Source organism: Lynx rufus, unplaced genomic scaffold (genome assembly GCF_022079265.1).
Source record: "Lynx rufus isolate CCGP_SWC_20201006 ecotype Redwood Valley unplaced genomic scaffold, mLynRuf1.p SCAF_1, whole genome shotgun sequence".
Taxonomy (NCBI): domain Eukaryota; kingdom Metazoa; phylum Chordata; class Mammalia; order Carnivora; family Felidae; genus Lynx; species Lynx rufus.
The window spans coordinates 198,917,751-199,494,466 of record NW_025814823.1 but is presented as its reverse complement, the minus strand read 5'-3'; the positions used below and the strand labels follow the sequence as shown (position 1 = coordinate 199,494,466).

General features: G+C 40.4%; 1 protein-coding gene and 1 pseudogene across 4 annotated transcripts; one reads left to right on the top strand and one right to left on the bottom strand.

Annotated features, from left to right (window-relative positions):
* Positions 1–107,407: 107,407 nt before the first annotated feature.
* ARL15 (ADP ribosylation factor like GTPase 15) lies at positions 107,408–515,928 on the bottom strand. Of its 4 annotated transcripts, none has more exons than XM_047092640.1 (6): positions 515,810–515,928; positions 371,245–371,389; positions 355,635–355,694; positions 314,852–315,060; positions 117,133–117,330; positions 107,408–108,295 (listed from the first exon to the last, which is right to left on the bottom strand). In XM_047092640.1, the coding sequence occupies exons 1-5, from the start codon at positions 515,855–515,857 to the stop codon at positions 117,178–117,180; spliced, it is 615 nt and encodes a 204-aa protein (XP_046948596.1). In that variant the 5' UTR covers positions 515,858–515,928; the 3' UTR covers positions 107,408–108,295; positions 117,133–117,177. The 4 variants fall into 4 exon arrangements, with proteins under 4 accessions (XP_046948596.1, XP_046948589.1, XP_046948584.1 ...); XM_047092633.1 differs by lacking the exon at positions 107,408–108,295 and adding an exon at positions 110,013–114,189; XM_047092628.1 differs by lacking the exon at positions 107,408–108,295 and adding an exon at positions 116,450–116,705.
* Positions 515,929–545,670: 29,742 nt separating this feature from the next.
* LOC124510190 (60S ribosomal protein L12-like) lies at positions 545,671–546,738 on the top strand (annotated as a pseudogene).
* Positions 546,739–576,716: the final 29,978 nt, after the last annotated feature.

Here is a 576,716-nt window from a genome sequence, read left to right as displayed (position 1 = left end):
TCTCTTACGCTTTGGCTCTCTCCCACTCTAACCTCTTTTTTTTTTTTCCTTCCCCTCCCCCATGGGTTTCTGTTAAGTTTCTCAGGATCCACATAAGAGTGAAACCATATGGTATCTGTCTTTCTCTGTATGGCTTATTTCACTTAGCATCACACTCTCCAGTTCCATCCATGTTGCTACAAAGGGCCATATTTCGTTCTTTCTCATTGCCATGTAGTACTCCATTGTGTATATAAACCACAGTTTCTTTATCCATTCATCAGTTGATGGACATTTAGGCTCTTTCCACAATTTGGCTATTTGTCAACCTATTTTTGGACTGTAGTTGACTTCAGGGCTAATACAATACAAGATGGCGGAGTAGCATGGAAGCTTTTTGCAACTCTTGTCCCTGAAATGAAGCAACATTAACACCAAACCATCTTGCACACCTACAAAATTGATCTGAGAATTAACACAACAATCTGCATAACTTGAACTATAGAACTTGGCAAGTATATGGTGCAGAGAGAAGCCACAGAGGGTAGGGAGATGCTTTTGCTTGTGGTGAGAGGACAAAGTCAAGGGGGAGAGTACAGGAAAAGCATGTCCCCTGCAAGCAGCTTGAGAGAAAGGGGGGAAACACGCATAAGAGACTGAACAAGAAAGGAGAAAGGAGAGGGTTTGTATATCATTAAGACTCTATGAACAGGGAATGGCTAACATTAACAACTCAGGCAACAACAGATGTTGGCGAGGATGCAGAGAAAGAGGATCTCTTTTGCATTGTTGGTGGGAACGCAAGCTAGTGCAGCCACTCTGGAAAATAGTATGGAGGTTCCTCAAAAAACTAAAAATAGAACTACCCTATGACCCAGCACTGTTAGGCATTTATCCACGGGATACAGGTGTGCTGTTTCGAAGGGACACATGCACCCCCATGTTTATAACAGCACTATCAACAATAGCCAAAGTATGGAAAGGGCCCAAATGTCCATCGATGGATGAATGGATAAAGAAGATGTGGTGTGTGTGTATATATATATACACACACACACACATATATATACATATATACACACACACACACACACATATATATATATATATATATATACACACACAATGGACTATTACTTGGCAATCAAAAAGAATGAAATCTTGCCATTTGCAACTATGTGGATGGAACTGGAGGGTATTATGCTAAGTGAAATTAGTTAGAGAAAGACAAATAACATATGACTTCACTCATATGAGGACTTTAAGAGACAAAACAGATGAACATAAGGGAAGGGAAACAAAAATAATATAAAAACAGGGAGGTGGACAAAACAGAAGAGACTCTTAAAGATGCAGAACAAACAGAGGGTTACTGCAGGGGGTGTGGGAGGGGGGATGGGCTAAATGGGTAAGGGGCACTAAGGAATCTACTCCTGAAATCATTGTTGCACTATATGCTAACTAATTTGGATGTAAATTAAAAAAAATAAAATTAAAAAAATAAAAATAAAAAACAAACAAACAAAAAGACTCTATGAATAGGGGAGTACAGAGTCTGAAACTCCGAAGCTGGATACCGAGTGGTGCTCTGGTGGGAAGGGCGAATCCCCAGGAGCAGACAGCAAGGTCTAATGGGTCCTTGGGCAGAGGATAGGCAGCTCCCTTGCTAACAGGACATATGGTAGAGGCTGTGTAGCCTCCCCACAGGCAACGGTCCCAGCAGACTCCAGAGAATAGCCATGTTTGCTGGTGTTTGAACAAAAACGTTAAAGGGCAGTGAAGTCTGGTGCTAGATGTGTGTTATGATTTACCATAATCTCTGAAATGCTGCTGCTACACAATCCTGCCAACTTTTTCAGGGGCTGCCTGGCACCAGCTGCAGTCTCTGGGCATCTGCAACAGCATGGTCATGCAAACATTCCTGGGGGTAGGCCGGCACTCAGCCATTGCTTGGTGAGGCCCTTCCCCAGGGGATCACAGTGGGTCAAAGTGCAGGTCCCTCAGAAGTGAGGGGTTTGCAAACACAGCCCCATCTGAGATAAAACTCTGGAGGGAGGTGCCACCTAGCAGGCTGATGGAATGGTCACAGACAGTGTGGAAGTGGGGAGTGGATGGAAGCTGGAGACAAAGGAGGGATGGTTGGTTGCAGCTGGGAGAGAGCATAGACTTCTGATACTAGAGACTGGGTAGCTGGGTGACACCATTTTCACCCCTCCTGCACATGTGCATACACGTGTACACATGACACAACGATCCACTCCCGTAAGTTAATCAGCACCATCTAGTGCAGAATGAATCCATTACAGCAAGCTTCATCCAAGTGTGCCAAGCGTGCTCTAGGGGGAACATGACATGTCTCTCTGCCTGCTCAGTTTACTGACTATAATGTGGTTCATAGTTTGATGTCTAGGGGAAACTGGAAGCAATTTCAGTTGTATTTCACTCTGTTCACTGTTCCATCGATTCCGTTTTGTTTTCTTGTTCTTGAATATAGAAAAAATATTCATTTTTATTTTCTATTATTATAAAAAAGATTTTTCTTTAAGTTTTTCCTACTATATTTTTTCTATTTTTGGGTAAATTTTCTCATTCCACTTTACTTTCATTTCATTTTATTTTATTGTATTCATTTTTTAAATTTTCAAACATTTTCCTTTTTATTTCCTTTTCTTTTCTTTTCATTCCCTTTTTTTCCTCTATTCTATCAAGCTTTTTTCAACAACCAGAACAAAACACACCTAGGATCTAGCATCCTTTATTCGATTTTTTTGTGTGTTTTCAGTTTTTGTTTATTTATTCTATTTTATTAATTCTTTTTTAAATTTTTAAATTTTTTTTCAACGTTTATTTATTTTTTGGGGGGGACAGAGAGAGACAGAGCATGAACGGGGGAGGGGCAGAGAGAGAGGGAGACACAGAATCGGAAACAGGCTCCAGGCTCCGAGCCATCAGCCCAGAGCCTGACGTGGGGCTCGAACTCACAGACCGTGAGACTGTGACCTGGCTGAAGTCGGACGCTTAACCGACTGCGCCACCCAGGCACCCCTAATTCTTTTATTCCTCCAAAAGGATGAAATGAAGGAATTCAACGGAAAAGAAACAACAGGAAGAAATGAAGCCAGGGTCTTAATCAAAACAGATACAATCAAGATATCTGGAACAGAATTTATAATCACAATAATAAAAATACTAGCTGGGGTTGAAAAAAAGCATAGAATCCCATTTTGCAGAGATAAAAGAATTAAATCCAGTTAGGATGAAATTTAAAATGTTGTAACTATGATGCAATCTTGAATGATTCCCATGGCAGCAAGGATAGATGAAGCAGAGCAGCAAATCAGAGATATAGAGGACAAATTTATGAAGAATAATGAAGCAGAAAAAAAGAGGGAAAATAAAGCAAAAGAGCATGATGAGAATTAGAGAACTCAGTGACTTATTAAAAGGAATAACATCTGAATCACAGGGGTACTAGAAGATGAAGAGGGTGAAAAAGGGGTAGAAAATTTATGGAAGCAAATAATAGTGGAAAACTTTCCTAACCTGGGGAAAGATGCAGACATCAAAATCCAGGAAACACAATGAACTCCCATTAGATTCAACAAAAACTGACCACCAACAAGGCATTTAATAGTCAAATTCACAAAATACAAAGACAAGGAAAGAATCATGAAAGCAGCAAGGGAAAAAAGTCTTTAACCTACACGGGAAGACTGATCAGGTTCACAGCAGACCTATCCACAGAAACATGGCAGGCCAGAAAGGAGTGGCAGGATATATTCAATGTGCTGAATTAGAAACATATTCAGCCAAGAAATCTTTATCCAGCAAGGCTGTCATTCAAAATAAAAGAAGAGATAAAAAGTTTTCTAGATAAACAAAAACTAACAGAGTTTGTGACCACCAAACCAGCCCTGCAAGAAATTTTAAAGGGGACTCTCTGAGGGGAGAAAAGATGAAACAAAACAAAAAAGACCAAAAGCAACAAAGACTAGAAAGTACCAGAGAACAGCACCAGAAACTCCAAGTCTACAGGCAACACATTGGCAATATATTCATATCTTTCAGTACTTACTCTAAATGTCAATGGACTAAACTCTCCAATCAAAAGACAAATGATAACAGAATGGATAAGAAAACAAGATCCATCTATATGTTGTTTATAAGAGACCTATTTGCAACCTAAAGACACCTTCAGATTGAAAGTAAGGGAATGGAGAAACATCTATCATGCTAATGGTTGACAAAATAAAGCTAGAGTAGCCATACTTATATCAGACAATCTAGATTTTAAAATATAGAGTGTAACAGAGATGAAAAAGGGCATTATATCATAAATAAGGGATCTATCCACAAAGAAGACCTAAAAATTGTAAACATTTATGCGACCAACATGGTGTCATCCAAATATATAAAATTAATCACAAACATAAAGAAACTCATTGATAATAATACCATAATAGTAGGGGACTTCAACACCCCACTTACAACAATGGACAGATCATCTAAACAGAAAATCAACAAGGTAACAATGGCTTTGAATGACACACTGGACCAGGGACTTAACAGATATATTAGAACATTTCATCCTAAAGCAGAATACACATTCTTCTCAAGTGCACATGGAACATTCTCCAGAATAGATCACATACTGGGACATGAATCAGCCCTCAAGTACAGAAAGATCGAGATCATACCATGCATATTTTCAGACCACAATGCTATGAAACTCAAAATCAACCACAAGAAAAAATTTGGAAAGACAACAAATACTTGGAAACTAAAGAACATCCTACTAAATAATGAATGGGCTACCCAAGGAGTTAAAGAGGAAATTAAAAAGTACATGGAAGCCAATGGAAATAACACTGCAGCCCAAACCTCTGGGATGCAGCAAAGGCAGTCATAAGAGGGAAGTATATAGCAATCCAGGCCTTCCTAAACAAGAAAGAAAGGTCTCAGATATACAACCTAACCTTGCACCTTAAAGCACTAGAAAAAGACCAGCAAATAAAACCCAAAACTAGAAGAATACCAGGAAATAAGAAAGATCAGAGCACAAATTAATGCTATCAAAATAAAAAAAAAAAAAAGAACAGATCAATGAAACCAGGAGCTGGTTCTTTGAAAGAATTAACAAAATTGATAAACCCCTAGCCAGTTTGATCAAAAAGAAAAAGGACCCAAATAAATAAAATCAAGAATGAAAGAGGAGAGATCACAACCAACACTGCAGAAATACAAACAATAATAAGAGAATATTATCAGCAGTTATATGCCAATAAATTGGGCAACCTGGAAGAAATGGACAAATTCCTAGAAACATATAAACTACCAAAACTGAAGCAAGAAGAAATAGAAAATTTGAAGAGATCCATAACCAGTAAGGGAATCTAATTAGTAATCAAACATCTCCCAAAAAGAGTCCAGGGCCGGATGACTTTCCAGGGGAATTCTACCAAACATTTAAAGAAGATATTCTTTTCAGACTATTCCAAAAAAATGGAAATAGAAGGAAAACTTCCAAAATCATTCTATGAGGCTAGCATTACCTTGATTCCAAAACAGACTAAGATCCCACTAAAAAGGAGCCAATTTCCCTGATGAACATGGATGCAAAAATCCTCAACAAGATACTAGCCAACCAGATCTAACAATACATTAAAAGAATTATTCATCATGACCAAGTGAGATTTATATCTGGGATACAGGGCTGATTCAATATCCACAAAACAATCAGTGTGATACATCACATCAATAAAAGAAAGGACAAGAACCACAAGATCCTCTCAATAGATGTAAAGAAAGCATTTGACAAAGTACAGCATCCTTTCTTGATAAAAACCTTCAAGAAAGCAGAGATAGAAGGATCATACCCAAGATCATAAAAGCCATATATGAAAGACCCACTGCTAATTTCATTCTCAATGGGGAAAAACTGAGAGGTTTCCCCCTAAGGTCAGGAAAATGACAGGGATGTCCACTGTCACCACTGTTATTCAACATAGTATTGGAAATCCTAGCATCAGCAATCAGACAACACAAAGGAACAAAAGGCATCCAAATTGGCTAAGAGGAGGTCAAACTTTCACTCTTCACAGATGACATGATACTCTATATGCAAAACCCAAAAGATTCCACTAAAAAACTGCTAATCCATGAATTCAGCAAAGTGGCAGGGTTTAAAATCAATACACAGAAATCGGTTGCCTTCCTATACACCAGTAATGAAGCAACAGAATGAGAATCAAGGAATCAATACCATTTACAATTGCACCAAAACCCACAAAATACCCAGGAATAAACCTAACCAAAGAGCTGAAAAATCTGTACACTGAAAACTACAGAAAGCTTATGAAAGAAAGTGAAGAAGACACACACAAAAAATGGAAAAATATTCCATGTTCATGGATTGGAAGAACAAATATTGTGATAATGTTGATACTACTCAAATCAATCCACATATTCAATACAATCCCTATCAAAATAACACCAGCATTCCTCACAGAGCTAGAACAAACAATCATAAAATTTGTATGGAACCACAAAAGACCCTGAACAGCCAAAGTAATATTTAAAAAGAAAACCAAAGCATCAGAATCCTGGACTTCAAGATGCATTACAAGCTGTAATCATGAAGACAGTATGGTACTGGGACAAAAAAACAGACACTTACATCAATGGGACAGAATAGAGAACCCAGAAATGGAGCCACAAACATATGGCCAACTAATCTTTGACAAAACCGGAAAGAATATACAATGGAATAAAGACAGTCTCTTCAGCAAATGGTGTTGGGGAAACTCGACAGCAACATGCAGAAGAATGCAACTAGACCACTTTCTTACGCCATATACAAAAATAAACTCAAAATGGATAAAAGATCTAAATGTAAGACAGGAAGCCATCAAAATCCTCTAGAAGAAAGCAGGCAAAAACCTCTTGGACCGCAGCTGCAGCAACTTCTTACTCAACATGTCTCAGGAGGCAAGGGAAACAAAAGCAAAAATGAACTATTGGGACCTCATCAAGATAAAAAGCAGTGAAGGGAACAATTAGCAAAACTAAAAGGCAACTGATGGAATGGGAGAGGATATTTGCAAATGATATAAAGGATAAAGGGTGAGTATCCAAAATCTATAAAGAATGTATCAACCTCAACACCCAAAAAACAAATAACCCAATGAAGAAATGGGCAAAAGACATCAATAGACACTTTTCTAAAGATGACATCCAGATGGCTAACAGACACATGAAAAAATGCTCAACATCACTCATCATCAGGGAAATACAAATCAAAACCACAATGAGATACCACTTCCCACCAGTCAGAATGGCTAAAATTAACAACTCAGGAAACAACAGATGTTGGTGAGGATACAGAGAAAGAGGATCTCTTTTGCTCTGCTGGTGGGAATGCAAACTGGTGCAGCCACTCTGGAAAATAGTATGGAGGTTCCTCAAAGAGTTAAAAATAGAACTACGCTATGACCCAGCAATTGCACTACTAGGTATTTATCCAAGGGATACAGGTATGCTGTTTTGAAGGGGCACATGCATCCCAATGTTTATAGCAGCGCTATTGACAATAGCCAAAGTATGGAAAGAGCCCAAATGTCCATCGATGGATGAATGGATAAAGAAGATGTGGTATATGTATACAATAGAGTATTGCTTGGCAAGCAAAAAGAATGAAATCTTGCCATTTGCAACTATGTGGATGGAAGTAGAGGGTATTATGCTAAGCGCATAATTCAGTCAGAGAAAGACAAATATCACATGACTTCACTCATATGTGGAATTTAAGATACAAAACAGATGAACACAAGAGAAGGGAAGCAAAAATAATATAAAAACAAGGAGGGGGACAAAATATAAGAGACTCTTAAACACAGAGAACAAACTGAGGGTTTCTGGAGGGCCTGTGGGTGGGGGGATGGGCTACATGGGTAAGGAGAATTAACAAAGACACTTATTGGGATGAGCACTGGGTGTTATGTATAGGAGATGAATCACCAAAATCTACTCCTGAAATCATTATTGTACTATATATAAGTACCTCGGATATAAATTAAAAAATTAATAAATAAAATTAATTTAAAAAAAAGACAGGCAAATAAACTGAAAAAATTTTTACAACATATATCACACTTAGATGACTAATCCTGTATATACTTGTAAAGAATTAAGGGGATGGGGCACCTGAGTGGCAATCTGTTAAGTGTCAGACTCTTGATTTCAGCTCAGGTCATGATCTCATGGTTTGTAAGTTTGAGGCCCACGTTGGTCTCTGCACTGACAGTGTGGAGCCTGCTTGGGATTCTTTCTTTCCCCCTCTCTCTGACCACCACCACCCCCCACCCCTCCCCGCTCATGCACACATGCACTCTGTCTCTTAAAATAAATAAATAAATATTTAAAAAAAATTAAGGCAGGGGAAAAGACAAAAAGCCCCATAGAGAAATGGGCAAAAGTCACAAACAGTGAATTCAGACACATAAAAATGGCCCTGAAACATGTAAAAATTTAACTTTAATCCAAACAAGGCAAAATGTTAATGAAAATTATCTTGTGATACCATTTTTCATCCCCTGGATGGGCATCAACTTTGTTGATTAGGCTCTGTTATACTAGATAGTCTTGCATTGCTGTGAATGCTAAATTGCTAAATGGTATAACAGGAGAAATGAGGAGGAATTCAGCAACAAGTAACAAACTAAGTTTGTGTTCTTTGACTCAGTAATCACACTTATGGGAATTTACCTTGAAGATACACTCCAACAAATATAAAAATACATATGCCCAACTTTATTAATCAGGTTTTTTGAGAGAGGGCACATGCACACGTGAAAGTGGGGGAGGGGCCATGGGAGAGGCAGAGAGAATCTTAAGCTGGTTCCGCACCCAGAGTGGAGCCTAACAAGGGGCTTATTCTCACAATCATGAGATCATGACCCGAGTCGAATGTAAGAGTTGTGTGCTCAACCAACCTGGCTACCCAGGTACCCCAATCACAGCTTCAATTGTAATAAAAATCATTAGAAACTACATAAATATCTAGATATAAGAAACTGAATGAATGAAGTATGGAACATTCACATAATTTCGTATTATGCAGCTGTTAAAAAGAGTGAGGAAAATTTGTATGAATGGATATGGAGTGATTTCTAGCAGATATTGTTTACTGAAGCAACAAGTATAAAGGAAATATATATATATATATATATATATATATATATATATATATATTGTTTAGTGTAAAAAGAACCGAAACTGGAAAACAACACCCTCTTTATCTACAGTGGATAAATGAATACCATAATCACACTGAGGGGAGAAAAAAAAAAGAACTTACCCAAGTTACTCTGAACACAGCATTTGATTATATACCTGTAGTCTTGGATGGGGTGGAATGGTTGGGGTGAATTGCAAGTATATCCTTAAATCTCTCTCTTTCTTTTCTTTTCTTTCTTTTTTTTTTTTTATAAGTTTTTTTTAATGTAGTAGTATGGGCAACGAAGTTCTGAAGCAAATTTGGATGTATCATAAGATTGAGCATATGAATAAATATATTGTTTTCACTGAGGAAGAAGGGACATACAAATTTAGAATGAGGAAACACAAGAACTAACTTTGTGGGGATGAATTAGAATCAGCGATATTAATGTAAACTCATGATTTCTAAAATATGTATGTGTATTTATATATTTGTATATTTATTTGTACAGAAATTTCCTAGTTTTGCCCATTGAAGGACAAGAATCAAGATACTCCATATCTGAGAGTACACTTAGCATCAAGTACTTGGTCTGTAATAACATTTCTAAATTTTTTTAATGTTTATTTATTTTTGAAAGAGTTAGAGAGAGACAGAGTATGAGCCGGGGAGGGGCAGAGAGAGGAGGAGACACAGAATCCAAAGCAGGCTCCAGGCTCTGAGCTGTCAGCACAGAGCCTGATGCGAGGCTTGAACCCACGAAATGCAAGATCATGAGCTGAGCCGAAGTCGGATGCTCAACCGACTGAGACACCCGGGGGCCCCGGTCTGTAATAACATTTCTAAATGAAATCTACTAGGGGAAAAAAAAAAAAAGTCTTGCAATCTGGCAGGGTAAGTAACAAGATGAGTCTAAAGCATCTTAGTATAGCAGAAAGTAAGAAAACATTCCAACAAAAATGATACACAACAATGAAGAATTCAGCTTGCGGGGACTCTGGTCAAATCTTGACAAATTGAGCTGAAAAATTACTAAGTAATTATAATGAAGTATAAATCATTAGGGAAAAGCATAGCAACTCATGAATCCATAGTGATAATAAATACAGATAAATAAGAGAGAACAAAGGGCTCTTGTTTATAGTAGAATGCCAAGTGCTAAGTGATAAATTTGGTGAGAATGCTAAAGTTGGAAAACCAGTACTTTGCAATCATCATAGTCAAAATTTGATTAGGCAGTGAGATTTCTGAAATATCTACGTGAGAAGCTTAACAGGGCCTCTCCTCAGAGAAACACTGGTGAAATGAGATAACTACATAAATTAGTATTTTTTAAGTCTCTGGAAATTGACCAAAGGGCATACAACAAACTGAGAAGCAATTGCTCAAGAAAATCTATGCATCTCAGTAAGAAAAGTACGAGTTTGTGTCATTGAAACCAGGGGCTGCTCCCATCATCCCTACCTCTATTTTGCAGAAATCTTAACTATGGGTAGGGCAGTTTATGAGAAATGACAGCTCCTTTCCTCCCTCACAGATTCCACTCCAGGACGGCTGGGACAGTTTGGGAGGACCGGTGGCTCCCATCTCCTCACCCATGGCTCTGGTCCTGTGTTGTGGAGGTTCTGTTTAAGGTAGGCATGGAGCATCCTGAGGACTGGAAACTGCCTGGCCTTGCTTAGAGGGGCTAATTTTATTTGAAATAGAACATGCAAAAAGCCATGCACACTAACATTGTCAAGAATAGTAGAGATCAGTGACAAATAACAAGAAAGGTTAACATCTCTTGCTACATTTGACAAGCTGTGCACATGAGCAAGACTATACACAAGTAACCCTAGAAGTTACTGGTCTCTGGCTGAACGTGGGGCAGGCTTGTAATTTTGACTTCTAAACTTAGAAAGCAGTCCACATACTACAAACAGATCCAACAGCAGAGTGGAAGCATTACTGGCTCCGTGGGCTTAAGCATAACCTCCGACAAATCAGTGACCACTCAGCTAAGCTGACCCAGGGGTGATGTCTAGGAAGCTTAAAAAGGAAAAAGGAAAACAAATGAGGAGAGGAAACAGACTTCACAAATTTTGTTTAATCAAGCCATTAAAGAAAGAAACAAAAAACAGCAACAACAAACCTGGAGTAGAAACACAGAATAAGAAATGAGAATTGCTACAATACATTTTCTAATGTCCAGATGTCAGCAAAAAATTATGAGATGAGCAAGGAAACAGAAAAGTGCACCCCATACACAGGGGAAAAAAATCAATCAATAGAAACTGTGTTGGGGGGCACCAAGATAGTGGAATTAACAGACTTCAAAGCAACTACTATAAATATGTTTCAAGAACAAAAGCAATCCATATTTAATGCATTTAACAAAAGTAGGATAATAATGACTCTCCAAATAGAGAATATTAATAAAGAGATGGAATTTTTTTATTTATTTATTTTGAGAGAGAGAGAGAGAGAGAGAGAGAGAAAGAGAAAGAAAGAAAGAACGAACCAGTAGGGGAGGGGCAGAGAGAGAGAGAGAGGGACAGAGGATCTGAAGTGGTCTCTGTGCTGACAGCACAGAACCTGATTTGGGACTCCAACTCATGAACTGTGAGATCATGACCTGAGCCAAAATTGTATGTTTAACAGACTGAGCCACCCAGGAGCCCTGAGATGGAATTTTTAAAGGAAAAGAAAAAGAATCAAGCGGAAATACTTGAGTTGAAAAGCATAATGACTTGAATAAAAACCAGAGAGGCTCAACAATAGATTTTAGCTGACAGAAGAAAAGATTAGTGAAGCCGAAGATAGATCAATAGAGACCATCCAATCTGAAAAACAGAAAGAAAAAAGAATAAAAAAACATGAACAGAGCCTCAGGTATCTGTGAGACATCATCAAGCATATGATATGTGTAACAATAGAAGTGTTAGAAGGAGAGGAAAAAGGAATGGTATTGGTTTAGTGCTGGTGTCATAACAAATTACCAAAAACATAGTAGTTCAAAACAACATTTATTATCCATCCACCCACTATTTGCAACAGTACTGGAGATTAGAAATCAACACAAGTCTCACTGAGTTAAAATCAAGGTGTTGACAGGGTTGCATTCCTTTCTCAAGGCTTTAGGGAAAATAATTTTTTGTTTTTCATTTTCTAGCTCCTACAGGATTCTGACTTTTCCTCACTCATAACCCCCTTCCTTCATCTTTAAAACCAGCAATACTGCATCTCTCTGATCATTCTTTTATAGTCACATTTCATTCCAATATTGACCTCAGTCAGGAAAGGTTCTTTTAAGGACTTGTGATTTGGTTGGCTTCATCCAGATAATTGAAAATAATCACCCCAATTCAAGGTCTTTGATCTTAATTATATCTGCAAAGTTCTCTTTTCCATGTAAGGTAACACATTCCAAGTTTCTATAATTAGGACATGGACATCTGCAGAGTGGGAATGGAGGTAGGGGTGCATTATTCTGCCTATCACAAGAGCAGAGAAAAGCATTCAAAATAATAATGGCTAATCACTTCTCAAATTTTATTTAAAAAAAAAGCTATGAGAATTTCAATGAAATCCAAGTAGGATAAGAAGAAGAAAAATCCAAATATTAATACATCATAGGCCGACAGTTGAAAGACAAAAACAAAAAGAAAGCATGAAAGCAAAAAGACAACACATCAGATACTAAGTACCGCAATAAGAGTCGATTTCTTTATTTTTAAATTTTTTTTCAATGTTTATTATTTGAGAGAGAGAGACAGAGAGCAAGCAGGGGCGGGGCAGAGAGAGAAGGAGGCACAGAATCAGAAGCAGGTTCCAGGCTATGAGCTGCCAGCACAGAGCCCGCATAAGAGTTGATTTCTTATTAAATATCATGGAGGCCAGAACACAGTGGAATGACATATTTAAAGTGATGAAAGGAAAAAAATTCTGTGTACAGCAAAACTTTTCAAATATGAAAACAAATGTATTTCTAGATAAACAAACTGATGGAATTCAAGGCTTTAAGAGAAATGTTAGTGGGAGTAACCTCACAAAGATAGGGACATAGGTCATTTCCGACTTTCCTCCCTCTCATAAGAAAAACTACTAACAACTATTTATGGACAAAACATTGCTGAGAAATCCTAGAACACAGAGGTGAGACTGAGCATTCCCTGCCTACAGGGACCAAGACAGACAACATTAGAAGGGTAATAGGAGTGGTTACATATGAGGACTGCATTGCCCCTGCCCCAGGCTGGCACAGAACAGTGTTGAGAGGTCTCTCCTGATCCTATGGTTCCTCCAGTGGGAAAAGAGAGCTTAATAGCTCAGATCTTGGCCGACTGAGTTCCTACCTGCAGAGCCCAGGTAGTGGTTACAACCAATAGTTTTGCCGATTTATAGAATCAATTCGGTAGAAAAGTTTGGCTGGACAACTTGGTAGGGTGCTGGTCTGCCTGATTCAGGTACTCAAATCAAGAGATTTGCCTGCCTCAGAGCCTTGTCTCCTTACACCCAGACACAAGATCTGAGTAATTGTCAGGTCTGCTGTTGAATGTAGCTCCTGACCCCATCTGACCAGAAATGCTGGCAATAACACCTGGAAGTTGTGTAGCCCAGCAACATTCAAGCAGAGAGTCCGATAAGCAGAATTGATAGTCTGCAGAGCAAAGCCAGTAGCCCTGTTCTACTAGGAGACTTGGGGGCACAGACCAGTTTGAGAAGAGCAGAAACAAAGAGCCTTTTTGACTTGGAGTTGGTTCTTCCACTGCACCCTAGCAGGGGAAACTAATTCATAGCTCCACCCATTGCTGAATGTAGTTTTTAGTCTGCCTAATCATGGAATCTTGCCAGAGCACATGGAGGCCATGAATCTCATCCAACAGCCCTCCTTACAGGGACACTTGAACAGAGAGCACAGCCCATTTATTTTCCTGTCTGCAGAGTTGGTGGCCCTGTCTGGCTAGGAAATTCACTGCACAGTTTTTTTCTGATTTGGGTCCCCAAACAATGAGCTAGTCAGGCCTTGAGACCCACCTTCCTGCCCTGCTAGGACAGAAAAGCTAATTCATAGCTCCACCTACTGCTGATTACAGTATCTAGTCTTGACCATCTAAGTAAGACTGATCAGAGAATCCAGGCAACCACACTAGAGCCCATCCTACAGCCTCACTTTGGCAGGAAACCAAGCCAGCTGTTCTACCCAATTATATAAACTATACAAGTGAAAAATGCTATAAAAAGAGAGCGAGAGAGAGAAAGAGAGACAAAGAAAGTCATTATATAATGTTAAAAAGATTAATCTATCAGAAATATATAATAACTGTAAATATTTATGTGCCCAACATCAGAGCCCCTGAATATATGAAACAAAAACTAAGAAGAACTAAAAGAAGAAATAGACAGCAATACAATAATAGTTGGAGACCTAATGCCCCATTCTCAACAATGGATAGATCATCTAGGCAGAGAATTACAAAGAAATAGATTTCAACACTGTAAACTAGATGGACTTAATGGACATACACAGAATATTCTATTCAATAGCAGCAGTATACACATTCTTCTCAAGAGCACATAGAACATTTTCTAGAATGGACCATATATTAGGCCACAAAACAAGTCTTAGCAAGTTCAAGAAATTGAAATCATATTGAATATCTTCTTAAGTCCCATTGATATTAAACTAAAAGTCACTAAGAGGAGAAAAATAGGAAAATTCAAGAATACATGGAAACTAAACAACACTCTCCTGAACAACCAACGGGTCAGAGAAGAAATCAAAGAGAAATGAAAAAATATCTTGACACAAATGAAAATGGAAACACAATACACCAAAACTTTTGGGATGCAGCAAAAGCAGTTCCATGAGGAAAGTTCATAGTAGTAAATGCCTACATTGAGAAACAAGAAAGATCTCAAATACACAACTTAACTGTATGCCTTAAGAGACTAGAAGGGGTGCCCAGCTGGTTCAGTCAGTAATCACATGTCACTCGTGATTTCAGGGTCATGAGTTTGAGCCCAATGTTGTGAGTAGAGTATACTTGATTTAAAAAAGTAAGTTTTTTAAATAAAAAAGAAAAGAAACTGGAAAAAGGAGAAAAAACTGAGCCCATAGTTAGCAGAAGGCAAAAAATAATAAATTTAAGAGCAGCAACAATGGAAATAGAAAACATACACAAAACAGATTAAGAATTGGTTCCTTGAAACAAAGAAAATGGACAAAACTTTAACTTCACTAAGCAAGGAGAAAAGAGAGATGACACAAATAAATAAATATATAAATGAAAAAGGAGATATTACAACCGATACCACAGATCTATAAAGAATCATAGAGACTACTATAAACAACTATATGCCAACAAACTGGATAACCTAGAAGAAATGGAAACATTTTTAGAAATATACAACTACCAAGACTGAATCATAAAGAAATAGAAAATCTAAATGGTCCAATTACTAGTACAGGTTTGACTCTGTAATCAAAAATCTCTCTTGAAGAAAGCCCAGGACTTAATGGCTTCACTGGAAAATTTTACCAAACATTTAAAGAATTAATGCCAATCCTTCTCAAATTCTTCCAAAAAACCAGAGAGAACACTCCCAAACTCATTTTATGAGGCTGGCCATTACCCTAATACCAAAGCCAGAAAAGGACACTACCAGAAAAGAAAACATATAGGCCAATATCCCTGATGAACATAAATGCAAAAAACCTCAATAAAATTCTAGCAAACCAAATTCAGAAGCACATTAAAAGGATCAGTCACCATAGATGAGTGGGATTTATTCTTGGGATGCAAGGATGGTTCAACATGCTTAAACCAATGTTATATCACATTAGTAGAATGAAAGAAAAAATCCATATGATCAACTCAATAGACACAGAAGAAGCATTTGACAAAATTTAACATCTATTAATGATAAAAACTCTTAACAAATTAGGTACAGAAGGAATATATCTGCAAATAATAAAAGCCATATATGAGAAGTTCAGCTAATATACTCAGTGGTGAAAGTTTGAAAAATTTTCCTCTAAGATCAGGAACAAGACAAAGGTGCCTGCTCTCACCACTCCTATTCAACATGGTACTGAAAGTCTTAGCCAGAGCCATCAGGCAAGAAAATGATACAAAAGGCATCAGAATTAGGAAACAAATAGTAAAATGGTCTCTTTTTGCAGATGACATTATATATATATATGTGTGTGTATACATATATATATATATGTGTGTGTGTATACATATATATATATATATGTGTGTGTGTGTATATATATATATATATATATATATATATATGTATAACCTTAAAGACTCCATCAAAAAGCTTTTAGATTTAATCAGCAAATTCAGTAAAGTTGCAGGATAAAAAATTAACATACAAAAATCAGTTGCATTTCTTTACATTGAGTTATTGGAACAAAAATATAAAGGGGCGCCTGGGAGGCTCAGTCGGTTAAACATCTGACTCTTGATTTTGGCTCAGGTCATGATTTCACCGTTGTGAGATCGACCCCCACATCCAGCTCTGACCTGGGTGTGGAATCTGCTTCAGATTCTCTGTCTCCCTTTCTCTCTGCCCCTCCCCTGCTTGTGCTCTCTCTCAAATATAAACAAACGTTAAATTTTTTTTAATAATGAACTATCACATGTTAACATAAAGAAACTATTTTTATGAAACTATATTTCCAAAAACAAATTATTAGTGAGAAAAGTGGTACCCCTCTACATTTTTGCTAATATCTTTCTGTAATTTAACAAAGACACTAGAATTCACGTATGTTTCTGCATTCAATTTGTCATAATATGCTGTTTTTGATTGAAGCTTATGAAGAAAATCCAGCTTTATAAAGATATGTAATTGGAAAAAGAAAAGATATTTTTAATAGCATTTTTAGATAATTGTGGGTATTTGTCATGTGGCATTTTCTTAAAGGTTAATTGCAATATGGAGTTAAAAACCATATCAACAAACTTTTCTGTTGCATTAAAATCCATTGGCTTATCTTGCACTTTGAATGAATCTTTTACCCATGCATGATTTTGTAACATTTTACACTGATCATTTGTAAAATATTAGTTCATTGAATTATGCAAATTTTCCAATTTTGACATACTACACTATATAATATTTTAAAAATCACATTCATTAATAGCAGTACCAATCTCATTAGAGAGCCTTTTAAGTACTGGGAAACAGTTAAACTTAGAGTATTGGGAAAATTTTTCCAAAATTCAAATTTTTACTTGAAAGTTCAAAGTTTGTCCCTGGCTTAAATATCAGTTGTTTTCTCGAAGTGACAAACTTACTTCATTTTTGTGAAAATATTTGCCAAATATCTAAGTCTAAATAGCCAGTTTATCTGTTGGTTATTCTTTCAAGTAAACATTGTGTCCTTGAAAAAAGCAGCCAGTTCAGCAAATCACTCAGCATAAGCACACACGTGCTTTTCCTTGAAATAGCCATCATACTCCAGTTTGTGACAAATGTGCTTCCCATTTCATCACACACAACATTAAAAGACATGTATTAAAGGGTAGAAATATTAATAAAAGTTTTATTGCTTTGTCAAGGACAGCTTTGAGTAAAATTATTAGATTTTCTTTGATTGCCCATGAAGACTACAATAACTAATGGTATATTTGGTGCTGCTGTCTCCTTTCATGTTAAGACACCAGTAATTTTTCTCTCCATTAAAAAATATAATTTATTACAAATGGCCAACAGGAACACGAAAAGAATCTCCTCATTAATCATTAGTGAAATGCAGATAAAAACCATAATGAGATATCCTCACACCTGTGAGAATGGCTATTATCAAAAAGTCCAGAAATAACAAGTGCTGGTGAGGATGTGGAGGAAAGGGAGCCCTTGTACACTGTTGGTGGAGAGGTACATTGGTGCAGCCACCATGAAAAATAGTATGGGGTTCCTCACCATATTAAAAATAGGACTACCATATTATTCAACAATTCTTTCTGGGTATTTATCCAAAGAGAAACAAAATCAGTAACTCAAAGAGAAATGTACACTCCCATTTTTGTTGCAGTATTATTTACAACAGCCAAAATATGGCAACAACTTACTTAAGTGTCTATCAATGGATGCTTGGATAGAGGAAACATAGTCTATAACAATAAAATATTATTCAGCCACTAAAAAGAATGAAATTTTGCTATTTGTGACAAAATGGATTAAACTTGAGGGCATTTTGCTAAGTGAAATAAGCTAGAGAAAGACAAACACTGTATGATCTCTCTTATATGTGGAATCTAAAAAAAAAAGAAAAGAAAAAGAAGATAATACCAAGCTTATCAATACAGAGAATAGATTGGCTGGGGTAGAAGAAATAGATTTACTGTTTTACTGTTTCTATTTATTTACTTTATTTTACTTATTTATATTTTTTGAGAGACAGAGACAGAGTGCTAGTTGGGGAGGGGCAGAGAGAGAGGGAGACACAGAATCTGAAGCAGGCTCCAGGCTCTGAGCTGTCAGCACAGAGCTTGACATGGGGCTCAAACCCACGAACCATGAGATCATGACCTGAGCTGAAGTCAGATGCTTAACTGATTGAGCTACCCAGGCGCCCCTATTTTTTTACTTTAAATAAATTGAATACAATTTTTTAAAAGAAAAACCATAGTTCAACTGATGTTCTCTGAAGTATAATTAGGCTAATTCCCTTGCAAATCATTCATTCTAACTTCTTAGAAAAAAAAAAAAACAGTTGCAGGATGAACTGATTACACAATCTTCCTTTATTTACCATGGTCTGTGAGCTAGTTTTTGTCAATTTATTCTGATTCTGATTTCTTTTCTTTTCTCTTCTTTGTAATTTTTAAAATAATAAATTTTAGAATAAAGAAAGGAGAGAAAGGGCACCTGGGTGGCTCAGTTTGTTGAGCTTCCAACTCTTGATTTCAGCTCAGTTCATGATCCCAGGGTTGTGAGATCCAGCCCCTTGTCGGGCTCTGCATTGGGCGGGGAGTCTGCTTAAGATTCTCTCTCTCCCTCTGACCTCACCTGCTCACATGCTCTCACTCTCTCAATAGATAGATAGATAGATAATAAAAGAGAGAAAAGAAAAATACAGTAAAACCTTGGATTGCAAGTAACTTGTTCTGCAAGTGTTCCACAAGATGAGCAAACATTTCTAATAAATTTTAACTTGATAAATGAGCAGTGTCTTGTGATATGAATAGTATATGATGCCAAATGTCACATGATGATAACTAAGCCAATAGTTCTCTCTCTCTCTCTCTCTCTCTCTCTCTCTCTCTCTCTCTCGCTGCAGGGTTGTAGGTGATCATCTCCCTGCTCAGATGCTTGGTCTCAGGCCATGGCATTTGGCAGAAATCAGTGATTTTTCAGAATGTTGGAGGGTGCCCACAACCGGCACTAGGGTATTTTTTTGTCATTTCAAAGCACCTATGGACAGTCCTCTGCTTTTCCATACAAGAGTGAGCTTAGGAATGCTTAGCTTCATTCTAGGTCAGGCTGCCTGCAGACATAGACCTTTTCCTCTGCTGCCTTATTGCCAGTTACATTGAAAACAGTATATGGGGCGCCTGACTGGCTCAGTCATTTAAGCATCCGACTTTGGCTAAGGTCATGATCTCACGGCTTGTGAGTTCAAGCCCCATGTCAGGCTCTGTGCTGACAGCTCAGAGCCTGGAGCCTGCTTTGGATTCTGAGTCTCCCTCTCTCTCTGCCTCTGCCCTGCTCACATTCTGTCTCTGTCTCTCAAAAAGTGAATACATGTTAAAAATAAATTAAAAAAAAACACAGTATATGACAAGAGTCTATTAATACCATACTGTAGTCAATATACATGCAAAGGTATACAATGGCTCCCATGCAGAAAAAGGTTCCACTGAGCCAACAGATAGCAGTGATTCCATTAGTAACACTGAAAGTTGTCCTATACAATAACCCTTCTCTCTTGTCTCCTTCATACTAGCCACGAAGGCTTTCAAAGGTAAGTACAGGTTAATTTGTTTTTCTTTATATTTTGTATTTTCTTTATTGTTTTGTATATTAAAGTATTGTAATTATGTTTATATGAATATTTTTGGATTGTAGAATGAATCATGTGAGTTTCCAGTATTTTGCATGGAGAAATTCGCTTTGATATGCAAGTGCTTTGGATTACAAGCATGTTTCTGGAATGAATTATGCTCATAAACCAAGGTTTTACTGTATGTAGGATTTATTTTTTTTCTATTTACAAATGGTACAAAGTGTTTCCTCATGTTTATAAAGACTGCTAATTGTGACAACGATGTTAGAATATGCTTCCTTTTTTGGGAAATCTATTTTAACACAGTCAAGCAACAATTTTTTGTTATTTTGCAAATAACACAGTGAAAAAGGCAAATGACTTTTTGTTTATTATGAAAAGCTTTGACTTTATTTCCTGAAAAGCTTTCAAGGAAACACAGAAGCTCATGGCCCACTTGTCTTGAGAACCATACATTACACTACCATTTGCTCTGTATCTCCATGGAAAGCAGAACAAAAAGGAAGAAGCAGGAAGTGTAGGTTATATGTACAAGTACATCCTAACTATAAGTAGTGTGAAGGAATTAAAGCAAGTCTCTGAAGAAGGTTGTTAAATTTTCTTTCATGTGATTTATTTTTTTTATAAAATTTTTGCAATTGTGAAAGTAGTGTGAATCCCATATGTTCCATTTAGATTAAACTGGTATTATTTTGCCATATTTGCTCGCATATTGAAGTAGTTTAGAGCAAATTCCAGACATCATGGCCTTTTACACTTACTATACTTTAATACCTAGTTCATATTCAAATTTCCCCAGTTGCATCAAACGCCATTCTACTGTCAATTTGTTTGAATTTTAATGCAAAAATATTTCACAGACTGATTTGGCTATTATGAATTATTAAAGAGACCAGGCCAGTTTTCAAATAAACTATCCACATTCTGAATTTGTCGAATTGCTTCCAAATGGGGATGCTTATCTCCTTACCCTGTTTCCCATATTTCCTACAAACTGAGATTTGATTTTAAGGTTTGGTAAGATTCCGGTTCAACATTTTTGGCAAGAATACATTATGGTGGTTCTGCCATAAAGACTCCTGAAACAAGGCAAAGCCTGATCTTGCTTGAAGGGTTTAGTGGCAGCAGCAGGATTACACAGATTTGCTTTTTCTTTTCAGGATTTATACAACACAGTCTTAGAGTTGGAAAGATATAAAAGAATACCAGGGCTCCGTGGTCGGTCGACTGTTAGAACTGGAAGCTATCTTCAAGATAGAGATCGAAGCTAATTGGCCTACCCAGGGGCATGCAATGGTTTAGAGCTAATTTCATTAGCAGATTTGTGTAGCTGTGGCCATGAAAATAAAAAAAGTCAAATATTGATTTCCCAAAATGTTAGGTTTTTTTGTTTTTTCATTACCTTGCCCGATTATCCTAAAACATGGTAACTTGGTGATTTTCCACTTCATTAGGAAATATCTTTCAGTGATGGATAAATTGAGTTACTTGAATGTTTGCAATGTATTTATTGAATGTTTTAGAATCACTGAATGAAAGATTCTTTACCTATGTTGTGACTGTGGCTTTGTGTGGGTGGGATGTTCGTAAGGTTCTGAATTAACGACCTTGGTTAAAATAGATGTAAATTAAAACCAAGAAAGTGATAAACAGAAAAGGGGATCAAAGGCTATGATAGCATTTTCTGGTAGCATCGGCATAATGAAGACTCTGTTAGTTTTCTCAGAGGTTAATAATTTCACAGGGAAAATATGTTCAAGGCATACACCTTTTGAGCCCAAAGCAATTCTTTTCAAGGAAAATATGATTAAGGTAGTCATTGAAGGGGGGGGGGGGCGGGGAGGTTGCAAAAACAGCTGATCTGAAACCACAGAAAGTATTTTTTCCCTTTTAGAAGTCTTGTCATGTCTGGCAGTGGTGAGAAGGTAATGAAGTCTTGGGAGTTTACTACTAAAGAGAAACCCCCAGTTCAGTCTCCCCTCCCTATACCAATCCTTATGCCTCTGGTAGAAAAATATGCATTCCCTAATAATATTTTCCACAATAAATGTGAAAGACTCCCTCGAAGGTTGACCGCGGGCCGAGATGGCAGAGACAAAGCTTTAGGTGGTGGTGTATATATAACTATGAACATCTGACACTAGGGCAGTTATAAATACTCTGACAACTGCATGTTTGTAAGGGAAAGAGAAAACACTTTCATCACCCAAATCAGATTGGAGAGAAGGGCCCTCTCAATGAAACTGATGTGCCATTCAAGACTTTAGCACATAGCTTCCAGCTAGGGCTCAGCTGGGAGTGGAGCTACTTTGCTTTGGCAGTTTTGATTTTAGAACCAGTGATTTACACTGGTGGCCACAGCAAATCACGGTGCAGCTAGAGCTCTAGGATCAGGAGGAGGGGCAAACCTCTGCCTGCAATCTTTCAAAAACCCGAAGCAGAATTTCCTGGGCGGTGGGGAAGATGAGTGAGTGAGTTCATGGAAACTAAGGGTTTCTGGTTCGTTTTGGAATCATTCAATCTGGATTCACTAGTAACAGCAGACACATAGTTTGAGTACAAAGGCAAGTCCCCTAGGGCTCCTGCTTTCTTAACGATTCTTAGCAATTAGTGGCAAAAATAAGCTTTCCTTTCAGTTAAATAATAAGAACTCCTTTTCTGAAAAATTCAGTCTGCCTTTATTTACATCATCTTTGTCAGTGGGTAGAATGATGGATGTTCCCGGGGAAATATAGGCGGAGCATGGAGACAGAGGGGAGATGGGAGCTACTGAACACTGGGCCCGGAGCACAACTGGGAACACACACCAGAGTGAAAACTGTCTGACAGTGCCCTCTGCCAAGTCATATCCCCTTACAATCTATACCTTGTCTCACCAGCCCCATCCCCACATAGAAACAAGCAAGGAAACAGGTAAGTTAACACAATTCCTAGAATATGCAACTGATTATTCCTAGAATAATGCAAACTGATCTATCCAGTACCATGGGCCAAGCAGTGTTCTAAATGACTGCAGTGTAATAAGTTATTTCAAACTCACAATGACTCACAGGTTGGGGAAATAAGGCACAGAGAGGGGAATTAATTATTTCCAGGTCAGAGTTAATTCGCAAAGGGTCAGGCTTGGGAATTTACATCTCAGTGCCTTTCTCTTCACCAAGGTATGGTGGCCCTTTTAGCCCCTGGATTCCTCCTCCATGTTCTCTCCCCTCTAACATCAAAGATGTGTATTGGAACAAAAGTACAGGCTTCAGCTAAGACCTAAAAACCGGCCTTAGTAACAGTCCACAATTTCTTATCCTAAAATTTCAAAATTCAGAAAGGTCTGAAATCTGTTAGGTGTTTGGAGTTTTAGAGACACCTTCTGAACGCAGCATGTGCTTTTTCACCCCATAACTTAGAAAAAAAAAGACATGGTGTAGGTCAAGGTCTAGAAGATACATTCTGAGTTCATGCTCTCACCAAACACGCCAGAAAACTTGTGCAGAAAAATTTTATGAATTTAACTAGTGCACATAGCTAGTTAGTGAAAGAACTGAAACTGAAGCCCAGATCTTGAAATCCTACCCTCCAGAGCTCCGGATACAACTCTTTGACAAGGGTGTTATACGTCCTTGGCTTAGCACAGAACTTCCAATGGCTGCAGTAGGTTGACCAGATGCTGGGCAGACCATGCTAGTACTGCACTGCAGAGCATGCCAGGCCTCTCTCATCTGGAAATTTCCTTAGGGGCAGAGGAGAAATAGCAGAGAGTAACTTCACCTAGAGGTAGTTAGCATGTTTCACCCATATGCTCCAGAATTAGCTGTAATGCTTATTTTAAAATAGACATTCCAACTCTCCTATCCTTCCATGCTGTCTAAAGCTGTAGAAATCTGTATCTCAACAAGTACTCTAGTGATTTCAGGGAGGAGTCCTCTGGTCCTCTGGCCATGCCTTGTTTAGCTGTCATTCTCAGTCAGTGCCTGCATCCCAGGTCCTCCAAGTTGTGTAGTTCCAAGTGGCAGCCATTCACCTTATAACTTCTTTGTGAAAGGGGCTCCCTGTTGTGCAGTGTACAGTTTGTGTAGCCCTTCACCATGGAAGTGCACATCAGCAGACACACGTCCCTTTGTGAATGTCAACTAGACAGATGCAGTCCTGCACAGGACACCAGCAAGGGAGGGCCAGCAAAAATGAGAAAAGTTCAGCTCTGATCATTCAGAATATTGTAAGCAGGATATAGAAAAATATTAATTTTATGGGAAATATATAGAACTATTTATAGGAATATATACAAAATTTCCACATACATCTGTTTGTTTTAAAGTTAAATATTGTTGGGGCGCCTGGGTGGCTCAGTTGAGCGACCGACTTTGGCTCAGGTCATGATCTCACCGTCTGTGAGTTTGAGCCCTGCATCGGGCTCTGTGGTGACAGCTCAGAGCCTGGAGCCTAATTCAGATTCTGCGTCTCCCCCTCTCTCTGCCCCTCCCCTGCTCACACTATGTGTCTCTCTGTCTCTCAACAATAAATAAACGTTAAAAAAATTAAAAAAATTGTTTTTACTAGGAGAAAGGGAATAATAAAAGATCAGAATAGAAATCAATGATATAGAGACTAAAAAACAACAGAAAAAAAAAAAACAATCAATGAAACCAAGAGCTGGTTCTTTGAAAAGATAAAATTGACAAACTTTTAGCCAGACTAATCAAGATAAAAAGAGAATGGACACAAATAAAATCAGAAACAAGAGAGAAGTAACAACTGACACCAGAGAAATACAAAGGATTATAAGAGAATACTATGAAAATTTATAGGCCAACAAATTGGACAACCTAGAAGAAATAGGTAAATTCTTAGAAACGTTCAATCTTCCAAAACTGAACAAGAAACAGAAAATCTGAACAGATCAATAACAAGAAACAAAATTTAATTGATAATCAAGAAACTCCAAAAAATAGAATTCCAGGACCAGATGGATTCACACGTGACTTCTACCAGATATTTAAAGAAGAGGTAATATATTCTACTCAAAGAATTCCAAACAATAGAAGAGGAAGGAAAGCTTCCAAATACATTGTATAAGGCCAACATTTCCCTGATAACAAAGCCAGATAAAGGCACCAAAAAAAAAGAAAACTATAAGCCAGTATCCCTGATGAATGTATATGCAAAAATTCTCAACAAAATATTAACAAACTGCATACAAAAATACATTAAAAAATCATTCACCATGATCAGGTGGGATTTATTCCTGAGATGCAAGGATGGTTCAATATTTGCAAAGCAACCAATGTCATACACCACATCAACAAATGAAGGATAAAAATCATATGATCACCTCAATAGATGTAGAAAAAGCATTTGACAAAGTTCAGCATCTATTTATGACAAAAACAACAAAATAGGGTTAGAGGAAACATACTTCAACATAATAAGACCATATATAGAAAACCTACAGCTAACAATACCCTTAATGGAAAAAAAAAAAAAAACCAAACAGATTTCCCTTTAAGGTCAGGAATAGGACAAGAATGTCCATCCAATCACTTTTATTCAACAGATTACTGGAAGTCCTGGTCATAGCAATCAGACAAGAAAGAGAAAAAAGAGGTATCCATAACAGTAAAGAAGAAGTTAAACTGTCACTATTTGCAGATGACCTAATACCATACATAGAAAATCCTAAAGACTCCCCCCAAAACTACTAGAGGTAATAAACAAATTCAGTAAAGTGACAGGATGCAAAATTAATACCCAGAAATTGGTAGCATTTCTATGCAGTAACAATTAAGTCACAGAGAAATTTAAAAAACAATACAATTTATAATTGTACTAAAAATAATAAAATATGTAGGAATAAACTTAACCAAAGAGGTGAAAGACCTATAACGTGAAACTATAAAATGATGATGAAAGAAATTGAAAATGATACAAATGGAAAGATAACCCATGCTCATGGTTTGGAAGAATTAATATTGTCAAAATGTCCACATTACCTAAAGCCATCAACAGATTCAGGGCAATCCTATCAAAATACCAACAGAATTTTTCATAAAACTAGAACAAATAATCCTAAAATTTGAATGTAGCCACAGAAGATCCCAAATAGCCAAAGCAATCCTGGAAAGAAGAACAAAGCTGGAGGTACCACAATTTCAGATTTCAAGCTATACTACAATGCCACAGTAATCAAAACGGTATGATACTGGCACAAAAATAGATCTATACATCATGTATTGAAAAGACAGTTTTTCCATATTGTATATTCTTGCCTCCTTTGTCATAGATTAATTGACCATATATATGTGGGTTTATTTCTGGGGTCTCTAGTCTGTTCTGTATAACTAAACCCCAAAAACACCCCCATTCTGAAAAATCACTGATTTCTGCCAAACACCATGGCCTGAGACCAAGCATCTGAGCACGGGAGACGATCACCCACAATCCCACAGCGGGAGAAAGAGAGAAACATTCGCTCAGTTGTGATCATGTGACATTCGATGACACATACTGCAAGACATCACTCATTTATCAAATTAAAATTTATTAGAAATGTTTCCTCTTCCTAAGGAACACTCACAGAACAAGTTACTCTTAAGCCAAGATTTTACTGTGTGTGTGCGTGGGTGCATGTGTGTGTGTGTAATATTGCACAGTCATAAAAAAGGATAAGATAATGCCTTTAAGACAACATGGATAGACCAGGAGGGTATTATGCTAAGTGAAATAAGTGAGTCAGAGAAAGACAAATACCACAGGAATCCACCCATAAATAGAATCTTAAAAAAATGAATAAACAAAAGAATCAGAAGTATAAATAGAGAAAACTGATGGTTGTCAGCACAAGTCAGGAGTATGGGTGTTTGGGCAAAAGGATAGAGGGAGATACAGGCCCCTAGTTATGAAATGAGTTAAGTCATAGAAGTAAAAAGCAAAGCATAAAGAATATAGGCAATGATACTGTAATGGTGATCTATGGGACAGATAGTAGCTATACCTGTGGTGAACACAACATAATGTATAGACTCATCAAATCACTAAGTTGGACACCTGAAACTAATGTAACATTGTATGTAAACTATACTAAAAAAATGTAGTAGTCTCACAGAAAGACATTAAATCTAAACATGTTGCTGTTCTTTAAACTATATATAATTTTTACTTTTATTTCCATTGTTTAAGCCCCTGAAAGATCATAATCTAGCCCTGTTGACATCCTTTGATCTTCTGGTAGTCTTCCCTTGCTCTTTACCATTTACCTACTTCCCCCCAAAACCAATCTTACCCCAGCCCCTCCCCCACAAAACAAGAAATTAGCCACTTTCATATCAGTCCTGGCAGTTTCAAACACCTTGGCCTGACCTGGCTTCCAATCACCCAGGTGTTTCTTAAGCTACTAACTTATGGTTGAATTTCGGACATTAGACCACATAGAGTGGCGTGTTTAGATGATTTGTTTAGGTAGATTTTTTCAGCACTTTCCAAATTATACCACATATCTGCCTCACTGTTCATGAATACCAATGAAAATCTAGACTCTACCTCTTATACCGGACTGGTAATCTGTGTTTATTTAGGACTTGTGCTCAAACCCCGCCCCACGATGCCCCATCACAGGAATGTGTTATAAAGTCAAATAAAAAGCCTTTCTTAGAGGGAAAGATGGCAACCTCAAGCTAGATTTGGCACTACTGTACTGTGAAATAATTGGAGAGCAAAGAGGTAGGACCTGTCAGTGGGCTGAACAGTACCCTAGAGACTATCAACACTCCAAAGGCTCAGAAATGTCATTTTTTTCTCCAGGTGGCTCAGGCCTTGGAGGCCATTAGGCCTAAGCTATCAGTCCTCGGAGTCAAGAATTATGTCACTTGGTCTTGTAAATTTTTGGCCTAGGAGCACCTTGCAGGTATCTCACAAGCAATAAAGAGAAATATGACAGACTTAGTGACAGCCAGCCCCTAAGAAGGACACCAGGGAGCAGCCAGAGGGGTCAGGGACAGAGTGCAGATGAGAAGTAGTAGAAGAGTACTTAGAACAGACCGGGGCTCACCCAGGAGCATCTTGGAAGGAGGTGTTAATGCCCATGTGAAAACACATGGGGCCAGGGCCTCATAGATGATAGAGATCTAGAACTGAAACCCTTCAGCCCTGGAAAGACTGCCTTCTCCATGAAAGATGGACCACTAATCTAGAGGAGCAGCAAGCAATTAGCCTAAGGCTCTAGGGGAGAGCTTCCATGAGAAATTGTTATTAAAAAGAATCATAGGCAACTGATACTCCTGTTGGAACAATATTTATACCACCTTGGCATATTGAATTTCTACACACACCCCCAGGTCAATGACAAAGATGTGCTCATAATGAAAATATGAAACTACAATGAGAATATAGTTCACCATGATGCAGGCAGCATAAGCTAACACAACAAGTGTTAGTATAAAATTTGTTGAGATAATAGAAGACTCTAGAAGAAAATATAAGATACTGTGTTTAAAAGTATTAAGGTGATTGAAAAAACAAAGAAGAAAAGTGCCAAAGAAGGAGACCGTGTACAAAGAATAGGAAGATGTACAAAGGAAACACACCGAACCTGTATAAATGAAAAATAAGGCCTTTGAAACAAAAAAATAATTCAGAGAAAGGTTAAACAGCAGATTAGCCGAACTGAAGAGAGAATTGGTGAGCTGGTTGAGAGACAGAGGTTGTAAAAATACAAAAGGATGTTAAAAGAAATGGAAGGAAGACTAGAAAGACCCAACATACATGTAATAAGAGTTGTAGAAGGATAGCAAAGAGTAAACAGATTATTGGGAAAGAATTTATTTGAGAATTTTCCAGAATGATTAAAGATATATGTCCTTAGTTTGAAGAAGCATCGATTTTGAGTTGGATAAATAAGTTCATACCTCAACCTATGAAACAGTAAAGAATATCTTTAAAACACCAGAAAGAGAAAAGGTGGATTGCCACCAAAAAAATATTCATTAAAATAAAGGCAGATTTTCTATCAACAATATCAGAGGCCAGGAGATAACAAAATAATATCTTAAGGGGTGCCTGGGTGGCTCAGACAGTTGAGCATCTGACTTGATTTTGGCTCAGGTCACAATCTCATGGTTCGTGAGATGGAGCCCTGTGTCAGGCTCTGTGCTGACAGTGTGGACCCTGCTTGGGATTCTCTGTTTCCCTCTCTCTCTCTCTCTCTCTCTCTCTCTGCCCCTCCCCTCTCAAAATAAATACATAAACTTTTTAAAAAATTTTAAAAATCTTAAAAGTGGTGATGAAATGGAAATACCCCCAAATTCCTTACTTATCATTCAAGACTGAAAAGAAATGAACACACTTTTAAACAAAGTTGGAGAACTATTTTCTGAAAGGATCACTAATGGAGGCCCTTCTCTCAGAAGGAAATTGAACCAAGAAGAAAGAAACAGATAGTAATAATGAACAAATACATTTATAAACATAAGTATATATGAGTAAGTGCTGGCTGTTAAACACAAACAACAATAATAAGGGCTAATTTTAGCGGATTGAAAATAAGATGCCATGACTGTCTCTGACAACAGCATGAAGATTTGCAAAGAGAATTTAATTCTCAGAAGGAGGGTAATGATATTAACTTTAGACTTTGCTTAAAAACTAAATGATATGGTGTGGCAGCTCTGGAAATCAATATGGAATTTCCTCCAAAAGTTAAAAACAGAATTACCCTATGATCCAGCAATCACACTACATGGCATTTAACCAAGGATAGAAAAATACTAAATCAAAGGGATACATGCACCCTGATATTTATTGCAGCATTATCTACAATAGCCAAATTATACAAATAGCCCAATGTCCATCAACTGATGAATGGATAAAGAGGATATGGTGTATATATACATTGGACTATTACTCAGCCATAAAAAAGAATGAAATCTTGCCATTTGCAACAATGACATATGCTAAGTGAAATAAGTTAGTCAGAGAAAGACAAATATATGATTTCACTCATATGTGGAATTTAAGAAACAAAACAGATGAACATAGGGGAAGGGAAGGAAAAAGTAAGATAAAAATAGAGAGGGAGGCAAACCATAAAAGACTGTTTTTTTTTTCTTCTTTTCATAAAAGACCCTTAAATACAGAGAACAAACTGAGAGTTGCCAGAGGGAAGGTAGGAAGGGAGAAAAGGGAATAGGTGAAACAGGTGATGGGGATGAAGAAGTGCACTTGCTGTGATGAGCACTGGGTATGGAAATGTTGAATCACTCTACTGTATACCTGAAACGAATTTAACACTGTATGTTAACTAACTGCTTTTAAAATAAAAACTTAAGCCCCAAAACTAAACAATATTGTAAGAATAGAAAGATGTATATAAATTCCAAACTAGCAGAGAGAGAAAAGGCAGAGTAAGAAAAACTTCATGAATCCAATTAGCAACAAAAAGGAAGAGCAGATTATATATATCTGAAATTATTAACACATTTCCCATCCCAAATCCATTGACTGGCATTACTAAGTGGTAGGGAATCTGATAGGAAGTAAAATAAAATAGGCAAATGTGGTTAATCACTGAGGCTACTTCTCTGGGAGGAAATCCTAGTATCCCCAAGGCTATGAATACCATGTGGGGTTCCCATTCCCTTCTCTCTTACAAGAAGTGTATGGAAAAACCGGAGGGATTTCTGCTCATCCTAGGGCCACAGCTTATACTAGTTCCAATAAGAACACCATTTCCTATTACTGGAGGCCATACAGCCAAACCATAATGAAAGCAACTGCAAAAAATGTAATTTCAGGTAAATATAACTGGTCAAGGTAGCCCAGAGGTCAACATCTTCCAGGAGCAAGGAAGTTGGAGATGGACAGACAACTAAACTCCCTCAGGATATTTGGCTTAGAAAAAAAAAATCACACCTGCATATATTTATATAACTACTTTAAATGAAGACAAAATATTTTTGGAGCTCTTCTTTGGATAAGGAAATTCTCATATATATCTGCCATTTCATATCATCATGTATTTCACAAAAGAACACTGATGTGTTTTCATCTATTTAGAGAAGGGAAAAAGTGTTCAGACAGACTTGAAGCAAGGTGGACAAATCCTTATGAGCTGGTATATTCCCACCGTTTGGCAAAGATTAATCAATCCACATACTCCACACAGCCCCACATCTATTTTAGTTGCCAGGTGGCCTCTTCAGGAGTGCCTGCAAACTCCATGTGACGTTTTAGGAACATAACAACCAACCAAAACCTGTACTGACTGCCAAGGAAGTATGTAGGATGGTCTTACTTCTCCATCTGTCATATTCCCCCTTGTAAGGCAGAGATTTCCCACCCACATGCACCGACAGCACCAGTACCAGTCTCCTTATCTGTAAAGTGAGGAAGGCCAATGTGCCTATCTCAGGGTTATTGTGTTGGTTAAATAAGAAAATTATCTCAGTTACCACAGTGGCAAAGGCGCAGGCTCAGTGCCTGGTACATAAAGCACTTACTTAACATTTAACTAGAAAATGAACAGATAAAGGCATGAATGAATTCATCTATCCACCCCTAGAAAAACCCTAAGTCCCTGCCATGCTCTCCCTAATGCCTGGGCCACTGTTGTAAATACCGGAGCGCTGAACAATCTGCTCTAGTATTGATCTGATCTATTAGTGGGTAGTCAAACACCTACCCCTACCCTAAAGCCAGACTCCAAACTGTACCTTTAGCCTACAGGTTTGGGTATAATTGAGCCAACTGCCAACTTGAATAAAACCCTGTCTCCTTTGCCCCCTACTATTCCAAAAAACTTTTCTGCCTTTTAACTCCAACTGGAACATACCACTTTTGGAGCAATGCCTGATGCATTTGCCTCCTTCAGAGCCATCTGGCACTATGAGGCAGTTTAGGTCCCAATGTGTGTGTGCTTAGCAGCTCTGGATTGAAGGGAAATTGGGTAGGTTCTCTCAATGGGGGGTTGCATGGCTTCCGTTTTAATGTGCTGGACCTCAGTTACCAATTTCAGTCCCCAAAGTGTAGGGAAGAAGAAAACATGTCCTTTTATAGAGTTAGTTCTGCCTTTCTCCACTGGGATGGTCAATGTGAGGGATTTCAACATACTGCTTTCCTGATCTAGAAAAGTGGTCTGCTTTTCTCTATTAACCAAATGTTGGCCTGCTTAACCAGTCTGGGCCTCCTGAGGGTAAGTTCCTCACCTCCAATCTTCTGAATCTGGCAGTCATGAACCCGTCCTTTCGCAATGCACTTCCCCAAACTTCTCAAGCTCTCCCCCGGTTGAACTCTGAAAAGTGCAGCCACTTGCTTGGTCTTTTCACTGCCTACACCATGTGTCCCCGCCCATCTGCCTCCTCCCTCCCTCTTTCCCTTCACTTAATTTCCTTCTATAAACAGTCTGGGCTGTAGCCACTAGCCCTCAGGGGTTATGCTGTAAATCTGAATTCAGTCAAATTGTTGGATAGGTCGAGGTGTGAGAGAGGATCTCTGGTGTCACTTAACCAGAAGCCTGACTTTGCAAGCAACAGAAACTATGGCCAACTTAGGAAACGAATGGTTTTCAAAGAATACGAAGTAGCCCCCAAGGCCTTCAAGAATACTGGGCTCAGAGAGTCCATGGAAACACAGACCCAGTTCAGAAGATCTCTTCCCCCACAGAACACAGAAAGCTGCATGTTGGTACTGTTGTTACCACCACCACCAAATGGTGCCTCTCCTGCTCCTTCCTTTTTGTGCCTCTGGCTTTCTGTTCAAAGGCTGGGATGAGGCATCTGAGGGACCCACCCCAGGTCACATGCCCAAACTCTAGCTGCAAGAAGGGCTAGTAAAAGGGGTTTCCCAGGCTTTAGGAAGGAAATTTCTCAAACACAGAAAAGTAGTTCATATACTAGAGAGCCAAAAAGAAAAAAAAAAAAAAAAAAGACAAATGTCCATGATGTGTGTCTCACCATTGCCTGTTCCTCATTCTGGTCTTCTACAAACAAGCACCACCAAACGTGCTCTCCACCTTCCACTTGCTGAATGTCCTGGAATCACAGGCTTTGAACTCCTGCTTCAGCTGCAGCACATGAGTCCTAGTCCAGGTCTGCAATATGGCTTCCAATATTTTCCCCAGAACTTTCCTTGTGTCAGTTTTAAAAGGAAAGAAATGTCATCACTCTCAGTTTATCCTGACAGGCCAGGAAGGCTGAAACTGTCAACTTTCTTCTCTGCCTTTCCACATCCCTAACTCTGAAGCTTAATGCATATGCCTCAAACTGCACGCAGTGTCCGTCTCAGTTTCTTTGCTTAGTTCACAATCACAGTTTTTGGAATATCCAGGGCCTGCGTTCAGTTTAATTGGAGCCATATGCTTAGAGGACTGGTAGAAACATTTCTGAGTCTGCAAACAACAGGACCTTAAAGACAAACCTATGCTGTTAGAGGACACAAGGACACAAATGTTCCCTGAGGTCAAAGCACTTAAAGAGACTGAGAAGTAAAATGTCATCCAGGGAGGGAGAAGGTGCTCTCATCATCCTTCCTTGATGATCACCAGCGGAGGGCTGTGTTGATGCCGTCCCCCTGCCAACATTTGGTTCCCAAGCTTGTCCTCTTGTATCTGTCCCATGTCCTGGAACGCAGCCAGCCTACAACACTGACAGGATGGCTGCTCACTGCAAGGAGACTGCCTGTCTGGCTGTCCACAGCGAGGATGCCAGCAGGACACCAGAGCAGCTGCTGGAGGGAGAGGAAGTGGGCAGCTGCAAGCAGGGTGGTCACAAGAACTGTCTCAGAGAGGTCCTGAGATGCAACAATCACAAAGCACCACATCTTTAAACAGTCAAGCAGGCAGAGCAGCCCGTTGGGAAGCAACCAGAAATAAGGGATTCCTTTCTGAACAGAAGTCTGGGTCAGGAAGTGAGTCAAAGAAGCACAATGGCCAAAGGAGGTGAGGCCCTTTATATGCTGGTGGCAATTCCGGTGACCAAACCCAAGGCTCTCCTGTGTGGGGGCCTCCTATGGAAGGTCCTCCAGGCCAGTGTGGTTTAGAGAGAAGTGATTTCCAAATGCTCCCATTTCCATCCAAGTACCTTCTACACGTTAATTCTATATATATGAGAGACAACATTAAGTATTGAAGGTAAGGTCACTGAGCACTGGAACAGACAGATCAATACCTTGGCATGAGTTTGGAGTCCAAGATCAAAAGGATATCAGGCTATTTTATCTACTTCCTGAAAGGATTTAAGACTGCTTAGGATAAAAGCTTAGGTGAAACAAAACCAAAAGCTGTTAACTGTAAACTGTAAACACAGGGAAAAAAGAAAAAAACCAAACAAAACACATAGCAAGTTTAAAGGGGGAAAAATACCAGGAATCTCTGGCAAAAGAAAGGTAGCAGGAGTTATCCAAGCCCCGATCTTAGTCTTGGATGCTAGCAGGTTCAAATCTAAGGGAGAATCAGTAGGTTCTAGAATTCTTGCTATCTACTAGGTAGAAGCAGAGCAATCAGTTCATGAAACCAGACAAACCTTTTTTTGCCCTTAAACTGAAGCTGAAATGTGTCATCAGTCTGTGTATGACAGAGGTGGTAAGCATTATCTTCAAAGCAGTTCTGAATACACACACACACACAAATATGAGAGAGAGTGATACTTTTCTTACATTGCCTCCATTCCACACCAGCAGTTTATCTGAAGTTCTTTCAAGGCCTCATTTTCTAAAGGTGATTCTCTAGGAGAAATGTGACCCATACATAGGTTGCTGGTGATCTAGATGCTTAATATAGGGATGGTGCTTCATTCATAAAGTCAGCTTATGTTTCAGATTGGGACTCTCAACCTGTTTGACACTCAGAATTCCTTTTATTAATTTCTCCAGGTCACAACTGAGTCATTTATTTTGAAAGATTTTTGTAAACCAGACACATATACACTTATTGAGTAATGGCCTAGGCAGCCTTATCACGAACAAGTGTTTCATTCAACACGTTTTTGAAATGTTTAAAATAGTCTCTATAGTATTAAGCTATACCTCAAAAATATCTCTTGCCTCATCCTGACTTTTAGCAGAAGCCATTTTGGCAGGCATGCAAATTTGAGCTATCTCAGAAATACCTGAACAATCTTGGGTTGATTTGAAGATCTGCTATTGTAGACACAGATGTGTGGACCATAAAGGTGGTATTTCATGTGAGCAGTAAAGAATCTAACTAGCATGAGGATCATCACAGTGCACACTGGAGCCCTTGCCTCCAGGCTCATCAAGGCTTTCCTTCTAGGAGCCCTGCCTAATCTGTTCCTAATCTGTCACAATTAGTCATTAGTTGAAACTCCCAACTTGTCTATGGTAAATCATGAAAGTCAGGGGCCTGGTCTGGAAGATACTGAGGGCAGCGTTGGTTTTCAAATGCTGCCAATACATTTTATTTTATATTTTAACATAACTTTGTAAAAATGTTTATTTTTGAAAGAGAGAATACAAGCAGGAGAGAGAAGGGGGACAGAGGATCTGAAATGGGCTCTGCACTGACAGCAGCGAGCCCAATGTGGGGCTCAAACTCACAAACTGCAAGATCAGGACCTGAGCTGAAGTCAGAAGCTCAACCGACTGAGCCAACCAGGTGCCCTGACACATTTTGTTTTAAATGAGACTACTTATCTGATGAACCCACCAGGAAAGTTGAGTGCCAAACAAATCAGCTCCTAGAGATTTGTTGAGTATTATCCGACTGGACATTATTCCATATTTCAATGTAATTAAAACTTAGATGCTCTTCCTCATAATGATTACTTTGTGGTTAAGATTCAGAAAAGGTGAAAAGGCATATGGGTAGCAACACACACTTGGAATAACATATAAACTGAAAAGGTCCAATAAAATCAAAGAACCAAGTGATTCTGGTTCTGGACAAATGGGTCTCTACCTCCACAAGATAAAATACAAGGAGGATATAAGGAATGATGAAAGAAAGAAAGAAAGAAAGAAAGAAAGAAAGAAAGAAAGAGAAACAATCCAATTTACATTGCTTCAAAAATAATAAAACACCTAGGAATTAATTTAACTCAGGATGTAAAAGACCTGTACACTGAAAATGATAAGACAGTGATGAAAGAAATTAAAGACAGAAATAAATATAAAGATATACCATGCTCATGGATTGGAAGAATCAGTAGTATTAAAATGCCCATACAACCCAAAACAATCTACAGATTCAAGCAATCTCTATCAAAACCCCAATGACATTTTTCACAGAAATAGAACAATCCTAAAATGTGTACGGAATCACAAAAGACCCTGAATAGCCAAGGCAATCTTGAGAAAGAAAAAGATAGAGCATCATATTCCCCCAACTTGAAACTATTTACACAGCTATGGTAACCAAAACAGTATGGTATTGGCATAAAAACAAATAGATCAATAGAACAGAAGAGAGAGTCCAGAAACAAACTCATGCATATATGTTTGTAACAAAGAAGCCAAGGATATATGAGGAAAGGACAGTCTTTTCAATAAATGGTGCTGGAAAACTGGACAACTACAATGCAAAAGAGTGAAATTGGACCACTATCTTACATATTATCTAAAAACTAACTCAAGTTGAATTAAAGACTTGATGTAACACATGAAACCATAAAACTTCCAGAAGAGAACATAGGCAGTAACTCCTTGACATTATTAGACTTGGAGAATACTTTTTGGATGGGACACCAAAAGCAAAAGCAACAAAAGCAAAAATAAACAAGTGGAACATCATCAAATGAAAAAGCTTCTGCACAGCAGAGAAAGCCATCAACACCATGAAAAGGCTACCTACCAAACGGGAGAAAATATTTGCAAATCACTTATCTGATGAAGGGCTAATATCAAAATATAAAAAGAACTTTTACAACTCAATAGTAAAAACAAACAACAACAACAAAAACCTCACCCCAATCTGATTGAAAAACGAACAGAGGATCTGAAGAGGTATTTTTCCAGAGACATACAGATGACTAACAGATTGATTAAAAGGTGTTCAACATCAATACTCATGAGGGAAATGTAAATCGAAACCACAATATCACTTCATACCTGTTAGACTGGCTATTATAAAAAAGACAAAAAGGGCACCTGGGTGGCTCAGTCGGTTGCATGTCCGACTCAATTTCAGCTCAGGTCATGACCTCACGGCTCGTGGGATCAAGCCCCACGTCAGGCTCTGTGCTGGCAGCTCAGAACCTGCTTGGGATTCTCTCTCTCTGCCCCTCCCCTGCTCATGCCCTCTCTTGCTCTCAAAATAAATAAATAAACATTTAAAAAAAAGAGACAAGAGATAAATACTGGCAAGAAGGTGGATAAAAAGGAGTCCTGTGCACTGCTGGCAGGAATGAAAATTGGTGCAGCCATTATGGAAAACAGTGTGGACGTCCCTAAAAAAATTAACAGAACTACCGTATGATCCAGCAATTCCATTTCTGGGTATTTATCCAAAGAAAATGAAAACACTAACTTGAAAAGCTATAAGACTTCTGTGTTTATTGCATTATTTACGATTATATATATATATATATATAATAAATTTATTTATAATTTACAATTATATACATATATATAACAAATAAAATTAGATATTATTCAGCCATAAAAAATAATGGAATCTTGCCATTTAGGACAACATGGATGGATCTGAGGGCATTATGCTAAGTGAAATAAGTCAGAGAAAGTGTATGATCTCACTTATGTGTAGAATTCAAAACAAAAACAAAAATTCCTGAAAAACCTGAACTCACGGACACAGAGAACAGATTGGTAGTTGCCAGAGGCAGGGGGTAGGGGTGGGAAAAACAGGTGAAGGGGGTCAAAAGGTACAAACTCCAGTTATAAAATAAATAAGTCCTGGGGATATACTGTACAGCATGGAGATTATAGTTAAAACTCCATCCTAGGGGAACCTGGCTGGCTCAGTCAATGGAGCATGAGACTCTTGATGTTGGGGTTGTGAGTTCAAGCACCAAGTTGGGTGCAGAGCTTACTTAAAAATATACACTATCGTAATTTGAAAGTTGCTGATAGCACAGAGCCTGGAGCCTGCTTTGAATTCTGTGTTTCCCTCTCTCTGTCCCTCTCCCATTTGTGCGCAGTCTCCCTCTGATTCTGTCTCTGTCTTTCAAAAATAAATAAATATTTTTTATAAAGGTTGCTGAGAGATCTTAAAAATTCTCATCACAGAAAGAAATTGTAACTAGATATGGTGATGGATGTTAATTCAACGTATTGTGATGATCATTTAACAATATATACAAATATCAGGTCATTATGTTGTACACCTGCCACTACCATAAAGTTGTAGGTCAATTATATCTCAATTAAAAAAGAAAAAGAAAAAAAATAGAACAAGGGGGGATGGAGTAGAGAGAGAACTTCTACAAAGGTCCAGTTTCCTCTCAATCATAGAGTGTTAAGCAAGTGCTGCTGGGGTTCCCCACCACTTTATTTCCAAACCTAAATCACAACTTTTTTCTCTTTCTCTAATGGAAGAGAAAATAAATAAATTATAAATGTATTTGGAATTCACTGAGAAATCTAGAAAACTGATTCGCTGATCTTAAATCCAAATACAGACAAGGTATCAATTCTATATTGAGTTATCAAAGAAAAATTTGTTTTCCTTTTTCTACATTTAAATTTTAGTTAACATGCAGTGGTTTGAGAATTCAGTGATTCACCACTTACATACAACACCCAGTGCTCATCACAAGTGCCCTACTTAGTACCCATCACCCATCCAGCTCATTTCCCACTCACCTCCTTTTGTCAACTCATAGTTTGCTCTCTGTTTTTATGAGGCTCTTGTGGTTTGTTTCCCTCTCTTCTCCTCCCCCCTTTCCCCTAAGAATATCTTTTATAAAGTATGACCACACTTATTATGCTCAGTTATGGTTTTGCTCCAGAAGATTATACAGAAAAGAAAGGGAGGCGGTGCTGGAGTCCAACATTGAGAATTGCTTCCATCTGTCAGAATAAAGTCTTCCTGGGGCTCCTGGCTGGCTCAGTGGGAAGAGCAGGTGGCTCTTGATCTCAGTGTTGTGAGTTTGAGCCCCACGTCGGGTGTAGAGATTCCTTTCAAAAACTCTTTAAATATCTGCCTTTGAAGAAATGAAGATACAGTTTATTTTTACCTAGACCTGGTTGGCCTTAATAGGAGTTGGGGTGGGGCGGTTGGAGGGAGGAAGCTAGTTTATGACAGTAAAATTCCAAGGCAAATCTTGTTTTTCCAGTTTCCTAAGGGCCTGATAATGTCCACAGAGCCAGTGGTGGCCGGTGTGTGACTGGCTCCATGCCTTGGAGGCTCAGAAAACTTCTCAAAGGAGTGCCGTATCCAACTAATCAAGTCCTCAGCCTCTCCAGGTGGGCCCAGACAGGGAAGGAGACTGTAGAAGAGAACAGCCAAGTTTAGCTCTTTCCTCTCTACAGTTAGGAGGCAATTCTTACAGCACAGTGTATGAGGTGCCCTGTGCCAGAAGCTCTACACATGGCGGACTTCCAGCCCTTCATCTCCCCCAGGTAGGGCCAACTAAGCAGTGATTCCTCTCTCCTTCCTCTCCCCATGGTGCTCAGCCAGTTCTGAATTTCTAAAGGACCGTAAAATGTGCTGATGCCTTTAAAGGAAGAGGGGAAAGCTGTGGAGGCTGCAAATAAGGATCTATCATGCTGGCCACCTGCAGCCAGAAGCCGGCTACCTTCCCGGACTCTCATTCAATTCATTCACCAGTTCCCTCTGCAGGACCTCCTTTTTCCTCAGAATTTGGCAGGTGCCAATGAGGGACGGTGAGAAGCACAAGCCGCCGGCCTAGCCACCCAGGCTGGGCCCAGGCCATACAGGGTGATTACGATCTTGAGTGCTGGCCCTTCCTTGAGAGAGTCTGATCACACAAAGCCTCTGTTTGTTACATTCCTAGACAAAACACCTGCCCTCAGCGGCTTAAGTTCCCTTCGTGGGAGTCCTTATCTTTTTCTTAACTGTAATAGTAGAGGTTGGATCATGCTGTTGCTAGAAATTTACATTCCATACAAATACCTAAGTGCTTTGTATACTGAATGCATTAGTTAGAACACGCACATAATAAATTTAAAAATTGTTTAGTATCAACTCCATGCACAGTCCTGTGTTGGGCACTCTTTATTGGTGGCTGTTTCTTTAACAAAGTATTGAATCATGGTCAATTAGGATAAATGTATTTGTATGATACGGACAAAGGCAATGTTCAATATATATGCTATTATGCCTAGATATAATTACACCTATCATTTGTTTCCTTGGAGGATGATTTTCCTTTGAGGAGAGATATTAATACACTCAACAATGGCACATCTGTTCTACCCAGTTTAGGTGAGGCTGATAGGACAAGTCTATTTTAGCATAGCTTTATGCTCATTAACATTTTAATCTAATTAAGAGATGCTATTCACTCTGGGTGATGGCCTGGTTTCGCCAGGACTGATACAGAGAGTGACTTCTTTGATGTCACAAAAGTTATTTAAATGCATCTGGGGACTGTGCAGAAAGTTGCCCTAAAGCGAGTCACCCAGAGGTCTATTTTATAATCCCTGCATTTGGGAAAGAGGCTGAGCCCTTGCTGCCAGCAGCCATCTGGGGTGGGGTAGGAGCTGTGGGAAGCACACACCTACTAATGGGAACAAGATAACCCATCCAGAGAGTGATCTATGCTGCTCAAGAATGGGGTTTTGGGGACCAAGACTCTGTGTGTGTGTGTGTGTGTGTGTGTGTGTGTGTTAAAAATATATGAGCTGTGGAAGATTTTAGTGGAGGCCAGAGTTTAGTTTTTGAGCAGGATCAGTCTCTACCTGCTGCCATAAATCACCCCCAGTTGAAGGAACTGGGCCCACAGCTTTCTCAGACACCTATTGTTGGGGCAGACTGGGACTGATTGGGAGAGAAACGCTCCAGAAAGAGCTCTCAGGGGTACATAGAAAGAAGGAAAAGACCCTGGGCCCTTCCAGCCAGCGGTTTCCTGCGTCCTATCTTCAAAGGCAATGCTGGCGCTCTGCGAGCCAGAGGCATCACCCACCCCCACTGTGCTCATGGAGCCACTCCTGTCAGCTCTCGGAAACTCTGACTCAGCAAGAGCTTCTATCCAAGCTGGCAGACAGGTTCCTTTGCTCACCACTGGTGACTTCTTGTCCAGGTTGTCACCTGCTTCCAGAGAGATTAGCAGTGAGGTGTGGGGGAAGGAGTGTTACGAATCCAGACCATTTCCCTTTATTTGCACAACCTTTCTTCTGCTTTCCTCTCATCTTTCCCCCCGGCTGCCCCTCTCCGCCAACCCCACAGCCGTGTGGTATAGCAAAGTGTGGACTGAGGGGGCACCCATTTTCTCGGTCCTCCCACGGTTACCCCTAAAAAGCTGTCTCCTCCAGGACAGCTGCTCTGACACCTGTGTGTCACAGCCTCTGGGGAGTGGACCAGCTGTGCGCGCAGAAGGAAGGAGTCCACCATCGCTTCTAGCTTCCCCCAGAGTTGTGAGGCCACAGGGCCAGTGAGGATCTCTTTCTGACCAGAAGAGAAAGCCCTGAGTCCTGAGAGACCAGCTCAGCACTGAAGGGGTTACTCTTCTGGGTGCGGGGGTGGGGGTGTGGAAAGTTGCTGGACACTCTTCCCAGCTTGTCTGATGGAGATGCGACCTGGCACCACTGAAAAGCTTTAAGATTAATGGAGAAAAGGAGAAATCTGACAGCTTTTCCGCTGGCTTCAGTCCTCCTGGGTGGGCCGATTGGTCTTGAATGTCACTAGCTACTTAATCTTGTGTATCTGAAACAGGCTGGCGTGTTTGAGGAGCCCTGCTTGCTCTGTATAGACATCAATTGGAGAGGCAGATAAAAGGAAACTGCATTGAATTTCTCCTTTAAGCCTTTCATCAGGCACTTTCTGACTGCAAAATAATTAGTGCCCCAGCAGACCCAACCATCCTAGGGTGGATACTCCAGCCACACCTATAGGGCGGCTGCGTCTTCCCTGGCCAGGCTGTCCCGTTCTGTTTTGATCAGTGCATCCCCCACCACCCTCACGTTCTTGCTCACCATGGTTGTGTTTTGTTTTTTCCTACATGGTCTTGCTTACTATTCATAAACCATGGGTGCCTGCTTGACCTAATGGCTAAGTTAACGGATCTCCAGAGACATTGCCCTACAAGCACAGATGTGGACAGGGAAAAGAGAAGGGGGAAATCCCTAAGTGTCCCAAATTACCTGCGTACGTGTCCCAAACAAATAGGGTTTAACTGTTGTTTTGTATCCAAAATATCTACTCAGGAAAAGAGATTTAAAAATCAAATGATGCTCTCTACTTCCTGTTTGGTCAAACTGAAAACATTAAAAAAACAAAAAACAAAAAACAAAACCATTCAGGTTAAGTGCCAAGCGTCAAAGGAGAATGAATAAATAAAATGAGTGTTTGCAGAGCAGGTTACAATCGGTTGGCTTCTTCTATTTAAAAGATAGGAATGTTTTTGTGGTTACTGCGTGAAATATCTGTGTGTCTGGTCTCGTTTGGTCTGGTGCAAGAAGCCTCAGATGTGTCTTCCACACACTAAACTCTAAACCTAATGGTTTGTGAGGGACTTGTCGTAAACCTAAACAATAGCCCCAATCAGAACTGAGCTTCTGTAGGTGTACTCCAGATAATATGCCCTTATGCTTTCAGCACTTTGATTTTCTAAACTCAGGAGCATGGCTGAGTGTATCATCAAGAGAAAGTGATGAATAGCCCAGGGTTGACTGAAGCCAACAGACAATATATTGTCTTCAGCCTGGCATCTGGGAACGCGTGAAACTGCCGTGTCTGAAACGTGCCATGTCGTAAGTGCACACGGGTCTACATAGAGGATCTTCCCTGAAGTGTGCATTTGGCTAGAGGTTAAAGGTCTCTTTGAAGCAGAACATTTTCCAATAAACATACACAAAACTCATCATAAACCAGACTAATTCTTCTGTCTTCCTGAGGAAGATGGAAGACATAAACTGAGCCCCACAACACAGCAATGTGTCACAGTTCTCCATTATGCCTTTGAAATATCACCAGATATCTGGCTATTTTTACGTTACCAGCTTCTCCTCTCTGGCCAAAGATGTCTGTTTAAAAGGAGATACAGGAAGTTACTGATGAGGCCTAAAATGGAAAATGAAGTGGAAAATGTCTTCAGTGTACCAAAGCAAGCTTATTTCAACAATCACCTCAAAGACGAGGTTATACTTCCTTTGTGAGTTTCTTTTTCACTTAAAGACACAGCCTCACATAGTGTCAGAGCAGAAGGCTGGAGTGGACAAGAGCGCCACTGAGGAGACTGAAGGCCCATCTGCGGGAGACCAATGCTCTGTTACCCTTCCCAGTGTGTTGTGCTCTCAGGGGCAGGGAAAGACTGAGACATTTCTCCACGGCAGTGTCTTTGCCACTTATCTGCTTACTTGTTTTACTTTATTGATTGATAGATAAGGAGTGTCCACACATAAACAGGGGAGGGACAGAAGGAGAAGGAGGGAAAGAATCTCAAGCAGGCTGCATGCCCACTAGAGAGCCTGATGTGGGGCTCTATCTCATGACCCTGGGCTCATGACCTGGGCCAAAATCAAGAGTCAGATAATTAACTGACTCAGCCACCCAGGCACCCCTGCCACATTATTTTATTTTCCATGTACCTTATAGGTGACAAATACAAAAGTAGTTAAATTATGGGATCCCCAGAAATTTCTCAAGAGAATGAATCCAGGACTCAAGATAATTCTGAGAAATAAATATAATGGAATATGAACTGGGAAGAGATGAATTCAAAATTCATTCTTGATAGCCTATAGGCTCTTAATTCCCCAACATGATGTAATGCAGTAGGCACATGAAAATGTGAGTCCGCCCATAAGTACTTTATCAACTGGCCTACTGGGGTGCTTTGAAATTAACAGGTTTTGGGGCGCCTGGGTGGCGCAGTCAGTTAAGCGTCCGACTTCAGCCAGGTCACCATCTCGCAGTCCGTGAGTTCGAGCCCCGCGTCAGGCTCTGGGCTGATGGCTCAGAGCCTGGAGCCTGTTTCCGATTCTGTGTCTCCCTCTCTCTCTGCCCCTCCCCCGTTCATGCTCTGTCTCTCTCTGTCCCAAAAATAAATAAACGTTGAAAAAAAAATTTAAAAAAAAAAGAAATTAACAGGTTTCATGTTACTAAGTGTTTTTTTTCAGAGACAAATACTCTGAGAAGGGTACCATATATATTCATTGAATCAACAAATATCTGTTAATATCTATTGAGTGCCAGATATTGTGTTGGGGATAGAGCAACAATCACAACAAGGAAAGTTCCTCTCCCCATGTATCTTAAAGTCCATTGAATGTGTCAGATGTTGGACTAGGAATTTGAAGTCTGAAGAACATTCCAAAAAGGGTGCTACAGGGTACTCTAGGATTTTAGACCATGGGAGAAGGGCTCTCTGGGTGCAACTGAGTGATAAAACTGATGGTATCCCAGGGAGAAGGAACAGAAGATCTGGAGGCAGAGAAGAGCATAGAGTATATGATGAATTGAAAGAAGACAAAATTCTTGGAACAAAGAGAGCAAGGGAAGAGGTGTGAGGCACAAAGGCATGGAAGGGTAGGCAAGGCCAGGTCTTAAAGAACCTCAAGGGTACTTTTGACAAGTTTGGTGTCTATTCTAAGAGAATGGGAAGCCAATGAAAACCTTCAAAAGGAGAGTGACATGATCAGATTTATACCTCAGAAAGACCCACTGTGACTGCTTTGTGAAAAAACAAAAACAAAAACAAAAAAAACCACGTTGGATAGAGTCAGAGAGGATTCCAGGAAATAGGTAGGATGTTGTTACAGAAGTCCAAGTGGGAGTCAATGGTAGATTGGACCAAAGTACCAGTGAGTTTGGAAAGAAGCAAGCATATCCTAACACCTTCAGATAAACTTAGAGTGACCAGAGCCCTGAGACAGAGGAGAGGAAGGCAAGAGAGCCATGTGAAGATCACATCCTATCCTTAGAAGATGGGTCTTAGCAAATCCATCTGAGATTGGTCTGACCAGTGGGGGCCTGATGCATGAGTCACTCTCCTAGTTTTGGTTGTTTTTATTTTCTCAGAGGAAATTGTTCCATATGTAGCTGTAGATTCAGTGTATCTGTGGAAGGAGGTGAATTCAGGATCTTCCTACATTGCTATCTTGAATCAGAATTCACCCTGAGGTAAACGAGGGTAAGTGGGAGGAAATGTACTGGAGATAACTTTGACCAACTTCAGGATTCTGCCTGAAACTAGTCCTAGGTATTTGCTTCAGAAAATACCTGGAAGCTTGGAAAGATTTAACAAAAGTCAGTCTGTAGAGAAAAGGCTGTTATCAGATTATGGGCAATAGCTGTATGGGTAAGACAACTATAAGAGATTAAAGAGAAAAAAAAAACCCTAGAAATATATTCTATATTCAGATTCCAGAACAAATGCCTGCAAGTTTAGGTCTACTTCAATAAAATACAAACAAAAATTATAGAGGATACATATAGGTATAGATAATAACAAAAAAAAAGTGATTTGGAATGCTGATCAGAAGACCAAGATTTAAATGAACACCTTTTTTAGGTTGTGTCCTACAAAAGCTCTACTTTGAATGTCGGAAATAGTTGCATATCAGTAATTTCATATGCTTATCTGAACCTAGTATATGCTGTAAGTAAAAATAAAATGTTAAATATACATATATATCTTTTCCTTGTGTTAGCTAAAGATAATATAATGTCAAAAAGATATCTCTTTTTATTAACATTTATTTTTGAGAAAGAGAGCACCTATGCGAGCAGAGGAGGGGCAGAGAGAGAGAGGGAGGGAGAGAATCCCAAGTAGCCTCCACCTGTCAGTGCAGAGCCTGATGCGGGGCTCAATCTCACAAACTGTGAGATCATGACCTGAGCTGATATCAAGAGTCAGACACTTCACCGACTGAGCCACCAAGGCACCCCTAAAGGATAGCTCATCTCAAACCTGTATTTTCGATTATCTGATTAGTCCCCATCCCAGCTACTGCATAAAAAGTTTTCTTCCATGGTTATCAAGGACCCTGCTAGGAGGAAGCCACACTCCAAGTGCAGATTACTAGGTTAGGGGGACAATATGGGAAACTCAGAGGATCATCACAACCCTGACTTGTCCAGACAAGAGACTATATTCTCAGCCACACTTGATAAGATTTCACCAGTATCTAGCAAGGAGGAATTGGAAACTCTTACCAGGGCCCTCTGTGTATCATTTATAGCCTATTATATAAACATACTGTACATGTTTACTATAAAGTTTACTATATAGTAAACTGCACATAGTTCTTATTTCATGCTGTTTAGTCATTCTCATTTAATCCTTTTGTATCTTCATAAAGTCCTGAGAGAATCTCTGCAGCTGTTGTTAGTGAGGGTGGCATGTGCCCAATGAGCCTATTTGAGTATTGCAGTTCTGTTCTGCTTGGAGTAGGTTCCCAGGAAAGCAGTCTCCTTACAGAATACTGCTCGGTGGGGCCTACTTTGGTCAGAGTTACACGTACATAGGAAAGACACCCCACTGCAAAGAATTGCCATTTAAACTCATGTCTGGCTTTTAGTAATGAATACTTACATTGATACATTTATACTGGGCTCCATGATGGGATTCAAGGGATCTATGAACCCTTAGAAACTGTTACATATATGTTTTCAGGGGAAGGGAGGCTCAGCTTTCAGGGAATTCTTAAAGGAATGAAAAAGGATATCAAAAGAGGCCAAGAATTATTAGTAAAATAAAAAGAAATGAGGGGCGCCTGGGTGGCTCAATCGGTTAAGCATCTGACTTCGACTCAGGACATGATCTCATGGTTCGTGGGTTCAAGTTCCACACTGGGATCTGTGCTGACATCTCAGAGCCTGGAGCCTGTTTCAGATTCTGTGTCTGTCTGTCTGTCTCTCTCTGCCACTGCCACTCCCCTGCTCACACTGTTTCTCACTTAAAAAAAAATAAATATTAAAAAATAAATATTAAGATATATTATACATACTACAACATGGATAAACCTTAGAAACATTATACTAAAACAAAGAAGGCAGTCATGGATTCTGATTCAAGATAGCAATGTAGGAAGATACTGAATTCACCTCCTTCCACAGATACACTGAATCTACAGCTACTTATGGAACAATTTCCTCTGAAAAAATAAAAAACACCCAAAACTAGCAGAGTGACTCATATATCAGGCAAATAAACAATAAACCCATATCAAAGCAGGTAGGAGAGGCTGAAACACAATTTTACCATAAACCCAACCTATGGCATGGTGACCTACAATGAGGAAGGGACTCAAAACCTGGAGCTTCTTCCCAAGGAATGTAGGTTTTGAAGTCCTTATTGGACATCCCAACTTTAAAAAAAATTTTTTTTTTAACATTTATTTATTTTTTGAGAGACAGAGATAGAGTATGAATGGGGGAGGGGCAGGGAGAGAGAGGGAGACGCAGAATCCGAAGCAGGCTCCGAGTGTCAGCACAGAGCCTGATGCAGGGATGAAACTCGTGAACCCTGAGATCATGACCTGAGCCGAAGTCAGATGCTTAACCAATTGAGCCACCCAGGCGCCCCTGGACATCCCAACTGTTAAGACCTTCACCTGAGAGATGAGTCCCCAAAACATCTAGCTCTGAAAGCCAATGGGGCCCACATCTATAAGACCCACAAGGCTACAGTGAGTGAGAAAAGACTCTTAAAGGGCTTGTAAGCTCAGATATACCCATCCAGGGCCCAGTGCAGAGGCAGCTAGCTGAAAAGCACCCAGACTTTCTGTGGAAGACGTTTATTTGCTTATCTTAAAGTGTCTGCCTGAGGAGTAAGCATCTAATTTAACATATGTCTAGGGGCCAAGTGAAATATTCTCAGGACAGAGGCCAATGGACATCACTTTTTCACTTTCCCTCTGCCTCCTTTTAGTTCACTGGTATCTCCCAGAAAGGAGCCTGTAACCCTGTCGGGCACCCTGAATTTTGTGGCTAGTGCCTAATGGGCACCTCTAGATCACTGACTCTGTGAACTTCTGGGGCTTAAACTTATGAATCCCACAGGACCATAACTAATAAAGAAAGTATTCTTAACCATCTACTATCCCCAGGACACAGCAAGAGGCAACAGTCCAAGAAGCCCAGCCTTTCTGTGAAAAAGGCCTATTAGCTTATCTTTGTAGCTGTGGCCTGTGTTTCTAATTAAACACATATCTAAGGGCTGACTGTAATCCCTTCCAGAGACTTTGGAGGGTAGGTGCTATCTTTGTGCTCTCCCTCTGCCATACTCCAAAGCACCAATATCTTCCAAAAGGAGCATTTACAGTGTCTAGTGCCCTGGATTTTGTGGCTGGTGCCCAGGGCCACTCCTTGATTGTCTGGATCTGGTGGCCAGCAGAGCTTGTCTTCCTGGGTCCCATGGAGATTGAAACAATTGGAGAGATCAGTTTGGTCAGCCACTATCCCCAGGGCACTGCATAAATATTAGATTCAAACGTGTGCCCAGTCTTTCCCTGAAAGAGGCCTATCTGCTTATCCTGGAGCATTGGTCTGAGTGGCAGGCATCTGGTTTGGCACACATCTAGCAGCCTACTGAGGTGCTCTGGGGACAGAGGCCAGTGAACATCATCTTTGTCCTCTCCTCTGCCTCACTTCAGCTCACTGGTATCTCCCAGAAAGGTACCTGTACTGATGTCTGGCTCCCAGATTTTTGTGGCTACCACCACAGCTCTGTTAAAGAGCTCCATTAGCTTATCTAAAGTGCTTGTACACTCATTTGGTGCCCTGATTTATTGCAACAGCCGCACAGGAGACACCTCTAAATTGCCTAGCTATGGTGGCCAGTGGGACTTAAACTTGAGGTCCCATAGAACTGCACATATTTGCATATTTTAAAAGCTGCAGCCTGAGGATCTGGCTTCCAATCAGCCTGAATCTAGGTGCTGACTGAAATCTTCCTCTTTGGGACGCTAACTGGTCATGGCACACTCTCAACTACTAGCAGTCATTAAATCTAAAATAGGCTGGTTGGCCAATCACAAAGGTTTGAGAGACAATCAAGAGCTAGAGCAAGTTTGAACAATAAGATTCATCTCCTACATGAGGCCACTCTTAAGAATGAGAGAGGTGGCTGTTTTATCTAATGCATAGAAACCAACAGAGAGTCAAGAAAAATGAAGAACCAGAGGAATAGGTTACAAACAAAAGAAGAAGATAAAACATCAGAAATAGTCCTTGATGAAATGGAGATAGGTGACTTACCTAATAAAGAGTTTGAAATAATGGTCATAATGATGCTCACCACATTGGGAGAAGGATGGATAAACACAGTGAAAATTTTAACACACAGAAAATATAGGAAATGACCGAGTAGAAGTTACAGAGTTGAAAGTACAATAACTCAACTGAAAAATACACAGGAGAGGTTCAAAAGCAGACTGGATGAAGTAGAAGAGTCTGTGAACTCAAAGACAGGCACTGGCACTAACACAATCAGCTGCAAAAAGTGAAAAGAATGAAAAAAGAAAATAGCTTAAGGGGCTTGTAGGACAACATTAAGCAGACCAACATTCACGTAGTAGGGCTCCTGAAAAGAGAGAGAAAGAGAGGGAAAAGGGCAGAAAATTTATTTGAAGAAATAATGACTGAAAACTTCCCTATCCTAGGGAGGGAAACAGTCATCCAGATCCAGGAAGCCCAAAGAATTACACACGAGAGATTCATATCATAATGTCAAGTTAAAGACAAGAAGAGAATATTAAAAGCATCAAGAGAAAATCAACTTGTTATGTGCAAGAAAATCCCCATAAGACAACTCGTAGATTTTTCAGCAGATACTCTGCATGATATATTCAAAGTGCTGAAAGAAAAATTCTGCCAGTCAAATGCCTGGAGAAGTTGTCATCCAGAATTGAAGGAGAGATAAAGAGTTTTCCATATAAGCAAAAGCTAAAGGAATTCATCCCGCTAGATCAGCCTTACAAGAAATGTTAAAGGTACTTTAAGTAGAAATGAAAGGTGCTGATTACTAACAGAAAAACATATGACAGTATAAATATCACTGATAAAGTTAAATACATAGTAAAACTTAGAATAATCTGATGCTGTAATGGGAATTAATCACTTACAAAGCTAGTATGGAGGTTAAAAGACAAAAGCAGTAAAAAATAACTAAAAACAATAATTAAAGGATACACATGATTTTAAGATGTAAAATGTGAAATAAAAAATATAAAATGTGGGAAGGGGAGCGTAAAAATGTAGAGCTTTAGAATGCATTCAAACTTATCAACTTAAAGTAGCATGTAATAAATATAAGTTGTTTTATATAAGCCTCATGGTTACCTAAAAGTAAAAATCTACAGTAATTACACAAAAGAGAAAGAGAAAGGAATCGAAGCATACCATTACAGAAAATCAAGTCTCAAAGGAAGAGAGCAAGAGAAGAAAGGAACACAGGAACTACAAAACAGCTAGAAAATAATTTTTTTAATGGCAATAAGTACCTAACTATCAATAATTACTTTAAATGTATATGGTCTACTCTCTGACCTCAGCTGTAGTAATTTCTCACTTGACATATGCCCAAAGGCAAGGGAATTAAAAGCAAAAATGAACTACTGGGACCTTATGAAGATAAAAAGCTTCTGCACAGCAAAGGAAACAACCAACAAAACTAAAAGGCAACCAACGGAATGGGAAAAGATATTTGCAAATGACATATCGGACAAAGGGCTAGTATCCAAAATCTATAAAGAGCTCTCCAAACTCCACACCCAAAAAACAAATAACCCAGTGAAGAAATGGGCAGAAAACATGAACAGACACTTCTCTAAAGAAGACATCCAGATGGCCAACAGGCACATGAGAAGATGCTCAACGTTGCTCCTCATCAGGGAAATACAAATCAAAACCACACTCAGATATCACCTCACGCCAGTCAGAGTGGCCAAAATGAACAAATCAGGAGACTATAGATGCTGGAGAGGATGTGGAGAAATGGGAACCCTCTTGCACTGTTGGTGGGAATGCAAATTGGTGCAGCCACTCTGGAAATCAGTGTGGAGGTTCCTCAAAAAGTTAAAAATAGACCTATCCTATGACCCAGCAATAGTGCTGCTAGGAATTTACCCAAGGGATACAGGAGTGCTGATGCATAGGGGCACTTGTACCCCAATGTTTATAGCAGTACTCTCAACAATAGCCAAATTATGGAAAGAGCCTAAATGTCCATCAACTGATGAATGGATAAAGAAATTGTGGTTTATATAAACAATGGAGTACTACATGGCAATGAGAAAGAATGAAATATGGCCCTTTGTAGCAACGTGGATGGAACTGAAGAGTGTTATGCTAAGTGAAATAAGCCATACAGAGAAAGACAGATACCATATGGTTTCACTCTTATGTGGATCCTGAGAAACTTAACAAAAACCCATGGGGGAGGGAAAGGAAAAAAAAAAGAGGTCAGAGTGGAAGAGAGTCAAAGCATAAGAGACTCTTAAAAACTGAGAACAAACTGGGGCTCCTGGGTGGCTCAGTCAGTTAAGCGTCCGACTTCAGCTCAGGTCACAATCTCGCAGTCCGTGAGTTCGAGCCCTGCGTCAGGCTCTGGGCTGATGGCTCAGAGCCTGGAGCCTGCTTCCCATTCTGTGTCTCCCTCTCTCTCTGCCCCTCCCCCGTTCATGCTCTGTCTCTCTCTGTCCCAAAAATAAATAAACGTTAAAAAAATTAAAAAAAAAAACAAACTGAGAACTGAGGGTTGATGGGGGGTGGGAGGGAGGGGAGGGTGGGTGATGGGTATTGAGGAGGGCACCTTTTGGGATGAGCACTGGCTGTTGTATGGAAACCAATTTGACAATAAACTTCATATATTGAAAAAATAAAAAAAATAAAATAAATTAAAAAATATAAATGTATATGGTCTAAATTCTCCAATCATAAGACATAGATTGGGTGAATGGATTAAAAAAAATCAAGACCCATCCATATGCTACCTACAAGATACTCATTTGATATGTAAGGACACACATATACGGAAAGTGAAGGCATTAAAAAAAGATATTCCATTCAAATGAAACGCAAAGAAAGCAGTGGTAGCTATACTTACATCAGACAAAATAGACATTAAGACAAAGATTGTAATAAGAGACAAAGAAGAGCATTACATAAGGATTAAGGGGCCAATCTAATAAGAGGATAGAACACTTGCAAATATTTATGCACCCAAGATAGAAGTAACTAAATATATAAAGCAAGCATTAACAAACATAAAGGAAGAAATAGCAATACAATAATAGGAGAGGGGTTTAGCCCCACTTTCATCACTGGATAGATCCTCTAGACAGAAAGTCAGTAAGAAAACATTCGCCTTAAATGATCCATTAGATCGTGGACTTAATATATACAAGAACATTCCATCCAAAAGAAGGAAAACACACATTCCTCTCAGATGTACATGGAACATTCTCCAGGATAGGTTAGGCTACAAAACAAGTCTTTATAACTTTAAGAAGATTGAACTATCAAATATCTTTTCTATCCACAGGAGTATGAACCTAGAAATCAATTACAAGAAGAAAATGAGAAATTTCACAAATATGTGGAGAATAAACAACATGCTACTGAAAAACCAATGGATCAAAAAAAAAATCTAAAAAGAAATGCCTGAAACAAATGAAAATGGAAATACAATATACCAAAAGTTATGGGATGCAGCCAAAGTAGTTCCCATTTATTCCCTACGAATAAATTTAACCAAGGAGGTGAAAGACCTGTACACTGAAAAATATAAGATGCTGAGGAAAGAAACTGAAGAAGACACAAAAATATGAAGACATTTTGTGCTCATGAATTAGGAGAATATTGTTAAAATACCCATAATACCCAAAGCAATCTACAGATTCAATGCAGTCCCAGCAACATTCCAATGGCATTTTTTCACAGAAATAGAACAATCTTAAGATTTGTATAGAACCACAAAAGACCCTGAATAGCCAAATAAATCTTGAGGGGGAAAAAACAAAGCTAAAGGCATGATTTAAAAGCATATTTCAAAGCTAGAATAATCAAAAGAATATGGTACTGACATGAAAACAGGCACATAGGAGCACCTGGGTGGTTCAGGTGGTTAAGAGTCTGACTCTTGATTTTGAATCAAGTCATGATCTCACAGTTCATGAGTGTGAGCCCCATGACAAGTCTCCACATTGGGCATGGAGGCTGATTAAGATTCTCTCTTCCTCTCCCTCCATCCTTCCATCCCTCCTTGTTGTGTTTTTTTTTTTTTTAATTTGCATCCAAATTAGTTAGCATATAGTGCAACAATGATTTCAGGAGTAGATTCCTTAGTGCCTCTTACCCATTTAGCCCATCCCTCCCCCACAACTCTTCTAGCAACCCTCAGTTTGTTCTCCATATCTATGAGTCTCTTCTGTTTTGTCCCCCTGCCTGTTTTTATATTATTGTTTCCCTTCCCTTATGTTCATCTGTTTTGTCTCTTAAAGTCCTCAGATGAGTGAAGTCATATGATTTTTGTCTTTCTCTAAGTTCACTTATAATACACTCCAGTTCCATCCACGTAGTTGCAAATGGCAAGATTTGCACACACACATACACACACACACACACACACACACACACACACACACCACACCACATCTTCTTTATCCATTCATCCATCGATGGACATTTGGGCTCTTTCCATACTTTGGCTATTGTTGATAGTGATGCTATAAACATGGGGGCGCACATGTCCCTTCAAAACAGTACACCTGTATCCCTTGGGTACATGCCTAGTAGTGCAATTGCTGGGTCATAGGGTAGTTCTATTTTTAGTTTTTTGAGGAACCTCCATACTGTTTTCCAGAGTGGCTGCACCAGCTTGCATTCCCACCAACAATGCAAAAGAGATCCTCTTTCTCTGCATCCTCGCCAACATCTGTTGTTGCCTGAGTTGTTCATGTTAGCCATACTGACAGTTGTAAGGTGGTAGCTCATTGTGGTTTTGATTTGTATTTCCCTGATGATGAGTGATGTTGAGCATTTTTTCATGCGTCAATTGGCCATCTGGTGTCTTCTTTGGAGAAGTGTCTATTCATGTCTTTTGCCCATTTCTTCACTGGATTGTTTGTTTCGTGGGTGTTGAGTTTGATAAGTTCTTTATAGATTTTGGATACTAACCTTTTATCTGATATGTCATTTGCAAATATCTTCTCTCATTCTGTCAGTTGTCTTTTAGTTTTGCTGATTGTTTCCTTCGCTGTGCAGAAGCTTTTTATTTTGATGAGGTCCCAGTAGTTCATTTTTGCTTTTGTTTCCCTTGCTTCCGGAGACATGTTGAGTAAGAAATTGCTGCGGGCAAGATCAAAGAGGTTTTTGCCTGCTTTCTCCTCGAGGATTTTGATGGCTTCCTGTCTTACATTGAGGTCTTTCATCCATTTTGAGTTTATTTTTGTGTATGGTGTAAGAAAGTGGTCCAGGTTTATTCTTCTGCATGTTGCTGTCCAGTTTTCCCAGCACCACTTGTGGAAGAGACTGTCTTTATTCCATTGGATATTCTTTCCTGCTTGGTCAAAGATTAGTTGCCCATACACTTGTGGGTCCATTTCTGGGTTTTCTATTCTGTTCCATTGAGCTGAGTGTCTGTTCTTGTGCCAGTACCATACTGTCTTGATGATTATAGCTTTGTAGTGTAGCTTGAAGTCTGGAATTGTGATGCCTCCTGCTTTGGTTTTCTTTTGCAAGATCGCTTTGGCTATTTGGGGTCTTTTCTGGTTCCATACAAATTTTAGGATTGTTTGTTCTAGCTCTGTGAAGAATGCTGGTGTTACTTTGATAGGGCTTGCACTGAATATGTAGATTGCTCTGGGTAGTATTGACATTTTAACAATATTTGTTCTTCCTATCCAGGAGCATGGAATCTTTTTCCATTTCTTTGTGTCTTCTTCAATTTCTTTCATAAGCTTTCTATAGTTTTCAGTGTATAGATTTTTCACCTCTTTGGTTAGATTTATTCCTAGGTATATTATGGTTTTTTTGTGCAACTGTAAATGGGATCAATTCCTTGATTTCTCTTTCTGTCACTTCATTGTTGGTGTATAGGAATGCAACTGATTTCTGTGTATTGATTTTATATCCTGCAACTTTGCTGAATTCATGAATCAATTCTAGCAGTTTTTTGGTGGAATCTTTTGGGTTTTCCAGATAGAGTATTGTGTCATCTGCAAAGAGTGAAAGTTTGACCTCCTCCTGGCCAATTTGGCCATCCCTCCCTGTTCTTGCATGCACGATAGTGCGGTCTCTGTCTTAAACAGCAAACAGGCACATAGATGAATGAAACAGAACAGAGCCCAGAGACATACCCACATGTGTATGGTTAATTTGTAACAAAGAAGCCAAGAATATACAATGGGGAAGGTAGGGTCTCTTCATAATGGGAAAAATGGATAGTCATATGGGAAAGAACTAAACTGGACCAGTATTTTTACACCATACACAAAAATTACTCAAAATGGATTAAAGATTTGAATGTAAAACTTGAAACCATAAAACTTCCAGAAGAAAATTTATGTGGTAAGCTCGTTGACATTAGTCTTGAATATTTTTTGGATCTGACACCAAAAGAGAATGCAACAAGAGCAGGCATAAATAGATGGGGCAGCATCAAACTAAAATGCTTTTGCACAGCAAAGGAGACTATCAACATAGTGAAAAGCTACTGACCAAATGGGGGAAAATATTTGCAAATTATATATTTGATAAAGGGCTAATATAAAAAATATAAAGAACTCATACAACTCAATAGCAAAAAAAAAATCTTAGTTGAAAATGAGAAGATCTGAATAGACAATTTTTTAAAGAAGACATACAGATGGCCAACAGGTACATGAAAAGATACATTACTCATCATCAAGGAAATGCAAATCAAAACCACAATGACATATCACCTCATACCTATAGCTTCACAGAATGGTTATTATCAAAAAGACAAGAAATGATAAGTGTTGGCAAAAAAGTGGAGGAAAGGGAACCCATATGCCCTGTTGGCAGGAATATAAATTGGTGCAGTCATTATGGAAAGTAATATGGAAAACCTCAAAAAATTAAAAATAAAACTATCATATGATCCAGCAGTTCCATTTTTGGGTATTCGTCCAAAGAAAATGAAAATACTAACAAGAAAAAAATATAAACACACCCATGTTCATTATAGCATTATTTATAATATCCAAAATATGAAAACAACCTATATGTCCATTTATGGGTCAATGGATAAAAATGTGGTATAGGTATACAATGGAATATAATTCAGCCATAAAAATGAAGGAAATCTTTCCATTTGCAACAACAAGGATGAACCTTGAGAGCATTATGCTAAGTGTAGTAAGTCAGAGAAAGACAAAAATACTGTATGATCTTGCTTACATATGGCATCTAAAAAAAACCCCAAAATAGTAACAAAAACCAAAACCAAGATCATTGGGGATTGTCAGAGGCAGGGATAGGGAATAGGAGAAACCAGTGAATGGAGTCAACAGGTATAAACTTCCAGTTATAAAATAAGTTCTGGGGATATAATGTACAGCATGGTGTCTGTAGTTAATAATGCTGGATTGCATATTTGAAAGTAGTTGAGAATAAATCTTACAAGTTATTATGAGAAAACAAATGTCACTTATAACTCAGTTAAAAAAAAAAAGCAGTTTCAAAAGACCACACACTATGCTTTCATTCATGTGCAAGTCCAGAATAAAGAAATTTACAGAGATGGAAAGTAGGTTAGTGCTTGCTTATGGCTGGGAGGGTGATGGGTGGGCGCATCATTGGAGAGATACCAAGGAGAGAGGGGAATGATAGCCACAGGGTATGGTTTTCCTTTTGAGGTGATGAACATTTCTAAAATTGACTGTACTGATGATTGTACAAATATATGAATGTACTAAAAATCATTGAATTATATACTTTAAGTGGATGAATTGTATGGTATGCAGATTATATTTCCATAAAGTTGTTTAAAAACAAGAGCCAATGGTAAAGACTTATAATTTGCCAATTTTGCTAATATTCTTTATTTCATAAAATATTAATCCCCACTCACAAACAGGTAAATGCATATCTAAGAATCACTAATAAGTGATTTCAGGGTCTTGTGATAAGAACTCTTTTTCCAACTGTGCTACCATTGGTGCCAAGGGTGGGAAGATCATGAACTCAAGAGCCTTAGCATCCTGCCTCCAAATTTCCACTAGGCTACCTGCTAACCATATGTCTTTGGATGGGCAACTTAATCTTATGGTTAGGTCCTTACTTTCCTGTTCTGAAATCCAGCAACATCAACCAACTTAGAGCACTATTAGGAGGAGTTCATGAGACACAGGATGTAATGCACTTAGGACTGTGCCTAACACACAGCAGATACTCAATTAGTGGTCATTCTGCTTGATAATCCTGTGCATATTAACATTGATTTGGTTCCAAGTGACAAAAGCCCAGTTTAAACTTGTTGAAGCAAAGAAGAAAATGTATTAATTCCTATCACTGGGAAGTCCATCTAGCTTCAGGAGCAGTTATATCCAAGGACTCAAGTGACATCTGAGGACACTGTGTCCCTCTTCTCCTGGCTTCCTCCTCAGGCTGACTCCATACAGAGAGACAAATATGCCAAAGCAGCTACAGGCTCACAGTTGACCCCTTTAGCAGCCCTAGTAGAACAGATCTTTTTCCAGATAGCATCAACCCAAGTCCTGGGAAAGACTCTCATTGGCCCAGGTTGGTCCCCTTCTGAGTCAATCACCATGGCCAGGGAAATGGAATTCAAATGACTGGTCAGGCCTGAACCATGTGCTTGTCTGCGGTGGAGGATGGATTAATATTCCCCAAATAAGACCTCTGCTACATGTCTGTAGACATTTATTCTCTCCCACAGTGAGATAGCCCTTTAGGCTGAATGTTGAGGCAAAGAAATTTTACATTTCAATTCCGCATTTAAACCTTCAATAATCACCTACTTGTCTATTTATCTACTGGTCCCTCTTTCTACATTCTGTGTCTAGGCACACATGCGCATGAACCCTCGGACACACGGGGAGACTGCCAGATGCCAAGGCTAAGATGAGAATCTTGTATAATCAATGGTTTACACATTTCATAACAACAGTAATCCCTTCCTGATGGCTTCAACTAGTCGTTGAAGTCTGGAAAAGACAACCTTTGTAAGAAATGTGGATAAGATTATAGGTCATGGGTAATTTTACTTATTGAATATTTTCTTGGTTGTGAGTTTAGAAAAGAGAACAAGAAAACACAAATGAACGTTTCGGCAAGCTCCTGCAATGCTAGGCAGTGTGACTGATGGAAGAAGCCAGTAGTGGGTTTACATTTGCAAATGACCAAACCTTGCAGAGTGGAGTTCTGGTCTGAGGGTCGGCCCCCTGGGGGCCAGATGCATGCCATTGCTCATCCTTTAAAGAGGCCATTTTGTGAGATGTTTGGATTTAATTTGTGGGTGTCTTTCCCTTTTCCAAAGGCAGAGTTTAGAACGCAGAAGAAATTTAAGGCTCCAGGATGCACTGCTGAGTTGTGACCTCCCCTGGGGCCTGTTTCTCATCTTTAAATATTTTCATGGGTGATTCTCATTATATTCAAGACCTGTTACACATGTGCCTCCCTTGCCTCAGGAAAGGCCTGGGCCCAGTTGCTTATAATCATTAATGTAAACAGGTTCTTTGTAGATTTCCCATGGTCAAAAAACTGTAATAGAAAACTATAGTGAAGTGGTTGAGTTCAGGCGTTGAATTTTTTTTAAAAGATTTCATTTTTGGGGCGCCTGGGTGGCTCAGTCAGTTAAGCATCTGACTTCAGCTCAGGTCATGATCTCTTGGTTCAGGAGTTTGAGCCCCGCGTCGGGCTCTGTGCTGACAGCTCAGAGCCTGGAGTCTGCTTCAGATTCTGTGTCTCCCCCTCTCTCTGCCCCTCCCCTGCTCATGCTCTGTCTCTCTCTGTCTCAAAAATAAATAAAAACATTGAAAAAATTAAAAAATAAAGATTTCATTTTTAAGTAATCTCCACACCCAATGTGGGGCTCAAACTTACCACCTGAGATCAAGAGTCTCATGCTCTACAGACTGAGCCAGCTAGGTGTCCCCAGGCTTTGAATTTCAATCAGGCTTTGCATCCTTATCTTCCTCTATTTTTTCTTTTATCACCAGATTACACCGAATAATTTATTATGTTTATTGGTTACATCTGTCTTCCCCAGTTAGGCTATAAACTCCAGGAGGACAGGCATCTCTGTTTTGTTCAGGGATATAGCTCAAGCACCTGGAACAGCATCAGGCACTTAGTAAATGTCAAATGAGGGAGTCTAGAATCCACCAGCACATGTTGGATCAGGTGGTTGTCAGGGAGTAGGGATTAGCACCAGCAGCTAGCTGTTTTCTCTTCTCTCCATCCTCTCCCTACTCCTCCATCTGCCCTAAGAGTTTTGTCCTCTTTTTGTATGAACCAGACACCTGTACTTCAGTCAGCATGCATTCTTTCCCGCTCTAAGTTTAATGTGCAAGCTCTATGTGATCCGTTTTCTACCTTTGCTCTTGATATCAAAAGCAAGATTTTGGAACGCCAGCAGAAATTCTTTCCCAACAAAGCCTGCCTTGGCAAGGTCAAAAATCAAAGCCCTTTGGTTTTTAGACTACTCTCTCTTATGTTGACTTAAGAACTCTATTTTGAAACTCAGAACTAGGGCAAGGACTACTTTGTCTTGGATTACCTGTGCCCTCCTCATGAAATAGAACAGATACAAAGCTGCAAACGCTGCCCAGGAGACAGTGACCATTCAGCATAGCTCCTACTGTATCCACTGCCATGAATGAACAGCACATTCTCTGAGGGATCTGTCTTTATTTTGCCTTGTAATTCCTACATGTGATTATTGCCCAGGGGACTCTTTTTGCCTCTTTAGAAGACTTCACATGTCTTTGCTTGATGCATGATGTACTGATTCCATTCTCCACGTCTAGGAGAGCCATCTCCAACTGGAGGCTTATAACCGACCCCCATCATGGGAGCTGGCGCCGCCCTTGTGTTTGGACCCTACAATCTAAAGTCCATTTCCCACCTGGTTTACATTAGCTATTTTTCATCAGTTAAAGTTTGCCTGGGAAGGACAGTTTACTTATCCCATTTGCAACTAATGAATGACCTGAAAAGACTTTCTTCGGAGGCAAGCACACAAAGTTAGTTCGAACTGCAGATGGAGTGTCTGAAACCATCACATTTCTTTACAGTAGTGATAAAAACTTTAAACACAGGGAGACTAATTTAAAGGAAATTTATCAGAAAGAGAGAAAAAAAATTCTTCCCAAAGAAAGTATGCTCATGCAAGTAAAGCCACTGGCAGACAGTACAGGGCAGAGGGTAGCATGGTGGACCCATGGTGGGAATGCAGACTTCTCCCTCAGTCCTCATGCCTCCCTGCCCCACAGTGTGGAGATTTAGAAGGACACTATGTTGGAACCCAGACCGTGACAGCCACTGGGAATAGGAGGGATTCCCGAAGAGGCTGTGACTTCAGAAGCCTGGTAGAAATCCCTGGGTTTTCAGGCTCAAATCCACCTGAAAAGTTTCCTGACTTCTCCAAAGTGGAGTTTAAATTTGGCAACATTCACCCCACAGAGTTCAGGGAAGGAGATAGTTCACTGGAGCACTTGACTGTCTGGTTTCTATGGGAAAATAGAAGATCAGACATGGGACTATTCACCATGTAAAGAATTTAATTGACTCACCTCACTTGGAGTCCTTGCATGCTTGGCAATCTTCTGATCAAAGTTGGCTCTCTTGTGTTTAGTTTTTTGGCCATAAGGAAAAAACCCTTAACCGAAACTGGCTTAAACAATAAAGGATAATATTTTCTCAAAGGAGGAACAGTCTGAGAGATGGCAGGTCCAGGGTTAGTTTAGTTAGTGGCTCAACATCATCAAAAGCTAGATTCTTTTCATAATTATGCTCTGCTGTCCTCAGGGTGTTGGCTTTGGTCCTAAGCTCATCTCTTCATGGTTAAAAGATGGTGGCAACAGCCCCGACCATAGCATCCTCACACAAGACGTGGAGGCCATGGTGAGACTGACGCTTATTGATAAAGAGAAATACTTTCCCATGCCTCACCCCACGCATCTCAAAAACCTTTCCTTATATCTTATTGGCTATAATTGTTACCATGACTTTTTCTAAGCCAATTGTTAGCAAGGGGAAGAGACCCACCATGGTTGCCTTAAATTAATCACAGCTGAGAATGGGCCCGCTTTCTTAAAGCACAGAGCCACATGTGAATGTATTAGAACTCTATTGACAAGAACAACCTGGGGAAATGGCTGTTGTGTATTCAATACAATCAGAAGTATCTACCATAGCGTGAGCGTTCCCTGCAAGGAAAGATGCACTGATAAAGTGCACCGAACTCAATTGTCCCTGTGGCAGCTATTTGTCTTGTTATTTTAAAAACTATAGTCTTGCTTGCTTAAAATTTTGTATTCCTCTTCAAAAACAAACAAAAATGCTCCTAGAAGGAAGAGGTGACCTATTAAACTTCAAAGTGTTGATGCTTATCAGATCTGTTCCTGTAGTATGGATGGACAGATGCCTGACAATCCCGTGGGCTACATGGGTGGGTGGGAAAAATGCAAGAGCACCAAAAACCTTAGTAAAAGTTTCAGCAAATGCCCATTGAGGGCTCTTGATGTGACAGGCGCAGTGCCAAGCAGGATACCAAATAGTCTCTGCTCCTGGGAACCACAGTCAGCCTCATGGCTTTGCCTGGGGACACTCTATTGTGAGAGCTAAACCCAGCCAGCCAGGCAATCCAAACCTAGTCAGATGGCTTAGACTTCTGGCTGCCCAGTCAGTGAGCATGACCAGTCTGCCACCAGTGGAGCAATACAGAAAGCTTCTTATCTGTCACCCTTAGCAGACCAAACCCCATTGAGGGGTGATGCATATACCTTGTTTCAGTCCCTGGGTCTCTGGTTCACATCAGCTGACAAGGCCAGCAGTGCCTGCCTTGTTTTATAACTATAAGTTGGGTCCTCATTTCTGCTCCCCAACAAAGCATTGGTATTATTTCTTTGGAATAATCTCTATATAGGAAAGTGTTAAAAGAGGGCAAGAAACAAGTTGATGAAGGGTTGAAGGAGGACAGGCAGAGTTCCAGGAGGGAGTGGGAGATGTTATATTTGAGAAAGCCCAGGATCAGGAGTGGGGCATGCAATGAAAGGGCTTGCACCAATTTCCCTTGTAAAGCAATGGAAATACATAAAGAATGAATTCCAAGACCTTAAACCCTATAAGAAGCAATGTGCCCACACCATGAGCCCCTATTTAATAAACATTTGGGGACTTGAGGGTATATGAGATTCAGCCAGAAAGGGTAGAATTTTGTTATCATTCCTATGGTTAAAAGTAATGTGAATAATTTAGAAATTCTAAAGGGAAAAATAAAGCAAATTTCCAGGAAAAAAATAACTCCATCTATTATTGAAGCCTGATGGGTGAATTATTTTAGTAATTTACTGGTGCCTGTATAGATGCAGATACCTACCCAGGCAGTGATAATTAATAGCATTGTCCAGAGAAATTTACCTCTTCAGATTTAAACAATTGGACTTTAATGAGGCTTCCAGACAGTCACAAATCACCATTTCTCTTCATATTCTTTCTTGATAGAGAAGATGAACTGAACAAAGATTCTATCATACAAACTAATAATTACACCTATTTTTGCAGGAATTGCTGTTATCCTTTCTAACAGGCTACTGTGCTTCTGCAGTTGGCCTGAATTTATTATTTCTCATTATGAATGTGTCTTAACTGGGATTCTATGAAATGAGACTTCCAACCTAGATAAGGTTCAAAGACTAAAGATGACCACTTCTGACTGCAAGAAAATGTCACAGTGAAATTTAAAAATCATAAAAGGTGAGAATTTGGAGTGGAACACTGAACAGCCACCCATTTAAGGTGAAAGAGATAAGACAGTAAGTTCCTTGATATATTCCAACTTTCCTGGGTGTGCAATCTGCAGTAAATGCCGATCTTGGTACAGCAGACTCCTCACAACATGTGTGGTCTGATGGTATTATAGGGCCTCTGCATTGCCCAAGCTTCTGCAAAGAGCAAAGTCCATCAGGATTCCCAGGTCCACGATGGCTGATGGGAAAATGACATGAGTACACTGCAACCATGTGGTTTAAGAATAGGCTGTTGGCAGGTGCCTGGGTGGTTCAGTCAGTTAAGCGTTCTGACTCTTGATTTTGGTCCAGGTCATGGCTCGTGAGACTGAGCTCTGCATCAAGCTCCACACTGTCAGCACGGAGCCTGCTTTGGATTCTCCCTCTGCCTCTCTCCTGCTAATGCTCTTGCTCTCTCGAAATAAACTTAAAAAAAAAAAAAAAGAATAGGCTGTTGGCAGTGATGTGGAGATGGGAGCAAGGACATTAAGATGCAGGGAGGGCATATGTGTGATGTGAAAAATGTCAGTTGTGAAAAATGTTGTGCAGGAACTTGGTTGACCTTATTCACTATTGTGTTCATAGCATAGAGGGCTGTGTCTGGCATACAGTAGGTGCTAAATAAATATCTGTGGCAGAATGAAAGAATGAATGGCACATGTTAACTGAGTAGCTGGTCACCATGACCTCTCCTGTGGCATCCTTTCCTCCAGTGATCCTTTCACCCAGGGCTGTGTGGTCACCTCACCTTTCCCACGTCTCTCCTTCCTATTTACTTTTGTCTAGCCAATTTATGGGGTTGCTCAGCAAATGTTTTGACTCCAATTGGGAAAACAAGCTCTTGGTGCCATCATTGTCACCTGGCCCAGACTCTCAAAACAAGCCTGGTGTTGAAGAAAATGTCAATGGGAAGGTTTTTGTCTGCCCCTCTGGCAGATGACACAGGGCTTACAAAACACTTAACACGTCTGGATATCAGATTTGAGCTTCTTCAATTGCCTTTCCAGAGAAACCTGTCCCCCACCCACCACCCCCACCCCCATAGCCATCTCCACCTGCAGAGGCTCTAGAACTCTGCCAGACAGCAGCTCCCTAGTACCTAAAACAAAACAAAAGTAGAAAATTAAGATGATGCTTAACCTGGAGTCACGGTATCCTGGAACTTGAGAATGAGAAAAACCAGACTCATGTCCTTTATCCATAAAGGGTTCAATTTGATTAGCAATGTTTCATGGGTGCAATCTGCCCTACAGGGTGTTGTGCTTTGCTTATAGAAAATATATATATATATATATATATATATATATATATATATTTTTTTTTTTTTTTTTTTTTTTTTTTAGGGGCACCTGGGTGGCTCAGTCGGTTAAGCATCCAACGTCAGCTCAGGTCATGATCTCAGGATTTGTGAGTTTGGGCCCCACATTGGGCTCTCTGCTGTCAGTGCCAAGCCTGCTTTGGATCCTCTGTCCCCCTCTCTGCCCCTCTCTGGCTCCCGCATGTGCACTCTCTTTCAAAAATAAGTAAACATTTAAAAAAGTAATATATATTTTTTAAATTTGAGAGAGAGAGAGAGGGAGAGGGAGAAGGTGCATGAGCTGGGGAGATGGGCAGAGGGAGAGATAGAATCTTAAGCAGCCTCCACACTCAGCATGGAGCCTGACATCTGACTTGATCCCACAACCCTGGGATCATGACCTGAGCCTAAATCAAGAATTCGACACTCAACCGACTGAGACACCCAGGCACCTCTCCGTGCCCCCACCGCCCCCACCCCACCAGCGCCACCCCTGGCAAAACGCTTTTTAAACATGCATTAGTTGCCAACAATTAAAAATCAGGAGATTTAATGTTAAAATTTACATTCCCAACTTCTCTTGAAAAACTGAAAGGTCTAGCAGGGTGGGGTCTGCATTTTCTCAGAGCAACTGCAGCGGGAACCATATCACCACTGGGGCAGAAGGGCACCTGGAGTAGAGTCACATTTCTCTCCCCAGTGGGGTGTGCTCTTCCCCTCAGTCCTCACTGCTCCATATTGTCTCCTCCCTTATTTAGAGTCTTTATGGCCCATGTGGTCTGTTGGGGTGGCAGGCCTCCCTGACTCTTCCACCATCTTGCCTGGCACCTGAGGGAAACTGGCATCTCTGAGTTAAGTGGCTAAGATTCTTCTGATTCTTTGGCTGTTTCAACAGGTCACAGCTGAGAATTTGCAAGATCTTTCCCTCTATCAGAGAACTAAAACTTTCAAGCACTCACAAATGCTCTGAGGATCCTATTAAAATGCAAGTTCCGATCTGGTAGGTCCAGGGTGGTGCCTGACATGCTGTATTTCCAAGCTTCCAGTGTGCAGATGCTGGTCTGCCGACTACACTTCTGTAGCAAGGCCCTCTGGTTGCCTCCAAATCCACCTCCCCCATAAGATCAGTGGAGATTAGAATCGGCTGGGGTGTCGTTTTAACACTATACCAACACCCAGGGTGCAGACCCAGAAATCCTAATTGGTCTGGGGTGGGCTTCGGTATTGTGCTTTGGTTTTTTTGTTTTGTTTTGAATGTTTGTTTGTTTGTTTGTTTATTGAGAGAAAGCACAAGCCGGGGAGGGGCAGAGAGAGAGAGGAGGGCAGAGGATCCGAAGCCAGCTCTGTGCTGACAGGCTGACAGCAGAGAACCCGATGTGGGGCTCAAACTATGTACCACGAGATCATGACCTACACCAAAGTCAGTCGCTCAACCACTGAACCACCCACGTGCCTCTGTTTTGTTTTTTTTAAAGATCCAGATTATTCTAGTGTGCCCCCAGGGTTGAGAATTATACTATTAAATAGCATTAACCATCAATATCAAAGTTCAGTTTCTAGGCTGAAGCTTAGTTGTAATGATGTTAGGTTTGTGTTACTTTCCAGGAATAGATAGCAGTGGTCACTTGGGAGGGGTGGAGTGAGTGTGTGGAGAGGGATCCTTGGTGTGTCGGGTGAGCTCCACTTTCCCATTCTCCTAAGTGCCTTCAAGGTGCCAATGCTCAGATTCTACAGCCAGTCCTCTGTGTGGCCTTATCAGTTGTGCTGGCTTTGAATCCTCAGAAACCAAACCTGGTTATATCTCTCACCTGCCCAGCTCTACAGTGAACGCCTTCCAGCTGTTTCTGCATTCTTCCCATGCCTGTCTCCAAGGTCCATCTCAAGTTTATACCCTTCCATTCACATCTCTGCTTCTGTGAGGCTGCTTGTTCTGACCACACGAAACCAGGTATGGCAGGCAACCCGCTGCCCTTACATGAAAAACCAGAACCTGCTTCCAGCCTTGTCTTGGCTGCCTCTGCTCCTCTGCTCTCATTAGCCCATCTCCTTTAGCATAGTGGCCTTCCAGGTATATCCTGGAACTACTTCTTTCCTGGATGGGGAAAAGAAGAAACAAAATGATTTGGCTCAGTTGGGGAGTTTGCTCCCACCCACTAGAAGTTTTATGATATTTCTCTTCCTTCGTTTTTTTTCCCCCAAATCTTTCATCTTCCATCCAGAATGCTACAATTCATAAGCCTACATATTGAGAAACATTTACATGAAAGAATGAATAAATAAATACATGCAGTCAAAAGAATGACCACAATGCCAATGCATAATCCTGCAGAAATTTAAATAAACATTTACTGAGCATCACTACAAGGTAGGACTGGACACCGGTCATTTAGTGGTGAATAAGTCAGCATGGTCCTTGCTCTTTCCCAGCTGGTACTCTTTAGTGTCTCAGAGCCTATGCACCTGAAGGCAGAACTGTGTGGGGTGGAGCTGACCAATAGGCTTCAACTCACAAGTCAGTGTCAATTAAGAAAGGGCACCAGGCTGACAATTCCATGACCACCTCTGGGCTCCTGGGTCTGGAGTGATGCTGTATGAGTAGATGGTAGAGACGGAGGCTGGTACCGGTTCTGACTCCATCCTGAGAGATTCAGCAGCCTACCTGGTATAGGTGGTGTCCAGACTCAAGTGGGTCCACTGGAGTGCAGGTTCTATTACCTTAGGCCTGTGATCAGAAATGAGACGGAAGTGCACAGCACACAACGCAATTCCTGGTCACTCAGGCATGCGTCATGTTGGCTTTCCTGGAAAGAGATATAAACTTTTTCCCCTACTTCCACAGCATGGCTCACTGATGTGCTGAACCAATTAAACACATTGAAAACTGGGGTCCCCTGCAAGCATGCTCCCTGAGCTTTTTACTCTGGTTTTTCTCACCATCTATGGTGTTCTCTGGGAGGGACCTAAATCAGCAATACTCCACCATCAGTCTCAGTGGGCCATGCATCAATAAACATAGATCACAGTGGGAAGGAGAGTCCACATCTATTACAGGAACAGGGGTCCCATTCTCAGCAGGGTGCACACACATGTGTCTCTGAACAAAGAGGAACAGGAAGGTAGAGGACAATTCATGGGATCTTCTTCCTCTCTCTCAGGTGCGGAGCTGTCTTACAACGGGGAGTACAGCTAGCTCGTGGGTATGCCACATTATTCTGCCCTCCAATTTGGATCCATCAACCGTATTAAAAATCTCTCTCAGCTTCCAACAGTAGGGTTTGTTTTCTTTGTTTGTTGAATAAGAAGAATCTTATTCAGTGCATTTTCATCCTTACTTGAGCCTTCACAAATATTTTTGTCAAGTTGGAAGCTAAGAGAAGCAGTTGCTACTAGCTAGATAGCATATTCAACAAGAAGAAAAAAACTTTAGCATGAATGATCTGAGATGTAGGATGCTTTGGAAAGAGGGAAAAACTGGAGGGAAGGGATTTAACTCATTTTACCAAATTGTTCTCACAAGTGTGCTCCAATATGCACATGGCTTCTGACCCACTTGTCTTTCTTTTCCTTTCTGTCTGTATGGTACAGTGGAGATTTCCTTGTTCCTCCTCTTCTCTTTCCAACCAGACTTGGCTGGAAGAATTTCATTTTCTACTCTCACTAGTCCCAAGATCTTGGAGTCCTTTGGAGGGCTCTGTTTTAGCCCCATGAGGTGATCTAAACCTGCCTTAGCACAAGTGCCTTCCTTGGGTACATGCTGACACTGTGGCTTTATAATAATTTCCTTTCTTCCCACACACTTCTCTCCTCCTTGCTGCCTGGTTCCTCATAGAGCTGTCATCACATAGGTAGATATTTGGGGCTTATATTGTGTTATTTTGTATATCCATTATATTTGTTCTATTTCCACAGTAATACTGCACACTCCTTTGACCAGAGTGACCCAATCTTCCATTGACATTGTTGTGTGTCCCCCCCACCACCACATGGAGGCCTTTCAAATGAAGACGATTACACGTTTCCTTTTGCATGTACATGCCCAACAATAATAGCAGACTTTTCCCTCCGTAGTTTCACTGTTTCTTAATCACTTTTCATTTCCCTCCCCATTAACTTCAGTTCTATGAGGGTTTGGATAGAGTTTTGGTATTTGAAGTCAGAAAACCTCTGTTCTTCTCCACTGATATTTACTACCCTGTAACTTTATACAAGTCATTTAACATCAGTAAGCTGCAGAATCTAATGTGTCTTTGCAAGGGAGGAAATTATAATGGTTTCCCCATAGGGTTCCTGATTCCTGCTGCTAATAATGAGTTCATATTGTGCTCCTTGTTCTGCTGAAGTGCAGGAGCTCCTCTCAGAGATTCTATTCAACATCCCCCTGTGCCTGGGCCATCAAAGTACATATTGAATGAGATGTCTTCCTACCTTGACAACAGATGGGCACATCTCTTTAAAGAGGAAGCCCTTGGGCCTGACACAAATCATAAGGAACATTGTTTACAGAGTGTTTGAGAGCTCCAGAGAGCAGTCCTACCTCTTCTGAGCACCCTCGTTCAGGGTGCCCTGGAAGAGACCTTCCAAATGACACAGGCAAGTCTTTCTGTATGGGGAGGAGGGCCACAGCCCGAGGTGCAAGCTACTACTTATATCTCTTGCCTAGAACCAAATCTTTACCAAAATCACATATTGGTTCCAGTATTGCAGCCCAAGTATAGTCATACAATATCTTCCATGGCTGCCATTCCATTCCCAAATATCGTGTACTTAGTCTTTATCCTAGAGCAGCTTAGTGGCGTCAGATTCCTTCCAGTAAAAGCATTGACTTTTCCATTGCCTGATTCCAAATGAATCATATATGGTCTTATTTCTGAAATTGACATCAACTGATGTTAGGCCTGGGATTTACATAATAGCTAAGATGTTTATAGGCACCATCCCAGCATAACCTTCTCTCTGGCCACAGTGTACTCTGTGATGAGGGCTGGGTTGCAATTCTAGTTCCCTACAGCTGGCTGGAGCACCCCTGCCCACCCCCCTGCCCCCTTTCTAGCCTTCCAAATCTAAGTCTTAGCACACTGCCTGGTACAAAGTAGGAGCTCAACAAATATTTGCGGAGTACAGGAATACATAACCCCAAGGGGAATCCTAATGGGAAATTATTACTTTCTAATTTCAGTGTGAAGTATATGGAAAGACTGGTTCTCTCCTCCAGATAGCAAGGGATAGAAAAGGCCAATTTCTTCATTCTCTAGTGTGACTTGGGCTGATATGCAAAGAGAGTTCCAACTTGCTAAGCAGTCTTGTTAATTTGATTTTTCCCCTTGTAGTTTCCTTTGGTGCCAGCCCCAATTGACAGCTTCTGGAAGTTCCCAGCAATGGCATCTCTTGATGGTGGTAATTATTAATTAGCTGCCTCGGGAATGACACCCACTCCTTTAATGTCCCTGAAGATGTTCCACGCAATTTTTTCAGCACTGTTCCTACAAAGTGGTCGAAAGCTGGAGCACTGTTCTTTGAGCAACTTTTATTTGTTGCTGCTCTAAGTCCCCTATTGCCTTGCTACTCAAACTGTGGTCCATGGATCAGCAACACTGAAATCACTTGGGAGCTTGTTAGAAGGCAGGATCTTGGATTGCACCCCAGACCTACTAAAACAGAATCTGTGTTTTAACAAGATTCCAGGTGTTTCCTATGCACATTAAAGTTTCAGAAACATTTCCCCACTACAGTTCAGATTCAATAGATCTAGGTCGAGGGTGGGGCCCAAGGTTCTGCAGTTTTGAACAAGGGTAATGCTAATGCAGCTGGTCCAAGGGCCACTCTGAGTAACAAAGCTTTAGTTCATTAGGGAAAAATGAGTGTATAACACCCGCCTCCCCACCCCAGATATACATCAAAGAAAGCAGGGCACAGATGGCTGATGTTCCCTTAGCCTAGAACACTGTTTCTCGGTGCCAGCTGCACACCAGAATCCTCTAGGAAGTTTTTGACAATGCTGACACCCTGGCCTGTTCCCAGAATGCCTGATTTGAATGGTGTGGGAAGGGATTTAAAGCATTGGGATGGTTTGGAATTTCCTTGGTGATTCTAATGGATGGAGAACAACTGGCCTAGGATGAAGTCTTATCTTACTAATGAGTCAGAATGCTCTCTGCCTCTCTCTCCCAACAAATTCTCTTACTCCTGCAGGTCTGATTTCCTACATTTGGAAGACTTAGTTAAATTCCCCACTTTCAGTACCTACTACCCTCCCAAAGATCACAAGAACACGCTCATGTAAATCGAATTCCAGCAGCTACTAGGTAGATATTCTAAGGAACCTTCTAATAATGGCTTGAAGGCACACTGCCAGATGATTCTTCTTCACAATCTTTGCCATGAAACTAATCCTGAAAGGCACATTCTTCAAAAAACTCCAAGAGGGACCCTTGTTCTGCTTGTTAAGGTTTTTCTGCTTCATTCTTCCTTTTTTTTTTTTTTCTTCAGCATAACTTCCCCACACCCCCCTCCCCCAGCTTCATTTTTTTAAGTGGATTCCCTAGGAGAAAAACATAAGTCAGCTTTCTTGTATTCTTGTGTCTCTTCCTCAGTCTTCGTGCTGGTCAGCAATGCCTTTCCTACATCACGTTGTTTTGTTTAGGTGCTCATGGTTTTCTCAGGGGATTCCCCAGCAGCCCTCTGGCTCCTCTCCTCTTCACTCCTGAGGGCATGTGGGAGTTTGAGGGTGATGATTACTTACTACCCTTCTCTTCCACTCCAAGCCTCAAAGCTATTGAGACATAGACAAAGGAGGCCCGGAGCTGGAGACAAGAATGTCCGTTCTATTGCTCATCAAGTTAGACTGGAGAACACGGCAAGGAGGGGGTCCCAGTTGGCTCTCAAGACTTCTCACACTGACCTGCCTGGTGTTGCCACCTGGAACTGTAGCCCTACTCTCTGCAAATCAAAGTTCAGTCCCAGGAAGCTTCTGGAGAATACAGAAAGCTTGAGTCTAAAGGAGGCTTCTCAGAAAGTGAGACAGGAAGGGACTGTACTGCACGTGGTCTAGTTCTCCATCCCACCTCACCAATCAGAGAAGGGGGATGAGAGGAGAGGAGGTCATCCTCCCCACATGCAAAATGCCCTCCTTTGGGGCCAAGATGGGAACTCATGGAGAGACTCCCCCAGACAGTAGCATCTTTCTGAGCACCTCAGAGGGAAGTATCAGGGCTATAGACCCTCATTGGCCACTGGGAAAGCCAATAATCAGACAACTGGCCAGTCAAGCTCCCCTACTGAACCAGGTCTCTTTTCTACTTGGGTCTACAGCACAGCAGAGCCAGGACCCCTGATGAGGTTGCCCTGATCCATTGGTCCATTCTGACAGGGTTTCGCCAGATGTGACTTATTTGGAGAGAGCTGTTGGTTCCCAGTGGCAATAGAAATGTGGAGTGTTTTAAAAGAAGTGTCTTCCTCACTCACCCTCCCTCCCGCGCAAGTAGCTGGCAGCGTTATGTGTGGGCCAATGGGAACTTGAAGCTGCTCTAACTGAAAGAAGGGGTGCTTGGTGCCAAGCAGTTTTCCAGTAAAGAGGTTTTTCAAATAATAACAGAAAGACAATGATGACCAGAAGAAGGGACAGGTTTTTTAAGAAGTCAGGAGAAGGCTGCCGAGCCTAATTCCGGAGAAACAATATGAATCAGAGGCCCTCTTTGCTTTGCTGACTGGAAATGTGGCTGAGGGGAGAATAGAAGGGAGGGGCTTAGGGTTCACAGTGGAATCATTGCTGACATTGACCCAAAAAGACCCAGCTAATTGCTCATGATTGTTTTCTCTTTTCACATTTACTCCCAGGCACCACAGATATAATTCGAGTTGTGTTTCTGTCTCGACTTGGGCTCCTCTTTGGGAAATTAGCAAGAGTATAGTGATCTTTGATTTTAAAAATCTTTACCGATTTCCCAGGAGTATCCTCAAAGTCAATAGATGTAAGTTTAATAAGAATTTGTTTTCTAAAACTGAAAACTAAAAAGCAGAAAGTCAGTACCATGAATGGTGCAGAAAAATGGAGGTTGAATAACTAGTCCATACAATTAATCACAAAAGGTAACACCGCTTTCATTATCAAGTAGACCTGCAGTCCCTTTAAGCTAATGTACCCAAAAGGTGCCTGGGTGGCTGGCTCATTCGGTTGAGCGTCCGACTTCAGCTCAGGTCATGATCTTGCGGTTTGTAGGTTTGAGCCCCGTCTCAGGCTCTGTGCTGACAGCTCAGAGCCTGGAGCCTGCTTCGGATTTTGTGTCTCCCTCTCTCTCTGCCCCTGCCCTGTTCGCATTCTGTCTCTCTCTCGAAAATAAATAGACATTAAAAAAAAAATTTAACTACTGTACCCATTACAAGCAGTCAGGGATGTAGTAAAGTGAGTGAGACCTGCCCATCTATCGCCATAAACAGACCCTGTGTTAGGGTTTATGTGTTTGTTTTCTTTTCTTTTATCCCTCTGAAAAAAATACTTAAATTTAAGTGGGGACTTTTCACAGCACAAATCTTGCGTCATATGTTTAAAAGCTGTGGCAAAATCATCTTTTGGCAGAAGTTGTATGGCCTTAGACAAGCTGTGTCTTGGTGTGTGTCCTTCAGGAGAGGGATGGTTTTCAGAGAGATTTCCCATATGGTGCATCCAATCAGGCTGCTGATTCATTAAGGACTTGGCCCTGGGATGTGAACCAGGGTTCGGAAAGGCACAGAGCATACAAGTGGCCTTGCTGGTGGGAGCTCCCTGCTCCCCAGTGAGTTGGTGCCCCAACTGCCCACACACTTGTCTTGACTGCTTTTTCCAAACATAGTGCACCTGCAATGTGGCCCCCTCAAAAAACTTGCACACACTCAGCAGTGTGCACTTACCTTGAGGTGAGCTGTCTAGAGCTTAATTTCCCCTCTCTTAAGGTATGCCACTGAGCCTCACAATGGTCTCTTATTTGTAATGATTTTCCCAAATGTGTTTAAGAGGAGATGAAAGGAATTTTAAACGAGGTGAATCTCACATGCAAACTGAATGGGCTTCATCTGTGTACTGGCAAATCTTTGCACCAGAGGGTTGAAAAGACCCTAAAGGTCAATCAGTACAAAGCCCTGGTTGCAAATCCTTTGCAGATATGGAGACCTACATAGGCATGCAACCCATTCGTGAACAAGACTGAAACTACCCAACTTTGCTGAGAATTATCCAAAGCACTGTTACAAATTAGGAAGGGGCGAATATCTTGGTTAATACTAAAGAAAAAATGGAATTTCCCATGAACAGAGAAAATAACATTCAAGTTGTTATCAGAGCAGAAATCTGCTTTTCTTTTCTGTGAATAGCATTTGGGCCTGAAGCCCATTCACTGAGGCCAGTAAGTGTAGCATACAAGTCCTGATTTATGAATACCTTTTTATATCTAAAATGCATACACATACAGAGAGGGAGAGAGAGAGAGACCAAGACTGAGAGACAAAGAAAGATTTCCTTCCCATGAGTTCCATAGGGTTGCTTTTCAGGACCCAAGCTTCTAAACTATAGATCTAAGAACTTACTAGGGTTTCAAGAACTTACTAGGGTTGGGCTGGTATGCAATGTACATGTTTCCCTAATCCTATTTGTTTTTGCCAATACATATAATGATGTCCTTAGGGTCATGCCTCAGCTATGTTCACTGCTGGTGTTCTGATGAACAGCTAGGGCAGCCTAACCAAACCCATGTGCATAAGGACTGTGGACCCTCCTGGGTGAGTAAAGGGAATAAGGATCAGGAGGAATTTGCCTCAGTAAGAAAATCTTAATTGTTAAAAGGGAGGAATGTTGGGCTGCTTACCTTTATTTCATCGCTTGCCCCCGCTGGACTCAAGTCTCAGTTCTGGTGATATCAAACACTGAAAGAGATCTATGGGTGGGTATTGCTTGTTTTGTCTGCCGGGACAACACTTCCCTCCTTTTCGTAGGATTCTGGTGGTGGTTGCCAATCACGGTTCCTTATCCCTTGGCCACAGTGGTTGGTCCAGTGATGGACACATGACCCAACCATAGTCAAAAGGCTCTTTCCCAGGATCTTCCTAACAAGAGCTCTCTGAGTTCTATGACTGTGAAGCTTTGAGAACATAAGCCCAGAGGTGATGACAGTGTCCAAGTTTGCCCTGTATAGGGACAAGTCTGAGGGAAAAAAGCTAACACACCAAAAGAAGCAGAGACACACACAAAAAAATGGATAGTGAAGGAATGAGTTCCTTGTTATTTGGAGTTCTGAATCTAGTGGCTGCTGAGGCAAACTCTACCCTCTGTCCTTTCCCTAGTTTGGTTATATCAATCAATAAATACCTCCCTCTTTGGTTAATTTAGGTCAAATGGGGTTTCTCTGTCACTCTATAAAATGTCAGGGAACAAATGGCACTGTTTGGAAGCTTCTGTAAAAAGGATTCACAAAAGCCTCCTTGTCATGTACTATTATAAAACCTGTGTATTAGAGATAGGTAGAACATATAATTTATTGTGTAAACAGGACACTTTTGAGAATTAAGGTGAGTGCTATTAACAACAACACCAGGACAACAGCCATGAACTAAAGTTTATGGGCACCCTAGTGAAGGATCATGTGTTGTGGTCATGTGCCCAGCAGAACAGTGGTAGAGACCATAACGCCTGGTGGAGAGCTGGCATGGGTGGTGAACCAGCATTACCTGGGGAGCTATGGGGAGCCATGGGGGCCTTTTATGAGCTCAAAAAAACCCTTGGTGGCACATGTGCAAGTTTGAAGTTCTATATTATTTTGGTGCTGTGACCATGACTTTGTGCCATAGCTGATGGGATGTGGGACATTCAGGTTACAAACAGGAAATATAGGAAACCCTGGATAGCTTTCTTTTGGAACAGGGACTGACTGCTCTGGAAGCATATAATGCTCCTTACTCTGAGAAAGTACCCCCGATGTCCAAGGTGAGTCCCAGCAGCTGCATTCTTAGCATGTGACCTTGTCACTTTTCAGTAGTTCATTAGGTCACTGTGGAGTCTGATCCAGGTTGGACCAATCAGGTTCTCCCTCTCAAGAACTGGGACCAATTAATAGCCAGTTACCTTTGGCGTGGTTGATAACATGTTGATCCAGGAGATTTGGGGCAGCCATATTGCAATGTGGCCAGAGAACCAGAGAAAGTTGGTCTGCAGTGAAAGAGAAAAGGAGAAGCAGATGTTCAGAGGGCAGCAGGAATGAGAGGCAGAGTTTGTTCCTGGGTTGTTGACAAGCTTCCCAGAACTTAGTTCCTCAGATTGGGCTGCATTTCTACCCATGGGCTCCATAAGATGCCCCTTATCCTCAGACCACCCCCCACATTTTGCTTCAGCTAGCTTAAATTGATTTCTACTTCTTTAATCCCAAAGTATCTTCACTAATACTACGATATTTCCTTTTGATGATTTAAGAGCCCATCTATTCCCTCAACAAATTATGGGCCAAACAATTCCCTCTCTGTATCTTACCTCTCAATCCAAATATTGATGTGTTCCTTCTCTAATTGAAGCGGCACATTAAAGGAAAATACAAAATAAAACAAAACAAAATGGAAACACAGTTCCCATACTCTGAAGTCACATGGGATCCACATGGACTTAATTAGGACAAGAGACAAACAGATAAACATTCGGGGGCACCTCCTTCCCATACAATATTTCATAACATGGTACCAGCATGTAAAATTGAGATGTCAGAAATGATTTGGATAACTTGTTCACTCAATTTTTCCTAAGTAGACAAGTGCTGAAGCACAAAGATTCATGAAATTCCAGATGAAATATACATGGAGCTTATCCTAGGAAAAATTGGGAAATAGATGAAATTTGTTAATGTTTCCCCAGCTCTGCTTTCTGTGTTTCTCTCCCATTCCTGCCTCCCCCACATCCCCCAGAGGAAAGCCATCTGACAAACTAAATTACAGTAAAGTGCTGGTTACTCCTATTAGGCGTATTTGCATTTAAAAAATGTCTAAAGAGGATGACACGAAATCGAAGAAATGATTCTTTTTGCTCAAGTCCAAATTGGTACGGGAGCTATTTTGGGGATTTCTAATTGTTGTGAAAACTTCTCTACTTACATATAAAACCAGCAGTGACCTTGATAAATAAGGTGAATACAAAATAGAGTGACAAAATTCAGAGCACTTTTTTAGTAGTCTTAAAAAAATTTTTACTTTTTCTTTTGGAGTCAAAAATTCTAAGTCCAAAGCTGAAATAGAAAAAGAATGATTAGAAAAGAAGTCATAGGCAGGAGTGGCAGGAGCCCTTGACGCCTCTGTGTGTGCATGTATGTGTGCATGTGTGTGCATGTGCACAGCTGTGTATTAGGGTTGGCTAAAAGAGCCATTCCTACAATCTCCCTGCAGGTCTGACTCCTGCTTTTGCAGCATAAAGGAGACGGGCTCCTTTCATAAAAGATCTGAGCTCTTCAGCTTGGTTGGGTGGCCAGGTCCTTGTCCCTCCTCCCCTGTGGGGCTGTCTAGCAAAAGTGACCAAGCTGTGTTCCACCAGCCATCCTCCACATGGGGAAGAGAGCTGGAGCCAGAGATGTCACAGGTGAGGAGCCCGTGATCAGTCCCAGGAGAACGACAGCGACCACCTGAGAGAGCAGTAGAACCTTACCCCCAAGATAGGGACTGCTGGAGATTCTGGAAAGGTCTGGTAAGGGATGGAGGGCGATTTAACTGAGAATCTGCATTCCATTGTTTTAATGCTATTTATTTATTTATTCATTTATTTATTTTCCTGCATTCATCTGTTGATGACAGGTTTCCAGCACGGCACCAGAGATTGAAAATGAAAAGTCCGTGTTGCACTTGGACTTAAGACTGGGGCAAAGGCCAGCGTGTCGTTTGTTCCATGCTCTGAGGGAATGATTTTCGAGGAAGGAAATATTCTACAATGTGTGGCTTTTGGGTAGTGGATGTAGAAAGGATGTAGGAATATCAAACATGTATCCAAGGGCAGGAGCCTAAGCCTGAAGTCTGTGACCCAGCAATACCACTTTTGAGTATTTATCCAAAAAAATTGAGAGCAGGACCTCAAAGAGGTATTTGCACACCCATATTCATTGTAGCGTTATTCACAGTAGCCAAAAGGTGGAAGCCGCCCCAAAGTCCATTGAAGATGAATGCATAAGCAAATGGAATATTATTCAGCCCTAAAATAGAAAGAAATCCTGTCACATGTTACAACATGGATGCACCTTGAGCGCATTTTACTAAGTAAAATAAACCAGTCACAAAAAGGCAAATACTACATATTTCCACTTATATAAGGTATCTCAGGTAGTCAAACTCATAGAAGTAGAAAATAGAATGATGGCTGCCAAAACCTGGGGGGGAGGGGGAGTGGGGAGTTGTTCAGTGGGATAGGTACAGAGGTTCAGTTTTGCAAGATGAAAAATGTCCTAGAGATCTGGTGGACAATATGAATATAGTTGATGCTACTGAACTGTATGATTAGAAACAGTTAAGATAGTAAATTGTATGCTATGTTTTTTGGGTTTTTTTTTTTTACCACAATTGAAAAAAAATTTATTCGACAGGTATCCATGAGGAGCAAGGGGTGTTCACGTTGTCTGTGGGGATAGCTGGAGTGGGGCTACCAGGAGTGGTTTTCCCCAGGGGTAGGGACGGTGGAGGAAAGCGTCAGCAGGTGTCCACCTGATGTGGGAGAATTGATACATTTAGCAAAACCAAGGCTGACTCCGGGGCTGTTTCTGTTTCAGGAGCAGCCCCAGAAGGCGCCCCATTCTTGGGCCTCCTCCTTCACTCACTGGGAAGTAAACAGAGATGGGAGGGTCCCTGTTCTGGGAAAAAGCTAATCAAATGATCCAACTGCTCCTCCTTTGCAACCCCGAGAGAGGTACCAGGAAATACAGTTTTGGCTGAGAGAAGGATGGCCATGAATAAGGGAGGCTGTCATGGAAAACCACTCCCCTCCTCCCGGCTCAATCCAGACCTTTGCCTTCACATGCTAACCCAGAGTAGGTATCAGCCAGGGGGCTGGAGTGAGACCCAGGCTCAAGAAACACAGTCATCCCGCTTTCTGCCTCTGAACTTTGAAAGAGAAACTGTCTTGTATCCCTATCCCGTTATTTAGTGTTTGGGAAATGACCCAAAGTTAGCTAGGAGGCAGGGTGCTGGGATTCACTGCGAAGGTGGGTTGTGGCATTCAGAGAAGAGTTGCAAAGTTTGTAAATCCAAACCCCCACGAATAGTTTCCTGACGAATTCCCAAGTGACACTCTTGGCTGAGATGGGAGGGAGGGGTGGGGGCTGCGGAGAGATACGCTTCTCCCTCGCTGGGAAGCAGTGTTCCTGTGACCCTATTTCAATCTTTGGTAATGAACCATTTCAGAACAAATGAAGTCACTGGAGTCACCGATAATTACATAAATTTTCTTTTTTCACTTAAAACTCTTAAGTCTCCATCCACAAGTCCCATTTTTAGCAACACATTGAATCCTGCCAACATCCCGGGGCTGATTTTGTCTTTACACTTCTAGGAATTTCTGAGGACGTGGGGGTTCGGGCTGCCAGGACGGATGTGAATGTGTGTGACCAGCAAGGAGCTTCTAAGGTCTGAAGATTGCGGGGGGCGGGGGGGCGGTCAAGGGTCAATCTCTCCTGAGCCCCAAAGAGAGAGTCATCCCCTCTCGGGGCCTTTCCAGTGAGTTCTCCTCCAACCTCTTGAAAACAAGATCCCCATTTCACCTCAACCGCAAGGTGATCCAGTGCCAGGAGCGTTTTTAGTGACTCGAACCAGTCCCCAGGGCCACATCAATGCTACATCCAGAAAGGCAAGCATTTGGAAGTCTGAAACCCCTGGAGACAAAAACAGGACTCTGTGATGATGTGGTTTATGGAGTCTCATTTTTAAAAATCGGACACACTTACAACGAAAGATGCTGTGGAAAAATAATTGGATTTACCCCAGCTCCTCTGCTATTTATTGCCTTGGATGGCACAGAGGTTATATCAGAACACAGTCATAAGGGGAAGAGGCTGTGGAACAACTAAAACACATTTTCCCCAAAAAGTAAATCTGCAGTTAACCCTTTGTACAATGTAAGCCATGTGACTCTCGCACAGTGTTTGCAAAATACTGAGACAGGATGGACAAATGTAAGGTATTTTATGCCTTGAAGTGAGGCTACAGTCGTGAAGTGTAGACAACAGGGTCTCTAACAGCCAAGCCCTACTTTTTCTTGTACCTCAAGTCTTCAGACGCAGACCCTCCTCCTCTCTTATAGCTAAGAGCCTCCCAAGCAGAGGAATGGATAGACTCCCTTTTGTCCTTTACTCTCTGCAGGAAGCCAGCCCAGGGTGGCATATTGCACAAAGCCTTGTTTAACTCTGGCTGACTTTACTGTGTCCTTGTGTTCCAGGTCTTCAGCATTTGTAGCTCCTAAACTACCATACCAAATCCATGACAGCTCGTAGGTGAAGCTAATAGAACTCAAAAATTAAAACGGTTGACTGCAGCAGGACAAAATCTAGCACCCTTTTGACAGGCCAGATTTTGCAATTAGAACTTTTATTCCAGGGTGCCTGGGTGGCTCGGTCGGTTAAGTGTCTTATTCTCAGTTTGGTTCAGGTCGTGATCTCATAGTTCCTGGGACTGAGTCCCACATCGGGCTCTGCGGTGACAGTGTGGAGCCTGCTTAGGATTCTCTCTCTCCCTCTCTCTCCACCCCTCCCCTTCTTGCTCACTCTCTCTAAATAAATAAACTTAAAAACAAAAGAACGTTTATTCCAGCTGACCACAGGTGGACACGTGACTACCATCTTCCAAGGCTCTTCTGAGAAGTTTGCAGATCTCCCACGGCTGGTGGATCATGGCTTAGTCAATGATATCAGATGGGAAGCTGCTCATCCTGCCATGAATCCATCTGTAGTTAAACAAGATAGGCTGACTGTGCCAATAACTTGCTCAATTTTGCACAGCCATGTTTAAGGAGGCAAGAAGAAATCTGCTTTCAGATCTCTGGGGAACTTTCAAATCAAAGACAGCAGAGATCAAACGTCCTTGAAAAAGCCATCTGGGAACTTTTGTGTGCTGACAAATTTGCTCTTAAAGCTCACACACACACTTGCAAGATGACAAACAGATACCACAGACTTCTGGGAAAATTCTGCACCACACTATGGCCTGATAAAAAGCTACACACTCTCTAAGGTCATAGATCACCCACCAAGGCAGTACCTACACCAATCTCCCAACAACAAGGTCAAAAGCTTTCATGGGAATTAGAGCTGACACTTCTCTGGTATTGGTGTAGTGATGCACCAGTTAGCAAAAAAGTAAACTGGGCAACAATTATAGAAATAGCCACCATTTGTTAAGTACTTTGCATGTATGATTTTGCTGAGCGCTTAGCATACACTATGCAATTGCTCATAATAATTCTATGAGGTAGGTATTAATATCTCCACCTTACAGACAAGAAATAACTTGTCCCAGGATATAAAGCTTTGGAAAATCATAGCCCAGGCTTGAAATCAGGTAGGCCTGGTAGATCCACAATACCTGCCCTCAATAAAATCTAATGATGCCAAAGAAATGCCATTTCTCATCTTTGAAAGCTAAATCTGTTGGATGTTTTTAATGGCCTTTTCAGGAGTAGTGGTAAACTACTCTCCCATTACATCCCAGTCAGAGCTCATCTTCTGTGTAAAGATATCCCTGCCTTCTCTAGGCTCACATATAGGCCCTTTTCTCAACACCCCAAGACCTTTTATACAGAATTTCAGGGTTGCAGTAATCTTTTTAAAACATTTCTAATGTTTACTTATTTATTTTGAGAGAAAGAGCAAGCAAGAATGAGTGGGAGAGGGGCAGAGAGGGAGGGAGAGAGAATCCCAAGCAGGCTCCATGCTGTCAGTGCAGAACCCGACGCGGGACTCGATCTCATAAACTGTGAGATCATGACCTGAGCTGAAATCAAGAGTCGGATGCTTAACTGACTGAGCCACCCAGGTGCTCCAGGGCTACAATAATCTTATTTTAATTGTGATTATTTGTGTATTTGTCTGTCTCGTGTTGAAAACTAAGAATTTCTTCGGGCAAGATCCATGTCTCCATAGCTTTTGATCCCAGGACTGACATAGTGTTTGGCACAACTAACCCTCAGTAACTATTGCTGATGGATGGGTAAAGGGGCCGTCCTTTGCTCAGATCTCTAAGAAGTATCATCTATTCAATAGTACCAAAAGAAGATTGAACCACTTGAAATTGCAATTTTTCTAGGTGAAAACAAATCAACTGTGGGCACTTTTTGTACATTACTATCTAATAAATCTATTATAGTGGATATGATTATTCAGAAATGTGGTCCGCCTTCAAATAGATGTATTAAAATTCACACATCTAAGTGAATGGTTTGAAAATATGCTGTCGCACTGTATTGAAAATTTTATTTATCTTTGTAGTTCTGAAATACCCAGGCCTGCATCTGTTCCCCAAATCGGTTGGTCTTTGGAAGTCCTTTCATTGTGCAAGGCATTTGTCACAAGGTGTTTGGTGCGCTTGGAAAGGTGGTATCATACAATGGTTGAGAATGAATTTCTAGATATCGCCTCGGGCAAGCTGGCTTCTCTACTTCCTCATCTGCAATGGCAGGATCACAGCAGGGGCAGTCTCACGCGGCTGCTGTGGGAACTAAATGAGGTAATACAAGCTGCTTAGAATAATGTTTGGGACACACTAAGAGCTCAGAGTGTTTGCTGTTATTATTATTACTACAGAATCTGGGCAGAGCACATGAATGGCCAGTAAAGAAAAAATTAAGTAAATGAGTAAAGTGGTCGCAAACAACAAGGACTATATATTTAAAAAAAAATTTTTTTTTTAATGTTTATTTACTTTTGAGAGAGAGAGAGAGACAGAGTGCGAGCAGGGGAGGGGCAGAGAGAGAAGGAGACCCAGAATGTGAAGCAGGCTCCAAGCTCTGAGCCATCAGCACAGAGCCCAACGGGGGCTCGAAGCCATGGAGCGTGAGATCATGACCTGAGCTGAAGTCGGGCGCTCAACCAACTGAGCCAACCAGGCGCCCCAATAAGGAACATATTTTTCCGAGGTATTTCCCTGATAGAGTATGTAAATCAGGACATTTTCCTACGGGAAAAGAAGTACATTAAGAGTGCACGAATTTTGCAGTTTTCTGGGTGTCTAAAGCCTTGTCACTTATTCCCCCATGTGTTATACCAGCATTTAGATTTCTGCTGGTGTCCTTTACAGACCATGACTCCTCTTGTACAAATCCAAGTCCAGCTGTGGGATTTGAAAATAATCAAACTGGCGTCACCAATTCACTTCTTCCTTTCTTTTCCCTCAAAGTTTCTTTCTTTCAAACAGTTTTGAAATTCCATTACTAAATTTCCTCTTGCCTTTTAAATATATTACACATTGTGTTACGTATTTGTGGTTGAGATAATCACATGGTTCCATTTGTTTTCAATTAAATCAGTTGAAGCTACAAAAGTCTCCAAGTGTCCTGGTGAAGGCCTGCTCTGCGTGCAACATGGGCAGAGCCTGGAGCTGAATAATTAGGAACTCATTTGTCAGCATCGTAACCTGCTCGCAACTTTTGAACACGATCTGTCTAAATTCCTATATGGAGATAAAGCTCGGCTTTCTGGAAGTTCAACACAACCCAGTAGCGAAGGGTATATTCGAGTTAACGCGTCCACTTCTAAATTATAACCAGATACAGTACCCTTTCTTTGTGTTCCGTGCTGAGTACTGTCCGACATTGTTCCCAAATCAACTGCATGTTTGGGGACAATTAAAGACAGAAACTAGGTCCGATGCCCCCTCGGTTGCAAGTTATGACATGAAGGACAAAGGCCAAGCTCTGTAGACATATAGGACAGGAACTGATGGTCAGGAGCAAAGTAGCAACAACAGGCCAAGGCATCCCCTGCCCCAACCTTATTCAGACCTATGCGGAAAAGCAAAAGCATGTATTTATACATAGATGTGCGTGGTCCCATTTTACATAAATGTGTACAACCTCCGGTAAGGCAGAGAGTTGTTCGAATCCACTATTCAAAGTTTCATTTTTAAACAATGCTTCGTGCAGGAACTCGGGCGACAAGATGGATGTGGTCTGCGGTGTATGTGGAGACTTCTCTGCTACTTTCTGGTTTTGAAACCAAGTATTTTTTTTAGACAACTCCCTAATTTAAATCTTTAAAAATAAGCAAAAAAAGTAAACCGATGAACCCAAATGTGTGAAACGAATACAGTCCATTTGGCGGAGCCCCCACCCGCCAAGGAAAAGACGCGCGCGGGGAAGAAAATGAAGACTCTCGTACCATTACTTTTGTGCGGTGAATAGTTAGCACGACCGCTCTCTTTAAGGCTGTAAAAATAAAAGAAATACAGCATTATCCACAAAACTGTGAACGTCTCTCCCAGACACTTTCAAGATCTGAGTGTTTGTTTTATTCTGCGGAAGGAGTCCTGGTGAAAGCCACAATTCGTTTCTAAGAAGAGGAATAGGAATGTAAGAAAACATCTCTCTGTTCTCGTGGCAATGGCTTTAGGGGGAAACACATTTGTCAGCCACGTTTCGCACGGTTTGGGTCCCTTCAGCTTTATCCAAAGCTTTTGCTCTCAGGATCCTCCTCCCTGTACTCATCCCCACATTATCACTTCCATCCACCCAAGTCAACAAAAGCTCTGTGAGGAAAACAGATTCTAAGTTGGGGGAAGGAGTGTTACTTGGAAACTTCTGGCTTCTCTGGTAGTAATTGCATTAATAATGGTAAGGCAGATAGGTGGATGTCAGTGGCTCTGATGGGAATCATGAGGGTCGCGGTCTCTGGGCATTCTGCCAATGATTTCCCTGGACTCGGACTGCTCAAATCAGGGTTTTTTTCTGTCTAACTTATTCCTATGCCTGTGCTGGGTTCAGAAACGAAACCGAGAGAATCGATTATAAAAATTTAAAAATGCGAACTATGCATAAGAAAAGCAAATACCATAAACGTGGTACAAAGACACCTGTTAAACTGGGAAAACAATGTTTGCAGTTTAAACTGCAGACAAAGGTTTTTGATATTCTTAATGTCTAAAAGTTTCTGAAAACAAGAAAAAGTTCAACTGCTTTATAAACAAATAGGCTACAGATATGAAGAGATAATTCCCAAAGAAAGATAGGCAAATGGCCCTTAAACATATGAATAGATGTTTAAACTCACTCATAATGAAATAAATGCAAATTAAAACTTTATGGAGTTACTATTTCTTATCTACCAGAATGGCAAAAAGAAAAAGAAGTTAGGCAAAATACTTTTTTGGCAAAGCTGTGCACAAATAATCAATTTTTAAACAAACTACAAAATGGTTCAACCCCTAAGGAAAGGAATTTGGCAACATCCAGCAAAGTTCCACATGTGTTTACTCTTTGACTCATAAATCTTACTTCTGAGAATCTATACCACACATACATGGGCATATGAAAAGGTATATTGCTAGGGTAATTCAGTGCAGCATGAGTTATAATAGCAAAGGACTGGAAACAATTCAAATGTCTATCATCAAGGAGCTGGTTGAATAAGCATGGGTACATCTGCTCAGTGGAGTACTATGAAGCTATAAAAAAAGTAATGAGAACACACACAAAATATATACCCACATATTTTTGTATAGTAAAAGATGGAAGTACTATTCCAGGACGAGGAAACACTTTTCCAACTCATTCTGTGAGTTTAGTATTGCTTTGATATGAAAACCAGACAAAGACATCATAGAAAACTGTAGACCAATATCTCATATAAATATAGACATAAAAATTCTCAACAAATACTAGCAAGCCAACAAGACTATGTACAAAAAGAATTACACACCATGGTTAAGAGGAATTTACCCCAGAAATGCAAGGCTGTTTTAACATCTGTACATCAATTAAGGTAACACACTGTATCAATGGAATTAAAAACACATTATCATCTCAATAGATACAAAAAAGCATTTGACAAAAACCTACACTATTTCATGATAAAAACACTCAGCAAACTAGAAATGGGAGGGAGCTTCCTCAGTCTGTTAAAGGTATCTATGAAAAACCTGCAGCTAGCATCATACTTAATATTAAATGAGTGGAGGGGCACCTGGGTAGCTCAGTGGGTTAAGCGTCAGACTCCTTGAGTTCAGCCCAGGTCATGATCTCATGGTTTGTGGGATCGAGCACCACTTCTGGCTGAAAGCATGGAGCCTGCTTGGGATCCTCTCTCTCTCTCTCCCTCTGCCCCTCCCCTGTGTGTGCTCTCCTTCTCTCTCTCTCTCTCTCTCCTCAAAATAAATAAATAAACATTAAAAAAATAGTGAATGAGTGGAGAGTTCCCCCTGAGATCTGGAACAAGACAAGGATGTTTGCTCTCACCACTTCTATTCCACCTTGTACTGAAGATTCTAACCAGTGTAATTAGGCAAGGAACAGAAACAAAGGGCATCCAGATTGCAAAGGAATAAGGAAAACTGTCTATTCACAGATGGCATTTATCATGTACATGGAAAACCAAACTATGACAACTAGTGAGTGAAAGCAATGAGGTTGAAGAATACAAGATCAATGTGCAAAAATGGAGGGACAGAAAAGTTTAAATGATTACCTCTAAAAAAAAGGGAGGAGACAGGTAGAGAGGACAGTTACAGAGGTAGATTTCTGTGATGACACGCTGCACCATGGATTAGACTTTGGAGCTCTGAAAATATTCTACATATTTGTAAGGACAAAACTTAATTTTAGAAAACCCTAAAAATGGAGATTATATGGATAAAAGGAACTTAATTGTGTCCCAAGTTGTTGGCATAACTACATATAGAAAAACTAGCTCACATGTCAATAATATGCAGTAATTTCAGGTCCTTCCTGAGTGGAATGCACTCTGAGGACACAAGGAATTGCAAGGATAATTTTAATAACCTTAAACTGTTTTCAGTAACCATATCATTGGTGGTAATGTTAGTTTTGTTATTTTGAGATAATTGTGTGTGTGTGTGTGTGTGTGTGTGTGTGTGTGTGTGTCACAGGATAAAGTAAAAGAGTAATTTTTTGCGTGTTATTGAAAACTAGGACTTTCCCATGGGAGAAGGGAGATGATGGGAGAGGGTGATGGTTTGATGGGGTTAAGTCTTAGAGTCTTGAATTTGAATTGGATGAGAGTTATGAAGTTACAATGTGCTTTCTCTTTAAAAATATAAAAGCATTTCCAATTTCTGTCCTTTAAAAAGACCTAGAAGTAATGACTAACTTGGTAGAGATAAACACTGCTAGTTCTCAGTCCCTAAATATCATTTCCAACTTAAAAGAATAAGAGCTGATTCTGAGTCTTACCAGATTCTGGGTCTTAACATTGATGTTGAGCAAGAAGCAAGAAGGCAAAAAAGTTATCAAAGACTCATTGATGTTGTGGGTCAAATTTTGCTCCAAAAAGTTATGTTCAAAGCCTAACGCCTGGTACCTATGAATAAAATGAGGGGATAATGGGTTTGAGTGACCCCTATGCCGATGACTGGTGTCTGTATGAGGAGAAGGAAATTTATACATAGAGACAGATAGGGAGAAGAATACCATGTGATGTTAGAGGCAGAGACCGAAGTGATAGGTCTACAAACCAAGGATTTGCTGGCAACTGCCACAAGCTAGGACAGAGGCACAGAACAGATTCTCCACCAGTGCCTCCAGAAGAAACCAAGCCTGCCAACATCTTGATTTCAGTCTTCTAGCCTTGAGAACTGTGAGACAATAAAATTCTGTTGTTTGAAGCCAACAGTCTGTGATACCGCAGCTTATGTCAGAAAGCCTCAGGAACCAACCGGAAGGAGCTGCCAATTGTTCGAATATGGTGCAACCTGAGCATCCACAATGATAGTGGTTCCAATAAACTAAAACAAACTAACATGTTTAAATCTATAAAATCATACTAGTGTTTAAAAAATTAAAAAAAGAAACTTAACTGGATAACTTGGGAAGCAAGTTGAGAATTCAGTAATTTGATAATTAATACATAAGGAAGAGAATCAGGCATTAATTCTGCCTGTCTTATATCAACTACATCACTGGGTAACCAAAAAGTAGGTGAGGGAAACTTTCTCCTTATAGAAGGATATAGTGATATAGAACATCACCATTTTGTAGTTCTTAATGAAGGCATGGCTCCAGACAACAATCTACTAATGAAAAGGGAGATAATCACGAATCTTTCAATGGAAGTATCCAGCTCTATGACAGACTCTTGGAAAAAAAACTTGAAAACTTATCTGATCAAATCTTTAGATTCAACCACCAATTTGCAGAAAATGTGAGCGACAAATGAAGTTATTTTTAAAAATATTATGGACATGTAACCAGCAAAATGCAAGACAAAGTCCTATAAGAAAACTGTGGATTGCAAACCAATAGATTGCAAGGAAAAACAAAAACAAGATAGTCAGGAAAGCCCTGGATTAAAAGAGACTTGAGAGACATCAACTGATTGTAATTTATGGAATTTAATTTAAATCGTGATTCTAATAAACTGAAGGGAAAAAAATGTTTGTGAGATAATTTATATTTTAGAAGAAAATCCGTATCTCCTAGAGATAGTTATCAAGGTATTTACAGATCAAAAGATAGGTCTGGGATTTTTGTCTAAAATAATTCAGCAGAATGGGGGGACGTAGGTGGAATAAAGAGAAATTTAGATGGGTCATGAGTTTATAATTGTTGAGGATGAGGTCATGGGAGTGTATTAGACTTTTGTTTCCACTTATGAATATTTTTAATAACAAAATGTTAAGGGCAAAAAGCTTAACTAAGAGAGCTAGGACCTCTGACCCCTAAAAACTCATAATTCAAAATGTTATCAGAGACCAGCTAAAAGGGCCCTGCAGAGAGAGAAGCCTGATTACCCCCTTTGGGGCCGCTGTTTTCTCCCCAGGAGTGACAGTGAGGGTCCTACCCTAACTCACAGGGCTGCAGTGAAGAGTAAGTAAAGGTTGAAAGCATGTCACAAATACAAAGTGCTAAGTGTTTAACAATGGTTGTTGGAAGGCAGTTCTCTTTATCTTTTTGCTGAGTTCAGGCTCAGGGCCGCAGCGCTCCTTTGGACTTGTGTATTTATTGCCATTGCCCTGGGCCCTTAGACACAAAGATGGATCCAGACCCCTGACTGCCAGGCCCTTCGTCTGATATCCAGACCACCCACCCACTTCCCATGGCAACTTCCATTTCAGGAAAATATTTATGGGAAGGCACCTGCTCCCAGGGTGAAAAAAACTCCAGCACTTGAACTGAAATCATTTACTCCTATCCTAGTTTTAATCCATTACGCCATGTGTTGAGGGCATTAATGAGTTGAAGATGTCTCCCATGGGAGAAAAGTCACAAATCCCACAAAATAATGGCATTTCATTATAGGAGGGCCTTGGTTTGTAACAGACACTCATCATTGCCAGAGTATTTTGTAAATAATGAATCACTAACGAAACAAACACCTATGGAGTTAGACATTGCAGCTGCCAAAGCAATAATTACAATTAATATGCTCGCAACACATGCGAGTCAATGGACCCCTTATTACTGACATCATCTGTAGGCTTTCTGGCAAAAGTTTTAATTGAGAATTAGTATAATTAGCAATAATCACAATTACATTTGAAATCTCTATGGCCCCTTTATAAGATTTCTGACTCAGTCTGCACAAGCCTGTAAAGTAACTTCATGTCAAGTATGATTACACCCATTTCACAGATAATGAAAGAGGTTTGTAATTTTCTCAACATCCAGCAGGTTAATCAAGAATATCCAGAGGGGTGTCCTTTACTAGCCCACATAAGGGTTTTGGTCTTGATAGCATCTGTGATCTGGAATTTCAAAATTTATTAAAATATAAACTTTTAAATAGCAAAGCTGTGCTAATCCAAAAAATTAACCATGAAAGAAATGCTCCTAGGGGCATGTGGGTAGCTCAGTGGGTTAAGGGTCCAACTTCAGCTCAGGTCACGATCTTATGGTTTGTGAGTTCGAGACTCACATTGGGGCACAGAGCCCGTTTTGGATCCTCTGTCCCCCTTTCTCATCACCCATCCTCCGCTCATTCTCTCTCTCTCTCTCTCAAGAAATAAATAAAATTAAAAAAAAAAGAAAAGAACAGAAATGCTCCTATTCAGGGCTTCCAGGATACAATTCCAAACTCTCCTACAGGACACTGTTTTTCACTCTGTGAAATGTGTCTTTTTAATTCCTGAGTTAGCTTCCCTATGGTTGTATTCTGGGCTACATATCAAATAATAAACATTTCCTGCAAAAATTAACTAGAAATGGGTCACAGATCTAAATGTTAGAGCTAAAATGATAAATTTTCTAGAAGAAAATATAGGAGAAAAATCCTTATGATCTTGGGTTAGGCAAAGGTTTCTTGAATAAGGAAAAGAAATAATGGGGTAGAAAAGAAAATATTGATAAACTGGATTTCGTCAAAATTTAAAATTTCTGCTCTTTCAAACATATTGCTGAATAAATGAAAAGCCACAGAATGGAAGAAAATATTTGTAAAATGTAGTTGATAAAGGACATACCTGGAGTATAAAATATAAATACATATTATATCATATAGTACATTATACACTATATTAATTACATAATATATTTATTAATATATTCTGTAATGTATAAACATGAATTTATTATATTGATATACATTTATTATTATATGTTATATAATATATATTTACAGAAAGATAGAGGGGGAGAGAGCCCCCCCATGAAAAATCCAGTGTTTAAGAATGGATAAAAGAAGTGGACACTTCACCAATGAGGACATTCTTTAATGTTTGTAGGAAGAAAATTGAGAATCTAAATCACAATCGGGCAATCAAAAAGAATGAAACCTTGCCATTTCCAAGTATGTGGATGGAACTAGAGGGTATTATGCTAAGCAAAATTAGCCAGTTAGAGAAAGACAAATATCATATGATTTCACTCATATGAGGAACTTAAGATACAAAACAGATGAACATAAGGGAAGGGAAGCAAAAATAATATAAAAACAAGGAGGGGGACAAAATATAGAGACTCTTAAATACAGAGAACAAACTGAGGGTTGCTGGAGAGGATGTGGGGGGGGAAGGGCTAAATGGGCAAGGGGTGTTAAGGAAGACACTTGTTGGGATGAGCACTGGGTATTACACATAGGGGATGAATCGCTGGATTCTCCTCCTGAAATCATTATTGCACTGTATGGTAACTAATTCGGATGTAAAATAAAAAACAAATTAAAAAAAAATAAAAGCAAACAAAAAGCATGGGGTTGAATTTCAAAAATAAATAAATAAATCACAATGAGATACTACTATACACCTACTGGAATGGCTAAATTAAGTTTAAAAGATTGTTAATACCAAGTTCTGGCGAGGAGGCAAAACAATCAGATATCTCACATTTTGTGGGTGGGAATACCAAAACGATACAGCTACTCTGAAAAAACAGTTGGGTAGTTTCTTATGAAGTTAAACATACACTTATCATACAACCCAACAGTCTTTCTCCTCAGTATTTACCCAAGTGAACTGAAACATGTGTCTGTATAAAGACCTGTATGTTAACATTTATGGCAAAGACCTGGTCATGAGTGTTGATCTCTGCCTTATTTATAACAGCTCCAAATTGGAAGTGCCCAAATGGCCATCGACTAGTGAATGGATAAACAGACTGTGGTATATCCATGCATAGGAGCAAATTACTGATTCATACAACAATATAGGCCAATTCTACAAATGTTACGCTAAGTGAAGGAAGACAGACACAAAAGTCTATATACAGTTTGATTCCATTTAGATGACATTCTGGAAAAGTCAAAACTACAGGGACAGACATCAGATCAGGGGTTGCCAAGAGCTAGGTGTAGGGGAAGAAACTGACTGTAAAAGGGCACAAGGGAAACTTTTGAGGTGAAGACAATGTTCTAGATCTTCACTGTGGTGGTAATTACACAACTATATGCATTTGCAGAGCTCACTGAATTGTACAATTAAGAGAGTGAATGTTAACATATATAAATTATGTCTCAATAAACCTCATCCAAGAAAGGTGCTTGTTGAGCATCAAATGCAGTGTACTATGTAAGGTACCACAGAAAAGCCAGTCGATTAGAGAAATGGACTTATTATTTGAGGGGTTTATGGTTTTGGTGGAAGGATACAAGTAATGTTTAACAAATATTGAGTACTGGGGGCACCTGGGTGGCTCAGTCGGTCGAGCATCCAACTTTTGATTTCAGCTCAGGTCATGATCTCAGCGTTCATGGGGTGGAGCCCCTCAGCATGGAGCCTGCTTGGGATTCTCCCTCTCCCTCTTTTTCTGCCCCTCTCCTTCTCTGTCTCTCTTCCTCTCTCTCTAAATAAATAAACATTAAAAAAAATTACAAAGTAAAAAACAATGGGTACTGCCACGCTGTGTAGGATCAGTGGCAAAGGCTAGAGAAGTGTATTTGTTTTGTGTGGCTGCTGTAACAAATTACCACGAACCTGATGCCTTAAAACAACAGAAATGTATTCTCTCACAGTTCCAGAAGCCAGAAGTTCAACATCAGATTCACTGGCCTAAAACCCAGGTGTTGGCAAGGCCACGCTCCCTCTGAAGGCTCTGGGGACACTCTGCTCTTTGCCTTCTCAGCTGTTGGTGACTGCATCAGCCCAATCTGCCTCTGTGTTAACGGTGTCATCTCTTCTGTGTGTAATTTCTCTCTGCCTCTCCAAATAAAGATACTTTTTAGATTTAGGGTCTCCTTGAATAATCCCATGTCAGGATCCTTCACCTAAATACATCTGCAAAGATCCTTTTTCTATGTAGGGCAACATTTACAGATTCCTGGGAGTAGGACTTGGTTTCTTTGGGTGGCCATTATTCAGGCACCTACAAATAGTTATAATGATATTACTATGGAGTGGGGTGGTCAGGAAGCATTTCATAGGAGAGGTAATCTCTCGCTTTGAGGAATGGACTGGATTTTAACAGAGACTGGAATGGGGCATCTGGGTGGCTCAGTCTGTTAGGTGTCCAATACTTCAGGTCATGATCTCACAGTCTGTGAGTTTGAGCCCCGCGTCAGGCTCTGTGCTGACAGCTCAGAGCCTGGAGCCTGCTTCAGATTCTGTGTCTCCCTCTCTCTCTGCCCCTCCCCTGCTCGTGCTCTGTCTCTGTCTCAGAAATAAATTTTAAAAAGCATTTAAAAAAATTTAAAAAAACCCAGAGACTGGATTATAGACAGAGGGAGTGGTTTTGACAAAGGCTGGGTGTTAGCAATCTTTTTGGCTATACTTTTGCTTGGATTGATTAGATGAATCTGGATAGAGGTCAAGGGTGCAGGAAGAAAGAGACATAAAAAGTCAGCTTAGGGCCAGAATGTAGAAGGCACAAAATTTTGTGATAAAGAATTTGAGCCTATAGACAATGAGGCACCACAGAAGGACTGAAGCAGTGAGGCCATGTGTGGAAGTATTGCTTTAGGAAAGTGAAACTGGCAATAATTTATCAGAAGAGTTAGAAGAGAAGAAAGCAAGAGTCAGAAAACCTGTTTTGAAATCTGTCAATCTTTGAGTTGTGAGGTAAGGAGAGCTGGGATTAGAATGGTGGCTGTGGGGCTCTGGGAATCTAAAACAAGGGGTAGAGTCACAAACAGGGCTGGCTTTATGGGTATGTGAACTTTGTGGTCACATGGGGCCCAACAATCTCACTTGGTTAATGCTCTTCTAGCATGGTCTTGAAATTCTTAATAATTTTATCTTTGAATTTGTGTTTCATAAGTAAAATCCAGTCGGACAATGAACCACATGCATGAGCAGAACCCATATGTACCATATCCACTGCTCTTGTCACCCTTGCATCCCCATATACATAGAACATTTGAGATGCCCATGAGCACAGAATTCCAGTAGACACAAAATGCATTCAAGTTCAGTGAGGTGCAAATTGAGTGTATTACACTCAAGTATTGTATTACATGCAAGTGTATCACCTCTGTAACTGGGTAATCAGAGGCCTTACCAACCCCAAGAGGCTATTCTTTTTGTTTAAACTTGATAAGACAAAAGGGAGGCAATCATACTCTAGGAAACATAAACAACCAAGGAGTCCTATCATATCTTTTGTTATTTGTATTACTCCCCTGTACCAGCCAACCACTTATGCTGAAAATGATGACCCAAATGGAAAGAGAAAGGAAGGGCATCTATAATCTTGTTTCCTTCTTTACTCATCAATGTCCTTCTTTAAAAGACTTTTAGAGTCCTTTACTTATCAGTGAGTTGGAGGTACAGAATGCTGGTAGAATGTGTGCATACCAAAAAGTGAAATAAAAATAGATGAGCTAGTTTCGTGCAGAATGTCTACTGTACTCGTGAGAATGACATGGAAATGCACGTGTGAATCCCCACGGCCCCTGGGTGGCTCAGTCGGTTAAGCGTCTGACTCTTGGTTTTGGCGCAGGTCATGATCTCATGGCTGGTGGTTGGAGCTCCACTTCAGGCTCTGTCCTGACAGTGCAGAGCCTGCTTGGGATTCTCTCTCTTTCCCTCTCTCTTTGTCCCTCCCCCGCTGGTGCTCTCTCTCAAAAATAAATAAATAAACTTAAAAAAAAAATGCACGTGTGGGCTGTGAAACGTGAACTATAATCTTGGTGATTCAGCACACAAGGTAAATGCTCCAATATTTGCATTTAAAACTGTCATTGCACAATATAAAAATGAATAGTGATATTTTCAAGTTTAACTTTTCTTTAGAATGACAGTAAATAGCAAATAAGAAACACCATGACAGATTGAGAGTCCACAGAAGAAAGGAAGAGCTTCATACCTTAGTACCATCAATAGCACTCCTCTTTGAACAAAGGCCCCTCATTTGCATTTTGCTCTGCGTCCCACACATGAAGTAGCCAGCACTGGTCGGAAGGCATAGCGTAGGAAGAACCAATGCAAAAAGCAGCTTAGCAGTCAGGTAGTATATCCTCCACACTTCCAAGCCTATAACCAAAGCCTTTGTTCAGAGTAAAGAAGCTCACTTTCACTATAAATTCTTTTTTTTTTAATTGTGGTAAAATACACAGAAAATAAAATTTACCATGTTAACTACTTTTAAATGTACAGTTCAGCAGTGTTAAGTACATTCACGTGGTGCACAGCCAATCTCCAGAACTTTTTCATATTGCAAAACTGAAACTCTGTACCCATAAACAACTTCCCACTTTCCTTTTCCTACCAACCCCTGGCAACCACCATTCTACTTTATGCCTCTGTGACTTTACTCCAAGTATTTCACATAAGTAGTATCAGGCAGTATTTATCTTTTCCTGACTAGCTTATTTTACTTAACATAAGGTCCTCAAGGTTCATCCACGTTGTAGCATGTGACAAGATCTCATTCTTTTTTAAGGCTGAATAACATTTCATTGTGCATATATATCAGATTTTGTGTATCCATTTATCTGTCAATGGACATTTGGGTTGCTTCTACCTAAACAAGCTTAGTTTAAGTGCAGTAAAAACTTGCCTCAATTGCTTTTGACCTTGATAGTTCATCCATCTATCTATCCATCTATTCTTTTTTAAAATTTTTCTTTAATGTTTTATGTATGTATGTATGTATGTATGTATTTTGAGAGAGAGAGAGAGAGTAAGCAGGGGAGGGGCAGAGAGAGGGGAAGACAGAGGATCCAAAGCAGGCTCTGCACTGACAGCAGAGAGCCTGGTTTGGGCTCAAACTCATGAACTGCGAGATCATGACCTGAGCTGAAGTCCGCCACTCAACCAACTGAGCCACCCAGGCACCTCTCCATCTATTTTTTGACTTACTCTGCAAAGTGGAGGTGATTTACAGACAACTCCAAGAAAGAAAGAAAGAAAGAAAGAAAGAAAGAAAGAAAGAAAGAAAGAAAGAGAAAGAAAGAGAAGGAAAAAGAAAGAAAGAAAGAAAGAAAGAAAGAGAAAGAAAGAAGGAAAAAGAAAGAAAGAGAAAGAAAGAGAAGGAAAAAGAAAGAAAGAAAGAGAAGGAAAGAAAAAGAAAGAAACAAAGAGAGAGAGAAAAAGAAAAGAAAAGAAAAGAAAAAGAAAGAAAGAAAGAAAGAAAGAAAGAAAGAAAGAAAGAAAGAAAGAAAGAGACAGGAAGGAAGGAAGGAAGGAAGGAAGGAAGGAAGGAAGGAAGGAAAAAGAAAGACAAGAAAGGAAAGAGATTCACCACAAATGGAAAATGCAGGAGACAAAGTAGTAGAGCAGGGTTCATTAGAAATTTGGCTTACAAAAAAAAAAAAAAAAAAGAAGAAGAAGAAAGAAAGAAAAATTTGGCTTACAAAGTTTTCTAAAACCTGTGCTCTCAGGAAGTTTCTAGATTGATCTGGAACCACTGCTTCTCACCCAGGACTTCTCTTTTTCATGCCATGGCACATACAGAAAATGATAATATTTGCATATCATATGCATATCATACAGGGATAAACTTATGAGGTTGCTCTCCACTAAAGGGGGCTGGCTCCAGACCACACACCAACCTTATTCTCTGAGGACTGAAGGAATCAGCATCTTGGGCCCAAGCGTGATCTACTCCTGGCGGGCCAGCGGCTGCCCACAGACCGCATGAGCAGCTCTGCCAGCTTATGACCATGCAGGGGACCTGCTTTGACACAAGCTGCATATTTCAATTGTTGGCAAATGACCCAAGCTGTAATTTACGTCCAGCAAAGAAACTGTGAAGCAGCGGAGAGCACCCGGGTTTGGAGTTAGAACAACCTTAGCTCTTTCTGTTTCTGTTAGTTACTTGTTCTATAACTGGGCGATATACTAAGACTAAAAATACCTGCCCTGTTGGATTGCATGATAAGTAAATATAATGCTTCTTAAACACCTCACACGTGCTAGACCCACAGTTGATGCCACAAGATACTTGGGGTTAATAGTAATGGAAGTGCTAAACTAAATACTGTTCCATAGAGCAAAGCAGCTCAATGGAACTTTCAGTCCTTATTTCCTTCAGTCATTGCTTTGTTCATGTAAACAAATACTGAGTATTTAGCTTGTGCCAAACACTACCAGGTTCTAGGAATATACCCTGTAACCTGAAGCATACTAGCAAACTTCTAACCAGGATATTTGTAATATAGCCCAAGCTGTGTAACAAAGTGTCTATGTGATTTGGGTGAATCACTTCAACTTTCTGAGTCATTGTATTAGTCAGCTCTTACTAGGTTATGCTATGGAACAAGCAACCCTAATATCTAAGGAATTTAGGAGAACACTTATTTCTTGCTCATGTTACATAGGCATATGGGTTGGTTACTGTTCTGCTTCACTCTAAAAATCAGAGTGAAGGTGAGCCAGGATATGCTTGGACCCAGACAAGCCATGCATTGCATTTAATGTTTCTGCTCTGAAGCAAATGCCATATCCACCCACATCCCATTGGCCAATGCAGATCACATGGCCAAGCCTATGGGGCATGGAGGGGAGAGGGGTAGGGGGGAAAATAATAATAAGCAAAGAACACAGCTATCAGTTTTCTTACCTAAATTGAACATGCTGGGCTAGATTGCTAGATTTCTCTATTCCTTTCCAATTCTATATTCAGTAATTCTATGATTTCACAGAGGAGAGAAGTATAATTGTTAAGTCCTGTTATCTAATTGAAGAAGCTGAGATAGCCACACTGCCATCCTGCCACATTAAACACAAAATGCTTTGGACAGGGACCTATATTATCTGATAAGCTCAATTAATCTTCTGCAGGAAACCAGAAGAAAAAAAGTAATTTTACTAACTATGCTGCTGAAACTGTTTTCTCATTTTGATTCCTTAGGTCTTTATGAAACTTCACTATACTCCTTGGCATTACTTTTGAGTTTAGAGATCACAGATGTGTCCTAAAAACTGCCTGGGTCCTGGCTTTGTCAAAATAAAATAATATTAAAATTGTAAGGCACTTGGGGGAACATCTTGCCCCTTAAAAAAACCACTCTGTAGTGAATCTTTCAATGAGGTATAAGATTGTTTTTAACAATTGAGTTTCCATAATCAATTGTTTGCACATATAGATTTTAATTTATTGTCAATCTGAGAAAAGGGCTGGGACAAGACAACCCTCCTCATCTTGACCACTAGACATACCAAATTCTGTGTTAGGGACCTTGTGTCAGCCTGCAAACATAGCTTCTAAATGATCAGATTCCTACAGGCTCATTAATTACTAGCTTCATGTATTGTATACTGAACTAGAAGAAAAAATGATTTCCATTATACTGTTACAAATGGTTATAAATACCAAGGACCTATTACATGGCAAGTATTATGCCACGGCTTTACGTTTGTGATCTTTACTCTTGCCCTATCTCTGCAAGGCAAGAATTACCCCAAATTTCTCAGTGATGACACCAAGTTTTCTAGAGGTTCAATAACTTGCCTAAATATTTAATAGCAGGGAATATTTCATTTCATTTCACTTCATTTCATTTCAAGAGAGAGAGAGAGAGACAGAGTGCAAGGGAGGGGTGGAGAGAGAGAGAGAGAGAGAGAGAGAGAGAGAGCACCCTAAGCAGGCTCCACACCAGCAACAGCAGCGTGGAGCTCGATGTGGGGCTCAAACTCACAAACTGTGAAATCATGATCTGAGCCAAAATCAAGAGTTACATGCTTAACCAACTGAGCCACTGGGTGCCCCAACAGGGAATATTTTACACCAATGCCACCATGATGCCAAAGTTCAGTCCATCCTACTGAAAAAAAAAAAAAAACCCAGAAAACTCTTTTACTACCTTTATCTGCCAGGAAGAAGGAAGATAAAGAGCTCTTTCTCATCTTTGTATTTCCAATTGTTATTTTCCTCTCTGGAGGGTGAGATCTATTATACTCTGAAATTTCTATATGCAGGATGTAACAGGATGAACTATTTCTGACTGTAAGGGACATGGGTGCCTTACTCTGTGTGATTGGAATGAAAATTTGATTAAACAGGTTAACTGCAATTACTTTCTCACATACACGAACAGCATGTAAGTAAAAGAACAGCCTATAACTCTCCTTGACATCAGTTTTATTTTGACTCCACTGGGGCTGCCGGCTACAGGCCCAGTGGATAGGAATGAGAGCCCCAGACCCCAGTTCGAAGTGCTGATGTATGCTAATTATATGGTCTTCTTGAGGTGGGAATGAACCAAGGACTCAACAGAAGAAAATAGCTTTTCCTTCTGGCTAATAGATGAGAAGAGTCACCCCATCACTTCAAAGGTACCCATGTTCATCTGCCTACAGTGGGCTGTGGCCATCCATCTGCAATGTCACCGACTCGGCAGCCCATCCAGCCACATCTGGAAAAGTTAAGTGAGTTGCAGAGTTGACATGTGTTGGGAAATGCTTTCAGCACGGCATATTGACAACAGGCTAACACGCTTTTCCTCCCCCTATTTACATCAAACCTAGTATGTTATTTGAAAGTTAAAGCTTCAAGGTTTAGGTAAGTTCATGAAAACATGTACAGACAGATATGTACTACGGCTGATAGTAATTCTTTGAAAAGTAAGATGTGACAGACCCAGAAGAGTTAATAAGATCCACAAAAAGGGTGCCCTGTCCAGGAGAAGCTGGGGTGACCCATGACGGAACCAGCATGTATGTGCACCCTAAGAAAACAGATGTTTTGAAACCTCTAACACACACTGCACAACTGTCTATCTCTTTTGCACAGAGTCTGAAAACCTTCTGAAGAATGGTTTTGTGCCCTGTCTGAAGGACAGCACGGCTACCCTAGAGACGGATCAGCAGCTCTTTGGATTGTCCTGAATGGTTTCAGTTTTCTATGTGTAAATTCCCAATAAGCCCGTCAAATCAAGGGCCATGTCTTAAGATTTTATTTATTTGTTTATTTTTGTGGCTTTGACAACCTTGAGCCCAACCACATGGAAGACACTTCATAGCAAATCCTTCTCGTCCTAATTTGGCCTGAGATAGGACAGCCCAGTACAGGGACAACAGTAGTAGAATGAAAATCTCTGGTTGTTCTAATCATTCTCTTCTACAAGCTCCTCGGCTAAGGAGAAGACTCTCCTTAATTCTAAGCCTTCTTAAAAGCCTTCCCTCACCATACATCCATATATGCTTTCTATTGAAGTACTGCTTTTTTGAAAAAGTATCCTTTCTCCAAAGTCCATGGAATCCTCTTCTTGATTAAGCTTCTTGGAGAAATTGAGGAAAGAGGTGTGTGGCTGGTCATAGGGGGCAAAGAAATTCCTTAGTCTTGTGGTAGAAGCTTTGTCCTATAGAGGTATTTCCATGGTGCATTTGGATCTTGTACTGGTCCCCCTTAAATCCCTTAGAACCTTGTTCAACCTCTGATTTCCCCAGTTTCTTGTTGCCGCTCTGGGCCTCCTTCAGGAAAGCGTCATCTGGAGAATCTTTGCCATGGCCTCCCTCACTGCCACTTGGCATTGGCCAGGCCATTTTCAGAGGTGAAAGCTCAGGTTAGGGGTTGGCAGATTACATCAACTCAAGAGAGGGAGGTGTGGTGAGAAGTCCAGTAAGGCAAGGCCTTCTGCTTTGCACAAATGCACTGTGAGAAGATTCTTTTCAGGAAAGCTCAATATGATCCACTTTAATTTTCTAGACAGCTGTGGGGAAGTGCAGCAACCTGATGGGAGCAATGGTTGCATGAAGGCTTGGTCAGGCTCACTTGAGTGGAAGTGGCAGAAGGAGAATTCAAATCTGTATCTCCTAACACAGTTCACCAGGAGCTCTGCAGTGCCCTGTGGGCCCAACGGTCTGTGTGTGATGTCTTAGGGTCATTGTGTGTTGGAGATGCGTCAGCTCATGGAGTTTAGAGCAGCTAGCCTTTGTATAATTATTTTTATATTTAGTCTAAGGATAGGATTTTATTTGAAGAAAATGCTTCACAGCGGAAAAAAGTTTGTCTTGTCTACACCATGTTACCTTCAATCTTTTGCTATTTCTGATGGATACTGCTGAGATTTTAATATTTATTCTCCATAAGAAGAGCAGAGTGGTTCTAAGTATGGGCTCTGGGCAGAGAGCCTGGGACTACTACTTATTATGTAACCTTGGACAACTTCAAAAACAGAAAACAGCGGTGGCTGGGTGGCTCAGTTGGTTGGGAGTCCGACTCTGACTTGATCTCAGCTCAGGGTCATGAGTTCAAGCCCTGTGTTGGGATCCAAGCTGACATTGAAGCCTACTTAAAAACAAACAAACAAACAAAAACCAGAAAACAAAAAAAAACAGTACAAAATGAAGAACACGTTATGCCACATAGGGCTGAAGAGTGAGAAAACGTATTTAGAGCACATAGTAAGTACTCAATAAATATTTGCTACTATTATTGTTGTTATTTGAGGGACCCATGGTGAGGTCTGGCATCAGCTTCTGAACAGAACAACTGGCCTCAGCCTCATAATCCAAAAGCTTTAAATTCTTGGCTGAGATCAGTAAGCTGTTACCTTAAATAATGGTGTTCAGGCAGAGGCCCCACGGTAGAATAAAGCTGGTGGTAATTCACCTCTGGAAAGGAGGAAGTTGCCACTTACTCAAGCCAGTGGTGGAGTCAGTGAGGGCCAGCAGCACTGTTCTCTAACCATCAGGCAACTGCCGTCTTTGGATCTGTTGTAGCTGGCTCAGCCAAAAACCCGCATTTCAATTTTCACACTATCTGTAAACGTTGAATTTGAAAGGCTTTCCTATTTAATATCAAACAAGTGAGAAAAAAATCTCATCAGCTCATTAGTACTGTGCCAGACTTGCACAGGGATATGGCGGCGACTGGAACTCAGCTGCGTGGAGACCTCAGCAGGATTTCTCAAATGGCTGAACGGAGAGCAATACATCAGCCTACTGAAATCATGCCATTTGGTTTAAATATTAAAGTTCCTTTGAGGTTAACTAAGTATTAGAACCAGAAGGAAGGCAGGTTTACAATCTGTTAGCCTGGGCTCCACATGTTGCAACTGTCACAAATGTACCTCTCTTTTCGGCAAGAGGGGTCACTTGCAGCCCCATATCTCCTCAACTCCATTTATTGTTCAGAGCTAGACTTTTGGGGCACCTGGGGGGCTCAGTCAGTGGAGTGTCTGACTTCGGCTCAGATCGTGATCTCATAGTTCATGAGTTCAAGCCCCACATCGGGCTCTCTGCAGTCAGTATAGAGCCTGCTTAGGATCCTCTGTCTCTCTCTCTCTCTCTCTCTCTCTCTCTTTCTCTCTCTCTCTCTCTCTGCCCCTCCCCTGTTCATGCTCTCTCAAAAATAAACATTAAAAAAAAAAAACAACAAGAGAACTGGACTTTCACATTCCCATCCACCTATGCCCAAGGCTGTTCAACCCACAGTCTAGACTGACAGACTGATAGAAATATGATGCAAGTCACAAATGTGAAGCACATATGTCATTTTAATGTTCTAGCGGCCACACCAGAAAACAAAAATAAAATAAAAATAAACCACTGAAATGAACTTTAGTAATATGTTTTGTCTAACCCAACTTACCCAAAATATTAACATTTCATGCTACCCCTATGAAAGTTATTAATGAAATATTTGACATTTTTTTCAGTACCAAATTTTTGAAGTCTGGTGTGAGTTTTATACTTACAACCCACTTCAATCTGGACTAGCCACCTTTCAAGTGCTAAATGGCTCCTGTGTTGGACAGCGCAGGTCTAGACTAATTCTGCACCCTGCACTATATCCTACAGCGGCAGGCTGGCAGTGAAAACACCCAGCAGAGTCTGAGGAAGGTTCTCGGGAGACTAAGAATTGGGAAGACGCTGTGAAACAGAATCTGTCACTGCAGTTCCTTTTGAAGATTGTTTGTAATAACTTCTATAAACATCACTGGTTCTCTCTCCTTTGTTTCACAGTTTGGGGACCCAATTTATCTCTGATGGAAGAGAGTATTATTTTCTCAGCTGCAAATCATGTTAATTAGGCAGCCAATAGATAGGAATGTGGAGTAAACACCCCTAATACCTTTAATGCTTTGATGACTTTTCCAGCCCCATACTGTAGGTACTGTATTGAAGGGGGTAGCAGTCCCCGTCTCTCTGAAGGACAAGCCGCTGCATACTTCAGGGAGGTGGGTCATGGACACATTCTAAGGGGGCGCATCTCAAAGTTCTGGTCTCTTGTCACTTGTTTTTCTGTGGCATTCAGATTATTGCATCATTTGGCCAGAGTAAGTGCAAAGGGGTCTTCGGAGACAAGAGAAGTTTGGGAGGCTCTTGTAGTGCACGGGGCCTTTGGCTAAAGCACAGATTTCCTTCCACGTGGGTCATTGTGCCAGACACTTTTTCTGCTCTAATACCCCCCATCTTTAAGTTCTCGGGGCACTGGGTGCTTAACCGACTCTACTGGACCATGAGAGGGTCTGCCTTTCTATCCTAAAGTGGGAAGGAGAGGATTGTGAAATGGAGAGAAACTTCGAGCAGCAGAATGCTGACCGAATCCTGGGCAGCCAGGTGGTAGGGAAGAATACCTATGTCAGTTGAAGATCTAGGAATTGGTTTTCACAAAACCATAGTACTTTGTACCCACTGGAACATCTTCCTGTGGCCCAAGGGTAGGTGTGATGCAGTTTGACACCTGTTGACTCGGAGAACACTAAAACCTCACTCAAATTTTCTAATGGTTTTCTCCAGCGTCTTCAGTAGGACCCTGGTCCTCTCTCTCAGATCCAGATCCTCGTTCTGCTTGCCATGAACACCTTTAGAGCTCAACAAGGATGACACAGCCACTTGGTACTCAGGGCCCCAAGACCACAGGGGACCCGTGAGCTTGCATTTCTGGGCATTGCCCGACCACAGCTTCAGGAAGAACACAGCTAATGTAGGTTAAGTTTCTCCTGGAAAAACAAACTTTCTTATTCTAATTCACCTTCACCACTGTTCACCCTCTTCTGCCTGCTCATGCCCACAAACACTTAAAGGCAGATGCTCGGAATATGGGGAGCCTATTAAAATACAGACTCCTGGGCCTTCCACTTATATTGTTATTCAGTAGCTCTAGGAGCAAAGCCCAGGAATCTGCATGCATACACGTACTCTGGGATATGTTTCTGCCCATCATCTACAAACCACACCCTCAGAAGCCCTGTTGGATGTCTGTTGGAGTAATGCTTTCAATGTCAAGAGTTCATGTCAATATCCGTGTCTAATTTTTTTCATATACGTTCAAAAGATAGGATGATGATTTGGGGGTTATGTTCTGCCAAAGGAAATGTACCTGTGCATGTTTCCAATCCCCAGTAGACAACCAAATCAACAAAACGATCCTTTTTTTTTTTTCTTTTACAGAAGTTTCAGAGCACACCTTAAAGGGCGGCCAGACCTTGTTCTGGGGGAGCAATACTCATTACATTGCCCCCTCCCAGGGAGCATCAAAGGGCTTGCCGTCCCCCATGGCCTCCTTCCAGGAATTCCTTATGCTTTTTACCATGTGACACTGTTATCCTGGCCACAGTTACTGGGACTGAAGATGGCTGCCCTATTTGGGGTTGGCCATCCACGTGAGGGCAGTGACCGGCCTCAGAGGAGTGTCCCAGACTAGAGCAGGACAGGCAGAACTCCCTGGAGGAGCTTGCATGTGCCACCCGGGGAGGGAGTCGGTTAACTGCAAGCAGGTGGAGTAGAGCACACACATAGCGATGCTGCGGTAGCATCATCACAAGGCGCAACGCCAGACTGAGCGATCGCAGTCACTCACAATGTACTGTGTGCGAGCTATGTTACAGTGATTGTAAGAGCTCACATGTATTAAGCATCTGCTACGTGGCGGGCAAGGTACCAAGCCTTTTATTTGCAGTATTTCATTTGATCCTTATAAAGACTTCATGGTTAAATGATATGAACTGTTAATATCCCCATTTTACAGATGTGTAAACTGAGTTTTGGAAAGGATGACAACTTGCCCAAGGCCGACAAATGTCAGTACTGGAATTCAAGACCAGTTAATCTGTCTCAGAGCCTATATGTATACTGTGGGTAGGGCTAGTTGCACAATTTGCAGGGCCCAGTGCAAAATACAAATATGGGACCTATTGTTCATAAAGCAGAAAAAAATGCCATTCATATAAGGCTTGCTCCTTTATTGCAAGGGCTTTATGTTGACTGGCCACAATGATTTGGATTTGTTAGATAATGTCATTTTAAGTCAAGAAAAATTAAGAATTAAAATTATTATAAGGGCACCTGGGTGGCTCAGTTAAGTGTCTCACTCTTGGTTTCAGCTTTGATTTCAATGTTTGTGAGTTCAAGCCCTGAGTCGGGCTCCATGCTGGCAGTGTTGAGCTCGCTTGGGATTCTCTGTCTCTGTCTCTCTGCCCCTCCCCTGCTTGTTTTTTCTCTGTCTCTCAAATAAATAAATAAAAAAAATATATATATATATACATGTATATAAATTGAAAATTTTATAGGGGCACCTGGGTGGCTCAGTAGGTTTAACCTCTGACTTTGGTTCAGGTCATGATCTCACAGTTTGTGGGTTCAAGCCCCGCGTCGGGCTCTGTGCTGACAGCTCAGAGCCTGGAGCCTGAAGCCTGCTTCAGATTCTGTGTCTCCCTCTCTCTCTGCCCCTCCCCTGCTTGTGCACTCTGTCTCTCTCTTTTAAAAATAAATGAACATTAACAAAAATTTAAAGGAATGGATTCTTGCCTACCTTATTTGTTGGTGGGGCTATTCACTCAATTACTTGAGTGTGTTCAACGAAGCACTTTCTGGGTGGTTCTCAGACCTTTGGAATTCTTCTAGGGGCAGCAGGAAGGGAGAGGAGCAGCACCTTGCAGGACCTCCACTCACCCACCTGGATCATGGGGATTCACCCTGCCCACCTTTGGAGGCAGTCCAATCCGGTCTTCATTGTCCCGGACCATGGGGCTCTGGAGTGACAGGCAGGTAATAAAGATAAGGGGGCTGGTTTTAAACTTCTCATTTTGACCTTAGCCCCTCAGTTGGCCTTAAGTGTTGTTTCCAATAACAAATGTTTTCCTATTTTCTTTCAACTTATCACATTTATTCTCCTATCATGTTACCTGCCACCACCCTAGAGCTCCCCTCTTCCCACCCAGCCCCGTCCCAGGTTACTTTTTGTAAATAACTGTTTTGATTATACTACTCTTCTTAAAAATATTCATTGGCTCCCCACTGACCATTACATTTCATCCAAGTTCTTTATCTTGGCATTCAAGGCTCTCCCCAGTCTGACCTCAACTTACCTTTCCATTTGTATTTTCATTCTTTCTGGGCAAGAGAGTAGCACATATAATCCTTGTCTCCTTTGTGCCTCAACTATGTCTTTTCTTCCTCCCCTCCTTCCATAATTACTGTCTATACAGTGGACTCATCACAAGTGCATGGTGTTTATTTATAAATCTTTCCTCTCCACAAAAACATATACGGTTGACCCTTGGACCGCATGAACTTGAACTGTGAGGGTCCACTGATACATGGATTTTACATGTATGATACTGTACAAGACTGTAAATGTATTTTTCTTCTTTATAGTTTGAGTGAGTGAGGGAGGGGCAGAGAGAGAGGAAGAGAAAGAGTCTCAAGCAGGCTCCACGCTATCAGATGCAGGGCTCTAGATCATTAACCGTGAGGCATGACCTGAGCCAAAATCAAAAGTCAGGTACTTAACCGGCTGAGCCACCCAGGCACCCCTTATGATTTTAATAACATTTTTTTCTCTAGCTTACTTTAAGAATACAGTTTATATTACATATACAAAATTCTCGAGCTTTCTCTATTGTAAGGATAGTTTGTAATACATATAACATACAAAATACAATACATGTAACATACAAAAGCTTATGTTATGGGTAAGGTTTCCGGCCAACACTAGGCTATTGATAGTTACGTTTTTGGGGGACTCAAAAGTTAAACACGAAGTTTTGAAGTTTCGACTGTGAAGGGGTTGGTACCACTAACCTCTGTGTTGTTCAAGGGTCAACTGTGCAATGGATGTTGTGTATCTACCCTGTGTTCAACATCACGTAGGGAGCAAATGGGAAGTGTTTGAGTTAAGCAATTCAGCATACAGAATTAAACATGGTTACTTCTCCAGAAGGTGACTGACCAAAACTGTTCTCTTTGTTTAAAGTCTAGCTAAGATCAAGTTACCACAAAGGCAAGTTAAAATAAGATTTTATTTATTTTTTCTTTTAAAAAACATTTTTTTTAATGTTTTATTTTATTTTTGAGACAGAGAGAGACAGAGCATGAATAGGGGAGGGTCAGAGAGAGGGAGACACAGAATCTGAAACAGGCTCCAGGCTCTGAGCTGTTGGCACAGAGCCCAAAGCGGGGCTCGAACTCATGGACCGCGAGATCATGACCTGAGCCGAAGTCGGCCACTTAACCGACTGAGCCACCCAGGCGCCCCAAGATTTTATTTTCTAATATTAAATCAGGATAAAGTCATTCAATTGCCCAGGTCCACAAGGTACTGGGCTCATAGGAATTGGCCTCTGGTCACTGGTGGGAGTTGTAAATTGGTACGGCTTGGGAGGGCAATTGTTGAACATGTGTTAAAAACCTTAAAAAGCGCTTATGCCTTTTGACCCTGTAATTCCACTTCAAAACCTGTAATTGTATGTATTCATTCTATGGAAATCATCAAGAAATGTGCATAAATATTCTTCTACGAAGACATTTATTCTCTGCTAGTTTATTTTTATTATTTGAGAGACAGAGAGGCAGAGAGAGAAACCCAAGTGGGCTCCATGCTGTCAGCACGGAGCCGGACACGGAGCTTGATCTCATGAACTGTGAGATCATGCAAGACCTGAGCGGATATCAAGAGTTGGATGCTTAACCAACTGAGCCACCCAGGCACTCCCACGGAGACATTTAAAACAGAAATCCAAATAAACAACAGGGAATGAGTTAGATAAGTGCTGGGAAGCCATTAAAAATGTTTTAGGAAGATATCCAATGACATGGAAAAATGCTCCTAATATATTAGTAATAACAAAAGCATGTCCTAAACCAGTATGCATAGTATGACCCCAGTTTTGTAACATTACATATGAAAAGAGATGAAAAGGACAGACATCACAATTAATGTGATTCTTTTGGGGATTAGTTATTTTCTATTTTCTCCTTTAAATAATCTTTGCATTTTCCACGATGAACGTGTATCACTTTTACAATCGTTCGTGACAAAGCTCATCTTTATGCACTCCCAGCCTTACGAAAAAAATGTGTTAGGCTTGAAACCCACGTCTCCTACTTGAAGTTGTTAGCCAGTCAGCAATATTCATGAAATATCCTGTATTAAGTGCTGTAAAGATTTAAAAAGGCAACAGAAGACACAGCACTGCCTTTGTGTGATTTTTAAGCTAACGATGACACAGAAAGTACTAGAAAGAATGAGCGACTTCTTTAGAAATAAACATAAAATTAAATAACAAGTATGTAGTCTTGAGTGATTTATCAGGTTATATTTTTAATTGGTTTTTAACTTTCTCTGTACATGTAGCTCAATGCCTTGCACATAATCTACATTTAATGTTTGTTGAGTGAATATATAAATGAATGACCAGTTGAATGACAAAAGACAGAGACTATGAAGGTCTCTGTAAACACAGAGATTACCTGGTCTAGAAGGGCTCCATGACCAGGTGAGGACAGGCTTCCCAGTTGCTGTTGTAGCCATTCTGTAACTTCACTGGTTATAAAATCTCACCACTTGTACCTTTCGACCTGCCTGAGCTCTTGCAGAGTTTCCTACCTGAGAAATGCAGAAGGAGAGTTGCTTTCAACATTACTGGAATCACAGTTGTCACTCTTAGTTGCAGGTTTCCTGTGTGCCAAGCGTCAGAAGCACCTTACATGCATGATTTTTTTCTAACCTTCTCGAAAACCCTTTGAAGTGGGTATATTGTCTCCACTGCGGACGAGAAACCGAAACACAACTAAATGATCTGTCCAGTGTCATGTGACTAGCAAAGAGTGCAGCCAAACTCTAAACCAGTTCTGGTTGCTCCCAAACTGTGGAATCACCCACTGTGCTACAAACTTCCCGCTTGGAATTAGGACAGAAATTTTCAGGGGTGAGGAATATGCCAGACTGATACTCACTCTTCTCTTACTTCTTCTTGGTATGGCCTTTCATTTTAGCTATTCTGGTGAGTATGTAGTGCTACCTGGTGGTAGCGCCTTTTTTTTTTTTAATTTTTTATCTATTTATTTTGAGAGAGAGTGCTAGCAGGAGGGGCAGAGAGAGAGAGAGAGAGAGAGAGAGAGAGAGAGACTCCCAAGCAGGCTCCACCCTCAGCTTGGAGCCAGACTCGGGATTCCATCTCATCACTGCGAGATCACGTCCTGAGCTCAAATCAAGAGTCAGATGTTTAACCGACTGAGCCACCCAGGCGCCCCTGGCATCTATTTATATCAACCTATTAATAAAGTTATTGGCTGGTTGGATATCTTCCTTTGTGAAGTGCCTTCCATTAAGTTGATTGCTTTTTTCTTTTTACCGATTTGAGCAGCTCTGAATCTACTCTGGCAACAGACTTGGTTTTATATTACAGGTGTCTCCTATTCTGTGCCTTCCCCCCACCCTTCACTTTCTCTTTTCCTTCTTTCTCTCTTTCAGAAACTTTTTCTTGGAGAAAATGCAGTTATACATTCAGAGGCAGACAACAAGTTATTGTGAACATCATCATCACTGGCTTCGACAGTTGTCACACACAGCCAGTCTTGTTTCATCTATACAAGTTCTTCTGTTCTCTACCTAATTATTTTGAAATAAGTCTCAAGCAGCCTAATATTTCACCCATAAACACCTTTGTGTCACCAATGGATAAGGGCTCCTTTCATACAAAATATACAACCACAATTCCATTATCACACCAAGGATTAGAGTATCCTAGTAATCAAGGATTACTTAATTCATAAAATATTCAGTAAGTGCTTAAATGCCTCCACTTATCCCAAATTTCACTCTTTTCATTTTGGTAGTTTGAATCAGACTCCAGATAAGGTCCACACTCTGCAATGGTTTGACAGAGCTCTTAAGACTTTTTTTTTTTTTTTAAAGTAGGCTCCATACCCATAGTGGGGCTTGAATTCACAACCCTGATATGAAGAGTCACCTGCTGTACCGACTGAACCAGGCAGATGCTCTGCAGGGCTCCTAAGAGGTTGTTAATCTATAGGCTTCCTTGTCCTATTTCTTCTTTCCTTCCTCCCATTTAAGAAACCAACTCATTTATCCAGTCAAGATTCCAATAATCTGGATTAAATTTTTTTTTTTTTACATTTTATATTTGAGAGTGAGTGAGCAAATAGGGGAGGGGTAGAGACAGAGACAGAATCCGAAGCAGGCTCCAAGCTCCGAGCTGTCAGCACAGAGCCCAGTGTGGGCCTGAACCCCACGAGCAGTGAGATCATGACCTGAGCTGAAGTCAGACACTTAAGCGACTGAGCCACCCAGGTGACCCACAACAATCTGGATTTTAATTACTGCAACTCTGCATGTTGTTTAACATACATCTCTGTTCCTGAGTTTTCTGCAAATTAGTACTTAGATCTAGAGGCTTGATCAGACTCAGGTTCAATTTTTTTTTTTTTTTTTTTTTGGCAAGAGCACCTCGTAGGTGATTGTATACTTTAGTCAGGAAGCATATAACGCCTGGTTGTTTCCTTCTTTGGGATGTTAGTAGATGCTGATGATCATTGTCCAGATCCACGATTTCATTAGGGGACGAACTGCAAAGTATAAATTAAACCACGCAGTTAATCTCTGGTATTGTGTGACTTGATTGGATCCTGCTTGTTCACCTAAAAATTTGGGGTGATTTGAAATTAACAAACAGAATGGAAGGAATAGGGTTTGTTTCAGTTTATTTTGTGATCCTACCTGGAACCCAGGCCACTAAGCTGTAGGGGGATGTGTTGCAGTTCTCTGAAGGCAAATCTATGGTGGGGCTCAGGGCTGGTGAGGAGGGAACAGTAGAGGCTTTAAGTGTTCAGGAAATGAGAATGGTGTTGGTATGAATTTTGCAGGACTGTTCTAAAATCTAAAATGTATTAACTCTTGCTAAAAGATCTACTATGCCCAAGTCCTGTCCTGGAATAAATAACGGGTTTAAAGGGGACTCTCCGGGTTCCCAATCTTCAGTGAGGGGAAAATAAAGCAGCCTCCTGAAATCCAGTTGAAACTCACAGCTGACTAGTTAAAAAAGCCAGGGGGTTATATAGCTCACAGGTTACTGCCTCTGTCTGGGCATGTGAATTGTGGCATGCTTTTTTACGCAGCAGCTTTCACTATTTGGTGGGGGAAAAAAACCACAAGAGACTCCCACAGCATTAGAAGTTTGCCCTTAGAGATTTAAAATTCAACATTTCAAATACAGATCATTTGTCAGATCAACAGACAGAATGATGAGACCAGGCTATTTCCAGAGAAGAAGGAAAAGCCCTTTGGATGTAGAGGAGATGAAAAGAACAGTACGGTGACAGAGTTTGGTTTTGCACTTTGGAAGCACTTTTGTGTGCTAGACACATGCTTTGTTGTTGCCGCAGTAAAAGCGAAAAACAAACAAACAAACAAACAACCCACAACCCCCCCCACCCCGAATAAAAGGGGCTATTTCTACAGAATTCTACTGAGACAGATGCTAAAAAGAGGCAAAGACTTTTCTGTTGTGTTTTAGATTTCTAGTTTTATTAATGGTCTCAAAAGAGACTAAACACATTCAAAGACCATTTTAAATTAGGAGGGCTGAAAACCAAGAATTAGGACCAAGAAAAGACATTTAAAAATCTAGAGATTCACATTGCAATGTTAACATTACCAAAGCCCCCCCAAATACAAAAATTCTCTAGGGTCATAGAAATAACCCAACTTAACCAATGTTCTAGGAATTAAAGCCCTACAAAGGCAGGGACCAAGTCTGTCCTATTTACTGCTGTATCCCAAGAATCTAATATGATGCCTGGTACAGAGTAGGTGTTCAACAAAAACATACCAGGGGGTTTCATCGAACCCCTTAAATTTATTGAAACCAAAAGTTCCAACTGCGACATAAAACCTGTAAAAGGGACAATGGTTGACTCTTGACAAGCTGTCGTCTGAAAGAATCCTGTTGAAGCTGCTTAATAAAAGCCTTGGGTTGATCCACCCCGTGTCTAGAAAGTTGTAAAACAAGTGGAGAAGGCCAGAGCCGAGACTGACTTGCTCCAGATTATAGAGAATGACAGCCAGACTCACTGTTTGCATTCCTGTCTCTGTCTTTCGCTGAGCAGTTTCCGTTCCAACCAAATCTTCTCATTTTTAATTTACTCTGATATTTATATGTCTAATGATTTAACATCGTATCATACCAGTCTGGCCTGCAGGGTGCCCTTGACATGCATTTTTCTAATTGACCTTTACATCTATTATGCACAAACCAGCCAGAAATCATTCTTGTCTACATGAGCCTCTTAGGTGAGACTCGTAGTAGTTTCACTTCTGTCTCCAGAAACAGCCTTCTTCACAGACTCCATTTACACACAGCTCCCCTGCCCCCTCCCCACCGCTGTGTCTTCTGCAAGCTTGTCCAGACATGGAGTGCATCATCAGGCCAGGCCTTCCAGCCATTCCATTGCCTGCAGAGCAATCATTTATAGGCATTTGGTGTTTTGTCTGACATCTGTTTGATGCTGGAGCTCCAGCCTTTGTCTCAATGAATCACTTGTCAGAGGAGGTTGTGGCATTTTAGGCCGAATTTCACACCTACAAGGAAGGGTTGCCTGGGATGTAAGGAATCTGAGGCTTGTTTGAAACGACCAACTTGCCCACCTCCCACGAGGAATAGCCCACGAGGAAATAGGGAAATAAGGGACACTGGGGACCGCGATGCTTATTAAAAGGCTTATTTTCACTGCCAGTGTGCGCGCTGTTCTCATGCACTCGAGCCAGGCTTTCCTCTCTGGGGACAACACTGCCAAAGGACCTCCATGGTTGGAGGGTTGCCCCTAGAACGAACTGGGCTGAAACATGTGTGTGGAATATTTTGAGGGCATCAGAATTAGAGGGAGAGATTGTCGAATAAGAAAAGGGGAAAAAAGAATGAATCATTCTTTGTAGTTTGCCGGAAGATCCTTTAAGTGCTATTTGATGGCCGTTCCCAGGTTGGTCCCTAGAAACGTCTGCTAGAGCAGTGAGGTGTCCGGAGTCGCAATGGGTCACAAGCCAGGCTGAACCTAGCAAGGCACAAAACTGAGGAGTCCCTTTCCTTATTCTCCGAACAGGGCACCAGTGACCTCACAACACTATTTACGGTAAGCGAGGCTGCTTTAAACCACAAAGGTTGAAGTATTTCCTTATAAAAAGTATTATTCATAGTGTCCCCTGGCAACTCCCATCTGATCTGAGGACCTGAGGGGAACATGAAAGGGTGGGGGCAAGAAGCCCAAGAACAGCATAGGTGGCTTTTCCAAACCAGCATCTGGCGAGCAGAGCATGCCAAGAAAGCAGAGATGGAAGGCAACATGGGGATATACCGAAAATCGGAAAGAAAAATCACGGACTTTTTACTTCACCTTGTTGTAATTAAAGAAGGATGCTAGCCAAGGCATATGCTGGAGAGATTCTTCTTAGTGACTTTTAACTTCTTTGGTTTCACAGAAAGTCACTTTATGAAGAGTTTGTCACAAACAGATGACCCCCCAGGATGAGAAGTCAGAATTTCCAGCTTGGATGAAACCATAGGTTTCTCATTTAGGTTTTAATTTAAAGAGAATGGGAAAGGGGAGGAGAAACGGGTATCTCATCTGAGGCTTCTGGGAATTACACGGGCTCCTTTTCATGTTCCTAAATCAGAGCAAGGGGGTGGGGTGGCGTAGGGTGCCGGCTCATCAGTCACTCGGTGCATCTGAGTTGGAAAACATTTAGCCCCGAGATGCAAATCATTTAATCATGCTGACTCAGAGGGGGCCAAAAGTTGTGAACCCTTGGGAGCCAGGAATTCCCAACATGATGTGATAATGCATTTCACAGCACGGACTTCAGATCTCCAGAACCTAGGGTAGGGGAAAAGAGAGGCAGGGAATCTATATTCTCCTGAAGTTTCTGCATAACAAAGACAGATCCTCCCTCCCAAACTCAATGAAAATGAGGGCTCCCAAAGGGCAACTCCCACTTCCCCGTCCCCCTCCACATACTTTTTCCTTTCTGTTTGCACCAGTAGGTCAGAAGGTTAATGAAAATGCACTCTAAAATTATAAAGAGGATGAAGCCAGGCATGAATCTATGAGATTTCCACTCGAGTCTGAATATCCCATCTGGACATTAAGAAAACCCATTTGCTTCAAAATTTTACAGCTCTGTCCACATTTGCTTGGATAGGTCTGAGATGCTTCGGAACTTGATAACCACTAATCGCCTACCTTGCAAACGGAACTAGGAATGCCAGGTTGAATCCCAGCTGAGAAGTGAAGTGTTGTGGGTAGTCAAAGGATGTGTTGGGATAATGCACTGGGGACCAAACGAGAGCCGGGGTTTGAATTTTTCCTCTTCTATCATGTACTTTTTTTTTTTCTTTTTCTTTCTCTCTCTTCTTCCATCCACCTTTTTTATTTTTCTTTCTCACTCTCTTTCTCTTTTACAGAGCACTGCCATTCTTAAGGATGGACCTGTAAATACACAGCATTTCCTCAAGTTGCTTAAAAATATTTATTTCCTCAGGGCAGCAATCACCACTGAAGGAAATAGTTCATCGTCCCAGTCCCTCTCAGAACTTTGCTTTTACAGCAAATATTATAAACTGATGCTTTGACTGAAAGATGACACTTTGCATTAACATCTCCACTCTGCTCACTCATTCTGAAGGAACAGCTCCCATGAAAGTAAATCGCTGAAGACAAACCAACTGGAAAAGACACTTGCTTTTTTTTTTTTTTTCCGTCTTTTAAAGTTTTCACAATGGCTTCAAAGGAAATGTGAATTAATCATTTGTTTTGACCCAAGAGCAGCAGAACTTATTTTGAAGACTTAAACAGGCAACACAAATGTAAACAGAAATCTGCGACTCCCAAATGCTAAAAGCTTGAAAGGAGTCAGTCTGAAAACATCAATTCTACTCAGCGTTTATTTTCATTTGAAGAATAGTGGAAATCATATATAAATCACGGACAATACAAGGTCTTCTTGTCTGGCAATTGTCCACATGAATCTGTTAACCTCTAAGGATAGATACAGATCTTTTAAAATAGAAAGACAGGGCGATGTGGCAGTTAATTAGCAACCGAGACTATAAACTACAGTAGATACAAAGTTTTGTCGTATAAATTAATTGCCATTACAAAAAGGCAACTGCTTTAGCTAAGAAGGTACAAAAACGGGTGACTTCCATAAATATAACAAGAAGCTAAGTGAGGAAATACATAACAGACTGTTTTTCCTATATAATATTGGAATATGCAAACTAACACACCTGTGGCACTTTACAGGAAAGTAGGAATAGATGTACACGCACACCCGCCACCCGCCACCCACCCACACTCGCCCGTCCAAACCCCCTCCCCCCCCAAGTGGATTTCCAAAAACACGGCCAATTCTAGGGTTACAAGGACAGGATGCCGCACGGAAGCAGCAACACAGCGAGCGCCGAACTGCCAGACAAAGAAGGAGCCTTATTGACAGTTGTAAAGCATTAGGCGTCAGACAGAAACTTGTCAAAAACAGCTGTTGTTGGGTACTGATTGATAATGTTTTCATTCTGACGGCTGAGACACTGCAGACAGTCGTGGGTCTGAGAAGAAGCCCATCACTGGCGCACACATGAACACACACACACACAGACAACGGGAAGTCATTTAACAGATGGCTTAGGAGCACTCAGCCACAGTATCTTAAAAAGACAACATTCTACATTTAATGAACTTGCAGAGAAAGCAATGCCTAATCATCATTTATTTGTCACAGAACGTGAGCACGACAGAACAGAACGAACGCAGGAATTGTGTCACTGGTCATCGGAATAAAAGTTTTGTGCTGCTCACGCATTACACAGTGTAAAAATATTCAAGGATGCTGGAGACAAGACTGAATATGAATCTTTTTGGATCTGTTTCATGGGAAGAAAAAAAAAAAGCTTAAAGAAGTGTTCGATGTTTCAAAGGGAATGATTTCATTAAAGTCCACCTACGAGATTAAACCACAAAAGCTATAGTTGAGCGATGTCTATCTTCTGGAGAATTACAAGGTATGACGTCACCCTGTAATACAGTGTGGGTCTGTGGTATTTGAGAACCGGTCTATGCTACCTAAAAATTACAAACGTGTTTTTATTGCTCAGGTGAAAGGAGCACATTTGTATCATTTGGCCATTTTGCATTTTAAGTGGTCAAAAATCTACAAAATGTGCCAAAGAGTATTACATCCATAAACTTCAATGTCCATAGATTATTCTTGATTTAGAAAAGGTCAAAGGTGCAAACCTCAGTAAAACTGCACCTTTATCGCTACAATCTTATCATTTAAATTAAATGAAAAAAATAAAATGAGTTCCAAAGACTGAATCTAGGCCCTAAAATGATTTGCTGCAGCCCCAGCACATTTTTAAGGGCACACTGAAACCCCTGAAAATAGAGGTTTATAATAGGAATACTGATAGACCTTTCATTACTAGTTGGAGACAATAAGCGACTCCGTTAAACTCCATTAGCACTTAATGGATGAATATAGGGATTCTGTCTCTGTTATCTTTGTCAAATCCGCGCCAGCTTAAACCCTAGCCACCGTATACTTCACTCGGCTGTTTTTAAAAATTGCATCTGTCATTTTAAAAATTATTTTCTTTCTTTCAATCAGACACTTAAGATTTTTAGAAAAAAGATACCTATATTATGTTGTAGCTTGACTTTACGCAGGGCAGTCTTTCCATTAGAAAAATATTTGAGGACTTGATGAAAAAGTAATCAATGACACGTGCGTTGTGCCTAAATTCCCTCTCTTCTCAAAAACTAAAAGTCTTCCTCTTAAAAGGGGAGTGAGACTTCAGATGTAATCACGGAAATGATGCATCTTGTCTTTAAGTTCTTCCAAGTTAATTTTACCCTGGCAGGATATTCCTCTCTGATAAGGTGATGAATTGAAATTTTTGGTGCTCATTTTTCTCTCATAATCTATAAGGCCTGTATACAAAACACTAAAAAATAAAACATGGTAAGATAAAATAAAAACCCGAAACAACAGACATATTATGAGGAGCCCCAGTCACATAACACTCTACCCCCAAACCCAGGGAAAACGAGTCAAAGTTCGGAGTCTCCCTGAGTCCTTCATAAGGGATTTGATCTCTGTGAGCCACAAATTCCATCCATTTTAGCACAGAGTATAGAAGAACTGCTTAGAATAACAGAAGGAAGAGACATGCAGTGAAGATAATTAGTGGTAAACAGAGAATAAATTCTCTCTCAGTAGTGTGTACTTGACGTTAATGCCGATGATAATTCACCTGATTTATAGAATATTCACTTTAATAGAGAGATGGGAGTCTGAGATAACTAGAGGAAAATAGATACTGAAGCCATTAAAGTCTTGATACCAAAATAAAACTAAAATGAGAAACTAACACGATAGGTTCAAGGCCTTTGGGAACCCGTGTTCTTTGCCAGATTTCACATTCTTACAGCTTCATGGTCTTTTTCTTCTAACAAATTTATCAGCTGAGAGAAGCTGTCTTTCAGTGCATCCATGTCATCCAGAGAGCAGGGCTGCAGAATCCAGCGTTTTCCACGTGCAAGTGGTTCAAGTTCAAAATATTTTTTGACCTTAAGGGGGGAAAACATAAATATGTTATTAGTTATATCAGAACCTTTCTTATTCCAAAATTTTGATAGTGATGAATCATGGGAGGGATTTCAAGGAGAACTTATATGAACGGTGATGTTTAGGACTCTCTAGAACTCCATCCGCAGCTGTTGTTATAATGTGGGTTATATGTTGTGACCCAGGACTGTTTTCTTTAGGGGTGACTGGCCTGCTTGCAAGCCACCGTCTCACCCACACATTTACCAGCATGGGAGGTCTGATGAATTACATGTACCATCGCACAGGGCAAAATACGCTGCACACACCAAAAGAATCAACTCAATCAAAATAAGTCAGGCAGAGCAACTTTCACTGCCATCCCCTTGCTAACTTACTAAAACTGGTGACAATTTAGTATATACCATATCGATTACTGAAGACTCAATTATTTTATCGAACACATACACAACAAAGTTATAATTTAAGTAATCTTTTCTCTCCCTCCCTTAAATTTCTAGTATCTATTTTTGAGACCTGGGAAAGCATTTTTTAGGCAAGAGGATAGAAAGAGAGAGAGAGAGAGCACGCGCGCACAAACTTGTACACGTATACCTACATACATAAACTCTCCCAGCTTTTTCTTCTCCTAGTCCTGAATTTTCAGGGAGGTAAAAATCAAGACCTTATAACTGGTATGTGGGCGGAGAATTGGCTATCTTAAAAACCTGTTTGATTAATATCCAGTCATAAGTCATTCTTAAAGTAGACTGGCTCGGATACTAATAGCATCCAGGACTACTAATTTCTGACTGTGAAGGAATATCAAATTGTTATGTCTTCCAGAAGAATTGATGATCTCTTAAAGGGTATGATAAAGTACAAAGTTCATAAGGCTCCCCTCCCCTCCCCACACTACATCACACAAGAACAGGACACCATATTTATAGCCCCAGTGATGTTTATATAACATAGAATACAGTGAGTGGCAACATCAGAACAACCAATGTCCAAAGACATTCTTGGTCAACAAATTTCATTAAATCCCACATGCAGCGGAAAATTCTAAGGTCTTACCGTAATCAATACTCGACCTAGAAAAAGAAAGTGCCTCAACCATATGCTATTCCCAAATGTGGTTTCATTTTGCCTTTGTCATTGTAAGTATCAGACTATAGCAGACGTACATCACCCAAAGTGGTATTAAAATATGTGTGCATTTTTTTTTCATGTGAGCAGGAAGATACATGTAAGAAATACTACATTTTTATGCTAACTTAGGAACCACAATTGTGCTAACATTCTACAGTTCAAGTGTGTCCCCACAGTCCTTCTTTAAATAGTCTGCAAATTAATAATATTACTACTAAAAAAAAAAAGCCTGTGACAATGGAAGGACTCTCATTAATTTTGATTCTGAAAAGTAATGAAAATCTCATCTCAGAGCAGAAAATGGGTATATGACTTCAGAACAGCTTTTGCCCAAGGTATTTTACAAATCGTGTTAAGAGGGTTCTCCCTTACAGAAAATGTAAGGTCCATTCTTTCACTTTCTTTTCTTTACAGCACTGAAAACAACTTACTTCCAAGAGAATCTGAAATTGCTCGTGGAACAACCAGCACTAGACCAGCTCTACCCCCACCACGGGAGGCCATCCACCAGCAGGGGGAGAGAAGAGCTGGCAGGGGGGACAGGTGGGGAGCATGTTTACGTCTAAGGCTTGAAGGAGGAGCCGGCTGCTCTGAAGAGTTTACAATCAGAGATGTCAGTCTGCCTGCTTCTCCCACAAAGTGGGGCTTCAGATTGCACTACCGAACGCTTACAATGCAATTCAGTGTTTGATCAATAACGCCTCCCATCAAGAGGGGCAGACAACACGTAACATCCAAGATCTGGTACGTGAAGAAGTTTTCTGCTTGTCACATTTCATAACCTCAAATCTAAAGGGGCAGCACTTTAAGTATTGCTAATAATGGAGAAAGGGACTGGTGGCAGGAAACTCAACAATATTTAAATAAAGAAAAAGACTAACACAGTAAATATATGTTACAAAGAATACTTCCTTCAGATGGTTCATTTAAAAATTCACAGAACTGATCCTGGTGGCATAGTAACAGCTAATTTGAAAACAATGCTAGATTTAAGTAATCACCGAATACAAGTTGTGATATTTTGCAATATAGACCAGACAAAACAAAAACAAAAACAAAAACACCAATAAGGATTTAGGTAGACATTAGGTTGGTTTCCAGGCAACTGAGAATATAGACGATTGCGTAGGCACACTTGGAAGATAATAAAGATGTCTGAAGGTAGTTACGCTTCAGAAGTTGTTCCTGCTGAATATGAAACATGAGAAGGAAATGGAAGGTTCGATTACAGGGTGGTCACCAGATAAAGGAGCCTGATGGTGTTAAGCTGACAAATATGGCTGTGTAACCCGAGATTTTCAGATCTGTAACCTAAGTGGGTATCTGACCCTGCCATATTCCCCCGACTGGTATCCAAATGATTCCACACCACCCTACACTTATAATATCAATTTTAAAACAAGTCTGGCATTTCAGTGAGATTCAAGGACAGTGAGTGACTGTTTGCTGCCGGAACATAGCTTTTCATTACCCTGAGTTTCATGTTTCTAAAAACAAAGCAGATAATAGAAGGGAGGGGGAAGATGGAGACCTCAGGCTCTGACCCGAACTTTTCCCGTTAGGTTAACATTTTCACTTAGTTTCCTTAGATTAACCTGAACTTCAAATTTCACCTCCTCTGTATTATTAAGACACAAGTTACAGGCACATTTGACTTGTCCACCATGGCTTTTTTTGTCCTTCCCTACGCTGATGTTTAAAGAGAGGTGTTTAGGTTGGACCCACATAAATCCCGTATTTTGAATACTTAATCAGCTGCTTGGATATTATTGTTCACTGGAAATTGCAAGAAGAGGAGACTTTCACATTGGCTTCTAGCGATGGCACTTGGGGCAATGACATGGGAAACTGCTGCCTGGCAACCTGCAGTCAGTTGGCTATTTTCGGGTCAGCCACAGGGAGTGGGCATTTGTTAGTGGCCATGTGTCCACCCTAGAGATAGGAAAACAAAGCCACCATAAGTAGCCAACCTCTTTTAGCTATGTCATCCCAGCCCTTCTTCACTCATGCCAATGCGGGGTGATGTGTGTTACTGCATTCTGTGATTCACACACCGCATTTATTGTAAAGTCCTAATGTAAGAGACAACTCAGCACCATCACATGGCTGTTCACGTTTGCAGCAACTGTGAGACCTGAGACAATTACACAGTACAGGAGACTGCCTCATTGGGTAGGAGATGTCCTTTATGCTTCTTTGAGTAGAGAAATAATAATCCTTTCCTACTTGCAGGACCTCCAATGGGGTTCTCTGACGATACTCATTGATTTTCCTTTCTTGCCCTAATTTCACAAGCAACAATTTTAATTCTTGCAAACTTGTTGTGACTAAATTTCTAGACGTCATGTAAACAGTTTCTGAACTGCAATGATAGGTCTTTCCTTTGAAAAGTCTGCAAGACTCATTTTATTTATAATAATAAACTGCTTGTTTTTCCTATTTGTGTTGTTAAAGCATGTAAGTAGTGTGTGCCCAGAGTTGGCCTCATTTTCCTTTAAACTCTCTGGGGATCAGGGGAGAGAACAGTCCAAAAGGGATGACTTAGGGTTTTTATGTGACAGAGTTAAGTTCTAAGCTCAGATATTTATAAACAGTGCTTTGACCCACACGATTATGTTGTAAGACATTAAAAAAGGGGTTAGGGCATGTGACGATTCTTTACTGCGTGGGACTATGTTGTGCATCCTAGAAAACATCACCCCTAGTTCCAGTGACCTCAATGCCATTAGCACCAATCAGTCATCGCTATAACTAAACATGCCCCACCCCCTCCTATGTCCAGGACTCCCCCTGAGGTGGTCCTGTTCCTGTTAACGCAGGTGTCTCTTGCCCTGTCTGAGGCTAGAGGTAGAAGATATCTTCTATAGAAGCTGGACATCTGTTCTGCCTGCACTTCTCTAGATCCCCACCTACACACAACACATATATTCCTCCTGGGAAAAACTAGCAGATTATAACGGACCCCTTTTGACTTGAGGGTGGCTGTGGTGGGTTGCAGTAGGGGGATGATCAATGTAAGGAGCTTTGAAAATGTGCATCCCAAAGGTTGGCTTCCCACCTTTCCCATTGAACCACCACTTCTGAACGAGACTGGTGCGTGAGTGTAGGCAGCATGAGCGTGATTTCACGAGCCACCTGTGCCAGCATCCCACTGGCCAATGTGTGGGGTTCCACTGATTAGAGCAGAATACTGTCAAACCGAAAACAGAAATAGCAGCCTGAAGAGGGGGCTGTCCTCATCATTGGTATTAGTGAGATTACCAGCCCCTCTGCCCCTGGCTTTTCAGTGCCCACAAAAGACTGCTTAATACCGTACAGTTAACCAAATATGCTTTTTCACTCATTCATAGCATCCTGATTCTACCTCAGCTGGAAGAAAAGCAACTGATTCCCATAAAGAGAGACAGGAGCATTAGGATAAGTCTTAGGTCATGTAAGTCAATTTGGAAAAGAAGTATCTCAGTAGAAGAATGTTCAAACACACTTCAGAAATAAAGGCACAGTCTTTCTTCACCTCTAGAAAAGGAATCAGTCTCATGAAGGAGTCCAGGCTGACATCTTCAGCTCCTTTTTTTTAATGTTTATTTATTTTTGAGAGAGAAAGAGAGAGACAGACAGAGACAGAGAGCGAGCGTGAGCAGGGGAAGGGCAGAGAGAGGGAGACACAGAATCCAAAGCAGGATCCAGGCTCTGAGCTATCTGCACAGAGCCTGATGCGGGGCTCGAACCCAAGATCGGTGAGATCGGGACCTGAGCCGAAGTCGGACACTTAACCAACTGAGCCACCTAGGCACCCCTTCAGCTCCTTTCAAACTGATCAGTCAGCAGGTAAGACAAGACAGTAGGGACACTGGGTGAGGATCACAAGCAAACTTCAGCGGGCCAGCAAGAAGAGCTGCAGTGTGGATCTGCTAGGCAGAGGGATCTGACAGGCAAGCATGGGCACAATGCAAGAGAATGCGACTCTGTAACTATCTTGACCCAGAAGAGCCATTATAGCTTTCTTGTCTTTGTAAGTACACAACATGTCCATCACATAGCTTGTATTTTTCAAATAACCACTTTCAAGAGTCCTCACTTTCATCACCAGAGCAGAAGCACCTACTGTAGTAACATGTCACACTGGTGGAACCATTTGTATTGAAATGCTGACCGTGCGCCTTCTCTTTCCACCTCGAGGTACGAGGATGTCAAATCATACGAGTCATGAAACTGGCCAGGGTTTGAACTATTTACACCACGGAAATCTGCAAGCGCCACAAACCAAGATGTTTTTCCTTCCAGGGAGTCAGTTGTCAAGCACTTACCAGCACACACAAGTATGTGCATCTCGTGTGTGAGTTTGCAAAGGGGTCTTCGTTTTGCAGTCTTAATTGCAGAAGCTCACAGAGTAGGCTTAACTTGGTAACCTCCACCAAAGTCAGAGAGAACTTTGCCCACGCCATGGCTCCAGGATGGAGTCTGGAGATAAAGCGGCAGGGCATCATTAAGATTCTTCAGAGTGCATTCTTGGCAGCTTGTTCAAAGAAAGGTTAGTCTAGAGAGAGCAGTGCCAGCTGTTCCCCTTTTCATTGTACTACTTGCAGGATTTTGAAATCCTTAGAAAGGTATTAGATATGTCATTAAAGGCAGAAATAAATAATACAGGTAAAACCAATTTGCCATAGTCCCTAAGATATTACAACACAGAACAGATACTGTTTCCTTTTTACTGAGCACTAATAGGGGCCAGAAAACAGCACTCTGATCTTAACCAATACCACAGCATTACTTTGGAGGTGCAAATCTATCATGGATGATAGATTTCAAGAACACTAGGTGTAACATAAAGTGTAGTTCCAGGAAGATCGCTTCTTTTTTTTTTTATTTTTTTTTAATGTTTATTTATTTTTGAGACAGAGAGAGACAGAGCATGAATGGGGGAGGGGCAGAGAGAGAGGGAGACACAGATCGGAAGCAGGCTCCAGGCTCTGAGCCATCAGCCCAGAGCCCGACGCGGGGCTCGAACTCACAAACCGTGAGATCGTGACCTGAGCTAAAGTCGGATGCTCAACCGACTGAGCCACCCAGGCGCCCCAAGATCGCTTCTTTCTTAATCAAAGTGCAGCCTGCTTGACCTTGGAATAATTAAAAACCAGACAAATGCCGGCAGGTCATGACCTGTGACTGAACCCTGCCCTTACGAGAAGTCTTCTTGCCCAATCAGTAATCTCTGATGTGTAGAACATGTTATATGTTGTGACAATAATTATATAGAAACCCAGCCTTCCATTGCACGGGACAAGTTAGCATGTCCCAGGAGAGTTGAATAAAATGATCCCATTGCTTTGGTGGTAGGAGTTAAAATCTGAAAAGCGTTCCTATTTTTTGTTAATCTGCTAACCTACAATTATGGAACAAGTTATATCTATTTTCTCTTTTTGATATGCCTAGAAGGTTTGTTTTATTGTCCTATCCAAAAAGCTTATCAGACAACCACTGTTGAGAGGCAGAAATGAGGTACGGATTATGGATGCTTCCTGTCTTGGGGGGCCAATGAAAGACAGCCAGTATCCCTGTAGAGTATTTCCTCTACTCCAGTGATTCTACTTGGCCCTCCCGAGCCTCCTGAGTGATTCCTGTATGCAGGCCTTTGCTCCAACTTCTGCTTCCAACCCACAGTGCCTCCATCCACAAGAAGAAAGAATCAGCGTATAAACATTCATATTTTTAGACCCAGCTGATGTCTTCCTATCACCTCAAGGGGAAGCCTTAATGTCGAAGAAACTTTAAAAGTAGAAGGGACCTTAGTTACAGTAGCCACTGTTGGCTGTCCTCCCAGCACCCAGGCAAATAAAGTTTTATTGGAACATGGCCATGCTTACTCACTTATCTATGGCTGCTTTCACGCCACAATGGCAAAGTTGAGTAACTGCTACAGAGATAGTATGTTCCACAAAGTCTAGAATATTTGCTAGTTGGCCCTTTAAAAAAAAAAAAAAAAAAAAGACAATCCCTGGCGAAAGCAGCTTCCCACTTTGTCCAGCAGGGGTACAAGGAATGCCTGGGAGAGGCCTGCGTGGCTGGCTTTCCAGGCCTTGGGATGGCCACCTCTTCCCCATTTTGGCTCATACTTTAGGGGGCCAGAGAAGTTGGCTTTCCCAACCTGGCCGGGCTCCACTTATAATTTCAGATGCTTTGGACTGTAGTCTAGCACAAGGGATTAGACTAGAGAAGGGTCATAAAGTCATATTTTTACCCCTCTGTGTTCAGCCTGGGTCTCTTTTGGGTGGAGACCTCCTAACAGCAGCAGAACTAGCCAGGGCACAGGGTCCACCTGTCAGTCGAAAGTTTTTGGTGTCCGTAAGGATGGCTCTTAGTGCAGAGCAATACTAGTATTGTTACCCTGCAGTTTTAAAAAGTTCCTTTAAAAAGGAACTAGGGGCCAGAAAACAGCACTCTGATCTTAACCAACACCACAGTATTGTTTTTCCTGAAACCTATTTTTTTCTGAAGCTAGTTTTTCCTGAAGCTATTATATTCAATTTAAAAATCTTACCATTCCATCTATATATCTGGTAAGTTTTAACAGTACACTCGGGAAGTTGAATACTGTTTAGGTCCTTTCAAAAACTTAGTTTAATTGACCACTCTTAAACATTTCAAAACTCCATTTATAAATTTAATATATTCAATTTCTTTTTCTAATAATCAAAACATCCTCATATACTTAAGAAGTCTTTCTTTTTTCCCCAGTAAGAATTTTTAAACATTTCTTCAATTAAATTTATAAATTCAGTGACTCTCAAGCTCTGGTGCTTTCCAAAACTATTTACAAGCTTAACTAAATTCTCATGTTTTTCTACATAGGAAGCCAATTCTGAAATAATTTATCCTCAATGTAATATATACTTAAAATGAAAGTATTAATATTGCAGATTTGGTTATTTCATCATATATATACACATATACATATATATATGTTTTTATAAATATATATAAATTTTTTTGTTGTTTTGTTTTTTAAGTAGGCTTCATGCCCAACACAGAGTCCAATGTAGGGCTTGAACTCATGATGCTGAGATCAAGACCTGAGCTGAGATCAAGAGTCAGATGCTTAACCAATAGACCCACCCAGGTGTCCCTATCGCTTATACTCTTAAGATTAAATTTTCCAGGGTTAAAAACACTTTCCCAATAAGGAAACAACCTTTTCCATCCCAAATGAAATGGGTTATCATTGTACCAAGGTTTTCATCTCATTGAACTTGAGTTGCTTTCCAAACAGAGTTTTTAGGCTGAAACGTGACTGGAGCTATAGGTATCCAGGGCAAAATTTTTGGAATCACTCATTGCCAACTTAGGCTCTTTGTGAAAATAGTTGCCACAACAAAAAGCATGTCCTGATCTTCAGAGGGGACTGTTTGCTCTTGGATGTAAGTTACCATTACCTACTTCATGGAGTCAACTCTTAGAAGCAGACACCCCTTCCTAAAAATTCTGAAGAATTTCCTTTACTACTTGCTTGGATTTCGTATTTCGTTAGCACACACTTTAACACCTTTTAATTTGGCTCTACAGACACTTAATCTTCATTTATTGAGATTCAATTTGTGGAGCGTAAAGCTCACCCTTTTAAAAGTGTACAAGTTAGTGATGTTAGTGTATTCACAGATATCTGCAATCACCACTGTTCTCTAACCTCCAGACATTTTCACCGCTTGTAAAAGAAACTCTTTACCTGTTAGCAGTCACTCCCCTTTTGCCCTTTCCCCCAGCCCTTGGCAGTCATTAATTTACTTTCTGTCTCTATGGATTTGCCTATTCTGGACATTTCAAATAAATGGAATCATATAAAACATGGCCTTTAGTGTCTGGTTCCTCTCACTTAGCATAAAGTTTTCAAGGTTCATCCATGGCATTGAGCATGAGTGTTTCTTTTTATGGCTGAACAATATTCCATTGCATGGACATACCACATTTTATTTATCCACGTTTATCAGCTGATGAACATTTGGGGTGTTTCTACTTTTTTGGCTATTTATGAATTCAGCTATATGGAGTCATTACTTTCTCCTTCAAACAGGCTTTATCAATGCTTATTGTATAAATTAATGAGTTAGGATATTAGGACTCAATGGGAATGAAGCATCTTCACAGGTCTGGGGTGAACTCTATTTTCACTCAGATTTATGAGGCTATCCTAGTTTCACTTGAGAAACATTCACCCACAGATTTGGGTAATGATTTTTAATTTTTTCATGTGTAAGAGACCTCAATTCCTTGAAGGCATAGACAATGAATGAAAAGAAATGATTTTGTATTCTCTGATGTACACAGTTACAATGCCAGACATAAAGAGGATACTCATTTATTTTTAAACAAATGTGAAGAGCTGAAACTATCACGCAAGGGCAAGATAGCAGGTACTGTATTTTATCTCAGATTAAAATGTGAGGAAAGGAAGGAAACTGAACGCTGGAGAGAAGTTGCCACCTCTTTCAATTAGTCAGGCTGAGGTTTCATGCAGGAGGTGGGATTCCATGAACGGTTTCAAAACTCTAGGTCTAATTGGTTTAAACTCTATTACACATATGCCTACAGGCAGCTGCAATGGATTGTTTTGCAAACAGAAAAGTAAGCAACCCCTCATGGAAAATAGACCCACTCCAGAAATCTCAAGACCCAAAGGACACATATGTTTTGAGCTATTCCTTTAATCTGTGTCCAAACAAAGCATCTAAGTCTTATCTCAGAGAATGGAAAGCACTGACATATGCAAAAAGAGAAGCATCAGTACACTTGTCTTTGCATGCAGGTGCAGGTATCTGACTTTTCAATAACATCTATAACATTGTCATTAATTATAGAGGCAGCCAGGTTTCAACAGCATATCATTTTCTTTTGCTCTCCTCTCTTTCCCTTCTGTAATCAATTCTATTCCACTCTTTCAAAAGAGCATTCATTTTCGGTACCAACACGTTTAGGGTGTTATACTTGATTCTGCACCTTCCGTGTCTGAGATAATACTTGCTTATGATTTACCTTTATTTAAAAAATCAAACATAATAAGTAGGAAGAAACGTGTCTATGAAAAACTTTTTTCCTGGCAATAGAATATGGCTGTTTAAACAGTTCTACCTATATACGTATGAGAGCTAGTCAAGTATGTACTAGACAGGAAGGAGAGTTAATGAGTGAAAGCCCCAAACACATCAGAGACAACCAATTAGCTTGTCTGAAACACAGGCTTGTAAAGCTATCAGTAACTTATAAAATGGTCTGCTACACACGAGTAAAATGTTGTTTAAATGGCTTGCTTAACTGGATGCATTCACCATGAAATTGATTCTTTTAAGGTTATTTTTTTAAACTTAATACTCATTAACTGTGCATATTGAAATGGCTGGCTGGGTGGGAGGGTGGATAGATATGTTGGTATTGTAAAGTGCAGGTTAAAGACATGAATTTCGTACTTTTTGAGGTTAGGAGGTATTGGGGAAAGAACTTCATCAATTACCAACAGTTGTGTCTGCGTCAGTAACTGAAAAGGATCAACACGATTAGATCATTCCTCCCCTGCCTTGCTCCGTGCTTAGGTAAGGACTGGTAGATGTGCTCTGAGGACCTTCCAATGCTGAGAACACATGCTTTTGTGTCACAGAACTGCACTGTTTTCCACCATAGCCTGTGATTCTGCAAAATGGAACGAGAGAAAGAAAACCCGGAGCCTGGTACTTTTCAAATCCCACACTTGCCTCCCAGGGTGCAACTTTCATCCCCCAGAGTTACTTTACTAAAACACCTGAGGTAACTTGATGTTAGCGGACACATGAACGACAATCACTATACTATTTAATATTTTGAGTTTTCTTAAAACAGTATTGTATATTTTGAGATTGTTTTTTGGCTGGGTCTCACATTTAGCCTTTTTTTTTTTCTGTTATACAAAGCTCCATGCTGCAAATGCACTTTTCATTGATTGAGACCTGATCATACAAGCAGGAGAGCATGCTTTGACTCTGACAGGCCTAATTCTTCTTCCTGCTTAGTCCATACTGGTGCCCTTCATGCCGTTCACGAAACTACTATCAGTTGGTCCACTCAAGCAATTCTTTGACTTAACAAAATATTAGGAAAAAAATAAGCTTGAACAATGGCTATAGCTTGTTAAAAACCCAAATATCTTTTAAAAATAGTTTATATATTCTAGCTTATTTGGCTTCTGTAATGGACTATATATCCCCTATCTCAATCTTGCAGCTATGAGGTGTGGGAAAGCAACGTTAGGAGTAACAGTCCAAAATATTAATATATGGAACCCAAACAAACATGTTTAATACTAGCCTTGTGATACTATGGCAGCACTCTGTCCTAACAACGACAACATTTAGACGTTGGGGCAGATTCAAATTCTTGGGTCTTAAACAGGAGACAAATATGGCAAGCCACACATTGCTTAGCTGCCAATTGAGGGTGCCAACGGCCCTGTCCAGATGCAGAGATATTCAAGGGATGTTCCTGTCAGCAGTTTGTCCTCTGGCTCCAGCAAGGAGCCACCATGGAAACACTGGGAGGAAAAGGAAAAACAGGAAGGCGTGGAGAGATAGGGGGGAAAGGCAGAGAAACGGACAGCCACCTCAATAACACATCTGAGCAAGGGGAACAGGTAACAAACAGCCTTCGAACGAACTGCCATGTTGTTTAGTCACAGGGAGAGAATTTCTTTTCCTACTGTCAATACGGCCAGGAGCCTAATATCCTGGCAACTGAGAAATATGAGCTTGGAAAGAGGCTTGCAGGCAGTCTGAGGAAAGAAAAGCTGAGTGGTAATCCGTCCTGAGGAATTTTAGCCAAAAAAACCCACACAGGACTAGTTGAACTCAGAATAAAGCCCGTGAAAGACAAGTCTGGAGAACATTACAATCAGACATAAAGAGAACACCAGAAATGAAGGTTCCAAAAGCCACTGACTGGATTTAGCACAGCACTGTTAGCATGGCCTTGAGTCCTCGTTGTCAAACCAGTACTAGTCCAAGGTACTGGTTCTCAGTGGAGGCAAAAGGTGACCATACTCCCTTAGGGGACATTTGGCAATGTGTGCAGATATTTCTGGTTGTCACAATGGGGGGCGGGGAAGCGGGGTGGTTACTGCAGGCATCTTGTGGGTAATGGTCAGGGATGCCGCTAATCATCCTACAATACGCAGGACAGCTACCACCCCCCCCCATCGCTGCCCCCTCCCCCCACTGCCCCCACAAACCACTGTCTAGCCCGAAATGTCAATAATGCTGAGGTTGACAAACTCTGTTCTGAATTGATCTTTTAAGGCAAAATCAAAGAACAAAAGCCCTGTTAATGATTCAATCTGTGATTTATCAGCAAGAACTATCAGGCCTCCTCCCTGGAATTAGGAGGAGATTTAGGAATTGGAGGGTCAAAGGAGATCAGGAGCTACATTGGGGAGCACCTATAACTCTAAGTCTTTCTTTCTTGCTCAAAGTAGAAATCAATCAATCTCGGTGGGCAAAACTGAAAACATTTTATTGGGCTGAAACAAATGCACCAAAAAAAAAAAAAAAAGAAAAAAGAAAAAAAAAAACCCAAAACCAAAAAACACGTCACCTTTCCGTCTTTCTACTGTTACTAGATTTCATTCATGGTTTCAGGCCCTCAGGATACAAAGGTGAACATGTCTCAGGGCCTCATGGCGCTTACTTGGAGGAGACCGACAGATATCAAATAGGTATGTCAGTGACTAAGGCAAGTCAGGTGGAACAAGTGCCATGAAAAATGGGAAGGCACCATGGCAATAATAATGTTTGCCACACAGCCGATTCAAAAAAAATGCACTGAGGGCATGATATAAGTTAAGTATCAAGTAGTTGCAGGTAAGGACAAATCTTTAGCTGTGTCAAAACAAAATCTCATACAGTTACAATAAAAGCTCTTTCAATTAACCTCCACTTAATCACCTAGGATTAACTGACTCTTCATTGCCTGGGTTCCAGATAATGACGGACGTTGGTTGCCTGCGCAGTGAGTGCCCACACCCTGTGGGTGCAAGCTGAGGATTGAGCTGGCCGCGCTCACCTGACGTTCATAACTGGGGCACCGCTTCTGTGGCACATCCGCTCACTTCTGCTCCCAGGTTGTTTCACGCTTCCCATTGAGGCAATCATACTTGTCATTATTACCAATGATTGTCATTTCATTAAATATGGCATCAATGAGTAAAATAGGAAATTGAAAAGACGGTTTCTTTTTCTATGAGAAACTCAACGGAATGTGTTCAAAGAACTCAATAAAGGGAAGTCACTAAAAACAAAGTGCTGTCGAATTAGATTTAGAGAACTATAAAGGCAGGTGAAGGTGCACATTACCTCCCTCGTGTCTTGGAACTTCTGGTTTTATCTTATGGTTCTATTTTAAAGAAACAGGAACTGCAAATCATAGGTAATGGCTATATTCTGTGCAATAAATATGATACAGAACCCTGGTTAGTGGCCACATGCTCAGAGAAAGGGCCTTGGCCCAAAAGCAAAAGATTAGTACGATTTGTATGTTTTAAGTTAAATTATTTAGGATATACGTTTATTTTATTTTTTAGTGACAAGACACTAACCAACTTTTTCTTCATTAACTGTTCAACTACCAGTTCAGATCAGGTCAGATAAGGGGGCTTTTAACAGTTTCACATCACACTTTTTATTCTGTCTGAATCAAAAGCCTTTTCAGGAGGAAGTCATTAACACCCACTTTGGTTGGAAGTTTAGAGTGTTACATAAAATCATGTCCACTGTCAGAATCAATACCAGTGTCTATCACCTCAAATCCTTTCATGAAGGAAAGTAGCATATAAATAAATAAAACACTCAAACCCATATTGATAGCCACACCCCTGCAGTCTCACATCCAGATAGATACTATTCACATCTATGAACATAACAGTAGGGTTAAAACTGGATAGATATTGTGTCATTAAAACCAGATCCTTTAACAAAATAAACATTAGTTTGAATGTATTTGCAAAATATTTTCTAAATAGAACTTATTCCCACTTTCTAGAGTCAATTATAAAGTACTTCTTAGCCACTGCCCTGGATTCCTATTTCCTGCCTTTCCATCACTCTAGGGAAATGTAATTGCTCAGCAGAACCGTCCTATTTTACCCTGAAGTTATTCTCTGTTTCCTTACACCTTTGCCACATATGCATGAGTAAGATGCTGATTCTATCATACTATTTAAAAATAAAAATCATATAATTCCCAAGATCTGACAAATGACTGTTGGGCTATTTTTAACTATAAGTTAGATGTCAATAATAAAATAAAATGATGGGTGTAAACGGCATTTACCTCTGTGTATCGCAACTTTGTTTTTAGTAAATGAAGTACCTGATACCTTATCTTCATCACGTTTAACCACCTAACAGGATCTAGACTTCAAAGCCCTTGAACAGGGTTTGTAAATTTTAGGTGCATGTTCATGACATCTAATCTTTCACACAGAAAGAAGATGCGGCTCTAGAGAAATAAGGACAAAAGAAAGAAATTCTTGTCTATTTGAATCCAGCTTTGCATCCAGACATACAACACACATAACCTGCACATTTCTTAGCAAGTTAAATGCAGCACACGGTTTTCGTAAAAACGTTCGGGCAAGTTAAAATCTCTTACAGCTGCTGAAATATTTGAATCCTGACTTCTTACATGAAGTCACAGACACCAAGTATGTAATAACCTGGTCACAGGTTGAACTGCTCTTTGGTGCCGTCAGAAGGGGCAAGCTGATGTGATAAACTGTGGAGATGTCTGGAATGACTTAAGGGTTTTGGGGCTTGGATCAGTAACCAAAAGCATTGTGTTCTGGAGTGGAGTTTGTCTGGTTCTGTAAGTCACAAAGACATAGGCTACTTCCCATACAACCTGAGGAAAGAGAAGGACAAGGAACAAACATGAACAACACAATGGGCAGAAGTTCTGAACAAGAGACGGAAAGTGAGCTGAACTAGCTGTCTCTCTCTCTTTCTCTCTCTCTCTCTCTTAAATTAGGTTATTAAGCCAAGGACTTATTTAAAGCACTGGAAGATGTAATGTATTAACTAGCACTCATGGGAGAACTGGACAGAGTTCCCTAAATGAGCAAATCATTCTACACTTAGGGGCAAGAATTTGAAAGGGCTCGCGTAACTATCTTAATGGTTTTTAGATTCTTATGAAATACTATAAATTCGATTCTTACAGTTCAGGTCTAAGAAATTCATTCGTGCTGTATCATACATGTCTAAAAATACTCCTGTATCTGCACAAAGCATAAAAAAAGCTCGCTGGAAAATCATGCACCCCTTGCACACCCAATATTCCCCTCCCCATTCCCCCCATCCCCCAGAATCCTTCCCATCTGCCAGCTGGGTTTCATTTTAAGAATTTCACACTGAATATAAAGTGCTATTTTGACCATGTGGCTCCAGAAACGTGAATTTATAGTCTATTCAGATCGTATGCCAATGATTGACAGAGAGGGGATTAACGAACTGGATGTGATGAAGCCGCCGCTGCTTCTTTCGGGTTGCTCGAAGTTTCCAGGGAAGGATGGCCACCCTTACGCTGCTTCATGGAGGCTGGAAGGAAGCAGTCTCCTAGCCGGGCAGTTGCTTGTCACTCTTCTACTAGATGGCCACTCTGCCTTGGAACTTCCCCCAGCCATGTTCCCATACCTCCCACCTTCTCTCCACTTCCCCACGTGTGAAATGAGAACACCAAAGCTTGCTTTCTTAAACACTCCTTGCAACAATGTTCATTTACTGACACATAACACACACCTTTATAATTCCTGGTCTTCGGTTGTAAGAGTCATATTCTGGGAAAGCGTGTGTGTGTATCTGGTTTTCTTGGGTTAGGGCTGGCAAAGCCCAACAACTCAAGCATGGTGAAGGCTCTCTGCATGTAGTATTTCATAGATCGTTTGCAAGTCTTGGCCATCTAGAAATGTTTCAACTACCACTGCTATTTAAGCTTTTCCAAAAGTAGTTCTGTTTTTTTCAACAGTCTTCCGTCTTCACACTTACCATCCTCAAGTATTGTCTGAGGCATGACAGTGATAACTATATATTCAGATTTTCTAAATCTTTTGCAACTTTAGGATGGTGCTGTTCCTAGGACTCTGTATGCTCTTTAAATGCACAACAAGTAACATTATAAAACAGATTACTTCCCTGTTTAACAGAAGCTCGAGGAAAGGGCAAGCATTAAATTTTGAGAAGGGTGTACAGAATGTATTTGGATCTGATACTGTGATACGGAAGCCAGTCTCAAAATTGATGAACATATCTATACTTGTATTGCACATATATGCAAAAGTTGACATCAGAGGGAAGGCTGACATCATCAGAACAGTACAAGCTTATCACATTCCATCAAGTTTGGTCCTGTTCAGAAGAAGAAAGACTCCATTCAAGATGCGGGCTTTAGTTTCTAAGTTATTTGAGAGAGGTAACCTTGCCTTGGCTCCCTACCCTCAAGACAAAACAATTAAACAAGAACACTATAGAAAATTGATTGTAATTAAGGGAAAATTTCTCCTACTTGTCAGTAAAATAAATACATCTCCATTTTTAAAAAAATCACCAATACTATACATTTAAGGTTCAGATACACTATCTGAACAGTTAAAAGAGTCATCTGAGAACAGAGCAAAGTACGGAGCGAGCCACGTCAAACCAGTAACAATGAACGGTAACATGGGGAGGGGGGCAGGGAGAGGGTAGTAAAGATTAGTAACTTTCCTTCATATGTCTCTGAATTATTGGACTTGAAACACTAAGTGCCTCTAGGTTTTACATTTTAAAACACCAATAAAATAAAAAACACACATATGAACAAAGCCAAGAGCAGAAAGGGCATCTTTTAGAAAGAAGATATAAATACACCTGTGTGCAGATACACAGAAGAGAAGGTACCCTGGCTCACAGTAGAGGCTCAATAAACATGCATTGTATGAATGTGAAAAAAAAATTACTGACGATAAAAATTATCCTCATACCGTGGTATCCACTTAAATTATAAGAGTGTGCACACTTCAGGAAAGTGGTGACCTGAGGCAGGCAAGAACATCAGGCAAGACCTATCAGGCAGGCAAGAACATCACTCAGGACTCTTCACTTTCACAAGTGAAAACCTGACACCCTCTCACCAGGTTGTCAAGTTCATACGTGGATCTTCTAGTTAGAAGCACCAGTACTTCAGGTCTTGGGCAAGAAATGAAACCCGTTACTGTCTGCCCTTCATCAGACCCCCTTCAGAGAGAAGATCGCTTAACAGGCCAGGTCATCCCCCTCCCTCTACAGGATGTGTGGTGCTATCCTCGAATGAAGTTCAACTACAGCCCGCGGAAGGCTATAAAATCACTTCACGCCACTGCATTTTAATACTCGGGTCTTTATTTAATATCACCACAAGAAAAAGCCACACAAAATTGAGAACTACATTTACTACAGACATGTTGTCATGGGTTTCTCATTAAATGGTTAGGGGTCTCCTGTAGAAAACATCTTCCAGAACTGTGCTGGAGAGCTTTTTTATCTTCCCTGTGGAAGACCCAGCCTCTTCTCCAATAATGAGACACAGATCGCAGATCACGATTCCTCCACCTTTTTATTTTTCAGAAACTCAGTGCTAAATATGAAACCAAAGTTGCAGCAGTGATTTTACCCACAGGGTTGGTGTTATTATCGTCTCTACTACTTTGTCTTGATCTACTTCAATTTTTTATTATTTTTACGGGAGCCGCTTTTAGTTCTTTGCAGACAGAAACAGTGTGACTACACAGACAGATGAAAATAAGGAAACATCTCCATCTGGAGTGAGTGATAACATTCCATCTCTTTGCCTGGCATTATTCCTTAACAGGACACACCAAGCTTCATTGAAAGTCACTAGGTCTTAACTCATTCTTAACTATTTTAGGGGTTCTTAAAAGAGCTTGTCAACACTATTCTCGTGGAGGAGGGACTCCGATTTTTCAGGATTGTCTCAGTATAAGAAACCTCAGCAGAAGTGAATTCATTTTAAGAATGGATTGTATGTACCAGGGAGAAGAAATTCTTCAGTAGATCAAATCCCTCATGGAGAAATCCAAGGGATTGTTCGTTTTACTGTATACAATACATGATGCGTAAAATACGATTTTTCAGATTTTTTTTCTTGTTTCAGGTGCTGGTAGTAGTGCTTACATAGATTCCCCCGACCCCCCACCGTGGTCTTTCTGAGAGATGGGATTGTAACTGCACTGTCCGGCCTTTATTATCTTCTAGGCCAAATATCAGATGTCATGTGGCATTTTAAATGCCATGTGACCAAACCTAACAACACCCTCCAAAATTATCTTCCAGAGGGAGGTGGGAGGGGGGAATCTAAAATCAGCAAATTTATCTTTAGCTACAGAGCTCTGGCCAAACTCTGTGAGATAAATAAAATCCGCCTTTATTCCTCTTTTTCCACCTTCCTTTCTAGTAAGTCCTTTCCGCAATCCTAGGAGCCCTACGTCTCTGTATATCTTACTATGTGTCAGGCACTCTTTTAAATTTTTAAACAAATATATTAACTCCTTAACCCTTCTGTCAACCCACCGAGGGAGGTACTATTGGTATCCCCCCCCTTATTTTTTTTAAAGCCAGGACCCTGAGGTTTGGAGAGGTGAAGGAGTGTGTCGAGGCATCGGGGGCAGGACGTGAATGTGGTGGTCTTGCCGTTAGCAAAGTGCACGCTAAGCACCGATAACAAGTGGGGCTGCATGGAAGACCAGCAACCATAAAAGGAAAGGAAACCCAACAGAATGTAGCTTCAGGCACTTCTAACAGGGCTGGGCTAAGAGTTGGTTGGCAGCACCTACTGAAGGGCCTTAAAAATCTGCATAAACAGGGGCGCCTGGACGGCTCAGTCGGTTAAGCGTCCGACTTCGGCTCAGGGCATGATCTCGCAGTCCGTGAGTTCAAGCCCCGCGTTGGGCTCTGTGCCAACAGCTCAGAGCCTGGAGCCTGTTTCAGATTCTGTGTCTCCCTCTCTTTCTGACCCTCCCCCGTTCATGCTGTCTCTGTCTCAAAAATAAATAAACGTTAAAAAAAAATCTGCATAAACAGCCATTCTTTAATATGTACAGATTTCCTGGGTCCCTAACTATCTAGCCAAACTGGGTTTAGTCACTCCTTACATCCATCTTGCCCTTGCCATAGATAAGCTCTTTGCTCAAGGCATTACTTACTGCTACGAGGCCCTCCACTCTGTCTCCATGTGGGTGGTAGTTTGGGATAATAGTTCATTGGACTGGAGCCAGACCTGCCTATGTTTAAATCTCTGCTTTACCACGCACTAGGTGTTCGACTTTGGGTAGATTTCTTAACTATTCTAGGCCCAAGTTTCCTGAGTTGGGAAATGAGTGTAATAATAATTATAATAAGAATAATACCTACCTCATAGAGTTCATTGTGAGGCTGAACTGCATAAGGCTGTATAAAGCATTCAGAATAGTGCCTGGCACTATTCCACAATCAGTACCACCACCTCTAAGATTCTGCTTTTACTTGCACTTAACACCCAATTCAAATGCCTTCCTTTTCGAGATTCTCCTGAGATTCTGTAGTCCCTCGGTTTTATCATTCCAATAGTATTTATCCTGTATCGCTGCAAGTATTCACACGGTCTTGAAGTGCGATTATTTATATATATGTTTATAAACAACCCCTCCCCTGATGAAATCATAACCCCAGAGGTTTAGACTAAACATAAACTTTTCTTCTTTCTCCTTATCTCCTTCTCTTCCCTTCTGCTGAGTGTTTTAATCAGTTCATTATTCATATACACCAGAGAGTGGGTAGAACAAGGAAATGGGAGAGAAATGAGAACACACACATACACTATAGTTCCATATTAGTTCATTAAATTTAACTCTACCAACATTCTTCATCTCCTTCACTAAGCAAAGCTTGTATGGGCTGCAAAGAAGGTTGAATACGGTCCTTGCCCTCCCAGGACTCAGTCTAGATCAGGTAAAAACAAAAACAAAAACAAAAACAAAAATGCCTCTAACTATACAGCGTGATCCCAACACTACTTAAACCTATGCCTCAAAGTGCTTGCTGCCTCTCCAAATACACCAGGTATTAATTTTCACACCTTGGGGCTGCTACTTATTCAACCCATCCATTCTGGAACCTCCCTCCCCTTCTCCATTACCTCTCTTCTTTGTTTTTCTTGATATCTCCTCCCCCAAGAAGTGACTGCTCCCTTGGATATATATTCATTCATTCATCGATTCAGTATCTGTTAAAGATCTACATCTCCCCTGCTAGAGCACAAATCTTCCAGGAAGAAGACATGGCTCAGAGCACTTTGCGAAAGCAGCCCCTATCACTCATCTTTGTGAATCCCGCGTGTGGAGCAGGAAAGTTCAGACCAAGCTGAACTGCCAGAGGACGACCACTGATACTTCTTAAAACACGATGGCCAGGATTACCTGTAGCTTTTATTCATTCATTTGGTAGGGGGTTACTATTACGTGGGCTACTGAGTGAGAAAGACAGTCATTATGAGGTGTGCTCACATGTGTAAAAATGGCAGGGGGCACAGAGAGGAGGTGTGAAGTTTACTTACCTTGACAGTTGCTAACCCATTTGAGAGTTTATTGTATGTATTAATTATGAGAAAATCACACAAAGGACCTTAAAACTATAGTCCTCATGCCTAGCATTAAACAACGTCTACATGTATTTTATTTTGCGGAGAATATGCTTGAGAGTATTTTTGATAGCTCCTACTTTTATGACCTGATCAGTAGGAGACCTCTATTTCAGCTGCCATAGTACTCATTTATTTTGGTTGCTAAATTTGAGAAAGTGAAAGGAAGGAATTTTAAATATGCATCCCTGTCACATTCACTCAGTTATTTTTTATTTTATTTATTTATTTTTTTAGTGATGATCCAAAAACAATAGTTTCAACCATGGCGGCATACATTTTGTTTTTACTGCACTGAGTAACAGATTAACTACTTTATTCTCATGTTGGCTTTTGACTTGCCAGGTGACTCTCTGGTTCACCAATTGCTTCCCAATTTGGCTTCTCCTATTCCAAAGGAGAAATACTAACACTTACTCATTAAACACACACACACACACACACACACACACACACACACACACACACAGAAAATTTAATTGAGAGAATACCTTAAACTCAACTGGTCTATATCCAGGTGATGAGTCAAAATGCAACACAGAAAGAAAAACAGAAAGTTAGGTTCCAGAACACAAAGTACTTTTTCAGAAAGGTTTTACTATGACAGAAGAGGGTGATAGGTCTTCTAAGGTATTTGTACTAAGCCTGCCCAGCAACTACATGGCTAACCTAGAATGTTCTGATAAAAACATAGAGGTACAGGGAATCTCATGTGAAGTCAGGAAAAAGCTACATGATTGGTAAAGACCCAACGTAATTTCCTCCAAAGGCTGTTAACATCACAAGGAGTCACAAGGCATTACACTGAAGCAAATTAAGTCCCAACAAGTCATTTAGGAAACTCACACAGCCCAACATCTGACTTCCTACCATTTCATTTTGCTCTGCACATCAAAGAGGATGGTGTAGCTCTAACCCAAGCTCCTGTTATTCAGTAATTGCCTATTCATATTTATAGGAAGGAGACGACAAAAGATATCCATAAAGCTTCAGTTTGCTCTGGATTTGACATCTGGGAGAAGACAAGTTTCATTTTCTTTTCTTTCTGGGGAACAAAAGCATCTGATAGGAAAACCTGTCCCTTTGGAAAAGGACCAGCCATTTGTTCTCTAGAAGGCCCCTGAAAGCTAGCAGATAAGGGAAAGCGGATATCTGGACTTGTCTGAGAAAAGCCTTTTAGATCCAACTGTAGCAACTTATTTGAGAGCTGTAAGTCATTAAATGTGTCTCTGGTATCACTTCACATATGAAGATTAGTAGAACATACCAACAGATTGAATCATCAAACAATCCTCTTAGGAATTTGAACATAGTTGATTTGATACAGAATTACTCCAAAGGCCCAAGCCTGGATGGCAGAGATAAGATACAGACACCTTTTAGACAAGGGCTTCATTCTTCAGAAATTGGAAGCTCAAATCAAGAACTTGCCGTCAACAGAATCCTCGGTGTTTATTAGGAGTCTACACATACCCTGTAGGCACTAGCCAAACCCAAAAATCTAGTCTTTGCCTTCAGAGAGCATACAAATGAAGAAGGCAATCCTGTCCCTCCTCCCATCCCAGAGACTACTCATAAGGAAACAGATCTCCTTTAAAAAAATGCTACTAGTTTATATTCTTAAATCCTTATTGATCCAGGAAACAGTGCTGTTTTCGTTTTTGACTTGAGAAGAGCAGCTACAGTGAACCTTTTCTGATATTAAGAGAAGTTGCTGGATATCTTTTCTGCATTGCCTCTAGAAGGACTTAACATTGCTCTAATCCCTGCATTATCAAACTCCTTCACCAGAAGAACGCAGGGGGCCCTTTTGCTTCTTATTTTATGAGTCTGCCAGGAGTGAACTAGCAATCAAAACTGAGGCTAAATTCCTGAAAACACTTCTGGTAAACAGACATGAGACAGCCTCGTGCTGACACATATTGCCCATTCTAAGCTATCAATCTTAAACTGAGACTGAGAAGAGGCTCTGAGTTTCCCATTCGTAGAGATCACATGGCACACGCAGGAAGAACATATGGCCATGAGATAGCTGAGGCTTCAATCTGTACCACAGCCAAGAAAACTAGACACCCAAGTGTATTACCACTAATGAATTAGGGAATAATGCAGAGAATTTGCCGAGAGAAGGAAAATATAGACAGAGTTGGAAAAAAGCAGACATTTTAAAGGTATCTGGCAATTGGGCAGTATCAAAAATATTTACATAAATGTGATAATGACAGTGATTTCGATTTGGTGGGGGGCATGTAGAAGAGAGGTTTCTCAAACTCAGCAGAATTTCAATACTTATCAAAGAGGATAGGAAGCCTTCTTAACATGCACACAGGGGGACTGTGCTTTAATAAATATGAAGCTCTTGAAATCTGGTTCTAAAGTAACAGCAAGCAACAGCAGCCCCTGACAAATGTTCAGCAAATGAAATCAGAGAATGAGTATCTGAAAGAATGTTAAGTATACAAGGCAGATGAGATTTCAAAATATAGTTTTCATTCAAAGAACGGATTGAACTCATACATTCAAGGGTGAGAAGTGTGACTTGGTGAGTTACAAAAATTTTGCTGTATTTCTTTTGAAAGTCTATTAAACTTTAAAAAGGTCAACACAGATCTATAAGCGAATTGCATAGTTAAATTAGTGCCAAGTACGTATGCAGTTGATTTGAGAACTTGTGGATCTCTATTTGGCTTTTTCTTTCTTTCCTTTGTTTTGTCCTCGTTTGGGAAGGAACATTTCAGTGGGTTTATCTTAGAGTCAACAGGTGTGGGTGAACATTCACTGGGTAACTGTAGAGGGCATAATATGCCCCTCAAAACACCTTCCTGTCGGGGCTTTTGTAATCGATCACCACCAATCTCTATGAAAACGGGAACCATATTGCAAAGATCAGCAGTCAGGCAGTTTTCTTTAACAACTCCAAGGACTAAATCATAAGTCTATGATGTGTGTGCAAAGGTGTTATACAATGTACTGGGTACTAAATAGCAAAAGCCCTCCCTGTCACAACGCTTCAGCTTGGAAGGAATTAGGGAAGCCATTGAAATGAATGTAGAATGGTTTGCAGAACCTCTGAGTGTTCACAGCTCAGGCTACAAATGCAAACCCAGCCACCTCTTGTAAAAAAGAAGTACACTCCTGCCCAAGGGACCCATTCCAGCGGAGTGCAAAAACAGCATGAACATATTTATCTTTCTTAGAAGAAAAGGACAAAGAAGCAGCTAGGGCTTGTATAAATGATAATATGAGAGAGAAGAAAGTAGTGGTCAGGGGAAAAAAGAGAGGATGGCAAAGAATAAAAGGTCTGAGAAGTATCGATGTGTGTGCTATTTTAATAAACAAACTAAGACGGGGCACCTGGGTGGTTCAGTTGGTTGGGCATCCAACTTTGGCTCAGGTCACGATCTCACAGTTTGTGGGTTTGAGCCCCGCGTCAGGCTCTGTGCTGACAGCTCGGAGCCTGGAGAGCCTGGGTCTCCATCTCTCTCTGCCCCTCCCCCACTCACACTCTGTCTCTCAAAAATAAACAAACATTGAAAAAAAAAAAAAGAAAAAACAATCTGAGATTTCCAGATGAAAAATCTGTGGCCATGAGAATATTTCTATGGAAAGGCATCAATCAGGGAGGAGAGCAGGGGAGGAAAAAGGGCTGACAACAGGCCCCAGGATGCCATACCTTTGAATCACCCCACGTTCTTCTCATACCAACTGGTGTTTGAGTTACCACCTCTGTTCCCCACACCACCACTCCCCACACCACCGCCCTGCTCCTTGAACCAGAAAGATCACTGTCCTGCTGTTTTATAACTATGTACTCTTGAACAAGTCATTTCATATCTTTTGATTCAGTTTCCGAATTTTTATTTTTTAAATTATTTTTTGAAATATTTATTTTGAGAGAGAGAGAGATAGAGCACGCACGCGAGCGAGCATGAGCAGAGGAGAGATAGAGGGGGAAAAGGAGAGTCCCAATCCGGCTCTGTGCTAACAGAGCTCAACATGGGGCTTGATCCCATGAACTCTGAGATCATGACCTGAGCTGAAATCAGGAGTTGGATACTTAACCAACTGAGCCACCCAGATGCCCCTAGTTTCCTAATTTTTAAAATAGATAAATGCCACTTGTCCTTGAAGACAGGGCACAAATAGAGGTAAGGTCCTTAGCACAGTGAGACTGCCAAGACTAGGTGTTCAAAAAGGGATACTTTAATGAACAAAATTTATTAACTACTAAACTGGAAAGCTGTGAGTTGAATCAAGGTCTTCTAACTCTAAAGACCATTCCCCACTCCCCCACACCCACCCCTCAGGAGACTTTCAACTTGTTCTTAAGCAGAATTAAAAAAATAAATAAATCTCACGCCAAAGCCGCACATAACCCTGCCCTTCCTAGAAGTACTTTCGTATAACATTTTTTGGCTATTTAAGCAAAAATAGCACAACCTGATAAGCCTTTCTCTCCTATATATTTAAGGTTGGAATGCATTTGTGAACATGAGCACATGCCTCACGTCTTGTTTTTTGTTCTTGGCATCAACTTGGCCAGGTTGGTTTTCCTAATTTATGTTTTTGTCATTGTACGCAAAAACGGCTCCCCAACACAAGGTAAGTGTTTCTAGGGGCCTGTGCTAATTTGCATGGTCTCTGAGCACCGGCCAAAGTGGTGGGCAGCATTGTGGTCCCTCCCTGGGTGCTCCTGGACTTAAAAAAAAAAAAACCTGACTACTTCTCACGTGCCAAGCACTGTGGTAAGTGCCTCAGACACTGTGGCAGCAACTGTTGGTGCACGCCAGTATCTGCCCCTCCTCTTCTCCTGGTGCAAAGGGCCAGGCCACACAGCACAGCGGCTGCCACGGTGCGGTGTAGCCGGGTGACAACTGGCGCACATCCCTTCCACCCCCCGAAGAAACAAGACATTTGTGACGCTCCCTTTTATTGTGCACAATCCTTGTTGCCTTTTTCCAGGAGACGTTGAGCAAAGTGGCCCTAAGAACCTAGAGGGGAGAGGATAGAGATGGAAGGGATCAAGATGCTTGGATAATTATAAGGAGCAGAGCGCCCCCCAACCCCCACAGGCCCGTGAGGTGACAGAGAAGCAAACTAGCGACAAGCCACTGAAATTGTGGGCTTTAGAGTAACCCACATTGCTTTCCCCAACCAATACAGAAGCTATCTCGTTTACTCTCATTACAGCTCTGTCGGATAGTATTATCATTTACACTCAACTCCTGTGGGAACAGAGGCTGAGAGAGGGAAGTAACTTGTCCAAGGGCAAACGGCAAACAGGTGATAAAACTGACATTCAACCCTAGGTCAGTCTAATTCCAGAACCCACGTTCTTACCTATGGTAGTCTACTCCCTCCCTAACAGTCATTTTAACTGTGTAAGCACAAACCCACATTAGGACATTTCCAGTTTTAACTTTGAACTTCTGTTGCATAACAGAAGCATTTTATTTTTCCACTAATTACAACGGAAACTAGTAAAAGTTAACCTGGACTAAATTTTGTAGGTGATCTCACTCAGGGAATGTCTGATTTATATATATATATAACATTAAAAGCAGGACTTCTGGGGCCCCTGGGTGGCGCAGTCGGTTACGCGTCCGACTTCAGCCAGGTCACGATCTTGCGGTCCGTGAGTTCGAGCCCCGCGTCGGGCTCTGGGCTGATGGCTCAGAGCCTGGAGCCTGTTTCCGATTCTGTGTCTCCCTCTCTCTCTGCCCCTCCCCCGTTCATGCTCTGTCTCTCTCTGTCCCAAAAATAAATAAAAAACGTTGAAAAAAAAATTAAAAAAAAAAAAAAAAAAGCAGGACTTCTTTAATGAAGCAAGGGTAGGGTTCCCAGGAACAGGCAGGTAGAAAACTGCTATGTCACATCATATTGCTTCTCAGTACTGTGGTACTCAGGTTTCCTTCTTAGTTTTTAATGTCCAAATCAGTTCCAGAATTTATCCAGAATATATCCAGTTTTATGGATATATCAGTGCTATGGATTGAAAGTTAGTGTACACCTTTAGGCAAGGAACACCTGAGAGACAAGGTGAATTCATCAATATCTGCTCACCTATCTACTTCCTATTTTACTTAACCTGTAGAGCAGCACCATTTGGTTTGGGGGTTCATTATCGATCCTCATCAGCCAGCCACTTTTGTCATGCAGACTAATTCTTCTAGTGTGTCATCATAGTTTGAGTTTCTGCATGGCTGTCTCCAAATTTCAATTCTTTTCTTAAGTCTGAAGTGTATTTTATTAGCTCTGTTTAGTACAGTTACTATTTCTTGTCCTTTTGCCTGTGTTTAGTAATGAGGATGTAATATAGTTCAAAGCTGGTCCCTGCCCTAGGACCAGGAGAATCTGATATCACACCATAAAAGGATCATTGTTATATACTAGTTCATGCATCTGTTTTTTGTTGTTGTTTTGGTTTTTTTTAATGACAGCAACCATAATAATTTTTGAGCAATCATTCTGGAATGTTCCTAACTTTCTGCGGGGGAATATCTGAAATACTCAAGAAGGGGTATGGCACAAACACTAACCAATCAGAATGGATGCTGGTGACAGTGCTGGAGCATGTTTCTAGAGGCTCCCAGCTAAACCAGGAATTATCCCTTTGGTTATGGAATTGTGGGACTCGGGGTTTTGAGGAAAGGACCAATGCAGTTAAACAGGAGGGCACTTATAAGGAGGGGCCAGTATTTGAACATTTTAACTGGACCGTACGTAGTGATACTGGCATACTGACAGAATACTGCCTTGACCCAGAGAAAGTGAGAGAAAGTGATGGAAACTCAGACTTGGTAAACATCAACTCCATGGGACAAAGACAGTCACTTTTCCACCTCTATTGAACAACTGAGCTGTATAGATCCCGAACCAGACATACAAGAGAAAGACAACCTGAAAACTATTCCCTTGAGAATGTTCATTTTCCTTTATAAGCATTTGAAATAGAGCAGCACCCAATAAATATTGCAGACTGACTGACATTTAGTGAATGCCCAGTGTATACAGAGCACGTCCTGGGAAATTTATAAGAAGAAAATACAAATGACCTAAATTAAGCTTGCCTGTTATTTTAATGCCTGATGAAAAGAGCAGCCTTTTGGAGAGGAGTGTATAATCATAACTATACCCTAATGAAGTCTCGCGAAGAGATAGGTAACCCAAACTTAGGATCAAATATGTTTTACAGAGTGCTTCCCTCCTTCATTATTTAAGTTCTGGTCTTCGTCAGCTGCCATTGGTAAAGGTCAGACAGGCTGAAACTCATATAAATCAAAACAAACAAATAGCCATCTCCACACCTGAAAAAAAATCCTCACATGTCCCCAACTTGAAACACAAGTCTGCATTTGTGATCTGACTTTGACATTCATAGAACCTTTACTTCCGCATAAATACAGTACAGCTGCTTTGAGGGGTGGGATGCTTCCCCTCCCCATTCCCCCTTGGTGAAAGGGTACTTGGTAAAATGATCTTCGAATGCTAGGGATGAATTCTATAACCGGAAAGTTGTCAAATGCACAAAGCTGTCTCCAGTAAATATCCAAATGCTGATTGAGTTTTATTGTTTAAACAACATTTTAAAAACCTGATTATTTTATCAGAGACCAGGTAAACATAAAATTAAAAAGGACATATAAACACTTGCCACTAAAACTTAAGATCTTTGGGGAAAAAAACCGCATGAATGAAAATTTTCAATTAGAAAGCAGGGCGAGGGAGATAAATGAGACACGACTATGAGTTCTCATGCTGGTGTTAGATTATGACTTTCAGGAAAAGGAGGTAATAAAAGCGTCGGGAGAAAGGTATTTGTCTGACATTGTGTCAGATTTCGTCAGGCCCATGAGCACCTTGAGAAGGAACAGCTGGGAGGAGCAGACTGAGAGCTTTAGCAGTATTTGGAAAGTTGCCATTATGTCTCCTTAGCTTTCTTAAAAAGCATTCATTTGGATTTTGTCTTTTACTTTTATTAGCTTAAAAAATTTTAGCAGATTGTCACACAAATGACATTATGGGAGATAGTCACAATTTTGACGATTACTTTTCAAGCCATTCTTAGTGTTACTTTAATTATTCTAAACAGCATTTCGAAATCGTTTAGATGAATTGAAAATAAGATTCATTCTGAAGAAGTGATATGGAAAAGATATTCTTGGAGTCAGAATTTTAGAGCCAGAAGGGGACCTACAAATCGTCTGATTCAATCCTCTCATTTAACAGATAAGGAGACCATGCCCCAGTTGGGTGAAATGGCTAAACCCAAAAGTCAGCTAAGGTGATCTTGGGCGTGGACAGCGACTCCTAACACTGGCTTTAACTTTCTTCCTACTAATGGCCGAGTCCACACCGCCTGTCCTCCTCCCATGTCCACTCAAGGCTGCTCACAGTGACCGCCCTGCTCATCCTCCCCAACACAGGACGGCAATCAAGCTGTCTAGCTGATGGTGACCCCTGGCAGGCAGCCAGGCAGTTGCTGTTTTCGCTCACCAAGGTTGCACGTGCATTTTACTTGCCTTTCCTTTGCGGCTTCTCTTTCTTCCAATTGTTACCAAATCTGATGCGACCTGGGAGTCCCAAAGATCCAAAAGAGTGTTCGTGAATTTACGGATCATCCATACACTCAAGTCAGGAAACTGTTAAGTTAGACCTAACAACGAACTCAAATCACTCAAGAAGTGCTTCCAAGTGCCTTTTAGCGTTTTCATGGAAGTCTTCTGCGGCCTTCAATCTGTTTCCTCTTTTCAAGCATCGGTTTTCAAGACTTCTCTCTCTTTTTTTTTTTTTTTAAGTTTTTATTTTTGAGAGAGAGACAGAGCCTAAGCTGGGGAGGGACAGAGAGAGAGGGAGAGACAGAATCCAAAGCAGGTTCCAGGCTCTGAGCTGTCAGCACTGAGCACGACACGGGACTCAAACCCATGAACTGAGAGATCGTGACCTGAGCTGACGTCCAGCTCTCAAATGACTGAGTCACCCAGGTGCCCCAGGATTTCTCAATCTTAACCTTTAACTTACTCATCTGCCATAAATGACTGATACTTCAACTTTTTTTCTGGAACCTTCTGTTTGTTTCTTGTGATTACTAACTTTGGGGCTTTATGCAAGTCACTTAACCAGTTCCCCTGGCGGGGGTGGGGGGAAGTGAGCGTGCTGGATCTTAGGTCTAAGTCTCAGTAAGCACTGACCAAACATGTGTTACGTGCCTAGGACCACGTGAGGCTCCTGGAAGCTAAGCGTGGACAAGGAGCTTTGGGTCTTGCTGGCCAGGTTTCGAAGCTCAAAATTAAAAAAGCATGTAACAAAGAGAGTGTGCAGGCCCAAGCAGAGTAACTCAAGGTGGTCTCACAGCCTGGGTTCAAATTCTGGCTTTGCCCTTTACTAACCACCTGGCCTTGGGTGCATTTCTTAACCTCCGAGCATTATTGAGTTCCACGCCCACGATCAGCACAGAGACAGGCTGATGGTAGCTCCAGCTCCTGGTGTCTTCACAGAGGAGGCAGGATTTCACATGGAGCTTTGACTACGGTGGGATTTGAATAGAGGACGCCGATTGCCAGAAAAGTTTTCAGGAGACGGAGAGTGACCTATGGTTTCTTAAACAGTTTAGATATAATTGAGGGTAGCATTTTAGGATCAGCACTAGATTTTTTGTTGTTGTTGTTGTTGTTAATTGCAAAGTAAACGTAAGCATTTAGATAGAAAAGCAATGTCCCGGCTATGATCTCTCTTTCTGTCAAGGATCCCTCGGTGGCTCAGATCTTTTTTCTTCACTTCTAATTATCCAAGCTCATTATGAAGTATAGATGAAGGATTAAAATCCAGCAAATCGTTTCAGGTTAAGAGAAGGAAGAGGCTTTGCTCAATTGCCTTTATAAATGTGAGACATAAATTGAGACTCAGTTTGGAGGATTTTATAAACAAATAGAGCCAAGGACCCAAATTCTGTAAATTATCACTGATATTCACTTGTACCTCCTCTCTCTCTCTAAACGTATGGATGTAATTATGCACCAAATGTGAAAAAAATATCCCAAGGACCTTGTTATTCCAGGAAACGGCTGCCAGCACGACCCGTTCAAGAAGAACATCATGTAATACTCAGCAGAGTTCACGCAAAGCTTCTGCACTGTCTCTTCTCTCGTTTCAGGTGTCTACACCACATAAAACTGACTGCCTAACCAATGCCCACTGCACATTCGGAATGAAATGATCTCCTACTGTAAAAGTGGTGTCAGCCAAACACCCACAATAGCTTGGATGTCTGCTTTAAGACTAATGAATTCGCCAGTTTGGATAGGGCCCACGTATTTATACTTCAGCAAAAAGCACTGTAATTGTGTTTCTGAAATTTTGTTCCTCTGTAAACAGAAATACTGAGTACCCAAGGAAGATCCTCATTAAAGTTTTTATTCAGTTACAGGGAAACAATTCTCTTAGTCTCACTTATCGGGGCTATCTAGTTCTTTCTTTAGCTAAGCAGTACAGATAGAGGAAGAAGTTAAAAAAAATACATAAAAGCATGCAGATTAGTTAGATAGAAGCAAAGAGGGACGGGGGAAGAAGAGTAGTAAATATTATTTTTCCTTCGATGGGAGTATTTTAAAAACTAAATGCCTCGCCTTGAAAAGTCAAGAGTTATGTAAAATATTGGTGGTTGTAGTCATTTGAGAAAAGCACAACCAGAATGGGTTCCTCTTTTATTGGTCAAACAGAAGTCAAGATACTTGTGAGTGCCCTTTACATCATTCAAAAGTTGTTATAAAAAAGGAGCACATTAAAAACTGTATATAAAACTATAATACCGAGGCATGTGACTCTTGATTCGGGTTGTGAGTTCGAGTCCCACAATGGGTGTAGAGATTACTTAAAAAAAAAATCTTTAAAAAAAAAAATCCTAAAATACTATAGTTTGCTCACTACACATTTGTTAGCAAATAATGACTCTTCTTCCCCATCCACGGAATCAGAAGTAGGTAAACGATTTAAAAAATAGGTTCTTTTTTTTTCTTAATCATTGTGTAAGATTAATTCCCCTTTATTAAATTTGGATCCTAAAAGATAACTCTTTTGAGGGCAATATAAAAATAAAACATGGCACGTATAGCAGTGTTGAGGAACTTGGTCATGGGGGATGGGGTGGGAGGCAGAGGAGGCTGCTGTAAATGGGTGGATCCCACCATCAGGAGCTGAGGCATATGCTAGTCTGACTTCTCAATCAAAGTGCGCTTGCCATGCACAAGTGTGGCCGTGGTAAACGGGAAAGAAAGGCACAGCAAAGCTTATACTCTTCCACTGCAGAAAAGGAAAAAAGTACAAGATAGCTTAGCATGGGCATTCTTTCTGCTAACCTAAAATGTTCTCTTTCTTTACACTCTGTTCATAGGATAGACTGATGCATTTACTATGAATTCCTCTTGTATTAAACACTAATGGGGAACCTAATAATTTCATAGGGAATTTCAGATTAAAGCCCAATGATACTAAATACCTTGAGAACCTGGCCTAAATATAGATTACCAGCACTGCTCAAATTAAATTTTTACAAATAAAAATTTTTTTTATTTAATTGTATTTATTTATTGTAATTTATTTATTTGTAAAATTTAATTTTACAAAACAAAATAAAAAAATAAAATATTTTCATAATAAATCTAGTAATTGCACACCCACACAGGCTGCTTCTTGCTAACCCATGTATACTGTGTTGGCTGCTAGACAAAAAGAAAAAAAGAAAAACAAGACAAGAGGGTGGGGGGGGGGGGAGAGGGACAGAGAGACAGAGAGAGAGAGAGAGAGAGAGATATCTTTTATTGTTATAGCTCTTAAAACTTGAACATTATCTATAGACCTCCATCTTAAGCAGCCTATGGTTTCTCTTCCTGTTAATAAAAACCAGCTGGTATCTCTTGGTCAGCTAAGAGATATCTTCAGGGCTGCTTGGATTTGGCATCTCCAAAGAGCCTGAGAAGGAAAAGGGTCACTTGAGAGAGATGAAATTTACCATCCTTTGGCAAACCTTTTCCTGCATCATGTAAGTTTCAATGAGCTTAATTAATATTCCATAAAAATAGACATTACGTCTAAATGCTGGAGATTCATTTAGTAGAAATGAGGCAGAGATGCTGCATTTGGAACCGGAGTGCATTTCAAAACTAAGGAAAGGACACACTCTAAGTTGCTCATCCTTTCAGAGGAAATATTTTTGAAGGTCAATTAATGCACGTGCTGATGATAAAAGACATTTCTGTGAATAAAGTAACTATGGAAGAAACCACGGTCTCCTTTAAATTACCCAGAATCATACAGTATCATGCACACTTTTAACATTCAAACAGTTTCCTCATAGAAAAGACACAAATTGGTCTGGGGAATTAGTCGTATTTATGCCGGTTTAATTCAATGAAATTCGTTTACAATACAAGCAGTTTCAGTCTGTGGAAAGATTGTGTTATGGATTCCTTCAGGAGTTCTGGGCACTAGATCTGCCCTCTGTGTGTTTGTTTATTTACACCTAAAAAGGATTCTGTGAGAATAAATGATGAACTAACCACTGAAAACATGGAACACTTTACACCTTTTGTACACTAATGATTTCATAAATCATAACTGTGATCATGAAGGTCTCAAAATCAAGTCCTTATAAACATAAGTACATACAGTCCCTGCTTTATTTGGCTTATAAAGGGGAAGCAAAATTAATGCTAGCTATGTGCTATTAATCTATGCTATTGACAAACAGGCATGCGTTATAATGAAAGATTTAGGGGGAAGATTCTCCCAAATTCAATTTTTTCCTCCGCTTAGGGTTGCCGTTTCCAGCTCAGCCGACCTTGTGCCGTGTGATGCCAAGATGCCATTCACACAAGTTATTATGTGAACACTGTTCCCACCACTTCAACGAAGCATGAGTTGTATGTGCTTTGTTCTGTCGAAAGAAAGGATTTAAGATCTAATGAAAAATGAAATGATTTCATCAAGGTAGACAACGTGTTTGATGTAGCCCCTTACAAGTCGTTAGGGAGCTGACTTTTGTTTTCATATTATATTTTAGCTTTGAGACTTTTCGGCTTTAGGCGGGTATGCTCAAACTGGCACTTCATTTCTTCTACCTCTAGCCCACAAGCCTTTCTTTTTCTCAACTCCACTAGGTGGGCTTTGCTTAGAAGTGTCTTCCAAATAAGCCTGAAGGCCAGAGGACTGGGCTTGTGTCCTACATATGGTCTGAACTCTGCACACTTGGTACAGTGTCTACTTAACTGAAAAAATACTATTTGACGAGGGACGCTTACCTGTATCACCTACTGGCCTTAGGTCGACCCTCAGCTTTATGATTATTTTACCTAACGCACGGTTTTTGGAGATTAGTCCACACTTTGATAGATCTCACAATTTAGTTTTGTAAACTGGTGTTTATATTCATTTGGTAAATCAAGAAGGGCACCCTTGGTGTCCAGGTATTGCTACGTTACAAACAAAAATCATAGCATGGATATTTCAAATGAATCTAAACCTTATAAGGAAGGGAACTTCCGCTTATTAAGAGAGAACCAGGATGAAGAATGCAGAAAACATATGCTTTTGGGGAGGGAGAAAGGAGGCAGCAGAAAAGTAAACTTTAAAATGCTTTGGGTACAAAGTCCTCCGAGAGAGCATAAACTGAACGGAACTGAGGAACGCCCACCAGCCCCTGGCCCTGCCAACAGCTCCCCCTTCATTGAAATGCTGTGCCAATGGCTTTTACCTCTGGCACACAGACCGGTTACAAAATGGACCTAACTATTCCTAATCCCAGGCTTTCTAAATAACAAATAAGCAAGGAAGAAAAAACCTTCGTAAGCGGATCACCATCTGGGTTGAGGAACAAATTTACGCCAATGAAGTGGTGCTGCAAAATTATAAACATTCTGGAAGACTCTGTGCCTTGATCAAAAGTACTGGGTGAAAGCCAAATTTGGAAGCTGAAAGCGGGATGCAGCCAATGTTTGTGGTCTTTATCGTTCACTGCTATATTGGTTATAGATAACGCTGGACATGGTGGCAATGTGAACCTGATGAAGACTCTGGGATCGGAACAAGTGACTGGAATTGACCAGGCAGGCCACAGGGAACCGAGATGTGCACAGAATAACTGTGAGATTGTCACAGATGAAGGAGCTCAATGGCATGTAAAATGTCGACCAGCTGGGATCCAGGACATGTAAAGCCCCCTCAGAAGACCCATTTCTAGCAAATAGAGCCCGTTCTCATCATCTCGCCTCCCAAATGTGTCCAAATTTGGGTACAGCTGGATTTATTTGAAAGGATTTATAGAAGCACAAAAACCTAAGGTCATAGTTATCACAGAGTCAATGTTGTGGTTTGTAACAAAAAAGCAAATGAAAAACTTTTATGGCATTACTTCTTGGGACAAACATCAGAGCCTTTTCCAAAACCAATAACCATACCCACCTTGCTTCATGCTCTCCAAAAATCTTTTAGAGACAGGGCAAGGAGGCATGGGGTAGAATTACCCCCTGAGAAAAGGGATTAATTGACTCTAGAAGGAAAAGATATGGGGCATAGGGAGGGTAGAGTTTGAAATCCTCACAGGTCTTGACTATCAAAAGAAAAGCTTTCCTTTTATCGGTAAAGATTAAGAAAAAGCATTCAAATATATCAGGATAAACCCTTCTTACAAAGCTGGTCTCAACATATATCAAGTTTAAGCATCTCTCCCAATGAGAATCCATTCTTTTTTCTAAGTTGCTTAGTTCGGTCTTAAGAAATGATGGCTCATATAGCATACTTTCACAATAACATTTGCAGAATATTTCCAAAAATCTGGTTTATTTAGCAATGCCCAAAGGCAAACTCTAGATTTTGAAGATTCCCAAAGTTATGAAAATGAGTACTGTGTGGGCAGACTCTATTAAGCTCTAACTCAAAATCAGTCAGGTTTGGTAAAATAATTTCATTTTCTTTTACTCTGGCAATTTTCATGAAAGGAAATCATTAAGATTTCACCTGGGGTTCTAAATAAACACTGAAATTATGATAGCTATTTAATTAAAGATTTTTTGATAGCTGTGCAGAGATATGTTTACTATGATCAGTATGTGCACTTAACCGATCTATTAAAATATCCCCTCTGGAGTCACTGAACCCTCCATTAAATCTTCAGTTATTTGTTACAACAGAAGATCATGGGACAAGCTGCTTCTAGATGCCACTGTACCTGGAGGTGGACACGTTGGCAAACTCTATAAAGACAAATGCAGAATTCCTGGATGCCAGAGAAGCTGCCATTTAGCTCAAGGCTTCCTTGCTGTCATTTTGAGACATCTCAAGTATGCAACTGCACGTCAACTTAAAAGTATAATTATTTATTGTCTAACTGAAATTCCAGGGAGGACAGCATATAAATGGAGAAAGAAATGGAAACCCGGCCACATGGAGCTCTTAAATAAATTTAACAGCTGCCCAAAGACAGGAGATTTAAATAATTGTACATTAAACTCTTAGTATTCTACACATACATCATTCTCCTTCTCGTTTGTACGAAGACTAGTTCCAACAGAAGAAGGCCTTGAAGGATGTTATTACCCTTCTCCATCTATTAATAGAATAATGCAGTAGTCAAAGGACTTTCAAAAGATAAAAGCATCATTCTCTCTAAAGTTTCTGGACTCCTGCCGAAATCACAGTCATATTTTCATATTTGTCAGCTCAAAGAGACTCTTTTATAATAGCAAATAAAAATTAAGTGTTCGCACTGGGCTTCAAAGCAAAATTCTTTCAGTGATGATGCATAAAAGCACAGTATACATCTTTCTTTAGGAAGGTTTGCTGCCTCAAATTCAATATTCAAACTGGTAACATCACAGAGTTAAAACACACTGGGACAATGACTGCTATGATCTGACAGAAAAAAAAAAGTAGGCTAATTATGCAGCAAAGAGTTCTCACATGGGTGAATCCAGAGCCCTTTCCCAGAGGTGGCGTTTACCCAAAATGTCCTTAATAAAGACATGAAACTGAAGAGTGAACAGGGGTAGATAAGGAGAATGGATTACAGTTAGGACTCCTGTTCCCACTTGGTAGGTACAGAGCAGTGTCTGGGTCAAGAAGCAAACTCTTTAATAAACAGATGTTTAAAAAAAAAAAAAAAAAAAGAAGCTACTAAATAATGCCAGCCCCTTGGGTGTTGCTTGTTTCTTGGTAAACATACTCACATTTTAGCACTTTTTCTTGGATTACTTTCCCACCTACTGAAGGAGTTGTTTTCTTTACACCTACTCTCATCCAGGAATGGTGTCTGCTAATAAGCAGATCCATGCTTGTGGGGAATAAAAGCGGTGAGAAGTTGTCGATTTAAATAGTTTCAAGTTATTGACCAAAAAGCAAATAAATACTGGCGGAACCCTTTTCAGCTACTAGCCAACTTGAGACTACGAAGAAGCAAGCCTGCCCTGTTTGGAGGTGTTTAGCACACATCGTTCTTTTGAGTTAGCACGGTTGGTGGACTTCTGCGCTGCAAATAGAACGTCAGCGCCTGGGAGAGCGCCCAGCACATAGAAACTCTCCACGACAATGAATGGAATTTATTCATGTCTGATTTGCACTTTGATAGCCACATTCCTCCAAAGCAAATACCAACACCACCACAGATCTTAGATAGTTACATTCATTTGTAATCTCAGAAAAAAGAAAATAAGAGGAAAAGATAAAAAAATCTTTTATGAAAGAATCAACGTTCAAAAAGAGATGCATATGTAGACCTAATCAAACAATTTATGTTGCATATAAATATCAAGAAATATTGTTCGATTAGGTGTATAATAAGTTATCATACACAAAATTTCTCTCTATAAATATCTTCATGTTAGGCCTCTTAGAAATAATGATCATAAGTAAGCAGCCGAGGGCAAAAGCTATTACCTGTTTCACACTTGCCCCTGTTGAGTGCATTACATAGTTTTGTGTATTTGCCCTCGACAACTTTATGATTTTGACGTGGCTGTGCTGTTATGGTTTAACAATGCTCAGAGGAAGGGTAAACAATTAGCCCAAAGTCACACACTGACAAAGTCGTAAAGCTGAGCTTTAAACCCAGAACTGTCTGACTGTAAAACCTATATGCATAGCTATGCACTTGTGTCTAGCCTGGAAAAATTGGAGTATTAGGGCAACCGCATTGACATGGAGTTTCAATCTTGGTTGTGCCATTTGCTACCTGTATGATACCGCACAGACCTGTGTGCATCCTTATCTGAATATATACCTATCTTTCAGGGCTGTTGTGGGAATTACAGACGGTGCCTATAAAATATGTGATAGCCGCTACTGCTGTTACCATCATTACAAGGAATGTAGAATTGTGCAATTCATGGGAGGTTGAATATCCAATGTTCCCACTGCTTGGTGCTTTCATCTGCATATAACCTGACGATGGGACTCAGTTAGCAGTGAGAGTTCCTCTGCTAGGGTTGGCTAAATGAAAAGCTGGGCCCAGAGCTCTGCTTCCTTGCCCAATGGTATTTCCACCACCCTCTGCTACCTCTTACTTGTTTTACTTTAAAAAGACTAACCGAATCCCAAAGGTTGCTAATCAAATCCAAACCAAATAAGGAAAGGAACTGTTCCTCCTTAGCAAGGAACCATAAAATAGGAATGCAGAAAACACATGCTTTTGGAAAAAAATCAACAGAAAAAACTCAATACTCTTTGGGTACAAATTCCCCCAAGGGAACACAGACCTGACAGAGCTGAAAAAAACACCCACTGAAAGTGAACTCTGCCAAGAGTTCTCCCTCCCCAGAGGTTCAATGTCAATGGCTTTCACCTCTGGCATGATGACCAATCACAAAATGGGCTTTCTATTCCTAACCACAGATGTCCTAAATGACAAATTAAGTGTCCAGGAGATAAAAGGTTATCATGGAATAAGTACAGTGCACACACGCACACACACACACGTGCACGCACACACACACAGCTTGACACGGGGTTATTAAAAAGTCTTATTTGGTTTTTAGCATATTTACACTGATTCTTCTTTTCTAGGATAACTCTTAGATCAAGAATTTAAACAACTTTTAATACTTAAGAGAAAAGCCCCTCATGGAAGTACAAAATAAGAATCGTAGTATCAATGACACCAAGTATGATGTGCCAAGTCTGAGCAGTCAGGGCTGGCTACGGAACGGCAAAGAGAGCACAGGGGCTTTAAGGGACTTCCCAGCTCAAACCGTGCACAACCAGTACAAGAGCAATATCCCCACTACTCGAGGGTAAACAATTCCCAGGGCTGTTCCTATCAAGGTCAGATCTATGTTCATACTCACTCTCATGACAGTAGAGATAACGGTCAGTGTTCATTATCAGAGATACACACACTACTAAAATGCTGAAATAATTGTCTCTTGATCCACAGGATTGTTAAAATAAACACCCTCAAACAAAAGAGTATGGTCTTCACAATTTAAGAGCTTATAAACATGCAACATGTTTTATTTTGCTGTCATTTCTTATCTTTTCCTCTTTTTATTTTTTTTAAGTCACAAAGGCAGTTTGGTTAACATAAAAAATAAAGAAAAATCTTAGACTGGCGTATAATGCCTACAACACCAAGAACATGTGGTGAGCAACAGAAGTACAATGCTACACACTTCCTTTAGGAGACCTCCTCACCACACGTGTGGGTAAATACTCTTACTTTTCTTTGCGAAGAATTAAGAAGTCAAATCATACTTCCAAAATAGCCTGCATATATTTTCTTCCTGACCACCATTACATTATTTTGCACACATCAATCTTTTGTCCAAGATGTTCCAACCATTCTGACCATTCTCTTCACCAGGTTGTTTAAACATTAAAAAAAAGTTCTTATTGGTGTTTGTGATACCCATTGCTTTCTTGTCTGACCACATTAGCCTCAGTTTACCATTTCTGTAGTGAATCAGAATGAATGAGAATTATTTTTTTATGGTTATGTCATCCTTCCCCATTTATCCACACAGATTTCTCAACATCATAAAACTACACTAAAATTCTTTAAGGTATTAGAGATTTCTTCTAGGTTAGTCACTGTAAAGACTCTTAGACTCACATTCAAATGATATTTTGGTTACATTTCTTCCAGAATATACTTCCCTCAACTACCCAAATTAAGTATATTTCAAGCATCATTACCTGGATTAGGTTTAGGAAGAGCTCCAAATGCATTCATTGTCATGGTGAATAAAAAGGCAATTGTTATTTTTCTTCTAGTACCTTGACCTTTCCTTTCACTTAGAGAACTATTGTTTGCCAATAATTTCCTTATGAAAGTATTTCCTATCTTCCGCATCTTCCCATAGTCTTATATTTCATGTTAATGCTTGTATGTCAGTTTCCATCTTACTGACATTACAGTTTGTTAGCGATGCCATTAACGTTTTTCTCTTGTTTAAGGTTGCCTTCCTTCTGGTTTCCTTGGGTTAAAAGTTATATTGTTTGAATTAGTGCACACATTCACCTTAAAAAATTTAAGTCACATTACTTAATCTTTGCAAGTTTTTTGGTATTACAGAAAATTTCTGCTTGAAACTCATGAGAATGGATTACTCAAATATATTTACTTCCCACCAATATCCTGTTTCTAACAGTCATTTAAACAAAGACAAAATGAGTTTGGGGACCCCTGGCTGGATACAGATCATCCCAAAGGCATCTTAGCCCTTTAAGATTCTAATTCTCTCAAAAATTAAGAAAAATAGCCAATAGCATTTTAGTTATTAAAAAATGCAAATAGTTTAAATGTGAACTGAGTATTTCTTAGGAAGTCCATCTTCCATATCACTCGCTTCTCTTCTTTCTAGAATATATAAAGGCTATACTGAAAGTAAAAAGCAATTTCAACAACATAAGTGATAATAAGCATGGCTTTTGGACTAAGGAAAATATTCACTCATAATATTTCAGTCTTACAAATAAAAAGTTAGATACTATATCACTCATGATTCCCAATATTCTTTCCATTTGAAGTCTACGGGTTAATATTCATACAAGACTAAAATTAAGCACTATAGGATACTAATGAATATGCACAGAAATCTGTAATTTAAATGTGTTACCTAGAGATTTATCCAGAAAAAAAAAAAAAGAAACATTTTGGGTTTTGCTTGAAATAAAACAAAGGCCTTAATTTTTAAAACCAGACCAACCAGTGCTACAGTACTGCTTAATTCCACAGGGACACAGTAGATTTGCATTTTCTTAACTTGTTGAAAGAAAAAAAATCCATAAACTTTTCCCTCTACCTTTGAGCAATTTAATAAAATCAAACTTTGAAAGAGATCAAGAGTAGAAATCAAAGTGCCAAAGATGGCTAAGAAAAAGCCAGCTTCTCTGGTGGGAGTTACTTATACATATCTGAAGAATTTTTCCTCAACAAGAAATGAAGTTAACAGGAATTCACTCATTATGCATGGTCTAGTATAATATTAAATGCCCATAGGTTATTTCTAAACTTTCATAGACACAGAAGTTGGATGTCATGCTTTTACATTTAATAGAGAACAATTAAGTATCTTAAAAAAGGGGGGGGAGGTGGGGGAGAAAAACACACACACTTCACTTATGCCCATAACTTCTGGAACTTTTAGGTTTCATATGAAAAACAGAAAAAGCATTTCTAATGTGATGTCAATTCTTTTGAACTTCCAATAATTTGAATGTACACTGAACAGCCAATAGTTTAATAATCATATAATGCAGCTGACTTAATTCTCAAAATGTCTTCATAGTTTTATTCTGTAAAAACAAACTATTTCGTCGAAAATTATACTAGGTCGGGCTTTTACAAGAAAAGTTTATTATATTGCTCATTAAAGCTTAGTGATTAATTACCAAGGTTAGTCCATGAGGTTCCTTTGAACGTTTGTGAGATGAATATTTTATTACTTATTTTCATAATAATGAGTAGATTTGATAGATTTTTACCTTACTAAATCTCACTGGTTTATTTCTCAATGTGATTTTTTATTAAACCCAAGTATTAGTCATTCTTTGCTTCTTTTCCTCTCCTCCTCATTCTCCTTTCCTTCTACTTCTGTAGGATTTTTTAAAGGACTTAAAATATGAAGAAATCTAACATTACACATCATTACACAATAAAATGTGCCCACAATCCTTAAAAAAAAAAAAGATTATGTATACAGAAATACACGGAAAACTTGCTGTTCTTAGAAAAGAACGGAATGGAAGAGATAAATAAATTTCCACATCTGAGGAAGGGTTTTTTCTTCTTTAAGGAGGTTGGGTAAGTTCATGCAGAAAAACCCTACAGAATTGGCTTGTCATTAAAAATAAACGAAGCAAGGATTATTTGATTTAAATTGTTTTCTTATGAGTTGAAGTTTTTCAAGGTTTCAGCCAAGTACATGAAGGTAAGTGATGCCTACTTCTGGTTTTGCCAAAGAATGCTAGAAACTACAAATTCCACTGGCTCCAGTGAATCTCAAACCAGATCAATTGTCTATAATTGGCAACCATAGAACCCTGGCCAGTCGAAGATCACTTCACATCTGAACTATTAGGTAAGAGCAGGCCAGATGCATGTTCCTGATGAGGCACAGGTTATGTATTTGGTGGTTCCTCTCTGAGTTATCCCTGTCTCTTCCTTAGCTTCCCTGCACCAGCAACTGCCTCTTAGTGCCTAACTGTGGCTGGTGTTGAAGAGAGAGAATTGTACAGACACTGTCTACCGAGAGCTTGAACTCTAAGAGTGGTATCACAGATAAACATGTTCAAGATTTCCAGACAATACAACTGAAACATGTCAATAGAAAGAGAAATACTGCTTGTGTCACATATGAGACCAGGATAATCTCAGAAGTAGAAAGTAACTGATTTGAAGAGAGAGGGTTTTGGGGCACCTGGGTGGCTCAGTAGGTTAAGCGTCTGACTTTGACTCAGATCATGATCTCATGGTTCGTGGGTTCGAGCCCCACATGAGGCTCTGTGCTGACAGCTCAGAGCCTGGAGCCTGCTTCAGATTCTGTGTCCTCTCTGCCCCATCTCCACTCGTGCTCTCTCTCAAAAATAAACATTAAAAAAAGAAGAAGAAGAGAGGAGGTTTTATGAAGGTATAGAACAATGTGCAGGGGGGCTGGGCCACAGTAAGTGATTAAAGAAGGTAGGTTGCCATTCTAGGTTGCCCATGCATCAGCTTGGGGATAAGGGAAATATACCCAGATGTGGAAGTTGGGGTAATTTCACACAAAGAATCACTTATGTAGTATTTTTAAAGGGTGAACTAAAAGAAAGTTGCAGAAAGATAACCAACACAAAATAATATACCCCAACTTTAGAACAGCAGTCACCTCTTAGAAGGCAGGGAGGAGATGGAATCAAATAGTTACTTATCAAGTTTCTCTTTAAAAAATAACCATGAAATATATTTGGCAAGATATCAACATTTATTAAGACTGCGCAGTCTGTTATGTTCTTTTGTGTGAATTACAGATTTCATAATCCAAAGGAAAAATGTGTATGTAGCATTTGCAAATAAGGAAAAGAAATACATAAAAATAATCACTGAAGCTATATCAAGATGAGAGGGTAGTGAATGGTTTTTTTTTTTTTCTTCTTTTAGCTTTCAAATTTTTTTGTAATACAATTGTAATTAGCATTGCTATTTCCTGAAATTTCTGGCTCTTTGCATGTGGATGCCTTGTAGAAGCATGGGGTCAGGTGCCCTACAGCTGGGTGGGGCCATGTGCCAAGTACTGAAGAAGAAATTGTTGAGTGGAAGTGGGAAGTGCAGAGCTTCATTGTCAGGGCAAAACTCTGACAGCACAAGTGTTATGTCTGCATGTGTTCATGCAAATTGGGGAGGGGCAAATGTGGGGGGGGGAGTGAGGGAGGGAGGGAGAATCTTAAGCAGGCTCCACACTTAGCTCAGAACCTGATGTGGGGTTCCATCCTGTGACCCTGGGATCATGACCTGAGCCAAAATCAAGAGTTGGACGCTCAACTGACTGATCCACTCAGGTGTTCCTCACTGCCTAGTTTTTAAGAAAAACCTTTTTTAAGTGGGAGAAGATAGAATTACTAAATCTTTTGAGAGCCACTTATGTGATAGCGCTGTTTCGAGTGCTGAGGATATAACGCAGTCATAACAGAGGAGGTCCCTGCTAGCCTGGAGGTACCATTCTAATAGGATGACTGAATGTATGCAAGTCAATCAATTGAAAAAAAGAACATATATAAAATAAAATTTCAGATGATGGTAAGTGCCCTGAAGAAAATTAAAGCATATTAAGAAAACAGAGCTTTTTTGGAGGTAGGAGTGGCTGGGACAGCTGTTTTTGATAGGATATCAGGGAAGCCTTCTCTGAGCAGGAGTGAGCAAGACATTCACAGGAAGATTAGGTTAAGAGTGTTCATTTCAGGTCTGCTTTTCTTCTTTATTACAATGAAATTTTATCTATCAAAACAATCAAACAAAAATATGTTAGAAAGTCATTGTAACTGGAACTTAGCTAATGATGTAGAAAGCAGAAGAAAAGGAAGTCAGAGAGCTAAGCAAGGGCTACATCACTTATGACCTGGATCAAGGGAATGATTTATTTTCTGTGTGATGAGAAACCACAGCAAAGTTCTCAGAAGAGGAGTGACATAATCTAATTTCATACTGCAAGATCATGGGCTTCTGTGTTCAGAATGCAAGCAGGTAAGAATGGGGACAGAGACCAGGTAGGAAGTAGTCACAAGGGTCCAGGTGGGAATGATGCCAATACCATAGACCAGTTTAGGATATATCTTGAAGATAAAACCAAGTGGTCTTGCTCATGTGGAGGGATGAGGAAAACCAGTGCCTGGGAATTGGGTAAATGGGGGTGGGACATGGAAAGCATGCTACTTTTACGAAGATAGAAAACACTGCAACAGGAGTTGGGCTTGAGCAGGAATGGGGTGGGCAGAAGGCCAGAAATCTTCAGGCCTTAAATGTAAGATGCCATCAGACAAACATTGGGAAGCTGAGGAATCATGGGAATAGTGTGGAAGGTGCAGCTATAGATATAAATGTAGGAGTCATCAGTGTATTTGAAAGCACAAGAAAAGAAGATCAACCTGGCATATGCATGTGCCTGGAGAAGAGGTCCAAGAAATGAGGCCCACATTCCAACATGTAGAGGCGAAGAAAGTGCTTCAGAAAAGGATGGATCAACTATGGACTGCTCAGGAGTCAAATCATAAGACGTCTGCCTGGTATGGCTTCAAGAGGAAATAGAGACAGCAAACAAACAATAAATATTCTCTCCAGGAGTCTTACTACAGAGGTGTGCTTGCAGAGTCAAGAAAGGAGCTGGCTGGAGTAGGGGTACAGGGGTAGAAAAGAATTAAAAAAACATTTAATAGGCCACATAACAGCATTTTGTATCCTGACTGGATCCACTGACAAGGCCGTAAAGAAAGTGTGACTTCAGTAGATGAAAGGGAAAGGGATTCAGCATCAGGCAGAGCGTGAAGTAAGCTACTAGATTTGGGGGAAGATAAAAGCTCTTTTCTGATGGTGTCCATTTTCTCAGTGAGAGAGGCGGCAGGGTCATTCACTGAGAAGGGGAAGGGGATGTGGGAGGCTTGTGGCAGGAGAGAAAGTATGAACTGGTCCTCCTCAGAGCACTGACTAGGGAAATGCAGGAGGATTGCCAGGACATTTGGGGCCACTAGGGCCTTACAGTTATCAGTCAGGGCTGCTGCAGATTTTTCCTCCTGCCATGCTTGGCTATTCAGATGCAGGTGTGGAGGGAGCTGAAAACCAGCATGTGGCTGTCAAGGTTCTAGGGACTGAGAATGAGGTTTAAAGGTGCAGCAGCTCTCCTAGTGCTGTCGCCAGCAGACAGCACTGTCTAGTAGACAACGTGGCCTCAGAGGGAAGCCTAGGTGGAATGCAGGGAAGAGCTCACAGAACCGAGAGTCTGGGGAGCTGGATGATTTTCTACCTGGAGGCCAGAGTTCCCCAGAATGACAGACTGAGCCACGGGGAGAAGGGTGAGACCTGTTACTCTGAAGTGTCAATGAATGATGGGCAGACTGAAGAGAAGGTTGCAGAGAATGTGTCCAGCAGGACAGCAGGTAGAATGGTGTAAGGGCTTAGGACACAAAGGAACTGGGACTGATTGATTTAGACACAGACGGCGAGTGGGGGAAGGGCAGAGAGAGAATTCCAAGCAGGATCTGTGCTGTCAGTACAGAGCCTGATGCAGGGCTTGGTCTCACAAACTGTGAGACCATGACTTGAGCCGAAACCAAGAGTCGGACGCTTAACCGACTGAGCCACCCAGGCACCCCTGGGATTTTTAACTGGAAGAGAAATGGTCTGCATGTGAAAGTAGGGCAAAAGGGAGATAGCTACCCTGACTCCTGGTCCTGTGGTACGTGGGCTACAGAAGGTAAAAGCCACGAAAGGAGAAGCACAGCAAGTGAAGGACAGAGAATGAACTCAGGTCCCTACAAGGATCTTGCAGGGCCTCAGATCTATGTGGTAAACACCACCATGCCTGGCACATGGCCAAACACATAATGGGCCTTGAATAAATACTTGGGTTTTAACTAAAAGGAGTTTGAAAAGATTATCAATTCCACAGACAGACAGCCGAGATATGAGGCTTTAGGGAAAGTCCAGAAGGGAGTGGTCAAATAGGTTGAGCAAGAGACTTGGAATATACGAGGAAAGGGATGAAACAGAGAAATGACCTAATCCTCTAGTGGGTGGCTCCCCAATGCACCCTCAGCTATTTTCTACTTCAGTCCCAGATCCTTTTCCTTGATTTTTGTGTGTGATACATGTATTCCCTTCTAGACTTTTAAATTCTCTCCTGCACCCATCAGTAATTCATCAGCTCAGGTACCATTTCTTTTGTTCATCACTGTTTACCTAAGGCCCAGCAAAGAGTCTGGCAGATGTAAGGTGCTCAAAGAACAGTGAGTGAACAGAGTGGAGACAAGAAAAGCATGGTCAGAAGTAGCCCCGTTATTACGTTACGTTACGTTAACATTTACCCAGAGGAAGGCTGGATACCTGTGGATCCCCTCTTAGGCAGGGACTTGACACTCCTACAAGAAGGGGTGAGGAAGGAATGCTGAATGTTGACTCCTTGGCCACAGGGAGGGAAGCTTGCAGCCTGTGGCCCCAGGGCTAAGTAGCACTTGACTGTGGGCCAGGCCAGGGAGTGGCCAGGGGAAGATGGGGACAGCTCTCTCTTCTCTACTCACCCAATCTTTTTTTTTTTTTTTAATTTTTTTAATGTTTATTTTTGAGAGAGGGAGAGAGACAGAGCGTGAGTCAGGGAGGGGCAGAGAGAGAGGGAGACACAGAATCTGAAGCAGGCTCCAAGCTCCGATCTGTCAGCACAGAGCCCGATGCGGGGCTTGAACCTAAGAACCACGAGATCATGACCTGAGCCGAAGTCAGACGCTCAACTGACTGAGCCACCCAGGTACCCCACCGCTCACCCAACTTCTAAGTCCTGCCTCAAATACAGACTGTGACCTCATCCCTAAGCAACTCCATTCCATCCACCATTGTCCCCCGGGTGCTCTCCACTTCCTGTCCCTGCACACCACCACGGTTTCCTCTAATCCTCACTTCAGCTCTGCTATTACTTTGCAGCTGTGAACATGGACATATGTGCTGTTTATGGAGTACACACACGTAAATTAGACGTACAATGACATCAGTCCGTTTATCTTTTCGATGATAAATTCTTAGAACCAGGCATTTGCAGTCTCCTTCATGTAAGCTTTGGTTAGTTAACTCAGTTTGTTTAGGTCAAGCTTACGGATTTAACCTCTAAATGGATCATCTGATTTTGTTTTGCTTCTCTGCCTCAAACTACATCAGATTCAGGCATTCCCAGCTCACTGAGAAGTGTTAAACAGGGAGAAAATAATATAGGGGAAAAATGAACATTTTGATAAAAATTTCCCACTTTACTACTGCAAACATCATAAGTTAAAAAGAACAGCAGTGAAATTCCAAAGCACCTGAAAAATGAGTTGAGAAAACAAAAATGGTTTATATAATCTAAAGTTCCTGACTGCAGAAATATGTAAATATGTATTTAAACTTGAAATATATGGCCATTCCTATTAAATGTAAAGTCAAATAAATTTATGTTAAAGTAAAATGTACTCTCCTCATTCCACTAACCATAAACACAGAAAAACTTGAGAGCCGGGAAGGCCCTTGCAGGCCAGTCCCTCATTTTGTGAAGTTAACTAGAGCCCCCAGAAGGGTTACGGATGTACTCGGCATCAGGCAGCAATGTGAGGGGGCAGTGTGGGCAGAGACACCACAGCCTTTGGACACAAACCAGTCTGCATTTGACCTTGACCTTCCACCCTTAGTTGTGTGACATTGGGAAACTTCCTTTTCTCAAAGCTCGGTTTCCTCATGTGTGAATTAGCAGTAATATCAGCCATGGGAGACCGAAGAACATGGGGAAGATTTGGGTATGGTGTTCTTAACTTGGATGGTTTCTGTTAACATTTTTTCCCTTTTTTTAAAATAGTGATTTTAAATTTATTTCATAATGCTTTAGGGGAAAGGTTCTAGAATCTAACTCTATTCTGCCATCTTGGCCTAAAAGTTCTGTGCTGGGTACTTCTCATTTATTTTCATACTTAATATTTTAAAGTGGTGCCCAGGAGTAGGAAGACTCCATGAAAAGACTGGGTTGAAGATGGGAAAGTTAGGTGGACAAAATCCTTAAAACTATTACTAGCTGTGGGGCGGCTGGGTGGCTCAGTTGGTTAAGTGTCTGACTCTTGATTTTGGCTCAGGTCATGATCTCCCTCTTCATGACTTTGAGCCCCATGTCGGGCTCTGCACTGATGCATGGAGACTGCTTGGGATTCTCTCTCCCTCTCCCTCTTTCTCTCTTTCTCTCAAACAAACACATTAAAAAACAAAAACAAAAACCAAAACCAACCAACTATCACTAGCAGTGCCCAATTTTGGAAAAATAGATCTGAAGTAGTATTCAGGCAACCTGAGGCAAAGATGGAAAGATCCATCCAGAGTATAAACCCCTGTTCCCCTCCCTGCCATCACAAGATCTTCTCAGACACAGAAAAGCAAATCAGGGATCACCATTTTGGTTTTCCACGCCTGGATGGAAAGGAGAAGAAAAGGGATATGAGTCATAATCAAGCAAAGCTAATTAACTACAGCCCAGCTTCATTACACCACTACATGTAGAAGTCTAACGAATTCAATCATGTATGTGGGATCTCATTATGGTGAGCTTAATGAAATAAGGACAAGGGTTGGGATGAAGGAAAGAGGATAGCCCATGTTCAACCTGACTGGGTAAACATGGGTGCACTAGCCTTTATCAGAGTTTACTGTATCTTAAGCGATAAACAAGGGTTTAATCAAAGAGAAAAATAAAAAAGATCTGAATAGGAGTATGCGAGCAGGTATGAATGTGTGTATTAGGGTGGGGAGAGAATAGGAACAAGGTGTGAAGAACCCCAGGTGAAGCTCCCTTCTCCTGTGGATTAAGGATACTGTTGCTAGGGGTGCTTGGGTGGCTTAGCTGACTGAGGCATCCTACTCTTGATTTCGGCTCAGGTCATAATTTAGAGGCTTCGTGGGTTCCGGCCCCACTTTGGGCTCTGTGTGCTGAGCATGGAGCCTGTTAAAGATTCTCGCTCTCTCATTCTCTCTCTCTCTCTTCCCTGCTCACTCGAATGTACCCTCTGTCTTAAATAAATAATAATAATAAAAAGACACCATTGCTAAAGCACACAGGTTTCCTGTTTAATCCATCAGTTGAGAAAGGACAGAAACACCTTTTGGAGAGAAGCAGAGTTTGGCAAGGGAAGGAAACACCAGGGGATTATCTTCTTGGTTAAACAAACAAACAAACAAACAAACAAACAAACTGGGCTTGCTATCACATCCTTAAATTGGAGGGATAATCAAAAGTCAGAGAGAAGAGGGGTGGCCTGGGTGGCTCAGTCGGTTGAGTGTCTGACTTTGGTTCAGGTTATGATCTCACGGTTTGTGGGTTGGAGCCCCGTGTCCTCTGTGCTGACAGCTCAGAGCCTGGAGCCTGCTTCAGATTCTATGTCTCTCTCTCTCTGCTCCTCCCCTGCCCTCTCTCTCAAAAATAAACAAACATTAAAAAAAAATTTTTTTTTTAAATCAGGGAGAAGAAATCCCCATCTCCTTGCTACTACAGAGATACAAGAATACTTAGATCAAACCTTGATGCAGAGCATTTCACACAATGACTGAGAGAAAGTGAAGTCCAGATCCTGCACCCAGCTATGCAAGCCCCAGTTCAACTCACTGCACCCTTGACCTAGCACATGGCCTCAGGTCCTCAAATCCTCAACTCAATGAACCTCCAGTGAAAAGGCAGGAAAGTCTCATCAGAGAGGGCAAAAAGGAAAACATGGCCAATTTATCAACCCTACAGAGGAAAGAGTTCTTTAAAAAAAAAAAAAACAAAACTTTTTTTTGACATTTATTTATTTTTGAGAGACAAACCACAAGGAGGGGAGGGGCAGAGAGAGAAAATCTGAAGCAGGCTCCAGGGTTCAAGCTGTCAGCACAGAGCCGGACACGGGGCTTGAACTCACAAACTGTGAGGATCATGACCTGAGCCAAAGTTGGATGCTTAACCCACTGAGCCACCCAGGGGCCCCAAAGAGAAGTTCTTAATTGAGCTGTTTAAACTTAAGTCAAACAAAGAGAAAAGAGTATGACAACAGAGCAGGAAGACAGGAGCAAAGGAACACTGAAAGACAGGGAGGGGTGGGAAGCAGATACGAGTCCATTTGGGAAGAAACTATAACCCCTATTCTCTCCCTTCCCCCATCTCCACGAGTACAGTACACTACAGACTAAAGAAAATAAGAATTACATGAGACCTCAAATACGCTAAAAGAATGAGGTAAAGAGCAAGACTGCAGAAGGGAAAGATGAATGGACACGATAATACCATTGCAAAACTAACAAACCAGAAAAGCAGCAGAATAAGCACAAGTGAAAGAATTAGTGATGTGCCATGAAACCCTGGAAAATTGAGATGATGACAGAGAATGAACAAGATAATGATGGATTAAGGCAGCTCAGGAATGGAGGACAGATCATGACAAACCAATGACAGTGTCCTACATAGATTCCAAACTTAATAGTAGGTCCCTTAGCAAATATCAGTGAACTTTTCCCCACCTAACCTCTATCATCATTTATGTCAAAGCAATGTTCTATGGTTCTTTACTTGTTACACAAGTAAACAGTAAAAAATAAACCATAGGCTCGGTAAAATTTGTCCTGATGTCTATTTTGTAGGCTTACAGATCTGGCATTTGCCTAGTAGTGGCTCTCCTGAAGAGAAGCACTGGAAATGCAGTCCTATACACCATTCCTACTCAGCGAGTATAAAAGAGAAATCTGCAGGCAATGCAATAATATAAAACTGTTAGTTTATGCTGTTGGAGCCTTCATCTAATAGATTTCCAAAGCAGCTGTAGATATTAAGACAGAGTAGTTCTTAATTCCAAGTGGACATATTTTTACTAAGAGAATAATTAAGATAGTTCATTTGTTTGTATATATTTTAACATTTTTTCATTACCCAAGGGTCACACACTTGCTAAAGTACTTTTCTAGAAGCACAGACTAGATAATATTCAGATTAAGTGAGCCAAAATTATGCCCATTCATTATTCTCTCACACTGATCAGAACTCAATTCACCGAGAAGTGTGGGCTAAAGTCTTGAATGAGTCATGTTACCAGAACAGAAAGCAGAGAGCCTGGGGCTCAAAAACTTTAACAACAACAACAACAACAACAACAACACACAATCTTTCACTGCCATCCTGAAGACAGCCGGCTCTGGCTCTTTAGTTTTAAAGTTTCCCTTTAAATTTAGAACTGACTCTGATTGCAAATAACACTCCAATGAAAAAAAAAATTAATCTTAAAAACATCCTGCTAAATGAAGTAAAAGCTCCATAATACCTGCCACATAGAAGGTGTTTGGTAAACATCAGTTGGATGGATAACCCTCAAGACAGGCCAAACAACAATCATCTCATTCCCACTGGATAAAACATTGTAAAAAATTCTAACTTTCTGACTCAAGTCAGTGCCCCACCTCATACTGTTCACAGACTGAACTCTACTCAATATATAGATTTCTAAAGAACAAGGCACTTTATTCATGAATATATTAACATAAGAATAAGGCATTATGTGATTAAATATGACTAATGATGAAAGCATTTATAACAAGTTTGATTTTCAAGTGAGAAATAGGAAGTTGCCTATTTTTAAAAAAGCTGCTGTGTTTGGAAATGGAACTTTTTATGGATTTTTAATACAATCAGGGGACCAACTGCTGCAGTTTGTTCTCAAATAGCAGGAGATGTAGTGTCTTCCTCACTTAAAATGCTGACATGGAAGACAGCAAGCGTTTGATCAAACATACTCTACTCAAAATCCAGCGTTAATGGGCTTGCGTGTATTCCAAGGATATGTCTCCTTGAGTGCTGGTTTGTTTCACTGTTCTCACTTGTGTGGAGGACTCGACTCAGTCCAAAAACGCTGTGGCATGCAACAAAAGTTAACCTCTTATATTTTGAAATAGTACAACAACAACAAAAAGAATACAGACTCTGACAGGAGATTCTAGCATATTAGTTCAGAACACTGAACTTGATCAACCTGATGAAAGGCTTCTCCAAGTTTGAAATACCACAAGTAATTCTCTTTCCAAAAGACCACTGCATGTGTGAAGAGTGGAAAAGACCCTAAACCCTGAGTTGGGACTGAAGACTAAAAAATGAAGAACAAAAAAGATAAGTGCCTTTGCTCAATGGTGAGACACACTGAGTGCAGAGTTCCCGTATATTTTTGATGGTGAACTTTAAGATGGGGAAAAGGTGCTACATTGTGAAAAATTAAGAAGTAAAACTGTAACCACCACAAATGTTAATATTATAGTTGGAGATTTATGTGAAAGGTCAACCAGGTAATAAAATGATGTAGTACTCAAATATATAAAAGTATGTAGCACTCAAGACAGTGAGGAATGAACCACTTGTAATAAGCTGAATGGAGATTTCTGAGACGACAAATCTGGTGGCCTCAAGATGGTTGGTGAGCTGTGAGAGCAGCTAGGAACTGGGTTTCTGTTAACAGTATGAGAGCAAAAAGGTCTAAGACAGACGGGGGACTCTGAGCAATTCCCTAGTCTGGATGCTAAACTCATAAACTACTCACAGCTTTTTGTAATTTGATTACCATCCAAACAGATTACTTCTCAGTTTCAGGATAAGGATGGTGCAGAATTTCAACTCACGCTCTATCATCACCTATTCCAAGCAACAAATTAAAATAACCCACTACTATGCTAAATGCACCCGATAAAGAGATCTTCCATCCCACTGTTCTTAGATTTATTATTATTTTTTTAAGTAAAGTTCATGTAAGCCAGTAGGTCATACGGAGTCCTAAAATTTATTCCCACAGTGATACTTGGAGCATTTTCCTTCTGGACTTTATTAAACATAATGTTCGAAGCATTATGAGTGCTCTAAGGTATTCCTGAATAATAACCCCAACTGCAGAGTGAAAGTAAGTGGCCATTAAAATTGCAGAGACAGAGGGGAATGTGGAGACAAGGAAAGAAGACAAGTTGCTGAGGAATGCTGCACTGGTGATATAGCTCAGGGGTCAGCAAGCTGGACCCAAGGTCCAAATCCAGCCCACTGCCTGTTTCAGTGAAGCGTGCAGGAGCTAAGAATGGTTTTGATGCTTTTAAGTGGTTCGGAAAGAAATCAAAACAGTATTTTGTGGCACGTGAAAATTCGATGAAACTCAAGTTTCCATGTCTATAAATAAAGTTTAACTGGCACATAGCCAAACTCATTTGTTTCATTTGGTCTATGGCACTTGCGTGTAGCAAAACCGTATAGAAGGGACGTTGAGCATGGCCCGCAAAGTTTACAATATTCACTACCTGACTCTTATGTAAAAAGTCTGTGGACTCTGAGCCATCTCAGAGCTTCTAAAACCACATGGAGGGAAGGATCCGGTTTGTTTTGTATTTTTTAATCAATCATGGATCGAGCTATGCTTTTTTGTAGAATACGAAACCATGCACTTGGATGCTGCAGCAAGCTCAAATTGCTATCAGTTTCTTAAATGTTTTTTTCTCACTTTATTTATTTTGCTGCACACTGGGGCAAACATTTTCTGGACTAGTACCAGTCCATGGGCCATATTTTAAAAAGCACGGATATAGAAAATGAAAAAATACCTTAATACTACTTTTTGGAAAACCTCACTCCTTACCTAAATACTTTTGACCACTAGAAATACCAGTAAACAAATTTATATGCACCTGGATAAAATCAGTTTTTCCATGGATCTTTTTCCTTGGAATGTTAGGCTTAAAAATCACAGCAATGGTTTCTCCCCTACCAACTGCCCCATTACATAAGATTTTAATGCTCTCAGGTTTTGGAAAAAAGGAAAAAATTCATTTGCATTTCATGCTTTTGGGAATGATAACTCAAATTTCATAAACAAAACAATTAGTACAAATGTTTTTCGAACAATCTGTGCTGTGATTTTGGAAACTGTGAAAGAATCAGAGTCCCTGCATAGACAAAAACAGCTTCTTATGTTTAAATTTTTAGAAGGTTGAAGGGATTTCTTCTTATGCTTGCTTTATAATAGCAGTCCCTTGATATGTCAAAGGCCACAAAAGTAATTTTTAGTTTAGGTACAAAAAGTGCTTTGGGCTCGTTTTATATGACACTCCCTGGTTTTAGTATTGCATTTAAAAAACTGACTGTGAAAAATCATCTCCATGAAACTTTTTTTTTATTGGCCCAAAGTTAGTAGTGATTTACTTTTAAATTTCAACCTTTATCTCCTGAGGGAAATGCTTATTTAATTCTACTGTGATTTTTGTTTAAGAAAGGAAATAACTTCTAAATGTTTTTAAACATTAAGAAAGATGAAACTCCATTATAAGGCCAATGAATTTTTTATTATTAGGTGTCAGATGATCAAGCATTCAAATAAGCAGCAGTGTCTTCATGGTGATTTCATGGTGTAAGGAGAAAGGAAAGTCTACAAAAATTAACTCCAGGTGTGTTAACCACGTGAGAAGAGCATTCAGATGACAATAGGAATTGTTTTCTTTATTGTCACAGAAGTATGTTGTTGCTAGCAAAAGACGAAAAGAGCTCTGGTCATAAAACAGTCAAAAGAGTAAGACATAGAGTGGAGAACAATGGCATGATGTTTATAAATATATATGTGTATGCTGAACTAGACCCTTCCTAGGAGATGCAGCTGTGATAGAGAAAGAACATTGGAGCTTGACTGGAGTCCTCACTTTGTCAGTAACTGGGCTCCAGGATCCTGTGTTAAGTCACTCAACCTCCCTAACCTTCAGTTTCTTATCTCTACGATAAATGCCATATTACCCATCTCAGAAGAATGAAGGAAGATAATACACTATTTTGCAAACTACAAAGCATGATACAACTGTAAGGGACTATTATTATGGAGTAGAGAGCTAACAGAATTTCAATATGGATTTATGAATTTGCTTAAATGAGCTTTTTATACAAGAAAATGGATACTGGGTTGTTTCTACACTTTAACACTCTTTTCTAATGATATCGCTACTTCTTGAAGCAAAGAGTATATTGAGGGATACCCTTATTTGACAATTTATTACAAAATTTTAACCAAGTAGTAGTCATGGTCAGTACTATTGATATCAAGGAGCTTTGGGAACGTGAAACAGGTGAAACTTTTTAGTATGAGAGAGGGCAAAGGTGTGGGAAGTGGGCATAGGTACGGGGAATTTTTTTTCACACCAACAACTAAAGGAAGAGAAGGCATTGGCCAAGGGAAGGTGACAGCAAAGCTAATGTTCCACATATTATCACATTTTCTTCATTAGAGATAATGATATAACCAGGTTATATAATCACAATTAATATGGACATACCCAAAGTCTTGGTTCATCACAATATGTCTATTTATGGATTCAAAAGCCATGAGCAACACTTATTACTATGTGAGAGTCTTATGCTTTAATGTATTATCTATGAACCCTTGAAAACACTACATTTTCTTTTTCAGGGTTACAACTAAGTTATGAGATGGTATTGGACTTTTTTGTAACCTTACTGTACACGCACATTAAATATATGAGAGTAGCATTCTACTTTCAAAATCTAAGATAATTTAATTTCAGATTTTTAGTACTAGTTCAGAGACTTATCTGCTCTACACAAGGTATTTATCATCCTCCATTTTTTTTTTCTTAATGCCAAAAGCTATCTCTCATATCTCCAAGTGGCAGAATTATCTTGATGTTAGGGAAACCAGTGCTGGGATCCTTTAGAGAAGACATTTAAAGATGATGGTATGAAAATGAGCAAGGATGACTCATTTACTTCAGTAAGGTCCCTACACATATTCTCTCCATCTGTCATCTTTAAATACGTTCCTTTTTCTTGGGACCCAAGCTCTATGCTAAAGGCATAGTACTGGTACACTCATTTCTCATTATTAGGAAGTGAATAAGTTAATTGCTACAATGGTAGGAAAAGAATGAGGTAATTATTTTTAATAATATTTCCTTGGTACATAAGCCTAATTCCTCACCATATCAATGACCACTTCTTACATAATATGTCCTTGCCTCCCCCATTTCCCAACCATTCCACTTCTGTTCCAGAACAGCTTTCCTAGCATACCAAACACTGGTAGCCTGGAAAGTGAGTATATACTCACAACTCACTTTAAGGACCCACGTAAAAGGTTGTGTTATTGAGAATCTACACTGTGCGAGGTTTTCAGGTCAAATGTTTCACATATATGGTCTTGCTTAATACTCAAAATAGGAAATTTAGGCATTATTATCCAAAGTTTTCCTGCAACATACTGCTGACTAGGACCTCACTGACTGTTTCTTGCATAGGAAAAAGCATATTTCCTTTTAGAAGTATTGTTTGTGAAGTGGTAACTATTTTACAGAAAACCATCAAAATCTAATTTCTGACCTCGACTACAGCGTTTCCACACTGCACCTGTTCTTAGGTAATATTCTAACTGGAACCTGCCTAAGAAATAGTTCTTTGGGCAAAAGCCTCTACATTCTCTTCCAGCATGGAAATGCACATCTCCTGCCTGTGTTCAACACAGTAGCAATGTCTGGGTTAGCTTGAAGTTCACCTAACAAATATTTATTGAGCATGTCTCATGTGACACAAAGGGCCAGGCCCTGCAGATCTCCCTGAACAGAGACCCTTAAGAACCTGCTTTCAACTAAGGATTATAATACAAAGGGAGAAATCAGTGAAGCTGGAGAAGAGCATACAGCCCTCCATTCAGTTCTGATATCCCAAAGATATCCTTTATTCAACAATTAGGTTACTTTCGAAAACGATGAAATTTTTTGTCTAATCATTTCAGTGCCAAGGTAATGTAATGTGATTTACCATTTCCCCTTTAAAAAGCTTTATAAATACATAAATACTTTGCAAAGCCTCCTTCGTGAGCCTACAGCAATATTCTATGATATTAGCAGTAAAGGTGCAATTAAAATTTCTAATACTGGAAATCATTTCACAGTTTAAGAAAGAATGTTTTGATAAATAAAACACCTGTCTAAAACATATTTTAAAGTGGGGCAGGAAAATGACATCAACAAAAATGGCAGAGCCGGCAGCTCTAAGTTCTCTATCCTCCAAGAAAACATTGAAAAATCAAGCAAAACTGTCAGAATCAACTTTGTCAGCACTTTGGAAAACAAAGGTTTACATCAACTAAGCAAACAATGAATGAGCAGAAAGATAATAGGAAAGTGGTAGGAAAGCACTAAAGTATGTGTATGTGTCCTGGGCCAGTCCTCCTCCCTGGCTTAGCAGTGGTATTGAGGATTATAGTCCATGTTACTAGCAAGGGACCTTGATCCCTGTTTTTGGAAGGTACAGAGCAGATCTCATTTGTAAAGAATTATGCTTGTCTGTTCTAATCTATCTGGGGTCTACCTGAAGGATTGATGCAAGATGCCTGCTTTTGTTTCACCTAATTCAGAACTTATTCAGGCTGGAACTCCTGATAAAGCAAACAAAAAGCCTGCAGTCACCTGGGGCAGAAGATTAAGTTGAAGCATAGGCCAGAGTGCAAAAAGTCTGAAAGGAAGACAGTTTATTTGAGAAATCAGGGAATTCAAAAGCACTTGTATATACTGGGGAATATAGAAACTCATATGCTCAGAAAAGATATAAGAGGGTCTCTCCCTACCCCCTTTCTATTTTCTTATTTGGCTCCTGGTATTCAAAGAACTCTCGGTCAAAACAGTAGCTCAACATAAAAGGACAGAAAACTCAGAGGCCACATACAACTAAGAACACAGACCTTACAAAAATAGTTTAGAAAAGTTATCTAACAAACAGCTACAGCCTACAAAAAAACACAAAAACAAACGCTGAGAAGCAGGAAGACTCTGGTTTCCAGAGTTACTACATGATAATATTCAAAATGTCCAGTTTTCAACAAAGACTACAAAGCACGTGAAGAAACAAGAAAGTATGATCAATTCACAGAAGAATTTAATAAACTCACTGAGAAACATAAGCATTGTACTTACTACAAAAAACTTTAAATCAAATGTTCTAAATATGCTCATAGAGCTAAAGTAAACCATGGAAAAAGTACTAAAGGAAACCAGGAGAATGTTATATGAACAAACAGAGAATATCAATAAGGAGACAGAAATTATAAAAAGAAACTAAAGAGAAATTTAGCAGCTGCAAAGTACACTAACAGAAATGAAAAATTACTAGAGGGTTTCTTTTCTTTTCTTTTTTTTTTTTTTTTTTTTGAGAGAGAAAGAGTGCAGCATGAGTGAGAAAGGCACAGAGGCAAAGGAAGAGAATCTTAAGCTCCACACCCAGTGATGTGGCTCTATCTCTTGTCTGTGAGATCATGACCTGAGCCAAAATGAGTCAGATGCTTAACTAACTGAGCCATCCATTGAAACCTAGAGGGTTTCAATATCAGATGTAAGTAGGATAAAAAAAAAAAAAGAAAAAAAAAGCCAGTGAACTTGAAGATAGGTCAGTTGAAATCTAGTCTGAGGAACACAAAGAACAAAGACAGATGAAAAATGAACAGAACCTAAGAGACTAAGGGACACCATACTAGTGTATCAACATACACAATGGGAATCTCTGAAGAGGAGGAGGAGAAAGAAAGAAGGAAATTTGAAGAAATAATGGTTGAAAACCCCAGAATATAAGATATGAATATACACATTTAAGAAGCTCAGCAAACTCCAGGAAAGATCAATATGCAAAGAGATCCACATTAAGACACAATAATCAATTAGAGGCCAAGAACAAAGAGAGAATCTTAAAAGAAAAGAAAAGCAACTTGTCACACACAAGAGATCTTCAATAAGTTAACAGAAAATTTCTCATCAGCAACTGCAGAGACCACAAAGGAATGAGATGCCATTTTTAATGTGCTGAAGGAAAACTATCAACCAAAGATTTTATACTGGACACAACTATCCTTTAAAAATGTAGGTGAAAGTAAGACGTTCCCAGATAAACAAACTCTGGGGAGGTTTGTTGTCTGTAGATTTGCCCTACGAGAAATGCTAAAGGAAGTCCTTCGGCTGAAATGAAAGGATACTAGACAGTAAACGAAAGCGTTAACAGACAAAGAATTCTGGTAAAGGTAAATACACAGGTACTTTTGGTTTGTAACTCCTTTTATCTCCTATGCAATTTAAACAAATTCATTAAAGAATAATAATTTAAAAGCTGTGTTAATGGTCACACAATGTATAAATGTATTGTGAGAACATCATAATTTTCAAAATGTCAGGGAGAGGACAGCACTGCATAGGAGCAGAGTTTTCATATGTTACTAAGACTAAATTGGTATCAATTAAATATTATTATAAATTTAGAATGTGAATTATAATCCCTGTGGTAACCACCAAGAAAATATCTAAAAAATACACATGAAAGGAAGACTAACACATTTTACTTAATCCTATTTACTATTTTTCTCTGTTACTGCATTGTACATTCCAAGAGGTCAGGAACTCAGCTTGTCTTGATCCCCACTGCATCCCCCATACCTCAAGCAGTGTCTGACACATAGTACATGCTTGGGAAATATCTGCGGGAGGGAGGGAGGAAGGAAGGAAGGAAGGGAGGTGTTAAGTAGACAAATGGAGAGATAAATTTAGAGTTTAAGGGAAAGGGCCTACAGTGGAAGCATAAGTTTAAAAGTCAAAGAAGATTAGAATGTGTATTAATTTCTCCAACTTAAAGATGTGGAAATTGGTTCTGACAAGGTAAAATGAATTTGTATAATGTATACACCATCTTCTCATTATCTCACAAACTGAAGTAAACCTAGCTGGCAGGAGAGATAAACATTTTCCTGGTGCAAATTCTAAAGGGAATTTAGTATCTGGACATTTCTTAGAAAGCACACTGAAAAACATAATGAAATGATACATGCTTAACAATGATTTTCTTATTGTGGTCCTTGATGACAGCTCGGGGTCAACACAAAAGTCAATGTACTTCAACAAAAGCATTTTTTAGTCCAAGCCAATAAAGCTGGGACAAAAAGATTTCTCAAGGTCTAAGTTAATCAAAGGGTAGAATTTGGAATACCTAATGAAAAGGGGATAGCTTGTCCTCTCTTCTGTTTTGACAGGAGCATTCAGTTCAAGGTTGACCTCTCTTGTAACAATTTTGTACTGCTGAATGGAGAGCTAGATTCTTTGTACATGAGGTGACCACATTGCAAGGCTTAATCTTATTAACAAATATCAGTATGTCTGATTTATTTTATGACCAAGATAAGTGGCCACTCCACCTCTTCATGGGGGTGAGAATGAAGTGACTTGTCCAAGGTCACAGGGCCAGTGGCAGAGCTGGGGTTTGACCACAAGACTCCAAGCTCCCAGCTCACAGAGTGTTCCACTATTTTCAATCCACTGTGCCTTCTATACTCACATAATAAAAGATGCCAGATTACGTTTCTAGAATGCTGTGGGTAGGATCCTAAGGTTATCTTTTTAACCTTCCCCAAAGCACATATCATTGCAGGAATTAGATGAGGCTTGTTCTTGTTAGGGTCCCTGTATCTTGTCCCATAACCCAAATGTTAGGCTTTAGGCATCTGCCCTATGCTTGTTCTCTATTTACACTGAGTCAAGGACTGGGGAATATCAAAGACAGGCAATAAGATCATTGCTTATATATAAAACAACATAGTTTGGACAGGCTTGAAATTTTATCAGTTAATGTTTGGGCTAGGGAAAAATACTAATACATAGAGTCAGACTTCTGAAATCATTATATCCTCAAGGATTAAGTATGATCTTCAAAACAACAAAAAATTCTTTCATTGGTTTTATCATATGTTAAATAACACTTACTAATCTCATGTAATGCACAAGAGATTAGAAGAGAAAAATATTGTGCCCAACTCCATTATCCAAATGACTGAAGTGAAAATTAAAAGAAAAAAAAAAAAAGCAATACATGCACAGGTTTACAAAACTCCAACTGTACGGAAAGGCATGAAACAGAAAGTAAAAGCCTCATGATCATCTACCATCCACATCCCAGTCTGGAAAATCAATTGCTCTGAACTGAATTTATTTCTGTGATACCTTCCAGAAAAAAAAAAAAAAATCTTTTTTTTTTTTTTTTAAAGGAGTCTGTGTTTGTGTGTGTGTAATCTGTGTACATTTTCAGAAAACCAGACACAGACCAGCATATACTTTTCCGGCTTCTCAAACTTGCTTTTCTCATTTATCTTGAAGGTCTTTCAACAGCAGCACATAGATATCCACCATATTGTTTCAGGGGTCATACGGTGTCCTACTGCAGAGAAGAACTGTAATTCATTTAAAGCAATTCCCACCTGATGGATATTTACATTGTTCTCAGTTACTATTGTCAGCAATTCTTCAGTGAACATCTTTGTATATATAGCTCCGTGACTTTTATAAGCCTATCTCTGGGGAAAATTACTGGTAAGGGTATTGGGTCAAAGGGAACATGCATGTATAATTTTGATCGGTATTACCAAATTGCCTCCTAAGATGCTTGCATCATTTGTGTTCTTGCAAATAAGCTGTGGACTATGCCATCTATAATACTTTTAATCAAAAGACACATGAAAAGCCATGATGTAAAACTACTCATTACTGTGTATTCCAGTCAATGTACCTAGTCTTTGGGATGGACTCCTATGATCTACATAATTGCCATTAACTACAACACAATAAATTTGAAATTCCACATTATGAAACATTAATTCACTGAGAAAGCCAGTCATACTCTTCACTATAGAACCTTCCATAAGAAGGATCCTGGAGGTTGGAGGCCAGCCCAGTATCCGTAATTGGAACCATACAAGAGTGTGTTGTGTGTGTCACTTTTTAAATAGTAAGTTTCATTTTGAAATATATCTGAATCAGCTTATAAAAATCTTAAAACCAAAACATCCATTTATTGTCTCCATGCAAGGGTGGATCAGAACTATATCTTAAGTGTATATTCTATTTTCCTCAAAAGTAATAAGAAAGAATTCACAGAAGGGTTCAAGTTAAGTAATGTGACAAGATTTCATCATTTATCATTGGTTCATTTAAATTGGATCAAAGGTCAAAATGATATATGAAAGTTTAGGGTAAATTTTAAATTATGAATAAAATCATTGTCCTAGAGATATCACACAAGAGGACATAATAGAAGGTAGTGAATGTTTAAGACAGTGTATCTAAGTTTAATTTTATCGAGGTTAAAAAAAAAAAAAAAAAAAAAGAGGAGGCCCTGAAGGCTCCATTTCTACAAGGCTACATTTTTGCAAGTCCTGTGATTGTAGACAAATTACTGAACTGTCTCTGTTTTAAAGGAGGTAATATAAATAAAGCTTTAGTTCAGGGTCTGGTGCTTAGAAAGTGCTCCATACATGTGGGCTGCTATCAATCTACAGCCACTATTACCCAAGTATTCAAAGTAGATGTGAAAAAATAGGAAGGAACAGCAATTTTCTCTGGGTTTAGAGAAAAAAAGGTAATAAAATGACGGTAAGAATCTGACGATGGAAATTCGTGACCTAATTAGCACATTTATCCCCTCCTGCAAATGAAAAATGAACATGTTATCTCCAAAGAAGCTGATCACAGTACAAGCTTGTCAGATTTCCACATTATAGCTTTGGTTTTCCAAGACTTCTGCAGACTTTGGCATGGTAAAAATACATCTTGAAACCCTTATTCCAGAACTGAAGAATTGAGGTTAACCTCTTTGCTTTGGGTGAAAAATAGTATTTTCCCACAGGAGCCAGCACAGAAACTCATAGGGTCTACTGACCTGAGGCAAGATTATTTATTTCTTCCCCCAATTCTGTAAATTTTACAGAAAAAAAAAATCCTAAACAATGAAAATTCAAAGACATAAAATTGACTCTAAAATCAACTGGAATTTTTCACATCTTTGATAATTGATTACCAGGTAAATTCTGGAAAGAGATGGTTATTTCTTCTTAGCAAGAAAGTTGCCTTATTTTTTAAGGTTCCAACAACTAGCTCCTCCAAATTTGATCTTGTAATTTCTCTTATCATCCAAAGACTGCAGATGAGGGTGGATGACTACAGGAGCTGCGTATCACGACAGTTGGCACAAACTCTGCCAAGGACTGAAGCCCTCTTCCCCATGAGCCTGGCTGTAGCCAGAGAATCTTCTCAGCAAGTTATCCAGCGTCCCACTGCTTGGACAGGAGTTGAAACTTACTTCTTGCGTCTTTTATAGATATTCCTTTCACAAGGCCTCTACCCAAATCAACTAGTATAATATTCCATTATAAAGTCATTTTCTTTGTGTTTGTTATTTAAAATTTTTTTCTTTTTGTACTTTTCCCTCCTTGAGATAGACGTTTTAAACAGTTACTTAAAACTTGTGGGATCTTTGAACTGGCAGGGATTTCCACGGTCCTCTCATCTTATTCGTAATGAAGAAATCCTTTCTCCAACATCTCTGACAACCAGACCCAACATTCTAGCAATGTACAACTTGCTCTGAGGGGCACTGTATTCTGGTAAGAAAACAAACACTGGATGCAAAGTTGGGAAAGCTGGACATATACTCCACTCCTTACAATGAGCCACTTAAACCCATATGCTGAGCTTTGGTTTTCTTATCTAAAAAACATGGGAGTTGTTATTTATTAATCACTAAGATTCCTTTGAGGTCCAACAGTCTGTAAAACCTAAGAAAATCCCTGACAGAATTAAAAAGTCCTAATTGTTAGAAATGTGCCTTGCTTCAGCTTTTGCCAGTGAGACGTATTCTCTAGTCTAGAGCCATACAAGCAGGTACATTTTCACATGGACGTTCCTTAAAATTGAAAGCTGAGTATCATGTCTGCCAGAAGCATTCTTTTCTCCAGGCTGGGAAGATTCCTTATATGTCTTGTTTACATATTACTAGCATATCCTTCAGTGTTTTAGCATATGAGGTTAACCTCTTATGCTTAACTTACCTAGTGTATTTTGGTGGAAGAGCTCAAGTGGAGAGTTGCAATTGGGCAACTAGTAGTATGTGTTTTAAGGGCTTTATTTTTGTAAGAGGTTAAATGCAGAATATTATTTTAGCAATCTGCAACTGATTGACAACAGTTGACATTTAATTAATTACTGTTGCTATGAGCCAAGGTTTTATTGTCTTTGCAGGATTTCAAAATGCTGAGATAGGGGACATTGTGTTGAAATATGGTGAAAGCCTTAGAGACCACAGAGGGGCGTTGGGCTGTTGGGCCTTGAAGTAAATGGGCCACGCGCTGTGCAGTTTGGGATTCTATTTCTGATTTTTTCAGTTTTCTTGTATCCTTCCTCACTGTTAGTCTGTCTGCTATTACTTCACACTGCTGCCAATGCATCTGACTATAGCAACTCATCTTTCTTCTTCCAATTTCCTCTTTCTGATCTATTGTGGGTTTGGCAACCAGATAACCAAACACTGTAGAGATCTGTCTAAAATTAGAGTAAATGGACTGAGATATCGTTTTTCACTTATCCCATTGGTTAAAAATACTAAAAAAAAATATTATTGTGGGTGTGGGGAACATAGACAACTCATACTCTGCTAAGGACAGTATATACAATGGTAATAAACCCACTGCACAGCTATCTAACAATCTATTTTAAAAGATCTAAGACAATGCTTTCCCTTCATCTCAAAAATCTCACTAGTAGGAATAGGAATCTGTCCTCAGAAGATAGACGGACAGTATAAATGGATGTATGTATTTATAATAAAGTTGGAGATGCTCTATACACCCACCACTGCAGCATTGGCTCCATAAACCATGCCGTTGCCATATAATAATACCATGAAAAAATGATATTACAAATCTGTAACTGTCAAGAGAGAAGCATGTAATGCCAAATTGGAATAATATAAATCAATGTGTATATTACAATCCCATTTAAAAAAAGATTACAATACATATTTAAATGAAAGAGGCTATAGTGTTATAGACAAAATATTAACAGTCTGTCTTGAGTATGTAATGTCAATTGATTTAGTTTTAAAAATTTTGCTTGTTTGTATTTCTTTAAAATATTAATAACTTAACACTTGATTTGGACTGCTGCTTAAACGTGATTCATCACACAAGCTTTACAGTAAGTATTACACTTAAAAGGATATGAAGACATGCTTCAATATTCTCAAATCAATCAACATAATACATCATACCAGTAAGAGAAAGGATACCATCATATAATCATTTCAATAGATGCATAAAAAGCATTGGATAAACTTTAACATCTATTCATGATAAAAGTGCTGAAGAAAGTAGGTTTAGAGGGAACACACCTCAATGTAATAAAGGTCTCATGTGAAAAACCCACGGTTAACATCATACTCAAGGGTAGGAAATGAGAACTTTTCCCCTAAGGCCAGGAACAAGACAGGATGACCACTCTCACCACTTTTATTCAACATAGTATTGGAAGTCCTAGCCACAAAAATCAGACAATAAAAAGAAATAAAAGACATCCAAATTGGTAAGGAAGAAGTAAAACTTTAACTCTTTGCAGATGACATGATACTATATATAAAAAAACCCTAAGGACTCTACCAAAAAACTGCTAGAACTGATAAATAAATTCAGTATAGTTGCAGGATACAAAATCAACATACAGAAATCTGCTAAATTTCTATACCTTAATAATGAAGCAGCAGAAAGGGTTAGAATCCAAAATATATAAAGAACTTATACAACTCATCACAAAATAGTCCCATTAAAAAATGGGCAGAAGAGAACAGAGATTTTTCCAAAGATGACATCCAGATGGCCAAGACAAAGATGCTCAACACCATTCACCATTAGGGAAATGCAAATCAAAACTACAATGAGATATCACCTCACACTTGTTAAAAACATAAGAAACAACAAGTTTTGGTGAGGAGTGGAGAAAAAGGAGCCCTCATATACTGCTGGTAGGAAGGTAAACTGGTTGCAGCCACTGTGGAAGACAGTATGGAGGTTCCTTAAAGAATTAAAGATTGAACTACCCCACGATCCAATAATCATACTACTATTTACCTCCAAAATACAAAAACACTAATTCAAAGGGATACATGAACCCTTATGTTCATTGTAGCATGATTTACAACAGCCAAATTATGGAAGCAGCCCAAGTATCCATCAATAGATGGATAAAGATGTGGTGTGTGTATGTATATGTACACATATACATACATGTGTACATGTATGTGTACATATACATACACACACAGGAATATTATTCAGTCATAAAAAAGAGTGAAGTCTTGACATTTGCAACAACATGGATGGAACTAGAGAGTATAATGGTAAGTGAAGTAAGTCAGAGAAAAACAAGTACCATATAATTTCACTCACATGTGGAATTTAAGAAACAAAACAAACGAACAAAGGGGAAAAAAAGAGAGAAGCCAAGAAAGAGACTTTTAACTACAGAGAATAAACTGGTGGTTATCAGAGAGGAGGGGGTGGGAGGATGGGTGAAATAGATGATGGGGATTAAGGAACGGACTTGTGATGAGCACTGAGTACAGAATTGTTGAATCACTATACTGTACACCTGAAACTAACAGAACACTGTATGTTAACTATACCAGAATGAAAAGAAAACACTTTATAAAATAAAGAAATATTCCCACTTCTAAATGACTGTCAGATAACAATATGTATATAATGAATCCTGCATTCCACCAAAAAGGAAGACTTTTAAAGATATTGAATGATAAGGTCAAACCAAGTGGGAAGAACCAAAAGCAGGTGAGAGATTTCAAGAATAAAGATGGAGAGAAAAGTGTTTTTTTAATGATATTAAGGCTATAAGGGACTTGATAAGATTTAGTAGCTGGATATAGAGGGAGACAAAGGTATCAGGAATTAAACAGAGAATCTGGGTTGGTGGGCGGCTGGTGCTGTTCACTGAATCTGGGAAAGAGGATTAGGTAGAATAATAAAAAAGATTCAGTCTTGTATATTTATCTTTGAAAAACCTGTGGGGTCACAAGGCACTGGATACACACATCTACCACGCAGGAGATGAATCTGGGGATCTTTTCATGAGTGGTAGCTGATGCCAGAGTGGGCCATGTGGTCACGTAGGGAGACTGGCCTAATGATAAGAAGATGGGGATGGAATCCTGGGGAACATCAACATGTAATGAACGGTAAAGGAAGAGCAACCCTTGGAGGAGACCCAAAGCAAGTAACTGGGGAGGCAGTGAAACATGGTGTCACGGAAGCCAGGAATGGAGAATAGAGACGTGGGTGATGAGCAATGACAAAAAAGGTACAAAAGGTTAAAAAAAAAAAAAAAAGGACTGGCAAGTGTCATTGGATTTGGTAACCAAGAAGCAATCTCGGGAAAAGCACTTAGGGTGCTGTGGTCAGGATGGGGTGGAGACAGAGGAGTAAAGAAGATGGATTAGAGACAGCCAGTGTAGACAGTGTTTTCCAGAAATTTGGCCATGCCCAGAGAAATGAGAGATGTGAGTGGCTAGATGGAGATATCAGATTGAGGTTAGGGTTCCTGTTTTGTCTGTTTGATAGGGGACAGAGTTAAGCATGCCAAGGTGAAATTACATGCAGCAGGAGATGACCTATCACTCTACAAAAAGAAATCTAGTTTTCTGAATGAATTAATATAGCTTTCAAGTAATTACCTAATATCTCACTCAACAAAATAGCAGTAAAACCTGGCCCAATCTGATCTTTTGCTCTTAATTTTTGTCTTAAAATTATCTAAAATCTCACATATTAAAACACAGAAACTTAAAATATCAAGCCAATTTGGAACATTTTGGGAAGGATAGGGGCAAAAAATATAAAAACATCTTCACTGAGACTAGTTCCATTAAGACACCTTAAAACACAACAATGTGATTTCACAGCCAAATCAAATACACACTTATTATCTTGACAAATTAGATATAACTTAATTGTAGTAAGACAGTATCCAGAAATCAGTAATTAAGGCATGCTGCTGTGTCCTACTCCACTAACAGCATCCCTCTGATCTGAAGGAGCCCAGTTTTCAAAGGAGCTAATCTTTTGATATGGAACATTTAAACATGCTTCATTTTTTTTTTTTGTGATCTGAGTACATGTTATTATACCTTTTGAAATACTCACATATGTCCTAGTGTCTGTAGTAACTATATGTTTACATAACAGTCATGCTTTGTCCACCACAGCATGTTTTTTGAAAACTGAAATCCTTACAAAAGCAGTATTAGGTATTCAACAATTTGAATTCCCTAGCTAGGGAGAGGAGGCCAAATAGTATCATTCTTTTTTTTTTTTTTTTGGTAACTATTCATGGCAGAATTTCAACTGCTCTCCTCTTAATGTGGTGTTCTGTGCAGTTAGCTTTTCTTTCCATGTCTATCTTAGAAAGATGGATTTTCAAAAATTAAAACCATGTGACAACAGTGATTTCAGCACATTTTGCCAGGAGCAAATACAGCATGAACAAAGAGAAAGATCAATTAATTTAGGTACACGCTCTGGTGGATCAGGTAGAATTATCAAGCAGATAAGAGCAGACCTGTTCCTATTTCCAGTCATCTCTTTTATACTTAATACCGTTTTTAAAAAAAACGAATTCTGCTTTGTGACAATCTTAAGATTCACAATGAAACGTGAAGTGGGATAATGAGCTTTGAATTGAGTTGACAACTTTCCTCAGGTGCCTAAAATGTTCTAGAGTAAGAAAATATGAGAACTTTTCTTTGTTCTGGTAATAACAATATGAAAGCTTTAAACTTTGATTTATATTTATTCACAAAGTTGTGATGGTAACATGGGGTTAAACATTTAAAACACCATGAGTTAATGGGCACCTGGGTGGCTCAGTTGGTTAAGTGTCAGACTCTTGATTTTGGCTCAGGTCATGATCTCAGGGTTATGAGATCGAGCTGTGCACTGGGCTTGGCACTGGGCATGGAGTCTGCTTAAGATTCAATCTCTCTCTCTCTCTCTCTCTCTCTCTCTCTCTCTCTCTCTCGCTGCTCCCCTCCCCCAGCCTATGTACGCACTTGCTTTAAAACAAACAAACACAGCCATGAATTAAGATAAACTTTGCATATATTACATAAGCATATTGAAATGAAAATGCGGTTTGATGTCCAAAACTCATGGTGCATCTCTTGCAATATTATAGTTGGCTGCATGCTAGAGACGAGGGAGAACCTTGGAAGAGGTAAGTCCAAGTGTGGTGCACGTCAAAGTATGTAGTATGCGTCCAGCATGTACCATCTCACAGGCTACAAATGAAGCTTGAGAGAAAACTCCTCCCAAGTGCTATCAAATGTGTCAAAAATTTTGAAATTTCCATTTTTAAGTTAAAAAGGAAAAAGACAAAAAGATAGTCAATGAAAACAGAAAATAAAAGACCTGTTAAACATAATTCACTGAGTTTTGATGGTAACAACCATCGAATTGTTTTATTATATTTTAAATGGTATACTGGCACTATGATCATTGTGTCAATTTCAGGTGGGTACACAGGTGGGAGTAAAAATCCATACAACTCGGCTTCCAGGATACATTTAAAATGGAAATCACTTTCTTTAGCTCTCAATAGCCTGAACAAAGTTTCAGGGTTTCTACAGCTTACTTTTGTTTCCCATTCCTTATGGATGAAACAGCATGATGTTTGGGACTGGCTTCAAAATGATTCAGTGTGGGGTAGTGAAGTATGTGGGAGTATAGATGAAAGGAAACTGTGAGTTGTTGACCGTTGAGCCTTGGGTATTGGGTACATGGGGTTCATTACATTGTTCTTGCTACTTTTGTAAATGCTTGAAATTTTCTGTATGTTTTAAACTTTAGAGTGGTGTGTGTGTGTCTGTACACACTCCACACTTATTTGCTGAAATTTGGTCTTTGACTCTGGAATCCATTCTTATTGACACAGTTGCTCTGTTTCACCTTCTTGCCCTGACCTACTCATCAAACGTTATTAATGGTTATAAAGACAACCCAAAGCAACAGATGATTTTGTGTAGATAGGCTGGAGGACAAGTTGACTTTTGTTAATTGGGCCCCGAAAGTTTTCCATCCCACCCTGGACAGTTTATTGTATAGCTTGCCAAACTTTAAAGATATTACAACTAGTTTTACACAAATGCCAGACAAAACAGACAAGGGATTAATTGGAATGACCACAAATGCATTTCTTCTGAATACATTGAAACACACTGGCCAGGGCCAAAAGACATTTAGAATAGAAAACCTGAAACTAATCAATCAAACCAAGTTTAGTTCTTTTTGATGTTATAGTTGGGAAACATTTTATGCTATAAATAATAGAAAAATTACCTAGGGAGGAAAAAAAAGAGAAGGTTGATAGTAGTAAGAAGGACTTTTGCATTGTCAAAGAGAAATACCTAGGGAGACGAGATCTTCTGTGGCTTCTTTTTTTAAAAAACATTTTATTGTTATTTTTGTAAGTGATAAGAGTTAAAAGTCTTAAAGAAAAAAGTGAAGACTCACACTATTGGCTCAGTTTTTAAATTATAACATTGAGCAAATCAAAGTGTAAAAGCCCAGAACAATGCTGGGAGATGAGGGCTTTGGTCAGATGTTAGACAGACTATCCAAACAGCTGGAAAAGATGTTGATTCTCCTTGGGAAATTTGTAATGTATTTGACTCATGTTTTCATGGAGCTGTGGATGGTCCTAGGGGGTTTAAAAGAGAGAAAACTTGCCAAGAACTTTATCTGGAAAATGATAGTATTTTACCAGTTTTCCAATTAGACAACAAAAGAATTTAAAGAATAACAAATATTCATAATCGATGAATGCTATCTCCACAGCAATACCATTTAGGTTCTACGTCTATTAGTCACTGAGTAAAATAGTTCATTTACATACATTTTTTTTCTTTAAAAATGCACTCACAAATACAACATGAAGTGATAAAAAAAGAGAGAGAGAGAGAGAGAGCGCCTTTCATTACTTGAGTTGGATGATATATCAGATTTCATGTTCAGTACACACACACTTTCTAAACAACGTGTTCAATGACAAGTCTCCCTATGCACGCCTTGGCCTACCTACAGCTAGTATCTGATGCAGAGAGGCCAGAAAGGGAAGATTTGGTAATTGAATTCTTGCTGATGTGATGCAATTTTTGGTTCTAAACAACGCTTGCATAGGCTCTGCTCAATTTCTTAAAGGTTTTTAATTGTTTGCTTATCAACAATTCTATGCGTCTCCTCAAATCAGCCTCCAAGATGGATTGGGAATTATTTACTATATGTACTAAAATATTTATTGATCAAATAGCATGATATTTAGGACTGGCTTCAAAATAATCCAGTGAAGTATGTGGGAGTATAGATGGAAGGAGACCGTGAGTTGTTGACCACCGAGCCTTGGGTGTTGGGTGCATGGGCTTCATTATACTGTTCTATTTTTGTGAATGCCTGACGTTTCCTACATGTATATTTTAAGATTTAAAGAAAAAAGTGGAAATGTAACAAAACAAAAATTACCCCTTGGCTCGCAAATGTAAATAATTAGATGAAGCACACTTCTCTCATACGAATTTTTCTGTGATTAATTACCTGAGCATATTGACAGTCTTGGTTTTTTTTTTTTTTTCCCCTAAAGAAATAGAGTTTGCTTATTTTGGATCATACTTTCAATACCACAACTGTGTGGCAATTTTAACTTGTTCCCCAGATGCACAGTATAGAAGAGTACAAAGCATACTGAACTTTGAGACAGAAAATTCATATTCTCAAGTGCCAGTTGTACTACTTTCCAACCACATTACCTAGAACGAGTCATTTAATCTTTCTAAAACCTAGGACCGGTATCTCCTATGCTTGTTTCACAAAGCACTATGCAAATGTTAGGTTGAACCAGATGACATTTCCATTTCTTACATAATGTCAAAAAACAGTTGAAGTGTAGCAATTTCATATGGCTCTATTCTAATATAAGGCATCATAATTGTGATTTATTTCTTCTAGAGAAGTTAGACAAAGGATCATGGCCAGATAACTTATTATAATGAGAATTGGTTGCATCCTCTACTATCGGGATTGTACAGGTATTTCAGTGGCAAATGGGTACGTAGGAATGAAAGCTATGTGCAGGTGTATGTCTCCCAAGTTGTTCCTACTGGAACTAATTTCAGTGATTGTTCCATGTTACCAGTTTTTCTTGTTAGTTTCACTTTGCAATGGCTTGAAAATACTTGAAGTACAGTATTTAGAAATATTAATTGCTTTTCACTTTATTACATTCAGCTTGTTTGTGCAACTGTGATGTTGCTTGGAGCACAGCTGTAGAAAAAGCAGAAGTGCACTTAATAAATATTATTTACTAGTGATGAAAATGACAGTGATGGCTAAGGAACTGAAATTTATAAGCATAGCCGAGCACAAGAAACTGAGCATAAAGGTCCCAGAGATAAACAGAATGTGAAAATTTATAGCGATTATAAACTTGCTTTTAAAAACGTTAGTATCAAACAATACTCATAGACTTAAGTTCACGGATGGTAACTAATGTTTTGGTTTCTATGAGGGGGCATTTTTTTAAAAAGGCATTATAAATTGAAATAGCAGTTATTTAGAATATGAATAATGAAGGTATTTCTAATGATTTCTCCCTTTCGTGTCTGTGGGCAAATAATAAATTCTTGACATTTTTATGCTGATTTTGAAATTTTAAGCTGGGCTTCAAATTTTCTGAATGAGCCACAGTGACCTTCCCAAAGCCATAATCAAACTGCTTACTTTGAAACAAGCTATATAATTCTAAGATTAAACAGTAAACACTTCCATTCCTCCAGAAAGCATCCCGTTAGGCGATTATTAATGGAAAAGCGGCAGAGTTTAAAAGATATGGTTGGCAATAAAAGTTCAAAATGCATCTCACTGTCCAAATTTTAAGAGCAAAAAGCAACATATTCTGGTATTTCCAAAGCTACTGAGACAAGACACAATTCTTAAGAACAATTACAGCCGTGACACTCATTAAGCTGTATAGAACACTCGATGTTTAAGAATAAGCCCTCTCTTTGTTAATTTCCTATACTATTCCATTTTTAATGTAAAATCATACATTACTCTTTAGGCTCTGAGCTGGGGCTGAACTTTAGAGCGCCATTTTCAATACAAAAATGCAAACACATAGGAAAAAAACCCTGTGTATAAGGAATGAGTTTTATCTTCACTCTTTAGGAAGTCCAGTATTTCCCAAAATTAATAAAATTAGTTTAGAAGCCAGAATTGTTGGGTAATCGACAGATTACAGAACTATTTGGTTTACATATTGAAGTTAACAATCTAATGACAAGTTATTTTAGCTGTCTTCCCAATAGATACAACGCTAATAGAAGAATTTAGCCTCTAAAATAGCTGGTAACTTATTCCATTAATGAGATTGTTACCAGGCATTCTTTTGGATCCATCAGTGAAATCACTTAATATCTTAACATAAAACTGAGTCATAATTATTTACATACTGTTAACTCAGCTTTGTCCAAATTTACACATTCAAATACATACGAGGTAGGATTTGCCTCCTTTTGTTGTTTGCATCCCCCCTCCCTCCCTCTCCCTGCATCAGGGTGGCATCCACAGCAGAGCCTCAGGAACACTGCGGGCAGCCTTCAGTTCACGTGCTCTCTCTGCCATCTACATGCTGCTTCTTCCAGCTTCTGCACTGTCCTGGGCTTCATCCCGCCACACTGGCTGCTCCTTCTCAGTCTTCTTTGCCAGGTCCACCTCCCTTCACCCCTTCTGTTGTGATGCCCCAGGGCTCAGTCTTTGGGCCTCTTCTCGCCATCTTCAGTTGTTCCCTAGACTCCAACTGCCCACCCCTGGCATCTCCACTTGATGTCTAATAGGTGTAGCCTGTACTGGTATTTCCTAAGGCACTCCCACTTCAGAGAATGACAACTTCGGTTTCCAGTTGCTCGGGCCCTCAAAATCTCAAAGCCATCTTCATTCTTCTGTCTCTCAAAGCACACATCTAATACACGAGGGCATTCTGTTGGGTCTTTTCTCTTCATAGTATCTTGACTGCTACCACGGCAGTCTATACCAGCATGATTATCCCAGTCTGGATGCCTACAATAGCCTCCTGACCAGGTTCCCTGCTTCTAGCCTTGTCCCCCTACAGTCTACACCAGCCAAAAAAGACAAATGTTCTGTTAGTATGGATGTCAGCTCACATCATTCCTCTCTCTACTGCCAGTCCTCCAAAGCCTTCCCCTATCCATGAGAATAGAAGCCAGAGCCCTCACATGTCCTGTGAAGCCCTACTACCCCCGCCCCCGCATTACTCCCCTAGACATGCTCTCTTACCCTCCTCTGTCTACTCTTTCTGGCCACATGGCCTTGTTCTTCAAACACTCCACGCACAAGAGCACCTCATGGTTTGGCAACTGACCTTCGTCTTTAAGTCTTTGCATAAGTGTTCCCTCAGCCTTCAGTCACTGGGATCGCTGTCCTCCCTATCACTTTTCCTTGAACTATCTCTGACTTATGATTTGATATAGGTTATTCATTTGTTTATGAACTCTCTCCCCCAACTAGAATGCTGGCTCCATGACAGCACTGAGTTTTGCTGGTTTTGTGTATTGTTCACAGATTCCAAAAGTGTAGTGGCCACGCAATAAATATCTGCTGAATAAATGATCAAATGATGATTGACTTCTGTCGAAAAAGGCAGAAAACACAAGACCAGAGCTCAGAGATCTTGGAGGAATCTAGAAGTCAGGAGCCAATCAGGACCGCTTCAGCTCTGCGGTCCACAGGACTGGCCTGTGCAGTCTGTCTGGGAAACTGACTGAATGTCCATAACATTGCGTACTGGCTGTACTCCTTTCCTAAGAAAACAAATCACACATTAACTTTTCAACTTATTTGTAAATTGGGTAAAGCCTGCCCTTTAGCAAAGTGCTGTTAGGTATCCGTCTCTTGGCAAGCTGCCTTAGACACGGTCATGTTCCAGGTTGGTCTAGTCAAGATAAGAATAAGCAAAATCAGTGGCTGGGCGGCTATGTGGTTGTAAGTGCCTGGGATGATCAATTAAGTCTCCTTTTCTTGTGACTTAATTTGAGGGAAGAAAATGATATTCTATGATGGTACTAGATGATTTTCTCTTTAATAATCAGCTCTCAGGTATAATATATAAAACATGCTCTGCTCCTTTGAGCAATTTCTCCCATGTATTAGACATAAATTACTTTTAAAGCAAACAAATGTTCATGTTTTTTTGCTTGGAAACAAGGTATCTGTGAGCAGATGTCAAAGAAGAGACTGTAGGGAAAACGGCAGCACGTTGAAGGGCAGTATATCAGTTACCAGATGTATTAAGCCTGTCCTCTTGCCTAGACTTGTCTTAGCAGAGTAAGATACAATGTGACACTATTTGTTTATTTACTTGTAAATTTAGTCACCCAACAAATACTTAAGTGAGTAAACACGACATTGTTCTGACAATTAACAGAATAATGAACAAAATGCTATGTCTTTATGGACCTTAAATGTCCAGTTTAGAAATGGATTTAATGACTTAGTCTCTGCCTTTGTACACAGAATTTGAGGCGACTATAATTCTACAATCGGTAGAAGTCTCTGATTGGACCTGAGAGAGTTCTTCATGATTACTGGGCACGCATCCTAGATCTAGGAGAAAAAAAGCTCCTCTGGTCTCTTTATTGAAATGAAGCCCTCCCTCATTTTACTGCCATCTACGTGATGGTAATGAGCCATAGATGGGTGGCAACTGTGAAGAAAGTCATCTGGTTATGTGTATGTACCTCAGAGAGGACAGAGGCAAAGGAGCTGTGAAGGAGGCATCAGGGTAGCCCTGGGGCGTTGACTGGGTTGAGAAAGGGAATTGTGTGGGCCTGATGCCCAGAGATGTAACATTCTCTAGTCCAAGCTGAAGACGTAATTTCTTTCCTTCTCACTCCTACAATGTCAGCCTTTCTTCCTTCCCGTTCTAAGTATTTCCCTCTCCTTCTCTAACTTTTCTGTCATATGAATTCATCAGAGAACAAGAAACAAGGTAGGCAGAAATGCTGCCCAGGCAGCTTCCAATTTGCATAGTCACCAAGAACACCTCCAGCCTCAGCCAGCTGGGATTTGATCTGATCACTGCCCATTGCTGGAAACTCTTAGAGTTTATCGACAGAACACCTGCAAAACTTCCTGCTTCTCAAGGATCTTGTTCTTTGGGGGCACCCTAAATCTCTGGTTAGTGTTTGACATGGGACATGACGCAGGGCTGTAATAGGCATGCTAAGGACTGTGAAATGCTCACGATCTAATTCTGTTCCCTCCCATGGCAATATTGAGGGACTTTATAATTAATACCGAACAGGAGGACACTAGGGGCAACCAGGCTTATTAGCCGTGGCAAAGAAAAGGGTCCTATTAAGAAAGAGTTTAAAAACAGAAGGAATTAAAGGAAAAGTGTCCATATAACTTTTCTGGCGAAGGACCAAAGCCACAAGAGACAAAACCATCCACAGAGCCTGCAAGTGGGTGGGTGAGTAGAACATGTTGACCTGACCTGTCTAAGGCTGCTGATAGGTCTAGGAACAGCAGTACAGCTGTTTGGCCAGAATCCCTGGCTCCGCACAGGTCATCTGGCTTTGTAGGGACAATAATACAAATGGCAAAAGGCAAATTAAGAGGGTAAACCTTTCTATCAAGTAAAGCTACCTACTGTCACAGACTCATGATTCCCTTTGGCACTGAAGTTTCAGATGTCCTGGATTTAGCCTGGGTGCCATCAGTGTTCCATTTATCAGAAGGAAAGGAATTAATTTCCAGATTCCTTTGTCCATTCACCCATTAACAAACATTATTTGAACACTTTTCACATCTCCAGTACTGGGCCACATACAGGCAGCAGAAAGACATATAAGACCCAATGCCTGCACTGAGGGTCTAACGGGGTAGGATGGAGAGGAGACAAAGCCAAGGGTAACAAAGAAGTTGGATAAGTGCATGTTAAAGATACCCCTGAGTTGAATCTAGTGTATAGGGATGAGCATGCAGGTAGAGGGAGTAACATTTGCAAATGTTCCAAGAGCAGAGTGACGGCATGACCCATTTAGCAAACTACACATCATAGGACAGTCCCACCTTATGAGACAGACTGACCAGAAGTAAGTGAAGAGGGCTGAGGGTTTTATGTGCCATGCCAAAAAATGTGAAGTTGGATAGTAATGGATATGAAGAGCCATTTAACGGTTTGAAGCAGAGGACTGATCTGATCACATTTCCATATAGACAAAGATGACTTGGGCAAACGCGGAGGGGGCAAGACTAACAAGCAGCCTCCAAGAATAAATTAGGTGATTGTCCCAAGTGACCAGTTGGTAGACTGAAGTGTCATCCACTGAAATGGAACAAGCAGGAAAATAAATGCATCCACGAGCAGATAAGGTCAGTTTTGGGCAGGTTAAGGTTGAGGTAGTGATGGCGGTTTAGAAATGTTGGCATCTAGAAGGAAAGGTGTACATGTACGTATAGGGCTGAAGGGAGATGCGTGAGGGAATCATCAGCATGTGGGTACTGCTCAGTTATAAAGAAGACGGACAGTCCCTTCCACGATGAGGGATTTCAATAATGACTAACTTTGTGGATTTTTTCTGGTATTTACACCCAGCAGTGATTTGATTGGGTTGGTCTCTGGACTACAGTATTTCATTTATTCTTATTTTTATTATTTTACTTTTAAAGTAAGCTCTATGCCCAATGTGGGGCTTGAACTCACAACCCCAATATCAAGAGTCGCATCCTCTACTGACTGAGCTGGCCAGGTGCCCTTTATTTGTTCTTATTTTTATAACAAATACAAACTAATTACCAAGAAATTTACAAAAGAGTTTGGTGTATTTTTATCTCCATATTGCAACAGAAATATTGAAAAATTTGAGATGTAGGCAAGGAAAATATCCCACTAATAGTAGTTGTTGTTAATTTAGCATAGTATTCTTTTGCATAGTAATTTTTTCCCACTTGGGAAACTAAAAGGCTGTCAACTTAACTTCCCTTCTAAGGTTAATTCCTATTTAACCTGAAAGTTTCTCCATCACATCTGTGTCATGAATACCTGGTCTGAGTTTTTATGGAATATAGATCAATATAACCTCAGACCTTCAGTCCATACAGTTTTGCCAAAATAAACTAACCCAAATGATTGACCCCGCTGATAGAAGCTATCATATTTTTAAAGATACCAGCACAAAATGTAAGTATTTCAAACTCAAGTTTGTTGACGAAATTAGAGCGGAAAAGTCTTATCAAGTCTTTGGAAATAGGGTCTGAGAACAATGAATCTAAGTCAGGAGAATCTGGTTCCCTCTCCCCAATGCTTCTACTAGTGCCCTGTGTGACCTTGGGCAAGGATCCCCCACAGCCACCCCCCACCCCGACTCATTTTCTTCCCCCCATCACCATGTGGAATTTTAAAAAGTATTTTATGTTCCTTAGATGAAAGATACAAAGTATCACTTAAGTGAAAAGTCTAGGGGTTTTTACTCAGAATAGGAGGAAAGACTCACTGGCACATAACCCTCCCAGAGACAAAAACGTTACCTAGTAGTTTTACTCCCCAGCTAACATTTAAATCAATAAAGCATAGGTCATGAGTTCCCAAACATTTCAACGTAAAAAAGGAAAAAAAAAAAAAAAAGATCAAATCTTTCAAATGATAAGCTGCCTAGTATCCATAGCTTGAAAAATATAGCATGTTCAAAAGTTACTGCCATTCCAGTTCAGGAAGGCTTGCAAATGAATTTATATTTTTGTATGTGTGCTATTCACTTAAAAAGAAACTAAGACAGGGGCGCCTGGGTGGCGCAGTCGGTTAAGCGTCCGACTTCAGCCAGGTCACGATCTCGCGGTCCGTGAGTTCGAGCCCCGCGTCGGGCTCTGGGCTGATGGCTCGGAGCCTGGAGCCTGTTTCCGATGCTGTGTCTCCCTCTCTCTCTGCCCCTCCCCCGTTCATGCTCTGTCTCTCTCTGTCCCAAAAATGAATAAACGTTGAAAAAAAAAATTTAAAAAAGAAACTAAGACAATACCTTTTCCGAGCAGTTTAAGGTTCATAACTAAACTGAGGGTAAGGGACAGAGATTTCCCATATGCAAGCTGTCTGCACACACACAGCCTCTCCGGTTATCAACATCCCCCATCAGAGTGGTGCATTTGTGACAGTTGGTGGGCCTACCTCAATACATCATAACCAAGGTCCAGAGTTTACAGTGGGCTCACTCTTGGTGTTGTATATTCTATTGGGACAAACGTATCATAATGTGTATTCATCGCAATGGTATCATACAGACTGTTTTCATTGCCTTAAAAATCCTCTGTGATCTACTTATTCATCCCTCTTCTCTACTCTCAGCCCCTGATCATTATACGGTCTCCATAATTTTACCTTTTCAGAATTTCAGGTAGTTAGAAACATACAGTCTATATCCCTTTCAGATTGGCTTCTTTCACCTGGGAATAGGCATTTAAGATTCCACCATGTCAGGGCGCCTGGGTGGCTCAGTCGGTAAAGCATCCGACTTCCACTCAGGTCATGATCTCGTGGTTTGTGAGTTCGAGTCCCGTGTCGGGCTCTGGGCCTGGAGCCTGCTTCAGATTCTGTGTCTCCCCCTCTTTCTGCCCCTCCCATGTTCATGCTCTGTCTCTCAATAATAAATAAATGTTAAAAAAACATTAAAGAAAAAAAAGATTCCACCATGTCTTTTCATGGTTTGCTGGCTCATTTCTTTTAAGCCTTGAATAATATTCCATTGTCTGGATTTTTTTTTTCCTTTAAAGAAAACAAGCTTTATTTTTATAATCAAAATGTTCTACTAAAATATTATTATATTAGCTACCTTTATTTTCTGGGCTTTGACTTTGTACCAGGCGTGCTGCAAAGTGCTTGCCCCGGTCAGTGAGGCCCGAGTCCCCCCACTTTCCCGAGGTAGGTCCGAATGAATACCTCCAATGCCTCCCAACTTGGTGGCCTGCCCTCCCCAAATCCTTCTGCCTGTCTCCTCAGCCAGGCTGCCCCTCGGCTCAGTCCCCTCTTCCTCTGAGCAGGGGCCGCTGCACAGCCCAGGAGCCCTGTTGGAACCTCTCGCCTCCCCCTGGACCGAGCCCCCTTCCCGGAAGGCAGGACGTGTCTCTGCTCAATCCCACTGCTCTGGCTGGCATACGCTAGGTGACGCCACGAGGGAGGGAAGGCGGGCAAGGCCTGAACTCAGAGGCCTGCCCCCCACCCCGCCCATCCTAGGAAAGTGCACTCTAGTCTCTCAGCCAGCATCATCTTGGGCCACACTCCCTCCTGCCCTTTGTGGCTGGGGTGGGGCACAAACTCAGATAACTTCTTGTCGCCCAGCGAGACCTGCCTGGAGATGCCCACCTTCCAAAGGGCTCCCATCACTGGACTGTCTGAATGTTTATCCATTCTCTTACTGAAGAACATCTTGGTTGCTTCCAGGTTTGGGAAATTATGAAGAAAGCAGCTACAAACATCCCCTGGGCAGGTTTTTGTGGGGACATAAATTTCCAACGTCTTTGGGGAGATACCAAAGAATGTTTATATTCTATACCCTGTATTCATACTCTGCAATTGTTGCATCATAGAAGTACGTTTAGTTTTGTAAGAAGCCGCCAAACTGTCTTCCAAAATGGCCATACCGCTTTACATCCCCACCGGCGATGAATGAGAACTCCTGTTGCCTTCATGAATGTTGCCTTCATTAGTGTTGTCAGTGTTCTGGTATTTGGCCGTCGTAATAGGGGTGCAGTGGCATCTCGTTACTGTTTGAATCTGCATTTTCCTCATGACATAGGATGTGGAGCATCTTTTCACGTGCTTATGTACTGTTTGTATTATCTTCTGGGGTGAGGTGTCTATGAAGATACCTGGCCCAATTTTTGGTTGTCTTCTTACTGTTTTGAGAGTTCTTTGTATATTTTGGATAACAGTCCTGTATCAAATGTGTCTGCTACAACTATTTCCTCCCGTGAATTTGTATTTTAATGATCACGCAGCATCTACATGTATTTGAAAAATAGTGGTAGAGCATGTGAGACTCCATTTCTCAGTGACAGGCCAGGATCTGGTTTGCATTAAGAACGAGAAACTCCTGACGTGAAACCTTAACATCTACCCTGGCGTTCTGCAGAGTGAATATTGGAAATACCTCCTTAGCTTCACCGAAACTTTGGTTTTACCATTTTTTAATTTATCCATTCGTTGTAGCAATTAAAAGAAAAATCTCAGGCAAGAGGAATGTTAACGTCCAACATTCCGACCCAAATTTCCATGTAAGAAAATATATCCTATAGAGAGACAGGAACAAAGTACCTCAAGATACAAATCATGTAGAAAGCCACATAAAAATAGTGGAAGGCAGAAGCACAAGGGATTGAGGATAAGTTTCTAAACTCTTTTCAAAGGGAATAGAAGCGTGTTTATAAAATATATCAAAAATCTCCTTAAAGCACTCTAGAAATAGTATGTCATTAATCTCTCTAGGGGGAGAATATGAATTTCAAGAATCACAGAGGCATGGCTGCAGTAAGAGGGTTCACCTCCCTCTTAAGGGAATCAATAATCTCACTTTCCTGTGGGGCCATGTCAGTCCTTGACACTATGCATCAATCTGAGTCCAGCCTTTCAGAAAATCTACAACATCCAGAGGCGGGTGGACCTGCTCTGTCAACAAGGGGAGAAAACATAGATGATTATAGGCAACAACCGTTACCACATTCTGATCACTTCCTGGGTGCCAGGCATTGTTCCAGACCCTAGTATATATGACTACTGAGCCTCACAGTGCAGCGCACCTCTTTCCATCTCTGTTTTTAGCAGGGGAGCCTCTGAGAGCACAGAGAGCACAGAGAACTAGAGACAATTCTGTTTGGCCTGATTCCAAGACCTCCTCCCTCACTATACCAACACTGCCTTGTAGGAAGTGATATGCACACAAAACTGGAAATTTTCCCCAGCAAGAGATGTTAAAACAATTTGGTCAGAACTTACCTAGCAGGTCCGCCTCTATGTCAAGTTTTAAGGCTTGAGTCTAGTTTCTTTCACTGCTGTTTAGAACCTACAATCTGCCCCTTTAGGCATTATTTCACTGGCTAATAAATACATGATTCCTAAATTATCCTGCTTATTACCGCCTTTCCTTGTTTATCTTTTTTAACACCCATTTTGCAAAAAAAAAAAAAAAAAAAAAAAAAATACACAAGCAACTCCAACAGAAGCTATACTATCTCCTTCTTCCATTTCTTCCCATTTTCTATTAGTTTGAAAGCACTCTGCAATCACTTTTTAAACTGGCATCTAAGTATTGCCAGCCACGTGCTAAGTGCTTAATTGATATTACCTTAAATTTTTTTTAATGTTTATTTATTTTTGAGAGAGAGAGAGAAAGAGAGAGGGAGGGAGGGAGGGAGGACGAGTGGGATAGGGGCAGAGAGAGGGAGACACAGAATCCAAAGAAGGCTCCAGGCTCTGAGCTGTGAGCCCACAGTCCACACGGGGCTCGAACTCACAAACTGCAAGATCATGACCTGAGATGAAGTCAGAGGCTTAGCCAACTGAGCCACCCAGGCGCCCCCATATTACTGTGTTTATTCCTTATGACAAAGCTATTAAGTTGGTGCTGGGTCTCCATTTCCTAAGTGAGGGAAGAGTTCTAAGGTAGGGTTCAAATGGAAGTTCACTGGATGTTTAAACTCTGGTTTTAAGCCCCAATTTTAAGCACTATACTATGCTTCCCCAGAACACAAATAATTTTTTGTCAGAAGAGATTAATGGTTAAATTTAAAGGAGCTGGATGCAGAGGTATGTATCAGAATTTACTGTTCTAGACCTGCTCAATTCCAGGTGTCTTCACTTTAATTCACTTTCAATTCCACAAAAGGAAGAATTTAAGGATTGGGAGTTATCCAAAAAGCCTTCAGACTTGAGGGAGAAGCAGTAACCATGAACTAAGACAAGAGCATTGGACCAATCTTCTTTCCTAAAACAAAGGTATGTTCAGTTCCAATCTTTAAGGAAAAGAAAACTCCAAATCAAAGCACTGTATTTGTATCAAAATCAACTTCCCCTGCTAACACACTGAAAGGTTTCCCTAAAAGCACCCTGCACCTGTGGCCAGAAGGAATCTATGAAAGGAAAAGGCCTGCTTGGAGGAGTGGTCTAGACTCAAATGGACCTCAGCTCATGGCCCAGAGGTGACCTTGGCTAGATGACAGAGGACAATCTTGTAGATCAAGACACTGGAGATATAATGGCTATATCCATAGGGCGGGGGTGGGGTGGGGTGGGGTGGGGGGGGGTGGGGGGGGAGTACCCTGATGGCTGCTCATTGCTTGAGGCTGAGAACTAGTGACAATTCCAGTGCTTGAGTCTTTCTGGGACACACACACACCAAGACACTGATAACACAGTCTCTAAGCAACTGATACTCCGTGAGAAGTGGTACCTCTATTTCAGTACAATCCTGATGAAAATCACCACTTGTACTCACGGCTCATTCCTAGTTTGAAAACTCAAAAAACATCAATTTGTCATATGTGTAAGAACTTCTTGGAAGAAAAATAGAGCATTTTCAAAGCTAGGCTGGGAGTGTGGACTTATCCTGTAGGAAAGAAGAAACTACCGGAGGTCCATGAGTTGGACAAGTTTTTTTTTTTTTAAGTTTATTAATTTATTTTGAGAGAAAAAGACCCAATACAGAAGGGGCAGAGAGAGGGGGGGGAGAGAGGATCCAAAGCAGGCTCTGTGCTGACAGCAGAGAGCCCGATGTGGGGCTCAAACTCACGAACCATGGGATCATGACCTGAGTGAAGTCGGATGCTTACTGAGCCACCCAGGTGCCCCTGGATGGTGTTTTGAAGGGGAACCCTGGAGCCAGGGCAGCTGAAAGGAGGTGAAAACCTGGATGCTCTGGTGGCAGCAGAAACAGAACGAGAGTCGGCTCTCCTAGGTTCTACCCAATGCCTAATGTCCCCAGGTTTTCAATCACTCCCGTTTTATTTCCATGGGACCAAATGGCCAGTGAGCTAAGAAGCTTTAATGAGCTGGGGGTAACTAATCCACATAGAGCGCATAAAAGCTATGTTTGGGGTGGGGGGATATCTGAGGTAGATGAGAGGGGTTAGGAGCAAGAAAGAATAGGACCCTCTGAAAAGAGGGCCTCATTTTGTAGGACTGCTGGTCAGTATGGCCAAGCTATTACGAGTGAAGGACTTAAGTAAATAACCTCGAATTGGTCTCTCCTGATAGAAAATGCAATTCCCTGAGTTCACAGTTTCATCTGCAATAAACCACTGGTTTTTAAATCGGTTGGCTCTTACTCTTTTCAGGATGGTACACTGCGTAGTGGACCATATTTCTAAAGACAGAGACTTCTGTAAACATTTGGTAATTCAGGGTTGTTTATGCAATTTGTAATGTTCTTGCAAGAGAAATTTCTAAACCTCCCTTGAGTTTTCAGGGCGCCTTATTGTACAGAAGCACATCTTAAAAATAAATTCCTTCAAAAAGATCATTTATCACTCAACCTTTTGTACCTTAAAGGAATACAGATAACTCACTGTTTAGATCCACACTCTGAAATTAGGTCTCAGATTTACAAAGAACTTCTCAATTTTCAGTCTGATGACTCTGGTCTCGACAGCAGATGAGGGGAAGCTGCTTAAGTTAGCATCTCAGAAATTTCGGGTGAATTTCCTGCCCGATTTCGACAATTTACATTTTATTTTGGACAAGAGCAACTGTAACTGTAAATTGGTCTTTCTTTAATCTGTGACTAGCAGCCAATCATTTTTAATAGTCTTTAATCCCCCTTTTTTAATGAGATATCTGCGTTCAGCAATGACTCAACCATGTACCGCCGCAGGCTAGGCAGGGGGGTGGTGAATCACAGAAAATAGACGGAAGAGACCCATTAGGCAAACTCATGCACCTCCCTGCCAGAATTAGGATGATTCCCAACAATTAAACTTCTAGGACCAGTTCAGCACACTTTTTGTTTGCCTCCGAGGATGGAATTGCTAACACTTGCACTGTAGGCTGTTCTAGAATTCGGACAGCCTGCACTCCCCTGTTTCACTTAGCCCCCTCATCCCCACTGCTCTCCATCTCACTAGAAATCTCTGGGTCCGCCCCAACTACTGAATGTCTCTTACGTGCACAAACTTTCCTTCCTGCCTGTTAGTAAGCATTCACATAGAGAGTGACTGCCTTGCATATCAAGGGGAAATCAATCTATACAGAAAAGAACTTCTCATACTTCTTAACCCTTGCCATAAAAATTTAAAAAAGGACTCCTACCCTGGACTTCATTCTCAAAGGCTGCCTTTTATATGCTTTCCAGTTCTTTGTTCCATCTAAGTCTCTTCTCACTGCTTTCCTCTGAACTCTGTCCAGCTGTTCCACATCTGGAGTCGAGCTGCTCACATTGAACAAACTATCCTTGGTGTGGTCCTTCTTGAGGAAGATCAACCCTGGGTCTTATTCTCCTCCATCCTCTTTTTTTTCCTTTTCCTTCTCTTCTCGTTCTCTCTCATTCTGTAAACTCATCTTCGGACATTGTGTTCTGGAGAGCTGTCATTCGGGTTAGTGGGTGCAAGAATAATGGCAAGGACAAAAGTCTCTTGTGAGGCCCCAAAGCCGATTTAGTTCATATAGTGATGCCTTAGAGGATTTCTATTTACCACTTTTCTACAACGAACATTATTATCCCCAATCACCACCTCCACCTCTTTTTAAGATCAATATGTTACCTTCTTTGCAATGAGTCCACACAGCTACCATGGGTTAATTGGCCTTTTGCCATCTCCAGCCAAATGCACCATTTAACGTGGAGGTTTAGCTATCATTACTCGCCTATGTATTAATTTCTGATTTCTTTCTGTTTGCTCAGGTTGGATAATTCTGCCTTTGATTAACTGAGAAAGCTTATTTAGACCTGCAGCCTATCCTCCCCAAACACTTCTTTCTTCATTGTCAAAGTGATTCTTGCAATCTTTGCAAGATTCAGAACTGGGAAGGACTAAATTCAAAGCTAGGCCACTTCCTTTGACCTTTAATTATGGCTACTTGTCCTGCCAATTTTCCCTCACACACGGAAATCCAGCTTCCTTTGTAGCAGGACCTGGTTAAGGAAATCCCCTTTAAATATGGGACCTTCTACTTATTTATGTAAAGAGCTCCCTGTTTTAAGTTACTGGCAAGACTAGAACAACTATATAGCCAGATTTTAGCCGATCTGTTTACACAGGGAGTGGGTCACATGCAAACATCGCCCTCACAATACCACAGGTGCTCCCGATGCTGCATGAATCAACCCTTTCCCCCCCTTCCCTCCTCTAAGAACAGCGAATCTTCCCCAACATCCTCACTCCTACATTCACCCCCCACCCCTGAGCTCTCATTAGGTTGGGCCCAGATCATGTGCTTTTTTTTTTTTAATGCCATTTTCAAACATACTCAAAAGTAGAGTAATTGGTACAAGTGACCCCCCCATATACTCCACAAGCTCAATCTTTTACATGTCGTCCACCAATCCAAAGAACCCCAGATTTCAATTTCTCTTCTTCAGAGATTTAAAGGCAGTCCCTGGTGTCTGTCATAGGAATTTTCCAGCGTGCCTTGGGGATGACCCCCAGCGTGACGAGTCTTTGGATCTCATCACCACTAATCCCCTGTAACCACAGAACTAAGAGAACACATGTCCTCATCCAATTTGCCAGTGTTTTCTTTTTCCTCTCCCCTCATTTAAAATTCTGCCAGAAGTTCCAAATAAAAAGATTAGAATGCCTACCTTCTTTCAACCTTAACTCTAAAACATGTATTTTTACCTTCAAGGATTTTTTTTTTTTTGCCTAACTATGTTCTGGAATTCTTACAAGTGGTCACGACTTCAACTTTCAAATGGCTTGAGGCAAGATTTTGGAACAAACAAACAAACAAACAAGATACTGCTAGGGAGAAAATGCAAACCAGCAAAAATAAACAACAAAGGTAATGATAATTATTTGGGGAGAGAACATTTTTCTATTTTGATAATCTTTTGTTGTTTTGCTTTTTCGTCAACACTTCTAACAGAGCTAAGGCCTCAGTTCAGAGGTCTTCACTACAAAGAGTGCTAAAACTGTGGATGGACTGCCAGGCCCCACTGCAGACTCTGATTTCACAGGTCTGGAGCACAGCCTAGGAATCTGCATTTCATCAAGCACGCCAGAGGGCTCTGATGCGGGTGGTCCTGACCATGCCTTGACAAGCACTGAAGACTTAGATGAGGAACACAAAGTTCTTACGAGAAGAGAGTACGTTGTGTGAACTTGAGGGCAATGAGGGGAGAGCTTCACAAAGATGGAATTTGACCTTTACTTTGCAATTTTCATTCAACTGCTTGATTACCATAGAGTAATTATTAGGCATTTGCTCTGTACCAAGTTCTGTTTCAGGTACTGGAGCGGTCGTAGAGAACAAGTCCATCAAAGCCCTGCGTCATTGGAGCTGAGAGTCTACTTGGGTAGATTTCAAAAGCCAAAGGGGGGACCACCATGCACCGGAGGGATGATATTAAGGAATCCAGTTCAATGCCGGACACTGTGGAGAACACAAATTTACAGTGCCTTATCCAAAGAAGGACTTCAATGATCAGCTGCAAAATTTCTTTGGATACACTTGTGTCACCGGCTAAACTCACACATGAATAGGAAGACAAGGCATGAGAACCAATAATAAATAACCAAGTGTATAATTAAATTTTAATTAGGGGCTCTAAACTAAAAGACCCACATATGTGAATTTTCTCTTCAGGTTAGTATAACTTAAAAGGATTTCATGAAAAAGGCAGACCTTGGCATTCTGGGATGCTAGTATAGAGAGACTGAGAAGGGAACCAGTCCTGTGGTCATCTTCAGACACATAAATGCTACCTTGCTGCCCGAGGTGTGGTCTTTGGATCAACCACACTGGCAGCATGTGGCAAAACTGTTGTGTTAGAAATGCAGAATCTCGGGCCCTACTCAGGAGAATCTCTATTTTAACAAGATCACCAGATGATTCATATGTACTTTAAAGCTTAGAAAGCACTGTGCTATAAAAGGTCCAACTTGAGATGGGCTTCACATAGTAAAAAACAGAGTTTGGGGGTACAGCTGAGAGGCTAGAGCTGGTGATATTGCTGTGAGTTAAGAACACAGAGACAATAACCTTTGCCATAAAAGTGGAAGACTTTTCAGAGTATAAAGAAAAAACAATAGTAGGAAATCTGGGGCCTATAGCTTGGGCATCTTTCATAGTAAGGGCAATGTTCACACAATAGTAAGGAGGAGAGAGAACCAGATTAGACAAAAAAAAAAAAAAAAAAAAGAGAGAGATTAGAAGGGGTAGGGACTATAATAGAAATCAATGAAAGGTGGAGTGGCCAAGGCTTCCATGACAGAGATGCTGAGAAAGGGAACTAAGAATGAGTGCTGGAAAAGACTAGAAAGAAGTCAATAGTTATCCCAAGGGCGGTGGGAGCCTTGTGAGCCATTTAAGTAGCAATATGACATAATTCCAAGATATGAATTAAAAGCGTCTTTTTCTTAGAAGGTAGGTTAAAAGTGAGCTATGTAAGAGATTATGTGTAAAATTGCAAACGTAGAAATGGACACTGAACTGCTTCCAGAACTATGCAGCCAGGCTGACAATTTTTTTTTTTTTATAAAATTTTTTTTTCAACGTTTATTTATTTTTTTGGGACAGAGAGAGACAGAGCATGAACGGGGGAGGGGCAGAGAGAGAGGGAGACACAGAATCGGAAACAGGCTCCAGGCTCCGAGCCATCAGCCCAGAGCCTGACGCGGGGCTCGAACTCCCGGACCGCGAGATCGTGACCTGGCTGAAGTCGGACGCTTAACCGACTGCGCCACCCAGGCGCCCCCTGACAATTTTTTAATGAAGTCCACTTGGCATGAGATACTTGTATCCCATCTTCCCTTCATTTAGATCTAGCCTCCTCCTGACCTTCAATTTGAGGAAAATGTATACACATGCGCACACACACCATATCCTTCCAGAGCCAATGTTTTTTAAGCTTTTAATTGGGCTCCTGGCTGCAGACTTTTTTCACTTGACTTTTGAGAACCCACCCCTACCTTCTGGATATTTATGAGTATCTTAACATCCGAGTGAGAAAAAGAGATTAAAGATTTTGTGGCTAATGAATCTTTAAAGAAGAAAGGTTGCTCACGGCTGGTAAAAGTCAAGTTTCCTTCCATTTAGAAGAGAGTTTTGTATCCTTTCACAAATGATTTAACTTCTTTGAGCCTAAGTTTTTTTTCAAATATAAAACTGAAGACCTAATAGCACTTAAGGTTCTCAGAATATTTACATGATTTTAAGTTGCTTTGCTCTAGTGCCTGATGCATGACAGTTGCTCAATTAATGGTATAGCTACTAAAGGGTTAGGGGGCATCTGGGTGGCTCAGCTGATTGGGTATCTGACTCTTGATTTCAGCTCAGGTCATGATTTCATGGTTTGTGGGATCGAGCCCCACATTGGGTTCTGCTCTGACAGCATGGAGCCTGCTTGGGATTCTCTCTCTTGCCCTCCCCAGCTTGCACTCTCTTTCTTTCCCCCTCAAAAATAAACAAACATTAAAAAAATTAAAAAAATAAAGGGCTAGGAATACACATCATCACAGACAGGAAAAAAAACGAGCAAATCATTTAATATTTACTTGGTGGTAACTTAGACTTAGCATTGAACCCAGATCTTAAATTTATTAACAGACACATTTTGCATGCTTAAAACATACAAGATAATCTCCTAAAGACAGTTTTATGGCATACGGTGTCTCTGTAGATTTGGATGTAAATGGTACACTGTAGCAGGGACGAAGAAAGAGGGAGGGAGGGAGGAAGGAAGGAAGAGGGAGGAGGAGGAGGGGCAGCCAGTAAGGACAAAGAGGTTGAGAGAGACTCTCATGGCCAATCCTGAGGTGCTGCTTGATAGATGAGTTTCTAGAATCCCAGAAACACTATCAACTACGGTTGGCATTTCAACCTTTGGGAGGATTGGTGGATTTTTTAAAGGCTCCACTCAGCTGAGATAAATAGTGAATGTTTATTGAACACGTTTCAAGGTTATTTAGAAGTATCAACAAGAACTGAACACAAGGTGACCTTGTACAAGTTACTTGTCTCTCTGAATTTTAGTTTGTGTGCCCACAAAGTTGATGGGCTAGATAACCTTTAAATGGCTCTTGCAGCTCACAAGATCTGGGAAGGGGAAGGAATAATTGAAAGAGAGCCCAGTCTATATGGTCAGTCAGACCCGGACTGGAATTCTGGTTCTACCACCCACCAGGCAAAGCACTTAACATCCTTGGTTCTAATCATTCCTCCCTGTAAAATGGGGAAAATAAAACATACATTGCAGAACTACTGAAGGATGAAAGATAATGTTTCTAAATGATCTGGCACATAACAGACACTCAATTAATGGTATACTCTTGTCTGACTGTGTTAAATTTACCTACCACCAAATTTAAGATCTAGCAATCTCACGACTGACTGAAAGGCAATTGTTCAGATTTCGAAAACATTTTCCATTCTGCAAAAAAGATTCTTCTCAGGCTTGTCTCAGAGTGTGCATCAAAGTTCATCTTAGACTTCTAGAGTATTTAGACCTATATCTACCAACTATTGAAAATGAAGTGGGCCATATTCACCTTCAACAAGACCTTACTGAGGAAATGTGTGTGTGTATCCCCTGCTACTTATAAAACTCGGTGGTAAGCAATGTGGGGTTTACAAAGTTGTATGTGGCTAGGTTCTCTGCTCCTGAAAAACCAATAATAACTTGTCTTTGTAGGAAAACAGGTATGCAATGCCACAGGATCAAAAGCATTATTTTGAGAAAGAAAAATGAGATCGACTCCTTGCACAAGAGTGTGTAAAGTAGTTAATGTTTATAAAGAACTTTCATATGCTTGTGCAAAAGACACTTTAATTGTAAACGTTTTTAAAGGCACTTTTTTTTTTCTAAGACTACATTAGGAACAGGGCAGTAATTAGTATGTTGGGAGGCAAGAAAGAACTTAAAAGAAGAAAGCACGAATACAGATATACTCTACTAAAAAGATAATACAGATGACCCGTTGTAATCACTATGTAAAAGGATGCTTTTGGGGTACATATTCCGTACAGATATGCCAGGTGAAATCTGGAAATAAATTTTTTAGCTCATGGAAAGCCAACTTCCTCAGTATAAATAAGTTTTAAATGAGCTTTTAAAAATATCAAATCAATTTAAAGTGCTAACAGCCTTACCAGGACGTAAATTCTTAAACAATTAGCCTCATTCCCAACAGGATCAAACATAAGCAAGCAGCCAAGACAGTTTAGCTCCTAAGCTTGGTGTATTCAAAGAGATTCTTGATTTGAGTCGAGTGTGATCTCCAGATGCAGTACAAGCCTTCTACACACAGCTCCATGGGAAAGCATTTTCTGGAAACAGATGCACCTTGTTTAAAACCAATGTTTTGTTTCTGAAAAAATTGGGTACAAATAGAATTTTTAAAAATTGAATCATATTTCAAATGCCCTGGGGAGGCTCATATCACAGGGAACTCTGTCATGAATGTTTTTGCAAGTGAAGAATTAGTTTATGAATTGAACAAGCACCTCTAATTTATATGTTGCATTGATTTCTTGGTTTTGTTTTGTAATTACGTGCTTGCTTTCTGTGGCTTATTTTGAACAACTTTTTGAAAAACAAAACCATTTTTTCTCTTTGAATATTTAACTTTGAGATACTTCCCTTTTTTCTGAAGTGTAACTTAACGTTCTGGGACTAATTCCCTTCACCTCCACTCCCACTCCACCCCCACCCCATGAATATGACTCCACTTTTGAAATGGAAACGAATGGAATAACAGAACCGAATTTATCGAAATTTATTTTAAGATCAAATTTTAGGAACTCAATCTTTCTACTTGGTAGGAGATACGGGTCCTATTAGATTTTATCAGAAGGAAAGGGATGGGGCATGGCGTCCCTACTTGCTGTCTGACAGCTGATTTAAAAGGAATTGAAGTGAAGGGATGTAAACAGCCTGGCTTTGTAGCTCACCCTTGATCAACTCCATGAAACTGAGTAATGATTCAGTTGAGCAGAGATTCCCAAACTTTGATCCAGAAATTCTTTTGTCTCTTGGCATTTTTTTCATCATGCCACCAGGCCAAAAACAATACCTACCAGTTCATTTATTAAGTGGTTAGATTCAAATAACCTACTAGGTATTTATGTCCTAACAACTTAGTAGCAGCTTGAAAAAAAAATACTCATAAATTTAAAGGAAGGAAAGGTTTATTTCATTCTTTAATAACCAAACTTTCTTACTAAAGGGCATACATATACCTGTTGGATATACATAACTTCTCAAGTCCTGGAATTGGACTGTATCCTGCCATCTTCCTTTCATGTTCCACTTTAATTGCCACACAGCATTTACTTTCTTCACCTGTCTCCAAAAATCCAGCTTCAGAAAGATATGACATCATCAAAAGGAATGTAGCGCCATCTAATGTTGAAACTGAACTACTTCAGCTAGTAGTTCACTGGGTGTCGGACAGATCAAATATTATTGTTTTCCTTAAAAATAAAAAATATTCCATAAAATCGCTTCTATGAGTTGACTGTGTGGCACTTTGGGGTGCCTTGGTACACAGTTTGAGAACCACAAGTGCAGAGCCAAGATGAAAGCTGTTTCCATGGTTTTGAATTGATTGAACCACATCACAAGATTTCACTATCTTTTCAACACACACACACACACACACACACACACACACACACACACCCGAGATCTGAAATCTGTAGTTGCTTCTACGTACATCTTATCCCCAGTTAGAAACACTGCCATCTCCGGTAGGTCACATTTTTTTACAGACAATACCTTTATGGCAATACCTACCCCAATGCATTTAAAGACAATATACCATTAGATTTTAGCTTTACTTCCATTAATTTGTATCTGGGCCAATGATTTAATTTAGCTTAGACTAGGAGGGATAAAAGGTATTTTCTCATGTAACTAAAGTTTTATGTTGTAGCACACCCTCATGTTGAATGTCAAAAATGTTACTGAATCTCCTGTTGTGTGTGCCCATCCTTCTATAAGATGTAGGATATTACTATTTGGGGATGATAGCTGAGAGGCACGGTTACATTATAGGAAAGGGTTACAAAAAGGTGCCAACTGCTTTGTAAAGACGATGTGACAAGCATGAATTCAGGATGATGGTAAATAGAAATCTTCCATGTTGGCTTACAGACATTTTTCTTCAGCATGCCCAAGTACAAGTTGTTAACTACAGAATGATCTCATTTCTAGTCTAGCCCTGGAACCAAAATGTTGACCCTCTTCCTTCCTTTGCGTACAGCCCACTGATTTCCATTTGTCGCTGAGGATAAACTGCTGATTGGATCACGTGTTACTCCTTTTGCTATCATCTCACAATGTCCTTTTCTGCCTTTGCAATCAGACTCCAGCCTTACATTCAATTATCACCCTATTTCAACTTTCAGCATATTCAGTTGGTACTGCTTCTGCCCCGAGTTTCCCTTCCCTCTTCTGAGTTTTATCTGTCTGTGCCCTTCCTTTCCCACTGACTGTCTGCTACTTTGCAAAAGCCTCCCACACAATTCTGAGTAATAGCAGTTTAAAAGAATGCCCTTGGGTGGAATAATCAGCCACCATGATTAGTTAGTTAGGTCCTGGCTGAATCTGAAATTTAGGGATGGCTGTCTCAGGACCAAAGCTGTCTGCAGCCTCAGAAGAGCAGAACTCTAGGGAAAACCCCATTCAGCTCTGTTAAGTGTGGCATTTTTTAATCAGCAGTGTTACCAATGTGGATTAAAGTGAACTCAATTCTAATGGCAGTGTGTCCGCTGTCAAGCTATCTGTGCTTCGCTGAGGGCAGGAAGTTCATAGGTCCTAACCCCGTGCAGCGGAGTGACTGAAATGTACAGAAGGCGCGAATAACCACACGGGTAAGGGTGTCACAGTGTGGTTGCTGGAAAGACAGCGGCTTAGAGGCCCTTACCCTTTCCTTGGACAAAATCTGCATTTCGTCACTTTTTTAATGTTCTGCCGTATAGTGTTCTACCTCAGAAATATTTCCGTCCGTATAATGACATTTAAGGAAAAAAAAAAACAGCAAAAAAGTTAGAAGCCTTTTGCAGTACCAGGCTCATTTAGAAAGTTGAGCTTCTGACCAAGGCAATGATGCAATGCAACAATACCAAATTCTTTCATCATATTTAGGAGTAAGTGATTACTTGTGGAAACTGTAATGTTTCCTAACAAACCAAGTGTTTCAGGGATGGACCACCCAAATGTATTATTATATAAAGATGTCAGTTACATAATTACATGAGAAAACAACACATTTTACTTTTTTGTTTTTTAACAACAATTATCCTCTCTAGGGAAGACAGGCTGAATTAGCTGCTTAGCAAAGTGCCTCCTAGGGGCTCCAATTATCTTAGACACATTTAAACTGGAACCTTGATAATGTAGATTTAACATGAGGAAAAAGAAAACGTCTTTTCTTCCCTCCATCCCCCAATTCCTGCCATGACTTTGTGGAGACCACCAACAGTGAAGATGCATTGAAAGACTCCAACTCAAATTTAAACATAGATCATATACCAGTTGCCTTGCTGTAAAACTTTTTACAATTACCTACTTAAAAGGTATCTGTCTTTAAAAAGAACTAGAAATATTTTCAATATAGGAGGTTCAGTTGCATCTAATTCAAATGGCATTTATAAATGCCTGTGTACATTAGGGGTGTATAATAAATGGTTTTATAAATGATACCCTTCAGGTATAAAACAAAAATATTTGCTTTAAATATTTAATGCTTCATTACTCATATTTTTCAGTATTTTGGCAGGAACACCTGCTGAATGTCTAATGTCGGGGAAAAGAGATCTGCTGGTAAAGTCCACATTAGCAAAACAGCTACAGATTCCCCGTCTTCAAGAGTAGTTTATCATAGCTTACAAACGAAATAAAGATGGCAAATAGGATGTTTTCATCAAAATGCTCAGTGTTTCTCAATGGGGGTGCTACTGGCATTTGAGATATAATATTCTTCCCTGGGAGGAAGGACTCCTGTTTTTCCCTTGGCCTTGTCTGGTACCTCTGCCCCCTGCTCTCTGGTCAGAGATAATCAAAACATTCCCATATGTCTCCAGAAGTCCCCTAGGAAAAGAACTGCCTCCAGTTGGAAACCACAGACCCAGAGTCCCTACCAAAAACAGAAACAGAGTAATGGTGAAGTCTACTAAACCTTTTTTATGTGGCTTAATGGGGATAGGGGGTGGTTCCTCAGTAACTGTGTGTAACTTTACTTCCTCATTGTTCAGTTTATTTCTACGGGCTCACACATTATCAGTGATTCTCATAAGCTTCCTCAGAGGAAGATGTTCAGGCTAATGTACCATTCTGAGAATGTATCTACAAGAGTGGGCAAAGGACCCAGTTTTCTTATACTCCTGGTTGACCTCAGCCTTGCCTCCTAGCTAGGGAAGTTGTCAGGAAAAATGGGATTAGACAATGGTGTCTCTTGGGACTGATGGCCATCTATGAGAGGAGCCTCTGGGAGAAGCAACACAAGTACCACAACAGAGCTGATGTATGTGTGAGTAGACTCAATATTGCAACACCCCATCAACTTGTGATTGACAGCTGAGATCTATGTCTAGCCTGCAAATCTATCTTTCTTTCTTTTCTTTCTTTCTTTCTTTCTTTCTTTCTTTCTTTCTTTCTTTCTTTCTTTCTTTCTTTCTTTCTTTCTTTCCTTCCCCCTTTCCTTTCCTTTCCTTTCCTTTCCTTTCCTTTCCTTTCCTTTCCTTTCCTTTCCCTTTCCCTTTCCCTTTCCCTTTCCCTTTCCTTTCGTGTTTTAATCACCTAAAAATAGGTTTTTGAGGCTGGATAGCTGAACACCCCCTAGGCAAGAACAGTACTGCCTCTAGTCGGAAACCACTGACCCAAAGAATCCCTAACTAAAAACAGAATAATGGTAGGTTAACAGTGAGCATCTGTAGGCAGAAAGGAATAGGGAGAAGACAGACACTGGAGACCTGCCAAGACCTGAAATGGCAACTTTCCTTATGGGAAGAGATTGGGTGAGCACAGGCCCAAATTATCTAATATGCTAACTTCATACTCAACTACCTATCTTTTTGCACTACTGTTCTTTGCACAGAATCCTCTCCCAGGACTCTCCAGGTAGCTCCCCAGAGTTCTCTGCTGTGGTCCCCCACCCAAGTCACTCCTCATTTCTAATCCTGTCCCTCTAACATTTCTAGTGCAGTTGTGAAATGTTAGAAAAGCAATCTGATTAAGTAAAATCATACTATATTCTGAAAAATTGGTATCTCTCCCCTCCATCCTCCCTTTGGTAATCTTTATGAACCCAAAGCAATTTCTACTGCATGTACTTTCAAGGCAGGGTGGAAGCAAAGAAGGAAGGAAAACACTTTAAATTTTCTGTTAGGTGTATGTAAACGTACTTTGGGGAAAAAACAAAAGACGAAGAAGCATTTGTAGTACACAGTATTTACCGTCAACAAAAGAAGGCTGAGGGTCACCTGGTATATTGGACTGGGCAGAAAAATGTTCTGCAGCCTCTCTGAAAATTGCTATATAAGCCAACGAACTCAAGCTATACTACCTATTTCTATGTCCTCGAGGTAACCATGGTGAAGAAAAAAACATTTAAAAAAATATGATGCTTTGGCTCTTACGAGGAGTTTTTCGCACACTCCTATCTCATGTAATCCTTACAGGAGTGAAGCAACGATCATTATTATCCCTTGAGCATAGTGGAGGAAAAGAAAACTCAGAAAGACTGAACTACTAGAAAATAGCTGGTGAACTGCAAGGAACAGCTTACTTTATCAAGGACCTTTGGAACCAGACTGACATCTTTCCGCACCGCCTAGGGAAGGGCAAGTGGTAGGATGGGTGGCTTGACTTCACGCAGAGTAGTCCCTTTAATAACTGCTGATAAAGGGGAGGCAAATCGATAGCAATCAACACTCGCCCATGGAGGGTAGGGATGGCATGCAGCCACATTAGTGTTGCTGCCCTTTATTAGAGTCTTGACTCAACTCCTCATTTAGTGAGGTCTCTAGGTTGTTATCTTGCTTGGGAAACTGTAAACAACCCTTTTTAGAAAACTGACTGATGTGCCTCATTCCTCTTTCCATACCTACGAGGCTGACTCTGGAAATGTGCAATTTCATTGTACAAGAGGGATGCTAATGAGTTGCTGGCCATTTGTGCCTAAAAGCCATTTCCTATGTGAACGCACAACTTTCCCACCTATGAATTGCTTTCGACTATAATCCATAAAAATATATTATTCCAGGCACCATATACAGGTGTATAACACAAGGTTCCTGTTCTTAACAAGACCAACACACGTGACAGCTATAACCCAGTAAGACAGGCAGGCAGGTTTTAATTTTCTCATTTTTGCAGGTGGAAATAAAGAAAAGTTCAGGAATGTTGAGTGACTTGCACATATCCTGTGCAAGTTCAACAAACATCTATTAAGCACTCGGTACGTGCTAGACACATGTTAGGTGCTGGGGGAAATGGCAAGTCAATAACAGATCATTTCAAAACTGTGCTGCAAATGCTATCGACCGTAGTGTGTCCAGAGATCTCTGGGGTAGAGGGGAGCCCAATCCCAAGGTTTGAGAAAGGCCTCCTTTGAGGGAAGGCACTTGAAAAGTGTCAAGACTGAATACATGTGTCAGATTAACCTTGCTGTAAGTTTTAATTAAAATGCAAAATTTACATTGAAAACACAGTCAACGTGGGTTGAGTTCAGGAAATATATATACCAATAACCTTACATTTACTAAAAGACCCTACCCTTATTAAAACAAATGAGGAAGAAATTTCAGCTGATCACAAAGCTCTTGAATAGACCAAACTTTTTAATCAGCCTAGATTTTCATTTTCCTGGATTTACACCAAGCTCTCTTTCCAATATTGCTACCTCAGTGTGGTGGATAATCAACTTCTCCTCTACCATTTGACCAATTTCTGCTGTAATACAAATATCTTTGCTGAGCTTTGCAAAACAAGCATACAGAATTCTGCCTTTTACACTGGAAATCCATTTCACAATCATCCTACAAAGTCCTCCCTCCAAAGAATCTCAGTCTTCTTTTTTTATTTCCTGAGCTCAGAAGATCTCCCTAATCTGGGCTCCCCAACTCTGGTGCTTTGTTCTTCATTTCTTGATATGTACCCATGGTTGTCTCATCACTCTGGCCATGGCATTCAAAGACCTCCAGTGTCAAGTCTGCCTTTGTCTCTGAAAAGTCCCCTCTCCGGATTATCTCTTCAGAACCAAATGGAAGTTGCCATTTCCTTGCAGAGAACTAGAGTGCCTTCCCGCATCACTTCAGTTTGCCTCTCCCTAAACCTTTGTTGCCAGGGGATTTTCTATGAAGATCCAAATGGCACCAGACTATACCATCACAGGACCATGAGAAGTCGAAGGGACTATGGATCATCTAATCAATAGCCCTTCAGATTCTTCTGTCATCACCTTTGTAGGAGGAAGGAGGCTGATGGAGAACGGAGTGTCAGGCAGGAGCTACAACTAGTCAGAACCTCTACTTAGCCATTCATTATAAGTCCACTTTAATCTCTTTTCCTAGCTATGTGTAGTACGATTTAAAAAAAAAAAAAAAAGGAAAGAAAAATAAGAATGGTGGTGTGGAAATAAATTTCCGCTTAAAAACAGAAATGGAAAACCACCAATCTATTTCCAAACACGGTGAATCCTCTTCAACATGCTGAATCCTCTTTAAAGAAAGTATGATGTGAACGTTACAAAACTTTGTGACTAACAAGGCTCTCTACATACCTAATCCCTTAGTAATTCTAATCTTTCACTTTAAAAACTGGCCTGGGCTACCTAGAAAAGAGAAAATGTGATTTATTAATGGATGGGCTAGAAGAATAAAGAGTCTCATGTTTTACTGCTGCTTTTCCCATTAGCTAGCTGCTAAGCCACTTAACCTCCCCAAGCCTCAGTTTCCTTATCTGTAGAATGAGAACTCTGCTCCACTAAGGCATTTTCTGTCTTCAAAATTCTGTTCCGTAAGTAAGACTTCACAAGATATTTGCGAGTGGGGGATTGAGCCACTTTCTCCTTATAGTCCCATCTCTTGAATAACGTATCTTTCTTTTCCAGAGGGAGGGAAAAAGTGTTCAGAAACACGGGCAAAAAAATACCAGCTTTCATTCAATCTAACACCAAGACTAATGGAATGTTTACAGACAGACTGGCGGGCCTCAGTCCTTTACTTTCTCTTCTTTTATCTTTCTAATCCTCCTTTCAATCTGTCACCCCCTCACATCTCTTTCCTTCCTTCTTTGCTCTGCTCCAGTTAAGTTGAACACACCTTTAAGTGGCTACTGTGTACAAGGCACTGTGGCCCAGCACTTGGCTTACGGAAAGATGTGGGGCACACAGCCCTGCATGGAAAGGCCTTCTGTCTTAGGAGGGGCGGCTCTGGTACAAACAGAGGACAGGTGAGAGATGCCAAGAACAGAATGGCATATTGGCGTACGAGATGAGGCATGAAATTCTTTGACTTACGAGTCAACTAAGCTGGAGAACTGACTGGGAAGTAAGAGAGAAGTTGCTCAATAGTAAGCAGCTGAGACCATGAGCACTCTTTTTTTGAGTTGCCAGTGTTCCAGGCACTGTACTAGATGCCACGGCCCCGAAATGAAAGGACATCGTGCCTGCAAATGCTCTGAAAGGGGAGGTAGACTTGGGGAATAGGTTTGGTGCCTAAGAGTAAGGGAACACCTACCAGGAGAGGATTTTCGTTAGAAACAGCCGGCATGGAGTAGAAGGAAGAACTGAACTCCGATTGGAATACTGGAATATTTAACATGGTGATATTAAGGGCATGTTGGGACCGAAGGGTCACTGGACCACTCGTGTGAGCATCTGCACGCAGAGTCGGAAGAGAGTCAGTGCCATCGACACGAAGATGTCCTTATGGGTGGGGTCATGAAGTGGAACAAACTCCCAGGGAAACGCAGAGAATAAAGCACAGGCAGCAGGGCCAAAACCTGACACGTGTCTACATTCAGGGGGTTGAGAGGCACAGAAAACTAAGCAACGACAGTGAAAAGGATTAGGAAAAGAAGCAGGAGTGTGCAGTGTGCTTTGAACGAAGCAGCAGCACTGTGAACCAAGTACTCGGTAAATGGGAGTAGAGCAGTCGAGCAGAGCAGAGAAAGGAAAGTGGCCGTACGATGTGGCTGTCAGCGAATCAAGACCTCTGAGAGGACGGCATCACCTCGGACCCACACGGTGCCGGACTGTGAGGGTCTCCTTTGAGGAAACTGGCACTTACGGGAACAAGGAGCTACACAGTGGACGGATTACAGACTCCAACATGCCTTTCTTTTTCCTTCCTTTCGCGTCTGGAGGGGGCTGGAGCAGGCCTATGGGCCAAGAAATGAGCCTGTTACAAGTTCTCCTCTCCGTCTATCCCCAACAAAAAATGAAGACACCAACTCTTTCCTATCTTGTGAGTGACTCTCCTCCGGTCACAGCTCCATGTGGAGGTGGTGGTGACGCCAACCTAGATCAATGAAACGCATGCTGGGCCTGCCTGCACCAGTGGCTTCCGGGTGGATGCATTAGGGATCACCAGTCAAGTTGTGATGGACAGTTGAAACCAAGGCAGAGGGAGAGGCCAATGGAACCGCTGATGAAGACGTACAGTAAACATGAACACACCTCAGGAAGGAAAGGTCTACAAATGTGTGCCCTGAACCCAAGTCTCAAGTGGCGGTGAGTGGTGATAGAGTGAGCTGCTTCTCACACGAACGACTCAAGGTCATGGGCTACGAGTTGCCCAGAGGCAGGAGTTTGTTTAGAGACTAAGATTGCTTCTCTCAAGTACTGGCGGGAAAGCAGCCTAAAAGCAGAAGTAGCAGTAAGCAGAATGGAATAAACAGTCATGTTTCCAGAATCTGCAATAAATGTTCACACACATGTATGTGTCTTTATATAGATGTACACATCTACACTGTATGTAGGAACTCATTTTACATGTACTGATTCATTTAATCCTAATTCCAGGAGGCAAGTGCAATGATCATTCTCATTTTACAAAGAAAGGGAAAGAGACCCAGAGAGGTTAGGTAACATCCACTGGATCATCCAGCCAATGAGTGGGACATCGGGGACATAAAACCAGTTCTGCTCCCTCCTTGGTCCACACTGGATCACAGGCCGGGTGCTGTACCGGGACTTAGGACCCTGCTCTGACCTACACCCCACTTGGGAGAGACCAAGCTGGGGGCAGACTGGTCATTTCTTACCCCTCCTTAGTGCTTCTCTAAAGCAAATGCAGAGACGACACATTTAACATATTTTTTTTTTTATATATTTTTTTCAACGTTTATTTTTATTTTTGGGACAGAGAGAGACAGAGCATGAACGGGGGAGGGGCAGAGAGAGAGGGAGACACAGAATCGGAAACAGGCTCCAGGCTCCGAGCCATCAGCCCAGAGCCTGACGCGGGGCTCGAACTCAGGGACCGCGAGATCGTGACCTGGCTGAAGTCGGACGCTTAACCGACTGCGCCACCCAGGCGCCCCTAACATATTTTTTGAAATAAATCAAGCCATTAAAAAAAAAAAAGCCTCCTAAGAATGGCTGCCCCTATTTCTGTGAGCCAAGGTTCTGGATGGCGTTTCTGCAGCTAACGTTTAGCAAATGAGCCAGGCCTCCCTCCAGACTACACACTCTGATCACTGTATTTCTGTGTATGTCTTCTGCAGCCTATTCTCTCTCCTTCCATATAGGAAACAATTCCTCCCCTGCCCCATTCTAACAACAAAACCCCTCAGAGCACACACTTGCCAAAACATATCCATCTTGATTTGTACAAACTCATTCAGATTGCTCCCTATAAACCCTTCCTTGAAAACGGATTTAGTGCTGACACACTAGATCTCACAGTAATCACACCTATATCCAGGGTTTGCCTTGTGGCTGTATGACCTGTGCAGTTGTCCAGGGCCCTACTTTTGACAGGGGCTCAAGTTCAGAAGAGCTCTGTGCTTAGTTTAATGCCCTATGGCATTATCTTGAAACTTTTAATAATTTCATCTCTGAACGTGAGTTTTGTAAGTGGTCTCATGGGACAAGGGAACATGTGCATGAGCAGAGGAGACACATAGAAGAAAGAAAAAAACCTTTGCATTTTAGTGCCTTATTGTCACCTTTTGGCTTGCTTTTTGAATAAAGATTTTCATTTCCCCTGGCAAATGGTGTGGGCAGCCCTACCTGTAACCCTCCCCTGCTCCCGCCACCAATGGGTTTTGTCTGTTTGGGTTCTCTCGTCATTACGGCAGCCTCCGCATTACTCATTTCCTTGTATTTGGACCTTAATAGATTATATGCACCTTTGAGGGGAGAGTCACTATCTTTTTCATCTCTATTACAAACTGCTCCTATCCAAGTGCCTAACACAGTGCTGAGGACACAGAAGGAAGTTGGCAAGTATTTGCGAAGTCAATACACCACTCCAATGAGATAATTCTTAAGTTTTCCATGATGAGCACAACCGCATCTTTTCTAAATTATAAAATCTGGTTTCCAGAACACTATAAAACAGCAACCTCCTCTTTCTATGGAGGGCTACAAAAAGAATGACTTCTTCCCTATTTGCTTGCAAGAAAAAAACACTTTGTATTAATAAAACAATGATAAGTGGCAGGGTATTAGGTTTGTTTTTAAGGGCTTTATTTCCTTTTAACTTTTTGTTAAATCTGAGCATCAAAGCATTTTTGAAAGTTTACTGTTCCAGCATCTAAGATTCCAAAACATGGCAACTGACTTTTCCTAAGGGTTGAATGCTGCTTCATGCAATGCTTAATTTGAATCAACAAATGGCTGAGGGAACATCCCCAAATGCTTATCTCTCAGACAAAGCAAATGTAACCACCAGCCTCTGGCGGTCCAGGGGCAAATAACAGAGGTCAAGTTTCCATCTCAGATTCCCGGCATCGTTACACCTAGTAGTACTGCTAGATTCTCACGCTGGCCCAGTTAAAGCTCTTTATGAGAATATGATTTATATCCCATGTTTCAAGTTCATTACAGATAACTATGCCCAAGATAAATGCCGCAAGGGGCAAACAACTCTCCGTATACTCCACAGTGTCCATGGTTGGAGTCACTGGATGATAAAAAGTCACTTACGAGAAAAATACGGATTAAATTGGTTAAGTATCTCATAAGACTCCGGGTTCGACAGTTTTCTTCTTCCCGTCTTGGCAAGCATAGAGGTAAAGAGCTCAGAAATGTGTCCTTGGCTACTAAGAGGGGAGGGAGATCCAGGACACACATGGAATAAAGCGAAAGCCAATTTAATAATGATGTCCTTTATCCAAAGAGGTAGGGGAGACATCGGTTGTCCTCCAAATATTAATGGAGGGACATAAAACCGAAAGGCATTATTGAGGGACAGAGGAAGTGAGCTAGGAAGAGGAACAGCATGGGTATTTGATATACAGAGCAATGGAGAATTGACAAGACGGACTGTAGTTTGGAAGGTGTCGCAAGCATGATAAGAGCGTCGTGTACAACATTTGCATTAGCTAAAAGAAGTTGTTGGTGTTTAAGGTTAGTTGTAATAATCAAAAAAGGACTAAATGTATACTGTGCTGAGATATTTTAGGCAGAGTAATCAAGACATGGGGCGCATACTTTATTCACACTGTGACTAAACGTAGCGCACTGCCAAAAAATAGGATTTGGAACAAATTTTGGAATAAAAACTACTCATCTGTTTTGCAAAAAGAAATCAGAAGCACATCAGCGTAATCAGTAATTTTAAACTTGCCTATTAAGTCAGGACATTGATCGCTAACAGATGCATATATTTGCAAATTTCTTCAACAGAGTTGACAAGCAGCGCGTCCCAGGTCTCTTCTTGCTGTCCTGGAATCTAGGTTTCTTCAATTCTAACTATGCTCTTTACTAACGATTCTGGGTGTCTTTGTCAGTTTCTACTGACCGGATGTTGCTTCGTAAGAAAGCCCCAAGACTGGCTTTGAATCAGGCCTTGATAGTCATTTTCTGGGTTCAATGTAAACTGAGGAAAATGGATTGCCACTGAGTAGTCAATGGATAGTGGCTTTTGAAATGCACTAAGTCTGCCAGTGCTCTGGGTTTGTATCTGAAGCATTTGACAGAGGGCATGGGTTTTAAAACATATTCTGAATGGGCAAATGGGCTTCCAGAGTAACTCAGAACACAGTTACTGAACATGCCTATTTTGGAAGTTACAAATACAAAGTTACCAAGGGGCTGGCAGGGAGGGTATTCACAACTGGTATTCACAACTGAAAACTTACCTAAAGGTGACTGTGAGAATGGAATAATTTCGTAACTAGATATAACTGTGAAAGAAGCAGTAGATTCCTGCTTCAAATTCTAGCAAGAACCACCCATGCGATGGGAAAGCCATAGCTACCTACATGCCCCCCCCAACCCCCTACATCCTTAAACTGGTTACATTTATGAGCCAGCCATTTCTCAGTAGTGTGCATTTTTAGACACAGGAGCTATAAAAAGCATATGCATATGACAAAGATCCATGATCATGCTGAAAGTCTTGCCCGAGAATTTTGAAAATTCCCTTCAAAATCAAACCGTTTTCCCCCAAACAATGTCTAAGCTAGGGAAACAGGTTTTAAGCTGCCAAAGAATTCACCTGTGAGGTTTGTGTTCTATTCCAAGGAGACTGGGGTGTTGGTCAGAGCACACATCCTGCCTTTGGCCTGGAACTAAACCTCAGAGTTCAGGAACCTTTTCACTGTGCCTCCTCCTCTTAAAAAAAAAAAAAAAAAAAAAAAAAAAAAAGAGCTAATGAAAATATTTCATTAAAAAGCAGGAACCAAAAGCAAATATAAAAAAACTGTCAAACTGAAGGGCATCAGTCAGTAACTTTAAACACAAGAAACATACGGACTTCTGGAGCTAAAAATGAAAAGGGGGAATATCAAAAAATGAATCTGTGAACAGTAGAACACGAGCCTGAATAAAAAGCTCTCCTTTTCCACCAGTCTCTCTTTAGCCCCACTTCAAACTCTTACCCCAAAAGCCTCACTTTTGCACTTTTGTGGAAAACCATCCTTTGGTAACCAACTGACCACTCTTCCTTGCCATCTTGTTGGCATTCTTAAGTGATCTGAAATGACTCTGTATATATTATAACACAGATCATTCCTTTCAAACTCACACACAGAAGAACACACGGAGGTATTTCTTTCACTATCACGGTCTTAGAGATGAAGAAACAAGGACTCGTGAGGTTGAGGGACTTGCCCCATGTCCTGGGGAGCAGAGCGTCAAGGCCCACGCTCTTAACCACTTGTGTATCACTGCATCTCTGATGCAGTCACTTGTACTTACTAATAGTTTTATTGAAGTAATCTCTATACCCAACATGGGGCTCTATGAGCCAGACAGGCACCCCTATTGATAAACTATTTTGAAGTTTAGTAGTATTTATTTAAATAACATTCAATCAATGTTGCTGGGTGGTTAAGACAATTCTGTATGTGGGTGGGTATGTGTGTATCTCTGTGTGTGTGCGTGCGCACACAGGATGGTTATACCAGAAGCTTGCTTCAATGAGTTCGTATATAGGGGGAAAGAAATTCCCATTTATTGAAGGCCTACAACGTGGTGGTCAGACTGCAAGGTCTTCTGTAAGCTAACCTTCACAATGACCCTGAGAAACTAGTGCTTTCTTTCCAGTTTTTATTTCTAATGTCAGATTGTTGTATTTATTAAGTAATTTCTATACGCAATGTGGGGCTTGAACTCACAACCCCAAGATCAAGAGTCGGATACTCTACCGACTGAGCCAGCCAGGCACCACTATTGTAGGACTATTTTAAAAACAGATACGGGAACTGCGGCTCATGGAGGCTAAGTGCCACACAGGTAGGGAATGGCAGAAGACAAGACACCAATCAGGCATTTGGCTAGCCAACACTAGTTGTCCTTTTGTCATCTTCTTTAGTTTCCAAAGACTCAGAGAACTCAATTGTTCTCCGGGTACAGTATGAGCCCAGACGGTCTTCTTTCCAATACTTCCCAGGGTAGAATATAGAATGGACCTTCCTTGTGTTTTGTCTTACCACTTTTAAGAATATTTCATTGGTTGTTTTAGAGCACTTCCCCCAAGTACAGATAAGCCCTCAGAGGCTAATGAATCCAGAAGCCTGGTTGGTGCCTTCAATAGTCTTAGGGCCCAGGCTCTTTCATAATTGTGGCCACAATTGTTTCTGGGCTATCACGGAGGTGACATATCACACATATGCTCCTGGCTGGATATGAACCTTTATATAGTTTTGCACTCAAAAGTGACTTAAGATCCACTTCAGAAATAACTGGCAGTAAAAGTAAAGCCACGAATTTCAAACTTTGACCGTGATTCACTGTATTTTTGATACTTGAGACTCAATACACATGTACACGTGTGAGTGAATATATATGGACAAGAAAAAAAATTACAGAACCTGCTCTCTTACCACAACACATTTTGATTAAAAAAATAATAATAAACACAAAACCACAAAAGTCTTTACATGTCTCCCTAATCACGATGCAACCAACAGCTTGAAAAACAGAGACCGAAAACACACTGTTCCAATTTTAATTAATATTTTGTGCATAACTGAATCAAAAAGACTTGTTCAGGCAAAATGAATAACATTTATTGATTTCATAAAGTGAAATCATTTTGTCGCCTAAACTTCTTTAAAAGGAGACTGTTGTTGCTGTCTATGAGGTGGGGAGCAGACGGGTTCTCACAAAAGGTCTGCCCTTTTGTGCCTTTTGTGCCTATTAAATTGTGAACCAGGTGAGTGAATTGCCCATTTGAAAGTTAAATGAAATGAAACGTTACCTTCTGACAATCAGATTTATAATTAGGGCTGTTTTTTGCTTTGCTTGATTTCTTTTGTTCGGAGTGTTTTAAGGCTGATTTCTTAAAAATTTTTTTTTCAGGTAGAGAAGCTCAACTTTTCAGGTCTGTGGTCTGTAGGTCACAATTCTCCTTTTTAAAATATTGGTTCATTTTGGGCTCTGGTCTAATCTTACATACTACATACTGTAGTTTTCAAACCAGATAACCAAGATGTTTCAATAAACTTGGCCACTTTCTTTACTACCCTGGAATGTATGTAACAAGACTTCTAGATTGGAATACATTCATCTTATTCAAATGGTCTTTCAGTAAGTTTTCTACTTCATTGTAGATTTTCATATCTTCTAAAATGACAATTGATCCTGACCTCAGAGGAAGAGTTTTTCACCTTTAAATCTTAAAGGAAAAAAAAAAAGGTAAAGCTATTTTTTGGTAGATTATCAAGTTTTACTTTTTATTTTTTTTAAGTTTATTTTTGAGAGAGTGAGCGTGTGTGTGTGTGTGTGTGTGTGTGCGTGCGCGCGCGCGCGCATGCACATGAGCAGTGGAGGGTCAGAGACAGAGAGGGAGAGAGAGAATCCCAGGCAAGCTCTATGCCATCACCACAGAGCCTGATGCGGGGCTCCATCCCACGAAATGTGAGATCATGACCTGAGCTGAAATCAGGAGTCGGAGGCTTAACCGACTGAGCCACCCAGGTTCCCCAGTTTTACTTTTTAAATACAGGAATAACCCAACTAGTTTCTCACCTACATGTGGTACACTCAATTTTTTTCTTTTAATGTTTCATTTTTAGATCTATGAAAAAGAAATCAGACAATTCTGTGAGTGTAGAAACAAGATACTGGGCTTTCTTTGTAGATCTCCCTTCTGAGAAACGTGTATGAGCTAAAAGAACATAACGTGAGCCGGAGTCCTCTGTGAGCATATTTCTTCAAAGCACAAGCAGCTTGGTGTTGGGTGTCTTGTCTGCCCTCACCAATTTGAAAGGGGAAATGTGGGCTATGTGGAAACACTGTCATGCTCTGGAAAGAGAGGGTTCAATTCTGCAGGAGACCCAGCTTTCAGTACCCCAGGGAGTCACAGAAAAGCCCAGACTGGCTCCTGCTTTCCTTCTGCAGTCTCCAAAACCAGCTATATTTGGTTGTCCTGTAGCTGATGTTGCCTTATGTGTCAGAGGACCTAAAGAACTTCCAGAGCTCAGAAATGGATTTTTTTTCGTGTTGAAAACCTTGTTTAAATGCCACAAGACCTGTGGGCAAACACGCAAAATTTTAAAACACTCTGGGTAAGAATAAGGAGGGAAGCGTACCTTCTAAAACAGAAATGGTGAGAAAAGGTATCTAAGGAAGAGACGGTCTGTCCTTCATAAACATGAAGGGTGCAGTGAAATATGGAAATGGGCCGTCTTTTCAAACCCATTCAATTAGGTGCTAATGTACTGCTGCACTAGAGTGCGTGTGGTTATTAAAACCAAGCTGAGGGTTCAAACCATTGTACCCCAAGTACGAGGCTACGTCTTCCCAAAATTTAGAAATACAAAACCAACACCCTTCATAACAAAACTTCCCTCAGACTCTTGACCTCTTTCTGGCATGGTGCAAAGGCTAGAACTTGTTTTAGGGGCTGGGGAATGTGGCCTCTGATTACTAACCAGAGTTTTCTCTTTCACACGGTCTTGTTTACTCCTTTCTTCTCCAAAGCCAGAGATCGTCCCCTGTCAGCTACTGCAGCATTTCTACCAGATGCGACAAATCACAGGGGTGTATTTTGACTGTTGCTCCGTCATGTGAGCAAGAGAAACACTGAAACCTTTTACCAGTCCCTGTGCTTCATCTTTGTTTTCCAGTTCCCCAAATGTTTGTAACCTGCTCCAGAGAATTCTTCTTGTAATATTTTAGTCTTCTTTCCTCCCCTAGATTATAATGTGACAGCTTATATTAATAAGATGTTGTCACTAATTAGTAGTCCGTTAGCATCGTCACTATATATTTTGACATTGTCATTTCAGTACCATGGCTGGTTGGAGGTCTGGGGGATGGGATTTTTTTTTTGTTTCTGTTTTTTAAACAGAAGAGAATGAAACAGAAATTTTTCTACCTAAGTTATTTTAGGGTTCTGAAAATGATTTGATCATTTTTATTAGTAGGTCCTGGCAATAGCACTGTTTCATTATAAATAAGACTTGCATGAGAGTTTGTGAAATATGAACAGAAGTACTTCATACATACACACACACACACACGTCTTAATTCCCACAGATCTCTGACGATTGAAATTCAAGTTCTTTTTATACTTCCCTGTCCACCATCGTTGTTACATTACTTGATCACAAAGTTGCTCTTAAGGCCTCAAACACTTGGGAGAAGGCAGAACCAGCATGAACTTCAGGCCAGGTAGCTTATAAAAGTTGGTTGCCCTCATTCTTCTCCACCAATCAACCTAAATTTACCAGTCATCAGCTTCCCAGGGAAACTGTAAATTTCTTAATATTCACTTCATTCATTTCAAACACAGATTTGCAGGTTAAAAGAAAAAAAAAGGCATACTATTCCCTCACTACTGACTTGTTTAGTTATGAAATGTCCCGCATTCTAAAGCAAGTAATCCTGAAGGCTTTGTATTACATTTGCTGGATAAGGATTTCGGGTCAAAAGAGAGAGAGCCCTGAGCTCTCCTGTGGCTGCAGGCATGACTGCTTACAACTCAATGGGCCGTGGACCTTCTGCACAAACGGCTCTGGTCTTCAGCCCAAGAGATGGAATTCAGCATGTATGAAGTTGACTTTGGCTATAAGAACAATAATTGCATTACTACTAAATCTTGCAACTTTTATATTAAGTTGAACTTGATGAAAAATGGGTCAAAATTCGAGGCTCAATATCAGCCTCGTTTGGCAGTAGAGCCAATCCTCAGTAATCCGTGGAGATGGCAGGCAGGGAGAGTAGGGAAGCTATCCAAAACTCGTTTTAGCAACGTTCCAACCGGTTTAGTCATCAGAAATCCTACCAAAGGGCAGGACTGAAGGTTCTTCCTTATTTCTCAGCCCACCCTCCAGGGTAGGGGAGAGAAAGGGAGAGCGGACTGCTATTCTCTTTACTCTCCCTTAATAGAGGGGGAAAAAACAAAAACAAAAAGACAGGGAGGGGGAGATTAGGACAAACACAGGAGGCCACAAAGGGAGGGAGGGGGATGACTGTTTGGAAGTGATTTGCATCCTTTTAGAGGACCTGGACCAAAAGGAAAGCCCTCCAGGAAAGCACAAAACACTGTCCCACCTCATTTCTTCCCGAAGGATAGACTAACTAACCATGTCGAAAAATTAGCCTGAAGAGGAAACCTGTCACTCAACCATCCACGCAGAATAATCATCATCGTCTTGCATTTAACAATTACTCTGAGTGTCAAAGCATATTCTTCTAAAGTGGAACAGCAAGACTGATTTTTCAGCAAAAGAGCTACCAATTTAAGACATCAAAAATATTGCCTTGAGAAACTCTCAAAGACAGAAAAATTCTCAAGAAAGCCAATATTGCAACTGATAGTGTCATGGCTGAACAGTTTTAATTTTCATTAAAAAAAAAAAAAAAAAACTTCCATTGTAAATACCTATGGGGTCAGTTGATAAGATATACCAGAAAACCAGACTCAATGATGAGGGAGCGTGGGGTAAACTGAGGGCAAAGTACAGGCTAATAGCATTTCCCCCCCCACTCCCACTCCCACCATGTGGAATATGTGTGATGTTCCATGGACACTCCTGGCTGCCCAAGAACAAAGGAAAGGGGTTGAAGTGCTTGCCATGGTGATGTGGGAAACTAAGGCAAATGAAAAATTAAATTCCCTTACTGCCTACAGCTCACTGACAAGTCCTTGAGACAAACAGAGTGACCTCCCTCTAGGGGCTCAGCTGCCTCAGGTGACGACACTTTGCTAGGGGCTAAAGGGAATCTTGGCTTAATATTATCCTGCCCCCCCCCCCCAGGATCCTGTAAGTCTACTTTAACATATAAAAATTCCTTTGGAAACTTCCTTTATATTAACTCCCCCAGGATATATGCTAGCAATAATACTCCATGCTTATGGCCCTCTGATACACATCTGAAGGGCCTTATGACTGAGGTTTTACTAAACGGTAATACATGGCGTTTTCCCAATAGCAATTAGCTCCTCAAGGTCCTGGAAACCTTGCTTCCAAAATGCCTTAGAGACTTATGCTGTCCCTAATCCCATCCCAACCTGAGGGTATATAATCAACCACCTGTCACAACCCCAGTGCAGCTCTTTCTGCCCATGGGTTCTGTCCTGTGCTTTAATAAAAAGCACTTTTTGCACCAAAGAAGTCTTCAAGAATTCTTTCTTGGCCGTTGGCTCCGAACCCCCCATGACTCCAAAACCCCATTATCAATACCTGATAGATCTTGCCTCATTTGTGACTCAATCTGAAAGGGATCCAACATCATTAAATGTATTCCACACCAGACTTGAATCTGAATAATCTCAGGCTAATAAAAACCAGTACCTGCTATGTAAGGCCCAAGAGTGTCCAACACTAAGGACATCAAAAGACGACACTGGCCTCTGTATGAGTTATCTCAGCTACTATTTTATTGGCCCCCAAAATGACTTCATAGAATAAAATAATAATAAAAAAAAATTACTTCTAACAAAGTCTATCAAAAAATCCCAGGGAAGTGATATGATAATAGGCTAAATCGCAAGACAAATGCATATGCAGAGGGTTGAAAAAGCCCTCTGTGGACCGAGTGAACCATATAAGATCAGGTCTCCATATCTTAAAGAACAGTGGTCTTGTCAGAAGTTGTCCTAGAAGATAGTCAATCTAAAGAAATATAAACTGTGAATTCAATATCCCGGAGTTCTTAAATTGTTGCTTTATTGGTTATAAAATGTTTCACCAAACTTCATCATTATTATCTCAAGGAAGTTAGATCATGGAGAACTTACATTTCCTATATGCCCTTTCTCTGTAAGGAGTATATTTTAAAAATGAGCACATTTCTCTTGTTGTCAGAAAAGAGTTTTGTGGGTTTTTTTTTTAATAAAGAACAAAAAAAGTGTAATTTTTGGAAATATTATTCTTCATGAGTGGAAGAAACTGGATGTGGTGATTAGAAAGGCAGTTGGAGTGAGAAATCCCAGGAGCTCCATTTTCAACTTCATTTCTAAGAAACCATTTCACCTAAGACAACCTAAGGTACAGACTTGCCCAACTAGAGAAATCAGGGAACAGAAGCCCGAACGGTCACCCTACCAAAGGCAGTGGGGGTGAGAGTGGCAAACTGACTTTGCTGTGGCCTTGAACGAGCAGGTAGAGACTAGACCAGATACTGTAATTTTAAAGTAGCATTTCTAGAGGGTTATTAACAAAATACCATCTTTTTATATAAAAATAACCACTTATTTTCAATACATGGATTTATATGTGTGCCTAAAATGACACACATACATTACAAAATCCTTTTACATCCTTGTAATGTTTCAGTGCAAATCAGAGCTCTGGAAGATAAACAAGAGAAGATATTGTCCATCCTTGTACGTATTACTGAAGTCATCCAGAAACAACGATTCCACACTTTGTCCATACACCTTATGGTATTTTATTGTTTCATAGGCTCCATGCTTGTAAACATCCAGCTGTACTCTCTCCTGCTCTGATTTCAGTTCATTGACTCACTTGGTCATTCTCCTTTATATCTCTAAGGACAGTAAAATTTAAGTCTTGCCTCGAATGGTCGAGGACACGCATTAATTTAACACCCACTTGGTGGCATTAACCCCAGGCTATAGGTGAAAAAATAATAATAAAAGCTAACATTTTTCTTTTGAACAGTTGAAGACTTGCATTAACACTCACTGGTGGCACTGACCCCAGTTGTAAGTTAAAAAAAACTAATAACCAAAGCTAACATTTTTCTTTTTATTACTTTCTTTTATTCAGTTTTAGGACATTTCTATTAGTGGGGCGCCTGGCTGGCTCAGTCATTAAAGCATGTGACTCTTGATCTTGGGGCTGTGAGTTCGAGCCCCACTTTGGATGTCGAGATTACTTAAAAATAAAATCTTAAAAAAAAAGGCATTTCTATTAGTTCTGAAAACTTGATTATAGAAAGCTAACCCATTTTATCTTCATTTTCCAAATTACAAACATATAAGCCATAAAATCGAAGTTTTTTCTAATACTAAATGTTTTCAATATCTCCCTTACATCCATGAGTTACTATTTTATTAAAATATTTTATTTGTACATTTTATTAAAACTAAACATGAGCTACAATTTTAAATTATATCTTCATATAAATGATTATGTATGTCAGAATCACAGAATTTTAGAGTTGGGAGAATTTTTAATAATGTTGCATTAATCATTTCACAATTGACATGGTAAAATTTTCCAATGGTTACAACATACTAGTTTTCCTTCAACTTGGACCAAAATCTTTATTTTACTAATTTAGAGAATTATGTGTATTAGGAAAAAAAAGCTTAGTGTGTGTGTGCATGAGTGTGTATAACACATAGATCTTGTTTTCATCGAGCTGCTTCCAAGTATATAATAAGCCGTCGGTGGATGACAGGATAGGGTGCCTAAGTCAAGGGACAAGCATAGGACTGTCCAGCTTCATGGGTATGTCACCTGTGCAGTGGCATAGAGCCTGCACTGAGAAGGGTCTCATGCTTGGTTTAAGGATTGCTGCTGCTGTCCTGACATTCTTAATTTCTGAAAAAGAGGGCCCACATTTTCACATTGCTGTGGCCAGCAAATTATGCAGCTGTTCTGTGGCCTATCCTTTAACACCAGCTCCCCTTCCCGCATCAATTAATCTCCAGAAGGGCTGTGCAGACAGTAAAATCGGGGCTCTACATCATCAGACCTCCGGCTGCCGGCTGCGAAGCTGGTCACAGCACACTACAGATCTCACTCAACTGCACTCTCATTTCCTCATGTCATTATTTTTTACGTAACTTACACTTTCCATACAGATTATTTTTTAATGTTTATTTATTTATTTTTATTTTTTGAGAGAGAGAGAGAGAGAGAGTGAGTGAGTGCACAAGCGGGGGAAGGGCACAGAGAGAGGAGATAGGTGGAATCCAAAGCAGGCTCCAGGCTCTGAGCTGACAGCAGACACCCCAATGTGGGGTTCGAACCCACAAACCGTGAGGTCAGGACCTGAGCTGAAGTTGGACACTCAACCGTCTGAGCCACCCAGGTGCCCCTCACCTAGATTATTTTCTCCCGGGGTGCCTAGGTGGCTCAGTCGGTTAAGCATCCGACTTCAGCTCAGGTCATGATCTCACAGTCCAAGAGTCCGAGCCCCACGTCAGGCTCTGTGCTGACAGCTCGGAGCCTGGAGCCTGCTTCGGATTCTGTGTCTCACTCTCTCTCTGCCCCTCCCTTGCTCATGCTCTGTCTCTCTCTGTCTCAAATATAAATAAAAACATTAAAAAAAATTAGATTATTTTCTCCCTACTGTTTGGTGAGTCAAATGTCTTTTAGTATCTCTTAAAATTGTTCTCAAAATATATTCCATAAAATTCTGCATTTATTGCCACCTACCTTTCCCTCCTCTGTTTGAAACAAATTATTCAGAAGGAAGAGCTCTATTTTCTGGTTGGAAGAACGAACCCTTCCCAAGACCACAGACGAAAGAAAAAAGAAGATGGCAGCAAAGAAAGTGAACTTGCCAGCACTCAGTCCTGTCATGTCCCTCTACTTCTGCCCTAAATTCCGGCATTTGATTTGATCTGTCTTTGTCCCTACTGCCCTGTGTTGCCTCTTGCTCTGTTGGAACTGAAACAACATCACACCAGTAAAGAGGGTAACGTGCACAGAATTTTCAAGAAGGCATTTGGCCTTAGAATCATACCCTTGGGCACGAGAGAGAGCTAAGGCTTGACCTATTTTCCCAAAATGGTGTGTGTGTGTGTGTGTGTGTGTGTGTGTGTGTATGTGTGTGTGCGTGTGCTCACTCATGTGCAAGCTTGTGCACCCCAGGTTTTTCTTTTTTTCAACGAACTTAAAAAGAACTGAAATCAAGTGAGATATGAGTGTGCCTCAGTGTTTTCAGCTGGGTTCACGTCTGCAAGGCTCTCCTTCCGGCAAAGGAGTGGTCTCACCTCCAGGACACCAAGCGATGCTCCTCAGAATTGTCAGGAGCAGGGGTGCCAGGACTCCCTCTGCTATTATTATTATTATAGCGTCACGACCAGCTGCAATGTCACCAGCCCACGGTGACATTCTCACACTACCACCCAGAAGGAACACGTTCTCTCGGAGTTTAAGGGGGACTCAGTGCCTTTGTGAAAGAAACCCTCCCAAAGGGAAGCTTGGAAAAATGAGCCAGAAGCAGTAACTGGGGTCTTTTGAAAACTAGTTTTTAAAAGGCCTCCTTTTCCTTCCCATTCCATCTGTTCTCTAACCCTTCCATTAACCCCCGGAGCCTCTTGTTCTCGCTCCCTTCCCCAGAACTTAAGCAAGAGACAAAAGACACTCTCTTACTTCCTTACAAGTCAAGAAAATTGGAATGGGCTTGAGTATGGCAAGACAAACCTGAGGAGGAAAATTAATAAACCACCACATCACCTAGACGATACTATAAATGAACGTAAGGCTCAGAGTAATTCCAAAATGAGAAAAGGATGCAAATATTCATAAACTGGACAGAATTTATAAATGCTCAAATATCCACAGAATAACTAGGCACGTTACCCACTGAAGAAGCGTATTTGCCCTGTTCATCACTGTGTTTTTAAAATCTGGATTCAAACCCAACTGTAACACTAAGTTTACCTGTTGCCTGAGCACCAAAATGCTAAGACCTTTAAAAAAGACATTATAGATATATACATGGCTCAAACGCACATTTTTCCCCTGTGAGTTTCACTTTAGAGGTTTAACGGACTGATTTATAATTTGTCATCTTTTGTCTTTTTCAGCAGTGTGTCATTTAAGTCTTTAATTTGGCGTTTCCTGTGGTCTGCAGTAGGATATGTGCTATTTTAAATCCAAGGATTGCAGACATAGATGGTGGGTAAGATCTGTGAACCATAAGTAAATTCTTATAAGGAACGTACAAAAAAGATTGTTCTTCAGTCAGACTTAAGCCATTACTTTTTTCTAAAGAAGAAAAGGCACAAGTTAAGAAAAAGGCACCGTCAAAGACCTTCTGCCCAAATGTGCATCTCCATGAAGTTTCCTGCTGAGTGCATATGAATGCACCGTGATCTGGGAAAAGGATCCAAATAGGATTTCAAACATCCAAAAATTTTAACTCAAACATTTAGGTATTTCACCATGCTGCTATTCATTCATTCACTGATTTTTTTTGTCTTAGTTTAAAGAGATGCTAAACAAAAGGAGGCAAGCTCTACATGTATTTACATTCCAAAACTAAGCCCCCTCCCCCTCCCCCAAGTCTGTCATCCCTTCACAGCTAAACAAACCGTAAAGTCTAGCCCTAAGTTGGCGAAGAGAAGCAACAAACATGGTAAGAAAGTTTCTCTCTTCTCTTGAAAAAACAGAACTAAACACCCAGGGTGATCAATCCATTCTAGTTCCCCCATCTTCTTTTTTTCTAGGATTTACACACTTGTAAGATAAAGTACATAGGCTAAACTAAGGAATGAGATCAGATTCTTTACTATTTCGGTACTAGTGCATTCTTTTAACAGTTTTTGGTCAATGAAACACTTCTGCCATTTTCACTACTAAAGTTAATGGTAAATGTATACATCAACTTCATTTTAAAAATTAATTTATGACTATAAACTATACAACACATTCTGAAACTCCCTCAACAGGATAAACATTTTTATTTGTTTAAGCTATAATCCCATGGAGAAATACATAAATTTGCCACCTAACAATGATTTTACATTTAACAAGTGATTTTACTTATGACTACATCCATGGGTGTCAAAGGTATGTAAAATAAGTTATCGTTTAAGCAGACTTGCATTTGCTTAGAGGTAAGGCTAAAGTAATTCCTTGGTATTCCTTGTTTCTCTGAAAGATTTATCTTAGCAATTGACCTGAGAATCTTTGAAACAACAAGAAGAACTGCTCAGTGAATCTGCAGAGTGCTGTACCTACAATCTACTATTTGGGGTGAAGATTTCTTAATAGGCCCTCAACATCATGTTGAACAACTGTTGAGTGTATTGGGGCTATAAAATCACTATGTTACTTACATCTACAAGACTATAAATTCTTAAATTTCAAACTCAGATATCACATATACACATAATTCCAGAAATACAAATAATCTGTCACCAAAATATGAAAAAGATGTGAATATTAGGACATTCCAAAGCTCATGCCAACATAGTCTTTATATACACAGATACATGAAATCTGTCATAAATCTAGAACAAAAACTAATACTTCCAATTAGACTGTTATGAATTGAAGAGCCAAGAATTGAAGCGCTGTGTACCTCCTTTAAAAAAAATACTTATAATTTCACTGTTTTCCACAAATACCTAGAAAAGCATTAAACTCTCTCATCTACAGCACACTTTGCAATTATTCTCTTCTTCTCACATCTGAAAAGCAAATTAGCAGTTCTCAAATGTGATGCTCCAACACCAGTCAGAAATGTAAGCTTTAAGCTTTGTTAACACTAGTCTGACAAAACTAAATATATACTGATCTTTAGATCTAAAAGAAACATAACAACAACAACAAAATCTAAAGTACACATAGGAATTATTCAAGTTAGTTGGTATCATCCATCTAAAATACTAAAATCAGTCTTTAAAAAAAATCTGTGGTGCCTTCTCTTTCAAGCAGGTCAATAGAGACTACATGGGGAATCTGTACGTCCATCACCACCCAGCACTGAGGCCAACCCCCTGTGGTGTTGGGGGGGTTCTGCATACTGAGCAGTAAGAAGCAACCCCTACCTCTCCCAGCAGGGGGGGGGGGGCGGGAAGGGGCGGTATCAGCAAGGTCTCCTGAGAAGCCCGAACTTCTACCCCTGCCATGCAATAATGATACATTCCTACCCTCCAGGTGTCAATGAAAACCTACTAGGGAATTTGGATTTCCAATCACATCCGCAATGAAGAGGCAGGACATGATCAGAGGAAGTCTACTACACAGACTTAAATAAAATCCAGAGTCTTGCAAGATAATAGTTAAAACGTCAAAGATCCTACCAAGAACCAGGAAAATATCAACTGGAATGGTGTCTCTAACACCAAGATGATACAGAGGTTAACTAGAATTACCTGATAGGTATTTTAAGACTGCTATTATGAAAACACATTAATGAGCAACTATGAAGATGCTTGAAAGAAATGAAAAAATAGAAATTATCATTGAACACAAGATAGAAGGACCAAGCATAAATTTTAGATCTGAAAAGTACAGTAAGCGAAGTAAAAAACTCCATCAGTAGACTCAGTAGCAGAATGAAGAGAACAGAGGAAAGAATAAGTAAACTCAAAGACAGAACAACAGAAATCTGTCAGTCTGAAAACAGAGAAAACAGGTGACAACAATGAACAGAATCCCAGAGTCCTGTGAGACAGTAACAAGAGATCTCATTTGTATCACTGGAATTTTGGACGGAAAGAAGAGGATGAAGAAGCAATGGCTGAACATTTCCTAATCTGGCAAAAGCCAAACTTACAGATTCAAGAAGCTGAGAGAACCCCCAAATAGTTGATAAACACAAAGAGACACATCATAATTAAACTTTTGAAAAATGAAGAGAAAGGTTGAAAGCAGTGAGAGAAATGAGGTCTCTACTAATGGAGCAAAATAAAAGGTAAAGGGCCGCTGATTTCTCACCAGAAACCATGGAGGCCAGAAGTGGTACATTTTCAAGTGCTTAAAGAAAAGATCTATTAAGCCAGAATCCTCTATCTAGTCAAAATATCCTTTAGAAATGAAGGGGAAATCAAGACAGTCTCGAATGAAGGAAAACTAAGAGAATCTGCAGAGTTAACAATAGGAATTATTCAGTTTGAACAACAGAAAAAAATTAGACAAAATAGTTAAGATAATTATAACTGGGGAGGGTAAAGGGACATACGGGAAGATAGTATCTTCAGTTGACTCAAATTTATAAAATGCTGACACCAGCAGACTGTGATGGGTTATGGAGGCAGAACATAACACTTAAAGTAACCACTAAAAAAGCTAAACAAATAGACACACTTAAACACACTACAGATAAATCAAAATGGAATTGTAAATAACGTTCAAATAACCCACAAGAAGCAGGAAAAACAAAACAGTGAGATTTCAATGGAGGGATAAAATAGGAAAGAAATTCTGAAATAGCATACTTAAATCCCTAACACATCAATGGTGAGAAATTGGGGGTGACCTTATAAAGGGGCAGCACGAGGGTGATCTTAGTGGTGATGATACAGTTCTGCATCTTGATTGAGGTGGTGGTTACAAAAATCTACACATGTGAAAAAAATGGCAAAAATATATACACATATAATACTAATGTCAACTTCTTAATTTTGCTACTGAACTATAATTTTATAAAATGTAACCATCAGGGAAAACTTGGTGAGGGGGTACAGAGAACCTCTCTGTACTACCTTTTTTTAAAAATTATTTTGTTAATGTTTATTTTTGAGACAGAGAGAGACAGAGCATGAATGGGGGAAGGGCAGAGAGAGAGGCAGACATAGAATCGAAAGCAGGCTCCAGGCTCTGAGCCATCAGTCCAGAGCCCGACGCAGGGCTCGAACTCACGGACCGCGAGATTGTGACCTGAGCTGAAGTCGGACGCCCAACTGACTGAGCCACCCAGGCGCCCCTCTGTACTATCTTTGTAATTTCCTGTAATCTGTAATTATTTTGAAACAAAAATCAATGGGAAATATGTAATATCATGCTTTAAGAAGGTCATGGTGCCTTTATAGATAGATGAAGAAAAAGTAATGCAGGACTACCATGGAGTGTAAAGTTGGATGTACCCAGAGTTTATTACTTTGACTTCTATAAGACATTAAAATGTTAAGTTTTAAAAATATTTGCTACAATTATGTCTCCATGAATAAAATAATATGTATAATAAGAATTCCTAAGTCAGTCTATGGGTTATATTCAAATACATTAACAAATAATGTATTGAGGGGTTATAGTCAAATACATTCAAAAAGAATGTAGTTATGCTCATTGAAACATGTAACTCTATTTTCCCAGTTCTGAACAATATATGGTTACTCTTTTTTTTTTTAACGTTTATTTATTTTTGAGACAGAGAGAGACAGCATGAATGGGGGAGGGTCAGAGAGATGGAGGGGGGTCAGAGAGAGGGAGACACAGAATCTGAAACAGGCTCCAGGCTCTGAGCTGTCAGCACAGAGCCCGATGTGGGGCTCGAACTCACAGACCGCGAGATCATGACCTGAGCTGAAGTCCGCCGCTCAACCAACTGAGCCACCCAGGTGCCCCTGGTTACTCATATTTAATGTGAGTAGCCAAAAATAATATTCCATTTCTCAGAATCTGGATACAGTTTGAAGTTTCAAGAAAAAAAATAAATATACATTTATAAACGCATACATATTTATATCTACAGCAAATATAAATATAGTTGATCTTTAAACCACGCAGGGTTAGGGACACTAACCCCCCCACCTAGTTGAAAAATCTGTAACTTCTGACTCCCCCAAAAACATAACTTCTAACAGACTACTGTCGACCAGAAGTCTTACTGATAACAGTTAATTAACACATACTTTCTATGTTATATGCATTGTACACTGTATTCTTAAAACAAAGTAGGCCAGAGAAAAGATAATGTTAAGAAAATCATAAGGAAAATACATAGTACTGGATCGAAAAAGTCCACATATTACTGGACTCGTGCAGTTCAAATCCACGTTGTTCAAGGGTGAACTGTACTCAGTCAAGTGTAACATTAAATCCAGAGCCTTTTGAAAAGTCCATTTAAGAAGGAAAAACTCTTTTTATATGTATTTATTAAGGAAGTTGACAAATGAACCAACATTTCATGAAGGGTTCAACGTAAAGTGGTATATCAAACATGAAAAAGGTAGAGTATACACGCAAATTTGTAGCATGTGTGTATATTACATAAACATATTTTTTAAAGTAGATTTTTCTTTCTCCCCCCACCCCACCCCCCCTTTAAAAAAAAAAAAACAACTTAGAACCAATAAAGATCACGGGAAAAGAAAGGCTAAATTCCAGGCCGATTTGATATCTGCAGAAAAACATGATAGCACTTTTCTGCCACTAAATGGAAATGATCTTTGGATGAAAGAGTTCTTTGTGAAGCAAATGGAAATTGAGGATAGCAACTGAAAACTTAAGTTCACCTTCACCTGAAGTTTTCTTCTATCAGCTAGCTGAATACACACATATGATACGGTTATAGGGAGACAAACGGGGCGAAAAAAACAAACAACAGTCATGTATTGAAAGCATTCCCCATGCCAAGAACAGCAAACCTAACACCATGGCTTATGAAGAAGGAGATTCTGTAAGGAAAAAGGATTTAATTCAATTTCTTAACATTAATTGGAACCTTGAACACAAGATGTTAAATTGATATAGAACCTGAGGCAAATTTCTAATATATCATGATCACATTTTCATGAACAAGGATTTAAAAATTGGAAAGTGCCACGAACCGTATCACATGTGGTTCTTTTTGGATAAAAGCAATGCAAAGTGATAATCACACTTTTTCTTTCCTCATGGTAGTGTGAAAAAGATCCTGTGCTCCAGGCGGGTTTTTTTGTTTTGATAATTATAAACTCTGGTCACATCAGTAAGAAAGCCATTTCCCAACAATAAATTGACCAGGATGAGAGTCAGAATATTTTAAGCTAACTGCCATCTCATAAGAGTCATTCATTTCTAGGAATATTTTACTTGCCCTAAAGTAGGATAGTGTGAAACTTCTTGGCACTTTTTTTAGAAATATTTACAGAAGTTTTCATACTGTAGGTCTTGTTGTTTCTTAATATCCCTCTTTGGCAAGAATATTAGAAATGCCACCTTCCCATGGTATCTCAGCATCTACCAATAAGGGGAGGGCTCGACAGGATAATTTCCAAAAACATAAGAAAATGCTAAATAAACACAACTTCAATACCTAGATTATAGCCATTTATCAGACAAGCATATAATTTCGTATGTTAAATAAGTTACTTGTACTTTTTATTGGTCACAGAGTTATGCTGAATTTTCAGACTTACTAACTTGTTCCAACTTTGCTTAGCACATAGAAAGTGCTTGATAAATAATTGCAGAGCACATAGAAGAGTCCTATTCAGCAGATACAAAAAATCAGAATCTACCTAATAAATATTACCTTAGCCATAAGATCATTCTTTTTGGAATAGCACATGTTCCTAAAAACTGAGGAGACAGCCACCAATGAATACGCCATCTCAGGGAAAAGAACTGGGCATTTGAGGGTTGTGATAAGCACATGACCTGTGTTATCAGAAGAATCTTCTACTGACAGGTGTATCTTCCCACCGGATGCAAAGTTCTATTCTTAGGACAGTAAACCTAGCCAGAGCTATGGAAGGCACAGATATGAACTGAAGATTTTCTTTCTGGATACATAAGATGACCTCACTTGTGACTAACATGCATTTTGTTATTATTACTTGCTTCCTATTCATTTCATAGGAGTTGGTTTGTGGTATTTTTAAAAATTCACTTGAGTGCCTTGGGCTTGTGGCACTTTAAACTGCAAACAGGAGAGAGTGGAAAAAGAAAACGAGTCATACAGTATTTATAGACAGCAGGATCACTGTTGAAAGTCAATGCGAACAAATATTTTGCCACGAAAAAATAAGCAATAAAGCTGTGGTTCTAGAAGGTTTTTGCAAAGAAATCGTATCTCATCTTGTCTCAACTGGTTGAAGGCAATTGTGAATGGCGAGATTCCTTTGTATATTAATTACTTAAGTTTCCTTGAAATTTGAAATTCAGGTGTAATCCCTGAGGCTCTGATGCCCGGTTAACTAAACTGCAGAATATGGTATTTGCCAAAGGGAAATCGATTATGTTAAAAGTGGTCTACTATGGCTGCCAATAAGTCTAAATGCACTATCTACTCAACAGTAGAAAAGTGAAATGCTAAAACAGAATTTTAAACTAGAAAATTGAGGAATGCTGTCAATGACCACAGCCTGGCCCATTATTTGAGTGAACAACATTTTTTAATTTTGCTCATTTTTGCTTTTACCATTTTGGTATAAGCATGTACCAGCTGCCACATCTAACCTGACTTATCTGCAGCAGATGGGGTAGCTGTTCTTATCCTCCTTCCATCCTCTATGTTCTACATGACCTATGTCTTTTTTTTTTTTTTAATGTTTATTTATTTTTGACAGAGAGAGAGAGACAGAGCATGAGCGGGGAAGGGGTAGAGAGAGAGGGAGACACAGAGCCCGAAGCAGGCTCCAGGCTTTGAGCTGTTAGTACAGAGCCCGACGCGGGGCTCAAACTCACAGACTGCAAGATCATGACCTAAGCCGAAGTCGGATGCTCAACCAACTGAGCCACCCAGGCTCCCCTACATGACCTATTTCTTAATCAAAGCACCAAACATTAGCTCCTTGGGTTAAACAAGAACAACCTCTGCATTCTGGACTGAACATTTTGAGAAAAGAACTAGTCATTTTCCGTATCTGTATTAAAATACACTTATTCTAACATTAACCTGTGAGTAATAACCAGTATTGCTATTTTAGGGGCACAATAGTAGTTTATGCAAACAATGATGAATCATTCCAAATGTCTAGCTGTCCTCAAAAATTAAATTATTTGCAATTTACCTTTTACAGATGTGTAATCTAATTTCACAGTGCTTTCCTAATGCTAAGTCTCATGACAGCCTCGGTGTCCAATGCCTCTTTCCCTAAAGTGGGTATGTTTTCTCTTTTACAATTAGAAATTTGGCTCTTCAATTCACTCTCATGAGAGCAGACCAGGTTGAAGGGCCTCTTTTTTTACTGGATTAAATACATACATAAAAATTAGATGCATTAGCGTTTTCAAGTTCCTAATAAATTATTAGTTTGTTTCTTTAGATTTTTCACCAATATGTTGAGCTGAGTTTTAATATTCGGTACTATTCAACACTTAATTGCCACTCAGTCCACTGGAAGCAAAGACCAAGGTTGGATGGCTCTCTCCAGATACAATGAAGATGGCCAGTGAAAATCACCAAGAATTTATGGGGCATGCAGTCAGCTGTATCAAACAGTTGCTTTAGAAGGTAAGCACCCAAGCCAAACCACATGGATTCAAATTTCAGTTTTGTCTCTTACTTGCTGCATAACCTTGAAAATTTTCCTTAAGGAAATTTTCTTGGATGTAAAATGAAGGTAATAAAAGTAACTAGTTCATTGTGTTGTCAGGATTAAATGAGATCATATTTGTTAAGAGTCTGGCACAATGCCTAGAAAAAAAAGTTAATTTATAAAAATAGTTTATCAACTATTATAAACACAGTGAAGAAGAATCACAACCCCGTTCTCCAGGAGCGAACAATCTTAATTTGGACGTACTGAAAGCCCCCACCCATCAGGTGACTTAGTAAGTACATACAATGTGTGTGATAAACACATACACACGCAGGATTCTGGTATCACACATCCAGTAACATGAGTACTGAGTACTCATATTAAAAAGATTTTGGAAAATGAAGAAAAATGTAACTGGAAAAGCACACCTATGCAGAAAGGAAAGCCCATGTTGTAGCTACCTATGAGATACATAAGGGCTTCGACACAGTGTTTTCTGTGAGAGGAATACCATTTTTTTGAGGTGAAGGAAAATAAAAAGTTGTAGACTGACTCAGAGACCCAATGGATTACCACATATTATCACTATTTAAGAGAAAGGACTTCAACAAAAACTTTGGGAGGACATAAACAGAATAAAAAATAGTCTTTCAAACTGCATGTCTTTGGCTTATTTCATCTAGAAAATATAAAAACAGAGTGGTGGAATCGGAACTGATTGGTACATGTGAGAGGCTACCTGAGCTGAGAGATGGAAGCAGACATATACACATCCGAGGAAAGACAATTCCAAGAAGAATCAGCAAGTCCAAAGGTCCTGAGGCAGCAACAAGCTCGACTTCTGCGAAGAACAGAGAGGGAACCAGTGTGATGGGGGCAGAGGGGAGGGAAAGTAGACATACAAGTGGGAGTAAGATTACAGAAAACCTTCCAGGACATGATAGGAAGTTTGGATTTGACTTCAGGGATGATGTTAATTCTGGAGACAGGCTTAAGTAGGGATGTGACAGGATATCAGGACAAGAATTAGAATTACAAGGGTAATCTACCTGGGAAAAGGTAAAGAACCCTAAAATAGAAATAAAATCAATTCTAATATTTGAACCACATTAAGTGGTTGAAAGTGCCATGAAAGGTAATGAAAAAAAGTAGGAAGTTTTGGTCAATTAAGAGGATTATTTGAGACATTTTAAATTTAAGAAGAGGGTAGGGCACAAAAGGGGAGCCACCCACCTGGAAATTACACTGACTGCAAATGGGGGATACAGAGAAAATAGCTTAAATCTGTAGGTATGGAAGCTACCACATCACCTGCTGTAAGATAAATTCCCCGGAACAAGGGTACAGAATCAGTCCCAAGAGTCTGAGACTGTAATAAGAAGAATTGACTCACCCTATGATAACAAGGGTTTAAACTTTATCATCAAGTTTTGTGCCACGCAAAGAATTTTTCAATAATCATGAGTCACTTACTGAAACAGACATTTAAGACTATCTAGCCTAAAATTAATGTCTGTGAACCACTCTTATGCACCACATGGGAAAGATAACCCCATGCTGAGACCATTAAAGTAATGCCATCTAGTTCCTGGTAACTGCCAGCTCAAATGTCCTCTTGGCCACTCATTCAAAGTAGATGAATAGACGACATTCTATTTCATGATGGGAAGATTCTGGAAGAGGTCTTAAAGAAAACATTTAAGTTTTATCTTGTGCAGGAACATTGTAGATAGAATACATGGCATTTGTGAGAAAAGAGGATTGTCCTTCTATCCTAGATAACATTTGCTAAGCTCTAGAGGCAATGTTCTGAGGAGAATATGCCACATGACTTGTTGCTTTGGTAGTATTATTTATCAAGACAAACAGTTATTTTATGGAAAGCTTATTCAGAGCTACAACATTTAAAAGCACATATGAATGCCCCATTTCTCCACAAAACAAACCCAAAATATACCACCCTTCATGGAAACAGTGATTGACATGCTCTTGTCATCATGGTTGTTTTAAGAATCAGCAGTTTTTTCCCACCGGACTTTGAAAAATGCAAAAGTAACAGGCATTTTCCCCATTACGTATATATTTCCCCCACCACTATCTGCAACACCCACACTGGATGAACAATACCAATGACAAAGGTTTTTCTGGGCTAGTCCTACTAGAAGGGAAAAAGAAATCTGGAAAATGTGAAAGTTGTGAAAACACCCAATTTCTAAAGAAAATCTGTGAATCAAAATTTCGTCATGTAGCATGTGTAGTTACAGAACAGATGACTGGCATTACTGAGGTAGAGCAATCTTTCTACTTGCTAAGAGCAAAGACATTTTCCACGTCATACTGATTAAATGAATACCCTCTAGTGTCTGTTAGTCTTTCCCTCTTAAGTCTGGGGATTGACCATGTGAGGTGCTTATCCTCAGAATGGGAGAAAGTTAAAAAACACTTTTCTGGCTTTTGATTTTTCTTAGAGATTATTAACCATTGTTTATGCCTTATTTCTTTTGGTACATCTATATTGAAGGCACACTAAGTGCCAGGTACAGAAAAAGAAAAAAAAGGAAAAAGGAAAAACAACTGATAGAGGGATAAAAAAAGGGGGGGGGAGTGGGAAGGGAATTTGAAACAATGCAAATAAGACCACAGGATCAAAGAAAAAATTGCTTAAATTGGGGAATAATTAATGTTTCACAAAAATTATACTTAAGGGATATGGAAGTTTGTAATTATCATTTTAATCAGACATAATGAACCATTCATATTATTCCTAACTTAAATAAAAGTTGTGGCTCCTTACTTTTTCTGGATGGTTGCAATATTTTCAATTCTATTATTATTTTTTTTTAATTGCACTCTATTTCCTGGGTTGGTTGGCTAAATTGCATGAGATAGTTTGGTTAACATTTGATAGCCTTATTTGGATTTAGGTAGGTAGGTTGCTACATGCGGACATAGGTGTGTCTTTTATGTGGAAGTTGGAATCTACATCTTTATCAGGTAAGAGATTGTACCAGTAGAAAATGCTTGCTTAACAATTGAAAATAAATAACTGCCTTAAAGTTGTATTGGAGTTGTTGGATATTTATTAAAATACCTTAAAAATAATAGTTTAGAACAGCATCTTAATGAAGATATTATTCTATTTTTACAGAGAAGTAGTAGCTTTGAAAGTCTATTTTTGCTTGTCTTACCATTATTCTCCCAGAATACTTCAAACAAGGGATGCAAAGTAGGGTCAGTATTTTATTAATAATAGAGATGCCCCTGTACTCACTAAATTAGAGGAGTGATACATTTCATTGTGTATTGACCTGATTCCTAGCATGAGAATAAGTCAATGCTATCAGAACTGCCTGTATCATATCTAACTCCTACTACAATAAATTAATCGGTTACAAAAATAATACCCAAACTAAAGGTCTTAACACTCATAACCTCTAAATCCCCATTACACGAATCTTCAAATTAACAAAAGACCAAGAGAGAACAAATATTAAACTATTTAGAGCCACTCCCCTCTACCACCAGGAAAAAAATATATTATTCAAGCCAAAGCTATTTGTTAAAGCAAAAAGTGGTTGGTCTACCAAACTACTACATAAAATGCTTTTGAAAATACTTCTACTCTGTAGGCAAGTATAACAAATTTCTGAAGTAAAACATAATGTAGTGGGTCTGAAAAGATACAACTTTATAAAAATCAACTTGTAAAGAAATGTACTTTTTGAATGATTTAACCAAAATACTGAAATTCTACCAAGTCAAAACATACGCATTCCTTAAAAGAAAATTTTTAGCCTCAGTACACAGGCTAGGTATATATACTGAATGAAATAGTTTAAGTTAAAACACACACACACACTGATATTAAAAAACAAATTTAAGTTCTGAGACATATTGAATCATATACTCCTCAGTTATGAGCAAGTGCTTTAGATAGCTGTATAAAATCAGTTCACAGTTTCGTTAAATTCACAATGGGAAAACATTAAGAATTCAATCCCAGATGAGTAGTTATACTATCAAATAAACTAACTGTCTGGAGTTATCAGATAAAAAAACCGTACAGACACAGTAATCAAATTCCCATACAGGATTAATGGATGGCATGTAAGCCAAAAGATGATTCATTTTATTTTAAAATTAATTACTAAAGTCCTTGATTATTTTAGAATGAATTACATATCCTTATCGTAGGTCTCCTCAGGCAATAGCAAAATTAATTATGATATACTTGGTCATCAGAAATGTAACAGGAGGGGGAACATGACTCTTTTGAAGAGTATATACCTGATTTTCTCCTAATCAAGATGAGTCCAATGAAATTTGCATTTATTTTGTAAATAAAGGAATATCCAGAATCTAGCACGTCATTGGTAAATTAGTAGATCTTTAAGAAATATCCAAAGGCAATGGAATGATAAAAGCCATTTTTAAATATCTGAGAAGATGTCTATTCCCAATAAATTTGTTTATTCTAATAAAGTCATTCAAAATACTTTGTCATATAATTTGAATTTTTAAGAAAGGAATTATAAGTCAATTAAATGTGGAGTTAAGAACAATTACTTGGAATAATTAACTGGAGTCTCCTCCACTTACCTACAAGGAGAGAGAAATAAAAATACTAATCAAGAAAGATTCTGAGAATCAAAGAAAAACATCAAATTATTCAAAATGAAATATGCCCTGTGTAAATTACATGTTTTACAGTGATGACACATTATTTGCAACATTTTCAAAATTTCAAGTACAATCAAGCCAATAAATCACTTTATATACTTATACCTGGCATTAGAAAATTTCTACTGCCACATTTCACTTATTCCAATACTGACTGAAGACAGACACCTCATTTTTTCCCACTGTTGAGCCAGACATGAGAACTCTGAAGTTATACCCAAGAGCAGGATTCTGTTTTCAAATCCATACTTTGTGGAAGCTCAGTAAGAAGCACCTGTTAACGTTGTCATACGACTCATGTGGCAGATGGGTAAAAGGGCTGGGATGAGCTCTATTTTCAGGCTAATAAAAACCTAATTATTTCGGAATCAAAATGTTTTACTAATTTTTAAAGCAGTCCAAAAAAATGTAATGGCATTATGCCATTACAAATTTGAGTTCCAAAATTAAAAATGAGTTTAGTGTTTGATTTCATACAGCAAATTACATATCAAAAGTGATTTTAGGTGGGGTTTTAAAAATAGGTAATTATAGCACATCCTAATAGATGGAGAGACACAAGGTTCAAAGTGACAATTCTATTTTTAAATGGAAATTTATACAAGGGAGTCATCATATTTAAGAATATATTTTGTTTTGGGCCACCTGGGTGGTTCAGTCGGTTAAGCATCCGACTTTGGCTCAGGTCATGATTTCATGGTTTGTGAGTTCGAGCCTCACATGAGGCTCTGTGCTGACAGCTCAGAGCCTGGAACCTGCTTCAGATGCTGTGTCTCCCCCTCTCTCTGCCCCATCCCTGCTTGTGCTGTCTCTCTCATTCAAAAATGAATAAACATTAAAAAAAAACTAAAAAAAGAGAATATATTTTGTTTCTTATAATTAAAACTGGAAGTAAAACTATGAGGCATGTAAATATCTTTGATTTTCTTTGCCTTTTGATTTAAGGCCTTAAAAGTCACTTGCAAAAAAATTGGTTTGTTTTTTTATTTTGAGAGACAGAGAGAGAGAGAAAGAGAGAGAGAGAGAGAGAGAGATTGATTGAGATTGCACGAGCACAAGAGCAGGGGAGGGGCAGAGAGAGAGAGGGAGGAAGAGAATTCCAAGCAGGCTCCGCACTGCCAGCACAGAGCCCAACAATGGGCTCAATACCATGATCCATGACACCAAGACTGGAGTCAAAATTAAGAGTCGAAGCTTAATCGACTGAACCACCCAGGTGCCCCTAAATGTCTTAAAACAACTTTTTATTTGCCAGAAAATGGTCTACTTTTAGGTTACTGAAATTCTAATATCTAAAATGACATTGATCCTACTACCCAAGAAAAAGAGAAATGCAAACACAATATTATCCAACTTTTATCTTGGATATAAAACACATTACTTTTGGGGCGCCTGGGTGGCGCAGTCGGTTAAGCGTCCGACTTCAGCCAGGTCACGATCTCGCGGTCCGGGAGTTCGAGACCCGCGTCAGGCTCTGGGCTGATAGCTCAGAGCCTGGAGCCTGTTTCCGATTCTGCGTCTCCCTCTCTCTCTGCCCCTCCCCCGTTCATGCTCTGTCTCTCTCTGTCCCAAAAATAAATAAACGTTGAAAAAAAAATTTAATAAAACACATTACTTTTTCAATTACAAATAAAGTACTCTTTCCAAGTACTAAATGCATATTTCTCAATCACCTTAAAGAAAGTAATAAAATTATTTTTAATTTTTTTTTAAAGTTTGTTTATTTACTTTGAAAGAGAGAGAGAAAGAATGGGCTGGGAGGGGCACAGAGAGGGGGAGAGAGAGAGACAGTCCCAACAGGCTCCACCCTGCCAGCAAAGAGCCCCTGTGGGGCTCCAACTCATGTACTGAGACATCATGAATGATCTGATGGATCTAAAATCCACGAGTTAGATGCTTAACCGACTGAGCCACCCAAGTGTCCCATAAATTTATTTTTAAAGTACACATTTATTAAGTTTCAAGGAAATATTTTATCCTTAACCTTCTCCTTTCTCCTTTTTTACTATTTAAAATACACTGAACTTGGAACTATCACCCCAAATAAAGAAAAAGTTCATACAATATTTTATGATGATGTCCAATAAGAGAAATTTAATAAATACTTATGTGAATGAAATGTACGGAGTAATAATCCGTTTTTAAAATCCATACAGATTAAGTTGCCCTCTCTTGGGACACCAAAAACTAACCTCTGAACTAAAAGGTAATACCTGGAAATCATCTATGTGATGTCTAATGCCTCCACTCTACTTTTCATTAGGTTTCTACCTGTCAGGTAGAAAACAGAATACACTCTAGAAGGTGTTTAAAAGATTTTAGCACAACTTGACCCGGGAATCTTGGCAGCCATTGTGAACTTAGGGACGATAATGGCATTTAATATGAGAAGCTAAAGTATACTTTAAAACGGATTAGTCGCTTAAAACACTTCTCTTATGTTTACCTCTGTATCACCAGAGTTGTTGTAGCCTTCAATATATTTGCAATTCAGGGGGACATCCTAGTGTGCTAACAAACTAAAATAAACCTATCATTTACCCCTGCTATCTGGCAGCAATGGAAACATTTTTATTTGAAGCCTTTTCATACATTATTAATATTATACACCTTTTATCAAGGGATTAAATTATCTACCATAATCCTTAAACTATTCTGTATCTTAGAAATACATTTTCCAATAATCTATTTTAACTGTTTAATCAGTATCTAGAAATTCAAGTCAATCATACTTTGGTAGCCAATTCAATATGTAGTATGTATGTAATTAATACCCAGCAATTTATGGCTGACTATAGCAATGGCTATTTTGATGAGAGCACATGGGAGGCTCTCATGTGAAGGTAACGAAATTGCCATCATTCTTAAGAAGTTTTGCTTATTTATAACTTGCTTAGAGATATCAGAAAAATTATATTTTATCCAAACACTATGTACTACAAATAATGGCATAATGAAGACATAAGACTCTCCTGGCCTAATCTGATTCTCTGCAAAGCAGATGTAGTTAGTACTTAGAAGTCTAGACAAAATATAAGGAAATTTATTTTAAAGTTTATCTTTGCCAATACTCCTGTGATGGCTTGGCAAAGGATTTCCAAATTGACAACTCAAATGTCCCAAGTTGAACTAAAGTTTACTCGATTGCTGGAACAAACTGTTAAAGCATACATAAAATCCCTAACAGAAGTACCCCCAAGCCCACCAAGAGTCCATCAAAATTTACATAAAAACCAATATAAAGTCATTGAAAACAAACAAACAAACAAAATACTCACAGGCAACTGAATTATTCAACTGTGGAGTAAACCAAAATTCAAATTACATAAACAAGACTTCTATTTTTTTGTCTCACTCTATGAATTTACATGCAAAATTAGTGCTAAACCAATATTTATAATTAGCACCTTTGTTAAACAAAAGAGATTGGTCTTATTTATTAAAAGAAAATCATATAAATCATAGCCACAGGGACATCTGTTGTCTCTGCAGAAATCATTACCGCTGTCATAAAATCACACCCCATTTCTAAATTATAACTTCATTTGGGAAAAATCAAAGACTTTCTATTGATGCAAAATTAACAGAGCTGGCCTAAGTCTTTTATAATTCCTTTTAAGATACTCCAGATTCTTCCTCCAAGCCTTGTAGTTTCAAAGCATACTCCAAGAGGCAATAAAGTTCTTTGAGACCACCCTGAAACTTCAAGATTGTCAGAGATTACAGACCAACCATTAGGTCTCTAGGATTCCAGCAATTATGGGGGTAGGGAAGAGGTGCCCTGGTCTACCCTTCCATCCATACTTTACCTACCCATCTACTCACCCACCCATACATATGCCTACCTTACCAAATACACCCAACTGTATCCCGTGGTATATGATGGGGATAGTAAGACAGACCTAGTCTCTAGAGGTTCACACTTTTGAGCGGGGAAGAAATACAGTACTTGGAAGATTAGATAAAACTTGACTGAGAAGAGCAAAGGAACAAAAATGAAAACCACAGAAGAGAACCACAAAAAGTATAGACGAGCTTATACTTATCTTACAGGACAAGTTGTTCATCCTTATACGTGTTATATTTCCATTGATCTGCATCAAAATCTTATTTAGATTTGTCTGGCACCAATGGCACATTTTTTTTGGCTAACGGCATTATGCAGATACCAATCATGTTTTAGAAGTGGCCAAGGGTACAGTAATATTCTTTCTTCCTCTCTTAAAAAAGGTTCATACTTGAACAGACGAAACACACCTACGGTCCCACTGAGAGGGGAAAATCAAATATCAGGTCCATCAACATCGGAGAAGCAATAGGATCTTGAAAATATAATTATCATTTTCAGAGAGTACCCACAGTTTTTGTTAGAGAATCACATTTTTCTTAGTTTTATGATAAAAAAAAAAAAACTGCAGCCAACAACTTGGATTCTATGTCTGTTGTTTGCATAATGTATCAACAGGACACAAGAAGCAGAATTTTAACAAGATTGATCACAGGAGAACTGATAACTGCATCTGTAATGTTTTTTTAAATCCCCAGAGCCGAACACAGTTTACCACCACATCCAAGAGCTTCAATGTTGTTACGAAGTTCAGTAACTGCTTTAAGACTACCTGTGAAGGATGCCAAGTAGCTTCTAAAAGCTTTTGGATGTCACTGATATAATACAAAGAGGGGAGGGTCTTATCTAAAGCAGGCAGGGAAATTGCTCAGTTTTATAAAATGCACTGGCATGTGATTGTCAAACGGTGTTCAGCTCCAAGCATGTAGAAAGAGGGCTAACAGTAAGGATCTGTGTGTTTTTACTTTGTAACTCCTATTGTCTGAGCCAGATTCTCCCAAAGACCTTATTTTATTCCGATTACTGCAACATCACTGCCAATGAATGTAGAGCAGACTTGGTCACTCCTTTGCTGAAGTCAGCCAAGAGAATATTCTGTTGGAGAAAGTAACGTTCGCCTCAAAGGCTTGGAAGCCAAGGGAAAAACTGAGACACATACAAGACAATAATATATAAACCAATTAACTAGCCTCTCAGGAAAAGCATCTTCACTCTCATCAAATTGTGTATTACCTGGCAATATAAATTGAAAATCTATTTATAGAATAGTCAGGCTAAATGTTTTATTGCTAAAACAAAAGTAGTAAGGGTCACAGAATGCAAAATCCTAGGAAACATGTCTTTCTTTTTTTTTTTTTTCCAGAAGCTGTTTAATATGCTTTTGATACAGATTACTTTCTTGTCAATGGTTCTTTTGTCTTTCTTAAAACTACATCTGCACAACAACTGGGTCACCTTGAATTTCAAGTACAACATTGCCTGTAAATTTAATTTAACATCATATTATCCATAATTACCATAAACAGGAGGCAGGTGTGACCCTACTGTGAAGCTGGAGGGCCCTTGGACAGGATGGGCTAACAGACTCGCTGAAGGCTACTGAGTTGACGAAAGGCTGTAAGGATGACCTGGCTATTAAAATATTATTGCAATCATATGCTTCTTGAGGAAGCAGTACTTCCAAATCAAGAGGAAGGATAGCCCCATTCCTCTGAAGACTTCATTTCATCTCTGGATTCCAGTTTCTCACAGATAGCATCTACGGAGGGCAAACAAGAAAGCAACCAGTCTGAACGCTGGAAGGATTTCCTCAGAAAAGGCAGAGAAAAATTTGAGGGCTGTGTATAAATATTCAGAGCTCATCCGGTAAAATCCCCAACAGAAGATTTGCTCTAGTTGAAAATTAAGTTTTTTATTATTTAGGTTTTTAAATGCCATTAGGGTTACCAAGAAAGAAAGAGACTCTTACTAATACAATGTGTCTCATATCATGTAAACGTTCCAGGCCATACACTGGTCTGGTCATTTATCAGTTGCGTTGTTCAAGAGATACCCAAAGTAGGAAGGTAGTTGCCTCACTACACATGGAAGTTTGCTTTTGAATCTAAGATTCTTTCATTTAAAGGTCAGGCAATTTGGCAGAGAAGGAGCCTACATCAGAACTCAGATCTAGGCAAATTAGTTCCTGCGCTTCCTTTAACATCTAGACTCTCGGAATACCTGATTAACAAACAGGTCTCTACTCTGATCCACTTCACAGAAAGCCTAGGACTCTCTTTCTGATAGAGTTGATGCTATTTGCTTGTTTAAAAATGTTTGGTGACTCCTAAGCCCTCGGAGGACTTAAGAAGTCCAGTCTGTCTAAAGTGACATATTCTGGCCTCCAGCCCTGGTCTACACAGTCTCCTAACCACTCTTTTCTTCCTTCCCTGAGAATGCCCTCCTGTGTTACCATGGGGAGGTCACAGAGCCTGCAGCTGTGATACCAGCTCTTTCTCCCTGTTTCAAAAAGGCATCTTTGTTTTTATCTTTTTTCCATGTGGATTTCTATATAAGGTTTCAGTTTAAAACGGTATAGCTTTAAAAAACTACCGCTACAGATAAACACCCCGTCATGCTCATGTGTAACAGCACTCTTTCTAGGACTTCCATGCTTTCCTGCCTCAGACACCCACCCTCAGCTTCCCCATCCCCCTCCTGCCAGATGCCACTTCATCTTTCAGGGGTCTCAAACAATTGCAACCTTTTTCTATGAAGGTTTCTTTAATTCCTAAGGCTGAATTATTTGCTCTCTCTCTGCTCCCATTCTAATCCATGCCTCTCTTCTAGCACTTTATACCTTGCAAAATAGCTAATATTGGACAAGCCTGCCCCATATGCAATTAGCTCCCCAAGGCCAGGGGTAGGCCTTATTTTATCTTTATCACTCCTGCTATTAGCACAGTCAAAACTCAACAAAAGTTTGAGTGAATGGAAGCCATTGATTTTCAAGCTGTAATCCACGCATACCAGTATTGTATTCAAGATTCAAGAGTATGCTGTAAAAGTAACTATGATAATACTCTCCCTACTTTTTTGAGCACTTTTCATAATCCTTGCACACTTTTCATAATTCTTGCATTACAAGTATGAGCTTGTGACCAAGGAGAGAGGTAGGGGAGGGAAATTTCCTTTAGGAAATGATCTCTATAGACATGATGATAGAAATCATGGAAATTAGGAGCTGCCAATTAGACTGGCCTCTCTAAATGTCTCTTTCCACTTATAGCAAAGAGATTCTGAATTTATTTTTTTAAATTAAGGCTCCATTTTCATTGTAGAGAAAAGGAACACTGAGTACCATGGGCAAGGCATTGTTAGGCATATTGTGTGTGTTGTTTCATTTCATACAACACTGCAGATAAGGTTAATTTATTATTTCCATTTTATAAACAATGACTGAAACATGGAAACATTAAAATCATTCAGTCTCTGAGTGCCAGTAAATTTTATATGGTCATCCCTGTTGCATCTTGACTGGTTCTTTTATTTATTTATTCATTAATTCATGTATTATTTGTTCATGAAATTTACTTAGCATATAATATATGCCTTTAATATACAAAAGCTTCCTGCATGCTCATAACTTGGATAGACTGCAAATCTGCAATTTCTAATTCCAAGTTGTTTTGATTTTAAATTTAGAAACCAGTCACCTTAGATTAAGCCACGTTTTGAATTCAATAAAGATGCAATTGGAAAAAAACATCAGTATCCTTACTGATACACTGTACTTATAAAATATAATGTGCCCAAATCATTTTCTTGGGCTATTTTAAGTAATGCTACTGTAATGTCTTAAAATGTTGGTCTATCCATTGGTTGCAAAATCTTTAACATTAAGTTCTTAAAATCTCCACAAACATTAGCTGATATCACATAATAAAACGTCTGACAATTCCAAATTTCTATTCCTTTTAGTTTGACATAACTTTATTTTAAATTACTTCTAATACATTTAAGGCAATTTTGGATTTAAAATTTCCTTTTCGGTTTTGTTTGTTTTAAAATGCACCTCTCTGGCCAAGATTTTGGTAAGCCAAATTTCAGACTAAGAACACATTTTAGAAGTTTCCTCAATAATTCAGAATGACTGCAGTAACCCCAGTAATATCACTACTTGTTAGCTCAAAGATTTGGCTATACCACAAGTTACATCATGTTCCTGGAAACGTACTTGCTGGGAAACAGTCAAACCCGGTCCACTACAGCTTGCTTGCACCAACTGTGGTATTTCTACCCCCAACACCGGTATTACAAAGTAGTTCCCTGGACACAGAACAAGAAGCAGATCTTTATTAACTACAGTTGCCTAACAAAGCAAATTGCTTGAAAGGCTAGCTAGGAAGAATGCCGTGGCTAGAAACCATCCTTTCTACATAACCTCTATCTAAATTTGTCAAACCAAACTCCAAAATTCTCCTGAAGTTTCCAGTTCTGTGTTGTATTCATTTGTGACAGGTGTTAAATTGTGATTCGCAGCTTCTATCAGATACATATTGTTGAAGGCAATATATGATAGCAGTTTTGCTACACATAAAATACAGGTTATTTACTTAGAGTAAATAGGTTAGGGGCCAAGGAGAAAAAACCCACCATAACTTGGTCATTATTTCCGTTTTGGCTAGTCTTTCCGTCACAGAAGGAGTATGGGAGCTGAGTGAAATCTGCCAAGACTGTAGGTTCAGTTCTGCATCCTGCCTCTCAGTCAGGAAGAGACGGAGTCACTATTTCTCTGTGTAACTGCTCACTGGGATACAAAGGGCCAACTCACCTGAAGGAAATGTTAAAATCAGAACAAAAATCACCTTTGTAGGTCCAAGCAATTTCTATAGTTCTTTTCGTCCTACTTGATTGATATTTCCTGCATAATGTAAGACTGACTCCTTTCCTCATGCAAGGGTGCCTATTAGAGTAAGATTATATGTGTCATAAAGAGAACAGTTCAAAATATCTACATTTTCACATAGTTCACGGTTTCCATGGAGATTGAGAATAAACAGACCTATAAAGAATGACTAACTCCAATGTTCTTACTGTGTAACCGTTAGGTAGTAAGCCCCCTGAGAGACCAAAAAAATAAGTGTGCTTGCTCACCCGAAACACACAATTAGATTAAAATAGGATAAAAGAGTTTGATAATAAAAAATAATGTGAAATGTATAATAGTTTGAGTGAAAAACAGAAAAGACCTAGACATTATAGGGCTAATTACCAGATTAAAGATACAGGCAGTAGAGCGGTCCAGGGATTTGGAGAAGGAAGGGATCACTTTAGACCAGTCAGTCAAAAAAAAAGTCATAGAAGAGATGGGGTTGATTATAGCGATTTTAAAATCACTAAATTTAGTGGGCTAAATTTCGATAGATGAATAAAGGGCAGGAAGCAAGCCCAATGGAGGGGAAACGTATGGCTTGCTGAAGAATGACAAGTAAGCTGGCCTGGATACAACAGTTTAGTCAGGAAAGCAGTGGACAGTGAGGACGGCACAGCAGGTCACCTACATGTGTGACGGCCTGGGCAGCCACACGCAGGAGGCTGGACATTCTCAGCGAGTGCTACGGTGTCCGGCCCACTACAGTGCTTCACATTTATATTGTTTACATTGTCATGTTTCAGTATCTCAATAACCCAGAGAACTGGGTATTTAGATCAGGAGATCTAGAGGTGATGAGACCCACTCATTAGTAGAAGCACGACCACCTCAGACTCTTGACTAGCAAAGTCTGTGCTCTTGCCAGCAGGGCCCTGGTGATTTTTTTGAAGAAGGGAGGGATGTGAACAATTTAGCATCCCAGGAAGCATAGTGTAGCCAGCTGGTGTTGAGGGACTGCATTAAGCACAACTGGTCAGCAGTTCCACTGGAAGTTTCAGCAATCTGAGGGAGATTGATTAGTTCACGTAACCGTGAAAGAGATCAATGGCGCTAGACTAATACCAGCATGGCAAAATTAATCAATATCTTAGTCATGTTTCTCTCTTGAGTGCTGACCTCATTCTCTCCTACTGCATGTTGAATGTTTCCCTCCATTCAACATGGGGGGGGGTGGGCAGGTGGGAAGAAGGGAGCCAGCAGCTTAGCCATCACAAAGAAGGATGAGACTCCTAACATCTTTGAATAAAATCTCAGGAAAGGATTCTGATTGGTCTTATTTGTGGCCAGGAGGTAGAGTGCTGAAACTGACAGTAAAGCAGAATCTTAAAATATTGTGGAAGGAGAAGTGCCCCAAAAGGATATGGGATGCTGTTCTCAGAAAATATTGAGGACGAGCTGCTGGAAAGACAACATTTACTACAACCGGTAATCACTCAAGGCAAACTAAATCACCAGGATAAAGTCTTCATGACTGAAGACTATAGACACAGCATGGATCATGCATTTAATGTTATCTCGAGTTAATTCAGTATTCTATAACTGAGTTTGCATTTTTATTTGCAGAGAGAAGCATTGCTTATCATGATAATGCTAGGGTGATTTCCAAATTTATCCCCCATCTTTCTCTCCCGGTTCATGTCTTATTTTTAGTAATTACTTTGGAAAAGATGATTTGTTTTGTTTCCCATGTTTTTATAATATACTTTCATAATCACCTTGCAGTCAAAACTCTACATTGTGTCATTTATATTCTTGTCCACCCCCCCCCCCCGCCAGTCTTCCCCAAAGAGACAACTGGCCTTTTATCAGGGTGACTGTACAATGTGGAAAAGGAAATATGAGGCCTTTCAGAGATTACTGGACTGTGGCTCTGAACTAAAATGAATTCTAAGAAGCCAAAACTATCTTGGTGGCCCAATAATCAGAGTAGAGGCAATCAATGGAATTTTAGCTTAGGTCTGTCTTACAGAGGGTATAGTGTATCTCCAAACCCAATCTGAAGTTCTTCTCCCATTTCTGGAACATATAACTGGAATAGACATACTCAACATCTGGCAGAATCCCCATATTGTTGGGGATACAGAATCTATTTTGTATTCTTTTTTTTTTTTCCTTTCATTTTGAGTGGCAGAACTTATATACCAAACCTGCTCAGAATAGCTCTTTGATTTTTAAGGGTAACTGCCTACGTGTACATATACATCTAAAGATAAAGATATATAGAGGCAAATACTATGCTGTTTCTTAAATAACAGAGATCTTAAGAAACCTAAGGAAGTGGGTGTTCCATTTTTTCTTAAGCTTATTTTGTAAGCAACTGGACACTAATCCGATTAAAGGAACAATAGTAATTTTTAGATTCTACGATGTCAGATAAACTGATGAAATACAGTTTTTAAACTGTAGTTTGAATTTCGTCCTTGTGAACGCTTGCTTCCAAGAAGAATGAAGAGACAAGTTGAAGCCAGCGACTTCTGGAATGGACCCCTTTTTGGTGAGTTCGGACGGCACCGTACCATCTTTTCTCTTCCCCCACATCCTTCTAGCCATGTGCGGGGAATTTTCTCCTTTTGTCGGTTAACACTCTTCCTCATCTGGATTGCCTTCAACTATGTGACAACAAAGAACTCAGGCACCAAAATAGCAGCAGCTACATATCCTCTGTATGACAGTGTAATTTCTTCTGCCTTAAGGCTGTGTCTAGCACTGAAATCAGAGTCTGTTTACTTCGATCTGGTGCTACATTACACTGGGAGGGATTTAACTCTTCCTTATAAACACACAGGGGAATTATCTCTCGGCTCTGTTTAGCTTAGAATCGGAGATGAAATTGTGCAGTTCTTTTTGCTGCTGAGCCAATCGTGCCATTGCACAAAAACTTACCTTCCAACTTTATTAGACAAGCAAGGATACTGTGCCGTCTCTGAAAAAGCTCAGCAACACAATTATTAGAATCAACGCAGAACATTTTTGGTGGCTATGAATACAGGAAATTAATCTTGAAGTTTTCCCCCTTGACTTGAGGGTTTAGTTTTCTCTTCAGATGTTTCTGCTAGGGCATAAGCACTTCTGAATTAAAGAGTTTTTACAAAAGAAAATTTGGCGAGGGACAGTACATATGTGTAAAGCTGTGTTGACTGTCAAAACATTCTAAGTGACTCTGCTCCTTTATAAACCAGTGTTCTATAATCTCCCATTCAGAAAAAGCCAGTCATCTTTAACACCACTTTCTGTCTTACCCATAATCAGCTAATAATCTCCATGTCAACTGGATTCTGTTTCTGAGATACCTCTCTCAGCTGGTCCCTCCTCTCCTATGCCCAGTTCTAGCTTTTAGGTTCTTATAATCTTGTGCCTGAATCTTTAGAAAAGTCTACTAATTTAATTCTTGACTTCCGTTTTTCTCCCTTCAAGTTCGTTTTCTAAATTATGTGTAAATATTACAATCCGGTTTAAAAGACTATGGTAAATCCCACCACATTGAGGCCCATGGATGTATTCCACATACAGAGAACGGCTCCTGGCACAGAATGGGCACTTAATGTTTGTTTAATGAATGAGTATGCTCTCCTTGTTGACAGTATGGGAAATCACTGTTTCTTTTTTTTTTTTTAATTTTTTTAGTGTCTATTTATTTTTGAGAGAGAGACAGAGACAGAGGGCACGCAGGGGAAAGACAGAGAGAGAGGGAGACACAGAATCCGAAGCAGGCTCCAGGCTTGCAGATGTCAACACAGAGCCCGACACGGGGCTCAAACCCACGAACTGTGAGATCACGACCTGAGCCGAAGTCAGACACTTAACCGACTGAGCCACCCAGGCGCCCCGGGGAAATCACTATTTCTTATATCCAGTGTGGTATGTGGGTAAAGTCTCTAGCTTGAACTCTACCTAACCCTGTTGTTTTAATTAAATTCTCACAAAAACAGGTCAGATAGATATTAACATTATCATTTTAAATATGAAGAAATTGAGACTCTGAGTAATTACATAACTTTCCCAAAGTCATAAGACTAGTAAATAGCAAGGCTAGAGCTTGAAGTCTGATTTTTTAAAGTCTGAATTCTTAACCTAATCTGCCCTTACACCTATAGTATTAGGCTCAAAGTTTTTTCTGCTCCCTTGTTTTAATATCTTACTGTATTATTTGATATAAACAAAAGAATACATGCCACATCTATGAATTACAGAGGAAGGGAGGGAGGAATATAAGCAATAGTGGGCAGAATATCCAAATGGACACCTAACCAAATAGGAAAATAAACTTAAGAAAAGATGTTCAGTATCATTGACATTAGGAAATGCAAAAGAAAACAAGGAGATATCACCACACAGTTATTAAAATGGCTCAAGTCCAAACCACTAAGACCACCAATTCCTGGTAAGGATGCAAAGCATCAGCAATTCTCATTCATTGATAGTGAGAATGAAAAATGGTATAACCACTTTGTAAGACAGTTTGGCAAGTTTCTTGCGGAACTAAATATAGTCTTCACATATGACCCAGCAATCATGCTTCTAGGTAATTACTCAACTGATGTGAAAACTTGAGTTCCTACTACAGCCTGTATACAAATGTTTACAGCAACTTTATGCATAATTCTAAAAACTGGAAGCAACGAAGATGCCCCTCAGTAGGTAAACTGATAAATGGGTATAGCCAGACAATGGAATATTAAAAGAAAAGAGCTATCAAACCATGAAAAGACATGGGTCAATCTTAAATGCATAATGCTAAGTAAAAAAAAAAAAATTAAAAAAAAAAGACAGTCTGAAAAAGCTACATATTGTATGATTCCAACTATGTGATATTTTGGAAAAAGCAAAAAATACAGAGGCAGTAAAGATTAGTGGCTGCCCCTTTCCGAGTGGGAGAGTTAAGTAGAACATGGAAGATTTTTTGTGGTTGCTGTAAAGGTAGCTCCAAGACATTAAGTGTTGTCAAAATCCATAGAACTTTACAGGACAGAGTAAATTCTAATGCATGCAAAAAAAAAAAAAAAAATCCAACAGCAGGTTGAGGGATCCTAGGATGGAGTGCAGAAAGTGACAAAAGAATCTGAATGTATTTAGAGCGTATGAAACAACCTCACTAAAGGGTATTAAGGCATAAGGTGCTGACCTAAATAACTTTGGAAATAAACAGTCTGGAAGACTAAGACATAGGAACTACATTCCAGTCAATAACATTGTTTCTTGTAGGGGTATACATGAATAATTGTGAAACCACTATACATGTATACTGAAGTTGAACGATTAAATATATGGATGGTGAGAGTCAGGTCTCTCACCATTGGAGATGAAGGTTATATACAAGCAAGGATAAAAGGCTAAAATGATTCATCTAGAAATGAATTAGAGCTGAATCAGTATGAACTCATATTTAGCTTAATAGAGATACAGAAGGTTATATATAAAAAATATTTACAGGTATACATATTTACGTGCATATTTCCTTGCTCTGTCAACTGAGAGGGCCTAGAAGCAACAATGCTCCAAGAGCAATGAGCACACCAGATCCATACCTTGGTGTCTTGGTGTCTGCTCTCCAATAAAAGGAACGTGGCAGGGCTCCTTAGGGAAATGGCTGATTCTAGGGCTGGGATAGGAATTGTACAAGGCGAGTCTGGAGCACTTTGGACTGCCAGACATTTAGGAACTGCCAAAGAAAGCCCTAAAATACAAAAACCCCAATACCTCCCAAACTTGACAATGACAAGGGTATGTCAAAGGGACATCCTGCCAACTAAAACCAGAAACGATTCAAGTGACAAAATGGTGTTAGATTGTAACCCAAAGTATGAAATAAATATCCAAGTCCATACTGATATAATTGGACAGATTAAAAAATGGGGGAGAAGAGACAAATCTCCCACGCAGAAGAATTCCATGTAGTTTATGCAGATACTCCATTCTTAAAGTGGTAGAACATAAATCCTTACTCTTTCAGTGTGGCTCTGCACAGTGACTTGTTCCAAAGAGGACAGTAGGAAAGGGAACAAGAATAACTACCGTGGAAAAACCTGACAGACAGTACCTCAGGCACTGGATCAAAGATAATGCCAACAGCGATAAGACATGTTGATGGGATATACCCTTGATATGATGTGATGTGGCATTTTTACCACTGTTACCTTTCTGCTAAGTCTAATCATGAGATAAAAACATCAGATGAATTCCTATTGAAGAACATTCTATAAAATACCTGGCCAGCATCCATGCAGTCAAGGTCATCAAAAACAAGTAAGAAACCCAAAACAACACAGCAAGGAAAGTCTGAGAAACATTCTGAAAGAAGCCTACGGAGACATGTTAAGTAAATGTACTTTGGTATCCCGAATGGGCTACAGAAACAGAAAAAGCTATTAGGCAAAAAAACAAAACAAAAACAAACAAACAAAAAAACCCACCACACACACACACACACACACACACACACACACACACACACACATACACACACACACGGAAATCTGTCTGAATAAACTATGAATTTTAGTTAATAACAATGCATCAACATCTGTTATTCATTGTGGCAAGGGTACCATGCTAAGGTAAGACAAGAGAAACCGGATATGGGAGATACAGAACTTTCTGTAATATCTATGCAATAATTTTGTGAATCTAAAAATCATTCTAAAATTTAAAGTTGATTTTGATAAATACTTATGTATCTATGAAAGTACCTATGAATGTATCATCCAATCAAGAACTAGAACATTGTTAGGGCACCTGGCTGGCTCAGTTGGTGGAACGTGTGAATCTTCATCTCCGGGTCATGAGTTCAAGTACCATGTTGGGTGTAGAGATTAAAAATAAAATCTTAACGGGGCGCCTGGGTGGCTCAGTCGGTTGAGCATCTGACTTCAGCTCAGGTTACGATCTCACACTCCGTGGGTTCAGGTCCCGCGTCAGGCTCTGTGCTGATGGCTCAGAGCCTGTAGCCCGCTTCAGATTCTGTGTCTCCCCCTTTCTCTGCCCCTCCCCTGCTCATGCTCTCTTTCTGTCTCAAAAATAAAAACATTAAAAAAAATCTTAACAAAAATAACTAGAACATCGTCTGTAAATTTGCATCCATCCATTGCTCCTTCCCTTCCCTCTCTCCCTGCCCACCTGCTGCCCTTTTGCCTTTGAAAAAAGTCATGATGCTAAACTTTGTGATTATTACTTCTTTCCTGGTTTTGTGAGTCTTATACAAGTGTGCTGGTGTACCTTTAAAAGCTTTGCTCGTTTTTGAGCTTTATAAAAATAGCACTGTATTTGACACTGTCTTCTGAGACTCACACCAGATTATAAGAAAGTTTATTACAGTATTGTTTATAAGAGCAAAATCTAGAAACAAAACAAATGTCCCAGAGCAGATGCATGAGTAAGTAAATCGTGGTATATTTACACAATTACATCGTGAAATATTACACAAAAGTGAAACAGATGAACTATACACAGCCACGTGGGTGAACGTTACAACAATGTGGGGTGAAAATGCGTCAAGGCTTTCATCTGATGCACAAGGTCCTTGCCAAAGGGCTGCAATCTACACCTATCTCACTTCCTTGAAACCTATATTCCAGTCGCACCAAACTTCTCAGTTACCTAAACATCCCACTCTCTCCAACACTCACTTGCCTTTTTTTTTTTTTAATAAAAGCTGTTTTGAGATATAATGCCCATACCACAGAATTCACCCATTTAAAGTACACAATTCAATAGCTTTTAGTATATTCAACAGAGATGTGCAACCATCACCGTAATCAGTTTTAGAGTACCTTTTATCACACCACAAGAAATCACGCACGTTTCCTTCCACGCCCATCCCCAGCCCTAGGCAACCACCAATTTATTTTTCTCTCTGGATTTTCCTGTTCTGGACGTTTCATTTAAACGGTATCATAGCGTATGTGGCACCTCTCAGTGCCCATGTCTCTGATCATCTCCCCAGTTCCCATGACCCTCCATTTAGGCACTATTATTGATTGTACTTTTCACATTGTATTACAATTATCCCTGTGTACCTCCCCTTCCCCATGCACTACTGAACTCCCTAGGCACAGGGATAGAACTTTGTTCATCTTTGGGTTTGCAGGACCTAGCAGAATTTGACCAGCAATAACTACTCAACAAATATTTGTCAAATCAATGAAGATTCTTCTCATTTGTCCAATTTACACTTATTACACAAAACAAGTAGGCAATAGTGTAGAAACAGTACAAATTAACGCAGTGTTATGACCCCAAACCTGGGTTGACGTAGGATTTCTACATTCGAAAGCTTAGTGGCCTTGGGCAAGTCACTTAACCACTCCAAATCCCACTTGCAACTTGATGATGATACGTACTCATTCGGTTATTGACTTCAATAAGTTCTGTTTGTAAAGAATTTAACTCAATAGTGGTAGCCACTACCAATAATAATGGCCATGAACAGAGCGGTGAGAGAAGGGAGACGGACCCTAAAGAACATCTGGTTCAAATCCCTAGTTTTACAAATGAAGAAACTGACAAATGGAGATTAGGGGAGATTCCAGAGGCCACTTGGCCTCTTGAAGAAGGAGTGTGGCGTGACAGAGAGACCCCACAGTGTGCAGTATAGCACACACCCTATGTTGATTCCTGGCTCTGCTCCTTACTAGTTAAGTGTCCTTGGGAAAATTACTAAATGTTCTAAACATCAATTTCCTCTGAGTATAAGAGGACAATAAATATCTAGCTTACAAAGAATTTTGAGAATTAAATGAGAAAATGCTTATCTAGGCTCTTGACTGTGGTGGTGATGAGCACACAATTGAACGATACAATGACAAATTAATTGACTGGCAGATAGAAAGTTCTGGGAGAAAAAATGTTATTTCACAGAAAAGAAGATAGAAACAATTTTAAAAGGGAGATTAAATTTTAGGAAAAATGATTTATAGTCAGCCTGAAGTAGGAACAGTACCTTGTAAATATCAATGGGTAAAATAATGCAGGATCTCTGTTTATGAAACTAATTACTGTTCATCTTGCCCTCTCTTCTAACTGGCTTGTCTTTAAACTTCCTAGTATTTTTTTTTTTCTGATATTCCTGGAGCAGATCCTAAAGAAACAAATGTTCTCTCTGAAGCCTCTAAAAGACTATCAAACAGTTTTCCTTCAAAAATGAACACCTTAAGTTTGGCAACAAACTTCAAGGTGAGGAAGCAGGTGTTAACACAGAACTATAACACTGTTTAAAAAGAACATTCTAGGGGGTGCCTGGGTGGCTCAGTCGGTTAAGTGTCCGACTTCAGCTCAGGTCATGATCTCGCGGTTTGTGGGTTTGAGCCCCGCATCAGGCTCTGTGCTGACAGCTCAGAGTCTGGAGCCTGCATTGGATTCTGTCTGTCTGTCTGTCTGTCTGTCTGTCTCTCTCTCTCTCTCTCTCAAAAATGAATAAACATTAAAAATATTTTTAAAAAGAACATTCTATTCCCATCATGTTCTTCTCTCTATAGAGTGTTTGGTTATTTACTAAACAGGGGCTCAACCCTCATTAATGAAATAGTAGCATACTTAAATTACAATGGCCCCGACAGACAGAAGTTGTAGGTCGCCATCTAAAGCACAGTCTCTAAATCTCTATAATTGGATAATATATGAAGATGTCAGGAAACTGTAAAGAATACGCAGTGGCATTTTACCTCCCTCTCCTCTTATTTACTGGCTCCCTTAGTCCTATCCAAGACTGATTTTCAGAACCTCATACCTCATTTTTCCCTCTCAATTTCTAGCTTGGCTGGTTTACACGGATTGTTAATGAAGCAAGTATTTATTGAACCTTACTTTACACTAGGCATCATTCTGGCTGATGCAGACCAAAAAAAAAAAAAAAAAAAAAAAAAAAAGGATACCCTTCTCGTGAGGAGCTTATATTCCCATGAGATGAGCTAAGAAAAAAACCAAACAAATGAATATGTGATATGTGAAGAAGTGCTATGTAGGGAAAAAAAAAACTGGTAAAGAAGAGTGGTTGAGGGAAGGGGCGTCAGAAAAGGCCTCTTTAATAAAGTGACAGCTGAGAAAATTCCTCAAGGATGTGGGGAAGTGAGCCATGGGGATATCTGGGCAGAGGGAATGGCAGGTATCAAAGCTCTGAGATGAGATTCTACTTATCAAGTTCAAGGACCAGGAGGAGGGCAGTGTGGCTGGAGTTGATGGAGCTAAAGGGGAAATGCTAGAAGATGAAGCCAAGGAAGTGGGAGAATCCAGATTATACAGTGCTTCTGCTTTTACCATGAAGAGCCATGGGCAGCTTTGGAGTTATCATCTGACGTCCATCTTTGAAAGCTTCCTCAGGTTACTGGAGAAAATAAAGTATGGGAGAGCAAGGGGGTAGGGGGGAGTGGGGGAGATCAGGGAGAAGGTCAGAGACCATTACCATTGCATGTGAGAAATGCTGGTGGGAGCAGTGGTGTTGATGAGATGTGACTGTGTTCTAAATACATTTGAAAAAACAATCTTAACAACACACTCCTTTACATCATCACAACACATTCCTTTTAAATCCAGTCCAAGAAGTTCTCAAGAAAAGTCTTGATAGAACTCTGTCATCTCCTAGCCACTCATACAATCCCTCTGCTCTTCCTTAATCTATACCTAAGTTGCTTTTTTTTTTCACTTGTACAGAATAAAGATCACCATTGTCTCAGCCTAATGGAAACACAGGGATTATTAAGTTGGCCAAATGACCTAACATGGCTGCTTCCTAAGAAATGACAGTGGGGCAGCTTTAAAGGCTGATAGATCCACAAAAGTTAGAGGAACTCTTTCTTGTTTGTTCAGGTGCTCCCTTCTGATAGCGTCTTCACTGTGAGGGGAAGCAACGTTGGCTATATGCTGTAAGATCAGTTCAAATGGATCTTGTGGGTCCTTAGGCATTTTTCAAATTTTGCATTCAACATAGTGTATGGACTTTAATTTCCAATTGACAACCTAACCCACTATATTTAGACGTTGGTGTGAACTGTTTGTTTACTTGATCACTTGGTTAGAAGATCACAATGTAATGGTATTGCAGCATTCATGCAAAAACACAGATACAAAAAACAAGATTCCATTTTCTCTGGATAAATGTAAAACATGAGAAAACATACAGAAGGTTCTAGAAAGATATATACCATAGTCTCAATATGGTATCTCTAGGGAGTGATGGTGGGAAGTAGCAAGTAGGGTAATTAAAGGAGACTTGGCTTTATAGTAATGTCTCAAATACTTCTGAGAAGTATTGTCTCATTGTATGGTTGATTTTTTAAAAGATCCGTGTTAGTCATTTGGCACCTTCAGCATTACTAATTAGATGGTAGTTATTAATGTGTGGGAAAAAAAGGTGCATGGAAACTTGATGCCTGTATTTCATATTCTACTTCTAACCAAAAATTGGAAGTAGTTAAAAAGTTCTTTTTCAAGCTCAAACTGTGTGAAGAAACATATTTCAATGCATGAAAAGAACACTGGCTATGCTCACAGTTTGGACCTTTGGTAATGATGAACATGTATTTTCTTGGCAATCGATACCCTTTATCAGGTTCTATATTGGAAGCAAATCTGGCTAGAAGGCTGGGTTAACAGACACGTTGGGCCCAGGGTGAAAAAATGGGGGTGACAGAGGCTCCTGGCTGGCTCAGTCAGAACGTGTGACTCTTGATCTTGGGGTCATGAATTCAAGGGAAGCCCATGAGAAGAAATACCACGAGGGATATAAAATGGTCACCGAAGGATACAAATTGTAGCAGTAGCTAAAGGTAGAGAAATCTGGGACTTATACAGTCATGGTTTCTAGAAGGCCACAGTTCCTAGGAGGTTGACTGTTATCTTCTTTTCTAATTCCCAGCTGTGCAATCTCATTTCCTTAGCTCTTAACCCTTCACAGTAGAATCATTTTATAACTTCAAAAAGAAACCCATCCGACACGAAGCAGAGGATGTTAGGATGAAAAAAACAACTAAACAACAAATCACAGCTGATAACAAAGCCTGCACAAGTCAGGGCATCATGAGGATGTGGCACCTGGCATGTGCAGCTGACCTAGGCCTCGAAGGACTATGGGCTGCATACAAGTCAGCGAGTCTGTCGGGTGACAGGTTGATACTTCCGAGAAAACATGAAGAGAGTGCAGTCAGTTCTCGATGTGTTGCTCAACTGTGCTGGGAAACACATACCAAACTTGGAGGTGCCAACGAACTTCTTTACCCCGTGCTTCCCTGGGTTCGTCGTGCCCACACTCTGCTGTCTTGACTGTGCGGCTTATAGGCCCACATGGAACAGCACACCTGATATCCCCACAGGACAGGAAAATCAAGGCTCTCGGTGAGGTGCAGTTGTTCCTCCCAGGACGCTGGTAAGTGACAAGGCCACGGAGCCTGACTTCAGTTTCTTTTATGACTTTGACGGTTGTTAAGGAGGACTGATCCATAGGACAGCCTCCCAGCTCAATAACGGGAACTCGGTTCCTGTCATGATGTTTCACCAGAAACCGCCTGAGTCAGGAGAACTCATTAGTTTGTCACCCAAAGGGTTTGCCTGCTACTTCTTGTTTTTATCTCAATTAATTTTGTGTCTGCCGGACTAACACAAATTACCACTTCCATGTCTTGCACTTTTGATATAAAAATAAAGCTAATTTGGGAGGTGTTTAAAGCTTTATTAATATTTATACGGCTATTAGCGGTGGCTATGAGGTTAGCGAGCTTCCTTTCAAAATTAGAAATTCTCCTTCCAATACAGTCTCTCAGCTGCAGCTCTCCCAACTCCGACCACATCATTTTTAACATTCTTCTTAGGGCGCAAAGCAGAATTTCACAGAAGGTCATAGGAAAGTTGGTTTTGGGTTTTCCCACCATTTATCTGGCCCATTCTGCTCAGTGAGTCAGACTCGCATAATACGTTTCTGTCTCTTGACTTGCTTCAGAAATCCGGAGGCCGCGCTTTCTCCCACAACACAGCGTATGGGTGCCGTGTAACAACCAGGCACTATTCTCCCCCATATGTGTCCCCTCCCTCCACCCTGAACTTAGAGTGGGCAAGTGAAGAAAGAAGTACAAGTATTCCTATCCGATACTGAAATACCGAGGAAGGGGTTATTCCTCAGCAGAAAGGATACAAGGGGCATGATCCAGACTGAACGTGGCCTATGACCCCACAGACTCACTCCCCTGACAGTTCCCAGACCTCCAGGACAAACTGACCAACCAAACCACTGCTTTTAGTATTTTAGGGCAACAGAGGAAAATTCTGCAGGAGATGTGACCATCTACTGGGAATACCAAGTCTTGACCAAGTATTGCAATGGGACAAATACAAATGATTGGACTGTGTTGAAAGAAAGGAGCTTTGAGGAAAAAGCCAGCACCACAGCAGTTCCGTAAGGGTATGAAGCTGTACAACAGTTTTCTTGAATTCTTATTCCAACTCTTCCACTTCCTAGATGTGTGATCTCAGGCATGCGATCTGGGCACTCTGTGTCTTAATTTCCTCATGTGGAAAGGGGATAATATTACTACTGCCCATGGAAGTTTCTGGAGTACCAAAGAGCTAACGGAAGCCAACATTTAGCATGGTGCCCGCACACATTCTGCGCTTCATAAATACCTGAATGGTAATGTTTGGATAAACTAAGTCAAACGTTAAACTGAATAGCAAGTAAGATACAACCCACATTCAAGTGACAGTACCTGTAAGATATTCCTACTGACAACTATAGAACTAAACAAAATTGAGAAGGGCAGTGTGAAATTTAGGAGTTTTAACAGTTTGTTGTCCCGCTTTAAAAAAAAAAAGGGGGGGGGGGGAGGGAGAGGGACTCCTGGGCGGCTCAGTTGGTTGAGCGTTGGATTTTGGCTCAGGTCATGATCTCATGACTTCTGAGTTCCAGCTCCGCATCGGGCTCTGTGCTGATAGCTCAGAGCCTGGAGCCTGCTTCGGATTCGGTCTCAGTCTCTCTCTGTCCCTCCCCTGCTCATGCTCATGCTCTGTCTCTGTCTGTCTCTCTCTCTTGAAGATAAACATTAAAAGAAAAAAAAAAAGGAAATTTGAGGAACTATTTGATCTTTAAGGGAGACGTGGCTATTGTATTTAATAACAACTGATTTGTCAATAATGCACACGTATTAACCTGGCATCTTCCAAGTACTGCTCACGGCAGTGCTTTCCAATAAGGCAATAAGGTAGCCATTATAGCTACACCTGGCTACTGAGCGCTTGAAATGTGGCGGGTCCACACTGGGTTGTGCTGTAAGTGCAAAAACACATTTCACATCACAGCACGTGTCACCTTTCAAAGACTTAGAATATAAAACATCTCATTAATGATTTTTAATGCTGATTACATACAGAAATTATAATATTTGGAAATACTGACCTAACTAAAATGACAGTATTACAATTTCACCTATTCTTTTTATTTATTTTAACATGGCTACTAGAAAAGTTAAGCTACTCCTATGACTCACACTTGTGGCCTGCATTTATTTTTGGACTGTGCTGGCTTAGAGCAAGAAGGAAAAGAAGCCACACTGTTCTTATTAATACAACTTTTAGCCGTCACTGAGTACTTATTCTGCTAGATGTTTTAAAACATTATTGCTAAGTGTTCCAATAGCTCTGTGTAATAGGCGGTTTCCTCTCTTTTTATAGATGAGAAGGTTTCACAGTGTATATTGCCTCGAATCACAAAGCTAGTAGTGTTTGCAGCAGGAATGAATCCACATCTGTCTGATTCCAAAGGCTGAGCTTTCTCCTGTAGCAGGGGACATGTGGAAATAGAGGCACGTGAGAGGAAAGGGGGGCCCCCTCCAGGAGCAAGGGGACCCCAGCCCTCCCTCAGAAGGACACCTTGCAGGATGTGTAAACACTCCAGTCTTATAAGGGCACAGACCTTAGAATTTATAGGTAACTCGAGTCATTCTGGTTCCATTTTACCTAAACCTAAGCCTCCATATGTTAACAGAAAAAGTAGGGAAAGAATTCACAAGCAACAGAACGCACACTTTAAAAGCAAAATTTAAAGTGGAACATATGCACAAAGATGTTATTTGCCATGTTATTCATAAAAAATTCAAAAGGGGGCTAATTAAAAAGTGATAATTTTGATACCTCGTTAACAGCAGAGAATGCTTAACTGTTATATGACATAAAAATCAGAATATGGCGTTATGAACACACTCTATTACACCTCCATGAAAGGACCTATATGTAAATGAAAAACTGACAGGAACAGTCTAATTGATCATAGCTTCGTATCAGGACAGTTTTCAAATGGTAGAGAGGCAGTTTTAGCCACCGAAGACACGTGGCACCCCTGGGAGGGGTTTTCTGTTGTCAAAGCTCAGGGGGTGCTACAGGTATGCCTCTAACCATCCTACAAGACAACCCCCACTAAGCAAGAATTCTCCAGCCACAATTATCAATTGTGCAGAGATTGTGGAACCCTGTATTAGGCAATGGGATTATAAATTTGTTTCTACTTTCCACATTTTTATAATGCTATGTTGTTTTATAATATAACTTTTTTCAAATGCAAGATATTACTGACAAAATATCATAGAAACTAATCACAAACACAGCTGATTATGATAAATATGGGGGATGGGTACTGGATATCGGAATAGGGTCTATTAAACAGCTTCCTTTTTTGTTTCTAAAGTTTATTTTTTTCTGAGAGAGAGAAAGAGAGAGCAAGCGAGAGAGCAAGAGCGTGTGCAAAAGAGGGGAGGGGCAGAGAGAGAGGGAGAACAGAATTCCAAGCAATTCCCTGATGTGGGGCTTGAACCCACAAACTGGGAGATCATGACCCCAGCCGAGATCAAAAGTAGTATGCTTAACCAACTGAGCCACCCAGGTACCTGTGAACAGTTTCCTTTTAAATATTTAGATTTCCTGAAAACTACAACAAAAAAGAATAGACGTAAATTACTCATAGATTAAAATTTGGCCATGTTTGCTCAATCACTACTTGCAGTCAGAATGATTGATTTAACATCTAACAGGAAATTGGCATCCCTTCCACTGTTGGGATAGCATTTGCTAAACATCAAAATATTTTTCTCACTCCTCTGAGGAAGTCATGTTTCATGAATGTTATTATTACTAAGATTTGACAATATATGCTATTTACACTGCATTTCAGGAAGAGAGGAGAAGAGAGAGTCTTCCCGGCAATTTTCTCCAGTATTTGCATCATTGTGACAAAAAAAATAGAAGCATAAAACTTACACTTGTGTAGCACCTGCTTAAAAACTATGCATTATTTGTGAACTAAACTACTTGTACTAACAGATGATCTGATGAAAGATTTCACAAAACTAGGTATATACATTTCGCTCGCAGGCATGAGAGTTCGTCTGCAAGCTGTTTATATACTCACCTTCTTAGTTCATTTACATCAAAATGGAGACTTTAAAATAAACAGGTACAAAGCTACTACCTATTTAAATACACTCTTTGATACAGCAGGAAGGTCTCATCAGTGTATCAAGTGTTTATCCTACAGCATCTGACCAGAAAAAATGCAGGTGGTTTTGTGTGTGTGTGTGTGTGTGTGTGTGTGTGTGTGTGTGTGTGTGTGTTTACTTAATATTCAGAGCAATGGACAATTCGGTTATTTTCCTTGAGCAAGAAACGTGGCCTTTGTCATCTGCAGCAAATTGCACTTTGTCTGCCATATGGTAGGAGGCAATCAATACTACGTGAATAAATGAACATTTATAAAATCACTCTCTGTGCTAGCCAGAGTTGTGACAAATCTCCTGACAAGAAGTCTTGCATACTTCAGTTCCTTTTCTCAACTTTTACTCATACATTCATTCACTCACCAAAACTTATTACCCACCTCTAAGCTCTTAGAACACGTTGGCACAGGCCACCTCTGTAAAACTTCATCATTTGCTTGTAATGTTTATGTATCTACCTCTTCCACTAAAATGTCAGCATTTCAAGGGCCAAGACCATGTCTTGACACTGTTTCCTGATTCTATCTTCAATGTGGGCCTCGTGGAGAAGGAGATGATGGCTCAGAGAACTCGCCTACTGTCACATGGCTAAAAAAGGGGTAGAGTTAGGGCCTGAACCAAGGACACCTCCAACTATTTTCTTTCCATTTTACCAAATTGCAGAGGAAACAAGAGTGGAGGTAGAGTATGGGAAATGTATGAAGTGAAACAAAACAAGAAGTTTTAGATGTTGGGCAGCTAGAGGGAAGATGCAACTAGTGGGTTCGATTACACCGACGCTGAGAAACAGAAAATTACAAGTCAATAAATCAGTATGGACAATTCCACACACCTCCGAAATAGTCTCCAGAAGTCCATTTGCCCAACAATTATGGAAGATCAGCCATGACCATGTGGGCCATTCTAAGGGAAATTCTTGAGGAAACAGACTATGTCTTTTGTCTGGTTCTGTGTGTCTAACTTGTAAGCTGCTAGAAGAATGAACGACTGACTATATGACATTGGTCCCAGTTCTACAGAGTGACTTCAACAGGGAGGCCAGGTGAGATAAATCCTGTAAGAGACATCAAATTGTCTCTTACAGGAGACAATTTAGGCTAATGGGGGCATTAGCCTAAACAGACAGGAGATCCTGAGGTATACTGATCTTAATCGCAATTTCCCAAGTATAAAAAATAGAAATACTTATCAGGATCAGGCCATTTCATTGTTATGACATCCTGGACAGGCTCTTTTTAAGGTTGATATGTTAATATTGGTACTGTTGGAGACAGTAATTAGGGAAACGGGTCCTGGAGCCACACACCCTGGTTTCTAGCTAGGCTTTGCCACTTCCTACCTCTGTGACTTTAGGCGACTTACCACCCTCATCTGTCAAGTCAGACCAGTAATGGTGCTCACCTCGTCTGGTTGTTAGAAACGTGAGCCAAGTAAGGCTGTTAGAACAGCACCATGTACAGGCTTGATATATATTTGCTGTAATTACTACTGCTGTTGTCACTGTTATTTCCAAAATGTTGTATTAATACATAATTTTTTTAACGTTTATTTTTGGAGAGAGGGTGTATGCGCCAGCGGGGGAGGGGCAGAGGGAAATGGAGACAGAGTACCCCACGTGGGCTCTGGGCTGACAGCAGAGACCCCGACATGGGGCTCGAACCCCACAAAACATGAGATCATGTCAGACGCTAAACTGACTGAGCCACCAGGTGCCTCAGTAGTAATACATAATTTTTAAAAGAATCATGGGCCTCTGAAATAACATGACATTCACAAAATTACTGCAAGTAAAAAAAAAAAATTAAGTTCTTTGAATTTGGATGAATCTAGTAATTTGGGAAATGTTTATTAATTCAAAATAAGGAAAAGTCAAAAATAGATGGTGGTAGGACTAGCGATAGCAATGCTAATTCTCCACCTAAAAATTAGTCGTATGATTGTATATGTATATGTATACGTAAGTTAAAACATACAACTATCTTTACATACACACACACACACACACACACACACACCAATGTTTTAATCATAAAAAATGGTCGGCAGCTCGTAGAAGAGAACTTGAACATTTCAAAATTGCGAAGAAGAACTGCCAATCATGCCCCAAAGATTCCAAATTGACAGGTGAGCTCAAGCAGGGTACATTAACAGTTACAGTTTAGTCCAAATCAGATTTTTTTTTTTTTTTCAAACACATACTCTGTTTTCAAAACCAGACCCAAGCTGCAGCATTCAGACTGGGAAACCTGGAATTCTTATAGGCCTCTGTGCTTTTCTGGTGCACTTGTGTTCAGAACCTCCTGCTAAACTCTAGAGGAGTGGAAGGGGAAAGTGGGGGAAAGTGGTAGCTGGTTAGAAAATAAGAGCTACACATTGGCTACGATAATGATAAAGAAGAGACCTCCCTCCAAGAATGCCACCAATGCTTCTCATCTTTGTCGGGACATCTGTGCCGACGCGGAGCCAGTTTTCACCCGAGGTTGCAGGACACCTCTCTTAAAATCATACTGCGGGCGGGATGGGTTGGTTATGATCAGCCCAGGCACCAGTCACGACGGTTCCCCATCATCAGTGCTACCATCTGTGCTCTGAGTTCCCTCCACACACGGGCTTCAACAGATTTTGCACTGGCCAAGGTCACTGAGCAGCCAGCCTCCACAGATGGGGACAGTGTGAAAAACCTAATTGCAGCTGTGGACAAACACAAACAAGGACACACATGGTTGACAAAACCCCTGTCTAGACAGGCTAGTGGCTCAGTGTCACTGAGTACAAAGAACAAGGACAAGGTTTCAAGGTAACTATCTCTCAGGGATAGTGCAATCATTCAGGCAACGCGATCATCATGTAGTCTAAATTCTCCACACTGATACTTAACGATCGGTTTAAAAAATGGCAAAACAGCAGTAATGCTCCCTACCATATATATTCTCCAGAAAATTTTTCTCTATAAAATTTCTCTAGAAATTAATTTCTTTCTTCAACAACAACAAAAATATAGCTTGGCAATCAAGACAGCTGCTCCCTAACTCAGGTGGAAAGTCCCAAATGTCTCCAGCACATAGCACAAAAGATACCGAGTTAGTGAAAGAAATAAAATGTCCTCTTTGGACGTATTTATTTCATCCCGAATCAAGATTTCTTTTTCCCACTTCTTTTTGAAAAGGAATTACTTCGTTAGCGATGTTACTCATTGTTCATTGCTTTGACAACATTTAATTAGGTACCTATACCTTCCATTCCACTCTAAGAAACTCAGCAAAATGGGATCATACTGACGCTGGGATCCTAGATTCTTCACCCTTGAAATACATAGGGCCCCAGAGAATTTGGCCTGTCAATGTCTTTTCTAGATACTCAACATGTCTGGTCACTTAGGTTTAAAGCCAAACTGGATGCGCATTACTTTTTGAGAAGTTGTTAAATTCAAAATAAGTTATCAAGCTAGTGCTATTTCAAAAGATTGTTGATAAAAAAGAACATTTAACTGTAACCATACTGAACAGACAGTTGATTATAGAAAGACATGTCAGTGCACATATGGCAGCCGGGTAAATTATGCACATCTGGATTACTTTTGGCAAGAAACATAGCTAAGTGTCTAAAGCCAAGTTTAGCAATCTGTCACTAACAATATGTACATTTATTTTAAAATGTCAAGGGCTCAAAGTCATATTTTCTATTTCTTCATAAACTTTCCAGCTCTTCATAAGACAGCAAACAGGTGACAAAATGCATTGCCTAAACTGCCAAAGGCTGTATAAATAAGGGGTAATTTTGAACTTCTCACCACATATACAAGACGACTCCAACTCTGAAGCCAACTTCTGTGTTGTGTGATGTACTAAATCCAAAGCTCGAGAAAGAGTGTTATTAACATTTCACTTCAGAGGATGGCTGAAAAATGCTTTCATATAAAACTATGGGCAACCCCTACGTGGAGTCAACAATGTAACATCCTGGGCAAAGCAAACGGGACTAGTCTGATGGTGTCAGTATAAGTATATGTAAGTAGATGAAAGGAAAAGACCAATGACTCTGTGATCCTCTCAGATTAAATTTCCTTTCTCCTCCTGCCAATTACTGACATCATTTAAACCCTAAAGAAATGTTTCCCACCTTCTGGCCCCCTTGATTAAAAGAAAAGCCAAGAGACATGAAAGTGGCTCAAACTGGCAGTAACAAGAAACCTTACGACGGGATGTGTGAGTATCAGCCAGCTGGGCGTGCTGCAGCACCTGCAAGCACAAAACTCATCTGGACTCCCGTGCCCCTTGCTGGCTACTCTAGCATTCCAGCTCTGCACAGCTTCAGTGGCAACACCAAGATATAGCATGGAGACCGGCGGGGCCCCGTCATTCCAGGTGTTGCCTTCCAGTCTCATTTGCGCTGGTAACAGAGAGAAAACCGGAGTGGAACTATTTTATGCATGGGGTGATAATCAATATTCGCACGCTGTGGCAGCCTCTCTTCCAGCTAATTTGGCAATTTTACTGTTGATTAGGATCTTTACTATATGCCAGATCTAGATCATAACATTCTCAATGGCATCGAGAAAAAAATCCTGGGTCTGTAAAGTATACAGATATTGGTATTCAAACACCAGGTAAATTGCTTAAAACCTGAGCCTCCCCTACAGAATGAGGATGATGATGGCACCTACCCCACTGTGTGGCTGCGAAATGTCTGCGGAAGATCATTATTATCCTTTTCCCCTGCTTAATGGCATGGGTGGGGAATAATACAGTTCATCAACTCCAGATTGCCAGTAAAATGTCGTAAATTCAAGAGAAAGCTTAAAAACAACTGAGAAGAAGGGGAGAATAATAAAGAAGGATCAAAATAGGAGATGGCATTCTGTTAACTTTTAATTTGTGTTTACTTTTATAAAGTTTGATGCCTAAGAGCACTGAAATCAGGGCTGGGTGATTGATTCGGTTGAGCACCTGACTCTCGATTTCATCTAGCGTCATGGTCTCATGGGTTGAGCGCAGAGCCTGCTTGGGATTCTCTCTCTCCCTCCTTCAAAACAAACAAACAAACAAACAAACTTAAAAAAAAAAAGAATGCTGAATTCTAGGTGAGTTTAAATGTCCCTCCTCAACTGGATGGATAGGACATATTGCTATGTTGTGAAGGCACAAATTTCTACCATGCACAAATTCAAAGGGATTTTAATTTAATGGCATTAGCGGTACAGAGTAAAATATATTCATTTTCTTCTTGTGATCTTCTCTATTTGAATATATAGTTTTATTTTAAAATTATACCTAGTACAATAATACTCAAATAAAAGGTATGTGTAAGCAGATAAAAGTAAAAAGAATTTTAAATTTAATGAGTCCATCTGTATATATTCACCATCTGATGTCTCAATAGTAGCAATCCTCATAAAGTGTCCATGTTTTTAGTCTCTTATTATTTACATCCCCGGGGTTTTATGTCTTCATAGGACACAAAGGTCTGGAAATATAAATTAAGTGCAACAGATAAGTGGAGCTTTAAGTACCAGAAGACTCCAAGATCTACCAAGCTGAAGAGAAACCTAGAAAAACCCACTGCAGACCTCACAGAATGATTCTCAGCACTGAATTCGGAAGGACAAGTAAACCCATGGCTTACCATACTACCTTTTTGCTTTAAATGAGTTCAAGTCTTCTGGCCTAGAGAAACTCTTAATTCAGATGGTAAAAATCAATGCTCATGGTCTTTGCCAAATTAGGGAGAATAAATATAGGGAATACTTCCAACCCTAGGATTCTGTTATTGCCCCTAGCCAGACAAGGAACTTGAGGAAACTAATGTGTTCTTCTGCAAGCAGACATGAAGCTAATTTTAATACTTTTTTTTTAAGTATAGTAGGCATACAATGTTACATTCAAGGTGTAGAATAAAGTGATCCCACAAATGTGTACATTATGATATGTTCATCAAAAGTAGAGCTACCATCTATCACCATATAATGCTATTATAATACCATTGACTATATTCCCTATGCTGTACCATAACTAGAAGCCTGTACCTCCCCCTCTCCTGCAACCATTTTGTCCATCCTCCCACCATCCCTCCCCTCTGGCAATCCTCAGTTTATTCTTTGTAGTTATTTGAGTCTGTTTTTGCTTTTTATTTGTTCAGATTCCACATGTAACTGAAATCACACTATTTGTCTGACTTATTTCACTCATAATGCCCTTTAGGTCCATCCATGTTCCCAAATGGCAAGATCTCATTTTTTTTTTTTATGACTAATATTCCATTGTGTACACACACACACACATACACACACACACACACACACACACACACACCTCATCCAAGGGACACCAGGGTTGCTTCCATAACTTGGCTAGTGTAAATAATGCTGCAGTAAACATAGGGGGTCAATATATCTCTTCAAATCTAATACTATTTTTTTCTTGATTCTTCTCTAGTGGTCATTTAAGATCTTATTCGCAAGACAGCCAAAATGAAAAAGAAAAAAACCAGAAGTTAGAACAGTGTTTGGATTAAATATATATATTTACTTTTAAATAAACTACAATATATTGTATGTGGGGCTTTAAAGCCATAATTATTTAGCCTTGTATTTAACTAAGCTTAATGTCAGCTAAAAACTTCAGTACCATATACAATGTGGTAAAACGACGAGTGTGATGCTAGGTATGAGAAAGAGATCTGGAATCAGATTTGCATTTCTACACTGTGCGGTTTGACTTTTAATATATTAGCTTTCTGATATCTACCAGAATCATGTATCCTGGTAAGTGTGCATACCACTTGCACACAGACCACTTTGTGGGAATGAGGATTAAATGAACATCTCACACAGTCCCTGGCAGACACTCAACTGCAAAGTAAGAAATCAGGGTGGTATAGATGTGGCAAAAGTTATTGATGCATATCATTAAATATATTAAAGGTTTTGTGATAAATTCCTTGAAACAATGACAATATACACAAACTATCTTTGAGAAGGTGATCCTCACCACCGAATTAAACCACAGTGAAAGAACGAATCTTGTAGAAATCATCTTCCTGAGGTCAAAACATTACATTTTCAGTTGACATCTTTGTTGAAAGGTAGTAAGTTCTAATAGATCTTGGAGGTATATAATTGCAACACTTATGAGATGAAACTGAATGAACTAATAAAATTCAGTGTTAACTGGGTCCAGTGTAGGAGCGGTCATTTGTAAATACTCCAGACTATGAACAAAAGATCCATGGAGGCGGACGTTCCTATTTCCTAAAAAGGTTACTCTGCTCGTGAAGAGGCCAACCATCAGACCACGTTGGTGCCAGGTAATACCTGTCTTAACAAGACTCTTCCGCTCGTAGCTGCTTCCCTTACTAGCCTCCCTTACAAGAACATGCTCTCTGCTCTGAGGGTTGTTTCAAAAGTAACCCCAAAGATATTTGGTTATACTTCATCATCAAAAATACAGACTCAACAGGGAGAAATTAAGACCACTGATAAACTTTTAAGTTATTGTCAATTCATTTATCTGAGGGTTTTTCAAACTCTGGACTTTTCAGTGGAGTGCAAAGCCCAGAATGAGAACGGGGCTGTTTAAGGAGGTCGGCTACTCAAAGAATGTAGTAGGAATATCTTCAAATGACACAGAACACACGGCTGCAAAGAAGCAACTTAAAAGGTGTTTCATCAGGGCCAAAGAGAAATGCATCCTGATAGTTCATTAAACTTTTCAAAGGTCAGTCACTATCGAGAGACCAGAGTGGTAGCTGTTGACTCTGTGGAAGTATTCCTCAGAAAAAATGTACTCAGAAACTGACTGAAGACTCACAGCAAAGGTGGGTACCTTCCAAACAACAAGGCATAAAATATTGAAGAGGTCTGAAGGAATTTAGTGTCCAATGTTAGATATGTTGTGGGGAAAATGCACTGTTCCAAGGGAAAAAATGTTCAAGCCTTTATGCCAAGTGTTCCTGTGGGGGGTGGGGGGGGGCATCTCATTACTTAACATGCATAAATAAAGTCTGGAGTCTATAAAAAAAAATAACCAATAAAACAGGCCTAATAATGTGTAAGTATCTTCAGACTTATCCAACATTCTGTTTTAAACTGTAAACGTCAATCCACGTAAATGGTCTTCTGTTACTTGGCAAAGTTGTGAGCTTTTTAACCCATGGTAAAGGGGGGGAAGGGTGTGTAGAGGGGTCTATCATGACCTCTGATTTGTAACTGCATTACAAAGAATAATTTACAATGCATTTGTGAACACTTTGGCAGATTCTGGAATATGAGAAACCATTCCTTTCAAAAAAATGTAATTAATAAGGCATTATGGGAAAAACACATGATGATTTTCTTGAATTATGTGTCTTTCTTGAATTATGTTAATTTAATTACAATGAATCTAAATTCTAAACTAATTACTTCTTTCATACAATAGAATTTACAATATTTAAAGGGCCTGCCCACATAATATTCTTTTGAATTTAATTTTATTTGTCTCTTATTTATAATGCCCTCTTAAGGTTAATATTATAAGAAAAAAAAAAAAAAAAAGCAGACACAGGGAGTTATTCCAAATGCCCGGACTGTTGGTGCTTTCTCTTGGTGCTGAAACCAATTTGCTCCTAAGTATGAATGTGTCACATTCAACTCCAAATCCTCACAATAGTTTTGCTTAGGATATATTTATGTATACATACCCATATCCATACATACATATACATATATACATATATATACACACACATATGTGTATGTGTGTGTGTGTATGTATGGATATGGATATGTATACATATATACACACTGTGTATCCATATATGTATAGATATAGATATATATATACAAATATATCCATATATACATATACACACACATACACAGTGCTTATTCCATAGGCTGATTTGAGTATACAGAACATTTACAACACAGGAAGAACCAGGCAGCAGTGGTTGCACTCAGTCTACGTAACTCACTGGCAGCACCACAAGAAAAACACAAACACATACGGATCCTTCAAGTCACCAAATGACACACATAAAGAGCTCAGTGGCTCTCCTTTAGGAATGAGTTTTATTTTAAATTTCTACTTCAATACACAGTTGACTCTTGAACAACACAGGTATTAACCGCATAGGTCCACTTACACACGGATTATTTTTGTTAAAGACAGCGAAGTACTATAAATGTATTTCTTCTTAGGATTTTCTTAACATTTTTTCTCTAGCTTACTTTATTGCAAGAAGCAGTATATAATACATGTGTGTGCTAATCAACTGTTCATGTTATTGGTAAGGCTTCTGGTCAACGGTAGGTTATTAACTTTTGCGGGGGGGGGTAGGTGGAGTCAAAAGTTACAGGCAGTTTCTCGACTACATGGGAGTTGGTACTCCTAACCCCCAGGGTGTTTAAGGGTCGACTGTCTATAGGAAGGCGTTACTTGTACCCCATACGTTAGTTTTAAAAGCATTGGCCCGTTATAAATATTCAACCCACCTTCCATCCCTTCCTCACATGAGATAAAACAGAAGTTTCATCCAAAATTACTGATCTCCCTAAGACTGTCAGAATGACTACACTCACGAAGAGAACACTCACTTCACATTTCCTGAACGGTTAGAATGACCACCATTTTCAACTACCAAAATTCTTTGCTGAATGTAAAATATTAAATCAGAAGAATGATTCTATAGAAGTTAACTCACTGTCAGAGTGAGACTTGATAGCATGAAAATCAGGTTAACATAATTTAAAACTGTTATTGTAATTAACTGCTACTGTAAAGTATCTTAGCTAAAGTGACAAAGGATCAAATGATTTTTAAGTGAACTGCTATCAGTATCTTATTTAATATAAAAGAAATCAGCAGCTTATAGATTTCATTAAAATCTCAAATTTAGTGCTTAAAAGCACTAAGTAAATGAAAAAAGGAATATTTCAAAGATTCCTAACTCTAAATTATAGTTTATATAAACATGTATAATGATCAGGATAAAGCCAGATGCTAGAATATTCATGTACGAATTAATGCCTATATTATAGCATTATTTTTAGTTCCTGGAAATCAGTTGGCTTTTTGTCATCTCATCACTTTGCTATGATTTCACTGGATAATTATGCATTGAAGTTTATTACTCAAAGCATCCATTGTTGAACAGAACCAAAACCATCCAACCCAATAACCACAGAAGAAAGAACTAAAGAAAATCGAATATAACCATGGATCTTAAAAGGGAACCAAACAACAAGCAGATAGGTGCCAACATGAAGTGCTAATGCAAAATTTTACTGCCTGACAATTATTCTTTTCACTTGCAAACCTACATAATGACACTTTCTGAAACTCATTTTGCATATCCCCTTCCTTTGAAGTGTAGGAAAATTATAAAATGTTGCTGAGGGAAAAAAAATTTTTTAAGTCTCCCTTTCTAGATATTCTAAATGAACTAGACAATCTGTCGGAAATTGGGCAAAGGGTATAGGCAGTGTTGTAAACTGTTAAAAAACCAAAAATTCTAAGTAGAATCAATTTTAAAACATAGATTAATTTAAACCTTTAGGAAACAACCTTCTATGAATACTTTCTATGAGCAAGGCCCTGAATTAGGTGCACTGGAATCACAAAGTACTTCCCAGAATTTATCTTCATTTTCAACAAAATATAGGATATAGAAAATCTACAGTTGGGACAGGTTTAGGTGCTCTTTAAAACAGGAATATTCCTGAAGATTAAACATTTTTTAAATTTTTCACAAAAACAAGGTGGAGGGGCACCTGGGTGGCTCATCAGTTAAGAGCCCTGACTCTTGATTTCAACTCAGGTCACGATCTCATGGTTTGTGAGATAGAGTCCCACATCAGGCTCTGTGCTGACAGGTAGATGGGAGTCTGCTTGGGATTCTCTCTCTCCCTCTCCCTCTGCCCTTCCCCAGCTCGTTCTCTCTCTCAAAATAAATGAATGAACATTTAAACAAAAAAGATGGAAAGTTGAGAGAAGCAGTGAAGGAAACCAAGGTCATGGGCACCAAACATAACTCATTCAGGGCTGCTGGTTACAAATGACAGAATATGTGAGTTACTTAAGACAAGCTTTTCATTATTTATTTATTAAATAAAAATTTTTTAACATTTATTTTTGAGAGACAGAGAAAGAGCATGAGTGGGGGAGGGGCAGAGAGAGAGAGAGAGAAGGAGACACAGCCTGAAGCAGGCTGCAGGCTCTGAGCAAGCTGTCAGCACAGAGCCCGATGTGGGGCTCGAACCCATGAACCGTGAGATCATGACCTGAGCTGAAATCAGATGCTCAACTGACTGAGCCACCCAGGTGCCCCTCAAGCTTTTCATTTTTATGCATAATTCTTCAAAGATGCCTTTGGAGGTGGAAAATTTCAGCCTACCAATGGTATTTTAAGTAGGCATTTGGATATGGCTATCAGATTATTTTTGCTTGAATCATGTCCTCACCATCCCCAAGAAAAACAAAAAAAAGCAAAAAAAAACCCCAAAAAACCCAGGGGTCTTAAGTTTTTATTTTTTCCCCTTAACTTGAAATAATCATGAAAACATGTTAAAACCAAGTATTTAAATATTAATTTCAAATAAATATTCATGTTCAAAATAGTTCAAAATTCATAAAATATAAATATCAAACAGGGAGTAAAAAATAAAATCCTGAGGAGTGTATTCACTAGAGCAAATCCGGCTGAGCGCTGGAGAAGCACATGTCCTTTAAATGTCACACTGGAGCAGCGAAGACAGAATAATTCTCTTATTGGAAGAAGATGGTGACCTGAAAGCTTTTAAAATTTCAAGTCTAGGGGTGCCTGGGTGGCTCAGTCGGTTGAGTGTCCAACTCTTAATTTTGGCTCAGGTTATGATCCCAGGGTTATGGGATGAATCCCCGCACCGGGCTCCGCATTGGGTGTGGAGCCTGCTTGAGATTCTCTTCTCCCTCTGCCCCTCTCCCTTGCTCATACACTCTCTAAAAATAAAAAAAAATAAAAAAAAATTAATTTCAAGCTTATAAGCCAGTTTGGTCTGCTTGGGCTATTATCACAAGTTACCACAGACTAAGTGGCTTAAACACAAACTTATTTCTCACAGTTCTGGAAGATGGAAAGTCCAAAATCAGGGTGCCACCGTGGTCAGTTTCTGGTGAAGGCTTTCTTCCGGTCTTGTAGGTGGCTACCTTCTTGCTGTGTCACACAGGACTGTGGGGAGTGGAACTGGAGGGAGGTGACTGCTTTTCCTCCTCTTACATTTTTTAAAAATGATTTTTTAAAGTTTATTTATTTTGAGAGAGAGCGAGCAAGCAAGCATGAGCAAGACAGGGGCAGAGAGAGAGTGACAGAGAGAATCCCAAGCAGGCTCCGCACTGCCAGCACAGAGCCTGATGTGTGGCTTGAATTCACAACCATGAGATCATGGCATGAACCGAAACTGAGAGGTGGGACACTCAAATGACTGAGCCACCCAGGTGCCCCACTTCCTCTTCTTTTTTTTTTTTAATTTTTTTTATATTTATTTATTTTTGAGAGACAGAGTGAGACAAAGTAATACTGGGGGAGGGGCAGAGAGAGAGGGAGACACAGGATTGGAAACAGGCTCCAGGCTCTGAGCTGTCAGCACAGAGCCTGACGTGGGGCTCGAACCCACAGACTGTGAGATCATGACCTGAGCCGAAGTCGGATGCTCAACTGACTGAGCCACCCAGGCGCCCCCCACTTCCTCTTCTTAAAAGTCCACCAATTCTTGGGGCGCCTGGGTGGCTCAGTCGGTTGAGCATCCGACTTCAGCTCAGGTCATGATCTCACACTCCGTGAGTTCGAGCTCTGTGTCGGGCTCTGGGCTGATGGCTCAGTGCCTGGAGCCTGCTTCCAGTTCTGTGTCTCCCTCTCTCTCTGCCCCTCCCCCGTTCATGCTTTGTCTCTCTCTGTCTCAAAAATAAATAAACGTTAAAAAAAAATTAAAAAAAAAAAAAGTCCACCAATTCTACTGGATTAGCACCCCGCCCTTCCTACCTCACTTAATTTTAATTACCTCATAAAAGCCCTGTTGCCAAATAGAGTCACATTAGGGGTGAGGGCTTCAACATATGAACTTTGAGGGGACACAGGGACACAATTCAGTCCCTGGCATATGCCAAAAAATACAGATGCTATGTCATTCATGAAAATGTATGTACCACAAAGTTTTCTTACGTTTAGTTACTGATCCTCTTGTGATTTCCACTTAGTCTTGGTTCGAAATTTTTAAACTAAAAAGGTAGTTAAAAGTATTTAGTCTATTTGTTTGACATCTAGTTCTAGGAGTGTCCCACTAATGAGCCAGGGAGCAATTAGCAGGATTGGACTGTATCACAAACATTCAACTTGAGAAAGAACAGATCAAAATAGTGCCTGACAATCATTTCATGTGACGCATTTATGGCACTGGAGAAGGAAGACATGAATCCCCTCAATAAGTCTCAATTCTCCAGGAGTTCTTAGAGTGAGCATCTCCATTTCTGTGTGTGATTCTAATATTTAAAGCTGGGTATTTCTAGGACACACGGGTGGCTCAGTCGGTTAAGGGTCTGACTCTTGATTTTGGCTCAGGTCATGATCTCACAGTCACGGGATTGAGTCCTGGGTTGGGTTCCACACTGAGCACGGAGCCTGCTTGGGGTTCTCTTTCTCCCCCCCTCCCCCTCTCTGTCCCTCAGCTGTTCATGTTCTCTCTCTCTCAAAAATAAACATTTAAAAAACAAGCTGAATATTTTTTATTCAACCTGACCCTAGAATGCAAACGAACTACCGCACCTCGTGCATAATGGAAGAAACAGGGAAATGCCTCTGTTGGATATAAAACAACTGTATGAAAATCCTAAAAGATTTTCAGAGGAAATTTTGACCCTCTAGGATTTTCTCCTTACACGCAGACTTTAAAAATTGACCGCCATGAGGTGATGAGCAATATTCACTATATTGCTAAGCTACAAACCTTTGAAAACACAGGTATGTATACGTATTTGAGCCACTGATACATTGAAGAAACACCACCTACTCCTGAGTCCCCACAGCACTCCTGTTAGCCTCTGCTTCGTTTGTCTCTGAACAATTGTGGCTCTTGTACATTTAATGCTTTGAGAAGCTCCTCCTTCTTAAGCCCAATATGTAGAGGGAGGAAAATGCCATGCGCAAATATCACCTTTCAATTATATGCAAATCTCATCAAAACCTTTCATTAAACTAAGAAAATAGGAGCAGTTTGGGCATGTTAACAAATCTGGATTCAAAGTAATTGTGCTGTTTTATTTCTGACTCTGAATGAGTGGACGGTTACCTTTCTTGAAAATATGGGAAAAGCAAAGAGACTACCGATGACCTATAAATCTTCATTATCTGCGTGTGCAAGTATCTGAAGAAAATAAAGGAGGTTATGTAAGCAAATGTGGTGCGTCTAAAAGTTAGGATTTCACACAGTGCGTTTCTTTTTCTCAGTAGTTAGGTTTGACAATAAGACTTAATTTATCGAGGAAGAAATAACCATGCTGTCTTTCTCCTGTCAAAAGAACAAATCAAAGAATTGCATTTCATGAGAAATGTCTTCCAATTAAAAGAGAAGAAGGAAAGAGAAAAGCTCATGTTTTCTGCCGGGTGTTTGTGTAGCGAATACACAGTGCCACTGTGGCTACTTAAACAATGGAGGCTCATCGAACAAGGGAGAACTCCTAATGCAATTGGAATGCATTCAATGGTACACTTTAATCTTTACACAATTTTCTTGAACATTCTATGCTATGGGGACCGAGGGCTTGTTTGACTTATTGTAGGGATGGTTGGGCAAGAATTAAATGCACTCTGGACGGACACTGACAATGAGATGAATCTGGATATATTTAAATGTGACACATATTGCTGCTTCAGGTCGAAAGTTTTTCCATGAGAAAATATCTCTAATTCCAGCTAAAAGCAAGGGGAAGGTATTTTTTCTCCATATTTAGAAGCTTCTACAAAGGCTATCATAAATATTAATAGGTATATGGTAAACACTGGATCTGAGTGGCCACAATTTTAGCTCAAAAAGTTCCTAATCACGGATTATAATTGTAACATAGGATCCTAATCATGTTGAACTAGGAGTTCTGCAAGGTATCTAAGGATTTTGGGGTACCACTTAACAGGGGAGTTTCCTTCTGTCTCAAAGGGCAACAACACTTCAGAAAAGGTCAATCACCCTGGTCAGTCGTTCATTGTTGAACAAAGATTTATTAAACACATGCTACAGTTTAATGCAGTAGAGTGGGGGCTGTGGAGATTAATCATACAGATGACAAGATGACCGAGTGGTCTATGTGGGGATAGTAATCCCCACACTGTCAGTGTTTATCCCTTCGCCAGGGGGCTATGGGAACCAAGGGGCTGAGTCCCCTAGCCTTTGGGAAGAGTCCCATCTCAGAAGGAATCAGGAGGCCTTCCAGGAAGAACTCTGGAAATTGGCCAACCCAAGGAGTGAAGGGCACTGCAGGCCCTTGGAACACTCTTGTACCATTAGCCTCAGTGAGCGGACCTGGCGCACTGTGTTCGTGTGACCAAACCCACGAGAGGTCTATGAGGCCTCTGAGGACACCGTAATACTCGAGAATGGGAGCCGAGTCTCAGCCCACAGATGGCTGCTGATAGAGTGACTGGGTGGGGTAAGACTATTCTTGGGCTCATCTAATCTTAGAGATCTGGAGACTCCCAGAGGGGTGGAGGAATAGGATAGTTTTGGGGCCACCACAGTGGTGTTGACTTTCTTCGGAAAAGATCCAGGAGCTGTAACTTAAAGTGGTCTATTTGATTTTGATTTTGATTTTTTTTCTTTTTTTTTTTTTGAGGAGAAAAGTGCAAAAGAAAGAACCACCACGGTGTCCACCCTTCCATCAACACCACTCACACCCCCATCTCCCTGGGAGGGACTGTAAGACCACCATTGTTTTTGCAGGGGCCCTGCATGCGTGAAGTCGGGGGGAGCTCTGACACTGCCATTTCCCCTCTAGAGTTGGTCTGTCTGTGGCATTACTGCACTGTAAGCTGAGGGGGTAGGGCTGGGTGGTCTCTGGAGGACAAAGTGCTAATGCTCAGTAATTCTGCAAACACATGAAGACAACATTGCCTACCTGCCAAGGGTGTGGCACCATGTTCTGGCAAAGAGGACTGCAACTGATTTCACTCATCCAAGCAAATTTTTAGGGTGTAATGGGAGTTGAAAAACATCATCTGCAAAGTTGCTAAAGGGACAAACATGATTTGAAAATGATTGGGTGGGAGAGGTCGTATTTATGAATCCTCAGTGAGGCTGTTTTATGGTTCAGATATTATTGCTTTGGCTAATGTCTGAGTGTATGTATACACAGATTTTAATAAAAAACCATCATGAAATTTGAGAAACCACTTAATTGAAACTATAGAACAAATGTATCTTGGAAACTATACTCTGAGCAAGGCTGAATTCATTCCCTTCGGGTGAACTGAAAGGGCACTCCTACCTTGTCTATTCACTTATAGAATGTGGGAACAGCAAAAAAGAATGGATCGTTTTAACCCTGTTATCTTCAGAGTGCTTGGCAAACTATCAGGGATCAAAATACATCCAGAACAATCTTTGGTTTTACTTAACATTTTACCAGTCTCATAATTGTATTCACCATATTTATTATTCTTTTATTTCACTTCTATTGATCTCATTTCCTTATTCTTTGCTATAGTTTGGAAAAATGCTATTCAAAGTGTGATCTGAGGGGCAAGAACAGTCCACAAATGAACTAAGTGCCAAAACTGAGAATACTGAGAACTATCTGAAGGAATTTAACATAGCTATGACCTCCAAATATGGGATCTGTGGTCTTACCTCATTGAACATATAAATGAAAAGTACTGGTCCATATTGGATTGGGGGTGAGAGCAGGAGTCGGTCCTTCACCACAGTTTGATTAGTACTGATTTAACATATTCAACAATTGTATGTAAAATATCTTAAAATTCCCTTTAGCTATTCACATGCAAACTGCTGCAGAATTTATTAGATCTACACTTTCCAACTTATACTCTTAGATACAAAGATGTCCTTGTCATTTAAAACATTCCAGTTACCTCTATTATTCTTTGGAAGGGTTTCAGTAGGAGACTGGTTAGTGCTAGTGGTGGTAACCACTGCTTTGAAAAAAAGATAAGAGGCCAATGGATCGTGGGGGCAGACAGGCCTACAAACAATGGTGCTCACCCTTGAGTGGCTTGAGGCTGTGGATATCACACATAGACCTTGTCATCTGGACATGGCAGAGTAATCTAGGTCAGGTCTAATTAATACTTGGACACATGATCGCTTTGGAAGTTACAGACTTTAAAAAAAAAAAAAATCCTCTCTATGGCTCTTTAGTTCTGAAATTCCATCAATGCAAAAAGCCTCTCCCTGCTCATAGGAGCTTCAGGGAAATGTTTCATGACCGGAGAGGAACCTTAAAGACAATTACGCAATGAAGGGGCTATTAAACAAATGAAATTCATGCATATGTATTTAGTAGGAGCTCAAATGCACATTCATCAGATGTAAATTTCATCAAGCTTTCAGTTGAAGGGGTTTCTTGAAGTGATGATTGTTGAAGTGCATTTTATGACTTGACTACAGTGCATTTTATGACCTCCCCAGACAGAATGGGGAAGCAAAGACCTCCCCAACCCCCACACACATTGCTTATCATCAGTTAATCCTAACACTCTCTGAAATATGTATGCTAATTGGCCACAAAAATATACACTAGTCCACTGAGCTAGGAACAAGAAATCAGAATGGCTTAAGTAAAAATAAGGCAACTAACCTAATGATAAGTACAATGAGTTGGGTCTTCATTTTTGGGGGCTTTGGGTTTACTTTCTGCAAAAATTAGAATCGAGTTCCTATACATAGAAGACAAGGATTTGAAAGCAGGAGAAAACAAAGATTTATGGGAGGGATGAGAAATGTATACATGCAATCTCAATACATTTGAAGGCCAAATATCTTTATAGTTTGGCTAGTGTTTTATAAACATTTTACTGTCTTAAAACTTGTTACAAACTTAGTTCAAGGCTACTTTGAGATTGTTTTCATTTTAAGACCTGGTAGGCAGAAAAAAGGTGTTTGAACTCCGAATCATATAACCTTAGATGGTACTGCTGCCAACGTGAGGATCCGTCTCATAGTTTCTAAACAAAACCAGTATACTTTGCTATTTTTTTTAGAGATCCATAACCCCAGATCTCCTTAACAGCAAAACCCAAAAGCGCATTAGGGTTGGATTCTTTGAATTCTCTACTTTCAGGAAGTAGCACCTCTGGTCTGGACAGCTACAAGGAATGGCAGGGCTACCAGGCCACAACTATTCCAGTCTGCTAAAACATAAACATGTGACTTGTTCCTGTTGGCACTTACCACATTTACAAAGCCAACTGGAGGAAGCCAGAAACACGCTAGCACATCTACAGCCAACAGAAATAAAATGAAATGGCTCCAATTATTAATAAGCATAATCAAGACACTGTCTTTGTGGATATTAGCCAGAGAAATAAGATGCATCCCAGGCACCGTCCACTAAAATTTTCGTGTTAGGGGCGCATGGGTGGCTCAGTCAGTTAAGCGTCCGACTTCGGCTCAGGTCACGATCTCACGGTTTGTGAGTTCGAGCCCCGCGTCGGGCTTCATGCTCACAGCTCAGAGCCTGGAGCCTGCTTCGGATTCTGTGTCTCCCTTGCTCTCTGCCCCTTCCCCCCCCCATCCCCTGCACTGTCTCTCTCTCAAAAAATAAACATTAAAAAAAATTTTTTTTAAAAATAAAAGTTTCACGTTAATATGGCAAGATACACTGCCAGCCAACATGGCTATTTCTAGAAAGCATATGTAAAAGTGATAATGAGTATAGATAATGGAGGAAAACACAGGAAGATCAAAAGAAAAAAAAAACTCACTCTAAAACTGAAGAGTGGTCAGGACAAGGATATAAATAAGGCAAAAGATGGTGAAGAAGCAGAATTGACTGAGGAGGTCTTACAGGACTGTCAAAACTGGGGTAGGTATGTATGACTCAAATGGCAGAAAGTGTGGAGTAAAGAATTGTAAACAAACAAACAAAAACACCTGAAAGACTAAGCTAAACACAACAGAAGACAGGTGTGCAAACAGAACTTTGAGAAAAAATAATGAAAAATAATCTATTTTGGCCATTGAAAAGTAAGCATCCTCCAGTCCCTGCCTTTACCCTAGCATGAAAATAATTTTCTCAGTGTGCTCCGAGGTAGAGGAACCCTCTTGAAACCATGGACACAAAAATCATTCCCAGTGAGAAAAAACGTTTTAGTTACTTTATGTTCACGGCCAAAAGTGCACAGGGCAATCTCACAATTTTAAGCTTCCTGGTAGAAGACAGGAAATGTTCTGCGGGCAAGGATGATCGTTATTTACACCGGAGTCTAGAAGAGTTCTTTTCCTATCGTAGATGCCTTAGGAATGTTTGTACAATTAACTTGCTCTTAATTAGCCCTCTTTTCCAATTAGCTCTAAGAATCAAATAGTTGATTAAGGAACAAGTCCAAATACCTATGAAGCTTATTTTGTAGCAGCAAACTCAGGATGAGACTAATGGCTTAAAAACTGGGCAGCAGTGGGGTGCCTGGCTGGCTCAGTTGGTTAAGCGTCTGACTCGATTTCAGCTTAGGTCATAATCTCACAGTTCATGAGTTCAAGCCCCTCATCGGGCTCTGTGTTGATGGTGCAGAGCCTGCTTGGGATTCTCTCTCTCTCTGCCCCTCCCTTTCCTCCCCTTCCTCCCCTTCCTCCCTTCCTTCCTCCCTTCCTTCCTCTCTCTCTCAAAAATAAATATTAAAAAAAAAAAAACGGGCAGCAGCAAAACATTTGCTGGAAACAGAGGAGATCCTAAGGGTGGTTTTTCCGACAAAATGCAATATGACCAGTACGACCCCATATGAATGATTACTTGAAATCAGTGTTAAAACTTCAAAAAGCAGGTAATTTGGCAAACCAAAGCAATGCTATTCAAAGTGTCCTAAAAGATAAACAACCATTCTTCCGGTTTTAGCTCCAGGACCCTCTCCAGGAAGCTGGCTCAGCCTACTACAGCCCATAATGGTTTTTGCCAACTGAACTCAAAGCCCCATTAATGTGGCGAATAATTACAATATACCCTTGTGGCATCTATTAACTTTTCTTTAATCATGTTTTGTCTCTTCAATTACACTGTAAGTTAATTAAGAGTAGAGAACTTCTGACATTTCTTCTGCAGCCATCATATCTAATACCATGCAAAGGTGATTAACTAGTTGATAATAAATTTAGGTAATTTACCACATTAATAGGCTACTATTAATAGGGAAAAAACACATAATCCTCCCAGTAATTACGAAAAAAACCATTTGACAAAGTTCCACGTCCATTCACAACAAAATCTACTTCACAAAAGGAAAGGACACCTTTTACAAGAATGCCCTTCATCCTTCACTGGATTTAAGGCATTTATTTAAATAAATGCATAAATACATAAGCAACCTGGAGCAAAATCATACTTAAAGGAAAAAAATTTTTTTAATTTTTTTTAATGTTTACTTAATTTTGAGAGAGAGAGAGAGAACACGAGCAGGGGAGGGATAGAGAAAGAGGGAGGCACAGAATGTGAAGCAGGCTCCAGGCTCTGAGCTGTCAGCACAGAGCCTGACGCAGGGCTCAAACTCCCAAACAGTGAGAACATGACCTGAGTCCAAGTGGGACACTTAATAGACTGAGCCACCCAGGCGCGCCCAAAATGTATAGTACTTTTAACTCGTTAAGTTCTTAGGTATACACTACTGGGAAATAGTTGTACGTATACATAAGATACATTCAAAAATGGTCACAACAGCAGTTTTGATAATATCCAAATAACAGAAGTAACAGTGGAAAAGGTCCATCGACAGCATAGAGACGGTGATATATCCACGATGGAATAGGACACAGCAATTAAGAGAGATCAACTACAGCCTCAGAGATGAACATGGATGATCCTCAAGAAGATAAGCTTGAACAAAAATAGAAAATTGCAAAAGAATACGTTTATAGTATGGTTCTCAGTCTATATAAAGTTCAAAATAGGCACCACTATGGATTATTTAGAGATCCATGTATAGATGACACAGGTGAAAAAAAAAAAGCAAGGAAATACTCAGCAGAAAATTCAAGGCAGTGATTACTTCCGGGTAGAGAGACAGGGAGATCATCTTCAAATGAAAAGCATGGAAATGAAAAGGCCCGGGGTGGTCTAGTCTTTGACATGGATTGTGAGGACACTGGGATTCGCTGTACTGTTCTTTCAAACTACATATATATGTTCTATACAGTTTTTCATTTTTCGTGTATTGCACAATAGGGAAGGAAAGGAGGAGGACAGAAGGAAAGGAGAAAATCCTTCAAATGCTGAGCTAAAAAGTCTACCGTGGCACCCGTATCGGTAACACATCTGCAAGAGGCTGTAATAAGCTAGCGTAGACTCCTTTTACTAAAATTGATGAGTCATTTGTCATAATGCAGATGGCTTATGGCTGAAAGGCAGGACGAAAACACTATTATTTTCTTATTTGAAAAACAAGTTTCACTAGATTAAATTTCCTCTAAAATTTTTAAGTACTAGGTTGGAAAGCAGTGAACTCCACTGACATTTCTTCAATTATTTGCAATAAAACAAGGAAATGTATCAAACCACAGAGGAAATTTTTCTTCCACACTTTGGAAATCTGGAAGGTACAACTTTCATGTGTGACCATCTACCACAAATAGATTTAAACCCAAATTGTGCTATCGAGCAGTGAAAAAGCCAATTAAAGTGTCAACACTCCCCACACCAGCCAAACCACCTTTTGGCAAATGCTGATGTAAATGTTTTCATAACCTATGTTTTTAAGGTCACTACTCAAGATTCCAGAGTTCTACTCATCTCTGTTGTTACAGACTTTATTTCTTAAAGTTTGGAAGGCCTGTAGATGGTCACTCAAACCTGAGAGTCAGTCGAGAAATTTTATGTTTGGAAACCTGTAATGCTACAAAGCTCTACTCACATCTACATATGCAGTGAGGGAAGACGGAGCCAGAGGGGGTGAGGAAAACTGAGATCCAGAGACTGTCTGCAGAGCATCTGTTCCAGCAACCCAGTTGTGGGCCTTCTCCTGGACCAGTAAACCTCCATCTGCTGTGGGAAGTTAACTGTTCCCCAGGTGGTATGCCCACCTGTCAACTGACAGTTGGGCATGTGCCACCGAGAAGAAGGGCAGACACATTTTGGCACAGGCCTTTGGAGCATTTCTTTAACTTAATGGCTAAACGAGACTTGAGATGAAGAGATGAGGAAACAAACAAACAAAAAGCAACGGGCCTGGCTGGACCCAGGCATCAGCTAGGGAATCTAGGTCACGCCTAGAACAGGCGTCTGATGGGGTATGCCATGGAGGGCGGAGAGCGGCAGGGAATGGTGCCAGCCTCTGCCTTTCTGGGCTTGCCAGCCCTTGGCAGGGATTCTGGAAAACGAGACATCCCGAGTCAGACACATTTCCGTACATTCCTCTCCCTCCCCTGCCTCCAGCTACTTACATGTGGCTAATGGACAGACTGAGGAAGCTTTAAAAAAAAAAAAAAAAAAAAAAACACACTAGTATATGGAATCAATGCATGTTCACCCCAGAGCTTTTAGGGCTAAAATACACGTACAAAAGTAATCTCTTTTTGAAGCTCTATACTATGTACTTATTCCAAGTGATACCCCAAACCTATTTGGAATTCTTTTGCATTTGGCTTTTGAATGAATCCTTGGCATATTCTTGTCAATACCTCTTGTGACAAAGATGTGTGGCTTTAAAGAGTAAAATTCATTGGCCTGAACTATGGAAGCAGGTGCTCAATAAGTATGTATTGTAAATGAACAAATGGATGGATGAAACAGACATTGCATAATACTTGCAAAAATTCGTTAGTGAATAGGTGATCATGCGTGGGATGTAAAAAAATTAAAACACAAACACAAAAACACAAAGTTTTTCTTGTATGGCTCATATGCCAGAAGACTAATTCAATGGGAAAAAAGGCACTGCTGAAATAAGACATAGTAATAATAACAGAGACTCTCATGGTAGTCTTAAATGTAGGGAATATCAATCTCTTTGTCTTTGCGCTATTTCTGAAAAGGATCATCTCCACATCTCTTCTGTCTTCTCCTGTCCTCTCATCCTAAGGTCACTTAAGTATCAGGCCTCAGCAAGCTTTTCTCTCCCTTACTGGGCTGGCTTCCAGAGAGATCTTTGACCAGGTCTCAGTCATAACCCGGATCCAGACGATCTTCAGCATAAAAGAATTATGCTGCTAAATCTTATAATGGCACAAGTCTTAAAATCCAGATATATTCTAAATAGAAAAATAGATCCAAATTATACCATTTCAGCTTTTATCACTTTTTCCTGCAACATAGTAGGTCATGAACTTTAAAAATCTATGCTTAGGAGACAGTATTCATACACATTGAGGCATTTTTTAAAAAACTCCAACTGCTTCATAATTATATCCCATACACATACATACATTTTATAGGCACATTTAAATGCAGACATAAAGGAAGTATTCATAAAGGATGAGTGATGGACAAACACAAAGCCTTGCTTTGATGTTAAAGATGCAGCCCTTTAGTGTTGAAAAGGACACGTAATTGAATTCTTGGTAATCACTGAGAATAGTGCCTATTGTTGAACGTGGAGCGCTCACAGAAGTCTTGTCTAAGGAGTTTGCTCTGTTCTAAGGTGCATGCTCCATAGCTCAACTCAAACATGAAAGACATCCTGGCATTGGGCCAAATGCCTGGGCCAGGGTGTTCTCCAGATCCTGATGGGCTCACTCTGAGAAACCAGCACCCCAAAACCTGGTCTAACACAAACTAAAAAGACTTGGGAAACATTTGGCCCCAGGGTAAGGATGCTGCGGGGGCCTTCTGGCTCTCTCCACACACTTTGGCACATGTTGAGCAACTCTGATTGCTATCTTTCCCTAATCAAGAGCAAGCATTTACTTTAGTGGATATGCAGATTCTCATAATCCAAAGGCAGAAGGTATGTGTAAAGGTCTCTAGTGCAATAATGCTTCCTACACATATACCAACCATCAAAGGACTGATTTGGGTTGTCAAACCTCATCTGAAATATTAATTATGGAAATAATTTCAGAAAAATGTACAAAAATGGCTCTAACTTACTCTTTCCTTTCTTAAGTATCAACATTATACAATACTTAAGGGACTCCTCTGGAAGGGAAGTTTAGAATATACTCTGATGGATATCAAGGGTCTGCTATAAAAACAAATTGTTTTAAGTACCAGTGTATATGGATATATATATATATATATATATATATATATATATATACACACACACACATACGTTTTTCTAAAAAAAAAATCTATCTTTAAACGCAGATGTGTTTTCAGTGTGGTCTCAGTGTGAAGGTTTCTAAACAGGGTTTAGTCTATGTAACAATTAGTAAAACAGATGAAAGGCATTTCAGATGATTACCCCAGAGACACAACGGTTCTCAAGACTTGATGCATACATGCTATACAGGGCCAGTAGATACATTTTTGACATTTACCACCTGCCTTAGCAAATGTCATACCAGTTAATCTTGATGTTCACCAAAGTTCTGAGTTCTACCATGACCAGTTTCCAAGACTTATTTAGAGCTCCTTAGAAATTGCCACGTCTCTAATACATTAAATGTACTTCCATTCCTTAAAGTTTAGAGAAAAAAAAGAATTCTACAGAATCATGGCAGAAATACCTGAATTATGTTGTAACAGGACAATATTAAAGATTTTTAGTTCGGGAGCAAAACATGAAAATTCCCAACAAATAAACGTAACAGTAACACAAAAGGTACTGGGGCACGTGATTCAGATAGATATTTTAAATTTTTTTTTTTTTCAACGTTTTTTATTTATTTTTTGGGACAGAGAGAGACAGAGCATGAACGGGGGAGGGGCAGAGAGAGAGGGAGACACAGAATCGGAAACAGGCTCCAGGCTCCGAGCCATCAGCCCAGAGCCTGACGCGGGGCTCGAACTCACGGACCGCGAGATCGTGACCTGGCTGAAGTCGGACGCTTAACCGACTGCGCCACCCAGGCGCCCCTCAGATAGATATTTTAAATAAGTTAACATTTTCTCTTAAGGTGCTCATAAAAACTTTAGAGCATTTTTAGAAATGCTACATTATTTTTTTTAATTTTTTAACGTTTATTTATTTTTGAGAGAGAGAGACAGAGTGTGAGCAGGGAAGGGGTAGAGAGAGGAAGACACAGAATCTGAAGCAGGCTCCAGGCTCCGAGCTGTCAGCACAGAGCTCTACTTGAGATTAGAGCTCACATACTGTGAGGTCATGACCTGAAGTCGGACGCCCAGACAACTGAGCCAGCAAGGTGCCTCTACATTAATTTTTATTTAAATCTTCTAATTTATCCATCTTTATAAGTTACTGTTACCTCACTATGAAGAAAAAACAGTTCTGAAAACTGCCCACTTGGATCAGTGCGCAAAGGCCGGGACTTGGTCCGTCTCACTCACTACACAGTGCACTGCCTGGCCCCACACAGGCACGGAGCTGTTTATCTGACAGTATTTACTGAGCATCTACTATGTTTGAGAAGCTGTATTAGGCACCTACAAAGATCTCAAAACAGATCCCTTTCCCCAATGAATATTTGCTAAGTCGCTAAAAGGTAGATTAGCAGCCCTCTTGACAAGAACATTCAGCTATTTCTGAAGTAGAGATACGGTGCCATTATATTATGCAAAGAAAACAACAGTGGTATAAATCAAGACTCAGAATTCTTTTGAGAGCTAAGAGGTTATTTTCTAATGTGTTCTATCCTTCAGTGGGCCTGCAGCATTTTATAGATAGGGAGCATTTAAGGAATCCACTGCCACGTTGAGGTCAGAGGAGTTGATCTAAAATCCCAGTCTGACCTTCCTCCATCACATGTTACCTGCGTGGCACAAGTATTTAATACGACGTACCAAAAAAAGGAACTATTATCTAATGGAAAGGTTTTTTTTTCTTTAATGTTTATTTTGAGAGAGAGTGCATGCAAGCACACGCACACACGAGCGGGGAAGGGGCAGAGACAGAATCCCAAGCAGGCTCCCCATGGTCAACCCAGAGCCTGAAGTGGGTCTCGAACTCATGAACCCTGAGATCAGGACCTGAGTTGAAATCAAGAGTTGGTCACTTAACCAACTGAGCCACCCAGGTGCCCCTGCAAAGGTACCTTTTTAACTCTGTGATGGGTATTTCCCATGCAAGCACACAAAAGGTTACATTTAGAAAATGTATTGTTCTCTTTGGAATGGGCAACTCCCCAAATAAAACACATTGTTTTAGATCTTAACTTGCTCCCTCTGCTTCCAAAGACTCTTTTCTAGCTTTTCTTCTTGTCTCTCATTTCTAAAATTGACAAATATAAACACATGAATGGAGCCCTAAAAGCTGCTAGAGGTGGGTTATGGTCAGGAAAACTTATGGAGGAGGTTGTGTGTTTACAGAAATTGCTCTGGTGTCCTCAGTTCTCTAATTCAGTCTTGTGTTATTTCTAAAAACAAAGATGAACTGGACAGTAAGTTAAGCCCAAATCAGCAGACTTTCTCCCCCCAGTACTGGAATACAACAGCCATTCTGTTTCACAAATATATAAAAACATACTTGGCTTAGTTTCTTCAATGTATCACTCTTATTTTGATTGAAGTCACTTGTAAAAAGGGCTCATCTGCAAACTGGCAGCTGGGGCTTGTCCAGAGCAGCAAAAAATATTCACGAGAAGAACTTAAGACTTCAAGATAAGAAAAAAGTTCTATTTTTTTTTTAAATCAATTTTTAAATTCAATGACAAAAGATTGTTGGGGTATAGTGAAAAGAGCAAATGAGTTGAATTTGGATTCAGTTGAAAGTGGATTCGGGTTACTAGTTGTATCTTGGGTAATTTACTATTTCATAAGGAAGTAAAACCATGTTTCCCAGGACAATCGAGAATTACCAGATATAATGTAGGTGAAACACTGTACATTGCACATGTGTTAGTTCATATTAATTTCAGCCTCTCCTGTGTTCCCATAGTACTCTTTACATATTTTTATTGGCTCATATCGTAATATATTGTGGTTATTTGTTATACGTAGGTGACCTGAGGAAAGAAAGGGACCATATTTTATCTTTGCATCTCCTCACACAGTATTTGGGCACAGAGCAAGTGTGCAAAAAAATACTGGTTGCAACAATGAACACTTGTTTTGTTAGATAACTAATCAAATTCAAAAAACATTAAGATATGCTTAAAATGCTGAACCAAGGTATCTTTCTTCCTTGGGAAACTTCCTTTTGCCAATTTGCAGATAGGCAAGCATATCTAAAAAAGAAAGGAGTTTCTCCAGATAAGTCTTCACATAAGGTCATTGTGTGAGGCTTTAATTTGGTCTAATGTACCTTTTTTTCTGTTGAGCAATTCTCCTTAGCACAGCCAAAGCACCTGACCCAAGACGGTAAGCATAGGCTAGTCCACCTTCTAGGCACTCTTATGGCACAAAGAAGAATAAGTCTACATACATACTATGCCCTGAGGCAAGATGCAATTATGGGGCTTGAGCCACTGTCCGCCATTTGTAAAGACTTCCATTTAGATCTCAAACACAGGCTTTAAATACTCTCTCTCTACACACACACACACACACACACACACGTAGAATAAAAAAGCTGATAGTATCAACTATTCTTTAATCCCGCAGCGAGATGGCTTTTATTGGCAAGTCTTACAGAACTGGTGGTCAAACAAAAGCAGTGTTGTGATCAATAACTATTATGTTTTTAGTGTAATATATAGACTTCTGAATGTGAAGAGAAAAAGATTATAAATTCAAGAAAATAATTTTTAGGCTCCAGTAATGACATGTTCCAAAAACCTGGACACTTTTTGGTAGGTCGTCTATTTGCTTTCATGTAAAAGGCATAAACAAAAGTGGGATGCAAAATATACTGGTTTAAGCTTAAGGCAGAGAAAGAAGGATGCTGAAATCTAATTTGGTTATCTCAGTTACTCTGACTGTATTCTATGGGGACGACTTACGAGCATGTGCACACTCACACAAACAAACCCACATCAGGGTACATCAGAGTAGATGTGCAGAGACAAATTTAAGAGCTTCCTCCGATTATCAGGATAGAAGTTCACAAATGCACTTCTGCAACATTTCTAAATGGAAAGCATGGGCGCCTCATTAAGGGTCGAATATCAAGCATAAAAAAGTGCAATGACTTGCTCAGTGTTTTGGCTTCCCTCTCATGGCAGAATGGCCCAACCACGACGGGATGTTTAAAATTTGCAGCGTTGGAAAAAAAAAAAAAAAAAAAAAGAATCGAGGGTCACATGATGATTTCATAAATATACAGAAGACCGAAGAAAAGTGTGATGCTACCCTGTGTGCTGCAACTCCAAGGTGAGTTAAAACCAACTTTGGAATTAATAGCTCTGAGATCTCAAAGAGATCCTTTCTAATACCCGGATTTTCAACTTTGCAAATTTAACGACAACCATGCTGTTGGCCTTTCCTGACCTGTTGTGAAGTAAATCAGGCAAACTAATGTGGGCTAACAAGTCTTTTTCACACTGTTCGATCACCCTGCCTCTCCTTTTCTCCGCAGACCTCGCCTTTCTCCCACTCTGTCTAGCCATCCTCCTCCTCAAAGCACACAAAATGGCCACTGTAACCCCGCATTACTGCTCATTAGATCACAGGTTAGTCAAGTGGAACTGCCCGGGGTTCCCAAAGGAGAGCTATACTTCAAAAATCTGTCCATGTCAAATGAAGAAAAAAAACCCTGAGCGTGGGGTCACCCAGATCAATGATCAAAAGAAACAGAGAATGAAGGGGGGGGGGCGGGAAGCACACCCTCGTTTTTGTTAAAAACACACACAGGTCTGATTTACTATAAGGGATGCAGAGATACGATGGGGGTTTTCTCTCATGCCCATTTTTTTTTTTTTTAATTAAGTAATTTGTTTTAACCGGGACCTTTTGGTTGTTAACTTTTGAGCTTTCGGAAAAAGTCTACAACTTACCCTTAAAATCGCTCCCCAAAGAAAACACACTCCAGGAAATCCAGTTTTTAGGTGGACTCTTAAATATTTCCCAAAACACTTGAAAAGCAATGAAAGTAATGCAAACTAATCCACCTTTAAGGCGTGAGGACATTCTATTTAAGTCTCAATGTAAGAATTGGTGAGGACGTTCTATTTAAGTCTCAACGTAAGAATCCACTCTTAAAATAATCCGAGGAACCTCTTGGGCCTTCAAAGAGGAAACAACAAGCCCGTCAATCACATCATGAGAATACACCAAGTGACACACTATAAAAAGCAGATTTTGGGGCTTCTGTGAGGCCTCACAGAAACCTAGAAACCTGCAGGTAGGTCCACAGCTTGTTCAAGCATCTCCCTCATTTTCATGCATTGGCAAAGTACAACATTCTACAGTTGCTTACTTTCTTTAAGACAGAACTACTACCTGTACTGCAAAATTGACAAATCAGAAAATTCAAGCAGAATGACCTATCTGGAACATTGTAAAGAACACACTTTAGTATCGAGTTTCACAAGTCAAAATCTCCAGAAGATTGGATTTTCCCAGTTTCCTCACAACAGCAGAGGAAAGTACATCTTGTTGGCATAGTGATGAAAAGCAGTTTGACAAGAACACAGTCTATCTGAATGGTAGTAATCAACTTGCTTATAATTTAATCTAATGGAAGTTGTAATATTGTGTACGGTCTTCATTGCTTTAATTTTTTTTTTTTCCTATTTGGAACTCATTCTTCAAGCACTCTCAAAAGTATATAAACATATCTGTCCCTACACTGGATTTTGTTTCACTTCTGTGTATTTAACAGGCATTCGTGACAGTATCCGAGGCACAGCTAAACGTGCCATTTCATGCTCTTAATACTTCTGTCCAGAGAAGGAGGACGGACCCAGCAGTTAATCCGGGTACTCTGTGTGCTCAATCCTCAGGTAATCCTCACTATTTGCTATGAGGTGGGTTCTAGGATTAGCCCCATTTTACAGATGAGGAAATGGATTTAAGTTTTTGCTCAATATTATTCTGCTGGTCCACAGTAAGAGGAATTTAAATCCAGATGGTCTGACCTCAGAGCCTTATTGTCTGTCATCTCTAAACCCAAAGTGCCAAGTTAAATACCCATCAAGTTAAATGTGTGTGTATCCTATGATCCAGCCATTCCAATTTGACACATATACACTTTAGAAACGCTTGCATATATACACAAGGAAACATGTACAAAGATATTCGTCAACAGCTTTGTTTGTCATCTCAAAAATCCAGAAACAACCTAAAAGTTTATCAATAAGAATAAATAAATAAAATTATGGCACAGTCATGCCTTGGAACATAATATATCAATGAAAATAAATAAGTTAGATTTACATATATCATATAAGCTCAAAAATGTAATGAAAAAAGCATGACAAAGTATACACTCTAACACACCACTTATGTAAATTTTTATCACACAAAACATTACTGTATATTACTTAGAGATACATGCATATGTATCAGAAGTATAAAAATGTATGTTGGGAAAGATACCAACTTCAAGATACACTCAAGAAGTGAGGGAAGGGGCTTTGAAAATGCATCTTTACTGATTTAAGGAAGAGATCTGAACAAATATGGTAAAATGTTAAAATGTGCTGAATCTGGGTAATGGGTGGATGAGTTTCACTGTCATGTCATTTTTTGTACTTATCTCTATCTTTGAAGTTTCTCATAATTAAAATAAAGTATGATTTTTTAGATGCATATCCTCATATTCCAAAATAAGTCTTCTCCAGAAATGAGAGTTGGAGTTCCTATAAATTACCTCCCCCCACCATAACTGCTTAAAATTCAAGGTAACAACCTAGAGACTAAAGTGTTAAAATTAACTTTCCTGAAATGATTACAGCACCTTACTGCACATGTCTTAGAAGTATCTTTAAGATAATTACATCATTAATATACGGTCCACATTCATATTGTTAAGCAAAATTCATTAAGTTGGTGTTTCTAATCTTTTCACCTTCAAAGTCTCCTAAGCAAGTAGCTAGGTTGAAGGATGAGAGTTTTAAAGTACAACAGACTAGGGGCACCTGCGTGGCTCGGTCAATGGTCTGACTACAGCTCATCATCCCACGGATCATGGGTTCGAACCCCGCGTCAGGCTCTGTGCTGACAGCTCAGGTCCTGGAGCCTACTTTGGATCCTGCGTCTCCCTCTCTCTCTGCCCCTCCCCCACTCACACTCGGTCTCGGTCTCTCTCTCTCTCTCTCTCTCTCTCTCTCTCAAAAATAAACAAAAAAATAATAAAGTACAGCAGACCAGGGCACATGAAAAAAACAGAATATTGTTCACTGTATGTATACCGTTTTGTACCTGTTTAAAATTTACCATGTGCTTTGTCATTCAGGTTAATTTAAATGAGATGGATTTTTGAGACTTAAAAATGAATGGATTTTTAAAGATTATGTCATACTCCATGGAGATCCAAATGAGAAAGACAGATATCCATTGGGTGGTAGTTACATAATCTTAATTGACAAAGAATGGATCAAGTAATGTCAACCATAATTCGTTACAAATTTGTACATATTTGTGAGCAGAGCTGGAGAAGAGATGTTATTCCGAAAATAATTTCAGTGAAAGTAAACCCAGCAATTACAGCCATATCTTGCTTTAACATCTTAGAAATATGACATTTTTAATAGCACACATTTTTCAGTTCAGCTTTACTATGGCTACAGAACCATATGGCAAAATCTTGACTAACTAGAATCCAAAAAAGAACAAGTACTAAAGGAATTACAATTTTTGTATTCCATTTTTAACAGATAAAACTACAAAAACACAGATCTGTATCAAGTGTTTTACCAAAAAAAAAAAAAAAAAAAAGCAATGTCTTGGGCCTGATATGAAGTTAGTACAAATTCAACAAAATATTCCATACTTTCTGCATCTACACTGCTAGAACCAATGTTCTAAATAATTAAAGGGGCACTGCACATAAGAATCATTAAAGACTATTTCCCTAGAGCAGAAAACTGTGCTGAACAGAAAACTGTATTAATAAAAAATTTCTGTTAACTCTAACAGGCTCAAGCAATCTGGCAATCTTATGTTTTACCTTCAAGGCTGTTTTCCCTTTTTCAGCTAAAAAAAAAAAAAAAAAAAAAAAGCTTAATTTGCTTGTTAATATAAAAGTCATTAAAAAGCCATTATTAATTAAGGAAAAACAGAAAGATATCCAAACTTGAGCTTTAATTAAAGAAAAACATCAAAGTCCATATAAAAATATGGGAAATTGACATCTTTTTTTATTGCCCCAAACATGTAGACACATGCATTTTTACACTTAATGAATCTCTACCCACTCATTTAAATAATTCAAATATTTAGACTTAACCTTTTCAAGAGGTTTGGCAAGTACCATTTTAAATGAAACTATTCTAGAACAGAGTAAAATGTAAGTCTTTAAATATAATCAGAGAAAGATTCTTTCTTAAGAATTTATGTTTTCATGTTTTAGAAAATTAGGCCATTTGGGCACAATGATTTGCTTTTGCATAATGTCAATAACCATAATAACGATTCTACTCAGTGCATATAAATTATACCTTTATCTCAACATCTTTTTTTGGCCTATTTTTCAGGATCTTATAATTATTCAGTCTTGTCTTCAATGTGATATGCTACAGCATGATGAGAAAATATCTTTCTTTTATAGCACCATTAACAATTGTAAGTCTTCAATCAGCTGTTCTCTAAGCATTCCTCTGCCAAGGTCTTATTTTCATTTCATTATTTCTTTGTTCTCCTTGTCTAAACTACACACAAGTTACCCAGATTTTCCACTCTGGCCCTTTTCAATAAAAACTTGTTTTGGCTTGACAAATTATTAGTCATCACTATAGTTCTAAAAATATTTTACAAATTCTTACACGTTACAATTTTGTTGTTCTAGGCAACCTCCAATTTATTTCACAGTTCATATGCAGAACCGTCTTCCCATAAGGTTTAGTTGGTTTCCCTTGTTTACAAAAACAATTCCGGTTACTTTATTCGTCTATTTACTGCCTGAACACTCTTTATGGAGCATTCTTATTTCAGGTGTAGAAGAAAAGTAAACTCAATCTAGGCACACCACCCTTAACACAAGGAATTCAGACACTGGAATATGTTATGTGACAAGGGTAAATAAAATAAAATGAAACCTTGACTCCTCCTTTATAAGTCAGTAGAAAACTTATTATTTTTTTGGTCAACGATTAACGTGTGTACAAATTACAATTTCAGAATTTCTAGCCGAGAAGACTATTTCCATTCCACTACTGGATACTGTGACATCAAACACAGCAAAGGTCTTAGCAGGCCAGTCAGGAGAGAACTACGTGGTGTCTGCAAAATGAGATGTCGTTTGTGTTCACTGGACTCATGTTGACACCTTCTTGTTTGTTGTGGAAGTTTGTATCATGCCTTTATTCAAAACCACTAGATTCCCCTTTACTTAAGATATAAACATTCAAAGTACTATGTGAATATTTAAGTAAGAGTGGTAGCTGAACACGGACATCTGTGTAGAGATACTACTAAAGAAAGAAAGAGATTCTACGTTATCAGTAAACAAAAGGGAAAAAGAGGTTCTATAGACAAAGAACTCAGGTGTGGGTTAGTTCATTTCTGCCAAAGCCCATGTATCCTGGAAGAGTAGCTACTTCTAAGTGGGAGTCTGTTGTCTGTACCACTGCACGTGCCTGGCTTACTGTTTTCCCGAAAGGCACACGCAATTCACAGGTAAAGAAAAATAAGTGGCAAGGAGAAAATTCCAGGTACTAAGGAGCAGACTATTCTATTCATCTCAAAAGATGAAAGTAGATATCTTTGATTACACGTTTTTGTTCTTAAAGGAAGAAGGCCAAAAATATGTGATTTTCATATTTGTGTTAACACAGCAGAGCTTCTCAAAGTCACTGCCAAAAATGGACTGGTTTTCTTACCTGCTTTTTCCACACTTTTAGTTAAGGATATCTGCCTCATTATAAACCTCGCTGACTCCCTAGACTTTCTGTAGTCTGGCTTTGCTGTGATTACTGGTCAAAACCTTTAATTACAGTATATAGTTTGTGCAGCTGCCTGGAAATTGGTCTCAGGGTCAGTGGCTCTTCCCGTTCCCCTCTTTCCATTCTTTTGAAGCAATATTGCTGAACTGAAGGCATTGTTCCAGCTTTCTGGTATGCTCTGTCTGCTGCACACTATGAATAGCTTTGCAATCACTCCAGCAATTGGTTCTTCAACTGCCTTTAGGTTGTCAATTGTAATTCATTGGCTCCAGGCACCTTTTCTCTTTTCATTCTCTTGAGGTCTTTTCTTATTTAATTTGCAATAATATTAGGGAATGTCTTCTTCAGACATGTCACTAATGTCTTCCTGATTTTGAGGCTGGGTGTACATTTAACTTTCATATATATGCCTGTTAAAATGTTTCCATACTTCCTCTGTCTCTGACTTGTGATGACAATCTTTGCAGGATGTTGTGAGGCATTTGGCTTTATGTTCAAGTCTTCTTGCTAAAGAATAATCTAAAGAACAATCCTCCTTGAAATATTCTCATCGGAATTAATTCACGTAATTAGTTATGGTTATTTTATAATTTCCCAAAGATATAATTTTCCATTTTTGTGATAATTTTAAGCTTTCCTATTTTCTTCCCATAATTATGCCCTCTTCTTTTTAGTTTATAAAAATTATAAATTTGAGCTCTATACAACTTCAGGAATTAGTTAACTAAGAAATAAAGGGTTTTGACTATTTAGAAATCAATGTCTATGTTTTTAGAGCCTTTCAGAAGACCTATCCTTATTCCTCAAATATCATTTTAGAGATTACATAAGAAAACATTCAAACTATTCAAAATGAGTTCCAATGCTTCTGCATTACAGGTAGATTTTATATATAGACACAGATTTATATATATATATATATATATATATATATATATGTATATATATATAAAACATATATACATGCATATATATAAAACATATATATGTATATATGTATATGTACATATATATATGTTTTATATATAAAATATATGTTTTATATATAAAACATATATATAACATATATATAACAAGTATGTTATATAACAAAATATATAAATGTATGTTACATATATATATAACATATATATAACAAGTATATATATGTTATATATATATGTAACATACATTTATATATTTTTAAGAAAAAGGACAAACATCTCTTGATTTGTTAAGAAAAAACAAAACCTCAGTGGATTATGTCTCAACTCCTTAGTTCTGTATAAAACCCAGCATGGTAACCCCTCTCATTAGCCTCAGCCATCCCAGAGTAACCAAAGGTATTTTTAAGCAGACACTATGTAATAATAATAATGAAAATAATTATCATAATGATAATAACTAACGCTTATTGTGCTTTTTATCTTCAAAGCACCTTACTGACATTAACCATGCGTCTATTTTCAAATTAATTTAACTCGACAAATGTCTTATTAACTCTGTAAGTTATGGAATGTGGAGTCAATGGAGTTTTCTTTTGCAAATGAAATAAATAAGTAAATAAATAATTGGGACTAAGGGCCGAGGAAATCAGTCTGAAAACTTCAGCCTCAGAATCATTTCTTGGCTTTGTTGAATGAGGCTTAATGAAATACTAATTTTTACAAGATACAAAATTGAAATAAAGGGTGAAGTTCACCACTACAACCACTCAAATACCTATTGCTTCAAAAAGACCCAGAAAGAGAAAGTCAAACTCTAACTGTACTAGTCATGATTATTGTAAAATATTTAAATATGTACAGGAATTAAAAGTGTTAGATGTATGAAATGAGGGGTGCCTGGGCGGCTCAGTTAGTTAAGCGTCCAACTCTGAATTCCTGCCCAGGTCGTGATCTCGTGGGTCCTGAGATCGAGCCCCGTGTTGGTTCTGGCTGACAGCACAGAGCCTGCTTGGGATTTTTGCTCTCCTTCTCTCTGTGCCCCTCCCCCACTTGTATGGCAGGGTACACAACACTTTCTTTCAAAATAAGTAAATAAATAAATACATCGGTAAACAGCCTTTTAAAAAATTTAAGAAATGAAAAAACCTCCCTCTAAGTTTCATTAACGTAGAACAATTTTACAACAAAGCTAGATTTGTTCTTAATACATTGAATGTATTGCTTTAAAACCATTTCAATTACGTTCCCCTTGAGCTGCATCATGTACCAGTCTCCACATGAGAAATACAAGTAAAAGACAGTTTGCTATGCTCACAACTGAAATAAGCTCTATATACTTAAAATGTAGGCATTAATAAAAGCATATTAAAGGGATATTATTCAGCCAAGATGTCCTGCCACTTTCTACGAGGAATTCTGGGGAAAAAATAGTAATCTGCTTTATAGCAAGGTCCTCAGGTGGACAAACACAAATTTAAGTACATGAAAATAAACACTTGTAAGTCTGGTCAATGGCAGATTAAAGCTTTGCAAAACCATTACTATGGTCACAGTGGTGAGATTTCATGCAAGATGCAGTTTATGAGTAATATTCAAAGGTCAGGTTTGGTGTGGAGGAAAAGGAAAGTTCAAGGGTGGGAACGTGAGTTAGACTAGGTAGAGTTAGGGAATCTGAATAAAGCTGATGGTGTCAAAGCCAGGAGGGAAGCACATATGGGAAGTACTTATCCCAATAACATATAATTGAGCACAGAGACATAAACAAGCCTGAAGTCCTGTCCTTCAAGGAGCTTACAATCTTGAGGGGTAGACAGAAAAGTTACATGCAATTAATTCTAGTATTATGACTTGGATATGCCCAGGATGCTATGGGAAGTCAAAAGGAGGGCACCTAGCCCAGCCTTCGATGTTTTAGGGAGACTTCTTGATGTGACCTATAATCTTTAGGTGGTCTTCCTAGAGCAACAGATATAGTGAGCAGTAGCTCAATGTGAGTGAGACAAGAGAAGGGAATTCAATACTCAGGCACATTGATATATAAGATCGGTGGTGTTTCACTTGCTTCTAGAAGGAATCAGAACATAGTACTGGTTTTTAATATGGGTATCATGAAAAAATAGATAGGAAATTGGTTCTTAATGGTCTGTGTTGAAGAACAGGGAGAAAAGGGGAGGTCTGGGGGTGTCAACAATCAGGAAACTGCAAAGTACCGCAGAGGTGGGAGAATTATACCCGGAAACATCTGAATGTGCAAAGTAAGAGTAAGAATTGGAAGAGGTTCCAAAATTTGCCAGCTTTACATTAAACAAAGATATGCATTTGACAGACTCAAGGAAGAAAGTGTAAAGAAATAGGGGTTTTATAAGAGAACGTAATGAATTCTTGTTATATTTTTAAATGTCTTTCTTACACTGTTATCCCTCCTAAATAATTTTCTTGATACAATGGACCTTTCATATATATCATTTGTTAATGGGAATTTATTAGCTTTCAGGGGGCAGGGCACATTCTCATAATACTGCTTGGTGGGTGCAAGAAATACAGGTATATGAGTTCCCTTGAATGCTAAGATCAAACAGGCTAGATTTAGAATTGATGAAATCAAATATAAAAATTAGGTTTTTCATGTACATGAAGTACATGAATGTACAAGAACATATCCTGACTCTTTCGGCATTCAGCTAAAAGTTGCTCTTCAAAATATAGAAGAGTCATTATTATAAATGTAACTAACTATGACAATGGTGGTGATTTCAGCTTCTCTTGCACGTTAGTAAACGTTAGTAAACATTTTCAGGAGATCACGGCGTCATTCCTCTAAACCCTCCCATTGTTTCCCCAAGATTAAACTGTAACAGAGTAAAGTACATCTGTAAGGAATGAACAAAAAATAATTTGTATCTCTTATATCATTTTAAAGTAAGTATACGTCCCATAAGGGAATCTTCAGACTGCTCACACAATACGCATGTCCGCTGCTCTAAGTGAAATCAAATCAGTATTCTAAAATGCTGCCAAGACGCAGGTCAGGACACTTGGAAGCCCCTAAGATTTAAAGTGTATGACACTTTACAATCATTATGGTACAAACACACACACATTTCTGTCCATATACAGAGAGTAATAATAAACTAAGTATGTTACATGATTTAAACACTGCTTTGTATTTTCTAATAAAAGATTAGTCACGTAAAACCAGAGATGATATTCACCACTTCATAGAGATACCAAAACAAAACAAAACAAAAACACCACTCCACCGTTAACAAGTATGAGTATAGAATAAAAATTTTAAATTAGAGGCTTACTATTTGCAGATCAACAGTTCCCAAACATTTCAATCCTTCAAAACTCTCTGACCCTTTTAGGAAGGGGAAAATGTATACAATTCAGAAATAATGATCTATAAAGAAGAACTATAATTAAATGCAATGGTTCAATAACGTGAAACACACACCAGCACTCTCTTCCACAAGAGGTCTATAGACAAAGTATTCATGATACACTCAATATTGAGAAGTATTTTTCAAAAATATGAATATTTATAATAGAAGCCAAACATGGGCTAAAAAGGTAATGGATCATTATAGAAATACTTGGGAATACTTTACTCACACCATGGAACCATTAAAGTCATTTGACCTTACAATGTCACTTCAAGAATCTTTATCTCACAGTTTTCACATTTCTTAGTATTTGCTTCGATGCAAAATACTTGACAGAGTTGATTCAGTATTTTTGATGTGCTATTTCTAAAAAAGGTAAACATTTTTGAATTAAGGATATGGACAAATATCAATTCAGATTAGGCTGCTGAAAGGTTAAACTATTTCTTTCACGTTGTTGACAAAATGTGTCATTTTATAAGACACAGTAGTGCCCAATAAAACAAAAATAAGATTTTAAAAAGCTAGGAAGTAAAAGAGTCCCAATCCGCAACCGTGTAGAGGGAAAACAGGGTTACATTTATTGGTTACTATATCAATTTAACTTCTCATAAAATCCTCCTAATCTATTAAATAACTTCAGAACTGAAGTATGCTCTCCTATGGGAGTTGTAAAACAAATTAGATACAATTACCATTCAATACAAATAAAAAGCCAACCTATTTACCCTTAAGATGATTCTTGTTTTAAAGCCTTATTATTCAAATTGGACTAGACTTTTCCCTAATGAATCAAGTGGGCCACTTGACTTAATTATAGATTTTTATATTATATTTTCTATAGAGAAAAGTAGTTGATACGAATAAACTCTGGAAAACTGTGGTAACTACACCTCCCCAAAGTGAATACAACAAACATCTGTTGCAAAAACTGCTTGGCTTTCAGACAGTACATAAAAGGTGTTCTTTTTCCCAGTGTTTTGCTATTTAAAAAAAAAGATTATTTATTAAAAAACATGTTTCTACTATCAATTCTCAAGATGTAAAATCTTAAAAGGCTGTTGAGTTAAACACAGGTCATTACCAGGTTTATTACAGAAGGCGAACTATGCAATGTACAAGACTCTACTTGCGTTGTAAAAGGGTAACAAAATAATTGGGCATGTTGCCCTCTGTGGGTTAGAAAGTAATTTTAACCATTGTCTTCCTTTCTTAACTCCATTCTCTACACAAACATTGCAACACTCATAGCAGAGGAGGGGACTAAATATATAGAACCTCCAGAGATTTTCATTCTCTGGTTGGAATCCCCAGGATAATTCCTCTTTCTCCTTTGGATCTCACCAGCTTCTAAATGCAACAACATTCTGTTATCCTCATTAGATGATAAATGAATTTTTAAAGTTTTACTCCAGGGACAGGGTAAATAATTACAGTTTTTTTTGTTTTTTTGTTTTTTTTTGCATAATGCATTGAGCACAAAATGTAATAATTTCAATGGGAGGAGGGGAAGAATCAATGAGCCTTTATGACTTGTGGTCTTTTCTTAGCTGCATCAAAGAACTGTTCAGTGCTTTTGGGTTTCCTTGAATTCTGAAAGAATAGAATTTTGCCTCAAACTCACAGCTATTTTGCAAAGTAAAAACCCATCCTTTTTAGCATTTGCAGATTACACGAAGTGCACACGAATTAGCAGGTACAAACGAATAAAAATGTTTATAAGCAACAGAGCACAGGGGCATGTAATACCTTCACAATAAGGTAAGGAGGGGTAGTATACAGATGGCCACTTCTGAACATATTTCAAATGACATGTAAGTTCGCTCACTTTTTAATCTTCTATCCCTCTTCTACGCAAACCTACTTCCAACCATTTTGAGATGATTGCTTATAAAAAGTCTTAGATTCAGTTTTTATAATTCCACTTTTATGCTAAATTATTAATAAGATATTGATCCCTAAAACATTCCTAGGAGTATTTCAACAAGGCATCGTAACACACTATTCTGAGAAACCTCTGTCATTTAAGCCACGAGAAAAATAGAAGCTTCCTTTTCTTTTTCTGCCAAATCCAACGTATGGGCACTTCATTATGTTTCGACAAGCTTCAAGATCTATAACAGAATTTGTCTATGTCTTTAATTAAAATCTAAAATGTTAACGTCCACCTGTATAGTATATGTTTATATAACCACAGGGACAATACCTTAAACAGTCCTCAAAATGGTATTTGCAAATTCCATTACAAGCAAAAGTTTTGAGGAAAAGTCATTTAAGATTGATATAAATAGAAAGGAAAGTCAGTCATACATGATCCAGGATATACAAATTTTGAATAATTTTCAAATCATTCTGTTTATTCTACATTTACAGCCTCTGTCTCACTAAAAGATGAATCATAAAAAGATATTTGCCCGTTTCTTAGGAAAGATATTGGCGAAAACACACAAGGCATATTCCGAAGCAATTAATTGTTAAAAGCTTCCTTTCTTCAATGTGACAGTCTTCAATTTCTATGGAGGATTACCCTGAGTTATCTATCTGGTTTCAAGAAAACATTAGTTTCAATTTTATGATGTCTAAGGAAAACAGTTTCTTAAAATTAAAAGAAAAAAAATTCAGCTATTGTACATAACTTGAATAAAGTGATTTGATGTTATAACGTCACTTGTATGTGTCTTTCGTATGTTTTATTATAGATGTATTACATATTATTTATGTACAAAACATTATATCGTCTATTTGTATTCTGTACTGCATACATATATTTCCCACAATGAATCTCAGAACAATGCATCTTCAGCAAGTATCTTATAATTTATAACACTCCTGTCTATGATTAGATACTATTATATCTACTCTACAAGCAGGAAAACTGATGCTGAGAAAGTAAAAGATTTACCCCACCCAAGTCTTAAGAACAGATCAGGAAGGCGCAACAAGTTCAATGCTGAAGATCTGCACATTAATGACTCTGAATACTGCTTTGTTTCTATCTTTATTACTTACTAGTATTTATATTTCACAAAATCTAAAAAGGAAAAAGGTGCATGCTGACTACTTAATGATAAACGAAGCAACAAAAAATGGGCATGAGTTCTATTTAGTAAGAAAACCTTGCCTTCTTTACTATTTTCCTAAGACTTAAATGAAAACTGTCTCGATATAGTATCTCTTCTACTGCTTAGTACTTTAAACTTCAAAGTAAATTATCTAAAACCATCCCACTCACTTACTTAAAAAAAAAAAAAAAAGCCCGCATTATTCCCATTTTACTGATGGGAAGACAAGCAAAGGAACAAAGCTTTTTGCCTGGGTCCCACATTAAGTGTGAAACCAGTCTGGAGTTAGAACATCTTAGGTGTTTGACTCCTCATCCAACGTTTCAGACTACAGGGCAGTGTTATTCCTACTAATTATAATATCCTGAAGTCACTAAAGGAAGCACACAATTTTCTGAAGAAGGGGAGAGAAACCTACCTTGAAAGTTACAGGTGTAAAGGAATACATAAAAAGTCTTTATTTCACTGTACTTTGGTTAAAATTCACAATTCAAAATTTAAAAATTATTCCCATATCTTATTCCTTCCGTATCCATGAATCAGAAGCTCTTCTGGGTGAGACACTGATTTTTTTTCGGTCCAGAACTAGACTCATGCTTTTATAGGAGAGATACGCACTAAGAAATGAAATTCAATGAAGAAGATAAAGAACGGGTCCATATTAAAGTGTATTTGGTGGCATGGAACTTGCAAGATAAGACATCAATTTTCAGCCTGGCTGGTTACAGAATAGGACTCATTGCTTCTAGTCAACAGTGAGCATTTCAGAGGGACAAGAACATGACATCTGAGGGCAAGTGATGCATGGTGACACGCATGAGGCATTCCTTGAAAAGCTGGAGAAAAGGAGAATGAACTAAGTAAGCTAGCGGGGTAAGAAATGCTAAATCACCAAGCCCGCAGCCTTTTAAAGCAGATGAGAAAAATATTCAGATAAGTCCTTTAACTTTTGCTAAAGTTAAAAAAAAAAAAAAACAATGATGCTTTCCAAGTGGAGAAAGGTATATAAACAATAATTTCTATAGATTGATATAGTCTTTCTACTTTCTCAGAAAACTAGGGTTTCGTGTTGGAAAACACCACAACCAGCATATTCCTCATTACAGACAAGTTTTCAGATTCCAACGTGGCAGCAAAACCACAGCACACAAGACAAAGGCTTGTCACGTTCATGAGACATACCTCTTGGACTGATCGAGCAGCTGGCTTGTCTTGATGATTGGCCAATATTAAAAAGGGTAAAGTGCATAACTGTGGGTGCTGGAGAGCTGAGTGCAGTTCATTCCTAGCAGTTTCTAAATCATCTTCTGAAGAGGCACTGTCTAATACAAATATTACCCCTTGAGATCCTTGGTAGTAGCGGCTCCAATATTTCCGGATATTATCAGCCCCTGTCAAAAACAAAACAAATTCTTTTTAAAAATAGCTTTCGGCAACTGAAAAATACTCAACAGTCCTGTTGGTGTTCCCAACACTAATTCCTACTGGAAACCAATGTAGCTTTTAAAAATTAAGGGCAGAGAACATGGTTGATGAGGACCAAGGCATGAGAGCCAACAGATGAATGTGGCCTTGAAAGAGAACACCCAAAGTTTATCATTCTTTATACCTTTCCTATCAAAATATGTGAGAAAGAACTAGGATAGTTGTTTTGATTGAAAGTCTACATTTTTTTCAGATTTTGCTTACTAGTCCTAAATAAAAACTCCACTCTTTATAATCAGAGTTTGAGCCTAACTCAGAGAGTAGTGTAACCCAGCTAGCTGTTCACTGAAGCTTTATCCCAGACAATGAACATGATCCTGAGGACAGTTTCTAAAAGAACTACTTGCTGATCATGACAATAAGGCATGACAGCCTTATTTAATTTCATCTAGAAAGTGAAAACTACTAGCACAATATTTTTATGTATCAAAGTGCTGAAATCTGTGATGAATTAAATACTTGATACATTTGCATAAACCCACTTGGCAATGGGCATACTCATGGTCTTGATATGATGGCAGTGTTCATAAAAAGACATGGAGATTCTCAGTATCCAAGGCCACGTCTTATTCCTCTTTGTATTTTCTTTTTTTTTTTTTTTTTATAAATTTTTTTTTTCAACGTTTATTTATTTTTGGGACAGAGAGAGACAGAGCATGAACGGGGGAGGGGCAGAGAGAGGGAGACACAGAATCGGAAACAGGCTCCAGGCTCTGAGCCATCAGCCCAGAGCCTGACGCGGGGCTCGAACTCACGGACCGTGAGATCGTGACCTGGCTGAAGTCGGACGCTTAACCGACTGCGCCACCCAGGCGCCCCTCCTCTTTGTATTTTCAACATCCAGCATTATGTATAACTCAAGTTTCAGTACAAGAAAGAAGAAAATGAGGGAAGGAGGAAATGAAATTATACACTAATTAGGCTTTATGGATTTTCACACTAGAAAGACCTGTAAAGACTATCCAGTCCAACTGTCTGAGGAACCTGGGGCCAAGAGAGGTGAAGTGACTAATCCCCATTCATGTGTCTAGTAAATCTCAAAACTGAGATTTGCATCTGAGTAGACAACCTGTCCAGGGAGGGCATGGGCATTCCCTACTACATCAGGATAAGCGTTTCATTTATTTCCATTCTATTCATCAATAGCATGGGCAGTCCATGGTGTGTGTGTGTGTGTGTGTGTGTGTGTGTGTGTGTGTGTGTTTGGGGCATGGGACTATTGGTTATACAACAAAAATTAGATAAAGGTATTTCATTAATTTAGTGTATATGAGCAAGTCTCAACCAGTTAGTAACTACATGTTAGCCCTCCATTGAATATTTAGCTCCTATATTGGATATACTGCACTAAGTGTTAGGAATAAAGGACTGGAGTTGGTGTGCACTAACTGACAAGAGCCAAATATGTGCATCTCTTCCCAACTCTGTATTCAATGATGCCATACTGGTAGTTTCAAACTGGATAGGGTGGGAATATTTTCACCATTGAAATCAACGAAAGGTATCATCAGGTCTTTTCTTCCCCTAAGGGCCAACACACCACTGGAGGGCACTAAGAAGCCCGTATTTTTCTGTGAGAAATAGAAAAAAAATTAATAAAGTAATAAAGCTCTGTAGAGAGGTACTCATTAGGCGTCATGAGCACAAGAGATGAGGCATCTCAACCAGGCTGGGCAATCCTCTTAAAAAATAATAGTTACCAAACAGCTACCATTTATTAAGCACTTCCTACATTCCAGGCACGGTGCTAGGTGTTTTCAAAAGAACAGCTCATAGAATTCTTACAGCCACCCCAAGAGGGAGGTATAATTGATTCAGGATTTAAAACTTAAATTTCAGATCTTAAAATCCAGGGTATCCATCATAATCCTATACGGAAATACCCAGCTATATACGAGCATCAAGGATATTTAATGTAGAACAACCTTAAATATGTAAAAACATGGGATGTGAACAGGGTTAATGCAGATCAGGCAACTTTCAACCAAGAAAACAGTACAAAACAAAACAACTTAAGCCACAGATTTAATATAGGTAGTTAGTTACGTAAGTGACGGTCTAACTAAAAACAACAGAGCCACTGAAATCAGCAACACTTTAAGCCAGGTTCCCCAGGCACAGAGTCTGAGACCGCATTTCTTGAATACCTGATTATAGACAGTGCTGTCAGGAGAAACCTGGAGTGAAAGAAGCAAGCTAGAATTGGGGAAGGGGCTTGGCAAAGATCTGGTTTCCAAAATCTACCCTCAGCTTGATCCAATGAGGAGCTCTAGAGCATGGACTCAACCACAGAAGTTGTCCAGTCCAAAGACAAGGAGGCTGGGCTGCTATACCCCGGTACAGTCATTGGCTATGAGCCACCCCTAGGGAACAGGAGGGGGTAGGGGTGTGATCTCATACTCTCCCAGACATATTTGGTTGAGGCAATTACTGTCAGCCAAGGGCAGGCCTCTGGAGAAGGGTACAGGTGTGAGTCATTAGCAGCCAATACTCGAAGCAGCTGGGAGATGGATGCACTGGCCCAGTAAAGGAGATCTGGGTAGGATACCAACAGCATCTGCTACAAGCTACATCCAGACATTATCCATATGCTAGAGAACCATCCATAAGTTTGAGGAGCAAAAGTAGCAGCAGTGTTACCTGATGGTGAATGTTTAAGACAAAAATAATGTGTGTGTATATATCTGTACATAAATTTATTACAAATTTTACTAAAAGGTGTGTAGCACACAATTTTCATATAATATACACAACATGCTTTACTGTAAATTCTATAGAACTCATTAATTCTCACAAAATGCTTTCACTGATTTTTCCCAACTTCTGTAATCATAGCCAACCAACAGTTGCAACTGACCAAGTGCAGTTCCAAAATAAATGGTGGTGGTGCTAAGTGTTTTTACATGTATTAACTCATTTACTCTTGACCATCTTAAGAGGTAGGTATTGTTATGGCTCTCATTTTATCAACAATAAAACTAAGACATGAAACAATCACATAATGTGGCCAAGGTTACACACCTAAAATATTTATCTAGGTCTAATGTGATTGAAATAGAAGGATCATTGACTGGAAAGGTGATAAAACTCAACAAAAAACTCTACTACCACATAAGCCAAGAGGGGGGGAAAAAAGCAACTTATCAAAATAAAAGGTACCTAACATTTCTAGCCAATTAATTAAATGAATATTTTTAAGTACTCTTCTATACAAGTCACTAAGCAAGGACCTATAAGAAATATTTAAAAATCCATGATTACCTTAGATCAAACCCACAAATTCTTTAAAGTAATAGTTAATACAACAAGGCCTGTAAATACATCTTAATAAATATGGCCATAGCATTAGAGGGGTGCAGAGAATTAAGTATAAAGAGAAGAATACTGGTTGAATGTTTCAGTGGAAATTTTCTATTGGAAATACACGGGACATATTCGAAATCTAACTCATGAGGGTCTTTTTCAACAAGAAACTATTTCCATCTGCCACATTTGGGAGCACATAAGACACCAGAAAATGGTAGACAAAATGACCCTAAGTCCAATGACTGTTGATGGATGAAACAAATCCAAAGAGAAATGCTGGAATTTCTTAAAACATCCATTCTATGATATACTATGTGGATGATAACTTATTAGTAATGAAGGACCCTTTTCTTTAGTCTCCTGCCACACAGCTTTCTGTCCAATCTTAGCATGTCTAATGTTCATCACAAACACTGGGCTTGGAATCTGAAATTCCAGTTCCGCCTTTTGCACAATGGCTTTGGTCATCAGGGCTTCTGGATGAAACCCAGAGTACCCCAGGAAACCAGGAATGGGGTGAATGGTAGTATCAGGTTGGTTGGCCCAGCTGAGAGGACATGAGATGAGCCACCAGATTAAAATGAGAAATAGGTCATTAACCCAGCTGCCAGATGCTCTGAGAAGTGAGCCTAACTGGGAAAATTAGGAACAGAATTTGATGTCCACATCCCAACAGGCCTCGCCCACAAACCAAGTCCAAGGGGAGTAACACACGCAGGGCATCACATCACATCATAAATGGTCTGGGGCCACTCATTTTAATGACTGAATAGCGCATGCTCTGTGTCACTTAAATTGGTATATAAAGAGGTTAAACACCAAATCCAAACCTGGCCTGTATTTTGTATTCAGATTTAAAAAAAAAGGGGTGTATTAACAGTAGAGAGGTTGGGGAGGTGAGGGTGTTACCCAGTCTCTGAATTACCCAAAGTCTGATACTGCCTTACTGAAGGTTGTAAGGAGCCCTTGGTATCCTAAGAGTTCACTCAGAAAGCCAATCAACCAGGAGAGCCTGGTTCAAGCTACTACAAGAGAAAAGATAGAAGATGGGAGCATAATGTGTCTTCATTATGCAAGGTTCTTTTGTATGGCACACTATGGACAACTATGGCAACATTCTCTTATTAATTCCTCTAATAGATGTTTACTGAACACCTGGCACCATCCCAGGCACTGGGGACATACTAGCAAACAAAACAGACAAAAGCTTCAGTCTTCATAGTGCTTACATTCTTTATCAGCAGGGCCAGCCTACCAGTATAGAGGTTAAAAATGCCAAGTATTTGTTTTTCAAGCTCTCTCTTGCAGCATGGACAGATGACTCAGTTTTGGCAAACTGGGATTCAACACAGGTCTGCCGGGAGCTTTTGGGAAAAACTGTGCCCCTCAAAAAAAGGGAGATGCTCAAACAGAGTCACTTCTCTCTTCTAGCTTTTAGATTCCATTAGATGATAACCTTCCCAGCAATCTTGAAGAAGACATACCAACACACGAGGAGGTCACAACAGGAAGACAGAAAGCCTGGGTCCTTGAGAACATCGCTGAGCAGCGGTACCAACCACTTATTGTAAGAACTCTTTATTTTGTGAACATAGTGAATGCCTAATTACTCGTGCCGATTTCAAAGACTATTTTATTATTTGCAGCCAAAAAAGATGCTTAGCTCCCTTAAGTTAAAAGCCTGTAGAGGTAAGTTTCTTAAAAGAATTTTTCTTTGAAAGATGAAACCAATGAACTAAATAAACAGGGATACACAGGAGTCAACAATAAAAACACCAGTTCGAAGTTGTCCCTATGGAAAATCTGATCTCTAGATCAGTGATGTCTAACTGAACTTTCTGTGATTTAAAAAAAAAAAAAAAGCCACTAGCCATTGTGGCTACTGAGCACTTGAAATGTGGCCACTGTAACTCAAGAACTGAATTTTATTAAAATTTACTTAAATTTGAAGTTTAGACACCACACGTGTCTGGTGGCTACTGTATTGGATAGTGTGTTCTAGATATTCCTCTAACTTACTGCTGCCTTGAGCGACTGCTAGAAACCCCTAAGAAGAAAACAGAGATCTGATCCCATCTCTGAAAGGAAAAGCCATGCAGCCATGCTGGTATAGGAGCAGGTGTGGTCACTCTGATCCAAAGACAAGTGTGCCAAAGGGTGACACAACAGGCTAACCAGGACGAGGGTGTCCACTAGGGTCACCCTGTTATGGCATATAGACTCAGGATGAGGAGTCAAGATTGTCTTCTCTTTCTATCCTCTTACCACAGTCTTCAGAAAATGGAGAATATTTTCCCTCTGAAAAACTTAATGAGACTGGAGACCCATAAATGAAGCCAATTTTGGAGAATTTTAATTGTAAATTAATTCTTCAAATTTTAGTGAAGGAGGATATATCCTCGGAACACAAGTGGCATCAGCCAGTATTACTTTAAGAAGAGTGATTTCCAGCATAGGGGGAAAATGTTCAAGGGCAGGACAGGAGAAGGGACAGAAAAGTATTAATTTTAAATTCTTTTTTTTTTTTTACCCCTCCCATATATGGAATCTTGGTTTTTCTGATGGGTGGCTCCTTCATTCTTTTTGTCTTCTATATATCAGACCCACTCAATCTGTTTTTAAAAACCGAAATATCCAAGAGTCCAGGAGGACTAAGACATGCATATCTAAACTCAAACTTTTGTTATGGACTCCCCCCAGCCCCTGAAAAAAGCACGGAAGTATCTTAAATTAAGCCCTCCTTAAGTGCTCAATACAAAGTATAAAAATGTGAAGATTCGAAGTCAAGTTCTCTGAAGGGAGGTGTATTGTCTTATTTTGCTTTCAGAATCAAAAAAAACCCCATTCTAGATAATAAACAGAAATGTGGTCTGCATGATTGAAGAACCACGAACAGGATAAACTGTTGAGCTGGAGGAGACCAAAGTCCTCAGGCTCACAGTGAGATGAGCTGAGAACACCCACATAGAATATAAAAGAGGGTTCACACCTAGTCGTCATCCACCCCCGCCTCACCGACATATTACATCACATCTAACCTTGTAAAGGTGTTTATATACATCACCACACATAACTTTTTTAGGAGTTATTATCCTTATTTAATGGATGAAGAAATTGGGACACAAAGTTTAAGCACTTTCCTCCATATCCAGCTAATAAATGGCAGATCTAGAATTCAAATTTCGGACTGATTCCAAAGCCCATGTACTTTTCTACTCCATGATGCTGCTTCACAGAGAGTATAGGAGGCTCCAATGAAAGGGAGAGAAGAGGAGAAAACATTCCAGTGGGGATGGCATGGCTGGGAGCATAAGATAAGAGGAAATTAGGAGTGGGTGGGTGGTGGGGCACAGTAAAGAGAATGAACATGAGAGAAGCCTGAGCTGGTGACAAGTAATGACCAGTGTGAAGACAGAATGTGGATGGCTTTGTAAGCCAGGCATTGTCTGGGCTTGAGGCAGCAGTAAATGGGGAATTATTACAGAGCCCTGGGGAATACTACCTGGCAGCTGGATGGTCTTGCTTAAGGGTCCTGTTGACCATCCATTACCTGTTATGGTAATGTGATTATGGTAACTGTATTTAGAGTAGACAGTACTACCTACTCATATCTGAGCTTCTTCCAGTCCTAAAGCCTCTAGATTTCATAAATCTTATATATTTTATTTAAGAGAAAGCGAGAACACGCATGTAAGCAGGGGTGAGGGACAGAAGAGGAGGGAGAGGGGGAGAGAGGGAATCTAAAGCGTGCTCCACATGGTGCTCAATCTCACGACCCTGCGATTACAACCTGAGCCAAAATCAAGAGTCCGACACTCAATGAGCAACCAAGCGCCCCTAAGATTTCATAAACCTTAAAAATGAATACTCTCCACACTCTTGGACACACAGCTAACTGCATATCTTGAAAAAGATTTGCTTATTAAGGTCTTCCTGTGTTTATTGGAAATCTATGAAAACATGTGGGCAAGAAAGAGTTCTTCCTTCTCCCAAACGGTGTAAGGGAGTCAGCAAAGGAAATATGTAAACAAATAGTCTCTGCCTTATTTTGGATTCCCCCAGTGCAACGGGTTTATTCAAGCCATGAACACAGGAAATACTAGTGGTAGAGTGAAAAAGTGGGGGAGGGAAAGAGTCAACCCACAAGAAGAGCTACCCAGCCAACGAACCACTGTGGGTAGCCTGAGCTTACTCATACTAAAACTGGGAGCCAGGCACCAGTGGGGAAGCATTTGGGTCCTCATCCACCTACCTCCCATTAGTGGTTGCTTGAGGAGGGCTAGGTATTATTTTCCTAGCATCTCTAGCTTTGCCAAGGCACTGAGGTCTCAATAATTCTTGAGAGTGAAGGCCTAAGACCCCATAAGGGTTTTAGAATAGTACATACTCGTTATCTTTAATATACAACGGGGACCACTGAGGTCCACTAAATCTCAGGCACATTTGGAGTCATTTTCCAGCAGAAATAAGCGTGTTACACTGAACCATCTTTACACTCATGCTATCTCGTGTCCAAAGATAGGTCAGCCAGAGTTGGAAGTACAATTGCAAAATTAAGAGGCCTATATGGGAATCGTACTAATCTCCTTGGTCTCATTGTGTTGGAATTCCAACAGTGGTCACATGCTTTAGGGACTAGAAATGTTATGATAATGTGTGCAACCTTGGACTTGTGCAATCTGAACTTCAAATAGCACACCCCCAGAAAATTCTGAAGGTAGTTCTTAGCCTACCTTTTAAAAAACAAAATGTGCGACACTATACAAAAACTGACGCACGAGTTGCCCTGTTCTCACCTTATCCTGTTCCTAACAAATATTCTGGATATCCATGTTACTCAAAGCACAACTGTACATCAGTACCTTCAGCGTTAAGACCTAACAACCGTACCTGAGGACTATGCCTGCCATCTGATACCTGCCCTCCTCCATGTTCTCACCTCTGGTCCATACCCTCAACCATTTTCCACCTGGATCACCAGAATGACTTATCTAACTGGTCTCCATGCTTCTGTCAAGCCAGTGCTGATTAAATGTTTATTTATTTTTGAGACAGAGAGAGACAGAGTGCAAGTGGGGGAGGGGCAGAGAGAGAGGGAGACACAGAATCTGAAACAGGCTCCAGGCTCTGAGCGGTCAGCACAAAGCCAGTGCTGATTAAATTATTAATGTTTGTCCAGGAAACTAGCTCAAGCTGTATCACCACACTGCTCAAGAACATCAAATGCCTATAATTTGGAATTCCCAAGCTACATGACTTAGCATTTACAGTTCTCTGTGATCTGGCCTCAGCTGACCATTCCTACCACTTGTTTCCATTCTGCTCCTTGTACAATCCACAACTGCAACTTGTCTCTCCTGGACCAGACCACGCTTTCACCCTCATGCCTTTAGTTGTGTTATCCCCTCTGCCTGGAGTTCCTGCCACGTCAGTTCTTGTACACTGAAACCACCACCTGCTTGTCAAGGGCCAGGTCTCCTACTCCACCAAGACTTCCATAGTCTTCCAGCTGGAAATCATTTCTCAGAAGCTTTTAATCTATTTCTCTTGGTGCTGTTCGTAATTGTTTCTACCCTGTAGCATAGTTATCTGAATATATGTTTCATCTTCCTGGTTAGACCGAAAGAGACATCTGGGAGTTTTGCGCATTTTTGTGTCTCATTTCCACACTCTGAATGCATCTAACATAGTCTTATACAATCATTTTTTCAATGAACTGGTTAATCTTTTATAAAACGTTTACTCAGATTTCTCATATGCAGAATATAGAATTCACCAAACAAAACATGTCATAAAGAAACAAGCGAAATGTGTGTGTGTGTGTGCGCGCGCGTGTGTGTATTTTGTGGATGGTAGTAGTTTGTTGGCTTAGCATGTAGTTACGTTTCTGGCACATACTCTGCGAAGAATCATTCGCCTGACATTTTCTATTGAAAAAAATTTTTAATTCCGCATACACAAAATTATTTCATGGCTTTGCCTCTCTCAGAGTTCTGTTTTAGTATCTGGAAATGTGAAGCCATAACGTTGCATGTGCTACGCACTGTACTAAAACACAAATAAGAGCACTGCCCTGTGCTCTCTGTGATCCATCAGCCTGCCTGTCCTGACGTTCGGCAAAGCAAGCAGCCTTGAGAAACTGAAAGTGTGGAAAGAAAAAGCTGTGGGAAGAGTTGTGGGAAAATGTTCCCCTCTGGACTCCGGTAACAGCCAAGGGCCTACTGCCTAGAAGACCCACAAACCCAAGGTGATCACAATTTGCATGACTCCACATGTTTACTAAGCAGCAAATTCCCGAGCTATCGGCCTAACACAAAAAGCAAAAAAGCACATTTTATAGTATTCTGGAAAATCTGGTGGCCAGAGTAGGAAAGCTAGTCTGGGAACAATTTTGTTGAAATTGCCATTGACTAAAGCAACAAATTGGGAAGAGCCACAATGAGAATTTTCTGGCTGAAGTGGAAGGTGTTTGTTCCATAGTCAGGGTGAAATACAATCGTTTAAAACTGCAGAAATGCTATGGCATTCTAGTGTAGCTTCCATTTCCCCCCGCCCCAAGTTTTTATTCTAAAGTTTAACTTCTACCAACCATGTGACAAAATGGACAGATGACATGAGGTTCTAGATGAACATAAATTCATAGCCCACAGAAAAACTTTAAAACTATAAGGTTTGACCTTCAAAGGTAGAGTATTAGTCTCTTAACTGTAATTTCTATTCTGTGATTAATTTGACCTCAAAAAATTACTAATAACCTACTCATGTAATAAAACCTTAAGGGGAATTCTGCTTGGTCCACAACATTTATTTGAACCCATCCCTATCTACCCTTTTGTCCTTTAGTACTCTGTCATTATTGACGGAAGGTTTATCACAACTCCTAAATGGAGATTTCAGTTTTCTCCCATGGATTCTTTGTGTTCTATTTGTTGCAACCCTATGGATTATACAAATTCAGTGAGGATCCATGTTTAGGCCTAAGCATAAAAGAGGAGGAAAAAAAAAAAAAAACAAAAAAAAAAAACAACTGCCTAGGCTTCAGAGAAATGACACCAGTGTTTAATAATGTACATAAGCTAGTATACATTATAATCTGAATTATGCAATTGGGCAAGTCAAGGCACTTTACAAATTATAAATAAATATGGGCAGTTGTCAGCGTAGGGATCAGTTTATACTCCAAAACTTTTGGAAAGCTCCAATTTTTTCAGAATTTGGCACACAATTTTCCTTGAAAATAAGCCAATGCACTGGAGTTGGGTTTAGTCATGAGAGGCAGGTTAGCTCTGATAGAGGATAGGACAGCAGAGAGATTAGCATGCACTCTTAAGTCAGACTTACTGGGTTCAAAACCTAGTTCTGTCACATGTCACCTTAGTGACCTTGGGTAACTGGCTTGTTGTAAGCCTTGGTTTTCCTTCGAATAAAAGGAAAAAATAATACTTAGGTACCCAATAGGATTGTAGGGATTAGATGAGATAACTCATTTGGCATAGTGCTTGGAATGTTCTATATGTTCAGTAAGCCTATAACTTACTGAACTATAGTGCTCACCTAAATGCCTGAGTCAGGAATTTTTGCATCTATCTGTAACCCACTCTCTCGCACTCAGTTTTTTCATAGCTTATAGGTAAACACGCCACTTTCACCAGGTCTCTTTATCCATCAACTTTGCTAAGTCTATTCAAGATCCTCCTTGCTAGGTGGGTTCAATGCTATGTCTCCAGGTGTTTACGCAGACTCTGGCACAGAGCAGGCTCTCCGTATTTGTTGCTGAAGTAAGTGAAAGAAAGATGAATACGCGCATTATATGCCCATGCATTTGAGTAGAAGTTGTCTCATTTTTATATAGTCTAAAATACCCTTTACTGCTCCCTCGGTTCCTTTCATAATTCTTGTCTGAAATGCTCTTCTCTCTGAGCTGTTTTCTAAAGCAGGGGAATTCCTTTTTGTCCTCCAAAGTAAGCTTTTCCTCTGTCCTTCGAAGTTGCCATTATAAAGGGAAAGTGGAGATAAGATCACTTCACTTCAGACAATTCCAAAAGAATAAACTCTGTAACCACAGCTGGATGAACCACTCATTAAAGTGTCCTTAAAGTAATCAGACTTTTTTTACACAGTTACCATATATTTAAAAGAGATTAGCTTACTACATCACATATACCATTAAACAGACTCTTTTTCACGTGTAACCGTATCATTAAATCAATAATCCCCAACCTTCTTAGAAGCTATGCAATGTCTCCAATTATCTCAAGAGGCAAGTGGAACTCTCAAAATGAAATTAATTTTAATTTTAAAATATAAGTATGTCTGTATCATCCAGCACTTGGGGACAGGGGGTTACAGAAAATAGTGTCACCGCATAAAACGATTAGGCATCAGTACACTAGCCAAAGAGAAGACAAAGGAGTTTGAAACATTGCCTGAGGTCAAGCACTTCACTTCCAAATAGTTTCTCATGAAAACACACTCAAAAGAAAAGAGACGGTGCAATTTAAATGATGCTAAGCCTACTGTCTTATTTTTATTTAGATTGGGATAGTTAAAGAATATATTTGCCTGGGAATAGAGAAGAGATTATATGAAAGAAATATTTATTAGGTATCCCACAGGGTTCCAGAATGCTGATTTTCTTAAAGCTGTGATATTAGGCTAGGAGTTAATTTCAGAGCTGACTAATGAGGACATGTCTCTCCATTCATGTCCTTCTTATTTTAGACAAATGAAACATTTATAGAGTGGACATGTATAAAAGTATGGCTATCAGACATAAATAAGATCAGGATCCTTTAAAAAAAACTATTTTCAACCCATTTATCATATACTGTTGCTATTTTGAAGTTTCTCTTATATACAAATGGCTAAAGCACACAAACAGCAATTAGGAGAGGAAAAACATGCTACCTACCCCATCCCCAATCTTTGGTTTGTATTCTTCAAGATTTATCCCTTCTTTAATTAGAAAAATGATGGTCTTGCTATAAACCTCAAGAATCAGATCATTTCATTCAGTGCACACACTTATGTGCATACACACATGAACACAGTCTCTTATTTACAAATCAATCTAAGGCTATGTATCCTTGTAAATAACCAATGTTGAAAACGATTTCTGCACAGAAGTAGGCAACATTAAGAGAATGACCCACACTTTTCCTTTCCATAAAGCCAGCGACCACATCTTCTCTTTATACCTGCCATATCAGAGTCACAGGTACTCAAATACAAGATTTCTGAGTTTACATGAGGAAGATTCTGTCAGGAAAAGCACATGATCATCCCAATGCAAATAATCGAAAGTCTCGCAGAGACATTAAACAGCAAAGGTTACGGAGGCAGCCTCCAAGATAGCTACCAATGATCTCCACTTCTTGGTACTGAGGCCTTTGTGTAATCTCCTCCCTTTGAGTGTGGGATGGTCTAGCGCCTTACTTCTAACCAACAGAATGTGGCAAAGGTGATGGGATATTGCTTCCCTGAGTAGTTACAAAAGACTGTAACTTCCATTTTAATAACAGGTTAGCTCTATTGCCTTCTCAGTCAGGATGCTTTTATGAAGCAAACTGTCATACTGCAAAGGCACATGAGCCAAGGAACTGAAGGCATCCTCTGGCCAACATGTGGCCCTCAGTTATCTAACCCTGAAGAACTGAAATCCACCATGAAAAATATGATCTTAAAAAGGGATCCTTTATGGCCAGAGATTTCATTGTATAGATATGTCACATTCTGCCTGTACGTTCATCTGCTGACAGACATGTTGGTTGTTTCCGCATTTTGGCTTCTGTGAACAGAGCTGCTATGAATACTGAAGTACAAGGTTTTGGGGGGTTTTTGTTTGTTTGTTTTGAACACCTGTTTTCAATTCTCTTGAGTATATAACTAGGAGTAGAGTTGATGGGTCACATGGTAATTCTATATTTAACTTCAAAAAAAACACACATTCTTTTCTTGATAAAGTGTCTAAGTTTGTGGTCAATTGTTACATAGTGATAGATAACTAACAAAGTTAAAAAACAATTTTCAGTTAGACAGCAACTTCTACAATGTGAATTCATGAACCAAATGGGGAAAAAACTTACCCTAAGTCTTACTGGCAACTCATTGTTGCTCTACATAAATACCATCTACTGATTTCTCAACATGCTTCTTTCAGAGGCGACATTAAAAAAACATTGTGAGGGCTTACTGAGTGCCGTGTACTGTGCTCTACAGTGCAGGTCAGAAAATGAAAGAGACATGGTCTCTGCCTTCACAGGGCACAGATCTCCAATTAAGAATTCTCAGATTTTCCCCAGAATTCTTTCTTCTCACTTTACACGTCCTCCTTAGAAATGTCTTTCCTCCTCCTGTTTCACTTACTTCTACTATCCTGAAGACAGCCGTTCAATCCCTCTTATCTGATTTTCTCTAAAGCACCAACATTCTGATTTCTTACAGTGTATCATATATTCCCTTCTAAAGTTTCCCAGGTATTTTAAACTCAACTTGTCCCCTTATGACCTCATTCTTGCCACACATTCTTTTCTAAACCAGTCTCCTGGATTCCCTGGTCTAGGGATTGACAGACGCCCAAAGTAGAAGAGTCATACTTGAGGCAGCTGGGTGGCTTGGTCGGTTAAGTGTCTGACTCTTGGTTTTGGCTCAGGTCATGATCTCACAGTTTCATGAATTCAAGCCCTGCATTGGGCTCTGCACTAGCAGCAAGGAGCCTGCTTGGGAATCTCTGTCTGCCTGTCTCTCTGCCTCTCCACTCATGCAGTCTCTCCCTCAAAATAAAATACACTTTAAAAAGAGTCATGCTTAACCCCTTATCTCTTTTTCCTAGTAGTCAATCATCAATCACCCAACTTTACTCTCTGTGTAAATGCCAAGCTCTTGGACACTTTGAAACTTCACCATGCATTTTTCCTCTGTTTTTCCCCTGCTCCACTCATGTCTTACCTAAAAACAAAACAAAACAAAACCCTATGCACATTGTAAGTCTACATCTAAACATCTCCTCTACTGAAGCCTTCCTTCATTTTCACAAAATTGCTGTCTCCATCCTTTGTTATTCTAGAGCAAACCGTGTATCCCTTGAATGTTAGGATACTTGTAACATTGAAAGTGTTTCTATACGTCCAGTACCTTGTGATTATCCTGGACTGACAATCTATACCAATTCTTTTGTATATTTCAAGGGCCTAGTATAGGAATAAGCATATAGTCTTCAATTAATTTACGTGTGAATTAAAAACAGTCATCTGATTTACATTACTCATCCACTTGATCAACTAACAAGTATTTATTGAGTGGCATCTATGTCCCAGACATAGCTCTGGGCACCAGGCATACAGTGGCCAACCAGGTAGATGTGGCCCTTGCCTAACTCATGAGCTCATAGTCTAGCAGGTCACTGAACTGATAATACCTTTATGACATGATGTCATTTAGGCTTCAATTTACATGTGCTGCAAAGTATTTCCCATAACAGCATATATATTCTTCTGATCCTTAAGTAACAATTGGAAAGTTAAGTTTCTTTTAGAGGAGCTGTAAATAATTTTACTTCCAATGTCATCATCTCTGCATTAAGAAGAAAAATTTAAAAAAAAACAAAAAAAAAAACCTCTCCCCACCCTTGCAATCTCAAGACATATGACTGTACAATGTATCTAAACATATATGGGATCCCCCAACTACCCAGAACACATCTAAAAACCAGGAGCCATGGGGTAGCCAACAGAAAGGCCCCAAATTAACATTCTAAAGCTCACATGCTTAACCACTCTAAAAAGTCCCTCAGGCCCACACAAAAATCTTGCCTAGAAAAAAAAAAAATGTGATCACACTTAGTTTCTTGGCTCCCTGCTCAGAGCATATTAGAAGTAGTAAATCATTATGTGGGAGACAGGAGAAATAGAAACCACCAGAGTCAGGCACGTGGACAGTAGCAAGAAGAGACAGCTACGAAAGAAAGCAAATCAGAAAATCAGAATATTTTAAGAGAGGCAAGATCAACATCTATGAAATAAAAATTAAAAAAAAAAGACAAAGACTAGAAATAAAAGGTATAGCGGTTCTCAGATTTAATGCAGCATGAAAGAGTCATCTACTTCCTCCTGGACAGTATTGTAAAGTTTTTGGTGTTCATCAAATAAATGATGTATTTATACCGATATTTTCATTATTATGGAGAATTTAGAACATATATAAGTAACCAAAAAAGTATGACAAACACCATCACTCAGCTTTGACAATCATCAGTTCTGGCCAATCCAGTCTTACCCTAATTCCTCCTTCATATTATTTTGAAGCAAATTTCAAGTATCATATGATCTCATGGGTAAATATTTTGGTCTATGTTTCTAAAAGACAAGGATTTTAAAGATATAACCAAGATATAAATTACATCGAAAAGAAATTAACAACAAATCCTTAAAATCAAATATCCAGTTGTTCAAATAATAGCTCAGTACTAAAACTATAACCTCAGCTGTTTCCAAAATGTCCAACTGAGATACTACTATGAAAAGTATAACCTGTAAGAATTTCAAAGTCTTAAAATCAAATTATAAGGTTTTCAACCTATTCTCAGTATTACAATCTTAATATTTCATCAAAATCTATTTTTATACTCTTAATTAGTTTAATTGGTTAAATGCCAAGACAGATACAGTAAGTGTTCTAAGAAACACCTTTTTTGCTAATGCAACAGCTAATGGAAATTTAATGTTGTCAAATTATGGTACTATAGTATTTTAAACTTGTTTCTTTAAAAGAAGACCTTTAACAGAAAAATCATCCATTAAGATAATTTTGTCTATAGCCTACAATAGTTCTTTCAGATTTGAAGTGTAACAATTTGATTATTATTTCAAAGCCATATGCTAGTTCCCTGAAATTATCAGAGGTGGTGGTCTGTTTACTTACTGGGGGACCACAGGAAACCTTGAGAGAATTCCATATCATCACCCCGCTGCACTAGTACTGAGCTGTAATTATTCTCAAAAGCAAGTAGGTTGAAACAAGTGTAATGATACACACCTGAGAAATCTAAAATTTATCACTGATAACCACAATCTAGATAGGAAGTTAAAGAACTTGGAACACAGAAGACTAGGATCTCTTCTTACAATTAAAAGCTAAGGTTCAGGGGCGCCTGGGTGGCGCAGTCGGTTAAGCGTCCGACTTCAGCCAGGTCACGATCTCGCGGTCCGGGAGTTCGAGCCCCGCGTCAGGCTCTGGGCTGATGGCTCCGAGCCTGGAGCCTGTTTCCGATTCTGTGTCTCCCTCTCTCTCTGCCCCTCCCCCGTTCATGCTCTGTCTCTCTCTGTCCCAAAAATAAATAAACGTTGAAAAAAAAAATTAAAAAAAAAAAAAAGCTAAGGTTCTGAAGGGAAGATCAATAGGACTAGTGGCACTTGAAATGGGAACTGAAAACGTGGGACATGTGAGGAGGAAGCGGGGGGGAGAGAAAGAGAAAGAGAAAGAGAGAGAGAGTGTGTGTGTGTGTGAGAGAGAGAGAGAGAAGAGGTAGTTTGCTCAGTAGAAAGTTCAAAACAACTTTAAACTGAAATCAGAAAGAAACTATCCCTTGATAAAATCTCACCTTCCTAACATGTACATCCATCGGAAGGATTACAGATGTGTTGAAATTTGGCAGCCATTAGGGTGTCCAGTGGAACCTGGGGCATAATTCCCCCATTTCTTGTCATCACCTCTCGCAGGAAGTGGTTTCTGTTTATCTCAATGTCATAAAAATATTATTTCCCATGCATCTGATGTGAAAAATCTTGGGAAGCATTGGTCAGGTCAAAATAGCTTAGCTGCCATTCGAGGCTCCCAATGGTCTAACCCAAGTGGTCACTTCTATCCTCAAATCCTTCTACACCACTTAGGAAATCTTTGCAGTGGCCAAAATGACTGCTCACATTTTATCTTATACCCATCATGTTCCCCAAGTGCCACCGCCTCTGCATATGTCTTTTCCCTTGGCTGGGAACCTCCTCTCTATCTTTGAGCGCAATCTATTCTCAAGTCCTGCATTAAAATGCCACCTGCACCACAACCATTCCTTTTACTGCACTTGTATATCATCTTTTTTCCTCCACTAAAGAGTAGTTATCCATAGTTTTTAATGTCATGTGTAACTTTCTATCTTGTACTATTTTTATTTATGCACAGTTTCTAGTTTGCCAGCTAGAATCAAAGCTCTGACAGCTAAATTCAAGTCAACCCGCTCCAGTTTCAGAGTACCTTTTATATGCTGAAAACCTTTTATACGAGGTGCAGAGGAATAAAAATTGTGGTTCTATCATCAGAATTATTTAGCATTGTTCTTAATGTTCTAGCCAATACAACAAGGCAAGAGACTGATGTAAGAGGAATAACCAATGGAAAGGAGATTAAAATGATCATTATTTGCAGATAATGGCCGTATAGCTACAAAGCCAAGAGAATTAACTAGACTTCAATAATATGGTTCCATAAGGTGATTAGAAACAAAGTTTAAATGCTTTAAAATCTTTTTACTACTACTAAAAATTTAAAAACTCATGCAATAACAGTAAAATATGCTACTATGGAAAAATCCCAACATTTGAACAAACAGTGCTCGCACAAACAAAGCACCAGGTCATCTCTTTAGACAGGAAGACTAAAAATAGTAAGTATTTCAATTCTTTCCAGATTTACTAGTGAGTTTCATGCATTACCAATCAAAATCTCAAGGGAATCTTTCAACCCAAAAATTCACCTGGAGTAACTGGTGTATAAAAATAGCCTTATTTTCAACATCAAAATGATAAATAGACACAAAGAGACAGGAACAAAGGTGATATACCTAATCTCAGTTATCCAAAACATGCAAACTGAAATTATATGGCACCATTTTTCAGGTATCAAATTGCCTAAAAGTATCTAAATGATGTCCTGCAACAATAGAAAAGATGCATGCAACAAGATAATAGAATAGAACCCTATACAGGGACGTATATCTGTGAAAGCTTTCTATAATGCCACTTTGTACTATTTATTATTAAGGGCCTTAAAATGTTTTCCATTCTGCTTTTATTTTTTTTTTCAATTCTGCTTTTAATATCTAATCTAAAAACCATTCAGTAACTCAAAAATATATGCTTTTATAAAATAATCGGGATATTTGTCAGATCTATACCAAAATACACAGGACAACAGATATATAAAAGATTTGGGAAGTTCTACACAGAAACAGAGTTAAGTTACTTTATAATTAATAATTAGCAATCATCAATAATTTATCATTAATAATCAGAAATTGTCAGGGCACCTGGGTGGCTCAGTTGGTTGAGCATCCAACTTTAACTCAGGTCATGATCTTATTGGTTCATGAGCTCAAGCCCCACATTGGGATCACTGCTGTCAGCACAGGGCCCACTTCAGATCCTCTGTCCCTCTCTGTGTCCCTTTCCTGGCTTGTGCTCTCTCAAAAAAAAAAAAAAACATTAAAAGAAATAATTAGAAATTGTCAAGCCAGTGTGCCTGGGTGGCTCAGTCAGTTGAGCATCCAAATCTTGATTTTGGCTTGGGTCATGATCCCAGGGTCATGGGATCAAGCACTGCTTTGGGCTCCATGCTGTGTGTGGAGCCTGATTAAGATTCTCATTCATTCATTCATTCATTCATTCACACTCTCTCTCTCCCCCCTCCTCTGCCCCTCCCCAACTTGTGCTCTAAAAAATTTTTTTAAATAAAAAAATGTAAACAAGAAATTGTCAAGCCACATTAAAGAGTCAAAATTACACACAAATGAGACTGAATTAGGAGTACTGATAGATGTACTGAGGAAAACGAGAAAGAGGGGTAAGTTAGTGACAGAACCCCAAGGAGACAGAATGGGAAATGCTGGCAGTACCGTAAGAGCACTGTTCATGGCCAAATACTTGCCTTGTCCAGTTTTGCTAACAGTTCTGCCATCAGAGCCAGATGTCATTAAACATGGCTCCTAAAAAGCCCTCAGTTCTGATAGATGTCTACATTATTCAGTTGACAATCTCATGGCAAAGAAGATGAGAAAACAACAAAGAGGTCAAATCTCTGAATTTAACTGGGACTATCAAAGAAGAAATGGTGGATAGGTTATTCTAGATACCATAATATCAATGATGGTCATTTATATTAGACTTCAGGGTTTCAACATAATCGGAGGAGGAGAAGGAGAGGAAAAACCAGCCCATGACCTTAATGGAGGATGAAACTATAAGAAGGGAAAAGAAGAGTAAGGGCTAAAACGAATTTATACTCGTAAAAATGTTATGAAGAACAGATAGATAAACAACAGGGTAGGCTTAAAAGAACGATTTCAATCTGTAAAGAGTTAAAAGAAGGTAAATTTGGAGTGAGGAGGGAGTGCACCAAGCTTCTTTAAGTTAATGCAAGTCTCCAGATCCAGACAGATTACATACCAAGATAGCAGAAAAACTCAGACATCATCACAAAACTCCTCTAAGCACTGTGATACAACCATGAAGAATGGGAAAGTTACCGGGAGACTGAGAATAGGCAAATATCAACCCAGATTAAAAAAAAAAATGATAATCATGAGCCATCATGGAGTCACTAAGAAGTCTTTCAAAAATAATTCTCAGTTCCTTCTGGACTGGCTCACCAGGTTGGTACATTTTGGGAATAGCATAGTATGAGATCATTTCAGCAAAATATTTAACAAGTCTCTTGCCGTATCCTTGGGCAAGAAAGAAAAAGTAAATCAGATGACAGTAGTTAGGCAGCATTAGAAGTGATTTAACAGCCATATCCAAAAATTCATGGAGCTGTGCCACGGAAGGGGTTGGGTCTTCTACGATTTACAACCAACCTTGGTTCCCCTAGCACTTTACACATAACTCTATTAGAGCAATTAACACAGGGCATTATAGTTCTATAATTACATGTCTATTATTGCCCACAGCTTGTGAGCTCCCTAAAGGAATGATTACATGCTAGTCATCTTGTTATCCCTAGGAGAGAGCATGAGACTGGCTCAAAGTAGACAATTTGATACATGTTTATACATTTTAATTGAATAAAAACTTTAAAGGTATCATTTCAAGATTTACAGATGGCACAAGGCTGTAAGAAATTGCTAATATGTTGGAGGACAGAATAAAAAAAGTCAAAAAGTTCTTGACAAGCTGGAACAATGAGCCAGTGCTTACATAATGAAATTTAATAGAGATATAAGTAATGTCTGGAGTTTGGAACTTAAAAAAAATCAACTATGCAAGAACAGAGGAGCCCTGACTTAAAACAGCTGGGTATTCTGACAGCATATCCAACATGAACCAATGAGGTACTATGGCTTGGACTGTTGACTATAAGAGAAATCTAAGTGTCTTAAAGAAAAGACGTGGCCAGACCACATCTAGAACAGCATGCTTTCAGATACAGGTTTTATAAGGGATTACCACAAAGGTGACCACCAGGATGGTGATGAACCTGGATACTATTATATAACATGGAAAATAGTTGAAGAAATGAAAGGTATTTAGCTTGGAAGAGGATCTTCCAGAACATATGATAACAAGTTTCATGTTTCTGAATGACTGTGTAGGGAAGATCTGTTATTTGTTGAGCGTGCTCCACAAAGCGGAAGAGGATCGTTTCAGCAAAGAGGCAGAAAGGTAGATTTTGGCAAATTATCACGAATTGCAATAATTACAACCCTTCAAATATGGCACGTAAACATATACTTTCTGAAACGTTGACTTCCTCACCATGGAAGTATTTGAGACTGTGAAGCCACACCTCAGAGATCTGAAAAGAGCCAATTCCTACCTGATATAATCAGACTAAGTAGCATCTGATTTAACATGTATAGTTTCAGGTTATCTTATATGATGCAGGAGTTGAAGGACAGAATGCCATAACAGGTTTCACACGACTTGTGAGACTCACTTCTGAAGGAAAAAGCATACCCAACTTTCCTGACATTGCTTTGAAGAAGGATGGCTTGGGCCACTGCAGGAAATACACCCATTAACCCAGAGTGACGGTGGAGAAGCCATAAGTCACCGCCATGTCTTGTGTGTCCGGAACTCTCCACATGCCAGCAGGTATGGGAGACCAGGAGCTTCATTCTGTTATGTAGGTACACTATCGAAGTATATAAAAATGCACAGGCAGTCAAGAACAAATTTTTAAACTCTATAACCATGTTCTCCACCTTTTACATAGACTCTCAGACTGATTTAAAACAATTTTTGCAGCAAAAAAAAAAAAAAAAAAGCTTTGGCTAATTAACGGACTACGTACTTAATAGGCCATTATTCAAGCCACCTTTCAAATACCTTCAATGGCCAGTTATATTGCCAGATACACATTTATTTGTTTCAGAATAATTCAAATTATAAGAATTCAAAAGTGAATCAAAACGTGACTTACGTCCAGTGAAATATAAGCAATTTTTCAACACATCTTGACTCCGTGTAAAATATCTGTTTTTGTGACAAACAAGTCTGTGGCATTAATCTTATGCTTCCAGCTGCAACAACTCACATTCAAATTAAAACCATGAAATAGCATCACAGTGTCAAGATTCACACAAACTGATCTTTTAACAGATTGTGAGGGGGGGGGAAATGAACCATACATTAAAAGAAGAATCTGGAGACGATGTTACACAATAAAAACATCTGAAAGAGCTTAAGCCCACAAGCAGACAGAATTCTGGTTTTTGAACTGCATAGGCACAAATGTTACACAAAACTCACTGGCTGCTCTTAAACAATGAATATATCATAAAAAATATTTCTTTTTATAGCCACAGGGCTGAGGGTTTTGCTGTTTATATCTATCCCAGCATACAAATCCATCGTACTGCCAGGACTGTCCCCTCTGACTTTACTGGGAAGCCAGACAGGAGACTGTCCTGCCTGGGTTCTTTTCCATTTATTCAGTTTTGTGTCCAAAACTGGCCCCGGAATCATCCCTTCTTCAGTCGCTATACTCCTGCCTGCCAGTTACAAAGCTCCAAACGTTTCCCTTCCAGCTACAGATATTAAAATGTTTTGTTTTAAAACTCGGTGTAGAACTGCAGGAGCTAACTTTTTGTTTGTTTCAGCTCCCCCAGGTCGGTAAGCTTGCTGCATTGTACAAACAGCGCAACAGCATCCACTGCACATTAAAAACAAGGACGGTGCCAGGAACCAGCAAAGTGATATATTCTAGGTTAGCCATGTCAGGCATTTTCCGGTCCCAAAGACAGTTTCATATGGTCAGCACATGGGCCAAATGATGCACACGTGGCTGTCCTGTACGTGCCCCTCGTGTCCTCCTCTGGTGACCTGCCCCCAGTGAACTCCCTGCACACGTTTCCCAGAAAGGGACGGTATGCAAGAAGGACATGTTCCTCGGAGACTCCTTCTTTTCTGCCTCAGGGCTCACACTGTATTGCTATGGGGCTTTACACTTTGGGATACAATCTGGTCAGCCTCAAATTTTTCTCAGTTCTCAGCCAACTTCCCTTTAAAATGGTACCAGGCCCTAGCCTATCTAAGAGCCATATGAAAAATAACAGACAAAACTTTGAAAACCAATAGTCCGAATAAAAATTTTCATAGCCATACTGCCGATCAAGGTTAACAATTCAGCTTCTCCCACTGAAAAACCAAGATGAGACCCGGGTAGTTATTAAGACAGGAGGTATAAAAATATGTGAGTAAAGAGCAAGGGCTTCATTTCCAAAGTTTCTATGCTCTTACTAGATTTCCTTATCTTGTACTCATTCTTTCTTTCTCCTTTTCTTCTTTCACAGAGACGTTTTGTCCCAGATGATGATTGAAGGAGTATGTAAGACTTGAATATCATAACAGCTGATGGAGAATTTTCCCAAAGCAACTTAACCTGAAGGTACGTTTGTATTTGCTAATTGCACATGGTAGGTGGCAGTAATTTTGAAACTCCGTAAGATGGACCAGAAAGAAAATTTCAGAATTTATGCCTTAGAAATGGTCTTGATAAAACTTAATCAAATAACTTAACATGTATTGGGACTTCAATACTTTAAAGAAAATTTGGAGCAAAACCTTTTATGACACCAATAATTTTTGAATACTACATATTATTTAATAAAAGCTACTAATGTGTTTCTCTACATAGGGTTTTCTTAAAGCACAGTACAATTCTATGTGTCTGAAAACAGAAGAATCTCAGTAATACTGTAAATAACAGAGGACTAGCATTCTACCGATTTTGGGAAAATCTCAGTGTCTGAGGATGATAATGGTGGTGAGGTGTCCTGTCAGTGTCAAAATCACATTAACCTAAAATCCCAGCACCATATTAAACGAGAATTCTTTTAATCAAAGTGAAGTCAACTATTTTGACCCTTTAAATCTGGGCAGCACTCAATGCTTTTTGTGCAAGGCAATGCCTAAGGGTTTTCCTTCTACCTGAGGAGAGAAAAACTATAACATAGGACTCTGTTTTCACATGGTCTCGTTTTGTTAAATTCCGTCTTAAAATAGTAGGGAAGGAGGTTGATCATGAGTCTCAGACCAAAGACTTGGTAGATAAAACCTTGCAAGACTTGTAAAGTTCACATCCTCATTCCCTAGTGCAAATAAAGTAAATAAATAAATACCTTTACACTCAAAGTATTATCATTTTGGAGAAAGGAATAATGAGATAGAACAGAAAACTCCAAAACCGTGGTATTATAGCCTCTTCCAAATTACAATGGAAGAAAAAAAATCAAGGAAAATTAACATACATTGTTCCTTGATTTTTTTTTTTTCCTTTTCCTTTTCTTTTCTTTCTCCACTGATTAGAAGAGAAACACAATTTGGAAACCTGAAGGAAGGGAAGACATCGGATGGAAAGGTTCATCCAAGAAAAAAGCAGTATGTTGTCGTCTTAGGTCCAGGCAGTAACAGGACAAAGGAACACTTAGGGCCCTATGTAGGAGACAAGAAGATGTTTAATGCCTGCAACGAAAGGACTACTATAAAGAAGCTCCAAAACTCAGAACACCAAAATATCAAGCCCACCTAGGACACGGATAGGAGAAGGCACTTGACCTTAAATAGAGGAGAGACAGGGTTGTTTGAAAAAAAAAAAACACATGAGCCATGGCAAAGGCTAATAATAAATATTTAGAAAGAAAGGATCTTCCACCAAGGTATCTGGACTTCATCTGTATTTGTTCTTCTCATTTTTTTTTTTTTTGGAGGGGGGGGCCCTGAATTGTTACTCCTTCACTGTAGGTAGAGGCATGGGACTGGATTTGGGGTCTTTCCTCTCAGCTCTCTTGCATATATGGACTCTTTCAAGGATTTGAAGAAATAAAGTAACCTCCAAGAAATTTTAAAAAGCAACCACTAATAAAGACATTCTTGGGTTTGGTGTTGCTCTTTTTTTCACGGTACAATTCCTGATACACCTCTGTCAAAAATCCCCCAGCATAATTGATTTTTCTTTGAGTCCTCACCGAAATCTGTAGCAAAGGTTTAAAATTCATGACAGTAACACACATAACAAGCTCAGAGAAAACAAACCTGATGGAACCTTAAGAAAATGGTTTTATGTTTACCAGTTTTGGAGAATGGAGAGCGGTCCACATTTTCATTCTAAAATTTCAGCCACTGCTGCCTGCCCTCATTCTCACCCAGAATTAAGAAGACTACAGAATTAAATGCTTTCAGCTTGAATCTCAGGAATTTTTACGCACACACGTAGAATCTAGAATAACTAGAAAACTTTAAGTCTGTTCAGGGATACATCTAAAACCTTTGGCTATTTTCCAGATTCTAACTTCAAGGCATGATCATTTTGGATCTTTCCACACTACCATTTAAACAGGTTTTCATCTGCTCAAGGAGACCTAATGCTCTATAACTAGATAAATATTTGTAAAAAAAAAAAAAAAATTAGACAACCATATATAAAAGAGTAACAGCATCAAAGACAGCCCACATTGAAAAAATACCAACATGCTTATGTACTAATCTATTATGTACTATAAATCCCCACACTCGACAACCAAGCCTCTGCATTTTCAATTTAGCAGCTTATATTAATCCGTCCCTACTTACTGAGATTTAATCTAATGAGTAAGAGGGAAAATTCATTGACATCTAAATCTATTTAAAGGACTTTGGAAGAAAAAAACTAGAAAGGGGAAAGAGGTTTTCTACTTATACACCCCAAATTTAAAATGCACCATCACCTTAAAGAACACAGCAGACCCCAAAAGAACTTGTTGGGATCACTAATGGCAAAGGACAGAGAACAAATAGGTTATGTTCTACCCTCTTAGCGTGTTATGTATAGAATGTAACCAACAAACATACCCATTACCACTCTCAACCAGCCATCTTACAGACACTCACAAAAATGAAGGAAAAATGCAAATAAAAATATCTTACTTTTTATGCCAAAGTAAGGTCTGCTTGGAAAACTTTAACCTGAGATACAATCTGGATAGCACAGGATCAGCTCAAGCAGATAATTTAAAGCTGTAGATTCCTGAATGAAAGAGGATATTTTACCCACACGTACAAATCGTGTTCTTAAAACACAAATTATTCCAATGTGGTCTGGAATCAGATGCTTTTTAATACATTGGTTCATTTGAGTGTTACTGCTTTTTTTTCTCCCCTTCAACCTCCAACTTTGTGTGAGACCTGCATCCTGCCCATTGTGTAATCACCAACAGGAAAATTTTTCATAAATATAACTGCTAAGGTTGGAAAAAGAATACTGCAGCACTAAGGTTTTGAGTATCCCTGTGGAATGAACCACAACTGGTTTACTCCGAGAAATCTCTCACTCTTTGTATAATGAATCTGTCATATGAATTTCTTTGATTAATTGATGCCGCTGTGCAGACAGATCAATCTGTCTTATTTTATTAGCACTGAGATTTTTAAAATCTACACATTAAATTGACAGATTTGATAACATCTTAATCTTAGTTTTAACTGCTTACATATTTAACCTTAACAATTCTGCTACATATGATCGTCCAGAAATTGATATTTTTGTGAAGTCTTTCCTCAGTCACAGTTCTCTTTTTTTAAACCACGGATATTAACTTAGCCTGTTTAAAATAACTCTTCACTGGAAAGCAACCCAAGAAAAGGGCCATAAATTCTCCACAATACATACTTTCAATGCTTTTAACCAGAGATGATAGAAAAGAATTTCTCTTAATTTCTGTACGTGTAGAATATTATCAACAGTTTTATGGTGGTATAATTGACATATAATAAACTACACATTTTAAAATATACAATGTGGTTTTGATACATGTGCATCTGTGAAACCATCACCCTAATCAAGATAATAATTGTATCCATCACCTCCAAAGTTTTCTCATGACCCTTTATTTTATTTTTTTAAGTTTATTTTGAGAGAGAGAGAACGCACACCCGTGCAAGTGCGGGTGGGAGGGGCAGAGATAGGAGAGAGAAAGAGAATCCCAAGCGGGCTCCACTCTCCATTCCAAGCCTGATGGGGGATTGATCTCATAACCGTGAGCTCATGACCTGAGCCAAAACCAAGAGTCAGACGCTTAACCGACTGAACCACCCAGGCATCCCTCTCACAACCCTTATATCCCTCCACTCCCCCCTCGCCCTCCGCAGCCCCCTGTCCCTCTCCCTTAGGGAATCCCTGAAATACTGTTACTTTGTTAAAGTATCAGTTTGCATTTTCTAGTACTTTCTATAAATGGAATAAAAATTTATCCCAGTATGGGAATACCACCTTACACATTCTATTTGTCTAGTTTCTTTTGCTCAGCAGAATTAGAGATTCATCCATGTTATGGCATGTACCCATAGGTCATTCATTCTTTTCTTCCTGCCAGATACTATTTCCTTATATAGATATGCCACATCGGTTTATCCATTCACCAACTGATGACATGTGGGTTGTGACAGTTTTTAATATAAAGTTGCTATGAGCACTTACACACGGGATTTTGTGTAAACATAGTTTTCATTTCTCCTAGAGTGGAATGGCTTGATTCTAAGACTGGCAGTCTCTTAACATAAATGCAAACCAAACTGTTTTTCAAAGTGGTTGTACCATTGTACATTTCTACCAGCATTAGATGAAAATTCTAGTTCTTCTCCACTCTTTCCAGAACACTTGATATATTCAGGCCTTTAAATTTTAGACGTTTTAATATGTGTGTGGTGGTTTTAATTTGTATTTCCCTAATGGCAAATAAAGTGAATGGCTAATAAAGTGGGGACCCTTTTACATGACCTTATTTACCTTCTTTGTATCTTCTTGGATAAAGGAGATGTTCAAAGTTTTTGCCCATTTTTTAAATGTTCCTTTTCTTGTTGCTGTTTTTTTTTTTTTTATCAGATCTCCAAATAAGGTTTAGCTAGTCAATAGATGGCCTTTTCATTCTCTAGCAATGTCTTTCAAAAAGCAGAAGTACTATGAAATCCAACTTACCAATTTTCTTTCTATGCAGATTTTTGGTGTCTTATCTAAGAAATCTTTGTCTAACCTAAGGTCACAAAAATTGTCTCAAGTTTTCTTCTAGAAGTTTAATAGTTTCAGGTTTTATATTTAGGTCTAGGATCCATTTTGATTTTTATAGATGGTATAAGTTAGGGTACCTTTTTCCTTTTAAGAATTTACTTATTTACATTCAAATTAGGTTAACCTATCGTTTTGGTTTCAGGAGAACTCTGATTCACCAGTTACATATAACACCCGGTGCACATGCCAGGAAGTGCCCTCCTTAATGTCCATCACCCATTTAACCCCTCCCCCACTCTCCTCCTCTCTAGCAAACCTCAGTTTATTCTCTGTATTTTTTTTTATTTTTTTTTATTTTTTAAAAAAAAATTTTTTTTTCAACGTTTATTTATTTTTGGGACAGAGAGAGACAGAGCATGAGTGGGGGAGGGGCAGAGAGAGAGGGAGACACAAAATCAGAAACAGGCTCCAGGCTCCGAGCCATCAGCCCAGAGCCTGACGCGGGGCTCGAACTCACGGACCGCGAGATCGTGACCTGGCTGAAGTCGGACGCTTAACCGACTGCGCCACCCAGGCGCCCCTATTCTCTGTATTTAAGAGTCTCTTATAGTTGCCTCCCTGGTTTTATTTTTCCTTCCCTTCTCCTACATTCATCTGCTGTGTTTCTTAAATTCCACCTGAGTGAAATCTTAAGATATTGGTCTCTGACTTAATTTCACTGAGCATAATACACTCTAGTTCCATCCACATTGTTGCAAATGGTAAGATTTCATTCTTTCTGATCACTGAGTGGTAGTCTGTTGTATATACACACACCAAATCTTCTTTATCCATTCATCAGGCGATGGACATTTGGGCTCTTTAGGTTAGGGCACTTTTAAATCCCGTTTCATGTGTTATTTTTGTCTATTTGCTACTAATTTCTAATTTTACTGGATTTTAGTCAGAAAACATACATAGTTGTGTGTAAATTTTATGCATGTTTTAAAAGAACATGTGTTGTTTTTTTTAATGTTTATTTTAAAAGAATGCTTGAGCAGGGGGAGGGGCAAAGAAAGTGGAGAAAGAATCCCCAGCAGGCTCCACACTTACTGACACAGGACTCGATCCCAGAAACCATGAGATCACGACCTGAGCCTTAATCAAGAGTGAGACCCCCTTAACTAACGGAGCCACCCAGGCACCCCAAGAACATGTGTTTTCTACTTAAATGTGACATTCAGTAATTATCAATTAGATTAAGTTCAGATTGTGGATCTGTTGGCTTTTTCTTAGTTTTCGTTTTATAAGATTCAGAATTATGTAAAGATTCAGGAGTACTCAGTTATCCTAGTAGATCAACATGAAAATCTCAACATAAATCAACTTAATGTTCTTTGCTGTGAATTGCATTTCACCTGATTAAAAAAAAATTTTTTTTTAATATTTATTTTTGAGAGGAGCAGGGAGAGAGAGCAAGAGAGAGGGAGGAAGGGAAGGAGAGAAAGTGGGAGGGGGGGAGCAGAGAGAGACGGGGGCACAGAATCTGAAGCAGGCTCCAGGCTCTGAGTTGTCAGCACAGATCATGACTTGAGCCAAAGTTGGACCCTTAACTGACTGAGCCACCCAGGCGCACCTTGTTTCATTTGATGTTAATAATGCTCCCAGTACTTTCTTTTCAATGGTCTTTTTTAAGGCTATCTCTTCTATCCCTTTATTTTTACCTTGCTGCATTTGTTGTTGTTGCAGAAGTGTCTCATAACCACATATAGCTGAATATGTTACATTCATTGTTTTTTATGCCACCTATATAAAAGGGGAACTTAATTTATTTTCGTAGTTATCAATGTATACATGTTTTCTGTTTATCATGACTGTTTTGTTCTTTTTCCATTTTTGCATGTTGCTGAATTTATCAAATATCCTTAGCTTTCTATCTTTATGGTGTATTTTCTTAAATTGTATTTCTTAAATTCTCATGAACAAAGTTCACACAAGAAAAAACAAAAATTCTACTTGATCCCAGTGAACTCACTCCATTCTAGAATTGTTTACGTTAGCTGAATAACTTTTCAGATTTTTAAAAAATTGTATTTATGTAGACATCATCCTTTTACTGTTTTCATGTTTACCCTTAATTTTTTTTTCTACTTGAGATATATATATATATATATCTATATATATATATATCTGAAATATATATATATATATATTTCATTTTATTTATTTTAAATTTACATCCAAATTAGTTACCATATAATGCAACAATGATTTCAGGAGTAGATTCGTTAGTGCCCCTTACCCATTTAGCCTATGCCCCCTCCCACAACCCCTCCAGCAGCCCTCAGTTTGTTCTCTATATTTAAGAGTCTCTTATGTTTTGTCTCCCTCCCTGTTTTTGTACTCTTTTTGCTTCCCGTCCCTTATGTTCATCTGTTTTGCCTCGTAAAGTCCTCATATGAGTGAAGCCATCTGATATTTGTCTCTCTCTGACGGACTAATTTCACTCAGCATAATACCCTCCAGTTCCATCCACGTAGTTGCAAATGGCAAGATTTCATTCTTTTTGATTGCCGAGTAATACTCCATTGTATACGTATACCACATCTTCTTTATCCATTCATCCATCCAATGGACATTTGGGCTGTTTCCCTACTTTGGCTATTGTTGATAGTGCTGCTAAAAACATGGGGGTGTCTGTGTCCCTTCAAAAAAGCACACCTGTATCCCTTGGATAAATACCTAGTAGTGCAATTGCTGGGTCATAGGGTAGTTCTATTTTTAGTTTTTTGAGGAACTTCCATACTGTTTTCCAGAGTGGCTATACCAGCTTACATTCCCAACCCTTAATTTTTAAAGAAATATATTTAAATTTCAAAATTTCTTTTAATGAGGCACCTGGGTGGCTCAGTCAGTTGAGCGCCCAACTTCGGCTCAGGTCATTATCACACAGTTCATGGGTTTGAGCCCCGCCAGCGGGCTTTGTGCTGACAGCCTGGAGCCTGCTTCACATTCTGTTTCCCTCTCTCTGCCTCGCCCCCGCTTGTGCTCTTTCTCTCCCAAGAATAAATAAACATGAACATTTTTTTTTCTTTTAATTACAATGTGTAATCTAAAGAAAATATATTTTATGATTCTACCTGACATCTCCTATGTTAAAATCAGAATTCACTTCCTTGTGTGTTCCTGTGATTACAATTAATGATTTTTTCTTTATAATATGTCTAGATAGAAGTCTTTTCTTGGCCTCAGAAGACTCATTAAATTTGAGTAAGTCTTTTTTCACATTTGAGGTTTTTCTACTTTGATTATTTTATTCTCTGTAATTTCTCTTTACTCTCTTTTTAGAACTCTTAGAGGGATGTTAGAACTCTATAACTGTTCCTTCAGTCTTCTCAATTTTCTCTCATATTTCCAAAGTCATCCTTTTGCAGGGCATTCTGAGGAAATTCCCTAACTCAATCCTTAGTTTTTTTAAATTTACATCTGAGTTGTGTCAACTGACATTTTCATTTTAAATTTTAAAGTCAAATTCATTTCCCAAGTTCTGTGTTAGATTTTTTTTTTTTTTAAGTAGGCTCCACACCCAATGTGGGGCTTGAACTCATGACCCTGAGATCGAGAATGAGTCGGATGCTCTACCGACTGAGCCACCCAGGCGTCCCTGTGTTAGATTCCTTTTCATAATACAAAACCTTATCTCTCTGAATGTCTTCTTCTGATCACTCTATTACCTCTAGGTCCCTCGATACTTTTTCTTCTTTTGATGGGGTAAGTTTTCTTTGATGGTGCCGATTTTCCTCATATTGTTGTGTGCCGTGATTATATGCTTATCTTTTAAGAATCTACGTTTGCCAGCTCTTTTGTTTACCATTGCCTACTTTCAGTGATTAATAGGGACAGACAAGTGGCTTCTCTCCTGTGTGTGTGGGCTTTGCAACCCACCTGGCAGTTAGTACATTATTAGGGCACTGTCTTGCCTCTCTGAGTCTAGCACCCACTTCCAAGATTTAGTTTGTGGGTAAACACAGCTGCTATCCACGACTTAACACAGGAGAGAAGAAAAATAAGGGCATAGGTCCAAATGTAAAGCCCCAATTAATAACTCCAATAAGCTCTCTGATTATTAATCCTGATGAATTCCCCTTCTATGTCATGTTTTCCTTGCCCATGCCTCAGTCTTTGGCATGCTTTCCTTTCTTCACTGTGGATTAAATCTTTGTTACAGATTTAACTTATAATCATTTTCTGATTTTTTGAAATTTTATAAAATTATGGCAAAGGAGGGAGTATATAAAAAAATCAACCTTCAACGTTCAATCATAAGTACTCCACATACCTGTAATTAAAGTTAACTTTATGCAATAAATTCTTTACATTGCTTCTTACAATGATGCCATAAAATATCAGTGAATTTCAAGATTAAAATGATCAAGCATCTTCAATAGAGCTTCTTGACAATGCTTTGGACCTTAAGGAATTAAAAAGCAACACATTTACAATGCCTCAAAACAAATCTAACCAGTTCAATTTTGTTCAGTTCTAAGGGATAGGTCAGAGAACCAACTTAGTCTGCTAAGTAATGAATAGCTACAAACATATTACCTCTTGAACTGTCAACTTGATAATTGTAGAAATCTAGTAAAGTTGTTTAATCTTTTCTAAGAAATTACATAAACATTATGGCCAATATTACTCTCCCATCAAAATATCTGAAGAGGGCTGCCTGGGTAGCTCAGCTGGTTAAGCATCTGACTCTTGATTTCAGCTCAGGTCATGATCTCCCAGTGGTGAGATGGGGCCCCGCATCTGGCTCTGTGCTGGCAGCGTGGAGCCTGCTTGGGACTCTCTCTCTCTCCCTTGTGTTCTCTCTCTCTCAAAATAAGTAAGAGAAAACTTAAACTATCTGAAGAAACGGGCTCAGGGGCTCCTGTGTGTGCAGGTGCAGGGATGAGATCTCTAAGTGATTGCATATAATTAGTATTTATTAAGTATTCACTGAAATGAATTCAACAACAAAGCAACATTTTGCTTCTTAAGGGTCTAGCCTTACTCTAGTATCTTGGGGCATGACCAGCAATTTTCTCTCCATCTTGGAACTGCAGATATGTTTTATATCACAATATAATAAACTATTAAGATTATGGTGTGTTTTTCAATTCTTCATAACGTTATAGTCTGGTATGCTAAAGACTGTAACAGGATTGAGTATAAGACGCAATTCTGATCACGCAGAAAGGACAAGGACATCACAGAGTAGAAGTCTAGGAAGAAAACAGATGAGATGTAAGTCAAGGAGTTGACAGTGGACTTCGTTTATGGTTGAAAGATTAGACCAAACCCACTGCCACTTCTATGACTTGTCTTTCCCTTGCGCTCAATCTTGTTATAGTATTTCCCACACTAGACTGTAGTGCTTCTTGAAGTAAACAGCACAGTGACTTTAAGTCACAGGAACTTGAAGTTAGTATGAGTTGTTATCTCATGAACATATATACCTGTCTCACAAAACACACACAGATTTTTTGAAATGTCTACAATACCAAAAAAAAAAAAAACCAAAAAACAACAACAAAAAAAAACAAAGAAAGAAAAATAGAGGAAGTTAGGGTTAAATGAACTTAGAAAAAAATAAACTACGATAATCATGCATAGTTGTTAAAGGTGGGCTCTATGGTCCCTAGGGGCCAAAGTAGATAACTATGGGTTTCAGGATAAAAAAATAAACTAGTTATATCCAAAGGAGAATGGTTATCAGCATGCTCAGCTGCTAGAAAAGAAAGCAGCCTTGGAAAAGTCAAGAGCCTTGCCCAGTGTCCCATGGCTTGTTTGGATAGAGAAAAATACTAGTCTCTTGACTTCCAGTGCTGTCGCTGCAATATCACACTGAAACCAAATACACAATGAAAATTAGTTGCTATTATGGCAGCCCCTGGGAGAAACAGAAATATCTTTTTCCCTCATGAGGGTTAAGAAGCTAAGAACCCAACACAAATGTTCTGTGAGGAAGTTTGGTAGAGTTGGAAGATATAAAATGACCTGACTGCCCCTGAATAGGAATCAATGGTGAGGCAGGCAACCTTAGCAGCATGTGAGATCCCTATTCTCAGGGGGGGTCAAAAGGCCAGGAAACTAGTTTCTTGGAACACTGTATGTATGTTTATCTATCTGTGTATCTATCTAGTCTTAGAAGAGTAGATTGTTAAGTACTATCCTAAACTATGACCAGGAAGACAAATTAAAAAAAAAAAAAATTTCCTAGGGCACTTCTCCAGAAGAAAACAAAAATTAAGGTCAGGTCTACATCAGCCAGTAACGGACTTCTGGGCCCCCAGATTCATTTATTTGGCTCTGCTGACTGTTTGGCTCAGTTTTCCCTTAGCAAGTGTAAAAAACGCTTGAACACCACCACCCTGGGATCCTGTTCAACCAATTCAGATAGCTGTGGCCTTTCAACTTGCATCCAAGTCACTTGGCTTTATACCAATATCATTTCCCCTAGTAGAGCCTAAGCCTCACTGAGAAAGTACACAGCTCAGAGAGCCAGGAGTTAACCGGTTGTCCCCATTCCAGAAAGGCCTGGTTCTTTTCCTAGATAAGGAAACAATACTATATCAAGAAGTTTCGATCATTCACTATTACATATGACACTGGAACCGCCACTATAAAAACAGAATTAGTGGAAATACCACTGTCTATCTTAAAGCATCCCTCCAGGGGCTTTAGGCAACTGAACTTTTCTTTTCCAGCCCAATCCCTTGGGAAATAAGTAGTGATGATTTATTAAAACTTACATTTTGCAGATAAGAAAACAACAACAAGAAGCTAAAATGCATAGAGGGACAGAGTGTCTTAAGGCTGAATCACATTTCTTCCTTGTAATTCTACAACAGATATGGAAGATGCAGACTTACTTGAGTGCAGCTGACTATAATTGAGCTTATAGCACGATCACAAGGTATGCTGTGGACCTGGCCTTCCACAGGCCCCCACTTTGTGCTATCACGTTCCTTTGCCAGGGTCATGGTTTCTTGCCACCTCTTCCAGAGAAATCCTTGTTTGGAGAGGTCTAAAAGAGTTTTTGAATGGCAAGTTGTTCTCTTTCACAGCAGCAAGAAATCTTTCAACCCCATTCGTTCCTTAAAGCAATGTGGCCATAATAAGGTCTTCGGGTCTACCTATACTGTTCATATGGTCTTGATTCCTCCTCTACTGGATAGTAGAGGCAATGACATTAAATTCATAGATATTTAGCTATGATTTGTTTTAAAAAGAAGTTGGTAGTGAAGATACAGAGGTAATAATCATAATCCACAAAGGGCTGTGAGAACACATCAAATAAAAGAGAGCTGTTGTTCCTTCTGAAAGAAGGTTTAATCGGAGACTCTGAAGGAAGAAGGCTTTATTTTGGTGAAAGGCATCAAATGGCCTGGGCACAGAAAGCAGAAATTAAAAGAAGCAGGCAGCAGTGCCCCCTGGGTTGCCTGTCAAGAAATCTGTACCGTTTGTCTGGTGAAATTAAGAAATGCAAATAACCTGGACAGATTAACAGCACCAAGATAACTAGCAGGATACAAAGAAACAGCACCTTTCACTATGAGGAGGCGGTGTATTCCTCCAGGCAAACAAAGAAACAGGACAGAGTCAACATCTGTTTCATATAACAGCTTGGCTGCTGAAAGAAGCAACCTTTTAAAAAATGGCTTAGCTGACAATCCTCAAAAATCATTCAATCACTATTGCATGGGCTGAAGTAAATGGGTAAACGAACACAACTTGCACTGTTCCACACTCCCCTCACCACCTTCTGCAAAAGCAAAGTCGTCTCGTCTTTAAAGGGAGAAAAATAAAGTGCAAACAAAAATCTTCATGAACTTTCCTTCCGATTGACAAGTAGCAGCCAATACTGAAGCATGTAAGACAGCTCACTGCTTTTCAGCTTTCGCCTTTTCCAGTGTCAACTGGGAAGACAAGACTGCCAAACGGTTTACTGGGTGGGGAAGCAAGTCAGACAGAACTCATCAGAATATCAGAGGAGGAAAACAAGTCATTTGACAAGACCAATCTTGGTTCCAGAATTCAGTTAGGGAAAGCAAAAGGAATAGTAGGATGTCTGGATCCTTATCAATAAATGGTAACAAGCCAAACGTGTTAAGAAATGAATTTTTCCTCTCTGGGTCCTATCAATTTGCAAATGCAATTTCAAAATCAAGTGAAAAACATCTCTGAATGCACAAAAACCTGCAGATTTCAGGACTGGAAATTTCTAAAATGAAAACTCACCAGAGCTGTAATGTCACCGCAATGGGACCGGTGCTTCCAATTCAGCTAAATGCCGGATGCTTCATTTACCTTAGTAATGTGGTTTAAATACACAAGCCAAACAGAATGGAAGCAACTCAGAGGCACTGAGATAGAAGAGATTTTTCAGGTGGAAACTGAAAACAGAGAGAAAGGGGATAAGGTAGATGGGACAAAAACATCTAATATTAACACACATGCACTGCCAAAAAAATATGCTAGGCAGTTAACCAAAAGATTCCAAGGAGGTCCCTTCCCTGTGACTTTTCAGTTTAAACAGGTGTGACAAAATGAAGAAAAAGATCATCTTGTCCACGAGGGAGAGAGGCATGACTGCAAGGAGAAAAAACAATCAATATGTAATTTGGGCGATTTCTCAAGACCTTGGGGAAAGGGCTTATGAATGGTGTTTTTTAGGGGGGTTGGGAGGGCAAAGGTATAATTATAATGTAAATCTTCCAAAAATGTCAGCTATGGCCAGGTGATCTCTAAGTACTTGACCTATGCTAATTTAGTCCTCACAACGATTATGTAATGCAGGAACTATTATTATGACATTTTACAGACACAGCAGTAGAGATACAGGAAAACAGACTTGCCTAGAATCATATAGAATGGCTGGGCTTCCTCTACTAGGAACAAGGGATATTTGTTCAAAGATGAAGCTTTCTGTCTGTTGAGGATCCTGTTAGGTATCTTGCACAACATCCAGAATAATATCTATCACAAGACAAGCAGGGTAATTAATTAAAACTAAAAAAGAAAGGATTTGGATTAGTTTCAACGAAAACCTCCCAAATGAAAGAATTTGCAAGAAGAACAAATCCACTAAGCAATACTACAGAATGTCCTTTGTAGAGATCAGAAGAGCTCTCCTGGATGGTATTTAAAATCCTTTCAAGTACTGAAGGGATTAACCTAGAAAGTTCCAGGTCCGTAAGTAGGAATATTGGGCTTTAATCAAGGAGACAAGTACACAAGAGTCTCCCCTTGTGTCCATCAGCTGGTCTATGCAAGGACTGTGCTTTGTCTTGATGCTATAACCACCAGTCTCTAGAACCCAGCCTGGTTCTATGTGTGCTTAATAAATAGTTGTTGAATAAATGAACTAAAAAGAATAAAAGAATATGAAGACGATGCGTTTCTGGAAGACTCTAGGTAGATTGGAAAGTTGAGGTGAAGACTGATTCAGAAGCCAATCCTGAAGAGATCTGAAGGGAAGCAGGACTACAGCACTGGAGTCAGAACCCTGAGTGAGCAAGAGTTTGACTGAAGAGAGTCAGAGACAGAAAATGAACGATAAAAGCAGCTGCGATGTCAAATTTGTTTTCACGAACGTCTCCATAAGCCCAAATCAGGAATTTCTTGAAGATGGGGATGTATTTTAAGTATCTCTTATTCTCAGCTCCTAGAATCAGGCTTGATATACAATTGTGCTAGAATGATTGCATGAATGGTAGGAAAAGACCACATGAGAAAAATATATGTGAATGAGAATTTTAAGAATTTTTTTGAGGACATAGATTTTTTAAATTTAAATGTTAGTTAATATACAGTGCAATATTGGTTTCAGAAGGAGAATTCAGTTAGGTGAAAGATTTAGGAAACACCCTCAGAAAAGAGAAAATTGATGAGAACCTAGGACTATATGTATAGTTCTAATATATGTTTTACATATAAATTATATATACGAACATACACAGACATCTATCAGTTGTGTGTACGTAAACAAAGTTTCTTCTTAAGATCTCCCAAGAGTGAGTTTCATTTAACTCCCCTGGTCATTGTTATTTCATTTCACACCATTTCTTCTCAATAGATAAGGAGCCCAAGTTCATGCCTCTTCTTATTTTGAAGAAATAAAAAATTTAACTGAAGGTTGAGAATGCGGGTGATGGAGCACCTTGGAACCTTCAGAAAGGGGTTAAAAAAAAAAAAAAGGAGTTGGCAGGGAGGAGCTGGGCCATGCCAACCTCTTGAAATAACCCTACAGTGAGCACAACTATCTGAGCATTCCACACACCAGTGATGTTGTGGCACTCAGTATGGCTATCTTTCCATCTATCTTCTTGGATTTATTCCTTGATGTCAAGATTTTTCCCTGATTAACAACCTGATTCAACTTCTAAGAAACCCTCTATAAAGGTCTCGTATCTTCACAAATTGATCCTAAAACACTCCACTCTTTCCTCCTAAACTCAGAAATTCTGAAGCAAGCAACCTGATTTCAGTTGGTCACAAATCTCCATAAATGCCACAATATATACCTTATACCAGGATGATCTTCTTACTACAGAAGAGATACTGTAAATCCTAGGAAAACTACACTCTTCTCAGGGGTTAGCCTGCTTCTCCTGCGTTCTTGGGTGAGACACAGCCTAGGGCCCAGTCTTCTTCCAGACAGAAAGGGCCCTCCAAAAATATTTGTTAAATAAAGGACTTACTGAACACGCCAAATTCCCTCCATAGTTTGCCTCTGAGCATTCAACGCAGGATACACAGTTAGATTCTACTCGGAAAAAAATCACCTTCTTGAGACAGCCCCTCAACTGCAAATAGGACTATTAAAATTAAGGGGGTAGAATATCACGTGCCAAACACCACATTATCATGAGCCTGGAACTCACATCCCAGTCTCGGAAGCTCTATCTTTTACCTAGGTCTCACGTCATCACACAAGAGGCATGAGCTAAAATGTTATCACCAAACTCTGTGGTACCCTCTCCATTGCCATGTCCCTTACTGCAACTGTCGGTGAAGTTTTTTTCAGTAAAAGTAAACCATGCTTGGGAACAGACAGATTCCCATCTTACAAACCCCGGTCCTCGAATTCTTCTTTTATCGTATTGAATTTAAACGTTACAGTGGCACAGAATCAAGGCTACAAAAATTCCCTCAAATGTTCACTTGTCTCGGCACATTCTCTATTTGTACCATCCAACTAACATCTATAAGAAACACCTTATCAATTAATCAGCAGTTTCTTACACCTGGAGGGGGTTTAATAAAAGTTCTGTGTCTAGCCTAGTAATAAAATCCTTACTAAGTATCAACCACAATTAAAACCAAAAGAATTCTCAAAGCATACATTTTGATTCCATGAGACTTTTCCAATATGTTCTCTAATACTATGGTCACTGAGAAGCAGGGTTACTAGAAACCACAAAGTAATATCGGGGGTGGGAGGGAGGGGTGGGTTGGTGATGGGCATTGAGGAGGGCACCTGTTGAGATGAGCACTGGGTGTTGTATGGAAACCAATTTCACAATAAATTTCATGTTAAAAAAACAAAAACAAAAAAAGAAACCACGAAGTAGTATCAAAATATTCAACCTAAAAGAGCAGTCTTTTAAAAATTTTTACATAGAAAAATGTCTCCATTACAAGAACACTCGTGTTTTATAATTTTTGTAGTCAAAACAACAAAACCAAATGCCTTAAAGGAAAACTGGAATTTATCAATCGTGGTTGATTTAAATATTAATGCTATAAAAATCAAAGGTAGCTATAAAACAGACTGACAGCAGTAAACTTGCCCTAGATACAGCTCTCTAAAACACCTGAGAAGATCAACTAATACATTAGGAGATAAAAATAAGAAGGCACTAACACTATTAAAATGGCATAAAGTTTGTGCTTCAATTGCATCAAGTTAAAAGTAGGTCAGTTAGAATGAACTCAGAAAAAGTGACGGGGGTGGGGGGAAGGAAGGTCAATATCACAAAGTGATTAAAGAGATGGAAGAGAACTTTCTTCTAAGTCATTAAACTCACCAATATGATACTGAACTTCAGAGCACTCACCATTTTCCTGTGCCATTAGAGAATTTAGTAGGTTCACTGAATTGACTGATTTCTTTGTTAACCTATTTACATGGGTTAAGACCCTGACTGACATAAAACACAACCAAAAAATCTCAGACAGAGAGTGTAATGAAAGACTGAGTGATGTATAGTTTGGGGTACAGCCTATCCAATAAATGTGCCTGACCAGCAAAGAACCCATTGGCAAAGATTTATTATCAGAACAAATACATTCTAAAAAGATCTAATACAATAAAACCTGCGATATGAATACAAACTACTCTAAAATACAGTTCTTCGCCCTGCATAATGTATGGCTTATCTATTACATTAAAACTTCTTCATACTTTTCAATCAGGAAGAAATTTTTTGAACAAGTGAAACTGAAAAGTATGGAGCAAATGAAATAGAATGGTATGGTTCTCAAATTACAAAAAAAGTTTATTACTTGGAACTATTTGACAACCTTTAAAACATATATAAAGAGAGAGAAATATCTCTATTACCAAGGGAAAAGGTACAAATAAATCACTTACTAGAATAATAATGTTTTAATTCTACATCATGTCAATACCAAATTAGTACAAGCTTAAGCCAGACACAGAAAGGATTTTAAATGTTATTACCTCCAAGTTCCTTTACATTCAAGATGGCATTCTGGAAGGGCACTGCTTTTATACTGAAACCTAAAATTAGAAAACAAAAACAAAAAAAGGAATTAGCAACTTAACTTTAAAAAATGCATAAAATGCTCAAATCCTTTTTTAGGCAGATTAAGAGCTAATTTTCAGAGCTCATATTTATGCCAGAAACACAATTCGAGATAAACTGATGACACATTATCCTGTTCAAATTTTCAAAATATACCTGTGTATTATAGTGAAATAAAACTCTTTTCTTCACAATACTACCCTATTCTTTAATATGTTACGTCACTTGTAAATTTTGTCAATTATAATAAAGACATTTGGAAGGGCAGAGAAACTTCAAAGAAAATATTAGATCTACTAGGACCTTTGCATCTAATTCTTAAAGTTCGTTTTCTCTCATACAGAACTCAGCGACTCTACAGATGAAGGTACCTAAATTACAACCATCTTATATTAGAATTACATAGTATTTATGTCAGAGTTTTAAGACATGGTTAATATTATGTAAACATTTTTCTTACAAGTGCAATTGTAATTGTCTATGCATAGGAAACTATTTTACAATGCATGCAGTAAATGATTTCTATTAAAATATATTCAGAGGATAAATTTTTGATTATGTATCGAGCACTGAACTATTATCATTCAAGTCATGATGGATTCAACATATCTGGTTCACAGGTTTTAGTACAGAGGCTTATCAGGTGCAACATACATGCGAACATATATGTATGCACATATGCCAACAAATATACTTATGATTTCTAAAAGGATGCACAAGAAACTAACTAGTGAGGATTCTTGGGACAACTGGAGATCAGGAGGTCTTACACAGAAGATTTTTTTCTTTCATTTGAATGTTTTGCTATTTACAAGTACTTTTTCAATTAAAAGCCCTACTAATAAGAGTTAATCTCTTCAGTAATTTCTAACCACCCAATTAATCTAAGGTTTGAAACATTAGTATGGGCAACTGTAAGATAAATCATCATTCCTTTTCAAGAAATTAGAGCAAAAGATTTAGAAATACTTTTCATTTGAAGTTATAAAGTTATGACAGGTGCCTGGAGAGGTAAAAAGATATACAGTATGGGGGCGCCTGGGTGGCTCAGTCGGTTAAGCATCCGACTTCGGCTCAGGTCATGATCTCACAGTCCGTGAGTTCGAGCCCGCGTCGGGCTCTGTGCTGACAGCTCAGAGCCTGGAGCCTGTTTCAGATTCTGTGTCTCCCTCTCTCTCTGCCCCTCACCCGTTCATGCTCTGTCTCTCCCTGTCTCAAAAGTAAATAAACATTAAAAAAAAAAAAAAGATATACAGTATGATGTAGATAAGAACAATTCTTTTACATGGTTTTGTTTTACTCTATAAAAATGAAAGTCAGTATGTACCTTTTTATATTCACCCTATTAACACCACTGTTTTGTTATATGTTGTCCTAGCACTTCCAAATTCTATATACTGTCTTCCACCTTAAGCAGTGAATATCACGTAATGGCTAAGAAGTAACTTTGGAGTCTGATGGAACTAGGTTTAAGTAAGCACACTGTGGGCAACCTACTTTCAACATCTCTAAAATGGGAATAATAGCATCTACCTCATGTAGTTGTTACAAAATAATACAATGTATTATGTTTATCACAGTACCTGATACAAATAAGCGTACAACCTATAACTTCTAGTGCTCTGTATCAATCGATTCTGTATTGACGGTTTAGTCACTGGCTGTGCATACCTTCTGAATACATTATAGACTTTAAGAGAAATCCTGGGGGCTTATTTATTAATCTAAATAGTTACTTGGAACTACAGATATCACCACTGAATGACAAGAACCCTTGTGAGAGTGACAGAAGTAAACACTAGTTGAAGTCTGTTGTATAGGATGTAAATGTTCATTGGGCCCTCTAACAATCTTCTGAAACATACCCCTCCTGTATGGGTTTTATGCAGACACAGTCACCACAGCTTATGGTTAATAGTGCATGTAGTCACAGAATCTCAGTAAAATAGCAGAAGGAATGAGGAGGCTGCGGCACTGGAATGTACCTGGGCCTGCAGAAAAGCCTCTCCAGGTGTCTGGCCTCTGGGAAATTAAGGAAAGTCAGTGCCAATCACAATATTCCTGCTGGCACCGAAAATGTGCCTGCAGGAGACTCGGATGTTTGAATGTATCTACCTACCCCTCACGGGGGTGTCATATGGATTAAAAGGCAATGATTGTGAAATCCTGAAAATGAAAAGCTCTCTGCAAACGCTCAACAGTCTATTAGTGGTTATATTCAGGACAACTCAAGTGAAGATTTTCCAGAGAAATGAGATAGGCCCCAACTTTGAAAAAGACACAGTTATGGAACACACCAGCCATGTTTAATCTGCTTTGATTCTTTAAAGCTGACAACAAGCAGGTACCCAAGGAAAGCAATATCCTTCCAGAAATTGCTGCACTCATACACAAAACACTCATATTCAAAAGTTTTGAAATTTAGAATCCAACAGGCAGATTATACCATTGTTACCATCTTTAATCCTCACACAGACATAATAAATCGACTGCAAAAATGTCCTCAAATGTTCACGCTAAGCAAAGTAACCTAGCAATGTTATTTATAGGCATATAAATGTTTCTGCAGTATACTCATAAATGTTTTCTCTCCAAATAGAACATATGTGGCTAGATTTATCCTGCAAAAGGTATATGCGCTCTTCCATTTTGCTGCCTTCCTATTTTTACAGTATGACTGTAGTAATGAATGTTCAGAGGACAAAGCCTATGTAATCAGTCCAGAAAATAAGAAAAATGTACTATGCATTGAAAAGAAACAATTTTTAAAAATTTTAGTCATTCTACACATTTGCAAGGATTCAAAAGAATTTAAATTTAAAGCCAGGCTTTCAGTTCAACTAGAAGAGCAATCAAGAAGGGTGACTATTTGGGGCACCTGGGTGGCTCAGTTGGTTGAGTGTCCGACTTCGGCTAAGGTCATGATCTCACAGCTGGTGAGTTCAAGCCCCGCATCGGGCTCTGTGCTGACAGCTAGAAGCCTGGAGCCTGCTTCGGATTCTGTGTCTCCCTCTCTCTCTGCCCCTAACCCACTAGCATCCTGTCTCTGTCTCTCTCAAAAATAAGTAAAACATTGAAAAAAAAAAAAAAAAGAAGGGTGATTATTTGATCAACTCTATTTTATTCCTTTACACTGGGTTAGATGAAGTTGGGGTTGGGGGTGGGGGAATGTTAACATTCAGTAGGGATATAAAGGTCAAACCATCAGAATAGTGTTTTTAAAGGTTGTTTTGAGGAATAAAAATGGCCAGATAGCATGGGCCCCAAAGACAGAATGTCTGGGCTCCAATTCTGGCTCTACTATTATTAACTGAACAAGTTACTTAATGCCTCCGTGCCTCAATTTCTTAGTCTGTAAATGAGAACAGATAGCACCCAGGGCTATAAAGTGTTTAGTAAATAAAAGTTGAGACTATTAATGGTCACCAACTGACTACTGAGGCTTTAAATTCCTCCCAGTCAAAATCATGTGCAGCCTTAAGGTCTGATATATTATGAAAGCATTGGTAAAATAAAAGTTGTAGTAGCAATTGAAAACATTTGAGGACTTCGACAGACTAAGTATCTGGAGTCTTCCATAGCTCTTCCTTTTCCTCTCTCCTAATCCTAACCCACAAAGCCTGTGACTTCCATCCACAAAATAGTTCTAAAACATGTCCACTTCCTTTCCATAACTGGCCAAGTTGCCACCTCCACTGCCACCACCTGGACAACTTCAAGGGCCTAACTCAACTGTCTGCATCCATTACTGGCCTGCTCAGTCATCTCCACACATTAGCAGAAGCGATCATCCTGAAATTCACATCTGTTCACATCACTCCCCTGGTTAAACCCTTTGGGTAGCTTCTCACTACTCAGGATACAGTTATACAGTTCAAAACACCTAACAAGGCTCTATCTAATATCTGGTTTCTCTTCCCTTTTCCAGGCTTAGTTTGTACCATTTTCCCCCTCATGTTAGTCTTCGGTTCCTAAAACAAGCTATGTCCCTTCCAACTCAGGACCATTGCACATACAGCTCCATTAGTGTTCCTTGGTCCCCTGGCCAACTCTTCATCCTTCAGGTACAGTTTTTACTTCATCAGGCAAGCTTTCTATGGCATTCTTGAAATAGACTGATTCTGGGGGATTCATGTTCTTCCAGCATGCAGTTCTTCTATGTAATTTTCAGTTATAGTTACTTATCAGTTTGTTTTAGGTCTATTCCCCAGTTAGACGGCTAGAATCCATGATAAATAAATAGTGCATAATATATCCTGTATGCCAGTGATAGGCACATAAGAGGATCTCAATATTTCTTTAAAGATCTATACTAAGGGTTTATATGTATTTCCCAGTTTAACTGTCACAACAATCCTAGTATCAGTACTACTATCCCAAGAGGAAAGTGAGCCAAGGGTTAGGTGGCCAAGAGTACTATGTGCCATATTCAAAACTTCAACATAGGCCTTGTCACCAAAGCTCTATACCTCCTCTGTATACCAACATCTTGATCAAGTCACAGTATTCTGTCCAATTTTGAACTAAATACAGGTGAAGCCAATTGTAAAAATATACACTTGCCCAATAAACCCACTATTTTGCCAATTTATAAATAATGCCATAGATAAGTAAGTGTTCTCAGTTCCATACTACATTGCTTTATTTGCGGAATAAAAATAGCCATGAGTTCAAAAGTAGTTTTTTATGGGCATTATTAGTAAAACCAGGAACTTATGAGGGGAGAGAAAAGGTCCAACTGACTCAGCCAGGACTCGGGGCTGGATCGCCGTTATTTCTCCTCAAAGTAGGCATCCTGATGCTCTCCACAGGTAGCCAGTGTGCTGATGGGATAAGAGCACTGTCCTAGAGGTACTAGCCACAGCTCTTAGACTCACCAGCCACTTTTTTCTTGACCTTGAATCGCTCATCTGCAAAATGAGTGTGGATTAGCTTAGCTCCTTAAAGTTTCTTCTAGAATTAGGATTTTATTATTTATATTAAACAAGAAAGAGGAAATAACAGTAACAACGGAGTCCATCATCAATGGCCTCTCGTATTTGGCTGAAGGCCTCATGGGTAGGTGTCCCCAGACCCCACTCAAACAAGATGATGGCTGAAGCCTAAGTTACACGGTCATTTTTTCCTGGCTGATCTAAGCTCCATTAGTAAGACTGAAACCTCCCCTAAGATTTAACCCCACAAATTTTAATAAATATATGACTTAGTCACTCTTTGGGGAAATAATTGTTTGCATAGGCTTTCAGTTTTTGTCTTTTAGCCCTTAAATTAAGCAAAACCCGTGATACAAGGGAGATGGATGTGAAATTTTTTTTTACGCAGGGAAAGCATTCCTGGAATTGTAACAAAATTAGTTTTGGGAGTGAGGCTGGTCTATTTTTATTCGTGGTGTGGAACACTTGAGTATCTTACTTGGACCTACAGACCAACCTCTCTCCAACCCCCCTAACACTCAAGTCCGTACACATGTACACAGATACTCTGTGCGTACTTCTGAATTCCCTGGGTCACTTTAACAACTGCTGAAGGAAAATCTGGTGGCCTTGACCTAGACCCAGGGCATGATTTATGCCATCGTAATTTTGTGATGTTTGGACAATTCTGGTTTACTCTAGTGAAATTCTCCTAAATATGCTTTCAATATCCTGAAAGCAAATTTAATCCACGGGCATTTACAAAACAATCCTTTGGCAGATACCAAAATTGGACTTTTTAACTTCTCTTGTTGACTTAACACATATGCAAGTGAATACTAAAGTTTCTAAAATAACTCATTCAAATCTTCATGAACGTTTTCTGTATTTCTTTCAAATTGGCATGATCGTTTTCTATTTTAACTGAATGGCATACCATTTGACTACTTTCCAAGTGAAGTAATAAATATCCTTAAAAGAGATCTTCCCCCTTTTTCAATTCCAAGTGTTGAATTTTCTCCAGGTTACATCAATATATTAACCTAAGCCTTTAGACTCCATTCTTCTAGTTTAAGAAGAAAAAAAAAAAGAAGTGAGCATTTGTATAATCTATAGGTTAACAATCCTTTTATCAACAAATTCCTTGTGCCTCTCCAGTCAAGGAATTCACTTGGGACATATTTCACTTTTGTTTCTCTACCAAGGTGCAAGCCTTCCAATTTTTCTTTCTTTATCCACAGGACCCACTCTCTGGAGGACTTCTTGGCCCTTTAAGTTTTGACAATTTAAATTTCTTCTAAAAATTATGTCAAAGGTAAAAGATTGCTGAAGTTAACAATCCAATAAAATTTGGACTCCCTTTCCTTCTGAAAAGGCAGACATTCTTGTCTTGCTAAAACTGGATACACATACCTTTCTTGTGATGCTTTTAAGAAACAAATTCTCAAGGTAGATTCTCTTTTCAGTTGTTCCCCACTCTTCCAATAACTGTTTTACTGTTAATTGGCTTGATATCAAAACATTATGAAGAAACAATTTCAAGAACAAAATTTCACATATAATTCAGCCATATCAAAGCACGCTTATTTTTACATGTTCTTTTCCCATTTTTCATTCAAAGCACAGTTTATTTTTTATTCTTATTTACTTTTAAATATTTAGTTTGCGAGACAGCGTGAGTGGAGGAGGAGCAGAGAGAGACATACACAGAATCCGAAGCAGGCTTCAGGCTGTGGGCCGTCAGCACAGAGCACCACGTGGGGCTCAAACCCATGAACCGAGAGATCACGACCTGAGCCGAAGTCAGATACTTAACTGACCGAGCTACCCAGGCGCCCCTATAGTTGTTGTTTTTTTCTTTAATAAATATTAATTTTCCTCAACAGAAGACTATTTTTCCAATTTATCATCTTTTCAATTGAGCAACTGTAATTTAATACACTCAATGGCTACAGGACGCTTAAATTATTTTAAAAGTTTTAAGTTATACAAGTGTTACAAGGATGTTACGCACATCGTTTCTTTGAAATTATGTGCTTAAAATAAATCCTCGGTGGTACAGTCTAGGTCAAAATATGTGATTATCTTGGTAACCTTTGACCTATGTGAATAACTGCTTTCCAAGAAAAGGAACAATGTCATTCATGCCACCAGTAATGCATGCTACCACAATCTTATCAAACATTGGGTCTTAGCATAAACAATTTTGGTAAATTTAAGGATAAGGTTAACATTTTTCTGATTCTCTAGTAAAGTTTAACTTCTGGCAAAGTTGAACCTTTCCCATTTATTTGTCATTCTTTTCATGAATCATCTCTTTATGGACTATGTTCAATGTATCGATTGGATTCTAGGTAGTATGTGTAAATGTGATTGAATTCTCTAAATGGGACAGCCATAAACTCTGTAATACCTGTTACAAATATTTCTCAACACTATTGTTTTCTTCTTACATTTGTCTTGTTTAGTTTCCCAGTGATTCCAAAGGTTTCCAGCAGCTATTCTCTTATCTTCCACAAGTATGTGTGGCTTTCTGACTTCCTTATTTTTTCTCCTAGTTATCTTTTCTTGGTGTTAGCCTTTGCCATTTATTTTAGGACCTTCCTTCCATCTCCTTTGTTCTTCTTCAATTACATACGTACACACACCCCTGCTCTAAACAACAAAAAGAACCAGGAAGTACAATTGTACACACCAGTCTTGCCTATCCGGAACTCCAGAAGGGGCTAGGTTTTGTGGGTCCATGGATAACTTCAAATCAGCCTGCTTGGCTCTCCTCAGCTGCCTTTCTTCTCCCCTTCCTCTGTCATCACCAATTTGTTTCTCTAACCTCTTACCCACCTTCATTAGCTATAGTGAACAGAGTCAACTATAAGCATCTACCCCTTCCCTCTTATATCCCTTACTTCATGCCTCTCATTCCCAACACAGCCCCTCCTTCATCATCATGGAGTCCTTTCACTGAGTTATATGGAACCTCAGCTTTGTTAAGAAAAGTCTTCTCTAAGCTCCAACATTTTCTTGCACGCTTTCTCATCCTCCTTATACTAGCCAACAAAACTTTTCCTTTCCATAACAGTGCTACTCAGGACAAGTGTGCATTCTTTACAATGCTTTTGGACCATTTCACCATAGTCACCTCTTAATAATTTTCCACCTGAAGTTGTGGCATCTGCTTATACCTAGGACCTCTACATTTCCATTTATCAATTTTCAGGGAGTGTGGTCATCTATCTGAATGAATTCAACACTTGCCTAACATTTATCCACCATACTCTTCCCACTTCTATTGTTATGGACAACATTCTCCAAACGTTCCAAATGGAATTCGCCATTCTCTCCAAGAGTATCCTCCAAGTTTTTAGATCTCCCAAATTACCAGCTCTAATTCGCATCAGCCATCTAATATATTGACATAAAGTTACACATTCTATCGAATTTTCTACACAGATGATTATGTCATTTGCAAATAAAGATAGTTTTACTTATTTCTTTCCAATCTGGAAGGCTTTTCTTTTTCTTGCCTAATGCCCTGGTTAGAATCTCTACTACAATATTGAATAGAAGTGTTGAGAACAGAAACCCATGTGTTCTTATTCTTGATCTGAGGAGGAAAGAATTCTTCCACCATTAAAAATGACAACTGCTGGGACGCCTGGTGGCTCAGTCAGTTAAGCGACCAATTCTGAATTTCAAGTCAGGTCATGATCTCGCAGTTCATGAGTTTGAACACCTCCTCAGGTTCCGTGCTGGGGCTAGGAGCTGGCAGTTTACAGCCTGCTTGGGATTCTCTCTCCTCTCTCTGACTATCCCCCACTCATGCTGGGATCTTAAATAAGCTTTAAAAAAAAAAGTATTAACATCTGACATGTGGGTTTGGCTATTTCCCTTTTAGGGCTCCATCAGTTTTTGTATATTTTAAAACTGTTTAAAAGTTCTATAAATGTTTAGTACTCTTATATTCTGTTGATTAAAAGATCCCATTATAAAATAAACTTCTTTATCCCCAGCATTATTCTTTGCTATAATAAAATCTACCTCTTCTGATAACACAGCCACTCCAACTTTGACTCCTGTTAGCATGATACCTTTTTTTCCCAACCTATTTGTGTCTTTATATTTAAGATTTGTTTCAAGTCTTATATAGTTGGGTCCTGTTTTTTGTTATTTTATCTAATATCGATTTCATTCCCTTAATTGAGTCTCAACTATTTCGTTTGCTTACTGATGGTTAGGTTTGAGTATATCACCTACTACTTGTTTTCTATTTATTCCATCTATCTTGTTCCTTTCTTTCTGTTTTTGTTTGTTAATTTTTGTTAATTCCATCTTATATCATCTGCTGCTTTCTTGGCTATCACTCTGTTATTTCAGTGGTTGTGTTAGGGTTTATACTACATGTTTTATCACAGTCTACCTTCAAGTGCTATTATAATCACTTCACATAAAAGAACCTTACGAAAGTCTACTTCCCCTTTTCCACTATGAATTTTATGCCATTATTCTCCTGCATTTTACTTTTCACATTATAAACTCGATATACTGTTTATTTTTTTAGAGAGCGAGCTTCCTGCAAGCAGTGGAGGGAGAGCGAGAAGGAGAGAGAGAGAGAGAAAGAGAGAATGAACCTTACTTAAGCAGTTCCCATGCTCAGCATAGAGCCCCACACAGGGCTTGATCCCATGACCCTGGGATCATGACCTGAGCTGAAATCAAGAGTTGGATGATCAACCGACTGAACCACCCACGTGCCATGTTATAGAGATTTAAATAAGAACTAAATTTTATATGACTACCCACGTGGTCACCATTTTCTGTACTTTCCCTTTCTTTGTATAAATCCAGATTTCCATCTGGATTCATTTTTCTTCTGTTTAAAGGACTTCCTTTAATACTTCTTTTAACGCTGGAAAAAGTGTAACAAAAGTAATAACAAAAAAGGACAATGAAGACATTTTTATGTTTTATCTTTTTCAAAGATATTTTTGCTGGGTATAGGTTGATAATTTTTTTCCTTTAGTATTTTAATGATGTTGCTCTGTCTTCTTGCTTGCCTTGTTTCCAGTAGAAATCTGATGTCACTCTTACCATTGTTCCTCTATAACACCCATTATCTACTTTTAAGGTATTCTGTTTTCGAGGCGCCTGGGTGGCTCAGTGGGTTAAGCATCTGGCTCTTGGCTTTGGCTCAGGTCATGATCTCATGTTTTAGGAGTTCAAGCCCTGTGTTAGGCTCCACCACTAATGGTGAGGAGGCTGCTTGGGCTTCTCTCTCCCCCCCCATCTCTGCTCCTCTCCCACTTGCTGTCTGTCTCTCTCTCTCTCTCTCTCTCTCTCTCTCTCTCACACACACACACACACACACACACACACACACACACACACACACACAGCAAAACCCCCAAATTTTAAAATGATATTCTGTTTAATTCAAAGTTCTCTAGAGAAACAGATCAATAGTAGGTTTATGTATATACAGAAGGATATATTCTAAGTAATTGACTCAATTATGGAAGGTGGCAAGTCAGTATCTGCAGGGTAACCTGGAGAACCAGATGACAGCTGATGCTTCAGGTCAAGTCCAAAGGCTACTTGATACAGACTTCCTCATTGCTGGGGGGTGGGGCAGTGGTCATCTTTTGTTCAATTCAGGCCTTCAACTGGTTGGATGAGACCCACCCACATTATAGAGGACTGTCTGCTTAACTTAAAGTCCACTGACTTAAATATTCATCTCATCCCAAAACACAAACATCCAGGATTGTATATGACCACATACACGGGCACCGTGGCCCAGGCAGGTTGACAATATAAAATTAACCATCATACTTTATCTCTGGTTTCGAGCAACTTTATCATATGTCTTTGTGTAGTTTGCTCATATCTTGTTCTTGAGGTTTAATAAGCTTCCTGGATTTGTTGTTAAATTTCTTCAAGTTTAAATATGTTTTAGACGTTATCGCTTCACATATGTTTTTCTGTCCCTTTTTCCACCCTTTATGTTCACAGACTTCAATGACCCATGCTTGGGGACTTGGACCTGTCCCACAGTTCGTGTTGCTCTTTGCATTTCCCATTTTCTCCTCCCTCTCTCAACACTTTGGATGGTATCTAATACTAATGGCCTTCAAAATTATTACTCTCCTCTTCTGCAATCTCTAATCTGCCATGAATCCTATCTGGTGCATATTCATCTCAGATACTGTTGGATTCACCACTTTATATGGGTTTTTTATAATGGTTTATATGGGTCTTTTAAAAATTTTCCATGTCTCTACTTAACTCTATGAACAGATGGAATTCAGCTATAGTAACAGTTTTAAGTTTTCTTTGCTAATTCCTTTATCTGTGTCAGTTCTGAGTCAGATTCAATTGATTTTTCTTCTCATTATAAATCATGTTTTCCTGCCTCTTTACATGCCTGGTAATATTTGATTGAGTGTCCAACGTTGTAAATCTTATCTTAGGTGCTGGGTAATTCTGTTTCTGTAAATCTCATACAGCTTTGTTCTAGGATGCATTAAAGTTAGTAGCAAACAGTTTGCTTGAGCCTTTGGTCTTAATTTGATTTCTTAGGTGGGTCTAGAGCAGCACTCAGTTTTGGGCTGATTCCTGAGGCAAGAGCCTCCTGGTACTCTACCCAGTACCTTTTGAATTATGACGCTTTCAGTCTGGCTAGTGAGAATAGCCATAACTTTTAGCCCTGTGTGAACACCAAGCCATCTTTCTCTACTCTTTTCAAGCGTTCCTTTCCCTGGCCTTGGGTAGTTTCCTCATGTGTCTGCATTGAATACATTCCTGGTTACTCAAGGCAGACCCTCTGTAGATCTCTAGGGTTCTCTCTCTTCCTCTCCATTACCATGTCCCATGAACCCTAGCTGCCTTGGTCTCTCCAACTCTTAGGTCTAGGTCAACATAGGGAGTCCACTGAGCTCTACCTCAGTTCCTCCTGGAAGTGTGCCATGGCCTAGGAACTCTCTCAAGGCAGTAAGCTGGGGCAAATGCGGGGCTATTCTCATTGGTTTCTCATCTCTCAGGGAGGACCATCTTTTGTTGCTTGATGTTCACTCTCCTGAAATCTGTTGCATATTTTGTCTGTCCTCCAACCCTCTCCCCCCATGTACTTCAAGCAGGAGGGCAAACCCATTCCAGTTATTCTGTTTTGACAGAATTGGAAGTCCTCACTCATTCTTACTGTCACTGCCTTCTGTTGAGCATCTTCTTCTTTCCTTCTCTGTTCTACCATTACACCTCTGTCCACAGCACCTCTCCTTGCAAAAACAAATTCCCCAGACACTGCTTTCTCTGTTGCTGTTTACTTTCTTGAAAGCATGGTCAATGTGCAGCCTTAACAAGGGGCCAAGGAGTGAAAAGCAAGGTCTATACATTGTTATTTCCTCTGCTCACCACTCCCTCATAGCTCAGGCTGGTTTCTACTCTGACTCTGCTGAAAGTGTTCACTAATGACCATAATATCGCCACACCCAATAGTCCTTTCTCGGACTTGAGGACTTGAGGCTGATGATTATTTAACTCCAGTTCTTTTGGCCTCTTGTTCCTATTTGCCTATATGATACCATATAGAACTGCCTGGCTTAGAGTCCCTGTCTTGTGCAGATGTTAGAATGTAAGTTCAAAGTGTAGAAATGTTGATCTGTTCTGTTGACTAATGCATACTCAGTGCCTAAATCAGTAGCAGTCGTGTAATGGGTATTCAACAAATGTGGAAAGAATGAATGATACATAGTTGGTGCTTAGCACCCTCCTGCCTTGTACCACCCATCATCCCTCAACAATCTCTTTCAAACCCACAGATCAGTTGCCTCTCAAATCCAGATCCAAACTCTCTCTAGTCAGCTTATCTTCTGGCATTTGGATCATTGTTGAAAGTACTGCCAATGCCTCAAAATTAGCATGTCCAAAGCCAAACTCATCATTTATCTTAAAATTGCCTGTCATGTTTTCTCCACTTTTTACAATTCACTCAATCACTAGGCTCGAGACTTAAGGCACACATGATTCTTTTCTCTTCCTTCCTTTCCCTCTCTATTACCGGAAGTGATAGTTGCTCTTACAGAAATCAATCACATCTGCCTCTAACTCTCCATCCCCACAATCGAGGTCCCTACTGGATCAGCTCTCCATGGTACAGGTCTTTCTCAGAGGCTCCTCCAGCATCAGGTCACAACGCACCCTACACCTGTGTCCTTGGCCTCAACCCAGGAAGATCGCTGTTCTCTGAATACATCCTTTGCTTCCTATCCTTCTTCTCCTCACCCCATTTCTCTCTGCTCAGATATCATTCATCATGAGGCCATCCTCAAATGTAACATCCCCTATGCTTTCTTTGACTCCTCAGATTAGAAATGACCCTTTAGCTTTCTCATTTTTACCATCAAGCATAGCACATATCACATGGTCTTAAATACGCAGTAAATATCAACTGTTTGTCATTAGAAATCTTATCTTCCTAACCTGGGTGTAAGCTTCTTGACATCAGAGACCTTCAAAAAGGTCTCCAAAAAGTCACTGTGCCTGGTTCAAGATAATGACAACTCACAGAAGCTTGATATCCAAAATGTTAGCCAACTCAACATCTCCTACATCAGAAAACTCAACTAGCACACAAGGTTCCCATAAAAGGAAAATGTTAAAAATCTAGTAGAAATATGGGGCGCCTGGGTGGCGCAGTCGGTTAAGCGTCCGACTTCAGCCAGGTCACGATCTCGCGGTCCGTGAGTTCGAGCCCCGCGTCAGGCTCTGGGCTGATGGCTCAGAGCCTGGAGCCTGTTTCCGATTCTGTGTCTCCCTCTCTCTCTGCCCCTCCCCCGTTCATGCTCTGTCTCTCTCTGTCCCAAAAATAAATAAACGTTGAAAAAAAAAAATTAAAAAAAAAAAATCTAGTAGAAATAGAAAAATTATTGCAATTTACAATTGTAATATTTACAGGTATTTTCTTTTACATTATAATTCAAAACTGCTTTTCTAGCAATAGTATTTCTGATTTTATACCTCTGATAAGTGTACACTTTGTGTTTCTTTTTTCACATTTTAGGGGAAATCATTTTGCTTGAAAAGAATTACTGAATTAATAAGGTTTGCATAATTTCATAACCCATTTCTCCAAAGATATCCACAATTTTACCAACAATCAGCCAATACTACTCTCATCACAAATCCTAAGTCTTAGGGATGACTCAACTTCATTTGAAGCCTTGAACTGGAACTCTACCTCTGTCACTAGCTGTGTGACCATAGCCATCTCACCGTACCTTTGAGCCTCAGATGATTTAAAGACAGAGTCTGGAAAAAAGAGTCTTACCTGCCATGTAAAGCCATTATGAGGCTCACAGAGATAGGATACTTTCTGCAAAAACAGATTCAAATTACTATGGTCTCTTATTCACTCAATAAACACTTGGAGCTATGCCCAAACCTTATACCACATTCGGCATGTATAAAGCCAAATATGATGCTCTAACTGTCCTTAGGGGCTCACACCTCAGGCTGGGGAGACACACGTGTAGATGGCAGTGTGTGACAGGCAGTAAGTGACAGAAACATGGACGATGCACAGTGGGGGACAAGGGGGTGCTCAGTTCTCTCTTGGGGAAAAGGAAAACAGGAACAGCTTCACACATAAGGCCATGGCTTGAGCTCTAATCACCCTCTGTCGTCTCACCGATTATCACGAACCCCTTCCTCTTTTCTTCATCCTTTAACCAAGCTAGGTCTCTATTGCTTTACAGGCCCACAGTTTCTCATCTATAATTCTAAAATCTGAAAAGCTCCAAAAACCTAACTTATTTGGTGGCATACGTGACCCAAACTGATGCAAGGCTCTTCTTGGTCTCAGTATTTTTCCTACTTGTCAGGAAATCCTAGTTAAATGATTCCATCACTCGCCCAGCACCTCAACCAGGACCTGAGTCGTCTTTGGCTTTTTTCTCTCACCTTCCAAACCCAACCAGCCACTAAGTGTACTCTCGCTGCCTCTTCCTCATGGTGGGGGCGTGTCTCACACACTGTGGGATATTTGGCGGCATCCCCGGCATCTACCCGACAGAAGACAGTGGCCCCCTCCCCTAGGTGTGACAACCCAAAGTCCCGCCTGATTGAGAACCACTACCCAGACAGACTTCTCGGCCACGTCTGGAAACAACATAAGCTGATCAACGGTTCCGGTGCTGACTACCCCCCAGATGGGAACTATGAGGAAAGAAGACTCAGACTCCATCAGCTGCGCTGTTAGGGGAGTGTATGACCGACTCAAGTAGGCCAGAGTGACTCTTCAAGGGGGACTAGTACTCTGTGAGGCCGAGATGAAGCCATTTTGTTACAGTTCTAGAATTCCAGGTTTCTGCATTAGTTTGTATTAATGTTCTCCGGAGCTTGACTTATTCAGTGGCATTGAAATATCTAACGAGAGAGATACAGGGTGTAGCCATTTAATGCCACTCACCACCCCCAACACTATTTTGAAAAACGGAACATCCAAAAATAAATAAACTGACTGACGCATTTAACTACAAATAAAGGGTCCCACAAAGAGCATAAGACACAAGACCATTTGGGGGATGAGAAAGGGACAGAACTCGGGCACAGTACCCACCTGTGGTCGACACGACGTTCTCGGGACTTTCACTGCAGAGCTTTGACAACAGACTGGTCTTGCCAGAACCTGTGAGGCCTATGCAAACCAGGTCATACTCAGGTCGTGCAGGTGGTGGTCCCTTGCAGCAAAGTGCTCTAAAACACTGCCAAGAGAGGGGGAGAAATGTGGCTCTTTTAAGTAAGACTGGACACAAAGCTTAGTAACATTCGCAATGACTAAGTATTAAGAAGTAATTAAATAACCTATTCGTTTTAAGAAGCAAAGGTAACTTCAGGGTGGAGAACCATCTTTTTAACCAAGTGTTCAAAGCTAACATTCCCAGGAATGAGACTTACAGGGACTTCACGGCTCCCCTCCCACTGTCACTGGCACCCTGCGAGGGGCAGGACATCATCGCTCAGCTCTCCTACCAAAAATGCACAGCCTGAATCTAAGCATGAGACAACTTCAGACAAAACCACGCTGAGGAGCACTCCACAAGACGGCTGAACTGTTCTCTAAAATCTCAAGGTCTTACAAGTTGAAGAAATGCTGAGGAACTGTTCTAGGTTAGAGAAGACTAGAGACAGGGTAACCAAATGCAATGTCTTCCGGACTGGACCCTGGACCCTTGGGACAGGCAGAGGAAAAATGGCAGAAATGACATGGGGACAAGAGGTGAGGGCTGACTAGAGCTGCACAATTGTTCACAGGGTTGCAGAGGGTCTAGGTTCCTGAATTTCATCGTTGTACTGTGCTGATAAAAGGAAAATCCTTGTTCTGAGAACACACATTCTGAAGTATTTTAGAGATGAAGGGTCTTGATGTCTAATTAATTGGTTAGAAGAATTTCTGAATCTATGTCCATCGTCAGCTCTATACAGTGAGGAGTGTGATAGAGCAAACACGGTTAAGATGTTAATGACCAGGGAAGCGGAGAGTCATAAGAAAATTCCTTGTATTCATCTTTTAATTTTTTTTTAATATTTATTTTTGAGCAAGAGACAAACAGAGTGTGAGCAGGGGAGGGGCAGAGAGAGAGGGAGACACAGAATCTGAAGCAGACTCCAGGCTCTGAGCTGTCAGCACAGAGCCTGATGTGGAGCTTGAACTCACCAACTGTGAGACCGTGACCTGAGCTGAAATTGGACGCTTAACCGACTGAGCCACCCAGGTGCCCCTGTATTTGTTTTACAACTCTGGTATTATTTCAAAAATAAAAAGCTTTTACAAATCATTAAATTGAGCCCCTGTATCTACCTCTGCCATCTTGACCCGTGCCAAATTCTGTTTCAGGTCAACTGACCTCAGGGTACTGTGAACAGTTGTACAGTTTGTGCATGGCAAGACCTGTTTGCTCTCCAAGAGTTACAGGCAGGGGGATTTGGGAGACTGGAAATTAGGCAGTTTATGATCTTTCTACTTACTTGACAATCATTTATTAGGGGCCAATTATGTCCCAACTTGTAGAACCCTCAGTAATTCAGGAGAGAAAATGAGGGACAGGTGGGGGAGGGAGACCTATTGATTGCTAGAGCATCTGGAGATCCCAAGAGAAAAGACCTATGAAAAGTCTGTGCTAATTCTCATTCAGATAAAATCTGAGGCCTAATTGGCTCTCATAAGATCAATTTGACTATTTCTCTCTCATACTTCTCATATCCAGTTAGTCAACAAATCCTGTCCATGACTCCTCTGAAAGAGCTCTAGAACATGCCCACTGCTCTCCAGTCCAAGCCACCATCACCTAGACAATATCAACATTCTCCCACCAGTCCCGGGATATTCATTCTTGCCCTCTCCATTCTCCATGAGGCAGCCACGATGATTTTTTTATAAAAACAAAATCTGATCTTACCTGCTTAAGCCCCTTCCATGACTTCCAACTATTCTAGGATCCAAACACTTAGGACCTACAAAGTCTTCCAGAATCTGCTCCACCAACGTGCCCCCCCCCCCAGCCTCTTTTCGGGTCACTCTCCAGCCACTCCTCCCTCACTTTGCCCCCAATCATGGCAACCCTCTGGCAACTCCAAGCACTCCCAGATGCTGTTCCCTCTTACCCCAGATCTTAGCTCAGTGGACTTGTCAGCTTTTAGGTCTCAGCTTCAGCACCCCTTCTCCAGGGGCACCTGATCTGTTTCTATGAGAATGTGAGCCATTTCTGTCAAGCTCTCACACACGTTTGTCAATTCATCACACAATTACAGTTTCCTATTCATCACCAAACTGTGGGAACCAGACCTCTCCATCTTCATCCCAGTGTCCCCAGGGCTTTGCGGAAGACATGGCACATAATCTACCCTCAACGAATAAATGTTGAAGGAAAAACCCATGACACTGAAAGTTCACCTAAGAAAAAAAGAAAATGTAAAGGCTAATGGGAAGCTTGATCTATGTTCTCTTGGGGCCCCTCACATGTCAAGAAAAAAAGTATCAAACTAAGAGTAACCCTTGACCCTTTCACTTTACTTCAATGCCATAAGTTAGTCCAATTTAAGAGTGATTGCACTGTACAGGGTCTACTTTCCCAGTATGAGAGAGCTTCTTTTTGTCCCCAGTACACTCTTCCTTGGCTCTTAAGAGGTTCTCCCTACTTCTGGTAAACAAATCTAAGATCATCTAATCCATATTCTTCACAAATTAAACTCTAATCATATTTCCTGTCTTTTCAAGCCTGAGGAGCCCTAATTGTTTCAGTCTGCCGGCATACAGCAATCCCTCCTGCTCCATCACATTAGTTCTGTTCTTGGCATTACTTGAGTTCCATTATGTCTTCCTCTTACAAGATTAATGACCACAACTATAAACAGCACCCCAGATGCCAGCACATCACATCCTGGATGCGTACGAAGGCTGGCTGATACCGTCTGACATTTTGCAAATTTTATCTGTGAGTGCCCTGGACTCACGGGGAACTTTCCTAAGGGGCAGATACGTATTTGCATGTATCTACGTATTCCCTCAAAGAGGACCACTGGCTAGCTGCTATTTACTATGTCAGACAACACCACCAGTCACACTGTGGTTTCTCTTATTGGGCTGCTTTGATCTTCACTGGGAAAAGAGAGGAGACCCGATTCCTGCTCCAGATTGCCGTTTTCTTGCTCAGCTTCTCTCCTAGAATTCTCTCGGGCCATCTTCTAGAGGGGGACTGGACCAACTTTCCAGGTCGAAACAATCAAATCTTAAATACAGAATAAAATTATAGGTGACGGCTCGCTATCTGGCTCTGTTTAAGTTATTCAAATGCTTGGGGCGCCTGGGTGGCTCAGTCGGTTGAGCGTCCGACTTCGGCTCAGGTCACGATATCGCGGTCCGTGAGTTCGAGCCCCGCATCAGGCTCTGGGCTGATGGCTCAGAGCCTGGAGCCTGCTTCCGATTCTGTGTCTCCCTCTCTCTCTGCCCCTCCCCCATTCATGCTCTGTCTCTGTCTCAAAAATAAATAAATGTTAAAAAAAAAAAAAGAAATATTTCAAATGCTAGTATTACTTAACGTACTTTGGCCAGAAGTTCCAAAATTTCACCTTTATGTTTTTGTTTTTAATGTTTCTTTACTCTTGAGACAGAGACAGAGACAGAGCATGAGCAGGGGAGGGGCAGAGAAAGAGGGAGATGGAGAATCTGAAGCAGGCTCCAGACTCGGAGCTGTCAGCACAGAGCCCGACGCAGGGCTTGAACTCACAAACTATGAGAGCATGACCTGAGCCAGAGTCAGACACTTAATGGACTAAGCCCCCCAGGCACCCTCACCTCCATGCTCTTTTTAAAATCCAAAATGTAAAAATGTTTGCAGCCAAACTCAATATCTGTATCACCTGTTAATTTTTCTCTAGGTCACTAAGGCACTTTTGGCATGAAAAGCAATTTAGCAGTGACACTGTACTCACACACATCTTTCCATCTCCTCTAGGTTCTCCACGGTGATGGTTAAGACACCTAACATGTCATGTCTCCTCTCCCCCAAATCTGTTTCCTGAATTCCAGGCTCTGTATTTTCAACTGTTCTGGAATAACTCAAACTAAATGGGGGGGAGGGGGGAGCCTCCCTCCACCACACACACAAAACCACAGTCTATGGAAATCAGGTATTTTGGAACATAAAAGGCACAAAGGTTAGACTGACAATCATTACAAGATAGAATCTTTGAAATAAATCACAGAACCTTTGAATATTTATTTGAAATAAATAAATCCTATGCTTGGCAGGAGTAGTGTCAGATTTTGAGCCAACAAAATAAGGCTCTTAAAAATATGCTATTTCAAACGGGAAAAGAATGTTCATGTTTTTTTGAGTCCGTTCCTAAAAACTCTACAGTTTTCACTTGTTTTTCATTTTAAAACTTAATGAAGCTTCAGATCTCATAGTCCATTTACTTAAAATTACTCATTTTGGCCTCTAGACTATACTGTACCCAAGTTCATTGTGTCTGTCTCCTAAAGCAGCTCTTGCATTGTTAAGAGTAAGCCCCTTTCACTGCCGTACAATGCTAAACACAATGCCGTCGGCAGTCCTGACAGCAAGCGGCAAACTCAGGCCCCATTCCCAGGCCAGACAGTGAGGCATTGTGTGGCTCTGTTCAGCCTCCATAAACCTATCCATGCTTCAGTTTCCTCGTGATTAACCAGTAATGTTTTAACACTATCTGCCACTTCCTTTCTTCAGGAGGACGTTAGGAGGCATCAGTTCAATGCATTTTGCTACAAGAAAGGCACCAGAGCGATACATCACTGTTCATCAGGAGGCTCGTTTCCCTAAGGCATCCTAGGTGACAGTCGTTTCCTCGGGCAAGGGCCTGGCAGCCCACCACGCAGCCCAGACACTGGCACTTCCCTTGGCCAGGCCGCAGCAGCTTCCAGAGGGCTCCATCCCCTTCCAGTCCAACCCAAGACACTAAAGACACGAAACCCTTGGCCCTTGCTTGCAGCAGGGAGAAGTCTGCGTTGTAACCATGGGGGGGGGGGGGGGAGGGGCGTGTGCAAGCAAGGTCACGGTCTCTTGTCTAGACTGCTTCAGTTCACAGGTCTTCTCACACAGGGTCTGTTATGACACGTTCCTTTTCAAAAGGACCCAGTGTATCTCTGATTGTGCCAGGACGCAGGATGTTTCCCCTTAGCATAAATCCACAAGCTTCCACCAATGTCGCACGTGAGGAAACGGTGTGCCAAGGTCTTGAGAGAGGGCAAAGTCCGGAATCACCAGTAATATCTACGTCGTAGACTTTGGACAAATCATATAATCATATAATCTTTAGCAGAAAGGCAGATTAACTAAAAGCCATAAGCAAAAACCTTAGCAATATTTGCTTAAAGGAGACTGATGACTTGTACTGCGGGGGGCGGGTGGGGGGGGGGGGAGGGGAGGTGGGAAGCCAAAGATTAAATTGCAAAGATTAAACAAGGGCTTCTATTTCAGATAGGTGGCCTAGCACCAAGGCAGCAAGACGATCTTAAGATGTCTCCGTTTCTGTTGGGGACAGCGTCAGACGTTTTGGTAGGTCTGGCAGAGCCCCGTACATAATAGGTACTTAGCGGATAACTACTCCACAGATTGGCACCATAAAGCACTAATGAAGCACTTAACTGTGTATCTCCTTTCCCTCTCCATCTCCCCCCTTCATGACTCCAGCTACCCTCCAACTCACTCACTACGTTCCTCCAGCTGTCTGAGCCCCCTCATGCTCCGGTTCTGTGCCCCCCGAAGAAAGGCTCTTTCCACTCCTCTCCTTGGCAAATTCCTAGTCAAGGTACTGCTCTGATGGTACTCCTCTGAAAAGTCTTCTCTAGTGACCCCAGAGAGCTAATTCCTTCTTTCCCTCCTTGGTTCACGACACACACTTCTAGCACGGAAGTATCAGGCCAGGTGTTTTTCTTGTTGTTGTTTTGTTTTGTTTTCCTAACAGTAAGAATTAAGCAGATGATAGAATTCGACACATCGACTCCAAGACCTGTTCATCGTTGATTCAAAAAGTTGCATTTTACAGCTACCAAGGGTGGCCAGGCCTGAAAGCAGAGAAGCAGAGTTGTCCTACAACAGGTCAATTCTGGACAGAGTCTTACTCAAGATCCTCCCCCCTCTGGCACCGGCCCTTGCATTGCCAGTATTTCCTACCATCCCGTGTCCTTAAGTCCCTAGCCTTTGGGAACATGGCATTTGTTTCAATTGATGCTCTGTTTTTCATCATGAATACAAGATTTTATTCTGAGCATGATTTCAACTTGATTGAAGCTCTGTACAGTTGCTGGAAAATTTTCTTCAGTCAGCTTGGGGACTTCCCCCAGGGCCATGCAGTCACTGCCTGAACCCCACACTATCTCCTCCTTATTTAAATACGGGTCTCACCAAACAAAAAACCAGAGTTCCTACAGCAAATAACCAAGTCTTTCGGTGGAGTCCTAGGGTGGGGCCTGGCACTGCGCTCCATAAATGCTTCTTATATGAACACAACACTCATTAGTTGGTACCTAAAAGCAAGAGATGAGTCACTCGTAACCTGAAGTGGATTTATTTCTTAGTTTGGTTTTAAAACCAAAAGGAGACACCTGTACATTCCGACCCTTGCTCTCTTGCAATGAAAGAAGTTTTTAAAAGGAAGTCCATTTCTGGAAGTGTTTTCTAATACTAAACATGTCCAAATAACAAAATATTTAGTGTTTAAATATCTAAAATTATATAAGAGTTAAAATAAAATATTTTCCAAGTGCATAATAGTCAAATGTGGGTCTGCCTGTGGAAAATACAACCAAAATCTATCATAACACGCATAGCAGCTATCTAAAGCTTCTGGAAAAGACACGAGGAAGGATGGCTGCCCCTAAAACTTAAAAACAAATCCAAATGCTACTAATAGCACCAGATAGAAGGGATATGTGTGTGTTAACTCACTCCTTGAACGACCCGTTGAGAAAAGCGCTTCCCCCTTTAAGATGGGGGAAACCGAGGCCCAAAGATATTAAGTAACTTGCCTCAGAGCGGCCAGGATTGGAAGCCTCTGACATCTGAGTGTGCGCCACGTATGGGGAAAAGACATTACACGCATCCTGTGTAGAGGGCAACACAGAGATGTGAACTTGCGACAGCTAGCAAGCGACCGAGCTGGAGCTCCCACCAGGGCTGCATGGCTCCAGAATGCCTACTCGTGTCCTCTCAGCCTCGGTGCCACATCCGGAGTCAGGGATTAGAGCCCCAGAAACGGGGTGTCTCGGTGGTTTCAAGGAGATGAGAACTTTGAAGAAGTTGGCCTCTGTGAGAGAACAGATCCCTGGCAGAGGAAGGGGACGATGCAAGCCTTGACACTGCTCTCCTTGCACTGTCAAGTTTATTGCTCAAGGGCCTGCATCTTCCTCCCAGTGGAGCTGGGGGACCTGCTTCCTGCACGGCTGACTTAGGGAGGAGGGCAGGCGGAGAGGGGACCGGCTGGGAGGGAGGCGAGGGGACCCTGAAGAGTTGCTGGCTTCTCTCTCCTGCTGTCGGCCTCTTTCACTTAACCATTTTTTGTCCTCTGGCAAGGACAAAGCTTGTCTATTAAGAGAAGCCCACGCTGCCGCAGAGATTTCTGATTCTAAGCACGGTAGCAAGGGTGGGGGGGGGGGTGGAGAAAATCTCTAAATAACAGTCCCCAATTTTCCCCCTTAAAATATATGTGTATGTCAACTATACCTCAATAAAGTAAATACATAAGCAAATACTAAAAATAAATCAACCGTACTGGGGGAGAGTATGGAGAAAAATACACGAATAACCTGGAATGCGTAGAAATACACGTGAAGGAGATAAACCGTAACACGCAATCTCTTGGCTAATCCTTTCCTTCTACTTGCAAGAAAAATGAGTTTCAAATATGCTGCAATGTCTTGGAGTAACTAGTGGTCCTTGCAAACAAGTGAAAAAAATGTAAATTCACACGGCACCTATAGCAATAGAAGAAGCCAGGGGGGGTGGGGGGAGGGTGGGTGGAGCTGGCTGTGAAGAGGCCCTTGATCACCAGGCAGATCCCAGGAGAAGACTCTTCGCACGTCACAAGAGCAATCCACTTTTCGAGGTGAAAAATCCTGTGGCCCTTTAAGACCCTAGTGGGAAAAACAATAAATTGTTTTTACAGAAGATGGGTCAAACCTTTCGGCCATGTGGGCTGCTCCGGGCTCACTGATGAAGGCTTTGGCCCAGAACTGTCCCAGGGCTGAGGCTTCTGGCCAATACATCACACTGCCTCGGGACACGAAGTCTGTCTTTGCCTTCCCCTTTGTATTTCTCAATCCACATTCCTTTTTGGGGTGAAATACTCCATTATTTCTGCTTTGTTCTGGTCTGTCTCCTGTCTCTGTCCCTATTAACTCGTGGCAACAAAAGAAACAAACAGAAGCAGGGGATTTCATGCTTAGCAGCTACAGACACTGGCTTCGCGGCTTTGCAGAGGAGCAGACATCGGAGACCCTGAATGGAAGAGAGTTGCTGCTGTGCTCAGCCAGACCAGGGGCCCACGTGGCTCCCCGCCCGTGCATCAGTCCTCCTAGATCAGCGGGACTCACCAGTCCTGCTAAGAGCACCTCAAGACGAACCAGAAGTAGGGTTTTCCAAGTTAGGGCATGTATCTGATAATTAGATTGAAAGACTGTAATTCAAGATTCTCCTATATTCCTAGCTCTCTAAAATTTCAGGACTTCTCGTATTGAAAATAGATCAAGATTTTTTTTTTCCTTAAAACTCAAAAAGGTAGCTAAGTAGAAGATAAGGCTCTTATTTTTACTATGTAATTCTTCTCTTATAATGGCTACATGAAATATCTCCTTTTTAAGTATCAATTTTTTAAAATAACATAATTATACAATAAAACCAGAAGTAAATTTCCCAGGCATGACTTTGGGTAAGGAGACCCAAGCTTTCTATGCAATATTCACAAACATACCCTAATTACGGCTTAACCTGGGTCAGTTTCAGACCATGTATTTTTTATTCCTAAAGAGCAAAGAAAGGGGCACCTGGGTGGCTTAGTCAGTTAAGTGTCCGACTCGGGTTCAGGTCACGATCTCATGGTTCATGAGTTCGAGCCCTGCAACAGGCTGTTGTCAGTGTGGAGCCTGCTTCACATCCTCTGTCCCCTCTTCTTCTCTGCCCCTCCCCCGCTCATTCTCTCTCTCAAAAATACAGAAACTTTTTTTTTTTAAGAGTGAAGAAACACAAAATTCAGCAGAAAATTAAACAGATTAATACATTTTGTATCAAACCTCATTTTTGGTCACTATCTGAATAGAACATTTCTAGATGCAAAGTGGGGCATAAAAATATATAATATTCCTCACCAAGGGTATTTTTCTATCCTCTGTACACTTAGGAAGAGTCAGGGAATGAAGACATTTAGAAAGAGCTAGGCTCCCTAGGTAGACCTTCAAGTGGGTTTAACCATCCTCTGAAAATCCCCGGGAAAGATCCCAACAAAGCAAATTCTCTCTGCTCTTGGTGCTTTTAGAACTGGAGCTGGGGAGCCGTATAACAGATGAGAAGCAAAACCAACCAAAAGCAAGTGGGTTTTCTAGTAGCCCCTGACAGTGGACATCTTATTCCCGTATTTTGGGCAACAACAGAGCATTCCTTTACTTAGTAATCTTCAGGTTCCATGAAGATGGACCTCAGGCCTACATATCCCATCAGTCACCAATCTCTGCTCATCCGTCCCATTCCCCACTCGGTCTCTGCCCTCTCCCTGTAGCCCCCTGGCCCTCAAGCCTTTGTTCAAAACATCACTACTATCTCCTAGACAACACAGCCTGTTCTCCTTACCTCAGGTTTACCAGACTCCGATTAAATCTCAAAATGTTAACAAAGATCTTTCCTAAACACATCGAGTCGTTCCCGTGATTTCAAATCTTTCCAAGACCACCTAGAGCTGTCAGGATAAAGTCCAAGTTCCTTATTGAAGCAGATAGGGTCTTTATGATGTGGACTTTGCCTTCATTTGCAATCTCTAATGGCTGTCATAACGATTACAAGAGATAACGGTTGTAATGTTTGTAAGGCACCTAAACCAGGGTTCGACGCACAAAACTTAAAATTGTAAGTTTATAATACATAGGGGCTATTTTTCAACCATATACATGACCTCCATGCCAGTCCTACAGATCTATGTGCACAGGTCCCGTTCCAGTCTGTTTCGTGCTCCAAGGCCAAGGAGTTGACCCTCTGCCTACACATCATTCTCCACTATCTCCCTCTAGCTGGCTCCTAGTCACCCTTCAAAATTCAGCTCGATAGTAATTTCTTCCGAAAGACCTCTGTGCCCTCAGTCTGATTCAGATGACCTTCTTTAACTACCTTAGTGCCTTTTCTATTCTACCATCCTAACACTTACCATTCTTTGAAGTTGATTTCTAGTCCAGCTTCCCCCACTAGGACTATGAGCACCTGAATATAGGTACCACTTCTAATTCCACTTTGGAACTTGAATGGCGGAGACCGCATCCACCATGTGGTAAGATGAGATCCCCACTTAATTAAGTCCTCACGGCTTTATTTATTTTTTTTTTCAACGTTTATTTATTTTTGGGACAGAGAGAGACAGAGCATGAACGGGGGAGGGGCAGAGAGAGAGGGAGACACAGAATCGGAAACAGGCTCCAGGCTCTGAGCCATCAGCCCAGAGCCCGACGCGGGGCTCGAACTCACGGACCGCGAGATCGTGACCTGGCTGAAGTCGGACGCTTAACCGACTGCGCCACCCAGGCGCCCCCTTTTTTTTTTTTTCCAACGCCTCACGGCTTTATTAAGTGCGAGGTCAGACAAGCCTAAAACTGAGCTCCACTGGGATTTGGAGAAGTTACTTCACTGATCTCTGTTTCCTAATCTAGAGAGTGAGGATCATCTCATGGATTCTTAGGAGTGGTCATTGAGGTACCATACCCCACATGCTCAGAACAGTGCTCAGTCAACAGGTACTGCCATCATGACTTATTAGATTTTTCACTTCGAGGAAGGTTTTCCTAAAAGGAACTGATTTTTCTGACCAATCAGGATCCTTCACAGAGTAAAGATAATTCAGGGTCTGGATTTATTTTAGTACCCATTTGGTCAAAGTTCTGATATGATATACCAAAATACCAATGGTGACTAAGGACCAGTAGACAGTCCTTTGGTTTGCTATAGTAACAGCTATTAAAAGGCACTGTGATATAACGCAGAGTGAGACCATCACTGTTTTTTTGTTTTGTCTTTTGTTTTTGTTACCAGAGAGGAGGAAACTCCTATAAAACAGCTTTTAAACATTACTGGTGTATCTTAAGAGCTAGACCAATTCTCTGCATGTCAATCTCCTATGTCTATGCAGACCTAGACAAAAGCATAATAGGCAGAAGAGGGTCTGTAAACCCTGCGTGTCCTCAAATCACGTTGCTGTTAACTGCTGACAGAGACGAATGTTTACTATGGTCTAGCGCCGAGGAGCCAATACAGTGAACGAGATGCGATCTCGCCTCGCACATCAACACACGTGTCAGACAGATTCTGACTGCAGAGTCTGAGCAGGTGGGGAGAGGGGAGGGCACAGCTGGGGAGCTCAGATCTACAGCTGAGCTGGCAGCAGCGGTAGTTCAAGCCATCTTCTCACCTTAGGAGCTGGAATTAATCTGAGAGTTATTTAAAGGTGTGTTTTATTAAAGAGGCACTTTGCGACTACTGTCAAACTTCACAAATGCTCAACACAAATTAAGGCAGCTCTACTTGAGGTCATTGAAGATATCACCAGATTTCCTTCAGCACCCGCAAATCACTGATCAAAAATGAAGTACCAACAAAAGTAATCTTCCGTTCCCTCAGAATATTAGAAGCAGCACATGGACTTAATTTGTGCTAGAAACATTTTGATTTATTATTCGCTCCGTTTTATTCCCTGGAATATAGGTGCGAATGCCTTAAATTATGTCCCCATATATATCATATAGACAATACAGGTCCCATTTAAACAGAATGCTGAAGATCTCAGAGGGATTCACGGGCCTGACAGATTTATCTGGAGTCTTACCAAATGAAGTCTGGTCAATCACTTTCTTTGGCCAAGGAAGGCACCAACTCCCATCAAAGGAGGTCTCAAGCTACCCGGAAAATAGGATAATTGAACATCCTAAGTGTTTTTTGAAAGGAGTGTCCTTTTTCTTTTGTACCTGACAGGATTCTGGTGGTAAACAGAAGGATAATGATAATTCACAGAATGGACAAGAAGCTGAAGAACAGGAAGAACCCAGGCAGCCCATGGCAGTGACATGGCAGCAGCTGCTACTTTAGGAGTCGCCCCTGTACCAGCTGCCTGGCACCCTGCATCCACTGCTGTTGGGAATGACCTCTGACTGCCCCAGCCAGGTGTCCCTGAGCATCAGGCTGGAGCATCCCACCAAATGAACCTTGGCATCATGCTGGGGTCCTGGCTGCCAGGGAGCGGAGAACAAAAATGGCTGTCCCCTACCTTCAGCAATGAAAGGAGGGAGCCCTGACACCAAGCTCCTGTGGGATTACAAATAAAGCATTCATTTGTAGGGCAGCCAAAACCAATACCAACCGCAATTTTGTCCTTTGGCCCAACAGACAGCAGGCTTTTTCTATTATTACAATTTAAAGACAGAAAATACAACAGCATTTGTTGATCTTCCAATTCCACGGACTTACTCTGAAAGAATATGCCAGAACTTTGGGAATGGCCAAGAAGAGCGAGTCTAGCTGACTCAAGGAAGTGGGTAGGATGGGGGCTAGTGGAAAATCTGGCTTGGATTTTCCTGAGCAAAAATGTTTGCCTTCTCAATGTCCCACTTACATACTCAGCTGTCTTCTACATGCATTCTCTGTCTTCCTTCCATACTTGCACTGATCAATGATTACATATAGGAAGATGAGGGCTGGCTGTGTATGTGTAGGAGGCTAATGCCTGACACCTCTTATGTCCATACTTGCATATTCTTGCTTTCCTTTCAGCTTTGATATCTTGGTGGAAAATGGGATAGGGCAGACTTGGAGATGTGCAGGTACCTAGCTTTCGTTAATTAAAAACAGCAACGAAAAATCAGGTAGTCATCTGTGCCATAGCTGGTCACTAGGAACACAGACACAAACTCCTTAAGGATGTGTGACTGGGCATTTTTTTGTTTTTTTTGTTTTTTGTTTTTTTTCAAACAGACCATTCTGGTTTTCAACATATTTGTCTAATATATAATCCTTCCAGTCTCCCTTTTCTGATTTGCAAATCACAGCATAATTGTGAAGCAACTGTTACAACAAAAAAACTACTCATCTGGAACATGCACAGGAAAAAAAAAAAGAACAATCATATTTATGGTTTGCAAAAAATTAAAAAATCCTGAAACCCATGGTCTTTGGCTCACAAATTCAGCTTTCCCAAAAAAGAAGAAAATCTGAATGCTTGCAGTAAACTAGCATGTTAAAAAAACAGTATGGGGAAGGAGGTTGGAAAGAAAACAGATAAAGGCCTGTTGTTGTTGGGTTTTTTTTTTTTTTCTTTTTCTTTTTTTTTTTTTTTTGGTAAGGACATTTTGTCTCATTTGGTGAATCTGTGGAAATAATTTACTGCATTCTGTACAAGGAATTATGACTCCACCTGAATGGACTCTACTTCCCCATGGCTCTCCATAAGCAAGAAAGGGTATACTCATGACTGAATCTAGTGTTAGAATCGATTTTATAATTACAATAATAGTGGATACAAAGGTCCTCCAGGGAATTGTGCTTGGACAAATTAGAGACAGTGTTGGCAGAGATAAAATATTCATCACCAAAAGAGTACATAAAATGTATCTGAGAGGATCAGGACTCATCTGGGAATCACAAGGGGAATAAGACATCACCAGAAAAATCCAAGTATTCTCGGCTACATAAAATTCTGAAACAAAGAATTTCAGTCTTAACTAATTCTGGATTTAGTGAAGTAAGACCTCACTGTTACTTTATCTGATGGCACTGGGGTATGGGCGAGAATAAAAAAAAGTCCTGAGATTTTCTTAATTAGCAAGACTTTTAAATCATCTATAAAATAAAAACCACAGCTCTCTTCAATCCTATTAATTTTCCATAATTTCCATAACCATTCCAAGTTGGACATTTCTATTCACCCTCAAAAAGTACAGAAGATACAATATCTTAAACCGTGAGATTTTGAAACGCTACATTACACAATGTCAAATCACGTATTTTGTTTAATGTTTATTTTTGACAGAGAGAGAGAGAGAGAGCGCGCGCGCGCGCACGAGCGGGGGAAGGGCAGAGAGAGAGAGAGGAAGACACAGCATCCGAAGCAGGCTCCAGGCTCCGAGCTGTCAGCACAGAGCCCGATGCGGGGCTCGAACTCACGAACTGCAAGATCATGACCTAAGCCGAAGTCAGATGCTTAACTGACTGAACCATCCAGGCGCCCCTCAAATCACATATTTGTTATATGCTTTCTTGGGTTTTTATGATAAGACATACCTAGTCCTTCTCTGAAAGAAATGAGACGCGAATGGATGAAGTAATAAAAAGAGATCCAATAAAATCTGATCAAATAGGAGCAAAGGATATACTCGAAATTCAATTCGGATTAAGGTGGGATTTCAAACTTTCGCAGAACAAGGTGGGAAAGGCAAGAGGAGTTAAAAGGGGAGATCAGGTAGCACTAAATAATCAGTACATCTTTGACTTGTTACAGGACATGGCTTCAGGTCCAACTGCTACCTCTAATACTGAAACTCTCCTGAATGTCAGCTTGAGAATTTTCTATACTTACATTAAAAGGGCCAACATTTATTTCACTTAAACAATGAGATTTCACAAAGATTGAAGATTTAGAAAACCAACCACCCAATACTAAAAATGTCAACTGCTAATAATTACACCTTAAATCTCTTCAGTTTTAGCACAATTTCTAACAACTTAACAGTCAAATTATCTGGTCATAAAAAGGTTATTAGTTCACAAGACTTCTGGGCTAACCTTCCAAGACCTCTGCCTGACTAGTAGAGTGTTTCAGGAGACCGTGGTACACTAAGGTGTGATGGGGGCATCATTGCTCAAGGGGGGAAAAAAAAGGTTAGAGACACAGAAAAAGTGTCATAAACCATGAAGAAAAGTGGAATTCAAAGATCTCTCTAATAGGAAATGGACACCAAATGTAGAAATATGTGAGGGCAAAAATAACTAAGGTCTGTCCCAGAAATAATGTACTGTAGGCTTTACTAGCCTTTGTGCTGGTGTCTTCTGTGCTGGCCTGCCTCCGCTCTTCTCCAACCTGCTTCGTGGGCCTGGAGGCTCACCTCTACGGACTGCACAGATGGGTACCCGAGCCTTGGCTTCTAGTCAGATTGCACAGGGTGGAGGCACCAGAAAGAGATGGGAAAAAGAATCAAATTGGGTGGTTTTTTTTTTTCCCCTCAGCTCCTTCCTTGCAGGGCCAGTGAGGGCCTGCTGCATCCTGAGAGTGACACCCACAGCTCCAATCAGGCTGTCCCCTCCACTCATCCCTGTCTCTGGGTTCCCAAAAGGGTTCCCTCACTTTGCCCTTTTGGGACTAAGGGTGGTTTCCTCATACAATATCCACATCTTTGTATAGTCCCATTAGTTAACTCTCTTCAAGTTACCCACTTTGAATAGACCTTTTTTTTTTTTTTTTTTTTTTTTTTTGGCCAGGATTCTGATGGAGTCTTCTTATAACTAAAATGAGGAGGAATCTAGAATGACACCTCGGGTTTTGGCTTTAACAGCTAAGGAATTAAGGTTTGGGGGTATTGAGTGTTAAAGAAATTAAAGAGTTTGGTGAGGTTTAGTCTTTTATTGTATTTATTTTTTAATTTATTTTGAGAAGCATGCACACGGGGGAGGGGCAGAGAGAAGGAGAGAGAAAGACTCCCAAGCAGATCTGAGCTGTCAGCACAGAGCCCGACATGGGGCTTGATCCCACGAACCATGAGATCATGACCTGAGCCAAAATCAAGAGTCAGACACTTAACCGACTGACGCACCCAGATGCCCTACAAGTTTGGTTTTAGTTACTTTTGAGATGCCTATTAGTCTGGGGTTCTGAAGAGATCAGCATTGATATATTAAATACTAGTATCATTGGATAGTTTTTAAGCCAGGGATGATGTCACCTGGGGAGGCTATATACACTGAGGAGAACAGGAGTTTTCCTGGTATTCTTGTAAGAAATGACCCCTTCTGCAAACTAACGTTCAAATTATTAAAGCCAAAATGTAAAAACTTCACTGTTCCTTATGCTTCTTACAAATCCCATCATTGTACTTCTAAACTTAGCCTATTACAGCAATCACTTTTATTGGGGACTTTAACATTTGGTCCCATTAACAAACTTAATTCATTAAATTCCCTTTAAATTTTAAACTTGTATTTATAAATTTAATATAGTCAATTTTCTTTTTAAAGCACTTTGATTGCTTAATGCAAATGTTTCCCAGCACTAAATTTTTATAACGCCAATAAATTAAACATAAAACTTGGTAGATCTTAAGTTCTCAAACATTTCAGTTCTGATTACAAAAACATTTATGCTAAAATCACAAGTTTAAATCAATTATTCAATTTGATCATTTTAATTGGAATTACAATTAAACTGTCATGACAGGAAAAATATTTTAATTGCAAAAACTAAAGGGGCGCCTGGGTGGCTCAGTTGGTTAAATGACTGACTCTTGATCTCGGCTCGGGTCACGATCTCATAGTTCATGAGTTCAAGCCAGGCATCAGGCTCCATGCTGATGGTGTGGTGCCTGCTTGGGATTCTCTCTCCTCCTCCTCTCTCTGCCCCTCTCCTGCTTACACTGTCTCAAAAAAATAAACTTAAAAAAAATTAAAATGTTATTTCAAATTTACCATGAAATTACCAATAATGAGAGTTTGATTTACTTCATGTCTATACATAATTCTAAATTTCAACCAAAGACTTCTGACAGCAAATCATGATTTGGATTCTTCACTGAAATATTTATCAGTCATGTATAGAATTCCTTTTCAAGTCCCTCTAATAGAAATGCCAGGCCTTAAAAATGGTTTTGTTAAGGGGCATCTACCCCAGAGTCAAGCTGATATTACTTAATTGTTCCCTGAGATTTGGATCAGCAATACCCCTTCTAGGTTGTACCTAAATTATTTCATTAATTCATTAGATTTGCATTTCTTTCCATTTTAATGGATTCCTATGTAGCTCTAAGGATGAACTATACTGCTCTTCTCAAAAACCAGTCTTCCCACCAGATTCTTTTCCCTTCAGCCTACTCAGAGTAATGCTCCAGCTATCCCCTCCCCTCTCCCCTTCATCAAAATTCTCCTTACTCCTGGGTAATTCCCACCCATACACAGCATGCTGCTATTTCTCAAACCAGGAAAGGAGGATTAGAGGAAAAGAGGGGGGAAGAAGGTGGAGGAAAGCAAGAAAGACTCTCTCTAGGACACACTTTCTCTGTTTTTCTGCTTTCTGTTAGAGCTCGACAACTTACAAGAATCCTATTTCCTCTCTTTCCTTCCTCTCCTGAACCCACTCTTATCAGGGTTTTACCAGGTGCTCTCTTCTTCTCAAGGTCACCAGTGATGTCCACATTACTAGATCCCATGGTCAAATCTCAGCCATGCTCTTACAGGTCCTTTTCAATTAACACAATTCTCACTGCTTCCTCCTCACAGCTTTCTCACTTAACTCCTCCTCTTCTGGATTTTCTCTGAGAAAGGAGCTCCCTTCTAGTTGCTTAATCTCACCAATCTCTTACCACTGGAATATCTGAGGCTGACCTAAAACTTCTTTTCTATCTACATTCACGTCTTTGTTGATCTCATCTAGTCACATTCTTTCCATGTCTCTAGAAGCTTTTAAAGTTGTTTTTTTTTTTTTGGGGGGGGGGGTGTTGGGGCAGGGAGAGAGCTCATGCACGCACGTGCAAGCTGGGGAGGAGGAGGGAAAGAGGGAGAGAGAGAATTCCAAGCAGGCTCTAAGCTGTCAGCATGGAGCCTGAGGTAGGGCTGGATCTCAAACTGTGACATCATGACCCGAGCTGATATCAAGAGTCCGACGCTTGACCAAATGTGGCACCCAAGTACGCTGAGAAGCTTTTAATTTATACCTGCAGCACAGACTCGAAGTTCATATGCAAATGTCCAGTCCACCTGTCTCCAACTTGGATATCTAACTGGCATCTCAAACTGAACACACCCAGAGTAGCACTTCTAACTTGTTCCCAACCGTTTCCTCCTCCCTTTGCAGTAACTCCCATTCATGCTCAGGTCAAAAACCCTGGGATAATCCTTGGTATTTCTCTTTCTCTCAAACCACACTCTAATCCATCAGGAAATTCTGCCAGCAATAGCTTCAAAATATATCCAGAATCTAACTACTGCTTATGTTTTACCCTTATTACTCTGGCCTAAAACACAATCATTGTTTGCCTGGATTATTCTCCCCTCCCCTATGGCTTCACCTTGCACGGTTATGCACTATGGACTGTACTCCAGGAGCAGATGATCCTCCCTCTAGAGTATCCCAAGCAGGTCAGTAGCAGCCGTCATTTACCTGGCTTCGTCTCATTACACAGGCATCTTAGCTCACAGCACAAGAAGGTGAGTGCAGTCTAATAAGATTTTGAGAGACTACATCCACATAACTTTTATTACAGTATATTGTTATAATTGTCCTATTAATCTCTTACTACACTTGATTTACACATTAACCTTTATCATAGGTATCTGTGTACCGGAAAAAACCTATATATAGGGTTCAATACTATCTGAGGTATGCAGCATTCACTGGGGGCCTTGGATTGTATCCCCAACAGCTAAGGGGGACAGGGAGACTATACAGTCTCACAACTGGCTTCCTGCTTCCACTCTACCCTCTCCAGAATCTATTTACAACACAGCAGCCGGAGCGATCCTGTTAAAATGTAGCATAGCTCTTTTCTACTCAAAGTCCTCTAAGGCCACAGATCCAACTCAAGATAAAAATCATAGCCCTTCTGATAGACTGTAAGGTCCTATAAAATTGGCCATCACCTCCATCCCTCCCATCCCCGCCCCCTCCTACAATTTCATCCCTCAGCTGCTCAGGCAAACTGCTCTCTTGGCAGTTCCTGGACCACACAAGATATAATCCTACCTAAGGGCCTTTGCACTTGCCATTGCCTCTCCCTGGTAAGTTCTTCCCCAAGATAACATACATGATTCACAGTCACTTCTTTGTCTGGTTTGGGTTTCTGCTCACACATCACTTTTCAGTGAGACCTGCTCTAATTACTCTTTGTTAAAAAGTATATTCTTCCCTCCTTACAACGTTCCTTATCCCCCCCTTCCTGTGATGTTTTTCCACACTTATCTTCTTACATATTCACTAATTTGGTTATTCATTGGTTTGTCGGTCTCCCCTCACTAGAACGGTAGTCCTGTAAGGGCAGGAGCTTTTGCATGTTTTTAACTGATGTATCCCTAGCAACTAGAACATGGTCTGGTTCATTTTTAAACTGATCTGTTGAATAGTTTCCATAGATCCTCTACAAGCATATTTGGATTTTTTCCTAGCCTATTAGTTTGAGGTCAATGGAGTTTATATTCTATCCATATTTTTCGTGAAGAAGAAACACATCCTCTTAAATCCTATCCTTTTGGTTTTGGTGTATCTTAAACCTTTATCCGACTTGCCAAGTTTTGTCTTCCTCTAGAATTACAGCACTAATGTCATGCCAATGACAAAGAAGAGGGAGGCCTACGCAGACTTCTGGAGCTGTCAAGCCTTTACAGTTGGGCACAAGAGGAGAAACCAAGGGGACTGATGGGGTGGGGTGGGGGAACCAACTAGAAAACAGTAATATAAAAGTCAAGAACAATTAAGTGCTTCAAGAGGGAGGAGACAGTGACCAACTAAGATAAATGCTTCTAAGTAGTAACTTAAGATCAGAACACACAGATAACCATTATATTTGGGAATAGCTGGGATGTTGGTGATCTTGATAATCTCAATGGAATAGTAGAGATGGAAATGCAGGGCCTATCTTCATGTCCAAATACTATTTCTCCCTTGAGGTGTTTGACCTGGGCCATTCCTTCTATTCTCATTCCTTCAACTATATTGATGACTTCCAAATTCTACGTTCAGGCTTCAATCTTTCTGGAGAACCAAACTAGTGTTTTTAAGCTTCCTATGAGACATCTTTATCTAGATATCCCTTAGGTATTCAAACACCCAAATTGATCATTAATTCCTTCATCTGTTTGTCACTCCTCTCTGTCCTACTTTAGTAAATAGTACCATCCAACCCATCATCCAAAGCTCGAAGCCTCTTAAACATCCTCACTCCTTTCTCATTCATGCTGCCCACAATTCATGAAGGCTCCCCATTCCCACTGGTTCTACCTCTTACATATTTCTTCAGTATACATCCTCTATCCCTATTGTCTTGCAATAGAGCCTTCACTATGTTTTTAAAGTTTATTTATTTTGAGAGAGAGAGCGTGTGCGAGTGCGTACACACGAGCAGGGAAGGGGCAGGGAGACAGAATCCCAAGCAGGCTCTATGCTGTCAGGGTGGGGCCTGGGGCAGGGCTTGTACTCACGAATCATGAGATCATGACCTGAGCTGAAACCAAGAGTCAGATGCTTAAGTGACTGAGCCACCCAGGCACCCCAAGCTTTATTTCTTTTTTTAATTTCTAACATAATTTATTGTCAAATTGGCTTACATACAATACCCAGTGCTCATCCAACACTTTCATTATTTCTTGATAGAACTATAACTGCTTCAACTTAAGTACTATGTCTAGCACAACACAGGTTTTGAATCAACTATTTGATTCACTGAAATAGCTCATATGGCTCTATATAAGTTGTTCAGATTTATGGTTATACAGTTTTTTATCCTTAACCAAGATTGAATAAAAAATTAATAACCTGCAGCTGAGATAGCATTGATGACAACACCACAAATAATTCCCCAAACAGACAATACCACCTGGATTTGAGTGTTCACTGGGAGATTATGGTTGTGAACACTGTAGAATCCTGACAGTGACAGTCACTCACTGGAATTATTCCCACTATTACTTTCCATAGCTCCTCCTTATCCACTCAACCCTCAAGAATGTATTCCCCTTAACTTACTCTCCATAGTCTACAAACTGCAACTCTAATGAAAGGACCTGAGCTTTGCTAAAGCAGACAAAATACATAACACATTATTGGTTTCTCTTTGTCAGAGACATGGACCCAATGAGATGTTCACCTTGAACAAGAAGTGACAATCATGACTGGGAGAACATAGGCAAGGACAGGAGATGAAGCAAGCCTAAGACACATGGCTTCCTCATCTCTCCTGGAAGGTGCCGAAACCCAGCAACATAGTCTTGACCTTGATAACCTCCAGAGGGCCTCACCAGGAGAGGACGAAAAGACCTCAGAACTATTTTGGCCCCAAAGCATTTTTGAAGCAAGTTAGAAAAGTTATGAAACTCACAGTTGTCATACTTGACTTGCATCCAGAAACACAACTCAAATGAAGCATGTAGTCTAAATGGTTGATGGTTTTCAGCTGGATGTACTTTCCAGCCACCTAAAATGAAAAATCTTTCTCTAGTTTTACTCTAATAAAAATCTTTGACCTGTGGGGGGGGGGGGGTGGGTTGGGGGAAGCACTATCTACCTTTAGGCTAAAGTGAGGAGAGGGGTTGGATAACAGAAGACAGCATGACTTTACATAGTTTTGTACTTTTAAACACTGTTATTTATAGGTTAAACACTGTCTAGAAGACTAAAGCCTGGAAAGAATCTACTTCAGCATACCTGATACATCATATACAAAAAATGAATCATCCGTTATCTAACTTCTACCGCAGAAGAGTTCTACTTTCAGCTGCACGAACTTCCCGAGGAGACCTTCAGTCATGCGATTTGATTCCCAAAGGGCTGGCCCAGAGTGCGGTGTCCCACACAGGAGGGTGTCCCCACCTCTACTAGTGGTCGGAAACGATATGCAGACCTCCTGAGACACTCAGGATGATTATTTACTCAGAGAGTAAATCCATATTCCTCTTATCCAAGAGGCAATATTGTTCTCACTTCTCATGGCCCAGGTTTCCCTAACTCCACCTCCCCATTCCGGGCTCATGCTACACTCTGCACTCTCATTATTTCATGTTGCTAATGATCTACTTACTACACTGCAGTCAAGCCAACACATGTCCAAATGACTGAATGTCTTTCTCCCCTACTACATATAAGGTTTAATTCTAAATCATTTATTCAACTTTGCATCATCACGTCTGACAGTACGTTCGTAAAATGTGTCAATCAATGAACAAAATTAATCATGGCTGATCTCAAGCAGATTGAATAGATCCATTGCAATAGCCCAGAATCAAAATTAGATTGGATTAATGGAAAATATGAAGGTTTCACACTAATTTTTTTTTGAAGCAGATTCTCTATTCACTACCCATATTTTAATTGGTAATTTACTTGCATGTTTCAGAAAGATCTAAAGAAGGTATTCCTGCTCTCAGACTTTGAAAACTATCTTGTAAGAATAACAGATATAGGACAGCTCACTTTAATTTTTGTTTTTAAATATATTTTAAGGTATATATCTTAAAGTATATTTTAAAAACCGACTGGGTGGCTCAGTCGGTTAAGAGTCCGACTCCTAATTTTGACTCAGGTCACGATCTCTCCATTGTGAGATCGAGCCCCACAGTGGCACACTGAGAGGAGTGCAGAGCCTGCCTGGGACTCTTTCTCCCCCTTTCTCTCTGCCCCTTCCCCACTCGCTCTCAAACTTTAAAAACAAAAAAACCTTAAAAATTTAAATGAGATACGAACACTTACATACTAACTGCTCTTTTTAAGAATGAAAACCAGGGGCGCCTGGGTGGCGCAGTCGGTTAAGCGTCCGACTTCAGCCAGGTCACGATCTCGCGGTCCGTGAGTTCGAGCCCCGCGTCAGGATCTGGGCTGATGGCTCAGAGCCTGGAGCCTGTTTCTGATTCTGTGTCTCCCTCTCTCTCTGCCCCTCCCCCGTTCATGCTCTGTCTCTCTCTGTCCCAAAAATAAATAAACATTGAAATAAAAAAAATTTAAAAAAAAAAAAAAGAATGAAAACCATTGTCTGAATATTTTGATTTATAGAAGGAAAAAAGATAAAGCTGCCTGAAATCTTCTAGAATCAGAAGTTTTGAGTCACAGCTATACATTCCTCATAACATCCCCCCATCCCCATAATTGGGCTGTTCCTCAAAATCGAGCAACCTGTAGTCAACATTACCTGGGCAGCAAGACTCAAGAGGATTATTTTCAACAGAAAGAGACATTAAAATTTTGTGTTCAGATAATCCATAAAAACGTGGGAAATAAAATGAATCCAACCCTTACCCTGTTTTTATTCATAAGGAATCCTGCAAAGAGAATTTTAACAGGAATACAAAATAGGAATTTGTTTTTGTTTTTTTACAAAATAGGATTTAAACAGCTACAATTTTATGGCTATAATGGAGGCCATAAAAATCTCCACAGGCTAGAGAAGGAAATAATTCATTGTCTCCATTAATCTAAAAACTGGCCCAACCCTTCATGTTTTAGGAAAACTTCTGTTCTCTCTAGTCCATTTGATTTTTTTCTATTTTTTTTTTCTGATGCTCAAAGTAATACTTGTAAAGAATAATTTGATCAATCAAATGTAATAAGGAAGAAAAGTAAAAGTTCCTCCACACTCTAACCTCCTAAAGATTATGGGTGTTTGGTCCTTCAACTTTTTTTTATGCATACGCTAGTATATATATACCTTTTTCTCTTTTTACACAAAAATGTGATCCCTGTATGCATATATACACCTAGTTAATTGTTTCTCCAATTTATCACAGACAATCCTCTGTGTAGTAACAGTTGATTCTTTTTAATGTCAGCACAGATTTTTACTGTATGACCATCCTAAAACTGATGTAACCAGTCTCCAGCTGGCTGTTACATGGTTAATTTTAAACCATACAGAATTTAGACTTTAGAGCTAGATGAAAATACTTAACCCTCAAAATACCAAAACATTAATCAAAAAGATTGCAGCCTTGCTTGGTGGGAGATGGGGGTTGTGGGCTGCACTTTTTCTACCATTTAGGTGTTGAGAGCTCAAACTCTAGCACCAAACTTCTGGGTTTGATTCTTGCCCAGCTCCATTACTTACTAGCTGAGCCACCTTGGCTAATCATTTCACTTCTCTGGGGCAGTTGATGATATTTGGGACTATGATCTGGGACTATGATGATAATTATTTGGTTATTGGTAAGATTAAGTTGATTATAATACGAAGCACTCAGAATATTACCTTGGCAATAAAGCAGTAAGTGCTAATTACTAATGTTATGGGCTAAATGTTCAGGTCTCCCCTTTGGATTCATAATTCGAAATGGTAACTAACCTCTGATAGGACAGTATTAGAAAGTAGGGCTTTGGGGAGGTGATCAGGTCTTAAGGATGGAGCTCTCATGAGTGGGATTAGTGCCCTTATATAAAAGATGTCACAGAACAATTTTGTCCCTCCCACCACGTGAGAACATGGCATAAAGACTGGGCTATGAACCAGGAAACAGGCCCTCATCAGACACTGAATCTGCTAGCACTTTCCTCTTGGACTTCCAGTCTCTAGAACTGTGAAAAAGAAACATTTGTTGTTTAAGCCCCTCATTCTGCACTGCTTTGTTAGAGGAGCCCAAAATAAGACAATCATCATGGCTATCGTTATACCATGCTACTTCAAGCTCATTTTATACAATTATTAAAATTTCTGTTCTTGGTATGGGTAGAATAGAAAACACAAGATTCTGGTTGTTATTCAACATTTTGGTATTTGTATGTTCATGCCAGCTCTCATTCTTTATTAAAACATGAAATTATGTAACAGCCATAGTGAGATATGCTGAATTTTAAGTTATGAGAGATTTAAGTACATCCATTGAAATAGAAGTCTTACAAATGTGAACAAACATCTATTTATATTCGAGTTACTGCTTACTTATATAAGCCTCCTTGGAATGAGGAGTGAAGGAAGAAAAGGAAACCAAATCATCAGCCCTACTGTATTTTCATTCATATGAATTTTACAATAAAGGGTGAAAATTTTAAACTCCAAAGAAAACACCAGTAAATATATTATATTGATTCTTGAGCAGTAAAGACACCTGTTCCAGGTGGTAGGGTAATATTTGCAGGAAACAGATGTATTGCTTTTAGCTCTTTGTGACTGGTAAGATTAGCACTTCCTTTAATATTGGTGGTGTTATTGGTTTTCTGTTTTATTCTTCATTTTTTAACTTAAAACACATTAAACTGAAGTTTATTAGCACAGTCCAAATCGTTTGAACACTCTTCAACAGCAAGAACAAAACATTCTATACCTCTGAGGCAAAGCCTCGTCAGTTTCAGGTCTCATTCAGATGTTCTCTTCCACTTCTCCACCAGTTACATGTTCTATCTTTATTGTTCAAAATCATGAAATTTTAGGTCATAGAACACTTTTCACTTTTATATGATCTAATAGTTTTCCAAAAAAAAAAAAAAAAAAACACAGTTCATTTCAAAACTTAGCAGATTTTGAGTTTGCAGCTCACCAGAATGGCCCAAGGGAATCAGCATGTGGTACACAAATTACTTGTTGAAGTTAAAATTTATAGAGCATTTTGGCTGGTCCAAGACTAAAATTTAGGAGGCCAACTATGTATTTAAAAGAAACTTATTTTAGACTGAACTCATCACTATTCTATTTAAAGTCACTTTAACTGTTTCAAATTTAAATTTGAATATTTAAGAATACAGGGATATTTTCATAACTCTTTTTCAAAAGGCATCTTCGGCAATAAAAAAGCCATCAGGACTCAGATCAAAGGTTAAAGTTTCTCTCAGACCATATTCCTCTCTCAGGTCTGTACACCCTAATCAGGTAAACAAGCCTCAACTGTTAAAATTATATAGCTTGGACCCTAACGAAAAAGCAGTTAAACATTCTTGTGACGTCATGGGAAATTTCGCTTGGAATACAGATCAACAGCAAAAAGAAATAGTTGACTGCCACACATACTGGTCCAGCTATGCAATATATAATCTCTTTAAAATGTTTAAATTATAGTCTTTTTAATTATAGAAAATATAAGGCAAACAAGCACAAAAGTGAGAAAGATCAGGTCTCGGTCTTACCCCATCCCACTTTCAAATAACTCAGCTTGGTCTGCGCCCCCCACCCTCACCCCCACTCCCCAACGAGTAACCAACAGAAACAGTAACGAGGGCAGGTCATTCCCAGGTCCCGAGTGGATTCCCTCTTTAGGTGACCAAGTCCTCCTGTTCTCTCTAGATGTTAACGCATGTGGAGTAATTCAAGTAGATCCCATCTCTGTCTCACGTGAGGAGACCACTCTGAACCTGTGCTGACAGAAGAATTAGGAATTGCACGTGTCAGGCAGAAGGAAAAGGGGAGGAAATACTAATCTGGACTTTCATTGTGAAAAGGCAGCGCGAACTTGCCTGAGTACTCTCCAGGTAATGAGAAACAGCTCACAAATGCAAGGAAAGAACTTTAAGGGACTGCTCTCTTAACTCGCCTTTCAGGTAATGTCTTAAGGCCGGTGTCACAGAAAAAGCACCTCAACAGGAGGGGTTGCCCCTGCTTCATGATCACACTAGCTCTGAGCGTAATTAAAACTAATCCTTTTACCTGCCTACATTTCTTACAAGCAATCCGTCTAGGGCAGTCCATAAAAAAGGTCTGGATGCTTTGCACCGACAAGATTCAGTCAGTGCTTCAACATTTGGGGGGAGAAAAATGCAAGTCCCAACAGCGGCGGCTCATTCACTTATTGAAAACATTCAGCTATTTTAAAAGGTTTAGAGCACACAGAGCATAATGGTGGAGCGAAAACGACAAGCCCTCGTCAGAGGCACTACATCCAAATTTGCTTACCTCAGGCTTTGAGACACAGCCAAGACACGAAAACCCCGGAGAAGGAAAAACTTATGCCATGACTTGAATTAAGAAACAGGCTGTGGAATCAACAGATGTTTACAGACCAGTTTAGGGTGCTGGAAATTACATGGAGAGGATAGAAAAAGAAAATCCTCTTTCACAAAGTAGTTGATACAATTATAAACCAAGTCTCTAGAAAGGGTAACCTTGGGCTAGGGTTAGGGAGAGGTCAGTGTCGTTCTGTCTTCACATCACCTTATGGTGTAACTGCAGGGAAAATACAGGAATACCGCGACTTAGGTGCCACGAATTTCACTCTTGTGGTGGACGTTTTCAACTGCAGCTGACGAACTTTCTATGAAGTTCTCTTCCTCCCCACACTCTCTGACAGAGGGGCCCCAAGGACAACTCAATAACTTGAGCCACCATTATACTTTCACAGTGATTGTTCTCACAGGGTTATTTAAACATTACTTGTTACAACATCAAAAATCCTACCTTCCCCAATTGGATTTACCTTGCCCATTTTGCAGCTCAGTTGCAGAATTATGGGATACACAACCCTGTGCCCTTGTTGCCACCTCAGGGCTTCCAAACAGAGTAGGCCAAGGGGTGTTAAGTGATCCTCATGACCCCTACAGATTTCCTTGGTTTCGTCGTCTTCAATTCACATCCACGGCTTTCCAGAAACAAGACCAGAGTAAGTAAGAAAGTAAGACCAGGGCCTTAATCTTAACTTTGTAATGAATCAGTAGCAGTTTCTTTTCCCAGGTCCACCTCCTTCTACGTCAACATCTCCTCGCTTGCCACGTCATCATGAGAGGAGCAAGCGTCTGTGCTTCCAGAGTGTGAGGTAACCCAAAGTCACAGACCACCTCTCTGATCTTTTCTTACGAACTGGGGCTCCTTAGAAAGCTTCAAGCCAGGAATTTAAAATCACGTGGATTATAAGCAGGCAAACAAGATATGTACCTGCTGAAAAACTCAAAGCAAGAAGGGATTCCCTCACAACCCAAACTATCGGTACCAGAGTATATGGTAAAAACAAATTTGTTTTTTTATTTTAGTTTATGTATTTTGAGAGAGAGAGCACGCACACGCGAGGAGGGGAGGGGCAGAGAGAGAGAGGGAAAGAGAATCCCAAGCAGGCCCCGCTGTCAGCACAGAGCCCAATGGTGGGGCTTGATCCTGCAAACTGTGAGATCATGACCTGAGCCGAAACCAAGAGTTTTCATGACTAATAGACTGAGCCATACAGGTGCTCCCTAACTTTATTTTTAAAGTCACATGAATAAGTTCTCCTTAGCCTGAGTTTAATGACTCCCATCCCCCTAGAGATTGAATGACTTTTTTTTTTTTAAGGTAAGTACAGCAAAGCGCCCCCCCCCCATCCCAACCCCAAACTATGGAAGAAACAAGACAGAAAAACTATGATGGTAAGGAGTGTGTGTGGTTAGGAGAACGATGGCTTGCTCCCAATATATCCACATCCTAATCCCTGGAACCTGTCAGTGTTAGGTTCCATGGAAGAGGGTGAACTGAGGTTGCCCATCAGTTGCCCTTAATGAGACTATGCCGGATCAATCCAGGTGGACCCAATGTAATCACAGATGTTCCTTCAACAGGGAAGAGGGAGGCATAAGGGAGAGTGCGAGAACTACTACGGGAGAAAGAAGGGCTAATCAGCACTGGCTGTGAGGATGAAAAGGGGCCAGGAGCCAGGGCAATCAGCCTCCAGACACTGGACAAGGCTGGACAATGGATCCTCCCCTACAGCCTCCAGAAAAGGATGAAGCCTTGCTGACATTTTGACTTTATCCTGGTGAGACTCATTTCAGATGTCTCACTCTCAAGACCATCCAAGTAAGAAACGTGTGTTGTTTTAAACCCCTGAGAGCATGTGGTAATTTGTTACAGCACCCACGGAAAACAAGTGAGATGCTGAGAAAGAATGGTCCAGCTCTTTTCAATGATACACAAGATCATTTTATTTGTAATTATCCTTGAAATACTTGCAAGAAAGGGTGTTATATTTTCTTTTCTCTTAACGTTTTCTAAGGTCAGATTAATATCTGGCAGATCATGAATGAAATCAAAAGAAGCCTTAACATATTTCTGATTTAAAAAATCATGTACTGGGGGTGCCTGGGTAGCTCAGTGGGTTGAGCGTCCAACTTTGGCTCAGGTCATGATCTCATGGTCCCTAGTTCCAGCCCCACATCTGGCTCTGTGCTGACAGCTCGGAGCCTGGAGCCTACTCTGGATTCTGTGTCTCCCTCTCTCTCGGCCCCTCCCCCTCTCTCCTGTGCTCTCACTTGCTCTCCCTCTCTCTCTCTCTCTCTCTCTCTCAAAAATAAACATTCAAACAAACAAAAAAGGCAAAGTACTGGGAGTCCTGGAGAAGCAGCAGCTTTGCCATTACAAGGGTAGGAAAGTTAATGTGATAATTCCCCATTCTCTGCCATGGCTTCAGGTGGTTCCCTCTCTTCCATGGGCATTCACCTCATGTGGGAACACTTTGCCCCAACATCTACAACAAATCATATACCTGTGTATAATACACACACACACACACACACACACACACACACACACACAGTTGGTTGTTTCCTGTCACCTGGCCTTGTCTTACTTTCCCGAATCCCTCACCCTTCACACCAAACTTATCCTTTCCTCTCTTTTCTATTTCTTTTATATCCACACCTCTCACTTGTTGGTATAAACCTCAAGGGACACAAATTAGCTTTGATGTCAACCAAAAGAAAAGAGATTTTAAAACCAAATAGGGTAACATCTCATTTCTCCTGGTCACTTAACCATCAACCTCAACTGTCTAACACACAGCCAAGAATATAAAAGGGGCACAAACGGCATCTGGGATCCTACACCAAAGCTGATCAACTGTAAGGTGTATATACTTCAGTCTTAGTAAAATTCCTCAGGCTCGTAGTCACAATCTAAGGACATTCGTGTTAGATAGAATTCTAACAGATTATCTAGGTTCAGTAGACTAAAAACATGAGGATGAGATTAGGGACAGATACCTTAAAACAAAGAAAAGAGGGGAAGTTAACGTACATTTATTGAGTACTAACCCAATGCCACGCCCATATCTAGCACTTTGGACACCTGGCCTGACACTTCCAGAACTTGCCCAGAATTAGAAAAAGGGGATATAGATGCCAAGGGCAGGAAGGGAACTTAGTCTTTTCTCCACCTGATTCATAAATGAATCCTTTTCCCACTACACTCCGTCACCTCGAAACCAACAGCAAACATGGCTTCTTGACGGTAACAATCTGAAAAATGAGTAAAAACACAAACCCAAGATTTCAGCAACAACACCATTATAGAGGGTCACATAAAAGCTGAAAAGACAATCATCATGTAGTACTAAAAATCTCTTAAAGGCATCCCTATATAAAAGGATATAAAAAAAAAAGGTAAAATCATGACGCCTACAGATCTAAAATAAACATGTTTCATAGATTCCATTTAACTCATTAATTACTTAATGAGGGAACCGAAAGAGGTGTCACAGCCAGTTCAAAAGAACAGCCAAAGAAGCACAAATTTCCTGTAGCAAAGGGATGTGGAAACAAACACACGGGTCCGCGGCATTCCCCAGGATGTGACTAACTTGCATTTCCATGGACAAGAATTAGCTGCATGGTTTTCAATTTTCTACAGCTTCTAGTTCTCCTGAGTTCTAAAACAGTCTAGTCAATGACAAAAACTCAAGCCCCGGTGTAGAGTAACCCCCCCCCCCGACACATTTGAAAGGTTATCCTCGCAACGAAAGAATATCCAAGTCTTTTTGGCACCCTTACAAAGTATTATTTTTCTTCTACCAACATTGCACCAAAGCACAGAAACTAGTAGCTCCGCCACCTTCACTATACTCTACTTACAAAGACTAAATATATGATAAAAAAAACTTTTCAATTCTTCCATGTAACTGGCTACCTGTTGTAGACCTGCCAATCCCAGTGGAGCTGGCTAACTGTTTTGTTGCTGTGGAAGGTACCAGACAGGTACTTGATAAACGATCCGAGGTAGGGGAGTGGCCTTAGAGGATGACCTTCTCAAGTATTTTCTAGTATCACAACTCCCCTTCGTTAGAATAGATTTCTGGACGCCGTCCGATCTCTCTTCTTAAGGCACAAGCCAAATGTCTTGTTCCCGTTCGCTAATATGGTAAGTCTGCGCAAGTACAAGCGATTGTCCAGTGATTTTTATTGTCCGTTCTAGGATTTTTTTGTTTTTGGGTGATCGACAGGCCATGTATACAAGTGTCTACATCGGACATAGTAACATTGATTTACAGGCCATTTTCATCACGGCAATTCTTTTGTATGTGTGGAACCATCAACTATGACCATTCAATACACAAATGAACGTTCTCCAGAACTACCGTTATTCAATTTAGAAAGCCTTAAAGTTTATAAACTTGCTACTGGGGGGTGGGTGGGAGGCGGAGTGGTGAACATTTTGTCGGTCATGAAATGAACTTAGTGATAGCCCACAAGTGTTGTTTTTCTTTTTTTTTTTTTTTAAATCTTTATTTTTGAGAGAGAGAGAGAGAGAGAGACAGAATGTGAGCAGGGGAGGGGCAGTAGACACAGAATCCGAACCAGGCTCCAGGCTCCAACCTGTCAGCACAGAGCCCGATGCGGGGCTCAAACTCACAGACTGAGAGATCATGACCTGAGCCCAAGTCAGACGCTCAACCGACTGAGCCACCCAGGCGCCCCACAAGTATTGTTTTTCTAATGTCCTTATTGGCAAAGCGAAGCCCAACATTTGCCCCCACCCGCTAGGTGTTTTGCTTTTACTATGATGTTCCAGAAAATCCCTAAATCTGGAAGCTATTACCTAAAAACTTTGGATAGTTGAGTAGTAAAGGATATATTAAGTTATACACAATTTTCGTTTTGAGAAGGAAATTAATGTACCTGTCAAATGTTAACCAAACCACAGAATGTCCTTTGTGAGAATTAACTGGGAACAGCGAGGGTGTGAAAGAAAACTGAACTTTCCCACCCACAGTTATGAGCACCGGTAAAAAACAAATCACATGCAACTATCATCAACACACAAGACTTGCAGAAATTCCACACTGCCCACATTTTCAAGAATCGGGACTTTCGCTTTTCTTTCTCTCTCAACACTTCTTCTAAGAACTTAGTCTTTCTTAAAAATTTTTTTAAAATGTTTATTTTTGAGAGAGTGTGCAAGTGGGGGAGGGGCGGAGAGAGAGGGAAACAGAGGATCCGAAGCCGGCTCTGCACTGACAGCAGCAAGCCCGATGCGGGTCGAACCCAGGAACTAGGAGATCATGACCTGAGCGGAAGTTGGACACTCAATAGAATGAGTCACCCAGGCGCCCCTAAGAACTTAGTCTTAAACTGTCGTGAATGAGCTAAGATTTTTGGCAGATGTATGTGGTTTTGAATTGCTTGTCATTACCTGTTAATACCTAAACATGAATTTCCACTGTCCCCTTGTTAAACTAATCCCAGACCGTGGCCTTCAAATCCCTGACATATCACCCAATATCCAGTCTTCTTTCTAGAAACTAACGATAGTGCACATGCCCTAATTTTTTGATAATAGTAAAGGTGTTTCAAGTTTTGTATTTTTTTTGTTACCTTTTTATATGGCATTGCAGATATAGTAAGATTTATAAAGACTTAACACTTAAAATTTCAGCACTGTGGATCGAGTCATGATTAAAGTAGTGATTCTGAACATTTCGCCTAATTTTAGAGCCAGCAAAACTCATTTAGTAGCTAACACTCAGAATCCACACATTATTGTAGCTTATGAAATATTTTTTATGAAGTATCAGAGAAATGCTCAGTCATTTACTAATAATGATCTTTGCTATCAATTCCCTTGCACTTTTCCGCTCCCCTGACTGCACATCCCTGAAAAATCTAGCAACTGCAATGGGGTGGAGGGAGGGTCCTGGCTCAGGGTGAAGTACTTTCCAAGAACTTTGGGAGAATTAGCACATTTGAGCCTCACAACTCCCCTGGGAGGTATGCGGTTTAATCAGCTCCCATGACTCGGAAGCACCGTGGGGGGTAGAGCAGTCACTTGCCCAAGATCACACACAGCTAACACAATCTGGAATCTGAACACAGGTCTGATCTGCTTTCAAGCAAATTAAACACTGCACTGTACTACCTCTTAAGGGAAAAACAGTGGTTGACAGAGTTATTCGTTGTTTCTTCTAAACAGAAGGTTAGGCATTGGCCCTGGATCCCAAAATACCAGATGCCCCAGAATTACTGTTTACCTTCACCAGCTGGCCCATCTAACATACTGAAGAGCTGTTCTCTGACTACAAGGTGTATCCTTCTAGGAGGTGAGGGACTGGCTGCTGAAACTATTAGACCTGGGACCCAGTGAGGGACTGAAGCCTGGTATCTTATGTATGATTAATCGCTCAACAAGCCTATCTGAGCACCACTATATTTAGGTAACTGTTAAGTAACTGAAATTTTGCAACAGAGAACTAAATTTGTGAAAGGCACGTCCTTGTCCTCTAGGAACTTTTGGACAAAGGCATGAAGAAGACAGTCTCCAGAAATGGCCTCCAGAGATACCTGATGATCACTGTTAACTTTCTGCTTCTTCCCTCAAAATCGTAACTTCCTGGAGAATGAAATCAGGAGCACTGGTGAAGGCTGAAAAAAAAAAAACATCTAGTGGAAGAGAATGAACTGCTCCCCCATTTGCATGTTGTTCTTTGGAGACTTGAGATTAATAGCACCAAATAGACCTAAGTAGGAAAAAGAGAGGAAACCAAGTAGTGGGAGTAATAGACAATGAGTTTTTAAATGAATTGGCCCAAAGTCTAAGCCCATTTCATCCTAGCAGTTCCATCATTTACGTACGTACAGCTGTAAGACCTACAGTTGCAAAACAGACCATTCTGCCATCTCAAACACAATCATTAGGACTGCCCAAAGTATGCACCTTATAAAGGGTGCCAGTAGGATCAACTTTCTAGGTTGATACTCTTCACTCATTCAACCGATAGCTCACCGGTGCCCAAAGCTGAACAAGAAGTCCAGGCCATTTCTAGAGAGCATCTGCCTTCACGAAAGCTGTAGTCCAGAGAGGAAGTTGAATATTAAACAAAGAGAAACACAAGCATCTGAATACTGACGGTAGAGAAATACTGTGAAGGAAAAGAATAAGGTGCTTTTTAAAAGTTTGACAGATAGATGGAGTCAGGAAGACATACCTGGGGGGTAGGAGTGGAGGGGACATAGTCCCAAAAAGATGGATAGGAGTTAGCCAGACAGAGAATGAGGAAAAGAAGGGAGAAGGAGCTGTAGTTGTGTAAGCCCTGAGGAAGAAAGGAGTTGATTTGTTATAGAAATTGAAAAGGCCCATGTGGTAATGAAATAACCATTGGGAAAGGAGGAGAGAAGACCCAAGAGAAGGTAAGGATAGCCCAACTATGAATATACCTGAGCCCAAAGTCCTCCAATGACCCATGAAGATAGGCTAGAAGGGTCTATAGTCAATATCTCAGATAAAGAGTAAACATCCAAATTTCACATTTGAAAAAGTCAGCCATATGAAATGACACAATCAACTTTCAAAATTCTCAAGTGACAGCCGTCTGTAACTAGAAAGCTTCACCTAATTCAGCTAAGCCCCAAACCCTTCAAATGAGCTGAGAGGCTGTCCATGCATGAAATGCTGTTATGTTTTCTTGAGCTTTTTCAGAGAAACCGTGTCCCTCCACCAGGGCTCTTTGGTGTCCTCTACCACGTGGTCAGAAGGTAGAGGGACTCAGAGCCACTGCTCAGTAGGTGCGCGGGATAGGGCACGCTCCTATGCCCGGGGTTTCTTTCCACGTGCCAGAGCCGGGGTATCTTCTGCATGGGGAAAGTAAGAAAACAGCCCGTGTGTACTGAAAACCCTTCTGCAAGACGCATTTCACTGTACCCAGATGTGAGCTCTTTTTAAACAAAAGTGAAAGGCACAAGCATCTAAACACAGGCCGAGCAGGCTTCTATGTGGTCTCCCTTCTGTTCTATAGGGTTGCTCACACTGCACATATACTTTCAGACCAGACTGTTTGTGGAGAAGGCAATCTATGTGAGAAGAATGAGCCAAGACTTCTGATTCGAGTGGCAGACGGGAAAAATCCTGCAGATCCACGTTCTCCCGCAACCTTACTAAAGTCATGACAAGATTAAAAAAAAAAATTAAAAGACGTAAACACACTCGGACAATGAAAGTAACAACAACATCTGGGAGACTAGAGAGCAGAAGAACGAGTGGTGACTGGGATCCAGCAGACCAGAAGAATTCAATCTCAACAAGCGGCGGGGGGACAGGGGAGCCGGCCCACAGGGCTCCTGAGCAGGTCAGGAATTCGTGGAATCCGAGATCCCTTACACTGGGGAGTAAAGGCGAGACTGAAAACAGAAGGAGTGGTTTCAAGTCCTTTACACAAGGACTTCCAGCTCTAGATGGGTGTCCCCATCTCACTAGCTGGGCACCAGTTCCTGTCTACCCGGTAGAAGACTACGGGCTTATTCCCTGGAAAGGATCAAACACAGTATCTGGAGGAGAAGAACCAGGTAGTGCTTACAGCAGGGGTAGGGGCAGAAAAAGGAGAATCAGGGGAAACTTTTACACAGTGAAGCCTCAGCTCCCTGGGCCCTTTGGCCTACTTGCTTCCCTGAGCACTGACAACTAAGTTTATCTTATCTTCTCCAAGTGAGAGCTTGAAAGTTTTTTGTTTCTTTATCCCAATGTTTATTTTTGAGAGAGACAGAGACAGAGAATGAGTGGGGAAGGGGCAGAAAGAGAGAGAGAGAGAGAGAGAGAGAGAGAGAGAGAGAGAGAGGGAGGGAGATACAGAATCTGAAGAAGGCTCCAGGCTCTGAGCTGTCAGCACAGAGCCCAAGGCAAGGCTCCAACCCATGAACTGTGAGATCATGACATGAGCTGAAGCCGGATGCTTAACCGACTGAGCCACCCAGGTGCCCCCTTGAAAGATTCTTGTTGGGAGTATCTGACCAGTCCAAGAGAAAAAAACCTAAAGGTATGATTACTAAAGCCTCCCCAATAAAACCACCAAGTACCCCTGGGGTGAGAGACTAAGAACAGACAAGTCCCACACAGGGACAGAGAACTGAATTAGCTTTACATGCCCCACTTTTAAAGATATAAACACATGAGAATTACTGCGCATCTAAGAAAAGCCATGAATATGAAAGACAGAAACCTAACAGAAACAAAAGGCAACTTGAGATAAACAGAGCTATACAGGGAGATGAAAACTGATCTATATTATTAATGTCAAAAAAAGCCTAAAGTTAACAGATAACATGTTCATGAAAGAACAGGATGCTACAACACAAAAAAGAGAAAAGAGTTGTTGAAGTAGGGAAAAAAACAAAAAATGGGTGATCAAAAATTTAGAACTCAGTAAGTGACTTAAGATAAATGTGAAAAAAATCCCCCAGGAAACAGAGCAAAAGGACAAAGAAATGAAAAATACAAGTTACGAGAATTAGAAGATCACTACAGGAGAGCCAACAAGAAAAAAAAAAATCAAAAAAGTTTCACAGAACTAAAGGATTTGAGTTTTTAAGTTGAAAGGGCCTAACACATCTGGCTATGAAAACAGTCACACTCTGACGGGACCATGAAATTTAAGCCTGGAGTTTCCAAACAGGATTCTAAAACAAACAAAAAACAACAACAACAACTAAAATCACCATCACCACCACTACAAAAAGCAGATCAGATACAAAGAGTTCAAGATTAAAATGACACTGATCCTCTAGGGAGCAAAACTGGAAGCTTAGAAGCATTTAAATGGAGCAGTACTTTCAAAACCACGAGGGAAAATTATTCCCAACCTAGAATTCTACACCAATTAGACCATCAATCATGAGTTTGATAAGCAAAATGTCAGAAAACTGACCCTAATGCACCCTGGAGAAAGCCAAGAAAGGCCAAGACTTGGAGGCCAGCAAGAATCCTGCACAAGACGACAGGGGACTCCCTGGCCTGAGAATTCAGGGGGCCTAGGGCAGGGAGTGGGGTCAGTCGGTGGCGGGGGGGGGGGGGGGGTAGAGCCATGCAGCAGTTTGGACATCAACCAGTCCAAATGGGAGCAGACTGACCGGAAGCTCTGGAAGAAACCCCACCGAGCAGAGGACCAAGATGCAAATGCAGAGCATACCTGTTTGAAATTATTAAGAGGAGATTTGCACAACCGGGGGTGGGGGTAGATACTGGGGAGTGAACTGACAGGGATACAACTAAGTGATCAAACAGGACAGTAACTCCAGGAAGAAGAGCAGAGGAAGAGGACAAGGTTATCCTAATATACTCCAGGACAGCTACGAATAGCATTTACAAAGGCATTATACTGTGAACCCATGGGTCTGCCCCAAATGAAATCGTATTGGCAGACTAAGGGCGGGTAGGGAGGGCAAGGGGGTGGATGGGGGGGGGGGGGACATAGGGACATAGGAAAGGAAGGAAAAAGGGCTAAATTCTCACTTCCAAAGTGAAAAGCCAAGAGATAATACCAGAATGTGAAAAATCAAGGAGGAGCCATATTAGCACAGTATTTAGAATGACAGAAACACACCCACAATAAAAAGCTAAGTAGTTGAAAGTGAAGAAAACTAGAGAAGGGTTAGAGGGAATTGCAAGGGGAGAAACAGGGTTTAAAAAAATAATCTTAAAAGGGTCAAATAATTTATCAGGGCTATATATGGACAGAAACTAAAGTGGTATAGAATTCATTATTCACTACCATATCCCTTACAATATTAGAAAAATATGTATGCCTGGATTTTATAGCACAATGCCATTTTTTTTAAATGTTTATTTTGAGAGAGAGAGAGCGCACGTGCAGTGGGGAGGGGCAGAGAGGGAGAGAAGGAGAGAGAGAATCCCAAGCAGGCTCTGTGCTCTCAGCACAAAGCCCGATGCAGGGCTCGACCTCACGAACCTTGAGATCATGACCTGAGCCGGATTTAAGAGTTGGACCCTTAATCGACGAAGCCACCCAGGTGCCCCAATGCTATTCTTTTTAAATGACAATTTTGAGGTCTTCTCTCTTTGAAAGCACATTTAATGAAAAAAATTCACCTCCGATCGTTTGTTACTACCTAGACACTGGCCAGATACACTGCATACATAAAGGCTAATTTATGAAGAGTTATTTGCTAAGTCAACATTCCTCCAGTCTTTTAAACTAGCAGCCTTTCTTACTTTTTAACTTTCATTTATTTTACAACCCACCTTTTTCCTCAAAGGAGTCAAATAGTTATCTTTTTCTTATATCACAAATTTCTCTTAAATGTATAAAGATACAAGTGAGTTGGGGCATTATAGAGTGTTAATTAGAACATACTTTAGTCCTTTTTTCCTTTTTCAAAGAACTAAGTAGTAGAAATAAGGGAATTTGTTTTCTCTTAACATTTAGCTTGAACCCTACCAAAATGTTTATTCCTTTATTCCTTCTGTGTAATCTGAAAAGCAAGACACAACAAGCATTAATTCACAAAACAAGGTTTTTCTTTGTTACGAAGTCGTTCTTACCAAAAAGCAATACAAGTCCAAATGTACCTACTTCAAAATAGTATTAAGATTCCATGACACAGGTATTGTAATCATAAAATTCCCCATTTAAATTTTGGCTTTCATGAAATGTCATTTCTTAAGCAAGGTAAGAGAATTTTGACTGAAATTTTGACTGAATCATGTATTGGTATTTTGATTGAAATAATCATGTATTATCAGTGTACTGGATTCCACTGACTTTCCAACTAATTTGCTTCCATTATTTCCTTGAAAATACATATTTTCAAGACAGTGGTTTGAAGGAACTCAAGGTCTTATTTTTTAAAATATATTGTGAAATACATCGTATTTGATTGTCAAAATACAGCACTGCAAATCTCCACTACAGAACCCAGGCTCACCCAGAAGTTTTCATTCCAAGAAAATTCCTCTGACACTGAAGGATACTTGTGCAACGACAAAATCTGAGGCACAGGCTTCAAAATTAAAAGGTCATTCTGATGAAGCATCTCAATTTTCCCTAAGAGTTTTGTTATTTTGTGTTGTTTGAATTGACTAATCCTCAAATGGGTTTCAACCACTCTGAAGATTTTCCAAAGTATAACCATGTTAGAATTAGAAGAGACCCTAAATATATTAATTGGACCTACAGTCCAATCTCTTCTCGTCGATATAAAACTGTGGCATAGAGAAGTTAACTCAGTTAGCAAGACTCCTGGTTAATCCAGAGTCTCCTAATACAAGTACTACCTGATATGTTTCAGCAACCAGCAGGAAAGTATTTTTTATTAGGTAACTTTTATCTTTGTATTCACACATAAAGGGATGTTCTATCTTCATGCAAAATCAAACTAGGATTCTGTTTATTGCCCAAAAGACAGACAGTCCAATTATAGCTGTTACTGAAACCAGAAACGTATTTCCAAGTTATCTTCCTATATCAGGTTAGTGACTTGATTTGATTTGCACCAAGTAGGGCATATGATCATAGGGTATTATTGCTGTTTTTTCTCTAGTCCTACTAGATCACAGAGGACAACAAGTTACGGGGGGGTTGGCAGGAAGCTGTCATATCAGTTAAGACTAAAATCCATCAATAGACCCTATTCACTGAACAAAAACCGGGAAATCTTCCTTACCGATGCTCCAGAGAGCAATCCCTTAGACAGTTATAACATTGGAACAGCAAACAGCTGATGTAAGTTTTAGGCTGCACTTAAGTGAAACGTGTTGATGTTCTCATCTTTTAAAAAGAAAATGTAAAAATAGTCAAAAGTTAAGGAAAGATGTAGAGATTAGTGGACAAAACCCCAAATAATGAACATGCTTGTCCAGAGCAGATCTGTTTAACCAGACAAGTAATCTGAACAGGTGGAAATGCTAAGTCACAAATTTGTTCAGAGATCTTCGGTTACTGGTTGATTCTACTAGGAACGTGTTTGGCTGCAAGTAACAGAAAACTCACTTTATGGTGCTTTACACCAAGGGTCAACAAGCTTAAAAGGGCCAGAGAGTAAACATTTTAGGCTTGTGGGCCAAACAGTCTCTGTGGCAACTACTCAACTCTGTCCTCGTAGCACGAAAGCACAAATGGGTGTGATGGTGTCCCAACAACACGTCATTTACAAAAAATGGCAGCCAGCCCACAGGATAATTTGCCAACCACCAGTTTAATCAAAATGTCAACCCCTGGTGTAAAGAGATAGGACTGGAGTGCGTGGGTGGCTCAGTTGGTTAAGCATCCAGCTCTTGATTTCGGCTCAGGTCGTAATCTCACAGTTCATGGAATTGAGCTGTGCATCGGGCTCTGTGCTGACAGCATGGAGCCTGCTTGGGATATTCTCTTTCTCTCTCTGCCCCTCCCCCCAAATAAATAAGTAAACTTCAAAATATATATATATATATATATATATATATAGAGAGAGAGAGAGAGAGAGAGAGAGAGAGAGATAGTACTTAAAAAATAAATAATTTAAAAAACCCTCCAAGGTAGCAAGAAGGCTACAGTAGCTCCAGATGTCATAGCGATGTTCAAGGTAAGAGGAACAGCAAGGGGGCGGGGTAAGGGGTGGGGGAACTGAGGCAATCACATCCATCCCTTTCATAAGAAAGCAGAAGTTTTCCCAAAAGCACCTCTAGCAGACGACACCACCACTCCCATCATTGGTCAGGACAAAGCAACTCAGATGGACACAACCTAGGAGTCCTAAGCATCTTAGACAAATCGTGATTCACTGCCTAGGTCTGGACACATTGCTACCTCAAATAAAACTACGGTTCTTATACCAAAAATGGATGAATGGCTATTGGGTATGCAGTTAACAGTATCTGTCACACTGGACTTTATTTTTTATATTTTCTCTACTGGTATAATCTCAAAAAATGAAGTACACTTTCTTAGCTTTGATCTAATTAGTCAAATGGAGATTAAGGTTAAGCAGGTAAGATGGGGGGGGGGATCAAAGTCAGTCTATCTCTGGCTCCCTAAAAGTAGTGTTTTAATGGGGAAGCAGGGACCGACACACCTGAATGACAGTGCTGCAGCCCAGCTTTGGGGCAAAAACATTTAACCTAGCCATGCCTCCCTCCATCTGCAACTGGAAAAGCGAGATTGTTCGATGAGATGCTCTCTAAGGTCTAACATCCTAGGAGTTCTTTAAATAGGTTATTTGATCAAGAAAATATAGCATAAAGTATACAGTCAAAATTTCATTCGAAAATAGCAAACCCCAAATCATAAATGTGGAAAATTCTCAGAGAAGGTAGTCTTCAACTGAAGAAAAAGGATTTTATTCAAATAATGCTTCGCACGCATTGCAAAAAGATTGGCATTCCGTTCATCCCTTCCAATTTCTAAGAAAACACACGTGTAAGAAGGGCAGTTAACTTTTTAAAAACACTATAAATGTGTCTTGTAAAAATTATACTGTTTCTTACAACAAACTTAAAATAGTTCAAGTCCAAGATGGTAACTGTTCTAGACAGACTACTAACGCAAGAAGCACCCCCCATAACCCCATCCCCCGCTGCCATAACTCTGATTAAGCACTGTAAAAGATAAAAAACATAAATCTGATTACTGCCTTAAGTTTATTTTTGAGAGCAAGTGAGTGGGGGGAGGGGCAGGCAGAGAAGGAGAAGGGATCCCAAGCAGGCTCCGTGCTCGAGCCCACAAACTGTGAGATCCTGGCCTGAGCCAAAACCAAGAGTCTAATGCTTCATCGACAGAGCCAGTTACCCAGGCACCCAGTAATCAGACTTATTTTGAGGCACTGCTCAAATGATAACCCTTTTAACAATAAATTAATCAAAACAAAGTAAAAATCATTGTGTCCTTAAGAAATATGCTTTGCAAGAGGAATCCAAAAGGATAACTCTTAGCTACCTGAGCAAAACCGGCAAGAAAGGAAAAGACCAGGAGGGATGGGGCAAGGAAGTTTTGGAGGAAAATTCTGTTTAGCAAAAATGTTCCCGTGTTTTTTCTGAGAAATCTAGTTTTATATCAACATAACATAGATAAATTCTCAGTAACTTAGTCATAACTCCATCAAAAAATACACCCCAAACTATTGCTTGATTGCTTGAATTAATACAGAAAATTATTTTAATTTAGTGCACTTAATTCAATATTTAAAGACTTGGAAAATGGGCGGAACTGAAAATCCATCGCATTATGTTGGAGAGAATGTGACTTGTAATTAGTGCTGAAATAAAACACCAACATCGTTTTGTTGTTGTTACCGTGTTAAAGCGCACTTATCACTAAATTTGAACACATGTGTGAGTGAGAAGCCTTTACAGAGAGCCCAAATAGAGTCTATCAAATGATTGCTGTATGGCACAAGAGCGAAAGGAAGGGGAGGTTGGAAGAAGAAAGGAAGGAAGGAAGGGCGGAAGGAGGGGGGGTAAAACCACCTCAGAGACGCAGGGGCTACTGGAGGTTAGCAGGAAGTCTCCAGTGCGGTGCACATTTAATACCGCTCTTTATTCAGTAATGGAGATCACTTTGCACCAGCCACCGGGCTAGATGAGAGATACCCTGTGAGTGAGGATTCTGCCCTGTAACAGAGCAGGCAGTAGTTCTCAATCCTGACATACCAAAGGGGTTAGCAGGGGTTTCCCCAAATGCCCGTTCTCAGACAGATGAAAGAGCTTCCTTTGAAAAATGCTGGAGCTTTTCACCTCTGCAAAGCCTGTTTCCCTATATATTGTCTGCCATGGCCGTCTGGGAGTTTTAATCAACCCCCAGCCTCTTCACCATTTGTCATCTGCACCAACATACAATAGGAAAACACATTTTCAGACATGCCTCAGCATGCCAGGGATGGGATGGACCCTCGCTACTCAAACCGCTTTGGACAAAACGTGCTAAATACGTGGCGGGATCCATTTATGCAAAAAGACGCACACGCGAAGTTTAACCTGAAGTGTCCTGAATGCTCCACGTAGGCATTTCCCTACTTCCAGCTTTATCACATCAGTGATTGAGAATTTAAGAGGGTTTGGGTCATATTTATTTATTTATTCTAAACCCTCATGTCTCTCACTTTCCACGCAGGAACCAGTGACTCTTGCATAGCATAGTAGCTGTGACCCCACGTTGGAAGGAGGTATGATCAAAGGCAGCCTGGCCAGACTTGGGAAAACATTTCCACTGAGAATGGACATACTGCCTGTCAAAAGGTTATTCCCACCGCGTTGGGGCAGGAGATCACGTTACCCCAGAGTAACAACATGAAAGGGCAGAATCTGGCCAGAGTCACCCACATACATGTTTTTCTTTCCAACAAGGGCAAATGGGAGACACTGACCTGAACAGAACATCCTTCTTATCACTTGCGGGTGGGTGGGGGCGGAAAGGGTGCCTTTCCCTAATCAATACAGCCCCTGAGCCACAGCCACTGTTTAATTCCTTTTATATTTTTCTTTTCATTCAGAAACAGCTCACATTCAGTAAGACTTTTCTGTCTTAAACTTTTTTTTTTTTTTTTTTTTAAATCCGAGCAATCACAAGCTATATTCTGTGGAAGACAAAATAACTTTGGAGGCGTAAATCTTAATGTCAATGACAGGAAGGCTTTGGTGAACCATTACCATAAATCTGACAAACGCTAATTTGATGGGTGGCTGTATCTGTCTGCTGCACGGCCAGTCTAGACAGTCTATTGAGAAATCCTAAAACACAACTGTTTGTTCCCTGTAACACCATCTGGATATGGCAATAAGCGCCGACCCAGCGCCATTCACACATGGATCAAAGCACATGCTAATGCTATCATGAAGTCATACACATAAAAAATTCAATCTGAGAACTCGAAGCAATTTTCCTAAGTCTTCAGTGAAGAAACCCCAGACTTAGTGTGACTCAAGCTAAGTGCATGAAGGGGGGAGAGGGGGGAAAAAAGGAACCGAATATTTAATGAGCTTGGGCTTCCAGAGGAATGTTAGGCCACCCATTGTATTGGAAAAGGCTCATGTCACACTTCAGTCATGGTACCCGTCAGGGTGCCCCTTTACAAAAATTGATCTGAGGACCTTTGTAATTACCTGTTTCAGCCGGGGAGGGGCGGGGGAGGGGGAGCACTGCGGATTCATGACAAGAAATAAAAGAAGGGATCCAAGGTGTAAATCTAACATTATATTATATTGGTCTGAGCTGGCAGAAATTTTCAATATTGCACACGATATTAAAAACCTTTCTCATTAAACAGCACTGTGGCATTAGATCAAAGAATCAAGGGCCTCCTATTGAACTCCTTTAAATATTACAAACATAAGAGCAAGTCTGGCTGTGCATAAAATAGAAACAAAGCCAATTTTTTTTTTTTTTTTTTTTTTTTTTTTTTGTCCACCCTCATCCTATAGCTGGCTGGAGAGAAACACTGCTTGAGAAATCGATTTCTAGTCAAATGGGGAGAATCCGGACTTCTCCCAAGGTACTGAATAAGGCAGAAATGAATCCAGCCTTGTACAAATTCGCTGACAGGAAATTTTCGGTCAATATGTTACTCCTATCAAAACTTTAAGCTACTCTTTCAAAATGTATCACTTAACAGCACCGCTTCAATTGCACGCCCTCCCAGCCCTGCTTATGCCTCATCACTCCGCGAACCAAACTTCCCGGGGAGATAGGAAATGCTCCCTACGCCCAGTGTTTCGCTCCACTGTGAGCCACTAGAAGAAACTTCGATTTCTTTGCTTCTTGGCTGGCTCACGTCTGATAGAAGAACACAACTAAAACTCTTGGGAATGTGTTATTAGTATATTCATCTGTTTGCTGGGAGACCCCAAACATGGCCCCAGGTCTCATACATCCTAGCATAAGCTTCCCAAATTCCCACCAACGTGTTTTACTTTGCAACAGTTGTTTCTACATCACATGTGTATGTATACGTGCACGTACACACGCACACACCACGAATACATTTTTAAAATTTACTAATCATGTCACGGGGTTAAAAAAATAGGAACAAAACCTGTTAAGAATTACAAGCCATATCACCAGGAGCTTCCACAGGCTATGGCTTATGTTGCAAATTTCAAGGCTATATAGTGGTTAAGACTACTGGAATATCCTCACAGGGTAAGCAAAAAAAAAAAAAAAAAAATGGTAACTGAAACAGGGCTTTTATAATACTTAGCAGCACACAGATGTTTGATCTCTTTCTACTCTACCTGCTAAAGCCTTTAAAGGTAACCAAGAATAAAACATTACATTCCAGTTTTTATAATGTCTCAAGAAAAAAAAAAAAAAGCTCAATTCTGTAATTAGTCATTTTACCATTCTAGATACAAATTCAGTAGAGAGAAAATGAAAGGTAAACAGTTTAGCCATAGTTTTCCTAAAATTCAGTTCAATTTGAAAGACTTCTCACCAAATATTTCACAAAATATATTTATCTTCTTCTCAAGTGGAATATTCTTAACAATGTTTTTGTTTCTTAAAAAGGAAAAATCATCAATTTCACCCTCCCATAGTATGAAACCTTCCTTAGAAATATTTAAAAATTTTAGAAGTTTAGGAAATATATTCTGCTAATCGTCTGTGCAAATTTCCATTTAAACGATATCATTTATAGGTATTTCATATTCAACCTAAAATAGATTACTGATTATTACATAATACATTACTACTACAACATAATCCGGATCACAAAGAAAAACAGAACAGCCTATTTTTTTGTACTGCAGGTTTCCGTAAAGCAACTGCAAAAAAAAAAAAAAAAAAAAAAAAAAAAAAAAAAACCTTCAAAAAGGTAATTTACCCATCCCCAAAGATAGCCTTAGTCCCTGAACTTCCAAATAAACAAACTGTAAAGATATTTGCTATTTTGGTATACAAGCTAGTTAATATACACGAAGACATACATCTTAACAGGATTAAAAATATTTCATTTGCAAAGCATATGTGCAGACCCACAGGAATAAAAAGAAGTAACATTTACACACAAATGCACATCTCAGATGATCCACCATAATGATCAGATGTTACCCTAGATAGAATTAAGAAAAAACAGTTGAGACAATATAAGTGAGAAATCATAATCATGCTTGTTAACCATTTTATACATTTATATAGACTTTTTACAAATATAGTTTAAAACTTTTATGCCATTCCCATGCTGGACTGACTACATTACAACTGATAATCATGTTGTCTAGCAGTAATGGCTTTCTTTCAGGCTGTGGCTATAATTCGGTAAGTTTAAAAAGGGAGAGAAAAAAAATCACCCAAACATTGCTTAATGTAGCTAATCAGGCTTTTTCAAAATTAGGCTGGGGATTTAATGTTAGGCAGCATATGAAGGAATTTAAAAATATTGTAGTGGAACAGTACTGCCATCTACTGGCAACTGTTTAGCAGTGCCTGTGGAGTGTCTTCAAGAACAGCCTATTAGAGCTGACCAAAGGGGAGCCCTTCAGTTCACTTTGCACTGGGAACCAAAAAGAAAAACAGAAGAGTTAGATGGCTCACAGTTTTTCCCTGACTTAAAAAAAAAAAAAAAAAAAAAAGATACCTTTTCCTTTCAACTGTAAACCGTTTTTTTGTTTACTTTTGAAAATTTAAAACGTAGTGACCTACAGACTATACTAGCCTAGTAATGAATAGCCAACCAAGAAGAGAATCACGCCTCTACTATGGAACGCTCGTGCTCCTGCAGATTATTCTCTTCAATGCCACAAAATATTATATTCTAATTCTGCATGAGAGATACATCTTCTGAAGAAAGCAGATCACAAGCCGGCATAAGCAAGCCTACATGTCAGCATTCGTATGTTAATCCTAAAAGCGTTCTATATTACTACCAAGACAATCACTTTATTTGGGGTCCCTGTGGATTCAAGTCTGGCTCTGGATTCCCGTTGTACCAGTAAAGCCCCTCTGGGAGGGAGCACGGTACACACCGAAATCCCAGATTTGAGTGACCTAAAGCAAAATCCATGCGTATCAGACAAGCCTACAATGGTATCACCAGAACAGAAGAACCTTTGCACACCTTTTTAATCCTCAAAGATAGATACTAGAGGCTTTATACAAGTTCTACCAATTTTTTAGTGGTTTAAAAGTTTATGTCAAGTGGGGAAATACACAATATGAGGATTCTTTCAAGTAACTTGTACCTGCATAATGGAACAACTCAACTCTTGTAGATGGACGCTGCATTAGACTGCTAAAATATATATACACTTATGGGCTATGGATTTTAACATTTTAGAGAAAAACTGCTACTGCTATTTTTTTTTCCTTAAAGACAATAATCTAAAAACACAGATTACAGACACAAAACATGTAAATGACAGATTTTAAAAAGGACTTAGTCTCCACTAACATAGCCGTTTTAGGCCACATAATTGCAGAACTCCAAAGAACCACAAAATAAACCGAAAACCCCAGACATAAAGAGATCCACTTATTAATTAAAAGCAGCTCTCTTGCGCTATTAAAATAAGGTTGGCCATGCATACTTTATTGCCGTCACAGTCTCAGATGGGGCAGTATTCAAAACACATAAAAGTAAAGTTGAATAGTTCTCTATGTAGGGAATGGAGTTAAGTCATGTCTGCTTGCACAAAACTGTTTTGCAAAGAAGCCACATATAGAGGATCAGAGTGGAAGGAAAACAAAACAAAACAAAAAGAGTAAAAGCATCAAATCTCAAATTCAATGCTCCTCTTTGGGAGGGAGGGACAGTGAGGTGTACTGCAAACAACAGGAGCTGAACCAAGAAGGTCTAAAACTTGCCCTGTTTTTAAAAACAGGGACCAGGAACCAAGACAATCTGCAAAAGAAAGAGACGGGGAACTCATTTTTAAATTACATGTTAAATGAATACAAGTTATTTGAAGGACCTTTTATAAGCCTGGTTTTTGTTTTTAACTAATATGATACAGACTGCATTGGTTTCTCTGGGGGGAAAAAAAGGCAACAGTCACAAAAAGAGTGGGAGGACCAAGAGGAGGAGAAGAAGAAGGTAGGGACAAAGAACAGAAACTACTAATATTTCATAATGTGATTTTTAGGAATTTCTAAAAACTGCCCTAGAAATAGTATGACCAAAAAATTATTCCTCATACCGACTATTCTTTCAAAGCTATAGGTGACTATCTAGCAAATATTAAGCACCTCACACAAAGTTAGCCTTTCCAGATTTCACATGAATTTCTTCAGGAGGGGGATAACTTAGCAGATCTCTCGGAATAACCACCCACCTTTCTTTGTAGTGCCCTCACTGAATGCCAGAGCATACCAAAATTATTTATCACCTTTAAAAGTATGGGAAGAAATTCCTACAATAGGTTATAAAAACACAACACTATCGTGGTATTTTACGGGGTACTAATAACCATGTAACTACTTCAACTGTATGGTAACTGCCATATAATTATGATGTCTCATGATTTATGTCTCACAGATTACAGGATACGAAAGCCAGTTACCTGTTACCATACATAGACATTTGTGGTTGGCAGGTGTGGAAAAGTTTGCTATAAGGGTCAAAATCGGCTTTGAAATTGATCTAACCTATGAATAAGATTGCTTTATCTTCCCCTCTCCTCCATTTGTGTGCGTTGTAGATGAAACGAGGAAACCTAGAAGCTTCTACAGGAGATCTATAGCTTTTCAGAGTCTAAGCGGAATCTGCCATTAAACTGTTTTCAGCTGGTTTCCTCCCCCAGAGTGTGTTCTCCCTTTAAGTTTCTGTTTGACAGGTTTCGTTACCTTGAAATATTCTGGCATGGAATTCAGACACCAGTGGCCTTAGCTTAGAAACATTTCCTCTTTCTTAATTTTTAATACAATAATCAGCCCCTTTAACCCCCCATCCCACATTTCAAGGCACTCTAGGTACAGGGGACCTTAAAAAGCAGAGATTTGGCAACTGGACTGCTTCCACTTTGCTACATGTTTACTAGTGTGATTAAATGGGGCTTATTCTGTAATTACACTAAACCCCATTCAATTTCCTTCTGAAATCAGCAATGGACTCTAGCAAGAGATAGGAAACAATGACCACGTAATTTATCATTCTTTGTTTAGTTTGGGGAACTATGGCCAGTATGCTGTGCTGTCTGCTTTGGTGAGACCCAGGGCACCGACTCCAGCCTCAGCACTAAGATGGAGAAGTACTAGGAGTGAAATGGTAGGCACTTTTTTTTTTTTTTTTTTTTTTTAACATTCTGACTCAAATTCCAGAATTTAGGGCAGCAAAAAGAATTCTCCACTAGCCCCTGCCCACCCCCCGCCCCCAAATCTAACATTTTCTTGCTGCTCAAAGTCTAATTTCCTTCCCCAAATTACCTCACCATATGGAAGGAAAGAATCGCTACCTTTATCTGCATTTTGTATCAGTTTGGGCATTCAGGACAACTGTGTGTTCCCTTTTCATTTCCTTGTTTTGTAAGGTTAAGACCCAAAATATGCACCTCCAGAGTTGTAGTACATTTCATGTAAGTCAGAAGATATGAAAATGAAATGATTTTATAACGACTTTGCTTTAATAGGGGTTTTACACAGGGGGGTTCCTGGGACGATGTCCAGGCAAATCGTGTCCAAAGCCCAGAGTGAAGGGAAAATGCACCTTGATGCACAACATAGTTGAAGAGAGATTTGCTGATGTGTCATTTTAAATGAAATACAAACTTCAATTCCAGCTCAGTTAGGAGAGCGTTCCTTTGTCCTCCTACTTCAGCAATCTCTCTTTCCTTTTCTTTTGAATCTTAGGATTGAAAAACCACTCAAGAAAGCTGGCGTGTATATACACACCACCCCCCCCCCCACACACACACACAAATATACACACACACTCATCTTCAAACAAGGGTTAAGAAGAGCCTGGCTGGTTTAAGAGAAAAATCTATCCAAAACGATCCCACTCTTAAGCATGAATTTCACACAAAGAACTAGATATAAACAACCCACATCTGATAAGAAGTCTCTTTCAAGCTTACAACAGGAACCCTGCCCCTCCCACCCACCCCCCCCCAAAAAAAGTCATGGGGGCCCAAAGAAATAATTTTTCTCTTATTTGGCCAGAAGCACGTGTGTGTGCGCACACTTGCACCTCCTCAGCAATGGTTTTTGTTTAAAAGTTTGGAACAATTCTGAACAACGAAAAGGCCGGAGAAATCCAAGTGACTTGGAAAATACTCCCTCTATGCAATAGAAGCATAAACAAATTCTAAAAGCCAATTTTATATATCCGAGGAGGAGAAGTACACATGAATCCAGCTGAACCAAAAGCTCAATCCCGACAGGGCAAGTAAGCAAGTTTCTCTTGAACCCAAATGATTCTCACATTTCTGAGGCACCATTCCGTTACTTGAGGTGTCCTGTGGACAAAAACTTGAAGAGACAGCATAATTCCGTCAGCTCCTTGGCATTTTATTGAAAAAAGGGAGACTGTTTTCACCTACAAGATTTAGGAATAGAGAGTATGGCAGTGAGGTGGCACCGTGCTTCCAAAAGTTCCCCAAACCCTCAAATCTCATGTCCAGTTGATAACGGATGTGGCTAGGGCTCACCCCATTAAAAAAAAAAAAAAATCAAGAACTACAAATTGTTGAAGCCTCCTATTTGGACACTGTGGTGCTTGTTCTACAAGAGTCATCGCGGTGTTCTAGGAGTTTCTCATCTAAATTAGCACTGACACTGCAGGGCAGTGATACATCAAAGTTATGTTGGTCTTACAAGCACAGACGATCATCGCCTTAAAAGGCATTGAAGTATTTGTACTGTTCGAAGGTAGGGAATGGGAGGTGGGGGGAGCGGAGATATATATTCCTTCTTTCACCTTCCACCCAGCGCTCTCCCCAAAGAGGGGGATCAGTAGGAAGCTTTCTATCTGCCCACTGGGATTAAATTGGAGGGTACTAGCGAAAAACGGGAAAATGCTTCCCACTCTTGTACCTCAAAGCCTGGCCTAAGTGTAATTCATGAAAGGAGACCTGGCCTCTGGGAGCGAGGCTAGGCCTTGAAACCGTCATGTGTCATGTTATCTAAAGACAGCTGAGTGTGAGGGTAAAGGTCTCCCACCCTCTTTTCAGGACAACAGTGGACCATGCACCCACCCTTTTTAAAAACAAAAAACATCAAATGTTTATTTTATTTATTTTTTGAGAGAGAAGAGAGAGAACCCACATGCAAGAACTGTGGAGAGGCAGAGACAGAGAGGTGAGAGAATCCCAAGAAGGCTTTGTGCTGGCAGCACAGAGCCAGGTGCAGGGCTCGAACTCACTGACTGAGATCGTGACCCGAGCCAAAATCAAGAGTCGGACACTTAACTGACTGAGCCACCCAGGCTCCCCAAAAACAGTCAAATTTTTTAATTAAAGGCTATTTAAAAATTTTATATTCAAAATGGCTTGAGTAAAAAGACCCTGTTGGAAGTATTTATATTAAGACTAAAGAATTAAAATCTTTAATATTTCCAATATTAACGGTACCTTTCTTGAGGCATTTGTGAGTTCACACGCAGTAGGCCGCAGTAGGCTGAATCTTACTGCCATTCTAAAACCTCTTACGCAGGTAACTGCAAAGATCCAGAAAGGTCTATTGGCTGCCTGATAATTGATTAGAACTTATTTAAACCACTCAGCATAGGCCTCCATTTTATAGATTATTGGGGCTTTCAGAGATGAACTTGCTGAACTGCATTATCTAAATGTGAAAACAAAAGACTTGATCCATTTTAAGGTCTCAAATCAAAGTTTCAAGAAAATAAATCCAAATAGCATTGACCTGAGAAGTTAACTACGTACAAACAAAATAGCATTTATCTGCAACACAGTCCTTTCAAAAATTTACTGTCTAATGAGCAACAGATCTACATTATACACTTAACACCAGGCAAATTGGATCAAGTGCTAAGATTGAGAATAAATAGCAACCATGAGAGCACAGGGGATGGCAAGGGCCTCCCTGCACTAGAGAATTGGAGGCATCTCAGGAGAAAGTTAGAGAAAGGTGGTTGCATTTGAGCAGAGCTTGAATGTTAGATGCATCCTGAGCAAGGAGTAAAGCATAAATACGAGTAGACGAAAACAATTCAGGGCCGAGTCCAGAAACAGATGTGGCTGGAGTTTAAATTCTACAAGGATAAAGTGTGCTTGTGGCCATGCAACGAAGGGACGTCAAGGACCATTATATTTGAGGAAGCTGTGTCTCCGCAGAGTGGAGTTAGAAGGAGAGGAAGGCAGTCACGAGGGGGTGTCCAAGTTGAGTGTCCAAGCTGGAACTCCAACCACGACTACAGAACGCACCGTGGTGATCCCCCACAACAGAATGCCTTGCCATCACACTGGATAATGGTAGGAGGAGGGACCAGGAGGACAGGAATGTGGTATTGCAACTAAGCCACAGGAAACAGTTGTAGGAGGAAAAAACAAAAAGGAGTTTAATTTTGAAGAATATGAATTTGAGGGGCCAGCAGGTCAGACACGTAAACAGAGTCAGTGGGGAGAACGAGAGGTTAACTGGTTAGTGGGCTGATTTCACATGTGCCACTATCCAAAATAATTCCAAATGGTTCAAACACCACTATATGGAAAAAAACATAAATAGCTATAAATCGGCATCTGGACTCAGCAGTTAGAGATTAGATTGTGAAACTCAAGAAGAATCTAGGGACTGAAATTGAAAACTTGGACATCAATGTAAAAAGGATAGTTGTCACCGCCCCTTGAGAGTGGGAGGGGTGAGGAAGGGTGGGAAGGAATTCTTTCGTCTTTTTTTTTTTTTTTTAACTTTGTAACCTGCTTTTTAGTCTTTGTATTTTTATCAAAGACATACTACTTTTTTGAGCCAATATTTGAGTCAATATTTTTTTAAAGAAAAAAAAAAAAATGCAGGGGACTCCTGGGTGGCTCAGTTGGTTAAGCGTCTGACTCTTGGTTTTGGCTCAGGTCATGAGCTCACAGTTCATCGGTTTGAGTCCCGTGTGGGGATCTGTGCTGACAGTGCAGAGCCTGCTTGGGCTATTCTCTCTCTCTCTCTCTCTCTCTCTCTCTCTCTCTCTCTGCCCCCTCCCCACTCATTCTCTCTAAATATTTTTTTTTTAATGCAAGACAACTGAAGCCACAGGAACAGATGATACCACAAATTTATTCCTCAAATATTTAATGGATATTCAATATATAGGAGGACCAGGCTAGGCACTGTGTAAACCAGGAAGGTGATCCCCAACAGCGTCCTGTGAGAGTCCCACAGGAAAAGCACAGGCCTTGGAATCGAACAGGATTCAAACCTCTGCTCTTCCACAAACTAATGGTGACATGAGTTTCTTAAATTCTCTCTCAAGCGCGGCTTTTCTCTTCTAAAAATGAGACTGAAAAAAAAAATACCTCATGTGATTGTTGTAAAGAACTGTAGTTCCAGTACCTGAAGGGCAGCACTTGGCACACAATAGTACACAATTAAGATTCCCTCGATGTCCATCATTCTGCCAAGGTGGGGAAACCCAAAATGTAAGAGTCAAGCAAAAAAAAATAAAAAATAAAAAATAAAAACCTGAAAAGGAGTGGTCAGACCGCAGGTGAAAAAGAAGGTACCATGTCCTAGAAACCAAGGGAGAAAAAGTTCCTTCATTCATCCCCTCAGGAGAAATCAACCATCTGAGACGTGCTAGAATGGACAACTATGTCGAAGGCGGTAAACAGGTTGACAAGTGTTCTCTGGCAATTAGGACAGTCCTTGCTGACTCGAGAGAACAGTGCCAGTGGAACAGGAAAGGATGCCACTTGGCCAGAGGGCTAAGGTGGTAAAGAACGAAGAAGCCCTAAGAGGAGGTCTCCTGAGAAATTTGTGACCAAGGGGATGGGAGGCTCTTGGAAAAATAAAGCTTCAGGAAAAGTTAAGTGGTTCATGGATGAAGGGAGGACAGTGTATGGATAGAGAGAGAGTCAAGACAGGGAAGAGCGGGCAGAGTTAACTGTGAGGCCCTGAGGGAGACAAACTGGGTGCCCAAGTAGAGAGCAGACCCCAGAAAGGAGGACACAGCACTTGGTCAGAAAAAGGGGAGAAATAGTGGAAAATGTAGATAAATGGTGACTTGTAAGGAAGGGCCGGGAAAATGCCCTTTGATCAACATTTCCATTAGAAACATTTGGCCCAGGAACAGGATTTCCTCCAGTGATTCTCAAAGGCCTAGCAGGTAGAAATGGGGGTGAGGAGGAGGCTGATGGAGGACAGCACAGTGGTAGAGAAAAAGTTAGAAGGGCAAGGGGCTCTGTCAATTCTAGCTCTGCGGGGGGAGGGGGGCCGAGGGGGGGTAAAGATGAAAAAAAGGGAAGGGAGTCAAGGGATTCCAGGCATGCCAGTGAACAAACAGGCGAGATGGTGGGCTCTAGAGCGCAGACCTGAGGGACTAGCGACAGAAGGATGGGACGGATGGAAGAAAGGGACAGGCAAATGGCCATTCACTGAATGGACTAGGAAGCCCAGGTGGGTTGAGGGTGAGTAAAGGACTGAGCTGGTAAAAGGACAGGAGGCTGTGAACAGGAGGAGAGCTCAGAGTTTGAACCCTTGGGAATGAGGCAAGTCCAGCCCACACGAAGGCAGAAGCTGGCTGATTAAGAGGAATGGAGAGGCTCTCAGGATGGAGAGGCCATTTCTCCAGTCATCAAACTAGGAGGGGAGGTTACCTACAATAATGCCAGATGATCAACTAGGGCCACGAGAAGGGACCTTGAAACAAACCCAAAGGAGGAGACAATAGGAGAAACAGACGTAAAATTTTCTGACTAGAATTTTTAAACGGTTTAAAATGTTCTTCTAGATAACACCTGGTCTGTTTGAAAGGCTTTTTAAAAATAGACGTTGAGTGAAATCTAACTTAAAGCCACATCTGGGAGGCCGTTCCACCATTCGTACGCCTTCAAGGGAGACATTGAGGGATCTGAGGGTTTTTTTCTTCAGCCCCACAACCTATGTCAGACAACACCGCACAACTGCTCACAACGTCTGAGTGACAGCACGCTGACTGTCAGCCCTGAGGCCAAGTCCTCTGAGCTCGGCCTCTCCCTTCACGCTCTGGGGAAGAGAGAGGATGGTAACACAATGGTCGGCAGCCTCCTAAAGCCAAAGTGTCTTCACATGCCATCCCACAACCAGCAAGGCGGTGTGACTCACACACCTCATCTCCGTTGTGTTCACGCAGCTCTTCCGTATCTACCACCACTCTTAATCCTCACAGGTGCTCTGGGAGGCTGGTATGACACTGGGCATTTTTTCTAAGTGACCCAATAGAGCCTTCTGGGGCTGGAAGACTTGTTCAAAGGTACAGAGTCTTCCAGAGTCCAGCACTTTCCACTAAATCATGCTGCCTGAAGTCACTTCAAGGGCCCAGATGGAGGAGAGCTCAGGGGAACACCCAGAAGAGCAGTCCCCTCGGCACGACGGCCTCCACCTTTCATGCCCACATAAATAGGGGCTGGGCAGAGCTCTGCTGTGCCCTATAAATCTTGGGCGCCAGGGGTCACCCTCTGTTCCAGCAGGGAGGCAACAGAAGCCTGAATGCTATGGGGTCACTCTCGAGGTCATACAAGACTCTCAAGGTCATACAAGGTCATACGAGGTCATACTGTCTGATGGGATACAGAAATGCCATCAAGTATCCTTCAGGGATATATCACTTCAGACACCTTCTACACAGAGTACATGAACAACTGTCCATATGCTCACATCAGTGAGGAGACCAGAAAACCCGGAGTCAAAACAGAAATCTAGAACAGCATCACCACTTCAAAGATGTGGGTACAAAACCGTGAAAGTGCTCCCTGGGTGTGTGGAAGGAGGTAAATTTTTCCTTGGAGTAACATTTTCTGAGAAGGGATCTGGACAGAAGCTGGAGAAAAGAGGATGGGCCACACACAGCAAATCATAATATCTTCTCAAACCAAGATAGAGAGAAGGCAGAGGTAGAGAGGGAAGCTTGGGACCCACAGGTCTCTAGAGGCAAAGACCTGGGCACCTTATGTAAGAATTCGCACAAAGAGAAAATTATCAGAGAGCTCATTTCTAAAGGGCATCTGGTACCAAATACATTCTGTTCCCAGTCTCCGCTTCATATAATCTTTGAACCCTATTTAATTTAAAAAAAAAAAAAAAAAAAAAAAAAAAAGCCATGGAAAGCCAGCCCAGTGTTGGCAAACCATTTTGTGACAGGACAAATTCTATCACAGAACACACAATCCAACAAAGTTACCTGAGACACTGTGCTCATCTATGGAAGTGTTCATCCAAAACCGTAATTAAATTCTGTACCAAACACACAACAATACGTTCAATATTCGGAGTTAGCTCAAATAGGTTAATTTACTCAGACAAGTGGGCAAGCAAATCTCCTCTTTCGTGAATAGTATAAAGATGATGGACAGACAGGTGAAGGCACTGTGAATGCAAACGTGTCTTTCCAGAGGATGATTATGCATCTCGAGTATACTAAAAAGACGTAAGTTGCACACTTTACATGAGTAAATTGTATGGTATATGCGGGGGGGGGGGGGGAGTATATCCCCAGAGACTGCAGTTCATCTATCAAGTAGTTTTTTAGTAGGATTTTCATTTTAATTTTCTAGAAAATGCCGCTTTCCAATTCCTTCCTCTGTTCTACCTTTAGGATTCCTCCTTCCTTTTTTGTTGACTGCCTGGAACAGTTGGGTTTCCTCTGCTCGCTAACATCCCGACCTGGTCTCTCAATTTCGCATGCTCTCATATACATCTGGAAAACCTGTCTCCTTTATGCACCCGCTGCTATGAGTATTACTTACATTTTTACAAACACAGTTTGAGGAAAGTAATCCACTGAAACTTCCTTTTCCAATATTCAGACCGTGAGTTATCAAAAACTGAGTATCCAGCTTATGTCCAGCAAACTCTTGCTAACCTGTAACTGGTCCTAACAGGTAGATCCTTTCTGCTTTCTGGGGAGAATTCCAACTTTGCTTCAATCAATTAAAGGGACTAGGAGAGAATATGTGTAATTAGAAAGTTATCACACAGGTATTTTGAGAGGAACTTGAGACCAAAATAGATACAGATTAGGACCAGTTAAAACTTTAACCTTGTTGAGAAAGTTCTATCAGAAAAACAGAAGCTACACTCATTTATTATTATTTTTTACATGTATTGATTTTGAGGGGGGTGGATGGAGAGAGGGGGAGAGGAGGAGAGGGGGAGAGGGGGAGAGGGGGAGAGGGAGGAGAATCCCAAGTAGGACCCACACTGTCAACGTGGAGCCCCCATGAGGGGCTCGAACTCATGAACAAACAAACTCACTGTGAAATCATGACCTGAGCTGATATCAAGAGGCAGGTGCAAGCGACTGAGCCCCTAGGCGCTCCAGAAACCACACTCCTTTTAACAGAGAATGTCCCGTCACGAGTGAGTTACACAGGGACTGCAGAACTGAACGCACAACCAGGACATTTGGGCCTCAGCTGAGTTAGCTGCAGGGAGCTGGGCAGCATTCTGAGGGTGGGGCACTGCCCGGCTGGTACTGGTGCCCCAGGGGCCTGGAGAAGCAGTCCTGTGGAACTGGGGTGCACACCTCTGAGCAAAGGGCCCTGCCCTGCTAACTGGGGCCAAGACCTCTAACGGGCACATAATAAGGCTAGTTCTGGAAATGTGTAGAAGCTAGACTTAAACCAACTACTGCTGCTAAGGGAGAGGGCCACTGCTGGGGCGATGAAGTGAAACAGCAAGAAAACAAGAAGCAGGAACAAGTCCCTCCTCTGGCCTTGCAGTCTCCCTGGAGCAAGCCATATGGCAGCATCTAACCAGGGAGCACCTGGCAGGGAACGGTGCTGTTCCATTCATAAGGGCAGATTTGGGACTAAGAGACAAGAGCTTGATTAGTTCAACAGCTCAGTGACTGGCACAGCAGATACGCTACTGACACCCAGGGCAAGCTCCTCATGGTCAAGGTCACTGAACACCACAGGGACTGCACCCCAAGACAACAACCTAAGAGAAAGTGAGTGAATGAAATATAAAGTGTCATTCTCACCTCCCCCACTACTGTATCTTGAAGTTTTTATCCGGTGTTACAGCGAACACTTAAAGGCATCAGAAATAGTTCTAACTTCTTCCAGAAGTTGTTCGTTTGTTCATCCGCTTCCTCGAAAGCCCACCTAAATACCAATGTGATCTTCACTTTAGTGGTGAGAAAAATATTTCCACTTAATGCATTTCTGGAATCAGGAAAAAACCTCATGTCACAGATTCCTTTTTAAAGATTCTGAGACCTCTTCAACTAGAGATCGGTTTTGCTTATTCCCTCCTCTCCTTGAAACAAACCACATCTTAGAAAAAGGATGCAATGGTATTAGTTTAAAAGCGCCAAATACAGCGCCCTTACAAATAACCTCACTGTTGGGAAAGCATTTCAAGGCATTTGTGAGGGGCTTACTCTCACCACTTTTTTGGGGGTGGGGGTGGGTGGGTACTCTTGGAAAGCAAAGGCCCCTCCTGTCACCGTGGCTGTCAGTGATCACACATACATTCTCTTACTCTTCATTGCTGTACTCAGTCGTCCAAGTTCCTTAAATATTCCTTGGGCTATGGGCAAGACTTGAACCATGGTAGCACATCCTTTAGACTCACCCACCCAACTATGGTCTTCCTAGAAAAAGTCTTTGAGCAACAGCAAACAACAACAACAACAACAACAACAACAACCGGTCATTAGCTTAGGACCTCCTTAAATAGGTTTGCCTTTCCATTCTCTTTTGGTAATTTTTTTCCCCTGCCAGCTACAGTGTGCGCAGACAGGAAGAGCCCAAGTATTTGACTGAGTGTGCCTGCCCCCTGGTGGGTGGCAGGGTGAAGCACACTCTGTAGGAGATCCTCTGAGTATATACGACACACTCTGAGACAGTGAATTAAGTAAGAAGCGATGGGAGAAAGTTCATAGACCAAAAATCCTAATGCTGAAATGTGAACACCTACTACAAAATGGAAGGAAACATAGAAAGAAAATTGTTAAGACAGTTTTAGAGACTAAGCACCAAGATTTTGTCCTGAGATACACTGATTTGGGTGTCTGATGCTGAGTTATGAGCTATGTGTTAGGTGTCTGTGTACCTACTGTTATCTTCAATAATTAAATCACACAATCTTAAGGCTAGAACTCAGGCACTGGTACTTTTTTTTTTTTTTCTTAAGCTCCCAAGTGATTCCCATGTGCAGCCTGGATATAGAATCACTGATCTAGGGCAATGTTTTCTAAGGATGTGTTCTGAAACCACATGGATCAGAACCAAACTCTGAACTAGGCCTAAAAAATAAAGATCTCTACAGGTGGGCCTTATACCTGGGGTTTTCTCAATCTTCCTAAGGAGTTCTCAAGCAACTACGCTGCAGAAATTACTGTTATACAGAAAGGATTGGGGGTGGGTAACTCCTAGTGGTGAAGGTGAAAGTTGCCTCAAGACAAAGTGACCTTGGAAGTGGAGGCTTCCCCTGAGTGGGTTCCACGGGGCCTTTCTATATTAACAAAGGTCCAATAGAAGGAATAGGCTTCACGACAATCCAGATAGACTTAGGACTGCCAGACAGGACTGGCAGGGAAACGTCCCGCCCATGCCTACATGGCTGTTTAGAAGACCTTTTTTCTTAGTGGGAAGTTTTCTCTAATCTACACTCCTCTTTCACCTTCCATACCCTAGCCCCTCAATAGAACCAGGAACTGTAAAGCAGCACCTAGCAGTGTCTTTTTCATTGACTTATTCTTGGGAAATAATTATTTGGAAAACACACTCCTCGAGGTACCTGGCGTTACCCAAAATGGTCTGATCCCCATCCCCTCAAACACATACACAAAGCAAAACAGGCATCCAGGCCCTCCTTCTTGGTACAGCTTTGGAAAAGAACCCCTGGGATAGACTGAGGAGGGTTGGGCTGGAGTGCAGAACTTCTAAGGCCAAATGGGTTGAGTCGCTTAACAAAAGGACCCAAGAGGGGTGGTGCTCATAAGTCACTTGCACTGACAAGGGTTCTAGAACGTTCTGCCCTTTTGAAGTATCCTAATGATATTTGGTCCAAATTTAGAAAAGCCAAGGCTTGGATAAGTACCATTATTAAGTATGTGCCACCCATCTTGTAAATGGAACCTCCCCTAGGAGGGCTGAACAAATATAAATAGTTTGCGTTAGAGACAAAACCTCAAAACCAAGGAGCCTTCCTAACTCCTGACATTCTCGCGTGAATTACTGGATTATTTCAAAATCTCAACCTCACATTCCGACCCAAATTGACCAGAGATGTGTTAACACCTGCTGCTCACATACCTGCCGCACACGGTGCCACCCATTTCCCAATGCCGTTCGCTCCTACAGCAAACGTGAAACGGGGTGTATTTTACTGGCGAGGAGCTAAGTTTCATGTACGTTAGGCAACTTGCCCCAAATCCTGCAGCTCTCAATGGGAGAGAGGAAAGCTTAATTAAATCCATTCCCACGTGGCACCTGGGTGGCTCAATCAGTTGAGCGCCGACTTTGGCTCAGGTCCTGATCTCACGGTTCATGGGTTCAAGCCCCGAGTCGGGCTCTGTGCTGACAGCTCGGAGCCTGAAGCCTGCTTGGGATCCTGTGTCTCCCTCTCTCTCTGCCCCTCCCCCCGCTTGTGCTTTGTCTCTCTCTCAAAAATAAAATAAACATAAAAACACTTTAAAAAAAAACCCATTCCCATCTGACGCCAGGGACCACTCGCCCACACATCAGGGGCTCCCCTCTGGGACGCCCTTAACTGGCTTCCGCTCTGACCCCCATCCTCACACCCACCTCACCGTTCTCCCCTCGTAGGCCAAGCAGTCCAGGGCAGCTGTCCACCTGGGTTCACAAACGCAAATACCTGGAGGGCAGGCCAGAAAGGCTCCATCTGTGAAGCAGCTATAGGGAGTCGAGGGTGAGAGGGACACAAGAGGCCCGTGGTGTACAGAAGCACGCGTGACCGTCCTGAAGGCACGCAGACTCCACTTTCTCAAATTAACACTGTGCTGGCCAGTAAAACTTTGAGGCGGCTATGTGTACACGTGGCAGACAAAGTAAAGGTGAACCACAAGGGCACAAAGGAGAGGACGCCCTGAATGGCACTTCCCGACCACCCAATGGACAACACACACCGAGAGGTCTATGCAACGTAAGCTTTGCTTAAGATGTTACCTTCCCGACATACAAGCTCCTTCTCTTGATGTTCCTACCTCTCTCTCGAGATGATCACCTCCCCTGCCAGCTGAACCGGTGCAGGGGTCAGGACAGCCTCCCTCCCCTGTGTACAGGTATCGCCACGGCCTCCCTGTGCCCCCGTCCCCTCCCTTTGTCCTCCCATAGTCCTGACCATCACTCCCTGGCGCCTTCTCCATGCTCTCACATGTCCAGCGTTTCCCCTTTTAATCCGGTGCAATGATTACTCAAGTGCATACTGTCCTTTGTTCTTACAATGTGCTTTTGCTCCATTTTCTTTAGTTTCGAGTGACAGCAGCTTGGTGATGCAGGCAAGTAAAACACCGTTTCTACTTTACAAGAGATGAAAGAAAATACTGCTTCTACTTTACAAGAGATGACACCTTCAGAAGGTTTAAGTGATTTGGCCACAGCCGCCAGAATAACCTTGCCCACAGTTTTACCTATCGACAGCAACCTACCCTCTCTCACTCTCCCCCCTCAACCTCCCCACCTCCTCGTTTCCAGAACTGTGTAAGGCAACTGCTTGGGGAATATTTTTTACCTGGATACCCCACAGTTACATTAAACTCAGCATCTCCTGAACCAAAGGTATCCTTCTCTCTTCTGAACTTGCTAGTCCCTTGAGGTCTCCAGTGACATGTCAGCCACCATCCAACCTGTTGCCCATGCCACAAACCTCAAGTCCTGGACTCCTTACCTTCCTTCACCCACTCAGCCAGTCAGCAATTTCTGTCTACAGGACTGACAGGGCCTTCCAGTTCTCTGGCCAGTGCCTCCCTGTGTAAGCCAGCATAGGCTGCTAAAACACAATACCCTAGACCCTTCACACTCTGCACTCTAGCCACATCAACAACCCACTATGGCTCTTCCCACCATGCCTTTGCACGGTTTATTCCCTCTCTGGAAACCCTCTCCTCTTCCTCCTCCTGATCCTTACAGCCCCCTTTCCTTTTGCTGGAATGACTCCTCCTCAAAGTTTAAAAGCTTTAGCCTACATAACTTGAGTTCCTCCAGAAAGTCTGCCCTGACCTATAACCCTGTCTGTCCCATTCTGGGATTAGAGGTCCCCACTGTGGGTCCCCAGAACACTGCTGACATTTTATTATATCCCTTACTAGACAGGTACTGGGGCCATCTTGTCAATGTTGCATCCTTAACATTTACCATAGAGCACACCTTCAATAAATATCATTGTCAACCGCCGTTCTCAGGAAGGGGAGAACCAGATTAAGCAAGGGTTCCTCATCACTGTCTACAGCAGGAAGTCCAATCCTTAGCTTGGCATTTGAAGCTATCCTAATGTTCAAGCCCCTAATGTTTGTATTTTAAGGCCTACCAAGAAGAACGCGGGGCTCCGTGTTGCCTTTGGGGTTCAAAAACAGAAGACGGATGGGCAGAAGAGAAGCAGGGTGGAATGGGAAGAGGGGAGGTGTTACAGATGTGTGCCCTCCTACCAGGAAAACCACGGTCTCAGTACCTCAAATGTCTGTTCCAGCTTCAAGACACATGCTCTTGTACTCTGACTTCCCTCTATTCCCCACGAGACCCCACACCTATAGTCCCTGCTCAGCTGGCTCCTGCTCTCCTACTTTCCTTAGACACCATCCTTGTTCACGGTGGCTTCCACAACACCCAGTTCTACTCTTAACAGCCCAGCCATTTTCAACACGCAGGCCATGGACTCCGGAGGCTACCCCAAGACCCTTCCAAAGGACCTACAGGGTCAAAACTATTTTCACGTCAATACCAGGACAGTACTTACCTCTTACACTGTGTTGACATTTGCACTAATGACGTAAAAGCACAAGTGAAGAGAACCACTGGCCCCTTAGCACAAATCATGGCAACAGCATCAAACTAAAAGCCACTGTAATTTTCACCGCCATGCACTGGTAAAAAAGAAAAGGTCAGTTGCACTTGAGAATGACCCTGATGAATCAGTAAACACTGATTTTATTAAATTCATTAGTCTATCTTAGACTCTGGAAGTATCTTTTAGCCATGGACAATTTACTATTATTTCTTATTATTACCATGACATGTTTTTATTACATCTTTGTTACTTATTTTTATTACTTTATTATTCTGGGTGATAAAATGGGAAATGCACATATAGCATTTCTGTTATTTACTAAAGTATGAGGATGATCTCAAGAAAAAGTATGTATCAACTGACTTAGCATTTTTTTTTTTCCACACAACACTATTTTGACTTTAAAGAATGACTAAGAGGCAAACTACAATTATTCAAACCTGGGTATCTTATAAACACTTTCTCAAAAAATAAATGACATGAGCCAGTGAATTCAAGTAAACACACAGCATTGTTGCCAGTGATAAAATTTAACTTTCAAATGAAAATTGATTTTTTGGAAAAATCTTTATTTGCCATGGTGAATTTGATAAATTCCCAATACTGAAAGCCTTTTCTGCTGAATCAAGTGATATTAACAAATCTGATTTTTCTTATACCGTGTTAACATTTAGAGGATATACTTAACTATATGTTAACTATTGGTTCATTTAACCAATATTTTCCAAGATCGATACTTAATATTACAAAACCATGCACAGGTAAAGATCCTTTCAAAACCCAAGACAAATGGATTTTTTTAACAAAACTGACTGTACATATCCTGATATGGCTTCAGAATCCACATTCCAACTAACCTTTAAGAAAGGGCCACTTGAGGGGAACCTGGATGGCTCAGTCGATTAAGCATCTGACTCTTGATTTCAGCTCAGGTCACGGTCTCACAGTTCATGAGATCAAGTAGACACCCTGCTTGGGATTCTCTCACCCTCTCTCTCTGTCCCTCCCCTTCTCTCTCTCTCTCAAAAATAATACTTAAAAGAAAAAGGAGCCACTTGAAAGTTCAGTGAAGAGCCATAGAATAATACAATTATTGGAAAAGGCTATTAAAATATCCCTCCCTTTTCCAACTTCGTATCTCCAGGAGGTTGAATTTTCTTTACATACTTCACCCAAAGCAACATATTGCAAAACATAAATGCAGAAGCAGACAGGAGAATCTAGCAGTCTTCTATTAAGCCAGATGGTAAAGAGACTTGCAAAAATGTAAAACCATTCTTCTAATTTTTTTGTTTTGGAAAATAGACTTATTTTTCATTGAAAAAATGTAACTCGGATAAGTAAGCAATAGTTTGTTTTTAAATGAATTAGTAAATATTTTCAAAGTATTTTGTTTGCTCATCTATTAAATATTGTTGCTACAACCCACATAAACAAAAGCTCCTTGAGGCCTTTTAGTAAAGAGGTCCTGAGACACAAAGGTTTGAGAAGCACTGTGCTACCCTATTTGACCTTCACTGGTCTTTTAATGCTACATAAAGTCCTAGCTTATCCATGAAGCTTCCCTAACCACCCTTCGCTGACCCCTGCTGGTGCCTCCCTATAGCATTCATTGCCAAGCCATTACTTTAATAGCAATATGGTTGTTTTATATTAATGAGTTGTATTTTTAAATGATAGACTCCTAGTGCCCATGTTTAAGAATTTCAGGTAATTTGCTTTCTGATCATTAAATACAGGCAGCTCCATGCAACAGAAAACAATTATAGATTTAAACTTCTATCTTGTGTCAAAAAAGAGTAAAATGCACCCTCTAGTGGACATATAAGCTCAGAACACAAAAGAAATTTATTTGGATTACCAGAAGAGTTCTGTCTGGCCTAATCCCAGACAATTCAGATAATAAAATAGTAATCTATGAGCATAGGAAATTCTCAACTTTAAACTTCTGATGGAATATTTTAAAAAGACAATGTGGAACCAAATCTGGCTTGAACTTAGTCGAAAACTAAATGTAAATGTGGACCTGAAGTCACATTTCTACACTTAGTGAAAATCATCTTTTAGGTTCTTATGAGTCGGTTATACATCAGATACCCAAAATACTAGGTTTAAATATTTTTGATTAATTATAGCTTTAAGTAATTTAAAGCTGGGATTACCAATTCAGTCTCCAGATATTAAAACTGCCCTCAACTCAGCAATCCAACATTCCAATGATTTGCTAATTTCTGAAAAGGGCCCGCTGAAAACTAAGAACTGATACTTGGGGTATACCTTATGTTCATGTTAAAAGAATTCTCTGCATCCTCCTCTAGAATGACTTAGAACAGAACTGAAAATACGTACACCTTTATAGTTACTATGGTAACGACATGGAAAGATGTCTGAAATAGTTAAGTTTTAAAAATGAAGTTACATGGGACACCTGAGTGGATTAGTTGGTTAAGTGTCCAACTCTTGATTTTGGCTCAGGTCAAATCTTTTGCTCAGATCTTGCAGTCATGTCTAGCTTGTGCTGGGCGTGGAGCCTACTTGAGATTCTTTCTCTCCCTCTCTCTCTCTCAAAATAAACATTAAATAACAAATTAAAAATAAAAATGAAGTTACAGAATAATGGGAGGTATGGTCTAATTTAGGTTCTAAAAATGTATACATGCACACCTATGTTCATGAGCACAGATAGATGTAAATATGTGGTAAACTAACATGTTATTTTTAAGAATATGCATTAATGGAAAAAGTAGTAAGAGACCTTTTTACTATGCTTCTATACTGTTTAAATGTTATCAGAATTTTTAATTCAAAATAATCAGAGGGGAATTTTTATTAAGTTAGAGGGATAATAATTGACTCAAAGCATCTCATGAAATGGAAAGGAGTTATTTCATCAAATAGGGTATTAGAAGGTTTAAGTAATAACACACTTGATCTATTTGGATTTTAAATCATAAGACTTACTTGGAAAAGGAGTTTTTTTAATGCATTCATCAATAGAACACATAAGGTCTGATTCCTTCAATGACGACACAAGCTTTAGTGATATATATACAATCTTCTCTTGGCTACCTTCTCAAACTGTGGCAGAGATAGTAACTCCTTTCCAACTGATTATTATCTGACTAGATGAACAGGATGTCCCTTTTTTAACTTTTGAATTCTATGACCTGTGAAGTACTGAAATACCATCATGGTCATAGCATCATTTCCCAGCTTTGAGTTTTTATACAGCTAGCCTCAGCCACATTTACCTAAAGTCCTTAGGTAAATGTTGGCATCAGTATCTCAATTCAAAGCAGTAGGGTTGACTGAAAACTAGAATTTCAGTGGTGTTACCAAACAACAGTCACTAAGGAGCACACATCTCCAATTATAATTTGAGCAATAAGTGGAGGGAAAAAAAAAAAAAAGATATGTTTGCTACAGTAGTCATTCTTATCTGAACACACAGTACTTCCAAGTCAGTAACTTACACGAATGAAACAGACCAGCCAAGAATAAATCTGTTGTCAACACTTACATGAAATTCTGATCCTTCATAATGTGCCAGTGTTTCACTCTCTCATATATTGCCCACCGATATATCCATCTAAACAAAACCTCTTTGGGGAGGGAGGGTCATTTTATTTTTTTTGTCCTAAGTATGCTCTTTAATCCCCATCCCCGATTTTCCCCACCTCTCCTCCAGCAACCATCAGTTTGTTCTCTATAGTTAAGAATCTGTTTCTTGATTGGTCTTTTTTCCCCCCTTTGCTCATTTGTTTCTTAAATTCCACATGTGAGTAAGGTCATATGGTGTTTTTCTTTGACTTATTTTGACTTAGCATTATACTCTCTAGCTCTATCCATGTCGCTACAAGTTAGCAAGATTTCATTCTTTTTTATGGCTGAATACTACCCCATTGTACATCTATGCCACATCTTTATCCATTCATCTACTGATGGACACTTGGGCTACTTCCAAAGTTTCACTATTGTAAGTAATGCTCCGATAAACATAGGAGTGCATGTATCCCTCTGAATTAGTGGTTTTTGTATTCTCTGGGTAAAAACCAGATAGTGCAATTCCTGGATCATAAGGTAGTTCTAGTTTTATTTTTTTTGAGGAACCTCCATACTGTTTTCCACAGTGGCTATGCCAGTTTATATTTCCACTAATAGTGCAAGACAGTTCCTTTTTGTCCACATCTTCAACACTTGTTTGTATTGATTTTAGCTATTGTGACAAATGTAAGGTGTTATCTCATTGTAGTTCTGATTTTTATTTCCCTGGTGATATTGAACATCTTTTCATGTGCCTGTTAGCCATCTGTAAGTCTTCATTAGAGATATGTTTGTTCATGTCTTCTGCCCATTTTTTAATTATTTTGGGGGTATTGTGTTGGGTCAGTTCTTTATATATTCTAGATAGTAACCCTCTGTCAGATATGTACTTCACGGTCATCTTCTCCCATTTAGTAGGTTGCCTTTCAGTTTTGTTGTTTCCTTTACTGTTTTCTGTGTAGAAACTTTATTTTGCTGTAGTCCCAATTGTTTATTTTTGCTCTTATTTTCCCTGCCTCAGGAGGCCTATCAGGAACAATAGGTATTGTTGTTGCCACAGCCAATGTCAGGTGTTACTGCCCATGTGCTCCTCAAGGAGTTTTATGGTTTCACATCTCACACTTAACTCTTCAATCCATTGAGTTTATTTTTTGTGTATGATGTAAGAAAGTGGTCCAGTTTCATTCTTTTGCATGTTGCTGTTTTCCCAACACCATTTGTTGAAGAGACAGTCTTTCCCATTGGATATTAATTCCTCCTTTGTCAAAGATTAATTGACCATGTAATTGTGGGTTTGTTTCTGGCTTTTCTGTTCTATTCCATTCATTGATATGTCTTTTTATGCCAGCACATATTGTTTTATTGTTTTAATCACTACCACTTTGTAATGTAACTTGAAATCTGAATTGGGGTGCCTCCAGTTTTCTCTTTTTCCAGATTGCTTTGGCCAAAGTCTTTTGTGGTTCCATACAAGTTTTAGGATTGTTTGTTCTAGTGCTGTGAAAAATGCTGTTGGTATCTTGATAGGGATTGCATTAAATGTGTAGGATTCCTTGGGTAGTGTAGATATTTTAATAATATTTGTTCTTCCAGTCCATGAACATGGAATGTCTTTCCATCTCTATAGGTCATCTTGAATTTCCTTCATCCATGTTTTCCAGTTTTCTGAGTACAGGTCTTTCACCTCTGGTTCCATTTTTTCCTAGATATTTTGTTTTCATTACGATTTTAAGTGGGATTTTCTTAACTTCACTTTCTGCTGCTTCATTAATAGTGTATAGGAATGCAACAGATTTCTGTATATTGATTTTGTATCCTATGACATTACTCAATTTATCAGTTCTAGTAGTTTTTTGGTGGAGTCCTTTAGAGTTTATACATAGTATGTCATCTGCCAATAGTGAAAGTTACACTTCTTCCTTATCAATGTAGATGCCTTTTATGTTGTCTGATTGCTGTGGCTAGGATTTCCAGTGGTATGTTGAATATAAGTGGTGAGAGTGTACATTCTTGTCTTGTTCCTGACCTTAGGAGAAAAGCTCAGTTTTTCACCACTGAGTAGGACATTGGCTATGGGAAAACCCATCTTCTTCAAGCAATTAAAACTCTAATCACTTATCCCATTTTTAAAAAACCTACTGCAATGATTTTTTTAGACCTCTGTCATGTTTTTCTAAAATCTTTTGCCTGTACTTAAAGAATTACAACTTCCCTGTCAACTAGAATTGCGTCACATTTAAATGTTGCTTCTTTGAACAGAGCAAGTTTAAAAAACTGAAATGTATATAAATATTGAATCATTATGTTGTACACATGAAACTAATATAGGTCAGTTATATCTCAAAAGGAGAAGAGTGGTCAGTTTATGAAGCATGATTTAATTTTTAATCCTGCCCTAAATGTGTTCATGTTATATGGGAAACTGCTAGTTTATAATGCTTCCTTACCACTGGTCTGGGATTCACTATGATACAAACACATTACCTTTGCCTAGAGTGAGATTTATGGGAAGTACAGGAAATTTTGTCACCCCCAACACAAAGGCAACAAAATTGTACAAGGTCTCCTCCATTTGAAGCACTTTATTCCTAAGGCACAGAATGACAGCATTCAAAAGTTGAAATACTAAGACTGGAGTGAAAAGGGCAGGGCCATTGCTAACCAGTTTTCCCTGAAGGCTTAACACACAGACCTCTCTGCTACGCACAGGACACACCCTTACCCTGGGGACGTGAGACCCTATATCCTGTAAACAGAAATGAGCTGTCTTGAGAGCAGAGGAAGGCAAGTCACACTTGACCTCACCAGACTTTCAGGGATTCCTCGAATTGGAAAGTGCCCCACCAGAGCATGCTGAACCCTAGCACTTTCCTTACTAATAGAATTTAGCCAGACTCATGGCTCCTCAACTGGAGGATGCAGTTTCCAGCCTCTCTTTCCATCAAATGCAGCCACACGATGCCAGTTGTGTGAGTGGGAAGTCAGGTGTACAACTTCCGTGTCACTTGCCTGTAAGGAAATGTATTGTCTGCCTCCTTTTCCACTCTTTACTTTCTCTAGCAGCAGAGAAGTAGCCTACAATATTAAAACATACAATTATCAAAATTAAAGCAGTCTGCTGATGGCATATTAGATCAATATAAACAGAAAATCACGGGGAGAAGATACATCTGAGGATATATGCAAATTGACTAGGAAGTAAGCGCATTTAATCTAAATTAGCATTAGGTCAATTTGGAACAGCAGGACAGGATTATCAATAAAGTTTCTATATACACAAAACTAAGTACAACTCTCAAAAATAAAAACCCAAGGATACCACAATTTGTGGCCTGGCACACCAAAACATCAGCTCTTCAAGATTGTTGCCATTGGAGGATACCACTATAGCTGATTAAGAGAAATGGAGGTGATATTCTGCAAAAGGTCTTCAAGATGCCGAGTCTTCAAAAAGACATTTTTAACCAAAAACACTGTTCTATCTGTGGTTAATCTTAACAGTGGGAACAGGTGGATTATTCAGCAAATGGGGCTGAGCAATGACTAACCAAAGAGGGAAACAAAGTTGTATTCCTGCTTCACAACTTACTCCAAAATGGAAGCCCAATGTGGCCTAAATTTTAAATGTGGAAACGCACGCGCGCGTGCGCACACACACACACACACACACACACACTCACACACACAAGAGCACCAGAGGACATAAAGATAGTAATAGCATCTTCAGATTCCTAAAGGTGTGGGAGAACATTTGAAGGATGAAAGGAAAGCATCTAGGCATTCTTTCTACCTTACTCACTCCCTGGCACCCCTTCTGTCGATACGGCCACCTCACCCCTAAGTTTAACCAAGTGGAAAACCAAAATAGGAATCCAAGAAGAGGGAGCATCATGGTCACTCAATTTTTTGGCTAAGAATAAAGCTCAGATTCGGGGGAGCCTTTCTGCCCTGAAAGCACCGCACATGTGCATTTTCCCAGGGCCCAGCACAGCCAGTTCCCAATTCCAAGCCTGAAATATTACCCCAAACCTGGTCTTAAAACAAACAACAAGAACAAAAACAAAGAATCCTGAGGCTGTTAGAACATTAAGGAAATGGACATTAAGTGTCCCCTTCCTGACTTATGAAAGCAGCCTACAACACAAGACAGAAAACTATGAACTTGAGACACAAAGGATGCCCCAATTCTTCCCCTGTTACTCCACCAAAGAATATCTTTCAGGAACATGGGCCACTAGAATAAGTAGTTATCTCTACAGTAATCTTAAAATTCCTATTCTTCAGCAGTTCTGACTCAAGAAGATGACCTTGACATTAAGCCAACTTCACAGACCGTCACTTCAAAAAACAAGAAAAAACCTTGAGTAAAGGTTACATGGCAAGTGTTTTCCAAATCACCCTCAACTGAAACAGATCCTGTTACTGTAATAAGGAATACTGCAATCAACACATTTTGTGAGCCAGAAAAGCATTCTTAGAGATAAGAACACTTGACTCAAGATTGACTGTAACTGTCCAAAGGTTTTGGCCCTGATGTTTATGTTTGGCAAACGATAAAGTTTCACTTAAAAATGCAACAGTTACTCCAATCCATAGCAACAATCCTGCGTAAAATACTGGGGCGCTTTTATAGACAGGAGAATAGGCCATCAGTGATTCTTCCAAGATGACGTTAGTACATGGCTGAATCAGAACTCAACTCCAGGTCTTTGTAGAATTTCCTATAATCCAGAATTAACTCACTCTATCATCTAAGACCTTGATCTTTATGATTTGAAAAAGGCATGTACAAACTGTAGTTCAACTATTCCTTCTACAGTTAAATACTGGTATGTATCAGGTGAAAAATTCGCTCTTCTACCCCAAAGGTGAGTACAGCTAAGGTGATACATGTGGTTATACGACTTCCATGGTAAACAGTCACTTAAGAAAAAAGTTCTCACAGTCCTTGGTTTCTCTGGGGCACAGGGAGTGTGTCCCTCTAGCTGAGACTGTCAGGGAGGGGTTCTGCTGCATATATTTCCTTCTTCTTCCTTAGTAAGAGAACGGGGTATACAGCCCTCTGGGGAAAATGTGGGGAGAGGGGAAAGGGGAGGAGAGGGAAGAGAAGAGAAGAGGAGAAGAGAGAAGAGGAGAAGAGAGAAGAGGAGAAGAGAGAAGAGGAGAAGAGGAGAAGAGGAGAAGAGGAGAAGAGGAGAAGAGGAGAAGAGAGAGAAGAGAGAGAAGAGAAGAGAGAAAAGAGAAGAGAGAAAAGAGAAGAGAGAAAAGCGAAGAGAGAAGAGAAGAGAGAAGAGAAGAGAGAAGAGAAGAGAGAAGAGAAGAGAGAAGAGAGAAGAGAAGAGAGAAGAGAAGAGAGAAGAGAAGAGAGAAGAGAAGAGAGAAAAGAGAAGAGAGAAAAGAGAAGAGAACAGAAAAGAGCGAAGAGCGAAGAGCGAAGAGCGAAGAGCGAAGAGCGAAGAGCGAAGAGCGAAGAGCGAAGAGCGAAGAGCGAAGAGCGAAGAGCGAAGAGCGAAGAGCGAAGAGCGAAGAGCGAAGAGCGAAGAGCGAAGAGAAATCCTCTCCAAGTTCTAGTTAGATATGGTACTGAGTTGAGAGATCATTACAGTGAACTCCATGGTTCCCGACCATGGGCAATGTTTAAGAATAGCAAATCTCTGGATCCTGCCTGCCCCCAAATCACTGACTCAGATCCACCTGGGTTGGAATCTAGGCATGTGTAGTATACACAAGTAAGACCTTCATAGCTTATGTAACATCTGACGTTTTCAAGGAAAGAAGGGAAGGAGAACAGAAGAGGAACTTAAAAATCCGATGTGTTTTGATGTTAGCATAGGAGACAGGGAAATGCCATGCTCTTTGGAGTCAGAGTGAAAAACTGCCCATAGCCTTTTATCACAGTGAGCTCTGCTTCCCTTAGGGTTGGCTTTCCGGCTTCTACACTGTGGCCATTCTGTGTATTCCTTTGAATATAGCCCAGCTCCTACCTTTCCTAGTCTCTCCCCTTGATTTTTTTTTTTCCATTACTCAACCATTCTGTGTTTCTTCAAAATGTTTTTAAAATCTCTATCCTTCTCTTGCAATATGTATTTCTAAAAAAAGAATGTTAATAAGGAACATTTGGTTCCCCTAGAATTGTTAGAATTTTAAGATTTTTTACTGAGGACTTCACCCTGTAGTTCAAAGCAACACTACTGAAATTCATTCTCTCATTCTTTTAATATTTAAAATTTCATCAATTATTAGTTACCATTCTTAAAACCCCACATTTATAAATGCCAGCTTTTAGGTACCCTTTTTTTTTTAAGGCACAGTCCTTATTTTACCCACATATCTGAAATCCATTTCTGCAATGTTGTCTGTAGTCATCTAATATTTTATTGACTTCTTACAGATTCAGAAAGCTCTTACGGTCTTCTTCCTCCACTGTAGGCTATCTGGGGTAGCATTTTAAAGATCTCCTAGGAAGTTAGAGTGTTTCTCCTGAAGTATTCTTCTCTGGTGGAAAACTGAATGCTTTTAACAGCACAATTAAGAATTACCAAGGTAAACAGCTAGATGCTGGTCTTTTGGAACAAGCCTTCCTTTTGGGTCAGCAATACTAATTAGAAACCACCCAGTCCCATCAGTAATCTGATAATAAATATACAGCCATATGAACAGAGTCTTCAAACTTCTAAATTACTAGTGATACTTAATACTGTCAATGATACTCAAAAGTCCCAATCTTTAATTATTCTATTAAAAATAAGCCTGTAAGAAATACAAATCAAAACCACGATGAGATCACCTCACACTAATCAGAATGGCTAGAACCAAAAAGACAAGAAGTAACACGTGTTGGCAAGGACGTAGAGGAAAAGGAATCCTGGTGCACTGTTGGGGAGAATGTAAATTGGTGCAGCCACTATGGAAAACAGTTTGGAGGTTCCACAAAAAATTAAACATACAAATACCATTATGATCCAGCAATTTCACCACTGGGTAATTGCCCCCCAAAACCAGACACACTAATTCAGAAAGATATATGCTCCCCTATGTTTACTGCAGCATTTGCAATAGCCAAGATATGGAAGGGACCCAAGTGTCCACCCACAGATGAATAAAAAAGTGATCAAATGTATAATCAAGCATTATTCAGCCATAAGAAATAATGTGATCTTGCCATGTGCAACAACATGGCCAGACCTAGAGGGTATTATGCTAAGTGAAATAAGTCAGAGAAAGACCAATACCATGATTTCACTTCTATGTGGAGTCTAAAAACTACGATGAACAAACAAAAACACACTCTTAAATACAGAGAACAAACTTGTGCTTGCCAGAGGAGAGGCAGTGGGGGGATGGGTGAAGTTGATAAAAGAGATTAAAAGGTACAAAATTCCAGTCATAAAATAAGTCATGGAGATAAAGACTATTGCATAGGGAATATAATCAATAATATAATAATGTTGTATGGTAACTACACTTATCATGGTGAGCACTGAGTAGACAACTGTCGAATCACTATGTTGTACATGTGAAACCAATGTAACACTACATGTTGATTTCAATAAAAAAATTGTTTTAAATCTGCAAAAGTACAACCATGTCTGGCAATCTAAATATAATTCATTCAACAGTTGTATTAATAAGACCCTGCTAATAAAAAGACCCTGCATTATTCAGAATCAAAGAAATGAACCACTCTAGATATTTAGATATTCTTTCTAAAGCTAAGAGCTTTGGCTCTATTTCTTCATGTATAGAATGAAGATAATTATACTTAAATCACAGGTTGGTTCTTTTTTCCCCAAGATCACATTGTTTATTTTTTAATTCCTCACCTTCTAATCAGCTCTATGTGTTTCAGTTGTTTTTTTTTTTTTTTGATTTTGACATATCATTAGCAGTGTTTCAGGTGTACAATATAAAGATTCAACAATTCTATACATTACTCAGTGCTCATCAAGGGTATTCTTGATTTCCTTTATCAGTTTCACCCCTCCCCCCACTCCCACTTGCCCATCCCCAGCAACTAGTTTCTTCTCTTTTCAAGAGTCGGTTTTGGGGCGCCTGGGTGGCGCAGTTGGTTAAGCGTCCAACTTCAGCCAGGTCACGATCTCGCGGTCCGTGAGTTTGAGCCCCGCGTCAGGCTCTGGGCTGATGGCTCAGAGCCTGGAGCCTGTTTCCCATTCTGTGTCTCCCTCTCTCTCTGCCCCTCCCCCGTTCATGCTCTGTTTCTCTCTGTCCCAAAAATAAATAAACGTTGAAAAAAAAAATTAAAAAAAAAAAAGAGTCGGTTTTGTCTTTTTGTTTGTTCATTTGTTTTAAGTTCCACATACTAAAATCTATGTTATTTGTCCTAACTTATTTCAGCTAGCCTTATACCTCTGAGTGTCCATCCATGTTACAAATGACAAGATGGCATTATTTTTTATTGCAGAGTAATATTCCTGTGTGTGTGTGTGTGCGCGCGCGTGTGTGCGCAACATCTTTATTCACGTACTGATGGTTACTTGGGTTGCTTCCAGATCTCGGCTATTGTACATAATCCTGTGATAAACATGGGGTATACAGATAGTTTCAAATTAGTATGTTCATTTTCTTCAGGTAAATACCCAGTAGTGGAATTACTGCATCATACGGTAATTCTTTTAATTTTTTGAGGCACCTCTGTACTGTTTTCCCACAGTGCCTGTACCAATCTGCATTCCCACCAACAGGGCACAAGGGTTCTTTTTTCTTCACACCCTCATTTCCTATTATTTTGATTTTAGCCATTCTGACTGGTATGAAGTGATATTTCACTGTGGTTTTGATCTTGATTTCCCTGATGATTAGTAATGCTGAACATCACTAAAAATGTCCATACTACTCAAAGCGATCTACAGATTTAATGGAACCCCCATCAAAATATTAACATTTTGCATAGAACTACAACACTAACATTTTAAGGAACCACAAAAGACCAGGAATAGCCAAAGCAATCTTGAGAAAACAGAACAAAGCGGTAGGTAGCACAATCCCAGATTTTGAGATATACTACAAAATTGCAGTAATCAAATCAGGATGTTACTAGTAAAAAAACAAAAACAAAAACAGACACATAGATCAATGGAACAGAACAGAGCACCCAGAAATGAACCCACACTTCTATGGTCAATTAATCTACAACAAAAGAGGCAAGAATGTGTAATGGGAAAAGACAGTATATTTAATAAATGGTGCTGGGAAAGCTGGACAGCTATATGCAAAAAAGAATGACACTGGGCCACTTTGTTATACCATAATCAAAAATAAACTCCAAAATAAAATCCATAATCAAAGTGGATTAAAGACCTAAAAGTGAGACCTGACACCAGGTCTAGAAGAATACAGGCAGTAGTTTCTTTGACATTGGCTATAGAAACATTTTTCTACATAGGTCTCCATTGTTGAGGGAAACAAAAACTATGGAGACTACTCCCAAATAAAAAGCTTTGCACAATGAAGGAAATCAACAAAAAGGTAACCTACTGAATGAGAGAAGTATTTGCAAATGATATTTTTGTTAAGGAGTTAATATTTAAAATATGTAAGGAGCTTCAACTCAACACCAAAAAAAAAAATTCAATTAAAAATGGGCAGAGAACCTGAATAGACCTTTTTTTTTGGTAAAGATGGCATACAGAATGTCAACAGACACATCATTTTTAGTATGCTTCTCAAATAATAATCTCTCAATAAATGGTAAGATAATTATATCATATAATTTGCTGTCTTCTTCAGTAGACTACATTAACCATTCAACTTGACCTCATCCCAACATAAAAGCATGCAGGTACACATAGACACATACACACACAACTTTTTGCAACCCAGGGCTTAGAACAGAACAATCTGTTTCCTGCCTGTGTCTTTGAGCCTTGGACACCCCTCCTAGCACTAGATAGACTCTTCCATTAGTCTGGACCTTGTGTTCTTTCCTATAACTTTTTATACAGCACATGTACTCTGAAAGTGGAAACCAAATTATCTCAACTATGATCTTGAACTATTTCCTATTTGTTGCTGGATGTTCACCATTTCCTGAAACCCATAGGCCCAGAGCCAGTAGATGTTCCCCAAAGATAAATTTCCATTCCCCTCTCATGTCTGTTGTTCCATCAGTCCTGCTATCCATCAACAAAGGAAATAAGATCTCCCAAGAAAAACTTCAGGCTCCGGGTCCACATCAGGTGGACTTCTTTTTCATGACAACTGGGCCCCCTTCCCTCTATCTGTGCCGCCACCTATGGTATGTGCCTTGTCCTCAAGGACACTGCCAAACAGATGTGTTCAGGACACCCAACTAACTGAGCTGCTGTCCCTGCAGATGTGTGGAGGGGTGGGCCATGTCACCATGCCCCCACTTCAAGCCCCCCAAGGTTTCACAGTACAGCAGCAGGGCCAGAGAAAGGTGTGTGCCTTTCTCCTCATGACTCCACTACCACATGAGGACAGAGTGCTCCATCAGCCATCAGTCAGAGAAAACATCCCCTAAACCTTCCTAAGAACACAGCCTCCAATTCCCACCCCTTTCTACTTTTGGGCATTTCTCGAATCCTCCCTTGCTTCTCCCATCTGCACACGTCCTCCTTGGGTCATGCTTAGACGACTGTACTCAACTCATCTGGCTTTTGCGTCTTAGAAACCATACGCATCCTTTGACCAACTGATTTGTGGAGTTTCAGTCCATGATAAAAAATTGGTCTCTAGAAATCCAAACTTGGCAAACAATTAGAGGAGTTTTTATTTTTATTGGTTTGTTACCAAAGGCATCTTTGACCTTAGAAAAGAAATGCATTATTTGGTCCTTTCATCAATCCATTCATGAACCAGGCTTTAGTTTTGTCACAAAAACTCAAAACTGGGTTTGAGTCCCAACCCCTGAAATATTGAGTACTAGTCCCTGAGCAAGTCAAGTGGTCTTTCGAAGATCTGGCTTCCTTCTCTGTAAAATAAGGCTGTTAGATTAGAAATAGTATTGGTCAGGGGAACAACAGATTCCTTCCAATTCTCAAATTCTCTGAGTTTAAGTATTTACTGAACCCCTACTATATATTAGAATGGCAGGCGGAGGAGGATTTTAAAAAGTTGATCCTACATTATTCAGAATCATAAAGAAATGAACCACTTGAGATATCTAGATACTCTTTCTGAAGGTAAGAGCTTTGGCTTTATTTCTTCATGTATAGAATGAAGATAATTATACTTAAATCACAGGTTGGTTCTTTTTTCCAGTTGATCTGAAGGAACACACAATTTAACTGGGGAAATAACATTATCGAGTGCTAAACTACATGGTAAATCCAGATAAAGGGCTAAATGGTAAAACAATATTAACAATAGTAGTAATAAGTATTTCAGGAATACGTAGGGGAAATTTTTTGCAATCCTGCATCGAGAAAGGCCTTCTAAACTCCCAGCAATTACACCTTGATTCATCATGCACAACACCACTTCCCCACTAAGTCCATATGGTCTGGGCAAAGGTGAGGCCATCTTCAGTTCTAGAGATGGGCACAAAAGCCAACCTGGCCAATCACAGCTTCATACCTTGTGGGCATAGAATCTGGTTCATGGACGAATGCAACCTAAGCCAGATCAATCAGAGGAAATGAGACTTTAGCACAGGACTTTTGTCCTATCGGGAACAAGTCTTATCTTGGAAGGAAGTGTGTAAAGGCCAGAATGCAGATACAGAGCTTCTGGTAGCCTCTTGCCACCAGGAGGGGATGTCCTGACCAACAATGGGGCCAACACACAGGAAAGCAGAGCTGAAAAGGGAGGTAAGCACGTCACCTCTAATGACTCTGCCTGTGCCTCTGAACCCAGCAATGCCTGAAGCTACAATTACTTGTTTCTTAAACCAGTTTGAAACCAAGAATTGGAACTGAGACATTCTCCTCAGGGCTCTCCAATAAAGTTAAGATTGTGATCCTCCCAATAGGGGAAAAGTCACCCGTATCTTTTCAATACAATGTTTACATCAATGAAGCTCTGGGTCCATATCTCTAGGTGTACACAGCCTTATGAAGTTAAAAATTGGAGTACTCCTCACAGTATCAAAACTAGCCTGTTGCAAACATAGCTACGCAGGTAGCTTTAATCATTTAATCATTTTAAAGAACAGGTCAAGCATTAACAATGGTGGAATATTACCTGCTCAGGGATAGGTTCAGCAAGGTTTCAAAAAGCAGGTGGCAGGCCACTGGACATGACAGGACAACTCCCTTCTTTAAAGTCACTAGGATCATGAGGGCCCTGGGTGACTCAGTCGGTTAAGCATCCCACTTTGGCTTAGGTCATCATCTCACAGTTCATGGGTTCGAGCCCCGCATCGGGCTCCGGGCTGACAGCTCAGAGCCTGGAGCCAGCTTCAGATTCTGTGTCTCCCTCTCTCTCTCTTCCCCTCCCCGACTCATGCTGTGGCGCGTGTGTGTGCTCTCTCTCTCTCTCAAAAATAAACATTAAAAAAGTGTATTAAAACCATTAGTATCATTAAATTGTCCTGGTAGTGTCCAAAAATATGCTGTTAAATCTAGATTTACATTGTTGGGAATTTAACAGTCTAAAGTAATTTAGGCAAATACAAAAGCTTGCTATTTATATAAATACAAATATGTATTTAAGCTGAGAAGCTGAAATTATCCATCCTTCTTTATTCTCCTCACTAGCAGAGGGACTGTGTTGTAAATAATTCTTGCTAGTGTAGGCAGCAATGGAGATTCATAAAAACGAGGGATATTGTAAAGGCTTAACAAGAAGCATGCAGTACAGATACAAAAATACGTGGTAACTTAAAGTTTTCTTAGAACACTAAAATTCCATGGCATATGTCACTAAACTACAGCCTACAGGTCAGATCTGGTCTGCTGTTTTTATAAAGTGTTATTGGACTAGAAGTCATGTCCATGTTTTTGGTTTTTTTCTCAGGCTGCTGTCATAACACAACAGCACGGTTGACTGATTTCAGCAGAGACCAGGTAGCCTGCAAAAACTAAAGTATTTACTACCTGACTTATTACAGAAACAATTGAGGTCCTTTGTTCTACGGTTTTAAGTATTTACTGATCATGTACTATGCTCCAGGCTCTGGAAGTCGAGTGGGTGGGCCATTAGGGCAACAGAGAGATCTACAAAAGAAGAATCCCTCTATTGACAGCCATAAAATGTCTAAGGGGACACGATTTACATTAGAAACCATGGAAGGGAAGAAATAACCTGGAACTACATCTCATCAGACCAGGGGAGGTTTCAAATTCAAATGCCTGCAGTCATTCGTACAAGACAATGAGGGGCACAAAGTGGTGACTGATGACCAAGTGAGGAACCTAAAGATACCAGTCCCAGCCAAAGGGGGCAGCAGTCACTCATGCATGGGGACCTAACCTTACCCAACCTCCCAGTACTCTCATTTTTCCAAAGAAGCTGGAAAGCTGAAGTTTTGTGTGAAAACCTCTTAAATGTTGGTGACAAATTCTAAGAAGTTGTGAACAGTACTTGGGTCAAGCAAAATATCTTAGAGGACTTTGGGCCACTTGTTTTGGGCATAAAAGCCAAGAACTAAACAGACCCAAAATGAGGACAGACAAGTGTGGTGTGGAATGTAAGTAATGGTCGAAAAAGCAGATATCCAAGAAGTTAGGTGCAATTCTCTCCCTCTTAGATCTTGGACAGGTCACCCTCCCTTCTCCAGGCCTCAGTTCCCCCCAAATGACAACACGACTAAATTGTCTAAAAGTTCCTTTCAGCAATACAAGTTTATCCTTCCATAATAACTCCCTAAAATATGATCCTTAAAAGGAAACAACTCCAGATGCCATTCATATTCAATTTACAAAAGGAAAACGCTTACCCACCTGCCTGTACTGTTCACACTGGGAAACAAAACTAGTCTGCTTAAAAAGTGACACCAATGTCCTTCATGGACCTGTGTCATGAGTAGTTTTGTGAATCTGTACGAACTTTTTTCCGTCAAATATCATTACAGCAAGGCATACCCAAACTCAACACCGTCACATCCACACCGAATGGGTCTTTATCTGTAAGGAAGTGTGAAACAGAAGTACTGAACAAAATCCACGTGTTTTAATACCACTCCCTACAACATGGGAAGGAATTCTCTCTAGCCTACACCCAAAAGTTTAAAAAAGAGATATAATCACAAAAATCAAACACAATAAAGGTCAGGCTAAGAAATAATCTACACTGGCAGCAATACCATCACTTCCTGTTACAGAGTAATGGGCTTTTAAATCAGAAACGCAATTTGATCCAAAAACCCTCCTGCCAGGCTCTGGACATGGGAGTTCAAGGTGGGCACTATCTGCCCCCGTCCAGCACCATCCTCCACATCATTTCCCCCCATTAATGATTTCCTTAATTCCACACAATTAAACAAAGAAAAAGGCAGCCAATAAAAAATCACAAGGTTAATCATCAGTATTAAAAATGATAGCACTATGGCAGTTTCAGTATTTTATAAATTTTAAAATTTAAAACAAAAAAATGAAATTTCAGTACATGCATTTAATCTCAGGATTAACTTTTCAAAGCACTCCATTTCTAAAATGAATCAAGAACACACACAAATAATGATCCCAAATCAATTTTCCATATGAAACCAGGTTGAATTCAGGAGTAGAGGAATTTCCTTCTGCCTAGCTATAATTATGTCTGAGGTTGTTTCATTAACTTCTATCTTTCTTCCCACCATCTTTATAAATATCACTTGAAGACAGTGTTCCATCCCATTACTCAGCTTCCCTCAAATAAGGTCTTGAAGAAATCTTTAAACATGTTTGATGATATTCAGAGGAAACCAGTAACTTAAGACACGTAACTAGGAGCCACTGAATCTTACAAGAAGTTAAGTCTCCAGAATAGATTGTGGTCAAGGAAACAGATACCTTTCTTGCCTATTTGAATTGAGCAGAAGTCCGACTAAATGAAAAAAAAAAAAAAAATCTCCGCACTTCTTGAGACTAAATGAGCCAAGAAACTTTGAATAAACAAAATCTTACATTTTAAAGTCAGTTCAAGGATGCAGGGTGTATTTGTCACCTTTGTCTCTTGACAAAAGAACAAAGCACTGTGGTCTGGGCTTTAATACTGATGCTGCTATATGGATGGCTATTTCGCAGCCTCCGCAGCCTCCGCCAAGTTCTAAAAGCCTCCTGGGTCCCGACCACAAAAGAAAAGAGGGTCTGGGTTTCTAAAATCTGTTAATGACTATTCTGTTAATTCTATGATGAGGCCCTTCTTCATAACATTGTATGCAACTCATGTGGTATTCAAAATAGGTCAAATGGATTATCGACACAGCACTCCTTTGTCAGTTCTTTGTTTCTACATCCACCCAGGGGAAGCATAATTGATAGGTTTCGGGGTCTTAATCTCTTAAATCATAACATTGTCCCAGAAACATTAGGCATGTCCTAGAAAGTTTACGATTCTTTAAGGGAACATTTCCTGAGCCAAGTGTTATTTTACCCTCAAATTTAACAGGGGTACAAGATCTGTGAAGATCCCCACTGTTTTGAAACTAACAAAATTGTCTCTGCTCAGTCTTCCTGTTCTGTTTCACTGCCAAGTTAAAATAGTTTCGATGAGGAACCATAAGGTAAGCTGAGGGCCAAGCCCAAGCTAGCATACCCCCCACCCCAGGTAGGATGTGTGTGACATTCCTCAGGTAGCCCTGACTGCCCAAAAACAAAGGAAAGAAAACAAATGGTTGACGGAGAGAGATCACGGTCCTCCAGGACATGAGTCTCCATCAGTTTACAAATATCTTAGTAAATTACAAGAAAAAGCTGTGATTTAATAAAATCACTTTTTTGCACCAAAGACACCTCAAGAATTCTTTCTTCGCCATGGGCTCCGACTCCACCCCCACCACCTCATCAGGTTTTCTCCAGAAAAACGAAGATAAACTTCTTCCCCTTGTTCCGGGTTCTGTTCTCTTCTATAATCTGAACCTGGCCTCCTTGAAGGTCATTAATGATCTGCAAATCCTCAAATTCAAAAGCCTTTTTTCTCAGCCTTCATTTTCTTGGATTTTTTGGATACATGATGAGGGAGGGTGGGGCAAGCTGAGGACAAAGCACAAGCTAGCACCCTCCACCCACCCCCAGGTGGGATCTGTGTGATGTTCCATGGACACTCCTGGCTGCCCAAGAACAAAGGAAAGGGGTTGAAGTGCTTGCCATGGTGATGTGGGAAACTAAGGTAAATGAAAAATTAAATTATCTTACTGCCTACAGCCCACTGACAAGTCCTTGAGACAAACAGAGTGACCTCCCTCTAGGGGCTCAGCTGCCTCAGGTGACGACACTTTGCTAGGGGCTAAAGGGAATCTTGGCTTAACATTATCCCAACCTCAAGGATCCTGGAGGTCTACTTCCTTTATCTCAACTGCCTCGAGATATATGCTGGCAATCATATTCCAAACTTATGGCCCCCGCCCCCATACACATCTGAAAGGTCTCGTGACTGAGGTTTTATTAAATGGTAATAAATGGCATTTCCCTAGCAACAGCTAGCCAGTCAAGGTCCTGGAAACCTTGCTTCCAAAATTCCTTAGATCCTTACTCTATCCCTGACCCCATCCCCACCTGAGGGTATGTAATGAGTTACCTGTCATGACCCCAGTGCAGCTCTTCCTGCCCACAGGTCCTGTCCCTGTGCTTTAATAAAATCACCTTTTTTTCCCCATAGACGTCTTCAAGAATTCTTTCTTGGCCGTCGGCTTGGGACCACCCCCCACCATCACCCCAAAACTTCATCACATATGGCCCTGATCACTCATCCATTCAACAAATTTTTCTCTAGTGCCAGCAAGGCAGATACCTTGCTAGGTAGACACTGCTTATACATGTTGAATACGACATGACCTTACAACCCAGAGACAGATATAAACAGGTAATTATCCAAAAATCCCTAGGGAGATGAAGAGACCACCTCCTTCCTGAAATTCTAGGAATCACTGGGCTAACCAATAGGATATTGATCCCAGGTGCTGAACAGATGTTGAACCAAGTGACCCAGCCCATTTCTGATTTAAGAGTTGTAAGTAACGGTTAATAACCCTATCATTCCTCCAGCTACCTATTTCTAGAACTTCAGCCATTGCCTCTCATATCATTGCCTCTCATATCTGGACAGGATCCAGCCTGTCCTTTCAACCCTGCCTTCCCTTCCACTAGATTACTGGTTCCAGAATCTCCTCTGGAGAATGTTCTCCTCACAAGCACACACTCTCCAGTGAGTTCATCCACTTCCACATTTAACTTCAAGCTGTCATTCTCTAATCTCTTGTTCTAGCCTCAACCTCTCCAAGCTTCGGGCTCCCATTACACACTGTCTGCTGCACACATCTGCACACAACTCCGCGTGTGCAAAACCAGCCTCCCTCAGTTCCATTCCTCTTCTTATATTCTACATCTCCATTCACAGCACCAAATCCCCATCAGCATCACCAAGCCACAATGTGGCACTCCTCCTTTCCACTCCATCTCCCTTACACAAAATAAACAAAGCTGGCCATTTTAACCTCTTTAATGTTTTCTGAATCCGCCCCCCTTGTCTCCATCCTTGCTCCCATTGCCAAATTCAGCTGAGTTTTCCTTCATCCATAGAGTTATCTAATTTAGATATGCACCATCTCTCACTTGGCAACTGTTTTCTCACTGGACTCCTGGCTCCCAGGCCCTTCCCATTCCTGTCATTCTATATACTCTTGTATACTATGGCCTTAAGAAGCATCCTAAAATATCAGGCTCCCCATGGAATATAGCCTAACGTTCAAATTCTCTTGCCTCAATCCTTGGATTCAGAGAGACTACAAAGTCCTTTGTGTATGACAGCCAGCTGAGGACCTAAAAAGAGATATCAGGCACCATTTGAATAACTTGCAACCATCTTCACGAAAGATATTTAGAAGACATGGAAAAAATTAAGCTTTGCAGGTATTGGAGATAATCATACAAATTGGTGGGCATATTTTGGGCATTCCTGCTTTTTCAGCTCACCCTGTGCATCCTCTCAATCACGATTCCACCCAAGAGCCTTCCAGCCCAGCTCTCTTCTTGGGTAATATCTTCGTGGACCACTCTAGCTGGAACATCTCACCCTTCTCTAAATAACCACAGCACTTACCCCTAATTCTCACTTGGCAACCACCTTTTCTATTTAAACTCAGATAACTTCCCTTGGCTATGTTCATTTTGTCCAACAAGGTTACAAGGTTTTTGGAATCAGGGAGGTCTTAAGTACCTTCGGGCCTCTTTACTACCAAGCCTAGCTTAGTGCCTTGGAGATAGAATATGTCTGATACGAGCTAGTCAATAGCTGAAAACCAATAGTGTTCAGATAAACACTAAAACAATCACCTATATTCTCAGATTACCCATATCATCCTAAAAAAACCATCTGCATTAAATTAGTCCTATCATCTATTAGTCAAACTCTGGCCCTTCTGGATGGAAGTTAGGAAAAATCTGTCTGAAAAAGGAGAGGAGAGTCATGAAAGAGTATTAGTCTTATAAATGTACTCAAGCAACTTACACGTGGTTTAGATAGAACCAAAAGACGGAAGCACTTAGACATGTTTTCTCTGTTGTTTAAACCATGCATTTTCAATGGGAAAATTGTTTCCTTGCAAAGAAAAAAAGGCCTTGTTGTGTATAGAGCAGATATACATACAATGCAAAAACACAGACGGTATATGTGTGTTTTAAAATGCCATTGGGAGGGGAGGGTAATGAAAAAAAAGTTTCAAAAGGCTTTTGAGAAAGGGGATGCATAATGAAGTTTGAGAAATGCTGTTTTAAACCAAATGGTCTGCTCTCCTAAGTTTGTTAAAGTTCTATGGCTCCTTATCTGCATCCAAAGACCATTAAAATGAAAATTGTGTTCTCATGTTCTCAAAAACTTTATTTTGGATTTTACATTTTGGAAAATAAATGATTATTTTTTCCCCTGCTAAAAGGGAGGGTACCATTGGACAGACATTAAAGTGAAGTGTTTCCCATCCAAAGTGACCTAGAAATCTAAAAATTAAAAGGTTTTGTTTTAAAAGAGGAAATGACTTTTTAAAATATATTATAAAATATGTGTGAGAAAGTAGGTAGCACTGATTTAAGACTGAGTAGTTATTTATATCTGTTTCCTGTTTAGCCTTTTGACAAAGTTCAGTCCTGCATTTTATAGTCAGCTCTGGATAAGATTTCCCAGAATAACCTTGATGTGGGGTCTGCTGGTAGGGAGGACCCCAGAACTACATCCTGCAATTCACACCCTATGAACATAGTCTGCTAAACTCAACAACTTCAAACCAGAAAACAAAACGTCACTGTCCCATTTCCTCTGCCAAACCCTATTTTGAAACTCCCAAACACAAAGAAGGGGAGGAAAGAAAAAAAAAAAAAAAGCCAACGCTGAATGTTTAGAAACACAAGCAGGTTATGAGAAACATTAGTCCCTTCCTTCTTTTTAAAAAAATTAAGCCATAAATTCCTCTGCACAATCAGAAAAATGTGGACTATGTGAGACTATGAGAGAAAGGCCACGTCTGTAACCTTTTTGATGTAGAGAGAACATCTTCGCCCAGTATCAATACAGTGGGCTCGTGTTTGTCAGGTTGGGCAGTTATGCAAATTAAGGCTCAAATCAGAGGCAAACATAAATCAAGTAAAATAAAAGAAAAACCTAACAATAGCAGAAGAACTGCTGTAAATGGAGCACACTGGTTGATAGATGTGGCGGAGAAAAGATAAAGATGATGGGGCTTACAAGGTGGGGCCAAGATTCCTGGTTTTGCAAGTGGACCTGTGAAGCACTGGGGTACACTGGTCAAATAAGATGGGGACAGAGCGTTGATGGTGAGGAACAAATTTTTACCCCATGGCTGTGCCATCAAAAATGGAGAGTCACCGGTAACCCTCCCGGAAAGGATCATTTATGACCCATCTCTATATTGCCAACCCCAGCAGCCTGAAATTTTTCACCCTTTATCTTATCTTCCCCGTTTCCACACTGAAGCGACTCCTTGTTTCTTAAAACAAATCTCCATTTCTTCCAAACCATTATTATGTGCAATCTCTTATTTCACTGGTCAGTCCTTTCCCATCTTCACGATCCTCGATTGTTACTGGTCCTAAAGGCTCCACTTAGTCTCTGCTCACCTACAAACTCCCTCCAGTGAACTCACCCACTTCCTACGTTTAACCAAGACCTTATGAGTGGTCACTCCCCTCATCTCTTGCTCTAGCCCTGACCTCTCCCTCCAAGCCTCAGACTCTCACTGCAAACTGTTCCCTGTACACACATCTATGTTGACATCCCACAGATACTCCAAACCCAACATGGCCAGAACCAACCTTCCCCAAACACATTCCTCCTTGTGCATTCCACATGTAAGTTCATGGCACACACCACCATCTGTCACCGAGCCAGAATCAGTGAATCCTGCTTAACATTCTCATCTCAGCACACTTGACATCATCTTTACCTCTTAAATATTTCTGGACTCCATCCACCCAATCCCTACTACCAATGTCCTCCCTGCCTCATACCCACACTGCAGAAAGTACCCCCTAGAGGTTTCCCTGACTCGAAGCTTAGCCCTACCCTAAAATCCAACCCCCAAACAGTAACCTACTGATCTGAGTAAATGCCAAGTGACTGAATGGTTTCACATCCCTCAAGACCCTTCAGTATTCAGTAGCTCCCAAGTAATAACATTAGCTCCACAGACATAGGGCCTATTGTCAGGGATGGATCAAAACACTAGGACTAACTGTGAGGTAGAAGTCATCGTCCCCATTGCATCAACGAAATAACCATGGCACAGAAAAGGCACTTTGAAAGAAAGGAACTTGGAAAGAAGCTGAGAATTGATGCTAGAAGGTTTAATTTCAGAATCGGTGTTCTTGGCCACAGCATCTGTCCTCATCTACATGTTGTACACAGTCTTCCAGGCCTGGCTTCTCCCTGAGGCCTTCTCGGGCTACTTCCTGCATGTACTTCATCCTGAGTAACAGCAAATTGCTTGTAGTTGCCTCCACACAACAGACTGTGTGTGCCTTTGCTGATGATGTTCCTCTGGGAAGTGAGCTTTCTAGTGGTCTTCAGCAGGCTAACTGTGAATACATTTTCATACTTCTGTTCCAATAGCAGCCTCTCCAGGAAGCCTGTCCTGGACCTCAGGCCTCAGTGCCCAGCTCCTTCTCTACCGGCACCTCCACCAGGGCAAATAGTATCTGTCTCTATCTTAGCATGTATTACATTATCTTGAAATTATGTATCTTTGCCCACAGTAATCACCTCATCCAACCCAGAATCCAGCATAGTTCCTGACATGCAGGTGTACTAAAAACCTGTTAGAACTCTAACAACCACAATGCCATGAAACTAGAGAGATGAACAGGAATAAGATTTGTCTTGAAAGTAAATACCCGGTTGCCTCTGATTTGAGCACTTCACATTTTGCCAGTCTACCACTCCAACATTTCCTGACAAACATGCACACCTCATTTCTCAAAAGTTTTACTTGCTCATTTGAAAATCCCACAGATGATGTCCTACCGGTAACCAACAGCTTCCCATTACCAGTGTTCAAGCAATGTCCATTGGTAACAAAAAATGTAAGAGGGCATGCCCACCCGCCTTGGGACAATCCACATCACCGACATGCTCGCCAGGAACACACAAGTCATGAAAACTTACAGCGCTCTAGTATAAACATCACAGACTCTCAGCACTGATGGAGCCCACAGAGATCACCCAGGTCATGGTCTCTTTACTCCACAGGTACCAAACTGCAGCCCAACGAACTGGTCCTGGATCCACATAACTTGCTAGACCCAAAGTCCAGGTCAGAATCTTCCCTCCTTGACACTCAGGCCAGATTCTAGTTGGAGGATTATCTCTCAGGACATTCTGAACTATTAAAACTAGCATACTCTAACGAGAGCTCTCCCAGGTCAAGAAAAAATGGCCAAGCTACAACTAGTTTTTCTTTTCTTAGATCTCACAGGCAATGTGAAAACGTAAATTTTAAAAATTAAAAATTTTTGATTTTGAAGTGTTTCCATCCTGAGACAAAATATGAACCCTAATTCCAGGAAATAGCTGGTGGAAACCTGGAGTAGGAGGAAAAAGGAGCTACTCAAGAAAACTTAAGCACTGGGTCTAATTGCCAGAACACTTCCAATCCTCCCTTTTTAAGAAAAAAAAAAAAAGACAATTTCTAGCTTAATCTCACATTCATGTTTTGGATTTCGAAGACATTAAGATTATTGACTCTGCTTCAAGAAAGAGTTAAATGTGTCATTTCAAAAACATTGAAACTGTTAGAAAACATCAAAAAAAAAAAAAAAGGCTACCAATTCTACCTATAAATCAACTCCTATAATTACTCTCATTTCTTATAGCTTCTTGAAGTCAAATTCTTAGTACATCTTTTCTATTAATTGTTTACCAGATGCTCATTGGCCCTGTTGAGTTTGCCAAGTGAAAGATCTACTGATAAAGTAGGGGTGGGGAAGAAGGGAGACAGGGCAGACACTGTATGAAGTATTTTACATGGACAGTATTACCTCTTCGAATCCTCTAAACAGCCCTGTGGAGGTAGGTGTTCTATTTTCTCCATTTTATAGATGAGGAAACAGACAGATTAAGTAATTTGTCTCCTCTATTGCTACCTGGCTTTGCAGGTTTCTTATTAGTAGAGAAGGTCTCCTATGACTCCCACACCTCATGCATTCCTTTCCTCACTGCTTCATAAGTAACCAAGACTTATTGCAAACTGATACTCTTGCATTTAGTTATTTACTGACTGTGGATTTCTCCCAATACAACGTAACCTCTGTAACCTCCGTGAAGCCAGGGACTTTGGGTAACTCATTAGAAAAGGGTCTGGCACATACTAGGTACTCTATAAATGTTTGTTGAACTCCTCGAAGGCAATTAGTTTATCATGCACATCTCTAAATCCTTAGTGCCCGTTACTCATTAGGTACATGTTAAATTTAACGAGCACTGAAAGGAAACAAGTCATGGGAACGGATGAATTCATATCTCAAGACATAAGGAAAAAAGACCAAGCATGGAACACTGAGGAATTAGTTATATTTAAAGTACTAGAAAAGAAGCCACTCCCCCCAAAAAAGCAATCAATTGTGTGAAAAGTTGGTAGAGGAGGTGGGGGCTGAAAACAGTGAATATATGCAAGATTAGTTGAATTGGGGTGGTAAAGCCATGATTTGGTTGCACTTGGCGAAAGGAGAAACAGGAGAACTCCCAAGGGACTGTTCATTTAGGAAATCTTGTCAGTAAAAGAGACAGTGACTTGGATAGGCAATGGCAGGGAAACCAAATTGGCGGGGGGGGGGGGGGGGGGGGGGAGGGGCAGTTAGAATAGGAGAGACTAGAGTCCACGGAAGAAGAAAGACCCAAGAAGATGTACAAGTAAAAGGTAATGGTAAAAAGTTCAAGGGAGAACCAGAAGAGCACAGTTGGCCAATCAGCCTTGGAAGGGAACAGTGAAAAGACAGATCAGAAGTACAGAGACACTTTTGGAAGAGAGGAAACATGGTGGAGTTCCTATCTCTAGTTTCTCAGTGAAGGAGTTAGTGAGGCGACTTCCTGAGCGTAAAGGAGGAAGGCATGTGGTTGGAGCTCACAGATAAGAAAAGATCTTTAACTGTTGTTGGGGACAAGTAAGAGAGCCCTAGTCTAAGGAGTAAAGAGAATTGCTCAGGATCAACAGAGGCCCCCGGAGAGCTTGCAAATGAATGTGTACGAAAGCCCGCCAAAGGCACTGTAGAGGTTTCTGGCAGTATGCCAGGAGAAACGGGGTTGCAGTGGCAGGGACTAAGGACTGGATCTCTGGGGGACACATTCGATGGCCATAGACCGGGTACAAGCTGATCAGGGTAGAAAAAGGTATGTGGATGGGGCTGATAAAATTGGACAACAGGGAAGAGACCAGATATTCCAAATCATCAAAAGGAGGAGGAACAATTTGATGGAGAGAAGTAAATCTTGATTTTGCTGCCTCTGAATTGAAAAGATCAAAATCCAAGAACTTCTGAGGAGGAGACACGAAGGTCACTTAGAAGAGGGACTACAACCCTGGGGGTCTTGAGGAGAGAACTACAGTGTAAAGAGGGCAAGTGTAAGGACATGGGTAGTAGGGAAGGACCCCAAGAGATCTCAAACTGCTGGCTACTGTGATGGAAGGACCAGTGGAGACAAAGTAGAGTCCAGAGGTACTGGAGAGAGTGCCATGTTGGCTGTGGAGAGCTCTAGAATTACAAATGGACACAGAAAAGGTCATTGGGGCCACCACTTTAGTCCAGCTGAAACGGTTCACTCTGAAATTATACAACCCACGATCTACCTCTCAACAGTGACAAAGTTAGTCTTATATACTTAGTGATCTAACTTCAGACAGACTTTCAATCAAATGCTTTATTAAATTAAATCACTTTTTTCCCAAATTAAGCATGGCTTGTAAAAGTTAAAATAAACCTAACACTGCCAATTTTCACAGAGGCCTAGGAAGTGATTCACTTAAAACCCCTTCCCAATTCAGGCAAGAAGAGAAGAAAAGCAAACAATGAGGTAGGATTTAATTACGGCCTCACACTTTTTATGATAAAACGCATACTTCAGAAGTTCCAAGGTGGCCAAAAAAACTCCAGCATGTTCTGAACTGAAGCAAAGAAGATAAACATCTATACATTTCTGGCAGACATCTAAGTATTTTGATTTAATTATCTCATTCTTTGCTAAGGATGCTTTCCCACATGCATAAACTAAGGAAAGCCAGACTTTTTAAAAATGAATATTAATGCTGGTCAACACCGAGAAGTCTGACGTGATGTTTTCCCTGTAGCGCTCAGGGGTGGCAAAACAAAACCGAGACCTCTGCTAAACTGTCAGAATTCCTATGGCATCCTCTCTGCACCCTTACTTAGGAGCCGTTCCTCAATACCTCAGACCTCTGTTAACCTGTGCTGCCCGAGTTCCTGTGACCTCTTTCTGCATGCTTATTTAGGAGCTTTTCCTAAATACTTCAGACCTACGGATTCAGAATCTCCAGGGACAGGACTCCAACAAGTAGATGTTTATCTTAAGTTCCTCAGGGTCCACCATGCTTTCCTATTTAAGAACATCTGTAGCATAAGGTAACCCCAGAGCGTCCCAATTAAGAGTGTAATTAACTGTAAAGCAATGGTCTTCTATCTTGTCTGCACATTGGAATCACAAAGGAGAACATTTAAAAACCCCAATGCCAGGGCACCTGGTGGCTCAGTCAGTTAAGGGTCCAATGTCAGCTCAGGTCACGATCTCACGGTTTCATGGGTTCAAGCCCCACATGGGGCTCTGTGCTAACACCACAGAGCCTGTTTGGGATTCTCTCTCCCTCCCTGTTTCTCTCTCTCTCTCAAAATGAGTCAACAAACTTCAAAAAGAAAAAAACAAAAACAAAACAACGCCACACCCATACCACAAATCTATTACATCAGAATCTCTGGGGATAAATCTAACAAGCAGCTTTTTTTTTTTAATGTTTATTTATTTCAGAGAAAGAGAGAGCACGCGAACACAAGCAGAGGAGGAAAAGAAACAGAGAGAGGGAGACACAGAATCTGAAGCAGGCTCCAGGCTCTGAGCTGTCAGCACAGAGCCTGATGCAGGGCTCAAATTTTGGAAGCTTAACCAACTGAGTCACCCAGGCGTCCCTAACCACTAGCCTTTTTTAAAACTACCCATGCTATCCCAAGAACCAATGTTGACAACCACCGAAGCAGAGGGTAACTTCTACATAGGTTTTTCTGTTTATTTTGGGGAGTGGGAGACCCAGAGAGAGACAGAGAGAGAGAGAGAGAAGAAGGATCCGAAGCAGCAGTCTCTGCTCTGTGAGAGCATAGCCCGACATGGGTCAAACTCACAAACCTCAAGATCATGACCTGAGTTGAAGTCGGACATTTGATCAACAGCCGCCCAGGTGCTCCACAGGTAGGTTTTATTTAAGTGTACTCTAACGGCTTGTAATTTGATGTATGCAAAAAGCTGGCCCATGCAACTATTTGATGAATAAATGAAAAACGGTAACTTATAATTCTCTGAATTTCTCCATACTGGGACAAAACAAACGCTACTCAACACGATCACCAAAACGCAGGCTAGTGCTGAGAAGCTATGGCCTTGGTGGTGCCACTGTCTGAGTCATCAGGCAGAGCTCAGAAACCAAACTCAGCAGGTGACAGCGTGTTCAACTCTGGAATGCTCAACAGTCAATAAAAGGGCCTCAACACTCTAAGCAAAAGATGCACTAATGTAGTAGTAGTTAAGGGAAATCTTTACGGAAGAGACTGCCTCAGTAGGTCAGTTTTTGCAAAAACAAAAAACAAAAACAAAACAAAACAACCCGCTGCCCCCAAAAGACAGTCCATTCATTCAAACCCTTTCAGTTGCAAAAGAGTATCAGGAAAAGTTCTAAAGTCCAGGTTTTTAGATGCTTATGCTGTTCCTTAGAAGGAATACATTTGCTGCCTAGAAGCCCGCCTATGTTTTTGCTACCTGAACTTGCTCACATTTCAGTAAGTATTCAGTAAAGACAAATCCATATAACCAAGGACAAGCCTTCAGCAGCTTAGCCACTGAGAGGCTCTGTGTCATGGGAAAAGGGTCAATCAGAATTGGTCAAAATGACATGCCGGATCACGAAGCTGGTCTACACCACTCCTATAGGACACGAAGAGTGGTGCCCAAATAATCAGCATGTAATCAACACCAGCTGGGGAGGGGGGAACCGAGGGGCTGATTAAAGTATCACCAAATGAAAATCCAAGCTCATTCAGCTCAATACAAGCAGGTGCTTTGCCAAGCCAGAGAGAAAACCAAAGTAGGTTGATTTTAAAGTTACGGTTAATTGAATAATTAAGGTAACAGTTCAGTTTGTTGAAAATGACATAAGTACTCGCATAAGGTTAAGCAACCAGAAAGATTATCAGTATTTTTCTAAGATAAAAGAACTTCCCAAATTTTGGTAATCTTTCAAGATCCATAACAAGTGAGGAGACAGAGGCTGGAGTGATGGAACACAGTCAGAAAAACTGGGATTATCGCAAAATTTCTATTAAAAAAAAAGTCTCCTGTGGATTAAACTAACGATGGTCAAACTCTGTTCCCATGGAGCACTGATGTTCTATGTCTTGAATAGACGTTGTTCCACTACCCAAAACCAGATAATGAAGATCCTTTGCCAACTAACAGAGGGGGGAAGTTAACTAGATTGGTCTCCATTTCAAGATGTGCTCAGGTTTTAAGCTTGGGTACTTTCTATATAGTTCGTCTACATAAGCTTCTATTATATAAGGAATCTGATTTAACAATTATTTGAAGCTTAGGTTTTTCAACACTTTGGGGTGTTCCAGAAAGAATGTCCTAACTTCTGGGGACCCATCACCACTAGAGTTTGAGGACCAATTACATCAGTAGTTGGAGGTCTCTTTTCTTTTACAGCTAATCTGAACACATAAATCATAAAGGACTTGGAGTAAAGGAACAGCTTCTTTTAGTTCAATGGTTCTAAATCCCACCCTCATGATGGTTTTCCATAAAGGATCCTTACAAAATATTTCTGATCCCCAGTTCCTAGCCTGGTGCTTGGCACAGAGTAGTGTAGGGGCCCAGGACAGGCCACCCCAAGATGTACCACAATGGCATGTTTATTTTGAATTGAAGTTACTTGGGAAACGAATACAAGGACACTCAGACCACCCTCCCCCGACCCCCATTCCCCTGAAAGCAGGAAACCAATCTCCCATATGAAAAACACCCTCCCTGTATCAAGAAGTAAAAAGATACCCTTATCACCAGAGATAGGGACTTTAGTCAAGAAAGCTCTAGAAGCAAATCTTTTTTCCTAATTACCTCAGCCTAAATCCTGCTCCGAATTCCTTACTAATTAAAGCTCCCAGACACCTGTTTTCTTTATTCTGTCAATTCCTCACAAATTTGTCTCTTTGTCTAAAATTTATAAAACTGTCTGCCTTGGTCATTTCTTTGGGTCTGTTTCATCCCTCGGCCTCCACACACAAATAAAACTTCAGTTTTTTTCTACTGTTGATGTGTCTGTCGGTTTAATTCCTAAACCAGCTAGAAGAACCCTGGGGAAAAGAAGGAAATTTCCCCATCCCTTACAGTACAGTACAAAATGGTTTGTCCTGAAGACAGAGACACGTGAAACCTGTGTGCCCTTCAGTTACTGGCTTGCTTGGCCTTGCTTTCCTTATCTGGAAAAGAGCAACAGGGCTGGTGGAGGACTGACCCAGCTTAACAAGGCTGTTGATACAAAATGTAATAGGAAGTTATTTGCAAATCACATTAGCACAGGTTGCCTTTTGCATTTGAGCACATTGTGTTCTTTCTCCTATTTTGGACACCAGCAACTCTCAGTCGCTTTCAGGTCTTCCTAGCTCTTTGCTGGCTTTTCAAAATCCTCACCCCAGCCCTGTTGTGATCTGCGTGTATTTCTATGTCGTCTGTTTAGAGTCAAGGTCTGGAGAGAAAAAGCGAACTGTGACCTTGAGCAAGTAAAGGCCATGACCTTGTAACCTGGTTTTCATGACTTGAATTCTTCAATTCTAGGAATTTACATTCCCAGGAAAGGCTAGTTAGGAATATGGGCACATATATAATTAGGTAATTCCCCAAACTAATCCAAATCGCATTTTATTCTTGCACTTACTCTTTGTTATAATGGCTGGAAGGGAAAGTGTTAATTAAACGAGGCCATTGGACCAAGGTGGCTGTAATGCCTTAGCAGCCTACATAAAGCAAACCAAAACCTGAGCCTGAAATGCTTCAAGGTTAAGAAATCAAAACGCTGGGGCGCCTGGGTGGCGCAGTCGGTTAAGCGTCCGACTTCAGCCAGGTCACGATCTCGCGGTCCGTGAGTTCGAGCCCCGCGTCGGACTCTGGGCTGATGGCTCAGAGCCTGGAGCCTGTTTCTGATTCTGTGTCTCCCTCTCTCTCTGCCCCTCGCCCGTTCATGCTCTGTCTCTCTCTGTCCCAAAAATAAATAAACGTTGAAAAAAAAAATTAAAAAAAAAAAAAAGAAATCAAAACGCTAAGGTCAACCAATCATAAACCGCCAACCAGGCTTTCCCAAATAATGCGCCTACTTAAACTGCAGCCAGACCATTTCTTGCTTTGTTTCCTCCTCTTCTCTTTAAAAATCTTTGGAGCTGCCTGATTCAAATTGATTTTTGCTCAGATAAACTCTCAAATTTTAATCTGCCTCCGCTTTTTTTTTTTTTAAAGAGATGTTTTATTTTTTTTAATGTTTATTTTTGAGAGAGAGAGAGAGAGAGAATGAGAATAAGCTAGGGAGGGGCTGAGAGAGAGGGAGACAGAATCTGAAGCAGGCTCCAAGCTCTGAGCTGTCACAGCACAGAACCTGACCTGGGGCTCGAACTCAAACTGTGAGATCATGACCTGAGCTGAAGTCAGACGCTTAATCAACTGAGCCACCCAGGTGCCCCATCAGCTTATCTTTTAATAGACATTAAAAAAAGAATGTGACAGAGGAGAAAGAGTTTAGAACACACAAATCACCCTATAAACATGGAAAAAATTCAATTCACTGGTAAAAAATGCAAAGTAAAAATCGATACTTTGAAGCTATACAAAATTAACACGACCCTATTTTAAGTGGTAAAGGTTTCATTTTGCTTTATATCCAGATTTGAGAGGAGGTGTACAAGACGGTGGTGGTCACACTCACACTTAGCTGGTGTAAGTGCAAAGTACGCTTCTGGCAGGACACTAGTAATACGTATTAGGGAAGAAAAAAAGAAACTTAAAAAGGTCCATACTTTTGACTCCATTTCACACCTGGGAACTGATTTTAAAGAAATAATCATACATGTTTATATTAGAAATGAATTAATACCTACCCTGCCCACACCCCCACTGGGGCAATCCCACCCCAAAACCCAGGGCAGCAGACTGATCCTGAGGCAACACTTCACCCAAGAGGGACACCCAACTTGTGACTTGTACTGGAAAGATCAACTAGGCCAAATCCCTTTGTCAGGAATTCCTTTTTGGATAATAAATCATGCTTGCGGCCTTTGGGTCTAAGGGGCCAAGAGTCAGGGCCACATGGAACCAAGTTCAACATAAATAAGCACTTAAGTTGTTGGATTCATTTCTATCATCGTGTATCATTTCCAAAATTAAAACAATATTTTTGGTAAGATATAACCCACGTATCTGGTTGCCTGTCAGAGACGAGGCTACTGGTTTCCTGTTGGGAAAAACCTGCCTCCTTTCTAAGCCCACACAAAGAAAGCACCCCCAGTAAAACCCAGATAGGTACTTGTTTTCTAACCACAATTGTTGGTTTCTTCTCTCTTGTTGGTTTCTTTTCAGAGCCATATATAAACACGGGAGTATTGACTTACATTATTTGCTGCCATAACAATAACACCTTGTATTTGCAAAACACACTTAAGTGGAGGTAGGGGAACTGTCTGTAGACACCAGCTAAGTCAACCAGACCATCAGAACCACAGGCTGCTGGTGCTTAAAGCCCTTCAGAAATCAACCCATCCTCCTACATAGATGGATACTCACAGAGGACATCGGGTTTTTATTTTATTCATGTATTATTTCTAGCTAGCCCCCTTAAAAAAAAAAAAAAAAAGGATCTGAAGGAGGTGACAACTGGAGAGAAAATTGTGGTGTCGAGAAAGAAACAGTTACCAATCCTTGAAGGGCTACTCTCGGAGTATCTATCTGCCTTCTCTTGCAAGTTCTGGATCCTAAGCTGATCCTAAATCAAATATAATTCCCACACTGTCCCTAAAACAGCTCCAGAACACACAAACTCCCCAAGGCACCTGAACTATATCTTGAGCCCAAGTCCCCAAGGTAGCTTAAGATGATGTGGAGCAAAGGGAAAGGCACCCAGATCAGAAGTGGAATGGAGGGAGAGGGGCCCGGGATGCAAAGCTCAGGTTCTCCCCCAAGAGTCCGTGTGAAGCCGGAGCTAAGAAACATCAGGACTGCAGGCCCACAGTACCACCTCGAGCCCCGGGAGCCAAGGAAAGGTCTCGGGAGAGGGATGCACCCCAGCAGAACAGGAAAGCCAAGAGTTGTCATGGACTCCATAAGGCAAATACACCTTTGAGACATGAACAACCAGAGACCAGTCCAAAGGAGAGCAGCAAGACTGTATTCAGTCCGGGTAGGAACTTCAACTCTCATTGTCCAGCAGAGACACACATCTCCACTCCCAGCAAGCTCTGCTCTCAGCTCGGAGTTCGGGGCACAGTGGTCTGTGAGTGTGTGATGATCACAGAGAGCGCCTAACAGCACACTGGGATCGCTCAGAGCCGACCCGGCACTCATCTGGCGTGACCCATGGGGCACTCACCACCCCCCTCGCTGCCCTCACCACAACCCCCAACCCCCCGCACACCCAAGGGTCTGGTTGCGGTCAAAAAGTTCTAGCATGAATTCGTGAGTATTCATGCCAGAGGCACAGACATGAGTAAACTGAAAAACAACAGATAACCCCAAATCATTTCTTTGCAGGACTAAGAAGGATTCTGCAGCAACTGTTTCTGTTAACTTACTTATCCCCACACATCTCCTTCCCAATACTGAAACTAATTGAAATTCTCCAAAAATGGATTGAAAAAGAAACAGGTTAGAGGTGACCAGGAGAAAGAAAAGACCCCAGGATCTGAACAGGCTTTTATGCCCCCAGGACGTCATCATCTACAGACAAGGCAGTCAAAAATCAACTGCATCAGGGGCGCCCGATGGCTCAGTCGGTTAAGAGTCTGACTTTTGATTTCAGCTCAGGTCATGATCTCACAGTTCGTGGGGTCGAGCCCCACGTCAGGCTCTGTGCTGACAGCATGGAGCCTGCTTGGGATTCTCTCTCTCTCCCTCTGCCCCTCCCCTGTGCAAAAACACATTCTCTCAAGATAAATAAGCTTTTAAAAAAGTCAACTATTAGCTCACAGGTTGTTACACTGCAGTGAAGGTAAAGGACTACAATAACCTTTCTGTAACCCAGAGAAAAGACAAACATAATAGGATGATGAAGTAATCTGCTTTCAGACAGACTGGACAATCAGTAGTATACAACACAATATGCTCTTTTAACATTAACCACAACATAATTGTAACACTTAAGAGTTAGCAAAATGCTTTCTTACTCCTGGCCAGCAACCTGCTTGTAATGCAGATATCAAACATTAACCAAAGAAAAGGATATTTACCCAGAAAACCCTTAGAATTTCCACCCCTTTTACCGGTACAGCTCGACTCGGTTAATACAGACACACAAAAACATAAGAAGTGCTAGAATTCATTCTACGATCGGAAAGCATTTCCCCAAAGGAACCTAAATTTGTTAGCTTTCAGGTAGGGCCCACACGCCTGTTCAAGACCAAGAGTGGAGGAAAGGGTGAGCATGTTCCCTCAGCCATCCTGCTGGGAGATCCCTACGGTGGCCATCTTTAGTACTGCCACTTCGGAATGTGAAACCCGCCTTCTGCACACTTTTTCCTACATTCTTCTAACTCCTACCCAGAGCTGTCTCGAGTGAAAATACCAACCACATTTCAGGGCACCTGGGTGGCTTAGTTGGTTAAGTATCCAACGCTTGGTTTTGGCTCAGGTAATGATCTCACCACTCATGAGTCATAGCCCGGCTTCAGGCTCTCTGCTGTTAGCACAGAGCCTACTGCAGATCCTCTGTCTCCCTTTCTCTCTGCCCCTCCCCTGCTTGCGCTTTCTCTCTCTCTCTCTCTCCCCCTCTCTCTCAAAAAACTTAAAAAAAAAAATACAAACCACATTTCTCTGTACAAGCAGAAAGGAAGAAGGGCAACCCCAATTCCCATGGTACCATCTTTATCTAGTGCTTCATGGTCAGAACTACCCAGCTACCAAGCCACCACTCCCTAGTTTGTTGACCTTGCAGATTCAGTACATGAATTCCACAACTCCAAATGGTTTTCCTCAGAAATGCCTAGAGCTACTATCTGCTGTCTGCTGCTTCTGAGTCTGGTCTCTCACCTTTAATACCCTAAGAACTAATTAAGTACAAGCACTAGAGGTCCCACTCCTATTAACCCAACTCAAAGACCACAATGCTCCAAGCGGACCTAACACCAAGAAAACACAGGGCTCTGGTTAAGCTGATTTACTACTTAATCAAAATCCTCCTGATTTCAAACCCTTATTTGAGAACATTCTTTACAAAAGGCACAGCATATTTTTTCCTATCTTACAGGGGCAAGATCATCTCAACAGGATGAAACTCAGGTTGTTGCCAACTGAGATCCCGACAAAGACCGCGTCACCCTTCTTGACAGAATCAGAGCTAGAAGAAACTTTCAAATGCCATCATCCAAACCCTCTTATAGAAGAGGATACCAAGGTTAAGAGAGGTAAGGAAATGTGCCCAAAGTCACACAATCATGACTTTTCACCGTAGTCCCAACCTGAGTCAATTAATGACACCACCAATGCCCCCAAACCACTCAAGCTCAGAACTTAGAATGCAGCCTGGTTAATGAGTAAGTCCCCTGCTTCTCTGGATAGGCCTTAGCAGTATGACCCAAACAAGTTTCCTCTGCTTCTGATCTTATCTCCTAGAGAAGAGTCCACAAGAAGCAATCCCTGCCCTCAATCGCAAGAGAGAGGGGCTGCAGGTGGGGAACAGCGTTTCCCAGGTCAGAAGGTAACTCCAACATGACTCCTTACAGACCTGACAGGAGCGAGCCACAGTCTAACTGGGTCATTAACATCACAGCACTGCCAGCCACATCCATCCTGTGGGAGACTGCCTGGGCCACATATCCTACGGGAGAGAACACTTTCTTCCTTGCCAACCACACCCATTAATAGACCTCATTTTTAACCTTTGGTGTTTATGGTTCACAATTCAGTTGAACCATATGAATTAACAAGGTAGATCTCTGATAAGATGTCTCACCATGCTCAAACTTATCAAGCTAACTCAGAAAGGCCTTCTAGAATCATCTATAGACCCCTTCATAACAGGCATTTTCCAAACTGAACTGGACATACACAGAGTATAAATATGTTGGCAGTGAAATAGGAAATAAACCCAGAGAACTTCAGAAGCCTGAGTTTTATTATATTTTTAATCATACAGCACATGCACTGTAAACACCCTTGGAGGATATCTAGTCTAATTCTCTTTTATAGAGCAGAAAGCGGAGTTTCAGGACAGGCAGGTAGATTAGTCCATACTTCTTGGTCACACAGGTTACACAGCTGAATCAAGCTCTCTCACAGACACACCTCACCCACACCCACACAACACCCACCACTTCTTCTGAAGGGAGCTGGGGCGGGTCTCATTTGCTCTTACCCTCTAGGAATGAACAAAAATTCCAGGAAGACTCTAGTAAACTAGAGTTTTACATTCGTGGGTCTCAGAGGATAATCTACGTTACTTAAAGTGATAGTTTAATCATATTTAATGCTTTATGTTAATCTGGGATAATACAGATTTTCAACACAAGGCCTTTCCCCCAAATCATCAAGTTAATAGAATAGGTACTTTGAGATGAACGCGTCTATGCATGTTAAGGGCCCCTTCTCCTCAGGATCTGATATTTCCATCTGTCACTTAAGAAATCTATTTTCCCAACAAATCTTTCTGTACATAAAACGTCCATCTCCCACACAAAATCCCAAATTCAAATGGATATTCCTGCCTCTCTTCAACAACCTTTTTTCCGAAGATTCAAGCCACACGTAAGCTTCTAGTTTCAATGCCGCTTTCCAACCAAGACTTAGACGGGAACAGCAGAACCGCGGGCAATTCCAGCGAGAATTTCATTCTAACTCATTTTCAGAAGAGAACAAGGCCCAGATTATATTATCTTGCCCACTATCAATCCACTAAATGGCAGGGCCTCAATCAGAACCTGCCTTGGCGATCCACAAATCTGCCTACCTTTATGGGATTTTTAGACAATCAGAACTGTTGAAAAACTCCAGTTATCTATTTTCTAAAAATCTGTATCTATATCTAAAAATCAAACTCCAGTTATCTATTTTCCTTCCTTCATTAACTAATTAATATTCCTATTTCATATCATATATCTAGAGTTTGCAGTCATGGGAAGAAACAAAACCCAACGGACAACTTTTTCCCAGTCTCTAACAAAATAATGGTAAAGTATACTGATCTTTCTTTCCTGCCAAGCAGAGCTGAGAGCCTCTTCTTGTATCTTCACGTTATCATTAAAATGAACGTTTTTCCCACTTCTAAATCTGTTAAAAGCTTTATCTAATTCCTACGTTAGCTTACCTTCCCACCCCCATGCACACAAGTTTAGTTTGTGTTCTCTTCAAATTAAAAGTTTAGACAGAAAACTGGATGACGAAATTCAGTGAAATGAACAGGCACTTAAATTCCTTTTGCTAGCCACTGGCACATTAAGTAACATTTGGGCATTAAGGGGGCCACTGGGCAGTAAAAATTCTGGCTTATCTTCTCATCCAGGTTGAGATCATGTGGATGGAATGGGAAGGCAGGATAACAATATAGCAAGTTTTCCAGTTGCCGCTTACTATTGTTGGGGAAATGTTAAGGCAGAGATTACAGGGTCAATGGCACAGCACTTAAAAAAAAAAAAAAATTATAGGCTGCAGTGAATTTTGCATTTTTAAAAATACAATTAGAAAAAATTGTTTTAACAGTTTTGTGATAACCCAACTATAATCGTTTGTATTTTGAACCTGTACCAGATAAAGGTAAAGAATGGCAGTTCAAATGTCCCAGTTAACCCATCACTGTCACTGTTAACAAAAAACAATAGTAACATATAATAAAGCAAAAATTTTTTTTGAAGATTTTTCTACCCCCACAGCACAGATAGCAAAAAGGAATCACAATTGTAAGAGATAAGCACTAAAAGGGAAAAGGCGGCATTTTAGTCATGGAGTATAATAAGGAAAATGCATGTACATATGCTTCCTAGCCCATTGTCCAGAACCCTACAGCCCCATGGAGAAAGGAAACAGGAAACTGAAGGAAGGCACCTAATGAACCAATGGGGCCAAAGAGTAAAACAGCAATCCTATTTGGAAGACTTCCAAAATTATATCCATCCATCTGACACATTACTGAATGCTTACTTTGGGTCAGGCAGTGTTCTGAGCAACAGGGGTAGTGCAATGAACCAGAGACAGAGCCCCCTTACCTTACAAATGTCTAATTCTAACACTGCTTTTAGACTCTAACAATGTATTTCCAACATGGCACCTCCAAAAACACCTAATGCCATGCTGTTCTTTGCTTCTCAAACTATTCCTTCTGCGTGTTCCCAATCACAGAAAAGGCACACTATCCACTCGTTTCTCATGGCCACTAACTTTCAAGTCATGTTCAAACTCCAACTTGTAAATACCCACATTTATGAATACAACGGTTGATCTCTTACATGAATAAAAAGCTCTCAATACCATAGAGATTTGAAAAACTTAAAGAACAAGCTCCTCTTCAGCCTTCCATAATTTTTCTTTTCTTAAATCCATCTTTTCCATATTCCCAAAAGAATTTTTTTTGTATTTTTATGCTTGAAAACCTCTTACTACTCAACCATGCTTCCCTGCAAATGAATTGTGTATACATTTCACATGTTAATTTCCCGTGCCTGCAAGTTTTGAATGTTTAAAAAAAAAAAAAAGGGTCTTCTGGATTGAGTTATAAAATTATTGCTGGTCTACAATTGGCCAAAACAAATATGTAATAAAGGCTGCTAAGTCCATTTTACTTACTTTTTAATTCTTTTTAATGTTTACTTTTGAGAGAGAGGGTTAACAGAGGAGGGGCAGAGACAGAGGGGGTGACAGTATCCAGAGCAGGCTCCAGCTTCTGTGCTGACAGAGGCTCTGTGCTTTTCCACGTGGGGCTTGAACTCACAAACTGTGAGATCATGACCTGAGCCGAAGTCAGACACTTAACTGACTGAGCCACCCAGGCATCCCTGGTAAGTCCATTTTAATAGAAAATGAACTTTTTGGAAATATATCTCTTAAAATAAAAAGTATAGCCCATCCACATTTTTTTTATGAAGCATAGGTGATTATTACTTATCCCTAGAATGAGATACGGTTCCATATCAATTCTATTTCTATCTTTTCATGCTTTTTTATGTAGACATAAACCCTGAGAAATTTGTTCTTATAAATAGATGGGAATAGAAGTTTTTGCTAGAATGGTATCACACTCAGTTCTTTCAGCTTCCTTCTAATTATACAATAAGTCATGACTTATCAAAGTTATTTTTCATGATGAGCTGACAACTTGAGTACATGTGCCTTCAATTCTGTTGAAAGCAAAGAACTGAAAATAATTTATCTGGCCACATTAGAGTCATTCACTTTCTCAACGCTAGCACCACATTCTGACTTTTTCCTTTGTTCTGTACCCTGGAGGTTTTTCTACCTGAGGCCAGTGCACCACAAGAAACTGAAAAGCAAGAGCAGCAACTTTCTCTCCTCACTGGAAGCTGGGGAGTTGTGAAAGCGCGGGTGAAATGAGAATCCACACAGATGGATGCGGATTTCCTTAGTCATATCAGGGCCCACAGAACTCTTAGAAAGTCTTCTGTATCCTAGGGGCAGGTATATACCAATTTCAAGACACTGATGGGAGCTCTACTCATTCATTCCACAAATATTCACTGGGCACCCGCAACATGCAGCTGCCAGCGCCTTCTGGAGTCTGGTAAGGCACTATGTTTCCCCCCAACCCAAACAACTGCATACCGGACCAGGTGATGAATAGCGACTGTGCACCTAACTGCATTCCAGAGCCCAAGCTAAACCCAAAGGAACAACAGAGGACACAGATGGATTCTCCCGAATGCTATAAGCATAAAAAAAAGCCTTTCTTCCAGATTCACTTTCTGTATTCAGTATTTACATACATTTGAGTTCTACCAAACAAAGACCAATCACCAGAGTCCATTATATTCTCCTTTCTAAACCCAACATTCATCATCTATTGGCACTGCTTAAAGTCTAGAGCACAATTTTGTTTCTAAGCTATGAATGCGGGTAAACCATATCCTGAATAGTGACTGCATTCTTTAAGTAATTTTTAATCATTGACAAAAATGGAGTTACTCTCCTCTATCAAGAGAAAAGTACTAGTCCCGAGGACTAACCACTCACACTTCTCAAGAAAACAAAGTCAACCACCCGTGAAAAGAGACAACATAAAAATGCACCTTTCCTAGGGTGGAAATTTCCATCAACTAGATATTTTGTTAGGGGCCACTATGTCATTTAATTTGGAAAATTAAAAACATTTTCAGTTCCCAAGTTCAATGACCAAATGTTTCTTATCAAGAAAAGAACCTCTCCACCCAACCACACAGCTATAGTTGATAATTACCAAAAGAAATTTCACAAAGGCCCTTTGTAAAGAATGATCCTCATGTAACTAGTCCATTTTTATTGCCTTTTTGCTTTGTTTTTAAAAATTAAGATATCTACACAAGATGAGAAATATATTTTACATGTAAATTTAGTTAATAGAGAATATATAATTAGAATTTCTTCTCTACTATCAATGATATATTTGCAGTTACAGCCACTATTTCACACCATCAAGCCGTGAAGGCAGCTAAAAAGGACCATCTGTGACAGAATGGAACAAACATGAAAGCTGAACTCTTTACTTTCAACCGAACAGCTGAACCAAAAGAACCACTAGGGATACAATGCATTGTGTATTAACACCATAATAAGGTATTATTAAAATCCAAATGAGGAAAAATACTAAGATTCCATCTAGATCAAAATATTCTACACCTAAAAACTTTCTAAAACTTTAGCAAGCCCTGCTTAACTTAGATAGTCCCTTATCTGACCTCAAAATATGCTACAAAGTTATCATCAAAAGATATAGATTGTGCAGGGGTGCCTAGGTGGCTCAGTCGGTTGAGCATCCAACTTCAGCTCAGGTCATACTCGCACGGTTTGTGGGTTCGAGCCCCACATTGGGCTTTGTGTCAACAGGGCAGAGCCTGCTTCAGATTCTCTGTCTCCCTCTCTCTCTGCCCCTCCCTTGCTTGCACGCTCTCAAACATTAAAAAAAAAAAAAAAGTTTCATAATAAAGATATAGATTGTGCAGTAAGTGTATAAAGGATACTATAGATTCTAAATAGGTAGGAAACAGTCTGAATTTTGGGTAAAGCTAGAAAATATCAGTCTCAGATTTAGGTTAATTATGAATTTAGCATCAGTCATCAAAAATGGGAAATTGGCATCAAGTACCTCGAGGAGATGAACTGAGGACACAAGATCACATACATAGTAGTCCTTCCAAAAATGCTTAACATGAATCTGACCATGAAGAAATAATAACATAAATCTAAGCTAAAAGACGTCATGCAAAATAACTAGCCTGGTCTTTTAAAAAAATGTCATTGAATAAAAAAAAAAAAAGTGTTGACAAACTTTCCTAGATTAAATTCTACCAATTGATATCGAGTATCTACTATCTGGAAAGCAGTAAAGTGTGAGGATTAAGGGTTTAGACTTCAGCTTAAATCAACTTAAATTCTAGCTTCAAATTCTATCTTCACCAAATGGAAAAGACATTTAACCATGCTATAACTCAGTTTCCACTCCATAAAAGATAAGAGTGCCTTCTTCACAAGATTGTGGAGTTAAATGGGTTAATCTATAAAGGCCTTGGCACACTTAGTAAGCACTCAGTAAAGGTCAATGGTGATACTGATGTGGCAAAGAGCCATCAGATGCTGGGAGGCAGGGAACAGAGAAACAGGGACACCCTTACTGACTTACAGCTCAAGAAAAAGTAACCCGCGATTCAAAGACAGCGTGATACAAGCACTTTGGCTGGTGAAAGGCTCCCAAGTGCAAAGAAAGGGAACACCTAGGAAAAGCATTCAACCCAGGTGTTTAGGGTCATGGAGGGCTTCCCAGAAGAGGTGACAGCTAGTCACTCCAGGATGAGAGGACAGCATGTACAAAGTGCCAGAAGTTAAAAAGAACAGACCAGGAGCTGAGAGTAGAGGACTGTGCCCAGGATACAGAATGCTGGAGGTCGAAGAGGCGGCAGAGAAGGAACGACGGAGACTACCGAGCAGTTTTTAGCATAGGCACATCTGCATTTCGCAGACTGTACCATGTTGCAAAGTGGAGAAATGGGTTGAGAGGGGGCAAGACTGGAAAGGCAAGACCAGCTAGGCGGTGGATGGCTGTTAGGGGTTTCCAGACAAGAAATGGTGGTGCTAGATCTGGGTAAGGGCAGCAGAGAAGGGAGGTCAGGATCTTGGGGTGGAGACCATGAGGAAGGGCAGGGGTGGGGACTGAGCCTAGTCCCTGGAGGGGCAGCTGGATGGCCTGTTGTGCCAGTCACCGAGGAAGGAAGCACAGCCCATGGGCAGTTTTAGGGGTGGAAAGAGTGGATTCAGTCTGGGTCAGAGTCAATGGGAAGGACTTCAATGGAGCGTGCTCGACTCTTCCAGGTTGGCAGCAGACCAGGCTCGTTCTTGAGAGAGAGAAAACAAATGCATTCTTCATTCCCCAAAATAGAACACCTAAACCAAACAGATTTAATCTTGCTCTTATCTAGGATCCAATTGCAAAAGCTGTTAAAAAAAAAAAAAGAAAAAAAAAGGAGGCATTCCTGTCCATCTCACACATTCCATGGTATAACTCATTCTGTATAAACAGACTTTTTAGGAGGGATATTTGCAGCTCCCAACAGGTCCACTAAATGTAAAACTTTAAATTCCCCTGCCTGGAAAGTTAGCAATGTTAGCCAGATATTCTTACTTTACCTCAAAATGTTACTTTACTGAAGAAAGCAATCCTGAACTCTCACTTCCTGGGTTATAAAGCATATAACCCCCCACTTACACCCTCCAAAATAAAATTGCCAGCACCAACACTAACCATGTATGTGCATGTGTCTGGACAAAAATACATATATTGATATTTATAAATCATTAGATTCAATCTTGGCTTATGAAGTCTCAATTATCCATCCAACCAGAAGCTGGACTTCTCGTAAACACAAAATCACACTATGCACACAATTAATGTCTACGTGGACAATGGCTGTAAGCAATAGTGACTGTTCTACACACTTTCCTGAAGGTATACTGCGGTAGTCTGTGCGTCAGCCATCAGACAACCTGCCTTAGCTCATTTCCTCATGAAAAAAGACTGCAGATTTCCCCCACTGTCCATTCTCTCCTCCCCTTTAGGGGCAAAATCCTCAGTTACTTACATCGTTACTACAGTCCCTATTTCCAAACCTCCTTGGTAGTAAAGTAGGCCTACGACTCAAGGTCCAGGACTTGGGAGGTGAGGGGAAGTGATGTGTGCAACCCCAAGGTCATGTCCATAAAGGGAACTGCTGGTCCTCCACTTCCTCTTTCCCACAGACTAACAAAGATGCAGGAGTCGTGAGCGGTCTTCAGCCAGCACACAAGCAGAATAACCTGCGCAATGGAAGAACAAGCTAGAAGGAGCCTGTGTCTCTAATGGATTCACGAGAATCTTACTGTTTAAGCCACTATTATTTTGATCTTTATTAAAAACAGCCAAACCAGTATCTTAATTCACCTCTGTTCCATTAAAGTCTACAATTATGCTGAGTTTCTTCAGCTGAGGAGTCTTAGAGCGTTTTCACTTCTTTATCATGACTGCCCACATCTCCACACCCCACACAGCTTACAACCAATACTTAGGCTGGAATCTTCAAGCAGCACAACAGGTATGGTCAACAGCAGCCCTCTCCACGTGGTCACATATTAAACCTGCTCTTGAATTTGTTGCTAGAGTATTTAAAGAGCCCATTTATAGGACTTTCAGTCTATCTGACATAACCTTGGTGCTCTACACGATGATGACATCTTAAACTGAGCATCAGGACTTGCCTACCTTGATCTTCTTTCCCTCCAGGAATGATGACCAGCTGTACTGAGTGCTCTATACTTTTCTCTTTGGTGCCGGTGGTAGGCAGGTGCTTCCATCCCCGCCCCCCACAGGGGTCTATATCCCAATATCCGAAACCCATGCATACGTTACCTTACATGGCCAAAGAGCCCTTTGCAGAGGAGATTAAGTTAAGGATCCTGAGATGGGAAGGTGAGCCTGGGTCGCCCAGGTAAACCCAATTTCATCACTAAGGATTCTCACGAAAAGCAAGACTGGAGGGTCAGCTGTAATCAAGAAGGATTCATGACAGCAAAAATAGACGTAACAACTGAAGCGGTAGCTGGAGTGCTGCTGTTGCTGGAAGGGGGCCACGAGCCAAGGAATATAGGCAGCCCCCCAGTAGCCCAAAAAGCCAAGGACTGGATACTCTTCTAGAGCCTCCAGAAAGAACGCAGCCCCTGCCAACATCTTGACTTTAGTCCCGTGAGACCTGCTTCAGACTTCTGACCTCCAGAGCAAGAATAAACTTATGTTCTTTCAAGCCACAAAATCTGTAGTGATTTGCTTCAGTAGCAAGAAGAAAGAAGTGCAGGGTCCTTATATGTGCCACTAGGTATTAGAAGGACTCAGTCAAAGTTTAGGGTAGCATTTGTTCAGACCTGAAAAGCTAGACTGAAATAAGTGGCTGAAATAACACACAGTATTAACAGTATTAATATACAACGGTTTTCCCATTTTACTGTACTAGCAAAAGGTAGCTCTCCTTGTCCCCTCCTGGGGGGACAGTCACAGAAGTTGAAATATGAGCAGGGTAGCAGGTATGAGCAAATGTAATAACTAGATCAGAGGATTAGCACTACTCACTACTGAATGAATCGACCTCAGGATGAATCTGGATCCCATTTTTGCCAACTGTTATTGTCCTAAAGGACGAAAGTTTGCTAGTAAAATAGCATTTGACGCATTCTACAAAGTCAGAAGAATTATTACTACGCAAAAGCGCTAACCACGCACGTGATTTCACTGGTGTTCTTTCAGTCAAATCTCCATCACTAGATAGAATTTGAGTTCATGCAGGTGTTGGATACAGAAAGGCAACAATCGTCTAGTGGGGTTGTGTGCTTTACCCAGGAGGAGTGATTAACTGACCCGGCTTGATTTACCCAAGGCCTCTTCACTTAATTTTGATCAACGGGGTTCACAGTCTGATACAAAGGTGGCTAGATGGTCAGTTTACCACTGCGTCCTGCTTCTGGCCACCACCAGCTGCTGTGATGGTTAGAGTCCGCAGCTCTGAAGTCTCCAGAGCCAGAGTTTCCTGTGAGAGCACTTACCCATCCCAAAGGCAAGTCTTCAGCTATGCCCCAGCGCACCCTTTAGCCCACGGTTAATCTACAGGTGACTGCAGAAGGCTCATTTCAAGAACACATTCTCAAGTATGGCCTGCTTCCGCTGCCAGGACTTCATAAAATCATAGACCCACAATTGTAATGTAAACTCCTGGCCCGAATTTACTTCCCCTCCTTCCTCCTGACCAGAACCCAATGAATGTTGTTTAATATCCAAAATAGTTAAGATCCACGTAACAGGACTCCTTTTGTTTCAAAAACTAAATTACTCCTTTGTAATACAACAGGATATCACATTCAAGAGAACACACACTGCCTCCTGTGCTACACTGCACAGGACAGAAGAGCTATCTCCTCCAAGCAGAGGCTTGGTTCTAAAGACTTTTCTGCTTCACTGTTTCAACCTGGTAGCCTTTATAACTCCATTGAGAAAGTTTTCCCCACCCGTGGCTTAAATCTTCTGCCTAGAAGACCAGATGTAAATTTTTCTTCAGCCTTCTGAGTTAGGGCACTCTAAATAAGCATTTCAACTCCTAGAGAATGCTCTATCTATTCCAAATGTTGGGAGAAGAGTGGACGGCATACAGAATATCCTCTGTTGTCTCAGTAATGATTTTTATTAAAGTTTTTAACGCTTAAGGTTCAGTATGCATTCGCCTGTATACAACACATTCATATCCTGGAATATACACAGGACAGACATGCTGAGAACTTCCATTTCGGTCTTGCTCGTTTCACATTATGGATTCCTAACATGTAGGAACTACAGCTTTTCTCTCATTTTTTAAGAGCTGAATCAGCTGCTATTTGGCAAAGTTCAAAACACGTAGAAATAAAAGTCACTGAACACCATGTCTCACCCATGATCTTAAATTTCTTCTATTTAAGAATTTAGCATTCAGTTTCAACAGGTGCCAACAAGATTTCAGGTTTGTATTATTTACGATTCGCAGGTTTTTTTCCTCCCTCTGTGTTTTAGTCTGGGTGGCCTGCCATAACAAAATACCATAGGATGGTTGCCTTAAAGTTTATGTCTTCTTGCAGCAAGAAGTAAGAGATCACGGTACCAATGTGATCCAGTTCTGGTCCCTCTTTCCCTGGCTCACACAAGGCCACCTTCTCCATGTGTGCTTGTGGCCCAGAGTAGAGCACAAACTCTGACGTCTCTTCTAAGGACTAATCCCGTCGTGAGGCCCCCACCCTCATGACCGTATCGAAACCTACTGATCAGCCCCCAAAGGCCCCCGTGTCTAAATACCATCAAGTTGGGGGTTAGATCTTCAACGTGGGAAGTGGGAAAGGGGGAGCATTCCAGCCTGCAGCGTTCTCCTTTTAGGGACAATTTTTATCCGCCTTAGAATTAGTTCACAGCTACAGCTTCTTCATTAAATAAGCAGAGACCGAACCCCTGCTTGGTCCCCGGCCCAGACTACACGCGAGGTGCTCAAGAGTACCTAAACAACTCCTGGCATCAACCGTGCCAGTACTCACAGGTTCCAGTTGTAAATACCCTGTTGCGTTGACTCCCTGGGGCAGCGGCCACGCTCAGACCTCCCATCTAGAGAAGCACAGAGAACTGACAGCCTCCAGCCGCCACAAGGTCCACCACGGGAGGCTGTGCTTCTGCTGGGCTGCTGACAGCCGGGGCCCGAGCACGCAGAGGGCCCAAAGTCAGGCCTTTTCCTGCCCATCTCGGGGCTCCTCCAACAGGCAGCTCTGCACAGGGAGGCCTCCAAAGGACCCCGGCAAGACCTTCTCAGGACCTCACTGCCGTCTCGAGCTCGACCACGGCCACGCTCCATTCAAGGGAGTCGAACCGGCAGCACGCTCTGAAGGTTCTCTTTCTTCTCTTCCCTCCCCCTTAGCCTTCACAGACACTTCCCTAACTCTTCTCTTGCGTGCCTAATCCCAATTTGGCATCTGCTTCGCAGAGGACTCAAAAAAAAAAAAAAAAAAAAAAACAAAAACAAAAAAAAAAACCCAAACAACCAAAAAACAAAAATCATGCCCACGGAGGAACTTTAAAAAACAAAAAACAAAACAAAACAAAAAAGAAAACAAAGCCTGTGTAGCTCCCAAGTAACCTATTCATCTAACTGCAGACGAATACCATCCGATTTTGTTTCGAGACTAAATGTTATAGGCAAAACCCAGCATCTCGAGTGAATATATAAAATACATAAAGAGATATTCAGTGGAGACAAGCAGCTAAAACAAGAAGTGATAGAATAAAAACCCGATTCTTCTTAAATCCAAACTAAGGCAAAACTGAGAACTGCTCGCTTTAATGGAATAAACGGAACATACGGCTGCTGAGCATTCATCTTGCACCAGGTGCTGTACAAGGTACCACGGAAGATACGAGGACAGACACGGGCTAGGCTCCCTGCCCTCAACCATACGACCTGTAGTCCTTTCATTTACTCAGAATTCTTGCTTTATCCATTTAACAATCTCCTTATACTTTTTGTGCACACACGTGAAGGATTTTTCTCTGCGAGGTGGGAAAAAGACTTCGAGTCTTTTTAAGGCCTTTCTGAGGAAATAATTTGGTCTTCAGAAGTAAACACCATTGTATCTCCCATCCATAGTCTCAGACACCCCTCCCCTTAGGCCTTCAAAGGAAAAAGTCAAGACATTTTATCACTGAATCTTACGTCCTTTCATGGTCTTCTACACAGATACCACCCTTTTTTTTTTTTAATTTTTTTGTTAATGTTTATTTTTGAGAGCGAGAGAGACAGAGAGCAGGGGAGGGGCCGAGAGCAAGGGGGACACAGAATCCGAGGCAGGCTCCAGACTTTGAGCTGTCAGCACAGGGCCCAACATGGGGCTCAAACTCATGAACGGTGAGATCATGACCTGAACCGAAGTCAGCCACCCAACCGACTGAGCCATCCAGGTGTCCCAATACCACCCCATATTTCTGAATTAAGAAATGGGCTCAGGGCATTTGAGTCAACTGACAGAGACTGAGGTGAAAAAAGAAAACATTAAACTGCGTTAGAATTTTGTGTGTGTGCTGCAAAACATGTACAAAAAAAGCATGTAAAGGAAATATGTACCTTAAAGAATAACTATAAGGCAAACAGCATGTGCATGCCATTCAAGTTATGAAGTAGAGTATCACTGAAACTTTTAAAGCCTTTTCCTCCTTCCCTCCACTCTCCCAGAGCAGAGTTTCTCAACCTCAGCACCATCAACACGTTGAGCCATATAATGTGCTTAGCCAGTGTATGGTTGGAGGTTTAGCGAAACCCCTGGCCTCAACCCACTAGACACCAGTACCATCACCCTCCGTCGTGGCCACCAAAAAGGTCTCCCGCCATTGCCATGGATCCCCTGGAGGGCAGAAATCACTCACCGCTGAGAACCGCTGCCCTAACATGTAACCACATCTGCAATTTTGCTTTTATTTTTCTGAAACATTTACTTTTGAGAGCATGCGTGAGCGGGGGAGGTGCAGAAAGTGGGGGAGAGAGGATCTGAAGCAGATCCTGCGCTGAGGGCAGCGAGCCCAAAGTGGGGCTCAAAGGCATGTGGGATCAAGACCTGGGCCGAAGTCGGATGCTCAACCGACTGAGCCACCCAGGTGCCCTGATTTTGCTTTTCTTTATAGTTTATCTACGAATATAGGGCATCCTACAAGAACGTGTTGCTTAGCTTTGCAGTTTCTGAACCTTGTAGAAATGAAATCAAACTGCATGTGTTTTCCTGTGACTTGCTTTTGCATTCAAATTATGTTTGTAAAATGTATTGTGAATTGTATAGCTGTGGTTCATGCACATGTTTTTGGATCGGTTTTTGCTGCGGTATAGCATACTAGGAAATTAGAATTCCATAATTAGTCTAGTCTGTTACTGACGGACATTTCTAATATTGTGTTTTTGTGAATATTTCTCCTACGGACATCCCGCGCATAGGTCATCTTATAATTACACAATTTCTCTGAGATATATATACCTGGGAGTAGATTTGCCCGCATCGTTCAATATGCTGGCACTCAACTTTATTTCCTTCCAAAGTGGTTGTACAAACCTACACTCCCACCAGCAGTGGAGAACATTCCCATTGCTCCATGTGCTTGCCAACACTTCATTTTCATGACATTTGGAACTGCAAAAACATACATTGCTTCCCGTGTAAACGCCAACTCTACAAATGGCAAATGAGATCTGGATACATTCAGACATTCTCCACGAGATTAAGAATAAGAAATTACAACTAAATGTTTGTCCCACAGAACTGACTTCTGCCCCCCTTGACTTGCTTCCCTCTGTAGAGAATATCTGCTGTGTTCTGACGTCTGCTTTACGAGCAAGTGGCTCAATTTTTTTTTTCCCCTCTGCCTGCTTTTTCTAGGCCAGCCCAAGTAAGACCGGAGCAATAGTGTGGCACAGTGCTTGATCATGGGACTATAAAGCAGATTCTGCAGTAGTGGTAACAATTCAATTCAGTACCATTTGAGAAACGGGATCAGTTGTTATGGCTTAATTTCATCTCTTTTAAATCCTGCTCAAATATCCAATTTTTAAGTCTTTGACTGCTAGTAGTTTTATAAGCACTTATTTAGTTCAGTTCTTAGCAGATCATAAAGGTCTACAATCCTTCTAGAAAAAAGTAATCTTTGTAGAAAGGAAAGCCTCATAGTTAAATATGGAACATTTCAAAGGAGCTGCATTTAGAGAAGATGGAGGTCCTTAGTCTCTGAGTATCAGTGGAGCACTCTTCAGAATTCATGACTTCTCCCAAATCAAATTCAGATTCCTAAAACTCATGCCCACTCACAAAACTACGCATACCAAACATGAGTATGAATTTAACTGGGGAAATCATTTTTGCACATTAAGTTGATCGTCAAAATAACCCTAACTCTATACAAACATTATTTTTATGGTTTACTGTCAAGTAAGGGCTTCTCCATAAACATTTATAATGCCACAATCTAAGCCACAGCTGTATCTGCTATGTCAAGGAAGCAGAGATACAGGATCCCGACTCCCTTGGCAGCAAAAATGCTTTTAAAGATGTATTCCTTCTGAAGGCCAAGAAGTCCTATCAGACTGATTCTGCATAAGTCTAATAGTCTTCAGAGAAGTCTTCAGATATCTGGAAGAAACTAAACTCTGTGATTAAACTAGGAAAAGATCAAAAGCCAAAGGCTATACACATGGACATCCAAATAAAAATTACAATGATAGAAAAAGCAAACTTAGAAGATGATTTGTTGGGTGAAGTTCTTAAACTCAATCTAAACTTTCAGAAAGTTCCATTCACTGGTGCTATGTTCAAAACAAATGACTGATGATTTAGTCTTAGGGAATTTTCATTAAGGTATCATCATCATTATCAACACTACTGGATTTATTTTGAATGAAATGCGTTACTGAAAGTACCCCAGAGCAATGCCACCTACAGGCCCCCCTTGGAGCCAAGACACTGAACGTTCATTACCTTGTCCAACATTCACACTTCCCTTCCACCTTTGTAAATTACACCAATTTGTACTTTGTACAAATGGACTTAACAACCCTCTCAGTAAGCTGGAAAGGTTATTTTCCCCCAAGTGACAAGTAAATATCTTATGTCATTTGGAATAAAAAAATCTATTTTCCAGCCGTCCCTCGAGCTAGGGATAGTTACGTAACTAAGTTCTCCATAGCAAGGCTTGAGTAAAGGATGCAAAAAGGGAACAGACTCTAAGAGGGACGCTTCTGGCTCTTCTGCCTTTCTGAGCTCTTTTTCCACCCTGTAGAAACACGAGATTCACTGTAGCTCCGGCGACTACCTTAGATTATGAGGGCACCCAGAGAATGACAGGCATGTGATGAGTGAGCCTGGGGACAGGGGTGACAGTGGATTTCCACACCACCCTCCTCTAGACTCTGTACAGGACATAGAAATCAACCTTGAACTTGCTTCAAGACCGTGGTGTATCTCTCAGCCTCCTAATCCTAACTGCTACACAACAATATTTTTAAGAAGTAGATGTCCCCAGTGCCATAAAGGAGTCCTAGCATTTGTCATTTGAGTAACTCTTTAAAAGCTTTATCTTTGAAAAGTGAAGACATTTGTTGTTACTTAAAATCTACTTTATTTATACTCCTTCACAGTCCCAAAACATACAACTACTGTTATTGGGATTGCCAAAATTATTACCCTGAAACTCCTGAACGTGTGTTTTCTTCTGACTAGCCTTATTATCTCATTCTCTCCAATCCTTACCCATACTGCCTCATCACGGACCATCCTACCTCAGACCAAGGAGCAAGACCACCATCCCACTCAATCTAGATGCACTCTACGGTATTTTTCTTGTGAATGGCGTCTCTCCTCCAATTACAGGAAGTCAGAAAACAAAGGTTTAAAAGCATAACCAAACTTCCTTTGGCCATGTACAAGAACCAGGAATATACATAAAATGATTAGTTCATATTCTCTCCCTGTACAGATACTCTATTTGTAAGAACTCATTTTATTTTAATGGTAAACCCATGAGACATCATACATAGTTAGGAGTGAAAACAAAAATAATTATTTCCAATTAAAGAATGAAGCTCTACCCTAGATCAACTCTGACCCAGTAGCCTCCAAATCAGCATTCATAAATCTACAGGCAGAGTTGCCTAAGAACTAAAGAATGTTATTTCACGAACCATAACCTTCTCATCTTTGCTGTCTCATCAGACAAAAGTGCAAAAGAGATGCTGTCAAAACCCAAGTCACAGATTGGTTCAAATCTGTTAAGATAGGTCTATAGAAAAACATGGGTAATCCAGAAGAAAAAGAACACTCAATCTGAAATAGGATTACTTACAGTTTACTGTTGTTTTCCCTAAGATATTTCAAAGGTGAGCATGAAAATAAAGAAGAAAAAAAAATCTTCAACAAGACGGCAGAAAGTAAGTTATTTACTGCAACAGTCCGAAAAGGATTTCAAGGTCTAACAAATTCCAGTTCCAAAGGGTGTAAAAACACACTATTTCTCTTTTACTAAAAGCTATTTTAACAGTTTGCTGTGTTACATAATCCTTCATCCTGATGAAAGATGATGGTCGTGTTGCCTTATTTTCTCCTCCGTAATTCTGTGTGTGAGCAGAATAAGGAAGGTTAATCTAGCTGAGCCAATGCCACAAGTACTAGGAGTAATATACTGGAACTGGGACAGCAAGAAAGGAGGAAGGAGAGCAGTTAATACCCCTTCAGATGAGGCCCACACCTGGCTCATCTCTTGCCAAAGAAAGCGAAGATCAGCAGGTTCTCTTGACAGCCTCCCAAAACAAATGCGCTGGAGGCAAAGACGCAAGAGTCGGGGAGATGTGGACAGAGAAGACCCGTTCTAGTGCATTCCAAGATGCATGGGAGCGCCAAGGTGCTGAGTGGGCGGAATCCTGCCTCAGCAAAGGCCAGGTCAGTCCGTATGCTTCAGTCTGACAGACTCCAGACTGACAGAGACAATCCCCTGAGAATGCACTTACTTCAGAACTCCCTATTTCCTTCTGCGAGTGTGGTCCCTGATAACGTTAACAGTGAATTTTTTTTAACAACTCCCTTAGTACGCGTTGAACGTTGCTTTCAGCAAATGGGGACTATCTTTTAGAAAGGCATAAAGGTGTATTCACAAAATAAAATGAAGTTTTGCTTACAAAACGTGGAGGATTTTGTTCCTCAGCATCTATTTTATAACTTCTTCAGTCTAGGGAAAGAGAGGGTGATAATGCCTGGCAAGAAGCATTTGCCTCTAAAGCAAAGCTAGCAAAACTGACCTCTCCACATTTCTACAAGGTTTTCAGGTATAAAAGTGCCACCATCATCCTTTGGCCCAGGTCATGATCTCACAGTTTGAGAGTTTGAGCCCCGCAGTGGGCTTGCTGTTGTCAAAGGCAGATTCTGCTTCGGATCCTCTGTCTCCCTCTCTCTGCCCCACCCCACCCTGCTTGCATGCGTGCGTGCCCACACACTCTCTCTCTCTCTCTCTCTCTCTCTCTCTCAAAAAATATTTTTAAAAAATGGGGAGGGGGCGCACCTGTGGGCCTCAGTCACTTAAGTGTCTGACTCTGGCTCAAGGTCTTGATCTCACTGTTAATGGGTTCCAGCCCCTCATTAGGCTCTGTGCTAACAGCTCAGAGTATGGAACCTGCTTCAGGTTCTGTGTCTCCCTCTCTCTCTGCCCCTCCCCCACTCACCCTCTCTCAAAGATAAATAAGACATTTTTTTTTCATTTTAATAAACGAAAAGGAATCATGGCCCTCACCCACTAAAAATAAAAAAATAAAAATAATCACGCACGATTTTTCTCTGAAATTCAGTCACAAAGATTTGAAAAGCTATAGCAGAAATAACCCCAGGTGGACATAGTCATCTAGCAGAAATCATCTAGCCCAAGCAGAAAATCGTCCTATCAAAGTTTATAGATTTCATCACCACAACGTTTTAGCCAAACTTCTGTAAATAGCACTAAAAGTCACGGGTAGCAACCACATAAAAGCAAATTTTGGGTCAACGGTGAAGGTAAGAACAATTCTGAAAATTCTAACGAGTATGAAAAGAGGGAACAGATGCCCTTCTAATTTACCAAATTAAAATTAATACCACTTAACCTTGGAGAGTTTATTCCTTCACTTTTTAGGAGGCCGTGGGGAGAAATTCAATCCAAAAAACAAAAAATGAACAGGAACACAAACACTTGCTCAGCATCAATAATGTGACAGGCATTGCTAGGTAAATATTAGATCCACAAAGATTAATGAGACCAAACACTGGCATCAATGGTCTTCTAATGCAGGAGAGAGTAATTTAACAGACCTGAGATGGACAATGGCAATATAAGTGTGTTCATCATCATAAGAGGTATTTGCGAAGGGTTTTAGGGAGGAGACACAGTAGGATCACTGAACCCCTTAAAGACTCTCTAGAGGGGGAAACCTCCTTAACAGAGTTATAAAAGATCCCGAATTAGCTCGGTGAAAGGGAGGCACAGGAGACCATTCCAGATGAAAGTGACATGAGCAAAATCATGAAATATCACAGGATGGGCAATCATTTGAGGTATATGCTTTAAACATCCTATTTCCAAATAATCACTCTCCAATCTGTTATTGATACTTCTTGACTGTCTACATACTACCAAAAATTCATAATATGCAAAAACATCCTCCTTTTAAGATTTATCTCTAACTCCCTGCCAGAAGAAGTTCCATTTGTCAAGGATAAAGCAGTCTGTCGCATTATAAAGCCTGCTCTGCCTCTACACCCCTACAGATGAAAAGGCTCAAAACCAAGGTTACCCCAGCCGATTAAACTAGACAGCTGTCCATCCTTAAGCTGGCCAACCATGGTATGGCCCAGCAGGGAGAACTAGACTAGACCAATCGTTCGTGCTCTCCAAAACCTGAGTGAAAAAATACCAAGATGAAGCAGTTAGCAGAGGGAAGTGAAGCTGAGAGAATCCAAAAAGCAAAGCCACTAAGTAACTTCATGACCATGAAGAACCAGAGAGACCTAAATTTACGAGGAAGCCAAAAGTATGAATACAAAGAAGCTACACAGACAAGAGATATACAAAGCAGAGAACAACCCCGTTAGTAATCTCAAGCAGTAGACCTGGAGAGATACAGGCATGTGAAGAATATTTGAAGACAGCTACAGAGAAGTTGGTTTCGGAGTGAAAAAAAAAAAAAAAAAATTCTATTCTCCAGCTTCTTTTGCAGCTCCGTATGGCAATGTGACCAAGTTCTGGTCAATGAGATACAATCAGAAAGTCTTAAGGCTCCAGAGGGAGGTACACTCTTCCACACTTTCTCCATCCTGCAGCCTGGAATGCAGAAGTGATGGCAGGAGCTCTGGCAGCACCATGAACTAGGAACTTGAAGTCCATACACAGTGAGCAGCAGCATCGTAGGGCCCTAATGACTTGCGGACTTGCCTGAGAAAAAAGAAACATCCACCTGCTGAAGCCCCTACTTTTGAAACAACTCCAATCTTAACTGGTAAGTTGTTGAGACTGTATTCGCAACAAGGATGAGTAGCCCCTTATGACAGTTAAAAGGAAGTGGGATGCATTCCCCTTTACACTAGTATTTTCCTCGATGTAGACAGGGCAACAGCAGTTCATAGGTGACGGAAGTAGGATTTGAACCCATATCTTTTGGACTTTAGAGCCCACGCTCTTAATTGTTAAGAACAAATGAATGCAGGGGCGCCTAGGTGGCTCAATCAGTTAAGCGTCCGACTTCAGCTCAGGTCATGATCTCGCGGTTCACGAGCTCCAGCCCCGTATCAGGCTCTGTGCTGACAGCTCAGAGCCTGGAGCCTGTTTTGGATTCTGTGTCTCCCTCTCTCTCTGCCCCTCCCCCACTCGAGCTCTGTCTCCATCTCTCAAAAATAAACATTAAAAAAAAAGATTTAAAAAAAGAAAGAACATATGAATGCAAATGAAGTCAAACTGAGAAAAGCAGGTTCACAAGTATTTTATGGTTTAAGTATTCTATCAGAGCCAATTCTAAAAAGCTGAATGCAGTACCACTTACCGACCACAGATAACACTTGTGACAGATCTCCATGACCCTCTAGCCTACCTAGACATAAAGGCTTTTCCCAGCACAAGATCTCTACTCTCAATACCCAGGGAAAAGGTCCATGGCCACTGGAAACCCAACATGGGCACCAGTCCCTTGTCCACGGCAGAAACCTGCCGAATTCTGATTTGTAAGGAGTGGGAACAGATTTCTAAGAACATACAGGATTCTGGGGAGAACTGCAGCGTATTTTAAGGTGGTAAGAAGTCCTTCTTATCAACTTTATTCAAAGGTATTGTCCATATACAATGGCAACTGGAAGAGCTGAGCCTTAATATTTCAACTCCCCAGGCTACTGATCCCCCCGGGATGTTTCACTGCTACAGCACAGCAATAATGATCCTTTAGAAAAGCTCAGGTTTTTAGAAGACCAAGTTGAAGGCAGTGTATGTGGCATTAATACTCATTGCATAAATACATATTTGTACAGAGCACCAACTCTGTGCTCAGCAGCGTCCTCTGTGCTGGAGGCTAAAGCAGTCCACAGAACACGCGCTCTCGTGGGATCTACACTCCAGTGGCCGTGCCTCCAAAAGCAAATATATCAAGCTAGAGGGGAAGTGTTATGAAGGGAAGAGTAGAATGTGCAAGGGAGAGTGGACTTCGGGGCATCACTATTTTTGAGAGCAGATGTGGTAGTTCTAACAATATTCTGGGCGAAATAAGGGATGACAAAAGCTTTCAACAACTTTGCTTTAAAAATCCCTGGTGTAGACAGACAATACCCTACCATGAAAAGTCACAGCATCAGACACTCAATAGTCCCCAGAGGCTGATTAAGCAGCAGTTCAGGGAGCCATTAGGAGTACAGATTTGGGGATAGGCTTCTTGCAATCAAATCCCAGCCATACAGCTTACTGTTTGTGGGACCCTGGACAAGTTACTTAACTGCTCTTACTTCAGAGGATACCAGGAGGATAAAAGGAGTTATAAAAGGAAACTTTGTAAGCTCCAAATCTGTGTTTGCTTAATTTTTTAATGTTTATTTTTGAGAGAGAGAGAGACAGACAGACAGTGTGAGCAAGGGAGGGGCAGAGAGAGAGTGAGGGAGACAGAGAATGCGAAGCAGGCTCCAGGCTCTGAGCTCTCAGCACAGAGCCCGATGCGGGGCTCGAACTCACAAACCGTGAGATCATGACCCGAGCCAAACCCAGACACTCAACCGACTGAGCCACCCAGGCGCCCCTGTGTTTGATTTTTAAATGGAGCGTCTACTGTGCTCCAGACACACAAGTTCCTCTATGCATCTGCACTATGGGGCCCCAGACATGGAAGCCCCAGGAGATGTACTTGGCCATCAGCTTCTTTTTTATTTTTTTATTTTTTTATTTTTATTTTTTTTTTTTAATTTTTTTTTTCAACGTTTTATTTTATTTTTGGGACAGAGAGAGACAGAGCATGAACGGGGGAGGGGCAGAGAGAGAGGGAGACACAGAATCAGAAACAGGCTCCAGGCTCTGAGCCATCAGCCCAGAGCCCGACGCGGGGCTCGAACTCACGGACCGCGAGATCGTGACCTGGCTGAAGTCGGACGCTTAACCGACTGCGCCACCCAGGCGCCCCTTGGCCATCAGCTTCTAAGGACACCCTGGATCCAGGCCTGGTTTCAGTCTCCTGGTGTCTCTTCCTGCTTGTCTTCACATTCCAGGACTCAGAATTCTTATTGCCAACGTGGTCACCCAGGACGCCAACTCAAGATTTTCCAAAGGAAGAAACGTTCCAAGGCCAGAGGGCTTAGCTCCCAGCACGGCCCCCACAGACCCGGCACCAGAGGCAAAAAACAAAAACAAAAACACCATTCATTTCGGCCAGCCCCCATACTGTTGTTCCACCAGGCAATTTCCATCTATGTGAAAACAGAAGACGTTTTGGTGTACGTTAGGTTAAATTTTAGTCGTCGATTATCGCATTTTGGTATTCAGTATTAACATGTTATGGTATTTTGTAATGACAGGTGACAATGCATTGCACAACTAGACACTTGGGAACGTTAAAGTCATAAGGAAAAATACATTTCAAATACGTGGATTTATCCTCCATTCCTACTTTCCCCTTCTTTTTTGGACATAACCGAGTATCATCTTTCAGCACTGTCCTGCTGCTGCCAGAGATTCGCTCTTTGAACTTATTTTAAGCCTCTACCTTGAACATGATGCTTATCTTGTCAAATGTATATGTCAAGCTGTCAAAATACGCCAAGTGGTCAAGCCCTTTTACCCAGTCAATACCTCATAGTAACTTATAAACATGACTGTACTGCCCAGAAACAGGAGAATGTGGTCCAACCACTCAAGGAGTCAAAATGCTTATTAGTTTATGAATTAGACCACCTAGACTTTGTTTTTCTGATTGTGGAAAGGGAAGAAAGTGAGCTGTGAGCTTTGAATTTAGGCAGACCTGTGTTTAAATAATTCAGGGCATGACCTTAGAAAACTCGCATGCTCTCAACTTTAATAACTGGCCCTCAGACATGAGAAAGGAATACTAATACTACTAACCTTATTGGATCAAGTTAACAAGCATCAGGTGCTTGGCAAAGACCAGACATATCCTCAAACTCACCAAAGCCCAGGCCAAGTGGTCCACATCTGCAGCTGGACAGTGTCCCTACCAGGTCCCCCAGACCCCTCTTGCCTCTTTATTCCAGTCCCCATGCTGCAGCCAACACAAGATTTCAACATGCAAATCAGGTTCTATGCTTCTGGCTTCAAACCACTTATCAGTTTTAAGAGTAATCTTAAATGAAACTCAACTCCCTAGTATAACCTCCTGGCCCCACAGGATCCTGTCCAGCTTCCCTCTGGGATCTGGCTTCAAGACCAGTTTCTTTGGGCCACTCTCCAGCATCAGACACCCCCAAATTCATGACTTCTATGGACATACCACTTTCTTACATTTGCTGAAAAACAATGATCCCAATTAAGGTGCTTGGGGAATCACCTGGGATTTTCTGTGAAGTCTCAGGGCTACTTCCTGTGCCCAGCTCAGGTGGCCAGAAGCTACCTACTTTTGGTCCCCAGGCACTCAACCTATTTGCCGCCCCCCCCCCCCCAAGGACACTAACTTTTTTTCTGTCTTGTAGGTTTTAACCGTGCTCCAGCTTCATCGTCCCCTAAAGTCTGGCTGCTGGTGGCCCAAGCCCTCTCTCCTTACTGTTCGCATCCTTACACATCCTTACAGGGCAACTGACGTGTTAAAAACAAAAACAAAAATCTCATAAGACAAGTTTGCCTACTCCCTCCCCTGGTTTCTGAGTGTGTGGATAAGCAAACCTCTTAGGCCCCTATCTTCTGCCCCTGGGAGGGCTGATCTCCCTCTAACTCCACTGTTCGCTCTTAGGCCAGAAGACAGAATCACCACCACAAATAGAGTGGGCTACAGACCCCTGCAAGCTACTCCTTTCAGGGCAGTAACTGTCATTTCTGAGGGCAGACTTCCTAGGCAAGGGTTCCTTTAAGACGGTTAATAATTTCTAGTAAAGGCAAATGAAAACCTACTACTGAAATCATATGGAGCCACACAATTTAAAACCATGACTGCAAAGGACATTAAGACACTACTATGTTCTGGGTGTTTTGCACCGTCATCTCGGTCTTCACAACTAGAGCAATGGGAATATTTCTAGGCCCATCAGATGAAACACAGAATTAGTTACAAGCTCATGGCTGCTAAGGGACAGAACTTAGATTTCCACCTCGGTCTGATTGTAAACCAGTGGTTTTCAAACTATACCCCCAACAAGGTTCCAAAGAGGCAGCTGGATATTTAAGAAGTATTTTGTAAAGAGAACTGAATTTTTATTAGAGACTGAAATGAAGAAAAAACCTACTCAAATGTACTGTACATGAACTTTTACAGTTCACACCCCATCACCCACCCCCGTGCTACCAGAGTAACGGGGTTTTGGAGGGGTGGGTCAAGTCTCAGAACAAAACCTATATTCTTCCTTCTCGCTGAAGATTTAAGATGAAATTACTTTAACATCTATAAATAGGACTCCATTAAAATCCTATTTTCCCTTAATATCACAAAAAATAAATGCAATACCAAATGAACTTGGAAGATGACCCTTCAGTTCTCATCTATCTAAATGGATCTAAGTTAAAATCATCTAAATCTAAATTCAGTTTTGTGTTTATCAAAAACAGCTTCATTGTCCTCACTGATCTACTCTAAGTAAATATAAACAAGGATGTTTATAAAAATCACGTATAATGAAACATCATTTCTTTTATATATCTGAGTTCTGCATAAAACTGGAAAGAAAGAATTCCATCGTTTAAGTGAAAAGAAACCTCTGAAATCCTCCCCAACACCACAATGATTTTTAAATAATTCATGGTAAAGCAGAGAGATGGTCTCACATTAGGACCAACCGGTAAGTAGGGGAAAAGGTGAAAGAAATCTTGAGTCTACTTTCTCACTCAATGCAAGAACCCCTTCTATAATGTCCTGAACAGGTAGGAAGCAGCTTCTGCTTTGGCTTTTCCTATTCATGGCAAGAGTAAACCTTTCAAGAAAGTTCCTCACCCTGAACCAATACCGGACTTCCTATAAACTCTGACCCTATTATAGTCTGCCTCTGAAGATGCACAGGAAACAGTTTACATCCTTCAAGTAAAGGAAGCCACTGATCATATGGTCTCCATCCAAAGGTATCCCGCAAGTACAAAAACCAAAATTCTGATGCCAATGAAAAACTATCATGAAATACTACCTCTCTTCAAGGAGGTAAATAAATCTTACTCTACCAGCCCAGACACAGGCAAACTATTATCTATGGGCTGAATCTGGCCCACTGCCTGTTTTTAAAAATAAAAGTTTAGTGGGTGATGGGCACTGAGGAGGGCACCTGCTGGGATGAGCACTGGGTGTTGTATGGAAACCAATTTGACAATAAATTTCATATTAAAAATAAATAAGTAGATAAATAAATAAAACTTTATTGGATCACAGCCACATCCAACTATTTATGTGTTATCTCTGGCTGTTTTAGTGCTACCATAGCAGAGTTGAATAGTGAAGACACAGACTGTATAGCCTGCAAAGCCTAAAATATTTACTAGCTGGCCCTTACCAGAAAAAGGTTGTCCACGCTGTTCTACCCCACCAACCAGAGCTTTCCCCACAAGCGAAGAACTGTAGTATAGCTGATGTTATAGGCTATAGTTCAATAGATACGGTTATCCCTGTGGTACCTATGATGCCCAAGTACCTACCAAACATTAAGTCTCAATAAGCCTCTGAGTGAGGAATGTTAGATAGGAGGGAAGAGGTTGGTAGGAAAGAAGCATAGGGTTTTTCTTCTCCCAAAACTAATGTGACATGTATCCTTGAAGGAATCTTTTTTAAATGTTCATTTTTGAGGCCCGGCAGGGAGCCGGGGGGGGGGGGGGGAGGTGTGGGTGGGCAGAGGATCTAAAGCAGTCTCCTAACAGAGGCAAGCAAGCCGGATGCGGGGCTCAAACTCACTAACCACACGATCATGACCCAAGCCAAAGTGGGACATTCAACTGACTGAGCCCCCCAGGTGTTCCCTTCATGGAATATTTTAAAACATAACAGAACCTTTTCTTATTGTAGCTCAGTATCTGAATACAGGGCTGTGCACCTGCATTCAAAACCAGGATGTGAAGTCACTGCTCCATTTCAAGCAAATGGACACTGAATAAAATGTTGTTTTGTAAAAGCCCATGTTAATTTTGAATACCTAGGAAACAGCTACCCACACCCACCCTTAGAATATTCATTTGTTGCTGCTGTTTTAATATCACTCACCGCAATATAAAAAGCAATTGGGATAAATAACCTTTATTAAGCAATTGAGAAAAACTCAGCACTCTGGATTCAGGAAATGGAAGAGAATTGCTTTAAAACAGACGAGATGAGCACAGGGTGTTCCATGTAAGTGATGCATCACTAAATTCTACTCCTGAAACCACTATTATACTGTCTGTTAGCTAACTAGAAGTAAAAATTTGAAACCAAGAGAAGTAGCATAAAACAGAGAGAATCAAACCATCAATGAGCCTGGGAGATCTGGATGCTTCATCTCCATCATTTCTTCATAATCATCCATTTTTGTTGTTTTCAAGATCTTTGAATAAAGAATTAAAATATGCACCACTTCCTACACAACTCTAATTTTGACTTTTTTAGCAACTTGTTTCATTACACTTGTGTCCTCCTATGGAACAAAGAATCTAATTTGAAGAGTTTTAAAATTAGCAACTGAAGATCTATTCTTGACATAGTAAAATTTTTCTTTTGACTCCAAGTCAGGTTTTTTTTTTTTGCAACAATTTAAGAAGAATATTAACCTCACATAATTATGATAAAACTATAAGCACTAAGGAATGGAAAATATTCACCTGAGTGCTTCCAAAGATAACCAAAAGAGTTAGGCGTTCTCCCCAAATCAAGACGTATTTGGGGAAAACTAAAATATCACTAGCACAAGAATCTATTGGCTACACATTGAGGCTACAGAAAAATGTCAGCCTGAGTCCACAGAAATAGAGAAAAGTTCCACCTCAGGCTCAAGAAGTGATCCTGCCCACAGGCCATGGTCAGGTCAGTAGGAGCCCTGAAAAACTCAGGAAACGCAAAGGAAACCCAGGAATGATTAAACAATCCAATGTAAATGACCAAGTCTTTAAAACACACATCTTGAAAACCCAACAAATCACAGGGAAATTTGTTACACTAAGAAATTCTATTGATGAACTATGTAGATGTACAATGTTTTTATACAAACAGAACAGAAATTCAACAATCCTAAGAGGTTTTCTACACTCAGCACAGGGACTTGAAAAAAGAACCAGCAGCAAAAGAAAAGGAGGAGAAGAAAGGGAGGAGAAGAAAGGGAGGAGAAGAAAGGGAGGAGAAGAAAGGGAGGAGAAGAAAGGGAGGAGAAGAAAGGGAGGAGAAGAAAGGGAGGAGAAGAAAGGGAGGAGAAGAAAGGGAGGAGAAGAAAGGGAGGAGAAGAAAGGGAGGAGAAGAAAGGGAGGAGAAGAAAGGGAGGAGAAGAAAGGGAGGAGAAGAAAGGGAGGAGAAGAAAGGGAGGAGAAGAAAGGGAGGAGAAGAAAGGGAGGAGAAGAAAGGGAGGAGAAGAAAGGGAGGAGAAGAAAGGGAGGAGAAGAAAGGGAGGAGAAGAAAGGGAGGAGAAGAAAGGGAGGAGAAGAAAGGGAGGAGAAGAAAGGGAGGAGAAGAAAGGGAGGAGAAGAAAGGGAGGAGAAGAAAGGGAGGAAAAGGAAAGGAAAAGGAAAGGAAAAGGAAAGGAAAAGGAAAGGAAAAGGAAAGGAAAAGGAAAGGAAAAGGAAAGGAAAAGGAAAGGAAAAGGAAAGGAAAAGGAAGAAAAAATTCAAGATGAAACAAAACAGCAACAGCATCCAAAAAATCAGCCCAGTCCTCTGTCCTCTACGACACACTGCCTCTCCGGAAACATTTCTAAGCGAGGGAGGGATAGAAGAGATGGCCAAGCAAGCACAAGCTAGGGGGAACAGTGTTGCCAAGCAGAAAGTCAAACTGTTTGGAATTCTCCCCTTTTGTTGGAATCAAACCAGAATTGTAGAGAAGGACCTCAGAAAATATGCCTGCTAAGTTGAAAGGGAGTGGTCTCCTTTAGACAAGTTCCGGTAGCAGCTCGGAGCAGAGCTGCAGAGAGGTGCGGGCCACCGTGGGTCATGCCAGGACCTTTCACCTCTGCAAATCATAAATAGCTGCCACTTACAGAAGTACCAAGTGGCTGCAATCTCTTTAACCCAGTTACCCTGTACTACGTTCATTCGGTGGAGGCAAGAAGAGTTTTGAAAAGCTGGCATTGGAGAAAAACGAACGGAACCAGACTAGAAGTTTTTCAGCGGTGGACTGCGCAAAGTCCTTGCTTCGTATACAAAGTCCCAGCCCAATAACAGCAGAGCAGTTCTTTGACAGCACTTTAACAGTGCTAGAGAGACTAGGCCCTCTTTTCAGTGCTTCCTATATTCTAACTCAACTCTGATGTAGGTACTGCGATTGTGCCCATTCTGTAGATGAAGAACCTGAGGCACAGAGACTGCACAGCAGGTAAGTGGCAACCATAACGTGAATGCAGGCAGTGTGGCTCCAAGGTCCGTGCCCTTAAGCATCCTCCGCGCAGCCTCTCGGCCCAACCACAGACTTCGCAGCTGTCTGGTGTACCTGTGCCAGGCTCTGGAAATACCCACAACCCGGCCCTGCACCGCGCCACACCGTGGTTTGCCCTGTGACACATACGGGAACGGAGGCCTGAGGCAGGGCCACGGCCAGCCCACTAGCACCTCTGTGCCAGTGCACAATGGGTACCTCAGCCGGCTGAGCAGGAGCCGGATCCTAGCCAAGCCTGCTCCCTTGGCCAAGCACTTCTGCAGTGCCCACTATGTGGAACTGTCTAAGGCGGCGCCAAGAGCAGCCCTGGAAGGAGACTCAGTTCAGTTTTCATAGTGAAGGGCTGGAAGAAGGAAAGACTGAAAGGAGACAGGAGAGAAAAGGGCCATTCTCCAACCAAAAACTATTTCTGCAAATAGTTCTGACCGTTTTAAATAGGTACAAGTCAGGATCACACAGGCCATATCAGCTTTATTAACAAAACATCCAGATTATTAAGCAGCAGTCCCAGACACAGCACATGCACACTAACCTCTCGGGCTGCCTTAAGAAAAACTCCCGGCCCCGCAAGCCGCCTGAGACTAACTTTCAGTCCAGTTCAAAGGCCCCAGCCTGGGCCATCTTCAACAACTTCTGAACTCCACGCTCAAACCACCAGTTCTCCGCCCTGGGAGTCTGGTGCCGGCAGGGACCCCAACCCTGGGAGTCCTCCAGGGAGATGTGGCTTGTGTGACAGATACAACAACCGAGTCTCGAGAGTCCAGTCTCCTCCCTTGGAAGCTCAACACCTCTTAGAGGAGCAGGCAGAGAGTCTTAAGAATCAAGTAATTGAGGGGCGCCTGGGTGGCGCAGTCGGTTAAGCGTCCGACTTCAGCCAGGTCACGATCTCGCGGTCTGTGAGTTCGAGCCCCGCGTCAGGCTCTGGGCTGATGGCTCAGAGCCTGGAGCCTGTTTCCGATTCTGTGTCTCCCTCTCTCTCTGCCCCTCCCCCGTTCATGCTCTGTCTCTCTCTGTCCCAAAAATAAATAAACGTTGAAAAAAAAAAATTTAAAAAAAAAAAAAAAAAAAAAAGAATCAAGTAATTGAGCTATGGGTTTCTTCATCTAAACTAGGAGCCCCTCCACAGCACAACTAGCTTGGATTTCACCTTCTCCGAACTCCCTAACCAGAGAACTGCCAGAGCTAGTTTCGGGGAGGAAAGCTCCTATCTGATTCCATCATCTTTCACACTACAGTTACCCTCACCCCACACTGCTCCGTGCCTTCTCTCCAACAAGCCAGGCTCACGCCAGTCCCTCCACCCCAGTCTTTCCAGAGAGCCTTCTCCCATGGTACATTTCCTTAAGTTGATTAACCTTTCCAGGTCTCAGTTTTAACATCTGAAAAACAAAGCTGATGTAAGTATCTACCTCACAGGGCCCTTAGAAAGCATCACCTTCACGGTTGGCAGGCACTTAGTGAAATAAGTCAGAGAAAGGTAACTATGGCATGAGTTCACTTATGCGGATGCAAAAAAGGCAAAAACAAGCTCATGGATACATAGAAGAGAATGGTGGTTAACAGAGGCAGGGTTTGGAAGGTGGCAAAATGGGTCAAAGGAGTCAAAAGATAAAAACTTTGTTATAAAAAGTCCTAGGGTGCCTGGGTGGCTCAGTCGGTTAAGTGTCCGACTTTGGCTCAGGTCATGATCTCACGGTTCGTGAGTTTGAGCCCCGCATCGTACTCTGTGCTGACAGCTCAGAGCCTGGAGCCTGTTTCAGATTCTGTGTATCTGTATCTCTCTCATTCTCTCTGAACAATAAACATTAAAAAAAAAAAGTCCTAGGGATGAATGTACAGCATGGTGACTTTAGTTGAGGACACTGTATTGCATATTTGAAAGACTGTAGATCTAAGATGTTATCACAAGAAAAAAATGTAACTATATGGTGAAGAATATTAACTAGACTTATTGTGGTTTCATTTTGCAGTTTATACGAATATCATTGTGCTGTACACCTGTTACGAACATAAGGTTATATGCCAATTATACTTCAATTAAAAAAAAACCACACCTGTTGATATTGGCAGGTATTTTCTGCTAGGACGGGGAGTAAGAGGAAGCCACTGAGGAGGGGTGTCTGGCACTGTTCTAGAGTACATTATTTCGGTTGATCCTCACCAAACCCAAGGAGTTATTCTTACTATCCTCCACTTTGCAAATGGAATAAAGTGAAGCACTGAGAAGGAACTTGCCAAAGATCCAGTGAAGGTGGAGTCAGGCAGCTTACCCAGCAGTTAAAATGGTAGAATGAGCAGCACTAAACCATGAAACTCCCCTCCACCTGCAAGAGCTTTGTGAAATGTCCCGTCCACTGTGCGGCCCAACTCGATTCCTGGGAGATCCTCGAGGATCTCCAGACCAGTCCTACTCCTCAAGACTCAGGGTGAGGAGTTCTAGCATCTAGCTCTACTACTTCTTGTCAAGGACATTGAGGGACCTTCACCTCATTCACTGAGCATTTCGGAATCTTGATCAGCCTCTCACTCGGAGCCCCGCCACGTTCCTGATGACCTGGCCATCCGTGAGCATGCTCCATCCGACACCACGGCTGTCTTTCTTCTTCCCCAACCCTTCCATCTTTTCTGCTGCTGACCAACCACAGCCACACGAGAGCTTCCCCACCGGGAACAGCTCTACCTCTGTGATCTTAAGTTCATAGGCCCTTTTGTCGGACCACATTGAACTCCCAATGACACACATTATTCAGCCTCAAGATACCAGTTCCTTGCACATCCTTTACTTCCTGTTTGCCCTCCTTTCAGTAACTCAGCTCACGGTCTGTGGCGTCAACCATTGTCTTGCCATGGTCCTAAATTCCTCTATCCCGTTATCCACCCATTGACTCACGCTGGAAAAATCCTAAACCTTAATCTAAGTGCCTACCTCTTGAAACCTACACCCAAACAGCTATAGAGAATGGAAGAAAAAAAATTCCACCACCCTACATATTTGGGTCATTCAGTCATGGCTTTCGACGTCACCAGTCTGCAGCAACCAACACTTTGGGATCCCTGGTCATCACTCCGCCTCATACTTCACTGAAGTTTCAACCCCACTCAGCTCAAACCCCTACCCCACCATATTTCAGTCACCATCAGCAAAGTGACCTTCTGTTTTACTTCACCAGCATTTAGCCATCTCAAGTTGGGTCCCATGTAAAGAGGAAAGCCACTCCTCCAGTTCCGGCTCTGGTGTCTGTCCTTTCACGGTACCATTCCTTGACAGACTTAACTGCAGCAGTGTCCTCTTCTGACCTTCCGCTAGGCCCGAGTGTGCCCTGGCCCAGGTCAACCCTGATGCAAATCCAGCGGCCACTCTTCAGTCCTTATTTCCATGATCTCTGGGCAATACTGAACACCACTGGCCACTTCTTCCTTCTGGAAAGTCTCCCTTCTCAGCCTGACTCCACTCCCCAGGCTTCCTTTCAATCTTCCAGACCTCTCTTAGCCTCTTTTTCTGGCTCCTTTCCTTTTTTCTGATCCCACACAAAAAAGGGAATGCCCGCTATGTGCCAGCATTAACTGAGGCACTGGGCTTCCTCGGGATTCTTCTCTTCGCACTCTACACAATCCTCCCTGGGTGAGCTTGTTCATGGCTGTGGCTTCAGGTATCATTTAAGTAGTGAAGACTGGGAGGTCAGATGTTAGCCAGACCAGAGTTCAAGTTCTGCCAGCTTCTCTTGGTACATGCTCTGTGAGTCTTTAGCCTGGATGGGAGAAGTCCAGTCACCCCGATGCAGCCTATAGGAAGACCACGTGAAGAGAGATGCCCCAGGAGTCCACAGTCCCCTGGCACCCAGCAATTTGGGGATTCCCAAGCACAAATGCCAGACAAGTATATGAAGACTTGAGGTGACCCCAGCCACCATGTGACTGTGACTTCATAAGGGCTCCTTAGCAACAACAGCCTAGCTGAACCCAAGTTACCTCCCGATTCAGGAGTAAAATAAGTTGTTACTGTCTGAAGCCACTCTTAAGATGGTTCGTTAGCTCACTAATGGATAACCAGAACAGTGCTCAAACCAAAAGCGCTAAAATCTTTGCTCTCATCTTCTACATCCAATTACGAAATTCCGACAATCCTTAGAAGCATCTACTTTTGGGCATCCCTCCTGCTCCTACCTGGTTGTGAATACCATCATTTCATTCCAGGATCAGGATGGCATCTTCCTAACTGGTCTTCTTGCTCCTGTCTGGCCTCCCTTTCCGATCCTTCACAGTGCAGGAAGATCTGACCAGGTCACTCCAGGCAAACTTTGAAGGTTCCCCTGAGGTGACCCCAGCTGGGCTCTGCAACTTCATGTGGAGCCACTGCTCTCACCTCTGCCCTAGTCACACTGAGCCCTGGGAGCTCCCTGAAGTGATGGGGTTACTTACCCGCGAGTCAGTGCACAGGCTGTTCCTTCTGCCCAGCCCTGCCTGTCACTGGACCAACTTGCCTTCAACACTGCAGATTAAGAATGACTCCTTTGGGAAGCTCTTTTGGGCCCTCAAGTTTCCTTTCATAGGCTCCCTCAGTTACCTTTGTTTTCTTCTAAGTGGAATAGGCCACTCCAAGATGTAATTGCTTATTTTTCGCCTCCAAGAGTGGAAGTTCCCTGACAACAGGCCAATGTCTCACTCACATGTATATCCCTAGTGCCAGGGCCACATCAGAACATCAAAGGCTCATAAAAATTGGAGTTGTTTGAGTGAATGACTGACAGAGTTGCCCTGATGCAATTTATCCCTTAAGTAAAATTAGAAGAAGGGGAGAGATCACTATTCCAGGAAGGATATCGAAGGACTAAAAACTTTTGAAATGAAATAAACATTTGAGGTCACCTAATTAATCCCATCTTTTTATAGATGAAGAAACAAGTTAATGAGACTGACTGGTTTGCCCAAACCTCCACATCTGGTTGGTGGCAAAGCCAGGAACAAAATCAGGTCAATTAACTCCCATGGTACCACTTCAGCATGTCAGAATTTAAGTGAACCACACAGCTGAATAGTGCAGGAATTTCAGAATACGGCCAGGAACTTATTCAAGTTAAAAAAAAAAAAAAAAAGCAGCTTTGGACAACTTTAAATTTCTCTGGAGTACATAGCCATCGGAACAGGTAGACAGAAGGACGGACAATACAAGAAGTATAGGTGAAGACCTAAAATAACCGGAACTCTTATACTGGTAGAAATCTAATTGGTACAACCACTTTGGAAAAGTGTTTGGCAGTTTTTAGTAAACCTGAACATAGATATACCCAACGAACATGAAATTCCACCGTACCCAAAATAAATTAATATTGCCACCAAAAGTATGTGCTAGAATGTCTGGACCAGATTCCAATATCAACTGAGAATGGTCTAAATGCCCAACAATACAACAGATAGACTCATAATTACATTGCAATGAAAAATAAATTGCTGATTAATGCAAGAAGGATGAATTGTAGGCATGCTGAAAGAAGTTGTAAGTATATTTTGACTCCATTTATGTCAAGTTCAAAATCAGGCAAAACTAATGTATGTCAGTGCTGCCTGGCAAGGGACACAAGAGAGCCTTCTGGAGTACTGGAAATGTTTTACATCTCTATTTGGGGGTGATACCAAGATGCAGGTACATATACATTTATCTAGACTTGAGGCATCACTTACAGTAAAGTGCACAATTAAATTGAGTGAATGAAAATTAGAAATAAGGTATTCTATAAAGCTAGCATGCACCTGTGTTCAAGTAGTACAATGTATTCATTATCTCATTCAACCCTCAAAAAAGCCTTAAGTTTTGTAAATAAGATTGTTTACTAGTCACAAATGCGGTCTTAAAAACTCTGAATCAGAATAGGAGGGAAGGAGGGAGTAAAAAAAAAAAAAAAAAATGATAGTTTAAAAAAAAAAAATCAACACTCTTTTTGGGATTTTTCTTTTTGCGAAAGAAACCAAAAACAAAAAAAAAGTTTTATCCAAGGTCAAGGACAACTTTTTGATGTCTAGCTCTTAAAGAGTACACAACGTGTTCCTACACAATGTTTAGTTAACGCCACAAAAATTGTACACTGCCAGTTTTGAAGAAAACTCTCCAAGGTGTCACTGATGAGGGGCAGGAGGTGGGAGAAATCAAAGACGTACATAGAGGCTCACTTTATCTACACTTGCCTACCCCTCCTTCTACCGATGCCATTACATTGAGTCCCATGGACTCATACCAATCAGTTCAGAAAAATCTAAGGTGATTTTTTTTTTTTTAAAGAACTTTACAGTTTCATTATGTTGTTATCACAGAGGCAAGCTCTCATGCTGTCTGAATCTTGCAAAGGAGAAAATTGTAGTTTGGAGTGATTTGTCTTAGATTAGGTTCCCGGTATTTGGGGTTTTAGAAATAAGTACATTCTAAATATATACTTACATCCATACCAAAAAAAAAAAAAAAAAAAAAAAAAAGAAAGAAAAGAAAACCTGGACAATGTAAGAATATCATCTTTTTATTCTGCTAGGTAATGACATTGAGAGAGACACTATCATTCACTATCATTTCAGAATAGACAGTAGATTCTAATACCTACAAAAAGTTGGAACAATATTGCAAATTTAAGTCTGTAAATTTGTAATTATTTTGCAACACTTTCCTGATTTTTCTATTTTGCTATGGACTGAGATTTGGAAAACACCTTAGATCACACAGGTAATAGGAGGAATACCTAGGAATCAAATACACAACTTCAAGGTTCTTTTCTTCTCTGCTGCAAAGATAGGTACAGTTTAAGATCACGGACATGTCACCAACCCTTATAACAACCGAGGCAACTGTGATTACTCCACTCCTCCTGACCCTCGGTTTCCCCAACCACAAGACAGGAACAAACATTCCTACACCTCTCAGGGTTGGAGAAAAGTCTAAAGGAACAGTAGAATCCCATAGTAAGCACTTCCTGCAGAATCTGAGAGTAAATTATCAATAATCATCATCATTATCACTAACTTTATTACACAGCTTTGACTTAAACACTGGCTGATTATAACCAGGCGCTGTTCTAAGTACATTACAAATATTAACTTATTTAATCAGTGTCAAGAGCTTTAAAACACAGGTACCTTTTGACCCTACAAATCTACTTCTAGAACTTGATCATAAAACAAAAATACCTCAGAATAGAAACACTGGACGTTATCAATCCCTTTTAGAGATTCACCATGTACATCCACATATTAAAGGCTGTGCAATAAACTTGTTTAACTTTGTCTGACCCAGTTTTTAAACTTCCTTGGCACTGGGACCCCTTTTCATACTAAGATGTATTTAAATACCACAGAACTACGACTCCTGACAATATACTAGCATAGAATATCCAGGAATTTATGCAGAATATTCAATTCAGTGTTATTTATAACAGCCCAAATTGGAATATAAAATATTCAATGGAAAGGTGATTAGTTAAGAAAATTATGGTCAGTATTATAATGCAGAAGATCAATGAGGAGAAACTTAAATTTTAAATATTCATAGATGTAAAAAGCAGGTTATAAAACTCCCTTCATTACGATGCAGGATTGAAAATGTTAACTGGCTCTTTGTGGGTTACTGGATTACAACTTTGTCCCCATTGTGCTTTCCGAACTTCCATTTACTTTAATAATAAATATGTTACCAAAATAATCCACATCCTTACATAGGCAAGAATATGTGTATGTAGATATACATATATTAGTAGGAATACAAAATGATTATCAACTCTAAGATAGGAACCCCAATACTGAAGTGCAAGCTTTATAGGATTTATTGTGTAATACTAACAAGTAAACATACAAACCACGCCTCCAAACCAACACCTATTCTCCTCTGAGCTTCTCACAAAATCTAAATAAGATCTCTACATATAGAAGCATGAATGTCATAATCAAACCAGAAATATGAAAAACCAAGTATCTACTGATACATACAAGCAACATTTATTGATCTCGAAAACAGAAAACATGTTTCAAAAAGGGTGGTATGTTACCATTGCTGTAAAATTACATTCACCACATCGTTAGTATATTCGTTATACGTACATCCAAGTATAGAAAAGGAAAAAAACAGAATGCTGGAGAATGAAACCCACTAACCGGCACAGAGAAACGGGAGCAGCAAGCTTTAGCTCTAGCCTGAGAGTTTTTTTGTTTTTTAAAGCAGAGTTTTGAAGTCAAAAATCACAAGATGGTAACAACTGTTAATCAGAGAAGTAGGTACACAGAAGTAGGTTGTATTGCTTTCTTTATTTTCCTGAATACTTGTACTCAGAATATTTGTATTAAAAGTAAAACTCTGAAAGGGTTGTATCTTGTTTTAGTTCCTGACTCCATGATCAGGGGACTGATTAGGAACAGGTATAGTCCTTCCGTGCCTCCATCGATGGTCCAGGGAAGACTCTGGACGGTCATCCACTTTCCCCAAGAGTGAGGCTGGAGAGGCAGCTAACGCTGTTGAAAAACCCCCAGGAATCCCTCTTGGGGAGACACGGACACAATTACTAGGAGACAAGTCTTCAACCCTGAGAGGAGCAGTCCAGAGGTCAGAGCAGTGCTCAGCAAATCTAGGTACAAAGGAACCTGATAAATAGACCATTCTGCAAATCCAAGTTTTCAAATAGTTCCTCTCAAAACCATGTAGTTGTAACGTGGCTGTGAGCCAAAAAGCAGAACGCCAACCTTTATGCAAAAGAGTAGAGGAAAACGGATAAACAAATGAAGGCCTTGTCACCCCAAGGCACAAACTCAGGCAGTTGCCCCAGCAGGAACTGGGCTATCCCTGAACTCCTGGGAGGGCTTCTCCCGAGAAACCAAGTGACCACAATCAAGTGAGCCCTCAATCGCCAGCACTGTGTCTATGATTCATGCTGCCCCTCTCATCCTCTCGACAACTATTATTAGGTGGGCGGTCCTAAGGGCTTCTAAGCATGGGCTTGGAATCCGCCAAGCCAGACTCACTGGCTAACTAACACTCCACTGGCCAATATGCCACCGTCCTGAACTTCAAGTTCCCTCTTTCCTAAAGCAGTGTTTTTGTAAGATGGTAGCATCTGATCAACAGGACTGATGGGGAGATTAAGTCAGGTGACAAGAGTGAAACACTCCACACCACACTTGGTACACAGTCCCCTCTTTGATTCTGGTGGTGGGCAAGAGGGTCAGGGACCCTGCCCTGATGCAGGTGACAGAATAGCCATCACCCTGGGCCACTCAAGGGAGAGTCACACATCGTTAGCACTAGAAGTCAGAAGTGGCTACCTCATGTGTGAGGCCCAGTGCAAAATGAAAATGTTTGCAAAGCGTCAAAAATTAAGAAGATGGTAACCCCAGAGCATTAAAGGAAGCGTGGGGCCCTTCTAAATGGAGCCCCCATGGCCACACGCCCTTGAAGACAGCCCCGCTAGAAGTCCATGTGCTCAAACACTTCGCAGACACTTGAAAATGAAGGTCGACAAGCACGGAGCTTCCTAAACTCATCCAAACGCCTGAAGCATTTGGGGAGATGCCAGGGGGAGAGCCACAGCATAACGAAAGGGGGCTGAGGCTTGAAAATAGAAGCCCATCGTTAATTCAATCTGTGAGAAGTTATCAGAAAAAATACTGTTTGTTCTCCGTGACAGTTAGAACTCGCTAAAAGTCTTTCCAGTCTACAAATTCTTAAAAACAAAGCCAAACAAAACCAATACATTCTTTATACTTAATATCAGGGGGCTGTGCCCAACTGAAATCTGTAAGCAAGAGGCTACGTGGGGCCTAGGGTCTGCTGGGGACAGCCTCCCTCCCCAGGCAGCACTTGGTAAAGGAGCATAGAGGACCTCAGAAAAACTGGCAAATACCTCCTCCATCTCAGTGACCTCTTCAGAAAAGAACTGGGGCTTGTGACAGGGAAGAAGGTGCTCCTGAAGTGACAGCAGGGGGCTAACAGGGTTGCCCAGAAATCCATTTGGGTCACTTGATGAAACATTAGATGCTGAAGGTCACCTCAGTGACCAGAGTCAGGACACTAGGGGCAGGAAGCTCTGGACACATTTTTAATATTTATTTTGAGAAACAGAACACGCATGCAAACAGGGGAGGGGCAGAGAGAGAGAGAGAGAGAGAGAGAGAATCTGAAACAGGCTCCGAGCTGTCAGCATGGAATGGGATGCTGCAGGGGCTCGATCCCACAAACTGTGAGATCATGGCCTGAGCTGAAATCAAGAGCCAGATGCTCGACTGAGCCCCCCAGGCTCCCCCCACATCACAGTGCTTTCTATCCAGCCTTCTCCTTAACACTCCATTTAGCAGGGCCAAGTCCTTGAGAACAAGAGAATGTCGATCAGTCTCTTCAAGTCTCCTGGTGTTTTACCCTTTACTTAAGCAGCAGCACAGTATTTACGTGAAAAACATTGTAAGAATCTCAACCATCTCCCGATAGCTTTAACACCAAGCTGGGAGGAAGTCCGCAAGCCCAGCTCTATTACTTGCTAGCTGTGTCAACCTGGGGAAACCACCTCTCTACTGAGACTCATTTTAATACCATTTCTCAGGAAAGTGCTTACAACGCTGTCTGGCTCATAGTAAGTGCTCAGTAAATGTTAACTGGTTTATCCTCGTAACTCATACTTAACTCCCCACACACACCCCCACCATGCCAACAAGCACATGGCTTAGGCTTCCGGAGGGCATCAATCATTTCTCCTGTGGGTCTTTTCCTAGGAGTCTATTTCAAGACTCAGCACCCCAGCAATGGGGTTGCTTGGGTGGCTCAGACTATTAAAGCATCTGTCTCCTGGTTTTGGCTCAGGCCATGATCTCTTGTCTTCGTGGGTTCAAGCCCTGCATCAGGCTCTGTGATGTCAGGGCAGAGCCTGCTTGGAATTCATAGTCTCCTACTGGCGCTCTCTCCTCTTTCTCTGCCCCTCCCCCCCACTCACAAGGTCTTTCTCAAAATAAACCTTAAAAACAAAAAAACAAAAAACAAAAAAACAAAGGACTGCAGCAACAGAATCTCCAGAACCAGAGCTAATGCCTCTACATCAGAGTTACTGCTTAATGGTACAGATGTTCAACCATTTTTGCAATGACAACTCCAGATGGTTAATCTGCATTTGCATTATTTTAATCTTATGATTAATAAAAGAATATTTACATGACTAATCCAATTACAGTTAGGACTAAACAATGTTTGGCCTGTGTGTTATAGTCAATTTGACCACAGTCCGAACACATAGCTTATGTTCAGAGTGCTTCAGAGTTAAAAAGCAGCACACTTTAAACATAATGAAACACCAGATAAAATCCTAATGTGCCTTCACCCCTTTTTTTCAAATGGGCACATTTACAACTTACTAGAACCTATAGGCTCCATTCTTTGAAGTACATCAGGAGTTCCTGTTCTTGGTTGGTTAGTCAGCCCGAGTTCCATCACCATTTACAGAATAAAAACCAATCTACCTTCTCAATCTTCCCCACTGACACATAAATCTTTCTAACGGCAGGTACAGCCTAGGACAAAAAAACTAGGCTGGGTTCACCAATCTCTACAAGAAATCTAGAACCCTGGCCTTAAATTCCAAACACAATATATAAATGCAGTGATCACTGGTTGACCACTAAAAATGCTGGATTAGTCATGGCTGCTAATTGTCACATTTTCAAGTCTAACTCTGCATTTTAGTTCACAAGAAAACAAAGACACATAAGATGAGAAACCTAGGAGAAAGCCAAGGAGCACATTAGAAGCTGTCTCCTCTCCTATGCACCTTATGCAACCTGTCCTGCCACAGACTCCCCTAGAGCCACGTGCCTGGCAGTCCCACAGCCAAGGGGATCTCAGCAGGGAGCTCGTCCCCCACGACTTTCAGGGCCATGCACAAAGCAGGGGTTCCATAAATATTTGTTGAATGGATTAATGAAAATATCTAAAGGTGGTTTATTTTCATAAGTATTAAACAAGCAACGGTCTTGTGACATCCTACTTGCTGATTACTGCTCCAAATCTTTCCACATCCTGGCACTAGTTTAAAAGTTAGCCCGATATTTACCAGTGAGAGGTCGCTAAGGTCTTAAGGTTTAACAATAAGTAATGTAATCACGATACATTAACATTTCATATCTGAAAAACAATGTGCTGTTTATATAAAGCCCTTTCCCTCCATGATCTCATTTAATCATCACGGGCAGGATACAAAGCAGAAAGTTTTATGGTTTTGATGCCAGGACGAGGAAAAAGGTAAAATCCTCACCAATCAATGGGAGTGAAGACAAAGAAAATTTGAAACTGAAAGAAATCTAGAAGTTGTTCTTGTGCAACCTCCCAGGAAAACCTGGTAGATGTGTCTCTCTTTCACTACAACTTGATTTTCTCCTGCCTTATTCAAAAACCTCTGCACATGGTCTTGCTAGGTCTACCTGTCAAAAGAGAGTAAGATTTGTATTTCTCTGATGATGAGTGCTGTTGAGCATCTTTTCACATGCTGGCTGGCCATCCGGAGGTCTTCTTTGGAAACGTGTCCATCCATGTCTTCTGCCCATTTCTTCAATGAATTATTTGGTTTGGGGGTGAAATAAGTCAGGCAGAGAAAGACAAACATCCTGGGATTTCATTCATATGTGGAATTTAAGAAACACAATAGAACTGAGGGTTGCTGGAGGGGAGGTGGGTAGGGGGATGGACTAAATGGGTGATGGGCATTAAGGAGGATACTTGTTGGGATAAGCCTGGGTGTGGTACGTAAGTGATGAATTACTGGGTTCTACTCCTGAAACCAACACTACACTAGAGTTTAAATAAGTTAACGACAACAGAAAAAGGGCAAGATGCTGGTCCTGCCTATTGGAACAGGAACAAAATCTTTACCCACAGACCTGACACATGTGAACATGGCCTTTAAGGTCCATCATGAAAATGGAGAAAAGGTATGTGGCTTCCTACAACAATTTTCTTAACTGGAAAACATGAGATTTTTATATTTAAATTGCCACCAGGCTACACAAATAATCTTGATAATCTTGAAGTGTAAAGGATACATTCTGCATTCCCTAGAACAAAACACCTAATCCAAACAGATTTTATCTGGTCTCAGCTTAGAAGCCGGTGAGAAAAGTAGAATTGTCCCTCTGTCTCATTCATTTCAAATACTGAACACTGGCTGATATTTAATTATTTAGAATTAGCAAGTTAGCTACTATATCTCTGAACTGAATTTAAAAACCCTGTCTTAAATATTAAGGCATCATCCCTGTTCCTCGCCCTATTGGTCACCTCTGAGAATATTTAAGACAATCAAAAGCAACCTAAAAGAACAGAGAGCTTCATTTGTTTTAATATCCACAGTCCTATTAAAAGCTGTTAAAAATAGCAGCTGTACCTTTCTCTGTTCTACTCTCCTCCAAATCTAAAAGGTTAAGTGATGACATGCCATCCAAAGAATAATGGACAATACATACAGCTCCCTCTTCCAGTTTCCAACAGCAGCAAGAAAAGTCAAGTACCTGATTAAAAAAGAAAAGACAGCACACACCAGTATTCCTGTCAAGTGCACGGACAGGGAGCTCGCTCTAGCCCACAAGCTCAGCAAAATCCGAAGAGCCAAACTCTTAATGAAAGGAGCATTTTTTTTTTTCCTGGAAGTCAAAGAACTTGGGAGTTGGTTTTAAAAATGAGATCCCAAATGCAGTCAACAGAATTGGGTTTTTTTCCCCCTAGAAACTGGTTTTTAATACACACCACATAAAGATTATATACAGGCAAATAAGTCCATTTGAAAGGCAAGAAGAAAGGAATGATGTGTGGCACCTCATTTCTTCAGAGTTGATAAGAAGTAAACACAAAAGACCACCTCGGGAGAGGTGCGTCTTTTTAACTGAAAAATTAGATGGGAAAATTGGACTTCATCCTTAAGGGTTTTCTTAAGTGTTTTCACAGGGGATACTTGGCACACTCATAAAAACTGACTTACTTCCTTTAAGACTTTTCTCATCTCCAATGAGTAGCCAATGATTTTTATGTAACAGTTTCACTACAGCTGTGATTTTTTTTTTTTAAAGCTTAAAGGGACAAAATGATATTTTTAGTACCAATGCAATAGGACGTGTGGGGGCGTGGCAGGTAAAAAATCAAAAAGCTGTGTCAAATTTGGGGCCCAGTGATTGTACAACAAACCTGTTAAATTGACATAGAAATGAATCTACTTTTAAGGTACCCTAAAGCCCCACAAACATTCATTCACCAACTTCAGACAATCCACCTGAGTAATAAACCAATTTTCAACCCCCAACCCCCAAGTGGTTAGGTGGTTTTGGCACCTCAGCTTTGTGATGCTATTGGTAAATTTAAAATTCACCCAGTAAAAGAAATAAATACAATGGTCAGAACCACCTGACTTCCTTTTTAGGTACTACTTAAGTATCCAATATTAGCTTTCAGTAGTACAGGTAATTACCTTTCCTATTTGATAATTATCCCAACAAGCTCTGGCTTTGAGAACTGCAAAACAAAACCAGAGCATTGGATTTTACAAGACAGGCTACAAAATAATCGGTTATTTAATTCAGAAAACCTAAGGAACACTTGGCAACTCTTAACCTACATGACACTTCGAATTTTAAAGAACACTCACAATCAGATAACCTCCTTAAACTGGCTCCAGTTGTGGGTGGATAATGTCCCTTTATCACAAAGATAACTGACATCAACGAATGATCAGAATTCCAACTCAGAATTTTTTGTCTCTGCTCCACACACAAGGTCATGCATAAACTTCAACCAGCATCCTCCCCCACAAAAAACACAAAAACAAACAACATCAAACCACTAAGCTTTAGGGGAAACCTCTCTTTCACATAAACTAGTATGAGTCCAAATACGAGAAAACATTACAAAACCAGCCCGTATCCAGCGTTTCTTGATCATGAAAGCATTCACAGTCTTTCTTAGAACAGCATTAAGTTTAATTCCTAGAAGGCACTGGCAAATCTCTGCCAGGCCAATCTACAATCAACCGTCTGCATGTGTCCAACAAGATCACAGAAGGGTCAATGTTTTTAGCCAGCTACTTCAACTCTGCGTAACAGCGGTAACAAGGTAAACCTGGTAATTGTATAGGACTGAACACAGCCAATGTCAGTGAGGATCCCCCTAACACAAACATGCAGCTCTAGGGAAATAGAATTTCTGGAACAATACATGATGCTCGCATAATTCCACAAAAACTCGAGTTCATTATCAAAATAATGTCCAGCCCCAGCATTGTGCTGACACTTCCCACCTAAACTTCTCAGCACAAGCCTGGCCTAAAAAGCACAGCTGGGATCCAGGGCATAAGCCACATGCACCCACCACAACAACGGTGGGACAATGCCTGCCCTTACCCAGTCCCGACAGGACTGCGATGTAGTTTAGTCCCGTCTACTTTACGGTAATGTGCTTTTAAAACCTCACCGCGGCCGAGGTCATAGCTTTAGAGATCTAATAACAACCAAATGACTGGGGCTGCCGGGCACTTAGTAAGCCATTCTGGTTATGGCTCTTTAATAGTACCTGGAGTTCTGCTAAAAGAGAGAGCAGAAAACTCCTACCTCCCGGGAAAGAAAGTCCTCTGCAGGGAGCGCAGAGGGAAGCAAAGAACCCGATTTCGGGCAGGGGACGCCCCCACCTCCGCGGCCCCATCTCCCTGGCAGCCCCAGCACGCCCCTCTCCCCGCAGCGCGGTGGCCGGGGCCGCACCTTTACCTGTCAGCTCCGCCACCCATCTCTGCCCCGCCAGTCGACCCTCCGAGTCCCAGCAAAGCTCTAGAGCAGGCTGCAGGAGAAAGAACCCCAAAGGCATCCCATCCCAAAGAAAGAAAGCAAAAAGGCTGTTCCTCCAGGCGGAGGGACATCGGGCACGTCGGACCCAAGAGGCGACACGCCACCCCGGCCCCGCACCTACCAGATAATCCATGTACAGAAACGCCTCAGTTATTCGGAGATCAGACATCCGGCAGCCTAAAGCATCCGGAACAGCTCCGAACCCGGAAAAAAAAGCAGCTTCTCTGGCTGCGAGCGAGCAGCCCCTGAAAAAGCCAGCAACAACGAAAATAGCCGAGAGCGGCCGAGCAGCCGAAGATTACACAAGGGGCGCGGCGATTGGCCGGGCGGGCGGGCAGAAGGAAAGGAGAGCGCTCATTGGCTGCAGTGCCTATAAAAAGCGGGCCACTGCGGGTGGCAGGAGAGAAGCGCGGGAGCGGTCAGGGCGCTGGTTCCTGTGAGCCGGGTGGAGGAGGGCGGGGGCTAGGGCTGCGCAGGCGGAAGAGCGAGCCGGGAAGAGCGGAAAATCTGCCGGTGCTGCAACTGCCCGAGTTTTGCGTGCTTCCGTAGCCGCCTATTCGGGGTAGAGCGGAGCCGAACTGCGCTCCAGTGCACAAGAACCGTGGTGTCCCCTCCCACCCCCGGTAGGAAGCCAGTCCTGAATCGGGAGGCGTGGTAGCCACCGACACCTAACGCCACTCTCCGGAGTGATTTCCTGCGGCCTCTGCGGCCTCAAGAGAGCACCGAAGGGGAGCTTAAGGAATGTACTCGGCACAAGCAGGCCTGTCACAGGGGCAGCCCCTCCCGAACTCGGTGACGTGAATCTTGGAAGCGGACAGCTCCAGCCTGAAGTCTCTCAGGGTACACAGCAGCTTAGCGCACACAGCCAGAGGTAACCCAAGAAGCTCCCTTAGAACACCAGGTTGTCCTCAGAATTCACTCTCCACCATGGGAGAAGAAAAAAGTTGAGGGTAGTAGACCTCAAACACCAAAAAGAAACGGTAAGGTCTTTGCATGCTCTGAGTCCAGTTACACCGAACACAAATCCATCACCCCTAAAGAAAATGAGCAATCGAACAAGCAGCTCTCTGACAAGACCCATGTAATACGGTATTGCTGCCCTGGGTAAGAAGTAAGAGCATAAGCAGGTGCATTTCCTGGTAAGTAACTTGGAAATTGGCATTGGAATTTTGCCATTCTATTAAGGGGGCGGGGGTGCTGTGTCAGTCGAGAAGTTAGAGAAGAACACAAAAACACACGGTTTTTTTTTTGTTTTTGTTTTTTGTTTTGTTTTTGTAAGATTTAGCCTAGGAACAACCACACAATGCCAGACACAGCAACTTAGGCTCACATGACCGGTGAAGTACCCCAACAGCCTGCTCCCCACCCCTGCATAGCTTGAGAATGAAGGGATTGCTCTCACCTATATTAATAATTAGGGCTTCCATACAATAATGTATAAAATGTCAAACTTCAACTTTCTGAATAGACTGCCTGACTGTATAAATCTATTAGGGGATGAATTTTTATTTTCCCCTCAACTTGGCACCTTCCCTTTTTGCATCTTCAAACATGGATTTCCATACTGAAAGCTTACCTGCACCTGCTAAAACAGTTAATTAGGTAACAATGGAATTCACCCCAAATATGCAAGAAGGGAGTGCAGACCCTCAGAGGGAGCTTCAGGTTAGTAAGCCATGTGATGTGGGGGTGTTCGATCTCCTCTCTCTCAACCTGTTTCTTCTACCAAACAGTGAGAATTCCTGTGGCCAGAGGATTTTTTGAAGTAACTAAAGGCCAAATATACACTTAGTACAGAGCGTGACTTTGTTGATCCAACTTATACACAAGATTGAGTAAATTGAACTTCTGCAGAAATTTCAGTGACTTTTGCCTATGTAGGAGCTAACTTAACTCAGTTGCCTTAAACCATTAAATCAATTTTGATTGATTTATCATAAGGCCAAGAACATGTGGATTTAGAAGAAATTGTGACCTGGATTCTAAGGTGATGGACTTCCCTAAATGTACAGCACAATTGGTTGAAATTGCAGACGTGGAAGTCCTTTTCAATTTGCTAGCAAAAATAATTCAAACCGATCAGAAACCTTTTGGGTTTCATTTTTCCCTTTCCTTGAGTAAGCATATTGAAAATAAGATAAAGGGCTTGAGTTAGCAAAGAGACACCTTATGGTCCATGGTCTCGGTGATATTTGAGGTCTTGACGACTGGCCAAGTCAGACTCTGAAACAGCCTGTCAGTTTCTATGCAGGGGAAGAGAACCACTCAGGAGCAGCTGCCTTCTGCCTTTCCTTTAAAAGCTAACCTTAGTGGGGCGCCTGCGTGGTTCAGTCGGTTAAGTGTCCAACTCTTGGTTACAGCTCGGGTCATGAACTCGCGGTTTGTGGGCTCGAGCCCCGCATGCGGCTCCATGCGGACAGTGCGGAGCCTGCTTGAGATTCTCTCTCCCTGCCTGCCCCTCCCTGCTCACTCTGTCTCTTAAAATAAACTTGAAATAAAATAAAATAAAACTTAACCTTAAAGAATCCTGAACAGAAGCTTTTTAGGCTGAACATAGTTTAACCTACTTCTCAGAACGAGTAAATGGGCTCAAAGCAGGGAGATGAAAGAATTTGTTCCAAGTTCCAAAGGCTGCACCATAGTATTTACCATATTCCATACCATTTGTATATTATGACTCACACCAAGGAAAACCTTGTGTTTGATGTATTAAAAAATCCTATATTGCCTTTTGGAAAAGCATCTCAACCTAAAGCTTCAGAACTCCACATGGAGCACATTTTTCCGATTAGGTGCTACTCTTCTGGGATGTATATAAAACTTTGTGCAGAGGAGAGAGGCTACCTTGATTATTTGTATGAACAGATCCCACACTTCCCACTCTGTGCAGCTGCAGTCTTAGCTGATAGCTGTTGCTATTGCGTAGCCACCCCAATATGTGCTTTAGAAAAGTGTGTAGAGGTTAGAATGTGCTCACCTCACTATGTGCCAATTAACAGGCTGCAGTCTTGAATAAGACGTGGTCCAGTAACATAGCTGCCTTTGCTGTAACAAGAACGACCCTCTTCCAGACACCTAAGAAAACCTATAAACTCATGAGGCAGTTGCATTACCACACAGATTGTGAGGAAAGAGCCGGTCACTGTTGCTTGTTAAAAGCAAGGAGAAATTCTTTTGACAGTCCATAGTCTACAAGTCTATAAAGACTGCTGACTAGCCAGATTTAGAGAAAAGTTTGTTGAAGCGTCGTTTGTAGGAAACAAATGCATGTTTCCAACTTGGTCTCCCAATTTCTACCATCCAGGAAAAAACAGTACATCCATGGCAATTACCATCTACTTTTTTCTGTTGTTCGACGTGATTTATGGAAAAATATAATCTTTGCTAGTTTTGTATCATGCACTCACTTTACATAAACTTCACTATATTCTGGAACTTCATAAATGTTTCATGGCTATATACAGCTCTACTATAGAGATGTACTATGATAAATTCCTTATTAGGTACTATTGTTAATATTACAGTGAATGTTTGCTTATAGGATTGTCCATGTCTCCTTATAAGAATTATCCTAAGAATATTCTAGAAATGAGTTATTGGTACAGAGGGTATGAGCACTTTTAAAACTTTACTAGCTTATAGCCTTCCTTCCCCTGGCCCCAACTCCAAAGCAGGCAATGCTTCTCTTGCCTCATTCTTGCTTTGAGTATATCCTTTAATAGCTGAGAGATGGTGTATTTCATTAGAAAGACTCTTAAACCACGGACCTTCTTTTTCAGAAGTGGTGGTATCCAGACACTAAATTCTGCAGAGGTCACTGGGCACTTTGCTCATTTACTGCTTCCAATAACTTCTAGGACCTTAATATTTTCTTCTCAGCCCTGCTTTTCTTGTTCTAGGTGGTCAACCATTCACCCACCTCCAGCCACCTCTGATTTACCCCAAACCTCTTCTCTGCTTCCTATACTTGAAAGGAGTACCATTATGTCCTAGAGGATGAACCTCCTATGAAGCTAACACAACTTGATTCATAAGTGGAAGAGGTCAGAAGGAGGGTAGAGGCTTGAATTAAGAGTAGGGTTTTCCAGGGGCACCTGGGTGGCTCAGTCAGTTGAGCGTACAACTTCAGCACAGGAGGGGATCTCACGGTTTGTGAGTCCGAGCCCTGCATCAGGCTCACTGCTGATGGAGCCTACTTTGGATCCTCTGTCCCCCTCGCTCTCTGCCCCTCCCCCACATGTGCTCAAAAATAAACAAACCAAAAAAAAAGGATTTTCTGCTCCTGGCATGGTCATGGTGGCCTACAAAGTACAGGGAACCCTACTTGTAATGGATTCTTGCAGCTAGGAAGTTTTAAGTCTAAAACATCTCCATGTCAGCTTAAACTAGTTTTGTCTCCAGCAAGCTGATGTTCAAGTCTCACATGTCTAGTTTTTAAAGATTAGTGGCCTGGCAATCATGAACATTTGCTACTTAACTAAAGGAGCTTGGGTAGGTCACTCGTTCCTTCCAGGTTTCTGTTTACTCAAATGTAAAATGGAGTTGCACTAATCACCGATGATTAAGGACCCTTTGGGATCTAGAAGTCTATACTCCTGGTTGGGGGGCAAGGATTTGTTCTAAACAGATAACTCCCCTCTTCCAAAAAGAATTTGCTGTGTCTTGGGGTATGAAACCAAGACAAGCCATTTAAAATGAAGAGTCACCGCCTAAAATGGTAAATAATTATATGAGGAAAAAAAAAAAAAAACTAGATCACACAAGCAAACACTACCTAAGCACTAAATATCAAGCTATGGCAATCCTTCGATACCTCCCCAGGATCATTTAAAATTAGTACTGCATTGTTGAATAGTTTCCTAATGGCACTGTGACAAATTACCACATAGTTAATAACATAAGACGCAAATTTATTCTCTCATCGTTCTGTACACTAGAAGTCCTGGTCTTATGGGGCTAAAAATCAAGGTTCTGGCAGGGTTGGCTCCTTCTAGAGATCTCAGGGGAGGATTCCTGATCTCTTCCAGCTTCTGGCTGTTTACATTGCTTGGCTTTCAACCATATCACTCCAGTCTCTGCATCTGTGGTCACACTGCCTTCTCTGTAGTCTAACCTCTTGTGCCTCCCTCTTATAAGGGCAATTGCATGTAGGGCCTACCCAGATAATCCAGGACAATCCCTAGTCTCAAAATCCTTAATTTATCACATCTACAAAGTTATTTTTGCCACATAAGGTAACATTCACAGGTGACTTTGGAGCCATATCTAACCTAACACCCTGATCTTAAGATATACAGGAAAAGCAAATACTCCCATGGAAATCCAAAGTGACAAGCACAATTTACTAATGCCTACGGAATAAGGTAAACTCTCAATTTCAGAAAGAGTTTAATTAAAACTTGGTGGTGCGGCCCCAGGATACTCTAATTCTGTTTAGACAGTTTGTAATTCTATTTACATGTCCTCTGGCATTTGAGTTTTTCTTCCATTTTTTTTTAATAACCTTGAGAATTCACCTACCATACAATTCACCCATTTAAAGTATATAGTTAAGTGGCTTTTTGTGTATTTACAGATTTGTGCAACTATCACCACTTTTAGGACATTTTTAATCACCTCTAAAAAAATACCCTGAACCTTTGAGCTATCACCCTTCACCCCCTACCTTCACTCCCCAGCCCTAGGAAATCACTAGTCCACTTTCTGTCTCTACAGACTTCTGTTCTGGACTTTCATATGAATGGAATCCTATAGTATGTGGTCTTTTGGGATTGGCCTCTTCCACTTTGCATAATATTGAAGTTTCCTCCATGTTGTGGCACGTACATTCTCTCCTATGGCCAGATAATATTCCCTTGTATGGCTGTGTGGAGTTTTGCGCATTCATTCATCCACTGATAGACATTTGGATGGTTTCTACCTGTAAGCAATTTTGAATAATGTTATCCCTCTACTTTTGCTCAAGACAATATTAACTTTTTCTTCAAAATCTCTTCTCCTTTCCCTTCTTTACTGACCATGCCTAAAAACTTTCTTCATGATAATATTGTTCTAGAGCAGTGGGTCCAAATATGAATGGTATTTCTTCCAACATTTAACGAGTTAAAATTTTGTTCCTCATAGTCTGATTAGTCCTTCACTCTCCATAAAATTCTTGAACATTAGCTTCTTCCTATTATATTCTTTTTTCTATTCTAGGATATAGAAGGATAAATCTTTGACCATACTTTAACTCTACAATGTTCATCGTGGTTTTGAACATCTGAATTTCTTTATCCTGCACAACAGGAAATAGTGCATTAAGTTCTTTGCAAGTCTTTGAATAAACAATAGTCTAAGCCCTACTTGATAACCATATTATAAAAAAAGACCAGTATGGTAAACTAGAAGAATCTGCTACCTACCTTTAATTGTGAAGTACTTACTGTTTCTCAATGGAGATTTCAAGAAATGAAAAAAAAAATTCTCTTTGGAAAATAAAGGTGCTTTGGAGACTGAGAGGAACTATATAGGGTCATTTGCTTATTCATATTGGAAGATCAGTTTTGAATTTAATAATCAAACCTTAAAAACCAATTCACATTGCATTAGAAATCTGTTTTAACAAAAACAGTTTACGACATGTCCTTAGTGCACCCAAATCAACAAAACACACATTAGAAGCTAGGAGCCCTAGGCAATGAAAGGTAATGTATTAATTTCCCAGGACTCTAATTTACAGATATCTAGCCATTTCTCTTAAAAGCTAGAACTTATTTTAGCAATTCTCTGCAAACAAAACTGACACGATTTCCCTAATACCTGTGGCTTTAAGCGCTCAGTGACAGCTTTCACAGGTTCACAATTGAGAACCCACATCACTCTTTGTATAGGATATACACTGTTTTCACGGCTTCATTTTTTTTTCTGAATCCTTTTCTCAGCTGTAGAAACTACATATTTGATGTTGTTTTAGGTTGGGTTCTCCACAAGACAAATGCGCAGATGGCGTTAGGAGAAAAGGTTGATTAAGAATTAGCACCTGTGGAAGGAGAGCTGCAGGACTTGAAGGGGCAGGGGAGGGCACAGAACATTATGCACACCTGACAAAGCCCCTACCAGTTTTAGGGGAAACTCCAGAGCAAAAGGTGCCCATTAGGGAGTCCATGCTGGGGAGAAAGGACTAGGCCCTTGTATGGCCACCTCTCTCAGTCACTGTCTGGGAACAGCCCCAAGAAGAGCCCAGGACAAGCATGACCCGGGTTTGAAGGCTCAAGTAGAGCCTGAAGAAGCTGAAGACCGTCCGCTAATCATACTGCAAGTGAGTGGAGTCGCCTCCAATGCTGCATTTCCATGCCAGTCACATGTGTCAGCACATCAACAGCCTGTCTCACCTACAGCCCTTGCACCATCAAAGACAGGTTGGTTATTAAGTGTATATAGACTTCACTATTAACTACAACCAACCCTGTTGTGTCAACGTGCTACTGCCTGAACATACCTGCGATTTCCTTCTGATGTGGTCAGCTATGAATGTGGGGAAAATAATTCAATCCCCCAGGCTTGGTGATCAATATGCTGAAATCTCACAGCAAAAAATCACAAGTGAAATAAAGTTTCCAATACTATGTATTAGGTAGTTGAGGTGAGGCCTTTCCTTCTCTAATTCCAGCTGATCTACTTTCCCCTTGTATTGCTGTACAACAAGATCCCAGAATCTGTGGAGACAGATGAAAAAGCAGGCCTCAAGCCTGCCGTAGAGGAATTTCCGATTAACAGAGAAACAGGATGAAGAGTTGCTTCAGTGTCTAAGTGATGGGAACTCAGTGAGGTCTTGTCAGACTTCTTGGAGTTTTGAGGAGAACTCTCAAAGAAAGGAGAGCTAGGTCTTGGAGGTTTTGTGAGGGGAGGTGTCCAAGTGGGAAAACAGCACGTGAAGGATGGATGGGTAGAAGTAGGAGAGATTCTCTAGTTGAAAGGAAAGGAGAGTTTGGGCCCAAAGTATAGGATGTGAACAAGATAGCTAAATGTGTGGCAAGGATAATTTGAGAGTTAAGATTTGCCCAGGATCCTCTCTGCAGATTACTGCCTCTTAACTCACCACATGGTGTTAGTGACAAGTCGACTTTCAGGTCCATTCTGTGTATCTGCCCAATTGTTCTGGTACTCAAGACTAACGTAACTAAGGCAGCTGCACAGGTGAGCAAGTCTCAAGAAGTGGACACTTGCTTTCCTGGATGGTTTCTAGGCGATCACCACTCACTGGAATGTTTCCAAGTTGGTTTCTTGTAGGTATTTCAATACCTACTTTGAATGCTTCCAATTTACAACTTGGTCTCTTTGAAGTCTTACATGTAAATATCTTAATTCAAAATTAGCACTGGACTCAAAACAGCTTGCAAAGAGTTGAGAAACTTAAACGATACAAAACTACAGCACAAAGCCAGTGAAAAGTATGGCAGTTGTGCCATCTAGAATGATCATATCCCAATGTGAGATTCTGAGTCTATATAGTTTAAACTAAGTAAGACAAGCATGTAGGCACTCTGGGCAAATTAACGAGGGTTCATTCATTCTAACAAACATAAGTAGCGCCTGCTGTATGTTAGGAATGATAGGAAAATAAGGTCTCTGCTCACAGGGAGCTTAATCTCTAGTGGATGGAGATGAGTATCAACTAGGGATAAGTGCTATACAGAATTAAAGGGGTGTACTAGCAAGTAACTGAAACAATGCTATAGACTATGGATGGCATCTCTGTGGATTTTGTTTAGCACTCCTGTCCAATAAAACTTTCTGTAATGATGAAAGTGTTCTATATCTACATTGCCCTATACCGTAGCATTAGCTACATATGGCTACTGAGCACTTGAAATGTGGCTGAGGCACTGAATTTTTATTTTAGTGTAAATCTAAATAGCCACATGTGGGTAGTGGCTATCATTAGACGATGGAGGCACGAAGTCACAATATGGAGGTCTTCCATTTATCCATGACATTAACTATACTTAATTTCACCTCCCCCACTAGCCAATAAAGGAATGAAAAGACCCACAAAGAAAACTGAAGACACTTGTATAGAAGAGATCAACCATCTCAGAAAGCAAAATGAGTAAAGAATTGGGAATCAATACAGCAGAACAAAGCTGAAGCCTAAGTCCTGGAATCAGGAAAGCCAGCAAGAAGCAAGCCGATTCCTGCCACAGAACTCCCATCAGCTCAGGAGTAAGAGGCACCTGGTCCTCAGAGCCGGGAGAGACTGAAAACATAAAATAGCTGTGAATCTTTAAAATGCACATCTGAGCACGCTTATATGCCTCACTAAACGAGGCCTGGTGACTACCCCACCCCGCTGGCAGCCTGAAAGAAAACCAGAGTGAAAACTTACCCCCAAGATAAAACTGAAGAGGGCTTGACCTCAGGGACACCAGATAAGACATAAAGGCCAAGAGTAAATTCAGTAGAGATGGAATAAAGCTGAGGAAACCACCCAAAATGATAAAAAAGCAGTTTGAGCAAAGACCATTAGAAGATCAGCCTGGACGATCAAAAGGAATGAAATCTTGCCATTTGCAACAACATGGATGGAACTAGAGTATATTATGCTAAGCAAAATAAGTCACGCAGAGAAAGACAAACACCATATGATTTCACTCACGTGTGTAATTTAAGAAACAACAGATGAACATAGGGTAAGGAAAGGAAAAGTGAGATTAAAACACAGAGGGAGGCAAACCATAAAAGACTCTAAAATACAGAGAATAGAGGGTTGCTGGAGGGGTGGGGGATGGGCTAAATGGGTGACGGGCATTGAGGAGGGCACTTGTTTGGATGAGCACTGGGTGTTATATATAAGTGATGAATCACTAAATTCTACTCCTGAAACCAATACTACACTGTATGTTAACTAACTTGAATTAAAAAAAAAAAAAAAAAAAGAACATTAGCCTGGAAGTCTAATACCCAATTAGATGTTTTAAGACAAAGAGAAACAACAGCAATAGTGAAAAGAAGTTACCAGATAATTTTAGCAAACATTCCACAACCCAAAACTATGTGTTTCCAGACCAAAAAAACCACAGAGGTCCAGAACAATAACACATTACCATCAAAGAGGTAATCATTTAAAAACCTTCCTACAGAAGCACCACTCCAGACAGATTTGCTATCAGATTTCATCAAACACCTCAGGAACAAAAAAACTCCAACCTTAAGACCATTCCAGAGTTGGTTTCTTTTCTCCTTAGCTTGCAGATGGCTACCTCCCGCTGCAGTCCTCAGGCAGTCTCCATGCACACCCCTGCTATCTCTCTAGCCTCGTTGCCTCTCCTTATAAAGGCTCCAGTCAGCTGGGTTTAAGGCCCATCCCACCAGCCTCATTTTAATTTAATTACCTCTTTAAAGGCCCAGTCTCCATAGAAGCTTTCAGAGGTACTGGGAGTTAGTGCTTGAACACATAACCTTGGGTATGGGAAGACAAAGCCACCCCATAACAACATTCGTGGGGTACAACCTAAGAACAAAAAGAAATTTATTCAGATTGATGAAAATGTACAGCGAACATATTCAGTGTTGAAACATGAAAAAACCTTTGGTCAAGAGAATAAACTGGTGGTTGACAGAGGGAAGGGAGGTGGAGGGATGGGACAAATAGGAGGAGATTAAATGATACACACTTCAGTTATAAAATAAGTCACAAGGATGTAAAGTATAACATAGGGAATACAGTCAATAATATCGTAATAATTTTGTATGGTGATAGAGGGTAAGTAGACCTATCATAGTATCATTTCATGATAGATAAAAAATTTGAGTCACCATCTTGTACACCTGAAACTAATATAATACTGTATGTCAACTAGAGGCACCTGGGTGGCTCAGTCAGTTAAGCGTCTGACTTCAGCTCAGGTCATGATCTCGGAGTTCGTGGGTTTGAGCCCCCATTGAGCTCTGTGGTAACAGTGCGGAGCCTGCTTTGGATCCTCTGACTCCTTCTCTCTCTGCCCCTCCCCCACTCTCTCACTCAATACTGAATAAACATTAAACAAATTTTTAAAAATATTGGTATGTCAATTAAAGTTCAATATTTTTAAAGCCTTTGCTTTAAAGTCAAGGGGTCCAAAGAGCAATGGCTAACTTACAACACCATAATCACATGCTGTGGGATAGCTGTTTTATAGAATTCTGATCCAGTGAGCTAAACGCGTAAAATAAAGCTTTGGCAACAGACCTAAGTTTCAATCCCGGGCACTTTATGACCTACGTGACCTTGAGAAAGATACTTAACCTCTGAGACTCAATTTCTCCACTCTTAAAATGGAGATAAAATATAGGTAACTGCCTAAAAGTTGTGAGGATTTAATGACAATGCAGGGAACTCTCAGGTACTGGCTGTTCTTCATCTCTGTGCTGAAAGCTTCGTCAGGGACTTTGAGTATTTCAAAGACCATGCCTTTGACTTAGTCTGGAAAAGTGGAAGAATTCTTCTTCCACCACCAACACTACCTAGGATCTCAGAAAAATACTCAACTTTGTAATGACAACAATGCCCTTTTAAAAGTGTTGGCGAAATGAAATAAACTAAGCAAAAGGGTCAACTGAAGAGAGTGAAAAGACGAAATGGCTTTTGTCGATTGTTCTGTGGCTTTCACGTGTGACCCAAAATAGAATCAAAAGAATGTGTGAGCAGTCCAGTGAAAGCAGCCTGGCTTTGTGTGCCACTAAGCTCTATATTTTGTGCCATCTACGTGAAAGCAGGCGAGGGTATCAGGAAACAGCTAAAGTGAGTGATTAACTATTACATTTCCTGGACACGTTTCATTTGTCTGTGTGACTCCGGCGCCCACTTGCATTGGTGAAAACCACCCCTGCACTCCGTCAGGTGCACAAAAGCTTGTGTGTTACATAGTGGACACAAGACCACGTCTCCGTGTGACAGAGGCCCAGGCAACAGAAGCATAGGGTCACGTCACTTTGTAACAGAAATAGCCACCCTGAGCACACGGCTGTTGAGAGGTAGAGTTCTCATTGTGTCAAAGTGGAATAACTGATAAGTTCTCGTAGGAAAAGGCTGTGCTGGAAGAACTGCTTTTAATTTCAAACTCTTAGCCACTTGTTTTTATAAATGTTCTCCATGTAGCAGAATATGACTTTGATAATGTCTAGACCTCTAGATAAAATGTTCCAGAACACATACAAACCATCAAGATGATTGACCCCGCTTATCAAGGAAAAATAGCTATTTTGTCTCATATTTTCCGGACAAATTTAGAAAGGAAGAAAAGTAGCAAATGTTGCCGGTTCCATAACAGTACAGACTCTTACTCACTAATATTAAGTGAAAACTCAGTTTATACCCTTTTAAGAAGTATTAGATCCCTGATGTGATAACTCTTGGACAAGAAGTCTGGAGGCCCAGATAACTCAGTCATGTCATAGCATGATTAACAATTTTATTTTTCTACAAGCATATACTTCAGTAAGTCAACCATTTATTTATGGTAAAAAAGGAAATTATAATAATACTGAAGCCATATGCAACTCTTATTCAAAATTAAGAAACTGAGGGGTGCCTGGGTAGCTCAATCAGTCAAGCCTCTGACTTCGGCTCAGGTCATGATCTCATGGTTTGTGAGTTCGAACCCCACACTGGGCTGTCTGCTGTCAGCATGGAGCCTGCTTTGGACCCTCTGTCCCGTCTCTCTCTGCCCCTCGCCCACTTGCACTCTTTCTCTTTCTCAAAAATAAATAAAAACCTTAAAAAATTTAAGAAATTGAATATTGCATTGTTTCTGTCAGCCCTAACATTCTTTTTTGAGAAGTAATTAACAGTTATTAAATGTTTGGTTATTATGACTGGTGGGAGAAAAAGTGGGCCTTTGTTTCTTTCCTGAAATCTCTCAAGAAAAGCCTGCAATCACTGAGTGTATAGAGGAATATCATTCACAGGTATGAGTGATAATGTTCACAGGGTATTTTATGGTACAAAGCAATAACAAAGTATTCCATTCTCAGGATATCAATGGTAATTTTATTTTTGTATTTACTTACTTTTTTAATTTTTTTTTTTTTTAATATAATTTTCTGTCAAGTTACCTAACGTAGAGTGTGCTCTTGGCTTCGGGAGTAGATTCCCACGATTCATCGCTTAAATACAACACCCAGTACACATCCCAACAAGCGCCCTCCCCAGTGCCCATTACCCATTTTCCCCCTCTCCCCTCCACCCCCATGGGCCCTCAGTTTATTCTCTGTATTTAAGGGTCTCCTTTGGTTTGCCTCCCTCTCTGAAACCAGTTTTTCCCCTTCCCTTCCCCCATGGTCTTCTGTTAAGTTTCTCAAATTTCAAAGGTAATTTTATGAAAAAGATTTGACATACCAGAATCCTAAACTTGATAAGTTACTCTCAAGATGTTTAAGAATTATATGAACCAATGAAACACATGTGACAACACAAGCCTGTTTTTACACAGGAAAGCCTCTGTTGAGGATTATTCTTATTACAGACAAAGGCCTTTGTCTTGAGTCTGGGATGAGATAGTTGGTCACTTTAAGGTGTGTTTATTTCTATTTTACAGGGATAGGAGAGTGGTAGTAATCTCCTCAAGTCTTACTTTTCCTTTGGTAGTTCTATTTGAGTTACTAAAATTTCCTGTTATTTTTTGTGTAGAATGCACCATAGGCTGCCGGTAAACAAAACTTTGTCTGAAATTCTAAAACAGAAATGGACACTGCTGGGTCAGGGGACCCCGAGGGAGGAAATGCTGTTTTGTATCACATCAAAAGCAATACGCTAAATTTTACAAAAGACTAAAACATCCCTTGCATTGAAAAAACAAAGAAGGGCAAGAATGACTTGTTTAAACGCGCAAGTTGATACTAAGTGATGTCCCAACCTTCACAAATCACAGATGTAACGCTTGAGAAAGAAACAGAAATCTGTTCACAGATGAACAAGATCCTGCTTTTGTAAGGGACAATCCAGGCCATGGTGCATTTTTAGTAAATTAACAGATGTTTTTGATAAATCTGTAACTCAGAAGGATTCATCATGCTCATTGTGTTTGACAAGCACGAAATTAAGCAAGTTAAATCAGTCCCAAGGAAAGAAAAATGCTGTGCGGGCAATCCATCAAATGATCAAAACCTAGAGTAGTCTCTTCAGGGGGCAAATGCTTATACTACTTGAATATACTTTTGCTCAGAAAAGATTTCAATCGGAAGAACCTCAGGTATAAGATTGTACATGCAATTGTGACAGCATCAATCCCATACCTCATAAAATAGGGTAGCTTAATACTTGATGCATAAATTTGCATCCGATTCCTAGGGGAAAACAATTCAATATTAAGATGTGCTGTGTGATGGGTGCTCTGGCTTTCTGTGGTCTCACAAAAAGTCCTCTGCTCCTAAGGGGATGCAGAATATCTTGGATTCTGGAGACAAATTTCATGTAAGTTCAAACTCACATTCCACCTTTAATTGGCTGAATGATTTTGGACAAGTGATTTAACTTCTCCGTAGTAATCTCCTTAATCTCCTCATCTGTAAACTGCTGATAATAGAACCTACCTCCTTAGAATTACTTGGATTAAATTAGCTACTACATGTAAAGCCATACAGTACTGAGAATGGCATCTGGCACAGAGTGAGCACTCCAAGCAATTTTTGCATCTATAACAGTCAAGGATTACTTGGGTCCCAGCAGAAGGACAATTAAGGTCTAGACTGTACAAAAAAAATGAAATACCATTGAGTCCTAAAATTCAAATGCTGCAAAAGAGTGGGGGGACATAGAAAGAAGGCCTTGAGATAGAGGACTTGGTTTAAAGGAGGGGATGAGACATTCTAAGTGACTGGAAAAGGCAGGACTGAGCATGGCCTTTAAGGAAGAACCAGCCTGACTGGAGTGGCAAAATAAGGTTGTGAGAGCACCCTGACCAGATAAGATGTGGCAGGTTGATAGAAGGTTTAAATTCCATTGCTGAGGAGATCAAGCTCTGAGAGGAACCTATTATAGTTTCCTCAGGGAATGTTGTAGAAATAGTATTTGTTTCTAGAAAACAGGACAGAATGTAGGGGAAGAGTCTAGAATTAGACAGCTCAGTGTAAAGGTATTGAGACCCACCTAGGAGTAAGTAGGTGAGGTTGGGGACCAGGGTAATAGGCATGAGTAGAGGAGGAAGGTAACTATGAAGGCAAAACCAAGAGGTGGTTAAGCGATTAGATGTGGGGACAATGGACAGGGGAGACAAAGATGGCTCCAGAACTTTGGGGATGCCTCCATGGTCTAATATTGTATCTAGGTGAGATAAGGCAATATCAGGTAGATGTTAGAAGACACACTTATAACATACAAAGGGAGTTTAGGAGCAGGCCTTTCCCTACGTATCTGAAGTTTTCTAACTGCTACGGAGAGTGAGAAAAGAGGGTCAAGACTTCTGAGTATTGTAAGAGGATGTCTTGGGCATTGGAGCACTACTCAATATAGTTGTTTGCCCTGAAGGACACACAACTCCTGAGTGCTGACAAGGCGAGATGAGAGTTACAAATGGTGAACACTTTGAAGCTCTACTCCCATAACAGCTTTCAAGTACACAAGGCAGTATTGTTAACTACCAGTAGTGTCTTAAAAGCTCACATTGAGTTTGGTAGGATCAATGAGTCCGGAGCAGATGAAGACAAGGGACGGCTGGGATTTCTAAGAGCTCCCTAACTGAATCATCCGTCTGCCTTAGGGTGCCAAAATGCAGGGTCCTGGGTTTGCAAGGTGTGGGACTGGAGTGTGAGGTGGGGCAGGTCCACATTGGAATGGCCTTGATGTTAGGTCACCATCAGGGCCTGCCCCAAAGAGTCCATGGACCGAGGGAGAGCCATTCTACACATTTCTTGGACCCAGGGTCTTCCCATCCAATCTCCATTCTCCTTGGACCTGCTAAGTTAGTCTCCATTCTACACTACACAATTATCTGGGGGAAAAAAAAAATCTTTAAAATGGACTAGTAGCGTGAACAGAGGGCATAGGCATGATGGCTGTCTCTGGGAGTGATTTCTCATTAAAGTAAATTTTAAAAATACCTTTCTGGTATCTTCTAAATGGTCTGCAGTTACTTTTATAACTTCTCCAGGAAGATATCATTTCAGCCAGGACTATAGTTTAGGCCAGGATCAGATGCTTGGCACCAAAGTGGTGGCTTATTCACATTAAAAAAAAAAAAAAAAAAAAAAGTGCTCCATAATCATTGCACCTACACCCTCTAAGTTCTGATTTCTCCCCAGGACTCTTGGTTGCTATATTATTTTTAGAGTGTTCTGCCATTGAACAGATGTTTCCATATTAAGTCCTTGTCCCTGTCATCCTGTATGTTTTAGCACCAAAGGCGACTTTAAAAGCAAACCAAACTAAGCCTAAATAATACAACACAGGAAACACAGGGATGGTTGACTCCTTCATTCCACTCGCTGTGATTAAGTATCTTGACCACAATCTCTCTCCAGCATCTTTAGCACAAAGAATGAAAATCCTTGAGATGTAATAAAGGGGCTAGACGAAACTCCCATACACTGAAGTTATCACAACAATTTTACAGAAGAGGCTGCCCTAAGGGTCTATTACATCCGTCTTTTAAAGTTGATGGAAAATTCTCACTGCCTATGTGTTATGGTAAAACAAAACGGAGGCCTGGAAAATGACTGACTTTAAAAATAACAACATACTTAAGAGTCCAGCTTGCAATCATTAGAGGTAGTACAGCTGGGGTCAGTTTATAGACTTCTGTTTTTAATTTGCATAAATAGTCTAGTGCTTGGCCAGAGCAGGCACGCAGCTGCCTCACCAGGCTGACTGACTTTTCAGTCACCCCGCAGACACCCAGAGGTGCTGAGATATGGGTCACGGCAGGTCTAAGAGTCATGATGAGGCTGAAAAGTGAGAGTCCTTCTACACTCCCACAAGGAAAACCCAGAACTTCTGACAATGTTTTCTCCACTTGGAGCTGACATTCTTTTGAGTTCGGCTAATGAAGAAGAAACTCCAAGTCCCACCTCAAGAACATTGTGTCATGATACTTACACTGCCCAGACTGACAGAAAGGTCTATGCTGCCTAGTTCCAAGGTGGAAAAACCAAAGCAGGTTCTTATTGTAAATCATACAGAGTGGTGGCAGTGCATGCTAAAGATTGAATGTTTGTGTTCCTCCCAAATATATATGTTGAAATTCTAAGGCCAATGTGATGGTGTTAGGAGGTGAGGCCTTTGAGAGGTGATTAGGTCCTGAGGGTGGAATCCTCATGAATGGGATTAGTGCCCTTATAAAAGAGGTCCCTTGCCCTTCTGCCATGTGAAGACACAGCCTCCAGAATGTGAGAAATAAAATGTTTGTTGTTTAAGCCCCTCCCCAGTCTTATGGTACTTTGTTATAGCAGCCCAAAAGGATTAAGCCAGTGCTCGATACCCTTCTAGGTGAAGGGGTCATGTTTCTATGGCACAGGGCCAACCATTTATTCAATAAACATAGGACATTACTGAAGTCTAGGTTCTGGTATTGTTGCAAAGAGGGTGCAGGCTTCCCAGAGAATTTGTTGTCTTGCTTTTTAGAAATGAGATTATGCATTTAACAGTTTAACTTCAGGGGCACCTGGGTGGCTCAGTTGGTTGAGCATTTGACTCTTGATTTCAGTGCAGGTTGTGGGATCGAGCCTCACGTTGGGCTCTGCACTGAATATGGAGCCTGCTTAAGATTCTCTCTCTCTCCCTCTGCCTCCCCTCCTGCTTGTACACCCTCTCTCTAAAATTAAAAAAAAAAAAGTAAATAAATTTAACTTCATAGAATGAAAAATTAAGAGGAAGCCTACGATTGGAAGTCAAGTGACTGATAGAGAATTTCAGAAAAAAATAGAACAGATCAGAGTAGTTGGGGGTAGCATCACAGAAGTGGGACTTAATCCATCAAACACTCATTTAACAGATTCCATGAATTATACTTTCCAAGGGCTCAGAGGTATAAAGAACTTATATCAGGGCCTGATTCTGATATCTTGATGCTTAGTTTTATCCGGTGAATAGTTGAACACAGCAGGAATGTACAGACTGAGGAGTGTCATATAACAGATACAATAAATGAGACCCTTTCAGTCACAGAACTTTAGATCTGGAAGAATCCTCAGAAATATCCTAACCCAACCTCCTCCTTTTATAGATAAGAAAACTGAGTTTGTCACTTGCCCAACTTATGCTGTTAAGTTTGAGACTAAGCTGGGATTCGGACCCTGTTATAGACCCTGAAGGATAGGCAAATGCCAGTAGAGGGAACAGTAAGGGCCCAGGGAGGGTTGATGTGCGGTTAGTAGAGACTAGCCCATTATAATAGCACCTTGCCTTCCCCTAGTGTCTGTTCTGATTGATGGGTGCCCCTGCTGACTCATTAACTATTCTGAATGTCACCCCTGGGCAAAGGCACATCTCATTTCCTGCTCAGCTATATCAGTGTAACAGAAGAAGTAGAGAGAGTTTTTAATAATGAAATACTAGGAAGCAACTAATCTCTTAGCACTGCAATCACGCGTGACATAGCTCAGTTTTCTCTAAAGGTATCACAAATAGAGAATGAATGTACAAAAGAGATCCATATATTAAAAGGGCAAAGGACGTGGCTAAAGAACAAGCTACATCCAACACCACGATTCCATTTATTAAGTTCAAGAACGATGTTAGGTGAAGTGTACACAGCTGGCGAAATTAGTAAGGACAAAGCAGGTTTGGTTTTGGTTTGGGTTTTTTGTTTGTTTGTTTGTTTTTGGCTTTTATGGTACTAAGTCTTTACTCAGGAAGAGGGGAGGAGGTTGGAAAAGTGTAGAGACTCACAGGGAGTTTCTGGGACACGCCAGTTTTCTATTTCTTTAATACTGGTAACTCCGAGAGCGTTCATTTAATAACTAGTCACTAGAGTACACATCTGGTGTATGCACTTTTCCATATGCTATATTTGGCACACACAAAAAAACAAAAAAACAAAAAACAAAAAATGAAAGCTAAAGCAGACCGAAGTTTGGTTTCTTTTTTGAAGGCTGGGAAAGTAACGTGGGCAGATCATCAGGTTCAATGAGCAGCTGCTTGAAGATGGAACAAAGGAGCTTGGGAACAAAGATGCTCAAATGGCGTCACAATTAAAATGTGGAGATTAGCTATCAGCACCCCTGTGTGGAGAATAGCCCTTGGCAGCCTCTCACTCCCACACAGAGTGGTGGCTGTCACAGCATTCTTCCTTAACAGCCCTACATTTCTAACACTCCCTGGAGATACGGCCCACGGAACTTCTAGGAAAAACACACAATAAGGATTTTGATAATAAATGGGCTGAGAAAGTTAAAAAAAAAAAAAAGAATGAATCATTGATTTTTGAATCGATTTCTTTTTCCATTGTCTCATTTTCAAGTGTACTATTCAGTGGCATTAAGCACATTCATAATGTTGTGCAACGATCACCACTATCCATTTGCAGAGGACGCATCGATTTTTGAACAGCAAAATGTGGACACAGGATCTCAAATCTGCTATCCTTTTTGGACAAAGAACCAGGGAAGTTTTAGTGGTCTGTGTGCATCAGGAGGGAGACAGCAGTGGGGCGGCGGGTCCTAAGAGGACAGCCACAGCAAGCGTCCCCGGCTGCATGCTGGTGTGCACCTCGAATAGCCAGGCAAGGACACCACGCGATCACCTCGCGCAGTCCTTCCGCAGCGCTGCTGGTGCGCGCCGGGCCACTGGACTTGACGCACTGGTCCTAAAGAGAGGCTGCCCTGCAGCGGGGCCGTGTGAAGGAACTGCTGTGCCTGGTGGTGGTTTGAGCCTTCCCAGACCTGCAACTCTTTGGGTTTGGGGTTGAGTCCACAAAACTACTCTCTTGCTACATGATCTGCAAAGTTGGCATAATTTTGGAGCTGGAAGGAGCCCTAGAGATGACCTATTCAAACCCTCTCACTGTCCAGTTGCAAGAATCAAGAAGCCTGTGAGAGATGGCGCCGTGGAGGGAGCTCAGCGCTGCAAAATCCCGCAGCCGCTGCACTCATTTTAAAATTAAAGTGACTAAGTTCTTAAAACATTTTTCCTGTGCTTTATTTTGAGTAGCCAGAACCTCCCAGGAGTAATAAAAGCACAGTTACAAATCTCTAATCTGGCGGGGTGTTTTTTTTTCCCCTTTAATTTTACCACATGTGTACCCTGAAATTATAATAATAAGGAAAAGGACAGAACACAGTAACTCACAATATAACACAATCTACCCCAGATGTTGATTGCAGACGGATTCACAAGCACAGTCTGAGAGCTTGTTCCAAAAGTGGGGAGATGCTGGGATCCTAGAATAGCAGCCATGGTCCTCAGGTAAAATGTCCCTATCTATATAGTTTATAACCAAGTCCATTGCTAATACTCAGAAATTATTTATGTTTATGCCCTTTGTCCATTTCCGGCTTCTTCCCTTCTCCTCCTTTCCTTCCGTGGCCCATGTCCCCACATTTCTAATATTTCCTTCTCTCTAGTTCCCAGGAGCATCTCGCTAGCCCTTGGGTTTTCAGGACTTCCCATTAGAACATCTTGGCTAGGACTGTGTGTCTAAAAAAGCCTCTGACTCATAGGACTATTTTCTTGATTTTCTATTACCAGAATCCCTTAATATCTTTCTCAATTCCAAAGTGTCCTATATTGACTTCCCAAGATAAATTTATAATCTAATCATGGTTTATGAAAGAAGTACCACATTATGACTTTAGAGGGCCCTAGGCATTTTTACTTTGGTGGCCCCCTTCCTCCATACAAAAATATAAAAGATGATATTGTACAACTGCATTGGAAGAAAAAAACAAATATAATCCAGCCTGGATTATTATTTTCCCCCCCAAGAATTTTAAGAAAAATAAGAATGAAACATTTGCATGGGCTCCTGCATATATTGTCGGCCCTGGGCATTGCACCCGTGGTGCCTTATGCATAACCGGCCCTGCCTGTTGGTGCTGCCCAAAGATTGCCTGGGTTACATCAGTATATCAGATTGTGTTGGGTTATCACTTAGGATACTATTGGTTGTAAATAATTGGATAAAACTCAAATGGGAGCTTAAACAATAAGGGGAATTTATAGGCTAACAGAGCTGTTAAGTTCAGTCTGATGTGGCTTGGAGTCAGGCCCCTTCCCCTGTGAAACTTCCATTGTTCAGAAAAAGTCAGAGACCACGTCATAGACCTCGTTTTTTGCTTGTCCATTGGCCATTGCCCTCCCTGCCTACCTTACTATCAGAGCCCACCTCCATGATGGAAGGAGCTGAAAGTGCCAGACGAGCTTTCTCAGCCTCCCTGGAGGCTATGGTTTAGGTACCTGACCAAACTCTAGCCACTGCAACTTCAGTGGAAGGATGCTTCCGGGTTTCCTCCCCACTTCGATGTGCAAGAAGTTCCGACTCCTTCTGTCCTACTTTGGGATGTGTGTAGGCTTCTGCAGCTCTCTTGATTCCACGAGAGGCCACATGGACCACCCTTGGAAGGATCCGATTTCAGGTTCTTGATGACATTGCTGAACTCCATAACCAGCCCTGAAACTACCTACCTCTGAACATCTTTACTAAGTGGGATAATAAACTCTAATTGATGCAACTTTTAGTTGGGTCTTTTATTGCTTGCAGCTTCCTACAGATCATGAAAAAAACAAGTAAACCCCAAATTTTCAGATCTTGACAAATGTTATTAGGACAATAAATATGATGGAGGACTACTTCAAATTGATAATGCTAGAAGGACTCTCTAAAGTGACAGTTGAGCCTCATGGAGCCAGCCATACGAAGGTCTGGGAGGCGAGGTGCTTTAGCCAGAGCAAACAGTAGCTCTAAAAGCCCCAAGTGGCAATTATTAGAGGGAATCTGAAGAACAGAAACAAGTCCCTTGGCTGAAGTACAGTAAGGAAGGGGAGGGAGTACAACGTGAAGCCAGAGATGTTACAAGGCATTTTGCTTTTTTGCGAATGCCTTGACACAATGGTGTAATTTTGGTTCTGGGAAGATGGGTGGAGGGGACATTTGAAAGATATCAAATGGCAAAATCTCATTTTGTAACCAGCTGCTTAGCGTACATATTCAATGTGGTAGCAACACCTGCCCATTTCCTTTATAAGTACCATCCTTCAGCGCCTAGGCTCCTCCTTTTCAGAGAACCATACTCCTCTCCCATGTGGTTACCACAGAAGCAGCTAGATATTATAAAAGGACTCATCTCCCCGCCTATAGTTTACTTGACAGGGATGGGTACCTAATCTAAAAAGGCCTTTTTCCTGGGGACTTTGGAATTGGGGCAGGAGATCAAGTTAGTGTCTTGCAAGTGGTTAAAATGTAAGATTTAAAGCTTGAAAGATCTTGATCATGTGGGAAAAAACATGGTTTTCCATCCTGAGAGAAGGAAGAAGGGAAAGACAAGCCTGATGGAATTCAAGTCCCAGGTTCTTGTAGGTTCCTAAAGCCCAGCCTTATCTTTCCCTTTCTCAGTTTGGTGATTCCATTTCTATACCATGGTTTATTTCAGGGACCCTTTTAGGGAGAAGGGGAGATGTCAGTAATTGGAATCAAGAGTGAGATGGTAAAATAACAAATCTTAAAATATAGGATTAGCAGAGTAAAGCTGAGGTGGGGACCAGTAATGATTCAGGGATCCAGAGCTGAATGTCAATGTTTCTGGTTATATAGTAGAAAAGCAGTGGATTGATTATCTATTGTCTCTTGAGGACCATGAGACTATAAAGATTTCAGTAGTGGGGTGCCTGGCTGGCTCAGTCCGTGGAGCATGAAACTCTTGATCTTGGGGCTGTGAGTTTAAACGCCACGTTAAGTATAGAGATTACTTAAGAATAAAATCTTAACAACAACAAAAAAAGATTTCAGTAGAACTCAGTTTCCACCATTTATTTTGTTCTCTCTTTAAGAAAAGTAATTTCCAGTTAAAGCTGGCTTACTTCCAAGTATATAGAGAACAACAGAGTCTGCTGTAAGAAAATACTTTTTTGCTTATAAGCAGTGATCTGTGACTACTAGCACTTGGATAATTGTCTTGCTAAATTGCACCAGCCAAATTCTTAACACTCTAAAATCAGGGCACTAATTTGGCAATTTGGGGTAACCTGAAATCTTATCACTCTCCTTCCCTTGTTCCATCCCATCCTTAACTTTTGCAAATTTAGTACCACTGCCTGGCACATTCTCTTCTACTAGGAAGTAAAGTTCCCTTGCTTCTACTAACATTATCATAATTCTGGTTCTCCCCCACCTCTCAATTTTGAGCTCACATCCTGAAACTTCCCTGTGAATTCAGATCTAGATTAGGTACTTCTGTTAAGTACTCGTGAAACACTGTGTTTCTCCTATCACATAGCATATAGCATTATAACTGCTTTTTAGTCTTTCTGTACTGCTAAACTCTAAGTTGAGAGCTGGGCACATAGCAGGTGTTTAATAAAGACTCTTGTATGAATGAATGAATGGTTATAATGAATACTGAGATAATATATGTACAGTATCTGGCACATGAGCCATCAATACATTGTTTCTTGTTAGTTTTCTTTTGTGATTCATAAAATAACCCTAGAATCTGAGTTCAGCAGGGCATACTGCACTGCACTTCCGTGGGAACAGCTGCATAGGTGGAACTAGGGATCATGCTAACATGTAACAATTTGGCCAACCGTTCTAGCAGGTGCCTAATCCATTAGAACAGAAGAGCCTGGCCTTCTATGTGGGAGAGATGATCAATCTTGCTTGCCCCCATAACAGAGCATAAATTCACTTATTAATAAACTAAACATATGGTGACTATACCTATGAAGAATTAAAATTAAATTGAATATTCCAAGATAGAAAATTATTTACCAGGGATATTCTTAACTACAATCCAAGTAGTTACATTGACACTATTTGTACTGATAAGATCTTACTTATAATATAAATAATCAATAACCCCTTTATATATAAGCAGTAATCATTAAAAACAACATTTCCAAACATATAAACCACAATAAAAACTAAGAATACATTTAAGGTATATGAAGCATAACTAAAAACTATGGAACTTTACTGAGGATCATAAAAATACTTGAATAAATGGAAAAATAGCATGGGCTTTTAAAGATTCTTCGGTAGTATAAGATGCTCATTCTCCTCAAATTGTTTTATAAACAGTGACATTTCAAATAAAGTACCAAAGATTTTTTTTTGGCAAAATTTTTGTTGAATAATAACATACATACAAAAAGTACATGTAACTCTACATCTCAACAAAATTTTAATTATTTTTAAATGGGTATAAGTTCAAAGTTTAACTGAAGTAAAAATGGAGGAAAACATCCCATAAAATTTCAGTTTAAAAAAATTTTAATTTTGGAGCTGGCACTCTAACATAGAAATTAGCAGAAAAGAATAGAAAGCCAAAAAACAAGCTTGTGAGAACATGTACAAATAAATGTGGTAAATGTAGCATTTCAGATTGGTGAGTTAATGATAGCATCTTTTTAAAAAATGTTTATTTATTTTGAGAGAGAGAAAGAGCATGAGCAGGGCAGGGACAGAGAGAGAGAGATCAAGAGAGAGAGAGTCCCAAACAGGCTCTGCACTGCCAGTGCAGAGCCCTATATGGGGTTCAGTCTCAGGAACCATGAGATCACGACTGAGCTGAAACCAAGAGTCGGACGCTCAATTGACCGAGCCACCCAGGTGCCGACCCCCCTTTTTTTTAAAAAAAATTTATTTATTTAATGATAGAACCTTTAATGGCGCTAGAATGATTGTGATATCAGTGTCTAACTAAACATTGGATTTAAAAAATAAATATGAATAAAATCAGAAAAGATCTAGAATAATATATAGCTTAAAATTTAGGATTTGTGGGGTGCCTGGGTGGCTCTGACGGTGGAGTGTCCGACTTGGGCTCAGGTCATGATCTCATGGTTCCTGAGTTTGAGCCCCTCATTGGGCTCACTGTTGTTAGTACAGAGCCCACTTCAGATCCTCTGTCTCCCTCTCTCTCTGCCCCACCCCTGTTTACTCTCTCTCTCTCAAAAATAAATAAACATTTAAAAATATTTAGGATTTGTAAGCATTCCACTAAAAATTGAAATCATAGTAAAAAATTAATAGATGTGTCTATATACATTTAATACTTTTCTGTGGTGACCACCATAAGTGACAGACAAATGACAGGTTAGGAAAGAGTGTTATCTGCTATCTTCATTCCCAGGCAGTGTCTTTGATAGGAACGAGGTGTGCTGTATTGATTGCATGTGCAGATCTTGGAGTCAGATTCCTTGGGTCTGAATATGAAATGGCCCACTTACAAGCTGTCTTAGGTTGGGTTCCCCGGAAGCTGTGGCTGAGAGGAAGGGTTTTATAAAAGTGACTTATCAAAGATGTTCTCTTCGGTGGAATCTGGAGGAATGAAGGAAGCAGACTAAGACAAGGGGCAGAATCTAGGCAAAGACGAGGTTTCAGGTGAAGCCTCACCTCAACTTGACTTTATGGGAAGATCTGGAACAAACGTACCACGGAATCTTCTGGCCTTAAAGCAAGCAGTCCGGGCCTTTGTATCTCCACTGCATCAGTCGGTCATTGTTTGCAGGCCATCCAGGCATTTGGGACAGGCTGAGGACAATTTTCCAGAGAAGGGTGCAACTCTGAATTGTTAGCCACCAAAGATCATGGCAGCCAAAAAATGAACGCACTAGGTGGGCAGGGGATTGAGGGATAGCATGAGTAGCATCTTCTAAAATAACTAAGTCATTCTGGTTAAGTTACTTAACTCTCTCATTATAAACTCATTTATAATGAAAACATATCTTTGATGCCATAGGGACTGTAGAGATATGGTAAGGAACAGTATATGTCAGGAAATAGTCTAACAAAAACACTCAAACATTAGCATTCAGAGAGTTTTACAACTCTAAACATTCACTAATTGCAAAATAGGAAAATTACAAAGACTAATTTTGTCTACAAAATGCAAGTACAATGAATAAGTGAAGAAATAGAATTGTCCAAAACATGGAAATATTTTCTCTCTCACTGTAACTATAGAAGTACAAGCTTAAAGCAAATTACTGTTTATTTCTTATCAAAGAGCCAGAATCAAAGATAATACTCAGTATTGGCAAGGTGTCTGTGTGGGAATAGAGGAACCTCTTGCATTCCTATTAAGAGTATAAAATGACTGATTGTGCTCTGGGGGGCATATGGGAAATCTATCTGAAGCTTTTAAATCATGTATACCTTCTATAATGGGCATTCTCATTTCCAAGAATTTATCTGCAGAAAATTTGGCCAAATACTTGAAAATACAAAGGTATATAATATTATTTTGGTATTGGAAAATTGGCATGAGCTAATAAAACAGAAAGGGATAATAATGACAAAGCAGTTACTATAATGAATAATGGTATAAAAACATACTTACTGAAAGGAAATTAAGTCCAAACTTTAGTCAAAAACACAAATTAAAAAATTATTTTCAGACAAGATGATATAATTTTAAAAACATTTGGAGGGGCGCCTGGGTGGCGCAGTCGGTTAAGCGTCCGACTTCAGCCAGGTCACGATCTCGAGGTCCGTGAGTTCGAGCCCCGCGTCAGGCTCTGGGCTGATGGCTCAGAGCCTGGAGCCTGTTTCCCATTCTGTGTCTCCCTCTCTCTCTGCCCCTCCCCCGTTCATGCTCTGTCTCTCTCTGTCAAAAATAAATAAACATTGAAAAAAAAAAAATTAAAAAAAAAAAACATTTGGAATTATATGCACTAGTGGTGATTATTTTTGTGAGAGGAGGTATTTTTATCTTCTTTGTGCTCATTTGTATTGCTCTGATCTTTCTACAGTGAACAAGTAACACAACAATAACTCCTAAGTCTCAGTTTTCTCCTTAGGAACTCAAGCCTGAGGTACAAGCCTGTAGGTATAAAACTTATTTGAGGGCGGCCATTAACCACAATTTCTAGTTATTTTTGATTTCTTGCTATTTATGCCAAGCATACATTTGTAAGCAAATTCTTGGAACATATTTCAAGAAAGAATCAAGACCATCAGTTTCAAGCAAACAGATTTGTTAAACACATAGACACAAATCACTAGGAACAATGAATGCCCATCTTTACCCAAAGAAGAGAAAGAGAATCTTTTTTTTTTTTTTAAAGTTTATTTATTTATTTTTAGAGAGAGAGAGAGGAGAGGAGCAGAGAGAGAGGGAGAAAGATAATCCCAAGCAGACATGGAGCCCGATATAGGGCTTGAACCCATGAACTGTGAGATCATGACCTGAACCAAAACCAAGAGCCAGAAGCTCAACCAACCGAGCCACCCAGGTGCCCCCACAGAGAATCTGTTGTGTAAGTGTGATTGGTGAGAAAACTATCGTAGACTATTGCTTTAAAACTTGATTTACACTCATTCAAGGGATTACTTCTTCAGGATACTCATTTTATCCTGTCTTTTTGTTTTTTTAATTTTTAATGTTTATTTTTGAAAGAGAGAGAGACAGAACATGAGTGGAGGGGGAGCAGAGAAAGAGGGAGACACAGAATCGGAAGCAGGCTGTCAGCACAGAGCCCGACTCGAGACTTAAACTCACGAGCTGTGAGATCATGACCTGAGCCAAAGCCGGACGCTTAACAGACTGAGTCACCCAGCTGCCCTTCATTTTATTCTGTCTTTAGGCTCATTTCACATTTGATCAATATAGCAAACTGTATCAATCAGAATCACAACAGAAAACAGATGGCACAAATGGGGTAACTGAAGGGAGGTTCAAAAGGGGCAGTTTACAAAGAAGTGGGCAAGGCTCAGGGCTAGCAATATCAGAGAGGGGTTGAAAGAGTAGGGAGGAGGAGCTGTTATCGGAACCTTGAGAAGGTCGGTTGAGAGACGCAGGGACTGAGTGGAACAAAAGTCACCATACCTCTCATGTAGGACAGCTGTGCCCCCTCCAAGTGTTGGCTCAGCATTTCAGGCAGCTTCAACCTCAGGGCACCTCCATACCAGCACAAGTGTCCACAGTCCCCAGGCCAGGATAAGAGAGAGCGCAGAGAAGCCCACGCCAGCTCTTCAGTGCAGCTCACTGGAGGTGATGGGTCATGTCTGCTCGCATCTCGTTGGCCAAAGCAAGTCATGTGGCCTTGCCCAGCTACGAGGGGCTGGGGAAGAATCCTCATATGCACCTAAAAGGCAAGGAGAACTAGAAACATCGGTGAAACACACAGAGAGTAGTCCCTGCTCTTTTATATTATGCTTCATTCCTTTGTATGAGAGACAGGCTCTTACCCAACCTTGGGACATACTCTAAGCTGTGCGGTCTCACGGTAGCCACTAGTCACATGCCAGTGACTGAGCACCTGAATGTGACTTGAGATGTGCTGTACTTGTAAAATATACCTCAGATTTCAAAGACGCAGCACTGAAAGAAGAATGTAAGATAGCTTATTAATGACTTCTAATATTGATTATAGGTGGAAGGATAATACTTTGGAAATACTGGGTTAAATAAAAATACATTATTATTTATTAATTTTATCTATTTTTACTTTTTAAAAAGATTTTTTTAAGTTTATTTATTTCAAGAAAGAAAGTGTGAGTGGTGGGGTGGGGAAGAGGGAGAGGGAGAGGCAGAGAATCCCAAGCAGGCTCCCCACTGCCAGCACAGAGCCCCACGTGGGTTTCAAACTCACGAAACTGTGAGATCACGACCAGAGCCAAAAATCAAAAGTTGGCCACTTAACCGACGGAGCCACAGAGGTGCCCCATCTATTTTTATTTTTTAAAATGTGGTTTCTAGGTAACTTTGTATGCAGCTCCTGTTTGTGGTTTGCATTATTTTGCTATTGAACTGTGCTGTTCTAGAGAGTTCTCTTGGTTCCCAGGAGGGTTTCTAATAGAGAGAAAGAATTACCAGCTTCTGCTAGAATTCTCCATAGGATGAATCACTGCTTTAATTACTCTTGTAGCTAAGTAGCTACTCAAGTGATAAGGTTTTCTTCTTTTATTTTAATGTCTAATTTAAATTTCTTTATAAAAATTCAGGATCAGTTTTTTTTTTCTCTCCTCCATAAAGGCAAAGCACAGGTGGTTCATAGAGACCATTATTCCATGTAGAGTCTTTTTTATAAAACATATTTAAATGTCACTCAGTTTCATTAAAACAAAGGAGCCATTCAGCAAATGTGCTGCTTTTTTAGTTTCTTACTTTTTCATGGAAACTCATTTTGAAGACTTTGTCTACTTTTTTATTTGGAAAGAGAGTACAGAGAAAGTTGTTACCTTTACCTTTTCCTACATATCGAGAGCTGAAGTTGTTAGTTCTCAAATTTTCTTGGAAATATGGTCACACAGTAACTATTCTACAACCGGTCCCCTCCCTTCCCCTAGACCCAGCTCTCTGCCCCGGAGGCTGACTTGCTGGTCTACACTAAGTGGTCTGCAAGGGAGAGTTCTGGTAGAGACTAGAAGGGAGTGGAGCAGGGTCAGGGTATTTATTCACCTGCGAGGTAGCCTCTGGCTGTATATTTAGGGTTGAGTCAGGAAAAGGGCATCACTCTAAATAGAAGAGTTTAATACAGAAATTAGAGTACTGACTGAGTGCCACTGCTCCCTTTCATGACTGCAGGTTCTACTGCTCACTCTGCTCAGCCTTGTGGGTCTAGGAGTGGTGACAGCTTTGCTGTTCCTACTCTCAGGTGACTGCCCCATCCCTTGTGACTCCCTAATAGTCCCCTGAGTGCCCTTGAAGTGAGCATGCCATCTGCATTCTACAGCAACCGCAACACCAGGTGCTCGGGCATCCTGTGGGAGGGCTACATCCAAACAAGAGGTTGTTGAGTGTCAGGACCCAGAGGGGCAACATTTTGAAGATATTTGCTCAAGTCTAGGAACATAAGATAGCTTTTCATATATTTTTGCCTGATATTTTTAAAAGCCTTTACAATGTCTTGTTGGAACAACAAACTCTAATATGACTAAGGTAAGAAAGAAAGTTATCAGGATGCATTTTTATATGTTGTAGTTTTTTTCTTTGGCAAAGAAATGTCAATATTTGAACCACACATTAAGTTCTATACTCATCAGTTCTTGGTCTTCCAAGTATATCCTGTACTTCTTAAAAAAATTTTTTTTAATGTTTATTTTTGAGAGAGAGAGAGAGAGACAGAGACAGAGTGCGGGGGGGGGGGGGAGACACAGAATCTGAAGCAGGATCCAGGCTCTGAGCTGTCGGCACAGAGGCCGATGTGGGGCTCCAACTCACAAACCACGGGATCATGACCTGAGCCGAAGTCAGATGCTTAATCGACTAATCCACCCAGGCACCCCTACTTGAACTTATTTTAGATGGGAGGTTGAAAAATTTACTTTGTTTCCCCACCTGTACAATGAGGAGTTTAAGACTAGATGATCTTAAATATCCCTGTGCACTAACATTCTATAAGTCTATGATATTTCTGTCAAATTTGTCAAAGAGTTTTTTGGCTCAGGTGAGGTGAAGGTGCAACTGTTTTCAGTTGTCCTGCATCTGGGCTCACCCAACACCAGCCACCTCTACCATGCCTAAGTTTGACCCCAACGAGATCAAAGTTGTATACCTGAAGTGCACCAGTGGGAAAGTTGGTGCCATATCATTTGCCCTGGCCCAGTAGACTGGCTCCCAGGATCTGTCTCCAACAAAGGTTGGTGATGACTTTGCCAAGGCACCAATGATTGGAAGGGTCTGAAGATTACAATGAAAATGACCGTTCAGAACGTACAGGCCCAGATTGAAGTGGTCCTTTCTGCCTCTGCCCTGATTATCAAAGCCCTCAAGGAACCGCCAAGAGACAGAAAGCAGCACAAAAATATTAGGCACAGTGAAAATACCTCTTTTGATGAGCTTGTCAACATTGCCCCACAGATGCAGCACCGATCTTTAGCCAGAGAACTCTCTAGAACCATGAAAGAGATTCTGGGAACTGCTCAATCGGTGGGCTGCAATGTTGATGGCTGCCACCCTTATGACATCATAGATGACATCAACAGTGGTGCAGTATAATACCCAGCTAGTTAAGAACTACAAAGGAAAACATTTCAATAAAGGATCATTTGACAACCAAAGAAAAAGTTGTGGGATATATTGGTGAGGTGAATGTGCAGACTTCTCTGGAGTATTGGGATGACTATTTTGTGAAACAATTTCACTTTCCCACTTGACCAAGAAAATCAGAGAGAATTATTTTTACCAATGCCCTTGAAAGCAGGACATAAAAGAATGCATGGTACTAAGAGCACCAAGCTTGGATCAGAGGTCAACAAATAATGGCCCATGAGCCAAAGGAAACATGCCACCTGTTTTTGTAAAGTTTTATTGAAACACAAGCCATGCTGAGTTGTTTATGTATGGTCTATGGCTGCTTTCTCACTACCATGCAGAATTGAACTGTTGTAACAGAAATTATATCGGCCCATAAATCTTAAAATGGTTATTATCTGGCCCTTTGCAGAAAAAGTTTGCCAATCCCTGGCTTAAAATATGTAAGCAGCTCTCTTTAAGCAAAATTCCCCACCCGGGTTTTTTAGAAGTGACGTACCCGAGACCCTAATGGTGGGTGATTAAAGGTACAAATAAATATCTATTTTGAAAGCACCTAAATTTTAACACTTGGTATGACACTTGAGAGGCAGCCTGGTAATCCTAGGATCTGATCCCAATTCCATTCTTTACAAGCTTAACAATCTAATGAGAGTTACCTAATTTTTCTTAATTCTAAAATCCCATGAGATAATACATGGAACACCTTAAATTTCTATCCGAAAGTCAAGAGTTATTAAATAGCAAGTTGACACTGCAGAAAAGGAAAATCTAAATCTATGAAGTCAGAAGGTTGGAAAATGCTTCATATGGGCACAGAGCTGAGCATGCGATGTTCAGTAAATTATTGAATAACCATCTCTCTCCCAGTGGCCCTCATAAAGCCACTCCTTCGGCAAAAAAAACTTGAATCTCTCAGGCAGGTGACATGCTAGGAACGATGCATGGGAATGAGAAGCCAACAGTAGAATTTGGAGTGACTGCTGCCTGGCAACTGTGCAGACTAGGACCCTGGCCAGGAAGATACGGGGGTATCACAGCTCTCAAGCTACAAATGCGTCTGCAGTTGGCTCCATGAAGTTGCTCTGCAATGGAAGCTTCCAACTATGCATTCACAGGGGATTGATTTCCAAATGAGGAACACTACCTGCCGAGGAATACCTGTGTTCCTCAAATGTCAAAGCTGGAACTAGAAGGATTTAGAGATACACTGAAGGGGAAATCTTCAGGAACAGACTGAGGGTTAAAAGGATAATCCTTATGTATTTGTTTTCAGAACAAAAGGGTTTTTGTTTTGTTTTGTTTTGTTTTGTTTTGTTTTGTTTTGTTTTAAAGATCATTACAAAGAAATCTAATTCTTCTCTTCTGGCTGGGCAGAGTTTAAAGTCCAACAACTCACTCCTATTTCTCTCCCTGAGCTGGAATTCAACAGATAAGAAGAGAGTCTTAATGATTAATCAGCTCAAGCGCAGCTCTAAAACAAGAAAGGGACTTTATTTTCATTTTAAAGATGAACAAACTGAGGCCCTGAGGTATCAAAACGCCTATTCGAGGTCATATAGTTGTTTTGTGCATAGTGAAAATGAATCCCTGGGGCTCTGATTTCCTCTGTACTCTTCTCCAAAGCATCCTGCTTCTCCAGAACTGAGAACTTGGGTAGACCACACTGGTCCCGCCACTGACCTACTGCATGATGTTGACATATTGGAGGATCTCTCTGTGGCTCTGTTTTCTCCTCCGTAAAATGGTCAGAACACCTACTTACCCCTCCTCATCAAGATGGTGAAGCTCAGCTGTGAACACAGACATGAAATTGTGATTCAGCGGACATGGCAGACACTTATTTTTCTGTATGAAACCCATTCGCTTCTTCCTCATTAACCTGATTTTACCCCAGCAGCCGTATGTCCCAGAGAATAAATCATGCTTAAACCATGGCAGCCAATGGTGGTCCCATCTCCTTTCCAGTGACTGGACTACAGATTGTCATGTGACCCAGAACTAGTCAAGAAGATAGAGAGGAAAGCCTGGAGAGGGGTGTGGAAAACTTGAAGGAAGTTCTGTTCTACCTGGTAAAAGGCACAAATGGTGGGACACCTTGGGTGACTCAGTCGGTTGAGAATCTGGCTCTTGGTTTTGGCTCAGGTCATGATCTCATGGTTTATGAGTTCAAGCCCTGTGTCAGGCTTTGTGCTGACACAGCCTGTTCAGAATTCTTTCTCTCTGCCCCTCCCCCCCCACTCTCTCTCAAAATAAATAAATAAAAACTTCTTTTAAAAAAGGCACAAGTGGTAACATGAAGAAAAGTTTAAGTGTCTGGAAAGGATGCTCTTATGTGTGATGGTGAACATCATGGGTGGAAAAAAGCAGGTATCAGTGACAAGCTTTTTCACTTTTTTGACAAATACTTATGGTGTGCTCACCATATGTGAGGCACTGGGAATACAGCAGAGAGCAAGCAGACCCAAATCCCTGGCCCCATGGAGATTACATTCTAGTGATGGGGAGACAAACAAGATAAATAAGCACAATATGTAGGATATTGGGGAGAAGTGTGGAAGAAAGAGATGAAGGCATGAATAGGAACATGAGTGATTGGGGGCTGAAGGTTTAGGCAGGATGGGAAGGATGTCTTCATGGAGAAGAAAAGCCTGAAGGAAGTGAGGGAGTAAGCCATGGTGGAATCTGCCATTAGAGTCACCTATCAGAGGGCACAGCAAGGTGGCTTGTGTAGCTAGAGTGGAGCAAGCAACATGGGGAGGGATAGAAAGTGTGGTGACTGGTATCGACCGCAAGTCATGTGGAGCCTTGAAGCCACTGTGGGTCTTTGTTTCTTACTCTGAGTCACACTGGAGTCCACTGGAAGGTTTTGAACAGAGAGATGGCTTGATCAGACCTTCATTTTAGCAGGATCATTCTGGCAACTTTGTGCAAATAGGCTGAAGAGGTACAAGGGCAGACATGAACTACTCAGGGGGATATTTAATTAACTACTCCAGCCAGAGTGGTAGTGTGGAAATGTAAGAGGCAGTCCAGATTCTGCATATATTTTGAACACGGAGTTGGCAGTACTTGTTAAAGATCACATTGGGGGCTGAGGGAGTTGAGGACAACTGAGGTTTGGGGTTTCAGCACCTGGGATGGTGGAGTTGTCATTTACTAAGTGGGGAGGAGTGTGGGAAGGGTGTGCTTTGAGAGCAATGTCAGAAACTTGCTTTTCATCTTGTCTGAGATGCCAAAAATTAGTCATCAAGATGGATATGTCATGTAGGCAGTTGGATAACAAGTACAACAAATTAGGCATTAATCAAATGGAAGAAACACCAGGAATGAGTCATAGGGAAGCATCTGGCTTACTGCAGGATGATTTCTATTTACTAACACTGATTCCAAAAAGTGAACATTTCCCCTCCATGTTTAACAAATCATTTTGGGGAAGATGTTCTCAAGATGTTTTTAGAGAACACAGGTCTAGAGGGAGAAATTCTTACCTATGCTAGCAACCTTTGTAGCAAGTATGGATGTTTTATAATGAATGATGGTAACCCCCTGGGTCTACACCTACTGAATACATATCTACCTGAAAAATTCTTCAGTGATTATGTGACATTTCCAATCTTCAGTGGATCTGTAGTGAGAGTAATACAGTTTTTAGCAAGTTGCTTGTTGATCAAAAAAATATACCAAACTGTGATTTAATCTTTTGGTGTCAGGATCCCAGCCCTAGGATAAATTTAATGGAAGGACAGTGTTACCACAATGCTTGGATTTCAGTTTAATCCTGAGTCAGTCCTGAGGTCCAGAGGACTCTTGGAGCTGACAGTCGTTACCTGGATTAGGAAGTGGTTGTTGAGCCATGAGGGCTAAATTGTGACAATGAAGGTGACAGTTGTGATTGGGTCAATACATGGATCTATTCACTTGGGCTGAATTATAAAGCAGGCACAGAATATGGTGTTCTCTCTTTCCCTCCACCCCTGCCCCTGTGTCCATCTCTGAATCTTCCACAAATCTGCTTTACAGAGTGACCTTTACTCTGTGAATGTTTAAAACTCCAATCCATTATTAGTAAAATCAAACAGAACTAAGGAATCTGGAAGACTTTAACAAAGGAGAGTTAACGTCCTCAGTGGGCTATTCATCCATGCCTATCAGGAACAACGAAATCCCAAAAGATGAACAGGCACAAAGGACATGAGCCAACAATTCACAGAAATAATGCAAGCCTCAGGAGGTGACTCACTAGTAACCAACCCCAGAGACTTCAACTGAAGAAACAATATCACTTTTCACCTATCAAATTAGCCAAGGTTTAAAAATAGTGTTCCATGTCCCTGTGGGATGAAATCAGGATTCCTTACAGTGTCAGTCACAGTATAAATGGCAAAAACTTTCTGAGAAGTGATTTGGTGACAAGCTACAGTAGCACTAACCATGTATCTGTGCTCAGATCCTGTGATTCTATTTATTTGTGGGGTTTCTTATAAGTTTTATTCAAATTCTGTTAGTTAACATACAGTGTAATGTTAGTTTCAGGTGTATAAGGTAGTGACTGAACACTTCATACAACTCTCTGTGCTCATCACAAAGTGCCGTCTTTAATCCCCGTCACCTATTTAACCCATCCCCCCACCCATCTCCCCTCTGGCTACCATAAGTTTGTTCTCAGTGTTAGTAACAAGAGTCTGTTTCTTTCTTGGTTTGCCTCTCTCTCTCTCTCTCTCTCTCTTTTCCACATTTTCTCTTTTGTTTCTTAAATTCCACCTATAAGTGAAACCATATGGTATTTGTCTTTCTCTGACTTATTTCACTTAGTATTATATTCTCTAGCTTCATATCATTGCAAATGGCAAGATTTCATTCTTTTTATGGCTGAGTAATATTCCATTGTGTGCGTGTGCGTGCGTGTGTGTGTGTATGTGTGTGTGTGTGTGTGTGTGTTTGAATACATACCACATCTTCTTTACTCATTCATCCATCAATGGACACTTAGGCTGTTTCCACAGTTTGGCTATTGTAGATAATGCCGCTATAAATGCCAGGGTGCATGTATCCCTTTGAATTAGTATTTTTGTATTCTCTGGGTAAATACCTAATAGTCCTATTTTTAACTTTTTGAGGGTCCTCCATACTATCTTCAACAGTGGCTGTACCGGTTTGCATTCCCACCAACCGTGCAAGAGAATTCTTCTTTCTCCACATCCTCACCAACACCTGTTGTTTCCTGCTGTTGATTTTAGCCATTCTGACAAGTGTGAGGTGATCTCTCATTGTAGTTTTGATTTGCATTTCCCTGATGATAAGTGATGTTGAGCATGTTTTCACGTGTCTGTTGGTCATCTGTATGCCTTCGTTTGAAAAATGTCTGCTCATATCTTCTGCCCATTTTTAATTGGATTATCACTTTGGGGTGTTGAGTTTTATAAATTATTTCTAGGTTTTGGATATTTTCTTTATCAGATGTGTCATTTGCAAACATCTTCTCCCATTCTGTAGGTTCCCTTTTAGTTTTGTTGTCTCCTTCCCTATGGAAAAGTCTTTTTTTGATGAAGTCCCAATAGTTTATTTCTGCTTTTGTTTCTCTTGCCTCAGGCAACATTATTTAGAAAGAAGTTGCTAGGCTGATGTCAAAGAGGTTATTGCCTGTGTTCTCCTCTAGGATTTTTATGGCTTCAGGTCTCCATTTAGGTCTTTAATCTATTTTGAATTTATTTTTGTGTATGGTATGAGAAAGTGGTCCAGTTTCATTCTTTTGCATGTTGTTGTCCAGTTTTCCCAACACCATTTGTTGAAGAGACTTTTTCCCATTGAATCTTCTTTCCTGCTGTGTGATTAATTGACCATATAATTGTGGGTTCATTTCTGGGTTTTCTATTCTGTTCCATTGGTCTATATGTCTATTTTTGTGCCAGTACCATACTGTTTTTATCACTGCAGCTTTGTAATATAACTTGAAGTCCAAAATGTGATGGCTCCAGCTTTTTTTTTTTTTTTTTCTTTTTCATGGTTGCTTTGGCTAGTGGGGGTTTGTGGTTCTATACAAATTTTAGGATTGTCTGTTCTAGCTCTGTGAAAAATGCTGTTAGTATTTTGGTAGGGATTGCATTAAATGTGTAGATGGCTTTGGGTAGTATCGACATTTTAACAATATTTGTTCTTGTAATCCATGAGCATGGAATATCTTTCCATTTCTTTGTGTCATCTTCAATTTCTTTCATCAGTGTTTTATAGTTTTAAGAGTACAGGTCTTTTACCTCTTTGGGTAGGTTTATTCCTAGGTATCTTGTTGCTTTTGGTACAATTATAAATGGATTGATTTCTTAATTTCTCTTTCTGCTGCTTCATTATTGGTGTATAGAAATGCAATATTGCATTTGTATCCTGTGACTTTACTGAATTTATTACTTCTGTGAGTATGTTTAGAAATAAATAAAAAGATGGGGTGCCTGGGTGGGTCAGTCAGTTAAGTGTCTGACTTTGGCTCAGGTCATGATCTCGTGATTTGTGGGTTCGGCCCCACATCGGGCTCTGTGCTGACAGCTCAGAGCCTGGAGCCTGTTTTGAATTCTGTGTCTCCTTCTCTTGCTGCCCCTCCCCTGCTCGCACTCTGTTTCTCTCTCTCTCTTTCAAAAATAAATAAACATTAAAAGAAAGAATTAAAGAAAAAGAAATGCAAACTGGTATAGCCACTCTGGAAAACAGTATGGAGTTTCCTCAAAAATTAAAAATAGAACTACCCTATCACCCAGTAATTGCACTACTAGGTATTTATCCAAGGGATAGAGATATGCTGTTTCGAAGGGACACATGCACCCCCATGTTTATAGCAGCACTATCAACAATAGCCAAAGTATGGAAAGAGCCCAAATGTCCATCAACAGATGAATGGATAAAAAAAGATGTGGTTTATATATACAATGGAGTATTACTTGGTGATCAAAAAGAATGAAATCTTGCCATTTGCAACAAAGTGGATGGAACTAGAGGGTATTATGCTAAGCAAAATTAGTCAGAGAAAGACAAATATCATATGACTTCACTCATATGTGGAATTTAAGATACAAAACATGAACATAAGGGAAGGGAAGCAAAAATAATATAAAAACAAGGAGGGGGACAAAACATAAGAGAATCTTAAATACAGAGAACTGAGGGTCACTGGAGGGGTTGTGGGTGGGGGGATGGGCTAAATGGGTGAGGGGCATTAAGGAAGATACTTGTGATGGGCCTTGGGTGTTATACATAGGGGATGAGTCACTGGAATCTACTCCTGAAATCATCATTGCACTATATGCTAACTAACTTGGATATGAATTTAAAAATAAATAAATAAATAAAATGGAAAGAAAAGAAAAAAGATGTTCAACAAAGTTATTTACAAAGCAAGCTTTAAAAAACTAATATTCATCAGTAAATGTTTAAATTATGTTTAGCCATATGGTATACTCCAAGTCGTCATGGGATGCCTAAGAAAAGCTGATAAATGGTGTCAAGACAAGAAATAGGACTCATACAAGACTGCCTGACTTACATGAAAAATACACTTTGGGGCACCTGGGTGGCTCAGTCGGCTAAGCATCCGTCCGACTCTTGATTTCGGCTCAGGTCTTGATCTCAGGGTTGGTTGTGAGATCCGGCCCTGCCTCGGGCTCTGTCCTGGGTGTGGAGTCTGCTTAAGATTCTCTCCCTCTCTCCCCCTCTGTCCCTCTCCTGCCTATGTGTGTGCGTACTCTCTCTCTCAAAAAATAAATTAAAAAAAAAGAAAAATACATTTTATCATATTTCCTTTAACTGTTTACAGTTACTGATATTTAGCTGTTATAATACCAGGCTCAAGTGTCTACATGTGCCAGACCCGGCACTGAGCGCTGTACAGATATCTTCTTTTAAACAGTAAACATAAGATGAGATTTTATCTTTCTTTCCCTAACCCTTACCACTCACGCTTTTACTTTTTAGTGCAGACTATTACAAGTGGGATGACTAGCTCCCATCCTTAAAAAAAAAGGCTTATTGAAGTACATTTTACACATCATAGAATTTATCCATTTCAAGTGCACAATTCAGTGATTTCTAGTAACTTTACTGAGTGGTGCAATCATCACCATAATCCAGTTTTAGAACATATTTATTCCCACAGTAAGATTCCTCATGACCATTTATAGTTAGTCCCCATTTCCATTTCTGGCCCCAGGCAACTACTAATCCCCTTTCTGTCTCTATAAATTGTGCCTTTTCTGGACATTTCATATGAATGGAATCATATAACATGTAGTCCTTTGGCCTTTTGTATCTGACTTCTTTCACTTAGCATAACATTTTGGAGTTCCATCGATGCCATAACACGTCGATAGTTTTTGCTGAATAAATCTTCCTTTGTATGGACACAGCACCTCTCGTCTATCCATTCACCAGATAACGGACATTTAGTTTGTTTCCAGTTTGGGGATATTATGAATGTATACTCATTTTTCAGATGAAGAAACTGACTCCTAGATGCTCTGAACGCCCCCAACATTGCATAGCCACTCAGTGTCAGAGCCAGAGTTTGCTTCCAAGCTTACCCAACTCCAAAGCCCAACCACTCTATTTATTGCTAGTTACCAGAATCAGGTGATTAATTTTTCGCTTCATACTTTCGTTTGTATACATTCTACAATGCATGTTTTGTAATTTAAAACTTTGAAAGAAGTCTTTAAATATCTTTAAATTGTGAGCAATAAAATGGTGATGTGTTACCTCTTCCAGAGACAGGTACATTTTATAGACAAAACATTAGCCCTATTCCTTTAGTAATACTGTCCAATTTCAGTCCTCAACAAAGGATCAACTGAAGATGGAAACCATGGCAGCAGACTACTCCAGAAATGCTTTGAAGGTTTATCTCCAGCGCCCACTGGAGCCTCCTGGATTCTGTGTGCTCACCACTGCTGTGGAATTGTTGTGGGACCTCCAGGATCATCAGATATCTGGGGCTTCTGTTTCAAGCTGAACACTGAAGACAGAGCAAAACCCAGCTAAGTGACGGTAGTAAAACGTCCCTCAACGAAAACATTTTCTAACCAGTCTGCCCTTTCTGAAGTCAGACAGTAGTTGAATAAATCCTGATATTTTTACCGGTCCTTTTGTCTTTTATTGCTTGGGCATGTTTTTTAGGCTATAGGCATTTTCCTGTAAGTCTTTTATGTCACAAAGATACGAATTTTAATTAAAGTTGAAAATACTTGAAGAGGTCTTGACATTACTAATCAGCCAGGAAATGCAAATCAAAACCACAATGAGATATCACCTCATACCTGTCAGAATGGCTATCATCAAAAAAGACAAAAAGTAACAAGCGTTGGCGAGGATGTGGAGAAAAGGGAACACTGGAAATGCACATTGGTGGAGCCACTATGAAGGTTCCTCAAAATATTAAAACTAAACTACTATATGATCTAGCAATCTCATTTCTGGGTGATGAAGATCACTATTGTTGAAGAGATATTTGCACTCCCATGTTCGTTGCCTCATTATTCACGATAGCTAAGATAATGGACACAACCTAAGTGTCTGTAACAGATAAATGGATAAAGACGGTTTATTTATATTTAAGCACACAGTGGAATATTATTCAGCCATGAGAAAGAAGGAAATTCTGCCATTGACAGCAACTTGGATGAACCTTGAGGGCATTAGGTTAAGTGAAGTAAGAGAAAGAAAAAAACTGTATGATATCACTCACACGTGGAAACTAAAAAGGCAGAACTCAGAGAAAGAAAGTAAATGGTTGTTATCAAGGACTGGGCAGGTAAAGGACAGGGGGAGATATTGGTCAAAGGGTAATAATTTCTAGTTAAAAGATTAAATAAATTCTGGGGATCTAATGTCCAACATGGTAATTTTAACTATAATACTGTTTCATATACTTGAATGCTGCTAAGAGAGGATCTTAAATGTCCTCACCACAATAAAAAATAGTAATTATGGGACAAGATGGACGTGTTAGTTACTGCTTTGTATGGCATTTTTGCAATACGTAAATGTATCAAATCAACATGTTGTATACCTTAAACCCATACAACATTATACGTCAACTATAATCTCAATAAAGTTGGGGTAGAGGAAGAAAATACAGATCATTGGGATATGGTGGCCAGCAAGAAGGCCGCACCTCCAGATATTCACACTCTTCTTTTTTTAATTTATTTATTTTGAGAGAAAGAGCACATGCATGTGTGTGCGCGTTCACATGCACAAGCAGGGGAGAGGCAGAGAGAGGGAGAGAGAATCCCAAGCAGGCTCCACACTGTCAGCACTGAGTCCAATGCAGGACTTGAACTCACAAACCATGAGATCACGACCTGAGCCAAAGTTGGATGCTCAACCTGCTGAGCTAACCAGGCACCTCTCTCATCACTGGTTCTGGGGGAAGCCATGTCACAATCAGTTTTATGGAGAAGCTTGTGTAGCGAAGAGCCAGAGCCTCTTGCCAACAGCCATAGGTAGGAGTGAGACTTGGAAGAGAATCCCCAAGCCCCAGTCCAGTTTTCAGAGACTGCAGCCCTCGCTGCCACCTTCACCATGACATCCCTGGAGATCCTGAGTGAGATCCAACCAGCTCAGCCCCTCCTGATTCCTGGCCTTCAGAAATTGAAAAAGATAATCAATGTTTATAGTTTCTAGAGCTAAGTTTTAGGAAAATTTGTTATTTATCAATACATAAGTAATACTTAGGGGAAATTAACCCATAATTTCACAACCCAGAAATCACTGCTAACATTTTGGTATGTAATCTTTGTCTCTCTTTATCTGTGATTTACAAATAGTTATACAACGTGAATATAGAAGTGGCTATGGAAAACAGTATGGCATTTCCTCAAAAAATTAAATAGAATTACCCTATGATCCAACAATTCCTCTTCTAGGGTTATAACCAAAGGAATTAAAGGCAGGGACTCAAACGGATTTGTATACCCATGTCCAAAGCTGCATTATTTACAATAGCTAAAAAGTGGAAGCAACCCAAGTGTCCACGGATGTATGAATGGATGAGCAAAATGTGGACTATACATACAATGGAAAATTACTCGGACTTAAAAAGGAATTGAGATTCTGATAATGCAATAACACAGATGAAACTTGAAGACATTATGCTAAGTGAAATAATCCAAATGCAAAAAACCAAATAGTGTATGATTCCACTCATACAAGGTACCTACAATAGTCAAATTCATAGGGACAGAAAGTGGAATAATGGTAACCAGAGACTGGGGAAGGACATAAAGGGGTGTCATTGTTTAAATGGGTATAGAATTTGGAATGACGAAAAATTTCTGGAGATGGATAATGGTGATGGTTGCACAAAAATATGAATTTATCTAATGTCACTGACTTGCACACTTAAAAATGGCTCAAATGTTAAATTTTATGCTATGGATACTTTACCACAATAAAATATATTAATATAGAATGATACCAATTTATAACCTACCTTTATGGAGGTTCCTCAAAAAGCTAAAAATAGAACTACCTGATGACCCAGCACTTGTGCTAGTAGGTATTTATCCAAAGAATACAAAAATACTAATTCAGGGGTGCCTGACTGGCTCAGCTGGTACAGTGTGCAACTGTTGACCTTGGGGTTGTGAGTTCGAGCCCCACATTCCAAGTAGAGATTACATAAAAATAAAATCTTATGGCGCCTGGGTGGCTCAGTCGGTTAAGCATCCAACTTCAGTTCAGGTCATGATCTCACAGCACATGAGTTCAAGCCCTGCATTGGGCTCTGTGCTCACAGCTCAGAGCCTGGAGCCTGCTTCAGATTCTGTGTCTCCCTCTCTGTCTCTGCCCCTCCCCCTCTCACGCTCTATCTCCCTCTCTCTCCTTCAGAAATAAACACAATTTTCTTTTAAATAATAAAATAAAATCTTTAAAAATGCTAATTTGGGGCACCTGGGTGGATCAGTCAGTTAGGCGTCAGACTCTTGATTTCAGTTCAGGTCATGATCTCATGGTGCGTGTGTTTGAGCCCCACGTTGGGCTCCACACTGATAGTGTGGAGCCTGCTTGGGATTCTCTCTCTCTCTCCTTCTGTCTCTGCCCCTCTCCTGTTTTCTCTCTCTCTCTCAAAATAAATAAATTTTTAAAAACTAATTCAAAAGGATACATGCACCCCAATGTGTATAAAAGCATTATCTACAATAACCAAATTATGGAAGTGGCCAAAGTGTATGTGGACTGATGAATGGATAAAGAAGAAGTGATATTAGCCATAGAAAGGAATGAAATCTTTCCATTTGCAATGACATAGATGGAGCTAGAGACTATTATGCTAAATGAAATAAGTCAGTCAGAGAAAGACAAATACCACATGATTTCAGTCATATGTGGAATTTAAGAAACACAGCAAATGAGCAAAGGGAGGGAGAGAGAGAGAGAGAGAGGGAGAAACAAACCAAGAAACAAAATCTTAATTACAGAGAACAAACTGATGGTTACCAGAAGGGAGGTGGGTGGGGGATGGGTTAAATAGGTGATGGGGATGAAGGAGGGCACTTGTGATGAACACCGGGTATTGTATGAAAGTGTTGAATTACCATATCGTACACCTGAAACTAATATAACGCTGTATGTTAACTAACTGGAATTAACATAAAAACTTAAAAAATGTATAACCACCCTTTTTACTCAATATCATGAACATCCTTCCATGTCAAATAGAATGTATGTTATTCTTAACGCCTGGGTAGTGATGTATTTGATAGACCTCTTCTGATGTGGGTTTGAGGAAGACATAGAACTTGGAGTGATAGACCTGCTGACGTCTCCAACCAGGTCTCTTAGTATGGTTGCGTGTCCCTGTTTCTTTCTCTGTCTCTGTCTCTAATGTTTTTGTTGTTGTTGTTATTTTGTCTTTTGTTTTGCTGCAGAATTTAAGAGTCTCCGTCTCTAAAAGGTCAGGTGTTACTAAACAAACAAACAAACAAACAAACAAAGTGGGGGATGGGAGGACTCATTTAAAACCCTCTTTCTGACAGATTTGTTCTTTCTTGCCTTGCTTCCTGCATCCCTAGTCCATCAAGTATTGTGGGACAGAAGTCCATAAACAATGAAAAGGCATTAAATAAATCTATCTGTTATCTGGTTGTTTCATTAGTCTTCCTTTTATTACAAGTCTGTTGCCTAAATTTATCCATATTTGCAATTTCCCTTATTGACTATTCTATCTCCTTCTCTGGCTAATTGAGAAGCTTTCATTTATTTCTCTCCAATTAGCTTGGGATTTTCTTGCCAATAAAGTGCCACTTGGTGCTGCTCAGAATCTTACCACACTTGTAGGCTCACTCTGAGCACATTCTTACCGTGCTGACATGCAATTATGGGTTAGAAGGAAGAAATGCTAATGGAGTCCTGAGAAACCTGCTCTCAGTTCCAGTTGTTACCTGGATGACAGATGTGCCCTGGCAGGATGACCCTCAGTGAACTCTGCTGAGAAGCAGGATAGGAATAAGTTCGGGACGGCCCTTCGAAAGCTGCTCCTATGAATAGAGAAGAGGTTTCAAAGAGATCTTTCTGAAGTTGCCTTTTGGGGTTTGTGAATGTGCTTACACAGGTACGGGTGACCATGTGTTTGGGGCTGTGCCACACAGGAAGGATGTGTCCTGGCAGGGTCATCACAGGGCAAGGTAATCATTCTTTCCTTCACACCTCATTTTGCAGGTTCAGAAATCTGATTTTATCAGAGGTTTGTAACATGATTTGTTCAGTTACCAACAAGAGCCTTATTTGTTGTAAGAGCCTTATTTGTGGGGGGTAGGGGGGGGGGAAGAAGAGAAAGAAAAAAAAGAAAGAAAGGAAAAAAAAAAGAATAAAGGAAAGGGGAAAAAAAAGTGGTCAGCCTGAGAATTTCCACTGAGCAGCACTTATCAGGTAGGTCAGGTCAATACTTTTCCTTCTCAATAGGGAATTTTTTTTCCCTCTTGAGTTCAGATTTTGGGTTTTTGGGGTCACACCACCAAAAGCTCCATAGTTTGTGATGTTGGGGAAGCTACCTGAACCTCAATTTCCACCCTCATGAAATGGAAAAAAAATAACTATATTGTAAGATTGTGAGGAATAGGTGTAAGTACATAAAACACCTTGCACAGTTACTAGTGATGCTCACAGTAAGCTCTTCATCCTTTTTCCTCCTCCTAGTGGCATTAAGAAGTTTATAATCAAGGGGCACCTGGGTGGCTCAGTCGGTTAAGCGTTGACTCTTCAGCTCAGGTCGTGATCTCACGGTTCATGAGTTTGAGCCCCACATCAGGCTCTGTACTGGCAGTGGGGAGCCTGCTTGGGATTGTCTCCCTCTCTCTCTGCCCCTCCCCTGCCTTGCTCTCTATCTCTCTCTCTGAAAATAAATAAAAATAAACTTTAACAAAAATAAAAGGAGTTTATAATCAAGTCAAAAATACCCAGGGCACCCACTCTCACAGGAATGCACTTGACAAGCCGGCATGGTGTCAGGTCCGGCTAGGCCTGGGACGCTGTGGCCTGGCCAGCTCAGCAGATGTGGGGGGCTTGTACTGTGCTAAGCACAGAGGAGGACACACGATGGCCCAGCATCGTTCCTGCCTTCTGCAGACGCATGTGCATATGCATAAACTCACAGAATCTGTGTTCGGGGGGACTGAAGTCTCACCAAAGTGTGAATCCTGGGCCTCTGGCCGTCTGACATGTGAATGCCCTTTCAGGGACCCTGTGCAGGCATTGTAGGTAGCTGGAAAAATCTCTCGCATATATGTGCAAGGTCTTATTTATTCATGTGTAAATGTGAACATACAGCATCTAGTTTCAGGAAAAAAGAATAAAACTCAAATAGAAGCTTCTTAATTTGTACTTTTGGTCTTAATAAATAGATGATGAAGAAGCTATCATGGTGGGAAATAAGTTTATTGATAAAAATGATGGGGGATCTCATCCTTGGGGTGCTTGGGGTGGGAACACTGGCCCCCTGCATATGATGCATAAGGGGTGTTTCATGATTACAAACAAGAGGTTTTCCTTTCTGGGATTCTTTTTTTTTTCTTAAGTTTTTATTTACTTATTTTAGTAATCTCTACACCCAATGTGCGGCTCGAACTCACAACTCCAAGATCAAGAACCACCTGCTCCCCCAACTGAGCCTGCCAGGCGCTGCACTTTATAAAATCTTAAAGTAGTTGAGCTTTTGGTCATCTAGCTGCCTCCCAGTTTCAGCATCAGCCATGTTTGCTGGCTAAATGACTTCCACTATTCACATGTGTTCTTGTTAGCTTAGAGATGGTATCTCTTACTGACTGATCTGTATCCTAAAAATGGGGTTTCCATTTCTCCTGAGGCCTGTACCCTCATGTGAATAGCCAAGGAAGCAAACTTTACTGTCTACCAAGGTACTTTGATTGAGTGGATTGGTGTGCTTAGATCTAAACTCGTTGCTCTTAAGCAGTACTCATGTTTGCTATGTGTTATACAATATCACCACTTTATCTTCTGCCTGATTTGAAGGCATTTGAGTTTTTCATCCTAACTGTAGAGCATTCAAAGCCTTTCCAGTTTAGCTGAATCTTACCTCTCTAGCCCAATCAATAACAAAATTCCTACCCTAGTAACGGCTTGATAGCTGATATTCCCTAAGGAATATCCCAAAGGCTCCATGACTCTGCCAGGTCTGTTCCTTTTGGGTAGAATGCCCTTATTTTCAACCTGGCCAATCTCTACTGTTCCTTCAGATCTCAGCTTGAATATTGTCTCTGTGAGGCTTTCCCCTGCCCCTTCCCCAGAGTTAGTCAAACCTCCCTCCTAAGAGCTAGTTGTCTGTACTCCAAGCATGGTGTGTTGGCTGGAAGACAAATACGCCACAACCATTTTGGAAGCTTCTTAAAGGCAAAAACCAGGTTTTTTTCTGTTCTTTCCCCAATGGAGGATCCTTCATGGCCCTGAATCCTTTCTCGAGCATCTATTGTGTATGGAATCTCAAAAGATAACAGATAACAAGTTTCCTTATCTCAGACCAGGATGGGGGGTGTGAGGCCAGTAAGCAGATCTCTCTGGGAACTAACCTGTTCCAACACAGCCCTTTGTCGCTGCCAAGGGGGCACTTCTGATGATATTCCTCACAGTGCCAGGGCCCCTGACATCCTCTGCTAGGGGAAGGGAGGAAAAGCATAAAATCTGCTCTGTAGTCTTTATGCTTTGCTTCCCTTTATGCCAAAGGATTGGCAGGAGCAGGTCTGACCTCCCGATATGGATGTTAGACTTGGGGGAGCCTCTTGGATCTACTTAGTACCAAACACTCTCTTTTGTCTGGCTGTTGCCCAAACTGTTCTTGCCCAGGTGCATATAACCACTTGGGTGGGTGGCCACCTCTAGTGATTTTTAAGTTACAGGAGAGTAGAAATACATGAATCTTGTTGTTTCAGGAAATCCAGTTATCCTTCCAGTTCTAAAATAAAATCTGACGGATGTTTCTTAAAGACTACATAATTCGTTCTTCAAAGGAAGGAAGAAAGATTAAATATTATTTACATACCTACAACTGGGATAGGCAGACATTTGGGCTTTGGAATAAGCAATGGTCTGGGGAATTTTGAAGGAAAGACAATCAAGGAAATTGCAACTCTTTGAGCTCAAACGGAAGCATCAATTAGAGAAGAAACCAGAAACGGAGAGAATGTCTATTGCCTAATTCAAGGCTGATGGACTTCCTAAGTGTTTTAGACTAGAACAAGCCCACATTCGGAAAGTGCTCTGAGCTCTTTAAATAGTAGTTCAGATATATTAGACATAATCAAATATGTAGTCACTTACAGTTATTAAACTTTTTTTCTCTTTCAAAATTCTCTGTGTTAGGGTCTAAAAATACAAGTGATGTCAGAGTCACTGCAAAGTGATTGCCACTGCTTTCTATCCGTAATGGTCTAAAAAAGTTGCTGCATGTAAAATAAAGTTATGTGCAAGCTTGACTTTGCCCAGCTTATATTCTGGCTATGTTGGACTATTTGAACCTGATACCCAGTATGAGATGCGTGCAGGCCTCCTGTTCACTTCCTACTGTGGATATTTCCCCCTCTGTTTCGAAATCAGAAAAAGGAAATCCAATCCCGAGGGTTCCATTCCTGGCATATTTATGCCCCAGGCAGATTGAGAGTGTAAAATAGACTTTTCACAAATGAAGAGGCATCCCGCTTTTCAGCCCAGGACAGGAATCTTCAGCTGTTGCCAAGACAACTGCAGGATTCTGGCTCGTGGACTGGCTGCCTGAGGAGTACCTCAGAGCCCCAGCCTTCTCTGCTGTCACTCACTGTCAGACCAAATGCAAAAAGCCTTGGTAGTGAATTCACAGTGAGGATCAAGAATCACTCTACCAGCCTTCCAGAAACAATGCGACCATCTCTGAATTATCAAAAAAAGCAGGTTGGACCCCTCAGGAACAAGGAAGATACATAATATACTTTAAAAATAAATAATAGAATGAGACTACTGCAGCAGATACATGTCATGGTACATTTGTCAAAACTCATCCAGGAATGTACCAAACCCAAGAGTGAACCCGAATGTAATCTAGGGCCTTTGGGTCATTATGATGTATCAGCTCAGGTTCATTCGTTGTAACAAATGCACCTCTCTGGTGGGGGACATGGGTAATGAGGCAGGCTGTGTGTGCTGTCGGGGCAGAGCGAGGGGTATATGCCAACTCTGTATTTTCTGCTCAGTTGTGTTCTGAACCTAAAACTATTCTACATAATAACATTATACATAAGCAAACAAACAAACAAATCAATAAGTGGAATCATTTGAGGTGTGGGTGGGACAAATCGGAAGGGCTCAAAGCAAGGCTGTGCAGGAAAGCTGCACTAGCTGGGGCACAATGAGCACAGAAGCCCAGTGGGTATGAAAGACCCAAGGAACACTCTGCTGCCTGTAAGAACACCATGCTGCTCTCTGGGTGAGAAAACAATTTGGTTCACTCAGGCTGGGAGACTAGTCCCCCTGGGATTGACTTGTGTTTCTTGTTTATATTCATGGACGCAATGTGCAAACATGCTGGGATTTGTAAAGGTTACAAAGGAGAGAGTGTGGCCTTAAGAAAGGTGATGTTTTATATAATGGTCTAATTAATGCTGCTATCTATCCATCTCGGCCCCCTGCCTTGAGCCAGGAAACCTTACTCCCCCGTGTCTATCCAGGGCCCAGACACTAGGGACTATTGTGTAATCTCTCAAGGTGAGGTGCGTCTGCAGCTACTGCTGTTGTTCTGGGCCCCTCCCTTCTCTTTCCTAGTCTCTGGTAATAGTTTTTGTTGCAGCCACTGCGGTTGCCCTTTGCAAAGCGAGTGGGGTGTGTAGTGCCAGGGAGTAGAGGAGATTAAGTGTCAAAGGGAGGGTGAGGGTTCCCCCCCCCAAAGAAAACAATCTGGGGAAACCTGGGGTCAAGGTGGCATGTGCTCAACCCACACCTTGCCACCCTGGGGTCCTTTCCCCACTCAAGTGGACCCATCCAATCCAATGTCTGTGATCTTGACCTTGACAGGCCTAAAATATGACATTGGTATGAAGTATTTACATTGTTGAAAACAGAAGAGCAATTAAGAGACTGGGCTTTGGAGTCAGACTGCCAGGGGTAGAAGTTCAATTCTATCACTTATAGCTATGTGGCCCTGGGCAAATTCCTTACCATCTCGTCTCTCAGGTTCTTCATCTGTAGAATGAGGATAATAATAGCACTCACCTCACTGTGAGTGGTTGTGAGAAATAGGTGACATCATCCGTGTAAAACACTCAGAGCAGCACTAGCACCCCATAATCACCCAAGTCATCTTATGGGTGTACTATTCCTTTTCTGGCTTCCTCTTGTTTAGAACCAGGCTTGACCATCCCACTGCTTGATATAATGCACTTGGGAACACAAAGCCTAAGCCCCAAGACAAGGAACAATGTATTCTGGTACAGTGGTATTAAGTTTCAGTTTCATAACACAACTGAAAAAATAAACTTCATAAAATGTTGATACTTTTCTAGATGCCGGCAGTGACTGAAGGACAACCAACACAAATTGATTTGAATCCCTTTAGCACCAAGGCCACTGGATGAGATCTGTTTCATGGCATGTTTACTATAAGAGGCGAAGAAGTTTTAGGTGATAAAATCTGTCCTATAATTTAAAAAAAGACTGTGATCATAAGAAATACTATTCTAGAGGTTGGGAAAACCTACTTTAACTTAATTCTTATACTAGGCCTTGTTTTGAATCCATAACGAGGAGGAGGGTGTCCTCTGTCAACTTCCTTTCTGCTCTCTGTGGGCCAAGATTGTGTCTAAACATGCTTGTGAGTTGGCTCTGAGACTGATGGACCAGACACCGGGCAAGTATAGTTCTTCTCTCCTTCTTCCTCCATGTGGTCTCCTTACCAGTCAAGAAAAAAACTGGCCTCCTGGATCACTATCCATTGGATTGGGGGGTAGATACAGAGTGGGGGTGTCTCTTGGATTTGAGTCACAACTATATTTTGCCCAGGAGGCTACTGCTTTTATCATAGTATTAGGTGTTTACAGACACACATGCTGAGTTGACACTTGGTTAATTTTTTAAATTATACTAATCATTCTGTGATAATTTAAAATGCTTCTGAAGTTACCAAACAACTAGATAAAAATTAAATCCAACGCATAGCAAGATACAAGTTGGTCTTCTGCCATGTTTCAAAGAAAAATTTTTTAAAAATACATGTGGGATTTTTTTTCTGTTACCAAAACGACCAAAAGAATTCCCTGTGATGGTGGGAATTTCTGTTTTCCATGCTGCCCAATATGGTAGCTACTAGCCATATGTGGGTATTGAGTCCTTGAAAAGTGACTAGTGCAATCAAGGAACTCAATGTTTAATTTTATTTAATGCTAATAAGTTTAAATTTAAAGGTGGCCAAGCCTACCAATTGGACAATGTAAGTTTAGAACATGGATTTAACCACTCCAAATTTAATTTTATTAATGTGCTAAAGGTTTGAACTAAGCCAGTGGTTCTCACCATTGGCTGTAGAATGAAATCACTCAAACAGCTTTAAAAAATACTGATGTTTGGTCTCCCTTCCCAGTGCTACTTAGTGTGAAGCCTGGACATTGAGATTTTTAAAAGCCACTCTGGTAATTCTAAAGTATAATCAAGATTGGGAACCAGCATGGAAGTACATTTTCTTTAAGTTCCTTTCCAGTTCTAGATTTAGCTGCAAATTATACTGACTCCAGAATTCTATAAGGCAAATAGAGCACTTGTTACTTTAGTGTTTTGGTTGGAAATTACATATGGATATAAGCTTTTTGCAAAAGCTGTTTGTCCTAAAACTTATCTGAAACTTAATTATTTGAAAACATTAAGCCAGGCTGACCTGATGTACTCCTCTTTGGATTTTTTCTTAATTGATACAGACCATGGGTTCAAGCTATAGATAGGAGGCTATGTGTATGTACTTGTTTGGGGATCTGACTGCAGCCTTGTGTGAAGGTTTGGCCATCTGCCTGTGAACCTGCAGGGGGTGACCTCACTGAGTTATCCAAGCTGCAAGTTCATGGAGATCTCAGTGGGAGGTCCTTGGGCAAATCACTTGGAGCACGATACAACAACTGCTGAGTTTGTATCTTCCCTGGGATTAGAAAAACAAGGTTTTTGGCCAAGACATTCTCTCTAAAGCTACCATAGACACGGTTCCAGAAAGTGTCAGGACATTTGTTCCCAGGAATTTTAGGGCCTCAAACAAACGTACAATTCTTCTAGCTAATAAATGCCTCAAAAGTTAGTGAAATAGGTATGAGTATTTAGTTTTTAAAAAAACTCTTCAGTTTTAAAATACAGTTTGACTCATAACTGGGATTTTTTTTTTTTGGAAGGCCTTGACTAATTGGTATTATATTTTCATTAAAGAGTAATGTACTACATCTAGCCAAATTTTAGAGATCACCCAGAAAGCAGGGAGGGAGGATCACTTTACTAGATTGCTTTATTTGCCATCATTTTAAAATAAGAGAACAGACAATGGACAATGGAACAGAACAGAGCCTGGTACCAGACTCCAAGTATCTCCACACATTTGGTACGACAGACATGGAACTGCAGAACACTGAGGACAAGACTGTTGAATAAATCTCACTGGGAAAATGCAATGTATACATAAAAATAAAATAAAACTAGATCCATATCTCACACCAATAAACTAGTCGGTTCCAAGAAGATTAAAGATCTATGTGAAAAGTGAAACTTTTAGGAAAACTGTAAGATGTAAATTAGTCTCCACTCCTTCCATCATAAATATAAGACAAAAATGCCAATGGAAACACTGAAATTTGCACAAAATTTATAACTTCTATATATTAAGATAGCAGAAAACAAAATAGAAAGAAAAAAGTCCGGACTGGGATGATATATTTGCAACACACAGTTGACAAAATTGAAGGTTCTTACAAGGCAAGAAGACCAAAAGAAAAATGGACAAATAATCCCAACAAACTATTCACAGAAAAAGGCATCCTATTTTCTAATAAACGTGCCTCTCTACTAATTAGGTAGTTTTTATTTTTTCCAATTTATTTTTTTTCCCAATTTTTTGGAATTATATATTTTTGGAATTATATATATATATATATATATATATATATATATATATATATAAATTTCCAATTTATTTATTTATTTTCCAATTTTATTTTATTTTTATTTTTATTTCTAAATTTTATTGTAAGTAGCCTCCACACCCGATGTGGGGCTTGAACTCATGACCCCGAGACCAGGAGTCACATGCTCTACTGACTGAGCCAGTCAGACACCGCAAGGTACATCCAATGTTAAAGTAATATATCATTTCATATCCATCAAATTGGCAAAATGTATAAAGACTGACAATATCAGGGGCTGATAAGGAAGTAGAACAGGGAATCCTCAAACACTGTTATGAGGGTCAAATGGGCTTAACCGCTTTAGAAAGGAACTTGACAACACCTAGAAAAGCGAAGGGAGTACACATCCTCTAGCCCTGGAGCGTGTATCCCAGAGAAATGTTTGCACATGTGTGAAAGGAGACATTAAAGAAATATCCATTCAGTAGTTTTTTTTTTTTAATTTTTTTTTTTCAACGTTTATTTATTTTTGGGACAGAGAGAGACAGAGCATGAACGGGGGAGGGGCAGAGAGAGAGGGAGACACAGAATCGGAAACAGGCTCCAGGCTCTGAGCCATCAGCCCAGAGCCCGACGCGGGGCTCGAACTCCCGGACTCCCGGACCGCGAGATTGTGAGCTGGCTGAAGTCGGACGCTTAACCGACTGCGCCACCCAGGCGCCCCCATTCAGTAGTTTTTATAAAAGCAAATAATTAAACAAAATTGCTACCAATCAGAAAAATGATAAGTTGTGGTACAGTTCTGTAAATGACTTACTTAGAATTGTGGTTGTCAATATGGAAATGTGTCAAATAATACTGAGTAAAAACTACTTGCAGAAGAATATTCAATATGCCAATATTGAAGGATATTCAATATAGAAAGCTTAAAACAAACAAAATAATTTATTATTTTTACATAAAATATCTACATATATGTGGTTAGTTGGCCTACATATGCAAATAGTTATAAAAAACATACATGGCTTCATTTACTTTATGGAAGTAGGAGGAGATCCAGGAGAAAAACACATAGGGTTTTAAATATATTTTTTAAATGTTTTTATTTTTCAAGCAGAATGGTGGATTTGCAGATGTTCATTATACATAGTTAGGATCCCCAAAATTCTTCATCCAGAAATAAAGGGCAGTAGGTTGATGATCTCCCAAAGAATACTTAATGATAAGATTTTTGTGATAAGGAAAAAACAACAACCAGGTTGCAACTTAAGGAACTCTCTGCTATCCAACAACGTAACTGATGGTTATAAAGTTTGTATGTGTGATGGGTGTGTAGATGGATTCCAAACTCAGGAATGTAGGAAATAACTCTTAACTTTAATAAAGATCAACATCTTTTCTATTTCAGGCTACTATTTGGGGTCTTATCATTTGTGACAAAGAGGAAGATGTTTGGTTTGGGGTATAATCTATTCTGGAGTCCTTGTCTGGCTTCACTGCCCTGATTGGCCTTCTGTCACTGACTGTTGCAAAATGTGCCCCTCCCCCATCGCTCTCTATGCTCTTCCCCAGACAAACTCTGGGAGCAGAAATCCTTCCATGAGAATGTCTGTCCTGACCTTGACTGCATAGGCAGAGATGGAGTGGGAAGCATTATTTGCTATTTCAAAAATAATACTCTACTATATACTTACATTTTTTAAGGGAGCTTGCAGTCTAGAAAGTGAATGGGATTAGAATATGCCACCCCAAAATATGCCACTTCGCCATAAGGCTTATTTTGAGTTGTAAGTAACTGAGAAACAGCAGACACAGGAAAAGCTACCTTCTCATTTCTGTATAAAGTAGGGCATAAATTCCCTTTTGTGAAGCTGCCCCCTTCCTCTTTCCTGTCCCAGAAAGAGAAGGTGATTCTTGCTACTGGAGACATCGCCAGCTTGAATCTGCATATACAAACCTTACTGACATAATCCTTATCGTCTGTTGTTTTCTCCCATATATACACCTTCCCCAAATTTACTGCTCCTAGAAATCCAAACCCCTTTTCCTTTCTCTTGTTACATCTCTACAATTTATTCCTCTCTGTTATATAAGTTCTCAGGTCTGATTGTTTCTTGGGATTTGACTTCCTTTCTATGTAGCCCCCCACCCCCATGCCACATAAAAGTATTGACATCAAATAAAACTTATATGACTTTTCTTCTGTCAATCTGTCTTTTTTTTTTTTTTCATTTGTAGGGCCTCAGTTATTGAACCTAAGAGGGGAGAGGAAAAAAGATTTTCCTTTTCTACAAAAGGAAAATGACACATGGTGGGGGGGGGGGTGGGAGGGGAAAGGCAGCTGCTTAGGTAAATAGGGCAAGAGTTAAAGACTTATCTGATCAGGAATTTTTTTTTTTTGATGTTTATTTTTTGAGAGAGAGAGAGAAAGAGAGACAGAGTGCTAGTGGGGGAGGGGCAGAGAGAGAGGGAGACAGAATCAATCTTAAGCAGGCTCCAGGCTCTGAGCTGTCCACGCAGAGCCCGACACAGGGCTCAAACCCACAAGCTGGGAGATCATGACCTGAGCCGAAGTCAGATGCTCCACTAGCTGAGCCACCTAGGTGCCCCTGATCAGTAATTTTAAAGAGCTCACTTATTTAAGAAAAAGTATACATATTGCAAGACAGCTCAAAAAAAAACATTACATTTCAACTCCACATCTTGTCAGAAACATTGTTCATACTAGGTAATAGGTAATAAATGCTAACAATTACATGCTTAGTATAAACTAAATAATAAATAATAAAAATAATAAATAAAAATAAATGTTTTGGAAAATAGATTTCCATAGACTGCTGTGTGTCCCACCCCACCAATTTCATATATTAAATCCTAACGCCCAGTATGATGGTATCAGGAATTGGGATCCTTGGGAGGGCTCTGCCCTCATGAATGGGATTAGTGCCTTTATGAAAGAAGTTCCAGAGAGCTTCCTTATCCCTTCTGTCATGTGAAGTTACAGAGAAAAGATGGCCATCTATGAACCAGGAAGCTGGCTCACCAGATCCCAAACCTGCTGACACCTTGATCTTGGACTCAGTGCTGGGAGAAATACATTTCTGTTGTTTATAAGCCACCCAGCCTATGGTACTGTGTTAGAACAGCTCAAACAGATTAAGATGCAGATACTTTAGAATACTTTCAGATTCAGCTAAGGCTGTTAGAATTGTGAGGTCCTCATTCAATTCAAGCAGTTAAGAGGTCGGCGTGGTTGTGTGGGCAGACTTACAGAGAGATGACGGAGGCCTCAGATCCTAGAAAGTTTTACTGGAACACCGTGCTCTGCCTCACCAGGTCTCAGCGTGGCTGCTTCAAGGGAAGTGGTCTCCAAATTCTCTTTTTCCTCCTTTCAGGCTTACCCAAAGGTCAGAACCAGGTTTATCTTAAGGAGTCTGGAATATATTCAGGAGCCTGTTGGTACCCCATATTCTCTCTACCTACTTCCTGATGTCTATATAACTCTTTTACAACTAAAGACACTTTTTTTAAAATTCAAAACTGGAGACATGTTTGAGATCTGTTGCTGGGAGAACAGTGGCTGAAACTTTTTGTTCAGCCAGTGATCCTCAAAGGATGGTCTCCAGATCTCAGCACCAGCAGCACCTAGGGACATGTTAGCAATGCCAATTCTTGCCCCCCATCTAGACCTCCTGGATTAGAAACTCTGAAGCGGCGGAGCATGCTGAACTGAACAAACAAATGACTAACAATGGAGCTTTCCACACCTCCTAGTTACAACTTGATTGGAAGTGAAGTTGAAAGACAACACAGAAGAGCCTTAGGGCCTGGAGGAGCAGGTGTGGAAAGCACAGACGCTGCATCAGTCGGTGGTCAATGGGAATGAGGCTTGAAGGTTCATCCTGTTCTTGGCTGCCTAGTGCCCTGGTATAGAAGCCAACACTGACATTTGGCAGTTTGTTAAGTACTTAATTACCTTGTTGGATGACTGGTTAAGCACTGATGACCTACTATGTATGGGGTGTGAGGGACAATAGTGGATAAGCTTCGATCACTGCCCACACAGAACTTGCAGTCTAGTGGGAAAAGCAAATAAGTGATCAGCAGTTGCCCTTGTTGTGATCCCTGGGACAGTGTGGTAGATGGTATGGAAGCTGATGAAGGGTGCCTACGCCAGACTTGGGGTGTAAGGAAAGGTGTTGAAACTTAGAGCATGAATGAATAGAAGTATGACGGGCAAAGGGAGTGGGGCCTAGGATACAGTGTTCATTGAGTTTTCTTTCTTAATAAAGGAGGCTCTGCTTCTAGATGATTGATCTCTACCATCTGACATAGGACATAAAAAAAACTGCCCAAGATGTTTCCTGACTTGTTAAGAAGTAAAATATAATGTACATTCAGCATTTTCTCTTTTTTTAATGTTTATTTTTAAGAGAGAGAGAGAGAGCACAAGCAGGGGAGGAGCAGACAGAGAGAGAAAAAGAGAGAAAGAGAGAGAGAGAGACAGACAGACAGACAGAATCTGAGGCAGGCTCCAGGCTCTGAGCTGTTAGTACAGAGCCCAATGTGGAGCTTGAACCCACGAACCATGAGATCATGACCTGAGCCAAAGGCATATCCTTAACCGACTGAGCTACCCAGGCACCCCTGAAATATAATGTGCATAATAAATAAGACAGCTTCTGATTTTTTGGGGCCCTTGAGTCCCCCAGTTTGGTCAGATAACCCTGCCACTAGGCTACTCACCCTACAAATTTAGATTTGAAGTTATTCAGAAAGTGATACCCATCAAAATTAGAAAATGTGATAAAAAATATTACAGGATCTTTTTGCATGGAACTTACAAATCATCATTGCTTGTTTGATCAGTGTTTCAGAAATAAATGGTAGAATCCTTAATTTATCGAAGGAGATTTTTGTTGAGTGACTCTTTTTGACATTCACTGAGTATCGACTACATGCTAGGCAACAGAGGGAGATGAAAGAGGTTAAAAAGAGCATTATCAATAAGGCATAAGGCCCAGTGTGATCCTTCTAGTTTACTCCACCTAGCTCCTTTGAGGGCAATTTACTCCCAAGAGGGGTTTCCTTCAGTGTACATCCTCCACAGCAGGACCCTCAGTCATCAGAAGACCTTGCTCTAGTTCTGTCCAGATCTGTGGGTCTCAAATCTGTCAGACCCAACATCTATTTCTATAGTAAGTACTTTACTATATACTTTGACTATCCCTAAAAGAAACATCTGCAATATAACTACTTTCTTTGTATCTATCTTTTATATTTCCACTAGTATATCACACTGTATTGATTTTTATAATTGCATGTAGGGAGATTTTTGATTTTTTAATAATTGCATGTAGGGAGATTTTCTCCATAAATGTCAGTATTGCAGTAGGGATAAATTGCACTAGAAGACATAATGAAATCGTCTGTAAGAATATTTTTGTAGAATCACCTCGAATGCTACAGATATGAATGCAGATTGGTAAGTTATGGTATTTTTTTTCTAATTATGACCAACTTAGTGAAATCCAAACAAAACAATGCATACCAGTTCCTTGATTTATGTGGTAGTTGCATTCTTGGAAATTTTATCCATATTAAAACATACACAAATTCCCTTCCTTCCTTCCTTCCTTCCTTCCTTCCTTCCTTCCCTCCCTCCCTCCCTCCCTCTCTCCCTCCCTCCCTTTTTCTTTCATGTAAAAGAAAACCTAAGTCCTTTGCCTAGATAATTATAAACAGGTTTTTAAGCAAGGTGAATGTTCTTGGCACATTAAAGTTCCTGCAGGTTTATTCTCTTTTGTGTGAGATCACCCCTTTCACTACAGGCAAGCTAGCATCCGTGGACGATGGCCCATAATCAAAGACTCCCCTCAATTTCCAAAATGCCTTCCAGGAGATAATATACACTTTCCTCCCCACACACTTTGGGAACCATTATTCTAGCATCCATGATCTAGATGAATTTCATCCATCCCTTACTCAAAGCAGGCTTGCAACTACCTGCCAAAATAGAAAACATCTGAAACTCAACACAAATGTCTTTGCCAACTTTACCTCTGTCTTTCTTCCAGGGATAATTTACATTTGGTTGGAATAAGTGCCTCATCTAAGGGAGAAAACTGGAGTTCTGAAATGTAGCAGCAGTTTTGGTGATAGGAATTTTGCCAGCAGATCCTTCCAAGTTGCCTCTTGCCATTTGGTATGCCCACAGAGCAGGACATATGAGGGCCAGAAGGTGGTGTTTTGCACCTTTAAACCAAAGTAGAGGTGTGAGCCTGACCATCTGGACAGCAGTAAGAATCCCAAAAGGTTACTGGTTTTTAGGAGGATGATAGGAGCCTCAGGCAAAGTCACCTGGGCCAGCTCTGGGAAAGCAAACCTGTAAACTGTGCCTGAACACGTGTGTACTTGTGGTCCCAGCAGGAAGTGGTATGCTCATGTTGGGATAATTCAAGGAGGTAGGACTAAGGGATTGTTTACAAATGTGTGCACAGGGAGAAGGAAACCAAATGGATAGTGCAGGACTCTGAGGGCTGTTACTGCCCTTAGGCCTTGAAAGGACAAAGGAGGGAAGAATTCCTAAAAGCTGGAGGGAAAAATTTCCACAGAGCAGCTGCTTGGGAGGACCAGCACTTTCTGTGAAAGAATGCAGTCAGTCCAGGTGACCCTACTGGAAGGGAGGTGGGGAAATTGCCTTCCTCCTCTGCTTGCTGTGGGGGGAGGATGAACCCAGTGGGAAGCCCAAGGTCCAGGGAGCCTCTTGTAGTTCATGAAGGTCCACTTCCTGGACAGAGAGAGGGTGAGGGATGGACCTGGAGGGCCAACAGCCACATAGTTGTTGAGATGAATATTTTCTAACTTCTTAAATGGAATGCTTAGAATGCTAGTACATTACAATTTGACAGTCTTACTCTTTCTCCTTAAGGGTAAACATATTAATCTGTTTCTAAGATGCATGTACATGGACATGAGGCCAAGTTGAATATGGTACCTAGTGTGCAATTAAAAAATGGAGAAAATCATGCTTGAGACCACAGTTCAAGAAGATGAGTGTGGAGTGAGTGCAAAGCAATTCCAGGAAATTGCTGTTTAGTTTCAGGCTACACCCTGGGTCCTACCAATATTCAGTCCTTAGTAACTGATTGCAATCTTGTGTAGAGGAAAGACCGCAGGCTTTGGACTCAGATCTGGGTTTCAACATTGGTTTTTGGGTGACTAGCAGGATGTAAGGTTGGCCAAACAATGTCACTTCTGAACCTTCATCTCTTTGTCTAATGCAGGGAAAAGGTTAATGAAATCGACCTTACACTGTCCTGATGACTAATAAAACTGTGAATGAAAAATGAGATACAGGGGCGCCCAGCGTCCGACTCCAGCTCAGGTCATGATCCCACAGCTCGTGAGTTTGAGCCTTGCGTCAGGCTCTGTGCTGACAGCTTGGAGCCAGGAGCCTGCTTTGGATTCTGTGTCTCCCTGTCTCTCTGCCCCTAACCCACTCACATTCTGTCTCTTTCTCTCTCAAAAATAAATAAACATTAAAAAAAAATGAGATACATAGGGGTGGGCTCAGTCAGAAGAGCAGGTGATTCTTAATCTTGGAGTCATGAGTTTGAGCCCCAAGTTGGGGGTAGACTTTACTTAAAAAAAAAATTTTTTTTAAATGAGATACATATAAAGCACCTGTACATCTTAGGTACTTGGCCAGTGTTAGGTCAATGATTCTCAAAGTGTGTTTTCAACTCAGCTGCATCAGCACTGTCTAGGAACTTGTAAAGAGAAAAGCAAATTCTCCAGGGGTGGGAGAATCTGCATGCTCGAGTTTGAGAGCAATTGTGTTAGACCCTCCTGTGCAGATGACTAAAAGAGGCAGCACAGATTTGGGAAGATGTGTTGCATAAGGGACACCTGAGAGTATTCCCTGAGCCCCCAGAGAAATCCATGGTGGGTACCCCATTTCCTGTTCTTGTCTGTGTGGAAGAACTACAGTTAGAGGAAGCTTGGTTGTCCTTTTCCCACACCTCTCTTGGATTAAGAGTGCTTCTCCCTGCACTTTTGTTTTGCTGTTTATGTGGTAAGCTGATCTGGGGAGGGTGAGATGTCCTGTTCTTTCTGTGATTGGGCGGGTTGGTCTAATTCTGAGGTCAAGTATCAAACCTCATTGTGGCCATATAGTTAAGCCACTTCCTCTGACTTAGCTTCTATCACTAATAAAGTTCATATTTTGAACTCTGCTTAATTCTTGCATAGCAAGAATTCAGAACTTTTCAATTAGTTCTGGGAAGGGTAAATAAAGGAGTGTGTTTTTCAAATTATATCCTGTGATAGTTA

Excerpts from the sequence above, each read along its gene's own strand:
- ARL15 (XM_047092640.1), bottom strand. The coding sequence starts at position 515,857 with ATGTCTGATCTCCGAATAACTGAGGCGTTTCTGTACATGGATTATCTG. Across the intron at positions 355,695-371,244 it reads GAACGTCGTGTCGACCACAG|GTTTCAGTATAAAAGCAGTG; the intron begins GTGGGTACTGTG and ends TTCTAATTTTAG. Across the intron at positions 315,061-355,634 it reads GAATGTAAAGGAACTTGGAG|GGGCTGATAATATCCGGAAA; the intron begins GTAATAACATTT and ends TGTTTTTGACAG.